A 576,716-nucleotide genomic window follows, 5' to 3' on the forward strand; every position below is an offset into this window, starting at 1 on the left:
CCCCGGGAGAACTAAGAACTCTCGGGTTTCGGTGCCCGGATGAGGGAAGATTAAACCAGGGCAGTTATCTGAACTCCAAGGCGAACATCCTACGGCCGCCTAAATCTTAGGACAGCGGAAGACATTTCCCCTATTCCTCCCTCCCTTCTACCTTCAGTCGGGCCTGTCGATCACCCTCTGCCACTGGTTGGTTCATATGGGGGCTTATTGGCCAGAGGGGTGCCTCCCACCGCCTGTAGACCCTGGGTCTCCTGGCTTCGCTCCACATTCTCGAAGCCTCCACCTGCTCCCTGCTTTGGGGCTTACTCTCGTAATGAAATCCCTCAGGGGTCTGGTGACAGCAGGCTTGAAGGAAGGAGGGACGCAGAGCGGAGCTTTAAATCAGGGGTGCTCAAAGCCCACCCTCGCTTCCCTCAGTACTGTCCCCGGGCGCTGAAAGGAGCTGATTTGACTACTGCGAGGTGTCTCTTCCGGCTGGGCTAGGAACGAGGCCCCCAGGACGCCTGAAGTCCAGTTCGTGTGCCTAGGCTGGGTGGGGTGTTAGTGGTACACAGGACTCCGCGGAGTAAGGGCTGAGCCGGCTGGCTCTAGGGGGCCTTCCCAGCTAGTCTGCCCTGAGGGGACTAAGGGCTCGGTGCGGGGCAGGAAGGTAGAGCGCCGGGGCGACAAACAGGTAGAACCACAGAGGGAAGGGTCTCCTCACAGGAAGGAAGGAGGCTCCCCACAGTCCCGGGGGTTGGCGAGGGCTGGAGCCACACGGATCCTAGCACGTGCTTTTTTCTAGCTCCAGAGCCTCGGCCGAAACAACCACCGGAGTTTATTTCCTAGTCATCCATCTGGTGCAGGCCCCGGGAATCCCTTCCTAGTACGGCCGGAGTCTACACGGGCGAAGGGAAGAAGGGCCAACTGCTTCGTGGGTGCCGCGTGCCCGAGAGGGCGAGAAGGGAACGCAGCGCGCCCCAGGCTCAAGGGAGCGCGACCAAGGCACCCCGCACGCTGCGGGCCAGTGATCTCTGGGCTAGGAAAGGGAGTAGGAGACGATCCCTCCTCCTCTCCCCTTTCCCCTCCTTCTTTTCCAGGCTTTTGGCCCAAGCGAGCACGCGCAGGCCGGCCAAAGCAGGCGGGCGGGTGAATTAATTGGCCCGAGTGGAGAAATAGAGACTAGCTGTGGGTGCAGATTCTGCTCCGATGTAGTGTGCGTGTTGCCCACCTATCTCACAGGAGAGAGGAACGTATTCTCCCGTCCCGGATCAACCCAATCACCCATTTACACTTCCAGAAACGCGGAATTCCCTGGCTTTGAACTCGAAACGAAATCTTCCCGGAGCCAGCACCGAGCCACTTAGGACTCATTGAGTCATAGGCAAGAAAGAAGAATGTTTTTAAAGGCATAAAATAAAATGCTTAGGATAAGCAAGAAGACCAATTATACTGAAATACGATTATCATAATTAAAAAAAAAAAAGTTCACGGGACCCAGTTTAAGAACCCTTGTTGATTTACGATAACTGATTAAGTAAGGAGAGAATCTGAGGCACTTCCTAATTTAGAGAGGACTCATTTTCTATATAAAATGAAATCTGATTTTTAAAAAATGTTAAAGATGTCCCTTTGGAGTAAAGTAATAGAACACCTTCACAATATTATATCAGTTCTTTATATACTAAGGAGTTTTTACATTTTAGGAAAATAGAATCCCTGCTTACTCTTGCAAATTGAATTAACTTTGAAGACTTCTTTAATCATTGACAAGCATTCATTTTAATTGCAGAGATAAAGAAATCACGAAAGTAATAAATATATGCATTGCACATAAGTTCACAACATTACAAGACAAAAGATAGTTTCTAAATCAAAATGTAAATACAATTCTGAAATAGTTGAAATATCTTTGGTATTTAATTAGCTGCTGCACAAAAGTTCTACTATCTATTCTGCAGTCTTCCATTTACACCTAGTGAGAAATTGTGAACTATAACAATTTAGGTTTCAAACAATATAAGTTCATATTCTAAAGGAACTGCCAAAAATAAACAAGCACAAAAAAAAAAAAAGGAGAACGATTCAATGAACACATAGTTAATCCAAAAGTAACAAATCATCTAACCATCTTATATGAGGATCCATTCAGTTAAGTCTATAGATATTTTAAATGTTTATTTGAAAATTAAATTTTGCTTATTTGGATAATATCAAGAAGATAGCTATTGAGTAGGGAAGCATTAATAGATTAAAGTGGAAGTGCCATAATCTTTCTGACCAACATTTAAAACATGTCTGTTAGAGGGAAAATACACCTTACTTTGATCTGATATCAATTAATGGGTCTATAAAAGTAAGTTCAATTTTACATAAAACATATGCGAAAGCCAGTCACCAGAAAAGTTGGAATAGAAAAGTAAGAAATTTTTGTTCCCCCAAACTTCAGTAATTCAAATGCCTTGCTATGACGAGTTCTGCAGTTGAAACTGTTTTTTTTTTTTTTTAACTGTTAATATCTCACTATGTTTTTAGAGGAGAAAATAAAACTAGAAAGCTAATATTTTTTCCAGATGTAAGGTATACCTCGGTTATTTATGCAGCTGTATATGTAAACACACTGAATTTTCTCACACTCTATATACAAAGGTATGTCAATGTTTTAAAGGATATTTTAGACTTTGTTCCTCCTAAGTTTAGAATTAACCAAGCAAATGGGAATTGGAACTTAGATAATCAGTTGTGACCTATAAAAATGTGGGCACTGTCAATTTATGGTTAATATTAAGAAATGCTTTCCTTGTAATCTAAAACAGTTGGGGCTGAGGTAGGAATACACATTTTTTTTTTAAAAAAATCACATTACTAAAGATTATAACATTTCTCTTTTTAGAGGTTGGTGAAAACCGAAATCTTAAAAAAAATTGAATTAAAAAACAATTAAAATAACAGTTCAAGGAACTTATTTTCTAATAGGAGAGACAATGTTTATATGTAGATATGTACAAGACAAAGAAATATAAGGTAACATTAGGGGAGAAGTCACTGGCAGATGGGGCTCCAGAAAAGACCTCATACAGAAGATGGTACTGATATAAATCTTAAAAACGACGACAACACAAAACCAGGGATTCCAAGAAATAGAAGTTGAAGTAGAAGAATTAGGGCAGAACATACCAAGTATGGGAAATGACAATTCAAAATCTTCAAATTATCTCAATTCAAAGAGAAAAAAATGGAATGTATTGCACTGTATGAGGAATGATGGGCCAATATATGGTTGGATTAGAGGGTACATATGCGCTTGCTTACCATAATATAAGCATTTAACATTTGTTGAATTGAATTACATTCAAAATTGAAAATGTAGGAGGGAGTCAGGTTGATAATATTGGCATCATAATAACAAATAATTGACATGTATAGATTTATGTGAAGTGTGGGGTGAGCTTTGAATACATTATCTTATTTGATCTTCATATCAACAGTGTGAATAACTCCTATAGATAATATCCCCATTTTACAGATAAGGTGGTTGTGGTTCAGCAAAGTCAAATGATTTTACTATGATTATATAACAACTGTCTAAGGAGAGATTCTAATCAAATGTATTCCAGATCCCAAGGTCAGAGATCCATCCATTATACTATGCTGTGTAGTTTTTTGCTCTCTATTGTTTGTCTTTCTAGTTTTGGAGATGGTGAATGTTGGTTAATGGTTAAGGTCAAATCAAATTAATGAGAAAAAATGTAATAGTAATAAGCTTGAAGTCTTACACCTCCATTCAAAAGATCAGTATCACAATTTACAAAAAGGGACCTCATAGCTAGATAGTAGGTTATCTGAAAAAAAAAAAATCTGGTGAGGTATTGAGTTCATTCCATATACAGAGAATATAATTAGAAGTGAGTAGGGAATAAGATGCTCATTGAACAATACTCTTACACGACATGTTCATGCTTAAGGCATCTTTGCTAGATTTATTCTAGCTCTGTGATTAAAACCTTTTCATTAAAGTTATTCTGCTCAGTGGAAGTCTTCAATGAATAGCTAGATCAATACATGATAGGTTGTTGTAGTAAAGATTCTTGTTTAGGTAGGACTAGATGGCCTCTGTATTCAATTCATTAGCAAACATTTAAGTGTCTACTATGCATCCCCTAATATTTTCCCTTATTAGAATGTGAGCTCTTTGATGGCAGAAATGGGTTTTGCCTTTTTTTTTTAATTTATTAATCCTGTGCCTGACACATAAGTGCTTAATGAATGCTTGTTGACTGACTGACTGATTTTCTAATAGTGCTAGACATTGGAAACATGATAACAAAAATGAAATAGTCCTGTTCTTTAAGTAGTTTACATCCTATAGAGGGAGACAAGATGTAGATATAGTTATATGACTATCTATCTATCTATCTATCTATCTAAAACCAGACTGGAGAGCCAGGGAGATAGTGTCACAAAAATGCCAGGAGAACTCAACAATATCAAATATTATAGTGAGTCTGAGAAAGGATAAGGATTTTTAAAAAAAGATTACTAGAATTCACAATTAAGAAATCATTAATTGTTCATTCACACACACACACACACACACACACACACACATCAATGCTGGTGGGAATGTTTTTCTGTGTGGGAAACCTTTCTGTCTTTAACCTACTTGGAGTATATGCTTAGTTGGAAATTTTTCCAAATCTGAAATTCTTACTCAGCAATCTGTGCCATATGGCAACCTAAAAAATCAGTGTAATGAATTAAGCAAGGTGACATTTCTACCAGAATGTGGAAATTAAGATCAATATTTTATGCTGTGGTCAGATCACATCAAGAGTATTGTACTCTGCCCTGGATACCATATTTTAGGAAGTGCACTGATCTTCTGGAAGACTATTTAGAGAAGGGCAACCAGATGATTAAAGTCTGAAAAGTATGCTATTAAAAAAAAACACAAGTTGAAGGAACTAGAAATGTTTACCCTGGAGAAGAAGAAACAGTGAAGGAGGAGGACAAGAAGGAAGAGGGAAGAAATGCGAGTATCTTTAGAGATATGAAAGACTTTCCTGGAAGAGAGATTAAACTTGTTCTTATTGCTCCCCAGAGGGAAAAACTGAGAGCAATTTAGTTGTGCTGTAAGGAAAAAAAATTCTAAACAATTAGAACTGTACCAAAGCTGAATGACCACATGTTGAAGATATTGTAAAGGGGAATGGTTTCTAGGTAGAAGTTGGACTAAACAGTTCCTGAGCTTTATCTCAGTGCTAAGATTCTGCAAATAGGTATAACGTAAGAACTTTTAAAATTATTTTACTTATAATTTTAAAAAACCATGAACATTAGTTAGTATTTTGAAAATTAATGTATATAGATCTAAATAGGGTATACCATTCAATCATTTTTTAATATGGATTGGATCTATCAGTTTTTCTTAAATTATCCAGAAAATAGGTCTACTGTTAGTGGTTCTTAAATTAGTTGGCTTAAATGTTACTTTTTATGTAAAGTATATTCATTTTTTGTTGTTTTTTTTTAAGTTTCATCTGATAGTTCCATAGAATCTATTTCCCTATATATTATAGAGGGGACAAAAAGGCAGTTGGGAGGTTGTAGAGTGTGAGTGGGATGGGGGTAAGGGAGAACAACCCTTAAAATTAAAAAGTTTTGTAGATTATCACAATGTAGCTTTTACATATAGTAAATTTTAATGAAGATAATAGATTTAGCTCTGAAAGACACCTTCAAGACCATCTAGTCCAAATTCTCTCATTTGGACATGAGAGAACCTAACATGAGATTTATATCTCATGTTATAACATCATGTTATAACATTATATATAACATATAATATATATTATTACACATTATTATATTATATATATTATAGGTTATAGGTTATCATTAACAGATGAGGAACCAAAGGCCCAGAGAGAGGTCAAGTGATCTGAAGAACTAAATGTAAAGGAGTATAAAGAGAAAAATCTGTCAACCTTTTCTCCCTCTTCTTCCTCCCTCTGTAAACACTGATGTGAATGAATCTTCTTCTTACAAAGCTCCTTCAAAAGAATCCATAATGGAAGAGCTATATAACCAACTGTTTTACTGAACTGGACTTCCTATTTTTCTTGGGGTTTTTTGGTTTGAGAACAAGGGCAAATGGAATTATAGTTCAATAAACACTTTAAAAGTGTGTGTCATTGCTAAAAATCTATATCAGATTGCTTACTGTCTCAGAAAATGGGAAGGAGAGAGAAGGAGGAATAGAATATTTTTTAAAAATTATTAAAATTATTTTGTAATTGGGAAAAGATAAAATATTATTTAAAAAATATGTGATATATGTGTTTCCACTTCACTGGGAATTTGTGGGAGGGAATTTATGCCTGAATACATTGGAAAATGCACAGAGAGAATTTGGAAAAAGATTTTTCTGTCTTCTATGTCCTGTACATTAAAGAAAGATTTTAACATAATGCAAAATGTATATACCATTGCATATTAAATTTTGTACATTAATAAACTTTGATGCTTAGAGAAATTTGCTATTACATTGATGTGGGTTCTCCATAGTAAACGCTTGTGGCTGATTATTCTTCCAGTGATATAGATTGGAATCTTTATATTTTTCTACCTTGTACTATTGTCCATGTTTTATTATCAATATTTCATAGAACAAGGTTACTTTTGTCCTTCTTAAACACCTACTATTTTACTATTGTACCACACAGGTTATAATATGAATACAGATATTTAAATATTTTTTAAACTGTAAATGGCAAGACGATGTAGTGGATAGAGAGCAGTTATAAGTGAAAAAGCCCAGGAATTCCCATCCCTGACATGAACTGGTTTCTCTGAGCAACTAAGACTTAACTTCAGGGTTCTGAGAGATTTTGATAAATCATAGGATAACGTATCCATATCTAATATATCCATAGATTATAACTCTGGAGATTTAAGAAAACTTAGAGATCATTTAGTCCAACCTCTCATTTTTTAGATGAAGAGACCAGGATCTAAAGAGAGAAAGCTCAGAATCAAAGGCCATAAATGGTAGAGCAATGATTTGAAATCAGGCCCTAAGATTCAATGTGTTTTCCATGGTTCAGTATTCTTTCCTCTGAACTGAACTGGGAAGTCCCCATAGCAACAAACCCCCCCCCCCCCAATAAATATATATATATATATATGTAATGTGGGTGGGGGTTTTTTGTATGTGTGTGTATATATATATATATATATATATATATATGTGTGTGTGTGTGTGTATATACATGTGTACATTTTATTTTTATTATTTTTATTCATTCTATATAGCAAAGATCAATTAAATTTATAGTCATTTGTGCAGTCTTTAGTAAATTTAAGTTTGAGTTTATCTTGTTTTTCATATATTATTTCTCAAATAGTAGAATATGTATAATATATTGTTAACATGTTCAAATATAGCAAATTCTCAATTATTCAAGCTTAGATTATCTACTTTGTGGATAATCTGCAATAGTTTTGAGTTTTAAGTTCATTTCTGCTTATCACTCTGCTCTTAGCCTGTGTGCTCAATTAATGCAAATTATTATCATCATGGTGATAGTGGTGGTTGTTAATGTTACTATTATCATACCAGATAGGAATTCATTGTTATAGGAAACTCATTCTACCAAGGCAGATTAGTACCTGCCCTGCGATTGACTGGTTTTTTGTCCTTTGTTTTAATAGAGGACCGATGACATCACAGGGTGATATCTGGACTCCTTCCTGAGTTGAATTTCAGTGACGCAGAGTTGCACAATATCATCAGCTTCACTCTCTCTTCCAGAGTCACCCAGTGAGGCAAGCCAAGAGTCAAGGTGAATGGTGATAGCCCTGGATGCAGTGGATAATCTTGGTGTCTTTAATGTCTGACTAAACTCTAAGAGCTCCCCAGCATCTGCTTTAGTTTGCTGCAAGAGCATTAGAACAAATTGTCCTAATCTGTCCATTCTACCTAGGGATGTCTTTACATGCTTGGGGTAGACATCCTCCCTCTTCCCCCCCCACCAAAAAAAAAAACAAACCCTCACCAATAGGTTTGTGGCTTGCTGGTTACCCTCAACCTGGTTTAGCCTGTCTGCTAAGAAAGTTTTTGTTTTTTTTTAACCAGGGTGTGGCCACTGTGCATGCTACGACTTCTAGGAGCCACAGGTGAGAGTTGAGTGCCAGATGGACATCAAAAGTGGATGAGGAGCTCTGAAAAGAGAACCCTCACAGTCGCACTAGACCTCTTTGAACATCAATGCACCTGTACATCTGGGATGCTGAGAAACCAAGTGCCAACTGTCCAGTTTGGCACTTAAATCCAGGTCTTCATAACTCCAAGGACTGCAACATATTTCTATTGTAAACTTACATTTTGGGGGCAGAAAGGATATCAGCAATAAAATCTATGATGGGAAAAAGAATTGGGCTGACCATTCTCAAAAGTAAGAGATAACAGATCAGTTCAGGTGTCAAACTGGTTTCCCCGAGAAATAAAAAGTCCTGTTGAAAGTTTCCAAAACTATTATTAGCTAAATCAAAACTTAATGAGTTTAAATATATAAATAAGACATGATGTATTTCTAAAACCAAATAGAAACCATTAAAATGTTAGTGTTCTGGATCATTCATGTTATTGTGCCTTGCCCATAACTAATTAATCATTAATTATAATTAAACAAAATCCAATATGAATACTATTTGGCTGATATGTTGATTAGTTTTGCTAAATTGTTTTAAAGCTATTTTTATGAGAGATGGTTCTCTAGGGAAATGAAGGAGAAATTTTTTTGACAAATGAAGATAATGTAAAAACAAAAATGATCAATACAATTTTTTTTTTAAAGTACAATATGTAGCATCAGAAGTGGTCAAGGTTGTTGACTTTGGTCATAGAATAAAACCAGGTCACATTTCACTGGGTGGATCTAGGTGAGGAAATACCAGGCCATTTTACTGGGTGGAGAACTAAGAGACCTAATAGTGCCAGAGACCAATACTATGAGGTGGAGCTGTGACCTCAGTCTGATCACTTGCCTTCATCAACATAGCTATTTACAGAGTCTTTTAAACTGATATTCTGCCTAGATTCATTCCAATTGTTAATAAAATCTCATCATCTCCTAATTCCAGTAATAATGAGGCTCTGATTATCTAAAGATAAATAGTTTACTTACCTCTCTATCCCCTCCTGCCCACTCTCTTATTTCCATCCACATCAAACCTATTCCTATTCCTCCAGTGTACAACTCAGTATGTGCCCACCCCTTTAACTCTCTCTCTCTCTCTCTCTCTTTCTCTCACTCTCTCTCACTCTCTCTCTCTCATCTATCTACTATTAAATCATCCACAAACTTCTAGCACTCAACTGACACCTAGCAGCCCTCAGATGACAACAAATCTGAGGTCATCCTTTCTAGTACAATACTGATTGCACCTTTTTGTCATTTCCATATTCCCCATCTACCATCATTCCTAAGCAGCCTCTTCCCTTTTCACTTTCACTCCATTCAAATGTCCATCCTGATGACTGTGATCAGGATTTCTTCCTTTCTCAATAAGTTTAATGCCTAGTTCAAAGTTTACCTTTACATCTCTACTCCTGGCCCTATATTATAGAATGTATAAACACACGCACATACATATACATACACACATACATATATGTTGATGTTCACTCAAATACACTGTCTGGATGGATCCTCAAACTACTCATCCACTGTGACCTACTTCTATAATCCATTTCAACTAAATATTGATCTTATCATCACTCTTAAATGGTCCACAACCAAACATGAAAATAAACACTGAAATTCTTTTATCTGATTATAATTTCAAATCATTCTATCTCTTTCTATGCCTTATTTCTCTGGAATTTATTTTTCATTGCATTGCATCCTGCCTTTTCCAATAGATCTCTACACTTTTCACTAATCTCCAATAACTACCTGCATACTGGCTCCTTCTCTACTGCCTAAAAACATGTTCATGTCTCCTATATCCTCAAAATCCCCTGTTTTCATCTATTTATCCCTACCTGAACTCACCCTATAGCTCTCCTCTATTTCACAGTTAGATTTGAGTTGATTTATAATTGATGTTTCTACTTTCTTTCCTTTTACTTACTCTCTTCTTAATTTTTTCTAGTATAGTATTGAATTTCAATATTCAGCTTAACTTGCTCTCTCCAAAGTTTCCAGTGATCTCTTAATTGCCAAATCTAGTGGATTTTTCCAATCCTTACATTTCTTGATTTCGCTATAATTGTTGACGTGGGTCAATGATCCTTTTCTTGACATTTTCTAGGTTTTTGTGGTATTCTCTTCTGCCTATCGATTGATTGTTCTTTCTCTTTTCTTTTCTTCTAGATAACATATTGGGGGCTGGGGGAGTGATCCTCCAAGTCTGTATCTTATGCACTTTTCCTGTATCTTTTTTTACTATTTCATTTGGTGATCTCATCACTTTCAATTATTTTTACTATGCAAATGACTCCAGTTCTAATCTGTCTCCCAGCCTCCAGTCTCATATCTCCAATTGCAATTGCATATATCAAACTGGATACCCTGAAGATATCTTAAACTCTATGTATTCAAAACTGAAATCATTCTCTTCCCTCCCCCCCACTTCTTCTGTTGTACTATCAAGAGTACCACCATTCTCCCAGTTACTCAATCTATCTGTCATTCTCTACTCCTCCCTGTTTCTCACCCCCCATACCTATATCCAATCTATTACCTAATAAGTCCCATTATTTCTAACTTCATAACATGTATACCTTTTTACCTCTGACACTATAACCATTTAGTATAGTCTCTTTTCATCTTACTCCTGGACTATTGCAATAATTTGTTGAGTGGCCTTCAGTCCTCAAATCTTTCTCCACTGCATTCTATTCAGCTATCAAATTGTTCTTCCTAAAGTGCAATTTGATTATGTCATATAACCACTCCCCTATTCAATCATCTCAAAGGTGCCAAACTTTTGCCTCCAGAATAAAATGTAAAATTCTTTTATTTGGCTTTTGAAGCCCATTACAACCTGCCCCATTCTTATCTTTCTAGCCTTTTTACACCTCCACATCCTCTGCACTCTACTGACACATCTCTTTTGCTGTTTCTCACATATTATACTCCATCTTATGACTCCAGCCATTTTCCCTGATTGTCCCCCATACCTAGAACACTCTCCATCTTCTTCTCTGTTTCCTGCCTTTCCTGACTTCTTTCAAGTTTCAATCAAAATTCTACCTTCTGCAAGAAATCTTTCCAGCTTTTCCAGTTTTCCTTGTCCTTAGTACTTTCCATTTGAGATTACCCCCATCCCAATTTAACATGCACACACACATGCATATATACATATGCTTGTACATGCACATGTATGTGTATGTTTGTGCATTGTGTAGATATGTGTCTGTACATATGTATATTTAATTTATATATAATTGTTTACTTTTGGCTTTTACATTAGACTGTCCAGAACAGGGACTTGGGGGTTTTTTGCCTTCCTTTTTGTATTACTTCATCCTCACTCAGAGACCTCCAATCCCTCTATATTCAAATTCTCCTTCCTTGCCAGTTTTTTTTTTTTTTTGTTTGTTTGTTTGTTTTGTTTTTTGGCAGTTGGGGTTATTTGCTCAGGGTTATATACCTAGTTAAATGGCTGAGGTCAGCTTTGAATTCATATTCTCCTGATTCCAGGGTCAGTACTCTATCTATTGTGCCTACAAGGTACTCTTCTTTTCCAGTTTTGACCCATTAGTATGCCTGTTCAACTCTACAATATTCTTTACAATATCCTTTACTCTCAGATCCTTTGTTCCTTTATCCTTCCATCACTGAAATATCTGTTTCTCTTCCCATACTGTTGAATACACTTTTGAAAAATCCCACAACAGAGCTGACTGGGCCCAATCCTGGGCTCTCACCATTGGAGAATGATTTTCCATCCCATTTGACACAGTAGATATTGTGTGTGTGTGTGTGTGTGTGTGTGTGTGTGTGTGTGTGTGTGTGTATGTGAGAGAGAGAGAGAGAGAGAGAGAGAGATTGATTCTTAAGTGGTATTATTTCATTTTATTTTTTAAATGATTTTATTTTTCATTCCCTCTCACTTAATATATTTATTTTTCCCAATTTCATGTGAAAATAGTTTTCAACATTCCCCTTTTATAAGATTCTGACTTCCAGTTCTTTTCCTATCTTTCCTCCCTTCCTACCTCCCCAAGACAGCAAGCAAGCAATCTGATATAAGTTATACATGAACAATAATACTAATCATATTTTCACATTAGTCATATTGGGAAAGAAGGATCAGAAGAAAAGGGAAAAAATACAAGAAAGAAAAAGCAACAAAAAAAGTGAAAATAGTGTATTTCAATCTGCATTCAGTTTCTTTGGCTCTTTCTGTGGAAGTGGATAACAGTTTCCATCATAAGTCTTTTGGAACTTGCATTATTTTATTGCTGAGAAGAGCTAAGTCTATCATAGTTTATTATCATAGAATGTTGCTGTTTGTATACAATGTTCTCCTGATTCTGTTCATTTCACTTAGCATAAATTTGTGTAAGTCTTTCCAGGTTTTTTGGAAATCTATCTGTTCATCATTTCTTATAGTTCAATATTATTCCATTACATGAATATACCACAATTTATTTAGCCATTCCTCAATTAATGGGCTTCCTCTCATTTCCAATTCTTTGCCACCATAAAAAAAAAAAGAGCTGCTACAAATATTTTTCTATATGTGGGTCCTTTTCCCTCTTTGATTACAGTTGAGGAAACTGAGGCAGACAGAAGTTGACTTGCACAAGGTCACATAGCTAGTAAGTGTTTAAGATCAGATTTAAATTCAGCTTTTCCTGACTTCAGGCTCAGTACTCTATCCATTGCTCAATGTCACCTAGTGCACCCATTGCCTTCTCTGGCAAGGTTTACAACTTTCTGATAATCCTTCAACTCAACAGAAGGCTTGTAGTTGGTGATTTATCTAAGTGTGAATAGCTATGCTATTCTTTCTACCTGGCCACTCCATTGGGAAATAGGTGATGGCCATACAAAGGAAGGAAGATGACCTGCTGATGGCTATCCTGAACAAGACTTGGATGACAAGGAAATCATCAATAAAAGAATGAAGAGAAAAACCTCTCTTCTCTTTCCTCTATCAATTGGTAACCACCCCAGTTCATCACCTCTCATGGATTTAATTATCTTCTCTATCAAGTGATTCCAAATTTCTTTATTCAGCCCTAGTCTGTCTTTTGAGTTCCAGCCTGGTTTCAATAATTGACTATCAGAAATTTCAAACTTGGTGTCCCATCAGCACTTCAAATTCAACATGTCCAAATATAATTCTTCTTCTTTCTCCTAAAACTTGCCCCATTTCTAAACTCCCCTGTTTTTGTTGAGGACATCACCATTCTTTTAGTCATCCAAATTTGTAAACTTAATGACATCCTCAGCTCTTCATCTTTACTTCACCTATCCAATAAATTGCCAAACCTCTTCATTTCTACCGCCATTAATCATGACCTTCTTTCCAATTATACAGCTACCCCTCTAGTTTAGGCCCTTATTCACTTTTATCTATTCTATTGCAGCAGTCTTTTCATTGATCTTCCTACTTCTAGTCTCTTGGCTCTCCAGTCCATCCTCCAAAAAACCATCAAAGGGATTTTCCTAAAGGTTGGGTTTGATTATGTTACTCTCTCTCTTTCTCCAATTCAGTAAGATCCTGGGTTTCCCTTTTTATCTTTCAGATCTTAACAGAAACAACTGTGTTTAGCACTGCAATCTTTTCACAAGCTGCCCCAACTGACCTTTCCAGCCCACTTACAAATCATCCTCCTCTCCATATTCTACAATCCAGCCATATTTGCTTCCTTGCTGTTCTTTACACATGATGCTCAATCTTCCATTCTCTGTCTTTGCATTGGCTGCTCTCCCCCCCATGCCTAGAATTTTCCTTTACTTCTGCCTCTTGGAGCCCCTGCTTTTCTTAGAGACTCAGAATCAGTGCCATATTTTACACAAGACTTTTCCTTGTTGCTTCAGCTACTACCTTTCTGTCCAATGTTATCTTGCATATACTCTGTATATGCTTATATATCTGCATGTTTTTAGAATATAAGCTCCTTGAGGGCAAGGACTTTTTCACTTTTGTCCCAGAACCTGTTGGTATATATATATCTATATATAGATATAGATATCTGGTATGTTCTGGTATGTGGTATGTACGTGGGACTTATTCAAAGTGGTCTGTGATCTCACTGGTTGAGGAGTCCCTCTAAAAATGCTGATCACATTACATTCATGCCTGCCCACCCTTTGCCCATGTCCTCTCAAAAGTTCCCCATAGGAGATCCACTCCATGTGCTGGAAGCCTTCTCTGCTGTCTCTTGATATCATAAAGGTATTATTTGAACACTGCTTGTCAGCTTTTGCAATTGTCCCATAACCAGTCCATTTTTATATCATAGTTTTTTGATGAAGTCCCTTCTTGTCCTTCAGAGTTGCTCATTAGTTATATGTTGCAGCCTGCTGTATATGTCTCTCTGTTGTCCTCAGTGTGAGATTCATTTTTTAGTTCTTCAGAGGCAGCAGGTTCTGTCTTGCTACCATATAGCAACACTGTTCAATTTTAATATTGAAAAGAATTTCATAGGAAGCTTGGGATTAATAAAAGAGGTCTGTTGCTTCTGAACATAATCCAGTTCACTCTTATTCGTCTTTTCAATTCTGGACATAAATTATCTTATGCTCTAGCCTAGATGTCCTAAGTATCATCCAAATGCATTTTGAAATTTAGACAATGGTCATTCTGTCAGCTTGGTCTTTCTCGTGTTAATAGGCAGAAACGTTTTTGAGTACTTACAGATACCTTCTAAGGTAACTCTAATTAGTTTCTTATTTTCCATCAGCTGCTCTGCTTGGTTTTGCCATTCTCATCCCACCTTTTATTGCTTCTTTGTATATTGCCAGACTTTCTGAAAATTCCATAAACAAAATACTCCATAAACAAAATCTCTCAACTCTGGGCATTTTATTTTCTGACTGCTCCTCTCCCCTCCATGCATGTTATGCTCGCCTTTCTCCCCTTCAACTATTGATTTCTCTTGCTTCCTTTAGGTATCAACAAAAATTTCACCTTCTACAGGAAGCCTTCCTCAACCCCTTTTGAATCTAATATTTTCTATCTTTCAATTATTTCCTATTTATCATATATATGGATTTGTTTTGCATTTATTTGTTTACACATTATCTCTTTCATTAGACTACAAGTTTCTTGAAGGGAAAGACTGTCTTTTGCCTCTTTTCCATATCCCCATATCTTGATAAATGTTCATTTATCTATCTATCTATCTCTTTCATTAAAAAACTTGACCAAGCAAAATGCCATCTGTAAATAGGAGTAAGGATTTTAGTAACTATAGAGAATCTACAGTCACACAAAATATTTATAAGTAAAGAGCTATTTTCAGGCAAAAACATCTGGAAGAACTCAACAACTATAGCGATTCCATATTCTATTTGGTTTCTGCATTTAATATGAGTGGTAAACATCTTTGGTAAACCAATATGTATCTGTGGGGGTTTTTGTGTATGCTTTGTTTAAGATTAATAAATATGTCACAACTCTGAGATACCATTACACATCTGTCAGATTGGTTAAGATGACAGGAAAAGATTATAACAAGTGTTGGAGGGGATGTAGGAAAACTAGGAAACTGATATATTGTTGGTGCAACTGTGAACAAATGCAACCATTCTGGAGCGCAATGTGGAACTCTATTCAAAAAGTTATCAAACTGTGCATACCTTTTGACCCAGCAATGTTACTACTGGGCTTATATCCTAGAGAGATCTTAAAGGAGAGGAAGGGACCCACCTGTGCAAAAATATTTGTGGCATATTTCAGAGTCTGATTCTTTTTGTACAGCAAAATAACGGTTTGGTCATGTATACTTATTGTGTATCTAATTTATATTTAAATATATTTAACATCTACTGGTCATCCTGCCATCTGGGGGAGAGAGTGGGGGGTAAGAGGTGAAAAATTGGAACAAGAGGTTTGGCAATTGTTAATGCTGTAAAGTTACCCATGTATATATCCTGTAAATAAAAGGCTATTAAATTAAAAAGAAATATTTGTGGCAGTCCTTTTTGTGGTAGCTAGAAACTGGAAACCGAGTGGATGCCCATCAATTGGAGAATGGCTGAATAAATTATGGTTTATGAATGTTATGGAATATTATTGTTCTGTAAGAAATGACCAGCAGGATGATTTCAGAGAAGCCTGGAGAGACTTATATGAACTGATGCTGAGTGAAATGAGCAGAACCAGATCATTATACACAGCAACAACAAGACTATACAATGATCATTTCTGATGGATGTGACTCTCTTCAACAATGAAAAGATTCAAACCAGTTCCAATTGTTCAGTAATTAAAAGAGCCATCTACAGTCAGGGAGAGGACTGTGGGAACTGAGTGTGGACCACAACATAGCATTTTTACCCTTTCTGGGTTTTTTGCTTGCATTTTTGTTTTCCTTCTCAGATTTTTTTTTTTCCTTTCTAGATCTGATTTTTCTTGTGCAGCAGGAAAACTGTATGAATATGTATACATATATTGGATTTAACATATATTTTAACATGTATTGGAATACTTGCCATCTAGGGAAGGGGATAGGGGGAAGGAGGGGAAAATTTGGAAAAGAAGGTTTTGCAAGGGTCAGTGTTGAAAAATTACCCATGCATATGTTTTGTAAATAAAAAGCTATAATAAAAAAAATAAAAAGTCACTATCGCTATAATATCTTCCACAGAATTTTTTTTATTATTTTGACATATGTGAATGAGAGACAACATGCTGGAGAAAGAAGCATTTAAAGAAAGAGATGGGAGGAAAAAAGAAAGCAACATTGGATTCTATTAATCAATTGCTTTTTAAATAGTTAATAAACAATCCTTTATACACCTTTCAGTTCAATATATAACTGTAAAAATGTTGTTTGCTATAAAACTTTTTTTTTTTGCAAAGCTTTCCTCTTCCATTTTCATTTCTCATTAAGGATGTCCTTGACGTTTCAATGGACAAGATAAACTATTATTCTAATTAAAGGATAAGATGGGGCTCCTGGTTATTAGGATTTGAAAACAGTCAGGTCTTCCAAAGTAGAAGCTGTCAGTGGTGTACTTAGCTGGCATTCTCCCACCCCCTACAACTAATACACCCTGAATATTGAGATCATCACCTTAGGCTTGTACAGTGAGTACAAGATGTTCAAGTTAAGACATGGACAGCAGGATTTGCAATACAGCTCTGCTGAGCAAGGTATATGTGGCAGGTAGATAAGTTCAGATTCCTTGGAACTTATATAGGTAAAAAAAAAAAATACTACCTTGAACACTGGAATGAAATTTCAAGGACTATAGTCTGCCTGAAAATTCTGGAAAACTGTAGCAGATAGATTTTTTTAGTGTGCAAATATCTGTGATAGGATATTTTTTAAAAATATAGTTTCATTAAATTATGGAATATTACTGTTCTGTAAGAAATGACCAACAGGGAGTTGTGAACGAATCCAACCATTTTGGAGAGTAGTTTGGAACTATGCTCAAAAAGTTATCAAACTGTGCATACCCTTTGATCCAGCAGTGTTACTACTGGGATTATATCCCAAAGAGATTATAAAGAAGGGAAAGGGACCTGTATGTGCACGAATGTTTGTGGCAGCCCTTTTTGTAGTGGCTAGAAACTGGAAACTGAATGGATGTCCATCAGTTGGAGAATGGCTGAATAAATTGTGGTATATGAAAATTATGGAATATTACTGTTCTGTAAGAAATGACCAACAGGATGATTTCAGAAAGGCCTGGAGAGACTTACACGAACTGATGCTAAGTGAAATGAGCAGGACCAGGAGATCATTATATACTTCAACAACAATACTAGATGATGACCAGTCCTGATGGATCAGGCCATCCTCAGCAACGTTGATCAACCAAATCATTTCTAATGGAGCAGTAATGAACTGAACTAGCTATACCCAGAAAAAGAACTCTGGGAGATGACTAAAACCATTACATTGAATTCCCAGTCCCTATATTTATGCAACCTGCATCTTTGATTTCCTTCACAAGCTAATTGTACAATAATTCAGAGTCTGATTCTTTTGTACAGCAAAATAATGTTTTGGTCATGTATACTTATTGTGTATCTAAGTTATATTTTAATATATTTAACATCTAATGGTCATCCTGCCATTTAGGGAGGGTGGGGGTAAGAGGTGAAAATTGGAACAAGAGGTTTGGCAATTGTTAATGCTGTAAAGTTACCCATGTATATATCCTGTAAATTAAAGGCTATTAAATTAAAAAAAAAAAAATAAAATTAAAAAAAAAAAAAAAGAAATGACCAACAGGATAATTTCAGAAAGGCCTGGAGAGACTTACATGAACTGATGCTGAGTGAAATGAGCAGGACCAGGAGATCATTATATACTTTAGCAACAATACTATATGATGACCAGTTCTGATGGATCAGGCCCTCCTCAGCAACGAGATCAACCAAATCATTTCTAATGGAGCAGTAATGAACTGAACTAGCTATGCCCAGAAAAGAACTCTGGGAGATGACTAAAACCATTACATTGAATTCTAATCCCTATATTTATGCACACCTGCATTTTTGATTTCCTTCACAAGCTAATTGTACAATATTTCAGAGTCTGATTCTTTTTCTACAGCAAAATAACGTTTTGGTCAGGTATACTTATTGTGTATCTAATTTATATTTTAATATATTTAACATCTACTGGTCATCCTGCCATCTAGGGGAGGGGGTGTGGGGGGGTAAGAGGTGAAAAATTGGAACAAGAGGTTTGGCAATTGTTAATGCTGTAAAGTTACCCATGTATATATCCTGTAAATAAAAGGCTATTAAATTAAAAAAATATATATATATAGTTTCATTGCTCTTGTCTATATTGATTGCTCAATGATATGAAAAGGTAAAGTTGCAACTAATGACAAGTACTGAATTAAATAAGATCAGCTGACAAAAAATACAATAAGTTATAGGTCATCCAGAGATCAATCAACCTTCTAAAATGTTCATGCATTCAGGAAAGCCAGCAGAAAAAATATCTCCCCCCTCCCACCAAAAAAAACACCCCCATAAAAAAAAAAAAAACCTTCTTCTCAAACTATTCAGTAAGTATTAAAGTGAAAGTTGAGAAGAGTCATGGTTATACCTTATACATTTGCTGGTCCAGTTTCCTGTGAAGAAAAGTTACCAGGTACACCAAGATTATATAAAATGGGTCAGCCCTTTTCTCTTAAAAGCCAAAAAGTGTGGGAGAAGGCTGAACAAGATAATCTCTGAGGAATCTTCCAGATCCAAGAACATTTTGCATCCATTGCTGCTATGGAATTCTGCTAATAGACTCACATAGCATTGAAGGCAATCTGAAATTATAAAATAGAGATGGGAGTGGTGAACCTGCAGAAAACTATTCTTTTTCAGATCTGGAAGAGGTCATTGGTTCTATTTCTCACATGATAGAACAGAAGACTGTTTGCCTATTCGGGAATTTCAACATCCTTTACAAAGAACAACCCTAAAACATTCTTTCGGAATTTAAGAAAAACATCTTTGAAGCAAAATCCCTTCAGGGCAATGAGATAAAGTACCTGGCACACATTAAGCACTTACTATGTGTTAGTTGATTAATTTGGTGATCCAAAAATGCTAAAGTTGTAGTCTTAGTTTTTTTCTTTCACTTTTTTCTCTAAATGGTTATAACTGCTAATATTAGATTTTGAGCTCCTGGAAGGCAGGGATTGTATTTTTGGCTTTCTTTTTAGCTTAGCACAGTAGCCATGTACATTTTCTCTCCCTTATATGTGGTAGGTTCTTAAGAAATGCTTATTGAATGTTTTACCTTAACTTGTTTGTATTTATTAAAGCAGTTCCTCATGCTTTGGCTCCTTTCCCACTTTATTAAAAAGTGGTGATTTGCATGTTTAGCTTTGAATAAAAATTTCCTGGAGTCAATTAGTGGGTAGTTTAATTCTGTGTACTAGTTAATAGCATAGGACAGTTAGATAATGTAGTGAATAGAACATTAGGTCTGGAGTCAAGATACCTGAGTTTAAATCCAGCTTCAGAAAATTATTAATAATGGGTTTGCTTCACTTTCCTTATCTGTAAAATGGAGATAATAATAGCACCTTCTTCTCAGTGTGCTTTGTGAAGATCAAATGAGATACTTGCTTGTTTTAATAATTATAATTTATTCATTTTAACAATTTTAATTTTAAACATAATAACTTTTAATTTTTTAATAAATGCAAAAATAGTCTGCAACATTCACCCATGCAAAACTTTGTGTTCCAAATTTTTCTCCCTCACCTCTCCCCCTCCCTTAGATAGCAAGCAATCCAATATTTGTTAAATATGCTCAATTCTTCTATGCATGTTTCTACAATCATCATTCTACATAAGGAAAATCAGATCTAATAGAAGAAAAAAAGAGGAAGAAAACAAAAAGCAAGCAAACAACAGCCAAGGTGAAAATACTATGTTGTGATCCACATTCAGTCCCTATAGTCTTCTTTCTGGATGCAAATGGCTCTCTCCATTACAAGTCTAGTGCAGTTGGCCTGAATCACCTTATTTAACATTTACTCTTAAAATTTCAAGTTCTAAATTCTCTCCCTTCTCCCAGCCCCTTCTCTCCTCATTGAGAAGGCAAAGCAATATGTTATCAATTATTTGTGTAAAGTCATGCAAAGACTATTTCTATAATAATGATATTCACACATACACACACACACACACACACACACACAAACACACAGAGCATGAAAAAATGAAGTGAAAACAGTATGGTTCCATCTGTACTCAAGGTTCATTAGTTCTCCCTCTGGAGGTGGGATAGAATTTTTCATCATAAGTCCTTTGGACTTAGTGTAGATTATTATACTGATCAGAGTAGCTTAGTCTTTCACACTTGATCATTGTCATAATATTGCTGTTATTGTATACAATATTCTCCTGGTTCTGTTTACTTCATTTTGTATTAGTTCATATAAGCCTTTCCACATTTATCTAAAATTATCCTGCTCATCATTTTTTATAGTTATAGTATATAACTTGCTTACCCATTCCTCAGTTGATGTACATCCTCTCATTTTGTAATTCTTTTCACTACAAAAAGAGCTGCTATAAATATTCTTTTTCTTTGTTCTCTTTGAGGTACAGACCCAGTAATGGTATTGCTGGCTTTTGGGGCATAGTTCCAAATTGTACGAGATAATACTAAATGGATAATAATAGAACAGTGCCTGCCACATAGAATATAAATGCTAGCTATCATCATCATCATTATTGTTATTATACATCTGATTTTCAGAAAAGAACTATGGAAGTATAAATTGAATAGAATCTGTCACAATTCATTATGATCCTTCAGATATGATTCTCACAACAATGCCCTCAAGAGGTCATCCATCTTCAACTTGAAAACCTCCAGAGATGGTTCATTCACTAGCTTCTCACTTTTGTTGTTGTTGGTTAGTCTTTTTACAGTTGTATTTGCCTCTTCATGATGCCATTTGGGATTTTCTAGGAGGAAATACTAGAATGGTTTGCCTTTTCTTTCTCCAGCTCATTTTATAGATAAAGAACTGGGGCAAACAGTATTAAATGATTTGCCCAGTATCATATAGCTAGTGAATACCTGAGACCAGATTTGAGCTCAGGAAAATGAGTTTTTCTCTCTACGCCAGATACTCTATCCACTCTGCCACCGTTGCTCTCCTCTCCACAAGCATCCACTTTTTTCCACTTTGGGACAGTTCTGAATTATCAGGAAATATTTCCTTACATCAAATCCAAATTTATTTACATGTCTAGATTTGAAAAGAAATAGGGAATGTCCATTGGGATGGGGCAAATGAGAAAGTGATCGGAACTAGAGTCTGGGAATAATAGAGGAAGTGAGTTCCCCTAACAGGGGCTTAATCCAACCTCTAATATATACAGAAACCTAAATTGAATGGGATTAGAGGCTATTTCCCATTTGTACTTAACCAAGCATCCCCTCTATACAAATCTGACAAGCTGTCATCTGGCTTTTTCTTAGGGACTTTTAATGAAGGGGGGCCTTCTAGGACCTACACTCCATTTTTGATGGATCTAGTTGTTAGGAAATTTTTATCAAGCTAAAATTTGAATCTGCAGTTTCTTTTTATTTTAATAAATAAATATATTTATTTTTATATATATTTATATGTTCTACCCTCTACTCCTGCCAAATAGAATCTCTCAAAACAAACAATGCTGTACCCCATCCCTCCACTAACCCCTCCCCTCGTTATATGTATAATCCAGCAAAAGAAATTCCCACATTGGCTATGCCCCCAAAATATGTGTTTCTCTTTGAGTTCACCATGTCTCTGGCATGAGATTAGTAGCATGCCTTTTTTTTTTTTTTTAAGTCTTCTGGATTCAAAGTTTGCCTTTGAGAAATCAGAATTCTTTCAAAGTTGTTTTTTTCTACAAGGTTGTCATCCTTTGAGTCTCTCTGAAGCTTGTCACTTCTCCCTGTAGCAGTTCAAGCAGGTCTTTCCAGCTTGCTCCAAAATAGTTCATTTTGACATATCTTATGTATGGCATGATAATATCCCATATATGCATGTACCATAATTTGTCTAGCCATTCCCCAGTAGGAGGACAGCCCTTCAGTTTACAATCTTTTGACTGATATGAAAGTCGCTCCTAGTAATATTTTTATACATATAGATCTTTTTCTTGGATCTCTTTGGGAATACAGACTCACCAGTTGTATATCTGGGTCAAAAGGGTATGCACAGTCTAATGACATTTTGGGCAGAATGACTAAATCAATTCATGACTCAACCAACATTTGGAGGCAATGTACCAATTTTCTGTAAGCCCCTCTAATATTTGTCATGTTGTTATAGGTTCTACCCATTGCCCCTAAATCCTCTTCCACATAACAGTTAGCTATCATGTCCCTCTCTGAGCTAAACATGCCCATTTCTCTGATCTAGTTCTCTTTTGTCATGAATTTAAGGCCATGTAATAATTCTGGTGACTCTCTTCAGATTACTCTTTAATTGATCAATGTCCTTTCTACAATAGGGTTCCCAGAGCTAAAAAAAAACCCTGACATCTTAAATATGGTTTAATTATCATCTTCTTAGTCCTGGACTTTATGCCTCTCCTATATGTACTTTGATTTCCTTTGTTTTCTTTTCTGTCAGTATCCTGCTGAATCCTAGAGAGTTTGTGTTACACTATAACCATTGGATCTTTTTCAAACAAATTGTTGGTTAAATTTGTATGGTGAATTTTTTTTGAGCTTAAATGAAAGATCCTAAATTTATCCCCAAGAAATTTAATTCCATTAGGCCTGGTCCAATGTTCTAATGTATCAAATCTGACTCCCAATTTTCATTTAGTAGGTTAATTATTGCCTCTGCGTCATGTTATTTGAAAGTTTTTATGTCTGACAACTAGACGATTACCCAATTTTTTTTTTTTTTTGGATAAAAATGATAAATAATACAGGGCCAAGTACAGGTTCTTGAGGCATACTACTAGAGGCCTTTTCTTTATGTTGAACCTAAACCAACCTCCCTATATCCCCACCTGCCCTGTTCCCCTTAATTAAAAGTCCTTAAGGAAAGGCCAGATGACAATTTGTCAGATATGTTACATAGAGGGCATGCTTGGTTAGGTACAAATGGGAAGAGATAGTCTCTAATCCCATTCAATTTAAATGAAGGTTCCAGGGGGTTGCAGAATTGTCTAATTCCTATATATGATACAATTTGATGATGGTTACTATCATCGATATTTCAAATATTGCATGACATCAATTACAGTGCTAGATAAAAATATTGACAGACTGGGCCATGGTCAGAAATCTTCAATATTCTACTTAGAGAACTTCTTCAGATTTCTATTGATTCACTTATTATCATCTAACTCACATTTCTTCATTTTGTCTTATAAGGCAATTGTGAGGCATTATGTCATGCCTTGCTTAAAAAAAATCATGTTTGTGAAATTTGCCTCATCTATCAAAGTAGTAAAAAATAGATGAAGTCACTCTGCTCCAACTTGCTCTTAACTAACCCATGCTAGCTCATAGTGAATCACTACTCCCCTTTCTAAATTTTCACAATCACCTCTTTATGATTTTTCCAGGAATTGGAGTCAAGCTTACCAGCCCATAGTTTGAAAAATCCACTTTCTTTTCCTTTTAAAGAAGTTGGATGTTTGCCCATCTCCAAGTCTATGACAGTTCTGCTATTCTTCAGCATCAATGGTTTTGGCCACATGTAAATTCTGCCATTACCTTGGAAGATCCACTTTTTGGGATCTGAAGACTTTAACTTAATGACAGTAGCTAGATGTCATCTTGTCATCTCCTCACGATGAGTTTTAGTTTCATTTTAATTCTTTTTGCTTCAGGCCAAGTTTTTTTTTTTTTTTTTTTTTTTTGGTACAGAAAAGAGAAGAAAAAGAAGTTCAGTAGCTTTGTCTTCTCCTTACCATGTCATACCCAAGCTGTAGCCTTTTTTCCTTTCTCTTTTTCCATAAAGTCATTTTTGTTGTCCTGATATCAAAACTTTGGTTCATCCTGGGATTGAGTCTTTCTGATACTACTATATATATATATATATATATATATATATATATATATATATATATATATATATATATAATAGGATTGTGCTACTTAAAAAAAAATTGTCCTCAATTATATCTCCTTTATTCTATCTTCTCTATGGATCTTAAGAACTATCAATTCTTTGATGTGGAGCCCCATGAGTTCCTTTAGACAGTTCTTCCTCATCAAAATAAATTACAAAATATCAAAGGAAATAAAAGAAAAATTTAATTTGAATTTTCCTTCAGAATCTCCCTCATTCTTAAGCTGAATTTCCTTTTAGAATCTCAAACTACTTCCATTTATTCTTTATCTGAACTCTATGAAAGTTGCTTTCCTAAAGTCTAGAGAGCACCTCAATCTTTGCTAGATATTCCATTCTATCTAAATGAGCTGTAAGATGGTCTGGCCATTTTGTCCTAAAGTCTTTCAAATCTTTATCCCTAATTCATCAACCACTTCCTTTTAATTATTTAAAACCAGGTTCAACATAGCATTTTCTTTAAGTATCTACCTTCTGAAAGATGAATTTAACAAGGCAAGTAAGAATTTATCAGTTGCTCAGTGTCAGAAAGATACCTTTAATGGATGTTTGGATATTTGAACTCCCCCTCACCCCAGAATCATATTCTGTCTCTGTCAGTTCTGTGATTTGCCTTAGGAATTCTTCATACATTTTTTTCCTTCTAGTTATAACATAATACTAACACAATATCACTACTATTCCTCCATCCTTTGATCCTTACTCAAATGCTCTCCACCCAGCTTCTCCCCTCAGGTTTGTAGATTTCCATACCAAGTATACACTTTATAATGATATGGTACCACCCTGATTATCTAATCTGTTTCTTTTGAACAAAAAACAAGTGAATCCTTTCTAATACTACATTTTAGTCAAGAATTGCATTCCTTCTACTCTTCATAATGTCCTAAGGCTATTTTTGAAACTCTGAATTAAAATCTTGAATTCCTTTTATTAACCATGGATAGTTTTGCACAACATCCCTTCCTTCTATCCCCTTCGCTCTACTTACCTGGCCACTGTCCTGGTTCAGGTCTTCATCATTTCTTGCGTGGGCTATTGTAATTGCATCCTAATTGGTCGTCCTGTTTCCAGTCTTTTTTCTCTTTAATCTGTCTTTCACACTGCTGCCAAAATATTTTTCCTAAGGCTGAGATCCAGCCATGTTACTCACTTGTTTAAAAATTTTCAGTGGCTACTTATTGTCTCTAGGATAAAGGACAAACATTTATAGTTGTCCACAATCTGACTGCAACCTAAATTTCTGAAGTTTCATGAAGCTTCCTTGGCTTCATCAAGGACAAATCAAGCCACATTGAACTTTTTTTTTTTTTTTTTTTTTTTTTTTTTTTTTTTTTAAAACAGTTACCAGCAAAGTTAGATAATGGAAATACCATAAGTAGAGTTCACCTAGATTGTTAACAAACAATTTCATAAATTCTCTTCGTTATTCTTTTGGAAAATATGTAGAGACATGTGTTAGAGCATATGTGAGTTCTGAACTGGTTGACTTTGTGCAACTGAATGATAGAAATCACATCAATTCTTTCAGCAGGTCATCTGGGTCTTGTGATTTAAACTCTTCAAGGAGAGTTAGGTGCTGCCTTACAGTTTTCCTGCTTACCTTGGTTATCAGCTTTCTAATTGCCATTTTTATTCTTTTTTTTTTCTTGGCAAAGAAAACTAAAGTTTTATTTTCTTTCTGTGATTTGTCCTTCTACCCCTATCCCGTTTGTGACCTTCCTCTTTTCTTGATTATAATTAAAACAAACAAACAAAAACCAAACCTCTGGGATTAGCTATTCTCACCGATCTCAGCTCATTTCTGAAGTTTAGCATCCTTGACACGGTTCTTAAAGAATTGTACTGCTTAAAGAATTGTACTGTCTATTTTTAGACATGTTTTTTTAATAGTTGATTTCATGTTACATCTTTATTAATCTTTTTAGACAACTCTCCAAAAGTCATGGTAGTCATAGAGATATTATTTTTAGATCGGTGGCTGGCATCTTGCTAAATAAGACTTTATTTTACTGCACCTAATATTTTCTTTTCTTTTCTTTTGAAACCCAGATGATAGACATAGCAAGATCTTAAGTCACCTATCCTACTCACTTGACCATGTGACTTCTATAGAAAATCATCTCCAATAGCTTTTCTGTTCTCTTCTCAGATTTTCATCAAGGATGACTTCAATGGGTACATGGACCATTCTTATGAAGATTTTAGAGATTTTAGAGAAATAAGAAAGTAGGTCCATAGTCGCTGATGCCCTCTCAATTACTTTTAAAATTGCAAGGTCTATTTATAATATTTTCTATTCTTTAGGGTTATTTTATTCATAGAGATATCTTGAAAATTGGTCCTCGAGTGCAGTTAAAATTGTGTTACTGCCAGCAAAGATTTTCTCCATTAATTAGCTGATTATATTCAGGCATTCTTATCTAAATAAACAAACCACAAAACAGAAAAAAAGAAAAAATATATATGTATATCAGTCTGGCAGGGAAAGACCCTTGGGGTTTTTGGCTAAAACAGAAACAAGTGCTATTTACATTCACTTGGAGGCAACCTCAGCTGAAACAGAAACCGAGTTACCAGCCTCACTTTCTCCTTGGCCTTTTCAAGGAGGTCTTTAACCGCCACCAGTCTGATTGAGGCAAACGCCCATTCAGAGATTAAGGCTTGGTAAGCAAAGGGGCTGTTTTACCTGAGGAAAAGACCCTCTGGGTTTCTGATCAAAACAGAAACAATTGAGACTAGGCTCTAAGGCTAAGTCAGATTTGGCCTGGGACCTATTGTTGGTCAATCAGTGAAAGCCAGGGTTTTAGGCAAGGTCAAAAATTTTATAGGAATTACAATTGGTAGGAGAGACAAATCAGTGTTCCTTGTCATTCAGAAACTTATGGAATTCAGGCAAAGAGCTGTTCTACCCATTGCTACAGTGAGCAGCCCTAATTCATCTTTCATGTACAAGGTTTTTTGCCTCTTCAGCTCAAAATACTTTATTTGAATAGAGGATGAATAATTGTTCTGAATAGGCATGAATATGTAATTTTTGGATGGCGGGAATCTAATGTGATAGGACATTTAACATTTTTAAGTTTAACCAGTTAGGATTTCCAACCTCACGAATAAGAGATCACCAAACCAATAATGCGTGAGAAAGGCCAATTTTGTTGAATGAATGGTTGAAGGAGTGAATAAAACACTTTGTTCAGAACAAATGAACTGTGATTTTTATCTCAAAGGTTTATTGTTCTTGCCATTTTTTAAGGGGGGGGGGGGAGAAATTTAACTTCTCCCTAAACATGGGAGTAACTTAACAGTTTCAGAGGATGACTAAGGTGAAAGGGTTTAATTTGTTAAAAATTACTGAAGGCTCTTTTCTTCTATAGCATTCTTTTTAAGTATAACCCCTCCCCCCCAAGAACCCAACAAAAACCAAAAATCCACTGTTGTCCCTTGTGAATTATGAAAAAAAATTGTAAACTGGTTAATTTTTGTTCAGCTGTTTCAGTCATGTCCTACCCTTTCCTTGGCAAAGGTTTCCTTGGCAAAGGTACTGGATTGGTTTGCCATATTTTTCTTCAGTGGATTCATTTTGTCAGGGATTTAGAGGTTAAGTGGTTTGCTCAGGATCATATAGCTAAGAAGTTTCTGAAGTTAGATTTGAACTCAGGTTTTCCTGATTCCAAGTCCAGTGCTGTATCCATTGAACCACTATTTACCGTTAAGCTATGTAAATAAACCACCTATACATTATTAAGATCATCTTAAATAAAATTGTACACATTAGAAAACAAAATGTATAATGTGCTTGTTATATATTCTCAGAGTTGAAAGTACTCACAATTTAAATTTTTTATGTATTAAATTCTGTCAGTAAGTAATAACCCCCATGAGATAGCCTAAAATGTTCATTTCTAATAAGGAAATCAAAATCAATATTTTATTTAAAATTGTCAAATTTGCCAGTCAAATAAGCATATTTATCATGGCATGTGGGAGGAGCGTCTACCATTGATGTTTACTACCTGTGTGATCTTAGATAAGTCATTTCACTTTCTTGTACCGCAAGTTCCTCACTTGTAAAGTGAGGAGTTGGATAATGTTTGTGGGATTCCTTTCATCTTCAACTTTATGATCCACCTTTGTGCATTATGGATAGTTATAGGATACTTTACAAAAAATGAAGCCAGGGTTTGGATATATGATAGAGGATATTATGTACAATACAAAAATTCTTTCTTAGCCTAATATGACATCCTTTCTTATATGGGAGACAGAACATAGGCAAAATAGTATCTCTATTATATATTTTCACAAGATTCTAATGCTGCCATTAAAAAGAAATGTTTGATGTGAGAAGCAGCTTAGTGTAAAGGAAAATGATTGTATTTGAGTCTAGAAATATGGGTTTGAATTTTGACTGTCATTGTGTAACCATGAATGAACTACTTTATCCCTCTGTGACTCAGTTTATTTATATGTAAACTGGTAATACCACTTTATTTATATGTGAAATGGTAATACTAACTACCTCACAAGGCAACTGTGGGGAAATATATCTTGTAAAATTTAAAAAATTATAAAAATGTGAGTTGTTATGATTATCACTATTTAAAATATGGATATGAGAATTTAAGAGATATATTCAGTTTAGTTCAGCTAACATGCAAAACGTTAGTTATTTGTAGAACACTTTGCTAGACATTGGAGTTATAAAAGATAAAAATTAAGCTTCAAGGTGTTTGCATCCTCTCAGGGATGATGCAACAAACATGTTCACAGATAAGCAAATTCAAAATAATTTGTGGAGGCATCGGACAATGATGAGAAAAGTCTCCCAGAAGATGGCACTTGAACTGATTCTTAAAGGATAGATTCCAAAAGGCAGATAAATGGCAGAAGAGCATTCTAGTCTTTAGGGATAGCCAGGGCAAGACCATAGAAATAGGAAATGGAATGTCAAGAGTGGTTAGGAGATGTTAATTTGACTAGTGAGTAGGATAAGGGAGATAATACCAAAGAATCAGAGAATTCTGTGGAAAACATGGCAGAGAGCATTTAGGTAAGGATCCATGAAAGTGGAAATAGAAACAGTTGTGTCAACAGAGAATGTTGCAGATCAACTAAACAGAAAGAGGAAACAGATCAAGAGTTTGCCAGACAGATCACAAGCTGACAATGGCAGCATGATTGTGATAGCGATGAGGGGCTTCAGTTATCTGGATATCCCCTGGAGATTTCTTTACGTCTAAGGTAGGGCAAACAATCTTGGCTTGCCTTGATGATAGATTCATTCTTCAAAAGATGGCGGAACCAAGAGAAGGAACTTCTATTCTGGATCTGCTTCTCATCTATAAGGAGGAACTGGTTGCTGGTATGGAAATGATGGACGCTTTTTTTTGTAAGAGGTGATCATTCCGTCTTAGCATTTGTGAAAGATAAGGAGAGGAAATCTGGACATTGATTTCAGGAGACCAGATTCCAAAGTGTTCAGCAAAAGACTAGGTAGGTTGTCATGACCAAAAGTTCTACAAGGAAGAGTGGTAAGTTCTCAAGAATGAAATTCTGGAAAGACAAAAAAAAAAAAAAAAAAAAAATGAGAATGCGGCAGAGAAGGGGGAGTTGTCTAAAGAGATTGATGTGGATGTACATGGAAATCATCATCCAACAATTAGATGAGTTTTAGCTTTATCCTGGAGTCTATAAGGAGTCACTCAAGTTTTGTTTTGTTTTGTTTTGTTTTTGTTTTTGTTTTTTGACAAAGGAATAGTCTGGCTTTCAGAAAGCAGTTGTTTGAAGAATGGATTAGAGAATATTTAGTTGACTACAATTTTCACAGAATTACAGTTTTAGGGTTGGAAGAAACCTCAGGAACTATAATCCAATCTACACCCAAAAAGGAATCCCTACTATGCTACATCTGTTAAATTTCTACTCAAAGACTTCCAAGAGGAAACCCACTACCAACTAAAGCACCCTGGTCCATATTTGACTAGTTCTAGTTGTTAGGAAATTTTTCTTATTTGCAAATTTAAAATTATTCCTGCAACTTCTATTTGTTGGTTGTATTCTACCCTCTGGAACTAAATAGAACAAATTGAATACATTTCTTCAAGTACTTGAAGGCAGCAATCATATCCTTACTAAGTGGCTTCTTCTCCAAGCTAAATCAAAACAGTTCTTTCTACTGATCCTTAAGGTCCTTTACCAATCTGGGTTGTCCTCTTCTGGATGTTTTCTTGCTTCTCAATGTCCTTCCCAAACTATAGGACCAGAACTGAACAGAACACCCCAGAGAACAACAGAACTATTATGCTCTTGTTTTGGGGAGTTATGCATCTTTTAATGTAAACCAAGTTTGCTTAATTTTTTTGGCTGCTACATCTTAGTCATCAATAGATATAATGTAAACACCTAATAAATATGTATCTCTTGATAGAACTTTTGCTCCTTAAAGACAGTGACTGTTTCAAGTTGTATATATCCTCATTCAGCAGACTACTGTTATTATTGTTCTAGTATATGTGCATATCTGTGTATACAAATGCATAAATGCTGATTAAATATTATATAGATACAAGGCAGTTATATACAGGTAATTAAGGAAAGAGGACACTAGAAGTTCAAAGAATCAGAAAAAAACTTCTGTTGGTATTAAAGTATAATTTTCTCCATAGTTATTAAGTACTGTAAGTAGAAAAGATAAAGGAGGATTATAATAACTCCATGTTTAAGTTTGTCAAGACATAAGTGAAAAGCATCATGTGGGCAAGGCTTTCAAGTGTAGAGGATAGAGTGTATTTGAACCAGTCAATTGTAGGTCCAACACTGTGGACAGAAGTGAAGTTAGAGTACGTATGATGGGAAAAGAAGGGATGGTGAGTAGGACAGGAAGTCATAGTGAGGATAAAGAACAGATTTAGGAGGAGTAAACAAAGGGAGAGAACGAAAGCATGAGAAATTGTGATTAGAGAATATCACTTTAATATTTATGTCCCGCCCATGTAATTTTAGGATAAAGATGATAAAGGAATTGAAGTGGATGGATTGTTCAAAAAGTACTGAGTTTTGAAGCCAATTAAAAGAGGATATCCTACAAGGGTAGCAAGGACATGACTTAATCTCTTGCAAACAGGAATCAAAAAGAGAAATGTTCAAAGGAAATATTTTCTCCTCTTTTAGAATGTGAGTCAATTGAAAACATTTATGCTTTGTATCTCAATGCATAGCATAATGCTTTGCACATAATAGGAACTTAATAATTGCTTTGGCATTCATTAATCCAAGTGGTGTATTGGTTGATACTCTTGGTTGATACCATTCCTTCAAGAGTAGTATCTGGGTCATCACATAAAACTAGGAACCACTGCTTGAGATCAGTACTATCTGGACCAGTCTAACTATATGACCCAGAGACGTCCATTTCATTGACTTCTGGGACAAGATGCCTCTGTCTTGCTACTGGCTCTGGTGTTATTTGTGGGCTTTAGGGGGAATTGTCTTCTGATCTTTTGTAACTCTAGAACTCTATATCTGACAGCTCTACATTGCTCCAGAAGTTGTTTTGTTGCCTTTGGGAATAACCCTGGCCAGATGGTCATTTTCTTTTTTTTAATTATTATTATAACTTTTTATTGACAGAGCATATGCCTGGGTAATTTTTTTTTTACAACATTATCCCTTGCACTCACTTCTGTTCCAACTTTTCCCTTCCCTCCCTCTATCCCCTCCCCTAGATGGCAAGCAGTCCTATACATGTTAAATGTTAAAGTTTATCCTAGATACAATATATGTGTGCAGAACCGAACAGTTCTCTTTTTGCACAGGGAGAATTAGATTCAGAAGGTAGAAATAATCTGGGAAGAAAAACAAAAATGCAAACCGTTTATACTCATTTTCCAGTGTTCATTTTCTGGGTGTAGCTGCTTCTGTCCATCATTGATCAATTGGAACTGAATTAGATCTCTTTGTCAAAGAAATCCACTTCCATCAGAATACATCCTCATACAGTATTGTTGTTAAAGTGTATAATAATCTCCTGGTTCTGCTCATTTCACTCAGGTTCAGTTCATGTAAGTCTTTCCAAGCCTCTCTGTATCCATCCATCATTTCTTACAGAACAATATTATTCCATAACATTCATATTCCACAATTTACCCAACCATTCTCCAATTGATGGGCATCCATTCATTTTCCCATTTCTAGCCACTACAAAAAGAGCTGCCACAAACATTTTGGCACATACAGGGCCCTTTCCCTTCTTTAGTATTTCTTTGGGGTATAAGCCTAGTAGTAGCACTGCTGGATCAAAGGGTATGCACAGTTTGATAACTTTTTGGGCATAATTCCAGATTGCTCTCCAGAATGGTTGGATTCGTTCACAACTCCACCAACAATGCATCAATATCCCAGTTTTCCTGCATCCCCTCCAACCTTCATCATTATTTTTTCCTGTCATCTTAGTCAATCTGACAGGTGTATAGTGATATCTCAGAGTTGTCTTAATTTGCATTTCTCTGATCAATAATGATTTGGAACACCCTTTCATATGAGTGGAAATGTTTCAATTTCATCATCCGAAAATTGTCTGTTCATATCCTTTGACCATTTATCAATTGGACAATGGCTTGATTTCTTATAAATTAGAGTCAATTCTCTATATATTTTGGAAATGAGGCCTTTATCAGACAGATGGTCATTTTCTTAAGCAAAGAATAACCATTCATCTTGTGGGGTTTAGCACTTCTATTTGTGAGCTGCCTTTGAGGCCTCTCTATTTCATGACTCATTTTCTGTGAAAAAATTGCTCCTGCTTCAGTTATTAAGAACTATTTAAGTACATGATCTCATTTCTGAGAGGTGAGATTCCTCTGGTGGAATTTTGTTTTCTCTTTGACAGCAGAGAATACCTCTCCTCAGACAGTTCTTTAGGATGATCTAGATTCTGCAAGCTTTAGCATTCTGGTCATAATTCTCATTTGGATCAATCACCTGATCACCTGGGAATTTTAGTTGTCTAGGTATCAAAAATTTTTTGTTATCCATTGTTTTTTGGTTCTAGATGGCTCCTTGTGATACCATTTGGAATTTTTTTGGCAAGAATAATGGAGTGATTTGCATTTTCTTTTCCAGCTCACTTTATAAATGAGGAAACTGAAGCAAACAGGATTAAGTGACTTGTCCAGAGTCACACAGCTATTAAGTGTCTGAGGTCAGGTTTGAACTTGGATCTTCCTGACTCCAGACCCAGTACTCTGTCTTCTGTGTCCTCTAGCTTCCCCTGGGGAAGAAAATATTTAGGTGCAAATAATTTACTGTGTTTACCAGTAGCACTAATTTGTGCTTACTATCTAACAGATGACTCAGCACATTTTAGCAGTGCTATTCTAGGTCACTTTTCTCTTAAAGGAGAATGTTTTCTGAATAAGACTTTCACAAAATCACTAAGCTATCTTGTGAAATAGTCATTTATAAAATACTTTAAAAAATAATACTTGAGTTAAAAATTATCCATGTATATGTTTTGAAAATTAAAAAGTTTTAATAAAAATTTAAAAATAATACTTAAAATTTTCAAAAAATGAAAATTAAAAAAATTTCATGATATACTCCCTTAAAAAAAATTGATCTTGAGCAATGCTTCTGAAATTTTTTGTAGTTCAGACTTCTTCACTTGAAATACAATTTTGTAAAAACAAAATTTTTAGTAAAACCTTTTTTTACAAATGATTTATAAAAATCACTAGGGTTCATGATATTAAATATTTGGTTTTGTTTAAAAAATCCTAATTCCAGATCAATTTTTTTGAATTTTAATACTATTCCAATCAACTTGTTGAAAAAGATGTGATTATACACTATTGGTTGGCATCAATCACAGGATGACACATTAGGAGGAGGGAGAAGCCTTAAAGCTGTTTACTTCCACTCTTTAATTTTACAGATGAAATCAAGCCTAAGTGAAGGTCAGTCTGTCAGTAATTGGCAGTCAGGATTTGAATCCAGATCCTTCAACTCCAAATCCAGCACTCTTTCCACTGGACAAGTGTTTATCCATATTGACAGATGATTTATTATCATTTTATTTTCACCTTTATTTGCGTGTTGTTTAGTCATTTTCAGTCATGTCTGACCCTTCGTGACTCTATCTGGGGTTTTCTTGGCAAAGCCCACTGAAATGATTTCCCATTTTCTTTTCCAGCTCATTTTGCAGATGAGGAAACTCATGCCTAAAGATGAGGCAAACAGGGTGAAGTGACTTGCCCTAGCTCACACAGCTAATATGTTTCTGAGGCCAAATTTGAATTCAGGAAAAAGGAATCTTCCTGACCCTAGACTCATCATTCTGTTCACTGTGCCTTTTATTAGTATAAGCCAGTATTTTGTGCTACTGTTTCTGTTTATTGCATTTTCACTTAAATTTTTGCTTTTTATTTTAATGTTCATTTTTGTTTTTAAATTTTTATTTCTTTTAATTGTGATAGAAACATAGAATTGATTTTAATAATTTGATAACATGGAAGACATAAAAATCATTAGAAATAAAACAATTTGGAAATCATTATCCTCATATTAATAGGTTCCTCCCTCCCCTCCCCCCCACTTTGGAGGCTCTGGTACTCCAAAAAGTTATGACTGCTTTGCAAGCAAAGTCTTGGTCATTAATTCTCTTGCTTTTTTATTTTTTAAAGTTTCTTGATTTTATCAATGGTCTGTCTTAGACTCTAGATTGAAAATATGGATAGTACCACAACTCTAATATCCATATAAAGGCAGCATGTTCTAACAGATAAAGGGTTGTGTTTGGAGTCAGAAAGAGCTCAGATGGATAGCATATGTACTGTCTTGATGCTTAAATGAACAGAGTCTGAAAGGAGGGTCTCTAACATGTTTATTAGCCACTTTTTCTAGAACAGAATTTATGTGAGGATATGGACACGAGTTCCGGAGGATGAAGTGGCTGAGTAATTTGAGACTTGTCCTGCTAGAAGGAATAATCATATTTCAGAGATGATAGAGAGATTGACTTGCTGAACCCACAGATAATAACTTTTGGCAGAAATTCGTTATAGCTATCAATTATAGAATGTTGCATTACCCCAAAGACTACTATGAATAAACAGAATACATCCAGGAATTGCCTAAAGACTGCTCTTCTGGGAACATTAAGATTAAACTGTCGGAAACAGGAGAAGGAATGGCACATTTCACTCACTTTATGCTATTTTTACTTGATTAATATCCATACCTGCATACTAGTACTTAATTCTCTCTTCATTGATGTTATATAATTACTAATGATTTTTTGAATCTTCATTAACATATTCAAATATGCAAATACATCTGTAATCTTATTAATACAGTTATTCCCTCCAATAGGACAGATTCCAGCCTGTCCACATTCATCTGCCCTGTGCAATTATCTCCCATGTTCTTTTTAAAGATCAACATAGGGTGTAAGCCCCTAATGTTAGGGGCTTTCCTTGGTTTCTTTTGATTAAGAGAAGATATAACTAAAGAACATGGTGAGTCCTTATTCTTCTTACATGATCAGCCTTTTTTCACCCATGCATCATTTCATTGATGCTGTCCTTTACACTAGGTTTTCTTCATATTTTCTTGTTTGTATTGTGCTAACTACATGACATAATGGATAAAATGTTAGACTTAAGAGACAGAGAGATCTGAGTTCAAATCTAACCTCAAAGGTTGTGTGACTGTTTTTTTTTTTAATTTAATATGTCTCTGCCTCAATTCCTTAATCTGGAAAATGGAGATGACAATAGCACTTAACTCACAGGGTTCTTTTGAGCCCCGTGGGCTCCCTATGGGAGATAATATATATAAAGCATTATATAAATGCTAGATGCTAGTGTTATTATAAATTTTTTTTTTTTTTATTGTGTCATCATTTATCTCTCCATTGCCCTCTAGGTTGTGTGTAGTTTTAGATCATTGGATCTTAGTACCATAGATCCCTGAAGGAATTTTAAGGTCATCTAGTATTAATAATAATAATAAAGATGGCAGCTATTAGTTATATAGTGATTTAAAGTTTGAAAAGCACTTTACAAATATTATTTTATATCCTTATCACATATCTGGGAGGTATTATTTAATTTTACAGATGAGGAAATTGAGTCATTGTTCTTTTTTTTTTTTATTACCACATCTGCCCTTCATTTTCCTGATTCTATCCTTATACTGAATTTTATCCTCTACATTTAATGCATTTTTAAAGTTAGCAAATTGCTATTCATGGGATTGAGTAGCCACTTATCATAGAATAGTTTGATAAAAGTTATGTAACATTTTATACACTGCTTTAAATTATATTTCAGTACACATTTGTTACATATTTTATATATACATTATTTATGTATATTATATTTTCCCTTAGCTTGATCAAAAATGACTATCACAGACTGGATGTGGATTCATGGCTTCACAAAGAGCCCAGAAGAAACTATACCATGTAAGCTTTTTGAATCCTCTACAAATGGGACAAAAGGACTTATGGGAATAAGAGCTGGGAATTACTTATTTCTGTATCTGTTCCTTAAACTTGAATCTTTCCTTGTCTCCAAATGTGAAAACTGTCACCACATGATTTAGAGATGCTAAGAGGACATTGATGGGAAGATGTGAAACCGAACAACTTTCTACACCATTTGAAGCTCACAAGGTCCTCTATCAAAAGGTCAAGGCTGTCCGGGCATGAGGGAGAATAGGGAAGAGAAACCTAGTACTAAACTAACTTGATAATTTGGAGATAACTCATAGAACATGATCAAGTTTACTCAGTCTATCTGAACGTGATGCCTGGGCAAAATGACTTCAGTTCTAAGGTCTTTTGAGCCCTAATCTATAACTTAAAATGATTGATTTTGCATCTAATTACCTAAGTGAAATGACTTCATTAAGTAAATCAATTAACCCTACCCTTATAGTTTTAAGTCCCTATCTTTTGCTTCTGATTGTATTCCAAGATCTCCTCTCATACACTGTAGAAACTGCCAGGTCTTTATAATATTGGTTATAGTTCCTTGATACTAGGATGATTATGCTAATTTTTTGGGGGGGGAGGTTGATGTTGAAGTTCTAGATTTTGACTGTGACATTCATGTGCTTTTTATGCATAATTTAAAAAATAAATTCAGAGATATTAATGCTCTCGGGAATTTCCGCTGAATTTGATCACATCAACAATTCTGTTATTATGATTTTCCCTTGAATCTTGCCTCTACACATTGAAACAGTGGTAGATTCAAACAATCCTGCTATTGTTTCACTAATGTTATATAGTATTTACATCTAATTTAGTTTTTTAAAACTTTTAAATTAAAATTTAAAATTAAAAAATTTTAAAACCTAATTTAAAACGTTTTAAAATTTTCTTAAGCTTTATCTTGCTAAAGTTCTTCACTGATATACACAAGAAAATTTCTAGCCAGACTTGGCTTTTTTTTTTTTTAAACTATTGTGGGTATGTTCCTCGACTTGAGTACTTTTGGATTTTAATGATTAAAACAATTCTACACTTGTTTTTATATCCCTATATAAATTTACATTGAGCCAAACATTAGTCACTCATGGTTGTAAAGCTTTTACAGGATTAACCTGGAGATTTCCAGCTACTAGGTTGACATAAACATTAAAGGACAAAGTAAGGCTTGCTTTCTCTTATTGACATTGTTGAGCAAATCAAAGAGTTTCCTGTCTCCAAATGGTATTTTTTCCCCATCTGAGTAAAAGATATTGAGATGAAGTTCATATTCTCTTGACTTATATAGATCAAATTCTAGCTTGTTCTGTCATTTGTCATCTTGAGTGAATAGACATGCTTTCTTACATTTTTTTCCCCTTAGCTATTTAAAAAAAATTATTTGTTGTTGCAGAATTTGATGAAAACTAAATTATTCTGACACATATCCTTGCTGGTGTCCAGAAGACTGTTTCTATGTGTAGTCTATTTCATGATCTCAATAATTTTCTGAAACTTTTTTAAAATTAAAATGTATTAATTTATTTAATTAAAGTTGTTTATTTTCAAAACATATGTATGGATAATTTTTCAACATTGACCTTTGTAAAACCTTGTGTTCCAATTTCCCCTCCTTCTATCTCCCTCTTTCCCTCCCCTAGATGGCAAGTATTCCAATATATATTAAATATGGTAAAATATGTTAAATCCAATATATGCATACATATTTAGTGAAACTTTCTTGTGCAATTTTCTGAAATATGGTGGACAGACTTTTTGTTATATAGGACATGAGAACTGACTTCAAATATTCAAAGGAACAGTCACATGGAAGGGAGATAATATTTGCTTTTTTTAAGTCCCCAAAAGTAAAAAGAGGAGGAATGAGTAGAAGTTGTAGAAAAAAAATCAACAGACTTGTTCAAAATTACAGCTAGGTTGGGATGTCTTGGAATGTAGGAAATTCACTCTTCCCTGGCAGTGTTAAAGCAAAAACTAAATGATCTTTCTATCAAATATTTTGCTTTGTGTCATAATGAATATAGAACCGCAATTAGAGTTAGGAAGATATGGGTCCAAAACCTGTGACCTCCTCTTATTAGCCAAAGGAGATTAGACTAGTCACTTAACTTCTCTCAGTTTTCTTTTTCTTTCTTTCTTTCTTTTCTTTTTTTTTTTTTTGGAGGCAATTGGGGTTAAGTGACTTATCCAGGGTCACACAGCTAGAAAGTGCTAGAAAGCTGATTTACACAACAGAAGTGTCTAAGACTAGATCTGAATTCAGGTCTTCCTGACTTCAGAGCTGGTGCTTTATCCACTGCACCAACTACGTGCCCCATTTTCTTAAACCACAAAATAAGAATAATTATAGCATCTACCATACAAATTTGTTGAGAGGATCAAATGAGATCATATGTGTAGAGAACGTTTTAAACCTTGAAATATTGTATACATTTCTGTTATTTAGAGACATCTCAGATTCCTTCTTGTTCTGTAATTCTGAATCTCAGTCCACTGGTGCAATGGATACAGCATTGGAGCTAGGAAGATCAGAGTTCAAATCTGGCCGCAGACACTGACTAGCTGTGTGATTGCGGGCAAGTCATTTAACTTGTATTCATCTAAGTTTCCTCAACTGTAAAAAGAGATAATAGCACCTTCTCCACGGAATTTTTGTGAGGATCAAATGAGATATTTGAAAAAGCAGCACAATGCCTGGCATGCAGTTAATAATTGTTTGCTTCCTTTCTAAATTATCTTGCCATTTTTTAGCTTTAAGTTCCATCATCTTTGTTTATGAAATTACTATCTTCCTCCAGCAGAGTTGTTCTTTTACCCCCTTTTGTCAGAAGGTGCAGCAGAATGAGTCCCTGACTCTGGAATCAAAGTACTTCTATTCAGATCCTGCCTTTCATGATTCATGTGACTTTGACTAAGTCCTTGAATCTCCCTAAACCCAAAGCTTCATCATCTATAAAATAAATGAGACCAGAAGGTATGGAGTCACACAGAGCACAAGAGCTCTAGAGCGATGATTTCAGGGTCCTCTCCTGCTGCTTCTGCTGCCTGGTCTTCCAGCAGAAAATTCCCATTGATACTCCTTTAATGGACACATTCATTCAATCTATTTTATTTAGATTTTTTTCACAACCAACTCCATGTTGTTGAATTTTGTTGTTGTTGTTTCTGTCTCGTTCCTTAAAAACAATAACAACAAAAAACCTGATGTTCCAGTGCTCTTTTTATAGATATAAAGTTTTTTCTTTATGGGTACCATTTTTTACTGTTCCCCCCCCCCCCTTTTAGTGCTTATATATTATGGATTGTAGCTCTTAATTCAATAATAAAAATTAGCTGAATTGAGAAAACAGAATGAATTCACATTGGAGTATTTATCCAGAGAAGCAAAAGAGAAATTAACCAATTGGAAATACAAAAATAATCAAGTTCAGGGGAAATTCAACAGAAGCAAAAAGCAATGGTGGTTAAAGAACACATACCTATGCAAATCAAAGCCATTGACTTCAAAGAAAGGTTGTACAATGAGAATCTCCCATTTAAGAATCTCCCACTGGTCTCCCAAAAGAGCTCAACAAATCATGGCTCTTACTTATATATATATATAGTATATAAGTATACTATACTAAGTGTCACACATGCATACATTCCTAATTTCTTCTCTTATAGATTTCATTTCTCTTTTGTATCATTCAGAAATTTCTCATTGGTTCATGGTATCTTGGTATTCTACAGAATTCTATTTCATCAGATATTATTTTTTCTTTGTTTTATATATTTGTAAAGGGAGATTTGTAATGTCTTCAAGAGATCATTTCCTTTAGTTTAAGATTACTCACAGATGATTTATCTTTCTGTAGTTTGGGGTTTTGCTGAATTTTCTTCCTTTTGGGTGTTTCAATCTTTTTTCTCCTGATATTTCTTCAATTTTCACTTTTTTTTTTCTACTTCTCTTTAATTGGGAGGCATATCCATTAAAATGAGCTGCAAAGCTGTCTTAATCTCCTTCTACACTGAAGGATTTAGATTTTTCTGGTCTTGCTCCCTAGGAAGCCCTTGTCATTTCTGGAGTAGGGAGGGATCTTATGGGACTGATTCTGCCTAGATTTCAGTTTCCTTTCCTTCAGACCTGATGCAGTCATACTGGTTGCTTACCTTTCTTGATTCTTTTTTTCTCTGGGTAGGCTAAATCATCATTAGCCACTTTCTACAGGTTTGGGAAGAGTGTTCCAGATAATTTATCTGTAGCTTTGAGTACCTTAATTTAGGGACCACCTCAAAAAGAAGGAAATCTCCCTTCTTTCTTCTTATGTGGTTGGACTGTTGGACTATCGTTGTCTATTGCTTTTGCTGGAGAAAGGAAGTGGGAGCTTGGCATGAAAGATGGATTGTGCAGTCCAATGTCAGTGAAGAATGTTGACAAAGTCTCCGTGGAAGGAAGAGAATTTAATGTAGGTTTTAGAGACAAGCCCACAAACCAGTTTGTATCTTGCTAGGAGTAAAATTTCTAGTCACTGCAAGGAACATAGAGACTGGTGGGGAAGAAGCGCTGAGGGAATGCCTCAAGAATTATTGTTTCTGCCATTAATTTATAAGGAGTTTATGTTGCTGGGATTCTCTCTCTCTCTCTCTCTCTCTCTTTTTTTTTTTTTTTGGTCCTGTGTAGTCAGCTATAATTATTCTATGTTTATAATTACACTATAATTCTTTTTAGGGATAGCTAAGTAGTACAGTACCTAAAGTGCTGAGTTTGAAATCAGAAAGATTCATTTTCATGAGTTCAAATCCAGTCTCAGACACTTGCTGGCTGTGTGACTCTGAACAAGACACTCAATCATATTTGCCTCAGAACCATTTTCTTTTTAGAAGTTTTTGAGAGTTAATGGAGATTGAATAAAATTTCTAATCTGCCATTTTAATGGTCATATTACCTAAAATATTCCAACCATATGGTTGAAATGGTCCAACCATAAATATTTTTTTAATAGCAAAGGTGCTTTTACTTTTGAAGGAGAGGGAATTTATGAGTGAAAGAAGAGAAGCACTTCAGTTAAAAGTTTAAAAATGTAGCTGAGAGCAAAAGGAAATTCAGAAGGGAACAGATAAAAGGACACTGTTGTACTATTGTATTAAATTTAGTATGTATGTTTGAAAGTGTACACAAGAGATTTATTGTTTTATATACAAGCCTTATTTTTGTTCTTTTTTATATAAAACTCTCCATAATAATCAAAGTTGGAAAGTATATGATAATAAAATAATTTTTAAAAAAGAAACAGCTACATTGGAGGAAGATCAAAGACAAAAAGACAAATTTAAAGAGTCAGAGTGCTTCCCTGGATCCCTAAAAACTCAGTGGGAAGTACTGATATGAGCAGGAGGTATGCTGTCCAGTTACTGTGAGAAGGTAAAGAGTTATTAACTTTCCATCAACTGACCTGTAATGGGAAACAGAGACCTGCTGAGAAGTTCAAGAATGAGGTATTATCACGGTCATCCTCAGAGGCCCTTGGTGTAGAAGATGAAACTGTGGGACCTACTGAGGTGTGAAATACAGAAGGCTGGAGGCACTCTGGCTCTGAGAGACATGCAAGACTCAGAAAAGTCACCTAAATGCCAGTGTAATAATCCTCCAGATAAAGTGCTCAAGAGCTAGAACTCAACAAACACTTTAATCTGTGAGAAAAGAGGCAAAAATAGAAGGGGAACAGAACAAAGCTGGGTTGAGAAGGACCCATGATATTAGGGGTGGGTGACAGTGATAGCAGTAAGGATAGGCTATACATCTGTGTGTAATGGAGTATAGTGATGATGGAGATCCTCAGGATAAGAGAATGGCTCATGAAAAAGTGGGACTGATGGGGAAGAGCAAACCCCGATCTTCTCTTTCCCGGACATTTTACCTCCCAACACCCTCCTGCCCAGGGAAGTCTTAGGAACTGCACAGTTCCCTGGGGGAATACTAATGCAGTTGGGATCTTTTTTGACTACAGGTTTGGATATGAGTTGCTTCTATGTTCTTTACATTTAAACATTTTTTTTGCCCATGTTTTGAAGGTTTATGGACCTGGATGCTTGTAAGAGGGATGCTAATGGCTCTACTTGGTATAATATCAGACACTAGATTTCCCAGATTCTACCTGAGTGGAGACAACTAGAGTCCCCAAGTATTACCTTCATATCAGGTGAGAAACTCTGATACAACTGTTTAAGATCTGACTTTCCGTACACAAGAGCCCATTTCCTTGTCTAATTATGCCTTTAATGTCAAATATAATTTTTTGGCACTTGTTACCGCTCCAGTCATTTTTGGTAATATTTTGTGATCTCATTACATGTATTATACCTTTTAGAAATTGCTGTATTTTGTGATTCACTCCCTTATATCATCATAAGAAGAATTTTGGTGTCAGAAAAAAAAATGGGTTTTTGTATCAGGGAATAGCTTGGGAATCACTGAAAGTACCACAAAATTTCCCCAATGCAAACTCTGTTCTTTCTCTTCAATTCTGAGTCATTTGATTGGCCAACTGTGGTACCTATCTAAGATAGAGAGTCCCAAAAGTCTTAGTGAAGTTTTGAGCTTTCATAACTTCCAAAGTGTAAATGATACAAACTTACAAAAACAATATTTGCAAAGTTAATTACTTACATTTTAAATTATTAAACATCTCATGCTATTCCTCAATCTAGTTGCTTTTCGAACTTTGTAAAAACTGTCATTAGCTGTTTCTCAGTACAAGAAAGGATTGCATTTGTTATCATAATATAGATATGATAGATCCCTAGATAATATAAGGAATGAGGTTTTGATAAATCTACTACAGATTTGATATGATCCCACACCAAAAAAAAAACAAAAACAAAAAAACAACCCCAACAGATCAAGTGACTGAAGTCAAGGAAGAGAACCTCTTCTACTGATCCACTGGTCTGAGAAAATGTCATTTATAAACTGTTAAACCTGCAATATAATGACAGGGTACTTTGTCTGGTTAAAACTAAAACTTAATATTCAAAATTCACAAACAAAATAGGCATAAATTTAGATAATCAAAATTTCAAATCATGTTATTGTAAGACTGTAGCATATATACTTTTGAAATTAAGAAAGCTTAAAATTGCACTAAGACTTTTAGGATCCCCTGAATGTCTTAATGGAATAGCTCAAAGGTTTGACCATCCAATTGCATAGTATGCATTGTTTGCACAAGAAGTATTCTCCATATATTTACATTATAACAAACTTGGAATTCCAATAATTTGGAATTTGCTAATATAAACTGAAGTAAAAAGTTAAATTCAAATTATTTACATTGCATGTTGTATATATGTATAAATACTTAATTATCATATTTTTCTAATATGTGAGTCATAGGCTAAGATCAGGAATATTTTTTTTTTATTTAGCAGATACCCTCTTTGCCATGGCACACGTAAATAGTTTCAGGAATTATGAGATAGATAGTACACTCTTAAATTTGTGTGTGTGTGTGTGTGTGTGTGTGTGTGTGTGTGATATGAGTGTGGGCTCACTCTTCTTTGCACAATAACTTCCTTAGTTATAGTTTTTACTCTTTAAGAGAAAAAGCATAAAAATTCACTCAGTGGAAACATGTTTGACTTCTTAGAAGCCACAGCAAATGAAGTTTTGTATTTAAGATCTATTATTTTGTGACATTTACATATAAAAAAGAATGTACCATAAAAATATGGTAGTGATTCAACCCTGAATTTATAAAGAAAAGTACATGACTAGTGACTGAATACTTATTGAATTCTTTTTCAATAGAAAAATCTATGAATGCTAAGAAAGTATTTTATTAAAAAATGTGAGATTTTGGGGAAAGTGTTCCTCTTCTAATGTACATTGCTAGCATTACTTCCTGTGCATTTTAACTGAAATCCTCTTAGTATGCAAAGTAAATAGATTATGATATACTGAAGGATTAGGGCTCCCTGTCTAGTGTCAGCTTAATCCCTCATATAGACCGTCACTTGAACTGACAGAAATATGGCTTCAGTTCAGCAGAAGCGCTCTATAAGCTAAGTAATGCATTTCATTGTTTTGGGCAAAATAAATGGGATGTTTCTTGGATTGATTTCTGTATTGAAATTCCAAATTAAATACAAATCTTTCACAAACACTTTCCTCAGATTGTCATGAAAATGATATCTATTACATAGCCTAGATGGGGGAAACATTACTATTAAATGTTTGCTTTAATCTTACTTATTAATGTAATTAATTAATTAATGTTAACTTGCTGAATAAAGAGAAACATTTTTGTCTTTTGTCTTAAAAACATTTAAATGATTTTGTATTACCCTTTCCTAAGCAAGGAATGATATACTAACTGTTAACATTTAATAAAGTATTTCATTGAAAAGGAGTGATAATATTGTCAAAAAACTTCTCAATTGTGAATAAATGACTGATTAAAATATAAAGGCGTATTCTTTTTCATCAATATAATCTTTCAAAAGAAATACTTTAAATGTCCTATTTTGTGAAAATAATTCACTGACAAACAAGTGATGTCATTTTGGTCCTCTTTGAAAATGAAGACAACACTGTGAGAATACTATGATTTGGTTTCCAATACAAATTCTTCCCCCAAAGATAAAAATTACATACATACATATATGTGTATACATGTATATATAGTAAATACACTTTAGTAATAGTGGCAGGATAAGAAAATAAATGTTTTCTTTGAATAATTCAGGACAGAAGTACAGCATTGAATGAAGCAGATTACCACCATTGCTGTTCATTTAGCAATAGCAGTTAGAAGTGAAAGATTAAATCTGGGTTTCCAATGGAATGATGTTAAAGAGGCTCCACGTCTTTTTAAAAAGGAGAAAATAGTGGTTATTCAACTGAGATTATATTTCTAGATAACAAAAATGGAGAGCATTCTTGGAGAAATACTTCTGCTTTTGAAAGTCAGCTTTTTTGAGAAGGTATTTGAAGTCGAGATCTACTCCAATGAAATTGCTATAGAATGATTTTTAGATGTTTAAAGTAGCAAGTAATGTCTGCATCCAAATGAAGATTTTCTAAAAATGAACACATGAAGAACAGTATATATAGCGTTTCTTTAGTGAAATGTGTTGGGAGTAAAACATTATGCAAAAAATATTGTGATACTGTGTAGTTTTTTTTCTTTAAATGTTGAGACTTAAAGCAAAAATAGAGGAGGATGCATAAAAACACATTTCTGGAAGTGATGGAAGAGAAATGAATTATCTGGCACTTTACCAAGAAGAAAACTTTAGATCTAGTATTTCAGATATGCTCTCAATATTTCATTCTAGTAATTGGCATTCCAGTTAGAGCTAACTAGAAGCAACATGAAAGCTATTTAGGTCCTCAGTATTTTTAAGAGTAGTTGGAGAAGAGCCAAGAGAAGGTCATTCCTAGTAAGACATTTTGAGAGGGGGTAGATTGTACCATTGCTGAAGGAGAAGCCACAGGCATATTTATACCAAGGGCAGATAGATGACATTGAGTCTGCAGGACTGCGCTTGTGTGACTCCTCTCACCTTAGTGATAAAGTGGCCCCCTGGGCAACTCTTTGGGCTGTGGCTGAACAAGAACATCAATCAGGAGTTAACTCTTAGTCAATCAGGTCTGACTAATTGATGTCCTCATTCTTCCAACATGTTGTAAAACAAGGCATTCACCATACAATCAAAATCTCAAAGCAAATAATTTATATCCTCACCACTGCCAATATCTGGTTCTTTGACAATTTGGATCAATTTTTACCTGTGGAACTAAAGGATGAGTGATGCAGTAGTCACTTAAGAAAAAAAATTTGTCACCGGTCAAGTTTTATGTAGGTCATACAGAGATTACACCATACAATTGATGAACAGCATGATGTATTTAGTTTGTCCACAGTTAAAATAAATTTATTTGCTATTTTACATTTTATTTTTTGTATTAATATGATAGCATTTGCTTTATCCGATATGAGTTTCAACGGATTCTGTGGGTGACTAGATTAATATTCAGTATGGACCACTTAAAACACAATAATGTCCTTAGTGATAGCTACACTGACTGTCCACTGGCTTTTCCAGTGATATTTTCCACACACCTCATTGGTCCAGCATCCATGGGATTTAGAAGTAGCAGCTAACCAAGAAGTGAACAGCCATTTGATGAAGATATGATGAGGGATGTGGAGGAATGATGGCTGGTGATTAATATATGGGGGAAACCTACTGAAAATTGGGTCTGTATATATGCTATGCATGTTCTCATTTGGGTACATTTAAGAATAAAGTTACAAAGTCATCAAGTGAAAAGTTGTGTTTTCTTCATCACACCAAACCAAAATGAACCATTCTCAGAGAACCATCATCTCCGATTTCCTGAAACAAAAAGAGAAAAAAAAAAAATCACATTCTGGCAAATGGAATAATCTGATTGTTGATTTTACAGTAGTTAGATAACTAATAATTGAAAAGGATTATTTGGAATGTAAAGACCAATCTTAGTGGCAAATTTTAATTCACTGTCCTCTCTCTACTGTAAACTATCAAAGTATTTAGTATTATTCAACCCTTTTTAGTCTACATTATTTTATATTTATTTGCATATATATGTCTCCCTATATATGTATCCATGAAGGCATCTCTCTCTCTCTCTTTCTCTCTCTCTCTCTCTTTCTCTCTCTCTCTCTCTCTCTCTCTCTCTCTCTCTCTCTCTCTCTCTCTCTCTCTCTCTCTCTCTCTCTCTCTCTCTCTCTCTCTCTCTCTCTCTCTCTCTCTTTACCTATCTACCTAATCTTATTCCTGACATTCCCTTTGTGTACTGATGGTCAGCTTTGTGAGGGTAAGAAACAGATCTAGTTATTTCCATATGGTCTAACATAGTGACTTGGAAATTTCCAATAGATGTTTTTATCAATGTTTGTTGAAGTATAAGAAAATCAGAGTTAGAAAAGCCCAATTTTAGTTGAAATTTAAAAATCTATGTTATAGAGAAATTTACCACAAAGAAAAGGTAAAAAGTCACTATTAAAATAAAACTGTTGTTTCAATGATGAGAGCATCTCATGCTTGATTTTTGTGATTTATTTCATAAACTTTAGTGAATTAAAATTAATTTTTAATTGTGGAACATTGCCATGTCCCTTGAGGTAATATGATCTGGAATATCACAAAAGTAGGCTTGAAAGACCTATAAATACAAAGGTGTTTTGATGAAATATTTGGGCAGAAATTTGATATGGAGCTGCTAAGATAGATTCCTCATGATTTCCTGTCCTTGCTGGTTTATGACAAACTTCCTTCTTCATTCAACTTTTCCCCATTTCTTTCTCCTATGGAGGAGAGTCAGGCTCATTGACTGCATATTAATATAAAACCTTATTGAGTCACCATAAAGAGATAGGAAATCAGTTACATTGAAAGTGAAGGGGTTCAGTTGTTATTTGAGAAAGTAAACTACATACATGTGTTGGAGTTTCGAGATAGCCAGCAAAGAGTTAAAGTGGTAAAGGTGAAAGGCAAGAATGATTGCAACAGGGTTGAGCTACACAGTGGCATGTATGGCATAGGAATTAAGAACATTGATATTTCTTAAATTATAGGTTAATCTGAATTTAATTGAACTTTGTAAACTAGTCACCTCTAATTTGGGATATTTCCTAAGTTATCTCTTGACTTCTTCTGAGTGATTTCCAGAAAGTCATTGCCTTTGAACTACATACAAACAGCCACACCCCAAAGAAAATGTAGGCATGGAAAATAAGGGAAATGAAGGTAGGTGCGTGTGTATACTGCTTATACACAGAATAAAAAAAAAAAAAAAGCACCCTGGAAAAACAAGTAACAAGAAGAATGAGTAATTTAATACTGCCTGGGGCTCGTGTGTATGTGCTGGCAAGTTCAGTGGGGTTTGGGTAGCTTTCGATTTAATAAAAAAAGAAAGAAAGAAAGAAAAAGAAAAAGGAAAAAAAAAACCCAACAAACCACAAAAACCATTGTAAGTACTAACATTTTTTCAAAGCACTAACTTCATCTGTTGGTCTGTGAAAATGTTACTTTGTTTTTCGTTTTTGTTTTATTGCTTTATTATTCGAAAGTGTTACTTTGTATGTTAAAGTATATTTTGCATGATTTTACAACAGTTCTGAGAAGACGTAGATTCTATTAACTTTATTCTCATTGCCTTGTTGAATTATATCAGTGACAATAACTTAATTTGCCCAAGATTGATGAGAATAATTGTTTTTGGTTGCTCAAACTTTCCATATCCTTTGATTTTATGATTTAACCACTCTCTTCAATGGTTATAGCCTTTGCTATCAGACACACAAATCCCTCTCTGGACCCTATTTTTAAATAAATAGGGAGCATAGAAATATTCAAATATTCAAATGGATTGGAAGAAATCCCAAAAGGGGAATGGGGTTGATGACCATTTGAATGAGATGAGGATTAATTTTATCTTTAAAGATTCATGGAGGAGATTCTACAGTGTTTTACTGTATCCTGTTCCAGTATCTAAGCCTTTGGCTGTACCTTATTTCCCTCACAGGGATATTCTAAAGATTAATGAGATAATAGCAGTAGGAGCTTAGAGACTGCCAGATTTAGGTGGGACTTTAGAGATCACCTTGCCTAATCTCTCTATTTAAGAAGCCCAAAGAGGCAACTCTGAGTTGCGGAGCCAGGATGGGAAGCCACATTTTACCTGACTCCAAGCTGGATATTTTCACGTGGATGCCATCGGTACGCATTTCCAAATGTTGGGAGTATCTATGCTAGTATTTGAAAGTATTCTCAAAAAACTTGCCTTTTAAAGATGCTAAGAAAAATGAAATATATTTGAATATACAGGTATATGTGAGCCAGAATTAAGGAATTTGTGTTTGCATATATTTGTTTTGGCCATTGCTCATTTTATCTTTCTTGCCTACTTTGTAGGTGATTTTATTTAGAAAGTAGGAAGTTATGGCTGTGAGGGAGATTGATCTTCATTTAGTTAAGTGCTAAAAAGTGTGCTCACCTTTGATTGAAAGAGGCTGCATGTTAATTCCTGTAGTAATTTACAGAAGCAACAAAAGGGTTTTCCCCAATCCCTCATCTGGTTTCTACATTCATTTTAGTGCATTTTCTGAACCACACCCTTGTTGTGTTACGTAATGTTGGGTGATACCAGGTCACCCTTCCTTGTGATTTTTTGAAAGTGTACACTAACTGTCGTAAGCAAATTCTATAGACAAGTCAAGGTCTGCTTTTAATCTGAGTCTCAGAATTACTACTTAGTTAATGTTTAATAATTAACATTTGTCTACAATTTACAGCTAAAAAGTATTTTATATACATTATCCAATTCGATTTTCACAAGTGGCTCTGTGAAATATATAGAAGTAGTAGGAGTCTCAGTTGATAACTAGCCTTTCTAAACCTTAGTTTTCTAAAAAGAATTTGTCTAAAGTGAAACAACTAGTAATTGACCTAATTCAGACCTTGCAAGTTTTTAGTCTAATACTCTTTTTACTATTAATCATTTTAGATAATTCCTTTATTTCAAATGATTATCTCAACATCAATCAACTAGCATTTATTAAATGCTTACTATGTCCAAGAAGTTTACATTGTAATGGGCATTGTATTGTAATAGGTATCATAAATTAGATTTCCTCTTTTTGTGCTATGTATGGCTAGTTTTCCATTAAAAAATAAATATGGCTAATAGAGGATTTTGGTAATTGTATATTTACATGTTGTTTTATAGTTTACATAGTTTTCCTTACAACTGTGAAGTATTATTCACAGAATTTCAGTGTTGATAAAGACCTTAGGAGCCATTCGGTTCAATGCATACTTGAAAAAAATCTTATAAGTAAGCATCTGGACTTTCCTTGAAGGAGAATTCTATGGTAGCCAACATAGTTCCTGCCACTGTTGGTCAGTTCCAGTTATTAGGAAGTTTTTCTTAACTTCATGCCTAAATTGGCTGCTTCTACCTATTGCTTCTGGTTCTCCCCCCTCTCCACTCAAGCAGATCAATAGATTTCTTTTCCATTTGACAATCCCATTCCCTACTTTCACCTACTTTTCTAGGCTAAGTATCTCTGATTCTTTCAGTCAATCTTCATCTGGCATAAAACAGAGGCTTTTCACCGATGAGAAGGTAGGGCAGAAGTGGCACTGAATCAAGAGTCAGGAGACTGGGGTCTAAATCTTACCTCTGATCAGATAGATCATTGCACAAGTCTTCTATAAAATCATGAGCTCGGACTAAATTTTGCCTGAGGCTCCAGCTCTAGATCTCTGATCTCTGGCTATCTTGGCTTTCCTATTACCTTTCTCTGGATATCCTCCAGTTGAGGGCTCAGACTTGAGGCTCAGATGCAAAACACTCAGAAAGCAGTCCAAACCCGGTTAGGATGAAATTGGGAAATGTTTAACAAAATACAAAAAAAAAAAAAAAAATTACAACAGGCCTTAGTTAATGTTAACCTGTGGTTTTCTAAGTCAATATGCAGCCAAGTGGCACAGAGCGCTAGGACTGGAGTCAGAAAAAGTCATTTTCTTGGGTTCAGATTTGGCCTCAGATATGTATTAGCAATGTGACCCTGGCCAAATCACTTGACTCTGTTTGCCTCAGTTTCCTCATCTGTAAAATGAGCTGAAGAAGGAAATGGCATACTACTGTAGTGATCTTCCTCCCCCCCCCAAAAAAAAAATCCTAATGGGGTCATGAAGAGTCTGATAAGAGCAGACAACAATGAACAAAGTCAATTTGTAGCTGTTTCTACTTGAGTTTGACAACACCACTACTCTAGTTTAAGGTCTTTTCTAAACTTTAGTGACCAACATTGAACATCATATTCCAGATGTTGTCTCATATTCTTTCACTTTCTTATTTCTAGAAGAGATGTCTCTTTTCATGAGCCTAAGGTCACATGAGCTTTTCTGGTGGTCCTATCACACTACTGATAGTGGTACACACAAGGTACACTGACCTTGTAGCCTGCCTAAAGAGGAAAAAAAAACCCAAACCCACAAAACCCTGGATTAAAAACCACCACCACCACCACCAACAAAAAACCTTCTAATAATCTTCTCTTCCTTTCTTTTATGGGAAGATTCTTTTGGGGTCCAAGTACAAGATTCAAATTTTCATCCCTAGGTCTGGCAAGATCTTTTTGGATCCCGACTCCCAGGAGTAATCCTATTCCTCCCAGCTCCATGTCATCTGCAAAAATGATGACATTGCTATGATGAGCTATACCTTAATTCAAATCCCTGATACTTATGTGGAACAGCACAGCTCTCTGGAGATCCACCAGAGGCCTCTTTCCATATTTAAATTAGTTGTTAATGACTTCCTTTTGAGGCCAGTTCATCCAAACCCACCATGTTTGGATGAGGACAGTGAAAAAATATGTTGGAAAATGGGGTTCAGTAGTCTGAGATGGGAAGCCAGAGGCTTTTAGACTGCACAGGAAACCTTGTGTCTATACATCATGAATACTTTCTTCAAAAAGAAAGTCAGGAAGATCTGGACACTGTAAGCATCAAATAAAAATACAAAAATGAAAGTAATTATTTTAGATATTGATACAAATGTTAAATGGCACTAGGCTCAGCCCTTGTTGCCAGGTGTGGTGCATAAGACATCCTTGTTCAATTTTGGTTTGGATTAGGCAATGAGATTGTAACACATGGAAGGTAGTGTAGACTGGGGTATGAGGAAAAACCTCATGTAGAAGTGAACCTTTCACAAGGTCTCAGAGGTGGATGGAGGCTCAGAGATCCTCTCCTCTAATACATAGATGAACACAAATCTTCTACAATGTCTTCAATAACTGGTCATCCAACCCTGCCTTGAGGATCCCTAAAGTGATGGGAGCCCACTGCCTTGGAAGATACTGTATCCCACTTTGGGGGATGGCTCTAATTATCAGGAAATTGTTCTGTAGCACCTCCAGCCACTGCTCCTAGGTCTACTCTTTAGGACCATATAGAACAAATCTAATCTCTTTCATATGATGAACTGTTAAAAATTGGAAGGCAGTTTTCATATAGGCATGAAATCTCTCATCAAGACTAAAATTCATCAGTTTTTTTTTTCAATCAGTCTTTGTTAAGCCTTGTCAAATCTCTTTACTATACTGGCTATCTTCCTTTAGATACCTTCCAGTATAATATTTATTATTATTATTCAGTACTTTAGCCATATTTCAGAGGTAGTCTGATCAGGCTACAATAAAAAAGGACTATTCTTTCCTCTTGTTCTACATATGATCCCTTACTTGTATTGAGTTGATGAATACCCAGTTTTTGCTTTTGTTTTTTTTTTTCTTCTGATGAACAGCTATTTATTTAAACATCCATTCCTTACCTTGTACTTCTGAAATTGATTTTTTGAATCCAAGTGAGTCTCTAATTTTATCTCTGGGAAATGATATCTTCTACAATTTAATCTATGCTCTGATCAAAGTCTAGACTGGTGAGATGCTTTTTGAATTCTGGTTCATATTTGCTGTTATAGCTATCTTTGCAGTTCTAGTACAAACTTCAATGAATGTTCTGAAATTCAACAGGTATGAGAGTGATCAACATAAAAAAGGTAATGAATATGGTGGGGATTCTCAGAGCATATTTGTTTTTGTTTTTATTTTTGGCTGGGTGTGGGGAGGCAAGAACCGTCAAGTTTGTCTGGAGTTCATGGAATGGAGTGATGCCATGGATAATGTCCATCTGTTGTCTAAAATTTTTATCCACTCTTTAAGTAGTATTAGTGTTGGTGGTAGTTAGAATTACAGTTAGCTATATCTTTGATGAAATTATAGTTTTAAAATAATAGTATATTTAGATGTGCTTATTGGGAGCTTTTAACACATTAAAAGTAAATAATCCCAGGGTAAAGAGTAAACGTGATAACAGTGCCATCAGGCCTTTACCAAAATTGCTAATGTAAACAGAATCTGCCATTCTTTGGAAATTAGCTCATTGTGAAAATTAGAGAATGAAGAAATAACTCATATTATGTGATATGCAGATGTACTTTGGTGCACCCAAAGTGTCTAGAGCTTGATCTTCACATATGTCCCCAAAAGACTTTTAAATCATCTTTAATTTTTTTGGGGGAGCCTATAGTGGTGCTAGGCCTAAAGGGAGGAATAGGTTTAAATTAAGCAGTGATTGAAAATAGTATAAGATTAAGCCAGAACAAATTATCTTTACATAGTCATTCTTCTCTAAATCCTTCTAAATTATCCTTATTCTTTTAAATATTGCAGAGGAAAAAGCAGGAGGCTTGAAGTCAGAAAGACTCATCTTTCTGAATTCCAATCTGGCCTTAGACACTTACTAGCTATGTGACCCTGTGCAAGCCACTAAACCCTGTTTGCCTCAGTTGGTTCATCAGTCAAATGAATTGGAGAAGGAAATGGCAAACCACTACAGTATCTTTGCCAAGAAAACTCCAAAGTGACGGTCAGACATGACTGAAAGGGGTGAACGACATTCTTTTGGCAGACAGGTGGCATATTGAATAGAGTGCCTCAGACACCATCTAGCTGTGTGACTCTAGGCAAGCCACTTAACTTCTTTGCCTTGGTTTGTTCATCTATAAAATGAGGATAATAACAGCACATACCTCACCCGGTTATTGTGAAACTCAAATAAAATTTTATATATGTATACATATATACACACATATATGTGTACAAGATAATATTTAATATATCTTTGTAAACCTTAAAGCACTACATACATTATCATTCTTCTTCTTCTAAGAATTCTTACTAAGAAATAGAGTGATAGATCAGTGTAATAGGTTGGAAACACATGACCTAATAATCAATGGCTATACTAATCTACTGTTTGATGAATCCCCAAACTCTAGCTTCTGGGATAAGAACTCATTATTTCACAAAAATTGCTGGGAAAACTGAAAAATAATATTTGAAATTCAGCATAGACCTAGATCTCACACACCATAGCATTTGACAAGGCCAAAATAGATATATGATTTAGGCATAAAGGGCAATACCATAAGCAAATTAGGAGAGAAAAGAATAGTTTATCAGATCTTTAAAGAAAGAAAGAATTTATGGTCAAAGAAGAATCAGAGAACATTATGAAATGTAAAATGGATAATTTTGATTACATTAAATTAAAAAGTTTTTGCACAAAACAAATTCTGCAACAAAGATTTAGAAGGGAAGCAGAAAGATGGGGAAAAAATTTATAACCAGTGTTTTTGATAAAGAATTCATTTCTAAAATACATTAAAGAATGAAGTAAATTTATATCAATTCAAGGCATTTCCCAATTGATAAGCAGTCAAAGGAAATGAACAGACAATTTTCAGATGGAGAAATAAAAGCCATTTATAATCACATGAAAAAATGCTCTACATCACTACTGATTAGAGAAATGCAAATTAAAACAACTCTGAGGTACCACATTACATCTATCAGATTGGCAAAGATGATAGAAAAAGATAATGATAAGTGTTGGAGGAGATATGGGAAAATTGGAACATTAATGCATTGGTAGTAGAGTTGTGAAATGATACAACCATTCTGAGAGCAATTTGGAACTATGCCAAAAGGGCTATCAAACTGTGAATATCGTTAGATCCAGCAGTATCTTTACTGGTTCTGTATCCCATAGAGAGCATTAAAAAAGGGAAAAGAACACATATGTGCAAAAATGTTTGTAGCAGCTCTTTTTGTGGTGCAAAGCATTGGAAAATGAAAAGATGCCCATCATTTGGGAAGTGGCTGAATAAGTTATGGTATATGAAAATAATGGAATATTATTGTTCTATAAAAATGATGAACAAGCTGATTTTAGAAAGACCTGGAAAGATTTACACAAACTGATGCTGAGTGAAAGGAGCAGAACTAGGAAAACAAGGTACATAGCAACAGTACGATTGTGTGATGATCAACTATGATAGACTTGATTCTTCCTAGGAGTTCAGTGATCCAAGTCAATCCCAACATACTTGGAATGGAAAACACCATCTGCATCCAGAGAGAGAGAGAGCTATGGAGGCTTAATGTAAATCAACACTTGCTATGTTCATTTTTTTTTTTCCTCTTCTGTTTTTTCTCATGATTTTTCCCTTTTGTTCTGATTTTTCTCTCCTAACATGATTCATATGGAAATATGTTAAAAAATGAGTGTACATGTATAATCAAAAATGTTGTTTTACATGTAACTGGGGAAAATAAAAATAAAACAATATGTAGATAGGGAAGAGCCAGAAGAGTGTGTGTCTGTGTGTGTGTATGTGTGTGTGTGTGTGTGTGTGTGTATACACATGTGTGGAGAGAGAGAGAGAGAAAGAAGGAGAAGGGGGAAAGAAGAGGAAGGAAGAGGAGAAGGAGGAGAAGAAGGAAGACAAGGAGGAAGAGAAGGAAGACAAGGAGGAAGAGAAGGAAAACAAAGAAGAGGAAAGAAAAAAGAAGCAAAAACAGAAACAACAAGGAAGAAGAAGAAGAAGAACAAAGAAAGAAGAAAGAACAAGAAGGAGAAGGAGGCAGAAAGGGGAGAAGGAGGAGAAAGTTTGAGAGATTAAATTAAAATAGCTTTTGGGATAAAATCCCTCAGTTCTGGGATTAAACACTGCAACATAATTTAGATGATCTCATAGATAAATCATGTCTAATGTGTTATCATTAGGAGAGCAGCTAGATGGTCATATTTCACATAATACTGCCAATTTTTTGAGATTGATGTCACAGAAAGAAATCATGCCTTTCCACAAACTATATATATGTGTGTGTGTGTGTGTGTGTGTGTGTGTGTGTGTGTGTGTAGTCTGATCCAGGATACTGCTTTTTATATTCTTCTGTGCACAAGTTTACCTCTCTACAATTTCAAGATAATAATATTAAAATATAGTAACCTGGGTGGAATATAAAACATGCATTTTGTTTTTAATGTGAGCCTTAAATATTGTATAAATATTAAATAGAAAATGTGTTACCTGCTCTTTGTAGTCTTCTCCTAGTTCTCCTTTAAAAAGAAAAGATTATTGGAATTTAATTCTGTAACATTATATTGGAAATCAGTAAAAAAAAAACGACCATATAGAACTTTTAGATTATTAGCATAAATTTGATTTTCTTTACTGTAAAGCAGAATTTTTAAAAATAATTGCATTGTGAATAAATTGAAATACTGGACAGCTTTTGAGAAAATTATGTCCAAGACACAATATAACAGATGAAATTTTATCAACAACACATGACATTTGATGAATTTCTACTATGTAGATCCACATTGCTGTCTGTCATTGATCAGAATATCCATACATTATGCTTAACTTGATATTTTTATTTCTAAAATAGTGGTTTAAAATATTTAAAAAGTGATTTTAACAAACCCTGTAGGATAGGTGCTATTATAATCTGCACTTTACAGATGAGGAAACTAAGGTTAAGAGATCTGACCAATTTACCCAACATCACATGGCTAGTAAGTGTCTGGGATGAGATTTGAACTAAACATTTTGACTCCAAGTCCAGAGCTCTATCCAACTGCACCACTAGGCTGCACTATACTGTGGCTAACATTAATTAACGAATGGTAAATCTGGAGGTTGTACCTAACATTCACACATTTCTCAACTGAGTTTTTTTTTTTTTTTTTTGCTCAATGTTAATGTTAACTGGGTTTTTTAAAAAAGTTTTTATTGGGAGCTATTGGGAAATCACTTCTCAGTGCATGGATCCTGTCAATAGAATCAATTTTGCTTATGTTTACTATTATTTCCCAAACTAATTAATGAAGTTTCTTAAATTTTTAATATTTTTAAAGCATTATCTTGGAAAGAGAAATGTCAAGACCAAGAATCTTTGTCAATGGCTTTCTCAAGCCACAAAGGGGAGGAGGTTTCTGATCTCATCATTCAACTGACAGCACTTTCTCCAAAGTTACTAATGATTCTTAATTGCTCAATCTAATGGCTTTTTCTCAATCTTGAGCCTTCTTCACCTTTCTATAGTGTCTGACACTGTCAATTATCCTCTCCTTTATATATTTTGCACTGTCTGGGACTCTGCTCTCTCATAGTTCTTCTTCTACATGACTGGTTCTTCTCTGTCTTCTTTGCTAAATCTTCCTCCATGTCATGTCTATCAACTGTGTCCCATATGGATCTGTCCTGATTCCTCTTCTCCCTCTGTAGGAGTTCATGGGGCAATCTAATCATCATTTTAATTGTTTCAAAGGTTATCTGCTTGTCCAGTCTTAACTTCTCTTTTAACCTCTGGTTTCATATCCTCAACTGTCCTTTAAACAACTTGAACTGGACGTCCTTTATACATCTTAAACGAAACATATCCCATATGGAACTTGTTATCTTTACCCCCAATTCTCCCTTCTTCTTACATTCCCATAATTGTCAAGGGTACTACCATATTCCCAGGCATCCAGGCTTCCAATCTAGATGCCGGAAATATAGTTGATACTTAATAAATGCTAAATGACTGATGCCCAACTACATCTCTATCTTGTCTACTTATGCTGCTATTCACTCTCTTGTATGTATTGTTCCAAAATGGTTAGAACCATACTTCTTTTCTATTTATTCATTCAATAAATGTTTGCTAAGTATATATTCTGTGCAAATTACTGATCTATGTGTTAGGGGAGATATAGTGATTAAGATGACAATATCTCAGCCCTAGGAGAGAAAACACACAGACTACTAAAATATAAAACACTTTAGATGCATGGCTATAAGGAATCATGGAGAATAGAGCGTTGGGCCTGAAGTCAAGGAGATCTAAATCCAGACGCTTACTAGCTGACTATGTAATCCTGGGCAAATCACAATCTCACTTTGCCTCAGTTTTCTCATCTATAAAATGGGGCTAATAATAGTACTTCTCTCCCAGAGTTGTTGTGATAAGTATTGGATCACACAGTAAGTGCTATATAAATGTTGTTATTGTTATTGTTATTTCCATTAAAACCCCATTACTAATTTTAGTAAGTTTTATACTAAAATTAGTAAATAATCTGCACAGCAGAAGGTCTAGAAGCTCCCACAAAATCAGTGAAGTTTTGAATACAGTTTTTGTTAAGACCAACTTAGCTAAATTCAGAGAAGCTTATCACCAATGTTGGTCTCTAGGTGATGAATTAAAAAAATTTTTTTGACCATAGCAAATCATAAACAATAGAAAGATTGTGATCTGAATTAAGAACTTACCACAGATTTCTTTTGAAGTACTAGACTATGATAAAGAGAAGTTTACGAGATGACTCTCATTTTTGTTTCTTCTTAGCTCTAGACTCATGTTAATTCCTGCCCACTGGATATCTTAGAATGTTCTACTTGTATCACAAATTTAATATGTTTAAAACTGAATTATGAACCCTTACCCAAAGGCTGCTCCTCTTTTCTACTTTCCTTTTTAGATCAGTGGCTTAACCATTTACCCAAACTTGAATTCTTCAATTTCATTTTCTCCTTCCTTCTATTCTTCCCTACCCCCTATTTAATCAGCTGCCAACTCATACTGATGTCAATAGAAATTTCACTAGAGTTAATTTTCTTTTACTCCTTTGTATGGAAAGTTCCTTTATAATATCTATTTTCTTTTAAATTATATATTTTGATCATGACAATGACTATCCTTACCTTCTGAATTCCAGGATAAAGTGTTTTCCATCAGGGGCTCAGTGTAGGTGTCTTTTTCAAATTTACTCTCTGTGTCAAGTGCTGGTCTGTTATATTTAGATCTTATGGCAGAAGAAAAGCAAAAATATGTTGATGAGAAAACATTTTTTAACTCTTCTTAAGTATTGAACAAGACAACAATACTTTTCAAACCATTGAAGTATATATTTATATAATGTTTTCTTTTCTTCATGAAAGATCTTCCCAAGGTTGATATTTTTCCCATTCAAAATATGGTATGAAATTCTTGATCTTCAGCTCATTAAGACTTTCTTTTTTTTTTTTGGCTAAGCAATTGGGTTTAAGTCACTTGCCCAGAGTCACATAGCTAGTAAGTATTAAGTGTCTGAGGTCAAATTCAATCAGGTCAAATTCAGGGTTGGTGCTCTATCTATTGTGTCATCTAGCTGCCCCTCTCATTAAGACTTTTATTTAACTGAGCATTCTGGATATCAACTAGATTAATTTATATAATGGAATATTTTACACAGAATTGGTTCTTGGCAATAGTCCTCAGTCAGATAGCTGAGAAACAAGAAAACAACATGGATTACTAGCTTTTTCCACAGTTAATATGGACAATACAAGTATGTATTTTATCTTGTTCTTTTACTAAAATATAGACTATAGTCAAGGAGGTTGTATTTTAAGCATTCTTTTTAATTTTGTTCATCTGACATCTCCTTTTTTAAATCAATGCTATGTATAAAAAGAAACTATAATCAAATACATGAAACAGCATATGTAGAAAAATTTCCATTTATTTTTTATTAGTTCATATAATATTCTTTTTAGGTTAGAAGTTTACTGTTACTTTCCTAAATCTTTCTTTCCTATGGTAATGTATTATATCATTCCCTCCTTTAATAGACATTTAATAAGTGTTCAGCATATGGAAAATCCTGTGCTAGGAGAAAATATAAGGATAAAAAAACTCCCATAGTCCTTACCCTCATACAATCCAGATTTACTAAGGGAGATAATTTTAATATAAAACAGAAAACAATAAATGTAAGAAAAGCACAAAGATACTTCTATGAGAGTTGTAGAGAGAAAGACATCCTAGCTAAGTGAAGATTACATGGAAACATTTGGGTTATTTGAAAAAATTTTTGAACAATGGGTAGGCACATTTAAGTAGGCTGAAATGAGTTGGGAGAGCATCATAAGCAGAGGGTGTACGCATAAAGGCATAGAGACTTTCCTGCTTGTTGACTAACTGATGCAGTTGTGAAATAGTAGTCTGATAGAATAAATGACAGAGTGCACAGCACAAATAAGGTTTGAAAGGCAGTTTGGAGACAGATTTTACTTCTAAAATTGCCTTGAATGTCAAGCTAAGGTTTAATCTAGATCTGTGAACTGGATTTTAAAATATTTTGATAGCTAAGTATCAATATAATTGGTTTCCTTTATAACTATACTTATTTTATTTTATGTTTTTGAAGACATAATTTTGAGAAGAGGTATATAGGTTTCACCAGACTACCAAAGGGGACCATGACAAAAGAAAGATAAGAACTTCTCAGTCGGGGGTTGAACTTGTAGACCACTAAAGGTTTTTGACGAGTAGATTTGAGCCTTGGAAAGACAAATCTGGGAGTAGGATGAATTTCAGGAAACCATAAAGACAGAAGGATATTGCAAAATCCATCCAAATATTAAAGTAGTAGAGACTAAGATTAGTGTGATTAGTATAGAGAATAGGAAAGGAGGTAGGGTATAAGGAACAGTGCTGATTTAAATTGTTCTAAAAAAGAGCTTTTACAATCCCTTTGAATTTTTCATTATTAAATCGGAATAGTGATTTAAATATTATTAAACTTTTACAGCATCCTTGTATTCTGAACTACATTATTGAATATTTAGGTTAAATTTTAATATACTGAACTGAACTGGGAAGAGGTCTTTGCAAATAGATGGAGGCACATTTATAGGTTGTGAAAGTGATTTAGAATCAATGAATAATGATTTTGGCTTATTTTTTGATCCCGTGATAAGTAAGCTTTGCAAATGTAACATAAAATTCCAAACAAAAACTCTCCCTCTCTGAGAATATAAAAAAGGTGGGGGGGGGGGGGAATCTGGATTTTCCTGGATATTTTTCTTTTTTGTCCCAGCAGAGTGAAGGTTATTCAGGCAGCTGAGAATCCATAAAGCAACATTTTCCCTCATCCGCTTTCCTTGAGCCATATTAAAGCTTCAATAAATGCAAGTACTCCTTTGCTTTAAGCTTTATTGGCTCAGAAAAAGAAACCAAGAAACTTCATTGGAGACCAGATTAGGCCAAAGAGAGATTCTTTTTGCTCTTTAGCCCCATTATCAGTTCAGCAGTATCTTGATCAGCTTTCTCACATGTGGCCACGGATTCAGCAGAAGACTGTAAACTGCTTTTTTTAGCAGCCAAATTGCAGAAACCCTTCTATTTTCATGTTCCAAAAGAGCTTATATTGTCCATCCTCTGAATGTGTCTTTAAAATCGGCCAATGCTGGGAGGATTTTAGACACATACCAAGGTTTATAAAAAGATGTTGCTGTTTAGCTTATAGTTTTATAGTCAGTAAACATAAAAAGCCCAGTGGGGATAAAAGGAACTTAACCAGTTCTATCTAATACGTATAAATCTACCTAAGAGCTCAATGAACCGAAAGTACTCAGTGTACTACTACGTTTATTTCAGTTTAAGATGCAGAAAAGGGCCTTCTGCACATATGCCACATATTCTCTTCTTATGCCAAGTTACCACAAATTAAGAGACTGAGATGTGTAAACAAGGTCAGCCTGGACTGGGCCAACTTGGAATGGCATAATTGTCAGCTTTTCTGTCAGTAGTGACAGTTTGTTTTGAGTCAACATTAATGAACTATAGGTTATAAAAAGATTTTAAAAGATCAATTGCCAGGCACTTTGTTTACAAATTTCCCTGTTTTGCAAGGACTGAAAATTTCTACCTGTGAGGTTTGTGAGTACACGGGGAGTCTGATTAGTGTTTCTTTTTGCTATTGATGATGATGCAATGCAATTTTGGAAGCATTTTTTCCAGCTGAAAGGTAAATATTTAGATAAGAATCAAATAGAAAATGAAAATTATTTCATACTACTGTAAATAAATAGGATAATATTTCATTTAACTCTGAATTCAGATTTATTAAACATTAGGATACAAATCTACAGGGCATTTATTCTAGGGCACATGATTGCAAATATGGTGATGTGATAGCTTGGAAATATCAAAAGCTTCGGAGTTTGAGCAGACATAGGCTCTGGACTCTGATCTACCATACACTGGCTTGGTGATGCTGGGCAAATCTTTAAGTCTTTTTCCTCGTCTACAGAGAGTTTTGGATTTGATGTTCTTTAAGTCTTTCTATTCTGAGATTTCAGAATTACTAATACAAAATTGAAATACAGAACCCTAATCTCAGAGATCATTTGGTCCAATTTTTTCATTCTAGAGGTGAAAGAAAGAATATTTGTTAAATTGTTTTTGTATAGTGGTTGAAGAGGATGTGGGAGAGAAAAAGATGAGCTTGTGCTATGTTGAGGACAGAGGGACACCCCAAATGTTCTTCTGCTATCTTCTCAATGTCAGGTAGAAGTGAAGGAAGTTTTCAGCATGTTGGGTGGATTCCCTGTGGCTAACTTATGGGGCAATAGATATGAATCACATAGGATAGATAGGAAGGTATAGATGAATTACAACCTTCATCATTGAAAGGCATACCCAAAGTAAGACGACCGATCCATCTGAGGATTTGAGGTCACACTCAAATCAATGAGAATATGGACCCATTTGAGTATAGTATCATTCCTCACCTTTTTATACCCTTCCTTTCTTACTCCATGATTTTTTTTTCTCTTAACACTGCTTCTTTGTGTTAGTTTTTCTTTGCCCTGTTTTATTTGCAAGAGAAAATGAAATCGGGAAAAAAAGTATTTTTTAAAAATTTCTCTTTTCCTTTTAATCAACAGAGTAAGCTTAAAGGTCTAAATTTACCTAAAAGGCTTTTAAAAATCAGTAGCAGAATATAATTTAAGAATATAGTCTACATACCAGCCCATAATTTCCAGGGTTTTTTTTTTTTTTGTGTGTGTACCTATAGTATAATATCAACATCCTTACAGACTTGTCCTACCTCTTGCTGAGATGGTTCTCCAAAGTCATTACGTCTTAAGGGGAATAATATTATAAATGAGAGATCTATTCCTGGACAGCCAAAATCCAAACTTTAGAAATTTAAAATTAGTCTTTATAGAGAACTGAGGACATAGTGAGGAATAGAAGGAAGCATGGTATGTCTGTAGTTAGGCTACGTTGAGCTGATTGGACAGACCTGAAGCTTGGTGACCTGACAAATTCCTGAGATTTGTAGCTGGTGGGTCACCCCATTCAGGAAGGGGAACCTATAGTTTGGCTGGAATGGAAAAGCCGAAGTCCTGGGGAGTAAATAGATATTGACCAGCAGGGGGCACCTGGTTTTAGGAGGAGAAACAAGAATTGACCCTTTCTGAGCCATGGAAAGATGTTTAAAGAAATCGAATAGGGAAAGAAAAGTGTCCAGTGACAACATAAAAGAAAGTTGAGAAGAGGAGCAATTTTTTTCTTTTCAGGAATCCCATAGCCTCTTGTTTGTCTAGTTAGAAATGACACCTCTCCAGCAAATTCAGATGTGGTCTGTATCCCTAGCTATTTATTTTGCACATCCTGGGATGGGGAAGGGTGATAGTTAAAATCCTCAGAGAAAAACATTGGAAGAGTGTTAAGCTCTAGTACAGATCACTGATTAAAGCTGGAGCCTTGGGGTTGAGGAACCAAATCCAACCTTCTCTCCTTCTAAACCACTTAATTGGATATTGGGCAGTTTGATCTCACATGTGTTCACTTGGGAATGAGGGAGAAAAAGAAGAACAAACTGTATTTAGAATTGAACTGTAAGTGTAATAGACCCTATAGATCAGGGATTCTTAATATTTCTTGTGTTACAGAACCCTTTGCTGCCATTCTGGTAATGCCTATCCTTCTCAGAATGTCTTTAAATATATGAAATAGAATAAATTGGATGAGAACTATTCAAATATTGGGGAAAAAGAACAAGTTTGTAGACCCCAGGTTGAGAATCTCTGACATAAAGAAACTTGGCATTGGGGTTGAACTGGATCCAGCATCTTGACCCATTAGCTGAACTATCCTACAAAAGGATATGAATTTGAGTTTCTTCCTCTAAAAATGAGGGCATTAGATGCAGTGCTCTCTAAGTCTGCTGGTTTTGGAGTCAGAGGACTTTTATTAGGTCTTGCTTCTGTCTTTTGCTGCCTCTGTGACCTCTCCAGTCATTCACCCTCAATTTCCTCATCAGAAAAGTGAGAAAGTTGTTTTAGATGGTCTATTAAGCCTTTTACATCTCTAAAGCTATGGTAATTCATATACTCACTGATTCATATTAGTGTTTACTTCTGTTAATCTGGATTAATAAAGTTTTACTACATGACAATCTAGTGATACATAAATCAAGTCAATAAGCACTCATTGTTCAGTTATGTCTGATTCTTCATGACCTTATTTGAGTTTCCTTGGCAGAAATACTGGAGTGATTTGCAATCTCCTTGCCAGCTCATTTTACAGATGAGAAAACTGAAGCAAACCATTAAGGGAGTTGCCCAATATCATATTATCTGGGGCCAGATTTGAATTCAGACTTGAGTCTTCTCAACTCCAGCCTAGCACTCTACCCACAGCACTACTTAGCTGCCCATTAAAGCACAGCCTATGATATGTCAGGCACTGTGCTAAGTGCTGAGATACAAAGAAAGGCCAAAACAAACAAACAACAATAACAAAAAAAACCTTAACACAAAACCCCAAAAAACTCCCCCTCCCCAACAACCTTAACAACAGGAATAACAACAAAAAATAGTCTCTGCTCTCAAAGAGCTCACAGTCTATTGGAGGAGACCACATGTAAAGAACAATGTACAAACAAGATGCATACAAGATAAACTGGAGATAATCACTCCAAGATTTTTAGATTGTTCAGATTCAAATCCTCTTAACTTTTAGACTGAAGGGTGTGAAATTCTCCTTAAAGATACTATTAAAAAAAGTATCCAGTCTTTCATTCATATCTAATTCTTTGTGACTCCATTTAGAGTTTCCTGGCAGAAATATTGGAGTGGTTTGCCATTTCCTGCTCCCTCTCATTGTACAGATGAGGAGACCAAGGCAAACAGTTTATAGAAAAGCATAATATATAATTATGCTAATGATTAGCATCATTAAGGGGATCCATGAGCAGCAGTAACACAATGACACAGTAGCTAGTGTTCTGATCCTGGAGTCAGGAAAAGCTGAACTTAAATCCAGTTTCAGACATATAGCCGTGTGAGCCTCAACCTCTCTGCCTGTTTCCTCAGCTGTAAAGCAGGAATCTTAAAAGCACCTACAAGGAAGGTGTGAAGATAAAATAAGATAAAGCTCTTAATAGTGCCTGGCACATGGTAGGTGTGATATAAATTTATTATTATTATTATCATGTACCTTGGGATCCTAAAAGCCATTAAATCACCTTAAGTAATAATATCTTAATAGCATTAAATATGTATGGTACTTTCACTTTCCAAAAGATTTTACATTTGTCTTTTCATCTGAATCACCTTTTCCTCTAAGGAGGCAAGCAAAGAAAATGTTCTGCAATAGTAAAATTATAGTCCTATGGGAAAAGTCATTTGGCTAGTACATTCAGCTTGTTATTAGAGAGAACTGGGATCAGAAATAATTCTACTAATGCATCCTTCAAAATTTTTGTACAGTCTATAGGACTTGGGAGATAGAATATTTTCAATCCTGGTGCTGATGTGCATTGGCTGTGTGTCTGGACAAGGCAGTTAACTTCTTGAACCTTGATTGTGCATCTGTAACAGAGAGACCTTGCCAGAATTGCCAGCTTTTGTTCTAGAACAAGCAGTTCCTGCTTATGATAATTTGGGGAAGCAGGTAATGAGAATATTCTTCCTCTTTTGCACATCAGCAGATCAAGGCAAGATAAAATTAAGTCACACTGATAGCGGACAATAGGATTTGGACCTGAACTCATCTTCAGCACTTGGCAGATAGTAGGTGCTTAATAAATATTTATTGCTTGACTGAGCTACTGATTCCAAATCTGGCAATCTTTTTTTTTTTTTTTTTTTTTTTTAAACTATCCTATCATACCTATACCACCTAACATTTTCACATACTCTTTCTTCATTTGTAAATATAGCTTTTCAGAGTTACATTTAATAATAGCTGACATTTCTACAACTTTTTTTAAGGTGCTTTGCCTATGTAATATCACTTAGAAGGCAGGCACTATAGATCCTCTTATCTTCATTTTTGGATAAGAAAATTAATTTCAGAGAGGTTGTGTTTTGTTCATGGTCACAAGGCTACTAGATATCAGAACAAGAGTTAGAACTAAGATCTTTTGTGATTTCACATCCAATGCAGGTAGTCTATACCAAAAATTTGTTAAAAATTTACCTTTTGATTTGTGGGCATTGAAAAAGAGATGAAAATAATAATACTTGAATTACCCACCCAAAAGGTAGCTGGGATTACTAAATGAGATCATGTTGTTAGGCAAAATCTTAAAATAAGACACCACTGCCCAAGGATAAAGGGCAGGGGCTCTACTCAGTCTGATTAGAGAGAAATACCAAGGATTTAAGCTAGCTTTGCATTACTTTTAGCGCTGGCAGATATATTAGTGTTTAAGAGAATTAGTTTAAGTATGTAAGAGAATGTGGAAACATGGACAGGTAAGAGTTCCTGAGACCTTGTATTACCTTGGGGATATTCCATGCGCCATGCTGGTGACAGCAGAGTGATTCTGGCAGTTGTACCTACAGGCATGGTACTCAGAGTGTGTTTTGTCTGTGTTTTTGTATGAGATTTGCATAGTCTACTGTCAGGCATTGGGTCCCTTATGTACTGTTTAAGAGTAAATTAGTAAGTAAACTCAAATTTATTAAGTGCTTACTATGTTAAATGTTGGTGATCCAAAGGCAAAGAGACAGTCCCTGTCCTTGAAGAACTTACTATCCAATGGAAGGAAACAATAAGGAAACATCTATGTTGGAATTATATATGTGTATGTGTGTGTGTGTGTGTGTGTGTGTGTGTGTATGTATAAAGTAAACTAGAGATCATCAATAAATAAAAGAGCCTAGTATTAAGAGGGATTGGAAAAGGTTCTTTGTAGAAAACAGAATTTTGGTTAGAACCTGATGGAAGCCAGGACATCAAGTATGTCTCAGAGAAAATCTGAAAAGTGGTAACATTTTGCAGATTTGACCTCAGAGCCATGTCTCAGATTCTTCCCCATGGAGCTCAATCCCTTGTCATTGGGTAATATTGCCCAACAATAGACATCTTCCTGACAGCAAGTGACAAATGTAGGTTAAAGTATTTTGAAATCATCATATAACCTGCAAATCTTCCTCAGGACTCTACATTTTAGGCTATTAAGTCCTTAAGAGACTTCCAGGGGGTCATCTTTGAAGTCATGTAATTTAGCTAATCTCATAGGCCCAGCCCTAAAAGAAACCAAGCAACATGTAGTTTAACAAATTTAATGACAGTGAATGAGGCCTTTAGCTTTGCTAACAACTTTTAGAAACTATAACAATTCTCTCAATAGTTGGTTGATCTTTTCTCCAACAAATATATTATCCTCAATTTTGTATTTGTCTTTTGCTTTGACAAGCATCTGACTTTTCCTGGAATCCCTTTGAAATGATAGTAAATAAATTCTGTATATAGTATATACCAGTACATAATATATAAATTCTGTATATAGTTTATACCAGTACATAATATATAAATTCTGTATATAGTATATACTAGTACATAATATATAAATTCTGTATATAATATATACTAGTATATAGCATGTAAATTCTGCCTGATTTTAATCTTCAATTACTCACAAGAGTTTGTGTAAAAGCTCAAAAATATTATATTGCTACTAAGATATGATTTCATACTATTAGCCACTGAAAATCTGAGTGATACTTTTAAGGATTTGTGATTTCCAGTGACTTAGATAGCCACTCATCTGTTGATTTATGGTCTACCTGACTTGCTATTGGTTGAAAAAAATTCTAGCACCCAGCAGCCAAGCTTCTGGTGATGAACCTATTAAATAAGTTTGGAGAGACATTAAACAAGAAGATTCGGGGAAGACATGAATGATATTTTCAAATATTTGAAAGGCTGTCATATGCAAGAGGGATTAGCCTTGTTCTGTTTGGCCCCAGAGGGCAGAACCTGGTCCAATGGGGGGAAGATGCAAAGAGGCCCATTTAGACTGGATGTCAGGAAAAACTTTCTAACAATCAGCTATCCTAAAGTGGAATGTGTTGCCTGAGGAGGAAGTGAGTTCCCTCTCACCAGAGGTCTTCAAGCAAAGGCTTGAGAAACAACTGGTCTGGCATGTTGTAGGCAAGGGTGGGGGGCTGATGAGGTCTCCCTCCAGTTCTGAAAGGCATTCTGCCCCTCCCCTCGGGGTGGCTGAGAGGCTAAGTGAGATTTTACATGTAAAGATCCCCAAACCGCGCCATAAATGGAAGCTCTAGGAGATCTGTGGCTGAGCCCGAGCTCTGATCTTTTTCAGTTTGGGGGGAGCTGCTGCAGCTTGACTTCTGATGGGGGGCCCCTGCATTGCTGGGAGCCGTCTGGGAAGACACTGAGCCCAGAGCTCACTTAGGAAAATGGTGTTAAAAATGATTCCTGTCAAAATCCTCTCCCACGGCTGCTGTATCTTAGTGGTCTTTGGATGGAGTTTTATGCTGTGGGGAGCATGTGGAACAGCGGAAAGAACCCGGAGCTTGGGCCTGCCGATGGGCGTGTGAATGCCGCTGGGCCGGGCTTCGAGGCAAATCCCTTCTCAGCTGCCTCGGTCGGAAGACCATGTGCAGCATCCTTGCGCGCTGGTTGTGGCTCCCCATGGTTGGAGGGAGAAAACTACAGGGATGTGAAAGCCACTGCGACTGTCAAACAAAGCTATGACAGCTAGGGGGTGCTGTGGGTCAGGTTCAAATTTTGTCTCTGACACTTCATCAGCGGGGTGACCCTGGGCAAATAATCCCTCAGTCTCAGTTTCCTCATTTGTCAAATGAGGGTAATAATTGCATCTACCTCCTAGGGCTGGGGTGAGAATCAGATGAGATAATAAAAAGTGCTTTGCAAACCTTATAGCACTATGTCAATATGAATTATTCTTATTAAAATCTTATACCACTGCTGTGTTGGTAACCCCATGTTAAGTTTCTTTCTCTCTCCCCTTCCTTCCTTCCTTCCTTCCTTCCTTCCTTCCTTCCTTCCTTCCTTCCTTCCTTCCTTCCTTCCTTCCTTTCTTCCTTCCTTCCTTCCTTCCTTCCTTCCTTCCTTCCTTCCTTCCTTCCTTCCTTCCTTCCTTCCTTCCTTCCTTCCTTCCTTCTTCCTCCTTCCTTCTTTCCTTCCTTCCTCCTTCCTCCTTCCTTCCTTCCTTCCTTCCTTCCTTCCTTCCTTCCTTCCTTCCTTCCTATCTTCTGTCTCTCCCTCTCTCTTTTCTTTCTTTCATCTTAGACTTATAATTTTGTTTTTGGTGTTTTGTGGCTGATCTTCAAGATGAAAAAAAAGTATTATCTAAGTATTTACCTAATTTAGTTATTTATTACAACTTTGTGGCAGCCAATTTAACTTTCTTCCTTTCATAGGCTGTACATTTTTTTCTGGTTGTTTTTTATTTTGGAGTGGGGGTGAGGTGAGGTAGGGTAGACTTGACAGATTTCATTGGTACAGTAAACTCACTGTGAAGAAACTCCCTCTAAGAAAGCATGTCAGCACCTGCTCCACAACTTACAATCTTAGAGAGCTGCTTGGGGACTGAGAATTAAGGTGATTGCCCAGGGTTAATAGGCTAAAGTTAGTGGAGGTGAGACTTGAATGCAGATCTTGATGCCAAGGCTATCCTTCTCTATCCTATACCACACAATCTCTCATTATTTATGTAATATTTTACCAATAAATTTTTTGTTTGATTTTAGAACATATGAGAATTATAAAAAATACATATGTATATGTAGAGATATATAAATATAGAAATCCATATACATATATTTTTCTCACACACTTTCATGGGATTATCAAATTAGCAGCTTTATCTTCTCATGCCTTGGCCCAGTTTGACAATTACACATTTTTGATCACACTTTTCTTTCATGATATTTTAAGCTATCACATTCTATAGACATTATCTTAAATTTCATGTCTTACTATTGATTATAGTGGGAAAGTTGTTAATTCTTAGCCATCTAACATAGCAATTACTGAGTCACATTATGCATTAACATTAAGAAAAAATCATATTAACATAGTTCAAAATGTACAATGTAAAATGAATAATTTGTTCTAATGATATTAGGACTTAGAATTAAAAAGAACAAGAGCAAAATATGTTACAACATTCAACTTCAATTTGTCTTCTGCCAACATTTTACTTGAATGCTTTCCCCCTCATCCTTCCTGTTCCCATCTTATCTCTATTCTAACCACTGCCTAGTAATAGCAAAATTATCATTACAACAGACATGATGATATGTATAATCTTGGAAAATTTATGCTTAGCTATTAGTCATATTGAGATAATCAAAACAGAATGTCAGAATGCTTGGACTGCAACCTTGAAGTCATCTTCAACTCCTTACTCTCACTCACCCTACATAGCAAATCAATTGTCAAACTCATCATTTCTATTTTCACAACATCTCTCCTCTATATCTTCTTTTCTCTACTCATACATATAGTTCAGACCCTAATTGTGTTTCTCCTGGATTCTTGCAATAGCTTTGTAGCTGGTCTTCTTGCTTCAAGTCTCTCCCTACTCCCAGCTGCTGATTTTTCTATAGTGTAGGTCTCATAGTGTCACTTCTCTATTCAAAGAGCTCTCTATTCAGTCCCGATTATCTCCTTAATCAAGTATAAATTAATTTGTTTGGAATATAAAAGTCTTCTAAACTTGTCTATTTTCTACCTTTTCAGTCTACTTAACCTTTATTCTGTTCCATGCCCTCTCTGGTCTAGCTACATGGATCTGGCATCTCTTTTAACATGTCACTTTTATGCCTTTGCATGGCCATCTTCATTTAAAGAAAGTATTGAAAACCCTAACTCCTCACCTTTGTCTTTTAGTTCCTTTGATTTCCTACAAAATTGAGCTCAAGTTCCATCTTCTGAAGGAAGCTTTTTTTTCAGAAAGCTTCAGTATCATTCTCTTTGAGATTACCTTTCTTTCATCTAGCCTGATATGCTTTACATGTTGTTCAATTGTTTCATCATATCTGACTCTTTGTGATCCCATTTGGGGAAGGCAAAGATACTGGAGTGGGCCACTTTTTCCTTCTCCAGATCATTTTATATGTCCTAAGCTTTTAATATGTTCTTCTCCATTAGATTGGGAGCTCCTTAATGACAGTGATTACTTTTGTCTCTCTTTTTATCCTCAGTAGTTATCATAATATGTGGAATACTTAATATATGCTTGTTGCCTGCCTGACTGAGTAGTCATTTTTAAATCAGGAGTTCTTATCTGGGGTTCACAAATCCCCAAAGTATCTATGAACTTGGGTGGGAAAAATAATATCTTATTTTCACTGATCTCTAACTGAAATTTAGCATTTATTTCAATTGCTTAATACCATTATTTTGAGGAAAAGTTCTATAGATTTCACTAGGCTTCCAAAGGGGCTCATTTCATTAGACTTCCAAAGGGGCCCATGACACAAAAACAGGTAAGAACCTTTGCTTAAATGCTTTGAATGCATTTAATCATACCAATCATGTCCCATTTCTTACCTGTTTGAAGAGGGAGTCAATGCTGTTTGTTGTGAGATATGTCTGTAACTTGAACCAGAGGGAGGAAGATTGTCTAGAAATGTTTCTTCACCTTGAGGTGCCAAAGATAGGCCGATAAAAGCTTCATTTAGTATATCCCCTCTGTCCAGTGACCCCAGGAGTTCTGTTAAAAATGATTTAAAATGGAAAAATATAATCCGTCAGGGCATTTTTTACATTTCAACTGTGGTCCATTTACTGTGACTGTCTGGCTTCTGTTGTTTGGACTTTTATTACTCTCAAGCTTAGTTTTGTATAGTTTACTAATAGAATACTTCAATTATTTAAAAAAATACATTATTTAAAAATTTTTATCAATACTATTTTTTTTCAAATACATGAAAAGATAGTTTCTAACATTTATTTTTGTAAGACTTCATGTTCCAGATTTTTCTCCTTCCCTTCCTTACCTCTCTCCAAGATAGTAAACAATCTAATATAGGTTAAATATGTGCAATTCTTATAAAATTGCACATATTTATAATAATAAATGTATTATTTAAATATGTTTCCATATATGTCATATTATGAAAGAAAAATCAGAACAAATGGAAGAAAATCCTAAGAAAGAAAAAGCAAACAAACAAGAAAAAAAAGGTGAAAATATCCTTTGATCCACATTTAGTCTCCATAATTGTCTCTTTGAATGTGGATGGCATTTTCCATCCGAGGTCTACTGGAATTGTCTTGAATCACTAACATTATTGAGAAGAACTAAGTCCATCACAGTTGATTATCACATCTTATTGTTGCTGTGTACAGTGTTCTCCTGGTTCTGCCCACTTCTCTCAGCATCAGTTCAAGTAAGTCTTTCTAGGCTTTTCTGAAATCAGCCTGCTTATTATTTTTTATAGAACTAATATTCCATTGCCTTCATATACCAAAATATACTTATTCAACCATTCCTCAGCTAATGGGCATCCACTTAATTTCCAATTCCATTCTACTATAAAAAGAGCTGTTACAAATACTTTTGCACATATGGGTCCCTTTCCTTCTTTTAAGAGCTTTCAAAGGGTGTGTGCAGTTATATATATTGGACAGAGTTCCAAATTGCTATCTAGACTAGTTAGATCAAAAAAATAAATTCTTAATGTTTAAAATTGTGAACAAATTTCAAGGATTTGTTTCTTTGTTGAAGAAATGTTTTCCAGTGCACTATTTATCCAAGAATTTCCTTCTATGCCAATACTGCAATCGACTAGATTAATCAATGACTAGAAAAGCTCCCATATAATTACATACCTTAAAAACCTTATAGAATATTTGGATAAAATATTTGCTGTTTTAATTTCAGTTAGCTAGTATTTCAAAAGTTCCAAAAGCATTCAATTTTAGAAATTTGAGACTACATTTTATATTTTTAGTAGTATAGCTAAAATTATAAAACAGCTTACTTGGAAAGAAAATTGTTGAAAATTAGGATACATTTGTCTTATTTGGAATGAGGATATGACAACTAAAGGATTAAGATTTTAAAAAATTAATCAGGATTGCAGTGTATGGGTTATTTAAAATTTGTTTGTTTCTGTTTTTTTCCCCCAATGCAGATAAGTACTAGATATTTGAATTTTCTTTTTCTTCTTTTCCTCTAGTCAACTCTACTCTCCCCTTCTTTTCTTGTGAGGTAGCATATTGAATTCCTGATACTTATAATATGTGAATATTAGAAAGGTCATGATTCTGCAATAAATTCTGAGAAATATTCAATAAGTAGATTGAATATAAAATATTTTCAAGTTGTCTCTTAAGAACTTTAGAGCTTAAAAAACCCCAATTCAATAGGCAGTTATTTTTCTTTTTGTAATAATTCTGTTTACAAAAATATACAGAAGCATAAATAAAAACACATGATTGACATTAAGAGGAGTTTTATTGTCTGAGTACAGAAATTTGGAACTGTGGAGACAAAATATTGTTAAAGTCCGAAACTATGAACACAGTAATTCTAGAATTTTGGGGGAAGAAATTGATCCATTTGTTTATTTCCATAGCCTATGTTTGTAAATATATCAGGAGAGAATTCCCACAGCTCTATAATGTTGAAATTTGCCTATCCTTCTGAAGTTGGAGGTGAATTGTTCAATTTTTTTATACTATTAAAAATAATTTACATTCATAGAATGAGTAGTTTATGGTTTGCACAATGCTTCTTTTAAAACAAACTGGTAGATAATATAAAGTATTATTAGGCCTTCCCCCACAATGTTGAATTATGGGATTGCCAAAGAGAGCAAATTTTGCTCCTTTCAAGCTAAGAAAGAAGTAGGTATAATTTGCAGAAATCATGTCATTGCACTTGTTTTGACAAAAAGGATGGGGCAGTCTATATCTGCAAAATGGAGATAGCAACAGAACATTGTATAAAGTAACAAGATTATGAGATGATCAATTGTAATGGACTTGGCTTTTCTCAGCAATGCATGATTCAAGACAATTCTAAGAGACTTGGGATGGAAAATGCCACCCACATCCAGAGAGACAACTATGGACATTGAATGTGGATCAAAGTACATTTTTGGTGGTTTTTTTCCTAATTCATGGCTTTTTCTCTTTTGGTCTCATTTTTCTTGTGCAACATGAGAGATATGGAAATATATTTAAAATGCATATATTCAATCAATATTAGATTGCTTGCTATCTTGGGGAGGTGGGAGTAAGGGTGGGACAGAGAAAAATTTGGAACCAAAGACTTACAAAAATGAATGCTGAACTACCTTTGCATGTATATGGAAAAATAAAATATTATTGAGGGGGAAAATGAGGGAGTTAGATCAGATGACCTAAAAAGTTCTTTTGGTCTTTACTTCATTTTCTTTTTATTGTAGCTTTTTATTTACAAAACATATGCATGGCTAATTTTTCAACATTGACTCTTGCAAAACCTTGTGTTCCAACTTTTCCCTTCCTTCTCCCCATCGCCTCCCCTAGATGATAGGTAGTCCAATACATGTATATGTTAAATCCAATATATGTATACATATTTATACAGTTATCTTGCTGCACAAGAAAAATCAGATCTAGAAAGAAAGAAAAAAACTTGAGAAGAAAAACAAAAATGCAAGCAAACAATAACAGAAAGAGTAGAAATGCTATATTAAGGTCCACATTCATTTTCCCATAGGTCTCTCTCTGGGTGTAGATGACTCTCTTCATTATTGAAGAATTGGAACTGGTTTGAATCATCACATTGTTGAAGAGAGCCACATCCATCAGAATTGATCATCTAATAATCTTGTTGCTGTGTGTAATGATCTCCTGGTTCTGCTCATTTCACTTAGTATCAATTCATGTAAGTCTCTCCAGGCTTCTCTGAAATTGTCCTGTTGGTCATTTCTTACAGAACAATAATATTCCATAGCATTCATAGACCATAATTTATTCAGCCATTCTCCAATGGATGGGCATCCATTCAATTTCTAGATTCTAGCCACTACAAAAGGGCTGCCACAAACATTTTTGCACATGTGGGTCCCTTTCCCTCCTTTAAGATCTCTTTGAGTTATAATCCTAGTAGAAAAACTGCTGGATCAAAGGACATGCACAGTTTGATAACTTTTTGAGTATACTTCCAAACTGCTCTCCAGAATGGTTGGATCCATTCACAGTTCCACCAACAATGTATCAGTGTCCCAGTTTTCCCACATCCCCTACAATATTCATCATTATCTTTTCCTGTCATCTTAGCCAATTTGAGAAGTATGTAGTGATATCTCAGAGTTGTCTTAATTTGCATTTCTCTGATCAATAATGATTTGAAGCACCTTTTCATATGACTAGAAATAGTTTCAATTTTTCATCCGAAAACTGTCTTCATATCCTTTGACCATTTATCAATTGGAGAATATATATGAACAAAATTACAAAACTTTCCACACAAATAAAGTCAGATCTAAACAACTGCAACAATATTAAGTGCTCTTGGATAGGTCAAGATATATATATATATATATATACTTCTTACTCTATTTATTTATTTATTTTAATTATTCCTTTAAATTTTTTTAATTTTTAATTTTTTTATCATAGCTTTTTATTTACAAGTTATATGCATGGGTAATTTTACAGCATTGAGAATTGCCAAACCTTTTGTTCCAATTTTTCCCTCCTTCCCCCCCATCCCCTCCCCCAGATGGCAGGTTAACCAATACATGTTAAATATGTTAAAGTATAAATTAAATACAACATAAGTATACATGTCTAAACAGTTATTTTGCTGTACAAAAAGAATCAGACTTTGAAATAGTGTACTATTAGTCTGTGAAGGAAATCAAAAATGCAGGCAGACAAAAATAGAGGGATTGGGAATTCTATGTATTGGTTCATAGTCATCTCCCAGAGTTCTTTCACTGGGTGTAGCTGGTTCAGTTCATTACTGCTCTATTGGAACTGATTTGGTTCATCTCATTGCTGGAGATGGCCACGTCCACTAGAATTGATCATCATATAGTATTGTTGTTGGAGTGTATAATGATCTCCTGGTCCTGTTCATTTCACTCAGCATCAGATCATGTAAGTCTCTCCAGGCCTTTCTGAAATCCTCTTGCTGGTCATTTCTTACAGAACAATAATATTCCATAATGTTCATATACCACAATTTATTCAGCCATTCTCCAATGGATGGGCATCCACTCAGTTTCTGGTTTCTGGCCACTACAAAGAGGGCTGCCACAATCATTTTTGCACATATAGGCCCCTTTCCCTTCTTTAAAATCTCTTTGGGATATAAGCCCAGTAGTAACACTGTTGGGTCAAAGAGTATGCACAATTTGATAGCTTTGTCAAACAAATATAACAAAGATAACAATACTACCTAAATGTCTTCTTTTTCTATTTATTTAGTACTATATCAATCAGACTCCCAAGAAACTATTTTACTGACCTAGAAAAAATAACAACAAAATTCATCTAGAAGAACAAAAGGTCAAGAATTTAAAAACAATTGAATGGGAAAATTTTTACAGTGAATTTCTCTATAAAGAGTCACATTTGCAAGATATATAAGGAATAGATTCAATTTTATAAGAAAATGAATTATTTCCCCCAAAAAATGTTGGTCAAAGGTCTTGAAGCATAGTTTTCTTTTATTATTATTATTATAACTTTTTATTGACAGAACATATGCCTGGGTAATTTTTTACATATTATCCCTTGTACTCACTTCTGTTCTGACTTTTCTTTCTCTCCCTCCACCCCTTCCCCTAGATGGCAGGCAGTCCTATACATGTTGATATTGGTAGAGAGATTCCCAAATATTTTATGCTATCAACAGTTATTTTGAGTGGAATTTCTCTTTGTATCTCTTGCTGTTGGATTTTGTTGGTGATGTATAAAAATGCTGAGGATTTATTGGATTTATTTTGTATCCTGCAACTATGCTAAATTTGTGAATTATTTCTAATAGTTTTTTAGTAGAATCTCTGGGGTTCTCTAAGTATACCATCACATCATCTACAAAAGTGATAATTTGGTTTCCTCATTGCCTACTCTAATTCCTTTAATCTCTTTTTCATCTCTTATTTCCAAAGCAAGCATTTCTAATACAATATTGAATAGTAATGGTGATAGTGGGCAACCTTGTTTCACTCCTGATCTTATTGGGAATGGTTCCAGTTTATTCCAATTGCATATGATGCCTACTGATAGTTTTAAATAGATGCTACTATTTTAAGACAAAATCCATTTATTCTTATATTCTCTAGTTTTTTTTTTTTTAATAAGAATGGGTGTTGGATTTTATCAAATGCTTTTTCTGCATCTATTGAGATGATCATATGGTTTTTGTTAATTTGGTTATTGATAGTCAATTTTGCTAATAGTTTTTCTAATCTTGAACCAGCCCTGCATTCCTGGTATCAATCCCACTTGATCATGGTGTATTATCCTGGGGATGATTTTTTTGTAATCTCTTTACCAATATTTTATTTAAGATTTTTGCATCAATATTCATTAGGGAGGTTGGTCTATAATTTTCTTTCTCTGTTTTCATCCTACCTGGTTTAGGTATTAGTATCATGTCTGTTTCATAAAAGGAATTTGGTAGGATTCCTTCATTCCCTATTTTTTCAAATAGTTTATATGGTATTGGGATTAATTGTTCTTTAAATGATTGGTAGAATTCACATGTAAATCCATCTGGTCCTGGGGATTTTTTCTTAGGGAATTGATTAATAGCTTGTTCTATTTCTTTTTCTGAAATAGGACTATTTAAGCAATTTACTTCCTCCTCTGTTAATCTGGGCAACGTATATTTTTGAAGGTATTCATCCTTTTCACTTAGGTTATCAAATTTATTGGCATAAAGTTGGACAAAATAACTCCTAATTATTGTTCTAATTTCCTCTTCATGAGTGGAAAGTTCTCCCTTTTAATTTTTAAGACTAATAATTTGATTTTCCTCTTCCCTTTTTCTAATCAAATTTACCAAGGGTTTTTCTATTTTGTTGGGTTTTTTTCATAAAACCAACTCTTAGTTTTATTTATTAATTCAATAGTTTTTTTTACTTTAAATTTTATTATTCTCTACTTTTATTTTTAGAATTTCAAGTTTAGTATTTGATTGGAGGTTTTTAATTTGCTCTTTTTCTAGCTCTTTAAGTTGCAAGCCCAATTCATTGATCTTTTTCTTTATATTATGAAATAAGACTCTAGAGATATACAATTTCCCCTTATTACTGCTTTGGTTGCATCCCACAATTTTTGGTATGTTGTCTCCTTATTGTCATTCTCTTGGATGAAATTATTAATTGTGTCTATGATTTGCTGTTTCATCCATTCATTCTTTAGGAAGAGATTATTTAGTTCCAATTATTTTTTGTTCTATTTCCCCTGGCTTTTTAATTGAATATAGTTTTTATTGCATTGTGATCTGAAAAGAATGCATGTACCATTTCTGCCTTTCTGCAACTGATTTTGAGGTCTTTATGTCCTAATATATGGTCAACTTTTGTAGAGGTTCCATGGATTGCTGAGAAGAAAGTGTAGTCCTTTCTGTCTCCATTCAGTTTTCTCCAAAGATCTATCATACCTAACTTTCCTAGTATTCTATTTACCTCTTTAACTTCTTTCTTAATCATTTTGTGGTTTGATTTATCTAATTTTGAGAGTACAAGGTTGAGCTCTCCGACTATTATATTTTTCTGTCTATTTCTTCTTGCAGCTCTCTTAACTTCTCCTTTAAGAATTTAGATGCTACACCACTTAGTGCACATATGTTTAATATTGATATTGCTTTATCATCTATGGTACCCTCTAGCAAGATATAATTTCCTGCCTTATTTCTTTTAATTAGATCGATTTTTGCTTTTTCTTGATTTGAGATCAGGATGGCTACCCCTGCTTTTTTTTAAACTCCACCTTAAGCATAATGGATTCTGCTCCAGCCTTTTACTTTTACTCTGTATATATCACCCTGCTTTAAATGTGTTTCCTGTAAATAACATATTGTAGGATTCTGACTTTTAATCCAGTCTGCTATCTGCCTCTGCTTTATGGGAGAGTTCACTCCATTCACATTTATGATTAAAACTACTCATTCTGTATTTCCTGCCATCTTATTATCTCCAGCTTATACTTTTCTCTTTCCTTTTCCTCTTACCTCCCTCCCCAGTATTTAACTTATGAGCACCACTTGCCTCAAGCAGCCCACCCCCTTAGAGCCCCTTCCTCTTTCTTATACTTTTCCCCTGCTATTTTTGTATTCCCTTCTATTTATCCTACCCCTTCCATTTTCACTTTTCCCTTCCCACTTTTCAATAAGGTGAGAGAAGTTTCTATGTGAACCAAATATGTCTAATATTTTCTCTTTAAGCCAAGTCTGATAAAAGTAAGATTCACACAATGTTCATCCCCTTCCCTCATTTCCCTTAGATACAATAGGTTTTTCCTTTACCTCTTTGTGGGATGTAATTTACTCTTTTTACCTCCATTTTTTCTGGTACAATCCCCTTTCTACCTCTAGTTCCTTTTTTATATTATAACAATAAAATCAAATTATACACACATTCTCTCTATGTACCATAACAGAAATACAGTTTTCAGGAGTTCTTTTCACCTTTTTATGCTTTTCCTGAATCCTATATTTAGAGGTCAAATTTTTTGTTTTGTTCTGTTTTTTTTTTTTTCCATCAGAAATAAATAGAATTCACCTGTTTCATTGAATGTCCATCTTCTTCCATGGAAGAAAATGCTCAGTTTAGTGGGGTAGTTTATTCTTGGCTGCATTCCAAGTTCCTTTGCCTTTCAGAATATCAGATTCCAGGCCCTTCGATCCTTTAATGTGGAAATTGCTAGATCCTGAATAATCCTTATTGTGGCTCCTCAGTATATGAATTGTTCTTTTTTCATAGATGCTTGTAATATTTTTTCCTTGGTCCAATAGTTCTGAAATTTAGCCACAATATTCCTTGGGGGTTTAGTTTTGGGGTCTCTTTTAGGAGGTGTTAGATGAATGTAGTGTCCAATTAGCTTTCTGGAAGTCCTCTTAATGGGCCTTGGTTTCAGCAAAATAATCACCACGTGAATAATCAGGAATAAAGTCCAAATACGGAGTAAAAGGCAGGGAGGGCAAGCCAAGAGCAGTAAAACTAAATACTACATTGGAAAAGTATGATATTATCTATAGTGATCCATGCCTGTCGTTCTCCATCTCTGCAAAGAAGGAAGGGAAATATCTTCTGTTATGTCTTCTGTGGGATCAAGCTTAATTTAAGATTTCACAGCTTTTGGTTTCAATCATTTTGTTTTTATTGTTTTTTCCTATTATATTGTCATCATCCTGAAAATTGTTTTCCTGATTCTTCTAACTTTGCTTTATATGAGTTCATATAGAACTCTTCTCATTTTCTGCATTCTTCAGATTCACCATTTTTCTTAGAGTACAGCAATATTATATTATATTCATATGCCACAATGTTTTTTCATTCCTTTATCAATGGTCATTCACTTCATTTTCAAATTTTTGCAGTACAAATTTTTATAGTAATAAAAGTGCTACTAAAATTAATACCATAAATAAATAAATATAATTAGTATGTATAAGCCCTTTCTTTTTATCATTGACTTCCTTTCTCTTATGTAATTTAAAATTATAACTTTAAAAACAGAAAACATCACAAAGATTTTTATATTTATTAAACAAAATCATCTGGACAATTATTTTTTAAGTGCATACAATATGATGTATAGTTGAAAAGAATACAGTTTCTTCTCTCCAGGAGCTTACAATCTCAGAGAAAGAATGATAAATGTAGAGGAAAGGTTCAAAAACACATCTGAGGAGGATGAGATTATTTTTAGATTAGGGATGGGAGTGTGGAGATCAGGTAAAGCTTCATAGAAAAGTGGTACCTGAGCTGTGCCACCTGAGCCAGGAAGATTCCTCAAAAGGAAAAACAAAATAATACAGCATGTGAATTTGTAAAAGAAATGAAACAGCCTCCAGACTGTTGAGGATTTTAAAGTATTTGTATCTTATTCCTTGGGCAATGTGGAAGCATTTGGGTATGGGTGTGACATGGCTTGACCTGCCATGAAAATTTTAATTTGTCAGTTCTAGCAAAATTATTTTGGAGAGGGAAAAGAATAGAGGGAGAGAAAACCAGTTAGAAGGATTTCACAATGGTCCAGGTAAGAAGTGATGAAGACCTGAAGTAGGATAGTAGAAATATGGAGAGAAAATTTATTTCTCCTTCCTAATGATAGATACCTTTAATCTTTGAGGGTCAAAGTGATGGATCAAAGCATAGGGCCTGCTGACCATGGAGCCTGTGAGTTTAGGTGGTTCTGGTCTGAGTTTCTCTGTGCTCCTCTGCTTGTTGCTGCTTCCCAGGTTTCAAGAACTCCATCTAGGGTTTTTTGACTTCCTCAGTTGTCTGCCTATGGGGCCATATCTTTGTTGAAAGCCTCCTTTTCTAATGTCTGTATGTTTCTGTATGATTCTTTGTAAAGTTCTGGGATAAAGGGCATGACTATTGTACTTCTTGATCATTATTTGGTTTGACGAAATTTTACATTTTTACTTTAGTTTGTATGTGGGAGCTAGGTGGTTTGGGCTGTTCAAACTGCCATCTTGGGTAGAGGTTCTGGGTATATTATTTTAGGAATGTTCCTCACAGAAAGGACAACCAAAACCATAGGTATTTCAAAATTCACTAAAGTTAAGAATGGGTCAAGAGAAGTCCAGAATGGAGTGTGGATTAATACCCATACATAAAGAGGAGAAAAGCTGGTCCAGCAAAGGATACCAATTAAAACTCTTCACAACCTGGCCCCTTCTTGCCTTTCCAAACTTCCTATACTTTATATTCCTCTGTGTATTTTATGTTTCAGGATCATTGGTCTACTTGCCAGTCCCTGAATGAGACACCCTTTTATCTCCCATTTCCATAGCTTTATCTTGGCCATGCCCTAAGATTGAAAATCTTTACCTCCTTCCCTCCAACTCTTAGTTTTCCCCATCTCCTTTAAGGATCATATCAGATTGTTCTCCACCTTTGCGGTACAGATCTTGTATATTCTTAGTTATTTAGATATTTTCTCCCCAATTAGAATGCAATCTTTTTGAGAACAGGGATTGTGCCTTTCTTTGTGAACCTACTGTACCTGGCACATCGTAAACACTTAATATTCTTGTTAACTTAGAAGCAAGAGAACTAACTGACAAAGAACAACATTATAGAAGTCAAAGGGGAGTCTATCCAAGAAGACAATTGCTGTAGAAATATATTGGCAGATAAGAAATAAGAAAAGGTTATTGGATTTTTAGTTAAGAGGTCATAAGTAACTTTGGAAAGAAGAGTTTCATTAGAGTGGGAAGAACTGGAAATCAGATTCCAAGGTTGAAAAGTGAGTGAGCGTTGAGAAAGTTGAGAGAATAGGTATAGATAACTCTTCTTAGAAGCTGGGCAGTGAAGGGAAAGAGAAAAAAATGGGATTATAGTTTGAGGGGAACAACACAGTTAAGGGAAATTTTTTTAAGGTATAGGAACTGTAAACATTTTTGTGGCTATGGAGCTAGTGGAGAAGGGATAGAAAGGATGATTGATCGAGCAAGACCCTAGAGGAGATGGGAATTGATGGGATCAAAGATTCCTAGCAAAGGGTTTATCCTCTTGGCAAGTAGGAAGATTACTTCTTCCTTTTAGACTGGTTTTCCTTCTATAAATCTATATCCTGCTTCCTGGCCACAGGGGTCCTTTTCTCTATATTCAGTCATATTAGGGTGTCCAAACTTCAGTTGTGATATCTGTTCTGATGACTCTCTGATGAACATAGTCAATCTCTCATCTTTTTCCTGAGCTTCAGCATTTGTATCACCAAATATCTTTTAGACATTATTACTTATGTAATGTTCATATCCACAGGATATGTCACAGTGCCTAGCACAAAATGAATACTTAATAAATGTTTATTGATTATTATGTGCTATCAGCTTTTAAAACCCAACATGCCCAAAAGACAACCCATAATTCCTTCCATAAGCCCACCCTTCTTTCTAGCTTCTTTATTTTTATCAAAAGCACCACCATTCTCTCCACTAATATGGTCCTTTCCGTAGGTCAGACTCTCAGCAATTCTTTATTGTTGTTTACTTGTTTCAGTCATATCCAGCTCTTTGTGACTTCATTTAGGGTTTTCTTGACAAAGATCTTGAGAGGCTTACCATTTTCTTCTCTACTTCATTTGACAAATAAGGAAACTGCGGCAAATAGGGGTAAATGACTCGCACAGGGTCATATAGCTAGTATATTTGAACTCAGGAAGATGGGTCTTCCTGAATTCAGACCTGGTACTCCATGTACTAGGATACTCCATGCACTCCATGCATCTAGGTGCAGTTCTAGCTTTGAATTTAAATAGTTTCCTGGACTATATCTAATACAATCCCCTTTCCATTTCTATTTCCCTTTTTTTGTATTACAACAGTAAAATCAAATTATACACACACTCTTTATATATGCCCATAACAGAAATACAGTTCTCAAGAGTTCTTTTTATCTTTTATGCTTCTCTTGACTCCTATATTTGGAGGTCAAATTTTTTTGTTTAGCTCTAGTTTTTTCATTAGGAATAAATGGAATTCACCTGTTTCATTAAATGTCCATCTTCTTCCCTGGAAGAAAATGCTCACCTTCACTAGGAAGTTTATTCTTGGTTGCATTCCAAGTTCTTTTGACTTATGGAATATCATATTCCAGGCCCTTCAGTCCATTAATGTGGAAGCTGCTAGATCCTGAGTGATCCTTATTGTGGCTCCTTGGTATTTGAATTGTTTTTTTGTTTTTTTTTTTTTTTTCTGGATGCTTGTAATGTTTTTCCTTAGTCTGATAGTTCTGAAATTTAGCCACAATATTCCTTGCAGTTTTTATTTTGGGATCTCTTTCAGAAGGTGTTTGGTGAATGCCTATTTTACCTTTTGATTCTATTACATCTGGGCAGTTCTCTTCGATAATTTCTTGTGAAATAATGTCTAGGCTCTTTTTTTCATCATAATTTTCAGGAAGTCTAATAATCCTCAGATTATCTCTCCTAGATCTATTTTCCAGATCTGTTGTTTTTTCAAGCAGATATTTAACATTTTTTTCCTATTTTTTCATTTTTTTTGGTTTTGCTTGACTGATTCTTGATGTCTCAATGAATCGTTTATTTCTATTTGTTCAGTTCTGATTTTTAATGAGTTATTTTCTTCATTAACTTTTTTAAACTTCTTTTTGTATATGTCCAACTGAGTTTTTAAATGAGTTGTTTTGCTCTATGGAATTTTTTTCCATTTCACTAATTTTTTTAATGAGTTATTTTCTTTTTCCAATTCACAAATCCTACTTTCCTGGGGGTTCTTTATCTTTTCCAATTCACAAATTTTACTTTCCTGAGAGTTCTTTATCTTTTCCAATTTACTAATTTTGTTTCCCTGGGAGCTCTTTACCTTTTCCATCTCACATTTTAGGAAGTTGTTTTCTTTTTTCCACTTTATCAAAATTTTCTTTTAATGAGTTATATGCCTTTTCCATACTCTTTTGCAGAGCTAAAGACAGCAGAGCTGTCTTTTAAGATCTATTCTAATTTCTTCTAGGAGAGCTTTGTGTGATGGGGACTAGCTATATTACCCTTTGGAGTTTTCTCTGGAGACTGTCTGTTATTAGTCTCCTCAGCACTGGAAATCTTCTGTCTTTCTGTATGGAAGCTATCAATGGTTAGCATATGGTTGGCTTTTTTCCTAATTTTTTAAAAAAGCCTTTAGGATCTGCCTTCAGGGCAAGGAGGTCCTCAGCTTCCTCTACAGAACAGGGATAGATGGAGAATAGCTGTCCTGCGAACAGGCTACAAAGAGCTACCATGCTGTGCCGGAAGTGTTACTGCCTTGGGCAGAGCCCCTGCTGTGTGGACTGCAGCTGCACAATCATGCTGTAGTTGTGCTGAGTCACTTCTAGTACTTGGTAGGTGTGGCCAGGTCCTAGGAAACTCTGGAGTTTTGGGGTACACTCTACCTTTGGCGTTTGTGTAACTTCTCTGCTGATCTACTGCTTTGCAACCAAAGCAGAGCAGCCAGCCTATTACCACAGGCTGTGGTTTTCCCTGCAAATTCTTCGCCCGAGGAGAAAGCCCCCATCCTGGTCCTCGAAGCATGGGTTAGCCTCCATGTTCTGCCTGCGCTGGCCTGTTCCCGCTAATTAGGACAAACTTTTTCTGGCGATCTTCCAGATTATCTTCTGCTAGTAATTTGTTGTACTCCCAATATTCGTGGATTTTACCAGTCAAGCACTATTTCTGAAGCTGAATTTGGTAATTGGTAAGTGAGGTTAGAAGGGAGCTTAGAATGAAGTGTGTGTCCTCTCCTCCATCTTGGCTCTGACCCCCATTCCCTGGACTATATCTAAGCTTCTCTGCTTTTATTTTTCCCCTCCAATCCATGCTGCCCACAACTTCAAAATTTATATTCCTAAAGTATAGGTATGACTATTCCATTCCCTTCCATTCCCTTGAATAGTAGTTCACTATTATAACTAGGATAAAATACCCATTCCTCTGAAATCCTTCATAGTTTGTCTCTAATGAATATTTCTAGACTGATTTTGTTATTCCCCCTCATACATGTTACATTCCAACCAAATTGGACCATTCACTATTTCCTTGTGTTCAACACTATTTTCTGTCTCCATGACTTTGTACAGGTTATTCTCTATCATGAGAATATTCTTCCTCCCTCCTTCCCCTTGGAATCCCTAGCTGGCATAAAGGCTCAAGTACAGTGCTGTTTCCAAATCTCACAGGGGCCTTTCCTAGGCTCTCAAGTCCTCCCATTATTTTTTATTTACTTTGTATATATTTATCTTTGTGTGTGTTGTTTCTTTGTTCCATTTTTATCTTTGTAGCCCTAGAACCTAACATAGTAGGTAATATTTATTAATATTATATTAGTTATATTAATATTATATAAGCTATAATATGGGTATATTATATATTACTATAATAGTAATATCTATTAAATGCCTACTATATACTAGGTATTTTTCTAAACACAAGATATACATATAGAGGCACAAAAGTTAGTTAGTCTGTGATCTAATGAAGCTCCAAATCTTATGTGGAAGACAATGTGAAAATAGCTACGTACAAACAAGATTATATACATATCTAGCTATTAGTGTATATGTATACATACATACTATAAATATACATATATTACGCATATGCACTTACATTTATATACATGCATACACACAGAATAAATTGGAGATAATCAAGGTACCTTGTACACAGAAGCACCTTATACTTGATGAATTGAATTGAGAATATTTTAAGGTTGTAAAGTTTAGAGGAGAGATGTGAGAACCAAAATGGATAGTTTCATTTTCTAAGTAAAATAGAAAGTAGGGTTATCTTCTCAGAGGGGAATGGTTTAAAGGTTTAAGAAGCTTTGAAACAATGGTAGAATATATGAATCAATCAGGCATGAATACAAAGATTGTCCTGAAATAGTGAGGGCCTGGGATTATATAAGAATGACTTTGTGGTAGATACAGTCTGGAGGATTTTGTGACTCCATAAGTTATACTTTGCTATTTGGAAGTAGGAGCAAGAAAAGGCAGTTGTGGAGACTATTCATGATTGAATATTAGCAGAGTAGCAATTGCGGAAGAATAAGGGAAAAAAGATGAAAAAGTAGAAGCAAGTGCATCACTGAAATGTGTGATGATAAGATCAAGACTGAAAAAACAGAAATAAATCCAGAATATGGATGATGGGTTAGAGATATAGGGAGGAGGAATGGAGGTTCCAGAGGTTAAAATGAGCAGATTTTATTGAAATGAGGAAACTGGATATATTGAAGGACAGGGAACTTGATTACAGAGGGGAATTTCAGAGTTCAGGAGGTTGAAAAGTTTCACATGTGGTGTAGGAGGCTAAGGTAGATAAAGTGGAAATCATGAGATTTGAGAAGACTGATTAACTAAAAAGTCAGGGTGTCTGAAGAAGAAGATGAATACAAAAATCCTGTAATCAGACAACTTTTGTTAGATGTTATATTCTGGCCAAACTGGCCAACTTGGTCTTCCAGTAAGTTGACTATGAATGTAAAAACCACTGAGGGTAATGGCAGTATTTGGGTTTTAGAGGAAAAAATGTACTTAACTCACTTAGAAAGATGGGAGAAGGTCCTGATTTTTGGTAATAGCAGTATCAGAGACAGAGTAATATAATCAACCACTGGGTGGGAACTTCAAAGGGGAAATAGTTAAATTATAGTAACTGCTGAATCCTCTGGAGGAGAGAAAAGATTATTCTAACTTCTCTCCACAGTACTAGTCAAGGGTTCATGATATTATATTTAAGGACTTACTGCTTTATAAAGAACATTGTATTAGGTACTGGGGGAGACATCAATCTTAGATAAGACATTATCCCACCCTTCACAGAGGTTAGAAGCTAGGACAGGTACATGACATATACATAAAATTAACTACTCAAATGAGATAATAGAATTTAAAAGTGGAAAGTTCAACTTCTTTTATGAGTGAAGAAACTGAAACCTAAAGAAATGAAAAGATTGATCTACGGTCACATTTACAGAGGTAAATGGCAGCAAGCCAGTATATAAAGCCAGGTCCTCTAATTCCCAAACCAATGTTCTTTTAACAAGAAATGCTATTTCTCACATGTGAATAATAATATATATATTATATATATATTCACATATAATTCTTTTATGTTAATTATTTTAACAAAAATTAAATATTAAGTGAAATTGTGGTAAATTTTAACAAAGAAGTATAATATGTAAATATAATATGTATGATATGAATAATATATAAAATAAGTTTAAAATAGGAATTACATATCTCTATTAACAAATTTAATTCTCAAAATATTTAATGTTTTAAGAATGTCACTTGCCTGTTATGCATTAACTGATGCACAGATGAGGGATTAATTACAATATTTAAGGTGGTTTTAAATGTCTACAAAGGTTTCAAATGTCTTTTTCAGAAAAGGACAATAATGACATGAATCATATCATGACTAAAATGCAATTGATTCTTCTCTTGCTTGAACAGAATGGGTTCTATTCTGCTTGAATACAATATGTGGGGAAAAAAGGGTTACCTTTCTTTTTCATTGTGTTCACATTGTCCCATGCATATCTGTATTTTATGTATTCTTTCCAGAGTTTTAGCACAGGATAAATGGGATATGGTCCAGGATATGTTATAACTACAATGAGTCTTCCAATCCACAATTACATTATATTTGCAGTCTAGGTGGAGAAAATATTTGTGAATTCTTTTGTATTTACAGAACTGCTTAGCCAGCGATTTCCTCAGTACAGCAGCATGGAATAATAATTGACATTTCTATAGCACTTTCAAGTCTGCAAAGTAATTTTCATACTCCTTATTTAAACTTCATGACCCTGTGAACTCTGTGAAGCAAATACTACTGATATTCTTATTATTCTCACTTTACTTAGGACAAAACTGAGGCTAAGAGAGGTTATATGACTTGCTTATAGGTATTCAGATAGTGTCAAAGTCTTAAAGTGTCATAGTGTTAAAGAGGTGGAACTCAGGTCTTCCTGACTTCATGTCCAGGATTTCCCTTGTTAAATCATTTTTAAATCTTCTATTTCTAATCTGTCACCCAAGTGAAGGGGTGAGGCTTAATGGCTTTTGGTGCTCTCATTTGGCTCTAAATTCATGAGGATATAAGCCCTGCTGCCTCTTACAAAATGGACAACAGAAGCCAGTATGGTAATAGTTTTGGATGTACAGCTAAGCACAGACCTTCAGGGAGAGGAAAGCTCCCTAAGAGTTTTTGCTACTGTCACAGAGTATGTAAATCCGTCAATTAATCAATCAACATGCATCTGTTAAAGCCTATTCTACAGTAGGTATTGTCTTAAGCCATGGTATATCAAGACAAAAATGAAAGTTTCTTCCAGGAACTAGGCAGTTCAAAGCAGTTCTCATCTTGTGGATCGCTAAAAACTTCAGGACCAAGAGTTTCCAGCTCTGACCACTAAACTTTTAAAGAAAATCCATAAAATGTCTTCATGATAATAGTTTTGAAAATGTCTTGTGCAGGTATAAATCAAAAGAATAATTGAATGCAAATAGGGTTTTATTAATAATAATTATTATAATAATGATAGCTTACATTTATATAGCTTTTACAACGTGTCAGACATGGTGCTAAATACTTTACAATAATTATCTTACTTGATATTACTTCTTTAAAAGATAATATTGGACCAGAGAATTTTGTCTAGAGGAATACTACAAAGGAGATAGCCACTGTTAATTTGCTCCTTCTTATTTGTCCTTTGGAATAACCTTAAATGCATATTGTACAAATTTCTCACTGCCCCTCTCCCACCGATGGTTGGTTCACTGCCTATTTTTCCTGACAAGGCTGCAAGTCAAAAATAGAGTAGGAAGAACATTAGCCTGGGAGTTGGGAGATCTGGGTATGAAGGCTGACTCTGGCATTTACTGGGTAACATGGAAGAAATCTTTTTTTTACTTTTTAGGCTTATTTCTGTTAAATATTTGTTAAATGGAACCAAATAATGTTATAAGGAAAGTGCTTTGTAAACTTTAGAATGCAATATAAATTCAACTTCTAAATGACTTTAAAATTTTTCTTTATGACTTATAAATTGTAAATATTAGATATACCAGGAGCTCTGAAAAAAAGGAATTTGTCTCTGCCTTCATGAAGCTTAAATTCTAACATAAGAGCCCCATACATATATAGAGGTATGTGTAAAACACAGGAAGAACAGATATAATGTCACTTTGGGATTGAGGAAGTCATTAGCTATTGGGCTAGCTATTGGGGAGACTATCTGAGGTCTCCTACAGAAGGTGGTGCTAGGCCTGTGTCTTGGAGGGAACCTAGGGATTTCAAGAGGTGGAGGAAATAAGCGAGTACATTGATTCTTCCTCCCTTTCCCCTCAACCCCATCTTCTCATAAGTATCAGCCAGTGAAAGGATATGGAGTCACAAGATGGAGTTTCCAGTGTAAGGAACAAGAAAACCAGTTTGTTTGGATTTTAGTTTGTGAAGAGCAGTGATGTGTAATTGGGCTAGAAAGATAAGATGGAGACAGGTAGTAAAAAGCTACTTAAACATCCGAAGGGTGAGCTATCCCTGTCCCTAGAACTTAAAAGGAAAGAAGGATGAACTGCTTTTAGGGAAAAATGCATTTTTTTATTTACCCCAGTTTCTCTTTGAAACAAAGTCCATCTTTTTTTTTTTTTTTTTTTTTTTTTTTTTTTTTTTTTTTTTTTTTACCAATATTTACCAATATTCGTTTGGTAATGTTGTTTGACTGAGTTCTGAAATATTATAAACTCCTAAGAATCAAGGTTGTGGGTCACTCAAAGGGCAATGGAAGAGCTATTACATGTTACCAGCAAAGAATTGCTCAAGAGAACTAGAGTATGTCAATCAGAGAAATGTATGATTAGTAAAGGATGTGACCTGATTTTGAAATAAGAAGGGATAATACATGAACAGATAATATACTCTCCTGATAGCCACAAAATGTTGAGGGAATTCAAAACACTAAAAACAATAGCGTATATACATAGTAGTAGGATTCCTGGATCGAAGGGGAGGAATATTTGAATTATTTCATGTGTAATCCTAAATTGTTTTCCAAAATGGATGTATTGATTCACAACCAAAATGTGAAATCCACCAAAAATGCACCAGTGTATCTATTTTCATACAATCCTTCCAGGATTGATTATTCCCACCTTCTGTTATCTTTGGACAATTTTCTAGGTATGAGGTTAAAAACTCAGGTTGTTTTGTTGTACAATTTTTATTGATTTGGAGCATTCTTTCCTAGAGTTAAGAGCCCACAATTATTCATTTGAGAACTGTTTAATCATATCCGTTGACCATTTATCTACTGGGGAATGACTTTTGATTATACACACGTGCTCATACACATGTATATTTAAATATATATGTATATATATATGCGTATATACATATACACATCACCCACATACATATACATAGGTGAATATCATATGTAGACATGTGTCATTTAAAAATATATTTTAGATACTAACCTTGTATCCAAGAAATCTGACATAAATACCATTTGACTACTTCCCTATCCTACATGTTAACTGTGCAGAAGCTTATCACTTTCAAATAATTAAAATAGTCTTTTTTTATCTTCTATAATTGCTTCTAGCCCTTGTTTAGTTAAGAGTATCTTTCCTATCTCCAATTGTCTTCTAATTGTTTTCCCTGATCCAAATCTCTCCCATTCTAACTTATCCTACATTCAACTACCAAAGCAATTTTCTTAAAGTGAAGATCTAATGAAGTCTTTCCCTTATTCAATAAAAAGGAACAATTCCCTAATTTCTTCAAGATAAAATATAAAGTCATCTATTGACCATTTAAAGATCTTTATAATCTTGCTTTTTTCTATCTTTCTAGTTTTCTTATACTTTACTCTCTGCTAGGTATCCAGCCATCTTGGTCTACTTACCATTCCTTAAATACACTTACCTCTGTCTGTAATTTTTACTTTTTTTTACCTCTTAGATTCCTAAACCTTATTCAAGTCTCAGGTCAAATTCCATCATCTGCAAGAGATTTTCTCACCACCAGCTTTTAGTGCCTTCCCCTATGAAATTATTTCCAATTAACCCTGGATATATGTTGCTTATGTCTTGACACTCTTGCAAGAGTCCAGAAAATGCCAGATTTTAAAAATATTTTACTCTGGGAATAACTTTTAATGGGTTAGATTAAGTAGGGCAGGGATGGGAGGAAGAGAATGGAAGAAGAGGTTCTGGTTATGTGACAGTTATCTTGTTACCAAATTATGTGCTGACAGGTGATTGTTGGGAATTAAACTCTTTGTCAAATCTGGGAGAGGAGAGGGAAAGAATGTGCCTCTGAGGGCAGGGACTATTTTATTAAGCTTTCTTTGTAGCCTTTGTAAATGATCTTCTGATTGACTGATTTATCTAGAGGATAATAGAGTGCCATTTTAGATATGAATCTTCAATTGTCCAGGAAGTTATATCCAAAAGACAGTTAATGATGTGGAATTAGAATTCAGAAGAATGATGGCGGCTAGATATGTAGCTTTTGGAGTCATCCATGTAGAGATGATAATTAGACCCATGGGATTTGTTGAGATCATCAAGAAAGAAAGTAAAAAGAAGAGAAGAGCATGCAGGAAAAATTCCTGGTATATGCCTATTCTAAATAAGGATAGAGGACAGAAATGAAAGTCTAGTAAAGGAAACTGAAAAGCAATCAAAAGAGAAGCAAAATAAAATAATGTCATGGAAACCAATGAAGAAGAGAAAGTCTATGAGGAAGAGATGGTAAGCAATATCCAGTGTTGTTGAAGGTTGAGAATTTAGAAAAAGCCATTAGATTTAGCAAACAAGAGATTATATAGAAACAGTCTTTTTTATTAATTGTATCACAAGCACAGTGCCTAGAACACAGTAGGGGCCTAGTAAATATTTAATGGATTTTATTTTAGGTAACCTTGAAAATAACATTTTTAGGTGAATGATAAGACCAGAAGATGGATTTCAAAGTGTTAAAAAGTGATATTTACAGAAATGAACATTACTAATGGAGAGATCAATCACTTCCATGACAGCATGAAAGGTCATAGAAGTCCCCAGTTATTTCAGGAATACTCTTAGTAATGATCTAAAAAGAGGACCAGTATCTCTTGAATACTGATCAGAAAAATTAAAGAGAATGATGAGTAAACTACTTCATCCTACTCAGGACTGCACAAGAAAAGATGAATGCCAAAAATACTGGAAGAGAGGTCCTACCAGAAAAACCAGAACAAATTCAGATAAATGAGTTAGAAACAGTTCTCTGACCAGAAAGATCTGATGGGTGGAGCAGGGAAGGATAGAATCCCACAACAGTGGCCTAACCAAGGACAGTTAACAAAAGAGCTCAGATAGGATACTAAAGTCTGTCAGTGATCTGAGTGCGTACACATGAGAAAAGGTAGAAGGTAAAAGGAAGAGTTAAGGAAATCAGTGTCAAGATCAAATAAAGCCTTACTATCTCCTCCTAAGAGTAGAAGAAGCTAAATTCTTTCCTTGGCTCAATATCTTAAATCAGGACTAGAAATATTGATAAACAGAAGAAGATAATAAATACTTAGAAGAAATATGGGTCATGAAATGCTTAAGAGTTAACCCAGAGAAGAATATTTCCATAAATATAAGCAGTCTCTCAGGCTAAAAAAAAAAAGTATGGCCACAAATTCTATGAAAATACCTTGAAAAAATGAAGACTGAATTAAATTTTTTTGAAAAGAATTCTAGAGGAAGAAAAAGAAAATAAGTAGCTTAAGAGAGAAATTTAAAAATCTTATTTAAATGGTAGATTACTGAAAAATAAAATAGATGAAATAGAATTTAACAACTGTTTAAGATAAGAGCTAATAAAATAAAATTGAAAATTTGAAAAGATAGAAATGTAGGTATCTATTATCTAAAAACAACAAAGAGAACTCATTTAAGAATGACTGGTCTCCTTGGAAATCAGGACCAAAACAAATCCTAGATGCCATTTTTCAAGAGATCATTAAAAAAAAAACAAATTTAACAGAATCCAAAGCAAAATAGAAATAGGAAGACTTCACCACAGTCACTTCCTTAAAGAAATCTCAAAATGAAAATTCTCAGGAATATCATAGCCCAAAATCCAGAGCTTCCAATTCAAAGAGGGGAAAAAAGACACTGGGAGATAGAAACAAAGGATTCAAATACCAAAGATCTATAGTCAGAATCTACAAGACTTGACAAAAATTACTATGAAGGAATGAAAATCCTGGAATCTGATACTTTGAAGGACAAAGATAAAGACTTAGAACCAAGAATAATTTACTGTGTAAGACTGAAATTAATCCCACAGGGGGAAAATGGAACTTTAATAGAAGAGAGGAATTTCAAGTATTCATTATTAAAAGACCATATATACAAACAAAAACAAAAACAAATGAAGATGTGCAAAGTACGAATGATTGAATTAGTTGTGATATATGAAAGTGATGTAGGACTGTTTTTCTATAAGAAATGAGTAAATAAATAATTTTTTAAAAGACATTGAAAGATACACAAATATCTGATGCAACGTAAAAATAAGCCAAACCTAAAGAACAATTTGTATTATAACAATATACAAATGAAAAATTTTGAGGACTTTTATAGATGGATGAAGAATGAAATGAGCAGAACTATGAGAATAACTTATACAATGACAACACTATAAAAACAATTTTGAAATCTGTGAGAACTATGATTAATATACTACCATTCAAGAGGACTAATGATGAAATATGCTATTCAAAGAGATGATAGATTTAGGATTCAAAATGAAACATATATGTATATATATACTATATATATGGACATAAATAATATACATGTATATGTATGTATATAGCCATTGGAAGAACTTGTTTTCCTTGGCCATGCCTATTTGTTACAAGAAATTTGTTTTGCTTTCTTTTGTAAAAAATTTATTGAGGTAGGTTTTGGAAGGGAGAGAAAGAAATTTTGTAATTAAAAAACAGAAAAATGGAGATGTTACAATGTGAAATATTTCAGATAAGGCCACCATTTTATTTTTATTTCATTGTTTTGTTTTGTTATAAGAAACCTCTTATTGAGTGAGAATAATCTGTAAATGGATATAATATATTAAAAAACCACATCATTACAGATAAGGAGCAAATTTCTCAATTAAGGGGAAAAAACCAGAGCTAAGTAAAAACTGAATTTCAAACAGAGGCATCAAGAAAAACCTAGAGAAGTAAATGCAATTGAATAATTAGAAGGGGATAAATGACAAATGGCTATTAATAGAAAACTTATTAAATACTATGTATAAAACATCATGCTAATTGTTAGGCATGCAAATCAAAATTGACATAATCCTTCCTTATTATGAATAAATATGGAAAGTTTCAGTTGCAATTCAGAAAGGAAGATCTGATAGTCCTTAGGATACAAGTACAAAGCATATGATAATGAATATTTACTAGTGGGAGTAGAGACAATTGTTCCCTTCAAGGGTCTTCAAGGGTCATAGAGAGAATTAAATAGAAAAACAGAGATTGGGAACGGTTTTGTCCTATATTGATGGTATTAGAGGACAGAAAAGTGAAGGGAAAGGAATATATAAAAAAAAATGAGGAAGAAGAAGTGAAATTTTGTGTTTAATCATTCAATCGTATATGACTCTTCATGACTCTATGGACCATAGCACGCCAATCCCTTTTATCCTCCATGAAGTCTATCCAAGTTCACATTCATTGCTTCAATGACACTATTCATCTCATCTTCTGCTATCTCCTACTCCTTTTGGCTTCCAATTGAGCATCATTTGCCAATTTCCCTCCTGAGACTCCATGCTTTAGTATGATTGTTCTCAAGTCTAGATAACTTTTTTTGTGACTTCAATCAATCAACAAGAATTTACTAAGCACCTGCTTTGTGACAGGTGTTCTGCTACATGCTGGGGAAAACTAATCACATATTGCTATTTACAAGGTGCTCCTACTAATGTGGACATTCCTAGCTAACCTCCTTCAGGATTCAGCTCATGTGCCATTTCTACATGAATTATTTCCTGAACCCTGAAATTGCTTTGTTCTTTATAATATATATATATATATATATTTAATATACTTATACATTAACATATAAGTATGTGTGTATATGTGTTCTATCCCTTTCTATGTGTACCTTATATCCTCTAATAGAATGTACATTCCTTGAGGAGAAGAAATATTTCATCAGTCTTTAGAACTCTGCACAAGAGACGCACTTAACATATGTTAATGAAATTAAATAATTGTCTATAAACCATGCCTTTAATAATCTATTGTAGGACTTGGGCAGGAATCCATTAAATTTGCCAGTCTGCATTTTGATGAATTTCCTTTTTTCCTTTTTGGGAAAGTGAAGACATTGGCCCTTCTTCAGTCCTATGGAGCCTTTCCTATTCCTCAGTCTCTCAAAGATCACAGACAGTAGTTAATCTATCACATCTCTCAGCTCTTTCCATTCTTTAGGATTTGGTATGTCTGGAGCTTGACAAAGATAAATACAGTCAGGGCAGCTGGATGCTCTTTTACTATTTCCTCAATTAATATTGGCTTTCAACTTCTTATTGGCTCTTTTGACCCTATTCTCCCAAGTGCAGAGATCATTCTTCTCAGAAGAGAGAGCAAAAGCAAAGAAAAAGTTGAGGATTTCTGCTCTTTTATCAGTCCACAAAGAAGATGGTATATTTTCAGGTATCATACTTTATGAAGCATCCAGAGGAGAGCAATCAAGTTGGTAAAGGACCTTTAGTGCCTTATTTAACTAAGGATTGGTTTAAATTGGAGATGATTAGCCTGCAGAACATATCTGGGGATAGGGAGTTATATATGTCTGAAATATGGAATCACTAGAAAAAGGGATTAAATCTGTTCTGTTTGGCCTCAGAGGCCTTGACTCAAATGTCAAAAAAAAAAAAAACAAAAAAAACAAATTCGGGCTCAGAATCTAAAAATTAATACTATTTAAAACTGCAATGGGCTATTTCTGAAGGCGATTGGTTCTCCTTCCCTAGAGGTTTTCACATAAAGACTGGAAAAGTACTTGTTGGATCTATTATAGAAAAGATGTTTATTCATATCAATGTTGGATTAGATGGCCTCTGTGATCCTTTCTGATTAGGAAGATTCTGTGGTTTTATGATAACTTGTGAGAATCTAGTAAAGGTCAGTAGGGATGGTGAAGGACCTCCACATTATTCAAATCAACCAATGTGAACATATCCAAGGTATGGTGTTAAGTGACAGGAATTACAAAGACAAAAATGAAAATGACGTTTAGATCTAAAGGATTTTACTTTCTTTTGGTGGGATACACAGATGAGTACTATTTTTGGTGTTGAAGTCGGGAGTTTGGATCTGTAATATTTTTGGTGTTGAAAACTTCCTCCACTAGTGCTATTTAGCAATCCATCTAACAACTTATAGCCTTAGACAGTTGCCTGAGGCACTAAGTGAAATGTAACTGTTCAATGACATTACATAGCTAATAGTTAAGAGGAGGAACTTGGGCCCAGGTCTTATAGTTTCCAAATTAGGCCTTGTTGCATTTTATACAGGATGTCCCAAACGTCTCATTGAAGCTTTAAGCTTATATGTCCGCAAAGCTCTGGCACACCTTGTTCTTAGTTCTTAGCACTCTGGCTCCCAAGGATCATTAATTCCCTAAATGCTCACAAATCATCTGTTTAATAAGCTTTAATAGCTTTTAAATTTGTGCTGAGACTTTTGGAACATTCTGTACAAATACACACCAATTCAAAATTCATACTAAGGAATTTCAAGAGAGAGAATAAATGGGAATGAAGGAATAGGGAGGACTAGGAAAGTTCTCATAGGGGGTGACAGATGGTGGCAACACCCTGAGCTATGCTTTGAAGAACACCAGCAATTCTACAAGGTGGAGGTGAGGTTATGTTATATAAAGAGTAAATGAAGGAAATGGAGATATTTATCCCTGAAGAAAAGAAGATGGGAGATTTGATGTGTCTCTGAAGGACCATATCCTGGAATAGGGATTTTTTTTTTCTTCAATTGCCACTTGAATGACATAACTAGAACAAATGAGTGCACAATTAAACAGAAACAAATGTAAGCTTGGTGAAAGGAAAAACTTGCTGCCAATTAGAGCTCTCCAAAAATAGAATGGCTAGTAATAGGTTCTGCCTTATTAGGCTCATGACTCCTTTGTTAGGTAGACTGTAGGAAGGATTCTTCTTCATACATAATGTTGGACCAATAGACCTTTGAGGTAACTTCCAGTTCTCTGAAAGCTGGTCAGAAGCTAATGAGAAAACAGGTTTCAAAAGGTGAAGTAGTAAGAAGTCAACGCATGAAATGTGGAACTGATCAGTGAAAGATAGGTATGATAAACCCTGTAATCTGGAGGGGAAAACATATTAAGATCAAATTTTCAGGCTGGTGAGACAAATACTCTGGTAGGGAGCTTTGTAGAAACTATAGGTTGGGAGAGGCTGAAGAGGAGAATGATAGGGGGAATGGTTGAGCTAGTGAGTTGTTGGAGGAAATAAAGGGAAATAGGATGAAAGGAATAGTAGAAGATTTAGTGTTGCCAAGGAGAAGGGTCATCTCTACTTTAAAGACCAGGTCAAAAGAAAAGAGTCTGGTCAGAAGATATGTAGAGAGATTATGAAATGTAGAGGCCCTTTTGTTTCCCCTTCCCAAAATAGAAAATGAAGTCCTTTGCTCAGCCAAGGGACTGAATTTAAGGCAAGGATTTGAGGAAAGAGGAAAAGGCTTGGAATAGGCACTCTGGGGTATGAAGAAGAATCTGTCAAAGACTAAAAGGACTACCTATGTAGCAGTGTAGTTCAAGTTGAAATTAGATGATATGAATTTATATTTAACTTGGTCAGCAAAATTGTATCATTTCTAATTATCTTCAGCGAGATCTTTGATGAAAAAATCCATTAAGTTAAAATTACATAGTTTGGTGTATTGTGTTGTATGTTTTGCCTCAAGTGTAAAATTATCCTGATGAAGTCATGTTGATCTTGATAAATATGCAACTACTCTACTTAAAAAAATTTATCTTGATAAACAAAGACTCTTTTCTTAAAAATGCAAAAATGCTGAAAAATGTGACAAAAACAAAGTCTCATTAAAAATATGCTAAATTTGCTATATCTTAAGACACATAAATACATGCCTGCACAAAACAGCTGATATATATATATATATATATATATATATATATATATATATACACACATATATAGCTTTTCAATTTTTGAACTTGATTCTTCAAGCGACAAAAGCCCTAACTAGGACAAATAGTTTTAAAGTGCTGCAAATGTTCTATAAAGAAAATGATAATTCTGCTTGCCAGATATTTTATCCACAAAGAATTTAAAATAATTTTATAAAGATATATTTAAGACTGTTAACATATGTAATTATTACTCACCTAAATTATGTCTGTCTTGAAGTCATAATTTGAAGATACATATGTTATTAAGTCTAGTATCTATAACATGTATAATAGATACTCTAGAATATGTTTTATGGTGTGAGATTTCATTACCTCCATTTAGTTATTTATTCTTTCAGCATCAATGACTTTTTATATACCTATCAAGATTTTTAAAGACAACTTAGAAAACAAATTCAGTAGCTTGATGCTGTTTTTCTCATAACTTTCAGATGAATTAACTATACCTTGAAATTCAAAGAAAGTACTTTATACTAATCATATACATATAAAAAATATATATGTATACATACATATCTATCTATCTATCTCTCTATATATGTTAGGAAATTTGAAACAACTTAAAAAAACAATACCTCAAACTTCTTTATTTGAGAGCTGCCATCCAAGGGCAAATGGAGAGACTAATGTGTCAGGTTATATAGGACCAAATAATTAATGGACCAGTGCACACATTGATGTGTTTAGCTGAAAAGTGACTGAAATCTGAACTGTTTGCTTTTTCTTTCTTGTTACTTCAGAACTGGTTTGAGCTTAAATATCTAAAACCTACAGGTGTTTAAATTTTCTTACTTGTCAGATAAACTGGTTTCATCAGACAGTCATTGGTTATTTTGTCCAAGCAGAATAGATATTCAGGGACCCCATAGTTGAAATCTAAGTGAAAGACTAGACCACCTGTGTCCTTTAAGGCTGCCTTCATAGAACTCTCCTTCAGAAATGAAAAATTAGGAGTACAATTTCCCATCACTGAGTTGCTGAATATACCAGCACTGACCAGATTTGATTTAATAATTCATTTTTAGTGGACTGAAATCTTAAATGATCTAATCTAGTAGAAAAGAAAAAAGTTTTTGAAATCTAGACCATTAAAGTTTTTTTAAGCTAAAAATAGGCACGCTAAAACCTATTTGAAATTCAAAAAATCCTTCAGATAATATGCTTCAAAAACCAGTATATTTTATATCACTCATTTCTTAGAGTGAGATTTGTCTAGAGGTCTAAGTTACATAAATACCATTTAGCAATGGATATGTATGTACATAAACATACTACATTTATAGTGGGGATTATATAGAATTAAAATATATAGTGTATAGAATTAAAGTATTTCTTTTATATAGATTATATGGAATTAAAATATATGGTGTATAGACTTGGAATACTTATTTTATAAAACATAGCATGCCTCTAGTAGAATTGAGTCATAATACTTTTTATCTTCTTTCAGAGTCCTACTCCTATGTCTTTGTGGTGGGGAGACTAAGGGGGAGAAGGGTGTGTGTAAGACACTGGGCATACAATATATGGAATTCCAATCAAGCATGGCTTTACAGTAGACTTTTTGTTTGCTGAGGGCAGTCTAGCTAAGTTCAGAGTGGTTCATCACCAGAAGATTGGCCCCAATGTGATGAATTTGTTTAGGTATTGGCAATTTATGAATTTAGCTACATAGGGTAAAAGGGGTATCTTCTGCAGAAATGTAGAGAGGACCCCATATTTTGATGAAATCCAAGATCTCTTGAAATACTGAGTTATTGAAGCAATGGTTTTATGCTCAGAAACATTACCTTACTATGGTTCTTAAAAAATAAGATTACAAACATCTCCAGTAAAATATTTGGCATTAAGAAGCCTTTTCATGCAATAAATATTGATAAATTATTAAAGTTGCTGTCATTTTAATTGGAACTATGATTTCTTTAGTAGGAAACTCAGGTGAGGAACTCCAATCAAAGCTGACTGACACTGTCTCTTGAATTTTTTTTTAAAATTATTTTAGAGGGATGCCTGAGGGCACTGAGGCCTTAAGTAACTTGCCCAGTCACATACAACTAGTATATGGCAGAGGGAGACTTGAACCTACTTCTCTTGGCTCTATATTCATTATGCCAGAAAGTATATGTAACAACAAAACAAAAAGATTAAAAATTTTTTGAATGAAGAAAATTATTTAAAAGATATGGTGATGTAAATGTATTGTCTTTGTCTTCAATCTAAAATCAATTAAGTTCTGATATCATTAATTGACAAATTCCAGTGGTGATACTGTATAATTTTGGTAAAAGTATAATATGAAATATTATTTTAATTCTTCACTTTTGAGGGTTTTTTTAAAAATTCTTTTTGAATAGCTATTTTTGTGAGGCAAAACAAAGAAGCATTTTCTAAATTTACCTTTAGGCATTATAACATAAAAGAAGTTGGGGGTATCCAAAGTGGCCTTGTTTTAAATATCACTATATTACCTTGAATGACAGTTTACAATTTACAAGTAGGGTGTGGCTAATAAACCCACTGAAGCAGACACGAGCATAGGTTTTTTCTGATATGGGCCCCGAGCCTGCCAGTCATTTCTCTCCAGTGCTTTGTTGCACAGGCATGCCAATAACTAAAACCACATTTTATCAATCAGTTTTATGCCCAAAGGCCTTCAAAAGACTGCAACCACATCAGCATTTGAAAATCCCAGATTAAAGCTCAGGTACCCAAGATGAGAAAAGTTTTCCTTCAAAAAGGGTATATTTAATTTAAATTTTCTTAAAGTAAATGAGACGGTATAGTTTAATAACAGAAGAAAGAAGCATGTCAGACTCTTCACCCAATTCACATCTTAATGGTAATTATTGACTATGACATTTGCATCCTCATACCTCAAGTACTGTTAATTGGATGGGGAGGGAGCCCCTGTTGACCAGATGGGATTAGGAAATAAATTGTCCACAGGTATTCATAAATTGGAGAGGGATATCATATTGCTCTTGGTCTTTGTTAACTATATATCAAGAAATTAAACAATGTGAAATGACATCTTGTCAGTTATGGTAGGTCTGGGTCCCTAAAGACTATAATTTTGGAATTATGTGAGACTGTGCTGAATGGATAATTTGGGTTTAAGAAATGTTCTGTTTAGATTTTGTTGAGATCCTTTAGTACAAAGCCCTGACCAGGAAAGACACTAGAAAGGACAATTCTTGGGCTTCTTCAGGACCTTAAAAACTTTTCCTGAAAAGGGACATGGATAAAATAACACTAGTTGAATAAGAATGGTGGTAGTGGAGGAAGTTAAATCAGTTTATTTACTTTTTTTCTCTCTCGGAACTATGAACTGTAACTATTTCTCTCTCTAGAATTCTGGTAAAGTTAGGGGCCCTCGTACACTGGGTCTCAATAAGAGCCCTGAGAATCCTCTCCTACCCTGAAAGAAATGGTAATCAAGTGTGTGTAGCAGATATAGCATTGGTCTAGATGATTCTTTGGTTACTTATCTTTTATCTTTCTTTGAGCACAGAAGAATAAATAGGGATTTAGAGATGGGCATTCTTCACCTTGACATCAGTACTTAGGGACGTAGGTAGGACTTAACCCTTACATGGGATAGGGTGGGGTAAATATTTGACCCAGCACAGGGGGAAATCAACTTGGGAACAGGGATGTAGGAACACCTTTGAAGGTGTTCTGACCCCAAAACTGGAGGGAAAGAATACAGCTTTAGTGTAGGAGGCCATAGGTTGGTGCTGGCACAGTATATAGTAGGACTATGTCATGGTCAGAGCTATGCTTTAGTAATTTCAATTTGACATAGGGGATTTATTAGAGACAGGAGGGGCTGGAGGCATGGAGAAGGAATCCAAGTGAAAGGTGATGAAGAACTCAACTTGGGTAATGGTCACATGATTGAAAAGAAGGGGTCAGAAGAAGTGGTAGAAATAGAATTGATAATACTTGGTGAATGCCTGGATATGTGTAGAAAGGAGAGAAGAATGGAGATGAGACCATCTTTGCGGCTCAAGAGGACTAAAGAAATAGTGTTACTTTCAACGGAAACATTGATGTTGGGAAGAGGGATGGGCTTAGGTCAATAGATAGATACTGAGTTCTGTTTTGGAAGTGTTAACTTTGAGATACCTATGTCATGTCAAGGAAGAGCTATCTAGAAGATAGTTGGTATGAAAAATGGGAGTTTAGAAAAGAATGAAAAATGTAGATGTAAATTTGGATGTTGTTTGCAATGGAGATGATAATGAAATCTTCAAGATAGAGAAAGAGAGAAAAGAGTGGAGAATCTGAAACAGAGTAATCCACATGTAGTTCAGCAAAAGAGACTGAGCAGTGGTCAAACAGACTAGAGTAAAAGAATTGCCACAAATAAGTAAGACTCAGTTGAGATTAATGACGTCTATAGTGGATTCAGTGAACTTGTTTAGTGTGGATGCTCTAGAGCTAGAAAAGAATCTGGGAGTGACAGGAAGATAGGGAAAGGGATCAGAGGACAGAGGCTGACATGATGTTGAACTGATTAACTCTAGGATCCAGATTGTGAAGGGAAGAAAGTGAGTCTATAGCAATGGTGATGTTTTAGAAAGTAGAGAGGTACAGAATGACTGGAGCTTGTAGGAATAGGTCTGGGAAAGCTGGGAATTAGGGAGAGAGAGAAGAATGGGAAATTATATTTTGATAGAGGATTTCCTGCATTTTAGAGGGTGAAGGTAGAATATTTTGGGGGTGATGAGACAAACAGAATGACCATTTCTGTGTATGTCTGAGGTAGAATGAAGTACAGGTGATGGCTTCAGCATAATGAAGGCTCAAAGGAATTGAAGAGGTTGATGATAGGAAACTTATGTCTGAGTTGTCAACATATGTATGGAAGTTCCCAAGCTTAAGCTGATAGAGACCCAGGTATCAAAAGCCTTGGGAAAGGAGGGAGAATATGCTGAGGGAGATAATGGCTATGAAGATTCAGATAGTTCCATAAATCTGAATGCAGCAAATCTCAAAGAAGAGATTACTTAATTAGGGAGTTAACAATGAAGAGCAGGAAAGTGTCTTCCTCTTCCTAGTCAAGTGTGTTAGGATGAGTAAGTAAGAGTTATTGTTGTTTGCTCTTTGTTCTCGAAGAGGACCATATCATCCGGGAGGTGCTACCATGATATACAGTGAATTGGATGTGAGGGAGGGCTGTGCAAGGTCACCTGCCTTATTTTCTCCTCCAGAGCCATCTGGGTACAGGGGCAAGACATAGATCAGGACGACTGGAGATGGCTCTCATGGATTAAAGTGTGTGTGTGTGTGTGTGTGTGTGGTGTGTGTATGAAAGAAGTTGCATCCAGTTATGGAGAGTATGCCCAGGGATATGATATCTCCTGAGGGAGAGGACAGGTTTCTGTTACTGCAAGAAAAAGGAAGGAGTGTGAATGGAAGAGTTCTCATGTGTGTGTTCTCAAGAGTGTGAAGGTTGGTTTGTTAACAATAGACTTAGGACTTTAGAAAGTATATTGCAAAATGAGGGCAGAGAAGGTTATGGAACTGGAGCAGGTATATAGAAATATAGAGGCAGTTGTCAGGTTTTTTTCAAGATAGATTTTTAAAAAAGTTTTTCTTTTGAACTCTACAAATTTTCATTTAGGACATGGTTTTAAAATATAGCATATTTATGGCAAAGTTCAGGAGGTGGAGACATAAAGATATTCTGTATTCCAGTCCGTGTTAAATTTCAGTCTTTCACATTTAGCCCCCGTTTGTAACTGAGGAATCTTAAAGACTTAATTAGGGTCTGTATGTGGTCATAGGCAGAATAATAAAGAATATATATGAATCAAATTATAGAAATATAGAGATAACAATGCTTCTCCATATTTCTTAATTAGTATATATTGATACATAAGTATTCATATGAATATGCAAGTATTCACTCCCTTGATATGACTATAGCTACATACCAGTGAATGTACCATTTAAATGAATTTTTAATTCTATTTCCACTATTTGTCACCACATTTAAGGCAGAGAAGCATTTAATAATGATTTCTATCAGTGATATATTTATTTTTGGTCTAGTGAGCTATGCTAATCTTGAACCTAATGGAGGGCATTTTTGAATGTCTTAATCACCATAATCTAGGTACTGAGAGTACTTTGCTATCTGGATTATATTATTTGGCAGAAAATTGGATATAGTTATTGCCTGAAACAATTTTATTTTAAGAAGTAAGAAATGTGGATTGGAGGCAGTTAAAATGATAGAATAAATAGCAGGAAGAAGTATGGCTGTGCTCCCCTCTAACACAATTCCTCCACAAATAAAAATTGTACCAGGCTAAGTCCTGACTAGAAAATTAAAATGACAGAGAGTTATATTTCCTTCACAGGTCAGTGCAGGGAGACAGATAAAAGAAATTTGTGGAAAGACACAGGGGCATGCCCCATAGAGCATTCCAGCACACCAGAACTAAGAGAGGACCAATGCCATGCAACATTGAAAAAAGAGGTCCCAGATTCATACAGAAGAAGCCTGATTTTGTGTAGGACCGGAATATCGGTGCCAATTGTCAGCTCTGTCACTCACTACTGAGTTCTGGGTTAAAGATCTAGGTCAGACTGAGCAGAGGGCCAGTGCCTAAGGGAACTGAAGAGAAGCAAAGAGCTATTTAAAGTTGATTCCAGGAATGGAGGAAGGGTCTCAGTTCCAGCTATTAATCCGGTCTGAAGATTGAAGAGGAATAACCAGAGAAAGAATCCTAGTTCTTCTGTAATGTCCAGCTGGTTAACAATGGCCTAATCTAACATCAATCTACTGGAACTTCCAACCAAGGATAAACTAAGGGAGTATTGCAGAGATCCAAATCCAGGACAGGAAGCTGCAGAGGACAGAACAGGAGAGCAGTGATCAAACTTCATCCTGGATAAGACCACTTTGGGAGAACTCAAAGCTTGCATGTTCCCAGACTGAGCTGCTGAAATTCTGGAATAATACAACACTGAATATATCAAGAAAGTAACAAAAGGATCCAAGAAGAAAAAAACTCAGCCCAGATATTCTCCGAGAAGCTTGGTCCTAACATCAAGTCTAAAGTCAGGAAGTAGGCTAGAAGAATATACAACAAAAAGAATTCCACTACAAAGAGCCATAATGATGCTCAAGACGCAATTCCAGAAAATGAGAATAACCCCAAAACAAACAAAACAAAATCTTAAAGAAAAAAATACATTTTGGCACAAATTCAAACATAATTCCTGTAAAAGAAGAAGCAAGGGTTTAAAAAATGAGCTAAAATAATTTAAAAAACTAAATGGCAGTGCTGAGGGAATGAAATGGGAAGAAAAATGGGAGCTATGGAGAAAAGATCTGGAAAGACAATTACCAGCTTGGAGGAAGAGGTACACAAGATAAAAAAGGGGAAAAAACAAGATTAAAAAAAGAAAAAAGAATTGACCAAATAAGAAATCATGATCCTATGACATAAAAAAATCTTAAAACAAATTCTAAAAATGGCAACTTTATCATATACTGGGGATTATTTGGATGGTACGGGATTGAGGTAAAATATAAAATACCTAATTAACAGTCCAGTAAACTACTTTACATAATGATGAGGTTTTAATTATGGACTTCTGAACATATTATATAACAATAGTCACAAGGAAAGTTACAAGATCTTGTTTTGTTATTTTTTTCAACTATATGATTATGGGTTTCATGTATTTAGCATTCTTTTTTGTATAGGACAATCTGATCCATATTGTATGTTGAATACTTTATGATACCTCCTCATTTGGGGGAGATCCTAGACACGATCCATTAGGTAAAATCATTCCTGAGGTGGGGAAGGTGATTGGGGGAAAGATACCAGCACTTATTGAGTCGGAGTATGAAAAAGGGACTTTAACCATTCTGACAAAATGTAGGCTCCCTTAGGACTGAATTTAGTCCAATAGAATGCTTGGGTACTGTGAAGACCATGTATTTTTAAATCAGCAGGAGTCAGGAATTCAAGTTAGGGGAAAATCGTCAGTCTTTATTCTCAGTGAAGAAGGATCGGAGGTGGGAGAGAATCAGCAATAGCAATGTGTGCAGCTGAGTCAAGAAGCTAGCTAGACCAGCAGCTAGGAGTATCGAACCCAGGCCCAATCTCTCCCAGCTTCTCTTCCTGTCTCTCTCTGTGCCTCCACCCACCAAAATCGTCATTTCCTATACAACACATCAAGACTTGCACGGAGAGTGGGCGGGGCCATTCTTTATCCAATCATGTATATTAATAGAGTATAGCCCAATTACTATTTAGCCCTCATACTTGGGACCTCAGTGCATCAACTCAAACCTCAGCCCATTACAGGATACAGAAAGAGGAGTGGTCACACACACCCCAACCCCTAGATCTTGTAGTAATCTAGGAGCACTTCTCCAAAGGTTAGAAAAGTAGAGGGCAGGAAAGCACATATACCATAATTCTAGACTTGATTTATTTAATTAGCAAATAGATATATAAAACTCATTAACTTATTATATTTGATTTCAGAGTCTGATTCTATTTGTACAGCAAAATAATGGTTTGGTCATGTATACTTATTGTGTATCTAATTTATATTTTAATATATTTAACATCTAGTGGTCATCCTGCCATCTGGGGGAGGGGGTGGAGGGTAAGAGAGGAAAAATTGGTACAAGAGGTTTGGTAATTGTCAATGCTGTAAAGTTACCCATACATATAACCTGTAAATAAAAGACTATTACATTAAAAAAAAAAAACTTATTATATTTGGAAACCTGTGGAACCTCGGAACTTGACACAATCCAAATAGTCCTCTTTTCCTCTTCTTCTATTGCCTTAGGCCATAGCTGATATTTCCTTTTTTAATGGCCTAAATAAACTTATATTTTGGTTGGTAGCAAGTGAGGGAATTTTGTGTGTGTGTGTGTGTGTGTGTGTGTATCTCTGAAAAAACATCATTAAATCTATTAAATACTATTTATTTAAATTCTTCATTTTATAAGCATTGTTTCCTTTTTTTAAAGACTTCTTGAAATTCCTAACCTGACAGTCATCTCTGTGATGTGTCACACCCTGTCACATCAAATTACATTACATGGAGTAAACAGAAGAAAGGTTATAAACTTAGGATGCATATCAACTGACATGGAAGTATGTGTTTGCCAACTATTTCTTCTGCATAAATGAATACACTCTTCAAACTGAGGTTGTTAGCTAAGAAAAACTATATAGATTTCACAAAAAAAAAAAAACAAAAAAACAAGAAGTATCCCTACATACTACACCATATTATAAAACACACAGTTGTAAGCACATGTAATTCTGGGTGAGGAAAGGGGAATTTTACTAGCAACAACACGTCTTCTCTTTCATATTTTGTCTTCTTTCTTATCCTCACAGTAAAATGTATATGCATAGGCTTGTTTCTCCTACTTCTAAGTAGCATTTATGCCTGGAATACAGTAAATACCTGACACACCTGGATTTTAGCCAGAAAATGAAGAATATTACATTCAAATTATATTGAATTGATAAATTTTGTTTTTATGAAGCAGACACATGTAACAAAACATAAAAGCTACAAAAATACTCCCCAAAACAGTATAAATAAGTAAATTACATGTTTGTATAAAGTATAATTTATTGTCTATTTTCTTTTCCTTCCTGAATTGTGAAAGACATAACTTCACATTTTTTCTACTTTTAAAAAATTGTGTGATTTCTTATAATTACTTTATTTAAAATAAAGGACAACAAAGCAAAGAGACACTAAGCTTGGAGTCATAAGGGACCTAGGTTGAATCTTTCTGACATTTCTCAGTCTGTGGCTACAGGCATATCACTTAACCCCTTTAGTTGTACTTTCCTCCTTTGTTAAATGGAAATGAAAATACCTGTAGTAACTACCTTACAGGATTGTGAGGATCATATGAAACAATGAATAGAAACTGCTTTGCAGATATGAAAGACATGGTTTAATGTGAGGGTAGTATTTGAATTTGTACTTAGTCCACTGAATTTAATCTGAATTCTGTTGCAATTCAAGTTGTGTGTGTGTGTGTGTGTATTTACAATTTAGGCATGTATTCTTTTTCTTTCTTGGCATTTCATGTTTTATTCTTTTTCACTTCATAGGAAACTTCCTATGTTTCTCTGAATTCTTCATATCTGTTATTTCTTATGGCCCAGTAATATTCCATTGCATTCATATACCACAACTGATTCAACCATCATCCATTGTGGGCACAATTTTGTTTTTCTTTTACTATAACAAACAGTACTTCCATAAATACTATTGCCCAAATGTGTCTTTTCTTCATGTAAATATCTTCAGGATATAGATACAGTAATAGATTTACTAAACGGATTTCCACCAGCAGTGAATTAGAATGCCTGTTTTCCAATGATCCCACTAATATGGAATGTTTCCATCTTTTAACCCTCTTTGGCAATGTGATTGGTGTAAGGTGATCCCTCAGGGTTGCTTTAATTTGTATTTCTTTGATTACTATCAGTTTTGGATGCTTTTTCAACTGGTTGTTGAGAGTGTTTTTCTTTTTCAGAAAGCTACTTTTCATATCTTTTGATCATATATAATTAAAGCATGGATCTTAATCTTATAGATTTATGTCAACTCCCTAAAGAAGCATGATGTCAGAATTTTATAAAATATGATTAATGCAGAAATTATTTTCCAATCTATCATTTCTTCTTATTGTTTTATTTTTTATTTAATTTAAGGTAGGAATTTTGTTTTCTATGATGTCATCTATATTATGACTGGTTAAAGAACTTCTCTCTCTCTTTCTCTCTCTCTCTCTCTCTCTTCCTTCCTTCCTTCCTTCTTTTTCTTCTTTCTTTCTTCCACACTTCCTTTGCTTCTTCCACAGATGTGAAAGAAATAACCTTCACCTTTCTTTTAATTTTAAAAAATAGCATGACTTCTTACTTTATTTATATATTTAGAAGTATATGCATTATGCTTGACTAAATCTATTTTCTGTCAAGCTTCTACTTAACTTTTCTAGCAGTAATTCACTGAATAATGAGATATTTTCCCAATAATTTTTATTCTTAAATTTACCAAACAATAAGCTGATTATATAGGGAGAAATACATAGGAAAGCATGGTTCAGGGGGGAAAAAAAGAAAACAAAAAGGCCAATGACTTGTAGAGGGCATAGAAGTCTCATATCTTTAGACCATGAAAATAACTCTTCAAGAGAAAAATTGATAAGCACTGGACCCAGTGAGCACTAAATAATCTCAAAATGGTAGTCAAATAATCTCAAAATACTAATCAAATAAGCTTTTAAAAAGAAATAATTATATTTCAACGGAAAAGAAAAGACGATATTGAAATGGGAATTCTTTGTGTGTAGAGCCAGATTACTCACTGGCATCATGAAACAGAGAGGAATATGTAGCAAAACCAATCTAAAGAAAGTCTAGCAAGAGATCTGGTTAAATAAAGTCATCTTGATGAACATGGAAGGACAGCAAACACGAAAAATGAAGAAGACCTGTAAATATTCTTATAACAAATTTTTCTTTTTGCTATGGGCAGCAGAAGCATCACACTTGGATCCTCACACCAAAGACCAAGATATGCTTATAGGAGAAATACAAATAGCATCAGAGAGAACAAAAATAGAGAAAAGAGTCTAGATTGGACCAGGTGGATATAAAAAGATACCTGTAGCAAGAGGCATAATTGTGAACCTGCTGAGTAGTGACTGCTGTACCAGGTTTTGGAAGGAGGGAAAGATACCAAAGGAATGGGGAAAAGTACCTTGAACTTTATTAATGCCAAAAAGGCAGCTGAGAAAATATCAGCAAATAACCACTTCTAAATTCATCTTCCTATTTCTACAAGATATTTCTGCCAGATATCTATACACATGAATACATGTGACCCTGTACTCAATAAACTCTAGTGGCTCTCTAGAACTTCCTGGAGCAAATAAAAAAAATATTTTGGGTAGTATTCAAAGCGCTTCATTATCTAGCATCCCTTTCCAGTTAGAAAAGAAACATTATTTTTCTTACACCTTACTCCCCATCATGTACTTTTTAATTCAGTAACATTGGTCTCCTTACTGTTGCATGAAGTAGACACTTTCTTGGATCTGGGCAAATGGGCCGGCAGCGTATTCTACGTTGAAGCCTGATACTAATTCGGATTCTCCTTTGGTTAGGTCAAATGGTGTTTGGTTTGTTTCTACTAGTGTGGAAATATATCATATTATGGCAAGTGGTCATGCTGATTTTTTCTGGCTTTCCCCCTTGCTTGGAATGCTTTCCCTCCTCACTTTACTAGCACCCTTCAAGTCCCAACTACAATCACATCTCCTACAGCAAGCCTTTCCCAATCATTCTAAATTCTAGTGCCTTTTAATTTCCCCCCATTAATCCCGCCTTTAGCTTTTGTTTTGGTACATATTTGTTTGCTTATTGTGATTAGACTGTGAGCTCCTTCAGGGTAGGGACTGTGGTTTGTTTGTTTTGCTACCTTTTAAATATTCTCAGTGTTTATCGTGATGTCTGACACTTAACAAATAAAGCACTTAATAAATGATTATTTACTGATTGACTGAAATCAAGAACATCCTTGGGAATTATAAGTAGGAAAGTAGGAAACAATTAGGCCACCTATAGAAACAGTTTGAAACTAGTTAAATTTTTTTCCCTTCATTTATCCTCCCCCCCCTTTTTTTCTTACACCATATTCAATAGATCAATATTCAATCTATTGATTATTGATTGAATTAATAGATCTTTTATATTAATAGATCTTTTGACTCACCTGATTGATTCTATGACCCTTTGTGATAATATGATTCTAAAAGAATTCTTTTAATATTCTTTCTTTCCATTAAAATGTAAATAGTTCATCCTTATAAAGTTCCTTAAAATTGTTCACCTGTGGCTCCTTTTTAATTACCTCTTCAATTCCATTTTTAGCTCCTTTTTTAAAATCATAAATATTTTTAAAGGTCTATTGGATAGGATTGTACTCAATTTTGCTGGATAAGTTATTTTTGATTATAGAAGTTTCTGTTTTGCCTTTTGGAATATCTCACTACATGCTCTTTGCTCCTTTAATGTGATACCTGCTGAGTCTTATCTAATCATGATTGTAATTCCTTGAAATTTGAATTTTCCTTTCTGTTTGCTTGCAGAATTTTTCTTTTGTCTTGAACTTCTGGATTATGTTAATGGCATTCGATAGAATTTTTTTTTTAATGGAAGTTATTGGTGGATTCTATTTTTGTATCGTGTTGTTGTGAAGACAATCATTGCTATGTCTGAGCAATTTTCTTTTACAATTTCTTGAAATGTGATGTTCTAACTTTTTTTTTTGGTCATAGATTTCAAGTAATTCTATGATTGCTAAGATATTTCTCTTTGAATTCTTTTTCAGATGAGTTATTTTTTATTTGATTATATATGTATATGCATTCAGTTACATAAATTTTAATTAAAGGAAAAACTAAATTAATTATAAGGAGAAATAGACAATAAAACCAGAATAATTAAGAACCTTAATCGATTACTACTAGCCAAAAATAAATCTAACCAGACAAAAAAACAACAAAGAAGGTAAGAATTGAAAAGAATTTGAGAAAAATTAGGTGGAACAGTCCTCTGGAAATTAATAAATAGAAATAAAAAGGAACATGTATATATTTCTTAGTTGTATAAGGTACCTTTTCAAAAAAGTTACCAGGTCTTAGGATATTAAAGCTTTGTTAACAAATGCAGAAGAATTGAAATATTATAGCATTCTTTACTAAACAAAATATGAAAATACATAAATTCAAAGGCTTCTGAAAAAAAGTACTAAAAGAGACTGGAAATAAATCCTAAAGAAATATTAGGTCAAAAAAGAAATGATAGATAATTTCCTTAATGACAATGACAACAATAAGACAACAAACCACAATTTTAGTGATGTAGCCAAAGCAGTCTTGGGGGAAAATTCTTATCTCCAAATATTTTAGAACAAAAACAAAAAAAGATTAATAAATTGGAAATGCAACTAAAACACTAGAAAACTGACAAATTTAAAACTTCTCGTTAAATACCAAAACAAAAATCCTGAAAATTAAAGATGAACAAAACCGAAAACAAAGAAAACCAATGACAATAAATAAAACTAAGAGCTTAACAATAAATAGAGAATTAGACAACTCAATTTCAGGGGAGGAGTTTGAACAAGTCATAAATGAACTTTCAAAGGAAAAAAAAGAATTCATCTAGACCAGATGAATTTACAAATGAATTATATTAAGTGTTCAAAAAACAATTAATTTCAATATTATATAAATTACTTATGAAGGTAGAAAAAGAAGAGATCCTGCCAAATTCCTCCTTTAACAGAGACATGGTGCTGATGAATAAATTAGTGAGAATCAAAACAAAAAAAGCTATAGATCAGTATCTTTAGGGAATATAAATGCAAAAATGTTATAAAAATATTAGCAAAAAGACTAAAACAAGATGTTACAACGATTATACATCATGGCCAAACTGGATTTATATTAGGAAGGCAGTGTTCATTTAATATCAAGAAAATTATAAGCTTAACCATATTAATAACAAAATTAACAGAACACACAGGATTATAACAATAGAACATATAAATATGAATATAAATAGGAATATATAAAACACAACAATAATTTCTGTGCAAAATCATGAGAAAATATACATAAATGGGCCTTCCTTCAAAGTGATAAATATTATATATCTAAAACCAAAAGTTGGCATTATTTTTAATGGAGATAACCTAGAGTCCTTTCCAATAAATTTAGGAATGACACACAGATGTTGATTATCACTATTTCTTTTTGGAATTGTACTAGAAATGTTGGATATAAAGTAAAACAAGAAAAAAAAAAACTGAGGGAATAACCATAGTTGAGGAGAAACAAAATTACCAGTTTTTGTGGATAGGATGACAATAATTAAAGAATCCTAAATAATTAATTAAAATTTTAATTTAAACAATTAATATTTAGCAAAATTGCAGAATATAAACTAATCCATACAAATCACCAGCCACAATATAAATAAGCCTTAACAGGAAGAGATAAAAGGAGAAATTCCATTTAAAATTGCTACAGTAAAAATACTTGAGAGTCAATTTTCCAAGATATATACAAGAATATATGAATATAACTACAAACAGAAACTATTTACAGAAATAAAGACAGACTTAAATAACTGGGAAAATTAAATTGATCATGGGTAGAGTGAGCCAATATAATAAAATAACAAAACTAACTAAATGAATTTATTTATTCAATGCCATAACTGGTCAAAATACCAAAATATTATGTTATAAAGCTGGGGAAAAATAAGGAAATATATGTGGAAGAGAGAAAAGGTCAAAGATCTAAAAAAAAAATAATGAAAATAAATGGCCTAACAGTGCTAGATCTCCAACTATACTGAAAAGCAGTAATTAATAAAAACAATTTTATACTAGTTAAAAAATAGATTTATCAATGGAGCAGATTAGACATACAACAGATAGAAGCAAATAGTATCTGATACCCTGGTAGTCAATATACACAAAGTCCTTAGCTATAAGATAAGGAATCTCCATCAGACAGAAACTTTTGGGAAAATTAGCAGGATAGAAGAAATTAGATTTAGACCTACATCTCATACCTTATATCAAGATATGTTCCAAATGGGAATATGACCGAGATATAAAAAAATCACATCATAAACAAATTAGAGAAACATAAAAAAAATTACCTATAAGATCTATGAATAGGAGAAAAGTTGATGACCAAACAGGAATAGAGGGCAGCACAGAACATAAAACAAATCGTTCTGATTACATAAAATTAAAACCGTTTTTGCTTAAGTGAATCTAAGATTTAAAGGGACATAATTACCTGGGGAGAAAAATCTTAGTTGCAAGTTTCTCTGATAAAAGTTTCACTTCCAGCATACATAAAGAACTATTACCTAATTGTTCTTAGTATTGATTTCCTCATCTACAAAATGGGGGTAATACTATCATCTATTGCTAATCTGCATTGATACAATATGTTTACAATGCTAGCATTTTTCTACAATGAAACCAGAAACTGAAAAAAACAAAGAAGCCAATTCCTATACACTTTCCCATGAGCTATTTTGGTTGTATCTTTTCCATTTCAATCAGCATTTTCCTTAGCAGACAAAACAAAACAAAACAAACAACCTTCAAAATAAATAAAAATAAAATACTTCTTCCTAGTTTTTGTGGTCACTCCAAATTCTCCAAATTCTATTCACTCCAAATACTATTATTTTGTCTTTCCCCCTCCCTTTTTCTCCCAATGTAGCTAAATATATATATAAAACCCAACAACAACTGGGGAAACATCTACTCTGAGAGCTGAACTTTTATCTTATTGTGCTCAGAAGTAGCCTCCTCCAGACAGTTGCTAGAAACCATACAGAAGCAAGACTCCATACTTCTAGCCAACTCCTCCCTACCCCCTTTCTGAAACCATCTAGATTTCCTTCATGTGTTGAATTTCTTTATTAGATTGTAAGGTTTTGTTTTTTTGTTTTGGGTTTTTTTTGTTTGTTTGTTTTTGCTAAGGAAACTGGGGTTAAATGACTTGCCCAGGGTCACACAGCTAGGGAGTAGTGTGTCTGAGGCCATATTTGAACTCAGGTCCTCTGACTTCAGGGCTGGTGCTCTATCCACACACCACTGCCCCAGATTGTAAGGTTTTTAAGGGAAAAGATTGTCTTATTTAATTGAACTTGGATTCTACCCACTTAGCAAAGCACCTGAGACATAGTAACTGTTTAATAAACTAATATGATGTAATTATGTATCACAGTTATAATTATAAATATATTTTAAAATCAATATAATTTGGGTTTGCCATTTATTTAGGTTAATTTTATTTATCTAAATTTCAGTGCTAATATTATCTTTTCTATTATGGGAAGACATGAAAAAGATAATGTAAACTACTTGAGGGCAGGGATTATTTTTCCTTTTGTATTCGTGAAATAGAACCTTGCACATAATAGATGCTTAATTAGATTGTTTTGGACTACATGGATGGTTTGTGATCTATACTATTAGATAGAGTATCAACATTGATGGAATCTTAGATCTTTTAGAGTATCCAAGTAAGGTTTGCAAATATGTTGAGTTTTCTACCTATCTTTATTTATTTACACAATCTCTGTGCCACAAGTTAGATTAATTTTCATAGAATTCCCATGTCTTCCTGAAAAATAAACATACTTTCTAGGATTCAATCATTTTCATGTTTGTCAAATCCAGATTTTCCAATATTCTATTCATATTTATGATATTCTTATTTTTCTTTCCATTAGATTTGTAAAGCTTCGAAAGAGGGATATTAGTGTCTTTTATTAAAAATGTACTATTTTTTTTCCCCCCAAGTACCTAGTACTTAATTCTTGTGCTATTTTGTGTATGTTTATCTAATATTTGTTTCATTATTCATAATAGTGCCTTTAAACATAATTTTAGTTTTTCTATTTGTCTTTCTTAGTTTATTTTTACTTCTGCCTTACATGAACTCCTGTTGGGGCAGGTAGGGGAGGGGGGAGGGGGGAACCTTTCCTGTAGCTAACATATTGAATTCAGTTTCCTTCCCTTCCCCCCCAATTATTTTATTTCAGCAAAATTATGGAACAAATATCTGTGGTACAAAACTGAGATCTTGAGTTGAGGAGCTAATTAGATTCCACCTGAAGTTCAATTTTTTTTTTTTTTTTTCTGAGGCAATTGGGGTTAAATGATTTGCCTAGGGTCATACAGCTAGGAAGTGATAAGTGCCTGCGATCACATTTGAACTCAGGTCCTCTTGACTTCAGGGCTGGTGCTCTATCCACTGGGCCACCTAGCTTGCCCGTCGATTAAATTTTTTTTTAACCCCTCTAGCTTGTTGTGAGGTTTATTATTTTTAAAAATATTTTTATTTTACCCTGTTACTTGCAAAATAACATATTTTTGTTTATACATATTTATTGAGTTTTCTAAGCCATTTTGCAATTCTCTTTTATGTATCAAGCCAATTGACTTACATTCAATGTTATAATTATTAAATTTGTTTTCTCTCATATATCTTGTTTTCTTGTTTTTATCACAAGATATAACATAGCTTGATGTGTTTCTATCAATATAATTATAGACTTTGGACATATTCATACATACACCCAGGCACAGAAACATACATCTTCCTTCTCATAACACATTAAGCACAGAACCTAGAATTCTTTTATCTTCCTCTATTTTAAATTATATTTAAAAAAATTCCCATGTAATCTAAATGACAGTGATGTTTAGGAATCACTCTTTGCCTTTCATTAGTTTCTTCTCCTCTGGTACCCAATTTAAGGAATAATAACAATTACATGATAATCTCTCCTCCCAACCTCCTCATCCTTAACTTAACCACTTTTGTTTCTTCCTCTTTTATAAACTATTTCCCTCACCTCATTATTTGCCCTCATTATTCCTAAAAAAGTGGTTCACCAAAGTAAGAATGGTCATATTTTTATTCCTTATGGCATAAAATTATATAAATTCTTGCTTAATCCTTAATTAATAACTTTTTTCTTAAGTTATACTTTTAACATTTTCTGTTTAGCAATCAATTTGCACATCAAAACTCTGCTCAGAGTTGATAGGGCATTGTTGTTTTTCAGGAAGTTTTGAAAATTTGGTGGTATATTAAAGAACATTTTTTCCCCTCATATAAGAATATGTTTTATTTTGCTGGGTAGGTAATTTGGAGGTGAGATCTTCCTGGTTTTGTGCTATGTCACATTTGATGTTCTTTTTCTATATCTTATCCTGAGTGAGAAATCCTACATGATTCAAATCTAAGCTTTTTGACATATGATCTACCTTTTGTTAAGAGCTTCTAAGATTTTCTGTCCCTGAAGTGCTAAATTTGACAACTAAATTGCTGAGTGCAGTAACTTTTAGTCACATCTAGTGGTATTTCATGGAGCCAGGTCATTTTCTTGTATGCTTTTCCGAAATATAGTATTCAGACTCTGTTTTTCATATTTCCTAGGAGACTGAGCATTCTCAACTTGCTAAGCTTTGTCTTTTGGCTTTTATCTTCATTTAGAGGTTGTCTCAATCTCTTACTTGTACTGTTTGAAAGTTTTGTTTTATTATTTGCACTACCTCTCTATCTGATCCTCAGAGAAACTTCCTAAATTTCCGTTTACTGTGCCAATTGATTGAATGACATGTCTATCTTTTTCTGTTTTTCTTTCATTAACTTTAGTTCTATTTGTAAATGTGGCAGATGTTCCTTGGATTCAGGCCATCTGATTCCCAATCTCTTTTCTTCTGGACCTTCCCAGTGGGACCTACATCAGATTTTATCCACATCCCAAAGCTATTTCTTGACTCCTGCTTCCTGATTTGCTTCTCCAGGAGTTGTACCTGCACCCACTATTGCCAGTTGGGAAGTGGGTCTCCCAAGATCTCATAGGACATGAAATTACCACCTACTATAAGTTTTAACCTTGAGGAAAAATCTATAACTAGATTCATTCCTCAATAGTTAACAATCTCCAACACTATTATACTTTCCCCATCTCAAGGATTCTGAACTCCTGGCTGTTTATTACAAAACCCCACTGCCTATTCTGAACTGCCCACTCCCAGATTTTTCTTTTTTTTTTCTGTTGTGCTTTCTGGAATGCCTAACTCATAATTTACACACTCCCTTTCATCATAAATCTTTCCATTCTTTCATTTCCCATTTCTCCCATCTTCTGTCTCTCACTGAGACATGGTTCCTCCCTGATGATGCTATGTACTCAGCTACTCATTGATCATGGGAGCAGGGAGATTGGGGGAAGATTCAGAATACTCTTTCTTCTCCTTTGCTGCTTCCTGACTCTGTCTACAAATATCACTCAGTAACTTCTCATTGAAATTCATAATATTTAAATTTGTCACCCAATCTAGATCCTGGTGGCAGTTATCTATCAATTCTTCTCTCCCCTGCTACAACACTCCTTTCTTCCCCAGTGAGTTTGGATCACAGTATTTCTCTCTACTCCAAATCTTGTTTTCATATTAGGAGACACTCCAACTTCCTAACACCTGAGTTTACTCAATCCCATCACCCATTCTCCTCCATTCCACTTCATCTACACATAACATAGATGATCATACCCTTGTCCTTTTTTCAAAATTTTCAATAGTATTTTATTTTCCCAAATACATGTAAAATAGTTTTCAAATTTCATTTTTGTAAGACTTTGTGTTTCAAATTTTTCTCCTTCCTAGTCTTACTTTTACTCTCCCTATGATGACAGCAAATAATCTGATATGTTATACAATATGTGCAATCCTTTCATATTTCCACATTTGTCATGTTGTGCAAGAAAAATTAGACTAAAAGGGAAAAAAAACATGAGAAAGAAAAAAAGAAACAAATAGACAAAAAAGGTGAAAATAGTATGCTTCAAAACCATATCCAGTTTCCATAATTCTTTCTTTGGATGTGGATGGCATTTTCCATCCTAGTCTATTGGGATTGCCTTGAATCACTGCATTGTTAAGAAGAGCCAAGTTCATTACAGTTCATTATCACATAATTTTGTTGTTACTGTCTCTTGGTTCTGCTCATTTCACTCAGCATCAGTCCATGTCTTTTCATGCTTTTCTGAAATTAGCATATTCACCTTTTCTTATACAATAATAATATTCTACTACATTCATACACCATAACTTATTCAGCCACTACCCAATTGATGGCCATCAATTTCCAGTTTCTTGTCATCACAAAAAGAGCTGCAATGAACATTTTTGTGCATGTAGGTTCTTTATGATCTCTTTGGGATACAAACCTAATAGTGAAACCATTGGCTTTAATCGTCATTACTAACAAATACTCTGTTTTCATGTTCATGAACTCTGAAATTCCTCCATTATTATTCCTGTATTATTCCAAAATCTTTTACCATTACATTTCTCCCTTTGCCTTATGACTGTTATTTTATTTAGCCCTATTCTTTATCCTAATAGGGCCCTCCAGTTTCCTCTGATTGTCACTCCTTTCCCAGGCAATTACTCTAGCACTAGCTATACTTTCCTCTCTCTTTCATACTTCAATACCTTGTTGAATGAGTTCAACTGTGTATCATCATTTAAACTAAAATATTTCCCCCCACTTTGTTTTATCACCAGTCTTTATTCATTGCCTTTCTTTCTATCCATATGCAGCTAAATAAAGCTTGAGAAAGTCACAAAACTATGCTAACTAGATCCATTACAAATTTCTGACATAGAATCTCCCCGGAGCCCTAACTATAGAAAGTTTATTCCAAGCCTTTTTATCTTTCAACTGAGGACTTTGACCTATATTTCATCCCTTTTGATCTCTCTGCAGTCTTTGACACTATAGTTTACCCTCTTTTGTGCACTTTCTTCTTCTTCTTTTTTTTTTTTTTTTTTCCTGCTACTTGACTAACCACTCTTTTTAAATCTTTTTATCTGGACCTTTACCCAGATTACTCAGACTAAGCATAAGTATCTTCCAAGGCTCTATCCAGAACCCTCTCGTCTTCTCCCTCTATGATAATGGTTTATAACTTTTTTTTTTGTTTTTGTTTTTTTTTTTTTTTTGTACCACAAACCCCTTTGGCAATCTCCTGGAGCCTGTGCTGTGGTTCCTTTCTCTGAAAAATACTTTTAAAACTTAAAATAAAGTACATAGGATCACAATATAATATTCAATTGTATGAAATAAAGTTATCCATGTTTAACATATATTGGATTACTTGCCATCTAGGGGAGGGGGAGGGAGGAAGAGAGAAAAATTTGGAACACAATGTTTTGCAAAGGTCATTGTAGAAAAATTATCCATGTATATGTTTTGAAAACAAAAATTTTCAAATAAAAAAAGAAATAAAGTTATCAAAATATTTTCTAAATTAATAGATTCTAAGTAAAAAACCAAGCTCTCCATTGTATTCATATAGTGATTTCATCAGCTCCCATAGCTTCAATTATCAATCTCTGTATACATAAATTTCGGATCTGTACATCCAGTTCTAAACTCTTTCCTGACCTTTTCTCTGTATTCATTAACTTCTTTTTGGACATCTTGAATTGGATGTCCCATAAGAACTTCAGACACAACTTTTTCGTGGCAGAATTTGTTACTTCTGCCCCCCCAAAATCCTCTATCTTCCAAACTTCCCTATTACTGCTGAAGATGTCACCATCCTTTCAGTTGTCAAAGTTCTTGATTTGTGTGTCATCTATAACTCCTCTCTTGCACTCAATCCACATATTGAATCTCTTGACAAGTTTTGTTCCCCTCTTTTCACTCACACAGTTAACACTAGCTCAGAACCTCATCCTTAAATTATTGCAATAACCTTCTGGTTTATCTTCCTAACTCATGTTCATCTTGACTCTCCTATATTCTCTAATCAGCTGCCAAAATGATTTTCTTAAAGCAGAGGTCTGATCATGGCATCTCTTCCCTTCCTGACTCCCTCCCATCACACAGCCCTAATAAGCTAAAGTGGTTCCTACCATCAGGATCAAATACAAAATCCCCTGTTTGTTATTTAAAGCCCTTCACAACTTGGCTTCATTCTACTTTTCCATTTTTCCTATACCTTTCTTCTCTCCAGCTACTTCATGATTTATCGATATTGGGCTTCTTATTCTTCTTCTAGATGGACCTTCCATTTCCCAACTCTCTGGGCCTTTTCACTCACTGTCCCCCATTCTAGGAATATTCTCTCTCCCTGACTTCCCTGACTTAATGGCAGTTCAAATTTGGTTTCTTTTCCTTCCTATTAGGATCTTTTCTCTGCATATACCTCATATGTAACTAGTTTTTTTTTTTTTTTTTACATGTTATCTCCCCTATTAGAAGGTAAGATCCTTGAAAGCAACACTTTTCTTTGTATCTTAATTGTCAAGCACAGTGCTTGGCACATAGTAAGTGCTTTATAAATGCTTGCTGCCAACTTTCAGATAAATCAGAGAGTTTACAAAGTAAACCATTTTTATTTTTACTATCACCTTTAGTTATGTAATGTGTAGACAAAAAGTACAAAGATGACCTCACTTGAATTTTTTAAAAACCTGATGTTTATTGCATATTAAAATAATACAAATAGCATTAAAAAACTAAAATTAAAAATATGAGTCCAAACTCCTTACAATAAATTTTGTAACAATTTTGGGGCAAATGCAATAAAATTATATCTTCAAATAAAATTTCCATTAGGTTAAACAATATGGTTGTTTTGAAATTTTTGTTAGTAATGTGGACAAAAGCAATCTGACATAAACTTTACTCTCCAATATTACATAATAAAGTTTTCAGAAGCAGAACTATATGAACACTATCAATGAAAATGTGAATATCTCTAGTGTCGTGACTGAGTGTCAGAACTTTAGGTCTGGGATTAATGATATACATTGCAACACAAAATGTATTTAATGTTTTTTAAAGTAGATGAAAGCTTCCTTGGGCCTAGCCTGAAGTACTTATTTCTCAAGGGAATGTTGTTATTTCAGTAATTACTATTTTTAAATGTCTTAAAGATGAAGATTATTAAGCAAATGATTAGAATAATTGCAATGAACATTTATGAAAAACTAAGCTATGCTTCAAAATTGCAACTCTAGGTTGATGTCTCATGACCCAAAACACAGATGTTGTTACTGTCATAAAGTAATTGCATCATTGCAGAAAGTAACTTAGATTTTCTGTTACTTAAGTTTTCTTTTATTATATTATAGCTTTTTATTTACAAGATATATGCATGGGTATTTTTTCAGCATTGATAATTGCAAAACCTTTTGTTCCAACTTTTCCCCTTTTTCTCCCCGCCTCCCCCAGATGGCAGGTTGACCAATACATGTTAAATATGTTGAAGCATAAGTTAAATACAATATATGTATACATGTCCAAACAGTTATTTTGCTATACAAAAAGAATCGGACTTTGAAATAGTGTACTATTAGCCTGTGAAGGAAATCAAAAATGCAGGTGGACAAAAATAGAGGGATTGGGAATTCTATGTAGTGACTGTTCATAGTCATCTCCCAGAGTTCTTTCTCTGGGTGTAGCTAGTTCAGTTCATTACTGCTCTATTGGAACTGATTTGGTTCATCTCATCGTTGAAGAGGGCCATGACCATCAGAATTGATCATCATATAGCATTGTTTTTGAAGTATATAATAATCTCCTGGTCTTGCTCATGTCACTCAGCATCAGTTCATGTAAGTCTCTCCAGGCCTTTCTGAAATCATCCTGCTGGTCATTTCTTATAGAACAATAATATTCCATAATATTCATATACTATAATTTATTCAGCCATTCTCCAATTGATGGGCATCCCCTCAGTTTCCAGTTTCTGGCCACTACAAACAGGGCTGCCACAAACATTCTTGCACATACAGGTCCCTTTCCCTTCTTTAAGATCTCTTTGGGATTGTTACTTAAGTTTTAACTATTAAATGACAATTCTTTTAAGGGCATTATCCTAGAAAATGAAAGCAATAAAAAATTATAGTAATCAGTTCAAGGCTACACTACAAGTCATTTGCAATCACAGACCTAAAATTTAGGTCTTCATAGACCAGTAGAATGCTAAGCTTTCAAATGGCTACAAGAATTCCTTCAAGTAGGACTGGGGAAGATGAATCTACATCAACAGATAAGTAGTTTCCAAGATTAGTTTACTCTTAGGAAAGAGACTAAAACAGATGTGCCTGTCAGTTATAGCCTGAACACCAAAAGGAAAATTCTTGAAGAAGGGCCTTGAGAAGGGGAAGGGACTGGCTTGTGCCAAGAATTAAGACAGATGCTGCCTAGGGACAATAGCTATTGGTGGAGGAAGTTTCCTAAAAGTCAGACATGATGGAACAACAGCAATAGCATTTATATATAGCACTTTAAAGTCTGCAAAGCAATTTACATATGTCGATTCATTTAGATAAGAATCCCAAAGCTAACAAGGATATGATTTTGAAATACCTATTGTTTGAGTTTTTTTCTCTCTCCCACTTTTCTGTACTCTCCAATTAAAAAGAAAAAGAAATAATAAAACTCTTGTAAGAAAAAGCATAAAGCAAAACAGATCCCTACTTCAGCCCATCCAAAACTGTGTGTTTTGTGCATCTTGGTTTATTGCTTCTCTGCCATGAGATAAGTAGAATTCTGCATCAGCAGTCTTCTGATCAATTCTTAAGTTTTTCAGAATTTCAGAATTTTCAGAATTCTTTGATTTTACAATGTTGATGCTATAGGAGAACTTGTTTTCCTCATTTCTCCTTGCATCAGTTCATACAGATCTCCGCTTTCTTTGAAATGGTATCTTCATTTTTAAGGGTAAGAAAATAAGAAAAGTAGAGTGGTAAGAAGCAGTGTTGTGAGCTCTCTTCTCAAAATGCACCAGATCAAAGTCTGATGGGGAAATCCAGAAAAAGTAACAGTAAGGAATGTATCCTGCTCCGCCTGGTATAGAGAGACAGAAAGGGAAGCTGGGAACAGATCAGGCCAGAAGTATGTTGTCATCTGACCCAGTGCTCAGTGAGAAGTTGTGTACCAATTTGTGAAGAGCTACTAGACCCACATTGGGTCTGACCCATCTTTTGACAGGAACAGGTATGAACTAGTAAGTTTGTTGACTGCCACTCATTTTTGAGTTACAGACCTAAGAGGACAGAGTGGGAACCTGTACAAGTGAGTAGAATTTTCTAAAGGGGATGCCCTAGGTGGTGCAAGAAAGGAGGCAGTTCAAAAACCAGCAGTGGTATGAGTAAAGTTTCATTTCAAGCATCTAGATGAATAACCGGGGCAGGAATCCCAGGTCCAAAGGGAGCCTACAATTCTGCCACTCTGAACCAATAAAACTTTTCAGCTAGCTGAGAGGGGTAGAGGCCAACAACAATCTATTGTTGCTCAGACCTAATCCAGATCAGGAGTTTACAGAGTTTAGACCAGGAGGCAGCAATCATACTTTGTCCTGGATCAGACTGCCCTAGGGGCATGGAGAGTTTGCAGATCCCCATTTTGTTCCTGAGATCCAACAATAACAAAATATTCAGTAACTCAAGAAAGCATCAACAGGGATCGGACTAGACCTTCCTTGTACAAGTGCCACAGAGTCCAGCCTTAATATCAAGTCCAAAGTCAAGAAGTAGGCTGAGAGAATGAATAAACAAACAAAAAAGAACCTGCTATTATAGTGAAAATGAGCTCTATATAAATAAGCCCTAAAGAAGAAATAATTCATTTAAGCCCCTACTCTTCACATCAATATTAATCAATCTGAAATAATTCTATAGGGGAAGTGATTATAAGTTCTGTATATTAGGCCCCAGACTGTGAGTTGTAGAGTGTAAGGTCACTTGCTTAATCATAGAAAGCTAAATAGAGATCCTCCACCCTTGTTTTTCCTTGACATGGTGACCAAGCCCATTGTGGTAAACATGACTCAATTACCTCTAGACCATTCTCTCTTGTCCAACATGAGCAGATGACCATTTTGTGACTACCTATTCAGTGAAGGTGTCCCATATTTCACCTAACCAATCATTTTTGGCCCTGAAAAGCAAGGTCTACCAACCAAGGAAATTCTGTATTTTATCATGTCTTTTTCGCATATTTGGGTATCAAATTTTAAAAAAATTCGCCCCTAGAAGAAGGGGGGGTCTCAAACAGTGAGGAAGATCTGAGGTCCACTTTGTTAAAAGGGATCATGAACTCTTTAATAAAGTGTCATTGGCTCAGAGCTCTGTCTCAGTGTTTTGTTTTGCTTTGTTTTGGTGGTGGTGGTGGTTGGAAAATTTTGATCCCCATATTTGAAGCAAAGCTTCAAAGAAAAACATAGTTTGGACACAAAAAAATTAGAATTTCTAAAAGAAATGAAGTAATAATCTTTAAATAAATGGAATGAGAGAACTTGAGGAAAGAATGGAAGAGAAATGAATGCTCTGAGAGAAAAAATTGGGAAGGGAATTAATAGCTTAAAACAAGAGATATAAAACTTTGCCTAAGCGAAAAACTGTCTGAGAATCAGAATGGACCAAATAGAAGCCAATGACTAAATGAGGCAACAAGAATTATTAAAACAAAGTCAAAAGATTGAAAAAAAAAGAAGATATCTAAAGTGTTTTATAGGAAAAACAACTGACCTAGAAAATAGGTTGAAAGAAAAAAAAAAAAAGAGTCATTGGATTATCTGAATTTTAAAAAAAGAAAGCAAAAAGATCCTAGTCATCCTATTGTAAGAGATCTTAAAAGAAAACTGATCAAATCTCTTAGAACAAGAGGGCGAAATGGAAATAAAAAGAATAAAATTCCTGGTTACTCCCAGGAATGAAAAATGAAATTTTCATTTTATTTCAAAAACCCAAGTGAAAATTTATAAGAATATCATCCCAAATCTAGAGTTTCTAAGTGAAAGAAAAAAAAAACTGGAAGCAGCCAGAAAGAATTCAAGTAACAAGGAGTTAACAGTCAGGTCTCCACATGATTTAGCAGCCACGACAGTAAAGGCCTAAGAGCTTAGAACACAATATTCCAGAAGGAAAAGGCTATTGATTACAGCCAAGAATAACTTTCTCAGAAGAAAACTGAATATTAATGATATGGGAAGAAAATGGATCTTTAATGAATTACAAGACTTCCACTTATTTCCGATAAAAAGATCAGAGTTCAATAGAAACTTTGAAGTTCAAATACAGGAGTGATAAGAAACAAAAATGTAAACACGAATGGACAAAGATAAAGGACTAAATATAGTTAAACTGCTCATATTCAGTTATAGAGGTATGACATGTACTCTCTCTGAATCCCAAAATTCTCAGGGGTTCTAGACAGAGTCCAATTAGACAAGGCCTGGGAGTGGTTCTGTTATGTCTTGATGATCCTAGGAAAAGGATGGAGAGAGAGGGAAAAAGGAATAAACTGGCGGGAGTGGAGGGATGAAAAGGGGGAAAAATGTCTGGCCAGAGAAAATTACCTCACAGGATCAGAGTGTGCAAGAAGAGCTCTATGCAAATCATTAGAAGGGAATTAGGATAAATAGGCTAATAGTTAAATTCTCTCTGAACTGATAAAAAAATTATATACATATACATTTGGGTACAGAAATACAATTCATTCAACAAAGAAATAGGAGAGAAAGGTGGAAAAGTCAGAAAGGGGATGAATTAAGGGAGGGGTCAGTCCTAAGCAAAATAAATTCTAAAGATGCACAAAAATATTTCTGATGTCACAAAGAATGGGAATCTGAGGGGTTTTCCATAAACTGGGGAATGGCTCATCAAGTAACAATACATAAATAAGATGTAACACTTTTATGCTGATGTCTCATCAGCACAATGACCAACCACAATTCGTAAGGACTAAAGGTAAAACATGCTACCTACCTTCTAATAAAGAGGTAAAGGAAGCAGAATGAAAGAATTTTTTTGGACATAGCCAATGTGGAAAGTTATTTTTATTGGTTACACATCTTTGTAATAGCTTTAGCTTTTCTTGGGTTCTCAATAGAATTGATTGGGGGAGTGTGTGTGGTAGAAGGTGAATTTTGGTTGATAAAAATAAATAAAATACTTTTAAAGGGTTAAGGAATAATAAGGGATAAAGTTGGAAAAGCATGTTTTTAAACTTGAACTCTTTCATAACAGGAAAATACTATCTTCTTCTTTTGTTGTACTTTAAATTTAGAATTAGATTATAAAAAAGTAATACTTATAACAAATATGCTGAATTGGTGAGTCAATTTTTTAATATGTAAAAAAATTCAATTAAAATGGAGGAAAAGATAGAACTGAAAACTAAAACCTAATTTAGGAATGGTGGGGAACTATGATAATTTAAAATTGGTAATATTTAATGTCACATTCAGTGAATGACAGCATTGTGTCATCACAAAGTATGGAAAAGAGGTTAGAATAATTATGGCATTCTTAAGAACTTGACTGAAAACTATAAATCTCTTTCAAGTTAGGGTACATACTGCCTTATGTGGACTTCTGCAGCTAAGCCATCAAGGTAGGCTTTGATGTACTGATGATTATTAGGGGTTTAGGATTATGTCTTTAGGCAAAGCTGCCTAGTGGTAGGAAGGGATAGATCAAAACTGACATCACGGCACAATAGAATGAAAATGGGTGAAGTGAAATCAAAAGGAATTTGGCATGAGGAAACCCCTTAAGTAAAGAAAGTAACTATCATAATGTCAATTCTCAAACACAATGCTGAAGGTTAAATAGTTAAATGTACTCTCTGAGTCAAATGGAGAGTTAAAAGACTTCATTCTTAGACCTGTTTTAAGAGGACTAATATGTCAGCTATATGAATAAAATTTTAAAATGCAATTTTCTTCAAATGCTTAAATGAAAAACCTGTTATTTTTAAATATGCAAAATGAGAAATTTAGAATGTTTCCTTCACTTTTACCTGTTTACTACAGTACAAATAACATTTCTTCTGGACTTACCTTCTCCTGTGGTAGCTCCCTGTCTTAGGGTCTGGGGGATACCCTAATACCTGGATTACCCATTCCTACTACTATAGATCACAAGCTCCTACGAATAGTCAACAGACACAATTAGCTCTTAAGAAAGGCACTTATTAAGATGGCATAGCAAAAACAATAACTACTAAGCATTTCCACCATAAACCTGGAATGCATTTTCTCACAAATAAACACAGTGTCCACAAGAAGAATAGGCTATGGTTCAGAGGAAAATCCAGACCAAAGAAGCACATGTTAGGGGACATACTTGCAACTCTGGAATTCCAAGATCTGGCAGTTCTTTTTTTATTTATGCAGTCCTCTTTGTGCCCAATTGTTTATTACCAGAATAGCTCAATCGAATCTATCTCACGCTCCCTTTTCCCCCCCCTGGGTATCCTGCTCCTACAAGCCACTTTCTCTCATTTCCTTGTCCTGGGAGTATGACTCTGCTTCTAAGTACCTCCTCCCAGAACTCCTATATAGTACTCTGTGCTTTAAAATGACATCACTAAGGTGTGTGGGAAAGGAGAGAGAAAAATCTCTTCCTCCTCCCAAATGTAATTCTTTTACAGGGGTAGGGGTTCTTCCTCCACTTGGCTTGAACTGATGCATTCTTGAACTTCTGGATGGGGCATCTTCCTCAGGGCAACTTGTGGCCAGATCCCATGGCCAACAGAAGAGCCAAAAGAGGGCTCTTTCCCTCCCCCTCAACCCCCTATCTTCTCCAAGAAGTTCCTAAGCTTATACAGCTTTGAACAATCCTGCTCTTCCCTTCTGACTCAATGAGAATGGCATTCATTCTTTGTAAAAGGATCATGGGGTGTGGCCACAAATGTCATCCCTTGACACCTTGTTACCACATGAAAACCTCATTATTTGTCACTAAATCCTGTGACTATTTTCAACTGTTTATTTGTGTGTGTGTAGGGTAATCACATCCCCCTTCAATTATACATGGTTATAGAACCTTAGAAATGGAACAAGTCTTGGTTGTTAACTAGTCCATATTCTCTATGGAAGGAATTACCTCTTTTCTCTCTTTTGCTATTGTCCTCTTTCTAGTTTTATCTTTAAATATCCTTAGAATGACTGTTTGACTAGGTCTCTTGCCAAGCTTTCTTGAAAGCTTACCATTTTATGCAGTAATACTACTCTAATGCTACCATTTTACTTGTTTTCCCTTAGCAATAAAGTTATTGGCAACTTGAGTAACAGAAAGCAGATGCTTGATTTATTTTCTTCCCCGTGGAGGTACAGAGAAGTTTGAACTCTGATCCTGACTTGATTTGAATGGTGCTGGATTTGGAATTGGGGCAAGAGAGTCTAATGCTTATTATACATTATAGTCCAATGGTGGTGCTAAAGGTCTGGTCTCTGTGTTCTTATAATATGACATGATAAATAAAAATACAAATTTGATCTTAGGTTGCACTGAACAGAATCAGAGTGCTGAGAATAAGGGTACTGAGAGTCCTTTTGTACTGTGTCCTAGTCAGGTTATATTTGAAGTATCTGCTCATTTTGAGTGGCTCCATTTTAGGAAGAACACAAACAACAGTTCATCTAGAGACCAGCTTCTTAAATTGTGGTTTGCAACCCTATTTGAGATCTCATAAAAGAATTTGGGGGTCATGAAATTATGATTTCTTATCCTTAAATATTTGATTTGCATACCTATTTTTTATACCTATATCCTGGGGTCATGTAAAATTTCTTACAAAAAAGGGGATTGTGAATGGAAAAAGTTCAAGAAGCCCTGGTCTGGAGGACAGCCATGCAGGATGTTTAGTCAATCAACTATTATTTGTTAAGTTCCTGCTAAATACCAGGCACTGTGCTAAGCAGCAGGGAGACAAAGAAAGGCAAAAATAAAGCAAAAAAGCAAACAATTCCTGCTTTCAAGGAGCTCAAAGATTAATGAAGGACATAGGCATATTCAAGCAACTCTGCAAAAAATTGGGTAGGTGTCAAAGAAAATCTCATGAAAACTGAGACTTGAGGAGGGCTAGGAGACCAAGAGGGGTAGAGATGAGATGGAAGAGAGCTCCAGGCATGGGGGACAGCCAGGGACAATGACTGAAGTCAGGATCTGGAGTGCATGTGTGAGAAACAGCGAAGAGATGAAAGTCACTAGGTCTCCAAGGATGTTGGGTGTAAGAAGCCTGAAAGACTAGGAAGGGGCCAGCTTGTGAGGGATTTTAGAAGCCAAACAGGGGATTTGGGGGGACACAACCAGACTCGCACTTTTGCTGTTGCTCAATCACATTGGACTCTACGTGATTCGATTTGGGGTTTTCTTGGTAATGGTTCTGGAGTGCTTTGCCATTTCCTTGGTCTTGCACGTTAGCAAGATCAGCCTGCTGGCTGAGTGGAAGATGGACAAGAATCAGGAGGAACAGGAAACAGGAAAAGCCACCAGCAGGCTACTACAAAAGTCCACGGATGGGGTGATGAAGGCCTGCAACAGGGTGGTGGCAACTTTAGAGAAAGGGATGTTGGAGACGTTATAAGAGTAAAATTGAGAAACGTTGGCAACAGAGTAGATACACCAGATAGGGAAGAGGGAGGAGTTGAAGGTGACACAAAGATTATGAGCCAGGGTGGCTGGCACGGTGGTGATACTTTGGGCAGCAATAGGGAAGAGGAAGAGGGGAGAGCTTTTTTGGAGGAAAATAAAGAGTTCAATTTTAGACATGCTAGGTCCAAGACATCTATGGGACATGAGTTAGAGGCATCAAAGTTAGGGATGCAACCCTGTAGGTCAGCAAGGAGGTTACAGCTGGATTAGTAGACTTGAGAATTGTCAGTATAAAAATGATAATTGAATCTATGAGTGTTGGATGAGATCACTGAGTGAAACAGTACAGAGGGATAAGAGAAGAGGGCCCAGGGCCCTCAGATCCTTGGGAGACAGCCAGGAGGCCTGGAGAAAGCTTCAGCAAAAGAGAAGGAGAAGAAGTTTGATAGGCAGGAGGACTAGAAGAGAGCACCATCCAAACTTGGAGACAAGAGAGAACCAAAGAGATGAGAATGATTGGCGGTGTCAGAATCATAGGACATAAAACCATGTCATATCAGAATTAATTGGAGGAACTGAGGATAGTTAGCACTGAGAAGACAAGGTTGGAGCAAAAGGAAAAGGACACAAACGTTTTAAGTATTTGAAGAACTATAATGTATAATAAGCATTAGACTTCTTGTGCTTAACAGTAGAGGACAGAACCATGGACAAATAATTAGGGAGGTTTGGTAAAGCTGAGAACAGCTGATTTGCAATCTGTTCTGGCTTTGTTGCTACTGCTTCTGTTGCCTTAGACAAATTATTTAACTGCTCCATGCCTCATTTTCTGTAAGATAAACAAGCTTGGAATAAACATCTAAGTTCCCTCCTAGGTTCAGATAGCATGATCAATGAAATGATTAAAAGGGAAAATTTAGAATCCATGCCATGGAGCAGTGTGGACTTCCTATGTCTCTTGCTACTGTTTGAATGCAGGAATTGGAACCACATGATATTTTAAAAATCACTTTCAACCAGATGAATTGTCTATAAAACAAAGGTCAGAGGGCAACTTGGTTCTAAGACTTTCATTTTTATAAAATTTCTGTTGAATTAAAAATAAGACCTGAAGTTAAAAGCACACAAGACTCAATATTTTCATTACTACAGCAAAGTCTCAGATTAGAATGATCAATTTGCAGTGCTGCTAAAAAATGTTTCCTAAGGTTGATCTTAAATATATCATTTGAAAAACTGAAGTAACAGGAAAGAAAATAGGGAATTTGAAACTTTGAACATTGCCTTGGCCATAAATATAGAGCTGGAAATCCAGGTATTTAGAATTCATATTCATTTTAGCTTTTGTTTTTTGTTATTGTTTAATTGTTTTCAATTGTGTCTGGCTCTTCATAACCCCATTAGGGATTTTCTTGGCAAAGATACTGGAGTAGTTTGCCATTTCCTTTTCCAGCTTATTTTATAGAAGAGAAACTTGAGGCAAATAGGGTTAAGTGACTTGCCTAGTTTCACACAGCTAGTAAGTGTCCCTTGATCACATTTGAATGCAGATCTTCCTGACTCCAAGCCACAGTGCCCTGCATTTTAGCTTTACAAGATATAAAACTATAAAAAATAAATGTTGAAAATGTAATATTTCTTTTTATGAAAATCAGTATGGATATTTTCTTACGTTTACTAGAGAGGCATGAAATGATCACATCTGTGAGACTTTACATTGGAATTAACACATCTCCAGTGTTTTTGATTAGAGTACCACTGTTCAGAGTTTTGCCTGAACATTAGAACCACCAACATTTTAAATATAATTCTAAGTAAGAGGATAGTGCTTTAGAGACTGTCTTTGAACTGTGAAGCACTTATCTTTCTTGTCACAACATGAATCCCTTTGGGGGGAAAACTATTGATTTGAAGGTTAAAATAAATTTACCTCGCTGGCCCTAATGTAATTTGTTGGAAGCTGGCCTTGGGAAACTTTTTGACATTTATTGCCTACGCTCTTCATTAGGTATTCATCATATGTTAAAGTATAAATGAGTGGGTTCTTGACTTCTATGATTATTATTAATTGTGGCATTTCTTTACAGAAAATGTCAGACTTGTTCCTTTTCACTGAATAAATATCAGAGATTTAGAGCTAGAAGGGAATTAGAGATTACCTAGTTTAACCAGTTACAAATGAGGAAACTGAGATCTAGAGAGAAGCAGTTGCTTCCACAAGACCATACAGTAAAAAAAAGGAGGGCTGGATTTGAATCCATGTCCTCTGACTTCCAAGTTCACATTGTCTCTGTGACTAATTTTTATATAAGCAGTCTAGTGAACTGTGGAGATGTACTCATTCTGGAAGAGAAGGCTTCAGACATTTATTCTCTGTGCTACATAGCTGCCAAGAGATGTTTTTTAGGAAGTACTGGAACTGGAATCAGGAAGATCAGAGTTCAAATCTGGTCTTGGATGCTTACTAGTTGTGTGACTATGGGCAAGCCACTTAATATAGAATAAGCCCCTTAAGATCCATTTGTCTCTTCAATTGCAAAATGATGATAATAACACCTGTTTCCCAGTGTTGTTGTGCAAATGAGATAATTTTTATAAAGTCCTTAGCACAGCAGGGCTTGGCATATAGTAGGTACAAATAAGTGCTAATGATGAAAATTATTACTTTATATGTTCTAGATGTCATAGTGAAAAAAGTAAACACTTTTCTAGACTTAATAAGTAGAACTCCACTGTTTTTCTTGAAAGAATACCAATAAAAGAAAAAGTAAATTATACTTCATAAGATCATTATCATGACAAATATTAATACTGTTAGAAGCCAGACTTGTGTTCTACAAGTAGGCCTTGAAGTGAACTTTAAAAATCACTGCCTGAGAGCTGTCAGCTATTGCTTGCCTACCCAGAATTTATTTTCTGATAACTATGCACATGAATGGATCTACTGTAAAGCCTAGCAGGGTTTTTTTTTTTTTTTTAGAATTTCTGGTATTTGGAAAATGTAGAAATTGTTTGTGATGTACATTTAGGTCACGGCCATAAACCACTTAGGATAAGGTAATGTCAAAGTCATTAGTTTATGACATGGATCTTTTTATTCCATCTTATATAGGAAGCTAGAGAATTTACTATTCTAGGCACTTGGAAATTTTCCTCACACAAATTCAGGATATAATTTCTTGATTTGGAAGAAATGCATTCATAGGCAATTTCTGAAGTAGAATATAGAATGCATTTTCAGATTACATGACATTATTACATTTGCTGGAATAATATAAAAGCCCATGGTAGAGCATAATGAGGTCAAATTTTAGAACCACTGATCTAGGGAATGATCTGGTAAGAGAAGCTACAACTGGGTATAACATTTCTAACATTATGTAGGATAGTTTCAGAACACAAGTCAGTTTACATGCATATCAGCTTCTAACTTTAGCCAATTCTTGTCAAGCACTTGATGTTTTGGAGAATTCATCATTTTAGGACTGGGACAACAGGCTTTTGTTTCTCTCATAAATAAAAATGTTCTTTTAGTTTAGCATATTCAATAGTGGTTATTCAGGCATTGAAATTTTCATTTTTAATTAATTTTCAAATTTAAAAACTAATAGTAAATAAAAACAAAAAAGGTTTAATAATAACAATAATAGCTAACATTTACATAACATTTTAAAGTTTGTAGAACATTTTACAAATAATATCTTATTTGAGCCTCACAATCACCCCATGAGGTAGATGCTATTGTTATCCTCATTTTACAACAGATGAGAAAATTGAGGAGGCAAAGATTGTGACTTGCTCATAGTTGGTAAGTGTCTGAAGCCGAATTTGAACTCAGGTTTTCTTGATCCCTTGGCCCATCACTCTTTCTACTGTACCACCTACCTCCACCTAGATTTAGAAAGATGACTATTTAAATTGAGCCATATAGTGAAAAATAACTCATATATGTCAAATACAATGCTCTTTCAAGAAACCGACCAGATTTTAAGGGATATTGTAAGCCTAAGGAGAGCTTTCATTGTTAGGAGTTTGGTCTAAAATACATACATGTAAATCCTCCGTTGGCAGAGAGGAGATGAGTTTCAATAAATAATGATCTAAGAGAGAAGCAAGAATTTATAAGGAGATTGCATTGGGTTAAATTTCTTTGCTTGATGCAGTAGCTTCCATTTCTATTTCCTCTTTCATTTTGAGGGCATGTTTTTCCTGTTTATCCCCTTTCCTACTTTTCATTTGCTTTAGTTTTTTTCTTTAATAATTGTGTGATATTAGGTGATGGAGTATGAGGGGATCTTTGTTCTTTCTACTTTGCCTTCCCAACCCCAAATGAGAAGAGTAAGAATCCTCACAGACCCTCTTCCTACCATTCTTCTCCTCCTATGCTTGGTGCGATCTCAATGGGGACAAACTCATGTATAACAATAGGAATCAGGTTTTCAAAACAACCTTGGTATTACCATTGTACAAGGAATTACAATTGTTTTGAATACCATAATTAATTTTTTTTCTTACCTGCTACATAATACATTTACAGATACTTGGAGATAGCCCATTCAGCTTTATGAAGAGCTTCATTTACTTTCCCTACTTTAGTTTATTGGGCATTCCTTTGCATTTATAAAAACTGATTTGAGTTTTAACTATCTCACAAATAACTTAGAGTTACCATGCCATCATCTACCTGATATATAGTTGACCTAACTATATGTCTCATGACTCAGGTTTCTTCTCATGAGAAAAATGAATAATTGAAAAACTGATGAATCATGATGAATGTTCTTTTCAATAGACTCTCAGTTCAAGCCAGTGGGCACATGAGCTGACATCACAGGATAGGAGTGGGGCTACCTGGACTCAGAAATGAGGTGGTAATGTTTCCCGAGATTGCAACTAATTTATTACTTGCTTTAGTTAAACATATGTAATAAATTTTGCAATGCTTTTGAATTATACACACACACACACACACTATCTATCCATGGATCATACTCAAAGAATTTGGATAAAATATATTGAAAACAGTAGAAATTCACATCTCCATTTCCAGCCTATTTACTGTGTTGGCTTCTTCATAGTTTTAGATATCATATACTTCATTAGAGGGATTGACTTTGAGGAGCAAAACTATTCCAGGCATATTTTACACCTTTTAGATTGGCTAAGATGATGGGAAAAGATAATAATGACTGTGGGAGGGGATGTGGGAAAGATGCTATATTAATAATTAATGGTGGAATTGTGAATTGATCCAACCATTCTGGAGAACAATTTGGAATCATGCCCAAAAGGCTATCAAATTATGCATACTCTTTGAACCAGCAACCTCACCACTGGATCTATATCCCAAAGGGATCATACAAAAGGGAAAAGGACCCACATGTGCAAAAATATTTGTAGCAACCTTTTGTAGAAACTAGAAACTGAGTGGATACCAATCATTTGGGGAAAGGCTAAATAAGTAAGTCATGATATATGAATGTAATGGAATATTATTGCTCTGTAAGAAAGGATGAGTAGGCTGATTTTAGAAAAGTCTGGGAAGACTTATATGAATTGATGTTAAGTGAAGTGAGTAGAACCAAGAGAACATTGTACACAGCAACAACAAGATTGTGATGATCAACTGTGATGGACTTGGTTCTTTTCAACAATGAATTCAGGGCAATTCCAATATATTTGTGATGGAAAGAGCTATCTGCATCCAGAGAGAGAACTATGGAGACTGAATGTGGATCAAAATACAGTATTTTCACTTTGTTGTTGTTTGTTTATTTTTTGTCCTTTTTTCTCCTTTTGATCTGATTTTTCTTGCATATGGAATATGTGTAGAAGAATTGTACATGTTTAACCCATATTGAAATATGTGCTGTCTAGAGGAGGGGAATGGGAAGAGGAAGGGAAAAAAAATTGGAACATAAGGTTTTGCAAAGCTGAAAGCTGAAAACTATCTTTGTATATCTTTGGGAAAATCATATTATATTTTTAAAAAAAGACTGTTCCAGGGTATAATAAAACCACTATCTACCAAGGTTTCATCCTTCCCCACCAATCCTCCCCGGTACCATGGTTTTAGACTAGATTTTCTCTAAAAAAAAAAAAAAAGTTTCTCTAAAATTGGGCTTTCACTAACCTGGAAGTACAACATGGGTCAGATTGTACCTTCTGACAAATTTCCTGGTAGCCTCTGTCTGTGTTGATGTGGTTTCCTGGTCACCTAGGGCCCAGGTTCTACCCATCAGTGCCCTTCATATTTGGTGGATGACCAAATACCACATGAGTCATCACACTCTGCCCTATTGAACATACCCGTTCCCATAGGGAGACAAGGAGAGGTGGGGTAGGGAACAAATCTAGTGAAGTTCAGTGTCACTGTATCCTTGTTATATATCTTTATTATGTTAGGGCTAAGTATATTAATCTTTGTTAACCCTGCAATGGTCTATGAGTGCCTCATTTTGCCCCATACATAAAACCTGAACTAATTGGGTACTAGGATCAGGTTCACCCCCCAATACAAGAGTAGAAAGTTTATCTTCTTAGGGTAGATGTTGATGGTCCCACACCATTTCCCCTTCCCCACTACACACACACACACACACACACACACACACACACACATATATTGATGTGATTGGGCAGGGGAAGAGACAGAGAGCTAAAAGTTCTGTATGCCATATGGACCTAAAGATGTTTCTGACCTCCAGAATATGTCATTCTAATCTGAATTTAACCTTTTGATTTATACTGACAGTACTAATTAGTCATGGAAGTGCTTGGTCACTGGTATTGTATTAAACCCATTTAGCTATACAGAATTTTGATTCTCCATATATAGAATATAGATATGATTTCTAATTAATTAATCAACAGTTTATCTTCTCTAAGACTTTTCTAAAGAAATACTTGCTGACCCTTCTTTTATGTTTAGTGTTTACCATTACTTTAATTGGTGTAAATATTAAATTTCAACTTAAGGGCATGTAAAGTCAGTCTGTATTGATAACTAAACTATATAATGATAATTCCTATCTAAATGTATTCTCTTCTAAATTATTAAATGTGATTACTGATCTATATTATGCTAACATACTGCTGATTACTTGTGGGCAAGTTAACTACATGAAAAATATTTTCATTAACCCAAAGATACGTCCTATTGAGCTAAGACATCAATATTTGATAAAAAAAAAAAGTTGGGAAAACCAGAAAATAGTTTGGCAGAAATCAACCAACATCTCACAATGCATATGAAGACAATCTCCAAATTGTGTGACTCAGACTTGAAGGATGACATTATAAAAGAGCAAGGAAGTATGGGGAAGAGAATAAAATAAACATTTATATGACTACTATGTGCCAGATCATACACTGAGTATTATCACTTTTAAACTTCATGACCCTTGTGAGATAATTGCTATTATGATCTCCATTTTATAGTTGAAGAAATTGAGAGAAACAGAGGTTAAATGACTTGTGTAAAGTCACACAATTAGTAATTATCTGAGACTGAATTTGAACTCAATTCTACTTAGTTCTACCCTCTGTGCTCTATCCACTATACCACATCATATACTGCCTCTAGAAATTACCTGTCAGATCTGTGGGTAAGGGAAAATTTCATGACCAAAGAAGAGATAGAAAAGTTCAGAGGAGATAAAATGGATAACTTGAACCAAATCAAATTAAAGTTTTTACACAAACAGAACCCAAGCAACTAAAATTAGAAGAGAAATAGACAAATGAAAAAAAATCTTTGCAACAAGTTTCTCTAATAAATACCATTTCTAAGATATATAGGAAGTTTTTCAATGCCTTTTTAAAAATCACATTTAAAAATAAACTTCTCACCATTCCATAGATGCCAAAAGTATTTTTTTCTTTCCAAGTTCTTAAAGTACAAGGTACAGCCCATATTTGCTTAGGACATATTTATGCTCCCTATTAATCAGTTACTTGGATAAGATTTGAATACTGAGGAACCATCCTCAAATGCCTGGTATTTGTTAATTTTCTAATGGCAACAAGTTCATAGTCTTATAAGAAGGAACTACATCATTAAACATCCAAGTTATAACTGGCACTTATAACCACAATATAAAGCAAATAAATCTAACATTATTATTTTTTAAGTCAACAAGGAACTAGCTTTAAAGCTATTATTCTGTGCTCAAATGGATTACCACATGTTTTTATTGTTTTTGCTTGGATATCTGGTTACAATTCAAAGCCTAAGAGTTACTCAAGCAATGTGCACCAGAGACCAACAGGTTGTGTTTCCATGTAAAGATCCTCTTCATATTAAATCAATGATGTATAACCTATGTGTCATTTGGGGTCCTTGACACAGATAATACAGACCCAGATTTAATATTAAAAAGGAAGTCATTCATAAAAACTTCCTTAGCTTATGTCTCTGCTCAGTTTCCCCTGGGAATGCCAGAATTTAGTTCCAATTTCTCCCTAAAGATTCTTAGCTCTTTTGAAAGCAGGGGTTCTTGATATTTTTAAGGGTTAAAGTCCCTTTTGGCAATATGGTGAATCCAATGAACCCCTTTTTAGACTAACATTTTTAAATGTAGGTAAAATATATAGTATTATAAAGGAAACTAAGTATAATGAAATGTATCAAAATGTATATTTTTTAAAAACTTCTGGAAATGGAAAGAGAACTTTCCTGACAGGTAAAGGAAATGGATATTAGCTTTTTGTGCTTTCTGTTAAGTTAAATAAAATTTATGTCATATTTGATGTCTTGTTAATCTTAGTGTAGGGCTCTTTCATTGTGTCTCCATTGTTTTTCATGGCTTCACTAAGTATCAGCTTCTAGGTACAAGTGGATACAGATATATAGTCTTTTCTCAAGATCAATGTACTGCTCAGTGTCTGTGTTTCTTTCGCAGGTAGTGTGAATACTTTCTCTAGTCTGCTGATAAAGGCTAAGCTGCAGGGCCAGATCTTATTTGTGAAATTTGTCATTCTTTTCAACAACAAAACTATAACTCTGAGTCAATACCAGAATAAAGATCACCTTGGTGGATTTTGGACATGAGTATTCTACAATATCTTAAGAATTCATACTTTGCTCAGGTGAAGGTTTACCTGGGAGCTTACCTGACTCCTTGGCACATCTGTGGGCACACTGATTACAGATCTATTTACCTGTGCATTATAAACTTAAAACAAACTCATATGAGCAGATTTTGGATGTGAATAGTTAACAAGCAACTAATATATTGAAATTCATCCACTGAAAGAAAATACAATAAGTCCACTGACATTTAGATTTGTGAGGACATTTATGTGAATACTTTGTCCATTTGAAATGTAGCTTGCAAATATTATTCCTTCTTGTGCAAATTCTTGTTCATACCCTCCCACAAATTTGCTCCAGGGGAAACACCACAGGTACTCTATATCAATTTGTCTTTAGAAGTCTCATATCCTTTTACAACATTCTTCCTCTGATACTTTATCATGGCATGGAGATGATTTGGGGTTCTCAAAGTTTATGCCAGTGAAGCACAAGCTTCTCTAGATTCTACCTTGTTAGGAGGACTTCAAGTGTGACTCAGGAGGAGACAACATCTATTTTGCAAGGACCAGTCTAATTAATTATGGAGTGGTACATCACTAGTAGTAGAGTAGTTAATTACTTCAGGATAAATCATTTTGGGGGGCAATAGCAGTACAAAAAATAAGAGAAAAATTTAGAAATGATCTTTATCCTTTTCTTATCTGTGGTAGTGATAGGGTGGTGAGAAATGGTGAAAACATGCTAAAATCATGGATTTAAACTTTAGTTTAATTATTGATATTTTAAATGTAAATTCTTTGTCCAATGGCCAAAGAAATTGAAGGAGCAGAACCAAAAAAAAGAATCATAAAAAGATAGGAGTTGGTGAAGGAAGTTTAATAATATGTCAAGAAAGCACCCAAAATATCATTTCATGGGACATTTGGACATCATACATTGAAATTCTAATGATATTTGCAAAAAGACCACTATGAAAATAATTTTATGTATGATATTAGTTGTTGAGAATAAAATAGTAGAAAAATTCTAAAAAATTTAATAAGCCTCCAAATCAAATCAATATATACTCTGATAGTGACTCCAATACAAACTTTGGAAAAATGTAGGAAGATTTATTCAAGAAATATGGTTTAGGAGAAAGAAATGAGAAGGATCAAAGACTAGTAGATCAGGCCATCCTCAGCAACGAGATCAACCAAATCATTTCTAATGGAGCAGTAATGAACTGAACTAGCTATACCCAGAAAAAGAACTCTGGGAGATGACTAAAAACCATTACATTGAATTCCCAATCCCTATATTTATGCCCACCTGCATTTTTGATTTCCTTCACAAGCTAATTGTACAATAATTCAGAGTCTGATTCTTTTTGTACAGCAAAATAATGTTTTGGTCATGTATACTTATTGTGTATCTAAGTTATATTTTAATATATTTTAACATCTACTGGTCATCCTGACATTTAGGGGAGGGGGTGGGGGGGGTAAGAGGTGAAAAATTGGAACAAGAGGTTTGGCAATTGTTAATGCTGTAAAGTTACCCATGTATATATCCTGTAAATAAAAGGCTATTAAATAAAAAATTTTTTTTTTTCAAACCTATTTAATATGAATACTTTCTTTCAAAAAGTAGTAGACTTTTTGAATATGGTGAGCTATAAACAGAATCACAAAGACTGAAGCTGACAACATTTAATAAGTAAAAAATGATGTTATAATAATGGGAGTTATCTCTGACACGGATGTCTTTACACAGACTGACCACCAACTTGTCATAATTAAAATCAGAATTTATCATTTAAGAAGAAAGAATAGTAATGAGAAAAAAGATATAGGATACAAATAGAAGGATTTAACTCTGAATTGTCAGATAAGCTAGTGAAAATCAAATATGAGACATGAACAATAGAAATGACATTGACACCAACTATAATAATCAAATCCAATCACGTAAATTAATTGATACAACAAGGATATCTGCAGAATCCAGAAAGCATCTTAGTCAGACTTATTTGCCAAATAAGGTAACAATGAGGTAGAATATTAGCTCATCTGTAAAATTTTGTGAAAAATGAAGATGGGAGATTATGAGCAATATTGCCCTATAAATTAGAAAGAAGCAGTTAAGGACCAAATTAATCCAAAGAAAGCTCATTAGGATATCTAACTAGGTAAAATCAAATGAGAACTTTAAAAAATGAAGATAGGGATGCCCATCAATTGTGGAATGGCTGGATAAAATATAGTATTATAATGGAATATTATTGTACTATGGGAAATGATGAGCAGGATGCTCTTAGAAAAACCTGAAAGTTCTCCATGAACTCAAAGTAAAATTTATTGTGTACAAAGTAATAGCAATGTTGTGGAATGATCAGCTGTGAATGACTTTGCTATTCTCAGCAATACAATGATCCATGACTATTCTGAAGGACTTATGATAAAAAAAAAATGCTATCCACCCAGAGAAAGAAAGAACTTATTGTGTCTGAATACAGACTGAAGCATACTATTTTTTTTTAAAAACTGTTTTCTTTGAGAAGGGACAGCTGAGTCTTCTTTTGCAACATGATTTTTATGGAAATGTTTTGCACAACTTCACATGGATGGGGAATAAGGGAGAGAATCTGGAACCCAAAGTTTTAAAAAAATGTAAATTTTTTTTTACATATAATGGGGAAAATTATTTTTAAAAAATGTAGAAAGAGAACTATGAACAAGAAAAATGGAAAATTTTACAAAGTGGGATGTGCTGCCATATATCATATTATCAACAGTTGTGTGTTAATTTTTTTAAAAAGTGCCTTGAACAAAATAGACAAAAGAAAGAATAATTCAGATGGAAACCTTGCCAGTGAGAAAAGAAGAAGACACTTGTTATTTGAGCAAAAGTTTATTGAAACTGAATGGCATGAACATGTTCATAGTGACTTAAAAACAGAAAGTGATGTTAGAATGTCTGATTGTATATTAGGGAATATTACAAAATATGCTGATGAAGCAAGAAAAAAGGAAAAATTGCATCTACTTTTTGTTGTTGAAAATAAATATAAGGGACACAAGAGTTAAGATGACAGAAACAGTGTCTTTTAGCTGTATGGATTAAAGATAGCAATAAAAAAATGCATTCCACCTAGCAGTTAAACTATTCAGACAAAAACTTCAAGTTTATTTAAAGCAGTGAAAGAAAATGGAATGGATGGTGAAGAAGCACTGGTTGATCTAATCACTTTAAAAAGAAAATTCAATTATATAATGTTAACATTAATTGAGATAGTCTGGTACAGATGAGGAATCAACAGCTAAATTATCTGGGTATTTTGAAGAAAATAATAGAAGATGAAAATACCAATTGACAAATTTTTAATGTGGGTAAAATGGGCTTATTTTGGAAAAGAATGCCTTACAGTATTTAAATTTTTAAGAAAGAAAAAAATAACTTAACCCAGATTCAACTGGCTAAAGGTTTCCCTAACACTTTTAATGGGATATAATGGAGAAAGAGATTTAAAATTAAACCTAATGCTTGTTCATTGGTCTTGAAGTCCTTGATTTCTGTGAGGCTGCAATCATCGATCACTTCCAGTTCTTTGATGGTCAAATAAAAAAAGTATGGGCAACTAACGCTATTTTTGATGACTAGTTTTCAGGTTATTTTAACCCAGCTGTTGGCATTACTGATTTTAGATACTGCTCTAGGTCATCTAACTACACTTGGTTCATTGTGTGAGAATGTGAGCATAAAAATTCACCAAGATGTGGATGAAGCACTCTCTACCTACCAGTTTATGTGTGAAGATTTATACCATTCAATTGACCCAATTGAATTAAATGGCAATTATAGCTTATTGTCATAATATCTGTGTAGGTTTATCTTTAGTGACAAAATTCAGTAATTTTTAATTATTTTTCTTTTTTTTATAGCTATTATTTTGTAATAAGTTTAAATCATAAATATATTTTCTTTTCTTTTTCTGTTATATTAGTAAATATATAAAAACTCATTAAAATATTTTTCATTGCAATATTTCTTTCTTTTTTTTTTTTAATTTAATAGCCTTTTATTTACAGGATATATACATGGGTAACTTTACAGCATTAACAATTGCCAAACCTCTTGTTCCAATTTTTCACCTCTTACCCCCCCCACCCCCTCCCCTAGATGGCAGGATGACCAGTAGATGTTAAATATATTAAAATATAACTTAGATACACAATAAGTATACATGGCCAAAACGTTATTTTGCTGTACAAAAAGAATCAGACTCTGAAATATTGTACAATTAGCTTGTGAAGGAAATCAAAAATGCAGGTGTGCATAAATATAGGGATTGGGAATTCAATGTAATGGTTTTTAGTCATCTCCCAGAGTTCTTTTCCTGGGCATAGCTAGTTCAGTTCATTACTGCTCCATTAGAAATGATTTGGTTGATCTCGTTGCTGAGGATGGCCTGGTCCATCAGAACTGGTCATCATATAGTATTGTTGTTGAAGTATATAATGATCTCCTGGTCCTGCTCATTTCACTCAGCATCAGTTCGTGTAAGTCTCTCCAGGCCTTTCTGAAATCATCCTGTTGGTCATTTCTTACAGAACAGTAATATTCCATAATATTCATATACCACAATTTATTCAGCCATTCTCCAACTGATGGACATCCATTCAGTTTCCAGTTTTTAGCCACTACAAAAAGGGCTGCCACAAACATTTGTGCATTGCAATATTTCTATTGGGCTAGAACCAACAACCATATTTTACATTTAATTGTAATAAATAGAATATTAGTATTTTACTAAGGAACAAGTAAGGCTTTCAAAAATAATATTCAACAATGGACATCTTTATCATCTCATGTTTTGCTGAAAAATGTAAAGAATATAAGACCACATCATACTTATTGTTTGTTGGTTACAAAAAATAATAATCTGACCTGACAGAATGAAATATTTTAAAGGCTTTGCCATTCATATATCAAAATTATTCAGAATCCTTTGAAAGATCTAACTGTAGAAAGAACCCTGTTTAATGATCCTTTAATAATAAACATTAGGAGAGGTATAAATCAAGGAAATATAAACTTTCCCTAAGTATTAATATTATGAAAGAGAAGCTGTGCAGAACTTAGGTTGAAGAGGAATTCTCTATAAATGGTGAGGTCTTCCAGATGTTGTTTATAGATCAGATACTGTTGATTCCATCAAACTCCGAAATATTACAGAACCTTCTGAGAGAGACCTGTAATCACTCAACTGAGTTTGTCCTTTTCACATAAGAAAGACCATCAGAGGTGAAAAATGTCCATTGTCCAGATTTTACATGTATTTAAATGGACATACTGCAGAATTAGTCTAATGGTATGTATATCTGAGACAATTTCAGTTGGACCATGCATAGGGCCCAGAGCTGAAAAGTAGGAGGGCAGGCTGGATTGCTTCAGGTAATTTGCAAAGAAGGCACTTATACTAATCCCAAATTTCCCATAACAGCAAAGGCTCATTTTAAAAATACAAATATTTAACCTATATATCAGTAGAGTAGCAAGATCAGAATACCAATGTCTTCAAAAAACTAAAAACTGAGTATCACACAGAGGATAATGGGAAAATCAAGATGGGTATGGAGAAGTTGCAATTATAACTATTGAAGAATTCCAAAGAAGAACAGGAATAAAGGATGTCAGTAAAGAATTATCTGACAGGCTAATAAGATTGATCTCATTATCTTTCCCTCTAAACCTCCTCTGACAAATCTCCATATTTCTGTTAAAGTCTCCTCCATTCTTCCAGGCCCCATGTTTGTAATTTCCCATTATTGACTCTTCATTTATCCAATCAGTTGCCAAATCTTGATATTTCTGTGTCCAATATATCCATTATATTGGGGTGGAGCAGGCATCAGGGGTCAATTTAATTTCTTTCATTTTTTGCTCACTCCAGGAAGATGTTCATAGACTTGGAAGAAAGAAGAACTATTCAAATGATTTCAATCGCTCTCTTTCTCTCAAGTTTGTATAATTAACAAGGCGACTGTATCACTCAAATTAAATAAATTGTAACATTCAGATAAAACAGATAAGAAATGAACATAAAAAGCACATTTTGTTATTGAGTAACTCCATTTGGGGTCTTTTTTTCAAAGACTTGTAAAAAATGCTCACTTGGTTTTATTAAGAGAAGAACTGGAGAGGAGGAGTTCTAAGAGTTCTCTTCAGTTCTTAAAAGGTAGTTATGTAGCTAAGCCATTATGTTTGTTCTTTGTGATCCCTGAGAGTTGAAATTGGAGGAATGAGTAGGATAGATAGGTAAGTTCATTATAAAAAACAAAAAACAAAATCCTACCAAAAATTGAGTGGGCTGCCTCAAGAGGTAGTAATTTTAATTTCTCACCTAAAGTTATTCAAGTAAAGTCATAGAGGAGCATCTCAGCTACAAGGTGAATTGGATGAATCTGAGATTCTTTCCAACTTTGAGAATCTATGATCTTACCAATTTAGCCCTAGAGCTAGTTTGAGTCTTACAAAGAGGTTCTAAATTGCTCTAGAAGTTTCTGGAATATAAAGAAAATGAGATGAGAAAGAGAAAGTTTAAGCTTTAAGCTTTTAGGCTAATTTATGCAAATTCAAAATTGGGCATTGCTTGCCCTGATTCTCTAAGTCTCTTGGAAATGGGTGAACCCCTGTTCCTGAATCCCTATAGTTTAACTCTAAGCACTGATTTTCCTGTGTTTGGAGGCTGTACTGTAGTCAGTACTTTCTCATTATTTTCTCCTAGGTAAAATGGAATCTACCTTTCCAGACTTTTTTTTTTTAAGTGAAATAATTTCCAAACACATTTGAAAGTTTTTTTATCTTTAGTTAGATCTTAAGCTAGAGGACTGATAGATTCCTGGGGAGAAAAGAATTGGCCTCTCTTCCCATCCTCACTGCCAGAATTGTAGTCGACTCCTTGCTGCTTATCCTAATGTCAGCTGCCTTTTCATCTTAACAGTAGCAAACTCTAAAATCAAGAAGGACTCAAGAGTGTAGTCAGAAAAGCAGGACATGAGGCAGCTAAAGAACAGTCCCCAAACAGGAAAATCACTCCAGCTATTACATATTCTAGGAGAGCGAGGAGAGAGACCTCTGTCTATATTAGACAAAAATGTTCCAATGATATGAATAAATTGTTTAAACCCCCAATTCCTATCATGACTGGTATTTACAGTATAATTTCATCATTTGATTTTAAGTGAATTCCCGGAATATCAGACGCACCCATAATCAACAATAAGCACTAAAACATTTTTAAAAGTCAAGTTTAAGTGGATTTGGATTATTTACCATGACATTATTCAGCATTTCTGTTCTCTATTAGTGGGGATATTTAAAATTTAGCACTTGTGCTGTTCTCCTCAGAGCCCTGAGAGTGAACATGGTCAAGGAGACCATCATCTGAGCAACCTAAAGAAAAAGCTGATCTAGGATATTTAAAAAAGGACCAAGTGTGAAGGATACAGCAATGGGGCCCTACTCACAGCAACTGATGTCATCTCCTTGTTCTGGACAGAAATAGGTAAGAGGTTACATCTCATAGGAAAAACCCTCTAGGCAACATGAAAAAGACAAATATAGAGTTACATTCATAAGTCTTTTGAAAGCAAGAGAAAAGTGAGCTGGAGGTCAGGGAATAGAACCATGATACTTCAGAGGGCAACCAGCACCTATTGTCATGTTGCTTGCTCAACCCATGCCACCTTCAAAAGAAACCAAGAGTTTCTTCATTGCATCCACAGAAGTTAGATTTGTGAGTGGAAAAAATTGTGGGTAAAAGCTCTGCTTGCCCACTGCTCAGTGCAATGGAGAATTAGACTTCCAGTCCTTGCTCTACCTGTAGCTTTGGGAGTTGGCACAGGGAACTAAAAAGGTTTGGGGGCAGAAATGCATTTGCTGGATTTCCTTGAGAAGTTTTTAAGCTTCTACTATGTGTCAGAGACTGTGTTAAGAATTTTATAAGTATCTCATTTGCTCCTCACAACAATCCTGAGAGATAGGTACTATTATTATGTCCATTTTACAGATGAGGATTCCCAGGCTTCACAGGGTCACACAACTTTTTTTAAGGATTTTTTTTTACAGTACATTATATCATAAACACTAATGCAGCTAAGAACAGAATTGTAAGATCTCTCTGTTGTTTATAGTTTTAAAAACTTAAATTTGATTTGAAAGATTCTTTGGTCAATGATCTGTTAAGTTTTAATATCAAGTAAGTCACAAAACAGGGAGACATATATACTCACCTAAAGTTTTCTGCCATGGAATTCTATTGACAGTGCAATTCTTGAAACTCACAGTTTCAAGTGTTTGAGCCTGGATTTGAACTTGGATCTTTCTGATTAATCTGTTTGATTTCTTTTCATCCTTCTTGTTAAAAGTCTCTTAACAATATTTCTTTGTGAGTCACTTTGGAGGAAAAACAATGGCCCAGGAATGGTTGGGAGAAGCAAATGGGAGAGCGGCTTGAGTTTTAAGATTTGATTAATACAACTGCCGGACTAAGGCACGATCATAGATACTGCCTCTAAAGGGGCAAAGTGCTGGACTGATAAAGAAGCTGAGCTTGGCCAAACATCAGAGCACCCCATGGTGCTGAATTGTGTATACCATCTGTTGGAGGATGGGTGCCCCCTGGTGGCTACAAATGGGGGGTTCAAGGAGAATTATTATTATTTTTTTAGAGGGACTTTCCCTCTCCCTCCCCCATGCTTAGAAAAGGCTAGGTAAATTACATTTGGGGATTCTTCCCCTTATAAAAAATTGTTTTATTTTTGTGGTCCCTACTTGTAATCTCTTTTGAATAGAACTTATTTTGGGGGAGTGAGGGTGGCCACTGAAGCTCTACCCTGTTAAGCTTTCATTTCATTTTGGAAACTGAACCACAGCACAGATCTCAAAGTCACCCAGTCTCTGTTTCTTTTTATGACTTCTTTTATTCCTTATAAGCTTCCGTCTTCTTTTAAATTTTTGCTCTACTCTCACCACTCCTCTTGTCGTGGCCCTGGAACCTGATCTAGGAGAAAGGGTATCTGGGTTTAACAAGACCTTTTCTAGAGTTTCCCTGCAACTGAAGTATCCATACAACCGGGGACTTTTCCTGGAATGGGAGCTGAGGCACAATGAAGACATCTTTGCTAGCAATGAGACCTTCATGGATGAGACTTTGGGATGTCCTTTGTTTGAGGGAGCTAGATTTAGGGATCAAAAGATATTTATCATTCCTTTGATTTTAGATATTTCATTCTCCTCTGCTCGATTATTAAATACTTCCATTAGAGAAGAAAAAAGGTAAAACTCAAAATTATTCTTGCAAAGAGAGTTGTGTGATATGACTGGTTGATACAGATGCAATCCCTAGAAGAACCCAAGAACGTCAACAGTATTTGAAAAGGAGTGGTGCCAAGGGGTGGGTGACAGCCAATTGCTCTGAGTACCTGAGAGACTCAGGGAGTTTGACTAATACCCCAAAATACACAGTAGTGTGCCTTGTTTTTGGAGGTTCAGCACCCTCTCAGTGCATAAAACTTTCAATTGTGCACTCAGTTGTCCTAATTAACTTCGGGAACTTGGCAGGACCTCAATACACCTTACATACTTTGAGATTTCTCATACTCAGATTCAATCTAGATTTATATTAGAACTCCTGGGGTCTGATCCAGTTTCACCTACAACTTCTGAAAGCTCTGGTTGCTTAGAGACTATGAATAATTAGAAAGGGCCCAAGCATCCTCACCTTTGGTTGCAATCAGCATGTTAATGGAAAAAAAAAAAAGAAGAAGAAAAAAGAACAAAGTAGTTTTTGTTTTCTGGCTATCTGCCAGAAGCTTTATAAAGGGAAGAAATATTATTATGATTCTACATTTAACTAATCATTTGTAGAGGGAGTTTGAATAACTGAACTCAAGTCTATTTGTGCTATTTCTGTCTTATGTCATCTGTGCTATTTCTGTCTGCATGATTGAGCCCAATTAAAATTTTGGGGTCATACATGTTCTTGATATGCTTTTTTATATTGTGTGTAAATAATTCATGTTGGTAACATGCTATACCATAGTTAAATTCACCATGCAACTCTCCATTGCTTTTTGAGGCATCATCTTTTGAGATTATGATTTATGATTCAATATCATATGAGATTACTTGGAAAATAGTAGTTATAAAGTTTTGTATTTAGGAAATTGGAATTCTTGAAAAAAAAAGTGCAGATTTCTCAAATATTCTCTTCTTTAGTTCTGAGTTCATTCATTTTTCATTTATAGCACTTCAGATATATCTTTGCATCTCTATCTTTATATATTTATATACAAATATATGTATCTCTACATACATACACACATGTAAGATACATATGATCAATATATCATGATTGTAAGGTCAGCTTTTTATCCCATTCTACCATGATATCTATATTAAGGCATAAATAAAAATACTCATAAATAATTAACTCAAAAACCTGTTCATGCATTGAAAATCATAATGCAGTATTTTTCATTTCAAGATGGATACTTAGTTAATATCTTTTGAATGACTATGAACTTCATTTAAGAGAAAACTTTGTAATACTATGAAGCTCAATGTAATTAGCACAATGTTAACTGTGAGTTTCAAGAATTTCACTGTCAATAGAATTCCATGGCAGAAAACCTTAGGTGAGTATATATGTCTCCCTGTTTTGTGACTTACCTGATATTAAAACTTAACAGATCATTGAACAAAGAATCTTTCAAATCAAATTAAAAATTTAAAACTATAAACAACAGAGAAATCTTAGCTGCATTAGTGTATATGATATAATGTGATGTAAAAAAATTACCTACAAAAGCCTGATTTTTTTCCCTTTTTTCTATTTTCTTTATAGATATATAGGCCATAAAGATTTTTTTTTAATCAAGTTTGGAAAATAAAGTAATGAGTCAATAATTGTTACTATCTCTTAGTTGTCTTTTGTTGTTGTTGGTAAAAGTAGTATCAGTGATCTTTTTGTTTGTTTGTTTGTTTGTTTTGCTGAGGCAATTAGTGCCTCACAGGCAAAAGTGACTTGTCCAGGGTCACACAGCTAGAAAGTATTAAGTGTCTGAGACCAAGATTTGAACTCAGGTTGGCCTGACTTCAGGGCTGGTGCTCTATCTACTGCAACACTTAGCTGCCCTGTCAGTGATCTTTTCCTATTCTTTCACAATCTTTTACTTTTGGAAGTATATTTATGCCTTCAAAATGTGTCACTTTTGGTAGAGATTCTTCCGTATGTATTTAGTCAGGTTTAGCTGCTGTGGTTTATATTCTCAAGTTTTATTGCCATGTAAGCACATAGGCAAGTATAGTATAAGGGAGAGATCACTGAACTTGGAGTCAGGGAGAGGCCTGGGGTGGATTCCAGTCTCCAATATGCATTCTGTGGGAAGAACATGAACAATTCAATAATTTCTTAGAGATTCGACTTTCTCATCTGTAAGTTAGGGATAATGCAATTACCTACTTCAGGATTGCTATGAAAATCAAATGAGAAAACATGGCAAATGCTTTGTAAATGTATCATCATCATTGGTTAGTGAGGTAGTAGATTCTAAGTGTTCTAGTTTTGGTGTTATTGCTAATGAAAATGCATTACTATAAAATGCCAGAGGATATACTCCATTTCATATGTGTTTGCTGTTGTTTCATGAGCAAACAATCTCTAAGTGACTTGATTTACTTGACCTTCATACCAGGCTTATTTTCACTGCAACTTCTTTTCACAGTTTTGTGGTCATAATCTTCCATCCATCTCTTCAACAGTTTTGTAAATGAGAACATTTTACTTGGCTACAAGGTTTCCTTGTCAAATCTAAAAAGTACTTGCTGGCGAAGAAACTTTTTGAGTACTTTTTACTCAAGCTGTGGCAATTTGTTTGCATAGGTTAAACATTTGTAAGAAATTGCAGGGCAGAGATGATGCCTTTACTTTTGCCCATTTCTCTTCTTCTTTTTTTTTATTCTTCTTTGACAAAGTGGGACTAATGTTGTAATCAAGCACACTTGTTCTACTTTGCTCTTTATGCTTTCTCTATGTTTGCTAAAAGGTCAATTGATGTTGACTTTTGCTCTCACCAACTGACTCCATTGTACACAGAGAACTGATTTTAAGTGACTTGTGTCAGTAAATAGTCACTTCCTGTCCATTAAGATAGAGTCTACTACCACATTATAAAAGAAAACAAAAAATTAGAAAACAATGATAATGATAGAAGACCAAAGATGAAGCATTCCTTATTTTAGTAGAGGGATGATAGACTGGAGGTCTCAAATGAAAAAGACTTTGTCACATGTGTTTGTTTTGTTTATGTTTATTCCAATGGAAGGCTATAAATATACATACATATATATATATATATATATACACACACACACACATATATATGTATGGGAAGGTTATTGGGAAATGGTGATAGTGCTGTTTAAAAAAAAGGGAAAAAACTACAGTTAAAATGTACCAAAAAGAATAGAAGGAAATTTTAAAAGTCCAACACAGACAAACAAAGTAAAGTAATGTTAGAACTAGAATATTTATTAAATTTCATACAAAAATATGTATAGTGGCTTTTTGTGGTGGCAAAAATTGGAAACTGAGGGGATTCCCATCAATTGGGGAATGGCTGAACAAGTTGTGATATGATTGTGATGGAAAACTATTGTGCTGTAAGAAATGACAAAGGGGATGATTTCAGAAAAATCTGGATAGACTTACATTAATGTAAAGAGAAGTGAACAGAATCAAGAGAACACCGTACACAATAACAACAATATTATAATGATGATTAATTGTGAAAGACTTAGCTACTTTGTTTAACATGATGATCCATGACAGTTCTAAAGCATTCGATGCAGGTTGAAGCCTATTTTCACTTTCTTTTCCTCCCTTCTTCATTCCTTCCTTTCTTCTTCCCCCTTTCTTTCTTCTTTCTTTTTGCAACAAAGCTATTATGATATGATATTTTGTATGACCACGTATGTGATGGATGTTATATTGCTTGCCTTATCAATGGGTGGGTGAGGGGGTGAAAGAAGGGGAGAATTTGAAACTCAAAATTAAAAAACAAATATTAAAAACCATAATACTTCAACAAAAATTCATATAAATGTGTAAACAAGATTAATGGTTCATTCAATATAAAAATTTCAGAATATTGTAAATGTTCATGTTTGCATATGCTTAATAATAAAAAAGTCAAAATTTAAAGGCAAGTCAATTTCATTTTGGGGATGATGTTAATAAATGCTTGTCACATTCACTTTTTTCTTTAGAATGAAAATTCACTCAAACTGGAAACATATATATTAACACCATTGATGTTTATATGCAATCTCTATCAAATTTCATTAATAAAAGTTTTTTTTTGTTTTTTTCTGCAGTTATTGCAACAGGCATTGCTTATTAATTAGCACCATTCCAACTTTTGTATCAAGGTTGTACTAGAGATAGAAACTTAATTCTTTACTTAAATAAAGATGCTTTCTTCCCCCCCCCCCCCACCAAGAAACCAATTCAAAGTAGCCAAGAATCCTAGAAACTGGGCATAATAACAATACAAAGCAAGTATTGATTAAAACAAAAAAAAGGCTTTTTTTAAACAGTATTAATTCTTACCAACTCCAGTAGTTATTGATTCTGCATCAATGTCGTTAGCTCGTTTCTTTGCCACTTCAGCTAGCGCCAGTTCACCCTTATCTATTGCAAAGTAATGGATGTCCTTTAGGAATAAAGCAAAATAAAAGATTAATTTAAAATGAATCTTGAGTAGATAACAAAAGATTTGAAAAGGAAAAAAAAAACTTGTTTAGGCTATAGAACAGAAGGATGTATGATTGTATTGTTATATTTTTTCCTCAATTTTCTTTTTCAGTGCAATGTTTTTTTTGGCTCTTTCAACTATAGTCATCAGATATATTAATTAGAGAAAAAAACAGTTATTTTAATAATTTATTTCAGACTTCTGAGGGGAAAATAATCAAATATTTTCAATATATACATTTATCAAGAAATCAAATATTTAATTAGACTGATTTCTTTGGGAAGTTCTTATCATCTGAAAATGATTTTTTGATGGAATGGTATATAATATTAAATGATAAAACTGAAAAGTTGGAAGGAATCTTCATGATTATCTAGTTTAGCCTCATATCCAATTTATATCATCTCTGGTGTGTGTTCACTCAGCTTCTAACTTGAACACTTCCAGTGTCAGGAAGCCCATTCTTTAAATAGACATTCTGTTCCTTTGTTGGAAAGGTCTAATTACTGGAAATCATATTCTTCTGACTTCTATATCCATTAATCTAGACATTCATTTCTGATATCTACCAAAAGGTGATCTGGGGACAGAATAAAATGTGTATACACACACACATACACACATACATACACAAACTAGTCAAGCTGGCTAATCGCCAGTCTCCCTGAGTAGACTTTTCCCCCATCACTGATACTCTACCTGGATTTACTTCTCAAAGTTTAACATACTCCCATACTCTGATGCTTTTTTCCCATCTCAGTGATTTTGAAATTCCAGTTACCAAAGTACAAACCTCATTCCCCACCCCACACATGACTTCTCTCCCTCCTCAATAACCATGTCCCATTCCACCTGTATCTACACCTTTCACTGTCCAGGCATTTCTGGAATGCCTGTCTAGAATGATGTCTTTCATCATAAAACCTTCCCATCTTTTAGTACACCCTGAGATCTGACTCTATCATGATGCATCTATGGCCAATCTTTCTAGTACTAGTTGCCCTTCCATTCATATTGCCTAATCTACTGGTTGTAGCAGTAGAGCTTTTTGCTCTCCACTTTTACTTCCAGACTCTAGCTTTACAGTCACTACTCTATCAGCTCTCTTCTTTTGCAGTTCAGGCTATTTGAATTATACTGGTGCCTGTCTTCTATCAACCCTCAGCACATTTTCCTTTCTTCCTCAATGAATTTAGTATCTAGATCAAGACAAACTTTTCCCACTTGCAATCCCTTTTCAACTAATGAAAGCAAAAAAAAAAAAAAAAAGAAACAGAAAAGGAGAAATTAGGAGTCAATTGAAGAAAAAAGCCATCTTAAAGATGAAAAGTGAGTTAATATCCTCCAAGGAAGGTAAAAGTGAAACAATACAAGAAAATACATAAGATCCCTTGGGGTGCAATGTCACCACTTTAAGAACCTCCAGAATGGTCCAGAACAACAATCAAAGAATTAAATTAAAATATAGATTAAATAAGAACAGAAATTAGAGCTCATAAGGAAAGCAATATATAATGTAAGAATGAGGTCAAAATCCATCCCACTGAGCTCTAATGCATTCTCAGGTGAGAACACATAAGAATCAAATCAATCAAATTAGAGCTATGAATAAATCAGAGACTTTAAACTAGATAGGAAAAGTCAGTGGATAAAGTAGAAGTGCTCCATATTGAATGAAAAAACCTAGCTCTTTATAGAGCCTGTATGAATCCAGGAAGCTGCTTAGGAATCTTAGAGGTTCAAGTTGAGGAAAGGAGATTGTGCTCTAGCTATGGGAAACATTCCACTGGTGACTATGAATAGAAGGGAAAGGTACAGAGCTTAGGCCTTGGTCTTGATCTCAGTTTCTTCATGCTCCTCCTCTTTTCCCATTTTTCCCTTCATATTTTTATCAAAAAATGGCTCCAGTGAACTCCAGAGGGGTGGAGGATTTCCCATCTTCCCACTGTATCCTAGCAGTATTCCCATAACAACATATAGCAGTGTCAGCAGAAGCCACAGAGAGACTGGATAAAGATTCCAGACTCTATAAAGAATGCTGAAGAAAAACTGACCCCAAACTAAGGCAAACATCTTTAGACTTCTAGCAAAAGGACTTCTAGATGATTTGAGTTACCCCTTTGTCACATGTCTTTCTAGATGGCTTCTTCCAGCTCTAGGTGTGATTCTATGATCCTATAAACCAAGATAACTTTGTAGAAACACTGACAATTAGAGGTGAAAGAGAAACTTGAAAGTTAAAAGACTAGGGAATCAATGAATAAAACTAGCAGGTTATTTTTAAAATGTCTAATGATGTTTTTTTAATTAGCTAGTCTGAGCAAATTACAGAAATAAAAAAATTAATAAGATGAACTTATAATAAATAGAGAGGGGGAAATTAAAAGAATTACTGGACATTCATATGTATACGTGTATATATACATATTTACATATATATATATATATGTAGATGAATATCAACAAAAACATGAAATACCCAAACTCACAAAACAAGAAAAACAGAATTTAACTCAGGATCAGAAAAGAAAATATAACCAACTATGAATGAACTACCAAAGGGAAAAAAAATCTCTGTGCTAGATGGATTTACAAATAAATTAACATCAAATATATAAAGGACAATTAATATTTAAGGTATGACTTTTTTAAAAAGAGAGACAAAAGGAAGGCTACAAAAACCTTATTGATACAAAACTTAATAGTGAACATTTATAGAATACCTACTATGTGCCAGGCACTGCATTACATGCTTTACAAATATTATTTCATTTGACCCTCAGAAAACCCAGTGAGATAGATGCTATTATTGTCCCCATTTTTCAGATAAAGAAACTAAAGCAAATAAATATTAAATGACTTATCAGATACACATTCTAGTGCATATCTGAAGCTGGATTTGAACTCTTCTTCCTGACTTCAAGCCTAGCACATATGTTATTGTATCACCTAGTGGCCCATATTGTAATTTGATCTTGATATTCAAACCAAGGAGAGACAAAGCTGATATATATGTATATATTTATTGAAAACATTCGCTAATGAATAATGACAAAATCTGACAAAATCTTTTGAGTAAAGAAACTAAGCAATATTCTCAGAAAAATAATATATTATGCTCAAGTTGGATTTATATAGAGAGATAATATAATAGAAGTTTTGTATGCATTGAGGTAGAGTGGTCAAAGAGTCAGAGAATTTGAATATTGGAGACTCAAAACTTGTGTAAACAAAAAATATGTGTGTGTGTGTTTCCCAAGTAAAACATTATTGAATTGGCCATGCCCATATTCATATCCATATGGACATGGCCATGTCCACCTCTGTTAGAAAGTAGATAGCAGATCAGAGTTCCTAAATTTTTCAAAATTGTTTGTCTTTATAACATTATTGATACTGTATGAATTCTTCTCCTGCTTCTGTTTATTTCATTCTGCATTAGTTCATACAAGATTTCCCAAGTTTCTTTGAAAGGTCATTTCTTACAGCCCAACAGCATTTCCATCACATTAGTACACCATATACTATAATTTGTTCAGTTATTTTCCAATTGGAGGGCATCTATTCAGTTACACTTTTTTGCCACTGAACACAAAAAAGTTTCTATAAATAAATTTCTACATTAAGAGTTTGTTTTGCTTCAAACTAATTACCCTCTTTTAAATCTATTCTCCCTCTTTATTCTCCACTTTCTTCTCCCCTTTCCTATCCAACGCTGAGGATCTTTGATCAGTTCACATGGAAGAAAAGTTTAGTGTCATTCACTCTCCCCCTGACCCCACACCATATTCAAATCACACTCCTTTCTCTTGATTTATACAGACTTTTATAAAGCTCTCTCACAGGGTAGAGCTGAGCTATCTCTGCTACTACACCTTCATTTCTGAACACATCCTTTCCTCCACACCAACTGAGAGTCATTCCTTGTAACAAAGAATTTAAAAGGGTTTTAAAAAGGTAGCTCAGCAAAACTAAGCAATGGCCCCACCCCCAAATATGACAAATCTGAAAATATAGTCCCAGCCACGATCTAGTCTTTTTAGTACAATACTGAATAATAGTGGTGATAATGTACACTTTTACTACACCCTGATCTTATTGGGAAGTTTTCAACTTTATTCCCATGACAGCAAATGCATTTGCTCTTGGCTTTAGATATATATTATCATTTTTAAGAATCATGCCCAAAGAGCTATAAAACCATGCATACTCTTTGTTCCAGCAATGTCAGTATTAGATCTTTATCCCAAAGAGATCATAAAAAAGGAAAAGGACCCACATGTTTAAAAGTGTTTGTGGCAGCTCTTTTTGTAATGGCAAAGAATTGGAAATTGAAAGGATGCCCATCAGATGGAGAATGGCTGAATGTAATGGAATATAATGGAATATTATTGTTCTATGAGAAATGATGAGCATGTGGATTTCATAAAAACCTGAAAAGACTTACATGAACTGATGCTGAGTGAAGTGAGCAGAACCAGGAGAACATTGTACACCACAGAAACAGTAAGATTATATAATGATCAGTTGTGATGGACCTGGCTCTTTTTGACAGTATGGTGATTCCAGGCAGTTCCAATAGATTTGAGATGGAAAATGCCATCCACTAGCAAAAGAACTATGGAGACTAAATGTGGATTGAAACATAGCATTTTCATTTTTTTATTTGTTTGTTTTCTTTCTCTTGGTTTTTCCAGCTTTGATCTGATATTTTTTTTGCACATGACAAATATGTAAATATGTTTAAAAGATTGCTAATCTCTTAATCTATAGCAGATTGCTTGTTGTTTTGGTGAGGGGGAGGTGAGGGAGTGAGGGAGAAAAATTTGGGACATAAAGTCTTACAAAAATTAACGTTGAAAACTATATATACTTGGAAAAATAAATACTATTGAGAAAAATAAATAATGGTTCCATTGATTCCTATGTTTCCTAGTGTTGCTTTTTTATTTTTATAGAAATGAGTGTTGTATTTTGTCAAAAGCCTTTTCTGCATCTATTGATATAATCATACTTTTTTGTTGTTTTTATTGTGGATATAATCAATTATGCTTATAGTTTTCCTTCTTGGTATAAAGCCTTACATTCTTGTTATAAATTCCACCTGGTCATAGAGTATGATCTTTGCTGTATATTGCTGTAATCTCCTTGTTCATACTCAATTTAAAATTTTTGCATCCATATTCATTAAGGGAATTGGTCTGTTGTTTTATTCTCTGTCACTCTCAGTTATCAAAGCTATGTTGCTCTATTTTCTAGTTTGGTGCTCTCCTGACCACTCTGGGTGCTGGCTTCCCTTAAGAACACATATATTTGCCCTCTCCTCTCCAGAGATGGGATATGTCTGTTCCCTTTCCAGAGAAAGTGGTTTCCTAATGAGCAGAAACACAAAAGAAACCTAAGGCTACTCACTCTTTTAACAGATGTATATCTCTTTTCCCATGGGAATGTTCTTTAGTTGTACCCTTAGTTTCCCCCTTATTGGGCAACCCCTCACTTCTTTTCCAGTCTGTTTTTCCTCTTCCCCAACTAATTTTATCTTATTCTTCTATAGGACTCTCCCATCCTATGTTAAGGGACTAATGGAATTTTTTTTTTACATAAGTATTTGGGAGGGGTATATCCCATATACTCCTTTATCTCTTGTACTCCATTTATTTAACTTTCCACTTATTTTCTCCCATAAAACACACTAATTCACTTGGAGGGTCAGGTACTTAGATGGATTCATGGAATATTTGTCTTCTACTTTCCCTTCTCCTAGTTCTCTAAATAACCTTTAAATTTTTAGTGTTTTTAGTGTCTTAAGTCCTTTTTGTCCCTTGATCTTTCTCCATCTCCACCTTCCTCTCCTTTCTCCCCTTCTTTTTCTCCCTTCCCTCTTCTGTCTTTCTCTCTCTCTCCTTTTTTTTTTTTGTGTGATAATTGTACAAATTTACCTTTATTGTATTTCTCTTGAGAAGGTTTTTTTTTAAAATAAACCCAATATTCTGTTCGTCTTTCCCTCTCCCCTTAAAGATTTTTTTTCAGTTTTATTGCATGTCTATTCTTTTCATTGATTATTACTTTCAAGTTTGAAGGATATATAATTTCATTTGTAGTTTGAGTGCTTTTACTTTTTACTGCTACCTCTCCTGTAATTTTTCTCATCAATATAAAATAATCCTGTAGTATTCAAATAGCATTTCTTTCATATTCAAAAATCCTTCTCTTGGTTGCTTGCAAAATTTCTTTAATTTTATTGAAATTGTCATATCTGACCATTACCTGCTATATACTCTAAACTTCTCACTCCCATACCTCCACCCCACCTCCACCCCACAAATGCACTGTGGATTTGATTGATTAATGATTTCTTGTCTGTATTCTGAAATTCTGAAGTTTTCTTGTATTATTTTCTGTATTTTGGTAGTCAGAATTTTTGATTTATGTATTTCAGAGATATCATAATCTTTAAACGATATACGTGCTTCTTTTCTTCAAGGTCAGATTTTGAATTTGTGTTCTTTTAATGTCATTGCTTTTTGTTTTCATTCTGCCAAATTTCCTCCATTTCTGTGTTTCTATTTTCTAAGTCTTTTATTCTTTCTCTCAGAACATTTACTGTTTTGGAAAGCTTCTCCTTTATATACTGAGATTTTTCTACTTTACTACTTGTGTTTTTTAAATTCTTTATGAAAATCTTTAATTCCTGATCTAAATTTATTCCTAATTCGTTTTGTTAATAGTTTTATTTCTCTTTGGAGCCACTTTAGAATTCCTTGAAGTTGATCCATAATCTCTCAGAAATCATCAGGATTCTCACATTCCTCAAATAATATTAATCCATTTCCTCTATATTACAATATTTATTCCATAGCCATTGATTTCTCTGAGTTTTACTCACTCTTCCTTCTGTTTCTATAATATTCCATATTAATTTATCTGCTTGTGACATAGATTTTTATTTAAGTTTTCTGTATTGACTTTTAGGTCTTTTAGCTCTTCTCTTCTTCCCTTATTATTGCTTATAAGGAATCAACTCACTCTTTAGTTTCTCCTCTTCCCAAAGATTTGTAGATCTATAACACTGTATTTTTGGCAAGTTTTAGTCTCTTCATAGACCAGGATATAAGAGTCTTCTGGTCCAGGGTTTTTCTACTGAGTAACCTCTAAATAGACTCAAAAAGCATTTATTAAGTCAACAAACATGTTTAAGCACTTACAAAGTACCAGGTATTGTGCTGTGTATCAGGAATACAAGTATAAGCAAATATATTCACTTTCTATCTGCAGATATGTTTGGTTTAAATTCCACAGAATAAAATGTTTTTCCTAAGATAAGTGGATTACTTCTCTTTTTTTTTTGGATTATTCACATAATTTATTTCTATATGTTCCCCTCATTTTTCTTTTTCTCCCCTCTCAAAGTATTTTATTTCTCCAAATACATATAAAGATAGTTCTCAGCATTCATTTTTGTAAGATTTTGTGTTCCAAATTTGTTCCCCTCTTTTCTTTACTGCCTCTCTTCCCAAGACAGCAAGCTATCTGATATAGGATAAACATTTGCAATCCTTTTAAATATATTTCTATATTTGAAATGTAGAAGAAAAATCAGACCAAAAGGGAAAAAGCACGAGAAAGAAACTAGGAATCAAATTATAACACTTTCTGGTGTTAATGAGGTTTTTGCCTTGTAGGGGCATTCTATCTTTTTGTTTTGTGAATTAACCCATAACTCCTTTATATTTGGTGCAAATTCTCCTTCTCTTGAAGTTCTGGAAGTAGGGAAGTTTTCAGGAAACAACTATTTGACCATCTTGTTGGTCATATGATTCTGGTAATCACATCTGAAAATTCTTTCAGGACCTAGTTCTTCTGGCCTGGATGACTTTCATTAAGGGTGCTAGGTTCTCTCATATTGACTTTACTTATTTTGGGTAACAACTACCTATTAGCCATTTTTGTTTGTCTTTTTCAGTCTAAAGGTCATTCTCCTCAGCAGAAATATAAGAATCTAGACTGGGCAGTCCAGTATTCTCTCTCTTGTCAGTTATCATCATCCCATCTACTAAAAGAAGTTGTCTTTTCCTTTACTTGATTTTCCTCTAAACAACACACAATCACAACCCCAATCCCTTTTTGTTGTTGTTGTTCATTACTATTCTTACAGTACCAACTCGCACTGTAGAAGTCCATGGTATCCTACCTATCTAGACATCTAGGAGAGCATAGAGCTTGGAATCAGGAAGAATCAACTTCCTGAGTTCCAATCCGGTCTTAAACACCTTTCTACATATGTGATTCTGGGCAAGTCACTTAACTCTGCCTCAGTTCCTCATTAGTAAAATGAGTGAAGGAAATGGCAAAACACTCTCATATCTCTGTCAAGAAAATCCCTAATAGAGTCATAAAGAGTCAAACAAGACTGAAAAGCATCTAAACAACAACATTCCTACCTATTCATTTTGTAAAACATTCATCGGCTTTTCAGTAACCCACAGTTTGCTTCCTGTTAGAAATCTCTTCATTTACATTGTTGAAATCCCCCATCTGTTGTTCTTTTGGTTCTGTTTATTTCAGTCTTCATCAGTTCATAAAAATCTTCCTATGTTTCCCTCAGTTTCTTATATTTGTTTCATTCATGAACCATAGTTTTTTCAGCCATTTTCCCCCAATGGCTTCTTTTTTAGGGTTTTTTTTTTTTTTTTTGCTACCATAAAGTATGCTATTATGAATATTTTGGTGTATATTGATTGGATTTTTTCCCCTGTCTTTGGCAGCCTTGTGGTACATGCCCAATATCAGGATCATTGGGTCAAAGTAAATATACATATCATTAATTGTTTCTTTAAAAGTAATTTTCAAAATTCATACTTTCATAATTTAAAAGAATTTTAGGTCTTTTCATAGTTATTTGAAAACTATGACAAGTTAGAAGTTTCATTTAAAATGCTGACTTACTACAGAATTGTTGAACAAATAACCTTCAATGTATACTCTTATCCAAGAGTAACATTAATTTGGACTATATGTTATATTTGGTATAAAACATCTTAGAATTCCCTATGGTAGAGTTAGTAAAATGAAAGCTTTTTTTAAGGTATGAAATATGAGTGAGCTGAATTAAAATTTTTATATTACTAGTTTCAGATGAACTAGAATTTCAAACTTTTCCATATAATTTACATGCCTCTTTGGCACATAGGCACACATTATTCCTAACCTCCTCCTTTGCTTAATGCAAAGAACATAATACAATATAATAATTAGAAATTTAAATTAAGTAGGTCATATTTAGATTTTTGTCCACTTAGATTTCAGTGCATATTCATTGTATGGATCCACACTGTTATATAGAACTGAATGGTCTTGTCATAGGACACCAATATAATACAGCAGGGAATTATATCAGTTATACTCAGAATAAATGCTACTGGATTTGGTTGGAATCAGAAAGATTTAAATTATACCATTAGATCAGTTGCAGCAGTCAAAATGGTTCCACTTCATTCTGTTTAAAGAAGACCAAATGTAGAAGATATTTGGAAGAATTCAAAAACTGGAGAGTTATTTTGTAAGTACACACATTTTTCTTTATGTTTAGAATTAAAACAAAGAATATTCCACTGATATTTAAAATCGCATTGCTAACGTTCGAGGTGAGTGGTTAGTCTATTTCCTTAAGATGAATGATGCAAAACTCTTTTTAATATAAAAAAGAGCTAGGGAAACAGTTCTGCACTTTCTTGCTCAGCAATCAAGTACCTAGGAGCGGCAGATGTAAGGCACCCTACTCAAATCATGCCAGGGGAAGGCACAGATGGCTGAACAACAGCAGCAGTGGGCCTTTCTACAGCACTATCAGAAAGCACAGATGGCCTTCCAATAGGCATTATGCCAGTGGTTAAGTAACCTGAGGCTGCCAGAAGGAGAGTTGTCCAAGAGGCAGACCCACCCTCCTGCCATCCAACACAAGTCCAGAGGGGGTGATCCATTCAGTGTACCAAGGGTATGGCATTTTCAGTGACTAGAGCTTGGTGCCACATTTAACATTTTATTCAGATGGCGCAAGTAGGGTATTACCTGTATTTTCAAAAGCATAGAACACTGACTGGAAATAGTTAAAATTAACAAGTTAATTAACAATTAATTTTTTTAAAGTCTCAAATCATTTTTAGTGTTAGACAAAATGGCACAATGCCTTGAGGTTCTACCTATGATTACATAATTGCTTCTCTCCTTGGAGAATATAACACCTTGGAGAATATAACATCAAATGAACTTTTTACTTCCTTACACTGAGCCACATGCATTACAATTTGATTCTAATCCCAATTTAGAGGTTTGGTTTTTATTACAAATCTACTCATTATCTCCAGTAACATAGTTTATAGATAAGACTATAAATGTGAAGCGGAAACTAAAAATGAGTAGTTCTAAGTGAATTTTGGATACAAAAGAAGACCTGTAAATATTTACTGTCTATAGTTATGATATTATCAATGTGAATAAAGAAAAATTAACTTGTGCTGTGTTCATTCTTGAGGCATAAAAAGGCAGGGGTATCCTAAATTATGAAAGAAATGCAAAGATAAAAGAATCATGAGTTATAAAATGGACAAAAGTTCCATTCTTATAAGGGACAGTTTTCTTAAAGTATTGGACAAAAAATTTCTTTAAGGCTCATACACAGATTATCTTGAGTTATTTATCAGCTTTACCTCTTTTAACTCTATCAGGATGGAAGGATCTCAGAGTCAGTTTGGTAACAGGAAAAAAATACTTAAGGGGTTTCCAAACCTCAGAGAAAATATCAGAAAGTCAGGAGACTTAGGATTGTGACATTCAAAAGAGGCATGACTGGGTACAAGAGGATACTTACTTTCACAGTTAAGTCTGTGTGAATTTAGATTTATCATGCCACTTTTGTGCAAAGTTGGATATAACATTATATACTAGCAGAGTCATATGCAGAATTTGGCTAAGAGACTTTTTGAATCTGAATTATTTTAAAAATAGAATATTCCTCCTTAAGAATATTCCTTCAAGGAGAGCAAGCTCTATATTGCCAAAATTTGGGGATGCCCCATATTTCCTTGTTTATATAATGACCATGATAAATTTTGAAGAGTTTGTTTTTTGCTTTGGATTTTTTTTTTTTTTTTTTTTTTGCTGATATACAATAATTATCTTTGGCGTTAAGCAGGCATTATTATTATCTCTTGTTACTTATAAGAAAATTCTTTAAATTTCATAGGATTACAGTTTTTCAGTCTGTAAAATGGAAAATTAATTTTATGCATCTTTGAAAAATATTGGGATTAAGAAGAAAAAAAAAAACTTTTTTCTTTCCTCTTTCCATGTGGAAGCTTTTAATATCTTGGTGGAGAGAATTACTAAATGCTGAGGGCTACCAGCCACAATTATATAAACTTGGTTGCATGCTAGTTTAAGGTTAACCCACACCAGAAAGTAATATTTTGAGAAATAAGAATTTTTTTGACTTAAGATAATAAGAGGTTCTGAGGGAACCAAAGTTCATATATTTCTCCAAAAAGGGGCAATAAAAACAACTAAAATAGAGCAATGTAAAGAAAAAAGGCTATTGCAAAAAAAAAAAAAAACAAAGAAAAAAAATCCCCCAATAGATTGTCTATAAAGAATAGAGAACCAAAAGTGATGTGAAAAGAAAAATGCATAATCCAAAGTATCTCAAGACATCCTCAAATAGATAAAACATATATTTAAAGTAAGTAAGCAGTAATTTACATGGGAAAGAAAATCATAGGCCCCAAAAAAGAAGAGCTTGAAGGAAATAAAAATTCCTTAGAGAAACATAAATTAGAATAAAAAGATGTTTTAAAAAATATAGAAAGTAAATAGTGAAGTAAATACATTCTTGAATATAACCATTAAAATTAATAAACAACAGACATAAAGTAGAAAAGATAAATAGAATTAAGATATCAACTAATAGAGAAACAATCTCAAAAATTTATGGAAATTTCCAAAAAATTGAAAGATATGCAAAACTAAGTGAACAAATATATGAGAAACTTAGGAAAAAATAAATTAATAACATGGTATTTTAGGAAATCATCAAAGAAAATGTATAAGCCTTAGCAAAAAGAGAAAAAACTACAAACAGAAAGAATCCACAAAATTTTGACTAAAGGAATGACTAGGAAGAATACAAAATTCAACATTCATAGATATGTTATAAATTTCAAAGTTATAATAAAGAAACAAATTTCCAAATGTTTTGGAAAAAAGAAAACTCCAAAAACCCATCTTATTTATTAAAGAACATTAATCAAAAATACAATAGATTTCTCAAGGAAGACAAAGAACATATAACTAAGAAAATTGGAATATAAAATATGCAAAATTAGGAAGCACTGGCCTTAAACCCAAGATTATCTAAATTAAATATTCTGGCATATTGTGGCAAGATGGCAGAGTAAAAAAAGTGTATCTAAGGCTAGCTCCCCCTTCATCACTTCAGAAGAGCTAGAAATGTACTAAAGAAAGAAAAAACGATAATAATTACAAGAAGAGAGTGAGAAAATCCTAACAAGGAATTCCTGGTTGAAAAACCAGCAGATATACTAAACAGCCGAGCAATCAAAAAAAAAAGTTCATAGTACACTATACTAATTACAATATAATAAAAGAATGTCATGAGAAATATGCAGGAAAAGAAAAACATTCTGCGCCAACAATAATTATAATCCCAGAAATGAGTCTGTATGGCTATAAAAATTATAACAGTGATTGAAAAGGTTAATAAAAGAAGTGAAGTAAGACACATGTAATAACTTTACAAATCTTATATGTATGACAGGAGAATCATTGGTTTAGAATAGAAACCAAAAGACTTTAACAAAGCAATGAACACCATGAAAACTATGTAGACACCAGTACTCAAAACACAGCAAAATTAAAGTAAAATAAAAATACAGCAAATTTGGGAAAATATATGAGGTTTGTGGCACAGTGAAGAGTGTTGAGCCTGAACTCAAGAAGCCTCATTTTTCAGAGTTCAAATCTGGCCTCAGACATTTACTAGCTGTGAGAGCCTTGATTTCCTTGTCTTGATTTCCAGGAGTTGGAGAAGGAAATGACAAATCATTCCAATATCTTTTCCAAAAAAAAAAAAAAAAAAAAAAAAACCAAACCCCCCAAAATTGTTATGCTCAAAATTAAGTACAAGATTCCAGCTGTAGTGAGATGAAGGTAAAATGTAATATAATGGGCCTATCACCACTTTTTCCTGGAAATAATTCCCCTCTCAATAGAGATCAAGATCACATTAACTTTTTTTGTCTATTATGCAACACTGTTGACATATTGAAACTCCAGTTTAATCTACTGGTCATCCTGCCATTTAGGGGAGGGGGTGGGGGGGGTAAGAGGTGAAAAATTGGAACAAGAGGTTTGGCAATTGTTAATGCTGTAAAGTTACCCATATATATATATATATATCCTGTAAATAAAAGGCTATTAAATAAAAAAAAAAAACTCCAGTTTACTTAAACCCTGGGATCATTTTAGATAAACTACCATCTAACCATACCTCATCTATCTTATACTATAAAATCGACTTTGTTAAATCAAATATAAGACTATATTTACCCCTATTAAATTTCATCTTATTATATTTAAATCAGTGGTTTTATCTATTGAGATCATTTTGGATCTTAAACTCTCACCTCATAAGTTAGCCATTCATTCCACATTTGTGTCTTTGGCAAATTTTGTAGGGATATCCTCTCTGCCTATGCCTTCAGCTGAGGCATAATAAATTCTGCTCCAGCCTTCCATTAACTACATATGACAAATTTTGAAGTGTGTTTCTTGTATTCAACAAATTATTGTTTTCCCTTCTAATCTATTCTGTTCATTTAATGAATGATTTTATCCCACATTCATATTTATGATTGCTGAATTTGTTTTCCCTTTATCAAATTTTATTATAGTCCAAACCTCTGCTGCCTTCCGGTCTCATACTTCCGACTACTTATCAAACATCTACAACTAGATGTCTTACAGATATCTCAAACTTAACATATCCAAAACTGAACTCATTATTTTCTCCCTTAAATTCTTCCTTCTTTCTAACTATTAATTGAGGGTACCATTATCCTTCTAGTCCTCCAGGCTTAAAACTTTTCCTAATCACTCTTAATTCTAGGAACTTCTTTTTGTTGATAATTTCCAGTTTGCCCTGAAACTTGGTTGTACATACTTGTTTGGATGTTGTTTTCACAGTCTAACAGACTGTGAGCTCCATAAGAGCAAAGACCATCTTTGCCTTTCTTTGTATCTATAGCATATTCCTGGCAAATAACAGGTGCTTAATAAATGCTAGTTGATCTCATGAGAGACTGGGGTAAAACAGAGATAATAATGAATTATTGGTAGAACTCTACTATAGTTGATGATTTAACTATTCTGGACATCAATTTTGAATCATGCAGCAAAAGTTCAAAGTTGTTTTGGTCCAGTAATCCCATTATTTTAGATATACCCCCCAAAGGTATCAGTGACAAAAATAACTGTCCAACATAAACCACAATAGTCACAGGAATACTGCAAGATAGCAAAAAAACTAGAAAGATATTGAATGCCTGTTGACTTGGAATTAACTAAAAAATGAAACATGGCAAATAAGTGGCAAACCAAACATAATGAAATCCAAAGAAGAAATAAATGAAATATACTTCCTTCTAATGGCATGGAGGTCTACTAGGATAGAAGATTGTATGCATTGTCAGATGTGATCAATATATAGGATATTTTTTCATTATTTTCCTCATTAGATGGGATGGTTTAATCTAGGAAAGGTGGATTGAAATATTATTGATGTAAAGACACACCAATAAAATATATTCTAAAAAATTAAATGTAAAAATGGTAATATCTTTCTGAGATATAGAAATGGAAAAGAAGATATGATAAAAGGCATAATAAATAAACTTGATTATATAAAATTGAAAGCTTTATGCACAAATAAAATCAATGCAGCTATAACAAGGAAAATATATGGATTATAAAAGATTCTTTGCATTAAATATTTTGATACATCTGAACTCTCAAACATATGAGTAATTTATACAAATATATGTTTCAGTCATTTCCTAATTATTCATTGGTCAAAAGACAAATGCAAGTTATTAATAACTACCCAAAATAATATTAAAATCAACAATCAGAAAAATATACAATGGAAATACTTTGAGGTACCAATAAACTACTAAAGTTAGTAAAAGATGAGAAAAATTGCTGAAGTCAACATGGAAATTCAGGTATGCTAATCTAAAAGTTGGTACTAAAAATTGGTTGTCATTTTTGATCCATTTTATGTAAGTTTTATTTTTGTTACTTAATCATTTTAATTCAACTCTATATGATTCCTTTTGGATTTTCTTGGCAAAGATAAAACTCTAAAAAATATAAACTCTAAAAATAAAACCACTCTAGTGAGTGGTTTGCCATTTTTTCCCCCAAATCAATGAGGAAAATGAGGCAAACCAGGTTAAATCACTTGCCCATAGTCACACAACTAGTAAGTAAAACTCACTTACTGAGGCCAGATTTGAACTCAGAAAGATGAGTCCTTTTAATTCCAAGCCATGTGCTCTGTCCACTAAATGATCTAATTGCTCATGCAAGAAAAATTACTAAATTATTTATTTTATAAACATTTAAGGTTAAGTTATTTGGGTTAATGAAAATCTGGAAATAAAATATATGCCCATCAATATGGAAATAATATGTGAATGTATCATATAGAAAGAAATGAATATGAATTCAGAGAAATATGGAAAATTGTATTTGTATCAAGTGATTCAGAATAAAGGATTTGGAGCTAAAAGAACAACACACACAATATAATAATATAACATGCTACAAACATAGTCTTTAGGCTATGTTGCCAAGTAGCACTTACACTTTCCAGTTTGGTCTCTATAGAGTGGCTGCTATTTCTGGGTCTGCATTCATAACAGTATAGTCTATAAATTTTCCATTAACAATTAGTTATTAGCAAAAGTATTTACTCAAGATGTCATAGAAAGAACATCAGCTATAATCCTTCCAATCAAACCTAGGGTGCATACAGAAATACATACACATCAGTGGGAATGATGATGGGAAGGGTGAACACAAGAGTTGAACATTATGGTAGTGAAGTAGCTGAGTTAGGAAAAGTATCAATGTGATTCATAGTTCCAGAGCTATGGGACCTGTTTTTTTTCCTGTTCAGATCTCTCTGTGGTTCACTACCAAACTGTCAAGAGTGTGCTTCCTTCTGACTCTGCTGTCAGAGGTCCTGATCTTGGAAACTGCCTTCTCTCTTGAGTGACTGTATCTCTATTTAATGTCACTTAGATCTTCTTTCAGTTATTAATTCAGTGTTTTCTACTAGTTGAGTGGTTTTACTTCAAAGCATTATGGCTGATGAGGAAGGAAGAGAGAAACCTCGTTCTTTCACTCAAGTGATTCTCAGAGCTTTGGATCCTCTTCCTTGATAAGGTCCTTCTGGGCAAATGAATCCACTGCAAGACACCAGGCTTTATGGAGGCAGTCAAGAGAGAGAAATTACTTTTTTCCTCCTTATAGGGATCTTATTCAAGAAGTGCTGTGAACCCTGATTGCCCACCAAACTCCCAGTATTAAACTGCTTGCTTTTTGAAAATACAAGTATAAGAGGTAAGACTTATTCTCTTAGCCAATCATTTTTTGCTGTTTCAGTCACTTGCAACCAATGTCCACTTTCAACCCCTGTCGGCTTTTAAACCTGTTTAAGTGACTTCTTTATACCTTTTTATGGGGTTTCAGAAAAACTAAAATTAGTACCAAAATGAATATTAAAAATTCCATTCTTCTAGCAATAAGCTGTTTTTATGTACTTTGTATTGGGTTTTGTTTGGATGTTTGTTGGAGAGTTACTATTTTGTCGAAACAATATGTCTCAGATTTTAAAAACAACCTATACTGTTTGGAGGCAAGACATGAGAAGCTTTTAGTCTTTCAAAAATTTGAAAAGAGACATATGGACTTCTGTGAAATCTTGGTAAAATAAACAAGCCTCCAAGTAAAAAAAAAATCCTCTAAACAATCCATACTTTTCAAATAAAGATAAAGCAGTTGTTAGCAGATTATAAAAAACCCCTCAAAATATCATAGTGGTAATAATACTAAATTTGAGAAGTTGCATTTCAGGGAAACAAAGATGGAGAACAAATGGTATTGAAAATCCAAGGTGGTAAGAATAGGATTGGATTAAGGTTAACATCAAAGGGAGACTCTTATTTTGAATGGAAAATCCAAATTAAGAAACTCGCATGGTTATTAATATGTGGGAAAGTAAGTTTCTATAGAAAACATTTTAAGTTACAGTTAAAAACAAGAAATAATAAGATTATATATTCCTTTCCAATAAAATAACTTTGTAAAAGACAAATCTAGCAGTTGTAAAAGTAAATGTAAATGAACAAAATTCTTTAATAAAAAATGCTAGAAAATGGCACTGTGATATTCTCATTATAAAAAAGAAGAACATTTTAATTGATCAAACAAATGAATGAAATCATTACAATATTCCAGTGGATTTTTGATATGCTTCCAGTGATACAGATCTCTACAACTCCCTGTACAATTATGACTTCCTATCCTGTGTGGCTTTCTATAAATTCACCAGAGGTGTATCCACTTAATACCTGGATTCCTTTCTCTTGACATTGGATGGTTACCAACAAAGCATGTAGTCAGTCAGTCCACTGATTGACCCTTCCTCTCCCTAGGTAACATCATAATTCTTCACTTGTCTCAGTTAACAAGCATTTCATTTAGTGCTTTCTGTCTTAGGCATTGTGCTAAGCAATGAAGAAACAAAGAAAGGGAATGGGAGTAGAGAAAGTCTCTGCCCACAAGGAGTTTATATTTTAATGGGGGAGATAATGTGTAGATAATTATGTATATTCAAGATATATACAGAATAGGTGAAGATAATTTGAGGGGGAAGGTACTACTAGAAGTTAGGGAGACAGGAAAGTCCTCTTGCTGAAAGTCTTGAATAAAACCAGGTAGACCAAGACATGGCAATGAGGGGACCAAATCTATGCAGACCAGCCAGCACAGAAGCACTACTGTGAGAGATAAAGAGGTTTTTTTTTTTTTTTTTAATATTCAAGGACATTCAAGTAAGTCAGTAAGACTGGCTCATAGACTACACAGTGGGAAAGAGAATGAACAATGGAGAAAGCAGGAAGGGGACAGGTTAAGAAAATCTTCAAATGCTAAACAGAGGCCTTTATGTTTGATCCTAGAGATGATAAAAAGTCATGTATATTGTTGAGCAAATTGGTAACATGATTAAACCAATGTTTTAGAAAAATCACCTTGGCAAGTGGGTAGAGGAGAATATGGAGTTGAGAGAGAGACAAGGTAAGGATACCCCATGGAATGTTAGTTACTGCAATCGTCCTCCTGATAGGGCATCTGAATGTTGTTGTACCTATCTAAGTGGATAAAAGGGACCATATATAAAAATGCCATGAATGTAAAAATAACAAGATTTGACAACAGGCTGGCCATGTGGCGTGGAGTGCTGGACTAAATCTGAAGACTTGCTTTAAGACCTTTTAACTTCTTTGGGCCTCAATTTTAACATCTATAAAAGTAGGTAATTGATCATTACCGTTTCTACATATTACCAACAAAATTCAGCAAATAAGAATAGAAAAAGAAATCCCACTTTAAATTACTACATGCAGTAAAAAAAAATACTTAGGAATTTACCTGCAAACATATACAAGGCAACTGCTATTTCTTTATGCTAAAAACATCATGGTGGGGAAGGGGGAAGTTCTTAACCTACAAAAATAGTCATAACTATGCAAAAACATAATTTACTAGCTATTTTTAGTCATAATTAAAAAAAGAAAACCAATTAATATATAAAGCAATTGAAGAATGGCTCAATATATTATGATATAATAATGTAAATAGCAAATATAAATGAAAAGATACCCAGAATGACCCATAAGAAGAGACACCAAGCATGATCAGCAGAACAGAACTGTATATGCATTGAACTTATATGAAGACATGTATAAATGAACTATATATATACACACACACACACACACACACACACACACACACACACACACACACACATATATATATATATATATGGGTAATGAAACTTCAGACTTAGAAATAGAACATAATAAAAGTTCTTGTTGTTTGCTGACTCTTAATTTTGAGAGGCCAATTTGTTAAATGTTCAGAGTTTTATTTAAGTTTTTCTTCCTTGTTTGGTCTATTTATTTGGTGATTTGTCTATTGATTATTAAATTTAAAACAAAAAAACAAAAAAAGAAAGAATAAGGTCCTCACAACTTCATTGCTAAAAGACAACGCTTAGAGAAATGGGGAGTATAGATTTCCACTGGGAGCAAACAGTAATAACTTGATTTAATCTGTTTTTTTCCCCTAGCACTATCCTATGGTCAGGGAAAATTCCAATTTTCTGGGATTAATATCAATCAGAAGAGCTGGCTGTTTCACTTGACCTCTCTCATTCTCCTCCTTCCCATCTTTGCTACCAGCTCTCCTTCAATGATCTTACCATATTACTCCCCAAATTACTTATCCATAACATGTTATGTACATGAAAATGTTTTATTTTGCTTTCTCTCTCTCTCTCTCTCTCTCTCTCTCTCTCTCTCTCTCTCTCTCTCTCTCTCTCTTTCTCTCTCTCTCTCCCTCTCCCTCCCTCCCTCCCTCTCTCTCTTTCTCTCCTTCTCTCTCTCTCTCTCTCTCTCTCTCTCTCTTTCTCTCTCTCTCGCTCTCTCTCTCACTCTGTGTGTGTGTGTGTGTGTGTGTGTATGTGTGTGTGTCTTTACTGTTATGTGCTGTGGTCAAAAATACAGTTTGATGAAGAAATGTCATACCCATTTTCCACACAAGAATTGGAAATTTTAACATTATTTTATGTCTTTCAAGTTCTGCTCCCTATTATTAACAAAGGAAGACATATCAAGACATTTGAGAAATCTAGATATTACTATTATTAATAATATAAATTTATATTCAGAACCTACCTTAGACAAAATTATTAAAAGGCAAATAGTATTTTCATTATCCACACTCTTGTTTATAAATCTTTCTTCCCCTCATTTCCACCTCCACCTCAAAAAAGTAATAATCATCCTATATCCAGCAATCCTGTCCCCTAAAACAACTATCCAGGGCTAATTGTTATGTCTGGATTTTTTTCTCCCCCCAACCCTTCAAGAAACTTACTTACATCATAAATAAATCCTAACAGATAGAAGATTGCTTCTAGGTAATAAAATAGATTTGAACTGTGACCTTTGTGGAGATATTATCTTATCTTTTTAATTTATCTCTTTGTAATCTTAAAGTCTGAATATGGCAGACTATTAAGGGAGATATTTTTGGGTCAGGGAGCCTTTTGGTTATTGAAATCATCTCTAGTAGATAGGTTTCTTGGATTGCTAACCCTCTTTATACCAGACATGTTTAGACTTAGAAGAGGCACCGATTCTCAGTAAGCAGTAGAGTGATATCTTACATTATTGTATGTAAGTGAAATTATTACAATAATTTAGTCTCAGTAGAAAATGACAAAATCTTAACATAGAAGATTTTAACATGTAAAACAATATGTTAGGTGCTCTATATAAATTACTTATGGGCTTAGACAAAACTTTTGTTTGAAGACTAAAAGAGTCTAAGGCAGCCTCTGAAATAATTAATCAAAATTTCATAAAGTGAACTAAGAGGGATTTTTCACTGTGGGGATAAAAATCTTATTTACTTTTTAAAAACAAAAAAGGAAACTGAAACTATTTTATTACCTATTTAAGGTGATCCACATGTTTTAAAGGAAGGAATCCCTGCAGAGAAGAGTCCAATCAGCCTTTGAGAACACTTTTGTTTATAAAGGGAACAAAGACACAAGAAAGAATCTCTCCTCATGCTTTAGATTGTCCAAATTGCCTTTATTTTCTTATACTTTGAGCAAATACAATAGACTAAAAAACAAAACCTGTTTTAAAGTGGACACAACCTTATTGTTACAGTGTCACAATTAATTTTAAAGTATTTTTGTTGTTATTATACTTGGACTGATATGTGCCAGGAAAATGAAACTTGAAATAACATTTAAAACTTCTCTAAAAAAGAATATTATAATCTTCAGTGATTTCTCATTAATAATATTATTTTACATGATCCCAATAATAATGATTGAACATAATAATGGGAAAAGTAGGCTCAGAAAAATTTTGAGATAAAAAAGATATAATCTGGGAGAAGTTTGGTTTCAACTTTGATAAATTGTATTATCTGGTCACCAGAGCAGAAAAATTCAACATCTAGGCGGGAAAGCCATTCTAAATGTGAGACTGAGTAATTTTTAACTACCAGATAGCAAAATCTAAATAAGTACCTTTAATTTTATTTTCCTGTTCTGGAGGTACTAATGATAAGTTTATTTTTTAAAATGAAATTTTTTTTGAAATAGAGAGAAAATAAAAAGTTCAAGATTATATATATATATATTAATTTTACTAAAATTTGGATATTTTAAATACATTTTTAGTTATTGTATTTTAGAAGTTTATGTACATTTAGTTGGATGTAATAGAGGCAGATATTTAAAACTATAAAACAAATACTATAAACACTTTTATGTAATCATAAAGGAATTTTTCATAACTAAAAAACAGAACTGAAAAAAAAAAACAAGTTACTATTCAAATACTAAGACTGAACTGGAGGCAAGTGATAATGAGATAATTTGATAGTAACATTAAATGTCAAAGCTTAATTTAAACCATAGAATGTCTTCATTATACCAAAAAACCAAACAAAAGGGTTTACCATATGTTTTTTCTTTTCTTTTTTTTAAAAATGAGCTTTTTCTTATTGTTTCTTTGAAAACAATGAAATGGGCTGCAGAGCAGCAACATGCTGTGATATTAGGAAAGCACAGTTGTCTTTGTCCCTCTGACCTCACTGTGACATTGTGGTGCAAGGCCTTATAAAACAAGAGCCCCATGTGGAGCCTGAACACAGAACCTTTAAAGAGCTGGTTAATTTTACTTCTGTAGCTAATTAAATGGGAGGACCCGTGAGTGCAGGAAATCAACAGTCCCTTGGGTCTATCTTGCAGCTTTGTGACTTTAAAAGTACTTCTGGATGCTTTCATCATTTGTCACTTTTCATTGAAATCTAAGAAACAAACTAAGAGCATTCAAGATGCCCAAGCCATGGTCTGCCCTTGTGTCTTGTCCTGGGCAGCTGTAAATCTTAAAGGAATGGATTTAGAAACATTTAAGCTTATTAGATAGAAAAGTGTCATCTACCCACATTGAGGCATGTGAAGATAAAAGTTCAAGGACTATAAATTAATTCCTAAAAAAACATTAAACAGCCCTCTGGCCATGGTAAGAAAAATGTCAACAAGCCAAAAGATAACTAGATAGCTATTGACCAGTTTCATGATGGTAAAGGTACAAGCCAAGAGGAATAATGCCTTTCCCACCATGTGTCTAAGGCTGCAAATGACACTAATCCTTTTTAATGGCCACAAAAGCTGACAACTAACTCAGCCTGAGAGTTGAAGACATATAATCATCTCTAGCAATGACTCACCATAAACAGGTCCCGAGCACCAATATCAACTGCTAGGAGAAAGGCCTTTTCAAATCTCTGGTACCTATAAGTAAAAGAAATTATTAGGTAGTAGCTAAGATAGTATCACAAAAGAAAAGAAGCTACTCAGATTTGTTTTCTGAGCTTATGTTCTATGGTGGATCTTTTTGGTTGTTGCTATTTTTGATCCATTTGAAAAATTATTTTTCAAATATAGTGTCTTCTCCAGGTTTTGTGCAAATCCTTCTATGTCCGAAATTTTAAAGACTTAACCTCAAGAAAAAATTTCAAATATTACAAAGTCTTAGTGCAGTTTTAAGCTAAAAAAGCTTTTAAAAATCTATTAAAAGCTATTATCTTAAGCTATTGAGGCTTAGAACTACATTAAGACATTTGGGACACCCTGTATTTTCCAAGACTCTTAATAACGGAATTATAGTTAAATCACAAATTTTTTTTTAAAAATATGATTAGGAAAGAGTTATTTCATTTATGATATTTTGTAGGAGAAGGTATGAGACTGTACTTATAAATAACTTTTATAAGTTAATATTTTGTGAGCAATATAATCAAAGAGGTATGTTTCACAAACTACCAAGTATATGAATGTGATCTACTATTACTAAATGAATATAATATTTATCCAATTAAGGATAAGGAATCAAGTGTTCTTTTACTACCTAAATTGGCTGCATAAATTTTAAAAACAGAAACACCAGCAAGTTGTTGTACCTAAAGATTAAAATTTTCTAAAATACTTGAAATAAAGAATGGTTTCTTCCTGCCTGCCCCTTACATAACTGAGTAATGAAAACTATTTTAAAAATAATTTTAAAAGGTTTTACTTTACTTTGGGTTAATATGACTGAGAACATGAAGATAACCTAGTAATCCTTACAGAGAGTTGGACAGCTCTCAAAGGAAAAGCTTGTAGTGAAAGTCCTTCCTGCACAAGCTTCAGGAACAAAAGGACCCTTTCATATTGCCTGAGTACTGGGATTTACATAGATATAATTGGCAGTGATTCTGATTATAGAAACAAGCTAGTTAATAACTAAGAGATTCTAGATTTTCCTGGGTAGCATATAGGGGAATTTGGAGATAAAGAAAAATAGTGCTGATTCTAAATTACAAAAGGAAAAAAATGGGGGGGGGGAAATCTATTTGTATTTAATATATTCTTTCTGCAAACTAACTATACTTGAAAATCTTTTTATTACTGAAATAGTTGAAAAACTTTGGAGGAAACAAACAAGATTTGTTGACCAATATAATATTTAATACTTTATATTTGTCAGCTCCCCTGACTAGGACTTTTTAAAAGGAGGGGAGAGAAAAAGGGGCGGGCTCAAGATTATCTCTAGCAAATGATTTGTCTTTAAAGAGGTATTAGTTAGTGGTCACATTTCTCCTTATCTTTGGCTGCCTGCCCTATAGGAAAGTCTATGAGGTAGACGAGATGTATGGGTTTTCAGGTGCTGGGTATGGTTTCTTTTCCAATAGGCTGATTGCCACTCTGGAATCTGTACTGGTGGTTGGGTGTTCTTTGAAAATTAATTTGAATTGAATAATGGATTAGAGGGGAAGTAAAACTGAAGGCAAAGAGAGATGAATTAAGACGCTATTGCAAGTCTAAACAAGAGGTAATAAATGTGGTGGCACTAGAAATGAAAATTAAGGTACAAATGAAGATTTAGGACTGACTTTTGGAGGAAGGAAAAAAAAAAACTGTTGTACATTGTATTAATTTTGTATCCTCACAGTGAGGTCTCTGTTTACAGATTAATTTAAATCAAAATTTCAAATGCTCTAATGCTATTTTTTTTAAAAAATACTAGGACCATAGAACTATTTTCAGCACTACCTATGGATGATCCATTCTTAGATTCACAAATAACCATCCTGCTTACTCTTGAGACATCCTAGTGCAGATTTTCCTGCTCTCAACCACTGATAATATGATAGCAAGAATATGGTAATGTTCTCTGTGTGTGTGTGTGTGTGCATGCATGTGTGTTTAAACATGTACTCTCTTTCTTTGTTTATTCACATCCTCCTCCCATTCACTTGTAGATTTCACAACCTGCCTCCTGACTACTTATAATTCTATAGAAAATAGGTGGTCATTCATTTACTGAGGCTTCTGCTCTCTATCCCTACTCCCTGCTCCCATCCCCGACCACTGCCTTGTTTTTCCAAACATGTTCTACCATTAACCTAAAAAATCTTCTAAATCTTTAACTTTAACTTCAACAAATATCTATTGAACTTCCGATATATATTCTAAGCAATATATTAGGTGATGATCACAATTCAATTCAATATTTAGAAATACTTAAGTATAAGGCTCTGTGCTATCACTGGGGATACAAAGACAAAACAAGAATAATCTCTGTCCTCAAAAAACCTTAATTGGATTTCTGGATACCAAAAATAAATCAACAAGTAAATACAAGGTAATTTGAGGAGCCAGAGTACTAACAATTAGGGGAAAGGGTCAGAAAAGGCTTAGCAGGAGGTGGTGATACCTGAGATAGGCTTTGAAAGAAGATAAGGATTCCTAAGATCTTGAATATCACTTATAAATATTTTTGCTTCCTCCCTCTAATTTTTTTTAACCTTCCTATCTTTGCAGATTAAAGAGTTTTCCCTTAATCTAGACTTTTCTCAAAAAGCATTTGAATAAATTTGGCATGGAATAACAAAAACTGATTGTTTTTACACTTTTTTTTTTTGTTTAAAAAGTTCTTTAATTTATGTTTAATTCTTCCTTACAGTAATATTCCAATGAAATAAAAAGAGGATAGGAATGATTTTTTTGCTTTCTGCAGATAAAGAAATTTAAAACAGGGAACAAGAAGGATTGATGTGCCTGAGGTCTACCCGTTATTCAATAAGTAATGAGAAACTGAAAGGAGACTTACTATTTTGTTCCAAAGACCATGTCCTAACCTATTCTATCCTTCTATCTTCAATATCTTGTGCTATAAAGTACAGTTTAACATATTTCATCTTTCTAGACCTTTGTGTCTCACTTACCTAGCTAGAAAAGAAGGGAGCTAGAGTGCCAGGGCTAAGCAGAGGGAAGTTGTGGAAGAATATATTTCAGTTCAATTAAGGGTAATATTCATATATAAATCAGGGTATAATCCATTACCAAAAACAGAGATTTCAAAAAAAGTAATTTCTATGATCCTCAATGAGGTGTGTTAAATTTTTCTTTTTTTATGCATTATCTCAGGACTCCCCAAAAAGCCCTTAATTTGGTCTTAATTAAGGTCTTAATTTGCATCACTGGAACTATATCACAGATCCATTCAAGCAATAAAAAATTTCAAATCAATAAATCTGCCTAATATTTGACAACTTGCTTTCTTTGGAGCAAACCCAAAGAATCTCTTTTTGGCATTACACATTTTTTATTTTGCATTATGAACTCTCAGATCTGAACATTACATTAGAGGGCATCTATTCTAACACATACATAAATAGAGCATCAACAATGATCTACTCTAGGAGTTCTTGACCTAGAATTCACTGATGCCTGAGGGGGTCTATGGCTAGAGTTTAGGGGAACAGTGATAGAAAATTTGATGGGAAAATTACATTTTTATTTTCACTAACCTCTAACTGAAATTTACCACTTTCTTCAATTATTTAAAAATATTGTTCTAAAAAGGAGTCCATAGATGCCACCAGACTACTGAAGGGGTCCATGATGCAAGAAAAATTTAAAACTACTGGTTGATCCATTCAACACAAGCTTACCTCATTTTCTTTTTCTTTCTTTCTTTCTTTTTCTTTCGGCTGAGACAATTGGGGTTAAGTGACTTGCTCAGGGTCACATAACTAGAACATGTTAAATGTCTGAAACCACATTTGAACTCAGGTCCTCCTGATTTCAAGGCTGATGCTCTTTTCACCTAGATGCCCCTTTACCTCATTTTCTTATGCTTCACTTCACTATACTTCAAAGATACTGTGGGTTTTGTTTTGTTTTACAAATTGAAAGTCTGTGGTAAACCTGCATAGAGCAAGTCTATTAGTGTCATTTTTTTCCAATAGCACACGCTCCCATTGTGCCTCTGTGTTACATGTTGGCAAAGTCTTGCAATATTTCAAACTTTTTCATCATCATTAATGTCTGTTATGGTGATATGTGTTCAATGATCTTGTAATTATTTTGTAGTGCCAGGATTATGAACATAATCAATAAATGTGGTATGTATTCTGTTTTATCAATCAACCTTTTCCCTCTCTCTCTTTATTTTTTCTAGCTTTCCTAATCCCTAAGACACAATGACATTGAAATTAGATCAATTAATAACCCTACCATGGTCTTTTCTACTGTTCTTCTTCCTTTGCTTTAAAACAAATCTCATTTTGTTATACTTTGTAGATATTGTATTTTTTACAAAGTGAAAGCTTGTGGCAATCTTTCACTAAGCAAGTTTATTGACACCACTATCCCAATAACGTACTCAAATTGTATCTCTGTGTCACATTTTGGTAATTAATACAATATTCAAACTTTTTCATTTTTATTATATCTGTTTTGATGATTTGTGATCAGTGATCTTAGATGTTACTACTGTAATCACACCAATACAGATAATGAACCTAATCAATAAAAGTTTGTGTGTTCTGATTGCTCCACTAACTGGCTGTTGCCCATCTCTCTCCTTTTCCTTAGACCTTCCTATTCTCCTGTTTTGTACAAACCTATAGAAATTAGGCTAATTAATAACCTACAATGGCCTCTAAATGTTCAAATGAAAGGAAGAATAGATCAATGGGGAAAACTTCATTGTTCTTTTATTTTTAAAAATTTTCACAGTAATCCCAGACTTCAGCAATCCTGATTAGTCAGCTACACATCAAAGTGTAGAAGGATTCTAAATGCTTTAGAAGGATTCATTTGGATTGAAAAATGGATTTGAAAGTAGGGTTAGGGTGAAAATGTAAGACAGGGAAATAAAAAATTAAGGAAATGATTACAATATTCCAATCAAAGAGGCAAGACCCTCTTCTAGCAAAAAGATTATGACTTGCTAAAGATTCAGATAATGGTTAGTATTTTCTTTTTTAGCAAGAAAGCATTTTTTAAATTAAAGTATGTATATTGTTGATTTTTAAAACATAAAATTATTGTATACTTAGTAGAATACAGTATTGTGTAGATTTAACTTGTATATGCCCTGGGAAACTAAAAAAAACAACTCATATGACTTACTTTATTGTAATATTTGTTTTATGGAGGTGGTCTGGAACTGAACCCATAATATCTCCAAGGTATGTCTGTAGTCCATAAAATCTTTTTATGATATAGCTGCCAAGCGGTCACTGAGCCTTTGCTTGAAGACCTCCAAGGATGGGAGAACCCAGTACCCTTTATTGACAATTCATTCCCATTTTGAATAGATCTAATTGTTAGGAATATTTTCCTGATACCAAGTCTAAAGTTGCCTCTTTACCATTTGTAGCCATTTTTTCTAGGCCAGTCTTCTGGGACCAAACCTAACAAATATAACACTTCTTCCACATCACTGCCTTTCAAGTACATAAAGACTACTATTATGCTTCCCTTTGGCCTTTTCTTCTCTAGGTTAAATACTTAGTTTCTTCAACCAGTCCATAAATGACATGGACTAAAGGTCCTTCACCATGTGGGTGGCTCTCCTCTGGACATTCTCCTTTGTTAACAATGTTGTCTCTTACTCGGGGTAACTGGAACTGCATGTAGTCTGAATGGGGCAGAGGGTACAACTGAACCATCAACTTCTCATTCTGTAGTATGGCATAAATTTAACTTTTATATTCTCATTCTATAGTTATGTTTCTTATTCCAAGCCTTCTTAAGCTTTTTTTTTTTTTGGCTGCTATGCCACATTGTTCATTTTCAGCTTCCAGTTCACCAGAACTGAAACATCTTTTCCAAACTATTGTTTAATTATGCATCCACTATCTTGTACTTATAAGATTAATTTCTTGAACCCCAGTGGAAAATTTAAAATTAATTATACTTCATTTTATCAGACAGAGCCCAATATTTAGGCCTGTCAAAATCTGTTTGAATTCTGACTTAAATGGGGAGGTTGGAGAGCAGAGCAAAGAAATCTTCCCAAAGCCTCTATGTAGGAAGAGCACCCGGGATAGCCATCTTTTCATTTCCCATCCAGCTATACTCCTTTGGATTGGACTCCATCATGGTCCCTCCCATACTGAGTACCTTTACTCTCCTTTTCTTATTTTCCTATTTAACTTCCTTTTGTGCTATCTTTTCCCACTGGATAGTAAGATCCTTAAGAGCAGGGTCTATCTTTTAGTGTAATAAATGTTTATTGACTGACTGACTGAAAATAACAAGAGGATAATAATAACTTACATTTACATAGCATCTTGAAGTTTACAAAATTCTTTCCCCACAATAATTCTGTGATGTAGGTAGTGGAAGTATTATCTTTTTTTTTTTTTTTTTTTACAGATGAGGAAACTGAGGTACTAGATTCTGTGTAGCACACAGTTCCTAATTCCAAGCCCAGAACTCCTTCTACTATACTATGTTGCCTCAATACTAACAATAAATCATCAGTCCATTTTACTTTCAGAAACTAATTCTTAGGAGGGCACAGCTAGGAGGCAAAGTGGATAGATTGCTGGTCCCTTGAATTTGGAAATTCAAATCTGGCCTTAGACATTTACTACCTGATTAGGCAAATCACTTAACCCTGTTTGTCTTAATTTTTCCATCTGTAAAAGGAGCTAGAGAAAGAAATGGCAAACCACTACAGTACCCCTGTCAAGAAAACCCAGAAAAGGGTCACCAAGGGCCAGATATAATTGAAAACAACAATTCTTAGGAAGGCTTTCCTCATCTGGAATAGAAATCTGCCTCTGAGCAACTTCCACTTGTTGCTTCAATTCTGTTTTCCAGAACTCCAGAATCCTGTACTCAATCAATATTTATTGAGGATCTACTAAGTATATCCTTGATTTGATTGAAAATGTAGATCAATTAAAGACTTTTAAACGGGAGAGTGACACAATTAGATCAGAAGGATTTAGATGGATTCTAAATGCTTTAGAAGGATTCATTTGGATTGAAAAATGGATTTGAAAGTAGGGTTAGGGTGAAAATGTAAGACAGGGAAATAAAAAATTAAGGAAATGATTACAATATTCCAAGCAAGAGGTAGTATAGGCCTGAGTTAGGATGATGACTATGGGAACAATGCAAAAGGCAGAATTAATTGTATATTTATGGGAAAGGGTAAGGTGTAGGATGGGAAGGGAATTGGAGCATTCCAATAGAATTCCAAGATTCCATGATAAGAAGAATGGGCATAGCATAGAGAAAAATGGGGAATCTCAAAAACAGGGAAAGTTTGGAAAGGAAAAATAGGAATTTTAGTTTTGAATGCAATGAATGTGAAAGGTTGGCAGGCCAGGTAATTGCATGTTTTAGTAGACACATTTGCAGCATTATATCTAGTGGGAACATTATGAAATGTGTAACACATACATTTCAGTAGATTAAAAAAATACACTGCTCAAATACACAGAGAGCATAAATTTACACATGGTGATATAATAAGGCACAAAACAGGCATATATTGCCAATGACAACTACAAACAACTACAAACATGATTTTCATTTTTTTAACAAGTAATATGAAACATCGTTTGAGAACTATGATTTTAAGGACAATTCAGCATCAAAGCTAAATAGTTGCTTAGTATGTCATTGTATAACAATAAGGCCTGAAAGATTACATAATGAATGATGAAAGATACTGTTTTGATGTAATACACTTACAGATTTATTAAAAGAAGTATAAGAAGCTAAGTATCCTGAGTTTTATGCTAAGATATTATTGTAGTTAAAATGTCATGTGTAAAATAGCAATAGGAAAGTTTCCATTCCCTACTCTCAGATGACAGCACTAAACCCCCCCCTTCCCCCCCAAAAAAAAACAGTTAAGGGAAGCCAAAGAGCAAAAAATCAATATGTTGATTCCTGCTGGTTCACTGTAGTAAGGGAGGATGAGAATAGTCAACTCTAGAGAGGACTGCAAGGGTTGAGGCTGCCTCAGTTCCCCTCATCTATAAAATAAGAGTCAATAAAGATGATTATTAAAGTCTCCCAGTTCTGCCAGTCTATGATTTGGAAGGGAATGTGGTATAGAAAAAAGAATAATTATACATGAAGTCCAGAGACCTGGGGTAGAAGCTCCAATTATTTAAGTCATTCATTTTCTCTTAAATTCAATTTCTTTATCAACAAAATAGAAATAATCAATAGACCCTTGTTAAATGCTAGGCACTGGAGTTACAAATGGAAAGAATCAAATAATCCCTATTATCAAGGTACTAATATAATCTAATACTTAAAGTAATGACCCCACAGGGTTGCTAAGCAAAACAAATACAATAACATAAGTAAAGAATTCAGCAAACCTTAAACCTCCATTATAGAAATGTTATATATTATTATGAATACATGAATAAATTTGCTAAGATGAAATTTGCACTGACACTTTCATTCCAGAGAGAAATCTTAAGAAGTTTTCTTTTTATTTTTAAGTGTTCAATCTTAAGTCCTAAATAAAAATCTTTGCTTTTGGAGACAGTTGGCATATGAATGAATATAATTGATCTTTTGTGGGTAAAAAAAACATATTTGAAGTGGGAAGGGAGTGAAGTTTGGGGGAGCTTAGTAAAAAAAAAAAAGTATAATTTGTGTGCTTCTTAACCTGGTGCTCTTGCCTTAATGTCCTGGAGTGCATGTCTGCGCTAATGTGAGAACAACAGGGTCATGCTCTGCCACACACTGGTCACATTCAGAAAATCTTTTTTTTTTTTTTTTTTTTTTTTAAAGAAATGCAAGGCCTTTGTGGGCAAAGAATTTCTCCCCTTAACCCTCTACTATGTTTTATTTTCTCATATGTTTTTCTCATTATGTTGCAAACAGACTTATTACACAAGGAAGATTTTGAAGGTTTTCTTTGCAATTTTAGGTGGTTCAAACAACTTTTTTTCCCTGCTACTCATGACCATCCCAAACAAGGATAGGTCTTAAAGCCTCTTCTTTTTGAGCATCTGAGTGGTCTCACTATCCATTTTCTATAACTCCCACTTCTATTTATCAGATGATGGAAGGTGCACTAGGGCAGAGGGTCATTATTTTAACTGTGAAGGAGGATGCACTGAGTTTTCTTTTGGCTTTAAATTTGATTCCTGTGACATGTAAAAGCTTGAATGATACTCCAGTATTCTTCTAGAAATTGGCAGACCATTTGGGGGAGAAGAAATCAGGTAGGTGATAGCATAGCAAAAAAAAAAAAAAAAAAAAAAAAGCACTTTAAACTAGAAAGACTACAGAGAACTTGATATTTTCTTATATAGCTGGGTAACATAATAAAATAACATTTTGAACCACGAATGCTAATGGCTGCCTGCAGAAGCCCCCCTCCATTAAATTTTTAAACATTATTAGGGTATTAGATATCAGCTACTAGAATATCTGAATATTTAATTATCATCATTCACAGTTTATAATGATAAGGCAAAAAAAATTATAAGACAATGTGAGAATGATCCTACATTTGACTTGCAGATTTTTCTAATATCAATTAGAAAGGCACCAAAAAGCTTTTATGTGAACATTAGGACTTAAAAGTGCTTAAATGTGCTTACCACATTTTCCTTCAGTATATAAGGTATATATACTATATACCTTAGTAGAAAGAATTCTAAGACATGGAAACAAGGAGACATGGATTTTACCACTGATTTTCTATGTGATCCTGGGAAAATCACTTTTTTTGCTTCCCTTTCTTATCTACAAAATGAGATTAATAATACCTTCCCCTACTAAACTCATGGGATTAGTTAAAGAAAAATAATAAATACTGTGGAAACAAATGTAAAGCATTAGGCTCTTTGGACAAAATGTGCTTCAAAAACACAAGGTGAAAGTATTTTCATTGTTTACTGATGCTACCTTTGTAAGTACTGCAACTCAACAGCTCAGCCACATAAGAACTGAGCAGATGTTTAATTATATTTTGAGATGAATAAATTTGGAGAATCATAGAAAGTTGCACATGAAAAGACAGCAGCTGGAGGTCTGAGTATGGTTCAATGTCCTTGATTTAATCTGGGTTCAAAAGCAAAGAGAAGAGCCCAGAGCCAGTGTCTCCCACAGTGAAAAGACGACTATGGAACATATGACCTCTGAACAACAGACCTCCCTCACTGGCCTCCAACAAGGTGGTTGGTGATACCAAAAAAAAAAAAAAAAAAAAAAGCTACTGGGTTTGGTTGCTCTAGTTTATTTTCTTGTTAGAACATATTTCTAAGAAATAAGAAACTCCTGTTACTAAATGCATCCATGTATGTCTATGCCTATTAAAGCTTTTAATTTTAATGAGTAATTGAGAGAATATAATTCATATCCTTTTTGTAGATATCTTTACACTAATATGACTTCAAGAATAAAATTAAATTTTTCTATAATTTTAAAATATTGTATTTTATATTTTATATCCATTTTAAAAGATTGAATACTAGACTTTTAAAAAATTATATTTTTCTTTTTGAGACTTTTTGTTTTGAGAATCAAACCTTTACTTACATCATAAAATCAAACAGTTGCTTTAGTGTGTCTTTAACATATCACCCTGCTCAGGACTGAAGGATCATGCGATAGAAGACTTTCTTTCAATGCAATCAATGCACATAAAGATTTATTAAAGGGAATCTTAATGAAATGGAGATAGTGAGTTTAATGTTAAAGTGTCACCTGGAAAACGACATTTCTTACCATTTAGTACTAAAAGAAAAAAAGCCAATTTATCACATTATTTCCCACATTCTCTTATTTTGGTTACTTTCTTGGCTTCCTGAACTCACTGGTGCAGCTCTCTCTACTCTTCCTTGTGTTCTTCCTGATTTTTATCCATACTTAGCTGGATGGAGTTGAGATTTCATCAGTGTGGATACTCTCTCCAGTGCTACAGGTCATCATTCATGCCTACTTATCCCATGTGACTCTTGTTCACGTTTTTCCATAAATCTTCTATAGGGGTACACTTGGTGCTTTCCTCTAGATCTCTTGCATGTGGAAAGCAATTGAAATGATCATTTATTCTTGCTTTTTTCAATTATTTCAAATGATGGTAAATGGCTTCTTCAAATGAATGATTTTGTGATCACCTACATTAGGCAGGGGAAAAGGAAATCCATGAACATTTATGTCCAAAGGAAATTTATTAAAATACATTCTTTTGGGCCTGGAGTCAAGAAAACCTGAGTTCCAATTTGGCCTCAGACACTTACCAGCTGCGTGATTTTGGGCAAGTCATTCATTCTGTTTGCCTCAGTATTTTTCATCTATAAAATGGGTATAACAATAACACCTACTACCTAGCTTTGTTGTGAGGACCAAATAAGATACTTTGTATAATTATCTTTATATAATTCCTGGCACATAGTAAGTGCTATATACATATTAACTATTACTACTATTAATATTTTAAATTATTCTATTTTCCCATATGTAGAACAGATATAATAATAGCATCTACTATTGTGAAGATCAAATGAGTAAATTACCAGATAGCACTTACCACAGTCCCTTGCATTCAGAAAGAACTATATAAATGCTAATTTTTAGCTATTTCAAACAACTAGCTAGAGATGAAAAAAACATTTCTTCAGCTTTTGATATTAGAGATGCTCCCTCTTTCTGAGGTTCCAGGATAGCCAGAGATAGGGAAAATTTAACATTATCTGTTCCCTCTGCTTCCAGATCCATTTTTGAGTATAAGATAGTAAATTTAAAATTTTTTTTTTATTTTGTACTTTGAATACAGTGATGGATGAGAGCTCGAATGAATTCTGAGGGACCAAGGTTAGAAAATAAAGAGGAATATGATGGATTTTCTCCATCATAGATGGAGCCTAGTGTTATGGGGTTCTTTTGGCCAATAAGGTTTCTTAATCTAAGAGGTTATTTTTTAGCAAAGAGGGAAAAACTTTCTCAGCTGTTTTAGGAGTTAAAACAAAAAAGCAACAGACAATTAAAATTTATGGGACATATGCTGATTATCAAGTAAGTGCCAGAAGAATGTCTTGGGTTATTTTCTCAAATGAGAGCTCTAAGTGCTCATAGAAGTGATAGTCTCTATCTTCCCTCCTTGGGATGGGAAATGCTTCCTCAGATTCCATAGGTGAGAGGAATAAACAACATCCACAAAGAGTCTGACAAGAGGATCAAGCAAGAGGCATTCTTCAGAGTGAGGAACAAAAGCATTCCAGCACTTAGTACAGTAACTGATACACAGTAGCTTAAAATTAAATGCTTACTGACTTGTACTTACAAAATTCCAAGAAGTAAAACCAAATCTCTTTATGTACATATAAAAAGGAAAGAGCATGGAATTATACAGCCCAGATATTATGGAATGCCTTAACTTCTGTGGTTCAAGTTTTGCTGGCTCTGACACTGTGGACTCTCAAGCTTGTTATGTGAGTGGTTTCCGTCCTCAATCCTGCTAAAAGAGTGGATCATCTCTCTGATAATCTTAACACCTCCATCCTGAGCAAACATTTGCTGGCAATATGTTTTCTATTCATGCTTCCCATGAGCCTCTCCATTGCCTCTGGGTCCCTAAAACTTCATTTCTTTGGAAATTATATTAATATGATAATATTCCATGACTTTAAGTTACAAAGCATCACTAAAAGGACATTAATGCTAAGAAAAATTGGCTGTTTTAGTTTGGAGAAGCTTGGGATCATTAAAAAAATGGCATTATTTTCAAAGATAATTCAAACTTATTCTTCTCTTGTTCTGGCCCAACGTATTGCCTATCCACAATGTCTCTACAATCAGAAAGCATATAGTAAAATCTACTATGTGACAAGCTTTGTACCAAGTGCTAGCACTTGTTTTTGCCTTTGTATCTCTAGCACCAAGCAAAACCAGCCCTGTTTCTTTTTTTTTTTTCTGGTCATACATGGATTTCTTTCTATTTTGGATCACTTGTGATGCTGAACTGATTAAATTAATGGTTTCCCATGAGTTAGAATGATATAACATCACTAGGAAAAGATTAATGTTAAAATATGGTCAAGCAAAGGATTGGAAGTCATTAAAAAAACTTTCCTATTTCACCTCTTCTTCAATTATATCACTAGTGTCTGTGCAAGATACATACATATACACACATACCCCAATGGACTAAATATCCATCCAATTAAGTTTATTTTAAAATTTATTTTATTAAAATTTAAAATCTATGATTTACTTAAATGTATTATTAAATGTATTTTTTTTTCTTTCAGTATGATGAAGGGCTAGTATCCTTTGAAGGACTATGGATTTCATTAAAGAAACTTTATAGTTAGGGGGAACGGGATATAATTCATATGTGTAAGATCTGAATAGAGTTATTTAGAGAATCTCATTCTTCTCTTTGAACTCTGTATAGAACATCTTTCACTGATGAAAACCTCAATATTCATTGACATAACAAAAACTTTTAGTAAGAATTTACAATGCATAAGGTGGTGTGCTGGGAGCTAGAGATAAAAAAAAAATGTTAAACAGTTCTTGCCCTTAAGGAACTTACATTCTTTCTACTGCGAAATAAAACATACATTTAGCTAAGTCAATACAAAATATATTGAATGTGGGAAGAGCATGAAGAAAAGTTTCATTTTGGAAATGGCTTCTCATGTAAGACTTGAAGGGATCTAGGAATTCTAAGAAGCAGAGAGATGGGAATAGTAATGAATGGGTTTAGAGAATATTTACTAGGCCAGTTCAACTAGAACAAATCTGGAAAGGCACTTGGGAGCCAAGTAAGTGTTGTGGTCAGGTCTGTCCTTTCTTACTGCTCTTTGGAAAGTGGACTGGAAAGAAGAGTTATGGAAAGCAGGTTATTATAGCAGAATAGACCCTGAATTAAGAAAGTGACTATAGAAGTGTAAATAGGGGAATAGTTGAGATAGACTTATTAGTAGTCTAAGAAAGAGAAGGAGGAGTTTGAGATTGAAAACTTGGATGACAGGGTTGCATTCAGCCTTATAGATAAATTGGGAAGAGGACCAGATTTAGGGGGGTAGGTAATGAGTTCTAGGGGGGTAGAAACATGAGTTCCTGATACTCAGAGGACATGTAGGTGGAGAATCTAGTAGACATTTGGTGATGTGGGACTGGGGGAAGAAATGAAGGCAAAGAATATAGATAACCTTTTCTAGAAATTTGGTTGTAAAAGGAAGAAAAGATATATATATATATATATATATGTACATTATATATATTTGAGCAAGATATTATTTATTACATTTATGGAATGCATTTTTGTTTACTTGTGAATTTCATATTGGATTCATGGAGACCTTACAATAAGTTTGAGACACCCAAGTGGTTCAGGGAGTATCTGCCTCTCTATTGATGTTATACCTAAATTAATTTTTGAACAAAGCATCTATCATAGAATCTTTTTTGACTTTATCATATATGTGGGAAACATCTTGTTTTGGAAAAGCCTGTAAAGATACATCGTGCTTTATTAAGTTAAATGCTTTTAAATTTTAATTGTTTTAATTTTTTCAATTTTCCCCTTTGCTAAATTTCCTCTTTTAATCGTCTTCTCCAACATGAGAAAATATTAATTGCCATAACACTGTCTATTAACCTTACAATTTTATCATAGTGGTTTTCCCTTGGGTATCTGTACACTGCAACTAACAGCTCTTCTTTGCTCCCCAGAAAAACCTTTCCGTTTTCCTAACCTATTAACTACTTAGCTGCTTCTCAATAGTCTGCCTTTATCTTTAAACACAGGCACACTTCAGTATTCTCTTCTAAAGTACTTCAGGCTCAAAACAGATGTTAATTAAAAATGCTGATAAGAACCCAAAACACCTGTTGTCTCACCCTCATTTTGCTCAACCCTGGTCTGCTAAATCCCTGCCTTTATTTCAATCATTCTCTATAGCTTTTCTTCCATTCCAGCTGTAGTCTTCTCACACTAGTGATCATTTAAACTTAACAGCAAAGCGACATTTTATTGAGCAAATATATCAGTGTGTATACACACCCAAGTCAGCTCAAAGACAGGAAACCTGGTGACTTGCAGCTATGGTTAAGAATAAGCTGCTTTCTGATTGATAAACTGTAATTGTCTGGGTGTGTGATATTTCAACAGTGAAAATGAAGGGAATGGAAACAATTTTTAAAATAGTTAAATATTTTTCCTTTAAGGAGAGGGAAGGTTTAAGCATTTATTAAGAGCCTACTATGTGGTATCATATTAAGCACTTTACAAATATTGTTTCATTTGACCTTCATAACAATCCCGTGAGATGGGTACTATTATTATCTGTGTTTTACAGTTGAGGTAAAAGAAGCCAGAAGTCAAGTCATTTGTGTAGGATCTCATGGCCAGTGAGTGCCTAAGACCACTAGCACTAAGATCTTTTTAATTCTAGGTCCTGTACTCTACCCACTGGACCACTTAGCTACTCTAACCCCAAGGTATAATTCTTATAAGGTTCAGTATATTCTTTTTAGTAGTAAAATAAGCTGGAGAAAAAAAAAAAGACTGGTTAGCATTCAATGTGGTCTTAACAAATTTGAGAAATTAGTCCAATCAGAAAAAGCATCATTCAAATGCTTAAAAAAAGCTAAGTGTGTTATATGGGGAAATAGACTGAAAAATTATAATATTGAGGGAATTTAATGTGCCCTTTTCAGACCTTGATGAGTAGCAACAACAATAAAAAATAAGAAATCATATACCAGTCTACTGCCTTTGGGGTAAATGGAGAAAACACTATTCTATCAAACCAAGTCTCTTACCTCCTGCTGGAAAGAAGAAACACTGTTCCATAGAGCACCAAATTTCTTCCATTCAGGGAAAAAGAAAAAACTCTTTCCATCAAGTCTCTAGCCCCTGCCTTGTAGGAAGGGGAGTAATACTATTCCTTCAGTTTTATACACCTGACCTCTTACTACACTAACTAAGACTCTGTGACAATTTTATCCCGAGGCCAAAACCCCAGGAATAACAAATATATACTTAAAGTCGTTTCTCAACGATTAACAAACTTCCCCCTGGTCAAATTCTTTCTGCTCCAGTCATTTTGTACCCTCAATCTTAATCATTTAAACTCCCTTCCCCAACCCCTTTGTCATGGACACTTATTTTCAACCCCCAACATCCCACTCTAAACCTACTTATTGCTTCCAATGTGCTCTCTGGAATGCCCACACCTTATACAACAAACATGCCATTATCTTAAATATTTTCTTTTCCCACAACTTCTATTTTCCAACTCTTATTAAGATCTGGCTCCCTCCTGATGAAACAAGCTATCTTATTCTCTATTCAACAAAATCAGAGGAAGGAAATGGTCTGGTAGAAATTGTATAGAACATATATGATTTAGATATAAAAAGTCACATGACAAACAAAATGCAGAACACATTTCCTGTTGAAGAAGAGTTTATGACCAAACAAGTGGTACAAAGGGATCACAAAAGATAAAATGGATTTTTTTATTATGTAAAATAATTTTTGTGCTTACAAAAGCAATGTAGTTAAAATGATAAGGGAAATAATTAAGTAGGCAAAATTTTTTGCAATTTGCTTTTTTTTTTTTTTTTTTGTGAAGGTCTCATTTCCAAGATAAAAGAGAAATGGATTTAAATTTAGAAGAATAAGATCAATTTCTCAATGAATAAATGGTTAAAGGAGATGAAAAGGCAGTTTTAAAAGGAAGAAATCCAACCTATCAGAAATCATATGAAAAAATGTTCAAAATCATTAATAGAGATTGAAGCAACACTAAGATTCTACCTCATATACATCATGTTGGAAAAGTTGACAAAAATTGAAAATGGTCCTAAAAAAGTGTTTTAAATATATTACATCATTTGATCTTCATGACAACTTTGTGGTCTAGATATTATAGTTTTTATGACTATTTTTCACAAATATGGAAATGCGATCACAAAGGTTAAATGATTTGTTCATGGTCACACAGTTTCATAGTTGGGATGTGGATATTTATCTATACAAATATACACTTTTGTATACAAACAGGGGCAAATAGGTAGTGAAGTGGATAGAGTACCAGGTCTGGAGTCAGGAAGAGAAGAAAATGACAAATAGTATCTTTGCCACCTCAAAAGAGATTCACAGAGAGACCAGACTGAAAATAACTGAACAACCACATGCAAATATCAGCTAAAAACTTCATAAATTATCAAAGAATTACAGAATTTGATAGGCCAGAGGGATCTGGGTGACTGAGCCCAACTCATATTCCAAAGGAATCCAATTCCACAAATCTGAAAAGTCATCCCACAACTTATACTGAAGGACGTCCAAGGAGGGGGAAACCCACTATCTCTCCAGGCAATCCGATCCACTTTTAGATAGCTCTAATTATTAGGAAGTTTCTCCTGACATCAAGCCTAACTCTGTTCCTTTGCAATTTCTCCTAACTGCTCCTGTTTCTATCCTCTGGGGCTAAACAGAACAAGCCTAATCCCCTTTCCACAGAACAGCCTCTTAAATCCTTGCAGACTGCTATTGTGTCCCTCCAGAGTTGTTTTTCCTCAAGGGTAAACATCTTCACTACCTTCAACCAATTCTAAATCATCACAGACTTCGGGCTCTCCACCATGCAGGCTGCCCAGCTCTGTACAGTCTCCAGCTTATATCCAGTTTCTTCTTAGGCCATGGGACCTAGAACTGAACACAACACTCCAGGTGGAGTCTGATGAGGTCAGAATACAGTGAGAAAATCCCCTCTAGAAATCAATCTTTGCTTTAGCTTTTTTGGCCCCACAGCCTCATATTGCTCATCCTATTCCCTAAAACAAATAAACCTCCCATTTTGGCCATTACCCTAAATTTAGCTTATTTTGATCATCCAATTAATTATCGGTTAATGTCGGTACAGATGTCTGTTATCAATGGAGTGCCATATCGGTTATAATCCCGTATAATTTTAGCATCTGAATCTTGTTGGAGAGAATATTCATTTTTTGGGAAAAGGAACAAGCATTTAATAAGCACCTATTATATGCCAGGAACTGTGTCAAGGGCTTTACAAATATTATCTTATTTGACCCTCACACTTGAGGCAGCTGGGTAGTGCAGTGGATGGGTTTCAAGCAAGGAAGATCTGAGATCAAATTCAGCTTCAGAAATCTATTGGCTATGGGATACTGGGTAAATTACTTAATTTCTACCTGTTTCAGTTTCCTCATCTGTAAAATAGGAATTATAATAGCACCTACTTCTCAAGGTTGTTGTGAGGATGAAATAAGATAACGTTTACAAAATATTTAGCATAGTGCCTGGGACATAGTAGGTACTATAAACATATTATCGTCATCATCTTCATTATTATTATTGTTATCCTCATATTGTTCAATCTTTTCCAGTTGTGTCCCGCTCTCCTTGACTTCAGATGGAGTTTTTTGGGAAAAGATACTGGAGTGGTTTGTCATTTCCTTCTCCAATTCATTTTACAGATGAGGAAATTGAGGCAAGCAGGGTTAAGTGACTTGCCCAGGGCCATGCAGCTAACAAGTGTCATGGGCCAGATTTGAACTCAAAAGGTCTGTTCTTGACTCCTGACACAATGCTTTCTCCAGGGCGCCAGCCCCATATGACATTTGAGAAACCTGAAGCAGAGAGTAATTAGATCACTTGCCCAGGTTTGTATAGCTAGTCAACGTCTGAGTTTTGATTTGAACTCAGGTGTTCCTGCCTCCAGACCCCACACTCTATCCACTGAGACACCTAGCCCCTTTATTGAGTCCAATATTTGTTCAAAAAAAACAAAACAAAACAAAACATAAAACATGATCAGATCAGATATATTTTCTATATATCACAGCCAATTAGGTAATCACAAAGATGATTTGTTATAGAAAATCAAATGCAAAGCCCACTTATTACTGTCTCATGGTTTTCCTCTACCCAACCCAAATCTCAAAGGATACCTTTGTCATGGGCATAAACTAATCTTATTGGCCTCCACAAAAATAAAAATAGGGCATAGTAATTAATCACATCTTCTCAGTCAATTATTTAGGGGAGAGAGTAAAAGTGTTTTCTGTGATTTTTTTCTTTCTTTCTTTTTTCTTTTTTCCAGAATCTCTCCCTCTTTGAAATATTTTGGAAATGAATCCCCTTTTAAAAATCAGACCATCTCTCTGGTGAACTTCTAAAAGGCAGTCTGTTGTAGTGGAAAGAGAAGTATTCAGGGAGAGAAAAGCTAGTGTCAAATCCAGGTCCTGCTACTGACTAAACTGAGCAAGTCACTTAGCTTCTTTGGGGCCTCAGTTTCCTCAAATGTCAAACTAAGGCTAGCCTAAAAGATCTCCAAAGTCTCTTCCAACTACAATTTTGTCTTCTAAATTTTCTACCTGTAAACTTAAGGTTAGGTCCAGACTTTTTCTCCTTTCATTTTAAATACTATTTTACCTTCTTCCCATAACCCTCTGAGCCCATGCTCTCTGAAATGCTATAGCTTTTGATACTGAGACTCCTTTAAAACTGGTCTCTCCCTCAACTTCTGTGATGGTATCATCTCATTTTCCTCCTACCTGTCCAACCACTTCCTCATTGTTATTTGCTTGATGATCACCTAGGTCCCACATCCCAGCCTGAGTGGCCTCAAAGGCTCTTTATTGATTCCTCTTTCCTTTTCTCTCCTTAGTCTCTTCCTTGGTGACCTCACCAATTTCCATAAATTCAGTTACCTACACACTTCTAATTCCCAATTCTAATTTCAATCTTTCTCCCAAACTCCATTACTACATGGCTTTCTGAACACCTCAGTCTGAACATATGTAAAATAGAAGTGACTGATTATATTTCCCACTTTGCCCCTCCTCCTAAATTTTCCATGTCTGTTGAGGACCAGGTTATAATTTGGCCCACTGTATGTAATCTGACATTAAAAATGAATATTACATCTCAGAGATGTCATTCATATTATTTAATGGGGTGGAAATTATATATTAATGCTATATAAAAGGACATTAAATCAATTTTTGTTGATTTTTGAAAAATGCATTATGAAAATAAAATAGCTATTTTAAATTGCACAATGGCAGTGAATAAACAAATCAGAAAAGCTGAATGTTTGAAAAGGATTTAAACAATGTTACAAACCAAGTCAATTAAAAAATCCAAATAAATAAGTATTATTAATCGGCAATAAATATACATATATAAATATACCCTACTGGGTCTTTCCTGGTAAAGAAGGATTAGCTTTCAAATTTAAGCATTCCCATATTCTACTTGCTGATCCACTACCATTCCGTTTTAAACCTCCTGAATTTCTGCCATACATTTTCAATCCATACTCAGTAATATTCAGTTTAACATATCTGGGAATTCAATAAAACAAGTACTGGAGGCCTGAAATCAACATCAAGTTGAATAATTTAACTTGACTGCTTGGGATCATGCATAAATTTGCAATTTATGGTACATATTGTTTTCTTTGGAGAGTTAGCATTTATTATCTGAGCAACATCCTAATCTCCTCTGGACTTTTATTTCTTTTAAGTTCAAATAAATAAGGAAAGGTTAAAATGTAATATTGCCCTTATCCACAGGTATCTAATATCAAAGAAAAGTAAAAATCTAAATTAATTTTTCTAGATTTTTCTAAATACATTTAATGGCATACAAACTATTTTGAATTTGCTTAGTGATTTTCAAATTCCACATAGTGTGCATGGCCTTTACTTTTAAGTTGTCAGCTATCAGATCTATCAACAGAAGCTTTTAAATAAAGTATAGGTTTGATATTTTTCTGTACAAACTTTTACAACTTCTAACACAGTGTAAACACTTTTTTTTCATGTACAAAATAAGTATTTTATTCCCACACACAAAATAACTGCTAAACATAAAAGAACTATAGTATGCATTGAAAGAACAATTTAAAAGCAGAGTTCAATAAGTTAACATAACTGCTATTACAATCTACTAAGAGGTTGATACACTTCATGAGAATGTAGAGAAGTTTGTAGGACCAATCAGCTACGTTTTCTTTTTTTTTTTTAAGCTTTTAATTTTCAGAATATATGCACAGGTAGTTTTCAGCATTCATCCTTACAAAATTGTGTTTCAAAATTTTTTCTCCTTTCCTTTCCCCCACTCCCTCCCTTAGATAGCAAGTAATCCAATGTATATTAAACATGTGCAATTCTATACATATTGCACAATTATGCTGCAAAGAAAAATCAGATCAAAAAGGAAAAAATAAGAAAGAAAACAAAATGCAAGCAAACAATAACAAAAAAGTGAAAATTACTATGTGGTGATCCACACTCAGTCCCCATAGTCCTCACTCTAGATGTAGATGGCTCTCTCCATCATAAGATCAGTGGAACTGGCCTGAATCGTCTCATTGTGGAAAAGAGCCACAGCCATTAGAATTGATCATCATATAATCTTGCTGTTGCTGTGTACAATGATCTCTTGGTTCTGCTTATTTCACTCAGCATCTCTCCAGGTCTCTCTGAAATCATCCTGCTGGTCATTTCTTACAGAACAATAATATTCCATAGCATTCATATACCATAACTTAATCAGCCATTCTCCAATTGATGGGCATCCACTCAGTTTCCAGGTCTTTGCCACTACAAAAAGGGCTGCCACAAATATTTTTACACATGTGGGTGTTTTTTTTCCTTTTTTATAATCTCTTTGGGATACAGGCCCAGTCAAGATACTGCTGGATCAAAAGGTATCCATAGTTTGCTAGTCCTTTGGGAATAGTTCTATATTGTTCTCCAGAATGGTTGAATCAGTTTACAACTCCACCAACAATGCATTAGTGTACCAGTTTTTCCATATTCCTGTCTGTCATCTTAATCTGAGAGGTGTGTAGTAGTACAGGATATAACAACTGAACAAAATGGACTTTCTCCAGTAATTTACAAAACACTCCTAATTGATAACAGCCTAGAATCATTATCATTATCTTAAAAGTTATAATTTTTATGTTCTCTATACGTGATCTCTGGAGAAACTAGGTGGCATAGTGCATAGAGTGCTGGGCCTGGAGTCAGGGAGACTCATCTTTATGAATTCCAATCTGGCTTTTGACACTTATTAGCTGTGTGACCCTGGGAAAGTCACTCACTCCTGTTTGCCTCAGTTTTCTCATTTGTAAAATGAGCTAGAGAAGACAATGGCAACCACTTGATTATCTCAGCCAAGAAAACTTCAAAATGGGGTCATGGATAGTTGGATATGACTTAACAACAACACCATACATGTTCTCTAATTGAATTTATAAATGCTAATAAAATCCATTTTCTTTGTACTGCTTTGATGCAATTTTAGCATTTTAATGTAGACCAATAATACTTGTTTCACGGATAGTCTTAATACAGGCTAATTCTAGGCAGACATATAATGAAGTAATAAACCTTTGGCACAGTGAAGGTAAACATTTCTTGTATGTTTTTATTTCTCTCAACTTAAGAAATATACTTCCTGCCGGAAAGAAAGGGCTATCAATGAGGGCCAAATCAGGATTGAGAGTCAAGAATTGCCTTGATGGATTAGTATGGGATGTTCTACATTTGCAGGTGCAGCTTATTATTTTATTTAAAATGGCCTTTCACCCAGCTACTAGAGTGTCACTCACAAAATGAGAGTTAAAGTGAGAGAGAGAAAGAGAATGAGAGAGACAATTAGATTCTGAATAGCCAACACAGCATGTGTAAGTTTCATGCATCAGGAAGGAGAAGTAAAAATAATGAATATTTGAATAGATCAAAGAAAACCCATAATTCAACTACACAAGATAATTCCTAATGAGATGACAGAAATATCTTTATTCCCAGAAATATCTTTATTCTGTCTTATTTCTCTATCCTTGTGTCAAACTAATCTTTTTAAATCAGAAACAAATGACTGATACACATTTTAACAATGGAAATAAATTTAAATAAGGGAATAAACTAAGTTGGAATTAATAGGGTTATTATTAAGGTTGCTATTCAAAATTTTTGTTTTATTTAATGCCAAGAACACTGGCCAAGGGATCAAAATAATTGGATTCTAGTCCCAGCTTTGCCTCTCTTTTACTTTTGACAAGTCAATAACCTTTCTGGTTCTAATTTTCTAATTAATAAAGTGAAAAAATAGGACTAGATGATTTCTGAAGTTTTTCTTCTAGTCTTTAAATTCTGACTTTATCATATGAGGATGCAGTCAAAAAAATTTAAGCTATTATATCAGAGAGAAAAGACAAGTAAATGTTAGTCAAATATGGAAGATTAATAATTTGATATAACTGAAAATAAGTAAATCTGGATTAAAAAAAACCTTAATTTTAAAGAGATTTAGACTTTCAAGGCTATGTTAAAACTAAAATCAATGTTATATTACTTATTCAGAATTTGTCTTTTTCATACTATTCTCTTATGCTTAAAGATATTTTTTTACACTTTTACCTCTAAACAGAGGTAGGGTGATAGCAGCCATCTTTGAGAATTAAATTAAATTCTACTTAAACTTGAGTAAAATAAGATAGTGATATTCTTCAAGTCATTCCTAAATTGATAAATGGTTCCAGGATATGAACAAACAATTTTCAGATGAAGAAATTAAAGCTATCTATAGACATATTTTAAAAAATGATCTAATTCACTATTGATTAGAAAACTGCAAATTAAAACAACCCTGAAGTACCACTTCACATCTTTTAGTTTGATTAATATGACAAAAAGGAAAGTGACAAATGTTGGAGAAGATGTGAGAAAACTGGAACACTAATGAATTAATGGTAGAGTTGTGAATTGATCCAACCATTCTGGAGAACAATTTGGAATTATGCCTAATACCCTTTGATCTGGCAATGCCACTTTGAGGTCTATATCCCAAAGAGATCATGAAAAAGGGAAAGGACCCAGATGTATAAAATATTTATAGTAGCCTTTTTGTGGTGGCAAAGAATTAGAAATTGAGAGAATGCCCATTGATTGGGGAATGGCTAAACAAGATATAGTATATTAATGTAATAGAAAACTATTGTGCTAAATAATGATTTGTAGGCAGGTTTCAGAAAAACCTGGAAAGACTTACATGAATTGATGCTGAGTGAAGTGAGCAGAACCAAGAGAACATTGTATAGAATAACAGCAACATTGGAGAATGATCAACTCTTATCAGCAATAAAATGTTCCAAGATGACTCCAAAAGACTCATAATGGAAAATACTATCCAATTCAGAGAAAGAATTGTAGCCCGAATACAGGTCAAAACATACCATTTTTACTTTGTTTTTGTTTTTTTTTTCTTATGATTTCCCCCTTCTGTTCTGATTTTTCTTTCACAATATGATTAATGTGGAAATATGATTAATATGATTGTATATGTATAACATAACAAATTGCTTGGTGCCTTGGGGAGAGGGCAGGAGAGGGAGAGTGAGAGAAAAATTTGTAACTCAAGCTTATAAAAACAAAAGTTGAAAACTATCTTTACATGTAATTGGAAATAATACTATTAAGAGGAAAAAATAAAATGAATGCTTAATTTAAAAAATGATGGTATTCTTAGGGAAAATTACAATATAATGACCCAAATCCTTGTAAATTTTTTCCAGCCTCTGATTCTTAAAAACATTTTCATATAATTATTTTATTAACAAAAAATGTGAGTTCCTGAAGTGATACTCAAAACAGAATTTCACCTTCAAGATTCTAAGGAATTGTTAGGAATTGTCAAAAATGTTATTTAACATAAGTGTCTATTTAAAGAGCAGACTGGTTAACAGCTATTTCTAATTACAAGATTACAAGCAGTTTCTTTTTTGTCATTTAGGCATATTTGCATAAAGGAAAACAATAATTACTTTTTCATATTTTCTACCGGAACTCACATTGGCTCTAAATCTCTTTTAAAGAGAGAAACATCTACTTAAAATATTTCCTTTAGTGTATATTTATATCCCTTCCAATTAGCTTTAAATATTGTTATTTGTTCTATGCCATTTGCCTATTGACCAACCCAATAAATTCTTATATTCACCAAGTATTATTGCTTTAAGAAATGAAAATTTCTTAGGAATTTTCTTAGGAATTATTTATTCATAAAATCATTAGGAATAATTTAAATATTTATCTTATAAAACATATTATTCCAATTTTACACAAATAACCTTCTAAAGAAATTATATATATCCATTTGCAATTTGGGGCATCTATTTCATTCAACCCTTTAATATTTTGTATTGATTATGATCTGTGCCATTAAAGAGAAAGTCCAATTTACTCAAATCACAGGTCCATCCAAACAGACAAGGATTATAATTTCGATGACTTTGCTAGTTAAAACAACAAATAAAAGGCCATCTTAATAAATATTTCTAAGTGATTATTCCATTCAACACATAATGATGAGAATACATTTATATACAACTTATAATAGCTAACAACATTTATGTAGTGAAGGAAGAAATACATATTTATGTGATGCCAACTGCCAGGCACTGTGCTGACCACTTCACAAATAATATCTCATTTGAGCTTCATGACAATTCTGTGAGGTGAGGTTCTGTTATTATCCACATTTTATACTTTTGGAAACAGAAGCAAACAGAAGTTACATCCAGAGTCACACAGCTAGTGAGTTTGTGAAGTTAGATTTAAATTCTTTCACTTAACTTATTCTTGATGAATGTATTGATCTAATTCATATTATTGTTATGTAGAGTGCTCATTCTAACATCTTCATATTTTTTTTTTTACTCCTAACAGTACAATAAGGTACTATTATATTTACATGCCATTATTTATTGAACCATTCTTTAATCATTGGGTAAATTTTTATTTCCATATTTTCTTATTGTAAATAATGTTGCCATGAAAATTTTTGTACATATTGTTAGTCAATAACTTACTTATGATATGATCATGGTAGTGGGATCTCTGGGTCAAAGAGTATGAACACTTTAGTAACTTTTCTTGCATAATTGCATTTTCTTGCATAGTTGCATTCAGACCCAAACTAAGTCATTTCCAGGTCTGGGAGCTTAGTAAAGAGATTTTGGGATTACAATTAGAGCACTGGATCAAGTGAGAAAATGTGGCTGCTAATTGTGGTTCTGTTACTACTAAGTTAGGAGAACTTAGACAAATCTTTCAATATCTCTAGACCTGTTTGTTCATATGGAAAGTGAAACAGATGTATTAGGAGATTTTTGTGGTCCCTGTAAGTTTTTACATTCTAACTTTTCTTTAAAAATGACTCTACTTAGATGATATACACTGTATTTCTGTCTTTAAATTTGTGGGAAAAAAAAGATTATCTATGTTTACAAAACACATTTTCCTAGAAAAACAGACAACCCCAAATTTTTAAGCAGAAAGCTGTTTGGTCTATACTTTAAACCATGAGACATTACATTTTTAAAGTTAAGTCTGTATTTAGATTATGAACAATGTTATCAAGGCAATTTATTATGCTTGTAGCAAAAGAAAAAAATACAGTTAAGAAATTTCCCCATTGCTAAAAAATCACTAGCATTGCATTAAAATAAAAGCAGGAGCGATACTAAACCTATGCAAGAAGCATCACAGCTCATATTGACTCTGTAATCCAGTCATTTTTCAGTTTTCTGACCTTTAATGACCCCATTTGGGGTTTTCTTGGCAAAGATAATGGAGTGGTTTGCTATTTCCTTCTTCAGCTCATTTTACAGATGAGGAAAGTGAGGCAGACAAGGTTAAGTGACTTGCACACTGCCATACAACTGAGGTCGGATTTGAACTCAGGAAAATGAATCTTTCTGACTCCATATATTAACATTGTTTATGTTCTATTGTACTTTTATATATTTAAGAAAAATTCCCAATTACAATTCAATCTGGTTTCCTATTGGCAGTATTTGACAGCTGTTATGACCAAACTAATTTTAAGAAGTGACATTTAACTAAGATCAATCTTTGTATTGTTAGTCATTCATAAAACTTTAGTTTTTCATCCTAGGCGAGGGATAAGGACTGGACACTAGTGATTTCATTGATAAAAAGAACTTCCAAAAGAGGAAATTCCTTCCACCAATACAGGTTAGTATTTTTAAAGAAAATTATAGTCGTAGAGAGTTGCCTTGGGCACTGAGAAGTTGTCAGGTACATGTCCAGAGTCAAACAGTCAGTATATATCAGAAGCAGTATTTAAATTCAGGTCTCCCAGGCCAATTCTCTATTCTTTGTGCCCAGCTGCCTCTTTTTTATGCCAGATAAAACTAAAATGTTGGAAGATTTTTTTGATGAATTATTAACTAAATTAAATTGGGAATCAAAAGATCTGCCTTGATCCACATTTGCAAAAAGATTCTTGTTGGTTCTTTGTGTGGTGGCAAGGAATTGGAAATTGAGTGGATACCCATTAGTTGGGGAATGGCTGAATAAGTTATGGTATACAAATGTAATGGAATACTATTGTTCTATAAAACTGATTAGCAGGCTGATTTCAGAAAAGCCTGGAAAGATTTACATAAACTTATGCTGAGTGAAGTGAGCAGAACTAGGAAAACATTATATATAGCAACAGCAAGATTATGTGATGATCAACTTTGATAGATTAAACTCTTTCCAGCCAAGACATTTCCAATAGAATTTGGATGGAAAATGCCATTCAAATCCAGAGAAAGAACTATGGAGATTGAATGTGGATCAAAGCATAGTATTTTTATCTGCTTAGTTTATTTGCTTTTTTTTCCCTTATGATTTTCCCTTTTGTTCTGATTTTTTTCTTTCCCAACATGACTAACATAGAAATATGTTTAAAATGATTGTCTATGTATATATATGTATATATATATATACACACACACATATAACGTATATTGTATTGTATTGCATGCTGTCTTGGGGAGGAGGGAAGTAAGAGAAGGAGGAAGAAAGAATTTAGAACTGAAAATCTTAAAAAAATGAATGTTGAAAATCATCTTTACAAGTAAATGGAAAAATAAAATAATATTGAGAGGAAAAAAGAAATATTAAAAACAATCTGCCTTGTGTTCCAAGTCTGATCAATAAATTTTAGATTCTTGGATAAATCATTTAGTTTCTTTTTATTTTCTTATCTCAAAGATGATATAATTGAACCATATTTCCATGATTCCTTTTAGTTCTAATTTTATTGTCATTTAGTATCTTGGTTATCAAACGAAGTCTTTCTCTTTATGAACAATGCTTACTTGGGTAACACAGAAATACAGATGACTAGGAAAGGGATATAAAGAGGGAATACTTCCTATTTGCCCTCTCATCTCTTTCATTAGAAGCATGGGGTCAAGGTGTCTTAGAGACCATTGAATCCAATGCACTTATTTTACAGATGAGTAAGCTGAGGCTGAGAGATAGAAAGTGATTTGTCTAGGGTTATACAGCTAGTAAAGTTTCTGAAGTTAGATTTGAATTCAATTTTCCTGACACCAGATTCAGTGCCCTCTACCACCCCACACCTTCAACTTCACCCCACAACTTCAAAATGATCTACATACATGATCTCATCTGATTCTTACCATAGATATACTATGAAAGAACCCCTATCTTCATTTCAGAGAAAAGGAAGCTGGACTCATAGAAATTAAATGAGTAGCCTATGGTCGCACAGCTCATAAGTGTCTAAAATAGGATACAAACTTACATCTTCCTGACTTAAAGTCCAGTACTCTATTCACTAAGCCATGTTGTTTCTATGTTTGAATATACATTTGTTAGATCAAGTATTTCAGCCTTTATAGGGAAAGAATAAATATGACTAGTTTCATTTGATTTGGCCTAAAATGCATTAAAGTGGGTGAATTTTTAAAACGACATGGTAATTTTATCAGCAAACATTCTAAGACCTCAAAGGGAAAAATAAAACAAACAGATACAATGATTTTAACAATTTAAAAATTGAATTAAAAAAATTCACAAAAACCTTAGACCAGAGTTGAATCATAAAACCTTTACAATATTTGTTAAAAGGTGTGGAGCAACATCTTGAGGCTATTGCGTTTAAGGATACAGAACTGGTCAGTATTAACTTTAGCTAGGGAAACCAGGATCCAGAAAGCATAAAATCTTGCCTAAACTTGCATGGGAAGATAGTGGCTGAGAATTAAGATTTCTTGGACCTGTATGGAGATCGGTAAGGCACAGTCTTCTGAGAATAAAGTTCAAAGTACTGGGAATTGTGATTTGCATATTTTCTAGAATAAAGATTAGAAACCAGGAAAATCAAAGAAACTCCCTCCCCCCAAATTTAAACTCTCTGTACCTAAGTTTAAGAAACATGAATTCCATGCCAACATTTTTGGTGCTGCTAGAGAAGATTGTTGCCTCAAACTAACATTAAAAGTCTTCATACTAGCTCTCACCTGAATATTTAGATATTTTCATAATTCCATGTTAAAGTAATGAACAAACAAGTGAAAATAGAGGAGAGAATGCTATACTCATAATTCACTAAAGTAAAAAGGCTCTTGGTCTGTTCCTTTCCCCTAAGCAGAGGACAAACTTGGCAGCAGTTGAAACAAAAAAAGTCTCTGACTTAGCAGTCTCTTTTAATTTTCTCTGTATTTAATCTTTTTTTCATAATATGTGTAGCTTACCATCAGAAGAACTAATAAAAATCATTATAACTGCAGCAATAGTAAAATATGGAAAAGGAAACAAACAAAAAAATCCAGTATACCACATGGAAAAACTAGTCTTAAAAATTTAATAGTAACAACTACATAGCTACTCATAGAATGCTATATTAAAAGCACTACTACATTAGAGAAAATAAATTAATACTCCCAAAGTCCCCTTTTTTGCAGACTATGTAAAGTTGATTATCATGAGGCCACAGAAGCAGGATGGTTGTGAGATGAGCCTCAAATAACTTAACCTTTTTTTTTTTTACCATTTATTTTTTAATCAGGTTCTCTAAGAGGGAGTAAGAAAGTAAAATTGATCAAGAAACATGAAAAATAAAAGAGCTTCTATTTCTGTGGGGAACAAAATGTTGGGTATCTGCAGGTAGTTCTTGTTTTCTTTCCTTCCTTCATCTTACCCAATACCTTCTCCATTTTGGAAAATTCAACTAAATCATAATTCTGAATAACTGAGATAATGAATCACAAACAGATTTTCACAACTACCTAAATCAAAATAAAAATATAAGTCCTGTATATTATTGGGACTTTCTTATTTGCATAGATACCTGACTCATCCAATATGAAGTCACTTGGAATACAACAATATCAAGTCGTTCAAAAAAGATATTCGATCAAAGACCAAATTCTAACAAAATATTAACACTTCAGAACCTTTAAGGATATTTTTTGTCTTTATCACTAATCAGAGTTAAAAGCATCACATAGAAAATAAATAGAAGCCTAATTATTGATAATAAAAACAATAGTATTTTTTCCTACATATATTGCTTTAGAGTTCCAAGATATTTGAATAAATAATAAGCCAATTTAAATCTTCTTTGAATCTTTTTTTTCCCCTTTGGCGAAGCAGAGGGAAAAGAGGGAGAGATTAAAGGATGAGTAGGTGGACTTACAGCAGGAACTGTCATTCATTCTCTTCTTTACTAGGTGAAAGTTTTCAGTAATCATTTTGCATAGAGGATATAAAGTAAAAATGAAAATTCATATTTATACAGTGCTTTAAAGTTTACAAGTCATTTTTTCATACTACCTTCTTGGGAGGTAGCCAATATGAAAGTATTAATATCTCCATTTTACAGATAAGGAAACAGATTGCAGAAGGTTAAATAATTTATCCCTGATTACTCAGCTTGTAAATATCTGAAAAGATTTGAATCTGGGTGTCCTGACTCCAAGTCTAGAATCCTATCATACACTATTAGGTGATAGAATTATTTTGGATTTTCATGCATGTTCTTTTCTCACAGTAGAACAAACATTTCTTGAAGACGGGAACTATTTGTTTTTGCTTTGCATTTCCAAGGTTTTGCATTTCATAAATACTTAATAGAATGCATGTTCAATGGAATTAAATGGAATTGGGAGTCAAGAGATCCTGGTGCTATCACTGTCTTGCTATAGTCACTTAATTTTTCTGTGCCTCAGTTTGTTAACTGGCGAAATCATGGTCATCATTCTTAGCACATAGATTCACTGAAAAAAAAAAGATTAAAGATGTGAAGTTAATTTGAAAAAAATAAAAAGTACTATTTAAAAAGATATAATAATTATTATCTAGGTGTGAAATTATAATTTTGAAATAGCTCCTTTTTGATGTATAACACTGAAAATTATTTCACTTTACATGTAGCATAATATCTTGATTATTTATGGATTTTTTTGGCCTTATTGCTTACATTATTTAATTCTTTGTCAAAAAATTGAATGAAGTAAAAGAATGTATTCCTTTACTCATTTCCTAATTATTGTAAGTAAATATAGTAAGATTATATGACATGACTCCAAGAAACATTGCCATTCCATAATAATAATTCTGAAAGGGAGGGGAGCCAATGATTTACATTTTAGAGGTTTCTAGTTAAAAGTATTCTTGGCTGACAAGCTACTTATTTGCATTTCGTGTATTCCTTTAAAACTCTCAAGTTTCCTTTGTGCTAGTAAATACAACCTAAGTTAAATTAAAAATTGACCACACTGGTGATCATTCTTTTCCCAAAAGAAAACAGAAAGGGTGACATATTAAAAGATAGCAGTGAGGGAAGGGCCCTCTATAATGCTCCTTTATAATGCTTAAACAGAAAACAAGAACCAATTAAGTAAATGATCACTGGGGGAGGCAGGTGCTTTTTCTTCCTAGCGTGGACTGATATAAAGAAAAAGAAAAAGAAAAAAAAACAGATAATGATATTCAAGAATATTTTAATTAAGACACATGATCAATGAATTATGCAATTAATTTTGAAACTAATCAAAGTGAAAACTGTCAATCGATCACCTGAGCAAGTGATGGAAGAACCTCCTTGCGTATTTGCTGATTGGGCCTCTATATTCCAATATAGTTGTATCGGAGAGGGGTCTTGTTGGAGCATAGAAGGATCCAAGGCTTGCCTCAAGCTGTGCTGTGGAGTTCAAACAGAGACAGCACTGAGACAAGGGAAGCTGCTTCAATTACAAGCGAGCACTCATGTTTGCAGTCAGTCAGGTTTTGCCGACTTAGATGAAATATGAGCTTGTTGCAGGAAAGATGAAATTAAAATATGACAGCTGGTACAAAAACAAACCTGTGTATAAACTTTCACTTAAGGCTAAGCTGACAATGACTCTGATCAACAAAAAGCTGTCAAAAGTGAAGAAATCCATAATGAACCAACCGCTCACCGCAAATGGGTAATTAAAACAGTGACTCATCAAAGTAACACAGTTTGAACAAGTTTTTCCAGTAAAATCAACTCACAAACTTGACATTTGGTCTCTTTAACCAAAGGGAAGAAAAATTCCCTTTCCTGACAGGGGAGTGGAATCGGTACACTGTGCACTAATGCTGAAGTGAGCAAATGAATACAAGTATTAGGAATGGTACCACAATTATGTGTAGACAGAGTAGGTGTAGACATATGGCTTACACAATGTGATTTCAAGAGCATCAAGTCCTGCCCGTTTGACCTGTTGGCAAAAGACTGAAATGCAGCTAAAAATGTCTATTCTTTTAGTCTGTGGTTCCCAACTCTCTTAAAATATTAACACCCTCTCAGTTTGTATTTTAAGGCTATTAGTCATTTTTATACTTTAGTGTGAATGAAGCTTCTGTGGACAGATTTTTATGGATGTTGGAAAAGTTCCGCTAGATTGTAAGCTTACTGAGGGCAGGGACTCTCTTTTACTTTGTTTTATATCCATGGTGCTTAATACAGTGCTTGGCACATAGTAGGTACTTATTAATATTTATTGAATTGAAGTGAAATTGAAGCCAATTTAGTAATAGATGGCAGGAGGGATGGATAGCGAAGAAATGAAAGGTCAGTCACTATATCTCAGAAAAAGGTAAAAGCTATGATTTTTTCCATGAATTAGAATGATTCATTTTAGCATTTAGTGGAAATTTAGGCAAAATTATGATGTTTTTTAGTTGGTCAGATCTGGAAACATTGCTAAGTACCTGGCCAGACTGTTGGTAAATTAAGTATCTCATTATCTTACTTTTAGAATGTAAAATAAGCTGAATTTGAAGGGTATTTTCTTTCAAAGCAGCAGTCAATTTAGATTAAAATGGAATATCACAATGCTATTGCAAAAACAAGCTGGATTCTCTTTCCATTGCTTGTTTGCTTGACATTATTTTTTGTGCCTCTGAAATGTTCCAACCTACAAGGAATACAAGGAACTATCAGCACAGTTATAGATTCATTAGATAGCCCAGCTTGATACTGAAGGCAGAAAAGAAGATCTCAAAGATAACTATAACATTATTATAAATAAAAGGGCTCACTGGGGTTCCTTAATAAAAGGAAAACATTACCATGGCAAATTGGTTAGATATGGAATAAATCTTGGCTGAAAAGAATTCTGAATTTTTTAGACATGGGAAAAAACCCCACAAAAACAAACTAGCAACATAACTACCTACTTATATGTGTGTTTTCTATTTTCCAGTTTCATGCAAGTCTTATATTTTTAATATATCTTTATATTGCATATTAGTAAATGCTCCTGAAATTTATATTCAAGGACTAGTTATTCTTTGTTCTCCCTCCTGAAGGCTAATCCTTGCTCCTCCAACTAAATTTGGGGCCTGGCTTTGAAAGGCCCATATAATAGCAAAGGTCTTTTGGAGCTTCACTACTCAAAGGTAAAAATCTGATCCTAGAGATGCCCACCTGCTGATATCAGAAATATTATATTCATAACTAGCAGTAAAGTGGAAGGGAAAGAGCCCTGGGTTCAAAGCCCAGGCCTGGCACTTAATGATTGATTGACAAATCCCTTAATCTCTCAGATCCTTAGTATTTTTATGTGTAAAATTAAGGGGTTGGACAAGAAGAACTCAAAGGTGCCTACCAGCTTTTATTAGCTATGTGAGCTTGAACAAGTTATTTAAACTAAGCCTCTGCTTTCTCATCTCACACACAGGGAAAACAGTCCCAACACTACCTACCTCACAGGGTGGTTTTGAGGAAAGCTTTGTCTAACTATGTGGAACCATGTAAATGAGAACTATTATTCATTAGCTGCTAACATATTCTTTTTAAGTGGAGAGAAATATTGGAAGTAGTCCGAACTGGTTGGATTACTGCCACAGAGCAAGTTGAGCAAATGCCCACTGTGTAGACTAACCAGTGCAATGGGTTGTTGCCATTGTCTTTTGGATTTCTAAAATTATTACAGTTAAAGCTACCTTTGTGACAGCAGACAAATGCCCCTTCACCCTTCCCAGGTGGTCCAGCCTTGCGATATGAGTGGAAAATGGAACAATAAGAGCCAAAGTTGTGAGAGTATCTAGAAACATTCCAAGATTATATGGAGACAATTCCATTGTGACGGGAAGAGCACCAGATTTGGAGGAAGAGAACTAGCTATGCTACTTAAAACTTGCATCAATTGTGGTAAATCACTTCCCCTCTGCTAGTCTCAAATCACTCACCTGACTACTACAAAAGCAGTCTTTTATTTTTTAAAATTGCAACTATGTTCTTGACATTAATTGAATAGATTAACAACAAAGGAGGAATCATCAAACATGATATGGTGGAAAGCATTTAGACTTGGAGTCAGAAAAAATGGATTGAAATCCTGAATTTTCTTTGTGGATGGAGTACCAAGCTTGAGTCATGAGGACTTGAATTTAAATCTGGCTTCAAATACTTGACATTTACTAGCTGTGTGACCCTGGGCAAATCATCTAACCTCAATTGCTGATATATAAGTATATATCCTCATACATGTATATACACACACATATATAATAGCATTTATATAGTACTTTGAGGTTTGCAAAAAGAGTTACAATATTATCTAATTATCTAATCTTTACAATAATCCTGGGAGGAAGATACTATTATTATCCCAATTTTATAAATGAAGAAACTAAAGCAGCTACTTTAGTAGCTAAGTGACATGTCCATGGTCACATAGCTGGGAAAAGACTGAGGTTAGATTTAAATTTACATCTTTCAAAACCTGTTCTACAACTCTATCATCCACTGTGCTACTAAGGTATCTGGGTCTCTGCTCTTCATCTCTAAAATGAAGAAGCTGGTTTGGATAACCTCTAAGACTTCAGCTAGTTCTAAAGCTATGATTCTAGGATCATATTATGGTGGAAAGACTATTATACAAAAAAAATCAGATGAACTGTTTTTGCAGCTATACAATATTTACTAAGTATCTTAACCTCAATAAGCTTTAGAATTGCTTGCTTTACTTACTGGTTCTTGTGAGAATCAAAATAAAAATAACTGATTAAAATTATGTCTATATATCTATATCTGTTTATATAAAAAAGTACAGATGGGGATACAAACAAGGTTATTATAACTGTTAAATTTCAAAAAACCTAAAATTTAAGCAGCAAAAAGTTGAGAGCTTCACAACTCGAAGCAAAACAAGAGAAATATTATGGGGGCATTTGGGTGGTACATTGGATAGATTCCACTAAGCTGGAATCAGTAGAACCTAAACCTTGATTGCCTCCAAAAAAACCTGACAGCAACAATAACACTGCCCAAACCAACAACAAAAAGGAAATAGGATGAAAATTGTTTATATGATGCACTAATTAAAGTTTAACTCTAACCTTCTCTCTCTGGTGTTAGCCGTTGTCTAAGAAGATGGTTTACAATTGCACTCATGCTTAAGTAACACTGATGGCCCATAGTACTCCAGTTCATGCTGCTTAGAACATTTATTGCTTCATGGATCTCATCGTAACGAATATATTGATGGATAAGATCTATAAGACTCAACTGTCCTTTTGTGAAGATTCCTGCAACAGAAAAATTTAAAACCAGTTATAGCAAAAAGTAGGAAATAATGTCAGTCAATGCATTTTAAAAAACTTGGCCAATTTGCTATTAAAAGTGTTTTATTTTATGGACTAAGATAGCTTCTATTTTCCATAAAGAAAAACATTTTATTCTAGCAATTTAGCAACCATTTCCATGTCTTTAGAGCAATATAGCTAACCAATTAATAGCTATAAATAAAATGTAATCTAATAAATATTAGAATATCATATGCAGTAATGGTGATCTCACAGAGTTAATAATAATAGGTATTCCCAATCAAAGTTTCTTTCTAATTTCTTGGAGATAAAAACCTCCATAACATCTAATTATTACAATACTTATTGTTTTTTTAAATTAGCATTAGGGATAATATTTTTCCAAAGTCATGAAATTTTCACTATGATACCTATTTTGATAGACATCATGGTTATATTTTGCCATAAAAGAATTTGGAACAAAGTACATGCTGTTTATCATCTCAAACATATGGAAATTTACTTTTATTCCCATGAAGAAGTATGGGAAGTCATCTTAAAGAAACCAATATAGATGTATAGGCAACTGATAAACCAACTTAGGATCAAAGAAGGAAAAGGAATAGTATTTGTGCTGGATAGGGGAGGAACAGGAAAGAATTGGCTCATTTGGTTTCTGTTTTTCTGCTGAGGAGCATTATTTTTGAACTGGAAAGAACAAAACAAAAATATCTGAAAACTAACTAAATAAGGCAATAGTAAGATTATCAACAATAGTGTTCAAATTAACTGGGACAAAATAAAATAATTTAATGTTTTGCCTTTTATAATTAACTTTATAATTTTTATGTCTTTAAAACCTTTTAATATGCATCATCTCTTAATTCTAATCACTTGTTTTATACAATTCAGCACTGAGTTCACAAAATATTTACAAATTTTAATACATCATGAAACCATATTTTTATCACATTAGACAGTAAACATTTTTAAAAACAGTCCATTTTTTACAAATCTGAGATTTTTTTAATCAAGCAAATTTCAAGGGCAATGACATATTTATGTCAATCTTGAATAACTTTCTCAATATTTCATGACTTGTGACATGTGGCATAAAGCATTCAATCTCCATTTGAGAATTTCTATAATTTCATGACAATTCTACTTTCTTAGAATATCAATACATTTATCAGACATCATTAATACCTCCAAGTCCACTAGAAATAAAAGAAAAACTGCCAAAATATTTTTGGGTGAGTGTTTTAAAGTTTAATGAAGATATTCACATATTACATGTACTTCTGAACTTCTGACAGTGGTTTTTAATATAACCTTGAGTAAAAAAACAATATGTTTCTTCAGTAAAAATGACCATGTCCCAATTTTTAGTACTGTATGTAACCTTTGTATTGTCTTGCTCATGATAAGTTCTTGTTTCTTGAAAATAGTGGTTAGTATATCCTTTTAAATGGGGGGAAAAACTGGTCTTTTCACTGTTCTTCCAATTTCAAACCTAATTGTAAAGAAATCATTAACAATTACACCATCTGTCTTTCCTTCTGAAGATCTTGCTTGCTTTGGAGAGATCAATTAGGTGGTTTTGAAATAACACTTTGTCGGTTTTAAATTCATTTTAATTTTTCAATTGCACTTTACTTTGTATTTTGTACAGATGTGATTTCATTGTGGGCTTGAATAATTCTTAAAACCCTTGTCTTCAACACCAATAGCTGTTGCAATATCTCTTACGGTTATGAGATAACTTTAGCATTCTTCCTTGAAGTAATATCTATTCTTAAAAACCAAAGAATATAAACACAACATAAGAAAGCAATTGAAAATGTAATTGTATTATAATCCCCATTACTCAGTTGACAGAGAACTAGTTAAATGAAGGAAAAGAAAATAAATACAGTTTCATCTGGTCAAAGTTAGATACTCTGTGCCAACCTAGTGTTAGCAGAGGCACATACATGACTATTCACAAAATAGAACCATGTCAAAATTACTACTTGTCCTAAGTAATTATGACATGATTCTATCTACTCTCTGAAGAATCCTTGATAATCTCAAGCCTAAAATATATTCCAGGTTATAGGAAAAAATACTGGTAATGATTATCAAGATGCTATCAGTATTTTGCAAAAGACCATAAAAAATGAAAGAAATGCCACAGGTGGGTTTTTTAAACATTGCAGTTATTTGATGTTCAGTCATTTAAATCATGCTTGACTTTACTTTGTGACCTTAATAGGGATTTTCTTGGCAAAGAAATTGGAGTGATTTGCCATTTCTTTCTCCAGCTCATTTTACATATGAGGAAACTGAGGCAAACAGGGTTAAGTGACTTAGCCAGGGTCATAGCTACCAGCTTTGAACTTAGGAAAAAGAATCTTCCTGACTCTAGATCTAGCATTCTATCCATTGTGCCAATGAACAAGCCCAAGTTTTAATGGTAGGGACTATTTTTGTTTTTGTCTCTGTATTCTCAGCAACTAGCACAATTTTCTTTACATTGCACAAACTTAATAAATATTTCTTGAACTAAATTGAACTAATGGGGTTCAAATAAAAGAGGTTTCTTACATTTAGTTTGGATCTTCCATTTTCTATTATAATAGTCCTTCAGGGGCTTTTCCCAAAAGGCCTATTTTTCTTCAAATTTCACAAGGCATTTTGCTTACATATCACTTTTTCCATTCAACTGAGATATATTTTATAACATTTGCAAAACATGTCACCAATAAATAACACATCAAACAGCAATGATGCCAACAAGGAAGAAAAAAGGGATCGGCTGAAAGAGGCTGATATAGATACACAGGAAACTCATTAGCAAACACAGTTGTTTTTTTTTTTTAAGACATGGAAAGTGCTCCAAAGAAAAACTACAAACTATTAACTAAATGAGAGACAGCTATACATGGCTAATAGTTAATAAAATAAACAAACATTAAAACACATAACACTGAGCTTTCGCCTCACACTTATCAAATTGGCAAAAATGAACTTTAAAAGTCTGACATTGTGGATAAATTAGAGAAACAAGGAAAAAATCACTTGTTAGATTAATGGATGGGAAAAAGTCTATGACAAAACAAGTGATAGAAAAGATCACAGAAGGTAAAATGGACACTTGATTATCTAAAATTAGAAAGTTTTTGCACAAACAAAACCAATGAAGCTAAATTTAAAAAAGAAGAAAGTAAATGGGAAAATTCTTTGTAGCAAGTTACTCTGACTCCTTGTCCCCCATTTAAAAAGGGGGTTTTATATTTGATCTTGGAGGCAACACAGAGCCACAGGATATTTTTGTCTAGAGAGGATACATGGTCGTGGTCAACTTAGGAATATCATTTTAACAATCTAAATGTAGGATAAACAGAAATAAAGAGAGACTTGTGGCAGGAAGATTAACTCACAGACTATTGTAATAATTTAGATGTGAGATGATGAGGAATAATCCCTGTCAAAGTAGTGATTATACAAAAAGAGAGAAGGGGGCAAATGGAAGAGATGTTATGAAGGTAAAATCAACAGGTTTGGCAACAGATTGGATATGGGGAATCAGAGGGAGGAGTCAAGGATAATACCTAGGTTGCAAATATGAGTGACAGGAAAAATAGTGATGCTCTTAGTAATAGGGAAGTTAGGAAGAAGGGAGAGTCTGAGGAAACAATAGTAAGTTCAGTTTTTGATATGTTGAGTTTAAGATGTCTATAGGACACCCAACGGGAAATGTCCAATTAGCATTTGGAGATATGAGATTAGATGTAAATAGAGAGGTAAGAATAAATAAGTAGATCTGAGAGTCATCAACACAGAAATGAAAACAAAATCCATAGGATGATGACATCAACAAGTTAAACAGTATTAGGAGTGAAGAGAAGAGAACCAAGGACAGAGCCTCATGAGACACTCACAATTAACAAAATGTGGATGAATATATAGTAAGTAGGTTAAGAAGTAATAGATAGGAAGAAAACAAGAAGAAAATATTTCATGAAAATCTAAAAGGAAGGGATTATCAAGGGGGAAGTGATTAATAGTATTAAGGTGGCATAGAGACCAAGAAGGATGAAAATTAAGAAAAGCCCATTAATTTTGGTAATTAAGAGATCATTAGTTAAATGATAAGGTGGAAGATCAGATTGTAGCTAGTTAAGAAGACAGTGAAAGAAAATGAAATGGAGGTACCTATTGTAGATAGCATTTTCAAAGAGTTTGACCAAAAAAGAGAGGAGCATATGGGATGATAGCTGGTAGGGATGTATGGATCAAGTGAGGGGTTTTTGATGATAAAGGAACATGGGAGTATTTGTAAGCTGTAGGGAAGCATCCAATAGACAGTGAGATGGAAGATAAGTAAGAGAATAGGGATGATAACAGCAGTCTGCTGGGGAAGATGAGATGGGAATGGGATCACTTGCGTGCATAGAGGAGTTTGCCCTGGCAAGGAGAAGGGTATCTCATTATGTGAGATAAGTGGAAAGAAAGGATTAGTGGCAAAAGGTATATGGATGAGATGAAATGAGGAGGAAAGGAAAAGAAATAGCTTTCAGCAAATAGCCTAATTATTTTTCCCAATAAAATATGAAGCAAGCTTCTTAGCTAAGAAGGTGCTGAGAGGGGAAACCTGGGAAGTTTGGGGAGAGATGAAAAGGTCTGAAAGAGTCATTATGTTGAGTGGGATTGGGAATCAATTTAGTTGTTATTCAATCATTGAGTCATGTCTGATTCTTTGTGACCAGAGGACCACAACATACTATATCCCTCTGTCCTCCACTCTCAAAATCCATCCAGGTTCATGTTCATTGTTTCCATGATACTATCTATTCATCTCATCTTCTACTATCACCTTTTCCTTTTGCTTTCAAAATTGCCCTGCCTTAGAATCTTTATGAATAAGTCCTGTCTTCTCATGTGGCCAAAGTATGTAAGTTTTGGCTTCAGTATATGTCCTTCCAATGAATAGTCAGTTTCTTTTAATATTGTTTGAATTGATCTACTTGCTGTCCAAAAAACTCTCAATTCTCCAGCATCACTTCCATGTTCATGAATCCTGAAATTCTTCAGCATCACAATTCAAAAGTGTGCTCAATTTTCCTTATAGTGCAACTTTTACAGCCAAACATTACGTTTAGAATGATATAGATTTGACTATATGGACCTTTGTCAGCAAGGTGATGTCTCTGCTTTTTAGTATGCTATTCAGATTTGCCATAGCTTTCTTTCTCAGGAGCAAAAAATCTTTTAATTTCATGACTGCAGTCACCATCTGCAATGATCTTTGAGCCCAAGAATATAAAATCTGACACTGCTTCCATTTCTTCTCCCTCTGTTTGCCAGGAAGTAAAAGGAACAGATGCCATGATCTTCTTTTTGTTAATATTAAGCTTCAAGCCAGCTTTTACACTCTCATCTTTCACCCTCATCAAGAGGCTTCTTAATTCTTCTTCACCTTCTGCCATCAGATTGGTATCATCTGCATATCTGAAATTGTTGATATTTCTCCTGGCACCCTCAATTCTGGCTTTGATTCATTCAACCTGGCACTTCATATGAATACATTATTGTTGTTGTTGTCGAGTTCTTTCAGTCATGTCCGACTCTTTTGTGATCCCATTTGGAATTATCTTGGCAAGGATACTGGAGTGGTTTGTCATTTCCTTTTCTAGCACATTTTATAGATGAGGAAACTGAGGCAACAGGAATAAATGACTAGACCAGAGTCACACAACTAGTAAATGTCTGAGGCCAGATTTGAATTCATGAATGAATAAATTAGAGAGATGTAAAAGGATTGACTTGAGGGCTCAGAAGATATATAACATAAATTTTGAGTAGATTCAGTCCACGTGATTTTATTATTTTCTCCATCTTTATTCAGCAACACACTGTAGGAGCAAAGGCAGAACATGGTAGAAGTGATCAAGGTTGGATATTGGTATGGCAAGATGGATTATATAGTAAATGTAAGGGAGCCAATGGGAAAGAAATAAGCTTTTACACAGGTCTGCTATGTGCTTTTTACAAATAATATCTCATTTGAGCCTCACAATAATCCTGGGAGGTAGGTGCGATTATTAATCACCATTTTATAGTAGAGGAAACTGAAGCAATCATAAGTTGAATGACTTGTCTAGGACCACATAGCAAATGTTCGGGAATAGATTTAAACTCAGATATTCCTGATTCCAGACCCAGAAATCTGCCACTCAACACAGCAATGTTGAGTTGAACTTGGATAAAAATAAACAAAAGAGGAGAGTATAGCTAATGTGGGGGTGACAGTCTAGGAAAGAAGTGAAGGGTCAAGATTAGGGAATTTCAGGATACATGAATATGGAATTGCTGCATTAGTGAATAATGGCAAGATCAAGAGAGCACAATGTGGGGAGAGGGATAGCTTTAACATGAAATATTGTGGTAAAGATTGAAAGAGAGAAATAAGCAATCAGGAACTGGTATACAGGGAACGGGGCTAGAATGATGACCACCAGGAGTTTAGAATCATGGGAATGAGGAGGATTTGACTGAGGAGTGGTTTTTAAGAGATAGGTTTAGATAGATTGTCCATTGTGGTTGACTTCAAGGTAGAATCTTATATCATATATATATATATATATATATTTTATATTTGTATAACATATATATATTATTATATGTTAGATGCTGATATTCTGTGGCTATCTCATATACCTATAATTCAGCATAAATACAAATTCTTGTAAGGATCTCTCCCTTTTAATTTCAAACTTATTGGAATCCATGTGACTCAAGGTGACCCTAATTTTGTTAAAATATATGTACATATCCTCTCTAGCAATGATACCACCAATTAATACTTTGATAGAGAAAAATCAATGAATTAGCTGCTCCTTGATTTGTCTTATACTCTTCCTCTTTCAGGCATTTACAAAGACCTCCAATGCCTAGAATGCCCTCCTCATGCAATCTGTTGTAGCTATTATGTTCTTCAATGTCCAGGTCATTTGCTACCTTCTCCATGAAGTTTCTCCCCACTCCCACTGAGCAAGCTTATCTTCAAATTATCCTCAAATTCATAGCATTTTGTCCTTCATTCTACATCATTCATCCCCTCATATTTATTTGTGCCCCAGTTCTTTCTCTCCAGTTGATTCTAAATTTCTTAGTGGGTGGAATATAATATATTGCATCTTTGTATCTTAGAACCTAGCATAGTGTCTTTATAAGATCCAGAATTTAAGAATACTTTGAAGGACCAAGTTTCAGCTATTTACAGAGTGCACATTTATTTTTATTCATAAGGCAAAGAAAAAGTGAGGATGATTTTTTAAATTTCAAAGTAAAGCTATAATATTTGTTTGTATTTAAAGTATATTAAATACAGATAGAAACTATAGTAAAATTATTATAAAAATTTGCTTCAATTCATGCATCTAATTGTTTATGCATTTTAGATTGTTTATGCATATTAGATGCATGAATGTATTTGCTATTATGTAGTGTTTTGAAGACAGAACTAAATGTGGTTTTGTGATACAATGTGATTTTTTGTTCATTGAATGAAGGACAAGCAGCCAAGAACCAGCACTAACTGCGCCAAAATGTAATAGCAGCTGAGAAGATGGAACTATAGATCACTAACATATATACATTCTGGGGATTTGGGATGAATCAGTAAAATCAAGTTTTATCCAGTCATATGTACTTTAGATTAGGGCAACTTAAATTTTTTCTACTTGGGATCCCTTTTTGCCTGAGAAATTTTTATGTAACCCTGGGTATGTAGGTATACAAATCAAATATTTAATGATAATAAATCACATTTTATGACCCCCACATTCATATTATGATACCCATAAGAGATCAAGAGCCATAGTTTAAGAAGCTGGGCTTTAGATAACATAATGAGGAGGCTGATCGGTGGGTGAGGAGATTCAAATACAAGTCATATGGGGATAAAGAAACGCAGAATGTTTACATGAAGATTAAGAGGAGATGGTATAGTTATCTGAAAGTGTGTCACAGATTGTTATATGGAAGAGAAATCAAGCTTTCAGGATTTCTAAAGGTAAGAGGAGAAAGAGAGAGTGGGAAAAGTTCTTAATGATTAGTGCTGTACAACGTAAAATGTGTCATCATCTTGGGACTGGTGACCCATCTTTGAAAGTCTTTAAGTAAGGTATAAATGTGACCAAAGCTTTGCTAGAAAGTGGGTTCCTAATTCATCTTTGAATTGGACAAGATGACCTCTGAAGGGCTTCTAATTTTAACATATTATGATTCAATGATAAAGATAGTTTTAATTGTTAGGTGAAGATAGTCTGAAAGTTTAATTAGGTTAAACATTCAAAGAATATGCTTTATACATGAAGACAACACTGCTGTTTCTTTGTGAATAACACATACTCTTTGGTTACTTTTTTTCCCCAAATGCAATGATAGATTTTTTTTTTAATGAGGTATCATTCACATTTGTTCCTCAGCAAATGTGAGATGTCTGGTCAGTTTGAAGAGTAGTGATCTATAGTAATGAACCTGAATTTTCCTCTGTAGTGAAATAAATTCACCTATGAGGTTTAAAATCAAAGTCCTGATTTAATTAGAACCTGGCTCTACTATATTAATAACTGAAAAAAATTTTCCTTTTAAATTCGGTCAATCATAGGTAAGTTATAGGCCACACCTTTAATGTCAAATTTTCCAAAGGTTTGCACAACGAACACCTGAAAAAAAAACACCCCAACCTCATAAATATGCCTTGAGTAAAGTGTACATGCAACTACCTGTTTATGTTTGCAATGAATTAATTTATACATGAAAAATCCATATGAATGCCCAGATTTAGAAATAGGTTAGTACAAGAAAAGCAAGTTTGTTTATAGTTACTACTAGAGCAGATCCTAATACAAGTTATCTTTAGTTTTATTTCAGTGTAACTTTTTTGTGGAAAAAAAAAAGATGTTAGCTGTTACATCTGATGCATTTACTATTCAGAGAAAGAAAAAATGACTAATCATAGTACAGTAGATATTAACCTCATTAATGCATAAAAACTGGCAAAAGAGAAAGATAATTATCAATGCAGGACTGCATAATTTGACCTTTAAAAGATGCTGCAAGATAGGAACATTTCCCCAGCCTACAAAATTTTTAACACTATGAAAAGAAATTTAAAATGATATATTTCAAGTGGAGAGGTCACCGTCTTCCCATCTGGGAGGCCTGGTTTTTCTTGGATGTTAGGCTTTCAAGAGACCTTCTTGGGAAAAAGAGGTGACAGCCAACTCATTGCCTAATTGATTTAGGAATAGTGCCCAGGGAGATAGTCCAATTAAGTCTACAAGCCGGCAATTAGCAGGAAGGCCTCTAAATCCCTGCACTGAGAGCTTGTTTGCTTTAGTAAGAACATAAATGTGCTAGAGATAGGCAGGGAAAGCTGGGCTTTCTGGAAAACTGCTGTGAGTAGTCCCACAAGGGAGAACTAAAGAAAAACTAGGTATACTGGGCAGGGAATCTTCTGCTTAATAGTTAACTGGGTAATTTAGAGGGTGTATTTTTTTAAACAGACAACATGCAAAACAGCAAACATCCACTCTAGTGTTGAATGTGGAGATATACAATTGTAAAACCTGTTGTTGGACAAAGTGGGGTTGGATTATTTATCTTACAATAATTGACAGTGTACACATCTTTTTAAAGCCTTTCAACATTCTTCTTGGATAATAATGACCTTTTGAGTATATTCAGGTACATTTCTATTATTTGGAAACATAGTATTCCAACTAAGATATAGTAAATCTATTCACTAATAGATAATTATCTTTTAGCTCAATAAGATGCTATAGGTAAAGCACTCATCAAGTCTTAAAGTAATATGTAAATGTTAGCTACTATTATTATTTTAGGTTAATAAAATCATATGAATTAAATTAAGTTAATTTCAGGAGCTAAAAATAATTGCCATATTGCTTAAGTCCCTATCTCCTAGGAAGTTTTATATTTTTGTGTGAATTGGCAATGTTTTAATCAATGAGATAGATTCACAAATCTATTTGCAAAAATAGGAGCTAAGTTTTTCAGCATTTAAAAATGTGCTTTGTTTCTATTTTCTGTTTACTGGCCATAATATGTACAATCAAACCCATTTATGCATTTAAAAGAGAAATTAGGGAACAGCTAAGTGGTTCAGTGGATAAAGTGCTGGGCCTTGGAGCGGATAACCCAAGTTTAAATGTAGCCTCAGACACAAGCTAGTCATATGATCCTGAGCAATTTGTCTTAGGTTCCTCAATTATAAAATGGGAATAAAAATTATAACGTCCAGCTTACAGGATTTTTGCCAAGATTGAATGAGATAATCTTTGTAAAAGTGCTTAGCACAGTGCTGGCACATAGTATTTACTATATAAACGCATATTCCTTTTTCTTATGTTTATCTATATTTTTCATTTTGAGTTTTATTATGGATTCTTCAGCATTGACATTTGACAAGAACCACCATAATGCTGAATTAGAAGTCGAGGTCTGACTCTAAATGTTGACTTCATAATCTTAGATAAATTGTCTAACTTTTCTGAACCTATTATCTTTTCTTTTTAAAGAAAACAGACCATCAGGTATCTAAGGTCTCATCAAGATCTATGAAAAAGAGTTTTGATTTAGAGGAAACAAATTCAAATCCTTGCTAGAACACCAGCAGTCTGATATAAGTAACTTATTTTTCTTTGAGCCTCAATTTTCTCATCTGCAAAATGAGGATGATTTACCTATCTTATCTATTTCATTAAGTTTTTTGTGAAAATCAAATGAGAAAATTTATGGAAAATGCTTTGTAAGTTGTAAATCACTACATAAATATCAGTCCTTGTTATTGTTGTTGTTTAAATGTTAAATGATCTAGCAAAGGGTTTCCAATATGTTGAGTATTTCTGAGAGGATATGCAAAGAATCATACGTGATGAAAACAATCTCTATAAATGGATGAAAAACTCATATTTATAAGGTCATAGATCCATCAAAATATCAAAGCATTCTTAGTAAGAATATATTTTTTGGAAATTGAGGTAATTTTTTTAAAAATTCAAGTCATTTTTTATTGAGATGCTTTGTTGAAAACTATTAATTTCATTTTTGAACATTCAGAAATTCTGATCATGGAAATATACAAATCAATGTAATTTTCTGTGATAAATGTCTGAAGTTCCTGTTGGAATATTTATGAAATAATGTTGATAATGAAACCACATATATAAAAGATAAAGCTTAGACTGATCTGATCAAAAAGTAAATGTATTATGGGAATAGTTTTATGCCTTTAATTCTAACATCAGTAATAGAAACACTTTTAAATTCACACTTTATCCTTTTATTTTACTCACCTAGTTTAAAGAGAAGTACACCCAGTGGCCCTCTGTCAAACTTAAGGAATAGAAGATCATGAATGTCAATACTGTTAGGAGTCTGAGGAACAAATTGAGAAGCTGTCCACTGCATTTGAATGAGGCCACTGGAGACATCAAAATGTTTACTAAGTTGCAGGATTTTCTTTGGTGAGCAGTCTTCTGCCAAAAGTTGTACTTTAATAGGTGATAATGCTATGTCAAAAATCTGCAAATCCCCCTGGGTACTTCCAACCAATAGGATAGCCCCACCTGGGTGGCAACTAATGAATGTAGGCAAAATTTCAGCCTGAGCCAACAGAGTCACTGTTCGGTGGGCTTCATAGAGAATGACTGAAGAATCCTCACAGCCTAGAATTAGTTTGTCTTCAGCAACATTCCTGCAGCAGCTGATGGCCTTTGATCGTAGTGGTATTCTGGTGACTGTTACACAGTGGATTTTGTTTCGAACACACTCATAAATGCAGCTGTCAGCCATAGGTTCTTTGTCTACACTGATGGAATGCTCTACTGTGTGCACCTGATAAGGCTGATTAGTGCTAAAGCTAGCATCAAGTGGATTCCATTCTGTACGGATGAAACTCAGAACCTGTATGAAAAAAAGTATATTCAGATAAACATTTATTTTCTTCTTTCATTGCATAATGTGTTGTATATTAACTAGTGTGTTAGCATCTTATTAGAAACCATTCCTTTCCCACTAAGCAACACAAAATTTAAACATAGAAATAGAATAGTATCGGAAATAAAATTTATCATTAAAATATTGCTTTAAACTTTTTGGGAGAGTGTAAGAAAAATATAAAATAAAAAGATCTTGACAAATATCTATGTACTACATGCAGACATAACTAAATAGCCTGAATACGATTCAATTATTTTAGGTAAAAGTAATAGAAATAACACCCAAACTTCCAATGCTATTTGTTTTTAGGAAAAAGAAAGACATAGAGAGGTTAAATAATTTGACTGAAGACCTATAGATAATAAGCTTCAGAGGTGGATTTGAAGTCAGGTCTTCAGAGTCAAGTGCTATTGTTTTTTCCACTGTACCACATTGCCCCCCAAATCATACTTACTATCAAACAAATGAATGTAAATATTAATGATTATTTGAGATAAGTAGGGAAGAAATCATTTTGTTTAGAACATTATTCTCTGGGCAATGGAAATGTGAAGCTATAAAGCTTTGGTGACATTTTTTCTTCTGGGGACTGGTGATGACAGTCGTGGTGGCAGTGGGTAAAGAGAAGAGTTTAAGAAGATAGAGGATGGTGGACAATTAAAAGGGATAGGAAAGGGTGGTAGTGGCTTTAGGATGCTAGAAGATGGATTGTCCATCAATCAATTAGCAAACAATCAATCAACAAAGTTATTAGGTGTCTATTATGTATTAAGTATTACAAAGACCAAAAAAAATAGTCCCCACTTTCATGAGGCTTACATTTTGACTCCTTCCTTCCCCAGAGACCTACCCATACCCATCTGGGTCTTAGGGAAGGATGTGTTTCCCTAGGAAAAACCAGTTTCATGGTAGTATGACTCTAGAAAAGAATCATAAAATATGTCTAGTCAAGAAAAAAAAAAGGGATGGTGGAGGACCACAAAGCATGAAGCTCTCAATGAGATGATTTGCCGTCATTTCCCAGACTCCCTATTTCTCAGAAAGGAAGCTTGCCATTTTGGATATCAATGCTCTGAGGCAAAGACTCTACGCTAGTCATCGGTTATAATAATTCATTTGTTTTAAACTCAAGAAAAAATAAGTTAAGACCTACTGATTGTTGTAAGCTGATGATATTGGTGACACAGGAAATTTTTTAAAAATACTTTCTTACTTTTAAATACTTTTAGTAACAAAAGGAGGAAACTAGTTAGCATGACAGAAATAAAAGAGCACTGGACTTAAAGTTACATGACCCAGGTTGCAGATTTAGACTGAATCGGCCACATTACAACCTTCAGAAATGATTTAATTCCTCTTAGTGTCTGCTTCTTCGTGGGAGGGGCAGGGGGGAAGAACTTTTCACTGCTTATTTCATAGTTTAGTAAGGATCAAAGACAATAATTTGAAATACTCTGTAAATAGCACTAATTTAAAGTATTAGTAGCATCAATACTAATCATCCTCAAAAAAAAAAGGACAAAAACTATAATAAAAGAAGAATGTGATAGTAATTCACATTGATATAGCATTTTGAGATTGATGTACTTTTACTACAATAACCATGTCAGGTAGATAATAAATAATAATTTGTATATTTCTGGCACTTAAGGTTTGTAATATACCTTCCTCCCAATAATCCTGTAAAGTAGACAATGCAAATAGTATTATTCCAATTTTTCAGAGAAGGGAACTAAAGCCCAGGGATCTAGTCAAGTCACATGGCTAGCTAAATTTGGGATGGATTTGAGCTTGTGTTTCTTAAGATGAGGTCCAATAGCTTTTTCCTCTATTCCAAACTGCCTTTCAGTAAAAATTCTAATAATGTTGGATGATAATTTTAATCACATATAAGCATATATGCATATACATTATATATATTATATATACATCCACATGTATGTGTATCTACACACATACACAAACATGACTGAACAAAACTCAAAAGTAAATAGTAAAGGTAGGCACAAAAATATCTCTATTCTTGAAATGGATGTATCCCAATGACAGACATCTTAATCAGAAAATTCATAATCATAGGTCAAAATAATATGAAAGGTTCCACTCATGTGGAAGATGAATTACACTTGCTTTGCATAGCCTATGCTAAATGGATGGGAAATTATAGGGAGGCTCAATATAGGAAAACCATCCCAATAGTAAGTATTTTTCAAAAGTAGAATGGGAAGTATCAACTTTCTTTTTATTGAGGTTTTCTTTCATATTTTTAAAATGGTATAGCTTTTCTAAATTATAGTACATGATTGTGATAGAATATTATTGTGTTATAAGAAATGACAATCAGGCAAAATGAAATGAGCGGAACCAGGAGAACCTTGTACACAGTAACAACAGTGCTATACAATGAAAACCTATGAATGATTTAGCTCTATAGACTCAGCAATACAATGATTTAAGACAATTCCAAAGGCAACACAATGAAATATACCCTTTCTCACTTTCTCCCTTTTTCCTTCCCTCCATCTCCCCCCATCCTTCTTCCTCTTCCTCTTCTTCTCCTACTATCTTGTCTTCTTGTACAAAATGTCTAATATGGAAATGTTCTTGTACATGATTGTACATTGATAACTAAAACTGGACTTCTTATTGTCTGGGAAGGGGGGAATGGGAAGGAAGGAAAGATAGAATTTGGAATTCAAAACAAAAAAAGAAACAAATGTAAAAATATTTTTGACATGTAATTGAAAAAAATAAAATATTTTTAAAAATATGAACTTAACCCCCAATAAGACGAGCATTTCCATATACAAAAAAGAATAGGGGGAAAGGACCATATATGAAACCACCAGTGTTTTATGAACAATATTAAATGTTTTCTAATATATTCAATATGTCACTTCCAAAGCTGTCTTTTTTCACAGTATTTTCTATTGACTTTTTTTTTTCATTTTTGGAGCCCCATCATTAGTTCTCCTTCTACAAAGTAAAAAACAAATACAACTCTAATTTGATATGCAGAATTATATGAAACAAACTCCCCACATTGGGCATACATTCTGAGACACATTCTAGAAATGTGTTTGTTATTCTGCACTTTGATTTCATCACCTCTCTCTCAGAAGGTGAATAACATGTTTTATTATGTCCTTTGGAATCATGGTTGGTCATTATATTTATCAGAATTTTAAAGTTTTTCAAAGTTGTTTTTCTTTTTTAAAAAAGTCATTGTTACTAAATAAATTGTTCTGCTTTTGCTCATTTCATTCTGCATTAGTTCAAAAAAAATCTATCTAGGTTCCTCTGAAATATTCCCTTACATCATTTTTTATGGTATAATAAAATCCCATTACATTTATACACCTTGATTTGTTCCAACATTTCCTAATTGATGACTCCCCTCTTAGTTTTCCAACATTTGCCATTACAAAAAGAGGTCCTATAGATATTTTTGTTCATATGGGTTATTTTACTCTTTTTTGTTTCCTTTGAGGGTAAAGGCCTAGTAGTAGTACTATCATCAAATCAAGGGATATGCCATAAGTTTGGAACCATTTTAATTACAGTTCAAAAATTGCTTTCTTGAAATGCACTGTTCCACCAACATTACTTTCCCTTAATGTATACAATTGCCATTTTCTTTCTTCCATTTTTTTCCAGATGATAAGTATGAGGTAGTTGTTTTTGCCTCTGATCAGAATGCCCCTTTTCTCCCTTATTTTAACAAATCAAATGGATCCATTAAAAAAAGGAAATCCAAATACCACTTCTTCTCTGAAGTCTTAATTGGTCCTTAAGGCAAAAGTGATCACTCTGTTCTCTGAATTTCTATAAATGCTTTCTACTTTTCTTATGAAATTTAGACCCTTCTTGCATAATAACTTTTGTTGCACTTCTCATATTTTCATTAATAGATTACAAATACCTTCACAGTACAATCTTGGTTAACTTCATAGGAACTAGCTTTGATATAACAGGCATTCAGTAAATATGTGTTGAATGAAAACAAATTAAAAGTTAATGAAAATAACATCTGACTTCCTAAAAAGGAGTTCTATTTCTAGGCTATCAATCAACAAGTATTTATTAAATGCCTAATTGTGCCAGGCACAAGAGAAACAAGTAGAAAGGGTAAAACAATCCCTGCTCCCTGGGTTGACATTCTAATGGGAGTGAGGGAAGAAAAATACAAATAAAAACATACAGTATGAACACAGACTGAATAAATACAAATATATACAAAATAGTTAAATGAAAGAGAAATTGGGATGGAGGGGCAATAACAGTTGAGAGACTCATGAAAAGCTTATGAAGAAGATAATGTATAAGCTAAGTAAAAGGAACAGAGGCTCTCTAGGAGGCAGAAGGAATGAGGGAATACATTTTACTCATATAAGACAGCCATGCAAAGACACAAAAATGACAGAAGGAATGTGAGAAATAGCAAGACCTGTTTGTCTGAATAGTAATACTCAGGAAGGCTGGATGAATAGGTTGGGGACAGGCTGTGAAGGGTTTTAAAAGCTAAAAAGAAAAAAGCTTAAAAAAAAAAGCTAAAAAGGTTATTTTTCATCTTGGAGGATAACACTCATGCTGGAATTTAGCAACAGTATTTGCATTGACTAGAGACTTAAAGCAAGCAGACCACTTGGGAGATTGTTGTAGTTCTTAATCAAGGAAGCACTGTATTATAAACTAAGAGCATACCTCATATTCACATCCCTAGAAAGAACCAAGATTCCAAATTATTTTCCAAGCCCAGAAACTAATGGATGTTGCCAATTTAACCAATTTGTTTATGGGAAAGAATATGAGAAAAGAGAAATGTTTAATATCAAATTAATCATTAACACATCTTTCAAATAGATAATGGCAAATCATGAATAAGATCAAGACATGGGAATGTAGAATTCACGAACAAGAAGAATCTTAATATTATTTCATTACAAATTATATAAATGAGAAAACCTGAAAAAATTATCATTTGCTAAATGAAATGAACAGAACCAGGATTTCATTGTATGTGGTAACAGTAAGATTATACAATGATCAATTCTGATAGATGTACTTCTTCTCAAGTATGATTCAGGCCAGTTCCAATAATCTTGTGATGATGAGAACAACCTACACCCAGAAAGAGGACTGTGGGAACTGAGTGTGGATCACAACATAGCATTTTCACTTCTTTTGTTGTTGTTTGTTTGAATTTTATTTTTTCTCATTTTTTTCCTTTTTGATCTGATTCTTCTTGTACAGCAAGATAATTGTATAAGTACGTATGCCTCTATTGGATTTACATATATTTTATCATGTTTAACATATATTGGATTACTTGAGATCTAGGAGAGGGGATGGAGGGAAGGGAGGAAATTGGAAACCAACGTTTTGCAAGGATCAATCATGAAAAATGTTTTGAAAATAAAAAGTTTCAACAAAAAATGTTATCACAAACAAAAATACCAGTCGCCTGGGGTACGAATTAGTAAGTGATAATCTTTAGGATATTAAATTAATAATCTAATACTCAAATGTATCTATGCTGTCATTAATTTGGGAGTTTCCTTTGAAGATACAGAGAACAGGCTATCCATGACTGGCCATTCTGGACAAGTCTTGTTAATGTTCTCCCAAAAGATTGCCACAGAGGAGATCTTCCTAAAATACCAGAGGCTTTTCTTGATTAATCCCAACATCCTGAGTACACCAGTAAAATAATTTGGCTGTCTACCTATTATCTTTCACTCATGCCAGTCCATCTTTTCTTCTAATGGTATAAATCCTTCATAACTGTTCTTTTTTAGAGTTGCCCATTGATTATATATTGTAGCTTGCTCGTATTCACCATGCATCTTTCCATTGTTGGTGTGATACTCATTTTTGATTTTTCAGAATCAGTGGCATTCCATGCATTGTTGCCATTTAACAATCAGTGAATCAATGACCAGTATTTATTAAGTTCCTGCTATATTCCAGGAACTATGCAAAGCTCTTGGGATGTAGAAATTCTGCTGAAATGTCAATAAAAGAAGGACCTGTGCTTTCATGAAGAGCTTGGAGTTAGTAAATAAGCTTCTTATTTCCCCAAGCAATTTAGCCCACTCAGTCTTTTCCTCCTTTTTAAGGTTGAATCAAACTCATTGTCCATCTGCACTACCTCTATCCTAACTTAAGACATTGTTGAACAAATTCTATAGTACATTAAAAATGCATGGTGGTACATTTTTGATTTCCATCACAAGCTAATTGTACAATATTTCAGAGTCTGATTCTTTTTGTACAGCAAAATAACATTTTGGTCATGTATACTTATTGTGTATCTAATTTATATTTTAATGTACTTAACATCTACTGGTCATCCTGCCATCTGGGGGAGGGGGTGGGGAGTAAGAGGTGAAAAATTGGAACAAGAGGTTTGGCAATTATTAATGCTGTAAAGTTACCCATGCATATATCCTGTAAATAAAAGGCTATTAAATAAAAAAAAATGCATGGTGGAATCTGGACAATAGACACTCTCCATGTATTTAGTCTTGTCTGTGTTTATGAATGAACAGTACAAAAACCTTGGAATGATTCCATCTATTTTGAATATATCATATTTATCTAGTTATTTATATCTCCCTGGTTATAATGCAAGAGCACTGAAAATAGGGACTGTTTTTGGCCTTTTTTGATATTTCCAGTGCTTAACACAGTGGCTGGTCCATTGTAAGATCCTTAGAAATGTTTACTGATTGATCACATCTGCCAAATGTTGGGCCTTGATGCAACAGAGACCAACAGGAGTATCTGGTGGGCCTCACTATCCATGGGGAATCTCCCCTTGACTTGGACTCCGATAATTACAATGGTGAAAATATTTATTGGGCATATATCTCCCTGCTTTTTGCCTCACCTGATTTTTGACAATAAGCACTGTACCGGCTTAATATGGTATTACCAAATTCATTTCGGTTTTCTCTGCCTACTAAAGAAAGGGAGAGGAAAAACACAAATTAAACAAAGATGTGAGGGGACTAATCAAGGAAAAGACATTCAAGCTAAGAAATAAGAGAAAAAACAACAGAGGCTAGGGGAAAATATTCATATCATTAATACTGCAAAAGGTGATGGAAAGAACAACCATAACTACTGACCTGTAGACTTTCCCATATACAATCTATAAGGATTCCCTATATACAATCTTTTTTGGGGAGAGTACATGAAATGAAGCCTTCTTAAATGAAAGTATTTATAAGGAACAAGCAAGCTTTGGGAAGCAGTTTTCTACAATGGTCCATACTTTCATCATCTTTCAATTAACTAAAACATGTAGAGAATATGTGATCTCATTGCTTGTATGTCAGTCCCTATCCTCATTCTGTGCAGTTATCATTATTCCATGTATCTCAAATAGTGATCCTATCTATTCTCTTATGATTGAAATGAGAAACTATTTATTAAGCATTTAATAGGTGCTAAGCATAAGGTTAAGCATTGGAGATTCAAAAATAAAAGCAAGACAATTCTTCCTCTCAAAGAACTTATATACTGATCAAGAGGCAAAAAAATTTATAAAAGGGTTCAGCTTCAGGAAATTAGGGAATAAGCATTTAGTAAACACCTACCATTTGCCAGGAATTGTGTTAGAACTTTACAAATATTATTTCATTTGGTCCATGGGAGGTAGATATCATTATTATCCCTATTTTACAGATGAGAAAACTGAGGAAGACAGCAGTTTACTAGTTTTCCCAGAGTCACAGTCTGTAAGCATCTGAGGCTGGATTTAAATTCTGGTGCTTCTGATTCCATCCCTAAGCTTTATCCCCTGGTGCCACTGACTGCCTCTTTAGTGCAGATGGTAAAGCCCAGAGGACCTTGGGCTATAGTAACAAGGTGGATTTTAATTTTTCCCATTAAAAACGCAAGTTCTTTGAAAATAGGGATTACTTTATTTATTGGATTTATGTCCCTAGTGCCTAACACAGTGGCTGATAGATAGTAAGTGCTTAAAAATATTGGCTGATTGATGGATCCAAGTGGTATGAGCAGCAATGAAGGGCAAGAGATATAGGACCCTTGCTTATCCCCACTGGGAAGTGAGTCTAGCAGGTACTCTAGGTTTCTGTAGGGGTGGAAATTGATGGAATGAGACAATGGCTAATTGGGAGGAAAAAAGGGAAGGTGAGGGAAGTGTGCTCTGACAGGACTTATAGTATAGTAGGAGCTATAAATCCTCCTTTAATACAGATTTTATAAAAGAAGAAAACATTTTTGGTCTGTCTTTAGCCCTTGCCAGCCTCAGCTCCTTTTAAATTCCAGAACTTGATATTCCTTTTTGCTTATCTTTACTTTTATTTTCCTTACATATTTTTTAAAAAATATGTGTTGCTTTGGTGAGTCCTCTGTGTATTCATATGTCTTTTCAGATGACTACAGTTCTCCCTCTTCATTAGATGCTTTATTTCCTTTTGGGAATGTAATCCTTGAGAGCTCACCCCTCCGGAGTTGACTTCTTATATAGCATTGTAGTCCATGGTATCTTACCTACCTTTTCATTGAACACTTTAAAGTCTGCTCTCCCAAAATCTAGCATGCAAATCAGATTATGCCCAGCATGTCCCTTCCTATCACAGACTCTAAGGAGAAATTATTTCCCCTCAAGTACCCTCATTTTCACTCCTTCATCTTTCTAAAAACCTAGTTCTTTCTTAGCAAGACTCAGATCTGGAATAAAAGTTTCTTCTTTATCCTGTGAAGGATGAAATGATAATTAGGACAAACTAAAATGTCAATAGTCAAAATGTTTGGTTTTGGCAGAAAGACACCAGAGAATGCTAGCTGAAGTCTTCTCTTACTATTCTATCTGAATATTATACTATTCAGATGCCTCTGAACCTGGCTAGTGATGCTTTTCTCAGGCTGAGCACTGATACTGAGGAACTGGCACTGACTTAGAGAACAGCAGATTCACGTCTTCCATTTCACAATGATCCAGAATATGTACTCACCAAGTAGATTGGTGAGTAGAATTTCTCACACAATTTTTGCTTTTCTCTCTTTTGTGTAAAATTAAATCTATGTAAGTTAAATGTGCTTATGAGGTGGCTCTCCAATCTATCTTGTTCATGCATTTGTGAACATGCTTAATTCCTCCAATGAGAGCTAAACTCCACAAAGGCAAGGATCCTTTATTGTATTTATGTCTTCTTCCTAACCTATAGTAGGTGCTTAATAAATGTTTTGTTCCTCCCCCAAAAAATTATTTAATGTCAAAAAACCTAGGTTTGAGTATTAGCTTTGACTCTTATTAACTATATGAACTTAGGCAAGCCATTTATCTCTATGAACTTCAGTTTCCTCATCTGTTAAGTGAGGACATTGCATTCTGAATGTTTCTTAGAATAGGACTTTGTATATTTTAAAGCAGTATAGGTAAAAAGCAATTTATTAATCATTATTATTGAATGCCAAGCAAAAGAAATTTGATCTTCATTTCTTAAGTCAGAAGGGGCCACTCAAAATTTTTGAAGAAGAGAATAATATAACCAGATCTATATATTAGGAATAAGAGGTTGGCAATGTTGGGAAGGACGGTTTGGTAAGGGAGAATAAAGTTGGAAAAAACTGTTAGGAGGATACTAAGAGATTCTAGGAAGCTGATAACAATGGTGATAGGATGAATCAAGAAGTGAGGGTGGAGAGGAGAAATGGAATAATATGTAGTTAGAAGTAATACGATTTGATAGCTAATCAAACATGAAAGATGAAGGAGAGGCAAGAGTCAAAGACATAAAAATTTTCAAACAAGGGACTCAGGATAATTGATGATGCCAATGAGAGACATAATCATATTAAGATAAACAGGTTTAATTTTAAGGTATATATGGGACATGTTTTCAAAAGTTCAACTTCATAAGTACAAGCTAAGAGAAGGGTGACTGGAAAACAATTTGTTTGGACAACATCTGGACAACTCTGTAGATAAGTAAGTCCATTATGAGTCAATGATGTGATATGCGGCCAACAAAATTTCTTTGTGCTCTGATTCTAATAGGTTTAGATTTTATTTATAATTTAAATATATATATCCAGGCTTTTATTGTGGTTTGGGGGCAATTCAGTGATTCCTAAATTTTCTTTTCTTGACATGTTTTCCTGGATGGAAATACAGACAGACACACCCACATATCTCAGACATCTTTCTCCTTTTCTATTTATTTTTCAGTCTTTTGGTTTTGTTTTCATTTTTCTTTCTATCTCATGGAATTATTGACTCAGTGATCTACTCTTAGCCTATTCTAGTTTTCAGGGAGTCCATGTATAAGGTTCACTTTCTTTTCTTCTAAGTCATTCATTTTCGTTCCAATTCTTTCCTCCAGAGCCTCCATTCCTGTTTCATTTCTAGATATTCATATAAACCTTGTGGAATGTCATATTTTTTTTCTTTGAGTCACTGCTTGGAATTAGCACAAGTATTCTCTTCTGTTGAAAGGATCTTTAGATCTACACTGATTTTAAAAATTCAGATGATTGTTATTTTCTTTGATATACTTATCAGAAAGATAAGCTTTTGTTCCTGAACTGGTGCGTTGTGTGAATGTCAGAGTACAACCTCTATGATGGTACCCCCTGCAAAATTTTGTTATTAGTCCCTGGGTTCCTATACTGACCTCTACCTTGTGGTGTTAAGCCCCATAGGATCTTTGAGATTCCAAGGGCTGGATCTTCATGTTATCTCAGAATAGAAGTTAAGAATCTTGGAATCTTCAGATGCCTGAACTATCCTGATATGAAAGCTGCCACATTATCCTAGTCATAGCTGTTTCCCAAGGACTTCCAAAGTCACAAGTTTTAGGCTTTCTGTACCACCCCTCCCTAAGTTTTCTGACCTCCATGGGACTTTTTCAAGAGGTCCTTCACTCTTGTTGTCTCTAGAATCAGAGCCTTGCAGACTACTGGTGTTACTGGCCATTTGTTGGTCTTGCTGGAAAGCTGCTGGTGCTGGCTGAATTAATGGCACCCTTTAATGCCATATAGAGTTTTATTTTATGCAGTTTTAGTAATGTATTTTATGCAGTTCCTAGATGGAAAAAATCCACTGTAGTTTCTCATTGGATTTTATCATCATTATTCATACTGACGTGAATTTTATATTTTTACTAAAGATGAATATGTGACCTAGGTAAACTATTTTCCATTCAGGCAACCATCTTGGCCCAAAGTCATTACCTTAACTTCATACTTGTAAAAGGGAACTATTATACAATCTTCTTACACTTTTATGGGTTCTATAGACTAAAAATCATTACATTGACACAACATACTTATATTAACTAAAATTAAAACAAATATTTAAAAATATCTAAAAAAGGATAAAATTGGAGAATATTTTTATAGCTAATGGACTTTTAAAACTAATCAGAACAAAAGTTAAAAGGCATTCAAACCTTAAAATACAAACTCAAAAATCAGAATACTAAAGAAAATGAATATGATCTTTTAATCCTTGACACTAAAGTCCTTAGCTATAGAACTTTAAGGTGAATTTCCTCCCTCTCCTCTATGTAGATAGGTATAAAATAACACTGAGGTCCATAAAGCAAACTTTTAAATGCAAAGGCAAAAAGAATTACAGTCTTTTTCTTTTGGGATAGTGAATAATAGATAAAGCTTACATAGTGAATCAAATAAGATTTCTAACATGGATTCTGAGCAGAAAATTGGCTTAATGAAGAGATAAAAGAAAACAAAAAAAATTAGAAATAAGCTCTCAGTGACTGAATTATCTTTTTTCAGAATAAAAGAAAGGTTTGATTTATTTTTTGGATTTAAGGAAACTGCTAATTTTACATCGTAAACTTCTATAACACATATCTTTAATTAGTGGAACCTGTAATGTATTCAAAGAATAAATAGTTTCATACATAAATATCACAATGAAGAGAAATAAAAACATATATTAATTCACTTAAAATAAGAAATTAAGTTCTCCAAAGCAAAATATTTGTTTGTGATATATTTATAGTTCAACCTACAGAAATGTTCAATTTTATTTCTATTTCTCCTATTTTTGATGTATCATTATATTAGTTCATAGATTTGAGATATAATACCACCCAAGCTTTAACTACTAAGCCTAAGAACTAACTTCAAGAAAACGGAAATAGGATAAAATAACCTCATACAGTAATGTAATGGGCTGAGGCTTGAGTTGATGCACTGAGGTCCCAACCACATGAGGCTAAATAGTAATTGGACTATATTAATATACATGCTTGGATAAAGAATGGCCCCCACCCACTCTCTGTGCAAGTCCTGATGCGTTGTATAGGAAATGACGATTTTGGTGGGGGGAGGCAGAGAGACAGGAAGAGAAGCTGGGAGAGATTGGGCCTGGGTTCCATGCTAGCAGCTGCTGGTCATGTGGCTGCTGGTCTAGCTAGCTTCTTGACTCAGCTGCACACATTGCTATTGCCCATTCCCTTCCACCTCCAATCTTTCTTCACTGAGAATAAAGATTGACAATTTTCCCCTAACCTGAATTCCTGACTCTGGCTGATTTTAAAATATGTGGTCTTCACACAGTAATAAAACCTGATTATTATTCATATGATATGATTCATAAAAGCAATGAAAAAATACGACCAAATTAATAAAGCAAAAGATCTGAAATGGAACTGGTTATTTGTTATAAGGATTTGTGATTTTACTGCTGTGAGTTCTCCCTTCACCAATATAGATCATAATTGTTCTTAGTTGGTTATCTTCACAAATTAATATGGCTGAAATAATTTATTACCTTGTGACCAGGTTCTAAGTGATGAACCTCTCCAAACAAAGCTAGGCTAGCCAACTGATCAATCAACAAATATTTTTAAATGCTTACCTGATGCCATGGCAAATAAAAAAAAACAAAAATGAAAATTTCCTGACCTTCAAGGAGGTAGGGAGTGGGAGATGATTTTATATAAGTGAGTATATACAAAATAAATATCAAATACTTTTTTGAGGGGAACATTAGCAGCTAGCAACTGGTGGGCATAGAAATCAGGAAAGATATTATATGGAAGATAGCATATGAACTGAGTTTTGTAGGACACTAATGATTCTAAATGGCAGAGATGAGGAGTGAGTGCATCCCAAGAATTGGGAACAACCTATACAAGGCATAGGGATGAGAGATGGAGTATTTTATGGTCCTCAGACAACAGGCATGGTTTTATATTTTCTCAATTATGCAAATCATAATTTGCTTATGCCTGTGCAAGGCATTGTGTGTCTCTTTTCCAAGTTTCCCAAGTTTGGCAGAGGGTATTAACTCAATATGCCAAAGGAATTCATTGCTTTCTTATAATATCAATAAAGTACCAGTAGAGCATGAGGACCATTAATCAGTTATCTGTCACTCTCTATCATTTTTGCTTTCTTGTTTCTTTGATAAAATCCTTTATATTTTTCTTTGTTGGACAGTGGAGAAAGGTCTCACGTTTAGAGTATTAATAGCTTAGTTAATTTTTGTAGATGGTCTAAAACTTGGTATTCTTTGCATTTTCTACAACTTTGCCATCATTGTGCACTGGGGAAAGGAGCCAACCACATAGATTAAGAGGATCTTTTTATTTTCTTTTATTGCATAGATTGACTTTGCCAAGGAATTCATCGCCAAGTAGCCTGTCTACTAGTGATACAGATCTCTGTACTTGGCTAAACTGGTCTTCAAAAAGCCAGTGTTATACTAGGCTTGAAACCTTTTTTTAAAGCATGATAGAACCTGCTAGAAGAGACTAGATTACATTGGGATAACTTCAAAACCCCATAGTCACCTCCATATGATTAGGGTTCTCAATTCTATCTCAAAAATCCTCAGAAACTGTGATTTCCTCCATACAAACACACCCCTGAAATCTTGCAAAATTCTTTCAAAATGCACCAGAAGGAACAATGATGAAGAAAATAAAAAATAAACATCCATAAGTTCCTTCATCCTATCTAGGATTTCACAAAACACTGACAAAATCATGCAAAAGCTCAGTCAGTCAGTCAACAATAATCACTCATTAAGCACTTACTATGTACCAGGTGTTGTGCTAAATGCTTTGTGCTAAATCTCATTTGATCTTTACATTAATCCTGGAAAGTCTGTGCTATAAAAAAGATAAAAGATAGTCAGTAGTTTAAGGGGCTAACAATCTAATAGGGGAGAAAATATAGAAACAATTATGCATGAACAAGGTATTGCTAGGATAATTTGGAGATAACCAATTCAGTGGAGATAAACCCAGGGCTTATGAAACCAAACATGGAACCAGACAAGGAGAAAAGGTGAGTCCCAGAGAGTCCAGAATTTAGGCAACCTACCATAAGCATGCCGAGAGAGGGCCAGATCAACACCTGGGAAGTACAGTACCTAAGGGACAAAGCAATCCCAAGAAAGGCAGAATGGCATACACGATAGGATTTGCACTCACATCTTCCTAACTGCAAATTCTGTACTCTCAATAATATGTACCATTAAGTGGATTTTCCTTCAATTACTATAAATTAAACTATATGGTCTCTGAGGTCCCTTCCAAGCCTGAGATTCTATGATCTTATCACCCAGATTCATGATTTTGGTTATCCTTGATTCTTTTTTATCCTTCAAGTCCCCCCACACACATCTAATCATTAGGCAAGTCTGATTCTACTTTCACAATGTTTCCTGTAATATCTGCTCTCCTCTATACTCCATATACTATTTCAGAATCATATCATCTCTCACCTGTACTCTTAGAATAACATAGTTTTCCTGCTTCCAATCTATCTTTCACCCAATTGCCAAAATAATCTTCCTGATTCTGTGTCAATCTTCTGCTCAAAAAATTCTTGGTGGCTCCCATTGTCTATTCCTCATGCTGGCATTTGAAGCATCTGCATTCTGGATCCCATTTACTTTTCCAGGATTCTTTCATATATTCTCTCTTACAAATTCTATGTTGCTGGCAAATTGATCAAATGTGTTCCAGGAATCTAAATTCCATATTCTAATTCAATATCTTTATGCAAGCCTTTGCTCATATAGCTTCTTCACTCTGACTTGTAGAATCCTTGTCAACCTTGGAAGCTCAGTTCACATGTCATTTCCTGCAGAAAGCTTTCTCTGGTATTCCCAGCTGTGATCCCTCTCTGACTCATCCTTTCCCCTCCTACAATGCAGGACTATTCCTTTTATCTCTTTGTATTCTCAGCCTTTAGCACAGGACTTTGAGCATGGTAGGCACTTAAAAAATATTTGTTAAACTGAATTGAAAATTAAATTGAATTTGGAGCAGATGATCTCTAAGATGTTTTCGAGCTCTAAACCTTTTGCTTGCTTTATAATTTAGTAATATCAATAAATCCTTGTTGGCATATTTAATGATGGATAAGTTTTGAAAATTTGAAGATGTTAATTAATAGAAATGCAAGTATAGAATTACAGTAAGCCTGAAATGTCAGGTGATACAAAATGCATAGGGGCAGGCCATCCTTTTAGATATTCATGCATATGAAATATTTTTTTAAAGGCCAAAGAAAATAAATCAAGGCATTTAGGAGAAGTGCTACTAGAAGAAGGACATTGATTTCAGGTCAGAAGATCTCACTACACTAAGGTTATCTTGTTTGGTCTTTAAAATATATCCATACTTTTTATATTCTGTAGAAATACACTTCAGTTTAAAGTATTTCCCCTACCAGAATTGACCAAGAATAATAAAACATTGAATCTTACCTCCAGTCTTCCATGGTTACAAGCTAGTAAGAACAGATTAGCTCTGTCCTTTTCACTAGAAATAGGAGACCAAGGCCAAACATCATCACTAGATATTTCCCACCAACAAATGGCCATATCTTGAATACAATTGATAGCTAGATGACGTACTATTCTCCGGGTGATTGGGCCAGGTATTTCCAGGTAGGATATCTAAGGTATCAAAAATGATGGGGGAGGGAAGTACAAGAAACATTAGTTTTTTGAAAAGTAAAAAAAAAAAAAAAACACCTCAAAATACAAGATTTAAAGTGTCTTCTATATATGTAGATTCAATTTAAGTGCATATAAAAATACATGTTAAATATGTTCTTATGTTTCAGAATTTTTCAAATTCTTTTGACATCTCTAAAAAAGATAAATGCTCAAAATTTGCCCATTTTTAGTCAAAGGAATAAAAAGGAACAATGTGGGTTCAGAAGGGATTTTCTGCAGTGACTCTAATCAATACCAAAATGTACAGTCATGGTTGCTTGACAGCATCGACCTACGCACAGGATTTAAGACCAGCAATATGAAATGACAAGTTCAGTGCTGCCAACCAGAAGCCTCTGACGACTGTTTCAAACATAAGTTAATAGTTATAAAGAAAAAAGATTTATGACAATAAAAGAAGAAAGGATATATGACAAATATCAGTATGAGCAATTTACAAATATATTATATATACATGCACACACATAGATGGTGCAAGATGGAAACAAATAACAATTAGGAACATAAAGTTTATGCAGCTCATAAAGACTGTGCTTCTATTTCTCAGGAAGGATTTGCAGAATTTATTATTCAAACTATGTTATTTTGGAACACGGTTATTTGAAAACATGAGCAATGCACCACATCTGGGTGACACATGCCAAGGAAATATAGATTGCACTGCATTTCTGCTTAAGGAATTAATGGAAGGTTGATAGCTAGGAAGAAAAAAAAAACTATCTTGCCATTGCTGGTCAGCAATAATCGAACCACTTTCTGGGGATTAAGCGCATGGCTAAGCCTACTGGACCAGACACTAGCAAAGGGCAGGGGGTCCTCTTATCAGAGAAATGCTTCTGGAGCCAGTCTCACTACATGACAGATTGCTTTCATATTCCTGTCTGCAAGGCAACAAAGGATGGCAGTAATGCGATAATGCCAGAGTGCAATGGGTGTTAAGAACCCGTTGCATTTATGTATTGTATTTAGTAAATAATCAGGCTCATCCAAATTGTGATCTCACCACTCAACCAAGGCCATTAAAATCAAGGTTAATGCTTTAATAATCCTTTGCTTTTTTAAAAAATATGGTCAAAAAGAACCCTTTTCTATTTGCATGGCCATAATATTATTGACCTCTTCATCCTCTGAATACACATCAAAAGGAACTGAAATCAAAGTAATTACCAATGTTGTTCTCTCATGGTAAACATTTAACTCCTTGTACTATTTCCTCACTGTTCAGTAAATTGAAATGGATTAAAAAGCCATAGAAAGAAAAACTTGTTACAGGTCAATAGTTTCAATATTTTTACCCTATAATTTCTTTGCCAAATTATTTGCATTTAAAAGAATTCATGTATGGCAAATTTGTAAAATAATGGAATAATCATACTTTATTCCCCACTTTTACTTGAGCATTTTCTTTAAAAAAAAAACAACTCAAATGGACAATTACAGAGACACGTGCATTTTGTGCTTTTAAGTATAAATTAAAATTTGCATACAACTCCCTAATATTAATTTATCTTAATCTACTTCTGATATAAAAGGGAAAAAAGTGGCCATTAGAAAATAAAATTAGTAGTATGTTTAGAGGAAAAATATGAATTTCTAGAAATGCCTTGGGAAATCTGTATTCCCTAAATTCACAGACAGAAATGCAAAAGGAAAATAATTGAATAGCTATTACCTCTCTTGAGCAGCAAGAACCCAATCCTAAATCTGTTTTTCATGACAAGTTCATGAGAATATGTACAATGAAAAGAAGGTTAGCTGGCCACGTGACAGAAGGATGGCATGAATTCCAGAGAAAGAACTAAGTGCATTGGACAAATCCTCTATAGAAGATTTATGGAAAGATACAGATATAAATTGCATAGAATGAAATGGCATGGATGGATTGTGATGTGTAGTGATGGAAAGAGTTTTCCACCTGATGAAATCCTGGATTCATCAAAGCACTGAAGTCCATAAGAGAGTATAATATCTTAACAATTTATCTTTGCTCCCATTGAGAAATAGATACCTATCACTAAGGAAGATTATTACAGGACAGTTGTCTATACTTGAGTTATGTAAACCAGTCATTTATTAATTTATTTGATAACATTAAAAGTACCTGTAAAACTTAGCTTCTCTTTTAAGGGGATTCATATGAGCTATTATATAGCTTTAAATATTGGACTTTTTTTAGCTAGCCATTCTAATATAAAGACATCCCATTGAAATTTTAGTATTTAGCTAATACTTTTTTCAGTTTTTGCTAAACAAAAAGTATATAAGGATTACCATCATTTTTCTGGGAACAAAGGTTGATATTATACAAAGAAATCTTTCAGAAACTCCATACTGTTGATAATCAGCAAAATTCAGTTAACAATTGATTTAGGACACTTGGTGTTATTAGTTCAGATTTACTGCCACACTTTTATTTAAAAAATCACAGTACTTATAAAATCCATTTAGTTATGTCAATAGTCAGAAAAATTAAGAAATAGGTCCAAAGTACAGTGTTAGGCTAAGTATCATTCTTCTAAAATCATTAAGTTTAAAGATTCTGGCTATAAAGATGGTAGCTTCTAAAAATCTTACTCTTTTCTAAAAGGTGCTATAAATATGGCATAAGTGTGCATCTTTTTTAAGGGAAAGAAGGTATCAGCTCAGTTCCTGGTGAACAGTGAACTGTCTCAAATCCAGCGTTACAGAGGTTGGCTCAATCTCGCAAACACAAGTCAGTGCTGAAAGGAGGCCTTGGACTGAAACAGCCTGGAAAATGTATTAGATACTCATCCTAGCAGAGAGTATTCCTTTCAAGCAAGTTAAAATATAATGTGGCAAAAACTTAAATTAAACACATCATTTAAAATAAAAATCTTGCTTTATAGTAGTAAAGTCCCTGATACAAGAAAACAAATTACCCAGAGTTAGTGAAGGAAAAATACTAACATATGAAGGAATTTTCTTTTCTCATTTTTTTCCAGGCATATTAAGGGAGTCTCCACATCCTTCCTTTACTACACTTCTCTGTTGTTCTTTGAAAGTGTTTTTCTCCTCCTTTCTTTTGTTACTCTGTGAGACAGGATTGCTAGGTTGTATGTAGAATTATGACTTTAGGAAAGATTATAAAAGTATTCCTGCTGTACCTAGCAAAAAAGTCAGAATATCAGAAGAGATTGGGTATAATTTTCTCAATTATCAGTCCTTGGCTTCAAAAAGTTCTGCTAATTTCTACAAATGTTTTTGTACTGCTATTATTAAAATAAAAATAAGTTCAGTAATAGGACTGTTGCTACTAGAGGAAATTTAGCTTCAAAATCATGCTAAGCTATATATACATATATATATAATAAAATATGTAGATAACTTAGCAAAGAAGATAACTGTGTGTGTGTGTGTGTGTGTGTGTGTGTGTATACACAGATACATGTATTAGACTAGGTATATCTATTCTAATACATATTCTATTATACATGATAAATCAGGAACAAATCAACCAATTTTCTGCTCTAACAAATACTGGTGATTTATATAATATTATTAACTGACATTTTTACCTTATATTCTGAAGTGGAGAGTTTTTCAAATCTTTTATTTACATCCGGGGAATCCAACTTCTTAGTAAACTGAATATAACACAATTTATTTTGCTCCAAAAAAGACAAAATGATGAAACTGTCTGTGAGAATAGCTGGAAGATAAATAAATGTGATGCTATAATTTCATGGGTCACCAATTTATCAACAACTTAATTATGTTTTTCTGCTGAAAATAAAAAAAACAACTTTTCAGGACTAAGTTTTCACAATATTTAAAAAGACTTCACTGTGACTCTGGCTAAGTGAAAAGATCTAGAACTATAAAATTCTGCCTTTAAATATCAACATCACTATCTTGGATTCATAGATGATTAGAGACCAAGGCTCTCAATCAAATTAATTTTATGGTTTTAAAATGAACTAAAAAGAAACTTTCCTCTGAGGTCAGGTGAGTTGAATGTCATAAGTTATAACAGAAATGAGGTGCATACAGAAATTATTCAGATATAATGATACAAATAAAAACAACTAGAGTATTCCATAGCACATCTAAATAAACAATGTTAATAAAATATGTATTATATAAAATAATGATAATAACACATGAAAGAGGACTATTTTTTATTTTATTCCCCAGGAGTAAGAGGTCATTTAAAGTTTTATGCTTTTTATTTTATTCCTGTGCCCCTTGGTAAAAGCCAGTGAACAACAGTGGATGTATACAATTATAGGATAGAATCTGGAGATTTGCCAAGGAATCATATTGTTATCTGGTTCCCAAGAGAGAACATTATTCTAAGTATAAACGAAATAAACTTGAATGAAAAAAAGATGACTTCAAGAATGGACAAATGAAGTTGGTAGTTTCTGCTTAATTCTTAGTGAAGAAGCTTCAGTATGACAAAATCATCACCATTGCTACTTTTGTTTGCAGTGTCAACAGAGAGGTCAAGGATTATACACATATGGAAATTGACACTACTATATAAAAGCTTTCCTTTGCATTCAATTGATGTAAGGAAAAGGAAATTGCAAGCAAATAACCAGCTATCAGAACCAGATGTTGCCATTATTTGATATTTAATAGCAACCTTAGAATTATACAGCGCCTTTGAGAATGAAAACTGTATCTCATTTATTCTCATGGTTTTGTGTGAGGTGTGTAGGTGATACAAATTGAACAAAATCAGTAGGGCTGTTGGTTAAGTATTGATGTTTTCTTATTTTTTATCTTAATAGTTTCCATGTGATTCAGATATGATTATGTTTAATTCAAGATAAGGAAAATTTTAGCATTTTTTATCACAATGTATACATTTTACTTTGTGTAAAATAATACATCTTAGAAAATTTAGTAAATGCTTGAACATTTCTCATATGCTTCAAGTGAAATATAAAAATTTCAACATAATGCCTTTATGTGGCTTAAATAAAATTGCTTTAAAAATAAAAAAATAAAATTGATTAATATATTTGAATCTAATGTTATATTTATAGACATTTATTGTTGATTGGGAAAGTCCAATTTAGAATCTCTCAAAAGTGATTAATCATAAACTTGGAAAACAATGATATCTTACAGAGAGCCAAGAGTAGAGTTTTTTCACTGGAGGTTGTGTTGACACATTTATAGGCTCATTCACCCACACTTGTTTTATTCATTCATATTTCAGTTAAAAACAAAAAATACTTGAAATGACAAGAACAATAGAGCCCTCTTTTTGAGGGGAACCATTTTGAACATAAAGACTAAACCAAGAGTCTATTAATAAGGTCTTGTAGATATAATAGTATGGTATGGTAGAAAGGAGTATGGCAAAGTTAGAAGAGCATTAAATCTGAAGGTCAAATAACTGTGTGCCCCAGATCCCTGTATATTAACCTTATGACTCTGAGAAGCTTGCTTAAGCTCTGAGCCTTATTTTGTATGGTATACTAGAAATAGTCCAGTGCTTAGAGATGGGAAATGAGACATTTCTGACACTAAGTAGCTGTGTGACTGTGGGATTGTCCCTTAACAATTTTGGGTCCTGAGTTCTGTATCTGTGAAATGGGGATGGTGCTTAGCTCTGGTGTTTGCTGTGAGGACTGGGTGTGATGATATATAAAAGCACCTGTAGAACCTTAAAGCATTGACATCTAAAGTATCATATGGATTCTAAAACTTTAAAAGTTCTAAATTATTAGAGCTTAAAACTACACTAACAATTTTGGAATACTGTATAGAAGTGTTAGCTGCTAGTGATGGTATTGTTGTTGATTTGTTCAGTCGTACCCAACTCTTCAGATCCCCCTGGACCATGGCACAGCAGGCCTTTCTATCCTCCACTATCTCCCAAAATCTGTCCAAGCTCATCTTCGTTTCTTTCATGACACTATCTATCCATCTCATCCTCTGCTGCCTTCTTCTTTTGCCTTCAGTCTTTCCCAATATCAGGGTCTTTTCCAATGAATCTCATTTAAGCTTCAACTTCAGTATTTGTCCTTTCGATGAATAGTCTGAATTAATTTCTTTAGGTATTGGCTGATTTGATCTCCTTGCTATCCAAAGGACTCATTATTCTTACTATCATTATTATAAAATGGAAATGATTATACCATTCTTATTACTAGTCAGCAGATTGTTGCAAGGAAAGCTATTTAGAAATCTAAAAGTATATAACTGAGTGTTTCTTATTAATTCCTGAGAGACTTCCCTATGGTTCTATAGGGCAGATACATCTTTAATTACAAAAGCAATTATTGATAATAATATTTTTAAAAATTCATGTCAACAAGGAAGTGTGACTTGGGAGGTAAAGAGTCAGGATCAAAGTTAGAAAGACTTAAGTTGAAGTTCTAACTGACATATACTGGCTCTGTGATCCTGAGCACAAAACTTTACCTTTCGGTGTCCCAGGCAATTCTCAAAATGAAAATGAGTGCCAATCTACATTGGTAAAGAAGAGTTTATTAATTGGAAATTCCCTATACTAATGAAACCACAGGTCTGGTAAAAAAAAAATCAGGTCAAATATTTGTTGGGAAGGATCTTTTTTGTTCTCAGCTTTCCCAATTCCAATCATTTATGATTTATCCTGTCTAGATCTTTGTGCAGAGTTATGTTCAAGCTGTTTTCCCCTCCTCTGATTTTAGACCATGATTTCCTTAGGACCACAGAGGTTGTACCCTTTTTGGTATCTTCAGAGATTAGCTTAGTTCCTTGACCCACAGCAGGTGCAATAAAAGCTGCCTGCCCGAATGACAGCTAGTGGTTTTCCTTTCTTGGGGTGACTAATAAGAATCAGAAAATAATGAAAAAAAGAGATCACTTTCCTACAAAGACCAATTCAATGTGTCATACAATTACTAAATCTTGGCACTGAAGGAAATGTCAAAACCTCATATCAACATAAGAATCCCTTTCATGGTATTTCTACTAATTGAGCATTTCCATTTGAATATTTTTCAAAAAGTCAAACAAAATGGATGATGAAGAAAAGGAACCTCAAAAATAAGAGCAGGGTCATATGAAGTTATTAGCTGAATGAGTGAACTCTCCTAAACAGAATACCACTACATATTTTCTTCCTAGGTCATAAGAAATTTAGTTGAAAAAGTATATATCAAATGCCTATGTGCTAGAAGCTGGAGATAAAAAATCAAAATCAAACTCAAGGAGTTTAAATTCTCCTAGGAAATACTAGTACCTTAAGGAGATGAGGAAAAATTTTTTGTAGGCCATGATTATTGGGTAATTGCAGGACTTTGGGGGATTCCACAGTGGGAAGGTAAGGAGGGAAAGTATTTTAGACATGGATAATAGCTTTGTGCAAAGGCAGGAGATGATTCATATTGAATGGGGAATAGCAAGCAGGCTAGTTTGCCTCAAATTCAAACGTCATGAGGTGAAGAAATGTAAACTAAGCCTCAAAAGGCTAGCTGGCCTCAAAATGTAAAGGGTTTTAAATACCAAAATAGAAATTTGTAGTTTATCTTAGAGGTAGGAGGGACAAAGCAAAGATGAGCAAATAGCAGATATTAGATATTTTCTCACTCTTCCATATTATATGTGGAGAATATCACATATCTTTGGTATTATCACTGTGCTCTCTTCTTGGTCCTGATATATGAACATGAACACATGAAACATGAAGAAATGTCTTCAGGGACAAGTGAATGTCAATTTAAGATGCATTCTCTGTAAAGTCTAGACATAGTCATAAGTTTTAAAGTTGTTTCTAAAATTCTTATCAAAAAGGGATAATCATTTTAAACTTGAAGATCAGACTTTCTATAACTTGTTTATGATGGACATAATTTTAATAGTCACATATACATTTTAAAATTTTAAATTCAGAAGTCTCCATAATAATAGAACTCCTTATTAAATGAATCTGCTTTTTTTGGGGGGGTTGGCATTGATATGGAGCCAGAGGTGGGGGATGTGGTCCTCAACTTGTGAATTCATCAGTGTATGGTACCAACACAGATCAGCAATTTTCCTGCAACTCATGGTCTTAAGAGTTACTTTTGTGTACGCTAATAAGTCTAATCACATAAATATGTAACAGTGAAAGCCTGATATGAAATACTAATTTATGAAAGGTATAAGTCCTGTCCTTGTTCCTTCTTTAATTATATAAATTTGCATATATAGCTTTCTTATGCCCTGTTATGTTTAGATACCATCATGCCTTAAGATTATAGTAGCAATTGGATTGAACATATAACTGAATACTAAAATTATTCTGTACCTTTACTCTGCTTTCATAGCACAAGATTTTCAAAACCAAAATTTTAATAAGACAAAAACAAATTCCCAGTTTTGCTTTGAAATAGAATGCTGAAAGTTTAAGAATGTTCCTTTGAAAATCAACATAACAGGAAAAATAAAAATTTTAGTGGTGTTTATGCATTTTATAATTTCCAGTCATTGAAAAGAAATCATGAGAGAGACAATATGTCCATTAGAGGCATCAGATGCAACTTGGGCTTCACATGGGCTCATAACTGGAAAATGTTTAACAAAATAAATGAAAACAAAATATAACATAGATAATGTTAATATGTAGTTTTCTTCTAAGGCAACATGCACCTACAAAATATGTTTCCATTTGACTTTGACATGAAAGACCTGGGTTTGAGGCCTACCCCTGGCAAATATTGTTATGGGACCCTAAATAAATCACATGGCATCTCATCACCCCCAGGAAGCCTTGTATTCATAGAAAAAGTGTCAATATGCATTGGAAGAAGGTGTTTTCTTACTGCAAATTCCCGATACCAAATGAAATCTGAGATCTAGTTTAAAAAGAAAGAGATCACAAATATCAATGATGTTGATAACAGAATATCAACTGATATTAGTATAATTTGATACATATAGCAAATAGTTTTCAAAGTCAATAACAACCATTGAAGAAATTCAATTTCAAGTCAATTCCCAATTTCCATATTTATAGGCATTTTTAGCCTGTGTGTGTATATATATATATATATATGCAAATATATATGTACAGATACATATTTCAAAACATTTATATATTTGAAATAAAATATAAAATACTTCCATGTACATAATTCATGACAATACAAAAATCAACTTTGATATTAAATACTAGTTTAAAACTTGTTCCTGGTCCCAAGGGTGGGAACTATGGCATTACAAGCAATTACTTGTTGTTCTTTGCAAATCTCTAGTGGCAATAATTAGTCTACCTGTTGACAGAGAATCTCTCCTGTTCTATTGTTAATGCAGGCAATTGATTTGCACAAGGGTGTAATTACCATCACTGATGGTGTCGGAGATGAGCTTCCCCACCAGGGTTCTGTCAATCACCACTTTATCCAGCTGTGGCCCAGAAAGGCTTAGGGACACCAACACACCTGAACCAAAAAGGAGCTAAATTCAAATAATCAAGAAAAAAAAAATCAGTTAGTCATGAGTCTTAAAAATAGTATTTTACATATCATGAAATTACTTCCCTCTAAAAAAAAAAGACAGTGCCACAAAAATTACAGATAAATTCCTTGAGTTTATTCTTTTTAGATAATATAGAATAATGCAGAAAAATTCACAAAAAAATTATGTGAAGTTAGAATTATTCCAATTTATTTTATCTCTAATGAACTAAATACTTATTTTTAAAGAAATAATTGATTTTATTTGCATTATAGAAACCCACTAAATTGTTCTAAAAAATAAAATGTAAATTGATCTGGTATCTGATTATGTGATACTAAAGCACAGAAAAGCATACAACTTTGGTTGAAATATTCACTACTATTATGCAAAAGATCTGTAACAATTATTCAGTAAATACTAGAGAGGTCAGAACATTCTATTTATTTTCCTTTTGGCCATCTCTTATTTTGGATTAAGGATCCAACAGTGAAACAGAAAATCACATTTTTCCCTCTTCAATCCCTAACATATTACTGTGAAAAAGAAAAAAAAAAAGACAGTTCATGCAGAAAGAGTTATTCCTTCGTGTCCCTTAGAAGTCTTCATACAAATGCTATTTCATTTAATAACTTTACCTGTCAAAGATGCAATATAATACACACATACTATATTAAATTTTAAATGCTACAACTTTATAAATACCATATATCTGCCAATTCAGTCTCTCCCAATAACATGGAGACAGGTGACATCAGTGAGTTTATACTGCTTTATTCCTTCTTCAGTAGTGTAACCTGTCCATCTATGGATATATTGAATAGTTCTCTTTTTAACAGGCTTCACCAGCCAAATAACACCAGTGATGTTAAAGTTCAGTGATAAATTCTGTGGAATGAATTGATCAGCATAATATGAAAAAAAACTGATTGGGGGAGAATTTATTATTTGATAACATTTCCAGATTGGGAAATCTAACTATCAAAAATCTTCTTCAGGTAGTTTACTATTTTATTTAACCTTGTTGAAAATTAACAATGAAAAAGATCTGTGTAAATCTCTAAATATCTATTAGTACATGAAATTTCAGCATTGGAAGAAAACACTTTGCTTCCAAGGTAACAGTATCAGTGCTGATGAGTCAACATGCAACACATGGTACAGGAAGGAAAAAAACCAAACCAATGGTTAGTAAACTAATCATAAAAATACTGGCCAAACCCACAACACAACTAAGATTTTAAACAAAACTGGGAAATCCCCCACCCACCTATCCATCAAGTTCTAGCTAGAGAAGAGAATTCCATGTCAGGACATATTTGAACATGTGTGGCAGACTTTGAAAGAGGGGCACAAGTAAGGTATGGAAAGGCCTTATCTATCCCAGGTTCATGAATCAGACAACAAATTGGAAGGTCTCTTATGATCAACTTACTTTCATAATTTTGGTTATAATAAATTCCTTCTCCTTAGTTGCCTGCCTCCCCCTCCAAAGTGTAGTCTGACTATTAAGAAGACAAAACTTTAAAGCATGTCAATTCTATTTCATGTCAATATATGGGGATGGGCGTGAGGAGAGAGAAATGAACTCTGGGCTTTGGAGAAAAGAACAAATCATACTTATTGGCTTTGGAAACCAATCATAATAGGTGAGTTTTCCCCAAAGATTTCAAAATAGGTCACACAATTATCCTTTAAATATAAGCTGCTTGTAAAGAATAATTTGAACAACCAAATAATTCTAAGTACTATAAATATTTAAATCAACTGTAAAGGACCTTTTAAGGAAGATGCTACACACCTCCAGAGAAAGGATTATTAGAAGTATGCATAATATGGTTTTATATATATTTGTAAATCTGCATCAAATGATGATCTTCTCTAGTGCGGAGTGGGGAGGAGAGAAGGGGGAAAATTCAGAACTTAAAATGTAATAAAATAAATGAATAAAGAGAAAAATACATATAAATTTTTAACTAAACCATCTGCCCCTAAAATATTCGGTGATGTCAAATATCATCACTACCATTTGTGAAAAGTCCATGAGTCAAGTGATAGTAGCATAAATACAATAAGGTAATAAGTGTACTTCATTTCTAAGTTTTTCTTGAACTATTTTTTGTTTTGTTAGAAGGCAATTGAAGAGAAGAGGATTCAATGTCATCAAATAGCCCAACCCTCAAAATATACCATTCTGGGAAGCATACTTCAGAGATTTTCTCTAGCAAGGATCTCTCAGCCCTAAGCATTATGGGAAATGAAATCTAATCATGCATACAACTTTTACCCTTAATAAATACTTTTTTAAAAAAATTGAAGTGAAGTGCACAGAATATATAGACAAACACACAAAGAAGAAAGAAATTTCTCAAGTTTATAATCAAACAAGAGAAATGAGATAAATCATCAAATAATTTTATAAGTTAGAAAAAACAATGAAGTATATATGAGAACTTCAGACGAAAAGGGATCATCATTAGACAGAATTGAAGGCATCTTGAAGGAAATACTTTATAGAAGATGGAACCTGAACTTTGTCTTGGAAAAAAAAAAGGAAAAAGTAGTAATTGAGTGTTTAATATATACTAGACACTGTATATAGGAGAAACACACTGGGAAAATAAATATCTTTCCCCTCAATATATTTCTATTTTCATAGGAAAAGATAAGACATGTAATAGAGTAGTGTTCAGGAAGGAGTGTTTTGGGCAGAAAAATCAGAGGGAAGAAAGATTTGAGCTATAGGGCAAATGATAGACATATCCATTGGAAGAATTGCATTATTGTTCTCCAAAACAATGATGGAAACTGCGGAGTGAAAGAGTGGCATGGCATGGAATGATGGCTGGGGATTTTTGTGATAGGCCTCAGACTGGACAAAATAAGGTGAAAGTTGATCAGTCAAAGCCTGGAGGGAAGTGGGGGCTGCAAGGAGAGACTGCTTAGAAGGTTATTATAATAAAGTAGGACAGCGTGAAGAACTGAACTAAGGTGGTGGACAGAATGGAAAAGGAGGAATAAATATCAGATGGCCCTTGAGATAGAAATGACAAAACTTAACAATTAATTAAATATAGGAAGTGAGAAAGAAGGAAGAGTCAAAGATTATCAAGTCTTAACCCGAGGTCACTTCCACTCAGTATAAAAGGCAGTATTGTTTAGTGGAAAAAAAGCACTACATTTGTACTCAGGGGATTCAAATCCTGCCCCCCTCACTTAACTCCCTGTGTGACTAAGTGATTAACAGTCTCTCTGAGTCTCAGTTTCTTCACCTATACGAGTGGGATAATATTTGTAAATCTTAATCTGCTATATAATAATATTAGCAAGAATTATAATTCCCCATATTGTTCTAAGGAAGAGTTCCAGAAATGTATTTTAAAGCTAACAAAAACATGACATAGTAGTGATAAGGAAAAAAAAGATATTTACTCATCTTCTGGAGTTTCTTACTCACACACAGAGCAACTGATAAATTCTTGACTTGTTCATTCCATACTTCAAAAGATGAAGTGAATAAGGGAATTTTATATTGAAAATAATGGTGACCAACAGAGATAAACAAAGGAGAAAAGAAAAGAACTTTAGATGAAAGTACAATAACAATTGCAATAAATAAGCAGGATAATGCCAAGAGTTGTCTGAAGGACCTTGGCTGTTGGGAGAATGGAGTTCCAAGAATTCAGAGAAAGGGAAGATAGGATCTGATGGCCTGAAAATTTTATTCAAAACTTGTGGGATATTCTTAAGAATAAAATTTGACCACAGAAAGTATGGTTATTCCCTTGAAGAATAAAAGAGGGTGCTATATAAAGAGAACACTGGATAAACACTGATCAAACCAGATTTTTTAAAAGGAATATAAAGAAAATTAAAGCAAGGGTAGAAAACTGAGGATGAATATGAAAGTATGGCATGGTCTTATAGGAATAACATCAGGAATACTAAAACCTAGGAGATAAAATTTGCCATGAATATTAACAACAGCAAAATAATTTTTAAGTTATTTTAGAGGCAAGAGGAAGGAATATATTTTTAGAAATGGATGAGATTACATAATTGATAATCAAGAGTCAATTTTTATTTCTTTTTCTAATTAAAGCTTTTTATTTTCAAAATATATACATGGGAGGCAGCTAGGTGGCGCAGTGGATAGAGTGCCAGTCTTGAATTCAGGAGGACCTGAATTCAAATTTGACCTCAGACACTTAACACTTCCTAACTGTGTGACCCTAGACAAGTCACTTAAACCCAACTGCCTCAGCAAAAAAAAAAAACAAAACAAAAAAACCCCCAAAAAACAACAACAAAAAAAAAAAAAACCCTACACGCACACGCACATGCACACGCACACAGGGATAATTTTTAACATTCACCTTTACAAAACCTTATTTTCTAATTTTTCCCCTCCATTCCCTCCCCTAGATGGCAAGTGATTCAATATATATTAAACATGTGCAGTTCTTCTATATAGATTTCCACAAATATGCTGCACAAGAAAAATCAGATCAAAAAGGAAAAAAATGAGAAAGAAAACAAAATGCAAACAATGGAAAGAATGAAAATATTATGTTATGGTCCACATTCAGTTCCCAAAGTCCTCTCTCTATGGCTCTCTCCATCACAAAACCATTGGAATTGGCTTGAATCATCTCATTGTTGATGAGAGCCAAGTCCATCAGAACTGATCACCATATAATCTTGCTGTTGCTGTGTATAATGATCTCCCGGTTCTACACATTTCACTTAGCATTAGTTCATGTAAGTCTAGGCCTCTCTGAAATCACCCTGCTGATCATTTCTTATAGAATAATAATATTTTATAGCATTTATATACCATAACTTGTTCAGCCATTCTCCAACTGATGGGGATTCACTCAGTTTCCAGTTTTTTGCCATTACAAAAAGGGCTGCCACAAACATTTTTGCACATATGGGTCCTTTCTCTCGACCATTTCTATTTCTTCTCTGTTTTCAATATTAGGGAACACAATCTTCAGTACTTGAAGGATAAAAGAAAAATAGCTTAGAAGACCTGAAATTCAAGACTTGTAAAGAGATTTTAAGAGGGCCTAGTTTCTACTCAAAGAGTTTAAGTTACCAGGCAGGCACAAACACATCCTAAGCTACTGAAAGAACTGACTGATATGCCTGTTGAGTCACTGTTGGTGATTTTTGAAAAAGAGATTCAACTTTTATATGAAATTATGGTTCTTGGTGTGTATATGCTCTTTTCTGTTCATATCCTATTTTTCTGCCCATAAGTTATGTAGATAAATTAGGTAGAAGTAGTTTTAATAGCATTAACTTTATACTCATTTTGATCTTTATTCTAAAAAGTTAATGTTCTGACCACACATAGTCACCTGATTTAAGAATGACTCTCATGTCAGTAATAAGTAATTTCCTGTCTATTCAAAAATAATAAATTGCATTGTGATATTATTTCATGTTCATCATGTCCAGTACCTTCTAATTCTTTTTCTCAAGGTAAACATTATTAAGATCCTATAATTAAGGCCCTGTAATGTGTCTTATTGCCAATGTATATTTTTCACCTTCTTCACCTAGTTAATATTTATAATGAAATCATCCAATATTAAGGCAATATTGATTTAGCTAGTTCTTAGGGAATTGTTGGTAGAATTTCTTGACCTCTTCATACTCTACAACAGATGATAGTAGACTGTTTGCAATTATTTTCATGGTATTTGTAAATATTTATCAGAAGTATTATAATATTATGGGACTAACAATCCCATGAAATTTTCTTTCTTATTGTCTTTCTATCTACAATAAAGGATAATTACCCACTCCTTTGTTTTCCTCTCTACAACGAACTTGTGAACTCCCCTTCCAGTCAACTATAACTTCCTTCTGCTTTCCGTTTTTGGTTAAAGTGAGGATAATAAAATTGACATGATTTACTTGTGTCAATAATGTGATGAGCATGCATTGATATTTGGATAAGGATCTCACATTTAGAATGCCAACAAACTAAAGTTAAACTTTATGGTCTGCCTAAAAATTAAGTCTTAGTTCAGTTTTCTGCCACATCACAAAAAAAAAAAAAAAAAAAAAAAAAAAAAAAGAATGAAGAAGAAGATCTCTTGGAATAAAACTAATATTTTATAATGTTCATTTTTTCACATCTTGCTATAACCAAAGAATTATCAAATTACTAACCTACTTACTGGTCAACTCTCTCTGTTTATCTAGGCTAATCTATGGAAAAATTACTCAGTCATTACCTTGTACTCTACTGGTATAGCCTAGGATTGTCTCCACACCATAATGAGGTAATAGAGTTTTAATTTATTTTGTATATCCATTGTATTTACATATTTTTACCTATTATATAATCCCTCCCAACCCCATTAGAATATGTTACATGAGAATAGTTTTGTTTTTGTATCTCTAGAAATTAGCATATTGCCTTGCATGATGAAGGGACTTGTAATGTTCTCATTCTTGTTTCAGAGTTCTGGCCCATAACACTTATGATCATTGAATTAAATTGAATATGACATATCCAGCATGTTCAGATTGACTGTTAAGCCATGAACCCATATTTGGTTTAATCAACTGGAAATCTAGCAAAACATGTGAACTCTGAGGTTCTCAAAGATCCTTATAGGATGATGGAGCCTAATTTGAAAGTAATTATCTTTTCAGAAATAGTCTGGGCTATATCTGAATGGTCTTAATTATGATAGGTATTATTGGAAAACTGAGCCTCTCCCATCCCCTCTCTCACCACTGTCAGGGAAGATACCAAGTTTGGCCACAGCCCAGCAAATGTCTAGAAATAAAAAATGTAGGTATACCATTGGTCTCCTTATTGGGGAGAAAGAGAGAGAAAGACAGAGACAGAGACACAGAGACAGAGACAGAGAGGGAAGGAGGAAAGGAGACAAAGAGAAAGATTATAGTTACACACATAGGCCTGTAAAATATACTATTTCTTAAAAATAAAAATTAAACAAATTAAAGAAGCTCAAAAATGATCTTATATTATATTTCTATTACCAGATCATTTAACAGATTCTCAATTAAATAGACTCAAAGAATAATGCTTCATCTCTATGAGATATACAAATAAAGTTTTGGATAGAGCAAATGACTGATCCAAGAAGGGATTATTTTAGAATGTAAAACAAAAAGAAATATATTGAAGTGCATCCGTAATTAATAGGAACAAGTACAGAAAATAGCTGTGGGAGGACTGTTATGTAATCATGTTCATAAGGCTAATAGATTTAGATGTGAAAATGGCCTCTTAGAAAACTAGTATCATTTCTTGTTTTTACAGATGAAGAAAAATTAATTTTAGAGAGTGAAAGGACTAATGATTTGCCCAGAGTCACAACAATGGTAAGTGGCAGATCTAGGATTGAAACCTAGTTCCTACAACTCCAAATACTGTGCAGAGTTGTCAGGGCAAAGAATAATTTAAGGAATGATTTTTAATAGATTCTCTATGAATGTGACTATTTAATGATAAAGGTATGTAATCAGGTTTTCACCTAAATCAGGAGAGTTTTGCATGCAACTTCTCTGATTATGGGAGATATGACTCTCGGTATAATTCCTGATTGGTGGAAAGAATGCTGAAGTGATTCTGTCTCCCCCCGTGAAGGACAATGTTGGTGTTGGGGTGGCTTCTTCAGAAAGAAACATATGTGATTCTAGACATTCTTTGGGAGAAAAAGCAAAACTTTAGAAGCTGCAGATATGTAGAGGGAGCTGGCTCCTTAAAATGTCCCTGATTTCCACTTTGCCTTCTTAGGCTTTCCCTTGGATGAGACTGGGTCTATTCTTTTTTATTGAGTTGAGATCTCACTTTGCTCCCATCTAAAAAGCTCATTGTTGTCTATTTTCTAGTATATTCTAATCTCTGAAACTTCCCCAATTTCTGCTTTCTTGGATAAATGAGCTTATTTTCTCTGTGGTTTGTTGTACAACTAGCATTAGGTGGGAACAAGCCAAATTTGTAAACACAAGTTAAGGGCTGATGACTAGGGAAATAGCAGTGAGATCAATTAGAAAACTACATGTGAGCAGAGAAAAGGTGAAGTTTGAAGTGAATGATAAGACTTGTCAAATTGATTGGATACATAGGATATGGGGCAGGATGCAGTTAAAGATGACACTAAGATTTTAAACCTGGGTGACTAGAAGTAAAGGGGTACTTAGAAGTTCAGAAAAGTATTGTGTTCAGTGAGGGGGGATAAGTGCTAAGGGGTATAAGTAGGGAAGAATGCAAAGCATATGGATCAAAGTCTATTCATGCTCCTATATCCTGTGAAATTGAATCTGTCTCATCTGAAATGGAAAAAAGGAGAACCTATTGATTATGCCCTGGGACACAACCCCAACATACCCACACCCTTGCTAGAAGTACCATCTTCAACCACAGGATAATCTGAAAGGCAGGCACTGGTCTACTGGAAAAGAGCAGGAAATTCCCAATGGCAAATGCATGACTATTGCTGTGGATATTTTGGTAGAAATTAAATTGTAACTATCTTTCTGAGTCTACTTGAGCTCAGAAGAAGGCTAAGACAAAAAAAAATCAAAGATGAGGAATATCGGGGATAAGATATATGACAATAGGATAAAGGAGGACTGACTATGGAGGAGGATAGGAGTTGATCCAATATCTCACCTTCCCATTAATTAATCACAAACTTTTTAGGAATAGGTCACACCCCCATTTTTAAGACTACTAACTCTATTAGGTCATATCAAATAGAAGTAAAATAACAACATATTCTGTAATTAACCAACAAACTTGGGGTACACAAATCACTCAAGACCAGAACTGCCTTCTTCAACTATCAGAATTCCATCTCTGCAGCCCTGAATCAGTTGAAAACCTTAATTTTTAAAATTTTTCCTATACTGCTGTAGCCCTTATTGATCACCTACTGCCAAGATATTCTACCTCACTTTTCTACATAATCTGAGAATTAATTATTTACTATTACCATTGTTTCATATATGTTGATCTCTTCTCTTCTTATATATTTAAAATGTTAATTTAAAACTATTTTCCCTTTCTCTTCTCACCTGATTAATTCATAACTACTTAAAGTAGTTTTAAAGTACTTGCATTTGAACAGCTTTATGTTAAAGGCAGCTAGATGGTGCAGTGAATCTGACCTTAGATTTACTTCCTAGTTGTATGACAACCCCAATCACCTCAGCAAAAAAAAAAAAAAAAAAACAAACTAAAATAAAATAAAGGCACAAATAATAGCTTACATTTGTCTATAATTCAATATTTACAAAGCATATTGTCTTAGTTGATTCTCATAACTACCCTGTTTAGGTAACTAACTAGCTATTTTTCTGACCTTTTAGTTTACCAGAGTACTGGCTAGAGTCAGATCATCCCAGAACAAATAGCATAGTGAGCCTGACACTTACTTCTTCTGTAATCTAGGGTAAACTACTTAAAATTCTCTGAGACTCAGTTTCTTCATCTGCAAAATGAAGGGGTTGCATAAGATAAACTACAAGGTTCATTCCAGATCTCAAATCTATGACCTGATGACCCTAAGTCCTTACTCTGTACAAGGCACTGTGTTGGTACAATGGTTACTAAAATAGAAATGATTCACTAAAACAATAGGGGCAATTGGTAGTGCACTGTTAGACTTGAATTCAGGAAAATATGAATTCAAACACTGCTTCAGACCCTGACTATCTATGTCATTCTAGGTAAATCCTTTCAGCCTCTTTTATCATCTGCAAAATGAGGATATTAAAACTACTTACCTCATAAGGCTGTTGAAAAGATCAAATGTGATCATAATTTTTAGGTACTTTGCAAACATTAGAATATTCTATAAATGCTGGATATAATTTAGTAAAACATGGTCTTTGATTTCAGTGAACTTATGTTTTATTATAAGACAAAACAAGTACAGACAAAAGTTATTTTGAGGAAAAAGAGAATTTCCACAATTAGGGAATTAGGAAAGGTTTCCCTTGGAGGATAGAGTGAAAAGTTTCCTAGAATTCAGGAGAAAAGATATAGCTATAGAATTAAACATTATTGACATTTTTATTTATAGTGCTTGAAGTTTATAAATGATCTTACACACATTATTTCTTTGTTTTTTGTAAACAACCTTATGTGATAGGTACTATAGATATTTTAATATTATTAATATCATTACTATTGTTATTATCATCGTAATACAAATGAGGAAATTAAAATTCATTGACCTTGAAGATCACATGGAGGAGTATCAAAGGCAGGATGTGATCTCCATTTGTTAACTACAAACCTAATACACTCACTCCACTGCTGTATCATAATTTGATCCAAATGGGCCCTGCCTTCTCCAATAAAGTTCACTTTTCTTTATCTTATACTCCATGCTTCTTGTCCATATTTTCTCACACATCTCTACAGAAAATCTTTCCAATGTGCTATAATCCTTCCTGAGCTCCACAAATAAGAGACTCTATCTTTCTTTCAGGTTCAGGCATTCTCTCTGGCTTTTGCTTGGAGTGCCCATTTCCCTCATCTTTGCCTACTGGCTTTCCTGGCTTCTTTTAAGTCCCAACTAAATCTACAAGAAGCCTTTCCAAACCCTCTTAAATCTAGTGCTTTCCCTCTCTTACTTAAATCCTATTTATTCTACATATAATTTGTACATATTTGTTTAATTATTATCTCTCCCATTAGATTGTAAACTCCTTGAGGACAGGGATTATCTTCTGCCTCTTTTTGTATATCCAGTGCCTTAGCATAGTGCCTGACATGCATTGAATGCTTTAAAAGTTTATTGATTGACAGAATGGCTGGCAGACTCTTCTTCTTTTAGCTTCTTTAGGGTACCAGTGTAGCACTTGGCTCTCCCATCTGTCTTCTCTTTTTTTTGATTCATGATTAGTCCTTTTTTCAGTCACACTCATCTTCCATCAAATCACTAGATCATAGATTGAGAGTTTGAAAAAACCTTAAAAGGGCTTTGAGTCAACTGTCCCATATTACATATGATTAAACTGAGGCTTAGGGAGGTTAAATCCTTTATGCGACATTTTTCAGGCGATCTAATTCTATCTGGCATGTTTTTTCCTATGACCCTCTAGTGCTTCATAATTTATAGTCACATAATTTCACCAGGGGAGTAGTGATTCAAAAGAGACGGGTTTTTTACAGTAGTTGGGGGACTGGGATCTTTCAAAGCATTATACAATAACAGTAGTTAGCATTTATATATTACTTTAAGATTTATGTAGTGCTTTGCATATGTTAACTCATTTGATTCTCATAACAACTTTTTAAGAGAGATGCTTTTATTATCCCTATGTCTCTCCGGGAGATTTGTCCATCTACTGAGTGTCTAAAGCAGGGTTTGAACTCTAGTCTTCTAGACAGCAAGACCCATGTTTTATCCAATGCATCACTTGGCTGCCTATTATTCCTCATTAAAACAGCTCAATAAGAGCTTGTTAATAATTATGATATTTGAATAGATATACAATCTAGATCAAGATTTCAACTAATACTGACAGAGATCCGATTAAGCACCTTTCTACTCTTCTCAATTGCTGCCCCATCTAGTTCTAGTTTTCCTAGGCATGAGCAAATCCAACAGCCTAAATTTTTCTTGAATTCCTTGGTGTCTTGGCAGGTCTTCTTCATGGCTCAAGGACCTTGAACCCTCTTAGCCAGCTATCAAAATCCTCTTTTTCTTTGGCTTTAGCCTTCCATTACCTAATCTTTTATCTAGTGGAAGACTACTTGCTATTTTCAATTCCCTTTTCCCTCTGTATTTTCTGTCTTCCAGTGATTCCTCAAATGATTTACATTTTAAAATCCTGGGATAATCTTTTCCTAATCAGTGGTTTCCTTTTCAATTTTGGAAAATTTTGGCAACTTTCTTTCTGAAGGTAAAGTCTTCCAGTTCTCTTGTCCCTCAGCTTTTTTCTGTCCATAATTCTAATAAGATAAACTATCTATATCTTACTAAATTCTGCCATAATAGTAGGCCTAAAGCATTTATGCAACTTCCTCAAGGACCTCACTTATTGCCAAGGCACTGTTCATTTTCTGGAGAACCTTGCTCATTAAGAATTGAATATTGAAAATTATTCAGTAAATCACAGTAATCTTTTGTGTTATATTACCTTCAGGCTGGTAGTAACACTACATTATAACTTGATAAATGTGCAGAATTTTAAGGAGGAAATGATTTATGAAAATAATGGTGATTTTGGCACAAAACAAGGCTAGTTTTCTTAAATCTGACAAAACAGAATTCTAGACATTTCTTGATGTCTTAAAATTAATTATGTTTATAATCTACAAGATGTTAGCCCAAAGAGCAAAGCTCTCAATGATATTTTGAATTCCCAAGTCATGTTCAGAGCTAGGATTTTGGTTTGGGATTAGTTTACTTTTCAACCTTGGCAGAAACTTTTTAATATCAACCTTGTAAGTACAAGAAAATAAATTAAAGTAACAAAAAGTTAATTAGATAAACAATAACTTAAAAAATTCTCATTAGATAGAGTACTGGATTTGAAGCTAGGAGGTCCTATGTTCAAATCTTACCTCAGATACTTACTAGGTAACCCTGGGAAAGTCACATAACCTCTCAAGGAAGTTGGACACAGTGGCCTCTGATATCCCTTCTAACCCTAAATCTATAGTCCTACAATAAACATCCTCATTGTTTATTTCATGGTTTATTTTAAAGAGGCATTGGGTCAATAAATGGGTTCCTAAAGGAACTCATTATTTAAAGAGCACAAGTAAAGAAATATTTTGTAAATCAATAAACCAATTAATGAAAAATATTTATTTTGCATTTATGATTTGCAAGGCACTATGATACCTACCCTGGAAAATATGGACAAGTATGAGATATGACATGACAGTCACTGCCCTCAAAGAGCTAACAATAAAGTACATATTTATTTTCATATTGTCTTCCCCAGTAGATTGTGAGCTTCTGGAGAACAGTTTTTCAACTTTCTTTGTATTCCAGATGCTTAGCAAGTCTTTGGCACATAGTAGATGCTTAATGTTTACAACCTGATTATACCTATTAAAAAGCAATTAACATTAAAAGGCAAGAAAAACTAAGTGACTATAAATTATTTAATTAATATAAGCTGTTATGACATAATGGATAGAGATCCAGTATCAGAGGTGGAGCACTTTGGTTCAACTCTTGGGCTAGTAATTTAATCTTCTTGTGCTCCAGGCAACATTTTAAGGTGTAATACAGATCATGGTGGCTATTTCCTACTTGCCCCTGGGTGATGATCCCTCTGTTTTCAAGAAATTCAGTACTTGGCTAGCTATCTTCTTCTCCTTTCCAACTCCTGCCTTTATATATTAGGAGATTCTGGCATTCATTTCTTTAGCATTGATGACTAATACTCTAAACTCCCAGTTTTTTCAATCTTGTCAAATCTCAAAACTTACTCCTAGGTGACTGGGAAGATAGTATTACCCTTGACAGTAAAAGAAAAGTTGAGAAGATAGAATTATTTTGGGGAAAAAATAATTTCAGATTTGGATCATTGAGTTTTAAATGTCGATTATGAAGTGAGAGATGTAAGTGTGGATTTCAGAAGAAAGGTTACAGAAACAAACCAAAAAACAAGCTGTCCTTTATTTGACTCTCCATGTTTCTCCAGGCTAGTTAAGAAATCATTCCTAACTTTTATTGTTCTGTAAGAAATGACCAGCAGGATGAATATAGAGAACTGATGTTAAGTGAAATGAGCAGAACCAGGAGATCATTATACACTTCAACACAATACTATATAAAGATCAATTCTGATGGAAGTGGCTATCTTCAGCAATGAGAGGATCCAATTCAGTTCCAATTGATCAGTGATGAACAGAACCAGCTATACCCAGAGAAAGAACACTGGGAAATGAGTGTGGGCTGCTTACATTTTTGTTTTTCTTCCCAGGTTATTTTTACCTTTCTAAATCCAATTTTTCTTGTGCAACAAGAGAACCGTATAAATATGTACACATATATTGTATTTAAGATATACTTTAACATGTTTAACATGTATGATACTACCTGCCATCTAGGGGAGGGGGTGGAGCAAAGGAAGGGAAAAGTTGGAGCAGAAGTGATTGCAAGGGTAAATGTTGAAAAATTACCCATGCATATATTCTGACAATAAAAAGCTATAATAAAAAAGATAAAAGACCTAGTTCTTCAACACACACCTACAGAAAAAAAAAAGAAATCATTCCTAGTTTTCTTTGCCAGCCTCAGCTCATTTTGACTTTCACACCCCAACATTATTTATAGGACCCTGCCATACATATTGTGGCATCCTTTGTGCATTACTTAATCTTACTTACATTTTCTGTGTAACTTCTAAAAAACCTAAAGGTTCATTAACCAATTCCCTGTACTTCCATGTAATTCTTTTTCAACAGCTTCCATTTCCTTCCCATCAGATTTGTTTATCTTTGTGTCTTCAGAATTTTACTGTTGAATGCTTCCTATTCTTAATGAATCAACTTCCCTTGTATAATTTAAGATTAATTAACCTCTCTCTGAATGTTTTGGAATTTGGTCTTCTAAAATCTATGATTGTCATTTTGTCAATTTTTGGAGAAATGCTGTTAGCTGCTTGTGAAGTATCTCTAACCCTGAAGGTACAATCATATAATCTTAGATTTGGAACTCAAAAGGACCTTTAAAATTGTCACTCTCCTCACTTCATTGATCACTCTATCCCTTTCTTTTGCCGTACCAATTCCTTTCTCTTTATTAGCTCTTTCTCAAGTTCTCATCCTCCTCAACCTTTCATTCCTTTAACATGAGCTCTTTTCAAGCTTTCCATAAACTTCATTCCTGAGCTTTGCATTTCTAAAATTCTCCAGATCTCACAAATTCTTTTCTTTCCTACCTTTATTTCCATTCTTTCTTCTTTGTTCCACTAACCTTTTTTTAAAAAAAATTTGACCCAGAAATTAAAACTTGAATGATTAGATAAAGAGTCAAAGAATAATGATAGTGGTTATGGGGATGGGGATGATGATGATGATGATAGTTGACATTGTGCTTCAAGGTTTGCAAAGCATTTTAAATAAATTATCTCATTTGAGTCTCACAACAGCCCTGTCGTAGCACTAGAATATGGGTATTATTAACTTAATGTTTTAAATGATATGAAGGTAAGTTTGGTGACTGGGAGGTAGATGACTTAAGTGGAATAACAATATTCCTAGATTGGAACCAATGGCTCACAGGCAGAATCAAAAGAGCAAAATAGTTACTCCAAGTGTACCAAGCATGAATAGTTACTACACTTTGTTGAAAGCCTTTTCTTTTTGTGTTAACATAACAAACATAATTCTGTATTTAATATGGTTGAGATAGCGTCTTGCTATTGTGAAGCCTTATCTTTTCTCTCTGGTACAAATCCAACTTGTTGATAGTGAATCTTTATGGATATGTTGTTATACTGCATAATATAACAACTTTTCTTATAGGGGAATATAAATGTGAAGAATTGCATATATATCATCAGATTTTGAAATCAAAATGAGGGACCCTCATGAACAAAGAGAGTTCTAATGATTGTTTTTGTAGTGGCAAAAAAGGGAAACTAAGAGGATGCTCATCAGTTGGGGAATGGTTAACTAAATTATGGCAAAAAATACAATGGAATACTATTATAAAATAAGAAATAATAAAAAAAGAGTTTCAAAAAACCTGGGAAGTCTTAAATGAACTAAAGCAGGGTGAGGTAAGTGGTACCAGAACAATTTATACAACAATATAAACAATTTTGAAAGACAAGAACTCTGATCAATAAAGTGATCAAGTATAATTCTAAAATATAGTGATGAAGCATGCTGCCCAATTTCTGAAAGAGAGGTAATGAATTCAAAGTACAGAACAAGATACATTTTGGGATACAGTCAATGAAGGAATTCCTCTTGCTTGACTAAGATTTGTTACAAAAAGTTTAAAAAATGTTTTATTTCTAAGTTGCAAGGAGAATAAGAGAGACAGAGAGAGAGACAGACAGAGGCAGCAAGAGAAACAGAGAGAGTGGGAGAAGAAAGGAGGAAGGGAGAAAAGGAGGAAGAGAGGGAGGGAGAGAGAAAAGGAGGGAGAGAGGGAAGGAGGGAGAGAAGATAAATACTTGATTTAAAATGAAATTAACTTTAAAAAGAATTGCTATTTCTATATTTTTAAAAGATTTTCTTGCTAGGTAAGGTATGTATCAGAGTGAAGGTGGCATAAAACCAAAATACAGCAATAAAAATAATTATCAATACAAAACAAGTGCACTCAGGCCCTTCAAGTAAATAGGAATGAAGAAAACACCTAGGTTTACAATCTCACAGTCATTCTTGAGGCTTCACTCCATCTCATATCATATGCTTAATCATTTTCCAAGGCTTATTGATTCTATCTTCCTAACAACTCTTATCATCACATTTGAATAATCTTTAAACGAATGAATTTTGTTAAAAATGGCATTTGTTCAGCCAAACATTGCAAAAATAGCAGTATATATTCTCTCTGCTTCTATATACCCCTAATTTACTCACTCTTCAATCCCTTACAATATTCCTTTAACCATATTATTTAATTGAAACTGCTTTCTTTAAGGTTATCAATATTTCAATGGATTCTTCTCAGTTCTCATACTCCCAGGTTTTATTGCATCCTTTATACTGTTTGCCAACTCTTCCCCTCCTGAATATTCCTTCTTCCCTTGCCTTCTATGGCATTGCTCTTTTTAAACTTCTTACTCATCTAATTATTACTTTTTAGTGTCTTTTGTTGGTTCATCATCCTTCTTCTCAATCTAAGAGTATGGGTTTGGTCACTCATCAAATCTCTGACATTGTGTCTACTTTTCTCTTTTAATCTGACTTCATGGGTTCAATTATTACTTATATGCTGATGGCTCTCAAAATGATAGAATTCATCTTGCTCTTCCCAGTGGTTTCCAGTTCCAGCTTTCTAATTGCTTCCTGGACCTCTCTACTTGAGTGCCCTACTAGTATCTTAAACTCAACATATCCAAAATTAAACTTATTGAACCTAAACTTCCTCTTCTCCCTTTTGTTTATCATATCTAGTTATGAACTAGTCATTATTAGGCTCAGGCTCAAAACTTCAGATTTATTATCACTGAGATGCCTCTTCTACCCCACCTCTCTATATATACATATCTAGGTCAAGACCTGGCCATAACATAGAGGACTAGAATAGAAGTGCATATTTGGAACAGACCTTAGAGATCGTCCCATCCAACAGAAACACTTGAATGATATTTTTTACTATATTCATGCAACATTTACTTGAAGATCTTTAGTAATGGAGAACTAACTAAATCTCAAGCTAACCTATATCTCTTGGATCCAAGCTTTCCTCTCCATTCACACTACCATTTAACTAGATTATTTTAATGGCCTCTTAAGTGAGTCCAGTCTACTCTCCAATTCATTTTTAACATAGCTGCCAAGTTAATATAATTTACAGGTCTGACCATATTAATCCCCAAATGATTAGGAGAATATTATTATCTCTGTTTTGCTTTGTTTTTATTTATTTTGTTAAATATCTCTCAATTATATATTTTTAAAATTTTGCATAGTATTTTATTTTTCCAATTACATGTAAAAATATTTTCAATATTCATTTTGGTAATATTTTGAGGTTTAGTTCTTTTTCTCTTTCATTTCCTTCCCTTCCCCCTCCTCAATATGGCAAGCAAACTGATAAAGGTGATACATGTATAATAATTTAAAATATTTTCCCACATACCAATTATATTCTAATCTGATTCCAGCAGTACTGAAAATATGATAGGCCACATACATGTTTGACACCTCTGACCTAATCTGTGATTCATTCATTCACCCCATCTCAACCCCATATAGGCATGTATAGGAACACCCTAAGGTGTTTATCATCATCTACAAGGATTCTTCCTCTTTATTCGAAAAATCACATTCCTCTACATCAGGGGAAGGGGACATCTGGCCTGTGGCTTTTGGTCTGGCTTGGTCAAGGCAACACAGGCCATGATGAGCTAAAAGCTAGGTACAACACCTTCTGCTGCTTCAATTATTAAGTTTATAATTTTGGATGGCCCACAAATGGTGTTATAAATATCCAAATGGCCCTTGGCAGAAAAAAGCTTTCCCCACCCCTGCTCTAGATGATCAAAACTTCCCATCATTTCATCACTTTTTATACCTCACCCCTCCTAAAACCATTTTTCAACATCATCATGACTTCCAATCCCTCTACTGCTCAGTACATTCTCAGGCCTGTCTCTACTCATCCCTTGCCACATGTCAGTTGTAGATTATTCCTATCATCCAAGTCCTCCATTCCTACTCACATGGTGCTAAATAGAGTAGGAAAAAGTTGTAGGACATCAGGCAAGTAATTTAATGTCTCTCAACCTCAGTTTCCCCATCTGGAAAATGAGAAGGTTGGACTTTGATGGCCTCAAAGGTCCCTTCGATCTTGCAAATTCACACAATTGTACAAATCAGATTCACTATAAATTTATGTTACAATATGATACCTATCTTACTCCCACAGAAGCAATTCTAAACCTTTACTTCTCTCCTCAAACTTCCTGTAGTGTTCCACTTCCTCACTCTTTTTTTGTGGATCTTGTTTCTTAGTTTGTGGTGAAAATAGAGGTTATTCATCACGAATTCCTTTACATGATCATCATCATCTTTCCTTTGCTCTAGTCTTTAAAGCTGTGTTGGTTCCTCATATAACTGAGGCCTTATTACTAGACCAATCTTCAATTTTTTTCTTATTTACTGATCTTTTCCCTACTTTCCTTAAAAAGAAAACCTTCACTAAACCAAGGAATGTTCTGGTAAATGTTTAACCAGTTCTTCAGGGAAAGAATACGCACATGACATACTCAATTAATTGCTAATTATAAATTAATTGATTACTAGCTCTTTAGTAGTTTGCTGGTTTACAAGGTGTGAATGTTTACATTGAAAAATCTAACATTTAGCTATCCCTATTTCAGCTAGCTCCGGCACACCTATCATCCTATCAAACTATCATATTGTACTTCTCCTCTCTTTTTAGCTAAACTCCTAGAAAAAGCTATTTACGTTCATTCTCTTTCCTTTCTTCTCACTCCTCAGTTGCTTGCAATCTAACTATTAACCTCACTGCTCAACTGAAACTACCATTGCTAGTTATAAATGTTCTCTTAACTGTCAAATCTGACAATGTTTTCTCAGTTCCCATCTCAATGGATCTTTCTGTTACCTTATCTTTGAGACTATTGACAATCCTCTTGCAGGTATTCTCTTCTCTACAGATTTCCAGGATACTATTTTCTTTTGATTCTTCTCCCTTCTAACTGTTCCTTAGCCTTTTATGCTGGCTCATTATTTAATCACATCCTTTAACCATGGGTATACCTCAAAGACTCTGAATTTGGTCCTCTCTTCTTCTTTCTCCTAGTGAGGTCTACTAGGCTCAATTATTTTCTCTGTGCAAATGATTCTCAGATAGATTTTGATTCAGTCCTGCCTGGTCTCTCTCTGAGCTTTTGTTCCACATCACCAAATGCCTGTTAGACATTTCAAAATATAGGTCCAGAAGACAACCCAAATTCAAAAAGCTCATGGAAGAACTTATCTTTCCCTGAAAACAAATCTTCCTTACAAAATTACCTATTTGTATCAAAGGGACCACTATTTTTCTAGTCTCTGAGGCCTCTAATTTCAATGTCATATTTAAATCCCCTTTCTTCTTTACCCTATATATCCAATTAGTTACCAAATTTTTACATTTCTACCTCCACACCATCCCTTTCTTTTGACCTCTTTTCCCACATATTTAGCCATCATTTTGATTCAGATTTATATCATATCTTCCTGAGATTATTCAACAGTCTTCTAATTCACTTTCAGGTCTGAAGACTCATCTTTGTATAACCAAAAAAAATTAATATAATCTACAGATAGAGGCAACCAGGGCCATAGCAAAGGGAGTGCTGGATCTGGAATTGGGAAGACCAGGCAATAAAGTAAGCCATTTAACTTTTATTAAGTTCCAACAAAGTGTCAGGCACTATGCTAAGTTCTGGGAATACCACAAAAAAAAGCAAGAAACAGCTTCTGCCCTCAAAGAACCCCCAATCTGCTGTGGCCCTGAAATCTAGCTTGAGACATCTGTTAGCTGTATGATGCTCAGCAAGTCATATCAATATCCTTATCTGTAAAAGAGAGACAATTATGGCACCTACTTTCTAGGGTTGTTGTGAGGATAAAATAATATTTATAAAGTGCTTTGCAAACTTTAAAAACACTATATATATGCGAGTGTGATATTGATGATGATAAAGAAAAGCATAGTGTTCAGGATGAGAGAATGATTCTGCACCTCTGTGTTCAGATCAGACATTAACTGAAGTCTTGTGTTTAGTTCTTGGGTTACAGTTTAGAAAGGATATTGGGATATCAGAAGGTAGCCTACAGAGAAAGCCAAAGGATGATGACTCTAGAGTCCTGGAACTATTCCATATTAGGATCAGTTAAAAGAACTAGGTTTATTTAGACCAGAGAAGAGAAGGATTATGGGAAAACTGATAGCTGTCTTTAAATATTTGAAGGGCTATCCTGTGGAAGAGGGATTAGTTTTGTCTTCCTTGGCCTCAAAGGCTCACTAGGAACAATGGGTAGAAGGCAAATTTATGCTTGATTTAAGGACAAACTCACTAACAATTTGAACCATTCAAAAGTGGAATGTGATGCCTTGAGAGATAGTGTGTAATTAACTCCTCAATGTACTGGTAAGTTCTTGCTTACAGGAAGGATGAGTGCTGGGTATGACATAGAGGGTATTCTTATTCAGATAAAAGTTGAACTAGATGGTCCCAAGTATGAGAAAAACATACCTCCTCTTTCTTCTTTGCAGAAGTGGCAATCTATAAGTGTGGAACATTGTTATTTAATTTTGTTAAACTGCTTTCCCTCTTCTTTTTTTGTTGCTTCTTACAAGGGATAGCTTACAGGGTAGAAATGAAGAAAGATATCTATATTTAGAAATGAAGATGATGTGAAAACAAAATATAACTACAGAATTTGTTTTAAAAATCAATGGCCACTGAGATTCTAATTCTGACATTCTGTGATTCTATTTTTTAAAAAGTGGTATCAAAAAAACTTATGACTGAAAAAGGAGATGGGCTAGTCACATCAAATAAGTCTGCATTAAATAATATCAAAGGACATGGTGAAAAAACCACAACAAAAAGTGGGTGGGCTACAATTGGAAAAATTATGGAAATTCGGACAAAACTCATGAAGGATAGAAAAGTTAGAAGGATTCCCCACATTGATGAGACCCTTACAGTAGTACTGAAGAATTAAGAAGCTAAAAGGCTGTTTGCTCCCACAGTAAATACTATCAGTTATAACTTTTTCTTTTTCAGGTCTTATGTATGATTTTTATAATTTTCCATATTCTTTTTGTGTCATATACTGCCTTGCTCTAGTCCATCTCATACTGCAATGAAACCCCATATCCACGACACATATTCATTTGGCCTTTGTTTGCAGATCACAGACAAAGAAACCAGCTTCAGTGTGACTATCTATGGCACCCTATGCTCCTCTTTAACATTCTGTGAGCCAGAAGTTAATTGGACTTTGCATAAAGTAAAAATAAAGAGGTTCTTAGTTGATCTGCTTATGGGCTTGCTTAGAAGTAAGTGGCACCATTTTTATTTAATTTAATTTAATTTTATTTTTTTATTTAATAGCCTTTTATTTACAGGATATATACATGGGTAACTTTACAGCATTAACAATTGCCAAACCTCTTGTTCCAATTTTTCACCTCTTACCCCCCCTCACCCCCTCCCCTAAATGGCAGGATGACTAGTAGATGTTAAATATATTAAAATATAACTTAGATACACAATAAGTATACATGACCAAAACATTATTTTGCTGTACAAAAAGAATCAGACTCTGAATTATTGTACAATTAGCTTGTGAAGGAAATCAAAAATGCAGGTGTGCATAAATATAGGGATTGGGAATTCAATGTAATGGTTTTTAGTCATCTCCCAGAGTTCTTTTTCTGGGTATAGCTAGTTCAGTTCATTACTGCTCCATTAGAAATGAGTTGGTTGATCTTGTTGCTGAGGATGGAGTGGCACCATTTTTAGGGAATAGACTTGATACCTACTTTGGGGTACTCACTACCTAATAATAACTGAAAACTTCAATAGCAAGTCTGTTCAACCTTTGTTTCTTTTTCCAACCCCCTTCATATAGAAGAATTAGATTAATATTCCCCAAATCTTTTTCATCTTAATTCAAGAGAAAAGAACATCAGATGAAGATAAAAAAAATACTGGGAGTTTAGTCCCTGCTTTTGGGAAACTTACTGTGTAACTTCAGACAGATCAGTTGTCTTTTCTGAGGTCTTTCTGAAAAAAAGTATAAAAATCTCTGTTTTTCCTACTCACAGAATGGTTATAATGATCAAGGGAAAGTGCTCTGGAAAAGTAGAACTTGCTATATTAGTATATGATAATATTATTACTGCCCCCTTGTTTAAAAGAATATATGTAGTATGACTAATTGTGGCATGAAACCTACTCTCTCTAGTTTAACCTATGAAACACTTCATCAAATGCATTCCCCTTCTTTCATTCTGACAGCTCACTAACTTCATTTTATGCTATTTTACTTGGACACTGCATTCCAGATGAGCCTTTTGGTGGTGGTGATGGGGAGGGGCTGCCCAATAAATACAACTTGTTCATTCCTGTCTCTGTTATCTTTGACTCTTTATAAGAGTGTCATTTTCTTCACCAGGAATACCTTTTGCCTTTACGTTATCTGTCTGAAAACTATTTCTTTCTTTTTAAGAACGTCTTCTTTGCTTAACCCCACTTGACTCTGGATCATATCAGTGATTGAAAAGAAGATAAAATTTGCTTCAGTTGTATAATTTTAAAGGTACTCAAAATTATGATGAAATGTTAGTGTTTGAAATGCTATCTATGCATGTATATATAAATATATACATATGTCTACAATTTATGTATATTTGGTGACATCTAGAATCAGTGATTTCATTCATATAAATATACTTTCTCCACTGAAAAAGATTATAAACACTTCAACAAATAGTCTTCATGAGCTGCTGCAGCTGAAAAAATTCTTCACTTGATGACCCTTTGGTAATACAAACACACATATGTACATATGCATATATACTTATATATAATGTATGTGTGTAAAATGTACACACACACATTATATGCATATACATCTGCATATACAGTCAAATTAAATTAAAATTAAAAGCATATTTCTTGTCTTAGAGAATAGACCATTTCTATTCCACAACTGAACTGGTAGAATGGAACCTTTATTTGTGTTGTAGTGGCCAATTTAAATTCAACAGCAGAATCTCCAGGATATGTTTAGCAGCCAACATCAGTTTTTGTTGCTAAAATGTTTGGTGAAAAAAATATGAGACAAGTAAAAGAAAAAATATGAGAAAAGCAAAAGTGCTGGACTTGGAACCTGGAAGATGTGGATTTGAACCCTGCCTCGGACATTTATTATCTATATGAGTTTGGGCAAGTCAGTTAATGTCTCTGTGCCTCACTTTACCCTTCATAAAAGGAGGACAATAATAGCACCTTTCTCAAAGGGTTGTTATAAGGAACAATGGAGTTGACATATGTAAAGTGCTTTTCAAAGTTTAAAGTACAATATAAATGCTAGATATTAGTATTACTATTCTTTCTATATAATCTCTCAGAAATTGCCCCCGCCTTTCCCCAATTTGAATGCAATTAGCCTCACCCCAGACATCATTGTCACATGACTAGATAACTTCAACAACCAATCCACTTAATGTTACTCCTTCCCTCCAATCCACATTACAAATAACTTTCCTCAAACATTACTTTCATCTTAGAACTGATGCAGTGAAAAGAATAACTCCAAAGAGAAATGTATTTGCTTAGGAACACATAGAAGTAAATAAAGCAATGAGTAATTGTTCCCTCCCCTAATTTCTCAGCCTATACTTGCTAATGTTTCTTTTAGTATAAAATTTCACAAATTTTTCTACCTAAAGAAATCCTTTTAATGACACATAACAATGATGCAAAAGGTAATTACACTATTAGGGTTCTGCCACTATATAAAAGATCTCAGCTTCAGAAAGTTTAGTGACATTTTATTACATAAATAAAATAAAAGCCTTAGAATATTGCCTTAGCAAGGGAATTATAATAGTATCAAAATCACTTCAAATCACCAATAAGAGAAATGCATATGAAAACAACCCTGAAGTTTCACCTCATATCTAACAAACTGGCAAAAGTGAGCAAAAAAAAAAAAAGTGGCAATTACCAATGTTGAATGGATGACAAGTAAATGAGAATACTACTGCATTGTTGGTGGAGTTGTAAATTGTTATTTTCACAAATATGTTCTCCCAAACAAATGTCTCAATTACACCCTTTTCCTGAACTATGCTACATTACTTCCTTTTAATCAATTAGGTAGCACAGTGGATAGTGTGTAGAAAATTAGGGAGTTTAAATTCAGCCTCAAACATTTTCTGTGTGGCAATGAAAAAGTCTGAATCTCTCAAACTGTAAATTAGAGATAAAAACAGCACCCACTTTCCAGGGGTTGTGAGTATAAAAAGGGATAAATATTTGTAAAGCATTTAGTCCAGTGACGGCACATAGCAGGTAGTTGATAAATGCTTATTTCTTTTCCCTTTCCTCCCCTTTATTGTTCCTTATAGCACAATCATATTCGATCACATTTACAAACCATGATTTAGTCTCCCATTTCTTAATTAATGAGTATCCACTTTATTTCCAATTCTTTGTGACCAAAAAGAGAGCTGTTACGAACTTTTGTATATATGGCTTTTTTCTTATTTTGGGAGGATAAACACCTAGTTCTGCTGTCACTAGGTCAACAGGAAAGCCGAATTTAAAGCCTTTTTGCATCTTCTTCATTTTAAGAATAAGTAAACAAGGGGCAGCTAGATGGCACAGTGGATAGTATATCAGCTCTGAAATCAGGAGGACCCGAGTTCAAATTTGATCTCAGACACTTGAACATTTCCTACCTGTGTGACCCCTGGCAAGTCATTTAACCCCAATTACCTCAGCAAAAAAAAAGTAAACTTTAAGTGGTAAATTGCATTTCCTAAAGTAATTAACAGCCCAGGTGCATTCTAACTTAGGCCTCCTGACTCAGTGGTGTGCTGATAAATGTTTTATTATTTGTTCTAAAAAACAAAAAGGTCCATGACACACTTTTAAGTTTAATCTGTATTATTGACACTTTCTTTGTCACTTTCTTAAACCTAGACAATCAACAAAACAATAATCAAACTGTTCTGTAGAGTTTGCTGATTTCTGAAATGTAAATGCTCACACTAGAAAATTTAACAATCTGAGTTTTTAAGAGCTGGCTTCAGCATACTTCTGCTCTGATTCCAAATTCAGAGTTCTTTCCATTAAAGCACACAGTACAATCACTGATTACTAAACATCATATCTAATAGACTAAGATTAATTATAATAAACATTATTCGCTAGAAGGTATAAATCATAATTTGGCAAAAGCAGTGACTTCTAATATATTGCTATTATGTTTTTGCTTTCGTTATCAGATTGATTGGCACATATTTAATGGATTAATCCCTTGCAGTTATCTAATGAGCTCCCACACCCATACAAAGATCCTTAGTTTAGTAACATACTTCTACCTGGCATATTGTTCCTAGTATATCACAAAAGAATAGAATTCCAAATCTAAACTAAAACATTTATTAATAAATATTCAAAATAGGGCCCTAAATTATTCTCATTTAGATATTAAGTACAATTTTTCCCCAATGAACAGTTACATGGACAAACCTAGGTTGACTTTGTTTTCACTTTGAAATATACATGTGACAATCAATAAAATGAATTCAGTTCCTCAGGCTTTTGTCTCATTTAGTTTTATAAACATTGGTCAACCAATCTTTAACAAATGACAGTAATTCACAGTGCTAAACTGGCTTTCTTTGTAGCAAAATACCTCAAAGCATTGCAAAACATTATTATATAACAACGCTTCAGGGAAAAAGGAACTGTGGCTTCCACCCGGGAATCTTTCAAAAATGGGAACAATTAATGAAAGAGATGAAAGAATTATTTGTGAACAGAACAGGAAGGAAATACTAATTCAATTATGGCCAATACAATGATACATTATTATTAAAAAGCTCAACTTTTTTTTTTTTTTTAACCATTAGAAATATGTTCCAAAGTGTAGGTATTATTTGACTATACAATAAATTATATTAGATCAAGGACATATGAGATTTTCATATACTATTGAAATATATATATATATTTTCACATACTATCTAAATATATATTTCATATATATCTAAAAATGAAATTATCATATACTATCTAAATTGCTGAGGCTGATATGTGAAATTACACATTTTACAATCAATAAAAAGGTCAGTTTGAGGGTTCTCTTCCATAAATTATTTTCATTGGAATACTAAGCTATTCAGATATATTTGTACATATGTTTATATATGTGTAAATTAAATCTCATTTCATATCAAGTTAAGTGTTTTTTATGCATACTTCTTTGTTTTGCAAAATGGAAGAAATTAATGAGCATAAACAGAACTGAAAAAATATTCTGGACTCAAAATATTTGGCAAAGAACAAGTCTATTAATAAAAAGTTTTAACATCTAAATTCATTTTTTTTTACTTCAAAAGAATTAAAGGCATTAAGAAAATATACTAGAACAATGACTAATATCATCACATGGGTTCAAGGTTGAATTTCAGTAGCATGAATAGAAATGGTTAGTGATTTGATTAACACAATCATAAAAATGAACTACTCTATCCCTAAAACAATAGACTGTTAATAAAACACCTATAGATAAGTCCTATTGAATCGTATTGGTGGGTCTCCCATTCCAATCATACCTGTTATTATCTGTTATTTTATTTCTGTTGATGCCCTTTATCAGTCCTTCAAGACCCAATTTAAGCTGTACTTGCCTCAACAAAATCTTTCCAACAGCTTTAGATAGCAATCTCTACTTTGAATTTCTATAGGACTTGGGTTTTATATCACATAAATTAAAATTCAATTATAAATTCTCTTCATTTCCCATGAAGTTTAAAGGCTATACATTAGTCTAAAGTAGGGTTCTTAACTTTTTTCTGTCATGGACCCCCCTTTGGCATTCTGGTGAACCTCATGGATCTCTTCTCTGAATCTTGTTTTTAAATGAATAAAATAAAATACACAGGGTGAAAAGAGAAATCAATAATGTTGAAATACAGTTGTCAAATATTAAAAAAAAGAGTACATGGAACCCAGGTTCTCAGTGATATCATAGTGATATAATAAATGAGGACTCAAATGCAGTCTACTAGGTAGGAGTTGAAAAGCATAATAGAATAAACACAGAAAGTGGTAACACTGGTTAAATATGAGTGGGCAGAATGACAAAATATTGAGGTGTGGTTCAGAGAAAAGAGACCATGATAAGGGAGTCTCTGTCTTTGCCTCTAATCATGCATCACCAACTGTGTATTGGGCAATTCAAACTAGACACCTGTAGACATCTCAAACTTAATACATCCAAAACTTATCATCTTCTCCTCCAAACCTACTTCTCTAATGAACTTCTTGATTTCTATTGAAAGAATCTACATTCTTTCAGTCTTCCGGGTTCATAATGTTGGTATTATGCACCTCAGTCTTCTTTATCCAACATTTTAAATAAGTTACCAAGTTACCTACTTCTGCTTTCAAAACATCACATATCCCTTCCTTTTTCTCTACTCAAATAGCCATCATCTTAGTTCACGTCCTAAAAGCTTGGACATAGCTTCTTAAAAGTTAAAAAAAAAACAATAGAATCAGAACAAAATATCCTTCAATTTGCACTTTTTGAGTCCATCAGTTTTCTTTCTGAAGGTGGATAGTATGTTTTATCATGCATCCTCTGGAACTGTAGTTGGTCATTATAATGATTATTAGTAAGTCTTTCAGAAAAAATAATTATGTTCAAAATATTGCTGTTATTTTAGAAATTGTTTTTCTAGTTCAACTTACTTTATTTTGCATCAGTTCATGTCTTCCTAAGTTTTGATGAAACCACTACTTAATTATTTCTTATAGCACAGTAATACAAACCACATTCATATATCATATCTTGTTCAGGTAATCCCCAATTGATGGGAATCACATGAGTCTCCAATTCTTTGTTATCACCACACACAAAAAAGCCACTATAAATATTTTTGCACATCTTGTACATTTTTCCTCTTTCTTTGATCTTTTTGGTGTATAATAGACTTAATAGTGGTATTGCTAGTCAAAGGATAAGCATAGTTTAATAGTTTTGGAACACAATCCCAAATAGCTTCCAAATTGGTTGGATTAATTCACAGTTTCATCAACAATGAATTAGTACATTTATTTTTTCACTCTACCATTTGTCATATTCATTTTCTGCCAGCTTTATAGGTATAAGGTGATATTTCAGAATTGTTTTAATTTGCATTTCTATAATAGTGATTTAGAGCATTTTTTGCCATTTGGCTATTGATAGCTTCTATTTCTTCTTCTTATCTATTCATATCCTTTGACCATTTATTAGTTGATACATGAATCTTATTCTAAATTATATTTTAGAAATGAAATCTTTGTCAGAGAAACTTGTTGTAAAGATTTCTCCCCTCCTCCCCCCATGCCCAGTTTTCTTCTTTTTCCTTTTGGTTGCAATGATTTTGTTTGTACAAAATTTATTTAATCAAAATCACCCATTTTGCTTCCTATAAATCTAACTTACTCTTGTTTGTTCATGAACTCTTCCCCTAACCATAGATAAGACAAATAATTTCTTCCATTCTCTATAATTGGCTTATGATATCTTCTTTTATGTCTAAATCATATATTCGTTTTGAGTTTATCTTTGTATATGGAAAGAAGTTAGCCCACACCTAGTTTCTGCTAGTCTACTTTCCACTTTTCTCAAAAGTTTTTGTCAAATAATGAGTTCTTGTCTCAATAGCCAAAATCTTTGGGTTTGTCACAATAAGTTCCTATCTTAATTTGCTTCCATAATATTATGTACCTAATCTGTTCCACTAATCAATATCTCTTATTTTTTGAGGACCAAATTGTTTTGATGATAACAATTTTGTCTCATATTTTGAGACTTGGTACTATTATTAGTCTCCCCACTTTCCCCCCTACTTTTTCCCACTGATTCTCTTGATATTCTTTATGGAAAACTGTCTCTTTCTAGATGATGGCATATGCCTTAGTCACTTCTTTAATGTGGGTTACTTCTCATATTCTCTGACAAAATTTCAAGTGTAATCAACAAACTTTACTAACAACAGCCACTTTCAGACCCTCCCTTCGTTGCCATGACTCAGCAACTTTTCTTCTTTTAAGTTTCACCTTCTCTATCTATAACACTATGTCCATGTCCTTGATGAAATCATCTATAAGTTTCCATGCTACCTTTTTTCTTTTTTCAATTAGTTCAATATACAATTCACAATCTTTCTATCTCAAACTCCATTCTCATATTCAGGGACATTAATATATACAATGATTACAATACTGTAAACAAAGCCAACAAAATTCATCAAAGTGTGAATAAAAATAATACTAAATGAGTATAGTTAAAAATATATGTGATTCATTTCCATTAAAAATAAATCACAAAATTCAGTTAATAAACATTTATTAAGTATTTACTATGTGCCAGGCAATCCTTAAGCTAATCCTTATACAAAGAAAGTTTCAAACACACCCACACACACCCACCCCACCCCCCCAAATACATAATCTTTGCCCTTAAGGAACTCACATTCTAATGGTGGAAATAACATTTAAAGTTGAACATACAAGTTATATACACTGTAAGTGGAAGGTAATTTCAAATTGAAGATGAAAAAGACCTCCTGTGAAAGATAGGATTTGAGCTGCATTTTATTTATTTGTTTATCTATTTATTTGCTGAGGCAATTGGGGTTAAATGACTTGCCCAGGGTCACACAGCTAGGAAATGTTAAAAGTATTTTAGGTCACATTTGAACTCAGATCCTCCTGACTTCTGGGCTGGTGCTCTAAACACTGCACCACCTAGCTGTCCCTTTGAGCTGCATTTTAAAGGAAGGGAACTAGAAAGGAGAGGTGAGAAGATGGATATGGAGAGGGGAGAGGAGATACCTTTTGTAAGGAACAGCAAATAATTCCACATTGTTGGATCATAGATAGGTAGAAGGGAATAAAGTATAAGAAGAAGCCTGGAAAGATAGAAGGAGGTCAAGATGTGAAGATCTTTAAATGCCAAATGGAGGATTTTCTATTTGATCCAGGAGATATTAGGGAAACTGAATTATGAGTCTAAGTTGGGAGTAGTTGGTGGTGACATTGTCTGAAATCCTGTGCTCATTTTGGAAATTACATGAAGGATGGAAGGAGACTTGAAACAGAGAGACCAAGGGAAGATTATTTTAATAATCCATGTGAGAAATGATGAGGATCTGAATTAGGGTGGTGGGTCTAGGAGAAGAGGGAAGGGGGTATACATAGAAAAGAGATGTTGTGATGAGTCTTGATAATTATTTGACTCTTTTGACTTTTATACCATAACACAGATGCCTTCTCAGCCCTCAATTTCCCTCCATCATGACAATTTCCTTCTCCTACTGACACATACTTTCTGGAACTTCAAGACTGAAAGACTGCAGACTTAGCTACTGTGTCCTCATGTGGGTACCCTGCCCCTTTCAATTCCTTTCCATTAGAATGTAAATTCCTTGAGGCCAGGTTTCTTTTTTGCTTGTAGTTATATTCCTAGTACTTAGCTCCTGTACAAAGTAAGCACTTACAAAATGCTTACTGACTGTTTTCTGAATACGTGTGAGGAATTAAGGATTCTGCTCAGGGTGAGCCAGGATGGCTGGAAGGATGGTAGTACCCTCAATGGTAAACAGAAAGTTGGGAAGAAGTGAGATTGTGGGGGAAAGATATGGATTCTATTTTGGATATGTTGAGTTTACCTCACAGTAAACATAGACTGGTGAAAAATCAAGAATATATTTGGGGTAAAACAGGAGTCCTCCGATATAACAAGGGAAGATCTGAAGAAAAAACCCCAGGCTGGAGATTAACCAGTGTGAAGTGCAAACACTCCAGGCTAGCTCTGCAGAAACACCAAGTGGGGAGAGCTCTGGGGCAAGCTGGTTGTGGCTGGAGCCTCAGCTGGAACCACAAAGACTTTCACCTCCCAGACTTTTTGTGGAGTTGGGAATCTGACTTTGGGAAGATTTAGGGAACCTCAGCTGCTTAGGAATGCTAGGCCCCAGCTGTGCTGCAGAAACGTGGCCCTGGGTGAGAAGAACCCAGCACCCGAGTGAGTGTAGAAGCAGCAGACAGGGATGTGGCTGGCTGTGGATCCTTGCAGAAGGGGAAAACTCTTGGTTTGGGATTCCTGGTCAGAGGGGAGTGCTTAAGAGAAGCTTGAGGCACCATTCCCCCACCCCAGGTTAGAAGTGCTTACACTAATACCTCTTATTAAATAAAACGAATCTACAAAAAAGAAAGAACCCCACCATTGGAACATATTATGGGAACAGGGAAGATCAGGATTCATCTTCAGAGGAAGACACTTTAGTAAAAAATAAAGTTTCTACTCCCCAAAATAATACAAAATGCCTCCTACCCAGAAAGAATTTATAAAAGAACTCAAAAAAAATTAAAAATCAAATGAGAGACATTGAGGAAAACCTAAAATACATAAATAAATTAAAAGCATTCAAGAAAAAGATTATGAAAAAAAGTTAACCAACTAGAAAAGGAGGTAGAGTCTCAAAGATGAAATTAATTCTCTGAAAATTAGAAATGGGTAAGGGGAAGTGAGTGAAGCTGAGAACCCAAGAAATAACAAAAGAAAATACAAAGATGAAAAAGAATGAGAAAACGGAACAGAATGGGGAAAATCTTTAAAGAAAAACAACAGATCTGGAAAACGGACCAAGGAGAGAAAAATATAAGAATAATTGGACTGCCAGAAAGTTGTGACCCCAAAAAAAAAGAACCTTGACACAATAATGCAGAATATAATCCAAGAAAACTGTTCTGGAGTAATAGCATATGAGGGGAAAATAGAAATAGAAAAAAAAAAAATCCACCGATCATCACCTCAAAGAGATCCTTTGTGGAAAACCCATAGGAAATTATTGACACACTTCAAAACCCCCAGATCAAAGATAAAATTTTGCAAAAAATAAGAAAAAAAATTCAAATTTGATAGAGCTATAATTAGAATTGCACAAGACTTATCAGCAACTACAATAAAAACTTCTGGTTCTGGAATCATTTTTACCGACAATCAAAAGAACTACAACTATGGCCAAAAATATTATATCCATCAAAATTATAATTTTGAATGAGAAAAAAATGGACTTTCAGTGAACTTTCAGATTTTCAGGATTTGCTATCAACCAAACCTGAATTTAGCAGAAAATTTAACATGTAAGAGCCAAAATCAAAGATCAGTTTTAAGTAACTCAACATGGACAAACTGCTTAAACATGGACAAATAGTTTATTTTTTATTTTTTACACCGGAAATGTATGTTATATGTTTAAGCTTTTTGAGCTTTTGATTTTTGAGTTTTGAGCTACCCTATTGTTGATGTGAATCTAGCTCAAAAGAAAGACTGGCAGAATTAAGGTAAAAATAGCAATCATGTCATACAAATGAGGTGCAGAGGAAGAATAGACAAAGAGGCAGTAGAGGGAGAGGAAGGCTCGTCGTTCTGAAAACCTGCTCATATCAGGAATGGGTTCAACAAACAACACTATATATATATAATATGAAGGGTATAGCACCCTCCAAAATTTATAAAGAAATAAAGGGAGTGGGATGGGAGGATGGGGAAAAAAAGGGTGAGGGAAGAAGACAAGGGAGGGATCCTTGAGTGGGGAGGTAAAGTAAGGGTAAGGCAAGTTATGGAACAGAATTTAATTAAAGAGTTAACAGGGATAGGAGAGACATATGTGTGTATGTGGGGTTTTTGTGTGTCTGTATGTTTATATGTATACATAAATATATCTTTTCTTAATTGTAGCTTGCTTGGGGGTGGTGGTGGGTATGAAAGGGGAGGAAAAAGAATAAAGTAAATAAGGCGTGCAGCAGAGAACCAAAGAACAATTTACAAGGAAGAAAAGAAAAAAATGGGCATTCATAAATATAATTTCTTCAACTAATAGATATACTTTCTTGAACTGATATTTGTTGTCTTATATTTTGAATTCTTCCCTGATGTCCTGCTGAGCACATGACAATGTTCTATTTTGTTTTGTATTCCTTTTTTATTTTTCTTTTTTTCTTACTCTGCCTCAAAGTAAGATAGAGGGAGAAGAGAATAGGGCCAGAGATAGAGCTAATTCCATACAACCTGTCTTCTTATCTCACAACTTTATTAAAACTGTTCCCTGCAAGGATATCAATGATCTCTTCACTAAATCTGACAGCATTTTTTTTTTTGGCAGAACTCACCTTCTTTGACTTTGACTATAGCAATTCTATCCTATAAACCATTCCTCACTCATGACTACTTTTTTCTGCCTTAGTTTCTACACCATTATTCACTTCTGGTCTCCTCTTATCTATTTTCTTCTTTCAAGTCTCTATCTTTGGCTTTTTACACGTGAATATTCCCCTGGGCTCTGGACTCAATTATTTCATCCTCTAATTTCTTTTGAAGCCCATAACTTTTCTAGTCACATAAGTTTGCAAAATTTATCTTCCTATCTTACTCTCTCCCTCACCCCATATCCAATCATTTGCTAAGTCTTATTGATTCTACCTACAAAACATTTGCATTAACCCTCTTCTATTCATTCGCATTTGCTGTTGTCTTGCTTTGGTCACATTGTCCTATCACCTTTCACCTGAACTGTTGTTAACAGCCTTCAGAAAGATCTTCCTGATTCTATTTTGTACACAAAGCTATCCAAATTATCTTTTGAAATCAAATATGACCATTTCGATTCTCTGTTCATAAATGTTCAGTGGCTCCCTTTTCCCCCTTTAATGATACACAAACATGGTGTTTAAAACTCATCATAATCTAGTTCCAACCCTTTCATATTTCATAATACTTGCCTTTATGCAGTCAATATTCTACCTATATTGGTCAATTTACTATTCCTCAAACTCTGTATCCCTTTCACTCTATATATTCTTGAAAGGCATTCTTCTGTGCCTAGAACACACTTTCTCCTTACCTCTATCTCTTAGAATCCTTAGCTTCATTCCAGATTTTCCTCCCATTGTATCTCTCACCTGAACACCTTCCTCTCCTTCCAGGAGAGATTAGAGAAAGTCCTGTTCAAGTTACCTTCCATTTACCATTCCATTGCATTCACATCTCTAGCATCTGACACACAAAGGCTTTTACACAATAAGTACTTAATCATTTTTTGTTGTTGTTGAACTGAATTAAACTGTCTTATAGTTGTATCTATAAAACAGTAATTGCTGTTAAGAGAAAGTGAGGTAAAATGGATTATAAGCTTACAGCCCATTTATAAGCAATTATAAACTAATAGTCACATAGTTTAATAAAATTTGCCTGACAGCACCAATACAGGTAAAGTAACATCTCTTCTGAACATCAAAGCTCTTATTATTATTATTCAATAATTTGATGTCTATAATTTAAATTACACATTTTGCATAAAATTAGGAACTTCCCTATAGTTTTGAGTAAACAATTATTTTTCTACATTACAAATGCTATGAGATGATGATGATGATAGTGGTGGTGGTGGTAGTGACAATAAGAAGCAGTGTATAATAGTGGAAAAGAATTCAGAAATTAAAGTCAAGAAACCACTTTTCAAATTCAGATTTTAGATACTTATTAGCTATGGAGCTATCTATAAGCTACTTAGAGCCTCAATTCCTTCAACTGTAAAATTAGAATAATAAAATCAATATTATCTACCTTACTGAATTGATGAGTTTTGTAAACCTTAAAATGCTATATGAATGTTTGTTATTCTTATTAATGTCCTGGTAAAAGGGATGAACTTTTGGAACTGGGTAAGGCCTAGATTGAAATCTTGTCTATCACATGTATGAACTGCAAGCTTCTGAGCAAATAATTTGACCTTTTGGAGCCTTGGCTTCCTCATTCATAAAAAGGGGACAAAATTTGTCACACCTATTTCACAAGGTTTTCATGAGACTCATTGAATATATAGCATTTGGAAAAACGTAAAGGACTTTATAATTATTAGCTATTATCAAGATTACCCGAACATATTGAGTAATAATATAATTCAGGGCATCTAAGTGGCCAGTATATAGAATCCTGGGTCTAGAGTCAGAAAGACTTATTTTCTTGATTTCAAATCTGGCTTACTTACTACTTACTACTTACTAGTAGTGTGACCCTGGAAAAGTCATTAAACCCTGTTTAACTTCTTTAATTTAATTTAATTCCATTAGCCCCCATTTAATGTATTTGGTTCTTCAACTGTAAAATGAGTTGAAGAAGGAAATGGAATACCACTTCAATATCTCTGACAAGAAAACTCCCATTGGGGTCATGAAGAATTGGACATGACTGAAACAATTCAAACAACAGAATAGAATAGTTCAAGAAATACTCCATGGGAAAAAGTTAATTCTATGTATTGATCCTTAATTCAATTATTATTAGAAGACTAACAACTCTAATGGAGCTACTAGATGGACCAAGAGTTAGGAAGACTCAAGTTCAAATACAGCCTCAAATACTAACTAGCTCTATGATCCTGGGCAAGCCACTTAATCTCTGTTTGCCCTAATTCATGGAGAACAAAATGCCAAATCACTCCAATGTCTTTGCTAATGAAACTCCATGGACAACATGGTCCATGGAGTTACCAAGAGTGAGACACAGCTGAATGAATGAATAACAACCCTAAGAAGCATCACCATAACAAAAACTCTGATAGACAATCTGAGTAGTAATTAAGAAATCAAATGCATAAAATATTGCAGTAGATCTCAAACCAGGAAAAGCATGTAACTACTTTGGGTTTAGAAACATAGCTTTAAACGTGTCATGGAGGGGGGGGGAGGCATCAATAACATTAACTAAAACAGACAATGATGGTGTGAACCTTCATGTTTTTTGTTTCTTAATGGAGGAACAATTGCTCAAACTGCATGTTTAGAACACTTGATGCTGTTATTTTACCATTAGAAAACAAATGATGAAGATCGCTAAATAAAAGGCTCCTACGATCAACTAAACAGATTCTATTTGGCTATTTAGAGGAGGTAAAAGGAAAGGAGAAGGCTGAAGAATTAAATGTGTCTCAGAAGTGAGAGAGGTCACAATTTTTAGCACAAGACTCTTCGAATTGATTTTTTTTTTCTTGAGGAGGAGGGGCCTACAGACATCAGATGAAAGCTTTTCTAAAAACAAGAAAAATATTCTAGTCACTAACTACTCCTCTTATCCTAAATAGAATTAAAAACGTATTGCATCTGACTGACATTATGAGATACCATAATATGTTATCCTGAAACCTGCAGAATTTCTAGCCCTATCCATTAGGAGGCCCACTAAAAGAAGATAACTGAAATGAAGATATGTTTTTATAGAGCATCAATAGGCACTACTGGAAATATGGCTTGAAAATGATTTTTAAGGACAAAACAGACTATTTTAGGGACTGATTAGATACAGTCATATCCAGAAATACACAAAAATGGATGAAAGTGTTAAGGGTTTCTCAGATTCCAAGATGACATTGTACTACTTTGATATATTTAGCACAATGGACATATTACTGCTTTGACATATTTAGCACATTGAACAGAGTAAAAAGCAGGTGTTTTGTTTCTTATTAAAATGTACATCAGGAATATATATATATATATATATATATATATATATATAATTAGCCTATCCCCATGTTACAGAAAAAAAAAATAAAACCTGAATATAGACTATGATCAAATATCAAATTTTCTATTTGTGTCAAATATTTATTATAGTTTTATGAAAAGGTTCAACAATTTAAAAGAGCAATATTATAAGACTGATAGACATCATAAAGCCTAAAACAGTTCTATGTTTATTTAGAATTTAGCCCCCACCTAATTCTAAAAAGGATTTGAGAGGATTTGCATTAAGACACATATCAGACAAAATAATTTAGCTCCACACATATACTCTATTAAACTGCCCTTTCTAAGACATGCTTGCTAAATTAAAATATTGTAAAATATATTTAGGAAGAATTGTCGATTGTGATGCTGCCCTACATATTTCGACATGTCTAACAAGTTTCAACCTCCCCCCTGGTGCAAAGGGCGGAGGCAACCAGACACACCCCTGACTAGAGGTGGCCGTCTTGCCCTCTGGTCAAATAATTTTGAGACTAGTTTCAAGGTGAGTAATGGCATTTAAGAATTACATTTTGAGCTTCACTAGGTTCTATGTCTCTGGAATAGATTTGAGACTAGAATTGAAAAGTATTTTATTTAAACAATTTAATGAAGTTTTTTTTTAAAGGACTTTACAGTATTTCCCAAACTAATTGGGATAGAGAATATTTTGGGGCTTGAAATACAGAGATAGGACAAAATCATCTCTCTCCAAAATAAACAGCAAGATATGGTGAAAGAGTGCAAATGTAGGGTGTCACAGTCCAGGCCCAACAAGGTGGAACTTCAGTTGCATTAGCCAGGGCCAGGATTATGAAACAGACAGAGTCTAAGTGTTTGTAAATATAAATCTCAAAAAAAAGCTCTGAGGTCAGAGCTTCATGATCTTTCTTCTTCAGCTCCTCCTCCTTCCTCTCTGTTTCTGTCTCTTTCTGTGTGTCTCTGTATTTTTTCTCTCTCTATCAGGTACTATCTTGCACTCTCCCCTCCTTCTTTTCCTCCTTCCCTTTCCCTCTTCCTCTTCCTCTCTGTTTCTCTGCCTCCATCTCTACTCTGTCTCTTTTTCTTTCTCTCTTTTTTTTTTTTGGTGGGGAGCATGAAGGGAAATGAGTATGGAAAGAGGAGTCAGTTAGAAAACTGAAGGCAGATGCCTCTTATCCTTCTTATGAACATTAGCTCCATTTTAGACTTGAGGTACAAGAGAGGCAAGTTTCAATGGTGCGTAGGGGTCAGGAGTTTCCATTGAACTGGCAAAGAAAGGGGCAAGAAATACAAATTTATATAACACCTGTTATGTGTCAAGCACAGGGCTAAATATTTTGCAAATATTATCTCGTTTGATCCTCATAACAATTCTGGGAGGTAAGTGCTATTATTATCCCCATTTTACAGTCCTTACTCCAGGATCAACACTCTTTCCTCTACACTGTCATCCAGGAAGAACACAGGATCTGAGAATCAGATTTAGAACTAGAAGGGATTGAATCTAAATATCACTGAATCCAAATCTCTCATTTTACAGCTCAAGAGTAGAGAAAAAGAGTAGTTAAGCAATTTTTCTATGGTCACACATCTATTAAATGCCTGGGGCAGAATATGAACTCAGCTTTTCCTGACTCTAAGCTTGATACTCTAATGTGCTGGAGAGCTCCTCTCATTCATTTATTCATTCATTCACACTTTTAATAAACATTTATTAAGCACTTGTGATACACCAGGCACTGTACTAAGTGCCAAGGATACAAAAAGATAAAGTTCACATCATCAAAGTTCCAGGGAACACAATTTGGGAAATGCTAGCTCAAAGATTATTTACTTATTTATTATTATTATTTCAGTTTTAAGCAAGATTCATAAGAGAATAATAAATATAATACCTGAAATTAAAATAACACCTTAAAGTTCACAAAATATTTTATATACATTGTCTGATTTGAGCCTCATAATAACTCTATGAGGTAACTATTATAGTTATTGCTGTTCCCATTTTGCAGATGAAGCAAATCAGTCTCAGAAAGGGGATGAATGAGTTACCCATTATCATAAAGCCAGTTAGTGTCTGAAGTAATTAATACCTGGCCTAATGGATTAGAGGTAGAAGGAAATATTAGTAACTCACATTAGGAAATAGTCACTTTTTAATTATCTATAGCAAATCACAATTTATGACCAAAGAGCCCCAAATGTCCCCAAATGTGAAAGGCAAATACATGTACATGGTGCTGCATACAACCACCAGCCACCACAAAAGCTGTAAAGAAAATGGCTGAACTGACAATATTTTTTTTGTATCTTTATCACTGTATTACCTTTTACCTACTCTTTACTATCCTGAATTTGTATGTTGCTTTCCTCGTTAAAATGTAAATTCCTTGAGGACAAGGATCATTTTTGCCTTTTCCCAGTGTTTAGCACAGTGTCTGGTCATAGAAGATGCTTGATGAATGCTTGTTCATTGATTAGTTAAAACAGGCAAATTTATTCCATGGGGTAAATAGTCCCATTCTTTGTATTATTAATGCAACAATGCAGTATCAAAAAAAGAGGGATTAGAGCCAGGTAGATATTTTACAGTAGGCATATGGGCTTATTTGAATCTGGTTTTGAATCTGGAATGTACTTATCCATTGAATTGGAAACATGTGATCACCAATGATAAACTAAGAGAAATAATTGGGACACTTTTTGTATTCTGGATCTAGATTACCTCAACATGGAGCTTTGATGGCTCCTAAAACTAAGCCTCTGGGGCTTTGCTCTTTTTAGGTTTAACTCTAATCCACTTATTATTTTCCTAAAATGTCTGTTTATGTTTATATTAAAAATATGTTATAAAATGAAATAATGTTTGTAAAGCTTTTAGGTCAGAGCTTTGCACATAGTAGGTGCTATATAAATGCTTATTCCCTCCCTCTTAGATATGCCATACTATAATAGCTTTCTGTTATTTAGCATAACTACTCATGAATACAGTTAAGATCTTGCTAATAAATATTTAATACTCCATATAATATTTTAAAATATTTATTCATATTTAGACATTGAAAGCTTTTATTCTACCAGTACAACTATATTGAATAATGATAGCCAATTTGCTTGCTTTGTGTTAGTTTATGCTCCTGAATGAATAGAATTTAAAATATCAAAATTTCTCCTTTAAGTAGTTTTTTTTTCTCCACTAACATTAAAACCTAAGAAAGAACATGAATAATAATTTTCGGCTCCATTGGCTGAACATCAAGAAATCATGTCATACGGTTTTACCTGACAGACATATTTGTTCTTCCATTTGCTCAACACACATCGACTGTTTTGCATCAGCTCCTAAACGACACAGAAAAACAAAAGAAAGGAGAATTGGCTATCCCATACACACATACATATACACTATCATTATCAATTAAAGTGCTTCTGATTTTCAAGCAGAGGAGATTAGCATGCCACACAAACAAAGATGCAACTGTTTGGAAACTGCCCACTGGACAAAAGCAAAGTTATCATCGCCCAGAGGGCTGATCCTTTATGAAAATTAAAACTGTTGAAAGAAGTTGATAACAAAGATTGTTTGTTGTCATTCTTAAAACTTTCTCAAAGTTACCTCCAATTCCTTAAGAGTATCTCTAAGTTTTTCTGGACGTCGATTCTTGAGTATCCAAGGATAATCTCGTGCTAACAAACAAAACATGGTCTACATTTAGATAAATGTGGATTTAAAAAAAAAAATCAATATAAAAAAAATCCTGCTATTAACAGAAATAGATTATAAATTTTAAAGTGAATCTATATAATTGAGATGGAATAAGTTTCATTCCCACTGTCAAATGATAACCTTTTGAAAAATTTCATTATAGAAACAAGATTTTAACAAGTAACGATTTCAGTAATTATAATTTTGTAATAGTAACCACACATTCAGCCTTCAGAGACAATGGAGAAATTTCCCAGCTCTGAGAATCTAATTCATGAAGGTATAGGTAGCTGACTCTTTCTTAAATAATTATTTGGTTTAGACAAATGAAATATTCAGAGAAGAAATTGCCAATCTAATTCAAATACATTAGTTTCATATAATAAAGGAGATAATCAATTAATGAATACAACTGTCACATGCGTGCTTCTTTTTAATAAATGTAAAACTGGGATTAATTGAAAATTTGGCATCAAAAGTTGGACTAATACCCAACCAGGAAAACCAGCAACTGAGGATAAGCCAGATTTAAATGGAAAATATTGACAAAGTTAGAAACATTCTTGTGCTTAAACAAGTTATCTTTTTGAAAAAGTACTTTTAAATATTCAAAAATCTTTAAAACGCAAATTGTTTTAAAAGCATTTAGTTGAAAAATGAAATCCAGCTATAAGAAATGAACATTCAAAAATTAGAGACATATAAATAATAGTCGGGGACAGTTATATAGTTAATTTTGGCAGCTAAGTTATTGTAGTAAAAAACACTTTAGTATTTATATTTTCTAAATCAATTTAAGTACAATAAACCTGAACATTTGTGTTGTAGTCAATACTAAAAATTTTTAAAGTTGCATATGGCAGCTTCCCTCATTCTAAATGAAGGGAAAACACATTCCAGATTTTTTTTTTACTTTTTCCAAAACAATATTATTAATACTGTATTAATGTATTTACTGTAATATATAGTCATTAAACTGTTATTAAATTATTATAAAGCATATATTTAAAAATCTGTGTAAATAAAGGGACATTTAATTTTAATTGTACTAACAGCACAAAACATTCACTATGAAAGTAAAAGTCAATATGAATTCATTTCATGAGAGTAGTTAATATCCATTTTATTTTGCTTATATAAAATATACCTACTGAAACTTCAGTAAGGCACAGGTTTTAATAACCTAAATCACTGAGATCTAAGACATTATTCTTGTTAATATTTTTATTTTATTAAAGCACTAAAAACCTGCGAATATAAAATTAAAAAATTCTGGATGAGAAATATCTCTGTGCATAAATGGATGTTATTTCACTATTCTGTCAGAAATATAAGCAACAATAAAACATGATAATTCTGTATCAATTCTTTAAAAAAAAACACATAAAAAATGCTTACATTCTGCCAACTGTTGCTTCTCTTCTAAGTAACCATGATCTGTTGGTAAAACTATCAGGGAGGGAGAAGCAGGAAAAGTTTAGTAGTCAACTTTATAACTTCTGTCATGAAATTATTCTGAAGATCTAAAATTATTATAAAGTAAACCCAAATCTACAAAGAAGACAGCTTTGTTTTCACTTCGTAGAGATAGATCTTAAATTTGCAGTGAAAGAAGGCTTATTCGGCACAACAGGTGGACCAATATTCCTGAGCCTCCAATCTCATCAGATAGTGAAGTGAGCTGCAACTGAATCCTGACCAGAAGCTGAGTCAGTCTGTCAACAGAACTATGGAAACAACATATTAAGCACCAAGCTAAGCACTCAGGATGCCCACACAAGCTCTACCTTAACCTGGACTGAAACAGGAAGTAACTCTAGCTGGAAAGACCTTTTGGCCCATCATGAAACTTCTAGGATTAACAGGATTAATCAGATAAAGAAAATTGATCATTCACTCAGAAATGCCTATTTCAGATACCAGGTGAGGATTCAAGAGCTCAATATAGGTGCAGTCCTATGCGTTTATGATGCCCTCTACTGGGGTGCCAATTAATAGAAGTGACTGGACAGTCCAGCAGTCAAGTCTGATTAATACGAAAAAAATATAAATTTTTCATGCTACTTCTCATTAAAAAAAGACTATGTTATATTAAAAAAAATACCAAGTTGGAGACTTTCTAGGGAGATAAAGTAGACTTTATCTGAATAATCCATCCCCAGAGATAATATGGATGATGTTCTAACATTCTCATTTTTTTAATCATCTAAGATATTTATTAAAAATGTTAATAACATACTTATTTTACCTGAGTCTTTCTTGTCATAATACTGGTAGATCCCAATGTCTCTGTCTGACGAGAAGAAATAACATCAAGTTATGGTAAATAGCTTTGGGGGACAGAAACTGAGTCAGATTGGATTTTAGCAGGGGGAACCACAGAAGAAAGCCCAAGAATAAAACTCTAAACAGCCCATTGAGAATGAAGAAAAGTGACCTAGTAAGAATGCTGGTTGGGATTGTGATCCTCCTTGCTTTTAGTTCAGTCCAGCATTCCCGTACCCCTACTAATTCTGTCTTGCCACAGAGTGAACCCTTTCAGGGAAGGCCCAACCACAACTTAGTCATCCAGAGATTCATAGCCAGTTTGCTGAAGGAAATGCGAAGGTGTGATAGAGCATGAACTACCAAGGCTGCCTTAGATTAAAAAGAAAGGACTTCCAAGGGACATTGAAATTAGGATCTCCAGCTGTGGCTATAGCAGAACTAATTAGGATGAGGTGGTTTTGAATGGTGAATTGATATTTCTCAAGCATCTTCCTCAATCTCAAACTTTAATGATAGAAAAGCAGATCAACTTTTAAAAACTCATTTCTTTCCTATATATGGATAGGAATACCTTCTTCCATTTGACTCCTTTACTTAAATAATCAGCTTGTGTTTTCTTTTGGGGAACATAAATTGTCCTTCCATAATGACAAAAGGACTATCTCTAATATACTTGAGTGCAGTATGGACTGCCCCCTAGTGATAAAATGCAACGTTGACAACTTTTTTTTTCATCAAAATATAGCACTTACTTGTACTTACCCCAACATACAAATGTATTTTGAATGGAGCAATTTATTTCTATTTGTTTAAATTTATAACATATTTTTATTCCAAAGAGTTTAAAACTCCATGTCTGTACTTTTGCCTAAGCTAAAATATGACAGTTCAGAAATTATCAAATAGAGAGAATCCCCAGTTCTCTGAAATCTGAGAAATGATGTTCTTGAAACTAAGCCAAATCCCCATTCTCAAATACTAGATCTCTAGCATAGAGCTAAATAAAATCACTACCTCAAAACCAATGGCTTACTCTGGCTCAACTTAGAACTACCCAGGTCACAAACTCCTAGCGATTCCAATTCCTTCTAAACAACTATTAATAGTTATACAACCCCAGTCTTAGATGCCAAAGGTATTTCTAAGAATAGGTTCTCAGAGAAAGAACTAAGTGCAGAACAATCCAGCTATATACATCCTGCCTTGTAGCTGATATACATGCCCAGGTACAATACCAGTTCTAAGTACAAAGACTATTATGAACTCTTATGCAATAACTAAAATGAATATATCTATATTGTCTGTGAAACATTTTTATTACTTAAGAAGGAATAAGTGAGCAATATATCTTCTAGACTTTACAATTTTAATGTTTCTTTTTATAATGAGGAAAAAATCTTTTATCTTCCCATGTTTCTCTGAAATATTGCTTTTAGTATCTTTGAGATAATGTTGGATTTTATTCTTATGCTGTTGTTACATGGAATTGGAAAAGTTCCTAAGCAGTTCCACATATGGCTTTCTCTACTTACGCAAGGTGCTAATAATATGCCTTTCTAACCCACTTAGCCTTCTAAGGATATAGGGATATTGTGTTAATACCACAATTTGGGCTTCCCATGAAAGCATTATGAATCATAACATTAACTATGTCTTTAGTATATAGATGTATCCAAGTAAATATAATTTTGCAGATTGTGTGCAATAAAATATGCAGGCTTTCTCAATCAGTAGCTTGCATTGCATCAGTCAACAGTTCATTCTAATTAGTTAGTAACACTTAAATCTTAGCAAGAGATGAGTAATATTTTAATTAAAATTAATTTTAATTTTAATGAGAAAATTGAATGACAGGAAACATTTTTGAAAAAAGTAAATCTTAATGGAATTTTAAAAATTTCTCTCTTAGTTCTAGGGTACATTTTCATCAGGGTTCACCAGCAAAAACTAGCAAAGATACATATTCATCTTTTCCAAATCTCAGGTTGAATGTCTTACTGAAAATCCTTATGCTAGGTAACTTTAATACAACAAATATTGATATCCAAACTAACATTTCTCTGTTTTAGCACACTTTCAATTATAGATTTTTGCAACTTTATATATGTATATGTGCACATATACATATGTGTTTTATACATGTATATCTACCTATGTATGTATATACAATATATAAATTTCTTTCTGCACAAAAAGAAATTTCCATATTTCCTGTCTTTCTAATCTTACTTTCATCCATTAAATCATCACCTTGTCATAATCACAAAATATACTGATACTATTTCTATCTTCTATTCCCTATTATTTAAGAATGCTAAAATATTTGAAATATTTAACATTAAAAATATTTGTTAACATAGAATAACTTGCACTAACATTACTATTAAAGTTTTAAAAGAAGCAATAAATTTTGTTGTGATTTTCACAAAAGATACAGAAGTAGTTAAGTGTTATTATGTTCTCATGATATGAAACAACAATGAGATTCATTGTTCCATTTACAGATCAAAAGTATAATTTCCATGAAAGCAGGAAATCAAAGTGTGGGATATTGTTATGTTTTTGACATTATGCAAAAATAATAGTTTTCATATGTGGCATTTTTCCATTAATGAATCTAAAAGTTTATGGTTTTAATTTTAACATGTATGTACCCCCCAAAATGTAAGTAAATAAGAAATAAAATCTTTTGGGGGAGAAATTGAAATAATTTTTTAAAATTCAAATATTTGTTTTTTTAATGGAATATGTTTGAAATCTTACCTCTATTCTATAATGTTGCAAAGCATTATCTTCTACCAAAAACATTTAAAATACTAGGTGAAAGAATGTAATAGTAATCAGGTATCTTCCCTGAATATGTTTGAAATGTTATTTTAGTATCAAGTTCCTTGTGTGTCATTAGCTAGCTTACAGATTAATTAATATTTCTTTTAACAAACAGAAATTAGCTAGTAGTAGAAACCCAGAATAAAAGGTATGTCTTTTTTAAAAATCAGTCACAAAATTAACTTTCACTACTGAAAATTCTAATCTAATACAAGCTAAAATAAACACATTAGTAATAAAGATCATAAGCAATTCCATAATACTTAATGTGTTTTGATTTATAGAAAACTAATTATTAACAATTTTCAATTCAAATGAATTAAAACTTATGTAAATGTGAGCCACTTCAATATGACAAAAACAACAATTGTTCAATTAGATTTTCCAGACTTTCATATTAGTTAGGTATTTGTTTTCTAAGTTTGTTTTTTTTTTTCTTTAAAGAATAAAATTGGTCTAGATCTGACTTACCTTCAATATGTAAGGTATTCTTTAAAGACCAGAGATGCAATTCAGTCAAGAAAAAAGACATCTGTTAGCAGAAAGAACCTCTATCCTATAAAAGGAAAAAAAAATGTAAAAAGGTGTCAATTAATTACTCTCAATCACTAATGAAATTAAAGTCTCAAAAAGAATCATTTACTACTAGTAGTATTCAGGAAGCAAAATAAAGTAAAATAAGTAATTCTAATTCTAATACATAACTATTTCTGCTACAAAAGGTGAATTTTAGGAAAAAAAACTGCAAACAGTATTTTTTTTGCAGATTTAATATATTGTCACACATAGAAATATGGTAGAAGGAATACTCTTATTTGGAATTTTAATAGATTATAAACTGATAGTTCTGATATTTAAAACTAAATATATTCAGAAAAATTTTAATAAGAATCATTTATGTATTTAGGGCCCTGATTTCCACTGCACATTCATTTAGATGTTACAGACACATTTTAATTGTAGGTATGTATTTTTATACTCATAATAAGAAGCATTTATTATCTCCTAAACACAAGATAACCCAATTAAAATGAAAGTTGCAAGGGGAATGATGTATACTTACTACTACCTTACTTAGAGCAATACAGTTGCTTTAAAGTAAACTATGCAAAACCATATTAGCATTCAGATTAGTTTGTTAATCTTCATGTCATGCTGGATCCAGATACCTAACTCCAGTGCATAAAGAACATGGTAATAAAATACACTTTCATATTTACTTTTTGTTCAATAACAAGATCTAATGAGCAATACCTTTTTAAAATAATTAGCATTCATTAGTTTGAAATAGAGAAAAACCAGTCTAAATATAATTTAATTACTTTCAAATGATATATAAATAAGTTATCAATATTTCTTTTCCCTTAAAGATATTAAAATCAATGATTTTCAAGTCAATTTCTGAGTAAAGAACTTTGAAATTTTCTCTATGGAAGTTTTTGGTAGGAGAACACAATATCATCTTCTTTAAGGGAGTTACTAACACACTAACAATTTTATACACATACATACATACATATTATATATATACATTTCACATATAATATTTTAACATTAATGAATACAAAATCTTACGGCTTTAATTTAACCAGAATAATATTTATTTAGATAGATATGGATATGTGTGTATTTATGTATGTATGTGTGACTATGTGTATATATATATATATATATATATATATATATGTGTGTGTGTGTATGTGTGTGTGTGTGTACGTGTGTGTATGAGTGTGTGACACTTTTAATTACAGTTCAAACTTCCTCCTCTACCAACTTGTATTAGCTTAAGAAGAAAAAAAGGGCCAAATTTGATTTCCCTCTCTCCGTCCTTTCTTCAATTTATTTCATTTCAATTCAATGAACATTGAATTCTCATAAGAAATTAAATAACTTATTGATGTGCAAATGAATAGAAGAAATGAAACAAAGGACTCCAAATTAGTCCCTGAGTAGGTCCAAAGCATTTGAGCAAGGATCAATAGAGAAGAAAAGGAATCAATATCACCATGGAATACCTGACCACCCAGTCAGAAAAAGGAAACAGTGAAGAGCTTGGATAACACATCACCACCTGGCCCAGAAGCATAATTCGGTAATAATGGAAACTCTCAACCATCTAGATATCTGTTTGGCTCTCCTGCTGGTCATGGCGGAGCAGCTACTGACTTCTCTAACTGGCAGTTCCATTCTTTAAAATGTAGAAGAATATATAAAGGAAAATTATTTTTATTTGGTTCTAAACAATTGGGGAAAATAGTGTTGAAAGTAGAAATTATGAGTAAAACTCAACTACTTTATGTTAGAAATAAAGGCAATAGAATAAAAGAAGAAAATTAGGCAGAGTATGACATGTACTCCAAGTTTGAATAGATTTCAAAAAAAAAAAAAAAGATCCTAAAGATTTTATGGCACAAATCTCTATAAGGACAGTCCAAGAAGGATGGGAAGCTCTCAAGAATGAAAATCTCATTATACAAACTTTCAATTCTGAGAAGGAAGAAAAGGGTTAGCTATCCAAACAAAGGGGTGTGTCTTCACAAGTTCAGTGACTATCTCAGATTTTCTAAAAGACAAATATAGAAGAGGAAAACAGGAGTATGTGAAAACAAAATAATGAATACAGAACATTGGCATTGTTCCTTTAGAATACTTTTAGTGGCTGTAAATCTCAGAAAAGGATGAATATTAAGGACAACAAAATCAAGTGGTTTTTTTTGTATTTTTTTTAGCTGTGCTGAGTACATCAAAGAAATTAAAGGATCATTGTGCATAATGAATAAGACACTGATAACCCATGAAGAAAGAAAAAGAAAAATATTCAACTGAACTCTGAAAATCATGATCAAAAATAAAGCCTGGCTAATGTATTTGAAGGATTTTTAAATGAAAACTGCCAAGGTAAAATGAAAATAGAAAAAAATGTACTAATCACATCATGAAAGAAACTTCAAAATTAAAATTCCAAGGAGCATCATAATCCAGAATCCAGATCTTCCAGATTAAAAAAGAAATTCTTCAAACATCCAAAAATAAGTGTAAGTACTAAGGAACAACAGTCAGACTCACACAATAACAGAAAACTGCTACTATAAAAAAGGGTCACGAAGAGACTTGACAAGATTGAAACAACTCAATGACAATGAAAAGTCCAGAACTGAGTATAAACTTTGAAATTCAGGAGTCAAGAGAAACACAGGACAATAGATACATTTGAGCAGCTGGAAGGGAATATATGATGATAAATTGTTTGGAGTTTAATAAGGGAAAAAAGCTGTTCTCTCAGAATTCTAATTATTTGAAAAGTTAAGAAAGGAAAGTAAATACAGAAGAGTTTGTTCACTTTGGTGGTTTTAGGAGAAGAAATTGAGAGAAAGGGATACTAAGTGGAAAAGGAGGAGAAATGGGAGGCATTTACTTCCTTACATATAGTGCTTGTAATGATGATCATACAAATAGGAAAAGATGGTACTTTATTAACTTCAGTTTCATCAGAATCAAAAGAAGATTAAACTCACATACACACAATCACAAACACATACACCTACACACCAAAAAACATGATAAAGAAAAGCATTATGCTCCACATAAATAGGCAAGTACAAGAAAATAGGAAGGGATTTAGAAGGAAGAGGAGAATAGGTGCAAGATAACTAAGCAAAATAAACCTCATTGTTGAAGATTAATTGTGAAGGAGAAATTAAAGGAAGGAATCAAATAAAAATAAAAACTTATGATCAAGGTTGAGGCAAGTGGAAGAGTGGGGAAGGGGGAGACTTTTTCAATTATAGATCACTAGTATTAAGTAAATTCCTTCTTTCGTTAGCATTTTCTTTGTAAAGAGGGAGAAGTGAAGCAAAGAAAAGGAAAAAGCATAAGACAGAATGAAGGGGAATGAACAACTAACAATCAAAACTGTGAAGGTAAATGGAATTAATTTAACCACAAAATAGAAAAGAATATCCGAATGCATGTTTGTAAGAAACACATTTAAAATGTAAAAATTCACAGTTAAAAAGTTCACTGGAGCAAATTATATATTATGCTTTAAATCGTGTTAAAAAAAACACTATGTGGCTCAAATTCAACACTAAACATCTCCTTTATTAACCATACTACAACAAAATTATGTTAAAGGATCATTTAGTAAATGTTTAAATTAACTAGGGAATAAATAATATAATTCTAAAAAATGATGCATCAAAGAACAAATCACAAACAAAAATTTTGTAGAATAAAATGGCAACTATGAAACAAAGTATCAAAACTTATGGGATTTAGCTAAAGTAAAGTATTTAGCTAAACTTATCCATCTGCAAATAGAACAATAATAGATAAAAAAATTAGGAGCACAATTAAAAACACTAAAAAAATTAAAAGCCCAAATAAATGCCAAATAAGAAATTTTGAAAATGAAAACAAATTGACAAAATTACAAGCAAAGCAAAACAGAACAAAATAAAAACTTTGCTGAATTTGTAAAGGAAAATAAAAACTACAATTTAGTTTTTTTTAATTTAATAAAGTTAGCTAGTCTAATTGAAAGAATAGGATAGGAGAAGATAGACTATCAAAATTTTTTATTTAAAAAAATTATTTAATATTTCCCCCAGTTACATGTAAAAACAATTTAAATATTCATTTTAAAAGCTTTTGTGTTTAAGTTCTCTCCCTTTCTTCCACATTCTTCATTGAGAAGGCAAGGGATTCAATATAGGTTATACATATGTAGTTTATGCAAAACATTTCCATAATAGTCATATTTCAAAAGAAACATTAAAAAAACCCTCAAAAAAGTAAATTTTAAAAACTATGCTTCAATTTGTATGCAGACAGAATCACTTATTTCTCTAAGGATGGGTAACATGTATATCATAAGTCCTTCAGAATTGTCTTGAATCATAACGTAGCTAAAAATAGCTGTTATTCACAGCTAATCATTTTACAATATTGCTATTACTTCATACACAGTACATTGCATCTTGCATCAGTTCACATCTTTCCAGATTTTTCTGAGAAAATCTTGCTCATCATTTCTTATAGTACAATAGTATTCCATCATAATCACATACTACAGTTTGTTCAGCCATTCACCAATTATGGACATCTCATCAACTTCCAATTCTTTGCTTCATGAAAAGAGTTGCTATAAATATTTTTATACATATAGGTCCTTTTCCTTTGTTAAAAAAAATCTCTTTTGGGATATAGAACTAATAGTGGTATTGAGAGGTCAAAAATATGCATAAGTTTTATAACCTTTTGGGCATTAAAGAAAACTATTAGAAAATATTTTACACAATCATATGCCAAAAAAACCCTAATAATTTAGAAGAAATGGGTAGATATTTACAAGTCAACAAATCAAGTCAAGATGAATTTACTAATTCTCAAGGTATTCTGCTAAATACTACTAAAATATTCAGAATAACAAAATAAGAAAACATGTAAATAATACAATATCAGGAAAATAAATTGAACAAATCATAATGAACTCTCAAGGGGTGGGAAGAGAATAAGAAAATATTAATTAATAACAAAAATAATAAAACCCATAAAGTTAGATCCAAAGATACTGAAAAGACTTTTGACAAAAATTTAATGTCCATTTCTGTTAAAATACTAAAAAGCATAGGACCATACAGACCCTTAATGTGACAAGTAATAGCTATGAAAAACTAAGAGCCAACATTTTATGTAATGAAAAAATATTAGAGGCTTTTCTAGAAAATCAAAAATAAAGTTGCACTTTATCATTTTATTTATCATTGCTATTTATCATAATGTTATTTTATTTTATTTACTATTTGTCATAGTGCTAAAAATTGCTAATACTATCAATTGGAAAGAAAAAAATTTAGGAAATAAATAAATGTAAGCAAAGAAGAGACAAAATTATCACTTTTTCCATATGACATTATGGTTTTGTCTAGAGAATTATTTTTTTAATTAACCTCTTTTGTATTCTCTAGATGAAATCTACAAGAGATTACCTAAAAAATTAAATAAAAGAATAACTTTAGCAGAGTTTCAGAGTTTTACATAAATCATCAGCATAGCTATATATTAGTAATAAAATCTAGGAGACATAGGTAGAAAGAGAAATTCCATTCCAAATAACTATACAATATACAAAATATTTGGAAATTTGTCTATCACAATACACAAGAGCTATATAAAAGTAACTATATGCTCCCTATCGATATAAAAATAAATCAAAATAATTGGAAAAATTAATTGCTCAAGGTGGGCCATTACAATTTAATAAAATTAATAACACAAATTAATTTATTCACTAAATCAATTACCAGACTATCAAAGATTCATTTATAGAGCTTTAAAAAAAATGACGATGAAATACCCTGGAGAAAAGTCAAAGCTCTCAAGGAAAATCATGAAAAAACTGAGATAAAAGGGAGCCTACCATACCAGATGTCAAACTATATTGCAAAGCAATAATCATTAGAAATCATTTGGCATTGGTTAAAAAATAGAGGATGATCAGTGGAACAGAATAGATACCTAATAAACTAAGCAAATGATCACAGTAATATAGTGTTCAGTTAACTTAAAGTATGCAGCTACTGGGATAAGGATTCACTGTTCAACAGAAACTCATGGGAAAACTGAAAAATTATCTCACTGAAATTAGGCATAGAACATCATTTCAAGCCATATATGAATGTATCTCACAACATATAAAGAGATAATATAGATAAGAAGGAAAGGGAACAAGTATTTATTAAGCATCTACTATGTCCCAGGCACTGTGCTAAGTGTCTTACAGATATTATCTCATTTGATCCTCACAACCATTTTGGGGTGCTATTTGCTTGGTACATAATAGGACTACATAAATACTTATTATTATTATTATTATTGTCCCCATTTTTGACTTAGAAAGACAGAGATAAATGACTTGCCCAGGGTCACACAGTTAGTTAAAAAGCCACATTTGAACTCAGATCTTGGACCCAGAGTTCTATTCACTGTACCACCTAGCTGCTTCTACATATTATATACCAAAACAAGTTTCAAATATGGCTTAGATTTTTTAAAAATGAAGTGAGAGGAGCCACATCATAAACAAATTAGAAGAGCATTGTGGTTATGAGAAGAGTTCATGACCAAAGGATAAAGAGGATCACAGAAGATAAAACACATAATTTAGATAACAAAATTTTAAAGTTTCTATACAAGAACAAATACAGTTAAAATTGGAAAACAATTGAATGGGAAAATTTTGCATTGATTTTTCTACAAAGAGTCACATTTACAAGATATATAAGGAATAGATTCAATTTTATAAGAAAAAGAATTATTTCCCCCCAAAAATATGTTGGTCAAAGTTCTTGAAGGATAGTTTTCTTTTAGTTTTATTCTTAAGCATGTATTAAATATATAGAATATGCCCGGCACAGTGTGAGGCTCCGAGTATACAAATATAAATATTGAAATGAATCGTATTCTCAAAGAGTTTCTATTCTAAGGGGGCAGGAAGAGAAGAAAATATGCACATACAAGTATACACAAACTAAATGAAAGGTAGGAGTGTGGGGAGAGAACTATCAATTGGAGAAACCAAGAACGGTTTTCATGTAGAAGGTGGTCTTTGAGCTAAATCTTGAAGGCTCTGAGAAAATCTAAAAGGTAGTACTGAAGAAAGAATATGTGCCAAAAAGAGGTAGCCAGTACAAAAACAGAGAGATAGCAATACGGTATCTTGGAAACAGAAAAGAGGAGTTTTACTAAATATTGATGGAGTATGGAAAGGAGAACAGGACCAATGCCTAATAAGAATAAAAAAGGTAGCTTGGGGCCAAGTTGCAAAAGGCTTCAAGTGCCAAAGAAATTTTATATATAATTCCAGGGGTGATAAGGAGTGTGCCACATTTATTGATGAGAAGGCTATAGTCAGATTTGCACTTAAAAATAGCTTTTTTGGCAACTGTGTGGCTTCTAGGTTAGAGTGATTGCAAACCTGAGATTAAAGGATATTAATGTTAAAATAATGAAAACTTAAAGCTACAAAATTAATACTACTAAGTTTGGTCATAAAGAAAAGGCACTGCTCTTTCTTTGAAGAGGTTGGGGAATAATGGTTGTGGAACACTGCACACAACATCATACTTTTTTGATTTGTTGATTAATTTTATTTAACTTTTAATTTTTGCTCTTTATTATACGGATGAACATATAGAGTTTGAGATATCTATGGTACATACAGTTTGAAATGCTTAGTAGGCAATTAATAGGGTAATAGCTGAACTCAAAAGAAAGACAAAGGCAGGAGAGAGAGAGATATATATAGACAGATAAAGCTTTGGGGTACACTCAAAGCAAGTTGGGGTAGGTGGTAGTACAAGTAAAGTAAACTAAAGATTAGTCAAACTTGTAGGAGAACCAAGAGAAAATAATGTTTCAAAATTTTAGAAGATAGATTATCCAAGAGAGGTTGATCAATAAAGAAATAAATGAAAATACACTTAATTAAATTTTTGCCATGTGTAAAGCATTGTGCCAAGCATTAGGAACAAAAATAGAAAAGTCAAGATAACCCCTACTGTTGAGAAGCTTACATTCTAATGGAGGAAAAAAGCCATATAGCTTGAAAACAGATGGAAAGGTTCCCTGATCTTTATGATATCACTCAAAGGAGATGGCAATGCATCTTTAATGATATTGATGAAATACCCATTGTTAAAATCATATCAGTTTCTGATGTTGAGCTATTTGGCAGAGTTAAATTGGTAGCAGGACTTTTCTGGGTCTTCAATAATTCTGGCAATAGTGCTCACAGAAGGATTTATTGGCCAGGTTAATCTCTCCATGTGTTGTTTTCTGGGAGGATGGCTAGACTGGAAGCATGACCAGAGGTCTGTTTGGAAAGTGTTTCTACTCCTATCAATAGCAGTTGGTCAAAAGTTAGTAGTAATGGGAAGGAAGGTAAAAACCCCTTCTTCATGGTAAAAGGAAGGGCTGGGCGCTTAGCTTTTCTCTCAAATTTAGCGCCAAGAACTATTATTGCAGCCATATCTCAGAGACAAAATGATGAGGGTCACAGTTAATAGATTTGTGCCTGGTGATCAGAACTGCATTCATCTCAGGTAGAATAGACAATGTGGCCATAAATGATCCCCTCGTTGACCTAAAGTACATTGTTTATGTTTTTCAATATGATTTCATAATGGAAAATTTGAGGGCACTGTCATTTATGAGAATGGAAAGTTGGATCAATGAAAAAGCCATTACTCTCCTCTAAGAGCATGATCTCACCAGTGTTAAATTGGGACATTCTAGAGTCAAGTATGTAATAGAGTCCAATGGTGTCTTTACCACCATGGAAAAAGTTGGTGCTCACTTGAAAGGTAGAGCTAAACCAAGGGTATCATTATCTCTGTCCCTTCTGTGAATAGACCTATGTTAATAAAGAGAGAAGATCAGGAGAAATAGGATAATCCTTTTGAATTCGTTAGTAATGCTTCCTGGACTACCATTGATTGGCCCTCCTGACTAAGGTCTTTCTTAACAACTTTGGCATTTGAAAGGACTCATGACCACAGTTCATATTATTACTGTTACCCAGAAGAGGGTAGATTATCCCTCTGGAAAGTTATGGTGTGACAGGTGTGGTGTTACCCAAAACATCATCTCAGCTTCCACTGGTGCTGCTGAGGCTGTAGACAAAATCATCCCTGAACTGAATGAGAAACTCACAGGAATGGTTTTCCATGTGCCACTCCCAATGCATCTGTTTTGAATATGTCTTGCTGCCTGAAGAAACCTGAGAAATAGAATGATATCATGAAAATGATTGTTGAAGGGTCAGTTGAAGATATTGAGAGCCACAAGTCAGTGAAGAGAGAGTTGAAGAGATTGAAAGCCCGAAGTCAATTAGTTGAGGGGATTGAGAAGCCAGGAGTCAGAGTTGAGCTAGAGGCAGAAGCTAGCAGAGGCAAAGGATTAGCAACAAGAGTTGTCAGAACCAAGGAAAGCTTACCGGGCTATTTTGGAAGAGACAATAAAAGATTGGATTTTAACTCCTGGCTGTATTTGAGGTGATTATTGATCGAAATAAGGCTGCCTCCAGAAAACCTCCCTAAGAAACCTGCTCCCAGAGAACCAATATATTATACAAAAGAAGAGAACACCACATTTTGGCTTAAACAAGCATTAGAGGGACACATGAAGGGCATCTTGGGTAACACAAAGAAATAAATCCAAATTATCAATAACCATATAAAAATGCTTCAAAATCAATAATTAGAGAAATGCAAATTACAGCAACCCTGATGTCCTATCTTACACTCATCAAATTGGTGAGAATGCCAAAACTAGAAAATTGGAACTCAAAGGAAAACAGGAACATTAATGCACAGTTGATAGAGCTGTGAAATATCTCTGGTGAACAATTTTGAACTGTGTCCAAAAATTCTTTCAATTGCACATACCCTTTGGTCTTGTTGAATTGCCTGGTATTCCCTATCAGATTACAGGTTAGGGCAGAGAAACACTACAACTTGTGGTTACAGGAGAGCAGGAGATCTGGTTACAATTCTAGGGCTGAGGAGCACTGGCATTAGTGACTATAGGGGAACAAGGTTCTTTCTTGCGTAAAGACCAAATACAGGCCAAGCAAGCAGTAACCACACCTCTCCTTGGATCTTACCATCTCAGAAATATTGAAAACTTACAGACCCCCGAAACTAGTTCTCAAAAAGGCAGTACAAAAAATCTGAAACTGGAACAGTGCCCCCCTATAATTTAGGAGCAGAACCCAACTTTAACATAGTTTAAAAAAAAATAAGTAGGCTGGAAAATGAGCAAACAACAACAAAAAAGAACTTTACCATAAAAAGCTATTACAGTAACAGAAGAACAAGATACAAATTCAGGAGAAGACAATGGTATCAAAATAGTCATTTAAAAAAAAAAAAACTTCAAAGAAAAAAAATATGTATTGGAAACAAGCCCAACAAAAATTCCTGAAAAAACTCTGAAAAGATTTTTTAAATTAAATATTAGAGATAGAAGAAAACTTGAGAAAAGAAATGAAAGTATTTCAAGAAAATTAAGAAAAAAGAGTCAAGGTAAAAGTCACAAAAATTCTTTTAAAATGTAAAAAACAAAATTGTTCAAATGGCAAAAGAGGCATAAAAATCCATTGATGAAAAACATCCTTAAAAACCAGAATTGACTAAAGGGAAAACTAGGTACAAAATCTTTCTAAAGAAAATAATTCTTTAAAAATTAGATTTGGGCAAATGGAAGCTAATGACTCTGTGAAGCTTCAAAAAATAATTTTTAAAAAGTCTAGAGAATGAAAAATTAGAAGAAAATTTGAACCATCTCATCAGAAAAATAACTGGCCTAGAGAATATATCCAGAAGGAGAATATATCCAATTTAAGAACAATTGAATTACCTGAAAGATATGATCAAAAAGAAAAAAATCCTGGTCATCATATTTCAAGAAATTATTGAGGAAAACTGCCCTGATATCCTAGAACCAGAAAGTAAAATAGAAATTGAAAGAATCTACTAATAGCTTTCTGAAAAAGTTCCCAAAATATACATTTCCAGGAATATTATAACCAAATTTCGGCACTCTCAGGTCAGGGAGAAAATACTACAAGAACCAGGAACAATTCAAATGTCATTGCGTCACAGTCAGAATAACACAAGATTTAGTGGTTTTCACCTTAAAAGAGCAAAGGGTTGAAAAATGATATTCTGGAAGTCAAAGGAGCTAGGATTAAAACCAAGAATAACCTAAACTAGGTGTAATTCTTCAGGAGGAAAAACATCCATTTAACAAAATACAGAATTTTCAAGTATTCCTGATCAAAAGACTAAGGCAATAGAAAATTATCATTCAAACACAAGACTCAAGAAAAGCGTAAAATATAAATATAAAAGGGTAATCCTAAGAGACTCAATAAAGTTAAACTGAAACTTTACTATTCCTATATGGCAGGATGATAGAAACAACAATCTAACAATATACTGTTTACAAGAAACACACTTGAAATGGAAAGACATAAACAAAATTAAAATAAAGGGCTAGAGCAGAATCTATTATGCCATAACTGAAGTAAATAAGGCAGAGACGGTAATTATGAAATCAGATTAAAAAAAGCAAAAAACCAGATTTAAATAAAAAAGAAATGGGGAGATTACCATTTTGCTAACAGGCATAATAGATAATGAAGGAATATCAATACTAAACACATACTAAGAACAACATGTAACAACTGTCATATTTTTCAATTTCTTAAAGGAAAAGTTAAATGAACTACAGGAAGAACTAGACAGTAAAACTATACTAGTAAGGTATCTCAAATTTACCCTCTCAGAACTGGATAAATCAAACCATAAAATAAATAAGAAGTCAAATAGAAATGAACAGAATTTCAGAAAACTTAGATATGATAGAACTATGTAGGAAGCTGAATATAAATGGAAAGGAATGTACTTTGTCTTGTACATGACATCTTCACAAAAATTGATCATATAGTTAGGGCATAAAAACTTCACAAACCAATGCAGAAAAGTAGCAGCATTAAATTCATCCCTTCCATAACCATCAAATCCAATAAAAGGCTTAATTTTAAGCACATATTTTAAAATAATTGATAACTAAATGACATAATCAAGCCTAAAGAATGAGTGGATTAAAGAAGAAATCACAGAAATAAGCAACACTTTCATTAAAGAGAATGATAACAGTGAGACAACATACCAGTTTCTATGTGATCAGCCAAAGCAATACTTAAGGGAAATTTAATATCCCTTTAAACATATATCAATAAAAGAGAGAAAGTATATATACACACAAATTGGCCATGGAACTAAAAAAAAAAAACTAGGAAAAAAAAGGATTTAACTTATTCTCTTTTTTATCATAGCTTTTTATTTTATATATATATATATATACATATATATATATATACATATATATATATATATACATAGAGAGAGAGAGAGAGAGAGAGAGAGAGAGAGATGCATGGGTAATATTTCAGCATTGACAATTGCAAAACTTTCCGTTCTTGCCCCCACCCCCTCTCCTAGATATCAGGTAGACCAATACATGTTAAATATGTTAAAGTATATGTTAAATACAATATATGTATACATATCCATACAATTATTTTGCTGCACAAGAAAAATCACACTTAGAAATAATGTAAAAATAACCTGAGAAGGAAATAAAAAATGCAAGTAGATTAAAAACAGAGGGACTGGAAATGATTTAGCTTATTCTCAATACATTCACCTGTTAGATCTTTGGATAAAGGAAAAATTTATAACCAAAAAAAGAGATTGTGCAAAATCTTTTAAATTTAACATAATCAGAAGTATCCATTTTATCCTGTAATGCTCCCTAACAAATCAATGATGCCAAGATTAAAAGAAAAGCAGAAGACTCAAGAAAAATTCATTATAGCAAATTTGATAAATGGTCAAATGATACAAACAAGCAATTTTCAGATAAAGTCCAAATTATCTATAATCCTGTGGGGAAAATGGTCTAAATTACTATAGCGTAGAGAATGGAAATTAAAACAACTCTAAAGTACTACTTCACATAAAAGAGGCATGCAAGAAAGAACTTTTTTAGGAGAGGAAAAAAATGGAGAAAGTAGCAGGCAATGTTTAAAACTTACTCTCACTGGAACTGACTCAAAGAAGGAATAACGTACACTCAAATGGGGATTGAAATATGTATTACTCACTAGGGAAATAGGAGGGAAAGGGGATAAGAGATGGGAGCAGGGGCTGGTAGAAATGGGAGAAGTTTAAGACAGACAGTAGTTAGCAGAAAAAACAGATCTTTGAGGAAAATCCTGGAAATCAAAAGAGATTAATAAAACTGAAAGTAGGGGATAGCTAGGTGGGTGCAGTGGATAGAACACCAGCCCTGATGTCAGGAGGATCTGAGTTCAAATGTGAACTCAGACACTTAACATTTTCTAGCTGTGTGACCCTAGGCAAGTCAACCCAAAATGCCTTAGCAAAATGAAATAAAACTGAAAGAACGCAAATCATTGAACTAATAAAAGGAAGAGCTGCTTTTATGAGAAAAAAATAGATAAGCTATTGGTTAATTTGATTTTTTTTTTAATGAAAGAAAGAAAACCTAATTACCAGTATCAAAAATGAAAAAGATAAATGTGCCAACAATGGTCAAATGATATGAATGGTTTTCAGATAAAGAAATCAAAGCCATCTATTGACACATGAAAAAAAAATATTCTAAATCACTATTGACCTCCCACCTATCAGATTGTCTAACATGATAGAAAAGGAAAATGACAAATATTAGAAGGGAAGTAGGACATTGGTATATTGTTGGTGGAGTTGTGAACTGATCCAACCTTTCTGAAGGGCAATTTGTAACCATGCCCAAAGGATTGTAAAATTATGAACTCTGACCTAGTAATACCATTACTAAGCTTGTATCCCAAAAATATTAAAGAAAAAAAAGGAAAATGGTGTTTTGTTGTATTTGTACAAAAATATTTATATCAGTTCTTTGTGTGATGAGAAAGAATTAGAAATCAAAGGGATGTTCCATCAATTGGAGAATGCAAAACAAGTTGCAGTATATGGTTGTGATAGCATACTGCTGTACTATAAGAAATGACAAGGAGGAAGGTTTCAGAAATACCTGGGAAGATATCTATGAAGTTATGAAAAGTAAAATTAGCAGAACTAGGAAAGCATTTTACAAAGTTATATCAATATTGTATGATGATCAACTGTGAATGATTTAGCTATTCTGAGTAATACAATGATTAAAGACAATTCCAAAGGATTTATGATGAAAAATGCTATCTGCTTCCAGAGAAAGGATTTACAGTCTAAATGCAAATTGAAGCATATATTTTTATTTCCATTATTTTCCTTTAAATTTTTTCAACATGGCTAATACAGAACTATATTATACATGATTTCACATGTATAATTTATATTATATTTCTTCACTTCACAATGGGTGAGGTAGAGAAAGTGAAAGACAGAATTAGGAACTCAACAAATTAATGTTAAAAATAAATTGATAATTACATTAACAAAATAAAAGATGAAAATCGACAGAGAAGAGAACAGAAAGAAAACCAGAAAGAATAGTTAATTAACAGTTCTTTGAAAGTAACATGTTAAATTTATAATATTTGAATTTATAAATTTTAAAAGAAAAGCAAGTTGTATGTAACAGAGAATCACAATTTCATGTATAATCCCTTTTTTGGATCTGCTACATAGATAAGTACACATTTTATTTGGTGTTTAAGTTCAGAATAAAAATTAGAAAAAGAAATTTGTAGTTATATTTCTCTTTGTCTCTCTCAGTCTTTATCTTTGTCTCTTTCTTTGTCTTTGTTTCTCTGTCTCTTTCTCTTTCTCTCTGTGTCTTTCTGTCTTTCTCTTGCTTTCTCTGTCTGTCTGTCTCTCTCTCACAAAAAAAATGGCATTTCTAAGCTTGATCATTCACTTTACTAGACCTGATTGTATGTGACTTTTGAAAACAGATGAAACTATATACACCACACCATACACAATTTCAAAAAAAAAAAAACGTTCCAAAATATATTTTGAGAAAATAGCAGTGCTTTTGGAATAAATTTTAACTTCCTAGGTGACTATTTTAAAGGTGTTAGCAGTCATCTGATGCCATTTCTTGTTTGATAAGGGTTTTTTCCTGTTTATTTTATGACTAGTCATTTTACTTTGAAGTCACATCTGTATACTTTCAAAGTCATTTTACACCAATTAACTCATTTGATCAAATGAATATGTATTGCACAATCCACTATGTACCATATAAAATAATTATCCATTCATTTTACTTGAACATTTGTTAAATGCTAATTACAGGCAAAGAGCTATTTGAGGCACAGTAGATACAAAGAAAAATGTGAAGATAATCTTTAATCTCAAGGAGCTGACAGTCTACTAAACGTGTAGAAGTAGAGCCCAAGTGAGGAAATAAAAAGTGAGCAAAGGAAGGAATAAGCATTACCAATGAGGATCATGGAAGGTACCTAGAGTAAGTTACACTAAGTTGAATGTCACAGGAAGATAGAAATGCAAAGAGGTCAGGATAAAATGCATCCCACCCCAGAATGGGGTGAAAGCTTGTGTGAAAGCACAGAAATGGAGATGGGCTCTGATAGTTTCTAAAAGATCACCGTCTAATGGGAAATATAAAACACACATAAAACAAGAGAAAATGATTCAGTACAGGACTTCAAAGAAGGAAGAAAATGGCATAGGCTACAAATGGGAAGGCAAAGTTAAAGTAATTTTTCTACTCACCAACCAATCAAAACCATCTATCTTCATGAAGTATATGTGCCTCTATGGTTGGAAAGAGAACTATAGGATATAGGAACATCTAAAAATCATCTGGAAGCTAATTTCTGAAATCCTAAGTCTTTTTAATTCTAACTCCTATTTTTGTTAAGCAATTTGTCAAAACATTCATCCATGTTTTGTTATGAGAATAAGAAATTTTTGTGTACTATGCATTGTTACCCACACTCTTTCTTTCTTCAGAGTAACAGTAACTTCAAGCAATACAGATATTTATAATGAAAAGGAAAGATCCTAGAATCTTAAGGTATGGAAATGACTAAATCATTAGCAGATTAAAATCTCTGAATCAAAATTCAAAGATTCATTATACTTCACCATTACAGTAGTAATTGTACAGAAGAATTATACAATAATTGTATGAAGAACTATACTTCAAGCAAAAAAGACATTTATTTTCTTATTCTATAACCTTATTGATCTAGTAATAATTAGCAATAATACAAACAGTATTCCTGGATTGCTTCCATTTCTTGGGAATTTCTTGCCACATTTCTTTCTAGGACTTGTCCAATTCCTGTCTTTCTTCCTAATTCCCTGCCTTCCTTTCCTTCAGAAGTACAAATACCTCACTCTTTCCAACTCTCCCTCAAACAGACATGGATCTTGACTCACTGTTCAAGCTTGCAAACTCCTTCTCAGGCAATAAATGCATTTATAATTTTTGTAAAATATGATGGGACTCTGGTTCATTCCAGATTCCCTTTTTTGGATCTAGAGTTCCTTCTGTTTTTACAGGTCATAGGGTTTTGTTTTGTTTTTTAAATTTAACAGCATTAAGCACAGTAACAGGCACATAGTAAGAACTATATAAATGCTAACTATGATCATCATCATCATCATTATCATCAGGCTATAACACATTACTAACAAAGAGCTGTGCAGGAGAAGCAGTATAAATAATTTTAACTAAATGATATATGACCAGAAAAGAACATGTTCAAGGAATAAAATCCCATACCATCCTCTCCCAGGACACCAAAAATTAATCCAAAGGAGACATCTTGCCATCTATCTTGTTACCAGCCTATCCCCTTCCCAGATATACTTTCCACTTATTCCTCTTAATCTGTAAATAATAATCAATTCAACATTACTGTTATTTCTCAAAAGGATAAGATGGCATATTGTGCTTTGCTACCATGTATAATCCCTTCACTGCCCAGATTAAAATTTCATTTCTTAGTCATTCTACTTATATCTGTTTTATCCACCTATTAGATTATAAATTCCTTGAAAGAAAGGACTGTTTTTATTGATTTACAATTTATAATACAAAATGTCTTTGTATCTACCACAGTGCCATGAAAAAAGTAGGCAATTAATAAATGTTCAAGCATTTATTCATAATCAAAAGTCAATCTTTTGGCTCACTGTTATCTGTACTATGACAAGATATCCAAAAGAAGGCCCTTCCTGAGTGCACAGAATGCACTGGGAGAATGTGGCAAGACTTGAACATTTTAGTTGCAATCTGTATTATTAAAGAGGGAGTGTCCAGACCAATGAGACCATATATCCATCCAAGTAATTGTCATATTAACTGACATTTATACAATGCTTTTAAGATTTGCTAAACAATGGGCATACAGTCCACCTAATCTGATTTTGACAGTGTACCTATAAGATAAATATGACATATCAGTTCCCTTTTCTTATAAATAAGAAAAATGAGGCTCAGAATTTAAGTGGCCTACCTATGATTATGCTTCTAATAACTAGTGGAGAAGGAATGAAATGGAATCCTCTCCTGGCTCCAATACCAGCAATTTGCCATCATGCCATCTTTAAGTATCTACCAATAAAGTTGTATAAAGAGACAGAGTAGGGAATAATTATGTCCACTTCACAGCAAGGGAGTCAAAGGGCCAAATCAATACCCTTCCCAGGTATCAAATAACTTATCATTCAATAAACTATAATAAGTACTTTGAAAAAAACCCCCAAAAACTTGATATGTCCTTTACCTTGTTAATGGACTAACATCAGTTTAAAAGAATGCTGGCAATTTCCTAGTTTGAAAACTTGCCTGAAGAAAGAAGTCAAGACTGAGCTTGTAATATCCAATATTGTGTTAGTGGATAAGTGCTTGTTTTGAAAAAGAATAGAGGAGTTTCAGAGAAAGGTTAGGTTTTGCATTCTGTTGTGGGGGGGGGGGGTAGGAGGGAATTAGATGAGTGGTTCCATAGAGAGGGTGTGTCTCCATTAACAAAATAAGCAAGTAAAAATGCTTCACCATTCAATGGCTTTGAATCAAATGTGCATTTCCCATAATAAGAACAATACACATGATTCATAATTAGAACATTAGCAGAGTTTGCAGAAATGTGTACTGTTGCCCAATTGTTTGCAGTTTTCTTCATAATATAACTTGTCCTTCTTCTCAGAGATGTGTCATAATAATATATACCCAATTAATGAATTTATAAAAAGGTGGATAGAATGGTTTGAAAATATGAGAGTAGAGATTTTAAAAATAGACAAAGAATGGGAATAAAAATACTAAAATATTATGTCATATTATTTTTTAATTGTTTTAAAAAAACTAAATCCTGGGTGGGGGGAGGAGGGGAAGGACGTAGAGCCAAGATGGTGGAAAGTAGACAGGACATTGCCTGAGGTCTCCCCAGTTTCCCTAGATCAGCACTAGTACAAGCCTCTGAACAGATTTTGGAGTAACAGAATCCACAAAATCCAGAGTGTACTAATTTTCCAGTTTAATATCTTTTGGAAGAATTTCAGGATGGTCTGTCTCAAATGGGCAAAGGGAACATGGCCCAATGAAAGCATGGCCAAGAAGGGCTGGCATGGGTAATCTAGCTGTTCTAGAGGTTCTTCGCCAAAATATGTCAGCATTGGCTACTCTGTCCTGGTTTAGAAAGCCAGTAGATCGCCAGACCAGCTGTAAAATCTCCAACGCAACTACAGAAAGAAAATTGTGAACCCCCAAACCTCAACACAACAGGCCCAGACAATGCAGTAAGAAAGCATCACTGATCCCAGCACATTCATGAAGAAATCTCTATTTTCTTCCAGAAGAAGCTTGGGACAATCTCTTCTGTGTCATAGGAAAAGACTCAACCTTTAAAAATGAGGAAGAAAGCAAAAAGAGCTCTGACTATAAAGAGCTACTATGGAGACAGGGAAGATCAGAACATAAACCCAGAAGAGGATAGCAAAGACAAAATGCCTTCAGGTGAAGCCTCAAAAGGAGATATGTATTGGTCTCCAGTTCAAAAGGTTATCTTGGGAGAGTCTAAAAATGGATCATGAAAGAGAAACAGGAAAAAAATGGGGAAAATAAATGAAAGCTATGCAGGAAAGTTATGAAAGTTGGGAGGGGAAATCCAACTGTTTGGAAAAGACAGCACAGAAATTGACTGGAGAAAACAACTCCTTAAAAAATAAACTTGTTAATCATTAAGTTGGATATAGAAGTTTATCTAACCCTATAAAGAAGTAGGAGGAGAAAAAGGAAAAGAAAAGAGAGGGATAGGATAGAAGGGAGGGCAGAAACACTAGGAAAAAGGTAAGAGAAGGAAGGAAGGTTAATAGAACATAAGGTGGAGTGGGTAAAAAAAATAACTAGTAAGAGAATGGGAGAGAAGTGATAGGAGATAAAGTAGTTGGTGGGGTGGGTAAAAAAAAATACATCTAAGGACAGGGTGGAAAGAGAGAATAAAAGTATATATAGGAGAGAAAATAGGATGGAGGGAAATAAAGATCTGGTAATCATAACTGCTAATGTGAATGGGGTTAACTCTTCCACAAAATGGAAACAAATGCAAAGTGGAGTAAAAAATAAAATTCTACCATATGTTGGTTTACAAGAAACACATATGACACAGAGAGACACACACAGAGTAAAGATTAAAGGCTGGAACAATATTTATTATGCTTCAGGTGAAGTTAAAAAAAAAAAGCAGGGTTAGCAATTCTGATCTCAGATAAATCATAAGTAAAAATAGATCTTATTAAAAGAGATAAGGAAGGAAAGTACATCTTTATAAAGGGTACTGTAAATAATGAGCTAGTAATGATACTAAATGTATATGCACTAAATGATGGAGCAGGCAAATCCTTAGAGAAGATTTTAAGCCAGTTATAGGAAGAAAAAGACAGCAAAACTATTCTAGTAGGGAATCTCAACCTTCCTCTCTCAGAACCAGACAAATCTAACCACAAAGTAAACATGAAAGAAACTAGAGAGGTTAATAGGATCCTAAAAAATCTAGATATAATAGATTTTTGGAGAAAACTGAAGAAGGACAGAAAGGAATAAACCTTTTTCTTAGCAATGCATAGACCCTGCACAAAAATTGACCATGCATTAGGGCATAAAAACCTCACAATCAAATGCAAAAAGGCAGAAAAAGTAAATGCTTCCTTTTCAAACCACAATGCAATAAAAATTATATTCAATATTTTTCCCCCTATGATCTGATTTTTCTTGTGCAGCATGACAAATATGGAGATACCTTTAGAAGAAATGCACATGTTTAACCTATATTGGATTGCTTGTTGTCTTGGAGGGGAGAAGGAAGAAAAGAGGAAGAAAAATTTGGAACACAAGATTTTGCAAAAGTGAATGTTGAAAACTACCTTTGCGGTTCTGATAAAGGCCTCATTTCCAAAATATATAGAGAATTAACTCTAATTTATAAAAAATCAAGCCATTCTCCAATTGAAAAATGGTCAAAGGATATGAACAGACAATTCTCAGATGAAGAAATTGAAACTATTTCTAGTCATATGAAAAGATGCTCCAAGTCATTATTAATCAGAGAAATGCAAATTAAGACAACTCTAAGATACCACTACACACCTGTCAGATTGGCTAAGATGACAGGAAAAAATAATGATGATTGTTGGAGGGGATGTGGGAAAACTGGGACATTGATGCATTGTTGGTGGAGTTGTGAACGAATCCAACCATTCTGGAGAGTAGTTTGGAACTATGCTCAAAAAGTTATCAAACTGTGCATACCCTTTGATCCAGCAGTGTTACCACTGGGCTTATATCCCAAAGAGATACTAAAGAAGGGAAAGGGACCTGTATGTGCACGAATGTTTGTGGCAGCCCTCTTTGTAGTGGCTAGAAATTGGAAACTGAATGGATGTCCATCAGTTGGAGAATGGCTGAATAAATTGTGGTATATGAATGTTATGGAATATTATTGTTCTGTAAGAAATGACCAACAGGATGATTTCAGAAAGGCCTGGAGAGACTTACATGAACTGATGCTGAGTGAAATGAGCAGGACCAAGAGATCATTATATACTTCAACAACAATACTATATGATGACCAGTTCTGATGGACCTGGCCATCCTCAGCAATGAGATCAACCAAATCATTTCCAATGAAGCAGTAATGAACTGAACCAGCTATGCCCAGAGAAAGAACTCTGGGAGATGACTAAAAACCATTACATTGAACTCCCAATCCCTATATTTATGCCCACCTGCATTTTTTATTTCCTTCACAAGCTAATTGTACAATATTTCAGAGTCTGATTAAGCATACTTGTATAAGTATACATGACCAAAGTATACATATATTGTCATGTATACTTATGTTATGTATACTTATACACAAGTATATACATCTACTGGTCATCCTGCCACCTGGGGGAGGGGGTGAGGGGTAAGAGGTGAAAAATTGGAACAAGAGGTTTGGCAATTGTTAATGCTGTAAAGTTACCCATACATATAACCTGTAAATAAAAGGCTATTAAATAAAATAAAATTAAATTAAAAAAAAAAGAAAGAAAACTACCTTTGCATGTATTTGGAAAAGTAAAATATAATTTAAAAATTTTTTAAATCTAATTATTACATTTTAAAAGTCTCAAAGGTTTATACTCAATAAAATAACTGATGACAGCTTTAGAATCCAGGACTTTTGAGAAATCCCAGATTCCAATGTCCCAATTTTGTGGGGAAAGAAATGGAGAAACTTTAGAACTCTTCAAGGAGGTGCATTGTTATCTGAATTCTCTGTGATTGTGCATTAGAGAGATCTTACATTAATTCATGGAATTAGGACAATATGGATATTATTTTTCCTCCTTTCAATAAGATCTCATTTAAAGGTGTAATCTATGTTCATTACAAAACACTATTTTGAATGTTAAAATCTTAAATATGTTGTCTTTTAGGGCTTTAAGGAGTTGATTAAATGATTAAAACTCTGGAAAACTGCTTTTTTTAGAAAACAAAACTAAGCAATTCAATTTTTTTCATTTGAAAATCTATGGATTGTACTCAGGAATTTCTAATGTCCTTTCCAGCACCAAAACCTATCTATGATCCGAAAGACTGATGAGTGATAAGCACAAATTAACTACTATAGTTTAAAACCTTTTAAGAAAGACTGATTAGTGACAAACACAAATTAACTACTATAGTTTAAAACCTCCAGGTGGAAGTTTTAAAAGGCTATAATAGTGAAATGAAGATATTGACAGATTCTTCTATGCTCGAAAAATTAGGAATAATAGAGCAACAAATTATGTTTGCTTTCCAAGAAATAGTCTTGATAGGAATGAAGATATTTATCAACACTGAGATATCTAGTTGGTGATGAATTCTTGGCAATCCATGTGGGGAAAAGTAAAATATTGCCCCCAACCCTATGTGCCTTCCTTCCCTTTCTGTGTAATGGTAGCAGTGATAAAAAGAAAGAATCATAGTTTTCAGATTATAACTATTAACTTCATTGTTGTTACTTTAAATGTAAGATTCTTAGAGGAACTATGTACATATCATTCTTGGCATTCTCCCTATAAACAAAAACAAATAAAAAACCCAAAATGGAGTTGCAAATAAATGGAAAGATGACTCACTTTTCTTTAGAGAAGCAAATAAAGAAGTTAGTAGAGCTGGTTTCATCATACATACAAAGGCAACAAGAAATATTTTATTTGACATTTGGACATGTATTGTAATGCTTATCCTAAGTAATCACAAAAAGACAACCATGAAAATAATCATATATTATATGCCAATGTCTATTGCAGATAAAGTAGAAAAATTATGTGAAGAACTTGATAAAGCCTTCCAAATTAAGCTAAAATATATTTTGATATTTACTCATTTTAGTACAAAGCCAACTATGAGTGAGAATGGTAAATATAAATACATACATGCACATATGTATGTATATATATATATATATATATATATATATATATATATATATATCTTTGGGTGTCATTCAGAGAGAGATAGAGACAGTTGGAGTGGGAAGGAGAAAGAGTTCAGGAGTAAGAAATGAAAGAAGACAAAGACTTGTAGACTACACAGAAACCTTAAGTTTGTGCACCATAAATATCTCTTGAGAAAAGAAATGGAAGGTGTTGCACTTAGCAACAGCTACATAATATTCTGTATATAATTGAATTTGTAAATATTATGAAAAATGACTAGATTATCACCTTATTTAAAAAAAACAGCAGTAAAGAAAAAATTAGTATGATGAAAGAGTTAAGCAAAGTTATTATGAAGATTTTTAAGGTAGAAAAAAAAAAGGAGAAAAGTAAACAGATGGAAGCTGGAAAAGAGTCCCCCAAATTTTTATAACAAACTCTTTTCAATATCAAGAACAATGAAGTCACCACATTTGGATTTTTACATCACAGCTCTGATGTGGAAGTGGAAATGGCACTTAAGATAAATTTTGGGAAAATCATTGGACAATGTCTACTATATATCAAACAGCTTTGTGCTAGACATGACACAATTTTGAGGGAATTAAGAGATTTTTTCCCAGAATTTCTGAAGTACACAGGAAAATACCAATTAGATGGACAAAATTTCACAACTTATTATTAACAACAAAAAACCAAACAACCACAAAAAAAGAGAGCACTATTAACTTCCAATCCATAAGTCTACTTGAACATCTACAAAAATATTTTGTGAGAATAATACATCAGATGCATTCTTCATTAAGGTATTATAAATTAGTAAACAAAGGTTTTTAAAGAGAAATAGTCTTTATTACATCACATTTTTTTCCATCACACAACTGGCCAAAGATGCAGAGAATGTAAGATCCCACTATACTGTTAGTTGATTATAAATAAATTTTTTTGATTCCTTAGAACAAAACTTCTTAAAAGGTTCTTCCAAAAGTGTCACCTATGTGTATATCATATATTTGGGCCCTCAAATATCTTTACTCTGCCAGGCCTTCAAGATGATCTAGTTTGTTGTCCAAAAGTCTGAGTCACTTGGATTTAATGAAAGATCATTTCTTAGTCTCCTGGAGCAGGGAGGGAGGAGGAGGATATCATTGATAGCCTCCAATAACAAATTTCCAATAAATCATGTTTTCTCTGTATCCCAGCTCAGTTTCTTTTGTCTCTTTAACCAAGCTTATTGCCCTTAACTCCATGATGTAATCTACTCTATTCTGTTCTTTGTTCTATATGCCTTTAAACCTATAAAAGGGAAGCTGTTTTTATGCTTGGGGTATTTGTATTAATGGAGGGAATCTATTGACCTATTTATTGAAAGGTAGCATTCCTTGCTAAAAATATGTTACCTATTTCAGTTTACCTTTTTTGTTAAAATTCAATCAAGGGAGTTATTATGATTCATATAACATTACTGCTTCTAAAGAAGCAAATGTTGAGGTTCAGCCAAAAAAGCAATTAAGATGTGGATGATGAGCAAGGATAGGCATAATATATTGTTAAAACATTAATGTTACAAGTAAGAGATGACATAAAGAAAAAATGAAAGAAATATTTGAATTTTTAAAAGATAGGCTAATTATATATGACATAACTATCTATCTCTTTTGTAAGAGATAGATATAGGTAGATGGATAGATTTAGATAGATAGATAGATAGAGTGATTGTCTGACAGGGCTTAAAGGAGAATCCTATTTATTAGGCTGTCTAGATCCAAAGTGTCTTTTGTTGAATTTATAGAGAGAAATTAGGGGAGGACAAGAAGGAAAAAGTCATACAGATTGGACAGATATGAATAAGTTTCAATCTGCTTTGTTGGATGAAATAACAATGTGGACAAGATCAAAGATCTACTAAAGTAATATAATTAACTACATTAGAAAAGTGCAAACCATAATGTCATATGGGGCTCAATGAAAAACAAATGATTACTGATGATGTAGGATAATGGTGATTTTTTTTTTTTTACTTTAAAGAAGAGTAGGAATCTAAGAGATGAAAATGGAAAAGATACCTTGGGCCTAGACAAACAGTATGAATAAAAGCAAATGCAGGATATGTTTAAAGATCGTACAAAAAAGAGAGTAGAATAAAATCAGGCTAGAAAGACATGCTGGCATCTGATTTTGAAGGACCTAGTATGTCAGGTAAAAGTGTTTGACTAAACATGCACTTGGAAGCCAATGAGGATTTTTTAGTAGAATGACATGATGATATTTGTGCATCAGATTCATCTGACAGTTAAACATAAAAAATATATCAGGCCAATTTCAATGGAATGAAACACTGAAAGTTCTGACAAACAATTACTGAAAACAACTCAGTGATTTCCACCTTCACCCTCCAGGCAAAAGCAGCCTGCAAAGAGGTTTCCTGGGATTGAAACTTCCCGTTCAATTCTTAAAGTGATCTCTACATCCTCTTTTCCCAAAGGCAAAACCCACAAATGAGTTTCAATCCAATTGATAACAAAGTTAATTCCCATTTCTCTGGGTTTGTTCCATGGTATTTTGGCTTACAAAGAAAAGAAGTGATAACTCAACAGCATAAGATCCTATCCTGTCCCACACCTGTTGATACTGCTATTGGAGAAAGAAAAAGAACAAAAAGAAACAGATTCAGATACAAGGACAGGAACTGAAACAAAATGAGCTACAGATTTTAATAACTGATAATTTTTCTTTCTTTTAGGAATTTAATAAATATCAAACACCAACGTTTCATCATCAACATACAAATCCAAAGGGGGATTTTATACCAAGCTCTGAATTTCGGTTATGTATAGTTTTTTCCCCACCAACTTTTTTGTGTGTGTAGTTCAAATTTAACATGGTAGCTCAAATATTGCTTTTCTTGTTTTTGTACTCTTCTGAACTTCCTTTTGCTCTCTTCTGTTTATTTTTTTTAATATTTCATTAACATTCGTTCTTGCTTCCTTTTTTGTTGTTGCTGCTTTTTAGGAAGACTATCACTCACTATCACTATTACTCCCTACTCACTATCATTATCCTTTTTACATTCCTCTTAACTCTACCTCTGTCCAATTAAAAAAGAAAGATTAAATCTTTCTTGTAACAAAGTCCTCCATGTTACAAATTCACATACTGGCAAAGGTCTGAAAATACATGCTATTCCTCTCATCAGTCACTTCTATCTTCTCAAGACATTTTCAATGATCACAGTTACAAAATCACAGTTGTTTTCAGATATATTTATTAAAGTGCTTCATATAGTAAGCATTTATTAAATATTTTATATATAGCACCACTCTATTAAGCGCTTAGGTTCCAAATACAAGAAAGATAAGCTCTTCTCTCAAGAAATTTACATTCTGTTGGTAGAAGAATTGCATAAAGGGAAGTTCAAAATGGCAGGAGAATGGGATGCAGAGAATGTATCTGCATGCTGCCTCTCTCTGTCTCTCTATCTGTCTCTCTGTTTCTGAACATGTCTGTCTCTCTTATTCTCTCTCTGTGGCTCTCTCATTCTCTCCCTCTGTCTCTCTTTCTTTCTCTCTCTCTCCTTCTTACTCTCTTCCTCTCCCTGCCATCCCCATCTACTTGTGTGAAGTCAAGCAAGTAATTTCACTTTTCTAGGCTTTAGATATTTCATATATGAAATGAGAGCCTTACAGTAGATGAATGTTGACATTAAGTTCTAACTTCAACACAGTATGAAGAAGATGATTTTTTAAAATTGTCTAGCAATAATTTCTTTGGAAAGATTAATTTAGCATTGACTATGAATTAGGGAAAGGAAAAACTGAAGGTAGGGAGTTCAATTAAATAATCTAGTGGAGAGGTAAACAAAAGTAAACAAAGACACAAGTAGTCACAATGGAAAGGAAGGAATGAACCTGACTTTTAAAAGGAAAAGTTGACATAATGTAGGAACTAATTAAATATGGGAAATCAAAAAGAAGATTTTAAATAAATAAACAAATAAGCCACTTCTCTTGCTCCTTTATTTTGTTTTTAATGTGATATTTTATGTCTAGATCATGTATCTATTTATGTTTATCTTGCTATGTTGTGTGAAATACTAGCCTAAATTTAATATCTGCCAAACTGCTTTTTTGTTTTCGCAGAAGTTTTTGTCAAAAGTGATTCCATTTATGATATCATTCCATTCCAGTATGACATCTTCATGAGGTTTTGAATTCTGTGCTGCTATGTTTGTATGTTTCTGTAAGTCATGTACCTAATCTATTTCACGGATCAACTTCTCTATTTTTAACCACTATTAATAATACTTACAGATAGCATTTATATAGAGTTTGCAAAATATTTTACATGTTATCTCTTATTTAAGCCTAACAACAATGTATGTTAAGTTTTATTATGATTCTCATTTTGCAGATGAGGAAACTGAGGCTAAAGAAACCTTAAGTTATTTGCTCAAGGTTACAGATTTTGAGTCTGGAGAGTATTCAAATTCAGAACTAAATATTTTTACTGATTATGGTTTGGGGGCATATTTTCAGCTTCTAAACCCTCTTCATTACCACTTCCTGCATTTTGTTACAGTCCTGTAAAAGTAATCCTTTGTTAGGTTGATTGGTTTGAAACTGGATATGTAAATTTGGCAATATTAAGCTAAACTATTAAGGTACAATCTTTTAAAACAAATTTTGAGACACAAAAATCAATTTTAAGAGGCACAAAATGTTATAAAGTTAGTAAAAATTTCTGTGTCTGAAGGCAGTTTAAAAATATTTTTGTAAAGTTACAGTATTCTTAAAAACCTTAAAGATGCCTTTAAAGAATTTTAAGAAAGATTTTATAAACTTAGACAAATGTAAAATTCATATGGAGAAACAAAGGTCAAACAACTCAAAGAAAATAATGAAAAAATTTTAAATGTGAGAAGATGAACTCTTATGAAGTTCCAGATTTCAAATTATACTACAATTAAATTATTTAGAGAATGGAATAGGATGGAGGAATAGATTAAGTATATAACATATAGCAGAAAATAAACACAGTAGCATAATGTTTGATAAACTCAAAGATCCCAGTTACTAGAAGAATGGCTGATTGAGGGAAAAAACACAATTTCTAGGAGACTGAAAAATGGTATAGTAGAAATTGGTTTAGGACAATACATCAACCACACATCAAGATAAGCTCTAAATAGATAAATGACCAAGATATAAAAGGTTACATTTTGAAACTAATTAGATGAGCAAGGAATAAATTGCCTTTCAGATTCATGAGTAGTGGAAGTTATGATTGAGCACACATAAGAGAGGAGGATCACACAAGATATAATGAAAAACTGTATTTATGTATTAGAATAGTTTTGTGTAAATCCATCTAATATAGTAATAATTAGACAAGAAACAGGTAACTGGGGGAAAAATAATTTCTCTGATAAAAGTTTCATCTAAAATATGAACTGATTTAGATTATGTGACTAGAAGCTGTTTCCCAATATATACATGGTAAAAGACTATGAACAGGCAATTTTCAAAGTAGAAAATCCAATATATTAAAATTCACATTAAAAATGCTCTAACCCATTAATAATCCAGAGAAATGCACAGTAAAACAACTTTGAGGTTCCATTACATACAGACTGCAAACATGACAAGAAAGGAAAAATGACATATGTTGGAATTGTGGGGAAACAGATACGCTAAGGCACTTTTGATGGAGCAGTGATCTGGCCTAGCCATTCTGAAAAGCAACATGGAACTATGCCCATAAAGTTTCCAAACAATGTATATTCTTTGACCCAATTATACCCCAGAAAATATTGATTTCTAGACCTAGGCCTATACCCTAAAGAAATAAAAAAAAAGAGGATTTTATAAATACAAAAATAAATCAGCTCTTTTCAATGTAGCCCAAAAAATGGAAACTAAGGAGGTATCCTCTTATTGGGCAATGGCAGGTGAATACAATGGAATATTATTTTCATAAGAAATAATAGAATTAATTATTTCAGAGGAAACTAGGCAGAATTTCAGAACAAACTGATGCAGAGTGAAGTGAGCAGAACTAGGAAAATAATTTATATTATAATAATAACACCATAGAGAAAAACATTAAAATTTTTTGACAAAGATGATATACTTAAAATGTAGGAGATACACATTTTTGAACGTGGCTAATATGAGAAATTGTTTTGCTGGATTATGTAGCTATGTATTGAGGGATTTGATTTGTAGGATTATTTCTTTCTCTATTCATTCAAATAGACAGGGGAGGGTAATAGAAAGGATATGCTAATAAAAATATTGTTACTTGAAAAACTATTAATAAAATGCTTAGAGAATCATTTAAAAGTGAACAGTGGACAAAGGGAGGAAAGGGAATGAAGTGAGGTAGCTAAAAGTCATTTTCCCTTAAAATTGTGTAAAACCATTACTTGGAAAGCATTCTGAACTTAATTTAACCTAATTTCATCTCCACAGCTAATGCTTCATTGAAGTGTCATGGACATCTAAGGCTGCTTGCCTTAAGGAGATAATATAATAATTGATATAGATAGAAAAAAATAGTCATGGTAATACTATGTCTGAAAGAAGCAATAAACTACAGATAACTACACTTGAAGAATCTGCACAATATGTGATTAAAATGAAAAATAAAATTATAAAGATTTGCAAATTAAATATTTACCATACTCATCATTTTAAAGTATAAATCCCTAAGTTTTTTGAAATTAATTTTGTCAAAATCTTTTATAAATCTCTTTTTGTACTTAAAACTGGAAAAACAATTTGCCAGGGCATAATTGAAACTATTAAGCTCATTTAGCTAAATATATCCAACAAATTTAACATAATTTTCTGTACTGTAAGTAGTTCTGACATTTAAACAATTTATCAATGATGCCTATAAATGTGGCCTACTTCTTCTTTCTACATATTTCATACAACCAATTAAATTTCACTATTATTTGAAGATCAGTACTGACCTTTGCATAGTCATTTTCTAGTTTCTTGTTAATTTGAACATCTTGTTTGCTGATATTCATTTTAAATATTTTATGATACACAGTATTCCACTAATACAAAGAAACCTCTTTTCTCCCAGTATCATATGAAAGAACTTCAACAGCTTTGCCTCAGCCTTCTTCGTCCTCTCCCCAACATATGATTGCATAAAAAACAAAAAGCTTTTATTCATTAGTAGTATCTTTATAATATTCAAAAAAGGGGTGAGAGATTCTCTAAAGAAGATTTAATTTTCTTTGATTTTTAAAAAAAGGGTATCAATCATAGTAATGAAATGACAGGAAAATTAGAAAGGTCGATACTATAATTATGAAATCTAGATTTTAAAAAATCACAAATATGGATTAATGCCATTCCTACACAAATATACAAAAGGAAAAAGTTATTTTGAAGAAAAAATAAAAACAATGAATTTCACAAATTATTCCTGAACAATTTAGAAGAAAAGAAAAAGTCAAAACCTGGAGCAATGTTTAAATGTAGGAATTTATTGCCAATTTAGAACTACTTTTAAAAAGAAGGTAAAAGAATAGAAATCAAAGACCACTGTAAAATGAGCAAGAACAAATAGAAAGAAAGATTTTTATTGTTGTTCAATTGTTTTTTAATAATTGTCTGGCTCTTTATAACTCCACTTGGGGTTTCTTTGGCAAAGACACTGCAATGCTTTGCCATTTCTTTCTCCAACTCATTTTACAGAAGAGGAGCTCAGGCAAACAGAGTCAAGTGACTTGCCCAGTCATACACTTAGTGTCTGAGGCCACAGCTCAGCTCAGGAAGATGAGTCTTCCTAACATCAGCCTGGTATTCTATTCATTGAGTTACCTATCGCAGATAGGTCAAGAAAGCAGATCTTGCTCAAGAAAGATAGTATTCCTCTCAAAACATGAAAAAAAAAACTTAATTACAATCATCTTTAGTTTTATATCTCAAATTCTATTGCATTTCACATGTCAATGCTTAGAAAGGCATTTTTATATCATGTAGGCATTGTGAAAAAGAAACCATCACTTTTAAAGGTAGAAAAACAATAGTCTTTGTTTTATCTCTTATCTTAAAGAAAAATATCTTCTGTCTGTACTTTGTCTAAATTTATTCTCTTTCCTCTGCACCACATATCCCTTTATATTATTCCTTTCTTTAGATCTGGGTTACTTAACAATAACATAGGAAATAAATGCAAAAGTTAGTAAATTACTTATAACCTCCATCCTCTTGCTCCCCAAATAGGTTTACACCCAATACATCTGCACTAGTTTATACTCATTTGGCTAAGTTTTTAAAAGGTGCAACCTTCTATTTCATCCTGTTTAATTATACTCCTATCTTCTATTTCTCACTTTTTCTTATCCCTCCTAAATCTATTTCTTCTCCAATTTCAATATGATCACAATTCCTTCAAAGTGTCATAGATTTTAGAACTGAAATGGATCTTGGAAAGTGATCTTATCCAACCCTTGATTTTTGAAGGTGAATAATCAAGAATCCTGGAGAAGTTAAGGGGTTTGTTCCTCAACTAATAGTAAATAACAACAATCCAGCAAGATAACAAAATAATTGTTTTCTGTAAACTTCTCCAAACCCAAAATCTCTAAAAAAAAAAGGGTTATGCAAAAGATACAATAAATTATAAATAAATAAATCCTCAAGATAAAGAGAAAGATCCCCAGACAAAAAATAAAAACGTTTATGAATTAATGCTGGAAGATTTTAATGCTTAAGAAGTCTCATAGTGATCTGCTTCCTCTTAAATGACCATGTACTTACTAAAGTGATAATAAGCAAAAATAGTATGGTTATTGATGCAGATCTGGCTATGAGACTACTCCAGTAACATCCTAAGTCCTATTCTCCAAATCCTGTAAGAAGTCTCAGACACTGATTCTGATTAGCCATTCAAAGGGAAGGAGAAAAGGGACTAAAATATTCTGCTAGAACACAAGATGTATTATGTGGTACTCAAAATCACAGAACAGAGAATAACTGTGTTAGGCTGAGAGGAAAGGGGACTGAAAACCTAGTTTGGATCAAGTTCTGTCCCTCTGGAAGTAGGGGCCTAAGTCTAGCTTTCTCTCATAACCTAATGGCAAGACAGCCACAGTAGTCTGTACCTCAACAGGAGGGGCAGAACCTGAAGAATGCATTCTCAAAGGTCAGTAATGTCAATAACAACTAAAAAGCTGAAAGATAAAAAATTCAAGAAATCAAGAATCAATAAAAACTCACCAACAGACAAACCAACAAAAAAGGCCATAAGTGCAGAAATAAAAATGAGTAAAATATTAAAGAGAAATAAAAGTCTTTTGAACAAATATTAAATTAAGGAAAATTAACACAGAAAGATAGAGAATACTTACTTATGAATCCCTAGAGATCATAGAACAACATCAAAAAAACTTCAAAATGGAGAGCACAAAAGAGAACTAAAATACTTAAGTAAATTAAGAATGAATTCAGATAAGAAATAAGAATTGTCAATGAAAAGTTTAGAAATACAAATAACAGAGTTTAGAAGATGGCAGAGAAAAATCTAAGAAGTTGCTTAAGCTCTCCCCAGTTTCCTTTAGAAATGACATGAAACAAAACCTTTGAACAGATTCTGTAATGACAGAACCTAAAAAGAAATCCAAGTCAACATAGCTTGAAAAGACTTCAGGAAAGGTCAGTTTCATTTGGGTGGAAAGGGAGTGCAGCACAGTGCAGATGGTGTTCAAACAAATGGGAGGGTCTTAATCTCAGCACAGATCAGTAACAGAAACCCCTAGTCCTGCCTTTGTAAAACATTAGCACAGCAGATCAGTGGTGGAGCCTCCATCTCCAGGACAGAAGGCAAACTGCCAACCCTGGAAACCAGGCAACAATAATTGGTACTAGTGCTGTGGGTGAGTCACCAAACACAAGAGACCCCTGTGCTGAAAGCCAAAGCTCAAAGTCCCCAGAGCTCAAAGCTGTACAAGCATCTTGGGACAGCATCCCCTGTGCTCAAAGAGCAGAGCTTGCCTCTAAAAGCCACAAAATAGGCAAAAAGAAAAGAAACAAACAAACAAAGAAAAAAATAAGCAAGACACAAAAAGAACTTTAACAATAAAAAACTACTATGGTGACAGAGAAGATCAAAACACCAAGTCAGAGGAATGAAATGAAGTAATATCAACATTACATGTATATGTACCAAGTGGTGTAGCATCCAAATTCTTAGAGAAATTAAGGCAGTTCCAGAAAGAAATGAATAGCAAAACTATGCTAATGGAAGACTTCAATCTCCCTTTCTCAGAATTAGATAAATCTAACCACAAAACAAACAAGAAAAAAGTTAAGAAGGAAATGGAATCTTAGAAAATTTGGATATGATGGACCTCTGGAGAAAAATGAATTTGAATAGAAAAGAATATACCTTTTTCTCAGTGATACATGGTACCTACACAAAAATTAATCATTCATTAGAGCATAAAAACATCATAATCAAATAAAGACAGAAATATTAAATGCATCCTTTTCAGATTATGATGCAATAAAAATTATATGCAATAAAGGACTTGGGGAAAAAAGAATAAAAATAATTGGAAATTAAACATTCTAATCTTAAATAATGAGTGAGTCAAAGAACAAATCATAGAAACAATCAATAATTTCATCAAAGAGATTGACAATATTGAGACTACATATCAAAACATGTAAAATGAAACCAAAGAAGTTCTTAGGGGAAATTTTATATCTTTAAATATTTATATGAATAAAATAGAGAAAGAGAAGATCAATGAAATGGGCATGCAATTTAAAGAGCTAGAAAAAGAACAGATTAAAAACCTGCAATAAAATACCAAATTAAAAATTTTGAAAATCAAAGAAGATATGAATATAACTAAAGAAAGGAAAATTATTGAACAAATAAATAAAACTAAGACGTAGTTTTATGGGGAAAACCTAATAAGATAGATAAACCTTTGGTTAATTTGATTTAAAAAAAAAAAAAGAAAACCAAATTAGGGAATCAAAAATAAAAAGGGTGAATTCACCACCAATAAAGAGGAAATTAAAACAATAATTGGGACTATTTTGCCCAATTATATGCCAATAAATATAACAATCTAAGTGAAATGAATGAATATTTACAAAAATATAAATTGCCCAGATTAACAGAACAGGACTCTCTTAAAAAAAAAAAAAAAAAAAAAAAAAAAAACAACTCCAAGGCTAAATGGATTTACAAATGAATTCTATCAAACATTTAAAAAATGATTCATTCCAATATCATATAAATTATTTGAAAAAATATATGAAGGAATGTTCAGCAATTTACTCAAGAAAGAACCTTAATGTCTGATATCTTATCCTGCCAGGTGAACTTCAAAATCTTCTCTAAGATTATTCAAATGGAAGTGATAGAGTTTCTTGGCATAACAACGGTATACTGTCCAGGCATACAACAGTGAGGTCAGCACAATGATTCTGTAGACTTTCAGTTTGGTAGTCAATTCTAACACATTTCCTCTCCCACATTTTCTTTAGAATACAATAGTCAATAATTATAGTAATCTACTACTTGATAAACCCAAAGACTCAGTTTCTGAGATAAGAACTCACCATTTGACAAAAACTGCTAGGAAAACTGGAAAATAGCATGGCAGAAACCAGGCATTGACCAACATCTGACACCCTATACCAAGATAAGGTCAAAATGGGTATATGACTTAGACATAAAGGATAATACCATAAGCAAATTAGGAAAACAAGAAATAGTTTACCTGTCCAATCTATGAAGAAGGGAAGGATTTATGACCAAACAGGAGATAGAGAACAGTATGACATGTAAGATGAATGATTTTGATTACATTAAATTAAAATGTTTGTTGCACCAAAAAAAAAAAAAAAAAAAAAAAGCCAATGCAATCAAGATTAGAAGAGAAGGAGCAAGCTGGGAAACATTTTTTATAGCCAGTATTTCTTTAAAGGCTTCATTTCCAAAATATGTAGAGAACTAAGTCAAATTTATAAGAAAACAAGTCATTCCCCAATTCATAAGTGGTCAAAGGATATTAGCAGACTGTTTTCAGATGAAGAAATTACATATGAAAAAAAATGTTCTAAATCATATTGATTAGAGAAATGCAAATTAAAACAACTCTGAGGTACCAACTCAAAACATCAGATTGGTGAAGGTAACAAGAAAAGGTGATAAATGTTGGAGGCAATATGGAAAAATTCAAAGTTGTAAACTGATCCAATGACTCTGGAGCTATGTCCAAAGGGCTATAACTATGCATACCCTGACCCTACAATATCTCTACTAGCTCTTTATCCAAAAGAGATCATAAAAAAATGGAAAAGGATACACATATGCAAAAAATGTTTATAACAGCTTTCTTTGTGGTGGCAAAGAATTAGAAATCAAGGAGATGCCTAAATGGGGAATGGCTGAACAGATCATGGTATATGATTGTAATGGAATCCTATTGTTCTATAAGAAATGATGAGCGGTCTGATTTCAGAAAAACTTGAAGACTTGCATGAAGTTATGCTGAGTGAACAGAATCAAGAGAACATTGTATGCAGTAATAGCAACATGGTGCAGATAATTAATTCTGATAGATTTTTGCTCTTTTCAGCAATACAATGATCTAAGTCTAAAAGTCTAATGATGGAAAATGCTATCCTCAGCCAGAAAAAAAAAACTATGGAATTTGAATGCAAATTGAAGCATACTATTTTTTGTTTTTGTTTTGTTTTGTTTTCTTGGTATTTTCCTCTCTTGTTCTGATTTTTTTTTAACAACATGACTAATATAGAAATATATTTAACATGATTACACATGTGTAATCTATATCAGACTGTCATCTTGGGGAGGGGTAAGGGGCAGGAGAGAGGAAAGAGAGAGGAAACATAAAAGATATAAGAATCAAAAATAATCATTAAAAATTTTAATACAAATATAAATATCAGAACAGAAAAAAAATGATAAGAATCTCTCCAAAGAGGTAGAATCTATGAGAGAGAGAGAGCACTATTCACAGCTTTAAAATACAAAATGGAAGAAAAACGAACAGGAAAAAAACTAAAATCAATAATGTTAAAAGAACATATGAACTCTATATAAGCAAAAACAACTGACATTTAAGACTAGAATTCCTAAATACATCATGAAGCATATGTTTTCCAGGGTGGGAAATGGAAAATTTAAAAAGTAGGACTATCACAATTCAGAAAATAATATGAGAAAAGTGTTTAAAAGGTCAGAGTATAAGTATGGATATGTTTATGCAAAGGATAGATCAACAAAGAATCTGTAGATTTCCAACCAAAAAAAACAAAAACAAAAACAAAGTTTCAAACTTCAAAGCATATAGTGTTTAAATTTAATAATTCAACGATTTCAAAAACAATACATTTTTCAAGCAGTTGGGGAAAGATCATCAAATATAAAGGAAAGGCAAGTTAAACAATGCAAGCTTGTTCTCCATTCACAAGAAATTTCAGGAAAGAATAGAGTAGCATATTCCAGAAAACAAAAGAAATCAATTAATAACAAAAATTACCAAAAAATTTTATTCTTTGAAGCTCAGTTAAGATCACTTTTAAAAAATGATATTTAGTAAAAGTAGAGGTAAATAGATGGTCTAACTTCTAAAGACTTCAAATAAAAGAAGCTAAACAAGAAAATTATCAAGAAAAGAATAAACAATGAAATAAAATCTCATGTTTATAAATTGCTATTTAAAAAAAATTTGATTGTGGAATAGGAGAAAGAAAAAAGGGTGCTCTAAGAATAAAAGTGAACTTCAGAAATAAATATTTAAGAAAAATTTAAGGAAATTTAATTTAAGGAAAAAAAGAACTAGAGAAGTAAAGATGAGAACTGAATAAAAATCCCATGAACTAAATCCTAGACTCCTCATAAATAAATTGATGTCTTTGTGAGAGGGATTGAGAGTGATAAGATCAATGAGTTGAAAAAGAGAGATGAAAGACAGAAGGAGGTGATGCACTCCTAAGAAATCCAAATGTGAATAATAAAAGGACAAAAATTTCTACCTTTTTTTCAGCAAGGGGTTTCATGTGCCAGAATAAGATAAAAACAATGGAAAAGGGGAGATTATATGTGGGGAGATGGGGGTGGGAGAAAGGTATCATTACCACAGAAGGTGAAAAGAAAGGTTCTATTAATGAATATTCTCATGGGAAAAGATGTGTGGGTGTGGGTGTGCATGTAAGAAGAGACTGGGACCAAATAATGGGTTTTATCTGGAGGAATTTTGTATATTAGGAACTAATCTTAGTAAAAGGGTTTAACTACCCTATATACATAGCAACCCATCCCAGGAGAGAGGATATCTAACTCCCCATGTCACTCCTACTTCAAAAAGTAAGCAAATAGTCACAAGCCCGAAAAAAGATCTCGAAAGAATTTAAAGAGGAATTTAAAAATCAAATAAGAGAAATCCAGGAAAAATTGGGGGGAGGTGGAATAAAAGCAATCCAAAAAAATTATTGGGGGGTGGAAGGTAACCAATTGAAAAAAGAAGATAAAAATATTGAGGAAGAAAATAACTTCTTGAAAATTACAATTGGTCAAGAAAAACTGAATGACATTTTAAAACACCAAGCAATAATAAAACTAGGAGAAATAGAAGAGAAACTGAAACATTTCATTAGAAAAAACAATTGATCTGGAAAACAGAGAGAAGAGACAACATAAGAATTGTCTGACTATCTGAAAGTTAAGATTTTTTTTTTAAAAAAATCTGCTTACAATATTACAAGAAATTATTAAGGAAAATTGTCCTGAAGTTCTAGAACAAGAGGGTAAAGTAGAAATAGAAAAAAAATCTACTGTTTTCCACCTAAACAAATGTCATAACCAATTTTCAAACTTCCTAATTAAGGAGAAAATAATGCAAGGAACAGGGAAAAACCAATTTAAATACTGTGGAAATATAGTCTGGATTTTAAAATACCCAGCAGCTTCTACTCTAAAAGACTGCAGGTCTCAGAACATTATATTTCAGAGAGCAAAACCTCTGGGGTTACTTTCAAGAACAATTTATTGAGCAAAATTGAGTACAATCTTTAGTGGGGAAAAAATGGACATTGATGAACTGAAAGACTTTCAAGTATTTGTAACAGAAAGATGAGAACTCATTAGAAAATTTGAGGTAAAAGATAGAGAAGAAATATAAGGAAAACATTAAAGACTATAAGGCATTCATTCATTAAGTTTAATCTGTTTACTAATTATACACAGATACACATATACACATATATACATTTTATATAATTTATATATATATTACATATATATGAAAATGTTATTAGTATTCTTAAAATTATCATCATTTGAAAGCAGGGTTGGGGCTGAGTTGTCCATGAAACAAGTGGGGATGGAGGACTGGTAATGTTGGAATCTTATTCTTATCTGGATTGAAGAGGAAACTATTTCTGGAAGGGTAGAGAAAGTTTCTGAACAAGTTGTGGTAAATGATTGTGATGGAATTCTACTGTGCTATAAAAAATGATCAGCTCTTTGACTGTAGAAAGGCATGGAAAGACTTCTACAAAATGATAGAGGACAAAGGAGGGAGAACCAAGAGAACACTGTATGCAGCAACAATAATATTGTTTTAAGAACAATTCTGAGTGAATAAGTCATTTTGACTATTATATATAAATAAATTAAAAATAAAGAACATATGAAGAAATGTAAAGATGCTATCTGCATCAGAAAAAGAACTGAAAAATATGTAGGGAATAATTTTTCATATATATGTATGTGTATATATATATACATATTGATACATATATATATAAGTAACCATTTGGTTGCCATTTCTAATGCAGGAGAGAGTGGGGAAAGAAATTTACATGGTAATTTGGTTGTATATTTGGATGGAATAGAAAATTATACTTGGTAAATTTGCAGTTTCATGTGTAATCATCTTTTTTTTTATTATAGCATCTTATAGAAATGCTTGTTTTGTTCCCCAAATTAAAAATAAAATCTTTTTTAAAAAAAGAACTTCAGGGGACAAGTCTCTCATCAATAGAATAGATTGGTCTATAGGCCAATGGAGAGCTAGGGGATTCTGATATATAATAACCTTTGCCACTTCGTTAGGCAGAGTATTCCAGTTTCATGCCTAACAGAAGGCTAATTTAAGATTCCCTAAGGACACACTTGACCCTATACAAAACAATCACTAAGTTAGAGTCCTGTTTTCTTCAGTTTGACAAATTTTTAACTCTATCCAGGTCTCATCTGGTATCTTTTCTACAAAGAAAGTGATAAGACAAGACCTTGGGGCTTGATTGAATCAGCACCAGAAATACCATCATAAAACTTTGTTATGTGTTTGACAATTGTATTCTTATATGTTTTATAAATTTATTCTTTTATAACTCTTTTACTTGTATTGGATCAGTCATTTCCATCATCCTGATGCCTGCCAGTAGGACAGCTATCAGCAGTACATCTATAAGACAGGACATGTATATTTAATAAACATAAAAAGCAGAATTACTAAGCACACCTTTTACAAACTATAATGCAATAAAAATAACAATTAATTAACCCAAGCAAAAGATACTGACCTAGAACTTTGACAATGTTAATGAATGGGTGGATCAAAGAACACATCATAGAAAGTTAGTCAATAAGCATTTTAAAGTGCCTAATATGTGCCAGTAATTGTGGTAAGCATTGGGGATACAAAGAAAGGCAAAAAATAGTCCATGTCCTTGAAAAATTTATAATCTAAATTGGAATACAAGGTGACAGGGAATATAAATACACATACACAGTATTAAATGAAATCAATAAACAGAAGGCTTGCACTAGCATTAAGGATATCGGAAAAGACTTCTTAAAGAAGATGGGACTTTGGCTGGGACTTGATGGAAGGCAGGAGGTAGAGATAAGGAGGGAAAGTATTTGTGGAGAGGACAAACGGTGAAAATGCTGGAGTGTGGAGTTGAGTTGTTTTGTGTGAGGAAAACGAATGAGAAATGAGAGAGAAAAAAAAATTTGCACAACTATAGCAGTCATCTGAGGAAAAGTTTTATCTTTAAAAACATACATTCGTATAAGGTAGGGAAAAATCAACCAAATCACCCAACTCTATTTCACGTGATATGTACCAAAATATTTATAGCAATATTTCTGTGATAAAGAATTGGAAAGAAAGTAGATGCTCAATGACTGGAGACTGGCTAAACAATGAACATGGAAAGAACAACCATTCATGCCAGAAAAGGTACTTGGTAGAGGCAATGTTTAGTAGCAAACATTTTAGATTTGAGCTATTCTCCCAAAGGGCCTCCTAGTTTACGGGGATTTGTTTATTCTTCCATTCATACTATATCTTCTTAGTAAATATCCCATTTTGAAAGTTAATTGGAGTTAATTGGTTGTATATTAGTATACTAATCACTGATAACTGATTTTGGGGAAAATATACCTCACTATACATCAAGCATACTCCTAGAATCTTTAAGGGGGAGATCTTGTTGGCTATGTTCTCAGTACTCTCAACCTGCCATTGTATGTGTGGTTGTAAGACCAAGTCCAAAGACTTTCTAAATTATATTTTATTCTAATTAGACATTGCTAGTTAGGGATCTGACATTTTATTTTGTAGGTCTAAGTTTGAGTTTTAGGAAACAGGTAAATGGAAATTCTAGAATTATGTATCTTTTCATTTCTTATTTAAATAATGATAAAAGTCTTTTTTGTCTGGAGGAAATGCATACAGTTTAGGAGAAAAGACTCTAACTAGCCTCTTTGATGTTATAGATTGCCAAGTTTTTATTCCAAAGATGATTAAAGTGAAAACTATTCTACCATTTCTAGATCTTTTTTTTTTTTCCATTTTCCAGAAAGAAAAAAGAACACTTTGGTTCTAGGCAAGTAATTAAAATTTTTAAAAAGCCTGGCAATTCTATTTTCCCAGTCTAGTAATATCAAATGACAGGTTTATAAATTAACTAAGAGCATTTCTGTATTATTTTTGCTTCTACCACATTCCTGGAGGTAATATGGAAATTTACCTCAAAAGGAAAAAAAACCATTTTGTAACATCGTTATTACTGTCCAATATTGGGCAATACTAAAAAGGTAGTTGTTGTTTATATAGTGGTTTACAGAGACCTTTATGTACTTTGTCTCCTTTGATGCTGACATCAGTTGAAATAAATGAAGAAGAGGAGCAAAAACATATGTTCTAATATGGTGATGCAGGAGTATTAGAAATAGATGCAAAGGCAAGGAAGAAAGATAAACCTGTCATCTTATGGTTTGGTGCTTATAAGTGGTGAAAGATTTAGTTAGATGCTACTGAAGTGTGTTCCAAAAGAATGGTCTCTACACTTTTCTGATCACATACATTTATTTGGGAACTTACATTCCCAATAGGCATATATTCACTTATACATTACTTATATATGCTGTTATACTAAAGATGAAGGGCATGGTTTTAGAGAAATCTAAAAAGATTTCAATCAACAAATGAATGTTTATTACATGCCCACTATGTGCCAGGGGCCCTCAAGAAGCTTATATTCTAATGGGTTTGTATGAAATGATGCAGTTTCCTAGACAGAAGCAGGAGAAAAATTTATAAAACAATAAGTTTGAAAACCATAAGAACTCGGATCTGTGCAACAGCAACCACAATTCCAGAGGACTGATTAAAAAGCATACCAACCGCCTCCTGGATTCAGAGTTTAGAATAAAATGCATGTTTTTTTTTTAATATGGCCAATGTGGAAATTGGTTTTTCTTGACTGTGTATACTTGATATTTTTTGTTATATTTTTAAATACAGAAGAGGCTAGATAATTGTGGGTGAATTTTAGAAATCTGGCAAGAACTAAGAATAGTGTCAAAAAGACTAAAGCAATAGAAAAAGTTCAGTCTTGAACTTGAATACAATTAATGTTTGGAAGTAATAAAAATGGTTGGGGCAGAGGTCAACTGTCAAAATTCAGGAGATATAACTATTAATGTCAAATCTCAGCTCTAAAAATAATAATATTAATAATAATGTATAAATCCTTCTGGTTACTTCTCTAACAAAGAAAATTACCTTCATACTGTGAACATAGAATGGACATTATCAAGAGGGAATTCAGAGCCAAGACAGAGAAAATTACAAAAGAACCCTAGTCACATCATATAGGTTCAAATCCCCAGGATAATCCACTGAGATTCCAAAGGAATGAAAAAAATCTAATAGATATGATTGAGCAAATATAATTTCCATTTTTAAAAAAAGGAAATAGTAAATTCATGAAAATATTGAGTTATAAACTTCATATTGACACTTGGAAAATCTCCAGATTTAGGAAGAGACAGTTTGCAGTTCTATAGAAATAACTCTATAGCACTAAATATTAGCATAAATTATTAAGAATAAATAATATCCAATTAACCTAATTTCTACTTTTGAGATAACTACTAGGCTGATAGACAATGGGAATAACTGGGGAAAAACCTTGATTTCAGCAAAATAACTGACAAAACCTTTTTGTAAAGATGAGGATAAGCTCACATTCCCTGAGCTTGAACCCCTTTCCCTCTATACTCTATAGAGGTCATAGATTTTATGGGTATATATTTGTACCACCTAAATACTGCTTTCTTAAAGCTAATTATGTCTGGTTGAGAGATATCAACTGATAATAAGGGCAAATAACATATAGGAAGAGGCTTGTGACTTATAGTTCTAGAAAAGACATTCCCAACCCCTCTAGGAAACTCCTTAGACTTAAGAGGGGACATAGCAGCTGAGCTCTAGTGACCTGTCACGTTAGTGCAAGTTGGAGCTGGGATAATCACCTTAGAGCTAGAATTTCCAAAGATAAAATAGCATATTTATTCTTATGGCAGAAATAAGTTACATTGAATTTTAATGTTACCTACTTAATGATTTGAGAAATATCGTATACAAATATAATCACAAGAAATCAAGCTTCTCTCCACAATTGTATTATACTTTGATGAAGTACCTTTAATGAAAAGTTGACTATGTCACAGATTGAAAGGTCCATAATACAAAAGCTAAACCATAAATCAGATATTTAAGTATAGAATAAATCTATCATTTATAAATGAGGTACAAAATCCCAAATAAAAACATTTATTAAAAGAAGCTACAGAGTAGTAGTATTGCTCCCAAACCCAATCCTGCTATATTATATAGTATCAAAGTATAATATAGAATAAAGTTCCTGTATTTAAGGAAATTTTGTAATTAGTCTACTTTTTATTAGAAAGTATTATTCTAAACTGATAACCAAGTCTTTTTTTAAATTCCAAATAATCATTTTTTAAAAATTATCTTTTAAAAGTGGTCTATTTAAAGCTGCTACTCCTCTTATCCTAATATATACTTAAATGCATCATAAAATTCTAATTAAAGTGTTTAAAGGGAAATTTGACTCAAACATTTCTTCATATATTTGAGCAAATTAAGAACTATATCTTACTCTAGGTGTCAGAGATAACCCAATACGAATTAAATTGGTTTTAGAAATAAATATAAAATGATACCCAAAGCTAAGATGACAACCAAATTCTCATTTGTTCAAATAAAAGAAAAAAACTGGCACTCCTGAATCCCATAAGAAATAATATGAAGCCATTTGGTTGAGGAATAAATGAAAAATATAGTTACAGGATACTATAGTGAAAAGTGTTAGAACTGTACTCAGGAGAAACCTCGATTCAGATCCTGACTCTGACATTGCTAATGTTATAGATCAGTGAGTCTCAATTTCCTCTTCTATAAAATGGAGATGATAATAATACTAATTGTACTTCCTTCATAGTGTTTGCATAAGAATCAAATTGGATAATGTATGTGAGATGTTTTGTAAGCCTTGAAGTGTTATATAAATATTAATTATGATTAAAAAGATAACATTGACATAAACCCTAAATCAGGAAACACAAATGATCTTGAGTTATATGAAAAATGTCATTCTATTAAATTTCAGTTTCATTTTATTGTAGAAGGCTGTATTGCAATCTACTTCCTTGATTTCATTCTTTGCATCTGATAAACAGCTGACATTTACCAACACCTACAGTCTTCAGGGTAAAACTCACATTCTTGAACTGACAACAGATCCTGTTAACAAATCCATTAATCGTTCATGAGGAGGAACAAAAGTACGTGGAAGGAGTCAATCAATCATTGGGGTATTTATGAAGCACCTGTTATAGTTCTGTGCGAGGTGCTGGGGATAAGAGTACAAAGAATGAAACCACTGCTACTGGCAAACAGCTGATATTCTAAGCTTATATATACAAGTGCATCTAAAAATATATACAGCATAAGTGCAAAGTTAACAAATGTGCCAAGATGGACCCACACTTAACACCATATACCAAGATAAGATCAAAATGGGTCCATGATTTAGACATAAAGAACGAGATTATAAACAAATTGGAGGAACATAGGATAGTTTATCTCTCAGACTTGTGGAAGGGGAAAAAATTTGTGACTAAAGACGAACTAGAGACCATTATTGATCACAAAATAGAAAATTTTGATTACATCAAATTAAAAAGCTTCTGTACAAACAAAACTAATGTAAACAAGATTAGAAGGGAAGCAACAAACTGGGAAAACATTTTCACAGTTAAAGGTTCTGATAAAGGCCTCATTTCCAAAATGTATAGAGAGCTGACTTTAATTTATAAGAAACCAAGCCATTCTCCAATTGATAAATGGTCAAAGGATATGAACAGACAATTTTCAGATGATGAAATTAAAATCATTACCACTCATATGAAAGAGTGTTCCAAATCATTATTAATCAGAGAAATGCAAATTAAGACAACTCTGAGATACCACTACACACCTGTCAGATTGGCTAAGATGACAGGAAAAAATAATGATGAGTGTTGGAGGGGATGTGGGAAAACTGGGACACTGATACATTGTTGGTGGAGCTGTGAACGAATCCAACCATTCTGGAGAGCAATATGGAATTATGCCCAAAAAGTTATCAAACTGTGCATACCCTTTGACCCAGCAGTGTTTCTACTGGGCTTATACCCCAAGGAGATACTAAAGAAGGGAAAGGGACCTGTATGTGCCAAAATGTTTGTGGCAGCCCTGTTTGTAGTGGCTAGAAGCTGGAAACTGATCAATTGGAGAATGGTTGGGTAAATTGTGGTATATGAATGTTATTGAATATTATTGTTGTAAGAAATGACCAGCAAGATGAATACAGAGAAGCTTGGAGAGAATTATATGAACTGATGCTAAGTGAAATGAGCAGAACCAAGAGATCATTATATACGTCAACAACGATACTGTATGAAGATGCAATTTCATGGAAGCGGATTTCTTTGACAAAGACCTAATTCAGTTTCAATTGATCAATGATGGACAGAAGCAGCTACACCCAAAGGAAAAAAAAAAACACTGGGAAATGAATGTAAACTGTTTGCATTTTTGTTTTTCTTCCTGGGTTACTTCTACCTTCTGAATCCAATTCTCCCTGTGCAACAAGAAAACTGTTTGGATCTGCACACATACATTGTATCTAGGATATACTAGGACATATTCAACATATATAGGACTGCTTGCCATCTAGGGGAGGGGGTGGAGGGTGGGAGGGAACAATCAGAACAGAAGGGATAATGTTGCAAAAAAAAAAATTACCCAGGAATGGATTTTGTCAATAAAAAGTTACTATAATAAAAAAACAAACAAACAAACAAACAAACAAACAAAAAACAAATGTGCCAAGAGGTTAAAAAAGAGTGGCTAGGGAGGGATCAGTCAAGACTCCATACTGAAGGTACCACTTAAGCTGTATCCTAAAGGAAGAGAAGGACTCTATGAGGTAGCGTGGAGAAAGGAGTACATCTGGACATGGGGAGCAAAGCATGGGGATGTCATGGGTGAGGAAGTAAGGGAATGTTAGTTGGGTTAGATCTCTAAATTCAAAGCAGGAGCTGAAGGTCAGGGGACAACCTGAAAATATATATCACTCAAGAAAATTCCATATCCAATAAAACAACTAATAAATATTTGCATGCAATTTACCAATTGTTCCTCCCCTTTCCAAACATCCCCTCCCTTGTTGGACTCTTGACAGTTCCTTTTAGAAAGCTTGTTTTGATCATATTCTAAACTCAAGAAGAGAGTTCAAATCTGACCTCAGACACTTAATAGCTTTGTGACCCTGAGCAAATCACTTAAACTATTTCCTTGTTTCCTCTTCTATAAAATGGGAAAAACAATGGCATCTATATCCTAGAGAAGTTTGTGAAGCTAAGATGAAAGAATAATGGTAAGCCATTTAGCACAGAGCTTGACACATAGTAAGCACTAGTTATAGCCAGCTAAAAGTACTTGGTATACCATTGTTCTTAACTGTTGCAAATATTTGTCATTAGCTATATTTTGCTTTTTTGTTATTTTTTCCCCTAAAGTTCATTTTCCAGCATGTCTTTTTGATTAAACATATCTTGAAGACAAGAATTGTTTGCTTTTGTAATATATCATTATTCTACTTAAGACCTATGCAAACAATGGGTACTAAATAATGTTGATGGATAAATCAAATTTCTAAATAAGAATTTGTAGAATTTATAGTTTGAAGATAAAGGATTTTTTCCCCAAGGAATGAGATGAGGCTTGACAGAACAGGCATTGCCTAGTGCTACATAAATACCTGGCATACTAAATGAACAAACTATTCTACTTCTCATATTTCTCAGGAAAATGAAGCCCATAATAAAATCCACACCATTTCATCAGGTGATGATTAAACCACTGAACTGCCTGGAGGATTGTGTCTTGGTGAGCCTGAAGTATGTGAAATATTATAAAGTGAACAGAATCTTAAAGGATAGTATCTATCTACCCCCATTCTACAAAAAAAGTACATCTTGGATTTAAATGTTTTTCGCTGAATGTAAGTTTGCTATTGGATATTTATTTATTGTTTATGTATTTATTGGATCTAGACAACACAATACTCAGTCTCCATGGCACTGAGAACTCTGACCACAGTATTTTTAAATAATAGCACGCTAATAAATAAAGCATTGTAGAAAGCACAGGTAAAGGAAAAATCTAATAAAAGTAAAGACAACACAAAGCGGGTAGCACTTTGGTATGAACAGAAGGCTATTTCTACAGACCCACTTTGAATTCTATTGCTTCCTTACAACAATTGTGAATGACTGTGATTGAGAGCAAGGTGCTTCAGTATTTAATAGGTCTTTGCCATCACTGATACAGGTAATCGCTCCAATGACACTGACGTAATCTATGATGTGGGATTTGTCACCAAATGATGGCAGTACCAAAAGTTGTAGTTCTATCATGTGAAGAATTCACAATGGCCATTCTCTTTGGCAAAAGGTAGGTTTATTTAGGGGAACAGGTTACAGGAAAAATGAAGGGATACAATAGACATTGGAAATGGTAAATATGAAATAGAGTGGGAGAGCATATGAAAGACAAGTTTCTCAGTGGAACTCACAATTATCTAGTAGAAAGGAAGCACACCATGAGGTTGGGGTATGCCCTTAGTTAAATCCTAAAAGGGACTTAGTTGTTATGGGCCAGAACTCTGCACTTGAAACAAAGGATTCTTACAAGGTACTAAGTCAGTGGAATTGATAGAGACAATATTTAACTAATTTAGCATGGTTCAGTATGATTGATTTAATCCTACAAGAAGATGTTATGGTCAGAACTTGAAACAAGGTACTAAGTGGAACTGAGGAGACATTGGTTAAATCTAGTTTAGCATTGATTTAATCCTACAACAAATAATAGTTTCCTAGTGATATAATGATTGGTTTGTACTCAGTGTGGGGCATATAAGCTAGAAGCTCTGGGGGCCAAAGAGAGAAGTGGACAGAAGGCTGGAGGCTGAAGGCTGGAGCACAAACTCTTGGACTCTTACAGATTTATCCCTTCTCACACCACCATAGTGGATGGCTCTCCTCCTTCGCTTCTCCACTGAAACCAAGACTCTGGAAGGCTCCAGAAAACTAGCTGAGCCCCACTGAAGGATATAAGACTTTGAAGGAGCCAATAAAGGATTTGGACTTTAACACCTGGCTGCACTCATGGTGATTACTGAACTGAAAGGAAGGCTGCCTCCAGAGACCCCAAGAAAACCTCAACAGAGAACATTACATCTTAGAGAAAACATTACACTAAAAGAGTTAGTTAACTGTAAGGAGGAGAAGTAGGCTTGAGAAGCATAGTAGAGTTAGGGGAGATACCTTGTGGTATGGGGGAAGAGAAAGGAGAAAGGCACCATGAGGCAGAATTCTATGACAGCTGACCCCCCCCCCCCAAAAAAAAAAGACAGCAGCCATGATAGATTTTATAGGGAACAGATTTTATAGGAAAAATTTAGCCTCAGAGTATGATTTCTGACAGGGAATGGCAAGATGAGAGACTGCTGAGATCTCTACAGAGGGTGGTCTAATGTCCTGGCTAGCTTTCTGGAGGGCCTCAGGATCAGTCCCAGTCAAGATCAGTCAAAGTCCTTGGTCGTTAGGAGAAGAAGTGGAGGCAGGCAAGCTAACACAGTTTGCCAAAGATGAATCCTGTGCTCTGGAACCTGAAGTTTTCTCTCCTCGGTATGCTGGGGCAGAGAGAGTCTGATTCTCTCCCTCAGCCCTCCAATCCTTGCCTCTGATTACCTCATCACAACACATTTAGCAAGCACCAATCATGAAGAGAGCCATCACATCACCATATGTATATAGAACTATTATCTCACACTGAGTAGGTAATTAACCTTAAGTGTTTTGCAGCCTTAGATTCAAATATACCTTTTCAGAGTTCTAACTCTCTACAGGTGGGTCTCAAGAGTTTGATATAACCTTGATTTCAGACTGGAAGACCTCCCCAGAGGGTGGGACCATGGAGTTGAACTGATCTCCATCAGAACCTTCTCCCTGCCTGCCTCAGGATCAATTCCTCTGCTAACCATACCTAACATTGAAGACTATCAATACCAATCAAAATCCATCCATGGCCTCTTATCCTTTTGTTTAAGAACTTCTATAAGTCTTCCATAAGTGGGTAGACTCAACAGAGTGGGGGTTATCCTCTAGTTCTTTCTCCATGTGAAACACACAGGCTATTTGCTGGTTATCTATTGCTCTTGCCAACTGACTATCTCTCCCCACCCCCCACTCAGTCAGATATAGTCAGTGTATAATGTGTTAGACCTCCACTCAAGAAGACCTGAGTTCCAAAACCAACCTTCCAAACATTGACTTTTTGTATGCAAATCACCTAACTTTGTCTGCTTCAGTTTCCTCATACATAAAATGGGAATAATAACAGCAGCTACCTCTCTAGGGCAACTAAGAAGCACAGTAGATAGAGTGCCAGGCCTGGAGTCAGAAAGACTCATTTTTTTGAGTTCAAATCTGGCCTCAGACACTTACTATCTGTGTGACCCTGAGCAAATCACTTCACCTTGTTTACCTCAGGTTCCTCACCTGCAAGAATGAGCTAGAGAAATGGAAATGGCAAACTGTTCCACTATCTTTGCCAAGAAGACTCCAAATGGGACGATGAAGTATCAAAAACGACTGAAATAAATGAATAATAATAAAAATCTCACAGAATTGTTATAAAGATCAAATGAGATATATTTGTAAAGCACTTAGTACAATACCTGACATAGTAATTGTTTAATAAATGGTTGTTCCCTTCTTTTTCCTTCTATTTTCTTTTCTCATCATACTGAATTTCTAACAACTATTGATTACCCTCTTTTTCCAGATACTTTCCCCTTCCTTGACTTCTACAATACCTTTAATTTCTCTAACTTCTCTTTCTCTCTATCTTTTATTCAATCCTCATTCTGTTCCTGATATTTTAATGCACCTGTTCCTCAAGATTCTTCCTGTGAACCTTTTCATATAAGGATATATGTGTGTGTCTATCTGTGCGTGTACACAGATATGTATGTGTATATCACCTCTTCTTTCTACTTTCTGCCCAGTCAAGATTGGTCCCAAGAGCAGAGTTAGGAGCAGACTTTTTACTTGGAATACAAGGGGCACTCCAATACTCACTCTTTTCCCCTCCTGCCTTCTCCACACTCTCTGGCATATCCTGTTTCTTTGTTGCTCAGGAAATCTAGGGGAAAGGGGAATTTGATAATCCTATCAATTTTCTCCAATCCTGGAATGTCTGTGATTTTTTAGTTTAGGAATGCATCTTTTGCAAAGATAGTTCCTCCCCTCTCCCCATCCCTGCTTTCAGACTGCTATCTCTCCTGCCCTCAATTCACAAGCTACTTCTGAACACATTATTTTGTTTTGTTAAGTATTTCATCAATCAAATTAAATTCAATAGGAATGTATTCTGTTCAAAATAAGAAATACAAATTATTAACAACCACATGAAAAATGTTCCAAATTATTTGCAAATAAAACAACTGAAATCTCACCTCACACCTTATTATACTGGAAAAGTGAGTTCATCTTCTCCCCTTTTCTTCATTTCAAAATCCCTCTACATCATATCTTCTCTCTTTTCCTCAAATTTCTGATAATAAAATGGCCTTTCTTCTTGCCAAGGGCCAACCTTCAAATGTTATTTTGATGCCCAGCAGATTGCTCTCAATCATTCTCTCTTTCTTTAATCTTTAATCTCACTCTCTTTTGGTTCCTCCCCATTGGTTTCTTCCCTGCTTACTTTAAACATGCTCGTTTCCCATCCTTAAAATCCTTCACCAAACTCTAATATACTCTCTAGTTACCATCTTTTATCTTGCCTCCATTTCTCAGTTAAACTTGATACAACTGACTACATGAATTGCCTTCACAGTATTCACTCTTTGCAATCTTGCTTCTGACTTCATTGCTCAACTGAAACTGCTCCCTTCTTAGTTATCAACAATCTCCTAACAGACAAATCTGATGGCTTTTCTTAGTTCTCATACTACTTGATTGCTCTTCTATATTTGACATTGGCTGAAAATGCCCTCTTTCTCCTCTCTGTATTGTCATAACAATACTCTTCTAGCTTACTTAAATACCTAAATATTGACTTCTTCACAATCTCTTTGGCTGAATTATCCATATGTTGATCCCAAACCCATCGTGGAGCTTCTTCTCTTCTCTCTTTATATTTTCTCACTTGATGACTTCATTAGCTTCTCTGAGCTTAATTATTTCAATGCAGATGACTTGCAGATCTATATATCCAGCTTTAAACTCCTTTCTGAGTGCTTGTCCCACATCACTAACTACCTTTTAGACAAAGTGGACCTTTTTAGTTCAAAGTGGACATCACAGAGACATGTCAAATTCAATATGTCCAAAACAGAATTAATTATCTCCTTCCCCAAACCTTCTTATCTGCCTATTACTGTTAAAGCCACCATCATCTTTCTGGTCTCCCACATTCATAACTCCTTTGTCATCTTTGATTCTTCACTCTCATTCATCCCAAATGATTTACTCCCACAATATCTTTCACATTTGTCCCTTTCTACTTATACTAAATAGTTGATTAGTTCATCCCTTTAACACCTGTCACCCTATTTCAACGATCTCCTAATTTTTCTCTTTGCCTCAAATCTCTCCTCACTCCAATCTATCATGTACATCTATGTAAAAGTTTTCTTAATTGCAAGTTTACCAATGTCATTTTCTTAATCAATAAATTCCAATTATTCTTTATTGCCTCTAGGATGTAATATATATTCTTCTGCTTGACTTTTAAAGTCTTTCAAACCTAGCCCCAATCTATGTTTCCAGGATATTATTTATTATTTATTTTATTTTATTATTTATCAATTATTCTTTTTCCTGAAACACAACCTATCTAAACTGAGTAACCACTAGTTTTTCACACATGGTATCCCATCTCCTTTATCAGCAAGCCTTTGCACTAATGATCCATAATCACAGAATGCATTTTCTCTTCATCCATACTTCATAGTCTCTCACTTTGTTCAAGATCAATTTCAAGCACCACCTTCTACGATATCTTCCCTGATTCTCCTAACTGCTAATGTCTATCTTCCCTGATTACATCACATTAAACTGCCTTGTATTTATCTTAGTTTTATTCTGCATATAGTTATTCGGTATGTCCTGCTATACATATGTGTCATTTCCCCCTTCAAAAAAATGTAAGCTCTTTAAAAGAAGCAAATTTTGTATTTTCTTGTCTTTGTATCCCTAATACCTAATGCAGTGAATGGCCTAGATTAGGGACTTAATAAATTCTTGCTGGTTGATCTGAATGACAGATAACAAAAGAGAAAATTATGGCCATTGTTGGAAGAACTGTGGGAAGATGGGCAAACTAATGCACTGCTGGTAGAACTGTGAATTGGTCTGATTCTGGAGAGCAATTTAGAATAATCAAAAGCCACTACACTGCAGGAAACTTTTGTATCTGTGATCCTATTATTAGACACATACTCCAATGAAGTTAAAAAAAAATAGAAGTAAAAGTTCCGTAGGTGAAAACTATAGCAGAACTTTTTGTTGTAACAAAAAACTTATACGAAGATGAATATCATTAATCAAGGAATGGCTGAACACATTATGGTATGGAATGCACTATTATTATACCACAATAAAAGAGAAATAGAAACAGATTAATGGAAACCCAAGAATACTTGTATGGACTGATGCAGAGTAAATTAAGCAGAAGTAGGAAAACAGTACGATCACATAATGGAAAACAAGTGTGAAAGATTTCAGAACTCTGATCAATGCAATGACCAATTGAATTCAGATGACTGATGATGAAACCTGTTTCTCCCCTCTTGGAAAAGTGAAATAGCATGAGATGTAACATTTTCAAACATATTAAGTGTACTGATTGATTTTGTTTGCCTACACTTATTTGATATAGGAAATGCTTTTATTTTGGATTGAAGAAAATTGGTGGACAGTGAAAAGGATGTAAAAAAAAGAGAATAAAAGAAGGAAAAGGATATCAAAGTAATACATTTTACAAATCCTTATTAAATGACAGTTTAAATCATTAAATGTGGATGTATTTTCTAAGTTTTTTAAAAAGTGAACATATTAAAAAAAGAAAATTTAATTTTCATTCAATGAATTTAATTTGCAGTCATCACCATTCTATATCAGCAATTAAAGTTTGCTTCATATGGATATATAAATATATCTTTTTCCCTTTAGATATTAATTTCTATTTTGCAAATCACTGAAGTATTAACACAAAAAGAAAACATTTTCTATAGTAAGAACATTGTTCATACAAAAAAATTTTAAAGGAATAAATTATTTGACATGAATTATTTTAAAAATTTCTAAGAGCAGTTACATAGTTTGCTTTTGGAGAAAGTGCTTTTTTTAAATGAATACTCAATATCATCTGGATTCATGATTTCACCATTATGGGCACCTTCATCTTACTAATAATTAAATGGCCTTTAAAAGTTCTGTACGCAAAAAATAAAATCATCAAATGGTGGCCAATGCTAAGTGGCTAAATGAAAAGATAAAACTAGTCTAATAGTAATTCACTCAAAAATAGTTTAGAAAATTAGAATTATCACTTTATTCAAGAAATAATAATGAGAAAGGATTTATTAAATTAAAAGAATTTATTAAAACAAGTTAAGTGTTATTAAATCATGCAGTTTGAGTTTTGTGATTGAAAGTAGTATTAAAAATAAACTATTTTGTCATGAAATTAAACCAATAAAATCTACTGTGATCAACTTAGCAGGCAATTATGGAGTTGCTATGCTAACCTCTAAGAATTTCAAGGAAAATAAGAAATATGTTAGTACAGAACATCTTCTGTTGGGTTAAAGAATGACTTCTCAGCTACTGCATATGTACCCTTTCAGTAATAAAAAAAAAACCTAAAGTTAAACAGGAAAGGCATATATATATATATATATATATATATATATATAATTTATAGTTATAAATTGTATATATTAAGAGAGAGAAGCAATGAGACAATTTTCTAATGCCAATATTTGACTAAATACTCTATTTCACTTTAAAATTGGTCTCCTTGAGTTCAAAATGTTATATTAAGCTTAAATGGATTTAATAATCCCTTAGAGATATTATAGATTTTAAATGTGCATGAAAATACTTCATAACAAAATTTTCCTTTCCAGTATAATATACTGAAATATTATGAAATCAACAATAAATATTAGTTTCATCAATACCTATTACATGGATAGTGTTTTAAAGAAATATTGCTTTTTCATTTCATTTTAGCAACATAAAAGTTCTTAGAATTCCCATAGGAAGTTATAAGTACAATGATGCTAAACCAACTCACAGACAATCCTTTCTCCCCATAACTTCCATTTTTAGAAGTTATATACTAGGTTTTAAACATCAAAAAGGTATTTTTAAATGTTTTTAAAAGATTCTAAATTCTTCCTTCAAACATATTCTAAACTTATACTTCTAAGTAAATGTAAAAGAGTAACTTTTTTTCATTTTTACATCCAAGAATCCCAGTATTTTATTAAGTATATTACCATGGTATTCAGTTAAGCCAATGGCAAAGGCTAGTTAACATGGAATGAGACTTAAAGACCAACTTATATTTTGATATCACTTTCAAATATTTTGGGGCTAAATTTTCAGTCAGCATGTAAGGAATTAGCCATAGAATTGTGGTATATGAAAATTATGGAATATTACTGTTCTGTAAGAAATGACCAACAGGATGATTTCAGAAAGGCCTGGAGAGACTTACACGAACTGATGCTAAGTGAAATGAGCAGGGACCAGGAGATCATTATATACTTCAACAACAATACTAGATGATGACCAGTCCTGATGGATCAGGCCATCCTCAGCAACGAGATCAACCAAATCATTTCTAATGGAGCAGTAATGAACTGAACTAGCTATACCCAGAAAAAGAACTCTGGGAGATGACTAAAAACCATTACATTGAATTCCCAGTCCCTATATTTATGCACACCTTGGGGGGGGGTAGGAGGTGAAGAATTGGAACAAGAGGTTTGGCAATTGTTAATGCTGTAAAGTTACCCATGTATATATCCTGTAAATTAAAGGCTATTGAATAAATAAAAAAAATAAAATAAAATAAAATAAAAAAAAAAAGGAATTAGCCATAGAAATCCCATTACCATTAATGAATACTCTATGCTAACATATATGATTGCATACTAAATATATCATATATATGATATATACTAATCATAAGATTTCATATATATTTTAAATATAGGTGTACAGATGCCTATATTCTTTCTCTTGAGCCTGAAGAAACCAAGATTTCTATTTTCAAATAATGTTATTAACATATATTTATCTCCCTACATTCAAATAATCTTTTAGGTAGCTAAAAGACTGTTATGTTCATTAAAGAGATTATCCAAAATAAATGCCTACATAGCAATATCTTTGATGGGATTTAAATGAACAATACATTTAACAGAGCATATCAAATGTGAGGATTCCATTCTTGAGACCATATATATGAACTAAAAAGTTTGAAGTATGAATGTAGTATGCAATAACGCCAGACTAAAAACTGAGCCAATTTGTTTAAAGTTAAACTAATGCCTATAAGAATAAAAATCTTGAAGAATACTTCTATATATTTATACGTATACATATACATTTATATAATTATATAAACATAAATATGTATTTAAAGATGGTGGCACCCCTTTTAGGGGCTGCTTATCCAGCCATTTTGTTGTCTATCATTACCCAATTCTGACCTGTGGCTATATCATGCACAGTGGCCATACCCTGATAAACCATCTCAGCAAAAGGATTAAATCATGATGAGAATAACTACAGGCTTAAATCTGTCAGCGAGCTGGGGAGAAGACATCCCCTGGCAGAATGGGTAGATGAGAACCATTTGTTCCACCAGCCATGAAGAAGGCTAAAAGAGGCCAGACCCCAAGGAAGCCAAGGTCATCCTCTGCATCAGAGGCCATCATCAGTCATCCTGACTTTTTTATTATGTACTTAATAAGCATCATACATTACATTAAGGGTTGGGGATACAGATGCAAGCCAAAAGTCACTGCCCCCTAAGGAGTTTACAGAAAATAACAGGGAGCTAAAGGGGAAGAGGTACCTGAGTGGTGGTATGGTATGGGGTTTTTCCTTAAAATGAAGGATCTGGTTAGAACTCACTAGTAAAAAGAAGAGGGCCACAGGAGCAGAAAGAAAAGATAGCTGAAACATAGTGGTAAAGTCCAGACAACAAAATGTGGCTGGTCTGGGTCCTTCTTCATAAAAGAGGCTCTCAGAGAAATTCAACAACGGAGAAAGGAGCCATCGGTACAGAGACACATACATGTTAAGTACAAAACTAAAACACACACACACCCAATTATGGCTCTCTCTTTTAGGTTCTTAGAAAATTGAACTTGCCTCTGTTCAGTATCAAAATGATAGGTGACACATACAGATTGCCGGACTCTGTCATGATATCATTGACCAGAAATCCTTTCAGATGGTTTCTGAGGTTTTTGATCACTGATAAAAGAATTCTTCCTAGATTTTTGAACATAGATTCTGAGGATTGCTCCTTAGGCACATTCCATTCAATCAAGGTGAAGATGCCTTTCCTTTTTCTTGCTGAGTTTATCATTTAAAACATCCTTCTATCTTTTTAATACCAATATTAGATATATAGATTTAATACCAATATTAGCTATATAGATTTAATACCAAGGTTAGCTATATAGATTTAATACCAAAATTAGATACAAAGATTTAATACCAAGATTATATATATATATGATATCAATATTAGACATATAGATTATTAGATATATAGAATAGGTATATAAGGAATTCAATATGTAAGGGGATTATTAGATATGTAAGGAATAATGAGGACATCACTGTCATTGTAGGTAGTTGGTGATGTGGTCAACTAACTGCCAAGTCTGAAATAGGAAGAATTAACATTTAAATATAATGCAATTTAAATAAATACAAAGAGTGTGACCCTTACTTTGTAAATTGTATATAAATTTTAAGTCACAACTTCTGTTTATTTCAGTTTTTTCAACTACAAAATGAGAAAAATAATAATGAAGAGCACTTCCCTTAAAGCACTATTGTGAAGATCAAATGGCAATTTTTAAAGTGTTTAGCATAATGCCTGGCACATAGCAGGTGTTAAATAAACACTTATTCCTTTCCTTTCCCTTTCCCTTCTCAGAATCCAGAATGACCTTTTTTCCTTGAACTGGCCTCCTTTTCCCAATACTATTTCTGGATATTTTAACTTCTGCTGGATCAAGGCTACATGGTCTTTACTGGTACATCAAATACATTTAGATAGCATGCCAGAAAACAGTATCAATAATCTTTTAATTCACCATAGCAGATGAAAAGTTTTAATTAAAAAAAAGTTACACAAAAGGAATGTTAGCCATGGAATAGATGCAGAACTTCATTGTTAGAGGGAACGTCTTCACAAGAGTTCCCTGTAGTAATGAAATGAAATTATATATAGCAATTTTTGGTATAAAAATAAGTTTAATTTTGTCTGTGTTTCTCCAGAATTTCATTCTGGAGGTATTAGTTACTTACAGATCAGATATTATGGATGACATGGATATTTTAAGGCCAAAAGGATTCAATGGTTAAATTAGTTAGAGAAAATATGGATTAAGGAGATGCTGAATTTTCCTATTGCCATCTAATTATCAAATGATATTCTGAACTGAGGAGTTTATAGATTGACCTAAATTTCCCATCATTCACAAATCTCATCTTATATTTTATGAATCATTGAAATGAAGAAGGAAGATTTACCAACTATAATCTCGGACATACTGCTTTTAAACTAAAAAAGCTTTGCAAACATTTGTGTCTTGAAGATACTGACTTACTAGTTGGTAATAAATAATGATGCCATCAAAGAAATGAATTGCATGCTAGAGCATTATATTTATAAACAATTGAGAAGTCATGGAATCAGCAAGATAGCAAGTATTAATTTTCTCAAAACATCTTCAACCTTCGGCTCCAGAAAAGAATTAGGAATCATAATCATCATCTCTATGCTGATGATTCTCAAATCTAGCTATCCTCCTCTAACTTCTCTGCTAACCCCCAGTCTTGCATTTCAAATTCAACATACCCAGAACTGAACTCATTGTCTTTCCCCAAAACCCTCTCCTTGCTCCCATATAAATTTCCTTATTACAATCCCATTAAGGGCAATATCTTTGTCTTCTCAGTCCCCCAGATTCAAAACCTAGGTGCTGTCATCAACTACTTACCTTTTCTCATCATCCACATACAAGCTATTGTCAAGAACTATTGATTTCACCTTCATAACATTTCTTGAATATACCCCCTTCTCTCCTATAGCAGTCACTGGTCCAATTCCTCATTATTTCACACTTGGATTGTTAGTGTGATGGTGAATCTGTCTGCCTCAAATCTTTCTCTATTCCAATCCATTCTCCTTTTAGCCAGAGTGATCTGCCTTAAGTGCAGAGCTAATCATGTTGCCCCTCTACTCAATAAAATCCAATGACTCCATATCCTCTCCTGTCGGGTTCACACACTTTCTCTGGCTGCCTTGTTTGCCTGGAATGCTTTCCCTCCTCATCTGTCTTCGATCTTCCTTAGCTTCTTTCAAGTCCCAATTAAAACCTCGTCTTCTAAAGGAAGACTTTCCCATTTTATATCTTTAGAGACTTACTTGAATAAAATAGAGAAAGAGAAGATCAATGAATTAGGCTTGCAACTTAAAAAGCTAGAAAAAGACCAAATTAAAACCCCCCCAATCAAATACTAAACTTGAAATTCTAAAATTAAAAGGAGAAATTAATAATATTGAAAATAAAAAACTATTGAATAAATAAATAAAACTAAGAGTTGGTTTTATGATAAAACCAATAAAATAGATAAACCTTTGGTAAATCTGATTAGAAAAAGGAAAGAGGAAAATCAAATTGTTAGTCTTAAAAATGAAAAGGGAGAACTTTCCACCAATGAAGAGGAAATTAGAGTAATAATGAGTTACTTTGCCCAACTTTATGCCAATAAATTTGACAAACATGTGAATTCTACCAAACATTTAAAGAACAATTAGCCTCAATGCTATATAAACTATTTGAAAAAATAGGGAATGAAGGAGTCCTACCAAATTCCATTTATGACACAGACATGTTACTGACACCCAAACCAGGTAGGTTGAAAACAGAGAAAAAAAATTATAGACCAATCTTCCTAATGACTGACACCCAAACCAGGTAGGTTGAAAACAGAGAAAAAAAATTATAGACCAATCTTCCTAATGAATATTGATGCTAAAATCTTAAATAAGATATTAGCAAAAAGACTACAGTAAATCGTTGCCAGGATAATACACCATGATCAAATAGGATTTATACCAGGAATGCAGGGTTGATTCAATATTAGGAAAACTATTAGTATAATTTATCATATTAATAACCAAATCAACAAAAACCATATAATAATTTCAATAGATGCAGAAAAAGCATTTGATAAAATCCAACATCCATTCCTATTAAAAACACTTGAGAGTATAGGAATAAATAGTCTTTTCCTTAAAATAATCAGTAGTATCTTTTTAAAACCATCCTAAACATCATATGTAATGGGGTTAAACTGGAACCATTCCCAATAAGATCAGGAGTGAAACAAGGTTGCCCACTATCACCATTATTATTATATCAGAAATGCTAGCTTTGGCAGTAAGAGTTGAGAAAGAGATTAAAGGAATTAGAGTAAGTAATGAGGAAACCAAACTATCACTCTTTGCTGATGATGTGATGGTATACTTAGATAACCTCAGAGATTCTATTAAAAAGCTATTAGAAATAGTCCACACCTTTAGCAAAGTTTCAGGATACAAAATAAACCCACATAAGTCATCAGCATTCTTATACATCACTAACAAAATCCAACAGTTAGAGTTACAAAGAGAAATTCCATTTAAAGTAACTACCAATAATATAAAAAATTTAGAAATCTATCTATCAGCCAAGGAAAAATCAGAAAATATATGAGCAAAACTACAAAACACTTTCTATACAAATTAAGTCAGATCTAACCAATTGGGAAAATATTAAATGCTCTTGGATAGGGTGAGCAAATATAATAAAGATGATAATACTACCTAAACTGATCTATTTATTTAGCGCTATACCAATCAGACTCCCAAAAAACTATTTTAATAACCTAGAAAAAATAACAACAAAGTTCATATGGAAAAACAAAAGATCAAGAATTTCAAGGGAATTAATGAAAAAAAAAATCAAGTGAAGGTGGCCTAGCTGTACCGGATCTTAAACTATATTATAAAGCAGTGGTTACCAAAAAACATTTGGTATTGACTAAGAAATAAACTAGTTGATCGATGGAATAGGTTAGGTTCAAAGGACAAAAAAGCCAATAACTTTAATAATCTAGTATTTGACAAACCCCAGCTTTTGGGATAAAAACTCACTGTTTGACAAAAATTGCTGGGAAAATTGGAAACTAGTATGGCAGAAACTAGGCATTGACCCACACTTAACACCATACACCAAGATAAGGTCAAAATGGATTCATGACCTAGGCATAAAGAGTGAGATTATAAATAAATTAGAAGAACATAGGATAGTTTACCTCTCAGACCTGTAGAAGAGGAAGGAATTTATGACCAAAGAAGAACTAGAGATCATTATTGATCACAAAATAGAAAATTTTGATTGTATCAAATTGAAAAGTTGTTATGCAAACAAAACTAATGCAGACAAGATTAGAAGGGAAGCAATAAACTGGGAAAACATTTTTACAGTCAAAGGTTCTGATAAAGGTCTCATTTCCAAAATATATAGAGAATTGATTCTAATTTATAAGAAATCAAGCCATTCTCCAGTTGATAAAATGGTCAAAGGATATGAACAGACAATTCTCAGACAAAGAAATTGAAACTATTTCTAGCCTTATGAAAAGATGCTCCACGACATTATTCATCAGAGAAATGCAAATAAAGACAACTCTGAGATACTGCTATACATCTTCAGATTGGCTAGAATGACAGGGAAAGATAATGCGGAATGTTGGAGGGGATGTGGGAAAACTGGGACACTGATACATTGTTGGTGGAATTGTGAATACATCCAGCCATTCTGGAGAGCAATTTGGAACTATGCTCAAAAAAGTTATCAAACTGTGCATACCCTTTGATCCAGTAGTGTTACTACTGGGCTTATATCCCAAAGAGATTTTAAAGAAGGGAAGGGACCTGTATGTGCAAGAATGTTTGTGGCAGCCTTCTTTGTAATGGCCAGAAACTGGAAACTAAGTGAATGCCCATCAATTGGAGAATGGCTGAATAAATTGTGGTATGTTAATATTATGGAATATTATTATTTGGTAAGAAATGACCAGCAGGATGATTTCAGAATGGTCTGGAGAGACTTACATGAACTGATGCTGAGTGAAATGAACAGGACCAGAAGATCCTTATATACTTCAACAACAATACTATATGATGATCAATTCTGATGGAAGTGGCCCTCTTCAACAATGAGATGAACCAAATTAGTTCCAATAGAGCAGTAATGAACTGAACCAGCTACACCCAGGGAAAGAACTCTGGGAGATGACTATGAACCACTACATAGAATTCCCAATCCCTCTATCTTTGTCCACCTGCATTTTTTATTTCCTTCACAGGCTAATTGTACACTATTTCAAAGTCTGATTCTTTTTGTACAACAAAATAACTGTTTGGACATATATACATATATTGTATTTAACTTATACTTTAAACATATTTAACATGTATTGGTCAACCTGCCATCTGGGGGAAGGGGTAGGGGGAAGGAGGGGAAAAGTTGGAATAAAAGATTTTGCAATTGTCAGTACTGAAAAATTACCCATGCATATATCTTCTAAATAAAACGCTATAATAAAAAAGGAAGACTTTCCAACCCTATTAATTTAGTGCCTTCCCTTTTTAAGTCATTTCCTATTCACCCTGTATATAGTTTTGTTGTACATTTTGTTTGTTTGTTGTCTACCCTATTACATTCTGAGCTTTATAAGAGCAGGAATTTCCCTCTACCTAGAAAAGTGCCTGCATATAATAAGCATTTAATAGATGTTTATTGAGTGATGCATTTGCTTAGAGAATAATTATAGCTAAATCATAAGAGAAAGAAGACAGAACTCCAAACAAAGTAAAAACTAATTGAATTAATACTGGAGAACTTTTAATATTTAGAATGCCCATTTAACAACATGCACTCTCACCCCACTCCCCACCTACCCACACAAATTATCACCAGTAACCATATATACGTGTCTGTGAGCACAAAAAATCAGGCCCATTCCTAAGAGAGGGACATGGTTCTTCAGTGACTCTGCCTGAATAATACACTCACTCCTTTATCTGGAAAGAAATGGAAAACTTTGGTTCTTTCCATGGAGACTAAGGAACAAAAATGTTCATGAGGAAATGTCCAATGGGCTACAAACATGCAGCCTAGAGGCTAATATTTTGACTGCACAGTAGAGATGCCTCAAGGATGAAATGACTAAGTGAATCACAGCTAGGTGAAGGAAAGGAAGAGAACAGAGGAAGGAAATAGAAGGAGTAGAAATATGGATGACTATAATTGATCTGAGTGAAGAAAAGGAAACAGAAACCCAGTGGGGGACCAATTCTGGTTCCCTGAAGATTACTTATACTAGCAAACCATATATTCTCTAACTTGAGGAAGCTGAGTCAGCCTTGCAACCAGTTTCAGAGTTCTATTCACAGGCTTTAAAGAGGGAATCACTATAAAATACCAAAGATATCAGAGAAAAAAATTCAAGAAAATTGCAGTGCACAAGCAGATAAATCAGCAGAAGGGATCTGAAAAAAAAAAAACAAGGATTAGTAAGATGTCAAAGAAAATATAAAGCTAACTTGGCAAATAACATACTCCTAAGGGAGGTAAACCAGTGGTGTCTAATGAAAGCCATGGTCCTGTAGGCTTCCTAAACAAAAGAAAAGCTCCTAAATGTCTTAAAGAGAAAGACAAATAATTATAAAAGAAATCAGGAATAAATAAGTCAGAAATTAGGGAAAATTTTATTAAAGAATCTTAAGGAATCGTCTGAACGTTTCTGGACAGAAGTGAGCTCCACTCCTCTTTAGAAAGAGGGAATTCTGAGCACAGAAGGAGGAGAAGCTTTATATTTGTTAGTTTGGTGCAGTCTGTCCCCTCAGAGACCAGGTTGGTCCATTCTCTTTTGTGTTACAATCTTCCTGATATGCCCACTATATTTCCCCTAAATATGTATAAACATGTTTTCCTTTTCTCATCATATATCACATGTTCAAAAATAGTGGAAAACTTCTCCTATGGAGTGTGTTGATATTCAATTAGCCTACTAAGCAGGTGCAATAGTGATTTGATCAAGACAGATCATTGATCCTATTTAGTTTGGGCTGAATGAGTTACTATCTGAAGTTTGTAGTTTTCTCAAAACCACAAGATTGAATCCATCTGTGCCTTCCTAGCTCCCCAATTTCTTGGTTGCTCAAGGCTTCTATTGATCTCTTAATTGTTCTGTGGAATCTTAACTTTCTTTAACTTCTCACAATCTGAAAACCTCTTGGTCACTGGTACCCACTATCTTACACTATCTTGAAGCTTGAAACACTCTGTGGAAACCCAACTTTTCAGTATTTCCCACAATAGCAAAGGAGAGGGAGAACTGTAACCAAGAGATTAGAATGAAGGAATTTCATTACAGTGTTTCGAGCTCCTACTGAAGAACATTTCCACAAAGGTTAGAAGTAATCATTTTACTCCATGAAAAATAGGAAGACACAAAATGTAGTCTAAAACATCAATCAATTCAGAAAATGCAAGCAAAAGATACACATATAAACAGACTTAATAATGACAACCTAAATGAGTGAAGGAACAAATCAAAGAAAGTTAATAAGAGGATGATAATAAGATTAATAATATATTATCATAATAAAAAATTTAAAATTTTTAAATGCTTTAAAAATACAAAAATTTCTGAGATATAGTTAAAGTAATCTTCAAAGGAAAAATGAAATTACTGAGAACAAACACAGACAAAAAAGGAAAAGGCCATGATGATATAGTAATTTACAAATTGGAAAATTAGAAAATAAAACAATAAAAATTTCAAATATCTATAAGATTTGTCATCTTGAAAATTTGTGGAGAAATAAATAATTTAGAAATCAAGACTATGGAATTGAAAACAGAACTAAAAACTATTCAAAAAGAATAACAGAATCAAGCAGTCTTTAGTTAATCTAATTTAAAGGAGGTTAGAAAATTGAATAAACAAAATGGCATACAAAAAAGTAAAATAAAGAAAAAAAAGAATTGTCAGTCCTACTACACACAGTCTTTCAATGTTCCAGCACAACAGAGAACTTAAAAGAAATGGCAGAACATCAACAAGTAAATCTTCAGAAGGATCTATGATTTCATCCATTTGGTCATTCACTCAAATAATGCAGATCATAACCTGCCCATCCCATGTGATTGTCTATCCATGTCCTCCCAACAGGGCACTTAGAATGCTATAAGCCTTCCTTCCTCACTTTCTCCCAACACATGAAGATATCAGTGTGGTACTCGAGTGGCCATCTGTCATCCCTTTCTTTCACCACATGACCAGATTATGTTCTCTTTTTGTTATATTCCTGTTCTTCTTTGGAGTTCCATATTGATTCTATGTGGCACCCTGCATACAAACAATATGTGCCTTTCCATTGCCTTCGATTATGCTCGTCGTTAGTTCTTCTTATCATACAGTAATGACAATAAAATATTTATCTTGATAAGATGGGTCTTTGATTTTACAGGAAGTTTGGGGTCAATAAAAGTACTTTGTACTCTAAAAGCAATACACACACACACACACACACACACACACACACACGTATATTCTATTGTTGGACAAGTTCCACAGACTATCCAAATACAACTTGAAATGAAATCTGGGCAAGAATTATTCCTCATCTATTTGGTTTTCGGATGGTTCAACATTAAAAGCAAAAACAATCAAAATCAATTCTGTTAAAAATCTATAAAGCATAAGTATAGAAAAATATGTTACAAAAAAGTATGCCTATAGGAATTTGGCATAACATTAACATGATCTTATGTACTTTCACTATTAAAAAAGCTCTGAATTCAGAGTATACAGAGGATCCCAGAAGTCTTAGTAAAGTTTAAAGTGATTAAAGTACAGTACAGTAGTCCCAAAAGTTTTAGTATAGTTTGAAGGTATTGAAGATTTAATGTTAACTTGTCCATATAGGGATATGCTAATTTATCTGCAGTCAAAACTATTTTTAGACAAAGTTTAAGATTTTGAATTGCAATGCTTTTGAGATAAAATGAAAGAAAGAATATTTTGCAAACACTGAAAGTATCAGAATACATAGGCAAAAATATGCTAAAATGATCTTTGTCAAATTTTTATATAAATGTTGGAGCAATAAAATAAAATAATATTGAAAACTTATGAATGTGTTGATCATTGTTTGCCTTTGTCATTCTTAACAAGAAAAAATTCTTTTGATAGAAAAAAAGAAATTTATCCTGACTATCCAGTGTTCAATAGTACTCCAAAACAAAGTTTACATTCTCAGAAATCTTTTCTTCTTTTTCTCTTCTTTTATTTTAATATTCAAGTATCCCACGACTAATTATGTTTCATTACTAAAACTGTAGCTATTTAATCATTTTAATTTCCTAAGCTTTGACAGGAATGAAAGTTTTGATAAAATAGACAAAGACACAAAAGGATAATATCTTACCTCTGCCAAAAGAAAAAAGTTACATTTCCAGTTTTTACCAAACAACTCTCTCAACTATAAGAAATATAGTATTACAGATAATTGCTTTAATCTAAAGAAATTTTAGGATATATTTGAAATGCTGAAAAAGCAGCCTACTTATTTCTATTCATGAAGAAAATATTGTGGGAAATGTTTGATATGCTTGAAAATGCTTAAAGACGATGACTTGAATTTTTTGCCAATATAATTTATTTTATTTAAACATGCAGAATACTCAATTTATAAGTACTGTGAAACCTCAACATAATCAAAATTGCCACACTTTCTATATTTGAATTACCAACAAAAACTCATATGATTTATTTTTCTTATTGTAATATTTCAGGAAAATTGCCATTAATTCCTAGAAATACTTTCCTAAAACATTAAATTTAAAATCACATTTTGACGTACAAAATGTGCACTAGTTGTGCAGTATTTACACAATTGCACCACCTAGTGTCCATATGAAATATTGTTATTCATTATTTTTTAATTACCATTCAAGAAAAATAGGAAATGAACATTTCAATAATGATCTAGTTGATAATGCATGATTTATACATTTTTCAAATATTATGAATTGGTCCTATCTGTGGGTTCCAATTTTGAAAAAAAATTATATTAATAATTTAAATAATTTATAATGAGTTAAAACTATACCTTACAACATCTTGTTTTGATGCACAATCATGGCATGGAGGCAACCTCAGGGTCTTAAAGTCCATATTATTTGAAGATAATCTCTTAAAGGTTCTACTATGCTGGAATGACTTTGTATGGTCCCAGAAACAGACTGGGTATATTTTCTGAAATTAAGTTTATCCTGGCAACAGCAAAAATTTTTTTGGTCATGGCAATCCATGTGACAGTGAAAAATATAAAATGGTGCTTAGTTTTGTTATATCACTTTTCATTTCTCTGGTAACAATGACAGAGTGGCAAAAAAGCAGAAAGAGGATACTATGAACTATTCAGCGTTGAGATAAAGGTCAACTTAACTTTTGGTACTTTAAATATGAGAACCTTGTTTAAGCCTAATGATTGTACATATCATTGGAGAACTGAGTCATATCAATCTTGGCAATTTCATTATAAAAGTAATCATGAAATAAATAAGTTACAAGTAGATGAAAGCAGATTCACAGGTTCTTCTTGTAGAAGCAAATAATAAAGCTGGTAATTATTGTACTACCAAAGGCAACATGAAAGAGTAACTAATTCATGGCCTATTTGATCATGTTACATTACGATGCTCATGATAAGTATTTGCAAAAAAGACTACAATGAAATAAATGCAGGTGATAAATTAATAGCAGCTACAGGGAATGAAAAAATGAAAAATTCCATGAAGAACTCATTAAGAACTTAACATATATATTCTTTAAAACTTGGTGGCTTTCAGATAAAGAGGAGCAAATGTGAGATACTCAAAAAAATGGTTCAGAAGGAAGGAATTAGAAATGTCAAAGAGTTGTAGACTATATAGAAGCCTCACATTTGTAACTCATGAATATTTTGTATGGAAAGGAAATAGATGTGGCAAGCAAAAGGACAATTTAAGATACTTCACCATACAGACACACACTCGTTATTAATATGAACAATGCTAAAATCAGCCAGTTGTACAGAGTCAAGACCATTGGCATCTTAGAGAAAGATCAAAATTAAAATAAAACTAGAAGATTTTTTAAATTCTTCAACTCTAACAACCTGATCTATTTAAACAAGGTAGTAATGCTGGAAAATGGAAAATGGGTGGAAGAAAGGACATTGATACCCATTGCAACAAATGGATACAGTTTAACTGATATAAATTAGCTGCCAGAAAAAATGAAACTAAAAACTTTAAAAGTGTTTTAGTCAACAAACACTTGATTTCCTTGCCAAGCGAAAAAATACATAGCACCCTAGGACAATGCTAGTTTAGAATATAAGCCTGTTTATAAAATTTTATCAGGAATTTCTAGTTAAGGTGGCAGTATGAAAGGTGAAAGAGGAAACACTATCTCCAAAAAAGCATACCAGGTCAAATACTGATCAAGAAATCTAAAGTAAGGGGCAGCTAGGTGACACAGCAGATAGAAAACCAACCTTGAAGTCAGGAGGACCTGAGTTCAAATTTGGTCTCAGACACTTAATACTTCCTAGCTGTGTGACCCTGGGCAAGTCACTTAACCCCAATTGCTTCAGGAAAAAAAAAATCTAAAGAAAAACAACAATAAGCTTTTTGATCCAGCTCACAAAATGATAACCAGAAATCTCAAGAACACTGGAAGAACACTGCCATATAAACATGTGCTAGTAAATGTTAACCAGAATCCTCCCAATTTTATACACATAAATTTATTTTGTTGTTTGTCCTTCATTCTGGAAGAGAACCGTGGCATCAGGGAGATGATGCCATGACATGCAAGTAAATTGGATTGAATTGAAGGAGGGTTGGGCAAAGTCACCTACATCACTTTCCCCTCCATAGCTGTCTGGATACAGTGGCAAGCTATACATCAAGAAAGCTGGAGATGGCCCTGGATTCAAAGGGAGATCTTTGCCTAAAGTCTTCAAGAGGTCTCAGTGTGACTGAGGCCACACCCATTCAATGATTAAAGCTAGATAGCTGTGGAGGCAAAAAATCTCCTCTTTCACCTAGTCCCAAAAATCTAAATAAATAAATAAATCTGGGAATTCAGACTGGCTGGATGACCTCCCCAAAGAGTGGGACCATGGAATTAAACTGATCTCTATCAGTAACTTCTCCCTGTTTGCTTCAGGGATCAATTCTTTAGTCTCTCTGTCCAAAACACCATTCAGGACCTCATCACTTAACATGCTAGTGTGAATAAACTTTTTCATAGATTTAGAAAGGCAAAAGATAACATCTGGCCTAAAGCCAACTTTTTACAGTAGAAAAATGGGTCCCAGAGATTCAAATGATTTGGCCAGGTCCTTAAGGTATAAATGGCAGAAATGGAAATCGAACTCAGTTTTTTGATTTTCCAATCCATTAGTCTTTCTGCTTCTCAGATAATTTTCTCAGATCTCAGGAAATTGTGGTACAATTTAAACTACTGTTTTTGGAGTAAAAGGATTTTATTTCAAATCTTGGCTATTCCACAATGAGATCTAGTCACATAATCTTTCTGAGTCTGTCAGTAGAGGGAAGAATCTGGACTAAATGGCCTCTAAAATTGCTCTCATCTCTACATATAAGATCTTATGACCTTAGAGAAAGGGTACATTAAAATAAAGAGAAAGTAAAGGTTCCATGACAAAATTTACTGATTTTCCAATGTAATCCTTGCATAGTCCTATCACAATCTAGACCCTATTGCCATGTATGATAACTGAGTTCATTATTGCCTCAGGATGTATCTGAAACTGAAGGACTTTTCTTTAAGTATAAGGTCAGAAATAAGGCACCATCTACCAACGACACTTATTTTATCTGTATTCATTCTGGAAGCTCAGAATCTTACTTTTATTTTTGCTGAATCTAGAGAAAGAACAAACCACCTTTCAGAGAGAATGGAGCCAGTCTGGTCAATGCTCATTCTTCCTAGTCACAAGTATTAAATTCTTTTGAAATTTCAAAAGCAGAAAAAAATAATTTAAAATTTTTTGCCTCCTCTTATATATATATATATGTATATACAACATACTTTTAAATTGGATTCATATAGTTGACATTTTCTCCATCATTTTCTGAAGTCTAGAAAATCAATAAAACAATAAATCAATCTTTGATTTGTAGTTTTTGAAAATTTCCATGTTGTGAAATGCTCATTTTGAAAACTTAACAATCAACTCTCACCAACTGGTAGAAGTGGGTTTCTGCACACAGTCAAGCAAATGAGAGTTCAGGAAAACAGGCCTGAAGCTTCATTCTTACAAAGAATGTTATAGGAAAGACTATCTTACAGAACTTCATCTAGAAACATTCCAAAGAACCTGATAGCCCACAGTGCTCCTACTAGAATACTTCACAGATTTTATAAGTCTATGACCCAGTGATATTTCTGTAGTGCCTAAAACTTACAGTACTTGTTTGAGCTGAGATTAACCAAAGGAATTGAAATTCTAGAACAGTAGCTTTGTAAATCAGAAAAAAGGACCAAATAGCAGGGTACAATTATGCCCTGAAGAGTGCAGGAAGAATGAAGTCTAGTCCTAGTACAAAATAGGGAATGAGGAACTAAGAATAAGGGGATAACTAAGGATAAGAGAATAAAGGAGTGGAGGGCAAGGGAATGGGACATAGAACACAATGAAGAAATGATACTGTTTAAAAGAAATCCAAAAGGTCAATCTATTAGAAGAGAATAACTACAAAAATACAAGTCTCCAAGGAAAAGAAAAAAGGGAGAATCTAAGAATGGAAGGAAGAAATGAAGAAAGGTATTTAAAATGAAACTATAAGTAAAACAAAAGTCCTGTAAGGGAAAAAATAGGAAAATAAAAAGCTTAGAACCAAAGTTATAAAATCTTATCCAAGTAGGAGAATAACTGAAAATTGACTGAAGTAAGCAGAACTCAATGTCTCCATAAGACAAGAAATAAGAGCAAAAGATTAAAAAAATCAAAGAAATGTAAAGTATCTGCTTTCAAGAGACAAGCTCAGAAAATATATTCAAAAACCCAGCAAGCGCAGATATTAAAAAATAGTGACTATGTCCTTTCCTGACTATGTTTACACACACACACACACACACACACACACACACACACACACACAAACACATATATTCAATTGATAGAAGGGATTAAAAACTAATTAGAATTACTGTACATACCCTTTAATATAGCCATGTCACTACTGGATCTGTATTCCAAAGAGACCATAAAAGAAGAAAAGGGACCTACATGTGCAAAAAAGTTTGTAGTATTCTTTTTAGTAGTGGCAAGGAACTGGAAATTGAGCAAATGCCCATCAATGGGCTGAATAAGTTATGATAGATGAATACAATGGAATATTATTGTTAAATAAGAAACAATCAGCAGAATGATTTCAGAAAAAGCCTGCAAAGACTTACTTGAGCTGATATTAAGTGAAGTGAGCAGATCAAGAGAACATTGTATACTGTAAAAACAAGATTATGTGATAATCAATTGTGATTATTCAACAATGAGGTGATTCAAGGATTTGTGATGGGAAATACCATTCCACATGCAGAGAGAGAAATATAAAAACTAAATGGGGCTCAAAGCGTAGTATTTTCATCATGTTTGTTTTGTTTGTTTGGGCTTTTTTTTTTTTTCTTTCTCGTGTTTTTTCCCCTTTTGATCTGTTTTTTTTTTTTTTTTTTTGGCTTAACATGACAAATATGGAAACACATTTAGAAGAACTGTATACATTTAATCTATATATTGCTTGCTGTTTGGGGAAGAGAGGAGGGCAGAGGAGAGGGAGAAAAATCTGGAACACAAAGTTTTGTGAAGGTAAATGTTGAAAACTATCTTTTCATGTGTTTGGAAAAACAAAATACCATTAAAAAAAAAAAAGAAATGATAAGCAGGCTAATTTTAGAAAAGTCTGGAAAGACTTACAAGAACTGATGCTGAGTGAAGTAAGCAGAATCAAGAGAACATTATATACAGTAATGACAAGATTATGGGATGAATAACTGTGATATATTTAGCTCTTCTCTATAATGTGATGATTCAAGATAATTCCAATAGACTTGGGATGGAAAATACCATCTGCATCCTAAGAAAGAACTATGAAGACTGAATATGGATTGAAGCATAGTATTTTCACTTTGGGTTTTTTTTTTATTTTTTTCCCTTTTGGTCTGATTTTTTTTTTATAACATGATATGTGGAAATATGTTTATAAGAATTACAACTATTTAAGCTATATCAGATTATTGTATCCTAGAGAGGGGAAAAGTAAGGGAGGGAGGGAGGGAGAAAAATTTGGAACACAAAGTTTTATAAAAATGAATATTGAAAACTACCTTTACATGTATTTGGAAAATAAAATACTATTGAAATTTTGAAAGAAAAAAAGGATAAAAGTTAATTATTAATTAAGTAACTTAATAATAATAAAAATGACAACAGCTACATATATATATATATATATATATATATATATACAAATTTTGGAAATCTCTCATTAGAATTATAAAACCTCAGAAAAGATAAATGGGGGTCACTGAGTTAAACTTATATCTGAACTAGTGATGAGGTCTTCAGTGTTAGGTGTGGTTAGCAGAGGAACTGATCCTGAGGCAGGCAGGGAGAAGGCTGTTAAGAGTCCCACCCTCTGGAGAGGTCATTCAGTCTAAAATCCAAATTATGTCAAATTCCTGAAACCACCCTCTGTAGAGGTATTGAGCAATCTCAGTTTGCCATGCCCTGTCAGAAATCTCAGTCATGTCCTTGAGGCTAAATTTTCCCTCTAAAATCTATTTATGGGCTATCCTATGGTGACTTTCCTCTTCCCCTTCCTCCATACCACATGGTATCTCTCTTAATTCCACTATGCTTCTCAGTTCCACTTCTCACAGCTAGCTCTTTTGGAGTGCTATATCCCTTTCAGGACTAAGGGCATACTCCAACTTCATGGGGTGCTTCCTTGCTCCTGGGAAATGGCAAGTTCCACTGGGGAACTTGACCTTTCCATCATTAATAATTATGCTCTTCCAACTCTATTTCATATTTACCATTCCCAGTGTCTATTGTATCCCTTCATTTTGTCTGTAACCTATTTTTTTTTCAGAATATTTTTTATTATAGCTTTTTATTTATAAGACATATGCATGGGTAATTTTTCAGCACTGACTCTTGCAAAATCTTCAGTTCCAACTTTTCCCCTCTTTCCACCCACCCTTTCCCCTAGATGGCAGGTAGAACAATACATGTTAAATATGTTAAAGTATATGTGTAACCTAGTCTCCTAAATAAATCTTTTTTTTTTTTTTTTTTTTTTTTTGCCAAAGAGAATGGCCATTGTGAATTCTTCACTTACCAAACCACATCATTTGATGCTAAACTCCACATTGTAAACCATATCACTAACATCTCAACCCTCTACATCATTAATATGTGGTCAAACAGTTTAAATAGCTCCAGCAATGGGAGACTTCAATACTTTCCAGAGTAGCACATTTTTAGAAATCTCTAGACAGCTATAGTTGTAAAAAGTTTGGGGTTTTTTTTTCCTTCTTTCTGGCTGAAATCTGCCTCTAGAAAATTATACTCAATAGTCCTTATTGTGCTCCCTAGGAACAAATGTAATCCCTCTTCTTCCTGACGGCCTTTATGATATATGAAAATAATTACTGTTTGTACCCATGTCTTCTCTTCTGAACATTAAATACCTCCACTCCCTTCAACAGAGCCTTGTCATGTCTCCAGCCTCCTAATTATCTTAGCTTAATACCCTGAACGTCTTACAGTTTTTCAATGTCCTTCCTAAAATGGAATATTCAGAACTGAACATGGGTCTTCAGAAGTGAGCTGAACAGGACCTGGGTTCTAACCCTGGTCTAGCTACTATCTCCCTTGATATATGACTTTAGGAAAATCTTGCATTCTCTCTAGATAGGATTTTTTTTTTCATCCAAATAACTTTAATCTTTATTTAGAATCTTTAATCCTTAAAAATTTAAATTTCAAATCTTTAAAAAGTCCTTTCTAGCTCTGAAATTCCATGATTTCATCAAACCCCTTAAAAGCAGAGAATTTTGTTTTCTTGTCTAGAAACTGACATGATGGTAAAACCATGGATTTAGAACTGAAAAGAATATCAAGATCACATAGTACAAGCTTTTCTCTTACAGACATGAAATAGAGGACTGGGGAGGTTAGGAGATTTACCCAGGTCACAAATCAATCAATCATTAAGCACAGATTCAATCAGATAGTGCAGCAGATTAGCAAGCCTCTAGTCAAAAAAAATTTATCTTTCTGAGTTCAAATCTACCTAACCCTAGACAAGTCACTTAACCTTGTTATCTCAGTTTCTTTATTTGTAAAATGAGCTGGAGAAGTGGCAAAAAAAATTCCAGTATCTTTACCAAGAAAACCCTAAATGGGGTCATGAAGAGTTGGACATTATTAAGCCATAAAAGGGAATCTAGAATATGGAGGTGTGAGCACAGGGAACAGTTGATGCAAAAACAGAGATAGGAAATGGAATATTGTGTAAATAAACAGCAAATTGGCTACACTATATAAATGAAGCTCAGAGATGAAGCTCATTCCATCTCTGAATTGCATACATTGCAAGAATCATGAACTTATATAGCATGTCCCTCTGATTAGAGGGCTCCTCCCAAAAAAGCAAGAGGGAAGGTGCAAAGGTAGACCATGTCTCATTCCTCTCCCAGCTGCACTGTGGCCTTTCTCTATGATACTCTAACACTAGGTTCCTCCATCTTTCCCACCCTTATATTTTTTATCTTTCTTTTATGTATTGTCCCCACTACAATGTAAACTCCTTGAAGGCAAGGTATATCTCCTTATATTTGTGTCTGGCAAATAGGAAGTATTGAATTCATGCTTACTGTCAATATAATTTTTTCCCTGTCTCTTAGAAAAATGATATATAACATCAGCTTTTGCAGTATACAAGGAGGTAGTTATAGTCATATTTAGTCTCTATATTCTATTGCTATTGACAATTTCACTGGCTGTCTAGTTATATGCTAGACATGGCTTACTCTGTTTGTATAAGACTCTGTTCTCTTAATTCAACAAATACTTGCTAAGTGGCTACTAAGCTAGGTCCCAGAGACACAAAGGCAAAAATGAAAAAGTCTTTGTCCCTAAGGATTTTATACTCTATTGCCTCGAATTGTGTAAACATAGGAATTATTCAGTCAATGGGTCGACGTTGTTTATCCTTCCTTCTTAAGGACATCCCTTCAGGGATGTGATTCCATGATGTGGAAGTAAACTGCATTTGAGTGAGGGAGGGCTGTGCAGAGTCACCAACTTCACTCTCTCCTATGGACTATTTGGGGTCAGTGGCCAGATATAGATCAGGACACCCTGGATGGATGCAGTGGGCATTAACCCTATTACTCTAAGGTCTTTAATAGGTCTCAATTTGACTGAGGCAACCACCCATTCAGTGATTAAGACTGGGTAAGAAATGAGGCAAAAAATGGTCTTTTTACAAGCCCAGCTAAAATATTAGTTTTTTTAAAGAACTATTTATTAAATACCTACTTAAACACCAGTTATTGTGCTATATGCTGGAAATACAAAGAAAGGTAAAAGAAAGTCCCTGCCTATGAGGAATGACAGAGACAATAATCAAAAAAAACCAAATAAACAAATTCCTATATTTAAAATCCTTTATGATTTGGCTTTAATCTACCTTTCCAGACATATTTTATGTTATTCCTCCTTATACATGTTATTGCAGCCATATTCCTCTTCCCATATATGATATTTATTTCCCATGTTGGGGGGTACAGTTTCCCTCCAATTTCTGGAATGTTGTTCTTCCTTACCTTCACTCTTGAGAATTATTAGATTAACTGTGGACCATTTGAAGGTAAGAAAGTGGCCATCTAGACCAAACCATTTGAAGTCTGACCTTGGGTTAGCTAACATCTCTCCGTCCAAGTTTCTTCCTCTGGGAAATGGAAGGGAGTTTGGACTAGATGACCACTCAGATTGCTTAGAGGTCTCAATCTATAATTCCATATCTTAATTGTGACCAAACATAAAATATGTTTGGAAAGATAGATTGAAGCCAAATCATAAAGGGTTTTAAAATACAGGAGTTTGTACTTTAAACCTGTGGAAATAAGAGGTTTCATTTAGCTTTGAAAAAAAATCTAAGAGGTGATGGAAGTGAAGAAAGAATACCTTCCTCTTTTTGGAGACAGATAGCTTGTACTAATAGATAAAAATAGTAGCTGTACTATCTTAAATGGGGAGCAGGCAAAGTCCAATTTTGCTTGAAAGTTGAGTTATGCAAGATAATAACAGTAAATAAAACTCAAAAGATGGCTTAGAGTCAGATTATGAAGGACTTTAAAGGCCAAAAAGTGAAATTTACAGTTTATTAGGAAGGCAACGGGAAGCCAGGGAAGTTTTTTGAGCAAAAGAGTGATGTGGTCCCATCTGTGTTTTAGGTATCAATTTAGCAGTCGTGTGGAATATAGATTACAAAGGATAGAAACATGATGCCTGAAATAAACAAACATGAAGCATGTATATATATTATCACTTCTGATAGAATGTAAACTCCTCAAGGGTAATACTGTTTCATTGTTTTGCCTTTGAACCAAAGTGTTTAGCACACAATAGGTATTTAATAAATGATTGCTGATGGATTGATGACTGGAACTTCCTTCATTAAATTGACTTGGAATTTTTGCATAATGTCAAACACATAGTAAGTGTTTATATTATTAATTAGATTTGACTTATTGAATAATAAGGTACAAAAGGGAGATAAACTCCTTTTTCAAAAAAAGAAAAATTAATGATGGTGATTAACATGATACATAGCATCAGGGTGGTACATACTAAACATGTACTAGAGGTACCTCTTTACTTTCTAAGTTAATTTCTAATTGGGCTCAGAGTCAAGAGAGATTACAAAATTTTAGCTCTTTTGTGCATCAACAGTGATTTGAGCAAGAAAGGCTAACTCAGAATGACAGAAAAGTTCATTTCGCACTAGAAATAGGGTAGGGTTCTAAAGCTACAGAAAGCAAGAGTCACTGCTTTCAAAACTGGCTCATGAACATAGAAATAATTTTTTTCTACTTCAGATGAGAACAATCAGGATCACGGATTTAAGGCTGAAAGGAAACTCAGAGATCATTGAATACAATCTCCTCATTTTTCAGATGTGATGATTGAGACCCAGGCTGTTTGTTTGTCTCAGGTCACATAGATAGGAAGAAGCTACCTGATATTTTAACCCAGGCCCTCTAACTCCATATTTCGTGCTCAGTATCACTACCTCATTCTCATTCAATATCACAAAGACGAACATCCACAAAGCACACTGAAATTGGTTCTATGTTCTTCATTCTGAAAATTTCAGCTATTCAGAGAAATTTGACCATGTTTACATAAACAGAAATTGGAGAGAGAGACAGACAGTCAAGATGAGGGAGTAAAAGAAAGCAGGACACCCAAGCTCTTTCCCTACACCTATTCCACAAAGATCAAACATTTTTACTAGACTCTTTTCTAATCAGAAAATCCACCCCGAAAAAATCATAGTAAGTCATTTTTTATAGCTGGGGACACCATATGGACACAGATTGAGAGACTCTGATAATAGAGTCACAGAACATTCCAATTCAGAGCCCTAACAAGTACTTGCCAGTTACTATATACCAAGGCAAGAAGAGATCCCCGAATAACAGAGAAGAGCAACAAGGAAGAGAAATAGGAGTATGAGTACTGTTACTGCCCACAACTGAATCAAATATCCCGAATAGACTGATGAAGTGACCTGCACCTAAGAATGGCAGCCTAGGGCAAGAAGTGCTCAAGATCCCTAGACCATGTTCTAGACAAGGAGTAAATACAAAAGTAAGCCACAGCTGTGTGATTCGAACCCTTGAAAGTGAACAGTATCTCAGATCTAGCCTCCATTCCATATAAAATAAGCAGTGCAATAACTGGAAGGGAAACCCTGGACAAAAAGGAGTCCATGGTCCTGTCACGTTGAACCTGCAACTCTTTCTGATTTGAGTTGATGGTGGCTGAATCTAACAGCAGTCCACTTAAGTTCCAATCAGAGACAAGTCCACAATTGTGTTGCTAAAACCAAAACCCAGATCAGAACTTGCAGAGTTCTGATCAGGAGGGCAGTATTCAGATTTTGTCCAAGATCAGACTGCTTACAATGCCCTGAAGGCTGGCAGATCCCCAATTTGAGCTGCCCTGAGATCCTGGAATAAGATAGTACTCAATACCTGATAATGCAGCAGCAGAACCCAAGAAGACATAAAACAGGATAAAATATGGCCCAGATAGTCTTTCCAGAAATGTGAAACATCTGGCACTTAGACAAAGTCTGAAATTAGGAAGTAAGATTAGATGAATAAGCAAACAAAAAAGAATTACCACTATAAAGAATTATTATGGTGACAAAATTACTGAAATCACAAACCCAAAAGAAAAGGATGCTTCCAAAATATTTACAAGTAAAACTGCTAAGAAATACAGCATGAATACAATTTCAATTTGAGTTTCTAAAAGAGATGAAACAATAGGATTTTGTTTTGTTTTAATTAAAAAAGAAATACTGAATTTCACAAATAAAATGAGAGTACTAAACAACTGAAAAAGAAATGAAAAAAAATTTGGTAAAGAAATATGAACTATTGGGGCAGCTAGATGACACAATGAATAGAGAAGCGGCTCTGAAGTCAGGAGGACCTGAGTTCAAATCTGCTCTTAGAGGCTTAATACTCCCTAGCTGTGTGACCCTGGGCAATCACTTAACCCAATTGCCTCAGAAAAAAAAGGAAATATGAACTATGGAAGAAATAATTGGAAAGAGAAGAAAAGGTTGGCATATTATATACAAAATATCACCCAAACAATAGATTTCTTGAAAATTAAAATTAACCAAATAGAAGTTAGTGATTCAATGAAAGAATAATAAACATTAACACAAAAACTAAAGACTGAAAATAAAATAGAAGATAGTATGCATTATCTCATAAAAATTGACATGGAAAAAGCTATAGGAGATATAATTTAAAATTGTTTGAAGATATAAAAGCCATAACTTTAAAAAAGGACCTAGATATGATATTTTTTAAAAGTGAACAAATTTGTTTGTATCTCTTAGAATCAGAAGACTAATTGAAAAATAACAAAAATCCATATGTTATCTCCTGAAACTCCAAAATAAAAATTCCCAGGATCATTCTAGCCAAAATCTAGAGTTTCCAGGTCAAAGAAAAATACTGCAAACAGAAAGAATCCAAGTATCAAGGAAGATCACACAAGATTTAATAGTCACAACAATAAAGAAGTGGAGAACTTAGAGTGTGATATTCCAGAAGGCAGAAACATAAGTTTACAACCCAGCAAAACTGAGTATAATCTTATGAGGGTGGGGAAGAATGAACAAAGGGGAGAAAGTAAAGCCAGGAACTGAGTAGAAACTTCAAAATACAAACACAGAAGCCAAGTGAAACATTGAAAGATAAATATGAGGAAGTAGTCATAAAGATAGCAATCATAATGATAAATTGTTGACATTCTAACATGGGGAGAAGGTATATATGTCCCCTCAAAACCCTAACATCATCAGAGGTCAAAGAGGGAGTTAAGACAGAAGGCCAGCAAATGGTTTTGTTTTGATATCTTAAAAGAGTACAGGAAAGGAATATAATGAGGAGGAAAGGGAGAAAAGGGGGTTGGTTATTTCACCAGATATGGGGATATAAGTAGGAACTTGTCCTACCAAAGAGAAAGAAGTAAGGGCAGTTGGGGGGGTATCTGGACTTTATTTTTTTTTTATCTCAAGACATCAAAGAAGGAAAAATACACGCATAAACATTTGAGTATGAAAAACCTGTATGTGCTCTATAGAGTGAAGTGAACAAAACCAAGAAAATAATTTATACAATACCAAAAATATTGTAAAGACAAAAAATTTTGAATGACTTCAGAGCTCTGATCAATGCAATGACCAAGCACAATTCCAAAAGATTTCTGATAAAGAATGTTACCCACTTTCTGGCAGAGAGGCAATGGATCTAAGATACAGAACACATTTTTGCATGGTCAGTGTAAAACCGTGTTTTATTGACTATGCATATTTGTTAGGGATTTGGGGTTTTTCTTTTTCTTTCCAAGGGGAGAAGGAGGTGGGGAAAGAATTCTTTACTAATTAAAAAATAGGGATATCACATTTACTTTTCTGAACTTTTCTTGCCCTGTTATACTTACAATCAACATTGGGGGAAATTTTTCAGGCAACATATTTAAAGTTGAAGCTTCTGGCAGAGACCTCTAGTTCCTCAAAACCCTTCTTAAATTAGTCATGCCTGATTTTTGTAATAAATATCAGATCTTATGAGGGAACAAAACACTACTTTTCTAAGATCAAAAGAATTCATTTAAGTAGTTTTAATTAGATCTATGATCTGATTTATCTTAGGGTTACAGTTATAAACTACTGCTATCTCCATTGTTGATTAACTGAGGTACATCCTCTTCTATAACGTTTTTCTTGTACAACAAAAGGGGTATTAGTAAAGGCAGGTATTAATTTTGTCACCTAAAAACTTCTGATGAGGCACACAAATTATCACCTTCTTCAAGTGAGTAAGGAAGAAAAATAATTTGGTGTATATAAAACCAATCCTATTACCCTGTCCTGATCTAGACTAAAAAGTTATAATATATTTGGGAATGATTCTGATTAAGTAAGTATGATATTAGTTTGTGAAATTATAAAAAGTAAGTTGTAATATTATTTTCCTGACTATAGATTTTTGTTTTTAAAATCTGCTGTAGTTATTAAGCCTGTAACACGTATTCTGATTTTATAAATGTTGCTGACATATAAATTGGTTTATGAACATTACATAGATTTCCTGTCACAAATAAGCCTCTCTTCAGGCTACATAAGCTAATTTTATATATGTACTACTGATGATCCCCACAATTCTTATCTTGTATTATTTCTTCTATTTCCTATGTGGGGGAAAAAGTGACCTAGGGAATAAAAAAGTTAGTTTTAATATTTTTTGAAAAACAAACCTTGTTTTACTTAAACTTCTATTGATCATCCTAATCTCTTTTCAAATACTATCAGATACCTAGAAAGAACCATTGACAATCACTGCCACCATTTCCTCAAAACTCACTCATTTTTAAAGTTCTGATAACCTGACATTCAAACCTACCATTCTAAAGAAATTGCTTTCTCAAAAGTAAACAAAGACACTGGATAACTGATATATCCAAAGGTTTTTACTCAGTCTTTCCTCCTTGACTTCTCTCCATCTTTTGGCCTAGATATTCTCTTATTCTTTGGCCTCTAGGAAAATAATCTTTCCTAGTTCTTCTGTATGACTAACTTTTTAGTTTCTTTTGCTGATCCAGCACCCATATTATACTCTCCACTAACTATAGATCTTCCCCAAGCCTCTATCATGGGTCCTCTTTCTTCTCTACACCCTCTTTCAGTGATCTTATTAGTTCTAATGAATTTAGCTTTCCTCACTATTCAAATTATTCCCAATTCTATAGGTGATTGAATGAATAAATGGAAACCCCTTCCTCCTAAGCAACTATTTCCTCCCTATTCATAAGAATCAGATCCAGAATAGAATTTCCTCTTGTTGGATCTTCCACCTTTTGATGGATGAAATTACTGTTATTAATGATGTAATTATATGCAACTTTATGAAATAAAATTATATATAATAATTGTAATAATAGCTAACATATAGCACTTAAAGTTTTACGAAGTGCTGTACATATGCTATTTAATTCTCTCAGCTCTGACAGGTAGATCCTATTATACTCATTTTACATATGAGAAAATAGGCAGAGAGAAGTTAAGTGCTTAGTCCAGGATCACACAACTATTAAGTTTTTAAGGCAGGATTTGAACTCAGGTCTTCCTCTCCACTATAACATGTAGCTTACGTGTTATTTCCATGTTTTATTCACCAGGTCACTTTTTCCCCCACATAGGAATTTATCCTGTAGTTTGTTTTTACATAATTATTTATATATTCTCTGCCCAGTAGAGTTTGAGATCATTGAAAGTATGGTGTATTTTTGTATTCCTAATACTTAGAATATAGTAGGAACACAGTAAGCACTTCTTCTTTGTTCTTCTTTCTCAAAGAGGAATGTGACATCAGGGAGGTAGTGCCATGATGTGCAAATATTTGAGTAGGATTGAAGTGAGGGAGGACTGTGCAAGGTCACCTGCCTCACTTACCCTTGCAGAGCTATCTGGATCCAGTGATAAGATATAGATCAGGACAACTGGAGATAACAATAAATGACTAACTGACCTAAGAGTCTTCATTATCACTAAGAAAGGCCACAAAGTTATTAATTGATTCATTTTTGGCAGAGAAGAAGCTCTGGCAGGTATATGAATAAATGAAATCCTACAAACTATTGTAGCATAGCTTTGTGTCAGAATTGTGATCTATTTCCTGAATTCCACTCAAATACTCCATCATGTTTCCTCCCACCCCTCTAAGTTCCTAGATTCCTTCATATGAGTATATGTTCTTAATGTGCAATACTATCCCATTCTCTGACTTCTACCAACTATTCTGTTGCTTTTGAATAAACCATACAAATTCACAGTCATGGTCTATTTATGGGCTCCATTCTCCTAAGTCTCAGTGATAACAAACAAATCAATTCCATCTCTCTACTTTAGGATCTTGAGTTTTTCTCCTTAGTTGGCCTAAACTTTGGATAATTGTCTATGAATACTTGAGGCCTTGAGCTTTGCTATGGTTTGTGTCTTAGGTTTTGTCTTCCATAAATGCCAAGGTGTTTAAACTGCTAGTCTTCTTTTTTGGAATCCACTATCTTTATGTTGTAACTTTAAGACTAAATATGGGTAATCCTCTCTTTTTTTCTATTCCTTTAAGTTGTCTTTTTGATAAGATGAGCAATGACACTTAACAAATACATTCTTAAGGGAAATATTTTAAATTCTCATTCTTGCTATAAAACTACTTTGGTAAATACTCTTTCTAATACCAAAAAGAAATCTGGCTTACTGATATTATAGGAAATTTAATTGATGCGTAAATATGAGTAGCACTCCTAGAAGCCAAGTCCCTCAAAAACACCTCTTTGAACTTAGAAAGAAATAGTAACCAGCTGATCTCTGATTGTGGAAATAGGAGTTGATAAAGAAGTTCCAAAGGAGGTCACACACACACACACACACACACACACACACACTAGATACCTAATAAATATTTGTTAGATTGAATAGAAAATGGCATATAGCTGTTTGCAAATTTAAATGTGGTAGCAGAAAATAAAAAATATTAAAATGAACTATAAAAGAATTAGATTAGACAAAATGGAAGAACATTTAATCAATCACTCAATAATAACATATATCATCGTAGACATTAAAATCATAGTAAGTGATGGAAAATTTGCAATAAAAATAAAATAATATTTGCCTTTAAGGAAATTACATTTTATTGAGGAATTGTTATTGTATTATTGTATAATTATTATACATGAATTTTAAAGTTATTATAAATAGATAAAAACAAAATAGATATAAGGGAATGGGGGATGGGATATTAGGCATTAATACTTATGGGAATCAGAAAAGTTCTTATGTAAAAAAGGTGATACTTGCGAGGACCTAGAAAGGAAGCGACAAGATAGAGGTATGGTTATAATCAAATCCAGGCATGGGAGTAACCTGTTTAAGAGAGATCTGAGGCAGGGAAAATAACCAATGAAGATATTGTAATATATTCTTTAATCAAGAAGTGATGAGGGTTGGAATTATGGTGACAGTTCTGTGAGTTGAGAGAAAGGTACAGATAGGAGAACTATTATGTAGGAAGAATACATTAGACTAGATAGGTAGGATGACCTAAAGTGAGGAGTCATCAAAGACTTTGAAGTATAAACCTAGATGAATGAAAGAAAAATGTTTCCCTCAAAAAAATAATTGTTAAACATTGGTTATGGCTACTAAGAGAGGCTGTAGAATAACCTCTTCTGTATATTTCTAAAACTTAAATTGGAAAAGTTATCTGTTGTTTTATGAGAACTCTACTACCATAGCAAAAAGGGGGAGAAAGCAGCAGCTTATAATTGTTGAGAGAACTTCATACTTATTGTAAATTATGAAAGGTTTCTATTATAGTGTTATACTATATAATTTAAACCTAAAAAAGTCAGAAAAAGCCCTGGAAAAGAAGCCAGGAAACGGGTTTTTTAATCCTGCTGCTGCCAATTAGTTTGGGCAAGACCTTATTCTTTCCGGGTTTCAGTTTCTTTATCTGGACCACTGCTGAGCAGCTATCAATTATATCTTAAAGACTTTGGAGAATGGGCAAAATACCACAGAACTGTAAAAGGGCAAGTATTATACCTTTTTCTATGAAGAAAACAAAATATGCAACTACAGGCCATTGAACTTGACTTAAATTTCTAGGAAACTTTCAAAATGGGACACTGAAGAGATTGTTAATGGATTTATAAAAGTTCCAAATTATCCTAAAGAGTCTACCCCACTTCATCTAGAACATATTTTGCCAGATTCACCTCATTTCCTTCTTTGAAATAATGTTAATAAACAATTAGGTCAAGCAATGCTACATAGTTTTACCCAAACTTTAGCAAATCACAGAGTATTTCATCCTGCTCTTTTTTAATAGTCTTCAAATATTTGAATAGTATTCAAGGGTCCTCACATAGAAGAGACATATAATTTGTTATTTTGACCCCAGATGATATAATTAGGGGCTCTCTAGTTCATAGATGTTGCAGAGGCAAATTTAATTTTAAAAAATTAAAGAAAAATAAAAACCTTCCTAATAATTATATCATTCAAAAAGTGGGATGGACTGAGAAGTAGCATGGGCTATTGAATAGAAGGTCAACCTCAGAGTCAGCACAGCTGAGTTCAGGTGCAACATGTTGACCATGACAGAGCAGCCAAGGGTAAGGTGCAGACAGGGGTTGTCAACATTATTGACCTGCATTTATACTGGGAGTTTCTTCACCAAGAACCCCCTCTAACAAATAACAAATCGAAGCCAAAAATTAAAGCACACACACACACACACACACACACACACACACACACGCATGCATGTAAAAAAAAAACTTAGTAGAATGGGATGATCATTTAATATGTTATAGAAGGGATTCCTTTTCAAGAACAGATTGTGCTAGACAACTGATAAATGCTTTCCAACTCTAAATTTGTTTGGTTTTGTAATATAGAATAGATGGAAAGGCAGCATGATACAGTTAGAAGAACTTTGGCTTTGGAGTCAGAAGACCTGGATTCAAATACTGACTCACTCTGAGTTCAAAAGAGTCACTTTCCCTGTGAACTGAAAATGTGGACAAGATAACCAATCCCTAGGATTCCTTCTGGTTCAGCTAACTTTAAGCAAAATTTTAATATTTTTGCATTGTTTCATAAAGTCTTTTTTCGCTTTTCAGATTTTGAAAATATATAAAAACAAATTCCCGCACTAATGTTCTCTTCTGATGCCTCATCATAGGATAAAAGTGACCATGAATTTTTTAATAGAATGCCAGTGGAATATAAACTTTGATGCATCCTATGAAGTATAAAATGATTTGAATAAGGGTCAAGGAAAGAAATTAATGTCTGTCATTTGAGGACTCGGGACCCAGAGCTCATAAAGGCTATCTGAGGCATTGGTTTATTTATTATTTTTTGCCCACAGAAATTCATTATACAGTCTAAGGTGTGGAAGGGTTGAGAGCTATATCTGTAAATGAAGCTCACACAGAGAAGAAAACAGGTCTGAGATAGTACTTAGTAAAAGGAGTGGTATGTGAAGACTATACAGTCCCTACTCATGGGAAAATATATTCTAAAACTGTCCACTAATGGAGGAGTAATAGGCTCTCCACCTATAAGAAGGAATTATGTGGACTAAACAAGCAGCCTCTAGAGCATATCTCCTAAATAATCTAAGCTTCTGTAGTTCCTAGTAATGTCACCTGAAATATTTCAACATTATAATATTCGCTTACTAAATTATTTATACACATTGTTTTGTATTGTGTAATTAAGTTAATTAAATAGTGATTACATAATTTAAAAGTGTGTGTGTGTGTGTGTGTATACACGTGTGTGTATGCTGGGAAGTTCGTGGTATATTCTCTTCCATAACATTGAATAAGAGTGAAAGATTAATGTGGAGCACTGGATTTGAAATCAGATGTCAGGCGGCCAAATCTTAGCTCTACCACTTACTACTATCTGTGCGACCAGGACCAATTCACTTAACCTCTCTAGCCCTCAATTTCCCTATCTGTAAATTGAGGGGAGACTCAGGTAAAGATGGTAAAATGGGAGGAAGCAATACTGCCCATCTCTTCCAACAACTAATCCAAAAAATATCCAAGAAGGGTGCCAAACCAAGTGTATATATATATATATATATATATATATATATATATATATATATATATATATACCACAGCAGTTTACTTTTCCAACCCAAGATCACAAATTCAGTTTACAGGCAACTGAATAAAGAAAGAACAGTTGGAACAGGGGCCAGCAAGCAGCTCTGCTTCAGTGGGACTGGGACTTAAACTCAAAAGCACAGACAGGTAGTGGCAGGCAGCTCTGTCACTCTAACTTCTGACCAGGTTGCTAAATTCAACCAATGGGCACAGACTAGGGTTCTATTTGTACTAAGCTGAAGTTGTATCTTTGACTCTTCCTAGGGAAGGAAGAAAAAGGCAAGGGGAGTGGATTAAGGTCTGGCCTATAGCAATATTATTCTAAACCTATAAAGCCTTCCAAATATCTGTTGAAAATAGAGGCCAGCACCTATGTACTAGAAATCTACTCATGGGACAAGAATACCAGTTGTAAATCAAGGTCTAGAACTTACAAAGGTCAGTATAGGAAGGAAGTAAATCAGATCATGCCCTAGATCAAAGCTTCTTAAACTGTAGGTCATGATATCACATACAGTCATATAACTGAACTTGGGGGTAGTGAAATATTTGGCAACAGTAAAAAGTTTCTGAATGCAGACTTCTAAAGACACAAAAAGGAAAATTAATAGCTTAGTATAAGAAGAACAAAATCTTACTTAAGTAATCGATGCCTTGAAAATAAGAATAGACTAAATAGAAGTTAATGGCTCCATGAAACAACAAGAAATATTATAATCCAAATAGAAAAACTAAAAAAAAAAAAAAAATAGAAAAAATGGTAGATTAGTTCATATTAAAAACAACTGACCTAAAATCCAGATTTAGAAGAAATCATTTAAAATCCATGTCCAAAAAAGGGGCATGGATATTTTATATATTTAAAAATCATGAAAGAAAACTGCCCAAACTGTACATATCCTTTGATCCAGCAGTGTCTCTACTGGGTCTTTATCCCAAAGAGATAAAAGGGAAAAGAATCCACATGTACAAAAATATTTGTAGCAGCCCTTTTTGTAGTGGCAAGGAATTGGAAACTTACTGATGCCCATCAGTTGGGGAATGGCTAAATAGGTTATGGTATATGAATGTAATGGAATACTATTATTCTATAAGAAATGATAAACAGGCTGATTTCAAAAAAACCTGGAAAGACTTACATGAACTGATGCTAAGTGAAATGAGCAGAACCAAAAGAACATTGTATGTAGCAAAAACAAGATTAATATAATGATCAATTGTGATGGACTTGGCTCTTTTCAGCAATGAAGTGATTCAAGGCAATTCCAATAGACTTATGATGGAAAGAGCCATTCACATTCAGAGAGAGAACTCTGGAGGCTGAATGTGTATCAAAGCATAGTCTTTTCCCTTTTTTTTTTTTTTAAATTAAGGTAGGTGGCAAAGTAGATAGAGCGCTTGGACTGAAATCAGGAAGACTCCTCTTCCTGAGTTCAAAGCTAGCCTCAGACACTTACTAGCTATATAATCCTGCATAAATCACTTAACACAGAGCAATTTGATGGGGGAGGAGAGCTAGTAATTCTGAAATCCTTCTCATATTAGTAATGGAATGAGGAAATAGTATATACAGAATGGTGTGTAGATTAATGGGAGTGGGATTAAAAAGGAGGGCAAAAAGGTAGAGAAAGGTATAAGGGAGGGATCCTTGAAGAGAGAAGAGTTTAAATAATAGCAAGGCAAGCTGGCAGATAGGAGTAAAGTAGAAGAGTTAGCAGAGATAGAACAAAACATAAACTAACACAGTAACAATGATCAGAAGTCAAATTTATTAGGGAAAAAAAAGTAGGGATAGTAATCGCTGATTTCAGACAAAGTCACACTTTAAAAACATTCAATCAAAAGAAAAATCTATACTATATGTCAGTCATATTAATATTGTTTTAGCTATATATATGAGTGTATATATGTATGTATGTGAATAGATATCTATATTGTGTATATATTTATACATACATAAATAAATCGTTATATACACATGTTTACACAAATATATCTGTGCTCAATTGTATCCTGTTGGGGGGTGGAGGGGAAGAAAGGCAGAAAAAGAATAAAGAAGTGCACAGCAGAAAACGAAGGAAAACCTACAAGGAAGCAAAGATGGACAGTTCTGAATACAATGTCTTCTATTATTATATATCCTTTCTTGAAATGGAAATTTATTGTTATATATTTTGAATCCTCTCAAGTTCTGCTGTGAGCATAACAATGTTTTTTTTTCTTTTTCTGTCTTTTTCTATTTTGTATTTGAGTTTTAAATAAATAAATACATTTTTTTAAAAAAATCTCCTTAGTCAAATACACAGCAATTTTCAAAATTGGCTTTGACATATACAATGGACAAAAAAAATGATTTGATAGGCTACAAAGAGAACATCTTTGGGACTTCCTGAAAATACAACTCTTTGTCAGGAGGCAAACTGTTCAGTTTCCACATGCCAACTCCAGCAAAACCCAAGTCCACAAAAACTAATTTTAAAAATTCAATGAGAAATTACAGTGACTACTTCTAGAACCAAACTGTACTAAAAGTCATCTGGAATTCCAAGGGCAATCAGAAATGGGACCACCAGAAAAGCAGTTTCTTAGCCTGATAAAAGATTCCTGGGAAGGTGAAAAGTATTATGCATAGAGGCCACAATGATAGAGGGATATCCTGAGAAAGCCCCAGCATACCTAGAGATCAGCAACAAACATCAACCAGTCTGGTATAGCAAGGTTGAAACCTAATAACCTCAGGTCTAGTACTCTGAGGTCCCTAACAACCTATACTGAGAAGACAGAAGGGCCCTGGAGATCCAATACTTAAGGTTCAAGAGTGGCTTAAGGTTGGGGGGTGGAAATAATCACAGGAACCCAATGAATCAGCATAAGACCAGAAGAAGTGATGACCAGTCCACCCAAAAGCACATCAAAGGGCAAAGCCTGGCCTTGGGATAAAGCATCATTCAAAACTAACTGACAGGTCTGATATCAATATATCATGGGTATTAGAAAGCATATAATTTTGCAATAAATTCTCTAAAAATATTCAGTATTTAGAGTGAATGCAAAAATGTTTACAGGGGTTTCTACATTTCTTTAAGGCTCTTAAAAATACAATCCAATGAGCATTTAATATTTTTGTAATATTTCTCTTTATAAAAATGTACAGAAGTATAAATGAGAAACATGATTTTCATTAAATAGAGTCTTGGGACTATAGTCAACTACAGAAGTTTGTCGTGTACACAGATAATATCATTAAAGTATGATTTTATGACCATAGTAATTCTGAAAGTTTTTAGAAATTGATCCACATGCTGCTGGATTCTTCTCCTACCTAGTTGATTACTCCCCCCTTAGTCTTTGCTAACTGGGTCCTGGACCTTCTCCTCTACTTTTTCTACAGTCTGTTAACATTAGCTCCCACAGATTTAATTATCATGTCAGATTCTCAAATCTACCTAATGCTTCCCTAACTCCTCATATGACCTCCAATCTTACATATCCAATTGCCTTTCAGGCAAGTCAAAGTGAATGTCCAATAGATATCAACTCATCATGTCCAAAATTGAACTTGTCCTTTCCCCTAAACCATCCCCTTTCTCTTCCTAACTTTTCTATTGAGGACAATATCATCTTCCTATTTTCTCTGAAACCTTGATCTCATTTGACCTCATCTCTTCACCATCTCTCACCCCCCACATTCACCAAGGCCTATCAATTTCACCTGTATATCATTTCTCCAATATACCTCCTTCTGCCCTCTGACACTTACCACTTTGGTTCAAGTCCTCATTATTTCATGAGTGGTCTTTCATAACTGTTCCCCATTCCAATCCAACCTCCATTTAGCCACCAAAGTAATTTTTCTAAAGCACAGGTTTAAACATGATACATTTCTACTCAATAAAATCCCAATGTTGTTTCTCCTATTAAATTGCAACTTTCTTGAGGTCTTACCTGGTTTTATGATTTAAGCACTTAGCAGAATGCCTTTAAGTACTTAGCATAAAAGTCCCAGGAATGCCTGAGCAAAAATCAAGAGCTTTTTCCTTTTGAGAAAAAAACAGTACAAGCACCCAGAAAGAAGCAGTTCACATACCAAGAAACCACAGTCAAGATCACACAAGAGCTGGCAGCTTCTACTTAAAACTAGAGGAGATTATGTAATTTAAAAAATGTTCCGAGAGGCAAAAATATATTTACATCCAAAAATAGCTTTCTTTTCAAAACTGAGTATAATCCTACAAGACAAGAAAGTGGATTGTTAGTGAAATAGATGATTGTCAAACATTTCAGATGAAAAAAACTAGAGCTAAGTAGGAATTTTGAAATACAAACACAAGATGACAGAGAAAATTAAAGGTAAATCTTTCAGGAACTGGAAGGGGCTATTTAATGATGTGGAGCTAATATTTAATAGAAAGAGAAGGAATGTATCCTTTCCAGAACCTTAATGTCTTCAGAAGATATTGAAGGAGTTAAATAAAAAGAATGAAGATTTTGCAGGTATATTGATTCTCTTCTTAGGGTTTAAAAAGAAGAAAGAGAAGAAAGGCAAAAGAAGGAAGATACTAGTGTATAAATGAGGAAGAAAGGGACAGAATTTGGTATTTCACATAACTGTGGTGCATTCTCATAACACAAAGGAGGGTAGAAGATAAACATACAGACACACAAAAAATTAAAAAATGTACCCAACTCAACAGGAAAACAAGCAGAGCTGGGAAGGAAATTAAGGAGAGGACTGGGAAGGAGGGGGAAATAATACTGAAGAGAGAATAACTGCAATCCAAACCTGATGTGAGGAGGATTCAAAGGAAATCTTAGACCTAGAATAGAAGAATCTTAGGTTGCTTCTTAAACAATTAGTGAATGTCTGAACAAATTGAGACATATTAATTTGTCTGGATATTATTGTATTATAAGAAAAGACAAAGGTGACCATTTTAAAGAATACTGGGCAGCATGATCTGATAAAGAGAGGAGTGAGAAGGACAGCAATTATTCTCATTCAAAGATGGCAGTACTGCAAAGAAAATTCTTGGAGATATTTAAAAACTCTGATTACTTCAATAACCAATGACCCCAGAAAGAATCTATGATGAAGCATGTCAACCACCTCCAGAGAGAAAAGTGATAGACACAAGATGCAAAAAGAGAAATACATTTTTTGGCAGGACCAATGAATAGATTGTTGTTTTGTTTTGTTTTTTTTAAACTATGCTTATGTATTACAAAAGGGGTTTTTTAACTTGCCTTTTTTTTGGTTTTTAATGGTGGTAAGGGTAAGAAAGAGGTTGACAATAGTTATGTCAAGTAAAAGAGGATTGTTGAAACATTTTAAATCAACAAAAAAGAACAAAAAGAAGTTCAGAGAGAACAAAATAGTTATAAAAGCAATGTATCCCTATACATATATATAGCTATGGGGCAATGGATAGAGTGCTGGCCCTGAAGTCAGGAGGAGTTCAAATCTGACCTCAGACACTTAACACTTCTCAGCTGTGGGTCCCTAGGGAAGTCACTTAACCCCACTTGCCTCAGCAAAAAAAAAAAAAAAAAAAAAAAAGCAATGTGTAAAATTGATTACATAATTTTTGAAAATCAAGAACCATGAAGATTCTTGATTCCATATAGAATTCTATAATGTTCTATTATGTATATGAAAATGCTGGGCATTTTGTTAAGTGCAAAATTAAAAAAAACAAAAACTTATGAGATTAGAACATTTGAATATGGAATTCAAAAATAAAATGGGTATACTAGTGTTTTGCATTTCAACTCTATGTTAAAAAAATGTGATGTGTTGTATTATTTTTCTTTTTTTTATAAGTATATATTTGTCTTACCCTTTTAACATACTGTTAAAGTAATCAGAAATAACTACAATTTTTTACAATTAATTTTAGTTTATATTTACCCAGTTATGACTTTTGAATACTAACTTGTTCTTTTTTAAGCTCTTGGTGGGTTCTCTAATTCAGTCAAACATTTATTTTCAGCAATAGCTTGGCAAAGAAATCTGTTACTAAAAATTCCCTAGTAATAACACTGTTTAGTAATTTTATATAGCAGGAGTTTTTAGATATATGTCATGTTTTTATACCTATTCTTACCAAAGGGGAAATTTTTTTTTCTTCTAAATATTTGTCCAAGGTTAAACCAAAACTTCATGAAATACTCCTCAATTTGAATAGAATTATCTCTTTCTCATAAAGGGTTGGCCAGCCAGAACTTGCTGTGATACAAAGTTCATTCAAACCAAAAAAAAAAAAAGTTTTTTTTCAACAAGTCATAAAAGAAGTTAGAAAATCAGTTTGAAAATGGTTTGATAAATGATTGTCATTATGATAAAGCTCTAAAAAATCAAACTTTTATTTCAAAACTGAAAACTTCAGGTTTCTCTGGCACTTACAACGTGCTTATCTATTATTTAAAGTTACGTTCAAAGTTGTACAAGGATTTTAAAACTACCCTGTGTAATTCCTGTGTATGTTGAAATAAAGATATTTTTATAACACATGGAAATTCAGCCTAAAAGTTCAGTATCTGACATGAGAGAAACAGAGAAGTGGAAAAAATTTCAGATTTATAATCAGAGATAAAAGTAAAAAAAAATGGAATTGAAGAGATTTAGGGCTTCCAGTAACAAATTCCAAAAAAAATCTTAACTTTCCCTCAACTTCCCCTATTTCAACTATCTGATTAAGAAGACCGATAGGTCCAAAAGATTTATATATATTCAAAGAAAGAATAATGGTGTGTTAAAATGGAAAGAACAGTGGAATTGGACCCAGGAGACATAGATTTGACTCTTCCAAGGCTGGCACAGTCCTTGACATTGAATGACTTCAGGCCCTCAACAGTTGTGCAACCCTGCAAGTCAGGAAACTTGAGTTCTTCATCTGTTAATAGGGGATAATAATTCAGGCCCTCAACAGTTGTAGAATCCTGCAAGTCAGAAAACTTGAGTTCTTCATCTGTAAATTCAGGATCACTTTAAGAAAATTGCTTTAAAAATTTTAACACATTATTCACAAGAAACTGTTATAAGGACTCAATCAAAAGCACTCAATGAAAAAATACAAACTTGAACAAAAAAATTAGGTTACAGATAAATGCTGTGCTTCAATATTTAAAACTAATTAAATTACTCAGTTAAAAATAAATAATTTTTACAATCCTTAGCATCTCCTAAAAATTAAAATAAATTTAGTTGAGATAAGATGAATAGTATTTTTATACAAATATCAAATATTTGTTGAGCATTCAGAGAGCAAATAGAAACAGTCCTAATCCCAATCATATGCTATACTGGGAAATGTCAATGTATTTAAATGCTTAAAATTATACATGGAATCTATCACTTGAATACTGTCCTTTAAACAAGTAGTTATTTGTATTTCAGCGATATTAAACAGCAATAATTCAAAATAGGCAACAATCAACCTAAGAAATTACAAATCACATTTTGTAAAAGATCTAAGTTTGGCTCCAGGGAAATGTTAAGCTGCAAACCTTTAAGAGAACTGCAGAACTGGGGGGGGGGGGGGGGAAACAAAACTGCAGAAACCACTGAGTCCAAACCATACTAGAATAAGAATTCTTTCTATCACATACATGATGAGCAACTTTTGAAAAACTGGGGGAACCCACTATCTTTTTTGGAAATCTACCTTGAGATAGTTCTAAATTGTTATTAAATTCTTCTCTATATCAAACCTAAATTTGTTTCCTTGTATCTTCCACCCAAGTTGCAAAGTTTTGCATTCTGATGTCCAACAATAGTCCAACACAAATCATCCATTATAGTTTAGAATTATACAACAAACTCCAGTTCTGTCCTGACTAGCAGAGAGCATAGTGGTACAATCATCCTCCCTAGTCCTGGGCACTATGCCCTTTTTTAATGTAGCTGTATCATATGTCACATGTATATATGTTGCCATGTTATGTTACATCAAGCTAAAAGAAAACTAATCCAAGATTTTGGTTGTGTTTTTTTTTTCCTCCAGATGAAAAGCTGTCTAGTCACACCTGCCAAATTGTGAATTTGTAAAACATTTTTTTTTAAATCCAAATGTAATTCTTTACATTTATCCCTAAAAATGTTTATCTTATTAGATTCTACTCAATGTTTCAGCCTGTCAAGATCATTTGGGATCCCAGTTCTGTCACCTAGTATGTTAATTTTTCCTCACAGCTTTGTGACATTTGAAAATTTGACAAGCATGCTATTTAAATCTTAATGCAAGTCATTAGGAAAAAAATGTGAAATAACAATGGTTCAAACAAAGATTCCTGGGGCACTGCATTGGAGATGACCTTCCATTTTGGCATCAAATTATTAATGAATACTCTGTGGATCAAACAAAAAAGTCCTGAATAGACTTCATTTTACTGTTGACTTATGCCTCTTTTTCCTTTGTTTCTACAATTGTATGAAACAATGTCAAAAGTTTTGGCAAAAATTCATAAAAACTAAATTAGCACACCCACTGATCTAACAAGTTATCAGACTCATACAGAAAGGAAGTTAGGTTTATCTGGCATGATCTGTTCTTAACAAAGGCATGTAGGATCTCTCTGGTCATTTCCTTTTCTAGGTGAGCACAAACTATCACCTTAATAATACATTTTAGAATGGAAGTTGTTATAGCTTGACTACAGCTTCGTTTATCAAAATTTTCCCCCATACTGTTGTCCTAATTATACTATGTATAGATACAGGTTTTTAATCTATTCCTGATCATCTATCTGTATTTCTCCCTTTCTTTGTCACTCTTCCATTTCATACCTTATTTCTCAAGGCAGTTTCCTCTCTTTTTGGCCTCTATCATTCTTACTTGGTCAGAGGTCTCATATATGTTTTTTGTTTTATTTATTTGAGTTTGTTTGCTGTTCCTAATATGTTTTTTATCCATTAAAAACATACGGGAACAGGAAATAAACTCAAATGAGTTTTTAATTCTTTCTAAATAATTTATTTTATACTTCTTTCTAAATAATAATATGAATCATAATTCAAATTGTTTTATATTTATGTGGACCCTGAGTGATTTTTTTTCCTGTGGGTCAGTAAGAAGAAAGAAAAGGAAAAAATATTACCTGTCATTGTTCCAAATACAACAAGTATTCAACAAACATTGTAAGACTAATTCTTATTTGCAATTAATATTTTGGCACATAAGTTTTATGTATGATTGACTGGAAAATTTTATTATCAGAAGAGATAATGGGATTGGTGATAATAGCAAAATGAAGAATAACAGATGGCACAAAACTATACTGATTCCAACAAAATGCAAAAAAGAGCTGGAAGGAGTGTAAAGATATTCTAAAGAGATAAATATAGGTAAAAATCTGAATAGATAAATAAGGTATGAATGGGTTGTGATTTTCATGAGTAGAGAAAATGCCAATACTAATGAGATCTTAATTCCATTAATTTCAGTTTTCAGTACAGGAATATCTCACTTTAGATAACAGCAATATTTTAAAAAGTTTTCAGATATAACAAATTATTTAACTTGAATCCTATTTTAAATGAACTTAAGGAGTTGGCTATTTAAAGAAGCATTATAACCCCTATATATATTTTTCTTATTTTTGCTTGAAATCTTTTCATTCCAATGAATGAATGAGTCAATCACCAAGCATTTATTAATCATATTTAGAATTTACTATTTACTTGAATTTAGCCAAATTTCAATATATTTTGAGTACATGAAACATCCTTCCAGTTCATCCCACCACTTAGAGACTGGAGATTAAGATATGCAATTTCTTTAATTAAAAACAGTCAATAATTCTCAGGTTTTCATATTTCACATTAGACAGAGCTGTTTTGTTTAATTATTCAATCAACAAACATTTATCAAATACCTTCTTGGTCTCTAGCACTGTGCTGGGTGCTAGGGATACAAACAAAATGAAATATCCCGCGCCTTTCTGGACCTTACAATACATTCAGAAACACAATATGCTGTACATATAAGTATGTACAGCATAGATATAAAATAAACACAATGAAATTTGGGGTGTGGCACTAGTAGTTAGGGACAAAGGATTCAAAAAATCTTTAAAAGTTTCTTTCATGAAGCTATCATTTCTAAGATATATAAGGATCAGATTCAAACTTATAGTAAGAGCCATGCTCCTGTTCAGACAATTTTCAAAAGAAGAAATCTAAAATATCAATTAGCCATGTGAACATATCCTTCAGGTCACTAATAAGTAGAAAAATGCAATTAAAGCAACTCCGAGAATCTTTCATACCTGTCACATTGGCAAAACTGACCAAAAAGAAAATGATAAATTTCAGTGATCTGGGGGGAGGGAGGGGCAGGGGAGGAAGCAGACTCATTAATGCACTCTTGACAAGCCCATTTAAATTGGAAATATAATTTGAAACTATGTATAAAAAGTTATTAAACAGGGCATACCTTTTAAAATAAATGACCAAAGAAAAAAGGAAAAGAACCATCTGTAGAAAAAAAAAATTGTATCTCCTTTTTTAATAGTGAAAAACTAGAAACTAATTGGACAAGGGCTGAATAAATAATGGTATGTGCATGTAATGGAATACTATTATGTCTTAAGAAATGATGAAAAGGAATGTTTTCACATATGAATATCTGTATGAACTGATGAGTGAAGTAAGCATTAAGCAAAAGAACAATTTATGTAAAACCAACAACATTGTGAAGATAAGTTTGAAAGACTTAAAACCTCTAATCAATATCAACCTTGATTTCAGAGGTCCAATAATGAAATATGCTATCTCTCCCTAAGGGGTGACAGATTCAGGGTGCAGAATGAGAAATTTGGACAACTGGCAGTGAGAATGTTTTGTTTGACTATGCACGTTTGTTACAAGTTTTGTCTTTTTTTCAAATGGGAAATGGGACTGGTGAATGGGAAATAAACTAAATGCTTATAGTATTTGGAAAAAATAAAATAAAAAGCTTTTATTAAAAAGTGATTGCTTCATGCAAAGAACTGTCTTAAACAAAGAAACTATAAACAGCAAAGTATATTAAAATTGTATCTTGTTCTGGTTCCCCTGACATCACCACTTCTTCTAGTCAGTGCAGTATGTTTTTAAGTAGCCAGTATAAAAGGACAATAGAAGAAATACAGTTGCAAAGGGGAACCTATAAGTCAGTACAAACCATCCCAAAGATCAAAGGGTAACTTATCAATGATATCATATAGTAACCAAAGTTCATATCCTGGTAGTAAGCGCCAAATCAGTAGAAGCCATCTGGTTGCTGTTGTCAGTGTGATATATAAGTCTCAGACAAGATCCAGATAGCTGCAGTAACAGCAGACTACCAAAAGTTGCTGATAATTTTGAGTTAACATGTAGACATGTTAACTTTCAAGTTTTACCAGATGATTTGGATATGTTAATTAACTAACCCCCAAGGTAGTGCAAATAAGAGTCTGTTCCTCTGAAAACCCTTTTGAATTGAGACCTCCAACTCCTGCCCCTCCCCCCCAGTCAGCTTCCATCTCCTCTGGAGCTAAATGCTCCCAACTTGAATTCACAGTTCCATGATACTTTGCCTCTCTTCTTCATTCTCATTGTTTTCCACATTTCTGCCTGCTTTCCTTCACTATAGCATCACCTGAACTCATGCCATCTGACTCTGTACACCTTTCACTATTTCTATTTTCTGTGCTACTTGCCCCCACAGCTTCTATGCTTACTAAAATATGACTGCTGATCTGTTTCCCACAACCAGCTATGGTCTTTCCTGGATAGTACCCAAAGAACCAGGTCTACTATCTCCTTTCCATAAATTTATAAATTTTCAATTCAGTAGTTCCTCCTCTCACAGAGCTCACATTCTGCCTAATAAAGGGGAGATAACACACACAGGAGGTTTCAACTACATATACTGAAAAGGCCACTAGTTCTTAGAATGTAATGGTAAAGCAAGTATAATAATAAAAAAAAAATTCGGATTTTGAGTCATTTTACAATGTCCAAGACATAGAGGATGAGAACTCTCTTTTTTGAGTCGTCAATATCTGTGGCTATTGAGAAATCAGCTACTGTAAACCACCAGGGCCAAGTCTCCATAAGTGTTGCCTCCCTGTACAAGGATTGTAAGGCAACTTCTATTTTAGAAGTTCACAAGCTTACCTAACCATTGACTGATAATTGGTTGCTTTTGATATTTAGGGTGATGGTAGGCTTAGTGATATTGGAGATGCTGGGCTCCCTCTCCACAGAGGTTTTTTTTTCCCCTAGATCATAACTGTGGGGTAGATAGGGGTTTAATAAAAGGATTGGTTGGAAGTAGGATTGGCTGCCTAGTAAGGAGAGGAGGATGCTACTATTACTAGGTCTTTTTGGCACAGGAGCTCCAACTGTATTCACCGGGGTTTACAGAGAGGTGACAGTTTAACCAAAGTGGCACATGCTGGGGTCCTGTCTCTCCCTTGAGATGATAGAGAAAGGAGATAGGTGTAGAAGAGAAAATCATAAAAGCAAGGAAACAAAAAAGTGTAAAATGAAGAATTAGAAAGAAAATAGTGACATGGCAAATAACTTAAATGGAAGGAAAATAAAAACATTTAAGTTGAATATAATGACCTATCTCAGTCAGAAAGAAGCATGAGAATGCATCACTGTTCTTTAGGAAAGTGGGGGGAACTGTGGATGTATAGCATACATTATTAAATTTGAATGATGTTAATTTTGCTGAATTGCCTTTCTTTCTTCCCCACTTTGTAGAATTTTAAAATAAGATATGCCTCTCTGATTAGGAGAGAATGTATACTCTTCAATTATTTATATTTTCAAATATTCCTTTACCAGAATTTGGGCAAAATATTAAATAAGATTGTAATATTTATATTACTTCAAAATAACATTCTGCTTTCTAAAAAAGTTTGTTTTCTTTCAGGTAGGTGGAAAGAGAGTTAGAGGGAGTTATCTTGACTTGATTTTACCTTACCCAAATAAGTTCACCGTTCAGTGAACCATGTTAATGGATATATTATATTATACAATATAGCTCAGTTATGTGAGGATATTAAAGTGGCCATCCTTCTCATTAATATTGTGGCTTTAATCTCTAATTATTCTCTTACTTTTTCTAGTCACATCTTATTTTTTAAATTTTAACTGCCAGTAAGGAAATTAGATATTTTAACATCATCAAGTTTGTAATTTGTATTTTTGAATGATTTCATATGAAAATACCTGAAGGAGATTTTAATAATTTCTTCTTCAGCTTAATACTAAAAGGTTTTTGTGGTTAACTTGTGGGTCAAATAATCCTATTCATGCATTTTTTATTGGCTAATTACAAAGTCATTACATCAGTTCTACAAAAGTCCTCTAGATAGTGTTACATCCTTTGTACAAGCTAGACAAAAAAGAGAAATACTTGTAGCCAGTGCTTTCCCTGACATTTAATTCAATGAGATTTTTGTGGCAGATATTTTATTTCAAACATTTGAGCTAGTCTCCTATCTCTTCAAGTCCCCGCTGCTTTTTTTCTATGGTCCATTTTCTCTAAGCAGACTTTCTCTTTTGTATTTAAAACATATTTGGATTGAGCACTGGCCCTGGAGTCAGGAGGATGTGAGTTCAAATCCGACTTCAAACACATAATACTTCCTAGCTGTATGACACTAGTCAAGTCACTTAATCCTAATTGTCTCTCAAAAAACAAACAAACAAACAAAATAAATGGACAAGTTGTGATCAGAAAGTTTTTGTTTGGAGAACATTTAAGATGAGAAAAATCACACCTCTTGTTACCTAAAAAACCATATACTGTATTTTTTAAAATTAAAACTTTTCTATACAGATTTTTAGGGAAGTTTTATTTAGTTAAATTTATCTCACAGGAATAATACTGAACCTTCATCCTTTCTCTAAACCTATACATTTTTTCCTTTATATTCCATGTTAGATGTTTGAGAGATTTAGTTTTCCATTTATTTTAGATATGTACATGTAAATGTTCTTTAGTTTGATGGAACAGATATAACCCATGCTATCTAATGAACATAAACATTTAGTCATGTTATACTGTGCAAGGGAAATGAAAAATACAATTCTCTAGTGAACAGTTTACATAACCAATCGAGGTAAGGTGAATTATACAGCAAGGGATACTCTTTTCTTTTGTGGAATGCTGTTTTCATATATCTCAGGATGAGTTCAATCCAGTAAATGATAATTGTAAAAGTATTGAAGATAGATTTGAGAATTTTGGTGACATTCATTTCTTTGCCTGTACATATTTGATTTCAGGGCACTATTATGAGCAAAGTATAAAAAGTGAGATATATCAAAAACACTAGATTTGAACTCAAAAATTCTAATTTAAGTTCCTGCTGTGATCTAATTTAGATATGACCTTAGTCAATTAAGTTTACCCTTGTTAAAATGACAACAAGATCTGCAGTATTTACTATACCATGCTTCTGAAATAAATCTCTCCCAGTCCTCCTTCATTTGGTACCTTTCTTTCGACATTATCTCCAACTTATTTAGTATATTTCTTGGTTTTTACATAATTGTTTATATGTTGTCTCCACTATTAAGTAAGCTCCTTGAGGAAAATCACTGGGTTTTTTGTTTTGTTTTATATTGTCTTTCTTTGTATTCTTGGAGTTTAGCACAGTGTCCATTCTATAATAGGTGCTTAATAAATGCTTTTTTACTTAAATTATTCCAATTCTTCCTAAAGACTCATAATAAAATGGGCTATCCCTAAAATGAAGGCTTCTCTGACTAAGTTCCCACTACCACTTTTCTTAGGCAATTTTCTATCACTGGCCTGGGTATTTAAAAAAAAAAAAAAAAAAAAAAAGGAAACTGTGTCTCTCTCCCAATCCCAACAACATATACTCCCAGCTCTGAAGCAGGTAGGGAGGTGGGACAATGGATTTAACACTAGGTCTGGAGTCTGGAAGGCCTGAGTTCAAATTCAACCTCAAATTCTTACAATCACTTAACTTCTGCATATCTAAATTTCCTCAACTATAAAAAGGGAAATGGGAGCTAGAGGTAGTGCAGTAATAATAGAACTTACCTCCCAGAGTTGGGAGGATCAAATGAGATATTAGAAATTAGTTAATGTTAATAATAATAAACTGTTGTATATTAGAAAAAACATTAGTAAAAATAATTAGCATCTAGCACATAATAGGAGCTTAATAAATGCTTATTTCTTTCCCTTTGGGGGAATGGCATGACAGAAGAGATAGGAAAGGGGAAAATAGTATATCTTCTGGTTCAACATCCATCCCTACACCCAAGTGAAATTCTCTCTTAATTCCCTGTCTTCAAAGAAACAGAATTCTGTTTTCTATGTATTTCAGGGGTACTCTTTACTTTTTGGCCTCAGATTAAAACTATTTTCTTTTCAATCCTCATAACCCTTGACTCAGTTGTCCCTACGCTCTGTCCACAGGAATTCCTGTTCCCATTTACCCCTTGTTGAGTCCTAGTTCTGTCCCTGCACTCTAGGTTAAATCTACTTCAATATCATGCCTAATCTTGACAGATTCATGTCAGCTATTTCCCATTTTTCCCATATTTCTCTCCTGTCCCTACCCCTTTATTGTGTCTGATAATCAAAAGTTATCTATGTTGTATCATTATGATAGGGCAGATCCTAATCTCTCCTGACAATGGGAAATAGTAATCATTATACTAGATAAGATATTCATATGGATTTATGTTGTCCTTCTCAAGTAATATGTATGTGTAAGTGGGCCTGTATATATTATATAGGTAGGTGGCTGGCCATACCAATAATTCTACTTGAAGCAAGGGCTAATGGAATGTAAAATAAAATATTTCATTGCAATTTCACTATAGAGTTTGAATCCCTAGGTGATACTTGAATTCATGCAAGAATTAATTTTTGTTTAAGCAAAAATCAACAAGACATTAAATCATTATGACATCTTTGGAGATATACTTCAAAAATTCTGCCTGGCTCAGCACTATTAGGTCATCTTTAACTCAAATTGCAGGAAATATTTGACATGCCATTCTAACAATTTCCAACAGAGAATATTAAAGAAGCATTAAGTTTCAAATAACTGGAGCAGAATGTTAGTTAATGACACTCTGGGCATTTTAAAGCTGGAAGGATTATAGGACATTACAGTATATTATTAAGGCTGCCTTTAATTCATTCAGCAACCTTTTTTTTTTTTAAGTAGTATGCTTCTGGAGGAAAACATTCATGTGTATTTTCTTAAAGTACAGTATAATTAAATTTAAAATTCTTCATGTAACATAAAAATCCAATTCTTCATATAATTAAACCATATACTGTATTTTTTTAAATTAAAACTTTTCTATACAGATTTTTAGGGAAGTTTTATTTAGTTAAAAATTGAGCAGCATGCTCAGAAACAACTGTGCTTTAGATTGACTTCATTATAATTGTATTTTCATGTTAGATTATAAATTACATTACAAAATGACATCCACTTGAACAAGGTGAAATCCACTGAAATAAGTAACAGTGACCGAACATTACTATTTCCCAGACATCTTGAGAAAAGGCAAAGGGACTAGAATTGAGCATGAGTTTTGTCAGGAACTTGAGGACTACATTACTTATTGACTCAAGTGTCTATACTGACCTCCCTTACTGCTGATATCCCCAGCAATCTGGTGTTTAAAAAGAAAACAAACTGACTCTGCTGACCCAGCACAGACACCAGATTCTGCCAACAAAGGACTGTAGAGGATGAGAGGTGCAAATAAATAATATTTACTTTTCCCTATGGCTGATAAATCTTTACCCCATCCTCCCCATGCCCTGTGATTCAAAGGCAAGACAAAAACATGTTTCTACTTCCTGCTATTTTAAAGGCCTATATACTTCACTCTCCAATGCCTATTCTCCCCTGTCCTACCCTTCAGTTGTGCTGTCTAGAAACGCCATTCTATTATTAATGAACTCCCCTTTATGCCAGAATCTTTCCTTTCATATTCTTCTGATACTCATGAAACTCTTATTCTCTCTAAAACCAGTAGAGAATATGCTTTTTTCTTATACTCTCTAATTATCCTGTTTCAGGAAAGTAGGTGTATATCTTGCTCCTCATTGCCATCACTTAACACTCTTCATTTGAAGCTCACTATCTTTGGCCAGATCCCTGTTGTTATAATCTACCAGGATCCAGACCACTTTCCCTCCTTTCTCAAAGAGTTCAGTACCAAGCTCAGTCTTCCTTGCTACCCTGAATGCTTCCTTCCCACCTCAAATTCCCTTGCATTTACTTCTCTGTTCCTGGAGTATACCAAGCAAAATGTAAATTTTTGTAAATTTTTTTACAAATAAATGATTTATTTTTGTTTCTGCAATAAGTCCCAGCCTATAGTAGATGCTTGATATTTGCTGAAATGAGTTAAAGAGAATGATACATTATTTGTTGGAAATGCAAATTTACATATATGATAAAGAGGTCCAAGGTAAGGAACTGACTAGTAAGTTACCATTTGTTTCTACCATCAAAAGAATCTTTGCCAGTGTCTAGGGTTATTTCTTCTTTAAGGGGAAATCTAAAGTCGATTGTTCCCCTTTGCTAAAGTACCTGTTTATTTTTTTAAATATCTAATATTTGAAGGGGCTAGTAGCCTCTACATTTGAGAAAATATGTTTCAATCTAAAGAAACATGGGCTTTGGAGTCAGACCAAGGCTAAAATATTCTCTTTATCACTTCTTTTCTGTATGTCCTGGAAAAGTTGTCTGGGCCTCAGTTCCCTCATCTGTAAAGGAAGAAGCTTGGACTTGATCTCTAAGATTCCCTTCATTCTAAATACAATCGAATTTTCTCTTTAAAGGAGTCTTTAACTAATTTGTTTACTCTTTTCCCTATCGATTAATCAAGGGATCTTCCCAAATAATTAAATTTTGATTGGTCTACTATACTTATGATCTTTCTGTTCTTTGTCTGAGTATCACATCTTAATGTTCATCTAGTGTTTGAGCTTAATAAGAAAAAAAGATAAGATGTTTTAACATATAGGATTACTATTATTCCTTTCTTCAAGAGTGCATTATTATAAAATGAATAATACATTTGAAAACAGAAGTATTCATTTAAGAGTATATTTCTAAGTTTATTGTTGTTGTAACCCCAACATTTCTCTTTTAATTCCACCTATCTTGGATGTACTTCTTGCACTTATGTCATTAGCATTTTCTTGAATTTATAACTATTCCATTAAATGTACTCTTCTGTCCTATGGCTCATGGTTCCTTATGTCAGGCAACTTTTTAAATGCTCACTGAGCAGTCCTTATTAATCAATCTACCCCAATCCAGTATCCTATCTATAACGTGTCTGTCCCTCACAAGTACGATGGGAAATACAACTTTTTTGACAGTTCTTGGGGAAGAGTGGCAACCTTCCTTGTTCCCAATTTTGGTTATTGGGAACTTAATGGTGTTATCACTATTCTTACCCAAGACTTTGAGGAATTCCCCCAAACAATTAGTCCATCAAAGACCTCCAAATGTCCCTTCACTCCTTGGCCATTGTAGTTCTAGATAAATGCATTGCTTTGGACTACTTTCTTCCCTCTAAAGAAGGTCTGCACATCAAGTTGAACTACAGGCTGACCGATTCCTAGAAAAGGTTGATGCTTGATCTTCATCAGCAGCTACTGTCAAAAAGTTGGGGACAAGCTCCTGGGGATCTTCTATCCTGTCATCTTTACTAATTGTTATTCTGCTTTTGGTAACTTTATTTCATTTTAATAAGATTTATGTCTTCCAGACTAGCCTTAATCAGATTCCAAATGGCTTTACAGAAAGCATATCAACCATACCTCAGCCTGTGGAAGAAGCATCCCTAACTGGGTTCTGCTCTCCCCTGTCATGACTGGGACAGGCAGAGCCTTTCTGTCCTTTATCAGGTTGAAGCAGTTATGGAAAAGGAGACCTTCATTCCTAGCCCCAAATTAATTTGGGTCCCAGTTTTTTAAGTAGGAAATAATGGACTCTTAGTAGTTGTCCCAATGCCAATAATCCTGTCACTTTCTCTCTCTCATGGATTTTATTAGAACAAAAAATCCCTTTACCTTTTACCTCATTAGAACAAAAAGGCCTTTAATTTTTTTCCATGCATACCTTATCTGAGATTGTCCAATCAAAATCTCCTAATATTCTATTTTTCTACTCTGCCCAATTCTCCTTTTTTATTTTTTTTTTAAACTTTTCCTTTTCTATATAAACCCTTGCCTCATTCTGCTGGGTTGTCCCTCTCATATGGAGGAGGCCTGAAAGGTACAACACCCCTCCCCTAAATAAATGCCCATGTTTAATTTGGAAGGGAAAAGAGAAAATCTATGCAATATGCTTAGACCATCCTCTAGGTTTAAAAAATCTCACAGATAGCAATGCAGCACTTGGGGCTGCCCCAATACATGAATAGTGCTCACTGCCCTTTCCAATAAATTTTTTTGATAATTTTTACACCACTTCTTCAGAATTTTTAGTAATATAGTATCAATATACTATTTTTTAGTATTTATTAATATAGATATCAATTCAAGAAAGTGCTAATGACATAAGTACAAGAAGTACATCCAAGATAAATATTTAGTGTGTCTCTTCATTACTTTGGGAGTCAATAATGATTCTTCAGAGATTAGGGTATTTGTTGAATGACTCCACATTAGGAGCTTTAAAGGTTTCTATGACAGGACCACTAACTCTCAGGGTTCTCCCTTTCTTCTACATGGATTGGGCTAACTTTGCCTGGCAGGTAAGACAAAGATATCCTCTGGATTTAATTGATTCATTAGCTAAGCTTCAAACTATGCTTCTCTTATATCTTCCTGGTAGTCTCTGCATGTATTACATGGTTTCCTGGTTGCTTAAAGGCATAGAAATACCCATATAGAATAATGTCCTTCAGACTGAGCAGATATCCTAAGGCCAAGTGGGTTACCCCATTCTGTCCTCCTAACCAGCCAAATTACCTTTTGAAGGTGAATAAGACCTGGGTCTACCCAAAGTAGGTGCTGCAATGATAGTTTTATTGAATATCCTTTCTATGAAATGGCCAAAATTACTTACTTCTGCTAATTGCTAAATAATCTGTGTCTTTCATTTCATCCTAATGTGGAATGTAAATTAAGTAAATGAACAAAGGACTGGCTTAAGGAAGGCCCATGTAAGATAGCTTCACATTCACAAAATCAATTGGGCCCTTAATGCTGCTCAACAATCCTTTTATTCTATCTAGATGTCTAGCATGATGGGGAAAATTGGGAATCAGGTAAAGAAATAAAGATGTTTACGTAGAGAAAATGTCTTGGGGGCTAATAAATAGCTGCCTTTAAATATCTGAAGAAATGTCATGCAAAATAAAAATTAAAACTTTTCTGTTTGACTGTAAAGGACAAAAGTAGATGCCAAGGACAGAAGAACATAATGGGCTCCTTCAGGAGACAGAGGATTACCTTTTGTGGAACATTTTAATGAAAATGTAAAAAAAAATTTGTCAATGTGCTGGACAGGAGACGCTTGTTTGGTATGAGTCAGATTAGATGATGGATCCCTCCCAACTGGGGAATCTTTGATTTTTGCTCTTATTTTCCATGACTATTCAAAATCTTTTTTCCCCAGTTGACCCACATAAACTCTCAATCCCTCCACTTACAACAAATTATTTAACTTCTATGTCACTGATATTGAGGCCATTTGAAGTAACATACATCAGCCACAGTCCTTAAATTTCACAGTATTATCCCTTACTCCCTTTTCCTTCCCTTTTGGTCAAAGACCAAGTATCCCTATTTCTTATTGAAGATAACCCCTCTAACTACAAATTCTTTCCCTTCCCTTTTTGAATCTTACTCTAGAATTCATCTCCTCTCTCAAGTATCCTAAATTACTTTCTTTCTATCTGATCCTTCCTATTTGCTTACACCCATTCTCATGTCTCCCGATTCATTTAAAAAAAAAGAAGAAAAGAGACTTCCCTTGAATCTTCTACTAGATCCATCTTCCTTCCCATTTTTCTCATATACTTCATAGAAAACATGTAAATTCAGAGGATTGATGGTCGATCATGCTTTCTATTGCTCTGTAGAGAGGGGGTACACTACAGGCATATATATATATATATACATATATTTTTTCAGACATGTAATTTGTAGATTTAATTTGTTTGACTGTCTTCATTTATTTCAAAGGAAGATTATATTTGGAGTGGAGGAGGGAGTCACTGGGAAGTAACAGGAATATAAACAAAAGGGCATTAATTTAAAAATAAAGAATCAATAACTTTTGATGCTTCCACTACTATTCTCCATAACTGTCTGGAATCTGCCTTCCATACCACCATTAACACTCCTAACTTTTAAGTGAAACTGTTCTCCCCAAGGTCTCTGGTGATCTAATTGATAAATTTAATTCCTTTTTTTTTTTTTTTTTTTTTTTTTTTTTTTTTTTTTTTTTTTTTTTTTTTTTTTTTTTTTTTTATTTTTTTTTTTGCATTTCTTTTTTTTTTTTTTTTTTTTTTTTTTTTTTTTTTTTTTTTTGCTGTGCCATTGTGAAGAAAAACAAACTTTTAAGGGCTCTGATCAATGAGCTAGAGATGAGCTAGAATAAGGAGACTAGAGGCAGGTTCTTCATCACCAGGTGAGGGGATAAAGATCTGCACTTGTGTCAAAGGAGAGATGGGGATGTATTCAAAAGATGTTGCTAAAATAAAGCTGACAGGACTTGGCAACAGATTGGATATGGGAGGGGGAAGAGTTGAGTGAAGAATCAAGGATATCTGAGGTTGTAAGCTTGAGTGATTGAAAAAAGAAGGGGATGGTTTCAACAAAAACATGGAAATTTGAAAAGGGGGGAGAAAAATAAGTTCAGTTTTGGATATATTGAATTTAATTGGATATCTAGCTCTCCATGTTTAATAAGAAACTATATTTAAGTCTGGAGGTTAGAAAAAAGATGAGAGCTGAATCAATAGATATAAGAAACATTAACATAGGAATAATACTTAAAACCATACTTGTGGGTGTTTTTGACAAGTTACAGTATAGAACAGAGATGGGCAATGTTTGGTTTGTGGGATGCATAAGACTTTTGAAATCATTTTCTAAAGCAATCACAGATGACGATAAGCTGAAATTCAGGTACAACAACCTCCCACTTACTTGAGTTCTATTAGTTAATGATTTTGTATGACCTGCAAATGATGGTATAAGGATCCAAATAGCCCTTGGCAGAAAAAAAAGTCTCTTGCCCCTAGAATAGAGAGAAAAATAAAATGAGTCAAGGGCAGAGCCCTGTGGGACACTGATTGTTGGTGATCATAACCTGGATGAAGATCCAGCAAAGGAAACTGAAAAGAAGCAGTCAGATAAGTAGGAAAAAAGCAAGATAAAGCAATATTTTGAAAACCTAGATATAAGATAGTGATCAAATGTCAAAGACTAGAGAGTGGTCAAAAATGATGAGTATTTTTAAAAGCCTTTAAAGTTAGCAATTAGAGATCTTTAGTAACTTTTGAGGGAATAGTTTCAATTGAATGAAAAAGGCTGGAAACCAGATTTATAGAGCATTAAAGAGAGGAATAGAAATAGAGACAACTGTTACACACGGTGTTCTCAAAGAATTTACTCACAAAAGGAAGTACAACTAAGGGATAAGTTAGTGATGATAGATAGATCAAGTGGATTTTTGAAGATTTGAAGACATAAGCATATCAGTAAGCAAAGGAAGCAGTCACTAGACTGGGAGAGACTGAAGATACCTAAGAATTGGGATAACAGAAGGAGCAATCTGCTGATGAAAACAAAATGGAATGGGATCATCTATGCATGAGTATATAATGGGGTTTACATTGGCTAAGAGAACTCCTCCATGTGAAACAGGGATGGAGGAGATTGTGGCAAAAGGCATATGGGTAATGTAAAGAGAGATCTCTGTGAATGGCCTCAAATTTTCAGAGAGACAGAGAGAGAGAGAGAGAGGGAGTGGCTTATGGTATAGTAAATTAATTAAGAAATTGTATAAAGATTGCCTGATAACAATAAAAGCATAGTAGAAGGCACTGCTCATTTGATGGAGAAAGGGAAAGTAGAAGAAAAAGGAGAATGGGTAATATACACATAACAAGTTCTTATGTGAGAAACAAACAGAAAATGATCCCTAAGAAGGGCTGCAGGAGAATAAGAGAGATGACATAAGTGAGAGATATAAAATGGGTAAATGAGAAGGGAGAATCAAAATCACATGAAAAGGAGTTTTTGAGTCTTATCAAGTTAACTAATAAGATTTTTTTAAACCACTAAAACAACTTCACAAGTCTCTGAGAGATTTAATTGATTATTTTCTATTACCTTTTTAACTTTACATATTAATGTAATATGCATGCAAGAAATATAACGTAGAAATGTGTATCAACTAAAAGTTCACCAAATAATTTAGCTAGTAGTAAGGAAAATACCATAAAAATAAAATTGTAAATTATATAAAGAAAGAACGCTAAACATCACATCAAGCAAACATTTTGAGAGCTAAGAAAATGTATAGATATTTATAAATTTAAATTGAGCTTAAATCCTCTGTTTAAATGTCACTTCCAATATTTCCCACTACAATAAAATCAGTCGTTTCATTAGCAGGTGAGAAAATAAGCACTTTTCGTTTTCATACAATACAAATAACAGTATTAAAGGAGAAGAAATCAGTAGTTACCGCTTTTAGTTTCTTTTCCAGTTGAAATTGGAAAATCAAAAGTTTACAAATGTTTTAGATAACGTGAGCATTTTTGTTCAGTTTTGCCACATAGCTGCTAACATTTCCTTCTCCAAGGATCCTCATGAAAGATGTTCATATAGTGCAGATATCCTTTTGGACAGCATCACTTCTAAATGAAATTTTAAGGTATTAGTTAACTAAAACTAATCTCAACTAACTCAAACTTTTACTGTTTCCTCTCATTCTCGTCTCAAGAAGACGTCTCACTTGATTATTTTTTGCAGGGGAGAATTTTTAAAGTAGTCAAGAAAACCCTTCCCTTCTCTATGAGAAGAGGCCGAGGGTACCTAGAATGGGCAAATTCATTGTGGGGAAGCCTAGAGTCGTAGTGCTGATCCTAAGAACTAGACTGACGAGGATGTTAAAGTTAATGGTTGAAGTTAGAGAGGGCTGAGACACACGTGAGGTGGGAAAGTTGTAGGGATAACTTCTAGGTCTAGATCGAATTTCTAAATTCCCTCTATTTTGACACAATCTCCGGGAAGGGCAAGCTGACACCTCTTCACGCTCAGTTGGGCTGAGAAATGGGGTTGCGCAGGGCTCTGGGGAAGCAGCAAGATCAGTCAGTTAAGTCAAACAGCATTTATTAATGTCGCCAAGGGCTCCTTTGCCATCTGGGAGCTAGAAATCTCTTGGCTGGGCCAAGACCAACCAGACAGAAAAGGGGAGGATAAAGAATCAGAGGCAGCCCACGAGGAGGGTCCTCGCACTTGCTTACCTGTCCCCGGAGTTGAGGGAGGTGCTGGGGCCCTGTTTCCCTGGACTTGCCTCAGAAAACCAGATCCCGCACACTTCCTCCCCTCCTCCTCGACACTAATCAGTTACAGGGGGCTGCACCCTCCCCTACGTCCCCCCTTGCTTCCAGCAGGGAAGAGGCTCCCAAGACGAAGGGCTTTTAGAGTTTCTTCCAATCACAGAGCCGGAAAGGGCGCAGGGGAGAATGACGTAGCCACCGCTTCCCGCTGGTACCTAGAATCCAACAAGCTCTCCCGCCGCCCCGTCGCTTAGCAACCAGACAAGCCCGACCCTACCTCCCCTCCCCCCAACCCTCCTGTAGCTGTCCGCCCACTCCAATGTTTGACCGCTCGGCACCAAAAGATGAGTTTCCGGGTTGAGTGTGCTTGGCGCAGCGGAAGCCCACACATAACCTCCAGAGAAGAAAGTGTCCTAAACGATTCGCAGGACACCGCGTCGCCAAAGGGGCTGTCACTCCCTCCCTTTTTTACCCACCTCCCTTCTTCCCGCCAATTGCTGAGTGCCATCAAGGCGTCCTCTAAATCCTCCGACTCAATCCATCCGCTTGTTGGCTCCCTCCAATCAAGGAAACCCACAGGGGGGGACTATTTGGCTCTGAAATGAACAGCGCAGGTAGAACAGCCAAAATATAAGCGCTATGCCTTTCGGGAATTGTAGTCCGAAAGCTAAATGAAATGCTACCGGACTGGGACAGCATAAAGATAGCGAAAAACTACACACCCAGAGGCCCTGGCAACTGGGATTCGCTCCTCCTTCCGGCTAATATTTCTTGTCCTCTTGCTTGCGTGCAGCTGCAGTTAGAGGTGACCCGTGTGGTTGGCAGTAGGTTAGTCTAGCCGTCGGTCGCCGAAGTTGTCCAGCTTCAGACATGGTAAGTGTCCAGGCCCTTGGCCTCCCCTGTTAGCTCTTAGTATTACTGATAGCGGCGCTTCAGGCCTGGTTGGCCTTGAAACATAAGCAGGGGGGAGACAGCTGTGCAAGGTCTCTGCTCTTTTCCCCACCTCGGAAGCTTAAACCTTGGAGATCTTGAGGTCATTTTCTTAAGACCATTTAAATGGCTATGCTTGAGAAAGGATTTCCCATACACACACCTGGAGGAAGGCTTCTCGGGGTGAGGGACTCTCTCGTTACCTGGGACCCCTTCCCACCAGGTGTGCATTTTCATTCGTCTTAGGATACTGCAGTGATGATCTACAAGAAATGACTGAAGGTTATGCTACCAAACCCCACCCTTTGGACACAGTTTAAAAATCCAGCCTGCCAAAAGGGAAGATTTGCCCGTGTCCTTTACTCTTATAGTTTTATTTTATTTCTGTAATTTTGATAAAGGCGAGGGAGTCTGTTCCTGTGGGAAATCTTTGGCTTCACAAACTGAGAAAGTGGTTGTGAAAGTGGCGCTTCCAGGTGCCCCAAATTAAGATCTACATTTGTGGGTGGAAACGTTCAGCCATATCTGATTTCACAAATGTAACCAGAATTATGTTCCGGTGTCTTAATTTGTATAAGTCTAGGACATGTATTGGATTCTTAATATCACTTTCTAAGGAGGAGATACATATGCTGTCGACGACCCGTTTGTTACAAATCTGGAAGAAACATGTTTTAAATTCGATGCCCTCTAATCTTACAAGATCTTGAGCTGTGGTTTCTTCTGATGGAAGGACAAAGGGCGGGGAAGGAGTCGATGTTAGTCTGACGTCGTCTGATCTGCATGCTCCTCTGGGTGATGGAGTCCTAACAGAAAATGGAGTTCCTGATATTAGTTATAGAACTAAACCTAAAATTCCTACTTCCATTGTCAGATTGAACATCCTAAGTGATTGATATGGTGATATTCATTTCAGTAATTGATTGAAGGAATTTATTATAGAAATAATTTTTATTGTCAAGTAATATAGAATTATAAAATTTGAGAATAATGGGGATTTTAGTGATTATTTAACTATTCATTTTATAGATGAGAAAACTTGAGGGTGATTTTGTAACTTATCCCAAGGTCATATAGCTACTAATGACAGACTTACTCTTTGGTCTGGTACTCAAGACTGAAGAAAACTGTTGTGCAAATGATATTTTTATTTTAATAGAAGAAAAGGAAAAGAAAAGACAATTCCTTTGGAATTGAAAGATTCCAATCGCTAGGGTCCTTTTATAAGTACAAAAAAATCTAAATATACAGAAATTTATTAACCTAATTCCTTGCAAATATATCAGTGGAACAATGCAGTGTTTAATTCCTTGAAGGTCATTCTGGTGCAGAGATAAAGCAAAGAAAATATAGTTGAAAGGACCGTCAAAATGTAGTTTAACTCTCTTCAATTTAAGATGGAAACAGAGACTAAGGAAGTAAAGTGATTTGCTTAAGATCATCTAAGTATCAGATCTGGGATTTGAACCCAGAATCCTTTAACTCCAAATCCATACTATATTCTATACCCCCCACAAAAATACTGTGGAAAATGGGTAATTTTCAGAACTGTAGCTAGATCTCACATGATTTAATTGTGCAGTTCAAGATAATGCATGAAGAGAACTTAGTGGAAAAAAAGGAACCAAACAAGTTTTGTACACAATTCATAATTGAATTTATTTAAAGAGGAAATGTGTTGTTGGTACCTATTTGTGGCTCAAACAGAAAAGGAGTAAGATGAAAGAAAGTACAAATGAAATTGCTTGTTGTTTTGGGTACTTTCAAAGAAAACCTGAAGATAATTGGGAAGAAAGGGATATTTATCATAGGAACACATTGTTGGCCTGTTAGCTTCAGGGGCCACAAACCTGTCCTTAAGGATATATTTTTATAAAAACAAAAATGAATATTGCCTACATTCCAAGGAAGGTCATGAGTTCCATGCTAAATACAGAAAGGCATTCTTAATTTAAATCATGGAAGAATGCCCAGATAGATTACTATTATTTGTGCTGTGTTCTGCTACTGACCAAAAGAAAATGAAAAGAATATCAACTCTGTTTTCTTTTTTTAATCTTATTTTACTTTTTCTTCAAAACTTATGATAGTACTTATACAACTTTTGTCAAATTGGGAATATATTGTATATGTTATATTTTATCAAATTGGATTAATGGAAAGATTAAAAGATCTTTCTATTTGGTTTTATAACTAAGAACTCAAACTATTTTGAAGTGACAACAATGGAAATTTTACTGTGCATTATTATTAAATTGTTCAAATGCAGCTTGGATCCCTATTTTTTAAGAAAAATGATATTAAACAAGAGCATATGGTCAATTTTGTTACCAATTCTTAGCCATACTCGCCTTGAAAACTGAAATTTGTCATAAAAATTTTTTAAGCCAACAGATTGTCAAATATTTTGTAAACGGTCACTTTCAATTGCCTAAATCAGAAAGAGGAATTGATATACCATGAAATTATGCAGGAAATGAAAAATCAGATATTAGAATTTTCTGAAAATGGTGAAACATTCAGAGTAAATAAATTTGACCCAACTTTTTTATTCAAACCAGTTTTTGAATGACTAATAAGTATCAACCAGTAAGCATTTGACTCCTCATTCTAGTATCCCAGTATAGTCTTATGCAACTTCTTGGAGCCTCATTTTACCAGTTTGTAAAAAGAGGAGGTTAAACTAAGTGACATTTGAGAGACTACCAGATTCGGAGTTATTTAGAGGTTCTAGATTTGAGACCTGGCTCTGCTTCATTCTTGTTCTTGCTGGTGTGTGACAGAGGAAAAGAGTCCTAGGTGAAGATGCAAAGAATATAAGTTCAAATCCTTGCTCTGCCACCTACCCAAGCTGTGTTAAAACAGCCATCCCTGTTAACCCTGTTACCTCACCTATAAAATTAAAGGGGTTAAAATAAATGATCTCTCAGAATAAAAGATCCTCTATCTAATTCTGTGACCTTGAACAAGTAGTTTCATATCTGTAAAAAAAGTTATACCATATGATCTCTAGGGTTTTTTTCATACTGAAATATACTTGTATCTCTGTTAAAATAATTTGCCCAAAGACAAAAATAAGAAAGCTGTCTGAAGTAGAATTAGGACAGATCCCTTCAGTGCCAAGTACTAAAGTTTTGATCCATACTCACAGCATGTGACCTTGTTAAATTTAGCTTTATTATTCAGTCTCTAATAATCTGTCTGAATTTATAATTTAACGCTCTCATCCTCTGTTAGAATGGAACATATAATTTTTTAAATTTTATTTGCTTATTGAAATATATAATATCCTTACCTATCAAGATTGGTTTCTCAGTAACTAAGTGCTACAAAAACCCTTAGTGGATAACTTGGCGCTTGATAAGCATTAAGTCCCTGTTCATTAGAGTACTTCTAATTCTTTCATAATGTGAACATTTTTTAAGTTTTGATGGAGAAAGGCAGTAAGCATTTATACTGTATCCACTGTGTGCCAGGCACTATACTAGTACTTTTTCAAATGTTATCTCATTTAATCCTCACAACAATCCTGTACAATAGGTGGTGTTTTCCCCATTTTGCAATTAAGGAAACTAAGGTGAAGAGAGATTAAAATTAAGTGACCTGCCCCAAGTGTCCCACAGATCTCAGCCTCTATACTCTATGCCATCTATCTGCCTTTAGCAGAATTACACTTCATCTGGGAATCTTGAATTACTAGCAGTTATAGCCCAAGCTCTATCATGAATCCCAGATTTCTCAATCTTTTAATTCATGTGTATATCTCCACACTCAATATTCTAGAACCATTTTGCTTTAAGAGGAACCTTTGAAATCATCTGGAATGATGGTTCTTAAGTTATATAGTCCAGCCAGTATTAGTGCTCCTCAAATCCCTTCTAGAGGGTACCTAGTCAAAAACATTTTCATTGCTAATATGGCAAATACTTTTAGCACATAAACAAAAGAGCTCTTGGGGATGGATGTCCTCAATAATTTAAATAGACCTCAGGGGTCCTGACATCAAAGAGCTTGAAGACTACTGATCTAGTCCAATTGAATCATTTGATGGGTAAGGAAATTTGACACCCAGAGAAATTAGTTGAGTTGTCCAAGATCACCCCAGTATTAAAGTTATGGGGTCAGAACTAGAAACTTTATGATTCTCTTAAGCTCATCCTCTTCTACTTGTTGCAGATTAGAAATCATTATTTTCATAAACGGTAAATCTATTCTAATTACAAACATTTTAAAATAACAATTTTCATTTTTTATCAGAGGTTTGTTGTTTGCTTAATTATGATTTTCACAAAATTATCATTTAGATTTTTCTCTTCCATTCTACCCAAATTCTTTCTGGAATGTAGCATTTAGGGAAGTACAAGAGATTGGCAAGAGCCATCAGATCTCTTCTTGATTCCTCAATCCTAATTCAGCTTGATTCAGATTCTTAATTCAGAGACCAATAATATAAATGAAATGATATAGTCACTCTGTTTCAGGAATAGAAATGTCACATTTTTCAAAATTTGGAAGGCTTAAGGAGAGATTAGGTTAAGACTCTGTTTTGAACTCTACCCTCTCGTCCAGCTTTTCACCTGGAACAAGTTATTTTACCTCTTTTTATAACTTAGGCCCCACTTTAGCACTTACCTAATAAATCACTGTAGAATTCTCATCTCTGGAGATCCCTCTCCGGGCAGTGAGCTTCCCCGTGCTGAGTAAATCACAAATGATTCCAATCTAGGAAGTGGATATATGGAAGGAAGTGAGAATATGGATGACAGTTTGAAAAAGATTAATGTATCTTAATATTAATGTGTATAATGTATCTTATTCAGGAATATAATACCTATCATTTGCTTTATTTATTGTGGAAGTGTGAAGGCCTGAGAAAATTCAAGGGAAAAGTCTTTTTCTAGATTTTCATTTGAGATAAGAAATTCCTGGTCTTTAATAAGTTTGAGAACCATTTTTAAAAATGCATAAACAATTAAGATTTTCAGTATCTTTCCATCAGAATTTACAGCAAAGTAGAATAGAGCAGAACTCCTTCCCAACCCATGGTTAGAATATTATAGTAATGAGAATATGTTTGGGATTCTATGTGTGCCACCCTGTTATATGACCACAGATGGCACTTCTAATACAATTTTTCTAAATGGGTGCCTTATTTCAGAAAAGGAACCAGACCAGAGAGAATATATATCAGTAGAGATTCATGATTATTACTAAAAACATTGAAGTACATAGGCTATTCATGGATCATCTTTGAATAAGAACGGTATATTAGATTGTTTTCATAAGGACTTAAGTTACATGATAATATCTCTATATATGATGATGTTTGTTTATATTATATATAATATTGTTCTTTTCCTGTTTTCACAAAGAGGCAACTAGATGATTTAGTGACTAGATTGCTGAGCTTGGAATCATTAAGAACTGAGTTCAAATCTAGCCTCAGACACTAGCTATGTGATCTTGGACAAATCTTTTAACTTCTGTCTGCCTCGGATTCCTCAGCTGTAAAATGGGGATGATAATATCCCTTTCTGAGCTGTAAAATTATCAGGAGAAAATACAAAATTTAGTTTTCAGCATCCAATTTCTACTAGCTAATTGATTGTCATAAATAATCTTGAACCTATGAAAACTGATAAGAGCCATTGAAGAAAATGGGAATTATTTTCATTAAAACCTGTCTGTGCAAGTAACCTAGTGTTTCCAGTGCAGTAACAGAGGTAGGAATTTTGTCTCTGGTAACCTTTAGCTTTCAGATCATACTATAGGAGGCAATAGCACCATGTAAGTCTTCAGCAACCACTTCCTAACACTTTTTTTACAATAGTATTCCAAGCAAACATGCAAGTCTGTTTTCCTTCTTTCACAAAAGTGGAAGGTATCCTGTTCTACCATGGGAGAAATTCTGCTTGAAAATTAAGTGATATAAAGCTTAAATGTTCCACTAAAAATCCTTTGAATTGTATATAATCTTTCATGATATATTTAATGAAATTTCAGTCTAATAAGCATTAAGATTATAATAGCATCTATTACTATGTATGCTCACAAAGACATATAAAATACCTGTACATATGAGTATATAATGATGGTTATAAAAGATTGAATATGTAGTATCACTAGGGTAAAGTATCATTAACTGAAATATAATTTGTGGTTTTGTTTTTTTTTTTTAAGGGTGAACCTGTCAGAGTTTTGGTAACTGGAGCAGCTGGTCAAATTGCATACTCTCTTCTTTACAGTATTGCTAAGGGAGATGTCTTTGGGAAAGACCAGGTAAGACTACTTAACCAATTTTATTTAATCAAGTTCTATCAAACTGTTTCTACTTGGCTTTACTCTTCCTTAATTTTTTTGAGGACACAATCCTTATGGGCATATATAGCCCTTTAGGATTTTAAAGTTTCAGCTCTAAGAGGTCCAAGTAAAATAAGTAGGAACTTCAATTTATAGGTGAGAAAACTGAGTCTAAAGGTAATAGAGTGATTGGTTCTGTGTTACAGTTAATAAATTGTAAGGATTTGATTTAAAACCCATGTCTCCTGACTGTTCTCTTGCTCTTTCCTTCTAATGAAATATAATGATGTACACTGTAAAGGACTATGTAAATTGAAGCTATTGTTATTAACCAGTTGCCCCTACCTTGTGTATACTTTTTGCATTAGGCATTAGCAATAAGAGAGAAAACAGCTAATTCACTCATTAGGTAAGAATTTGCTTTTATAAAATTGCTAAATGGGAACCTTGAGTGGTTCACAAGTCTAAAGTTTAAAATGTTTAGTAACTTCTACAAATGTTTTAGCCTCCTCATGGCCAAATTACTTTTGAAATATTGTTGTAATGGAGGTAAATGTGTTTCATTGTAAATTTCAGACTGCAAGGAGTAATGAAACATTGTTTTCCTATATTGTAACTTTTGGTCTTTGTTATTGTATATCCTAAACAGACTTATTTCACCTCTATGTGAAAAAGTATCAGAAAGTATCATGTTCTAGAAAGTGCATACTTATATATGTGTGGATAGAACTAAATAATCTAATTCTTTTGGGATACCGTAAGGCTAGACATGTATGCATCAGAACCACACTCATGTAACGCCATTTCCTCCCATGTTCTGAAAACATCAAAGACATCTGAGTTTGGGAAAGGATAAAATAACTACTACAGGAAAACTTGTAATTCAGAATTCATCACCACACATTAGTATATCCCAGAAACCTATTCAAAAGCATTTCATTGGAATATATATGCATATATAAGTTTACGACTTTAGAGAAACTCAGTTCATTGTAAGTGCAAAGCATTGATTGAACAGGAAGCATGACAAATTAAGATTTCAGTATCTTTATTCTCCCCAAGAGCTAAATTAAGAGTTTCTGCTGTTTTTACTCAAATGTTCTTTTGCATTATTGTCTGGAGCAACATGTATCTTAAAAAAAAAGTTTTGAAATTTAATAATATTCAGAATCTCCCAACTACCCCCCCCCCAAAAAAAATCAAAATAAGAGGGAAAATCTTCCCTAAATTCACTAGGTTGGAACTGAAAAAATTCAATCAATAGGGTGATAAGTTCTCTTTGTTTTTTCAAAATCCACTTGAAATTCTGTGACTTATTTTTCTTCCATGACTTTTTTCCTTTTTAAGTAGTTACTGTAATAAGCAGGTCTAGTTTTAATTTTATTTTTTGTCACCTCACATAACTTTTTACTTCATATGGATCTTTTTATGACTTGATAACATTCCATTAACATATAATGTTTTTCAGTTATTCTGTAATAGTTGGGCCTATGAATTGGTTTTTAGGCTTTCAGTTGCAAATGGAGCAAATATGAATACTTTTGCACAGATTGAACCTTGTATGTTGTCTTTGGAATACAGTCTCAGCAACAAGTGAGCTTGGTCAAAATGTATGATCAGTTTTCTAAGTCTTATTGCAAATTATTTTATTACTTTCCAAAATATTTGTTCTAGTCTGCAGCCCACTAACACTATATCAGAATTCATGCTTCTCCCAAAACCCTGCCAAGATGAGATTTTAATCACTTTATTGCTATTTTTGCCACTTTAGTGGGTGTAAAGTAATTGTCCTGATTTGCATTTCTCTGATTATTAGGATGTTTGAGTTTCATACTGTTAATAAAGATCTGTGCTTTTCCTTCATTAATTGTCTTAATATCCATTAGCCATTATTCCATAGGAGATATGTATTGTTAACCTAATAAACATCAAGTTTGTTTGTTTTTAATAGATTCTGGACATTGGATTTTTTTTTTCTGAATCATTTCTCCAGATATGCCCCCTCCAATCTGTGTCAGATTTTTAAAAAGTCCTTATCCATAGTTGAAACAAAGATATTACCCTATGAATTGTTATGACTATATAATTCAGTGAAATGACATATTTGTATTTGGACTAAGCCAATTAAACTGTTAAGTTTGTTTTGAGGAATACTTTATTATAGACTAACTAGAAAAATTGATGAGTGTGGAGCATAGGACTTAAATTTGTATGCAAAAACATTTGTTGTCATTATTTTACCAGAGTGTAACAAACATTAGAGTACTTTCTTTTTTGTTTGCTAGGCTCTTGTTCTTGTCTTGCTGGATATCACCCCCATGATGGGTGTGCTGGAGGGAGTAGTAATGGAACTGCAAGACTGTGCTCTTCCACTTCTGAAAGGTCAGTACCTGGACACAAAGTATCTCTGTAGTAGAACTGTATCTATTTCAAAACAAATTCAAATTCAAAACAAATTACCTTAGTTTTTTACTAAAGTGTTTGATCTCAAAATAGTACTAGATTATATACAAAATGAACAGACTGCTAAAGGGTTCTAATCAGAATGCATCAATGATAGGAGCAATCAATAATATCAGAACTAGGAGTGATTTTATCATTGAATTCCCTCATTTGCTAGAAAAGAAAAGAAAAGCCACAGAATCCATTTAATCGTTTATTAAGCAGTGATCAGTTTCCAGGTACTGGGGATACAAAGACAGAAGAGAAACCCTCTGCACTATGGCTCCAGGTTCATCATTCCAGCCTTATTTCACCATTCCTTTAAAAATTCAATAGTCAGTCCAGACTCTAGAGCAAGGGTCCTCAAACTACGGCCCACGGGCCAGATGCAACAGCTGAGGATATTTATCCCCCTTACCCAGGGCTATGAGGTTTCTTTATTTAAAGGCCCACAAAACAAAGTTTTTGTGTTTACTATAGTCTGGCCCTCCAACAGTCTGAGGGACAGTGAACTGACCCCCTATTTTAAGTTTGAGGACCCATGCTCTAGAGCATTAACTGTACTCCAGTTGTAACATTGTCCCCTGGCTCTGTGCACAAGCTGCCCTCCTCATTTCTGCCATTGTCAGTGACATTACCTTCTTTATTCCTTTGTATCCAGATTATCTGAGGACATGCTTTATCCCTTTGATAAATGTAAGCTCCTTGAAGGCAGAGGTTTTTTTAATGGGTGCTTTATAAATGTTTGCCAAAGTGATATCATTTACTCTGATACTTCAAGGATCTAATTTTGTAAGATGGGTACTTCCACCATAAATGCATATTGCTTCTCTACCACAGAGTAGATGCTTTTGAGTGTCAGGCTAAGAAATTCACATTTTACCACTGAGGTGATAGAGAGTATTTGAATAGAAGATTGGTGGGGTCAGAATTGTGCTTAAGGATCTTGGCAGTAGTTTTTGAGGTTAGTTTACAAGGAGAGAACGTGGAATGAAACAGATGAGTATTGGACATGATTGGAGAGAAAGGAACAAGTTCAAAATATATTCTATGTATTAAATTGACTAGATTTATAGGGCAGAGGAAAGCAAAAATGCCTCCCACGTTTCTAAGCTTGGATGACTGGAAGACATTTGAGTGGGAATGAGGGGAAAGAAAATGGATTCCATTTTTGGCCATATGAGTTTTAAGCTACTGACAGGTGGAAGTGTCTGTTAGGCCTTGAGCCTTTAGGGGCTAGATTTCAGGAATGAAGTTTGTGCCATGTATGTATAGATTTAAAAATCATGTGGATAACAATAATTGAATTGAATTCATGGGAATTGATAAGATTGTTTAAAAAGAATGTGAAGAAAAGAGAGCTCTAGGGGAAACCTACACTTAGTGAGTGGGAGCAGGATTTGAAATAAGTAAAGGAGACTGAGTGGGATGGTCAGAATCAGGAGAGGGGGTTTCATAGGAACAAAGTGTGGTCAGTAGTATCAAAGCAGAAAAATCTAGGGGTATGAAGAATGAAACAAGTCCACTGAAATTAACAGCCAAAATTATTGATAATTGCTGGAAATGCTTTCAGTACAATTTTGTGGTTAGAAACCAGTTATTAGGAAGGCTAAAAAAAATTGATGAGGTGAGAGGAGAAAGAACAAGCATAAATCATTGGTCTCAAAATTTCTTTGAGCTTATGCCCCAGACATAACTCCCATAAAGTCTACTGTAACATTGTATGTAGATACTGTAAAAGAATGAAATAAAGATGAAACAAAAAAATTATTTCATTTATAGTACAAAAAACGTTTTTGCCTGAATTGAGGGATTTAAGAGGCATCTACTGTAGTTTCATAGGATGTAGGAGAGGGGAGACAGATTGGCCAAGGCCAGAAACTGCTGAGGTAGATAGATGAAAAGATGAAGAACGAGTTGGCAGGCCCAAGATGGCCCCCTATCTTCACCCCAAGGAGAAGAGTACTAGTGACTGCTAGTTGATCATTTGGATTTATTTCAGTGCTAATTGTTTCTTCACATATCCCAATAGATTATCCTGCATGCCCCTTGCCATATCCATACCTCCATTTGGAAACAGGGATTGTTAGTGAAAGGCTAGGTGGGGAGGATGAGGGAAGAGAAGGAGAAAAGAGAGAATGTGAAAGGTCAAGGTGATGGAAGGCATAAATTAGAAGATTTTTTTTTTTTTAATTTTAAGGATAGAAAGTCCAATTTTCTGAGTCCTGTCTTTTTTTCCCCATATTCTTATATCCCTCTGTAGCCAACCAGTGCATGATAGTAAAATGAAAGTGTTGCAAAAGTGAGGGTAGATTCTCTTCCCATAAAATCCCATAGATGTTAGTTTCTAATGAGCTTTCCTTTTTGTTTTATCATACTCACAGAGGTCATTGCAACAGATAAAGAAGAGGTTGCCTTCAAAGACCTGGATGTGGCAATTTTGGTTGGCTCAATGCCAAGGAAGGAAGGCATGGAGAGAAAGGATTTGCTTAAGGCAAATGTGAAGATTTTCAAATCCCAGGGACAGGCTTTGGAGAAATATGCCAAAAAGTCTGTTAAGGTGACTGACTGCATCTTTTTTTTTTTTTTTTTTTTTTTTTTTTTTTTTTTTTTTTTTTAGCTTGAAGCATCTTGCTTTCAGCAAAATAGATAGAAATATTTTTTGAAGATGTTCCCAACAACTTGCCTTTATGTTGCCCAGTGGATTAGTAAAATACAGTTGCAATATTCAAATGTATTCTAATTTTTTTTTTAATACACTATTTCTTTTTCACTTTGATTTTCATCAAGTTGGGGAAATCCATTTACAAAGGTTCCAGGAGATGTATAGTGTCTTTTAAAATCATGTGGCAGATTTCAAGAAAGCAAACATGTCATCATTGTTTGTTTGAAAATGTAACTTTCCTAGGATGTGTCATGAGAGAACACAAATGACACCTTTCATTGCATCATCATTAGCCATGTCCAGGAATTAACCTAATGGTCTGTGAGAGCCTTGATCACTAAACAAACATTAAGCTAAGTTTGCCGTACTCTGCTTACTAAAGCAAGAAAAAGGACTTTCTGGTTCATATAACTTATTTTTTTCAAAGCATGCTCTCTGATTTGAAGTTTCATTGTGTCTCAAGTATATTAAAATATTTCCTCCCAAAAAACTAAAAGTAGTTGTTCCATATGACATTTAATTAAGCTAATTTGCCTTCTGAATTCCTCCTTTGAACTTCTGAAAAGTTCTTTTTTCTCATTTCCTAACTCTTTGAGGGCTGTAATTAATATTCTTTGGGGGTGAGGGAGGGACAAATGGCAGCAGACTTGTAAAGAAGAGTATCATTTCAGATTGCTTTATTAAATTGAGACTACTAAGAGACCAGCACTGTCATTAAGAGGCTCATCTCCGCTCTTCCTGTCCTGGCTTTATAGCACCCAGATACTTATTTAGGTATTCACCGATTATAATTTGATTTCTTGTAAAATAGTCACAAGAAATGGTGTTTTATGCATGGATTCATTTTTCTTTTAGGGATGTGGATTCTCCTGTATGTCAGTGCACTTTTTGTGACGGGTGAATGACAGGCATAGTTAAGTGTTCTCCACTGACATGAGATACAAAATGGCCAGAAGCTGACCTTAGTTCTCAGCCTTTAGTAACCAGAAGATAACTTGGTAATTAATAGTAGTCTTCTTTTGAGTGTCAAACCAAGCACTGATAAATGAAGTCAGTTTTCAGGGGGAAAACCTAATAGCAAACTCACATCAATTTCATTTAGTTTCTGTGAACTTTTTATTGTTGTATCACAGGTAGATTGAGTGCCTCCTTTGCAAGTCTTTGTGTTTGTTTCAGTCATGTCCAGTTCTCCATGATCCCTTTTGGGGTTTTCTTGACAAAAGTTCCTGAAATGGTTTTTCATTTCCTTCTCCACTTCATTTTAACAGCTGAAGAAATAGGTTAGATGACTTATTCATTGTCTTAGAGCTAATAAATCTGAGTCCAGATTTGAACTCGGGAAGATGAATCTTCTAAACTCTCTCCACTGTACCATCTTGTTTACTTTTATTATCTGAGAAAGCTATTCCAATCATCAAAATATTGATAATATCACTTTTCCCTCTTATTCTTTCCATTTTTGCCAGGTTGTGGTGGTTGGAAATCCAGCCAACACCAATTGCCTGACGGCTTCTAAGATGGCCCCTTCTATACCCAAGGAGAATTTCAGCTGTTTGACTCGCCTGGATCACAACCGAGCTAAGTCTCAGGTGAGCAGAATTGAGAACTACATCAACCATTCTCTTGTTAACTTCCTTCCAATTTAGAAAATCTCATTAGTAGAGTTTCATATTAACTTTCCAAATATTTTGTGACGTTTCTAGGTCATTACTGTCAAGTAGTTAAAAAAAATTTCTGGTATTTCATTGTTTCTATGTTGCAACCTATATTTTTTAATTTAATGCTAACTAGTTTTCTTAGTATATGTAAATAAGCCTGTTCATTTTCATGGTAGTAACTTACTACCTCTTTAGGTAATTTAGCTGAAATTCTTTATGATGTGCTTTATTCTCATCATTTCAGGTAGTTCCTCAGCTTTCTTCCTTTGATATGGTCTTGTCCCCAGATCAATATTGGCATCTCTAACCTACCCTGATCTTTTTTTTTTTTTTTTTTTTTTTTTAAGGGATTTATAGGTCAGGCATAATCTGCTGAATACACTTAGAATTTTCATTTTTGAAATAGAAAATAATGTAGGACCTATTTCCCTTTCATGCTATTGGATAAAAGGACTTGTCCAAGGTTATACAGTTGGTCATTGTCTAAGGCTAGATTTGAACCCAGGTTTTCCTGACTCCAAGTCCAGTGCACTATCTAGTTACCTTGAGAGAATGGGTAAAAGGAGGTAGAATGTACTCTTTCACTGGATAATAAGACCTTAGGACAAGGGACTGTTTTTTGGGGTATGTCTCTTTATCCTATTATGTCAGAACTTATGCAAGCATTCTTTTTCCAAGAGGAATTTTTCTAAACAGCACAGTGTGGGGGATAGACTACTGGACTTGGAGTCAAAAAGAGTTGGGTTCAAATCCTTCCTTAGAAACTATTCCCCTGGACAAAACACATCACTCCTCTATGTTTCAGTTTCCACGTCTGTAAAATGCTGGGGAAGGGGCAACTGGAACAGACTCATTCTACCATGTCCCTTCTGAGTCTATCTGTGATTGTACAAAAAGCCATTGAGAAGGGAAGTAAAAAACATTTCCTTTCTCTCACATGAACTATTACTGTACTGAAACCTTTGCTTCAACATTAAAAGAACTTTCCAGACTTGGTTACCTAATAACTATCTCCAGAATGTGCCTGTATGCGTAGTTAGCAGAGTCACAGGTTTGCGCACATGTGGCTGTCAGCAGGAGCCAGCTGCCTAGTCACAGCATGGAGTTTTTTTGGCCAAGAAGCTTCTAGACAGAGTCCATGTAACAGTTACATCATTACTTTACTGCTAATACCCAACAGTTAGCTATGAATGTGAGCTAATGACAAGGGAGCAGTTAACTATAAATGGGTGTCTTCACGTTGACCTTCAAGGCAAGCCCTTTTAAACCCTGCCCTTCACAGCATCCTGCCTGCCTCTGCTGTCCTTGCAGACTTACCTGTGCTTGTGATCTCAGGGAACAAAGGTGAATCCAGAATATGGACAGTAGACACCAGACTTGATTTTCCACTCTCCCAGTCATTTGGAGCAATGCGAGCAAATAGACATGGGAAAGGCAAGAGAAGAATCCCTCTACAAGCACTAAAAGAGCTTCTCCTCCTGCGAGGCCCTGTGCTAAGACATGTATGAACAGGGCCTTGCCCTGGCAGAGCTTAATTCTAACAGGAGAGATAACATATACAGAAGCAATACCAGGTGATTGAGGAAGACAGTCTTATTGGATAAGGGAATCAGGGGAAGGCTTTGTATAACAAAGGGCACTTGAGCAGAGTTTAAAAAGAAGCTGGGAGGTAGAGGGGCGCTAGGTGTTAGAGTGGATAGATTTTGGTCCCTGGAGTCAGAAAGACCTGAGTTCAAATACATCCTCAGACAGCAGATATGTAGTAGTTTTGTGACTCTGGGCAAATTACTTACCCCTAAATCTGAAAGGGGAGGGGAGGGAGAAGGTGATGATGATGATGAGGAGGAGGAGGAGGAGGAGGAGGAGAGGAAAGAAAAAAACCAGGCATTCCATAAGAGGTAAAAAGGGGAGAGCTTTGAGGAACACTGGACAAAGGCAGATATTTTGGGAAAGGGAATATTGTACACGAGGAAAGGCAAATACTTTAGTGTGGTCGGTCTTTAATATGTGTAGAAAGAAATAATGTGTAAGAAGACAGACAGCATAGGTAGAAAGCATCCAGGTAATAAAGGATCAAGAATACAAAATTGTGTTCAATATCGTTTTGGTTAACATGTACCTGCACTGCTTACTAAACGTCAACACCCATCAGTGTAGCTCAAATATTTCAGGAGATTGGAATCATGTCTTTTCAATTCTTCCAAAAGACTAGATTTCTCATACTTTCAAAATGTAAAACCAAAGAATATTGAAGCTAGATGGGCCCTTTGAAATATCTACAGCAGCCCTCTGCTTCTGTAGATGGGGAAACTGAGGCTAAGAAGTCTTATGAGTCCCCAAAGCATTCCTATTGAACTAGTCATGATACTGGCTCTAAAGTATATTGTATCAGAACTTAACTTTTTCTGTCTTCTGATTGACTTGCTATATACACTCTAGGTGAAGTTCTTATTTTCATAGAATTAGAATCTATAATTATAGATAGAGATAGGATCTAGATCTGGGGTTTCTTTGGTATGAGGAACTGCTGCTGAGCATACACCCTTTACTTAAGTATGTCAGCACCTCTGCAACTTTTCCAGTGTTAGACAAAGTGCCGGTTGAGTGCCCTGGTCACATAGTTGATGTGGGACAACTTGACCTGGGCCTTCTCAGTTCCACTCCATAGGCTACTATGTCTCTACATTGTGTGACCATGAATAAACCATTTCTTTGTCTGAAAGTAATGAATTTGGACCGGTATGCTCTATGATCCTATGAACTATTACTGTATAGTACTGAAGCAGAAAACAGAATTGAATTTGCACTAATCTTGTAGTTTTTTTTAATTAAATCAATTTATCTCTCAAAGTGCTATGCAAAAACCAAAAACATACCAAGCTGCTTACAGTGAAGGCTGCTAACTAAAACTGGTAGATTTCAGATTTCAGCAAAATGCTTACATGTTCTCTCAAAACTTCAGAAATCTTTCAGTCCTTATTAGAAGTAGATTCCAAATATGTGTAATGCTTAATTCCTTAAAATGTATATTTTATATTAAATTAGATTGCTATTCGACTTGGATTGACCTCCAATGATGTCAAGAATGTCATTATCTGGGGAAACCACTCCTCCACTCAGTATCCAGATGTTAACCATGCTAAGGTTAACATGCAAGGGAAAGAAGTTGGTGTTTATGAAGCTGTAAAGGATGACAGCTGGCTCAAGGGGGATTTTATCTCGGTAAGTCAAACCAATGAGGAATATCATACATCATGATTCCTATGCTTTACTTACCTCTCATAGAATTGGGGGACTATAAATATATGAACCATACATTGGAACACTCATTTAATTGGAAGGGTATTTAGCTTATTTTTCACTCATCAGTGCTGGAATAGAAGTATATTATGGGCAAAGCTTTCCTCAGCAATTCTGATCCTTTATTCTTCATTTTTTCAGTTTTTTATCCTTAGTTTACCCTTGTTGATTAGTTGATTGTGTTCCATAGTGTTGTGTGTGTGTGTGTGTGTGTGTGTGAGAGAGAGAGACAGACAGACAGACAGACACCGCGTGAGTGTGCACGCACTCACGCATCTGTGTCTCTGTGTTGGGGTCTGTCTGACTAGATTGTAACAATGTCTTGTTGCAGGGATGTGATCCCTTCAATTCTTTTGTGTCCCCTCCCCATTCTTTTCTCCCAGGTAGAGATCATTTTACAAAGTAAATGCTTTTTTTTTGTTGTTGTTGACTTAGGAGCCAATTCTTAGAACATGGGACTTTCATTTAGTGACAGATTGCATTGAAAATTTGGATCATATTTCTGGTCCCAAGATATCTGGAAAAAAAAGAATTCACATGCTAAGCTGTAGAGTTATCTTCTTTTGGTCTGAATTCACAGTTGTGAAATATTACAAATATATATTATCACAATGGATGAGATTTCACTGTTGCCTCCATTCTGTTCAGTTATTACCAAAGTTAGTTGTAGCAGTTACAAGAACATCATGACTCGGTGGACCTTGCTAGGACTTGTCAAGTCTCTCTGCGCCTCAGGACTCTTTCACATTGTTGTCATAAAACATATAGGCAATAGGGCAGAGGGTGCCCTGGGGCAGATCCAGTTGTTATTGTTGTATTATTGGTATGAGATTTTACAAACCCTTGTGCTTTTTGGTGTGGTTGGTAGGATTTTTATCTAGATTCTTTTGGGACATCTAGATTCTTATCTTTACAAGTATCTTCTGGTTAACATTCCTTAAATAGTACAGTGTCTATTTACATTTGATTCATTGCTTTGTGGGTGACAGCTTTAAATAGATAGGAAATCTGAATAGCACAAGCAAATAATCCATTTTTCTCCCTACTACAGACTGTTCAACAGCGTGGCGCAGCTGTCATTAAGGCTCGGAAATTGTCTAGTGCAATGTCAGCTGCCAAAGCAATCTGTGACCATGTCAGAGATATCTGGTTTGGAACTCCAGAGGTAATCATTGAGTAATTTCCATAGACTAGTTAGCCTTTCTTTATTTGCATATTTGTCACCTGCATTTCTCAGAAGTAACCAATTAGTGATAGCAATTCCATATTATACTCTTTCATTATCCACAGGATTATATATTAATAAAGAAATAGGGGTAGAAAGAATGTGTTTCAAGTCATATTAGCATATGTAATAAACTGGTATGTGAGGCTCAAGGTGGGGAAAGCTAGCACTGCATCTCAATAAATTTTCATGTTGTTTTCAGGGAGAGTTTGTTTCCATGGGAGTCATCTCTGATGGCAATTCCTATGGGATCCCTGATGATTTGCTCTACTCGTTCCCTGTTGTCATTAAGGTAAGTTTCTTGGGCCTGGAGCTGGTTTCTCTGTACTATGTTGTAAGTTAACTAGAAGTGGCTTATTTTTTTTTTTTAACTGAGAAAGAGATTTTTCCTCAGACTGTGAATCAAAATTAAGCCTTGATACCAAGGGACCTCTATTACTGCCATGGAAATCAGTTAGAAGAGCGAGGGGAAGCTTGGTGCAGTGGATAGAGGGCTGTCCTCAGTCCAGGAGAGCTTTGAGTCATGTCACTGTCTCAGCAGCTCCCTCAAAGGACTCCCAACACATCACAGTCACAGTCTGAACAGTAGCAACAAATTCGTCCCAGTACTAGCGTTGGGAGAGTACATATTTCTTAAGTAAATACTTATTTTAAATTTTAAAATGTTAATCCAGTGTTTTCTCCTCATGCTACTTGAGTTCAGTGCATATTTTAATATTTAACTGTCCTACTTCAGGGTGCCTACATAGTTCAGTGATTTTGAAGAAAGAAAACCTCTCTTTTGTCCCTAGTTAAATGACATCTGCGCTATGATTTTGACTTTTTCCATTTTAAATCTAGAGAAGGGAAATTTGAAAGTTTTGAAAATTGCAGCAGGATTATTGAACAGTACTGTTTGTAAGTCTTAGCTGCAGCCCAGCCTGGTGGTGGGCAGAGCACAGGCCTGTGAGGCACAGATCTTAGCTGTGTCACAACCTGAGAGACTCCGTTTCCTTGTCTGTAAAACTGAGATAGAATTACCGCTAACATTCATAGAGTGCTTTAATTCCATGAAACTTACCTCATTTGACCCTTAGAATCCTGTGATGTGGGTGCTATTACTATCCTCATTTTCCATATGAAAAAATTGAATCTGAGAGCAGTCCAGTGACTAGACCAGAAAGCCAGACTGATGCCCACATCCAGCAGCCTGGCCACTATGCCGTAATCATAGCTCTGATGGTAGACAGAGACATCTCAGGAGGGGAGACAGCACAAGTGCTCTTGGGGTCAAGTCCTGCTTCTGACACATTTACTTCATGACCCTGAACAAAGAAGGGAAGCTCTTGGTGTCCAAGGCAGCACTCTTAGTTTCTAAGGTGTAGGGCAGGTATCAATCTTCAGGCTAGCTAGAGAATATTACTCACAGGGAGTTCCACTACTGATCAAAAGAATAACAAGGGGAAGGGAATAAGCATGTGGATGTGTCTGCTGGGTGCCAGGCAGTCTGCTAAATGCTTTATTAACATTATCTCATGTGGTCCTCATAAAAACCCTGAGAGGGAGGTATATTGTATAATCATTGACTATTACTGACTTGCCATCATCATCTCTTAACAGAATAAGTCCTGGAAATTTGTGGAAGGTCTCCCTATCAATGATTTTTCCCGTGAGAAGATGGATCTCACTGCAAAGGAATTATCAGAAGAAAAAGAGACCGCTTTTGAATTTCTTACCATTGCCTGACTAGATAAAAATTATGGTATTACAAAACACACAAAAAGTGAAGAATATAAATGTCATCTTTAAACTTAGTACCAAATAATGATACTGTACTTGACAAACTACATATGAAAAACCATGCATTTAAAGATTGTGTTCTTCTTGGTACATATTTGTGCCTCCCATGTCATCATGTTATTAAATGATGTTAGTGATGAAGTCTAAATAAAAATGACCGACTCTAATTTGGGCTGTCTTGTGAATTAAAATTAGATCTTTTACACTTTTTTTTCTTATAAAGGAGATGATTGAGCCAGTGGGTTAGAGACAAAGAGGAAAAGGATGAAGATTTTATTTTATTTTAATTCTTCTTTTTGCTTTTTTGTTTGTTTGAGATTGCGTCTGTTGGATCTAGAGTAGAAGTGTAACCACCCAAATACACTGCTAATCATCACAGAAGGATAACTTGCTCCATTTCCAACCTAGACCAATTTACCCTTCAGGCATCCTGGTAGTACCATCCCACCTCCACCCTCCCAGTCTCAGGGGTTCATCAGCCACACACAGCAGCTGTAGCCCTACCAGAAACTACCAGTCTCTGCCTCCTATGCCCAACTAACATTAAAAGGGAAATATTCAGATAAAAATTTTTGGGAAACAAGTCATTATTTAAGGATATCTGATTAATAGATGTTCCCTAAATTTGCATATTTTCCTGGTTTTCATGTAATTTTTATTTAGTCTTTACAAGACTGATCAGCCTTTATAGTTATTACCTAAGGAGGTTGGACTTTTTGTTTGTTTTTGTTTTTTCCTGGTGTCAATCTCGGTCATGCACTATTGGGACTAGGACATACAGTGACCCAGTTCATCCCAGTATTTTAGCAAATAGCCATTCCCTTTGTAGAACTAAAACGCAAAGACCACTTCTCCAGGAGTATTTGCTCAAGATAAAGGCAAAAGTGCTATTCGATTCTGTAAAAACTTGCACTAATCCTAAGGACATATTCAACATGTTGCCAGAAATCATGTTTCTCAGAAAGTGACAGAAACTGTCAAAAATCAAGCTAACTCAGTAATTAGCTCTTGTTTCCCAGCTTTTAGAATTGTCTAGTTCTAAGAACAAGGGAAGTAGGCTAGTTACTGAATAATGCACATTGATACAATTGCTTAACTCTGTTGACTAATCTCAGATACAGAACATGTCACCACCTTCAACAATAGGGAATTTTTTTGTGTGAATTTTTATGGTGGCAATAGCTAAATCATATTGTATTTTAGCAGTCACTTTCTGCTGGCATTGCTCCAGCCTACTTTCTCATTTAATTTTTCAGCTATATATGTGAAATGGAGAACTAAGAGTTAAAACCCCCAAATTTTGCTTCAATTATCTAGATAATGAGATGTAACTAAACCAAAGTCATCAAGCTTATTAAGTGCTAACATTACAGCTAACATTCATAGAGTGCTTTAACACCATGGAACTTTTCTCATTTGATCCTCACTTCCTTATGATAGGCATTATGCTTAATGCTAGAAATGCAAATAAGTAGAAAAAATGCCTCCTGACTTCAAGAAGCTTATAAAATTCCTTAACTTAAGAGTAGATAATATTTAAAAAAAAAAAAAAAACTGAGAAGGGGGCAGGTTGAAAATGAAGATGCCTGGAATAGCAATATGGTAGAGAAAGTGTGGGAGGAGTCAGGAAGGCAGTCTGGAAAAAGTAGATATGTGAAGGAAGGCATCTTCCTTCAAATGGAGGTTGTGGAGGAACCAGCCAGTCAGAGGACAGAGCAGTCCTTCCAACATGAGGAATGAGCTTCTAGGGTGGAAAGGGTTCTGTGGTATAGTAGATAAATCCAGGCCAAATTATTTCACTCAAAACAACTCTTCTAGCCCCTGGGTTTGAAATCTTCATCAGAGATTCTTTAGATTATCTCTTGCACCTCTCTTCAGTCCCACTTCTACCACCACTCTCATTACTTTATATTTGGGATGTTGTAGCAATATCTTAGCAGACCTTGATTCATGGGCTGCCTGTTGGATAAACTATCCTAGAAGGCTTGGTCACTCATTAAACGTTCCTCATCTACCTTATCAATTCTAAAGTCCTATTTGGCATTTATTGTCAAGCAATGAGCATTTATTAAGCACATTTGTGGCACGCACCATGCTAAGTAACCATAGATACAAAAATAGCCCCTCCCTTTACAGAGCTCACATTCTGATAAACAGACTAGGTCCATGGTAATCTCAGAAGGATCTTGCAACTGAAGGAACTAGGATAGACCTCCGTCTGAAGATGGGATCTGAGCAGAGCCAGGGAGACACAACAAGGGAAATCTTAGAGATGAAGATGAGTATCATCTTAGGGGATGGGCAATGGAGTACATCCTATATGAGAAACTTAGAAGCAGGTCAGTATAGTTGGATCCCAGGGGAGTAGAAGCAAGTAAAATGCAAGGGGAGGGGGCAGTGCTCATTAAGCACTTACTATATGTTATGCTCTTTTCATATAATTTCATTTATTATTTGCAACCCTGCACTTGTTATTATTCCCAATTTATAGTTGAGGAAATTAAGGTACATAGATTAAGTGACTTACCTAGGATCACATAGCTGGTAAGGATTTGGAGCTAGACTTGAGATCAGATTTTCTAGACTCTAGAGCCTGTTGACCCTCCTAAAGAGACTAGAAAGATACCAAGGTGCCAAATTGTGAAAAGCTTTAAACTGAAAGCTAGAGGATTTTCTCTTTGATCCTTTGGATAACAGGAAACCACTGGAATAAGGAGGAAGATGAGTGACCCACAAGTCAATAATAAGCAACTGAATGGAAGATGTATTTGAATGGGAAGAGAGATGAAGCAGTGAGAATAATTAGAAGGCTAATGCTTGTCTTTTGTTCCCAAAGAGGACCATGACATCAGGGAGGTGATGCTATGACATGCAAGTGAATTGGATTTAAGTGAGAGAGGACTGTTCAAGGTCACCTGCCTCACTTTCCCATCCACAGCCATCTGGATCCAGTAGCCAGATATAGATCAGGACGACTGGAGATGGCTCCAGATAAAATAGAAAATTTTGGCCTTTTTAAGCTAAGGTCTTCAACAGGTCTCAGTTTGATTGAGGCTGCACCCATTCAATGATTAAGGCTAGGTAGAAAATAAAGCAAAGAATCTCCTCTTTCACCTAGTCCAAAAAAAAAAAATCCAAATAAATGAATGAATCTGAGAGTTTGATATAGGAACCCAAGGGAGGTGATGAGTCTAAACTAGACTTGCTTGTCAATAGAAGAGGGAACATAAGAAAAATGTATAAGTAGAGATTTGGTAACAGATTGGATATGCAAAGTGAGCAAGAATAAAAATCCAAGTATCCAAGTTTGGATAAAAGAGGAAAGGGATATCTTTGAGAGTAATAGGGAAGATCAGGAAAGGGGTGAGAATTCTTTTCAACATATTGAATTTAGATGCCTACCAGCTTGACAACTAATTTAAGATACCCAAAAGTCATTGGTGATGCAGAATGTAATTCAGGAGAGAATCTAGGACTCCATAAAGAGATCTGGGAATCCTCTACATAGAAATAATCATTGAAGTCAGAAAAATTAATAAGATCACCAAGTGATAATAGAGGAGAGAGGAAGAAGAGAAAATATACACCCTCATCTCTCAATAGGTCACTCAGTCTTTTTTTTTTTTTCAATAATTTCAGCAATGTCCAATTCATGAGTTCATTTGGGGTTTTATTAGCAAAAGTACTGAAATGATATGCCATGTCCTCCATTATATCCATATATAAATATTCCATGTTTATTACTGTCTCTGTGCCTTGGTTTCTCTCTATCCATCTTAGAAGGCTCAGTTCAAGACATCTTCTTAAGTAATCTTTCCTGAAATAACTCATTTAATCTCCCAATTCTTTCACCTTCAGCAAGTAAAGACTGTACATTGAAATTTAGTGCATTTCCATTAAAGTCCTACTCCTGTGAATACAACTCTGAATTCTTGAAGCCTCATTATTGGAAGATCCTACCAAGATGGAAGGGCTTTCATTACTAATCATATATCTATCATCCAAAAACTGGGGTAGCTAAACTGAGAAGTGCTGCTCTTCCTTGTAAAGTTAGCATCAACCTTTCAGAGATTATAATCTCTGAAATAATCTAATCTACAAGAGTGTGTGACTTGGACAAAGGACCCACACTGACAAAATAATGCATGTTAAGTGTACCCTCTTAAATTATTCACTTGTTTCATGTGTGTTTTGTATTAAAAAGTAAAAGGGTCCCTATTTGAAGATACCTGGGGACCTTCTTGTATCTCATGGTACCTAATACCAAAATGAATATATAGTCAGCATGTTATCACACAGTGATACAAAATTTTGATAGTGCACCTTATCACCCTTAAACATTTTTGAGCAAGTACTCCAAATATGTGCATACTTAAAAATCATACTACATATATTTATATAGATATGGACATAGTATTATAGTAATAATTATGTACATTATAAAGTTTATATGAAAGTAGAAATTAAAATCTAATTTCATTTTTATAAGGAAGGTAGATGCTATCATTAGCCTCATTTTATAATTGAGGAAACAGGCAGATAGAAATGAAGTGATTTACTTAGTGATACACAACTAGTGTTGTTAAGGCTGAATTTGAACTGAGCCCTCCTACACTCAAAGCCAATACTCTATTCACTATGCTACTTGGCATCAATAGAGAGCCACTGGAGTTTATTAAGTCACAGAGTAACATCGAAAACTCATTTTGGCATTTGAGTGGAGGATAGATAAGAATGAAGAAAGACATGAGATAGGAAAGCCAATTAAGAGATGCAATAGGACAGGGGGATGAGGACCTAAAATGAAACAAGATTGTGGCTATATGAGTTGAGAGAAGAAAACAGAGGACAGGCGTTTTGGAGGTAGAAATGACCTGATTTGGTATCTGTAGATAGGGAAATAAGGTGAGGATTCAAATGACACTGGGCAACTGGAAGGATTGTGGTACCCTCAACTGTAGTGGGGAAGTTTGGAAGGCAGATCTATTTGCAAGAAAAATATGTTCAGCAAAGAAGAGCCCCATACATACCTATTTATTTTGTGCAACTCATTCTGTCTCATCCAAAAGGAAAAAAGGGGATATGAAACTCTTGTCCCTGAGTCATTATCCTGGATAGGAATCCACCATCCAAAGGGGAGATGAACCTCTTGTCCCTGAGTTATTATCTTAGATAGAGTTATTATCCTAGAAAGGATTTTGGCTGCAATCGTGATGTTGTGAGATATTTTGGGAAAAGATGGATAACTTTCCCAGTGGCATTTGCAGCTACTGCTGTGAACATGCCCTGGTAATGGTTAGATTATAATGTCCCTGAAGGGCTGATTGACTGGGAGGAATCTGGGACTTTACACATACTAAAGAAAGTTCAGAATGTGGAAGTAAGTGTTGGGAAATAATGGTAGGTAAGGTTGAATTAGAGATAACTAGTATATTGGACTTTTCAAGAAGATTCATTTTGGAATCCTGTCTTTGACATTAGCTTTATGACCAGAGGCAAAATACTTAACTTTTCTGAGCTACAGAAGCTGAGGACAGGCTGTAGAAGGAAGAAAATGGGACAAAGAGAAGAAAGGGGCCAGACCCTCAAAGAATCTCTTGGGCACTTGGATCCTTCATCTTTTGAAAAGACAGAAGTATAATATGTCAAAGTATGTAAACCTCATGCACATAATTGAAAGCATATAAATATTTTACTGAAATCATGTGAATTGGTTAAATAATCATGAGACAAAGGGACAACTAGAAAACATAAAATGCCAAAGCAAATTTCAAGCTAGTCAGTTTGTGCTATCTTTTGTTTGTGTATGGCCTAATCATAGGGATTGCTTTCTGGAAATGTAACCTGATCATTTTGTCCTTTCGATAAAAATTACAGTATCATCTTGTTTTCTATTTCTTCAATAAGAAAAAAATCCCCACTCATCTTTTCAAATGCAAAAAAAAGCATTTTGGACTTACATGTATTTCAACCCAGAAAATATGAAAACATAAAAAAGGACAGACACTTGTTAAAGTTCTATACTTGTACTGCCTTTCTTCACGTGGTGTCTTTTATTTATAAGAAAGAAAAAGAAAAAAATTACATTTGGCATTTTAACTAGAAAATCCAGGAGGATTAAGACAGATTTAAATGAAAGAGAAGCTTATGTAAATACAACCACCTTTGAATTGGAAATCAGAATAAATTTTTTTTTTTCTGATCAGATACAGAAAGTCCTGTTGAGAAAAAGATTCTTCTCCAAATACTCAAGTGAGCATTTGCAATGAAAGCTCAACCAACACAGTTGGAAAGCAGGGCCTGGAAAGGCAGAAATGAAGCTTCATTTCCTAGGAGGAAAGTACATATCTGTATTTAATAGCCAGAGTAGAGGCCTGCAACTTAGACAGAAATGGATTTCATTGTGTTTCTGTAACAACAGTCAATGTAGTTGAATACAGCACAATAATTTGTGACTAAGAATTTAATCGTCCAGATGTTACTTCTGGGGTTTTTCTCCTGAATCTCTTAATTGCAATCATCAAATGGCACTGTTTATCTGGCATCTTCATCCCTTAAATGCTAATCTTCATCCATGCTGGCTTTAGTTTATATCATTCTCCTTGTCCTTTAGTATGTGGAGTATTGCAGTCTTTTTAAAATGCTAACATTGATCTTGAGAGAAGGGAAGAGGGAAATCATTTGGTTTGGAATTTATTTAAAATGACATGCTGCAGGTAAATGATCTATTGCGGCTTTGCTCCAAAAAGCTTTCACTTAATAAAGCAGTAAAAAAAAAAATGTAATTTTACAAAATGACTAATGAAAATAATCTATGTGATATAGTAGGATTTATAGGTAATGAATAAAATTTGTTGTTACCATCTGAAAGTAGGATACTAAAGCAAAGATATAAAATTCAATTTATATAAAATTCCTGGACATCTCCCAATTCTTTTTTTTCTTTTTTTGGTATCATCCACACCATATGTCCACCATCTCTTTTCCTCCACTCTGTACACTTATACCTACTTTCTATCTCCAAATATACACACAGCAATCAGGTAGCTATCTAGGGTACTAGTTTCCAAAGATTTTTGATCATCTAACTGGAGGTACAATAGATAAAACACTAAGCCTGGAATCGGGGAAACCTGAGTTCAAATCTGCCCTCAATAGGTAACTCACTTAATTTCTGTTTGCCTCCACTTCTTCAACTGTAAAATGAGGTTAAAAATAGTTCCTCCATCATAGGATAGGGACAATTAGGTAGCACAGTGGATAAAGTACTTGCCTTGGAGTGGGGAGCTGAGTGCAAATTGGGTCTCAAACATTTATTAGCTATGTGACTCTGGACAAGTCACTTAACCCTGTTTGCCTCAATTTCTCATTTGTAAAATGAGCTAGAAAAGGAAATGAAAAACCACTCCAATATCTTGACCAAAAAAACCTTAAATGGGGTCACAAAGAGTCAGACATGATTGAAAAAGAAGACTAAACAATAAAAACAACAAATTTCATAGGATTATTGTGAGAATAAAATGAAATTTTTATAAAATGTGCTTAATGCGGTTTGGCACATAGCATATGGCATATAAATGTTTATTCCTTCCCCAACATTAAAATTTTCTAAGCATATACCCCAATGTGTGTATACACACACACATACACACACACATACATACATACATACATATACATATACACACATATATATGTACATATATTTGTGTATATACATATATATGTATGTATACACCCCCATATATTTGCTTATTTATAAATTATACATGTTATATATATATATATGTATAGCATGAATACACTATTATTATTTAACATAATTATCTGCTTCATAAAATATGCAAAATGGACATTTAAAAGTTTTATATAGAGATAGTATAAGATTTGATCCTAATATCAATAAGGGGTCACTGACACTTGCTGAATAGGGAAATAACATGGTTAGATTGGCAGTTTAGGAAAATCACTTTTGAATTGCATAGATGAATTGAGTCAGGGAGACCAATTCAGAGGTAATTGTAATAGTCCCAGCAAAGAATGATAAAGCTATGAATTATAGTGATAGTTATGTGACTATAAAGAAGTAGACAGAGAATTTTGGGAAGATATTAATGTAGAAGAACCCACCCTCCACCCCCCAGCGAATCAGCAAAACTCTAAAAATTCACTAGAAGGAAAAATGATGAAGAAAATTAAAAAAAAAAAATCCTCTGTAAACTCTTTCCTCTAATCCAGAATGGCATAAAAAGACTACTAGAATCTTGAGGAGGAAAGAAGAAAGACAAGCTAGGATGGGTAGAAGATAAAATCCAGAACATCTCAGGTCCATAGCAGAAAAGAAAGCAGATTCACTGAGCTAGTGAAATCAAGTTAGATTAGTGCTCAGTATAGGCCAGATAAGGAGATTCATCCATAGCAAGAGACAAGATCCAAACATTGTCTAGACATCCCTATCTTATTCCAGGATCCAGATATCCTAGGATTAACCCAGCATCCAGACATATTAAATCTGAACCATAGCAGAGAATAGGTCAAAGAATTTCTACCAAATATAGACCTACCCTTATCACTGAATTTAGCCATCAATTAAGTCTGCCATCTAGGGCCTACCCACATCATTCAGAAAGACAAGAGTTTTGTTTGACCCAAGCACAAGGAAAACTGGAGACATGAGTGAATAAAAAAAAAAAAACAAATAAAGAAACAAACAAACAAAAATCCATCAAAAACCCCCACATAACACAATGAATAAATACCTTCAATTAAGAATACAAGGGGTATGCCCTGAAGAAGAAAGTAATTCCAACAACAATTCCAAAAGGGCCTCAAAGAAAATATACTGATATAAAGTACGGTCTAGCTTCCTGGAGGACCTCAGGATCAGTCAGAGTCAGGATAAATCAAAGTCTTTGGTTTTTAGGGGGAGAAGTGAAGGAAGCAAGTAAGTTGCCACATGGCTTGCAAAAGATGTATCCTGGATTCTGGAGTCCAGAGTCTCCAGCCTCTCTCTTCCTTGCCCTGCCTCCAAGTGACTCTGACTTCTCTCCCTCCACCTTCCAATCCTTGCCTACAATTATCTCACCTACAAACACTCAGCAAACATCAATGATGAGGATAACCATCATCTAAATATATGCTAATAAAGCTATTATTTCACATCGAATAGGTAGCTTTAAGTGCTCTCTTGTCTGAGTCAGAGTTTCAGTCCTCTACATACTGGATATAAGAATTTCAAGAGGACATATAACAAATGAAAATAGAGATACAAAATGGAATAACTAAGAATATATTGTTTGGAAAGCAGGAATAATATCTTAGAATAAATGGTGGTAAGTCTTAACTTTCTTAGGATTTCTTACTTTCTAAGGATTAAAAAGTCCAAATTAAAAATAATGCTGCCTTGAGGCAACAACACAAAAAATATTAAAAAATCAAAATACTGGAGAGCAAAAAAGAAGAAAATATAAGGTATACATTATCAAGATAACTTTCCTTTAAAACAAGTCAAGAAGAAATAATCCAAGAATCTTCAGACTATCTAAAAATCACAAAGAAAAAAGAAACCCTCAACCAAAAATCTAATAGCATGCTTCAAGAAATCATCATTGTGCAGATTCCTAGAACCACAGGGCAAATGTTAAAATATGATGAAAAAACTTCTAAAATCCCAAAATAAAAAATTCCAAAGATATTATATCTCACAAGCAGAACTTTCCAGTCAAAGGGGGAAAAAATACTGCAAGCAATCAAAAAGAAAGAGTTTAAGTACTAAGGAGCTAGTGTCAGATTCACATAGTACTTGACAGCTAAAATTTTTAAGAAATGGGGAGCTTCACATTTGCAAAAATGTTTGTGGCAGCCCTTTTTGTAGTGGCAAGAAACTGGAAACTGAATGGATGTCCATCAATTGGAGAATGGCTGAATAATGGCATATGGCATATGAATGTTATGGAATATGATTGTTCTATAAGAAATGATAAATAAGATGATTTCAGACAGGCCTGGAGAGACTTACATGAATTGATGCTAAGTGAAATGAGCAGAACCAGGAGATCATTATATACAGCAACAGCAAGATTATACAATGATCATTTCTGATGGATGTGGCTCTCTTCAACAATGAAGAGACCAACAAACCAATTCCAATTGTTCAGTGATGAAGAGAGTCATCTACACCCAGAGAAAGGACCATGGGAACTGAGTGTGGACCACAACATAGCATTTTCACTCTTTTTATTGTTGTTTGCTTGCATTTTATTTTGCTTCTTTTTTTTTTTCTTGTACGGCATGATAATTGTATAAATATGTATACATATATTGGATTTAACATATATTTCTACCATGTTTAACATATATTGAACTACTTGCCTTCTAGGGGAAGGTGTGGGGGAAGAAGGGAAAAATTAGAACACAAGATTTTGCAAGGGCTAATGTTGAACAATTGTCCACATATATGTTTTGAAAAAATAAAAAGTTTTAATAAAAAATAAAAAAAGAAATGGGGACCTTGAAATTCCAAGTGACAAAAAATAAAACACATATAAGGATAGATAGAGGAGGGCAGCAACAGTCTTAATTAAAAAAAAAATAAACTCCAAGGATAGAAAATGGGGGGGGGGGGGGAGTGAGAGAAAATAAAAAGGAAAACAAAAATTCAAAGGAAAGAAAGATTGAAACTCATTAACTGAGACAAAGAGAGGAGAAAATAAGAGAGCAATATGATGGGCTATATTTAATTAATAATAATATTGTCAAAAGGAAAAGGATAGGAAACTGGTTTAGAAAGAAGAATATAGCAATATAAGAAATACACTTAAAACAAATATTTATGTACAAGTAAATACAAAGTTAGAGAGCAGGGCAGACATTATGTTATAAGTGCACTAAAGTATTTGAAGAAAATTTCAAATTAACTAGAGAATTAAAAATTTACTGGAGAAATAACAATCCTAAAAATTTGACTGAAGAGAAATCTCATGAAAAACAATAGAAAATTTCATCAAAACAGTAGCAAACATAATTTCAATCAAGGCTGTAATGAAATTAGATAAAGAAGAAAAAAAAGCAGGAAAGCTACTGCTTTTTTTTTTTTTTTTTTTTAGAATTTACTTGAAGCATAATAGATTCTCATTTTTAAATATAGGAATATTTATGTTTTGACAATATGATATACATAAAACATCTAAACACTTAAGGGAAAAAAATAAAATTATGGGGCATAAGACAGTAAAACCATAACAAGGGGGACTTCAATGTAACCCTGTCAGATTTAAACAAATATACAAAGTGATAAACAAGAAATAAAGGTCCTTAATAGGATGTTAGAAAAATTATGGATTGTAGAAGTATGGCAATTAGTGAATGAGAACAGGAATGGTTCCTGTTAACTAGAGTCCTCTCTCGGTGACATTAATAACATTCTGGGAAATGTAGTCTAGAGTTTTGCCCCGCAGTGAGCAAAAATGCCACTATATCCTTTAATACAAATAAAATCTCCCCCAGTAAAAAAGTTCATCTGTGGGCATATGACATTCATTAGTGGGCACACTAATGCCATGCATGACACCTTTACAAAAATGAGCATGTATTGTGGCATAAAAACTTTATAAGAAGTGGAGAAAAACAAAATACTAAATACATCCTTTACTAACTGTGATGCAATAAAATTATTTTTCAATAAGATATTTGAAGTTAATTTAAAATTAACTAGAGAAATCTCATTTGGTTAAAGAGAAAAATTATGAAAAACAATAGGAAATTTCATCAAAGAAAATGACAAGAATGAGATGACATACCAAAATCTATGAGAAGTCCTTAGATGAAAATGTACAAAACACTTCCATCTACAAAAGAAAGAACAAATCAAGTAGTAGGGCATACTACTCAAAAACTGAAAATCAATAAATCAAAAACCCTCAACTAAGCACCAAATCGAATTTTGGCAATGTAATACAAGATGAACAAAACTGAAAACAAAAAAATAATAATAGTAAATAAAACTAGATTTTAAAATAGTAATAAACAAACAACTAATCTGATTTAAAAAGAAAGGAATATTGAATTGTTCATATCAAAAAAAAAATCCACAACAATTGAAAAGGAATTAAACTATAAGAAATTATTTTGCTCGATTATATTTAAAAATAAAACAAAACCCTGATAACTTAGATGAAACAGATGGCTCTTTTGACAGTCTAGTAAAAACCTATCTATGGACTCTTTAACAATGTAATGTTCCTAAATATATAAAATAAAAAACACAGGATAACATAAAATCAACTACATTGAAATATAGTTATCAAAATATTAAAAAACAAAACAAAACAAAACAATTTGCAGACTCCATGTTAAGAATCCTTGGATTAAATGACTTAGATATAGAAAAAAAAAAAAAAAGAAGACAGCTGTCTTCAAATATTTGAAAGGCTGACATGTTTGTTGAAGGATCAGCCCCTTGTTCTGTTTTGCTCTAGAAGGAACAATGGGTCAAAATTACAAGGAGGCAAATTTAGGTTTGATCTCAGGAAAAAAATTCCTAACAATTAGAATTGTCAGCTGGATTTAGCAACTTCATGAGTTAATAGATTCCTCCTCACTGGAGGTCTTTGAATAGATGATGGATTACCATTTGTTAGGTATATTTTGATGTGGCTGGGGAGGTGAGGATGGAGTGGATCAGAGAGATCCCTTCCAATTCTGAAATATATATTTTTTTAATTCTGAAAGTTAGCTAGAGCAATAGATAGAACACTGGGCCCAAGGTCAAAAAGATGAGTTCAAATGCAGCCTCAGACTCTTATTACTCTTATTACTAGGGGTGTGATCTTGGACAAGCAATTTAATCTTTATCTCAATTTTCTCAGCTACAAAAAATGGTAATAAAGTAACACCCACTATCTAATAAAAGAAAGAATTAAAGATGTAACTAGACAATGCCTATTTATGGAACATAATATGTTTATAATATGTTACAAATATGTAACTTCATTTGGTCCGCTGTAGGCAATGTTGATATGTGATGCTAAGTTTAAGTATTAAATATAATCCATGTTTTTGGGCTTACTGTATCCAATTTGTCTTATCTACTGCATGCACCTTAAGTGTGAATATTATGGATGGAGACCTACCTAAGTGCCAGGTGACTACACTTGTGCTATGATTTTATTTTGTGCCCACTAATAAATGTCATATGCCCACAGATGAACTTTTTCATTGGGGGAGATTTTATTTGTATTAAAGGATATAGTGGCATTTTTGCTCACTGGGGGGCAAAACTCTAGACTACATTTCCCAGAAGGTTATTAATGTCACTGAGAGAAGACTCTAGTTAATGAGTAATTTATAAGGTAGAAGATTTTTAAAATAAGGGTGCATAGTGTTCAGGGATGGCATGAATGAGGAAACAAACCCAACAACTAAGAAAATACAGAAAAGGAAAAACACAGAACTATGGTCACAGTAAATTAGGGTTGGACAATGATGACTTCAGAAATAAAATGAGACAATGGAAAAGAAACTCTAAGATACAAATGGTATTTGAACCTAACTTCTTGTGATGAGACCAGTGAACTATAAAGAAAAAGTTTCCTTCTCATAATGCTAGAAACTCAGAGGGATAAAAAGGGAATTATAACTCCCCTGAAGTCTTAGGAGATTGACAAGTAATTGCAGGAGACTAAGTAATGTGCTCCCTCTTAGTCAAACCTGAGTGAGATCTAGGAATAAAATTTATTTTATATCCACCTAGATGTGAAAATATGTGAATTTTTTTTCTTCCATTATAATAACTCCTCAACTCTTATCCAGGCACTAATTTTACCAAAATCTATTGTCATCTGATAGTGGAGATAATGTCATTCATTTTAGTCCTTTAATTATCCATTTTACAGATTCTGTGGAAAGGATAACCCTTTTCTCCTTAGTGGAACAATTCTAGTCATTATCCATTTATCCTACTTGATACTGGTTTTATATTTACTTTCTGAGTGGATTATCCATTTGAAGTTTTTAATTACAACTGTTGCAATCAGCAGAAGTGACTTTTTACCGAGCCTCAGGGATTGCAGAACTGCTTACAAAAGTAAAGGGGAAGGGTGACATGTAACCACATGATCTTTAAATGCTTATTCAGTGGATTTTACTTCCTTGTGTGCGTACTGTTGAGGGTAGGGAAAGTTCATCTGCTCCCTGAAGTAAGCAAAGAATAGGCATAAATACTTTGGTCAAAAATGTCTCCTTCTTTTCTACATATTAGGGATTCATTTGGATTAAAGAACTTCTCTAAGGTACAATTATCCTTCTCATTAAGGAAAATTATAAAACTATGGGTCATTTACTTCTTATATTCACTGCTTTAATTAGATCAACCCTTAGATGATATATTTGCAGTGAGTCTGAGCTGGGGGGAGGGGGGGAGGGAGAAGAAGATAGAAGGAATTTTGGATATGATCAAAAAATATTTTTTCACAAACAAAATCATGCAATCAAAAATAAAAGGAAAGCTGAAAACTGGAGGTGAAAGGGGAAGAGGCAGATTTTACAAGTATCTTTGATAAAGGCATCATATCTCAAATATATATTGAGTCAAATTTATAAAAAGTACAAATCATTACCAATTGATAAATGTTTAAAGCATATGAAGAGGAAGTTTTCAAAGAAATTAAAGCTGTCTATAGTCATATGAAAAAATACTCTACATCACTATTGATTAAGGAAATGCAAACAAATAACTCTGAGGCATCATTTCACAATTATCAGATTGATTATTATGACAAAAGGGGAAAATGTTGAAGATGATGTGGGAAAACTGGGACACTATGTTGATGGATCTATGAGTTGATCCAACCATTCTGGAGAGCGATTTGGAAATATGCCCAAAGGACAATAAAACTGTCTATATCCCTTGATCCAGCAATGTCACTACTGGGTCTGTATCTCAAAAAAAAAAATTCCCCTACCCCCAAAAGTGGGGAAAGGACCTATTTGTACAAAAATATTTATAACTGCACTTTTATGATGGCTAAGAATTGAAAATCAAAAAGATGCTCATCAATTAGGGGATGGATAAACAAACTGTGGTATATGATCATGATGCATTATTGTGCTATAAGAAATGACAAGTAGGATAAATTCAGAAAAACCTGGAAAGACTTACATGGGTTAATGCAAAGTGAAGTAAATAGAACTAGGAGACTATTGTATACCATAAAAGAAATATTGTTTGATGAAGAATTGTGAATGACTTAATTATTCTAAGTAATACAATGATCCAAGACAATCCCAAAAGACTAATGATGAAACATAGTATGGGTCTCTCAAGGAAAAATTGATATTGTTTGAATAAAGACTGAAATTTGCTATTTTTCACTTTCTTTCTTGGATTCTTTTTCTTTTATTCAAGTTTTCAAAATGATTCATATGGAAATGTGTTACATGGTGGCACATGTATGACCCATATCTGATTACTTACCATCTCAGGGAGGGAAGAGGGATAGAATTTGGACCTCAAAATTTTTTTTTTTAATGTTTAAAATTGTTTTAACACATAATCGGGAGAAATTAAATAAATAAATAAAGCCTTTTTTTTTTTTTTTTTTTTTTTAATGGAGATAATCTATCTTCCAGGAGTGCTAGAAGAATAAAATGAAAGAATATTTGTAAAGAGGTTTGCAAAACTTCAAATGTCATATAAATACTATTAATTATTATTACTTTGCAACTTGTCTAGCGTCCTGACCTAATGGACCTCTGATCTAATGGTGCTAACCTAGAGACTAATTTAAGATATGAGGACTTGTGTAGAGGCAGAGCCATAACTGGAAGCAGCTCTTTACTTCAGGATGCAAGATTTAGAGGATGCCAAATTTAGAGAACACTCTCTGACTTTAAAATTCTTTGGTGCCCTGAAATAAGCTCTTTCCCTAACCTGTTTGTCCTTTTTTTCCCCTCCATGGCAGCCTCCCCAGCAGTAGCAATGAGCTAGTATCCTGGGTTTTCTACCTCACCCCTATGAGGCAATGTCTCTCTGATCCCTACTCCCTGACCCTGACATGTTACTTGCCTAAGATGTAAAACTCCATTTTAATCGCTCTATTTTGGAAGACTTAACTGAAAGTCCCAATCACTTATTGCTGTGGGGAAAAGTAGGTCATTATTGCTCTCATCTGACTTTCCTTGCCTGAACTCTTCCTGTCTCTTGCTTTCCATCTTTATTATAAGCATTTAGGGATTTCTTTACTCCCTGGAATCTTCAGAAGCCAGTCAGTGAATGTTAAGTGTGTTTTGAATACATAAACAAATATGCATGCCATACACACACACACACACACACACACACACACACACACACAGAGTACTTAGTTAAAAATCTTAAAGGGGGACATCTGTTAGCAATTTCATGTCTTGGGGTTCTAAATAAAATAGGACTTTAGTCCTAATTCTGAAGACATTTTTTAACTTAAATGAGAACAGTCAATCTGGGAAAGTATTAACTAAGAGAAGGTCCCCTAAGGAATGCAGGACTTGTGTAATTCATGCATCCTTGAAATTCAAGTACATGAACTCTCTCTGACAGTAAGAAATTAAGTAGACTTTAGGCAAAAAAAAACAAAAAACAAAAAACAAAAAACACCCAAAAAACAAAAAACCAAACCCCGAATATTTTTAGCTGACAAGTATAAACATTCGCCTGAATAATTTTTGCTAGGAGCCAGATCTTGCCATAAATCTGCAAGTTGACAACTGTTTGATGGGAATTAAGGGTCCTTTCCTATCCCAGATCTTCCTTAGCTTCCATCATCTGCTATTAGCTGATGACAGAAATCTCATATAATCATTGCTTTAGGCTTTTAAGTTAAATTTTTAAAAAGTAATTTGCATAATGGATAGTGAGTTAGCCTTAAAGTAAGAAGGAACTGGGTTCAGGTCTCATCATTGACATATACTGTCTGAATGATCGTGGGCAAGTCTTGATGACTTATGCCTACAGTACTTCTGAGCCAGATTAAAATGTAATTGGGAAATATTTAACAAAAAAAAAAAATACAATGGAACATTGATGATGCTAATATGTGATCTTGCAAAGGCTATATGTAGCCCATAGGGATCCTTTAGTCTTTTTTCAATTGTGTCTGACTTTTTGTGACTCCATTTGGGGTTTTCTTGACAAATATCCTGGAATGGTTTGCCTTTTACTTCTCCCACTCATTTTACAAATGAGGAAATTGAGGCACACAAGGTGAAATGACTTGCCCAGGATGGCACAGTGAATAAATATCTGAAGCCAGATATTTCCTTCCTGACTTCCTTACTTCCTGACTTTAGGCCTTCATTTTATCCACAGTACCTTCAAACTATATGGATTAGTGGATCCATTTTATTTGAATTTGACATCATTGTTGTCGATAACTCTCTAAGACTAAATTTCAGAGAAGGTGACTTGGACTGGTACAAAGAATTTTCTTACTAAGCAGTTTCTGATTTCATTGAGTACTTTTTCCTACACCAATGAAATGACAGCTCAGTTCATATTCCTGTCCTTTTATATACAAACCACTGAGCACTTGGTCCTGATACAAAGATAAAAAAAATGTTTTTACCTTCAAGGAACTTATGTTTTCTTAGACTTTTTTTAATTGAACCTAAGAATTTATTAGTCATTAGCATATTAGTATATGCATATGTAAATATATATGCTTATATTCATATTATATATATATACATTTAAATGTATATATATAGTGTGTATATATGCATACACATACATATATACCTACAATTATAAACATGTATATATATATATATATATATATTTATATGGATATATGTATATATTCCATATATTTTCTCAAGAAGTTTTGGATAAGACAAAGCACAGCTTAACAAAGGGAAAGGGCACAAAGCTGGGATATTGAGGACAAAAATAAATTTTTCCTCAGGCCAGAAATATTTGAGCTATGCTTTGGTTAAAGGACATTAGCTGAAGTTCAGAAAATCTCTGCCACATTTTTTTTTTTCCTTCAAGCATTTATGAGTCTAAATTTACAGATAGAATTGTGAAACATAATCTCTACTCCTATGGAGATCATTTCAAGAAGGATAAATATATTGGCTCATACATGGTCATTTTATCAACAGACATGTTTCAGAATATCTTTGGCAGTACAGAGCTGAATAAATTAGAAAGCGTTTAATCAACAGCCTTACAAACAGCTTAATGTCTAGATAACTTTATATATTAACCTCTTAGATGGATATAGTAACAGTTAGCACTACTGCTTGTTTTAGTTTGCCTTACTATTTCTGAGTAAATCTTTTATGTTTAGCATTTCTTTTGTGAGCAAGGACAAAATATTTGTCCCATAACCAATTCATACTATATATTGGGCACTTTTAAAATTCTCTTTCTTGAAAAAACTGGCTGGACAAACCTAAAGTGTATAGAATTTGTCCTTAGAGCCTTAGGATGAGGAATTAATAAGATGAAGAGTATGAGAAAAGGAAGCCTAGTTATCCTCTCATTAGAAACCAGCATCTCCTAGGAATGAATTCAGTTGAACCTTATAAGTAGGTCCAGAAATGAGGAACCTCCTTTCCTTAGGAGTGAAGTACCCTAGCCCTTGTGCTCCCAGGAGTAATTACTTTATTGTTAGATAAAGAGACACAAAATAAATGCAACATTAACTGTGAGTGGAGGGAGGAGGAGGGAATAGGAAAGTTTTCATGCTAAAGGCAACAGTGTTAGTTGAGTTTTGATAACAAAAAATTCTAACAGGTAGAAGTAAGGAGGAAATCCATTTCAGGCTTTGGGGACAGTTAGTTAAAGGCCATGGAGATAGGAGGCGGGGAAATATATGTGAAAAACAGTAAAAAGGCCAATTTAGCTCTGCTGTGAGGAGGACACAAAAGGGAGTAAATACATAGCAATTTTAGAAAGGTGGCCAAGCTTTGGGGCAACTTGTGAAGGGCTTTTAAAGTCAAGTAGAGATGTTCAATCTAAAGGGCAATAGAGAACTTCTGGAGTTTATTGAGTAGCAAAGTAATAAGAATAACATAGTCAGTGTTGCTTTTAGGAAAATCCTGCTAATTATTATATAGAGGACAGAGAGTATGGAAAGACTTGAAGCTAGGAGGTGAGTTAGTAAGCTATTGCAAAAGTTCAGATGAGAGATGGAAAAGAGTGATGGTTGTGTGATTTGAGAAGAGATGGAAGTGAGAGATTCTGTGGAAGTAAAAATGATAAGATCTAGCACTTAGTTGGATCCAATATATTTTGACACCCCAGCGTAGGGGCTCTAGAAAGCACACTACAATCAGCAGAATGATTTCAGAAAGGCCTGAGAGACTTACATGAATTGATGCAAAGTGAATGGAGTAGAACCAAGAGAATATTGTACAACAAGATTATGTGATGATCAGCTGTGATGGACTTGGCTCTTTTCAACAATGAAATGATTCAGGAGAATTCCAGTAGACTCATGAGGAAGAGAACCATCTGCAACCAGAAAGAGGATTATGGGGACTGAATGTGGGTCAAAACGTAGTATTTTCACCTTTTTTTAATTATCGCTTGCTTTTTGTTTTCTTTTTCATTTTTTCCCTTTTTGATTTGATTTTTCTTGCACAGTATGATTTTAACATATATTGGATTATTTGTTGTTTAGGGAAGGGGTGGGGGAGGGAAGGAGAAAAAATGTGGAACACAAGATTTTGCAAGGCTGAATGTTGAAAACTATCTTTGCATGTATTTTGAAAAATTAAAAAGCTATTATTATATTAAAATGTGCTCTTCAAGGTCTGCAGATTCTATTGAGAGAGAGAGAGACAGAGAGAGAGAGAGAGAGAGAGAAAGGGAGGAGAGGGAGGAAGAGAGGGAGGGAAAGAAAAGAATGAAGAAGCAAGAACCAATAGAAAGTTTGAGATATAAGTTTGAAATGAATACAAAATATATAATTTGGAATGCCCATTAGGCAGGTAGAAGCAAATAACTAGAATTTAGGAGAGAATACGGCTAGATAGAAAGATCCTGTAGTCATCTGCAAATAGAGGACAATTGAATTTCCAGGTGCTGATAAGTTTATAGAAATAGAAGAGAAGCTTCCAAGACAGAATCTTGGGTTAAGTGCAAAGGAGACTGAGAAGGAGTAGTCAATCAAAATCTGGCCTATGATCTGAGTTAGGGATAGGAATTTTAAGAAGGAGAGTTGAGGAAGGGATGTGTTTCTATGTTAAGAGAGAGAAGAAGAGAAAAGCTTATGCAAGAGCACAGAACAAAAGCCATGGAGTACCTGACAGATACTTTGGCTGGAATGTAGAGTACCTAAAAAGAAGCATTATATAACAAGACAAGAAAAATGGGTTAGAACCAGATTATAAGGAGATTTTAATTGTCAAGATCCACAGAGGATAATAATTTTTAAAAAAAAGTAAAGTCTGTATCAGAAAGGGTGGAGCTTATTCACAAAGAAAGGGAAAGCTAAAATCAAAATGTCATTAGAGTTACAGAAATCATCAACAAAAGCCTTAAAAAGAGCAAGTCAGGGTCAACAAATGGAGACCAAAGGCCTTCTATCCAGAACTTCTAGAATTGTACAGCTCCTTACTTCAAAAAGATCATAAAACCCAGCAGCTCCATTCATCAGACTCACAACCTTCTCTGGTACTGATAGTTGGTGATATAGAATTTCTCTGAAAAATTCTATCTAGGGGATCTAGGGGAATTCTATCTAGGGGAATAAGTTAGCTCTGTAGCTTTGTCAAAATGTACTCCTCATGCTCGCTTTAGCTGCACATGTACTAAAATTGGAATGATACAGAGATTAGGATGGCCCTGACCAAGGATGACATGCAAATTTATGAAGCATTCCATATTTTTCTGATTTTTCTTGTGCAGCATGATAAATGTGGAAATATATTTAGAAGAATTATACATGTTAAACCTATATTAGATTACTTGCTGTCTAGAGGAGGAGGGAGGTAGGAGGGAGTTAGAAAAATATGGAACATGAGGTTTTGCAAGGGTGAATGTTAAAAACTATCTTTGCATGTATTTTGAAAGATAAAAAGCTATTATTATATAAAAATGTACTCCTCAAGGTCTGCAAATTCTATGTTGCCCTATGCTGCAGGAAAAACTTTCTGTACTTGTGCCAATACAGAATCAGAAAAAAACAAAACCAAGAAAATACAATAGTTACATACCTTATGTAATATAATATATATAATATAATACTATATTTATATACCTAAATGAAATGGCAGAGAAATGCAAGTACAATAATGCAAAGAAAACCTTCAGGAACATAACAATTTAGATTTAATATCCTAAACTTCTGGTTTCTAGTCCAAGAATATAGGGTAGCAAAGTAGCATAGTTGATAGAACATTCATTCTGCTTGGAGGCAGGAAGACTTGAGTTCAAATCCTGTCTCAAGATAGTTGTGTGACCTTGATAAAAGCATTAGTTTCCTTGATCTCAGTTTCTTCATTTGCAAAATAAGAGTTGGATTTAGGGTATCAGATACTCCTTCCATATAATTCTAAAACTCATACAGGTATAAGGGAGAAAGATAACCATGAATAGACAATGAGACTGTACTCCACAGTGGGGCTTCTTAAACTTTTTCCCTTCATGATTCTTTTTTTCCTGGGAAATTTTTACATAATATCATCTTGAATCTGAATTGAGGTGTTTCTGGCAGAGTTCATGCATGCAATGTGCAAAGTATGCATGTTGTGTGTTTGGAATCACATCACTCAATGTAATACCGGTAAGTACTACCAGAAATGCCTCTGATTCATTACAAATTTGATTTTGAATTAATTTTTGGTTGTTGCATTCAGAAACCTTTTTACTATTTTTTTATGACCCCCACATTCAGAGGGCTGAGAGGACCAGTCTTACTGCAAATGCAAGGTATAACAGAATCCTATCTGTTTATTACTCTGTTAACCCATTCTAAGTTTCCATTTATTTTAGATCACTACCCCACAATAAGCAAAGTTTGAATACTAATATCTTATAAAACTACAACTGGAATCAAATTGTAAACTATGGAATCTTGCCCACAACCAGTTTGAACCCAGCACTGATGAAGTCATTCTGCTTCCTTTAAGAACTGAGAACCAAAAAATTTATTTTAAGAAAAACAGAGTGGATAGAATGTCAGGAAATTAGAGTTCAAATCCTCCATTCTAATCCATCTTCCACTTAAACTATCAAAATGATCTTTCAAAAGGGAAGGTCTAACCTTATCCCCCTATTATTTATTTAACTCCAGTGGTTTCCTGTTATCTCTAGGATCAAATATAACATTCTTTATTTGGCTCTTAAAACTCATTTCCTGCCTTCTTCTTACCTTTTCTCTCTTCTTACAATTTACTCTCCTCCATATCTTCATGATACAAGGCTGCTGGCCTTCCTACTGTTCATCCAAGGTGCATCTTCATTGGCTGCCCTGGCTCCATTATTAACACTATCATCTTCTGTAAAAAGCCTTTTCCCTCAATGCTGATGCCTTTCCTTTGAGAGTACTTCCCATTTTCCTGTTTATATCTTATTTGTACAGTTTTACACATGTTGTCTCTACTATTAGACTGTAAGCTACTTGAAAACAGGGGCTGTTTTTATCTTTCTTGGGATCCCCAGTATTTCACATGGTGTCTAGTATCTGGTATATAATAGGCACTCAATGAATGCTTCTTGACTTGATTTGACTATGACACTATGTAAGATATGTAAGATCTTATGTAACATCTTGAGTAAGTTTCCTTAATGGAACTCACATGTTTATTTATAAAATGAGGGGGTTGGACTAAATGATCTTTAAGGTCTCCTTCCAACTTTAAATTTAAGATCTTATGATTGGACTAAGGGCTGATTGAAAAACAAGATAGGAGATTAAAAGGCCCAATTGTGACACAAAATTCATAATTATCATGATGGTCATTAAAGTATACAAGAATGAGGCAGGTCTATAACAAATTTCAAATCCACTCAAAAGAGAATGGATCAAGCCACAAGTTGAATGATCAATTGTCTGGAGATTTTATAGAGAGGGATTCATCCATTAGGAAGGAAATTGGGCTAAATGATCTGCAAGGTCCCTTCCAACTAGAAGATTCCATGAGTCTGTTTTCTATATGTAAAGTAAGGCCTTTTAGCAACTTCTATTTAATGAGAAATGTCTGATTTTGTGCAGACATCTGCATTCATGTGGTAGAATTGCCATAGTGATCATTAAAGAAATGCAGTGTATCTGCTGCAGGGTAGGATGTTTACAGTACAGCTTTTGTGTAGGATCCAAGAATGGAAGCAATTTTAGACACAAGAGGCTCTTACATATTTCCCTGTTGAATGCTACTATTAACTGAAGTCACATTCAAAAGATTCTTCTGACACTTTTCCTCCTTGAAAACTAAATGCTTTCTTTTTCACCAGCCAGAGGTTGATTTCCAAATGAAAGGGCTCAAGTTACTGCAAATTTCAGGGCAGTATTTGAATTGTAGAGGGGAAGGCTGCTCTGATTTATGGTGCTGGTTTTTATGCACACTGCTCACTTCCTGCTGCCATGAATTGGTTACCTTATGACTACAAGGGAGTCATTCTGGAAACAAGTGAGGTGGTAGATTGGTTTTTACCTATTTATCTTCAAATCCTAGCTGGAAGAAAATATCTTGTTTTTAATTTTCCTGTAGTTTGGGATGAGCTCAATATCTAATGCCATCCCCAGGGCCAGATGGATTCCTCATTTTGAAGGCTCTTCTTATCAGGTTCTAGCACTGAACATCAGAGATCTCAAGGACAATCTCTGAGATGCTCCAAGAAGATTTCTTGATTCACAAGAGCCAGCAGAGAGCAGCAAAATTTTAGTCAAACTGAGCAGCAGCAACCTGGCCAGAGATATCCAAGACTGAGAGCATCTGGAAATACACTGGTCATGAAGAAGGACAAACTGAAGTTGGCATAGAAATGTGGATCTTGGGGAGTATGGTGCTAATAAATGAGGACCTATATTCTGGAGAAATGATTAGGATACCAGTTGAAAGTGATGCAGTGGATAGAGTGCTGGACCAGAGTCAAATCTTGCCTCAGCCATTTTCTAGCTGTGTGACCCTGAGCAAGCCACTTGACCCTGACCAAGCCTCAGGTTCCTCATCTGCAAAATGGAAATAATAATAGCAGTTACCTCCCAGGATTGTTGTGAGGGTAAAATAAGATAATTATAGTACTTAGCATAGTACCTGGCACATAGTAAATGCTATATAAATGTTGGCTATTGTATTATTAATAATACAGTGGAAGCAGACTCAGAACAAATGCAAAAAATAACAGAGTAGGGTGAGGAAGAGAATCTTTCAGATGGTCCAAAAGTCAGAGTTAGAAGCCAAAGAGAATAAAGCCATGGTGACAATCATGTTGGAAATAAGCTGACTCTGACTGGGTTTTCAGAGGAAGGGCATTTGATCTGCCAAGGGCACATGGCTGAGCTGTTCTTCCGGATACCTTAAAGTATTTCTGCCAGGTTCAACTTCTACTATTATGGAATATAACCTCACATTGCCAATTCTTCAAGGCATTGTTGTGAACACTAAGAGGCAGGAAAGGATCTGCATACTTGCTGGGTAGATTACCCAAAATTCCCTTATAGTTTTGCTTTTAATCTTAACATTCAATAGACTTTTAGGAAGGAGGGGATAAAACATGCTCTGTCACTAGTAAGTAGATATCTGGATTGTAAAAATCTTTTATACCCATGACTCTGTGGGTTGATCAAAAGGCAAATTACATACCATCTTAGGGTCAAAAATTTTCCATGATGCTGTCTATATGATGTGGGAAAATTTACTATCTTTGATCCCCAAACCCCTCTAGTTAATGTAATTACCCTTTGACTCACAAATCCTGGTCCCTGGTGGTCTAGTGGCTAGGATTCGGCGCTTTCACCGCCGTGGCCAGGGTTCGATTCCTGGTCAGGGAACCAAATGTTGAGGTCTAGATTTGGGGTACCTAAATGAAATTAGGATTTAGTTGAGGTCTAGTGGCAGGTTTGGGGTACAGGGAGTCAAACGGAACTCCCCTGCAACCCCCTTGGATTCGGCGCAAGGATATGGCGGTAAATGAGGTCTAGTAGCGGCATGAGTCCCCAATAAAAGCATTTATTAGCTAGATTGATAAAAGAGGTTTATTATTGAGTTTAGAAGTAGGAGATAGGTGAAGGTAGAGATAAGGAGGACACCGGACAGAGGGTCCAGTGGACAGAGGGTCCTCACATGGCTACCATGTTTGGAATCTCTGCAAAGAGGGGTTCCCAGTGTGGTCCTTTTATAATAGGAGACTTAGCTCGAGGGGCTTTTAGGTGTAGCCCCAAAGTTGGCTCAGATCTGGATGGAGCTGGACAGGTCCGGATCTTCTATTGGAATTCAAAGAGACCAGGATTTGTGAGTCAAAAGGTAATTACATTAACTAGAGGGGTTTGGGAATCAAAGATAGTAAGTTTTCCCACATCATATACACATGGCAAAAACACCTTACACACAAAATCACAGAGTGTTACAATTATTCCCTCTGGCATCAAGCAGACCAATAATACTAAAACTAAATTTTAATAGTTAAGATTTTATAGCACTTTAAAGTTTGAAAAATCCTTTTCAAATATCTTGTTTGATCTCCTACTTTGGGATATAGATGTTATTATTATCCTCACTTTACAACTGAGGAAACTGAGGCAGATAAAAATTAAGTGACTTGTCTAGGGTCACACAGTTAGAAGTTTCTAATGCTAGATTAAATGCTAGATTAAAATCAGGTTATCCTGATTTCATGTCTAGTGCTTTACCACTGTACCATCTAACTTCTTCTTCCAAATGATTGCCCTTCAAATATTTGAAAGCAGCTATTGTAATGCCACAAAACTGAGACAGAATAGAGATTGGAGTACAATTTGATTATTAATTTATTGGAGAGTAAATCAATCAATTAAGTAGGATTCTCATCTTAAGTATTCTTCCCCCCGCCCCCGAGTGTCCTTACATGAAGATCTTTTATAGAATCCCAAGTTCAATGACATAGTGGGAGGAGGTACCTGGATGGGGATACTCTGATTGAGGAGGTGCTTAGAATAGCGTGATGAAGGGAGATGCTGGAGAGGTTGCTGATATTCTAATAACAGACCTTTGTCTTGTAAAGGTACAAGATCCCCATCTCATCACATGCTTAAGAGGGAATGATTATAGCCTGGGGTTCTGGGACCCAGTTAGGGCGACCTCAAGGTGACTGTGGCATAACACTATAATGTTTCCCAGGTCTTCTCTTTCCTTCCTTTCTCCTTTACTCCCTTCCTTCCCTTCCACTTCTTTCTTCTTCTTCCTTTTCTTCTTCTTCCTTCTTTTTTCTTCTTTCTTCTTCTTTTTCCTCTCTCTTCCTCCTCTTCTCTCCTTTCCTCCTCTTCTTCCTCTTCCCCCCTCCTCCTCTTCCCCCTCTTCCTTCTTCTCTCTCCCTTCCCCTTCTCCTCCTCATCTTCCTCCTCCTCTCCTTCCCCCCTCCTCTTCTGCTACCTCCTCCTCTCCTCTCCCTCCTTTCCTTCTTCCTCTTCCCCATCTTCTTCTCCTCCTCCTTTTTCTTCCATCTATAAATATGTACATGTCTTCCCCATCCATAAAACTCATACCAGATCCTACCATCTCAGCTACCTATCATCCTCTTTCACTCCCTCTTTTTTTCCTTGAAAATGTTACCTGTACTAAATATCTCCATTTCTTCTCCTTTAACTTTCTTCTAAACCACTACAATCTGACTTTCAACCTCATCACTTAAATGGCTATTCAAAAGCTTCCCACCCTCCCCCCAATTCATCTTTCTTGAACTCTGTAGCATTTGAAACCATTGACTGTCTTTTTTGCAGATCTTCTCCTTTGGTTTTTTTTTTTCATGACATTGAAATCTTGGTTGTCCTCCTACCTATCAGAAAGTTCCTTCTCAGTCTCCTTTGTTGGTTCATTACCCTTGTCCTATTCCCTAAGCATGGGAACCCCACACACAGTTCTTTCTATCTTGAGATTTCTTTTCTTCTTGCCCATCCTCTCTCTCATTGACCTAATCTGGTCCATGGGCTTAATTATCATTTCTATATATGTATGTATCCAATCCAGATCTTCCTCTTGAGTTCCAGTCCTGAATCACCAACTGCTCATTGGATATTTCAAACTACATAACCAGTTGGAGGTTCAAAACATGATTTATTTTCCTTTCCCTCAAAACTCTCCCTTCTTTTGAACTTCTTGATTTCTATTGAGGGTACTATTATCATTCCAGTCATTAAGATTCTCAATCCTCAGGCATTCTATTGCCCCACATATCTTTTTCCAACTCTGCTTGATTCTGCTTCCACCACATCTCTTAAATCCATCCCTTTCTCTCCATTCATGCAACCACTACTCTAGTCCAGCCCAGATGTAAAGACACCTCCTGCTTGGATTATTGTAAAAGTCTTCCAGTTAGTCTTCCTGTCTCATGTTTCTCTCTTCAATTTAACCTTCATAAGGCTGCCAAAGTGGTAATGAAAAAGCATCAATTTGGACAAAATGGACTCCTACTGAATTAACTCCAATTGCTCTTTTTCATCTTTACGATCAAATACCAACTTCTTTATCTATCCTTTAAAGCCTTTCCCAAGTTAGTCCAATCTAGCTTCCAAGATTTATCATCCCTCATTGCTTCCCATATTCTTCAGCCTAATCAAACTGGCCTTCTTGGATGAGGTAGAAATAGTGAACAAAGATGGAGAAAGCAGTTAGATCAGATCAAGTGTACTGAAAGGAGATGAGTGCTGGAGGTGACAAAATTGTAAGGGTGGTGAGGAGTTAATTCATAAGGATGAAGGAGAAGACAAGATACCAAAGATATGGAAAAAAATCTTTAACTATATTAATACTGGAAAAGGTGACTGAAAACATCCACAGTTCCTACCTAGTACACTGACTTTTCTATCTATACAAAATCTTAAGATTCATATACTCATGCATTGAGTACATATTCAGTGAGGGCATTAGTAGGGAATAGGCAGGCTTTAATTAGTGATATTCTATAATGGAACTCATTTTTTGTTGTTGTTGTTGTCATTCAGTTATTTCAGTCATGTTTTATTCTTCATGAACCCATATAGGGTTTTCTTGACAGACACTGGAGTGGTTTTCCATTTCCTTCTCCAGTTCATTTTACAGATGAGGAAATTGAAGCAAACAGATTAACTGACTTGCCCAGGGTTCCATAGCTAATGAGTGTCTGAGGTCAGATTGAAAATGAGTCTTTTTGACTTCAAGCTTAGTACTCTATAACATTGTGCCACCTAGCTGCCCACTAGTATAAAGTCATTCTAACATGGGTATATAAAATAGGTATACAAATCAAATATTTACTGATAAACAAATTATAATTTTGCAACCCCCACATTCAGTTATAAGAGCATATATGCAATCACAAATCACAGTGTAAGAAGCTGGGGTGTAGAGAGAATATAAAATGCCACAAATGTGCTTATTATTAATTATGAAAAGGATTTTGATCTGGTAGAGCAAAACTTAGGCTTGAAGGTATTGCATAGAGCAAAGGAGTTTAGCCAGCTTTTCTCTACCACAAAAGTGTTAGAAGACACCACACATATTTCAGAATCATTCAAGATTCCTTGAAAGATATAATATCAGAGATAATATTCTTCCATGACTCTCTCATCATAAATAAAAGATGAGGCATAAAATAAAGAGATGTATATTCACTGAATGTACTCACTGTTGTGTTGGAAAAGATACATTACTAGTTGAAAAGAGATTCACCATCCATTGATGGTGAAATGCTTCTGTTTGAAGATGAACTGTTGGCTTCCTCAAATCTTAGACGATCATGTTTTTGTTTAACATGTATGAGACTGCCTGCCATCTAGAGGTGGAGGTGGAGGGAAGGAAGGGAAAAGTTGGAGCAGAAGTGATTGCAAGGGTCAATGTTGAAAAATTACCCATGCATATGTTCTCTCAATAAAAAGCTATAATAAAAAAGAAGATCATGTTTTTTTTTTTTTTTTTTTTTTTTTTTTTTTAGCAGAGATGTTTAACCACTCAAGAATTTGCTCTGACCCTCCACTTGGGAAAATACAATATCTGTTACCTAGATGATGATATACAATTGGATGGATCATCTATAGTGCTTGATGTATAAAGCTGGGCCCAGAATTGAACAGAAGGATAATGAGATTGGCTGCCTTCAGAAAACTGAAAAACACCTTTAATGGTTCCAAATTTCTCCAAGAAATAATGACCCATACTACTGGCTCTATATCCCAAAGAGGAAAAAAGGACCGGCAAAGCAGCTCTTTTTTTGTGGTGGCAAGAAATTGGAAATTGAGTGGCTACCTAACAACTAAGCAATGGCTGAATAAATTATGGTACATGGATATAATGGAATACTATTGTTCTAAAAGAAATGATGAGCAAGATGATTTCAGAAAAGTTGGGAAAGGTTTTCATGAACTAATGCTGAGTGAAATGAGCAGGACCAGGAGAACGTTGTACATAGTAGTGGCAAAATTATTTGATGATTAACTATGACGGACTTGGCTCTTTGCAGCAGTGTGGTGATTCAAGGCAATTCCAATAGATTTGGGATGGAAAATGTCATCTGTATTCAGAAAAGGAACTATGGCTACTGAATGAAGATTGAAACATATTACTTTGACCTTTTAATTTTTAAAAAATTCTCATGGTTTATCCCTTTTGTTCTCGTTTTTCTTTCCAGCATAACTCATATGGAAATAGTTTAAAATTATTGTACATGTACAACCTAAAGAAAGAAAGAAAAATTATAGAGTTACAAAGCAATTAAAAAGAGAAAAAACAAACAAAATAAACAAAAACAAAAAATAATGGTCCATCTTTTTAACAGTAATATCTTTTGTTGCTGTTGCATGCCTGAAAGACATGGAATAGTCTCTAAAACAGTGAAAGTAGCATAGATGTACATAGTGGGTTATCATCAGGCTCTTATACATACATATATTCATAACATAAATATATTCATATTATATATGTGTGTCTATTGTGTCTGTGTGTATATAAAACCAATGAAAAATTTTAAGTAACAGGAATAACAGATGTCATTGGGAAATGTTCAATAGGAAAAATGATGGACAGGCTATGGGGATGGGAGAGGATCAGGGATTTGAATGTTCCACTGGCAACTTTGACTTGTCAAGAAAAAGTGAGGAAGGCTCCCAGCATGTTGGATAGACTTCTTGTAGTGACCTTATGGAAAAATACAGTATATATGAATGTATTACAAGCTGTACCATTGGTAAACACTCAAATTGATAAGACCAAATATCCCATTATTTGAAAGTATTCCTAGAACTTAGATCAATTGTAATATTTAATATGTGCTTTAAAAGATGCTTATTGATCAGTGTGGAGTATGTACAGTACTACTTAATATACACTTTTGAATAAGATATACTCTTCTAAAGTCAGATTATACTCATGAATCATCCTACCAAGTTTAAGTGATACCTCTGAGTTCCCATTTGCTTCCTTACATGTCACTCTCTAGTTCACTTATAACTTATAAAAGCTGACCCTTTAGATTTAGTAAATTTAAGAGGACAAAAGAAGGAAAAATAGCGACACTGAAATTTAAAAGGAAAGTCTTTTCATATGTAAAGGAAGCATTTTGCAACTTAGAAAGAATCTAAAGCTTTGAACAGTTTAACTGCCAGTGAGGAAGTCAGTGAGATAATGAACTTTCTTCTGGGAATAGAGTACTTCAATACCTTTGTCCTTAACCACTCATTTAAATGAGAACCCAATAGAAATCTGGGAATTGTGACTGGCTGATTATAAGTAAAGGGAGTTTGCAGCGAACCCAAAAGAAAAGTAGAATTTGAGGGGCTAGCCCTCTCCCACCTTAAAGCTATAATGCTCCAATTGAAAAGAATGCTGGAAGACCAAGCCAAACTAGAGGATGTAGGTAGTGAAGACTGCAGCTGTTCATTGAAGAGTGAGACCAGTGAGTCCATTGAATTAAATTGTCCAGCAGAAACACTACTTTCTGTACAGAATCCAGTAGATGAGCAGTCTGTCCAGTCATTTTTTCTGGCAGCAGCTGGACCTGAAGAGGAGCTAGATCCACAGTTGGGAGAGCTGCTGTGTTCTGGCTTGGTAGTGGACTGATCTGTCCAGTGGAGATGCTGTGCCATAGGAAGAGTCAGCCTAGTTGAATAAATGAAGTAAGTTTTCCAGCACTGAAGTCACAACCCACAGCAAAAGGTCTTCATGATGAAAATATCAAAATTACTGTTGCATCTAATTTCTTCTGTGTTGATTCCTTCAGTGCAGTTGATTTATACTATATGGATTTTTATAACTGAATTTTCATCATGTCCTTGACTTGAGCTCAGGAACTCAGCTTTCCTTCTGAGTTAAGTTAAAACTGTAATTAATGGGGAAAATTGTTACCTACCATGCCTTCAGCTTCTGGAAAAATACCAAGGTATCTATCTGGTGTTATCTTTAAGTCCTAAAGCTATTTCTAAGAGATAGATTGTCCCTGAATTGTCCTCGAACCATTAAAGAAAGCCATATATCTCTAATGTACCTTTCTTTCTAGGCACCAGTGAGTCTGCTAACTCAGGTCCACTAACAAGTTCTACAAAATGGTAATGGATGGCATAAATCAAACAGCATTCCTCTGTGTCAGAAAGAGATGGTTACTAATACCACGTGGGTACTTCTTGATGTAACCAATCATGTCACCTCTTCCAGATGTTGTCTCCTTTATAACCAATTATATTGTCTTCCCCACCTACCCAACTCTGTGCTCCCCCAAACTATATTAAGATTGGTGAGCTCTACCTCAGAGTCTTTGGTCATTGAGAGAAAAGATATTGATTCAATTTATTGGTTACAGTTAGCCTTTAATAAATTGATAACGTGCAGACCATTGTCTCTCAATTTACCTTAATTTTCTCTCTTTTTGGCAGGCAGTTGGGAGGAGAAGCAATTGAGGTTAAGTGACCTGTCCAGGGTCATACAGCTAGGAAGTATTAAGTGTCTGAGGCCATATTTGAACTCAGGTCCTCCTGACTCCAGGGCTAGTACTCTATCTACTGTGGCATCTAGCTGTCTCTAATTTACCTTAATTTTCAAACACAGAAATGAAGTCCATCTTAAAAAAGAATGCTATCAAGGTCCTGTAATTTTGAAATTGTAAATCGCATTGGCTATGTGCGTTTTAAACCTGTGTTTTACTATCATTATATTATAAGTTTATGTCTATTCCCTTTGGATTTTATATATATTTATGTGGGAATATATGTGTATATATCTATATACATACATATATATGTATATATATATGTCATGTGGTAGTTATGAGGAAATGCTTTCTTATTATTTGTTTATGCTATGCTATTTGCCTTTGCTAATAACTTAATCTACTGTCTGGCTGCTAAAGAGAAGCACACTAATAGGGACTCATGAATTATAGTATTAAGAGAATAACCATCCATAGGGTTGTCCTTAAAACTCTGTCATTCCTCTAGAGACTCAAAATGTAAGCATCAGTATAACTGAGGGAATGAACCCAGAGGGGGTAACACTCACACATACACACACACACACACACACACACACACACACACACCCCCCCATACCTGAAGTCATTAGATTTTATTGCTGCTGGTTCTAGAATTAGATATTGTCTGAAATTATTGGCCCTCTTTATTATTCTTCTATCCTTGCTATAGTTTTTCTCATTTTAATACACTTCATTTCATAATGCCTCACAGATTTAACATTTAAGAAAACAAAAGACAAATTGAAGACTTATGCAACCCTGAACTAACCAAATCTATCAACACCATTTTTCCAATAGCAGGTACTTACATTACATTTCCATGCCACATTTTGGAAATTCTCACAATATTTCAAATTTTTTCATTTATATTATAATTGTTTTGGTGCTCAATGATCTTGGATATTAACTATTGTAATAGTTTTGAGGAGACAGGAATCATGCCCATATAAGATTGTGAACTTAATCAACAAATGTTGTGGGAGTTCTGACTGTTCCATCAATCAATTATTCACCATCTCTCTTCCTCTCCTTGAGCTTCCCTATTTCCTGAGACACAAGAATATTGAAATTGGACCAATTAATAACTTAAAATGGCCTTTAAGTGTTCCCTAAGAAAGGAAGAGTCAACTGATGGGGCAAACTACATAGCTATCCTAATTTAAGAAATTGCCACAACCATCTCAGTCTTTAGCAATCACCACCCTGCTCAATTAGCAGTCTCAATATTGAGGCAAGACCTTATACCAGCAAAAAGATTTTGAATTACTGAAGGATCAGGTGGGAGTTAGTATTTTTTAGCAATAGTGTTTTTTTTTAATTAGGGCATGAACATTTTTAAAAGATATAATAATATCCACACAATACATTACAGTATTTTGTAAACATAATTTTTATATGCACTAGGAAACCAACTCTTGTGACTCACTTTATTGCAATATTCACTTTATTGTGGTAGTCTGGAACCAAACCTACAATATCTCCAAGGTATGCTTATACTTATTACTCTGTGGTATCTAGCTTGCCAGATATATGGGAAAAATTTTCTCCCTCCTCTTTCATTTTCAGTTGAAATCCTCATGATCAAATCCACAAGAGCTTAAAGCATTTAGATCCACATAAGATTTCCTAAAGGCATTCATTTCTTTTTTTACTATCATTGTCACTTCAGCAAAATTTATTTAATGGTGTTCATTTTCTTTTTTTTCTATTTACTACTCAGTAAGTCAACAGGAGCAGGCACCAGGAAAAGCCTCCAGGAACCTTTCCCCTGCTCTAGCCTTCCTGTAGTTACCAAGATCCCAATGGACTCCTGAGGACTTAGCAGAAACTAGCTGCTAATGACCCTTTTGGTTCACTGGCCAGCCCTCATTATTTTCAGTTCCCATTAAGCCTCTTTCTAGCTATATGTTGTCTCTCCAGTTAATAGCTCCCCACTAGAATAACCTTTTATACTCTGTTTCTTGGGTACAGCAACCCCTTCTGAATACTTATTGATTGGGGTATGACATCACTAGAGTGTGCAGAGATTTCATAGTAAGGTGGTAGACCACTGTGCATTATCATCCACCCTGTAATTGTTCCCTAAGATCCTTTAGGTCTTATCATCTGCTCTGGAACTAGATTCTATAAATCACTGGGAAAAGAGTTTTTATTATTGATCAAGAGAAATCAAATTATGTTTAATATTTAACTGTTAAATAAAATTCATTTTTTAAACTGACATTCTCCAGGTTATGATTGTGATTTATGGAAGACCACAATGTCTTGTATGAGTCACTCAGCATCCCTGGACTTCAGTTTTCTCATGCATAAAGTGATTGTGTTTCAGTTTTTTTCTAGCTTAGATCTATGATCCTATGATTTTTACTTTATGTTGGACTTTGTTGTTGTTGTTGTTGTTGTTGTTTTTTTTACCATTTCACTACTGAGTCTTTTCATCGGACCTGCAGCTGAACCCCTTTATATGTATTGTCTCTCCTAATTAGATTGTGAGCACCTTGAGAGTAAGAACTTATCTTTCTTTCCTATTTTTATCTTCAGTACTAAGCATAGTACTTGGCACATAGTAAGTGTTTAATAAATGCCTTCCCATTCCATTCCACATTCAGACATTGCCATCTGTTCAGACTAGTGAAAGTCAAATTGAGCATGTTGGAAAACCTTGTGGTGTGTACCCTCATCTACATACATATGCTCAAACATTAATGTTTCCTAGAAACATTATGCTGAGACTCTCAAGAAAATCAAACTTGAATTAATACTGTTTCACATAAAGATAATATTCCAGCTGATGGGTCATAGATTTAGAATCCGAAGACATAGAGATCATCTTATCCAATTTTTCTCATTTTACAGATAAAGAAAATGAGACCCAGAGAAGTCATATAGCTAGTTAGTGGCAGAGACAGCCTAAGTCCCTTGATTCCTAATCTAGCATCCTTTTGACTATATTCCTTTCACACCCCTACAGAAATAGGGCCTAGGCTTGCCAAAAGTTAGAGAAATACCTTTCATCAAATTCTAAAGAAAGCTTGATCTGAACTGATTAGAAATTACTCCAAAAAAGTTTCTTCTCCAGTCCATTAGTGAATGTTCATAACAATGTATGGCTCCCAAAATATATCACACATGATTTTACATATTGTTATGTCACACATTGCTTAGCATATATGCATATTGCATATTGTATATGCATATTGTAACTTATTTGCAAATGTTTGAATATTGAGTAGATGATTGATACTTGATATCATATGATCTTGTATCATTTTAGGATTGTTCCATACCTGAAAATGGAGTTAACATCTCTATGATGGTGGTGTGTGTGTTTCAAGAGGAATCAAAAGTCATTGGTAGGTTCTTCCTTTTTTGATTTAATTCAATCATTTTTATGGAATGATTAATATAAAAACTCTAAGCAACAGCAGAAAAATGAACATGAGATTAAGACTCATTCAGTAGTCATATCAACTGTGATAAACCACAAATCAGATCAGTAAAATTAATAATAACTTGAGAAGCACCCTGACAGACTGAATAAATAAGGTGGCCATAGAGTAGAAAAGATTTGAATTTGAGTCCTATTTCTGACCTAACATATCCTGGTAATATGATCCTTAGCAAATCACTTAACTTCTCAGTTTACTAGGCATTTCTCAGAGACTATAAGTGCGCAGATTTGTATTTGTAGAGGGAAATGTATTGTGAGAAGTAACTCTCTCTACTGATAAAATTACAGATCCAGAATAAGCAACAAATGATATTTTTATACTATTGTAAAGTTTTTAAAATGATTTCTTCACAAAAATCTTGTGAGGTCAGCAAAGCAAGGATAATTGTAGCCATTTTAAAGATGAATAAGCTAAGTTCTGAACTTGTTTGTAAGTATGCAGTCAGTGTATTTGTCTGAAGTAGGATTTGAACATTCAGGAGACCAAGGAGAAAAAGTCTGATCTCTCTTCCAAATGACAGCCCTTCAATTATTTGAAAATAGCTATTATGTCCCACAGAATCACAGTGTTTCAGAATTATAAGGGATCACTAACTATGTATGTATGAGAAAAAGAATTCATTCTATAATATGCCTGACAAATTGCCTGGCTTTTTCTTAAGCTCCTTCTATGAGGAAAAAAATTCTTTTTTGCTTTTGAACAGTAATTGTTAGGAAGGGCAGCTATATAGTAGATAGAGCACTGGGTCAAATCTAACCACAGATAGTTAGAAATGAGGTTACTCATGTATGACATTATTGATAAAGTCATACAGAGTCCTACTGATCATTGTTTCCTTTTCTAAATGTTCATACCCAATATTGTTTCCTTTTTTTTTTTTTTTAAGTGGGGCAATATTTGCTCCTTCCAGTCCTACAAAACATTTCTAATTTTCCAAGATTTTTCAATGGTAATGAATTTTTCCAGTAATCAATTATTGGATCTTTCTGTATGCTGGAATATAGTTTATCTAGGTCTGAACAATTAAATTCACTTTTTAAAATAGCTGTAAGTCAATATGTATACTGTTTTTCTTTTCTGGTTATATCATTGCAGATCATTTTCTGTGTCTTTTTCTTGCATTCTTTTTGTTGTTGTTGTTGTTGTTGTTGTTGTTGTTGTTGTTTTTTGCTGAGGCAATTGGGGTTAAGTAGTGACTTGCCTAGTGTCACACAGCTAGGAAGTGTTAAGTGTCTGAGATTAGATTTGAACTCAGTTCCTCCTGACTTCAGGACTGGTGCTTTATCCAGTGTGTCACCTAGCTGCTTCTTTTTTTTGCATTCTTAATATTGTCATTTTCTGGTGTAATAACATTACACTATAGTAATATGTTATTAAATCATGAACATAATATTTTGTTCCAGATGTTCTCAATTTACAAATAAATGAGTTAGAAATATTTTATGTAGATAGTCACTTGCTTGTTTATGATGCATTTAAGATAAAGTTACTGTAGTTGCAGCAGCTAGGTGGTGCAATGAATAGATTGCTAAGCTTTGAGTCAGGAAGACCTAAATTCAGATGCTTACAAGTTGTCTGACTTTAGGCAAGTCACTTAGCCCTTTCTTCCTCAGTTGCCTCACCTGTCAAATGAGCTGGAAAAGGAAATGACAAAACAATTTAGTATCTTTGCCAAGAAAACACCAAGTACAATTGGACATGACTGAATAAAAATGACTCTGGGCAGCTTTATGATGCTGAGAAAATCACTTTACCCTGTTTGCCTTATTTCCTCATAAGTAAAATGACCTGGAAAAGGAAATGGCAAACTATTCCAGTGTCTCTGCCAAGAAAACCCCAAATGGTTTTACCACTGAGCAACAATTGAATAGCAACAAACTGCTGAGCTGATCAAAGGGCATAATCAATTTTCTAATGCTCATTACCATTTTGCTCTCCCCAAATTTTATACAAATATATTGTCATATTAATAATGTAATAAAATGCTGAAGTCCTGATAGATCAACTCACATACACACACATAAATACACAGTGCATACACACATTTATATACACATATATGCATACATAACCACAAATGTATGTATGTATGTATATAACACATATATGTATATGTATATATATATATATATATGTGCTCATTTAATGGGATTTAGTATTTTATAGTTGTCTTGACTGGTATTTCTTTGCTTATTTGAGAATTTGAACTTCTGTTCTTGTTAATAATTTGTGTTTTCTTCTCCAAAAATTATTCTTTACTCTTTTCTCCTTTGGAGAATACTTGAAGAAATGCTATGCAACATTGTTAATAGTTGTCTTCATAACAAACACTATGATCTCCAAGCTACTTGGGATGACAAGCTTTCAAAACATACAGACTTAACAGAAAAAAATCATCTTCTTGTCATACTACAGAGTAGCTATAAGAGTAAAGAGCTTCCACCTCAGTACTTAAATTCAATTACTAAAAGCAGTCATTTTATTTCCCTGTGTAATAGTTCACAGTGCACTAAATATAAAAGAATAATACCTCTGTCATAGAACCATTTCTATCTGAACTCTACCAAAAGGAGAAGAAAGCAATAAAAACAACAATAATAATGATGTGACATCTATGTAGTGTTTGAAATTATGCAAAGCACTTTATATACATCATTTGATCCTTTCGATAATTCTCTGTGATAGATTATAATCTCATTTTACAGATGTGGAAACTGAAGTGGAGATAAATTGTTACTTGCCCTGGAACACAGAGCTAATGCTTGTCTGAGGTGAGACATGAAAAGGTCTTCTGGACACCAACTGAGTGCTTTGTCACACATTAATTAATGACAATGTGCAGGTAGATAAAGGTGTGAAATCCATATTAGAGCTGTATGCAGCAGATCAGACACATATGTTGCATAGAGTAACATAATACATGATACGTTCATTTGCAAAGAAACATCAGGTAAATGACAATCAGATGCATAGTCACATGCAATGTATCCTATTACATAATGAAAATATACTTAAAATACTTATGTATTTATTCATAAATATAAATATTTACATGTTGTTATGGTTGTTTTTCCTTTGTTCTCTAGGAGGACCAATGTTATCATGAGGGTGATATCCTTACTTGCACTTGAATTGGATTTAAATGAGGAAAAGCTGTGCAAAGTCAGTAGACTCATTTTCTCCTCTAGAGACACTGGATTGCAATGGCAAGACATAAATCAAGATGACTGGGTATAACTCAGGATTCAGTGGGAGATCTTGGCCTTTTTATAAAGTCTTTCCCAAATCCCAGTTTGTCCGAGGCAAGACCCATTCAGTGATTTAAGATAAATCATTGATTTACCTTAGTAAGGTAAGACCTGAGGCAAAAGATGGCCAGGTTTACCTTCACAAAAGAATCAGTCTTGGCGTGGAGGGGGGGAAGATCTCAGAGTTTCTGGCCAGAACAGAAACAGTTGTTATTTATACTCATGCCATCAAAACTCAAACAATGAGTAAGTGAAATTTTATTAAAACCCATTATATGGCTATATATGTAAAATCTTTTGCTATTAGTGCAAACAAACCTTAATTGTTGCTAAGTGTCTGGCCAACTTAGCACTTCAGCAGTAACTTGCTGATTGTTCTGCCCTTCAGTATCTTCAGAACCATTAATCTACAATTCTAAATTTAAATCCGTAGAAGGCTTGGACTGTGCAGGCCACCATTTTCACCACTCCTTCTCAGTTGGTCATATTGCCCACACCTGGGCCAAACATCAGAATGACCCAGTCACAACTGACATTTGTTCTGGTGCCTGCTATCACCATAACCTGTACCCTTGCTATACTAACTCTCCACAGTGCTCTATGTTACTTCTGTGGACTTTTAAAAACTTGCCAGCCCTGGGAATCACCTCACCTGGATAACATTGTCATTCTGTGGGCACACCTGCAACCTTCTTTGTGGTTCAATGAATTTTAAGGCTCAGTTCCAAGCTGTGGGAAGATGGAGTCCAGGGTTATAACCCCAATATTGTAAATAGTTTTTAAAGCCAACATTCCATCTGAGCTCATCCTTGTGTGTGAATGGATTGATTTACAATGATTGGCAGCCACCATTCAGATATTTTAACAAAGCAGATAGAATCTTGTATATATGGCATCAACTCAAGACAAAGTTTAACATTAAATGAAAAGAAACTGCTACCTGACTATGAAAATGAATTAAATCAGAATTAGTTTTTATTCTCCTGCTACAAGGTCTTATTCACTTTGGATGAATAAGCAAGTTACTATTTTTAATACTGTGCCAATCTGCCCCAAATCTCTCAAGGGTGATAAATTTGGGAAGGCATGAAAGAGAGGGCGAACAACAAAGGAGAACAGTTTGTATCCATGGGCATGCTATTTTTGGACCAGACATCTGAGTCATTCTCACACTAATTTAGATAGTTCTAAGGCTCTTATGACTATGGATCTCAAGACTTCCTACAAACAGCAGCGATAATAAATATTGCTTTCCACCTGAGACATTCAAAGATTATCACATATATTTAATCTTAGTTTCCCCTGAAATACATAGCAGATAAGTAGTCTTATTTTTATAGATTGAGCAGAAACTAGAGGGTCTATATGATTCATCCTCCATACATTTGGAATTGTGGAAGTAAGGTTTTAAGAACAAAGCATTAATGAAATTTCTGGAATCTAGCACTCTGGATTCTGAAATAGTACTACAGAAAACTAGGTACCATTTTAAAATTTTTTCAAAATGTGATCCAGTTTATAAACATGATTATATTCTATTTAAAGAATAAATGAAAGACTTACGGAAAGAGTACATAGAGGATAATTATTATATGTTTACCTAGCAATTTACCTTTTTGAAAGTTATTCATTATTTCATCTGATTCTCCTGATAACCCTGTGTCAGCAAGGAGAAATGGTATTATTGCCATGTTACAGATGAGGAAACTGAGGTTAAGGGAGGATAAATAATTTATCAAAGGTTACAGGACAGTGATAGAGCCAGATCTGATTCTTGTTCTAATGTTTTTCCCACTACACAAATATCTCTTGTAATCTTCAAATACCTATTGATGGTATGACAGGGTGGGCCCGGACAAGCCTACAGTATGTTGTGCATAAGACATGAATTTATCTAACCAAGACTTCATTTTTCAGGAGATTGGTACCTGAAATGTTAGATGATTGCATCATAAGCATAGGCCAGTAGAGCCAGGAAGAAGGAATGGCAGAAAGAGAAATGAGATTGAAAAAACACATGGAAGGCTTGCCTACAAAAAAAAAGGGGAACAAAGGACCATGTAGACAATTTTCTGGAACTGAGAATAAAGGAACGGAGAGATAACTATCTTCTATAGTTAATATAAAAGCTTGTTGGCTGCTGAGAAAAGCAGAGAGAGGCACAATATGGTGGAATTGTCCCCTCACTCCATCTGGCCACCCAAAAGAGACTTTCCTTGCTTCTGTGCATGAATCTTTCCCCACTAGTTACTAATAGAGAACATTGATTCCCTAAGTATATATGAGGAACATTTCCTCTTTCTTTACTGATACTTTTAATCCTTTATAGATTTTCTTAAATAATTAAAATAAAATTAAAAATTTTAATTTTAAAATAAATTTTAAAAATTTTCATGGAATAGAGTAAAGTGAGTCTACTTATTATCCACATTATTCCTGCTATTAAATCATTAACCCACAGGAATTCCAGTGAGTTGTAAATGAACTAAAATAAACTAGCTAGTATAGTATTTTAGTGTTTTTCAAAGTGCTTTATAATATTATCTCATTTTATTCTCACAATAACCCCAGGAAGGGGGTGCTCTTATTAATCCTATTTTACAGTTGACAATAGAATTCAGGTCTTTCTAACTCCAAATCCAGATCCAGAATCTACCTCCCAGTCATCTTAAATAGAGTTAATTAGCTTAAATCATGGCAGTGGTCTTTTGATGAGTTACCACTGTCTTTGTAACCCCAGAATTCTGTGGCTGTAGCACAAGTTAATCCAATTGCTTCTGTTATTCTTACAATCGAATCCAACTGTACCAAATGAATTGCTTCTTCACTCATTAACTGCAATCATCTAGTTTATCTAAAACAGCAACATCACTCAAGCCACAGTACCTCATGATACTTTAGTATAACCGAATGTAATAATAATGGTAAAGTGGTATTTCACTTATATTTTCCAAATCAACTTATATAACTAGTGTCTTTTATAGGTTAATGGCAAATTAAATAGCTGCTGTTCACATTTCTTCTTTCAATCAAAAATATCACAGAAGGAATGTTATGCTGCCTACATTTGCTGAACTACAAATATATTAATTTAGGTTCTCTGAATTCTGGAAGATTTTTGTGTATAAAAGCATTAGAATGGCTAGCATTTATATAGTACTCTAAGGTTTGCAAAACTTTACACATATAATCTCACTTAATCTTCATAACAACTTTGTGAGATAGATACTATTGTTATTCCCATTTTTACAAATGATGAACCTGAGTACAAGAGGTAAAATGACCTTCCTGGAACGAATGAAAACTGTTTGAGATAGTATTTGAATTTAGGTCTTCCTGATGTCAAGCTTGGTAATTCTACTCACTATACATTGGCAAATTTTTTTTGTTCATGAAGTCCATACATAATATTGCAGTTGTAGAAAAGGTTAAGTACCCTTAGCTGCCATTCAATGCCTTATCCTAATAATGTACAGACTATAGGACAGGCTTAATTTGATCTTGTAAAAAGTATGAAAGACACACTCAAATTCCTAATCAACACAACAATCCTTTTCTCTGTATTGGAGTTCTGACTGCCCACAGAAACTTGTATAATTCTCCAGAATTCTAGTTCTCTCTTAAACTTTAAGCCTCTCCTTTCCAGGTGTCCATACTGTTCTTCAGATTTACAGGACAGCCTTTAATTTAGAGGGAGCTAAGTAGCACAATAGACAAAGTACAAAAGTAACTTGGAGACATAACAAGAATTATGATCTGTCTCAGGACGCTGGAGAGCAGAAGAATGTCAAACAGAAGAGATATATTATTTATCATAAGAATACCGGAGTTCAAATTTAAGTGTGGAATCCTGGGCAAGTCATTTAACCTCTGTCTGTTTCAGTTTCCTCAACTATAAAGTGGGAATAATAATCACATCTATCTCCAAGGGTATTGTATAGATCAAATAAGATAATATTTGTAAAGCACTTAACATAATGTCTGACCCACATTAGGTGCTCAATAAATAATTTGTTTCCTTCTCCTCTCTCCTTAAAGTTCTCCTGAAAGGGATAAAATCTTAGGGTTAATTTAACTAATGCTATTTCCGAAGCCTCCATGATCATGTAAACATGTAACTACCTTACAGGATCAGAACAAGAATTTTGGTTGGAAAAATACCTATTCATACTCTTTTAAAAAAAATGTTCTTTTCTATGCTTATACATTTCTTTATGACTCATGTTGGAAGAGAAAAATCAGAACAAAAAGGAAAAATCACGAGAGAAAAAAAATCAGAAAAAAAAGTGAATATAACATGTGTTGATTTACATTCAGTCTCCATAGTTCTTTTTCTGGATGTAGATGGTATTTATTGGGATTGTCTTGGATCACTGAACTGCTGAGAAGAACCAAGTCTTTCACAGGTGATCATCTCACAAACTTGCTGTTTCTATGTAGGAAGTATTCCTGGTTCTGCTTGTTTCATTCAGCATCAATCCATATAAATCTTTCTAGACCTTTCTAAAATCAGCTTGGTCATTTTTTATAAAACAATAATATTTCATTATTTTCATATAGTAAACTTATTCAGCCATTCCCCAAATGATGGACATCTACTCATTTTCCAATTCTTTGCCATCACAAAAAGAGCTGCTACAAACATTTTTGCACATTGGGTCCTTTTCCCTCTTTTATGATTTCCTTGGGATACAGACCCAGTAGTGGAACTTCTGGGAAAAAGGGCATGCACAATTTTATAGTCCTTTGGGTATAGTTCCAAATTGCTCTCCAGAATGGTTAGATTATTTCATAACTCAACCAAAAATGCATCAATGTCTCAGTTTTCCCATTTCCCCTCCAACATTTATCATTATCTTTTCCTGTCATCTTAGCCAATCTGACAGGTCTTATTATCATGGCAATTAAATGCTCCTTAAATGGACCTGGAGTCAGGAAGACTTATTTTCTTGAGTTCAAATCTGACTTCAGACACTAACTAGCTATGTGACCCTGGATAAATCACTTACCCCTGTTTGCCTCAATTTCCTCATCTCTTAATTGAGCTGAAGAAGGACCTAGCAAAACCCCTACGGAATTTTTGCCAAGAAAACCCCAAATAGGGTCACAAAGAGTTGAATATAACTGAAATGACTGAACAACAACAAAAATCAAAACAAAACGGGGAACTTTAGAGTGAAAAGCAAGGGAAAAAAAGTAACCTGGATATATAATAAGAATCATGATCTGTCTCAGGAGGTTGAAGAGTGGAAGAATGTCAAACAGAAGAGATGGAAGAAGCATTGTAGAATATTTGGAGCTAAGAAATACATCTGAGGCTTTTCATGAAAATGAGGATGCTCTGAGGAAAAGCTGCTCCAAAGTGGCTCCAAAGTTAATATCAGATGAGATATCTTCTCCTACAGCTCAGAAAAGGAAGAATTGTAATGTTTGATGACTTCCTGCTGAAAGATACTGAGATAGCTATTTATGAACACGATAACAACAATACAAAAGTCTGTTGTTTTCCTGAGGCATGAATCCAACATTATAGAGATCTTTCCAAGACTTGCCAAAATGAATGACTACTACCACTTTCTGGTGATTTGCTTGGGTACAGATAATACTGCCAAAAAAAAAAAATCTATAAAGAATTGCCAAAGATTATAAAATCTTAGGCAAGAAACTGCAGGCCTTAGAGAAACAGGTGGTGTTTTCATCATACCAACCAAGGAAAGGAAAGGCATACAAAAGAAAAAAGCAGATTTTGGAAGTGAAAAGCTGGTTAAAAATATGGTATCTAAGAATGGGAATTTGCCATAGCTTAAAATGTGGTGATGATAAGCTCCTGGGCAGAGGATGAATGCAACATGGGTGAAACAAGGATTGGTAAAAGTTTGCTTTTTGAAGTCTTGAATATTTAATCAAAAGAACTTTGAAATTAAAAGAAAGTGCAATGGAGAAAACTTCCAAATATCATAGTGTCATAAGACAAATAACAGTTAATATGTTCAAAAGTTTACAAGAAACAAATTAAAATTAAAATGTCTGTTGACATATGCATAGAGTATGGGCAAAAAAGTAGAGAATAAAACAGCCTAGAGACCCCAAGGCAAAAGTGACCTCAAAGATATCACTGGGATGGGGTGGAATGACATGTTTTATTGGAATATGATTCTGGATGGGTTTCAAAAGAAATAAGACTTAAAAGGTGGGGAAGACTGGTTATGAAGGTATGCTTTTATGAGGAAATTCAGGAGGAGAAGTTCATTGGTGGAGATAATTTTGGAAGCAGAAAAAGAAAAAAAAATTGTTAGCAGAGTTTTCTAGACCACCTAGACAAGAAGAGGAAATGAGTGAGAAGACCAATAAACAGATCATAAACATGGCATGGAAGAATGAATTAGGGGTCTTCTGTAATATAGGAAGAATAATGGGAACTTAATTATCCATACATCATCTAGACTTTTCTCTGCCTCTCTGTCTGTTTTTCTTTCTCCCCTTTTCTCTCCCCCTCCTACTACTTTCTTTCCAAAATAGAGAAACTAATGCTTTCTTGACTTGCCTTTATGGTAATTTAATCTTTCAAAAGGTATAGGAACTAAGAAAAGGCAATTTTATTCTAAATCTGATTTTTGACAGCTAGAAAAAGTTGGTTGATGGGACAGAAATAAAGAGAACATTGAGAAAAGTGGCCATCTGATCTTCCAATATATGACAGAAGAGAGAAAAGCTAAGCAGAGTTTGATAGGTACCTTAAATGTGAGGAGAGCAGGTTTCATAGGGTTCAGAGTAAGAATAGGTAGGATCTCAGGGATTAAAATTCTACTGGGGAGTGAAGTAAGCAAAAGAGGAATAGAAAGCTCTTGAGAATGACATAAAGAGAAAGAATTCAGATGAGAAAGAAACAGGGAAATTGTCTGAAGGACTGATGGAGAGATACAGAGAATTCACCAACCAATTTAGATTTTTTTTAAAGATCTGTAGGAAACAAAGAATAAATAAAAAAGCATAGTTGTGTACATAATTAAGGACTGCCCAAACCCAGGATGAACTGAAAACTAAGGACAGCAATCAAAGGAGTGTTATTTTTTTAGTTGCATTGGGGGAAAAGTGGAATCAAAGAAGAAATTGGATTACTCCATAGAGTATGGTTGTATGAATGCATGTTCAGCACGTATATTGTCAGAATGATGTTTGACAATAGAGAAAAGTCTTGCTTTTATTTTTCTCTACCAAAAGGGATGCTCTTTGAACTTCAAAGTGCAGAAATAAGGGATAAAAATAAAATAAAATGAAAATGGCGTTAAGATTTTAGATTTAGAGCTGAAAGTGACCTTAAAAGTCATTGAGTCAAGCATCTGTATTTTACAGTTGAGGAGCTTGGGGTCCAGAGAGGTGGATTAGCTGTCAGACAATACTTGAAATTAACATTTCTGACTGTCCACTAACTATATTATCTTTTCTCTCAACAATACATAGATAGTAAGAGAGTACAATCCTCAATTGATCATAACAAATTCAAGTCACTAGGCCCAGATGGCTCACATCTGTATGAATAGATAGAATGGTGGGTGTGATTATTTAGTAACTCTTGATGATAATTGAGAGATTGTGGGAAGAGGAAGATAAATTATTGAACTGGGGAAAGGCAAATGTCCCAAATTTCACAAATTGTAAGAAAATAAAATGTGTAAATTCTGAGTTGGTAACTCTGACTTTGATTTCTGGTCAAATTCTAGAATTTTATTATTAAAGATATTGTTTTAGTGAACATCTGGAAAAAGACCTAGTGCCATAATAGATTAAGATTTCTTTTTTTTTTTTTTTTTTTTTGATAGGATTACTAACTTAGTAGCTAAGAAAAATTCTGTGTAAGGACAGTTTATCAATTGAGGAAAGTTTAATCAAGTCTGTCATACTGTTCCTATGGAAAAGATAAAAAAAAATATAGGCTAGATGATAGAATAATGAAATGGATTTGGAATTTGTTGATTAATCAGACTAATAGAGAAGTACTTAATGACTTGAAGGTAAGGTGGAAGGAAGTCATAGTGATCGGTACCTGGATTTCAATATAATGTCTCGGACTCAGTCTTGCTCTGGATCCTGAGAACCTAAAGCCTTTCAAGGACCATATATTGGCCCCTCTGATCCCATCCTGGAATATTATTTTGTCTTTCTTGCCCCTTTCGCTGACTGCTTGAGTTTCTCCCTCATTTTGAAGAGGGCCCCAGACCAGCCTACCTTCATTCCCTTCCTGGTCTTTTTCTTACTTTCTGAACCTCAACACCATGCCTTTCAGAATCCTTTCCCTACTCCAGTTATAACTTCTTTTATTCTTCTTCTTATTTTATTTTATTTTATTTATTTATCTTTTTATTTACAAAACTATGCATGGGTAATTTTTTCAACATTGACTCTTGCAAAACCTAAAGTTCCAAATTTTTCCCTCCTTCCCCTCACCCCCTCCCCTAGATGGCAGGTAGTCCAATACATGTTAAATATGCACTTATAACTTCTTTTTATGTGTTGTCTAGTTCCATTAGAATTTAAGCTCCTTGTCTTTTTTTGTTTTTGTTTTTTTTGCTCATATCTGTAGCTCTAACTCTTAACACTGTGCCTTGCACATAGTAAGAGCATTAAAAAATATTTGTTAACTGCCCCTACTCAGTTTTGTGCTGTAGAATATTCTTAATAATGGCCTGTATGAAAGCATAGATAATATTATCACATTTGAATATGTCACAAAATTGGGAGAGATAATTAGCATATTATATGACAGTCAAGATCGCAAGATAGTTTGTTTTATATAAAGATAGACTATTGAATCAGATCAAATAAAATAGAAATGAATAGTGATAAACATATCACTAATTGATACTAATATTAAATTCACAAATACAAGATAGAGAAAGCACCATTGAACATCAGTTTCTTAGGAAAAAAATCAACATAAATCAACAATGTGATATGAGGCCAAAAAACTGTTCCTATCATTCTCTTACTGCTATTTGTAAGTCCAAGGATTCCATGGGGGCTATATATATGTTCAGGGATATAAGTCTTTTCTCTATGTTCCTTTCTAATAGCTACTCTTTGTTCTCTATATCTCTTCTTTTAAAGACCAAGGCTAAGGATACAGCAAGAAGTGATAAAGTAGGTTTAAAAGTACTGTCAAAATTCATGATTAAAATGATGCTCAGAATAAAGGGAGTTTATAACTTGTCAAAGAGTTAATCTACAAAGAAATTCCACACCTAATTAAAGAGCAGTCTTCAAGGTCCAATAAAATTTTACCTCTTGAACCTTGTATGTAGATGAGCAATGCTTAGAGGTATTCTACATTGCTTAAGATTTAAACAAGTAGCTAATGTTTGAAGAAGAGAAAAACAATAAAATCATGAATTAATTTATTACTTTTTACTCCTTGGTCATAAATAATTATACTTGAGATTTGCTGCCCTTGTTCTGAAATGTAAGATGAAGCACAGCAGACAAGACTATGAGACATTCAGAATCTCATTTGGTATGGCTGAAAGAACTCTCTTCTACTATAGTGATATAGGTAATTATTGGCTCTGTGGAATTCTAGTGGGGATGGTCATATTTGGGGAAATTGTAAAGGCTTTCTTCTAGGGATAGAAGATAGGTATCCTTATCAAATTATTTAGTGCCATTCTGTAGCTACAGAGTAAGATGTAATAAAAATGAAAGGTCTTTACTTCAGCCAAGATAATATGGTCCTTCGACATCTTGGGTTCATTGTACAAGTTTTCTATAACTCTCTATGACATCTATTTGATGCAATTAGGTAGGGCTTGAATGGGTGCTATGTGTATGTGTTTACCTGAAAAAAATACCTAAAGCAGGGGTAGCTAGGTGGGGCAGTGGATAGAACACCAGCCCTGAAATTAGGAGAACCTGAGTTCAAATCTACCCTTAGACACTTAATATTTCCTAGCTGAGTGACCCTGGGCAAATCACTTAACCCCAATTACCTCAGCAAAAAAAACAAACAAAAAAAAAAAAACTCTTTCTCTTTTCCTTTTCCCCTCCCCAATTCCTCCCTGCCTTTCCCCTTTCCTCTTTCCCCACCCTCTTTCTTTTCTCTCAGTTCATAAAGCAGTTAAATGGTGATGGATGTTTTAGAGACTTCTAATATTTCAGACATTTTCTCTCAAATTGATTCAACTCCCTCTACTTCAGTCTGAACTGGGGCATATCTACTCTCTTTTGTATAAACTTTTCCTCTTTCAGCCTCTGACTATGCTCTCTAAGACTTGGACAAAATCATTGTTTGTGTTCAAGTATTTTAGTGGCGGTTTCAAACATTGCAGATTAGCCTGAAAATAAAATATAGCCAAGATTGGATCCAGGTGTTTGAATCTCTTTCCCATCCCACCAATCTTCTTCACTAGTAACAAGAAGAAGTAAAATGGTTCAACAGGTAAATGGAAGGTGACACTCCACAGAAGAAGAAAGAAGAAAAGCACTGTGGACTTGATGCTGGTAGTCTTATTAACCATGATCTTGCTAGTTCATCTCACTCTGCTTTCTATTCTTAACTGTTCTTAAAATCCTGTTTTTGTTTGTTTGTTTATTTTCTTATCATGTCTCTTCTTTCCTGGTCATCACACCTCCCCTATTATATATCACCTGTACTTTCTGTGTAGAATCATCCAAGTCCCATTCCCTTTCCCTGACAGATTAGAGGAAGCATTAAGGACGTGGATCTCCTTTTCTTTTCCTCCTTTTCCTTCATGGATTTACTCCTTGGGGGGGGGGGGGGGGGGGAAGCTCCTTCCAAAGTAAAAAATCCCTGAATAATTGGGTTATCCTGGGTAATTTTTGTACTTCTGTGTACAGACAGTCCCTCAGCCCACCAAGTCTCCATGGTAACTTCCCTAGAGAGAAGTATTGCATTGATTTTTGTTTGTTTGTGTTCCCTAGGACAAGTGGCCACCAAAGTGCTCCTCAACTGACCTATTTAAAGTTGTAGAAAGGAGCAGTAGAGATATCAGAGCAGTTTAGATCTTCAGGATCTTCAGCCAGTAATAAGAAAGGTACAGGCTGCAAGCTATAGACCAGTAACCTCATTTTTCCCTGAGAGTGTCTGCTCCAACCTGCTTTGGCTTTTTTTATACTTCATATTAAGAATTAATGATTACAAAGAAGATGAGCCATATTACTTAAAAATCAGCAAATTATTTCCCTGAGAGTAAAAATTTAAATAGAGCCTTAACCGATGAAACTGCTATTTTATTTTTCCCTGCTATAGCCATGTTGTCTTATTCCTGCTCCAAAAAGAGCTAAAGGAATTTGAACTGGAGCAATTTGGGATGTAGACATCTGAGATAGTTAGAAAAGCACTGTGCTATGTCACAGAACCTAGCACAATTATGGGACCATATAAATGGTAGAACCTCAAAGAAACCTGTTTATAAAGAATCAAATATTCTATCATCATTCTTCTGTGTCCCCAAACATATTTCTGCATTTCTTTTGGAGTTATATCTTTCCCCTCTAATTTGTTTTGTGAATTAAAGGAGATATTTCTGTGAGAAAGGGATCATGTTTAAATGTGGAGTTAATTGAGAGGTCAAATGAAAAGTACTTAACAAGTACATTTAGATGTAAAAGGTGACATGATTAAAAAGGAAGGGAGGTGGGATGATCATATAGAGAAAGGAATATCAGATGGACAGCCCAACTACTGAAGCAATATCCTCTAAGATTTAGAAGGAGATGTTTAGCATGTTGAGTGGATCTCTCAAGGAGAATTTGAGAGAGGTGGACCAGCATGATAAGAAAGTCCAATGTGTTGACATCAGATATCCCTTGAAATACCAAAGTCATTTGTGACCAGCATGACCCTGAAATAAGAGAGAGAATATATCACTTTAAAGTGCTAGAGGATTTCTTTCAGCCAGCTACTGACCAATAGCATCCAGTGACCTGTGACACCTTGGTATGTTTTCAGCAGTGATTAGGTAATGTGTTCCAAGATCACTGAGTATTAGACAACAGTCATAGATGTTTGTTGTGCTTTTATGATGCAATGTAGAAAAATATTTTCTCATTATCGCTAACCAAGTCAAGTAGGAAGAATAATCATTGGTTGAGTTAGCCACACCCTTTTCCCTTTGATACTAAGCTCACTAGAAAATAGCAGCATCATATATAGCAAGGAATAAACAGTAACTAAAAACTCTTGCAACTTAAAGTTATAAAAAACAGAAACTTAAAAACAAAATGTTCATGGACATAAATGTCAGTAAAGTGGGGCGTTCAGTGCAGGGATTTTTGGCAAAAGATAGGACCACTTCCTATAGGAATCTGTTTAATTGACCATTTTTAAATGGTAAGAGCTTCTTATTATGACATTTTCATCAGAGGATTTAGAATTTAAACTTATATCACTGAATTTATGTTAAGATTTCTTATAATCTTCCATCCATTCATATTTTTTTTCTGAAAGCTCAATGACAGGAAGTGCATGCTACATTTGATCACTCCACTGATTAGCACAAGAAAAGAAAGCCCTTTGTTTTTGTAATTTGAATTTAAGCTACTCCAGAGATAGATAAAGAAATCTAATCACATAATGATATTTAAGTAATCAGTAGATATAAATGTAGCTCAGCTCCTTCTGGCCCCAACCTCCTGTTTCCCTTCTTGGAAGGAATTAAAGTCTGTCTTCCTTGGGGAAGGATGGGGTGAAAAGGTTAAAAATATCTATTCTTCTCTTCAGTCTGTATAATACCACTTCGATGCTACCTCTGGGTGGTTACTCACCTATTATCCTATATCTATAGGAGTATCCTTTTTTAACTAGCAAGGAACATCATGAGAATATTGAAATTCTCTTAGAAATGGATTCAAAGAAGTATGATTGCCCAGTGTTAGAAAAATGGAAAGATTGGTCTGTAAGAATACAAGTCCTTCCCCAATTGATAAATCGTCAAAAGTATATGATTAGGCATTTTTCTGGAAGAAATCAAAGCAATTTATGGTCATATAAAAATACTATAAAGTATTATTGATTAAAAAAAATGAAAAGTTAAAAAAAAAAACTTTGAAATAGCATTTTACATCTATCAGATTGGCTAAAAAAAAAAAGGAGGGATGCCAAATATTAGAGAAGATGTAGAAATATTGAGATACTAATTCATTGTTGGTAGAATTGTGAATTGATTCAACCATTTTTGCAAAGTAATCTGGAATTATGCCCAAAGAGTTATTATACTGGCTATACCCTTTGACCCAGCAATACCACTACTAGGTATATTTCCAAAGTTGATTAGGGAAAAAGCAAAAGTATAAAATATTTATATCAGCTCTCTTTGTGATAGGCATCCCTGCAATTTCCAATTTTTTACTATCAACTGGGGAATGGCTGAACAAGTTGTAGTATATGAATATAATGGAATACTATTGTGCAATAAGAAATAAACTTGATTTTAAAAAACATAGAAGAACTTGTATGAAATAATGAAGAACAAAAGCGCAAAACCAAGAAAACACTGTGTACAATAATAGCAACATTGTTTTTAAACATATATTTATATATGTATATGTTATTTCCCCTAACTACATGCTAAGATAATTTAAGTTTTCAAGTTTTGAGTTTCAAATTCTATCCCACTCACTCTCTCTTCCCTCTCCCCTATCCAGAGATGGTAAACAATCAGATATAAGTTATTCATCACATAAAACATTTCCATATTAATCATTTTGTACAAAAAAACTAGAATAAAATTTTAAAAATGAAAGAAAGTGAAAAATAGCATGTTTCATTCTGTGTTTAAACCATGACAGTTCTTTCTCTGGTGTCAGGCAGTATGCCTCATCATTAATCCTTTGGGATTATCTTAGATCATTGTATTGCTGAGAATAGCTAAGTTGTTCATAATTGTTCATTGCATAATGCTGTTGTTACTGTGTACAATGTTCAGGTTCTGTTCACTTTACTTCATATCAGTTTTTCCAGGTTCTACTGAAATCATCCCACTTGTCATTTCTTAAGCACAATAATATTTCATTACAATCATATACCACAACTTGTATAACTGATGGGCATCCCTATAACATTATTGTTTTGAGGACTACTTTGAGTGAGTAAGTCACTTTGACTTTATAAATTAACAATAAAAGACATATGAAGAAAGATGCTATCTGCATCCAGAGGAAGAACTGATATATATATATATATATATATATATATATATATACACATAAACACAATTTTACAATTATATACCTATTTGTATCTAATGGTATCCATTTCTAGGGTGGGAGGGGGAGAGAAGAAAAAAAGGAAAAAAGAAATTTACGTAATAACTTTATTATATATTTAAAAGAAATAGCAAGTGGTACATAACAGATTAGTATTTTCATGTGCAATCATTTTTTATTATACAATGTTATGGAAATGCTTGTTTTATTCCATAAATTAAAATTTTTTTTTTTATAAAAGCTCAGCAAGAAGACAACCATGTTCTAACTGCATGAGAAGGTTGTGAAATGTGCTGAGCTTAAAAACCATTACATTGAATTCCCAATCCCTATATTTATGCCCACCTGCATTTTTGATTTCCTTCACAAGCTAATTGTACAATATTTCAGAGTCTGATTCTTTTTGTACAGAAAAATAACAGTTTGGTCATGTATACTTATTGTGTATCTAATTTATATTTTAATATATTTAACATCTACTGGTCATCCTGCCATCTGGGGGAGGGGGTGGGGGGTAAGAGGTGAAAAATTGGAACAAGAGGTTTGGCAATTGTTAATGCTGTAAAGTTACCCATACATATAACCTGTAAATAAAAGGCTATTAAATTAAAAAAAAAATGTGCTGAGCTTCTCACAGAATCTACCTCAACAACTCCCTACTATTCTTGGGGAAATCTAGAAACATTTCTTTAACTATAATGGAAGACTTCAGAAGCCAGCTGAAAAATTGGTGATTGATGGCATCATGGAAATGTGTTGTAGCTTATGTTCATTATCTATAATGACTTTTTGGAAAAAGAATGGGAAGATAAAGGTGGGCACAGATTACCAAAAGAGCTAACATAAACCTACAGCATACCATGCCTGGATTATCTATAGAATAGTGCTTCTCAGTGTTTGATTTATTACATGAATATTATCCAATTCATATGGCAAAGGAACAAAAAGAAAGGATTGATTTCATTTGCTTTGCTTTATTTTATCAGTTTAAGTGCATGCCCTCAAGGTACCTTGGGGATGGATACCAGCTACTTTCCAACAGCTGATGGTTAAAGTGGTTGGAAACAGGAATTGGTTCAAAGTATTGAAGTAGTTATAACAAAGGTCTTTTTGTCTTTGCAAAGCCACTGGGAGAACATGAAGAGAGACTGATAAAATTATTGGATTGGTCTGAAGTTTTCAATCATGTCTGTCAATTACCATGGCTCCTCCTCTAATATCTTCTAGTTTTTGTCTAATAATAGTAATTGCCCTTACTTTGTCCCTTGATTTGTCAGGCAAAATGATCCCCATGTCACTATGTGGGTTACCTCTATAAAAGCAAGTTTTCTTTTCCAGACCAACAGGGACCTGTACCCTCTTTAATTTTTCCATCTTGCACTATCATATTTCTAGAAGGAAAGACAGGCTATTTATGTATCATATATAGTCATATATATATATAATAAACATACATATATATATATATATATATATATAGTTATATAGTTACAAAAGCAAGCCAAGCAAATCCAACACCATAAGGATTTGCTGGACAAAAGAGAACTTGCCCTTCAAATATTTTGCTGAAGAATTCAATATTTAAACTTATAAATTACTGAATTTTACTAAAGTCTTTTGTGAGATTAGGTTCACATTTTCTCTGATATCTCAGGAACAAAAAGCATAACTTCTAAAAGTGTTATACTTTGATATAGAGCAATATTACATAGGTACTATTAGGGTTTTTAAAAACCAGTATTTACAATGAGTAACATAATAGTACAGAAAACTTTCTGGGGCTTCAGATCTTACAATTACTCAATCTTCATTTCTTCATGTACTCAACCACTACTGAATCCAAAGTTCAAGAATTTCAGCCTTCCTAGGTTTACTTAATTTGTAAGGGCTGTAATTATACAGATTCTACATCTCTGCCAACCCTAAAAATAAAGAATTTAATTGCACTGGAGCACAGAAATAATAAGATATTTGACAGAAGATGGCAACATTAATTAGCATCAAGTATATCAGGGAAGGAGATTCATATCATCGTGGAGGGAGACTTCATGTCACCCAACAAGAGAAACAGTTTTGGCAAAAGAAATAATAAGAAAAACGAAAGAGGAAGGTTGAAGTAGTGTAGGTATGCAAGTGTGAGAGTGAAGAAAGAAGAAAAGAGGAAGAAAGGAAGTGTGCAAAAAAAAGGCATAAATAAGTCAAAACACATTTATTAAAGACTGTGTACTAAGTTTTGGGGATGAGGTAAAGATAGTTCTAATTCTCAAGAAACTCATGATCTAGTAAGGAAAACAAAGCAAGGAAATTGGAGAGAAAATCAGAGAGAAGGCACTAGTATTAAAGGGGATTGGAAAGGACTGGTCTCATGCAGAAGGAAGGATTTTAGCTGAGCACTGAAGGAAATCTAGGAAGCCAGGAAGTAGAAATGAAGAGGAAAAGCATTCTAAGCATGGGGTACAATCAGTGAAGATGCCTGGTGCCAGGAGATGGAGTATATTGTTCCAGGTATAGCAAGAAGTCCAGTGTCTTTGTAGGTGTGTGTGAGTGAAGCATAAGAAGGCAAGAAAAATCAGGAAGGAATCAGGTTATGAAGGGCTTTCAAAGCCCTTCTATTTGATTTTCTATTTGACCCTGGAGGTTATTGAGGAATGGGGTGGTATGATCAGATCTATACTTTTAAGAGGCTCACTTGGACAGTTGAGTAGAAGATGGACCAGAATGGGGAAAAACTTGAAGCAGAGAGATCAGTCAGGTTATTGTAATAATCCAAGTCATAAGATGATGAAAAAGGAAGAAAAGTGAGTTTTGCTGATTTTTTGGTTATTAGAAAGGACTCAACATTCTTCCCTATATTAGTATCAAACACAGGAAGTTAGTCAGAGGGGGCTTTTGACGTTAAGAATCGGGATACCTTTGGACTATGTTAACACTGTAAATAGCAGAGGTCAGCAATTACTTCAGCTAGCTTGGGGGTATTGCTGGCAAACAAAAGGATTAGGAGGAGGAGGAGAAAGGAGAAATAAAACAAAGGAAACAGGAAAAAGAAAAAGAAATGAACTGGGAAAACAGAAAAAGAAAGGAGGACCTATAGGTGGGAATCATAAGCACTTGATACCATCCATGAAGTTGTAGCATTGTGAGAAGGGGAGGAGGTCAGGAGGAGATAAAGGCTGGCGTCATGAACTGAACTTCAAACTCCACTGTCCCCACCCCCAGGCCCAGTCTTTGGAATGTTAGAAGGGCCTGAGAAAATCACTAAACACTCTTTTCTCAATGTTAACAAGCCTGTCCACTGACTAAATCACTGGCACAAATAGGAAGTCTCAAGCCTTCAGAGTATTAAGTAGGTGCATAGTACTATTATGTGGTAAATATTGTTTAAATTATATTTATGTAACCGAAATTTTCAAACCACTGTTCTATCTCCTTTGAGCTTCATTTCAGGCCCTTCCTGTCAAGTAAGAATATCTGATAGCTTTATGCCCATTTTATAGACGGGAAACTGAGGAACATGAATTGCCCAGACAAGCTGGGTGATGTAGTAATTAGAGTATTAAACTTTTAGTTGAGAGGACTTTAGGTTGAATCCTGACTTAAAGATTATGAGAAAATGAATTAACCTCCACCAGTCTGTTTCCTCATTGGCAAATTGAGGGTTCTGGAGTTTGGAGACAGGGCTGGATTTGGAGTCAGAGTACAACTCTGCTTCCTATTTACTATCTATGGGAGCTTGGTCAAGTCACGCAAACTCTCAACATCTCCAATTTCCGCATATTTCGGATGAGAGGGCTGGACTGAATGACCCCTAAGGTTTCTATGATCCTAAGACTCAATGTCTATTAAGTACCTTCTAATTCTAAATCTACAATCCTGTGAATTAGAGATAAGAAAGTAGCTTAATTTTCAAAAAGCCAAAAATGATTTTGCATTGTTGCTTCTGTGCAGTATCCCGCTGATCAGTGTATCTCTGCTCACTCATTGCATTTTCTATCATAGCATGCATTTTCACTTGGTGCTGAGTGATACATCTCCAGGGAGCATCACACTGTCTGAATCTCTGGATGCTTGGCTACTCTCTGCTGCCATCTACTGGTCCCCATCTCATCAACAGTATCTATCGGCTCTGTTGCCATCTATCTGGGTTTTCATTGTTTAGCTACTTGAGATTATCAGCCTGTTTATACAATTAAACCACTAAATCTGCCACAATGTAACCTGTGTCTGGTGTTCATTTGAAATCTGTGAACCGAGACAACTCTCTGACTTAAGGTTAGAAAATAGCCCTTCTTGGGGATCTTATGTTCTGAAAACCTATTTCCAGGATCTCTGCTTCCCAAAAATTATCCATAGGAGCATTGTAGAATCTAGAGAGATGAAGTGAATTTCTCTTTGAAAATTCACTCTTCTTCTCTACAAAATCGCTTTTTATGTATATATGTCAGCCAAAGCTTATAGATTTTTGAATTGTCTTCTGGAAAGCACAAGACCTCCCTGTCTCCCTGTGTTAGACTGGAAGGTCAGGGAATGCCGTGAATATGGTATAACTTTTTTTTTCATTTAATAGTATTTTACTTTTTTCCAATTATGTGTGAAAATATCAACATTCATTTTTGTAAGATTTTGAGTTTCAAATTTTTTCTTCCTTCTTTACCTCCTCCTTTCCAGGATAGAAAACAATCTGATATAGGTTATACATGCATAATCATTTTAAAAAATATCTCCATATTAGTCAGAATATAGTATAACAGTAAGAGATTTGGCAACATATCTACTAATTTAGGTAAGAATATAAGATATTGATGAAATAAATGGACCAAAAATATTGATTAATAAATCATGTTCACCTGGAAGAAGACCTTTACAGCAGGGCTATAAAACTCTTCCCTGTTCAATATTTTTATCAGTGGTTTGGATAAAGGCCTCTATGGCATTCTCATCTGTAGAGAGTCACAGATACTGGAGGAAATTTAGATGAGGGATAAGACCCTCCTGTCCAGCAAGGGAACCTACTGGCATGTCTGGTTTGGCTCCCCACTCTCCCTAAGCATGTCTCAGCCTTCTTGAGAAGTCAGGGGATGTGACAACATGTGTTGCAATTAAAACAATAATACTAAACTGACAAGGAGACACAAAAGCACACAAGCAAGTTGTTTATGTGGTCCCACATGCATAGTATATAGTTAGCTCCTGCACAGTATGCTATAGTTATGTAAGGGTATTAAGGTGCACAAGGCTGAGAGAATTTTGAATAAACAAATTCCTGTTTTGACCATCTTTGAATGTTTCGTCCCTTTATTCCTCACCCATGATCAGGTTTCAGGCTGATACCAAAATCTTCCAGTGAGCAGGTCTGGAGACTCATCAAATCTGCAAGTTACATGAAACTGTAAAGAATAGCTTACAAGCTGTTAGATAATTAAATTGAGACCCATAAAGATCTTAATGTACAGAGAAAGTGACTAGATCCCATAAAATGTAACTGACTAAGGATAGGTGTATAGTCTTTCATTTGAGTTTAAATCATTTATACAAGGTAGAATGGAGAGTAGCTAGATCAAAGTTTATGTGAAAAATTTAGTTCTAGCATTTTATTGGACTATAAGCTCAATATGAGCCTGTAAATTCATTTTGGGTACACAAGGTGTAAAAACTAAAGCAATCTTAGGCTATTTTAATAGTTGCAAAGTGTCCTGAATGAGGGAGATTATGACCTATATCCTCTTCCCTGGACTACATGGTTAATACTGTTTTTCAGCTCTGAGAACTACATTTTAGGAAGGATATTGGCAAGATGAAGTACTTCTTAGTACTAGGGCTAAAGACCATGTTATATATAAGTAAAATTGAAGGAACTGAGACTGGATAGCCTGGAGAAGAGAAAAATTAACTGGGAAAAGGAAGTACCATTGCTAGATCCTCCATCTGCCACAATAAATCAGCAATCCCTCCTCTGTTGAGGTTTGTTCAATTTGTACAAAATTTAGCCAAAAGTGCCAAGTTAATTCAAGTGATCCCATCATTTCTCTTCTCCCTTTCCTCTTTCATAAAGAATGGTGGCAATACATGACAGTCTGAACACAGGGCGACTGTAGTATATGCCAACAGCCAGATGCACTTGGGTCTTCTTTTAGAAATGTGTATCTATCAAGTTTGTAAACTTGTCCCTGAAATGACACTAGCCTAGCCCATCTTCTTTTAGAAAGATGTACCTGTCAGAATTGTCCTCTCTTACTGTGAAATTTATCTAAATTTGGTTTCTGGCTGTACTTTTCACTTTGGGTGCTACAATAAACTCCTTTAAATTTTCTCTTACTGGATTTGTTTTATTATTGAGGGCAAAGCCTGAACAACGATTAAAAAAAAAAAACAATAGATTCTCACCTCATTCGTGTGTTTCTCTCCACCATAATTCCCCATCCTCATATTTGTTAGCTACAGTATACATTGTGACATTCCCTCAAATACTCAGCTTCATCAAGTTCCTTAACTTCCATAATCTGCAAAATTGCTCCATCTCAGAAAAATGTGACAATAGAAATACCCATGATTATATTGTTCTACCTCCATGAACCAGAATCCCTCTCTGAAAGTTATGTCCTATCCTATGGGAGAGGTAGTAGAATTGTTTCCTTTAACATAAGAGCAATGGATAAAAGTGACAGAAATTTTGGCTTGCTAGAAGAAAAAACTTATTAACAATTGAATTACTCCAAAATGGAACGTTCTGCCTTCTCACCTCCAAAGGAAATAAGTGTGGTGATCCTCTTACTATGGATCCTACTTCAGAAATTGGTTGAAAGAGATGTCACCTGAATTCCCTTCCAAATGTGATATTTTATGAACCTCTGATATGTTATAATTCAGAGCTACACAGAATCAATATTAAGGAAAACAATAATGTCACACTCAAACTATAAGCATCTATTAATTCCTTGCTATTATGCTTGGCTCTGTATTTACAAAGATAAATATCAATCATTTCCTGGTCTCAAGGAGTTTATGTTTTATCTGAAGAAATAATATATATGTATATAAATATTTCTGTTGTTCAATCGTTTCAGTCATGTCTTTCTGATTCTTCCTGACCCCATTTGGGGGAGTTTTTTTGGCAAAGACACTGGAGTGCTTTGCTATTTCCTGCTAGATCTTATTTTACAGATAAGGAAACTGAGATAAACAGGGCTAAGTGACTTGTCAGGGTCACACAGCACGTGTTTGAGGTCAGATTTAAATTCAGATTTCCAAATTCAAGGTTAGAACTCTACTCACTATGCCACCAACTTTCCCACATACAAATATAAAAAAAGATAAATAGAAGACTGGGGGAGGGGAGACACTAGCAATGGGCATACTGAAAAAGCTTTATGAAGGTGATAAGGGAGCTTCATAAGAACCAGTATTATTTGTATAAACTATTTGTTGTTCCAATTATGTCCAACTCTTTGTAACTCCATGGACCATACTGTCCAAAGGTTTTTCTTGGCAAAGATAATGAAGTGGTTTACTATTTCCTTCTTCACTGGATTAAAGCAAAGAGAAATTAAATGACTTGCCCAGGATCACACAGCTAGTAAGTGTCTCAGACTATTTTTGAACTCATCCAGGACCCAGAATTTTATCCACTGAGCCATCTAGTTGTTCCTTTAAACCATTACCTTAATTTAAAATAGTAAAATTGTGTTTCTCATCTCATTGTTCATATTGATTGTATAAAATGTTCTAACAATAATAGTGATGTAAAATTGCAAGGGCTCTATTATTCATTGATATACAAGTACTTTCAAAGATTTGCATAGAGCCTCATAACAGCTCAAGGAGCTAGACAATGAAAGTGCTATTGTCTTCATTTTATAGATGAAGCCTGTGGAGATAAATTGCCCAATTGCCTCTATTATTGATAGAGTCCAGCCTTGGATCTATCTCTTCCTAACATTGTCTATTGCATTTAAGTATATTGTAGATGTCTATATGTGTGTCATATATAAACATTACACACACATATATACTGTATATAGATGGAGAGATAGGGAGGGAGAGACAGAGACAAAGAGACAGACACACATACACAGAGAAACACAGAGACACAGAGATATAGAAAGACACAGAGACAGAGAGAAAGAGAGAGACAGAGGCGGAGGAAGACAGACAGACAGACACACACACACACACACACACACACACACAGCAGACAGAGACAGAGATAGAGAAAGAGTATGATCATATTGTATCCTAAATTTGACCTACACACTAACCACAATAGGGTAGGAACTGTGATTTTATTAGTGTAAAGAACTCCCAAATGGGAAAATTACTTCTACTGATACAAATCTGTATTTTTTTTCTGCAACTTAGTCTTAGGAACTTTCTTAGAGACATTGGCCCACAAACCAATATATGTCAAAGGCAATATTTGTATCTAGGTCTTTTCAGCTTCCAGATTGATTTCCTATTCATTCATTGCCAAAATAAATATTCATTTAATTAATAATGATTTGGCTTTCCTTCTTAGAATTTGGCCTATTTATATTTGATGTGATTATTAGGCCCCTTAAAAAAAACTGTCCTTTTTTCCCCTTTAAAACTTAAAAAAGATAAAAAAAAAAAAAAAAAAAAGCTTTAAAAACTGAACTCCTTTTTTCCCCTTTCTGGCTAAATTTCCTCATAGTAAACAGAGACAAATAAAAGTATCTCAGCTAACCTCAAAGTCTCCTTCAAAGTACATTTGGGTACTGTTGCCTAAATGTGTGGCATTTCTCCCATTGACAAGCATTTTAAAAGAGCTGACCAAACATTGATTCCCTTTATTTTCTCTTGCTCTGTGCTCTGTGCTCACTTAAGAACAATTTCGGACTAAAACTATTAGGTAAATGTGAACTCTGTTCACTCACCCTCTTTCCTCTTTCCTAGCTAAAGGCCTAGTTGACAATTTGCAAACTACTTCTTAACTTCACCACAAAGTCATAAAAACAAATTACTAGGTTATTAGCATTCCCTTCTGGAAAGAAGCTTTAAAACATTTGCTAAGATAAGTAAAAGAAGTTTGTCTGACTCATTGGTATTCAGACATTGGCAAGAAACCTTGGAATGAAAAGAAAATGGGTCTGAGAATTAAGGGAGGATGTTGCTTTGACAGCCTTGAATCAGCGGGAACTGTGAATGATGGGGAAGTTCACAATTTGTACTTTAAACTTTCCCAATCCTTCCACTTTCATATTTTATTTTAACCCACTAAATAACTAGTTACATCGATCAGACTTAGACTTCTTAGAGACCTGAGCTTAAAAGGGCCAAGTACTCCCATTGCATCCCATTGCAACAGTGGTCCTGATCTATATCTTGCCATTGAACCCAGATGGTTCTGAAGAGGAAAGTGAAGCTGGTGGCTGCACAGCCCTCCTTCACTTAAATCCAATTCACTTGCATGTCATAGCATCATTTTCCTGATTAACTATCCCCTTCCAGAGTGAAGGACAACAACAATCTCTGATCCACAAAATAAAAATGTGTGTTGTCTTCACAGTAAGATGAAGACACTTATTAGTTATGTGATCCTGGCAAGTCACTTAACCTCTGCCCTCCTCAGTTTACAGATCTATAAAATGAGGATAACAATAGCATCTACCACCCAAGGTTGTTATGAAGATAAAATGAGATAATCTTTGTTAACTGCTTTGCAAATTTTAAAATGCTATTAAAAAGCTATTATTGTTGTTGTTATTGTTATTATTATTATTAGAATTACATTCCTTACTTGAAGGGGGAAGGGAAGAGAATGGTTTGACTCTTAATGGAGTATAACTTTCCAACTAATCAATCAATAAGATTTTATTATGTGCCTACTGTATGATAGCCACTATACTGGATACAAATACAAATTGTGAACCTCCCCATCATTCATAACTCTTGCTGATTTAAGGTTGTCAAATCAATATCCTCCCTTAATTCTCAAACCCATTTTCTATTTATTCCAAGGTTTCCAGGTATGCACTACCCCTCCTATAACAATTATTCCTTATCTTCCTGATTCCACTGGTTGCTAAATAGTAGCAGTGGCTCCCCTAGGGGAATTCTTTAACATCATAACTTGTCCATTCTCCTTTTAGCGGCATCAGGAAATTAGTAAATAAAAATGTTCCTATTTGGATACCTGAGTGTTGACTATGATGGGCTTCTGGGACCCTCTTGTCATATGTGCAATATCGAAAGATCTAAAGTTCCCCCTGTGGAAAGGAAGACATAGACATGCTGATGTTAAAAGTCATAATTGCATGACAAGTTTTGAAGGGAGTTCCCACACTGATGCAATAAAAAATCCATGAAAGTATTGAAATCATTGTACTAGATTCCCACTAGGTTATAGTTGAGGACATTACACAGATGTAGTGGGCTGTCCTTAAAGCCAGGGAGACATGAGTTCAAGCATCACCATTGACAAATATTTGCTGTGTAATCCTGGGCAAGTCATTTAACCTCTAAACAAACTAGATAACTCTCTTAGAGTATAAATCCAGAGAAGGTACTGACCTGCTTTGACAGCAAGAGTTTCTTGCTGTAAATTCCCTATATTAGGTTTCTGTAGTGACCTCCTTTACACCACTTTTCTTTGTGCATTTCTCCATTGGTGATGTGTTTCAGCTTACTCAACATATCATGCATCTTGCCTTTGCTTTGAGCAACTCAACTATAATTCTTCAAAGACTTGGTTTTCCATAATTCACACAGCATCCCTGAAGGTTGTTGTTAAAAAGGAATTTTTATTTTGATGAGAAGCTTGGGGTCATTAAAAACATTTCTCAATTTTCTAGGAATTACCCAGCTCTCTCTCTTCCTCCCATTCATTTCTGGGTCTAGCTCATTATCCATCTACAATGTCTATCAAAGACATTGAAATTACAAATAAATTCTATATATGATATTCTAAACTTAACCTCACACACCAATTCTTTTGGAGGTTAGGAAAAAAATGAAACACTCATATGTCATTCAATAGTTAACAAAAGGAGATCTACTTTGCCAAAGCAATAATATATAGAGGACCTCTTGAGTTAATTTCCATTCTTTTACCTGAGTTTCCCTGGGTGGTTCACCAACATTAGAGAATCGCTGGAAATCTTTATAGTTGTTTTGTGTGCAGGTGACTAAGAAGTAACGTCAGCAACCTAAGTCATCAAGTCTTGAAAATTCCTTTTGAGAAAAAATTAGCCTGACTAAAAGCAGGAATTAGGATATTACTATCACCACATATGGTTTGTTCATCCAACTAAATATCATAATCTCTATCATAGATATTCTCCACTTATTTGTACCTCTCTCCTTATAAACTCTGTATATGCTCATTCTTTCCAATGATTATGTATTTGTGGGAGAAGGAACTTCAGATTTACAGGAGAGATGTCTTGTGACCCTGTTCTTGCCATCTGATTTCAGCAAATGTCTTTTCTTTGAACCATTTGTGTCCTTTGACTGACTAGATTTGAGGTAAAGACATTAGTGAGAACTTGTGAACTATAGGTTAAGGATTGTAAATTGACAGAGTATCATAAGCTTGGGGTAATCATCCCCCAGGATTCCTAGCCTGTTAATTTGAGTTGGGGTAGGGAGGCGCATCATGAAGGACCACAGGAGGTATTGTACTATACAGAGCTGTTTATTAGCTGTATGAGCCTAGGCAAGTTATTTAAGCTATCTCAGCTTCAATATTCTCACTTGTAAAATGGGAATAATAGCATCTATTTCACAAGGTTACTGTGAAGAGCATCTGATATATGTGTACATATGTGTGTATATATAATATATAAGTATGCATATATGTATATATAATATACATAAGTATGTATATACATATACATAAATATACATGCACATATATGTATACATACATATTTATATATCCATTACTTTGCAAACCTTAAAGAGTTATGTACATGTTAATTACTATTATATATTAAAAATTTCAGTTTGTTTTATAGAGGCATATTAAAAACTTCCTATTTAACTGAAAATATTTTTTAAAAAAACCAAACATTTCTCTAGTATAAAGTCCTTTCCAGCCTCTTCCCTTTAGGAAAGTGTATAAAAAGTAAAGAACAATTCCAGAGAATGCATATAAAGGTGGTTATCAAACTTAGTACAAGAAATATCATATACATAGTTAAAATAATTGCCTTTCCTATCCTCTGAAGGAATAAAAGTCATGACCCACCTAAGGACAGAGCCTCCATTCCCCATTCTGAAGGAGTGCCTAAAATATTATTGTTTTTCCTGGGAGTTGGTTGTTAAATATTTACCATTATACCTCTGTATTTGATAGAGAGGAGATCCTTTTGATTATCCTGAAGGGAGTGATCAAAGAAAGAAATCATTGTAGGAGATTTGACTGACCATCATTGTTCTATTAGATACAATTGAATAACCCTAGAATAATTTTTATCATATTTTGACCTTTTCCTTGTTCAAGATTCCTGTACCTCAAATGGGCTTATGTCAGTGACATACCTAAAGGTATGAGGACATTATGTCATCTGGGGCCTTTCTCTTTCTAAGTTACATAAGCTTGGACTCAAAATAACATTAAATTAATGAGAATTGTTTCTGAGCAACTTGTGCCTAAAATGTAGAGTACAGTATTAGTATAATTTCTTTGATAAGTTAGAAACTTTCTTGGAACAAATCGCTTCCTGTTCTTCTTTTATATTTAATGCCCTACAGACTATTACACAGGTGAATAAATTATCTTTTTTTGTAGCTGAAGTAATCCTATCTTCTGTACATTCACTGAAAACCTCCTTGCAATTATTGTAGTCGCAGGTGGGACAGGGAAGATATGCAACTCATCCTGCTTCTACATGGTTTTAATTTCTTCTATATTTTGAAAGGGTTTTTTTTTTTTGTTTCATATAGCTTGGAGACAGTTTTCTTGAATTTTTATGAATCAATGTTATTTCTGGGCAATTGTGTATAATAGTTATGTCTATAGTAATCATTCAGTTTCATTATAGTTTACTTGATGAACTCTCAAAGATATTTTAAGTTCTATAACTGTAAGTGGTACAGTACACAGAGAGTTGGGCTTGGAGCCAGAAAGTTTAAATCTTAGTTCTACTAGGATTATGTGATTGTGTGATCCTGGGCAAATCATTTAACTGGGTAAGTCTACCTCAGTTTCCTCAAATGTGAAACGGGGATTTTAATAGTACCTACCTCCCAAGATTATTGTGAGGATCAAATGAGATAATATTTGTAAAGCACTTTGCAACTCTTAAAGTGTCATATGAATGCTAGTTATCATCATTATTATTAATAATTTATTAATATGAAATATAACTGAATTTTCAAAGAATTATAGCAACTCACTGGCTCTACACCCACCTCATTCTGGGAAAATTTCCCAGTCCAATGCAACCTCCAGTATTTATATGACACAGGAAATCAGGGTTTTTGTGATCATAGGGTTTATTAAATTGACAATAGAAAGTGACAATAAGAACTTATGAAGCCCTTTTACACAATCATCTCCAGGCTTCCCCAAATACTGTAATTACAGAAAACAGAGACAATAACAGAAGTATAATAAGATGTTCTGTTTTGCAGTATAAGACCAAAAGTTCCTTTATGAAGTGTGAACATCTTTAATTTCTAGCATTAGAGAGAAACCTCAATTTTACAAGCAAACACTAGACAAGACTTTGCAGAATTTTAGGTCCTAGAAGAACTTTGCATTTTACTGGGGAGTCAAAGTCAGGAGTTATATAGTAGGCCCCTATAGTGGAAGAGGAGACAATTTTTTCCCTCAAATCAAATCTCCATGATCATTTAGCTTTGGAGCTTTGGAGAAAAGCCTCTCCTATAGAGGATAGAAGAAGAGAAGAGAGAAGAGGAGAAAAGACCCCAGCTTTTGGGATAAGAACTCACAATTTAACAAAAGCTGCTGGGAAAATTGGAAACTAGTAAGGCAGAAAGTAGGCATTGACCCACACCTAACACTGTATACCAAGATAAGAGCAAAATGGGTTCATGATCTAGACATAAAGAATGATATTCTAAACAAATTAGAAGAACATAGGATAGTTTACCTCTCAGATCTGTGGAGGAGGAAAGAATTTGTGATTAAAGAAGAACTAGAGATCATTATTGATCACAAAATAGATGATTTTGATTATATTAAGTTAAAAAGATTTTGTACAAACAAAACTAATGCAGACAAGATTAGAAGGGAAGCAATAAACTGGGAAAACATTTTTAACTGGGAAAACATTTTTACATTCAAAGGTTCTGATAAAGGCCTCATTTCTAAAATATATAGAGAATTGCCTCAAATTTATAAGAATTCAAGACATTCTCCAATTGATAAATGGTCAAAGGATATGAACAGACAATTTTCAGATGAAGAAATTGAAATTATTTCTATCATATAAAAAGGTGCTCCAAATCACTTTTGATCAGAGAAATGCAAATTAAGGCAACTCTTAGATACCACTACACACCTGTCAGATTGGTTAAGATGACAGGGAAAGATAATGACAAATGTTGGAGGGGATGTAGGAAAACTGGGATACTGATACATTGTTGGTGGAATTGTGAATGAATCCAACCATTCTGGAGAACAACTTGGAACTATGCTCAAAAAGTTATCAAACTGTGCATACTCTCTGACCCAGCAGTGTTACTACTGGGCTTATACCCCAAAGAGATACTAAAGAAGGGAAAGGGACTTGTATGTGCCAAAATGTTTGTGGCAGCCCTGTTTGTAGTGGCTAGAAACTAGAAAATGAATGGATGCCCATCAATTGGAAAATAACTGAATAAATTGTGGTATATGAATGTTATGGAATATTATTGTTCTGTAAGAATGACCCCCAGGATGAATACAGAGAAGCTTGGAGAGACTTACATGAACTGATGCTGAGTGAAATGAGCAGAACCAAGAGATCATTGTACATGGCAACAACAAGATTATACAATGATCAATTCTGATGGATGTGACTCTCTTCAACAACAAGATGATGCAAACCAGTTCCAATTATTCAGTGATGAAGAAAACCATAAACACCCATAGAGAGGCCTGTGGGAACTGAGAGTGGACCATAACATAGCATTTTCATGCTTTCTGTTCATGTTTGCTTGCATTTTGTTTTCCTTCTCAGGTTTTTTTTTTCTTTCTACATTTGATTTTTCTTGTGTAGCAAAATAACTATATAAATATGTATACATGTATTGGACTACCTGCCATCTAGGGGAGGAGGAGGGGGAAAGGAGGGGAAAATTTGGAACAGAAAGCTTTACAAGGATCAATGTTGAAAAATTACCCATGCATATGTTTTGTAAATAAAAAGTTTTCATAAAAAAATAAAGTTTAAAAGAGAGAGAAGAAAAGAGGAGAGGGGAGGAGAGGAGAGAAGAGAAGAGGAGAAGAGAGGAGAAGGAAAGAAAGGGAAGGAAAAGGGAAGGGTAGAACAATATGAGGATTTTGATGAGAAAAATGACTTGTTTCCTCTGTGAGGCAACTAGATGGTACAATGGATATAGTACTGGGCCCGAACTCAAGAAGATCTGTGCCCAATTCTGGTCTTAGAGATTTACTAGCTGTGTGGCCCTGGGCAAGGCACCAAGTCCTGTATGTCTGTTTTCCCATCTATAAAATGGATATATCCTATCTCCATCTATCTCCCAGCACTATTGCATGGATTAATTAAGATATTTGTGGAGTAAAGTGTGTGCCTTACTATTACTGCACTGTGTTCATGTCCATTCTTTCCATTTATTAGTGGAAGAGTATGCCCGAGGTTTGAGCAGAATGAGATTGGGTTGCTTCACAATTTGATCTTTATTAAACATATATGTGCAAAGCATTATTCTATGTCTTTCCTATACAAATAAAAATACAAGAGTCTTTGGACTTAAGGAAGTTACTTTCTATTGGAGGATCTCTCTCTCTTACACACACACATACACACACATCTATATATCTGTCTATCTATCTAGAGATATAGATATAGGGAAGTGGTGATCAAGGAATGATATTTTGCTCTGGGAAGTAATCGGGATGGTGGGTGGAACAATAAATAAGTCTGTTAACCAAAAATACCTACCATATATAGCAGGCACTATGTTAGACAAAAGTAAAAACAATCTCTTCCCTCAAGGAATTGCAATATAGCCTAGGGGGAAGTGAGTGGATTTGGGACAAGCATTGCTAATTGCTGCAGGGATCAGAAAAATCCTGATGTAGAAGGTGATAATTAAGCTGAATCTTAAAGGAAATAAGAGATTTTAAGAGATGGAAGAAAGGAGAGAGCACATTCCAGGCATGGGAGATAGACAGCACCATGGGATAGAGGCATGAGATGCAGTGTTGTAGGTAAGGAGCTGCAAGAATGCCAGATTGGCTGGACCACCAAATTCATGGAGGAAAATAATGAGCAATAAGATAGGAAAGTGAGATTGGGAAAGATTTTAATGTCAAAGAGAGATTATATATGGTCTTGGAAATAATAGGAAGCCCTTATAATTGCTGAGTGGGTCAGTGATAGAGTCAGATTGAGTTTTTGCAGTTGAGTGAAGAGTAAATTAAGGAGGGTAGAGACTCAATGAATGGAGAATAATCAGGGCTATTGTAATAGTCCAAGAAAAAAATGATGAAGAGCTGAAGATAACAGCAAATGAAAGTGAAATACAAGAGTTTGATCTCTAAAGTTTCCTGCCATCTGTCCACACAGTGATGTCTCTGTTACCTGTACTGCAGGGACTGGAATGGCCACCCTAGAAGTTCTTCAAGATAAAAAAAAAAATAGTTCAGGGACCAAATATGAAGAGCAGGGAAACTGTGTTCCACTTGAATCATGCCATCTCTTTTACCCCCATGTGGATTCCTTTTCCTTTGTGTTCCCTAAAACATCCACAAATGGAGAAAGGTAGTTATGATCCTCCTTGTGAGTAACAAAACATAGTGATTGCTAGAAGCAAAAGAATGGAAAGAAACATGTATTAAGTACCAGGCATTTTAATAAGTTTTTTATGCATATTATCTAATTTGATCCTGACAACAACTCTGAGTTGTAGGTTTTATTATTGTTCCCATTTTACAACTGAGGAAACTGAGGCAGATAAAGGGTAAATGACATTTTTAGGATCATATAGAAGCAGGTGCCATGATATTGAAACTCAGGCATTTTTAAAATCAGGTCCAGTATTCTAAACACAGAGCCTCTCTTCCCTCAAATCATACCTGCAGCAGAAGACAGTCTAAAATAGTCAAGGGATGGGACATTCTGGTATATACACTAAATATATATGCTTGTTACACTTGGTCCTTGGAAAGAAAACTTGACTTGTACATGAAGCCATTCTAACATGGTTGAACCAGCAAGAGCTGTCCAAGGCATTTAAGTACCGTGTTGAACTTCGAGTCATGATAAAGGATCAGAAAAAGACTTTTTAGAAATTCCATTAAATTGTGAACTTCTTTGAGAATAGACATTGGCTTTTTCCTTCTTTTGTATTCCCTGACAATTTAGCAAAGTGACTGACTCATAGTAGGTGCCTAATAAATGCTTATAATGGCCTTAGTCTTGTCATGCAGCAATGGGCATTTTATCCCCATGGGTAAATCTTCTGGCAAAATAAAATGGAAACAACCAAGTATTCACCCACAAGGGAAAACAGCAGAGGAGCTAGTCAGAATTAGGTCTTTTTCTCCAAGACTCTGTCTTTATTTTCCTCCCTCTTTAACTCCACTATCCTCTTTTGTCTGTTTGATATATTTCCTTTTTTTCTCTTTCAATTTCTGCCTGTATGTCTCTCTTCTCCCCTTTCCTCCTTCCCCTTTCTTTCCTCTTCTTCCTTCTCATCCTTCCCTTCTCTTTTCTTTCCCTCTCTCCCCTCCCTTTTCCTCTCCTCCTCTTTCCTTTCCTCTTTTTTCTTCTTTTATTTCCTCTTCTCTTCTTCTTTCTTTCTCAGATATTGCACTGTCTTTTCCTATCTTCTCTACTGCTCCAAGTAGATGAAAGGATCTTTTCTGCAATTTCAAAATTTTTAAATGTGACACCACAGAGAGAAGTAAAGAGCTGTGCCAGTGCCATTTGGCATCATTAGTGCCCTGGGACAGTGGTCCCCAATAGTGGGCTGTGTACAATCCAGGAAGTGTTAAAGATGATCCATTGGGTAATAGAAAGAAAATGTTAGAATTTTCATTTATATTTATTTTTATCTAAAATTAAGATGGAAAATAACGCTTATAATGCAAGCAGAAGGGAACAACGAAATAAAAATAAAGTTTTTCTTTCTCCTGCTCATAGTATGAGATCTTCATCAGTCACATTCTAAGATAAGAATGACAATCTAATCAGATCTGCTGAAAAAGATGCCCTAAAATCCAAAGTTATCAAGGACATAATTTGAAATACATATTTACTTTTATTATCATTAAAAAATGAAAATTTCCCTTAGTGTTTATTGCATCAAAACTAGGAAATGAGCATGTGAAATCATCACAAATAGCAAGATATTTAAAATTAAGATTTTGTTTTAGAAAACAATGTGTGTCAGCTATAAAAATTCTTCCACCTTCACACTTTAAAAAAAAACACCTTGGAAATAATTGTCTAACATTTCAAGTATTCCAAATGAACAGTTTTTAGTGACTTCTGAAGATACTTCAGTATTTTTTTTTAAAAGATGCAAGTCTTTCCAATAGTTTACAAGTTTACAAGAATAACTAATCATTATCAATAAAAACAAAAATTTACCAATAAAGTTGCAACAAAAATAATCAGTGAATAGAATTGAAAATTTAATATAATTTTCATTTAGTAAGGACAGTCAATGGTGTCCTTGTTTGATCTGTGTTTCTTTGTGACATCTCTACAGCAAGGTACCCATAAAAGTGAGTCTCAAAATAAGTCAAATTTGGAACCAGACCTTTTCATTGTTGTATCACAAATATTTAAACCAAGATTTTTTTTAAATGAAGCTCATTCAATAGATGGTTATTTTTTAATTTTTTTATTACAGCTTTTTATTTACAAAACATATGCATGGGCAATTTTTCAACATTTACCCTTGCAAAACCTTCTGTTTTAACTTTTCCCCTCCTTCCTCCCACTCCCTCCCCTAGATGGCAGGCAGTTTAATACATGTTAAATATGTTAAAGTATATGTTAAATCCAATATATGTATACATATTTATACAGTTATCTTGCTGCACAAGCCAAATCAGATCTAGAGAGAAAGTAAAAAAACCTGCTAAGGAAAACACAAATTCAAGCAAACAACAACAACAGAAAGAATAGAAATGCTATGTTGTATTCCACATTCATTTCCCATAGTCCTCTCTCTGGTTTTAGCTGATTCTCTTCATTACTGAACAATTGGAACTGGTTTGAATCATCTCATTGTTAAAGAGAGCCATGTGATGGTTATTTTTTTTAAAAGTGCTTTATCATAATTTTAGTGATAATAAAAAGGGTTTGTTGGTAGTGTTATTTTTTTAAAATTAGAAATATCATTTGTTTTTATCTCATCCTTTTAAACTTTCTATTTTGTATATTTTATAGAGTAAACCATATGGTAGTACAATAATATATGTACACAATTCATAAATAAATATATAGGGATAGTATCATAAGAGTTTGGAGATAGTGCCCCTAGGATGGCTTTCTTTTGCTAAAATGTTCAAAAGGTATAAATAAAAATGACCAGCAGGTGCCTCCATGGAGCAACAAAATCACTTGATAATGTGTGAAATCAACTAAAGTAGGTTGCTATGGAAAGCGGACACATGCCCTGCTATGTTAGGACTTCTCTTGGGCCAGGTCCTGGCCTTTGGTTTTGCACACTCAGAAATCCAGTTTTATTCATCACCTAGAGGAAAGCAAGTAAACTACTAACCCAATTGAAAAGACTGATAAACCATACAAAAGACAATTCAAAAATAGAATTGTCAGTGAACTCATTATTCTTCTATCCAACAGGAAAGCCTACTCAGAGAGTCAAACTGTCTTGATAAATATAAGTTCAAAACAGAGAGGTTCAATATACTTAGGGATCTTTTTTCTTAAGCTATAGCTTGAGGTATTATTTACAATAAAATCAGTGTGTTTTTAGATAATATAAACAATTTATATATAATAACTGGTATTTGTATAAGACTTTAAAGCTTGCAAAATTCTTGACATACTTGAATCTCATTTGAGCCTTATGAGACCCAGTATGGTTGTTACCAAAGGTATTATAATTCTTATTTTTCAAGTGAGAAAATTGAGTTTCCAAATTAAGTGACTTCCTTATGGTCACATAGCTGGTGGCAGAAGGATTCAAATCCAGACCTTCCTGACCTCCTGACTCAATACACCTCATCATACTGCCTCTTAATTAAGGGCTAGTATCTTCTAAGTATACTAGATACTTACAATGGCTAATCAGAATACACTTCCTTATGGAGAATGTTGGCTAGTTTTTATTGTCCTAACTCTCCACTCATCACTTTTGTCTTCCAGCATTTCCTAATGACAAATAATGTTGCAATCGCAATTTTCTTTGTGGGGCAGGACCTGTGATTTCATCACTGAAAAGCACTCTGAGTGTAGAAATTCCTTCCACCTATTGAAATCGACAACTTGTAAAAATGTATTTTTAGAGTATTGGAAAATTAGATAATTTGTCTGTAGGTCCCATAACATATGATAAAAGCTGGACTTAAACTCATAGAGAGCAAATAAAATTTAAAAGAAACCATTTATTAATTACTTATTGTGTACCAGGCAGTATGCTAAGTTTTGAAAATAAAAAAACAAAAACAAAAACAAAGACAGCTTTTGCCCTCAGAGATCTTATTTCTAATGGAGAAGATAAGTCAGGGAAGTCCTCTTTCTTGGTCTTCTCCACAACTTGATTGATTTCTATTGGACTTCAATCTTCTATAGTTTCTTAGAAGAAGGCTGGGAATGTGACATACCTTCTAAACATCAGAAACTGAACCTAAGGTTTTAAGATATGTTTTTTTTTTTAATTAAAGTTTTTTATTTTCAAAACATATGCATGGATAATTTTCAACATTAACCCTTGTAAAACCTTGGGTTCCAATTTTCCCACTTTCCCCCCCACTTTCTCCCCCACATGGCAAGTAATTCAATATATGTTAAACATGGTAGAAATATATGTTAAATCCAATATATGCATATGTATTTATACAATTATCTTGCTGCACAAGAAAAATCAAATCAAAAATGAAAAAAAATGAGAAAGAAAATAAAATGCAAGCAAACAACAATAGAAAGAATGAAAATGCTATGTTGTGAACCATACTCAGTTCCTACAATCCTCTCTCTGAGTGTAGATGGCTCTTTTCATCACAAAATCACTGCAAGTAGTCTGAATCATCTCATTGTTGAAAAGAGCCACTTCTATCAGAATTGATCATTGTATAAGCTTGTTGTTGCTGTGTACAATGATTTCCTGGCTCTGCTCATTTCACTTAGCATAAGTTCATGTAGGTCTCTCCAGTCCTCTCTGAAATCATGCTGCTGATCTCTTAAAGAACAATAATATTCCATAACATTCACATACCATAACTTATTCAGCCATTCTCCAACTAATGGGCATCTACTCAGTTTCCAGTTTCTAACCACTACACACTACTTTTGGTTAAAAGGGCTGCCACAAATATTTTTGCACAGGTAGGTCCCTTTCCCTTCTTTAAGATCTCTTTGGGATATAAGCCCAGTAGAAACACTGCTGGATCAAAGGGTGTGCACAGTTTAATAACCTTTTGGTGATAGTTTCAAATTGCTCTCTAGAATGGTTGGATACATTCACAGTTCCACCAACAATGTATTAGTGTCCCAATTTTCCCACATCTCCTCCAACATTTGTCATTATCTTTTCCTATCGTCTTAGCCAATCTAAGAGGTGTGTAGTGTTACTTCAAGAGTTGTATTAATTTGCATTTCTCTGATCAATAGTGATTTGGAGCACCTTTTCATATAACTAGAAATGGTTTTAATTTCTTCATCTGAAAATTGTCTGTTCATATTCTTTTACCTTTTATCAATTATAGAATGGCTTGAACTCATAAAGTTGAGTTAATTCTCTATATATTTTAGAAATGAGGCCTTTTCAGAATCTTTGAATGTAAAAATGCTTTCCTAGCTTATTGCTTTCCTTTTAATCTTGAATGCATTTGTTTCTCAAAAAAAAAATTTAACTTAGTATAATCAAAACTATTTATTTTGTGTTCAACAATGGACTCCAGTAAGATATGTTTTTCTTTAAAAAGGAAATAATAATAATAGAGGGACCATGAAAAGATTTCTTTCTAGAATTACACAAGGGGATAAAGGTGGAAAATAGAAGCTAAAGAAGCAGGAAAAGTGATAATGGAGGTACAGGCCTGAAAACCATGGACTAAACCTCATAGCCCCTCCCTCCAATAGAAATAAGTAACAAAAAAAAAAAAAAGTAAACAAGGAGGAGAGAATAAATAAAAAAAGAATAAGTAATTAATAAGTAAACTCTGAAACTAGAGGAAAAAATAGTAAAGGGAGAGGGTCTTGTAGGTGAGGAGAAGAGAGTCTGTGGGGATAGGACTGCCTTAAAGTAGAACAAGCAAAAATAACTAAAGAGACAATATATTATTTTTATTTTTAAATTTTTATATGATAGCATTTTACTTTTTCTCCAGATACATGACAAGAAAATTTATAGCATTCATTTTTACAAGATTTTGAGTTCCAATTTTTTCTCCCTTTTTCTTTCCTTCCCTCCACTCTTCCAAAGATGGTAGAAAATTTGATCTTGTTTAAACTGTGCTATCATGTAAAATATATTTTCATAGTAAACATTGTTGTGAAAGAAGAAACAGGTCAAAAGAGAGGAGAAAGCAAGAGAAAGAATAAAGTAAGTGGGAAAAAAATGAGTTGATCTGCATTCAGAGTTCATAAGTCTTTTCTTTTTTTAATCTGACTATGGATAATATATTCCTTTGTGAGTCCTTTATATTTGTCTTGGATCATTGTGTTGTGAAGAAGAGCTGAGCTGTTACAATACAATGCTGCTGATGTTGTATACAATGTTTTCTTGGTTCTTCTCATTTCACTTTGTATTGGTTTGCAAAAAGTCTTTCCAGGTTTTTCTAAAATTCACCTGTTCATCATTTCTTATTGTACAATAGTATTCCATTATATTCATATAGCAGAGTTTATTCAGGCACTCCCCAATTGATTGACATGTTTTCAATTTCTGATATTTTGCTACCAGGATAAGATCTACTGCAAATATTTTTTTTGCACATGTAGGCCCTTTTCCCTTTCTTATAATCTCTTTGAGATATAGACCTTGCAGTGCTAAAATATTATCTTGAAGACATATAGGAACAAAATATCCTAAATCAGAAAAAAAACTATGTCAGAAACAAATGTAAGAAAACATAAATCTAGTTCTCATAAACTTTAAATGCAAATGTCTTTTGCAATCCAATAAAGTGAAAAAGAATGACAAATTGGGTAAAAAAACAAAACTCTACAATCTATTGCTTACAAGAAAACTTTTAAAGCAAAGAGCTACATAGCAAATTTTATATCAAATGAATCCAAAAAAAGCAAAAGTTGCAATCAGTTTGGATTGGAATTGAATCATCTTGTTAGGATAAATCATTCAACCTCTGTAATGTTCTCTTGTTCAATTTTTTTGGGGTCTCTGAGGCAGCCTTCTTTTCAGTTAAATAATCACCACAAAGTACAGCCAGGTGTTAAAGTCCAAATCTTTTATTATCTCTTTCAAAGTCTTGTCTCCTTCACTTGGGGCTCAGCTAGTTTTCTTAGAGGCCTACCTCTCTCCTTGGTTCCCAGAGTCTGAGCTCCTGCAGCCAGTCCTTTGTGTTCTCTGCCTCTGCCAGCTTCTTGAGGTCCTCCTGAATGTGTCTCGGTTTCTGTTGGAGAGGCAGAAGAACCATTACCATGGTCTCTGCTTCCAGTTCTGATTCTGGCTGAGTTTGTCCAAGCTTATCTTCTCATAGGTGTGAATCTTGTAGAACTATAATAAGTACTAAGTACGTGTACTGAACTAAAGAACTTATTAAGCACCATGCTAAACAATCATTGTCTTTATCAATTCCATTGAGTTAGCACCTTGTAAGAATCCTTGAAAATTCAGAGTTCTGGCCCATAACAAACCTCTTCTGTTCTTAGTTTCACATCTATAATGAGAATATTAATAACACTTACCTTATTAATAACAGTTATGGTTGTTGTGAATAACAAATGAAATGATACATAAATGCTTTGCAAACTTAAATCATTATATCCATGATAGCTATATAGGTTATGTCATTTGCATGTACTAATCTTGGCCACTCATGATTCTAATGTGAATCATGTATCATGGACCTGGATAAGCATTGTGTTTTGTAGCTTTTGACAGCTACATGCTGAATTATGATGAAGGCCCTGTTTCACTGCTTTTACTTTTTGCACTGTTTATCTTTTCCTCTAAAGATTTAAACTTCCTCTACAAAGTCAATGGAGGAGGAGTGTGCTAGAAGTTGAAGGGGATCAGTAAAGACTCCATTTGGAAAGTGGTGCTTAAGAGGAATTTCAAAGAATCTAGAGATTTTAAGAATTAGCATTGAGGAGTACATTCAGTACAAATGTAGAACTATGGGAGATAGAGTGTCTTATATAAGAAACAAGAAGAAGGTAAATTTGGGTGAATTGTAATGTATATGGAAGGGAGTATGTATAATAAGATAGAACGCTAGTTTGGTCCCAGGTGGTAAAGAACTTTAAAGGCCTTACATAGTTTATATCTGATTCTGGAGGTAAAAGGAAGCCACTACAGTTTAGGGAATGGTCAGACTGGAATTTTAGGGAAATCACTTTGGAGTGAGAGGAAGCTTGAATTAGGGAAAATGTTGGATATCTCATTGCAATAATCCTGTAATAGTCCAGGTAAGATGTGATAAAGGCCTGCAGGATGGTGACCAAGTGAATAAAGAGAAGGGGAGGGATGTGAGATATATTGTGGAAATTAAAATGACAAGATTCAAGAATTCATTATAAATATAGAGTGAGTGAGAGTGAGAAAAAGAGTATCTTCTTTTCCTAATACTGTAACTGAGAATTGGAATGACAATAAGTATGGTGGTGATATCAACAGAGATATGGAAGTTCAGGAATGAATTCAGTTTTGGTGAGAAAAGGAGTAATTAGTTCTATTTTGAACATGAGTTTAGGTGTTCACAGGACAGCCAGATAAAAATGTCCAACCAGCAGATGGTGATGTGAGACTGGAACTCAGAAGAGAGATTAGCCTGGAGATTATATATATATATATATATATATATATATATATATATATTTAAATCTGAGCATCTTTAGTAGTGAGATGATAGTTAAATCAGTATAGAAGCTGATGATGTCAAAAGGAGAGTCAAGAGAGAAGCCTATGACAGTGCCTTGGAATATATATATATATATATATATATATATATAATTTGAGCGTATTCGGTAGAGAGATGATAGTTAAATCTATATAGAAACTGATGATGTCAAAAGGAGAGTTGAGAGAGAAACTGGCCTATGACAGTGCCTTGGAATGTATATGAAATATATAAATGTGCTGATAAATGTTAATGACCAGTTCTCTGGAAAATGCACACACACTTATAAATTTAATCTGCATTCATGTTTTCTCTATCATTTCCTTAAGTCTAGACAATCAACAAAATAATAAATCAAGAGCTCATTTGTAGCATTTATCAATTTGTGAGTCACACTGATGATCACACTGATAATGGGCTCTCATAAGCTTATTTGAGTGGGCATTAGCATATTCCTGGTAGTAGGAAATACAATATATAGAGCATGATTCCACTTTCGCATCCCAGAGGATGAGAAGCTGAGAAACGGATAAGAGAACTATGAGAAAACAGTGTTGTCAAATCCAAAGAAGAGAGAGTATCTAGGGGAAAGAGTAGTCAACAGTGTTTAGCAGTAAAGAGGTCAAGAAAGATAAGGTTTGAGAAGTTGCCCTTAGATCTGGCAATTAAGAGATCCCTCTGGAGAAAGAAGTTTCCACTGTGGTTGAAAGCCAGATTGCAAAGGTTACAAAATAGGAGCCTGCTCAGTATTCTGCACAGGAGAGGTGAATAGAACATCTTTGTGGAATTGCTGCTACTGAATTGCTAATGGCATAGGCAAAACAGACTTTTCTCTATCTGGAGCACAATTAGAGTGGGGAGATCTTTCACAGGGCCTGGGGTTAAGGAAAAAGGAACAAAAGTGCTTTTATGACCTTTTTTTTATTTTAAAGCTTTTTATTTTCAAAACATATGTATGGATAATTTTTCAATATTAACCCTTGCAAAACCTTGTATTCTAATTTTCTCCCCTTCCCCCAAACTTGTCCCCCCAGATGTCAAGTAATCCAATGTATGTTAAACATGGTAAAAAATGTATGTTAAATCCAATATATGCATATATATTTATACAATTATCTTGCTGCACAAGAAAAGGCAAATCAAAAAGGAAAAAAACTGAGAAAGAAAATAAAATGTAAGCCAACAACAACAGAAAGAGTGAAAATGCTATGTTGTGATCCACACTCAGTTCCCACAATTCTCTCTCTGGGTGCAGATGGCTTTCTTCATCACAAGATCATTGGAACTGGCCTGAATCATCTCACTGCTGAAGAGAGCCACGTTCATCAGAATTGATTGTCTTATAGTCTTCTTGTTGCCATGTATGATGATCTCCTAGTTCTGCTCATTTCACTCAGCATCAGTTCATGTAAGTCACTTGAGGCCTCTCTGAAATCATCCTGCTGGTCGTTTCTTACATAACAATAATATTCCATAACATTCATATACTACAATTTACCCAGGCATTCTCCAATTGATGGGCATCCATTCAGTTTCCAGTATTTTGCCACAACAAAAAAGGGCTTCCACAAAAATTTTTGTACATGTAGGTCCCTGTCCCTCCTTTAAGATCTCTTTGAGATATAAACCCAGTAGAAACACTGCTGGGTCAAAGGGTATGCACAGTTTAATAATTCCTTAGGCATAGTGCTAAATTGCTCTCTAGAATGGTTGGATCCATTCACAATTCCACCAACAATGTATCAGTGTCCCAGTTTTCCCACAACTCCTCCAACATTTGTCATTTTCTTAGCCAATCTGATAGGAATGTAGTGGTATATCAGAGTTTGTCTTAATTTGCATTTCTCTGATCAATAGTGATTTAAAGCACCTTTTCATCTGACTAGAAATGGTTTTAATTTCTTCATATGAAAATTGTTCATATCCTTTGACCATTTATCAACTAAAGAATGGCTTGAATTCTTATAAATTTGAGTTAATTCTCTATATATTTTAGAAATGAGACCTTTATCAGAACCCTTAAATGTAAAAATGTTTTCCCAATTTATTGCTTTTCTTCTAATATTTTCTGCATTAGTTTGTACAAAAACTTTTTAACTTACTATAATCAGAATTATCTATTTTGTGTTCAATAATGAGCTCCAGTTCTTCTTTGGTCACAAATTCCTTCCTTCTCCACAGATCTGAGAAATCAACTATCCTATGTTCTTCTGATTTGTTTATAATATCACTCTTTATGTCTAAATCATGAACCCATTTCGACCTTATCTTGGTATACAGTGTTAGGTGTGGGTCAGTGCCTAGTTTCTGCCATACTAATTTCCAATTTTCCCAGCAGTTTTTGTCAAAGTGAGTTCTTATCTCAAAAGCTGGGGTCTTTTGGTTTGTCAAACACTAAACTACTATAGTATGACTTTTTTTTTTTAAAAAAAAAATATTTTTCTGCCTTTCCCATTTTGTCTGTGGCTGCTTCTACATTTCTACATGCAACTAGTAAGTTGCTGCCAAATCCAAATAGCAATTGTGTTCTACTATTTTCTTTGAGGTCTTCTGGAAAACAAAGGAACAAACAAAACAATCCAATCCAACTTCCCAAACTATTTCTTTTTTTTCTTCTTTTTCTAGGTCCTTCTTTTTCCACCACTTTCTTTTGTACTTGATTCAATTGTTCAAAGCAGGAGTAGACCTAGCTAAAATGGTAGCTTGGGAGAAGTTCTTTGGTATTCTTTTCTTATAAGTCCAATTCCTTTGCCATTCCTCTTTTAATGCAGCTTGCCAAGAAGCCTCCTTCCATAGGTCTCAGTCACCCACTTGGAAAACCTATCTTTACCTGACCCCCCTGACAGTCAATGGCATCCTTTTGCCTTGCCAAATTTTTTCTTGAAAAATGCTTTTCAGTCCCCTTTAATATTAAATCTTATTATCCAATGTCCCAGAACTGTAGAGCTAGATTTTTTGTGCTTTCCAAGATGACAGTTAATTTTGCTGATAATTCAATCTTTGCTAACAACAAGAAAAGTCTAGAATTAACCCTTGGGACTCTCCCTCACTTCCTAGGTCAAATTCTATTTTGTAACAAATCAGCTTCATTCTTCACAGATTGCAGAGGGCTGAAACTCCAAAAAGGTATGCTTGAATCAGACAACTGAGCACTTAAGGCTAATTACCTATTTGATGTGAGACAATGACTCTATTAGCATATATTTGGATAAATGGCTCTTCTCACTATTGGTGTTTGGTGAATGTTTGGTGTTAAGATAATCAGAGGCAAGGATTGGAGGGGGAGGAAGATAAGTAGAGTCACTTGGTGGCAGGATGAGGAGGAGAGAAGTTGGTGGCTCCAGACTCCAGAATCCAGGGTTCTGCTTGCCTCCTACCTCTTTCACTTCTTCCCCTAATGACCAAGGACTTTAATTCATCCTGATTCTGGCTGACCCCTAGGCCTCCAGGGAACTAGTCCATACTCTACAATTGGCACCCAATGTGGACCAAGGACCCTAATTTCACTGAAGAAGTCCCTATGACCAGGAAATAGGGTGAGTATTTTAATAGACAAACAGAGAATTTACTTTGTTAATAGCTAAACTGGTAACTTTCATTTTATAACTGAAATATGGCAGATATTAGGAAAAGATTCACATCCACTCCCATCCCCACCTTGAGGGAGCTCTACAGGAAGCATACTCAGACTAATAAAGAGGCAAGGTTTGCTTGTAATTTGGTTTGGATTGATGGACTCTTGGATACATTAGAATGCACATCCCCTTGGTTCTTCAAAGAAGAAGAAATAGAGGCAGATAATTGGAAACTAGTAAGAGATCAGCTATGTGAATATTACAATGATAAAGGTCCTGATTCAATTTCTAAGGAAACATTCTATATGTACAACTTTATACAATGGACCTTAAAAAATCCCACAAATTATAGAAAAAAGAAAAGTTGTATCTCCCATCCTGTTTTCTCACTCTGTCTCTATGCCAACATTGAGCTTTCAAATGCCCTACTTTACCACATTGAAAGCATTGACGAGTCTCTCTGGAAGTCCCTTGCCAAAAGGACCCTGTTTTCCCATGTCCGGATCTTGGGAAGTCTGCATCAGAGCCTGGGTATAAAAAGTATTTGTACCCAGTGTGGCACAGCGTCTTATGAGCTCCTCTAAAGAAGTATCCTTGTGTAGTCCTAGTATAATTCTTCTACAAATCTCATTAGCATTTTCTTTAGCAAGTTGCCTTATGATAATTTCTGTTGCTGCATTTTCACCAATAGTTTGTATGACAGCTGTCTGTAAATGTCCCACAAAATCAGCAAAGGGTTCATTTGGACTTTGTGCTATTTCCATGAAGACTTCTCCTCTGTCCTGTTCACCGAGGATAAAGCCCCATGCTTTGAGAGCAGCAGAATCAATTTGCTCATATGCTGCTATGGGGTAATTAATCTGTACTGAAGTGTCTGCATAAAAACTTATACCTGTTCACTATACTCTGAAAGCCATAACAAGTTTTGTCCAGGTTCTGAGCATGTCCTTGCTATAGATTTCCAGTCACTAGGGGTTAAGATTTCATAAGCCAAATTCTGTACTAACAACTTAACATAAGATGATATAGCCCCACAAAGAGTGCAAGCCTTTTTCAGATCTTTGATAATTTCTAGATTAAAAGGAGTGTATGTTTTCCTTTCTTGACCTGAAAAGTGGTCACTGAATTCCTTATACAAGCATTTGCAATTATGTGTGTGCCCCAAGCAATAAAAACAGATAATGGACCTGCATATACTTCTAAACATTTTGCACACTTGTGTGCACAGTATAAGATTTTACACACTATTGTCATACCTTTTAATCCTCAAGGACAGGCAATAGTAGAGAGGAGAAATGGAGACATCAAGACACTCTTCCAAAAACAAAAGAAAGGGGAAGCCACACGTAACCCTAGAGAATTTCTAAATTTAGCTCTTTAAGACTATTAACTTCTTGATTTTTGACAAAGATGCACTGGCTCCAGCAGACAGGATTTATAACCCACTAGAAGGGCAGTGTCCAGTGTGAGCAGTTCCACTATCTTTAGATGATCGCCAGATGATGTGGAGAGACCCAGAAAGTGGTGAATGGAAGGGACCAGACTAACTGCTTGGGGAAGAGTGTTTGCTTGTATTTCTACAGGTGGAGAAGGAATCAAATGGGTGACAATGAGCCATATTTGCCTTGTCCATCAGAGAGAGATGGAGAAGGCCCTTGAAACGAAGGAGAAGATCCAAGAAACATCAGATGGTTCCATCACCGATTGTGCCCACCACTAAAAGAGCATGGCAGTTATGGCATTTGACTCATGGACATCAAAAATTGTTGGACTTCAAAACCCTCAGAAATCATTGGATTCTCTGAGACATGAAAAGATTGTTGTAAGACTTGAAAACCCTCAGGAATCATTGGAATCCCTGAGACATGATAAGACTATTGCAAGACTTCAAATCAGCAGGAATCATTGTATTCCCTAACACATAAAAAGACTGTTGTAGGACTTTAAAAACTTCTGGGGATCATTGGATTCCCTGACACATGAAGTAATAGACAATAAGTTAGTTTTGGACTATCTCTTGGCTGCTAAAGGAGGTATATGTGTGATTGTTGTTTGCACACTCTCCTTCTAGGACTTCTGGAAATCTTTTACAATACTATGTTGATTTATATTGTTTGTTATATCACTACTTGCATGTACAATTCATGTTTGTTACACTACATTGAGCCTGCACTGACTGTGGGAAGAGTCATCACTAATAGCCTGTGCTTTATTGTATGTGCTTGTGTTATGCTGCCCATGCTGATAGGTTTGTGCATGCCTGTTTCTAGTAAGACCCTTCATCCCAGAAACCTGCTAACAATATCTGGCTTGACTCCCCACTTCCCTTTGGTGTTTTTTATCTCTCCTCCTGAGAAGTCAGGGAGGGTGTGATCATCTCCTTTTTGGTGTTTTTACCTCCTTTCCTGAGAAGTCAGGGAGGGTGTGATCACCTTTTTGGGGTTCTCACCTTCCTGAGAAATCAGGGAGGGTGTGACCACCTATGTTCTAAAACAAAAGAAAGCAGGAGATGTAGAGGGCTGAAATTCTGAAAAAGGTATGCTTGAATCAGACAACTGAGTACTTAAAGCTAATTACCTATTTGATGTGAGACAAAGCCTCTATTAGCACATATTTGGATAAATGGCTCTTCTCTCTGTTGGTGCTTGCTGAATGTTTGGTGTTAAGATAATCAGAGGCAAGGATTGGAGGGGGAGGAAGATAGGCAGAGTTACTTGGCAGCAGGACAAGGAGGAGAGAAGTTAGTGACTCCAGACTCCAGAATTCCACTTGCCTCTTACCTCTTTCACTTCTCCCCCTAAAGACCAAGGATATCAATTCATCCTGACTCTGGCTGACCCAAGGCCTCCAGGGAACCCATACTCTACAACAGACCATAATAAAATCCCTAATGGAAAACTAGAAGAGAATAAGTATTGAGAAGAACATCTCAGATTGAAGTCTTAAGAAGTTTTGAGGCTTTCCATTTTACATTCTTGTTTTAAGATTCCTAAATGCTCTTATGCTACTGGTTTGAAACTAGGATAATATGCAGTTCAAGAGAAAAGGCAATGAGTCTTTTCCCTTTATTGCTGAAAAGAATTTCTAAAAGGAATTGTTAACATTATTTAAAAATATATAATAGGTATGTGTGTGAAGAGTAACACTGATTTTATTAGCCTTCTTTTCCCCACTAATCTTCACTGAGCCTGAATTTGTTCCAGGCACAATACTAAGCACTAAAGAAATAAAGAAAAGTAAAAAAGATTTTGCCCTCAAGGAATGCACATCCAGATGGGGAAGATAATGTGGGGAGGGGGAAAATATGTAAGATAAACACAATATACATGGAAGATAAACTCTAAGAAAAATCCCTGGCCTTGAGAGATTAGGAGAGGAAAAGCTTTCTACAGAAAGTGAGATCTCAATTGTAATTTGAAGGGAGTCAAGGAAGCAGTGAGGAGGGAGAGCATTGATGGTAGAAATGAATGTTCAAAAGCACATGGACAAGAGATTGTCTTGTAAAGGACAACAAAAATAACTGGGTGAGTGGAGGAAAGGGGATACATATGAAAGAGGTTGATAAAGTGGAAAAAAACAAAACAGTTACAGATTGAATATGAAATAAGTGAAAGGGAGAAGCTAAGTATGACACTTAAATTGTAAATCTGAGTGACTGGGAAGATGCTCCCTCAATTGTAGTAGGGGAGATAGGAGGGGAAAAGGTAATGACTTATCTGCAAGTTTGAGGTGCCTATAGGACATCTTATCTGAGATAATAAAAAAGCAATTGGTGATGCAAACCTAGAGCTCAAGAGAAAAGTGAGGGCTAGATATACAGATTTAGAGATAATCTCTATAGGAACTAATGAGATCATCAAGCAAGATAGTATAAGGATAAGAAGTTAGCTAGAGCAGAGCTTTGGGTGAAAACTAGTTTGTGGGAATGAAGTCCTAACAAAGAAGACTAAGAAGAGGTCTGACAGGAAAATCTAGGTGACATCTTCATCTAATAGCTTAAATGTATTGTTTAAGTTCAAGGAAAGATTAGTGTTGAGAAATTTAGATAATATAGGAGAATAGAGCCTTGGTGGGTTGGTAAAGGAGATAGCTGTGCCCACTTAAAATCATATAGTATAGTGATTGCTTAATCCATTTACTGGTGTTAAGTCCTGGAATTTAGGTTAAACTTCTGAAAATATAAGTAGTTTCTTTGAGATCAGAAGACATCATTGTGTATCTTTAGAGCTAAAACTTGGTTTAACCTTGCTTCCTTGCAACTTTCAGATTCACTTCTTACAATGTACTTTAATTAAAGCAAATCCAGTCAGAGTTAAGGGTTCTGCTATAGTACATGTCATTAATTGATTAATAGATTTTTCATTAGAGCTTGTACAGTGTCCTGAACAAATCCAGCGCTACATGCCAAAGTATGTTTTATGCTTATTTTTACTTCCATTAAATTTATGTATTCATGCTAATCATTTTTCATAAAAATTAATGAAGTCTCTCCTTCATTTACAATGCTTCCAATATAATTTACCTTCCTATATTTATAAATTTCTATTAAATCAGGTCAAGCTTTTACCACTCATGCTTTCCTTTAAGAGCAAAGTGAGTAGGTAATAATAATTTATAATTATATTAGATATCTTGAATTAGTTTTATGTAGTGGAAAGAGTCCTGGAATAGGAGTTGGAAAACTTGGTTTTAATAACACTTCTATGGAAGAAAATTCTTACAAGAGTTCCATGATTATAAGATAATCATGTAACCTCTTAAAGTTGGACAGGTACTTGGACCTTAAAACTGCAGATGAGCTTTAGTGGGAGGGAAGTTCCTCACATGTGAAATCATACATCTTTGTATATCACAGTCAATATATTCTTTAAGGAAGGAAAAGGACCCACATGTACAAAAATATTTGTGGCAGCCCTTTTCTTTAAAAAAAATTTTTTATTAAAGGTTTTATTTACAAAACATATGTATGTCTAATTTTTCATCATTGATCCTTGCACAACTTTCTGTTCCAAATTTTTCCCTCATTTCCCCAATCCCTCCCCTAGATGGCAGATGGTCCAATACATGTTAAATATGTTAAAATATATGTTAAATCCAATATATGTATACATATTTATACAATTATCTTGTTGCACAAGAAAAATCAGATCTAGAAAGAAAAAAAAAACCTGAGAAGGAAAACAAAATGCCAGCAAACATCAACAGAAAGCATGAAAATGCTATGCTGTGGTCCACACTCAGTTTCCACAGATCTCTCTATGGGTATTCATGGCTTTCTTCATCACTGAACAAATGGAACTGGTTTGAATCATTTCATTGTTGAAGAGAATCACTTCCATCAGAATTGATCATCATATAGTCTTGTTGTTGCCATGTATAATGATCTCCTGGTTCTGCTCATTTCACTTAGCATAAGTTCATATAAGTCTCTCCAAGACTCTCTGAAATCATCCTATTGGTCATTTCTCACAGAACAATAATATTCCATAACATTCATATACCATAATTTATTCAGCCATTCTCCAACTGATGGGCATCCACTCAGTTTCTAGCTTCTTGCCACTACAAAAAGAGCTGCCACAGACATTTTTTGCACATGTGGGTCCCTTTATCCCCTTTAAGATCTCTTTGGGATATAAGCCCAGTAGAAACATGCTGGATCAAAGGGTATGCATAGTTTGATAACTTTTTGAGCATAGTTCCAAACTGCTCTCCAGAATGGTTGGATCTGTTCACAGTTCCACCAACAATGTATCAGTGTCCCAGTTTTCCCACATCCCTCCAACATTTGTCATTATCTTTCTCTGTTATCTTGTCACTCTGACAGGTGTGTAGTGGTATCTCAGAGTTGCTCTAATTCACATTTCTCTGATCAATAGTGATTTGGAGCACCTTTTCATATAACTAGAAATAGTTTCAATTTCTTCATCTGAAAATTGTCTTTTCATATCTTTTGACCATTTATCAATTGAAGAATGGCTTGAATTCTTATAAATTTAATTCTCTCTATATTTTAGAAATGAAGCCTTTATTAGAACCTTTGAATGTAAAAATGTTTTCCCAGTTTATTGCTTCCCTTCTAATCTTGTCTGCATTAGTTTTGTTTGTAGACAAACTTTTTAACTTAATATAATCAAAATTATTTATTTTGTGATCAATAATGATCTCTAATTCTTCTTTGGTCACAAATTCCTTCCTCCTCTACAGATCTGAGAGGTAAACTATGTTCTTCTAATTTGTTTATAGCATCATTCTTTATGTCTAGATCATGAACCCATTTCAACCTTATTTTGGTATACGGTGTAAGGTGTGGGTCAATGCCTAGTCTCTACCATACTAGTTTCCAATTTTCCCAGCAGTTTTTGTCAAAGAGTGAATTCTTATCCCAAAATCTAGGGTCTTTGAGTTTGTCAAACACTAGACTACTATAGTCATTGACTATTTTGTTCTGTGAACCTAACCTAAACTATTCTGTTTCTTAGCCAGTACCAAATGGTTTTGATAATCGCTGCTTTATAATGTAGTTTTAGATCTGGTAAAGCTAGGTGTGGCAGCCCTTTTCATACTGGCAAGAAACTGGAAACTAAGTGGATGCCCATCAGTTGGAGAATGGGTGAATAAGTTATGGTATATGAATGTTATGGAATATTATTTTACTATAAGAAACAACCAGCAGGATGATTTCAGAGAGGCCTGGAGAGACTTACATGAACTGATGCTGAGTGAAGTGAACAGAATCAGGAGATCATTGTACATGGCAACAATAAGACTATACAAGGATCAATTCTGATGAATGTGATTCTTTGCAACAATGAGATGATTGAGTCAGTTTTAATGATCTTGTAATGAAGAGAGCCATCTATATCCAGAGAGAACTATGGGAACTGACTGTGGATCACAACATAACATTCTCACTTTTTTTGTTGTTGTTTGCTAGCTTTTTGTTTTCTTAGTCATTTACTTTTTTTAATCTGATTTTTCTTGTGCAGCAAGAGAATTGTATAAATATGTTCATACATAAAAAAATATATTCTTTAAGAAGTATAAAAGGCCATAACTACATGACTATACTGAAACAACTAGACAAATTCTTTAATTTAATTAAAAATCATTCAAAACCATTTGCCTTGAGAAATTGATTGAGTATGGAATTTTTCCTTTTTGATTTTGTTTTGATATGGTTATAAATAACATCTGAGGTATCATACACTCAGCCAACTGCGACAGCAGACCCAAAATAACAACAACAAATGGGTCCTTGCTTTGTAGGAGTTCACTATCTAATGGAAGAAACAACTTACAAATAATTACATTAAAGTAAGATGTATACAGGATAAATTGGAGCTAATCAACATGGAGAAGGCATTAACATTAAAAGGGACTAGGGAAAAAGACTTATTTTAGTTGGGACTAAAAGGAAGACAGGAGGCAGAGGAGAAAAGAGACAGTACTCCTGGTATAGAGGAAAACCCATGAAAATGAATCATTAGAAAAGGAAATTTCTAGTGTGAAGAACAATATGGAAGTCAATGTCATTAGACTGCCAGGTAATGAAGGGCATAAAAACCAAATGGAGGATTTGAAATAGTTTATCATGAAGATGAAAGGGAGCCCCTGATGTGTATTGAATAAGGGTAGTGATGTGGTCAGACTTGTACTTGAGAAAATTCAACATGACAGCTTAGTAAAGGATGGTCTGGAGCTCAGCTTCTTAAAGAGTGGTTCAAATCCTATATGGGGATCTTATAACTGAATGTAGTGGGTCACAAATTATAATTTGATATCAGTAAATGTGTGATTTGTAATTCTATTTTATATACCTATTTATGCAGGATCACATAAAAATTTCTCAAGTAAAAAAAGGTCGCAAGTAGAAAAATTTTAAGAAACCCTGGTCTGGAGGAGGAGAAAGCTAAAAAAAGCTACCCAGACTAGGTAGACTAATCAATATTACAATAGTCCAGGAATGATGTGGTAGGGTATGAACTCATGTGGTGACTATCAGAGAAGAAAAGGAGATATCTACATGAGATATTATAAAGGTAGAAATGACAAGATTTGACAAATGGATGAATAAGGCAGAGTGAGAAAGAGGGAAGAATCTATGATGATACTTGGGTGACTGGGAGATGGTGATACTCTTGACAATAATAAGGAAGTCAGGAAAAGGGAAAGTTTTGGAGGAAAAGATAAGTTCAGATTGGATTTGAATTTAAGATGTCTTTAGGACATCCAGCTCAAGATTTCTAAAAGGCAATCAAAGATGCAAGTCAAGAGGTTAGGAGAGAAATTACAACTAGATAAGTAGATCTGAACATTGTCAGCACAGAGATGATATTGAATATATGGGAGCTGATGGAGTAACCAAATGAAATAGATTAGGAGAAGAGAAGATGGCTTAATTCATATCTCTGAGGAACATCCACCATCGTGAGTGCCCTGGATGAAGATCCTGTAAAGAAGACTGAGGAGTGATCAGACAGGAAAAGAAACAAAATGATCATCTAGAAACTAAAGAAAAGAGAGTATAATGAAGAGAAGAGTACTAAACAGTATCAAAGCTAGAGAGATATCAATAAGGATAAAGATTGGGGAGAAAGTAAGAGCTCACTTGAAACTTTGAAGAGAATAGTTTTAGTTAAATGATAAAGTCAGAAGCCAGACTATAGAATTAAGAAAAGCATGAAAGAAAAGGAAGTGGAAGCATTGATTACAGATGGCTTCTCAGGGAATTTAGCCACAAAAGAGAAGAGAGATATAGGTTAATAACAGGTGGAGATGGATGGATCAAGTGAGAGTTTTTTTGAGAATGCAGAAGAGATATGTAGATTTGTAGACAGTAGGAAAATAGTCAGTAGAGAGGGAGAGATTGAAGATTAGTGAGAAAGTTAGGTAGGCAGTCTCCTGGGCAAGATGGAATAGAATTGGATTACTTTTGCATGTAGAGAACTTAGCCTTGGAAAGGATAAGAGTCATTTTCTCAATTAGAGATAAGAAGATAGTGGCAGAAGGCCACAAGAATAAGAGGAAGCTCTTTGTGAATCCTCACTCTTTTTTTGTGAAATATTATGCAAGGTTCTAAGATGATAAGTGGAAGGTTGGAAGGGGAAACCAGGGAGGGAGAGAAGAAAAACTAAGTAAAAGCCATTGTAGTGAGTAGGATAGTAAATCTATTATGGAGGCACACAAAAATAGAAACAACACATGCATTAAACCTTTCCTTGTAACAGAGCTGTTGAAGGAAACTCACATATCAATCATTATATCTACATACCCTGTGCAATATGCCTTACCTATAGTTCCTTTCCTCTCTATTAAAAGAAAAGAAATAAGCTTCTTAATGTTTTCTCTAAGACCAAGACTGGTTTTTTACAAGTAGAGTTCAATTGTCCAAAGTTGTTTTCATGTCTGTTGTTTTCTTTATATCCATTAATTAATTTGCTTCTGCATCAATTCATTATAGTCTTACCAAAATTCTTCATATTCATAATTTCTTACAGTGAAATAATTTTACTTCATTTTCACATATTATGATTTATTCAGCCACTTTTTACTTAGTTCCCAAGGTTTTATTTTTTGTTGTTATCGTTAGGATGGTGGGATCTTTAAAGTTTTGGTAAATATCTGAAGTTTGACTGTTAAAATATACCAGAAGGTTGGCATTAGTTAAAATAGAGGGAAGAAAAAAACATGGACTGTTTGCAATCAAAATCTATATTTTAAAGGTTAAAATAACAGCCTATGGACCCTACAGATAAGAAAACTCATGAAAAACACTAATCATACTGAAAACAATTCAGCTTTAACTGGTTAAAGGTTAAATTGGTTTGATTAAAAGCAAAATTCTATAAACATAAAAAAGAGGAAATAGAGCAGAAACTCCAAAGTGAAAAAACAGATAAAGCTAATAGCAAAGCTTTTAGAAACAGTGAGAAAAGCAGTCATAGAATTTTAAGCTTAAAGTTGAAATGATTGTGTCCAAATTATAGATATGCAAGCCCAAATTCAGTAAATGATGTGGAAAACTTTTCACACAATATAGTAGATAGAAGCCAACCTTGGAGTCAGAAAAACCTGGTTTCAGGAGTTGCCTTTGATGCTTATTAGCAAAGCGACCATAGCCAGTCACTTAAACTCTGTCCCAGGCAAATTTCCAGCATTGAAAGTTAGAGAAGGATTTTGATATGCATAAGTAGAAGAAATTTCTACAAGATCAGTTTACTATGCTGATGAAATAACAGATAAGATCAACCAACTAAGAATTTTCTTTTATTAATCTTTATCTCCTTCTAATTCATAAAGCTGAATGAAGAAAACAAATAAGAGAATAAACAAGGAATTCATTTCAAATAGGGAAGGGGAGATAAGAAATGAGAGGGACAGGAAAAATGGGAAAATCAAGATTTTTTTTTCAATTTCCTTAGTTTCATCTCCCATTCATTTTACACTTTATTTTCTATCATTTATCATTCCTTCATGAAATACAGACCTCTTTTTTTTCATTTTTTCTTTAATATGAAAAGAAAGAAATTAGTTGAATCTTTCCAAAAACAACAAAATATTCTTGATTTACTTAGATATGCTTTAATAATATATATTCAAAAATATACCAAAATTATATATGTATATATATAAAATGTATGTATTTTTATATAGATATATGTGTGCATCTCTATACAAATACACTTATATAGTGTTTAAATGATAGCTACAATATATTAGACAGCATTTATTATACTTATTATATGTTGATAAAATAAAGCAGTTCTGTTATTTTAGATGATATTTTTGGATATCTTTGATCTCTTATATCAAAGAATCCATGATCTCATCAAAATGGACATTTCCTTCATTGGTGCAGATGGCAAAAAAAAAAACAAACATGCCTTGTCAAACTTTATGATTTTTGTCCATGTGAATCTAAAGAAAATGCTGAAATCCATTTTCTAATTCTTTAATATTTCAGGGACAGCACTAAGTAAGTCTATCTATTATCCTTCACTCTCCATTCTTCAATGGATTGTGATCAGTCCTTTTCGTCTCATATTTCCTCAAAGATATTTCTTATTCTTCTTCTTGCACACAAATCATCAATGGAAACAAGCTATAGAATGTTTAGGTTTCTATCTTTTTTTTGTTGTTGTTGTTTCTCTATTGTTCTTATATTTATCTACAATAGGGATTTTTGACCTGACATTTATGAATTTGGGTTTTTAAGTTTTATTTTTATAACTATGTCAATATAATCAATGAACACTTATTACGCATCCACGATAAGCTAGACATTGTATTAATCACTGAAGATACAAAAAGAGACAAAGACAGAACCTGCCCTTGAGAAACATACTTCACATTATTAGAGGTCTATAGAGTACTACAGAACACATTTTGGGAAATGTCCAGTTCAATGAATAATTGTGTCTGTACAACATTTTGGAGTAAGAGGGACAGGAAGGAAATAAACATTTAGACAGAGCTTATTAAATGCTAGGCATTATACTGAAGCTTCATAAATATTATCTTATTTGATCTTCATAATAACTCTGCAGGTAGATGCCGTTATTATCCCCATTTTACATTTGGGAAGCTGAGGGAAACAGGTTAAGCGGCTTGTCTTCAGGTCTAATGTTCTATCCACTGCACTACCTAGATGTCATACTTTAGGAAAGCATTAAAAAAACAGAAAATATTCAAAGAAAGTCAATCTTTCTTGTTTGAGATCTGCTGAGTTTGATATATTTATGGGTTCTCCACTTCACAAATTGAAAAGCCAGCTGGCTGTGGAGCCTGGAACTCAGCAGAGAGATTTGACCAGGGTATGTAGATCTGGGAGTCATTTTAATTTTCCAACACAATTGTTCTTCCTTGCCTCACTCATGGAAGAGACTTGCTATGGACTAGGCCTGAATGTTTCTCATGGAACAAATTTTACTTTTTCCCAGATGGAAAGGAACATTGCCAGAAACTCACGTTAGTCCTATAAATCCGGAAGTCACTTACTGGAGGGTCAGCCAAGGGGCCAGGAGCAGGAGGAGAGGTCCCTGAGGAGAAGCATCAGGTGAGTGCCAAAGCCATCAGCAAAGAGTTATGGTCTAGGCTTGGGGAGGATGGGAGGGGGAGCAGATAGAAAATTCTCATGCCAGGAGAGCAAAAAGTGTTTGGGTTCAACATGGAGTTCAACCCAACTAGCAATATTCAGTTATTAGGATTGCTTTTGTGTCTTTATGCTCTGGTACATGAAGAAATGGCAGCTAGGTGGCTCAGTGGTTAGAGTGCTGGGCCTGGAGTCAGAAAAAATCATTTTTCTGAGTTCAAATCTAGCCTCAGACATTTAGTAGCAGTGTGACCCTGGGCTAGTCACTTCATTCTGTTTGCTCACTTGCCTCATCTGTCAAATGAGCTGGAGAAGGAAATGGCTAACTTTTTTTTTTTTAGCTAAGAAAATTTCAAATGGGGTCAGACATGACTTAAAAAAAAAAAAACCTTAACAACAGCAACAGAAAATAAGCCCTGCCTTCCAGCTCCTATTGAATTAATTGCTGGCAAAGTCTTCTCGAGGTGGTAGCAAATGCTTTTTATCTGCTCTCTTAATCTTCATAATAACTATATTATATAAGTAGGGTAAGTATTTTCATCTCCATCTGACAAACTGAAAAAAACAACAACAACTGAAATCAGAGTTAGTTGGCAACATAGCAAAATTAAATTGTTTGTTCTTATGGTCTTAAGTTCTTTCCACTAGGCTATACTGCCTGTGTAATTATTAGTCTAAGGAACAGTATGGCTATACTACCCAACCCCACACAAGAAGTGGACTACCCTCTCCCACTTACTGCCCCCCAAAACACCCTAATAAAAACCATTTGGGAAAATGGTATTTATAATGAAAGTTATTTATTTAAGGAGGGGGATTAGCTCTTTCTTCTTAAGTTTCCTATTATTAATATAATGACCCTAATAGCTTATAAATTAAGCACAATAGATTCAACAAATAATTATTAAGTGCTCACTAGATGTAAGACACTGTAGTAGGTGCTGGGATACAAAAAGAAACATGAAAAATAGCCTCTGTCCTCAAGGAGTTTATATTTTTCTGCATATAACCAACTGTTTTTAGGAGTCTAAGAAATTAGGCTCTTCAAGAAACTGGAAACTGAGTGGATATCCATCAGCTGGAGAATGGCTGAATAAGTTATGGTATATGAATGTTATGGAATATTATTGATCTCTAAGAAACAACCAGCAGGATGATTTCAAGAGAGGTCTGGAGAGACTTACATGAACTGATGATGAGTAAAATGAGCAGAACCATGAGATCATTATACAAGGCAACATCAATATTATATGATGATCAATTCTGATGAATGTGACTCTTTCCAACAATGAGATGATTGAGTCCAGTTCCAATGATCTTGTGATGAAGAGCGCCATCTATACCCAGAGAGAGAACTGTGGAAACTGAATGTGGATCACAACATAACATTCTCACTCTTTTTTATATTGTTCGCTTTCATTTTATTTTCTTACTTATTTTCTTTCCTTTTTGATCTGATTTTTCTTGTGCAACAAGAGAATCATATAAATATGTTTACCATATTGGATTTAACATATATTTTAACATGTAAAAAGATAATTGTATAAATGTGTATGTATATATTGGATTTATTATATATTTCTACCATGTTTAACAAATATATTGGACTACTTGCCATTTAAGGGAGGACGTTGTTGAAGGAAGTGGAAAAATTGGAACACAAGCTTTTGCAATGGTTAATGTTGAAAAATTATCCATGCATATGTTTTGAAAATAAAAGGCTTTAATAAAAAAAAAAAAAAAGAAATTAAGCCGTTGGTCTTATTCTTCATACCTATAGTTCTCAACTCTATATATACTTTTTGATTGTTCTACCAGACTGACTGTCCTACATTTATCCACCAAAAAAACCAAACAAATTCCATTCCTTTTAGAGTCAAGTCTACAGTTGTCACTGTTCAGTAAAGCTCTCCTGGAAATGATGATCACATGAAGAGCAGCTGCAACTCTCCTGAGAAAGCTTTGGAGTGGGCCTCCCTTGGAATGTTGCCAAGCATTAGCCCAAGACTTCCCTGTAGGACCATCTCCTTATCATACCATGCCAGAAATTTTGCCTCAGAGAAAGGAAAGATTTAAGCTCATTAGTAGGAATGAGTAGAATGCTCTGAAGGCTGTTCTACAGTACACCAAGTAGAAGCATTTTGAGCTGACTCATAGCACATTAGAGAAAGAAGGGGCCCTGGAAACTGTGCCCCAGAGATGTGAAGGGAGGAAAGTAATGTCATTAATCAGACCATTAGCCCTGATTAGATAAATGTCTTGTATTTATCCTGGGCAGTAGAACTAGGGCCCAAATAAACATTTCATCTATAATTTTCAACTTATAGAATTTCATACCAATTGTGAGCAAGGACTCTGGTCAGATTTTTATTGTCACAAAGGCACATGAGTTTATGAGGAGGAAACATTGCAAAGAATGTTGCTGAACCAATTTACTCACACAGCTTGAGATATTACAGAAATAACTGGGGTGGAAAAAAATCTCCAGTAGACTGTGAGGTGAATGTAGAAGACATTTTAAAAGAACAAAGCAAGTTCAAAATGGAAGGAGAAAAAAAATTAGATAAACAAAAAAAAAAAAAAAAAAAAAGGAAAATGATCATGTTTTCTATTAGAACCAATGATTCTAATTCTTAATCAAAAGTATGAAACTATTTTATCTCTGTAGGAGTGTCAGAGTTTATTCATTCATTCCATACATTTTTGAGTGCAAATCACTTTGAGTCTTTAAAGATAATATAAATTTTTTTGCTGAAAGACCTTAAAGTGCTACACACACATACACACACACACACACACATTGTTAATAATAATTGTATTTCATTTATCCTGTAAAGTATTAGTTGTTGTTTTTTTAAATCTACATTTTACAAATGAGGAAACTCAAACTGATAGTAGTTAAGTTACTTGTCCAGGGAAATAAGATCGAGTCCATATTGACAGAATCACAAGATTTAAGTGTTGGAAAAGATCTTAATGGTCCTCTGCAACCATACAGTAAAGAAAAACCCATTATAACATACACTACCAATACATTTGATAGTGTATATTTAAGAATGATTGTATAGCCTCTGCTTAAAGGTCTCCAAAGTGACCTCCAGAGAACCCAAGGAAATTATAGTTTATTAAAGTAGATAATACATGAGCACAAATAACTATGTATAATCAGAGAAAGTATGTGATGATTTTAGAAGATACAAAGATTGCATTAGATACAATGTAATAAGATTGGAATGGAGGGAGAAATAATTTCAATTCAAAATGATCAGGAAGGTTCATGGAAATACTTATGACAAGATAAAGGCATTCATCAGATATGCCAGTCAGGGGATTGGGATTGGGTAGATGCATCTCTAGAGGAAAAAACAACAGCAAAAACAAAAAAGAGGATATACTAGATCTGAGAAAGGATGTGGTTAAAAGTTTATAAAGTCATAGGTGACTTATTCAGTCAGTCAATAAGCACTTATTAAACACTTTCTGTATATCAGGCACTGTGCTTAACTCTGAGTATATAAAGAAAGACAAAAGACAGTTTCTATGCTGGAAGAGTTCACAAACTCATTGGGTAAACAAGTAAACAAATATGTACAAATAAGCTATGTATATAATAAGTGCTGAAGCAGCAGAAGCAGATACATTGGGTCACAGCCCTGCACACAAGCAGCCTAGACCACAGCATATCCTGGAGCAGCAATGGGATTTGGCAGCCCCCTGGCTGTCTAAGCAGCCCTTTTTAAGGATTACACTGCTCACCACCCAATGTGAGGAAGGGACTAGAAAAGGTGCCCTAAAAATTATCTGCTTCACCCAGTCCTGATCTGTTTACAGTGGCAGGTGGGGATTCCACGCTTGGTCAAAACACACACAAAAAATGTACAAAAACATTTGAAAGGATGATTCTACTTTCCATTGGTTCATGGAATGTGCTCATGCTTATGGACAACATAAGGATTTCAATAAATCTGAAAGATGAACAGCTCTTGTGAGAGAACTCCATAGATAGAGCATCCAAATAAGTGAGTGAAACAAGGCTGTCAAATGAAAGCCAACCTAGCAGAATCAGAGCTGGATAGACATTTTTCTGGAGTGGGTGCAGTGATGGAATAAGCCATGAAGCTGGTGCATATTTGCAATCAAAACTAATCTCGTCAACAGGCTTGCATACCTCCCAAAAGGAGTGAATGACAGGTTCATGACAAAGTGATTACCACTTGTAGGAAAATGCCCTACCACCATCATCAGTATGTTTAATCCCATCATGAAGTGGGATCAAGGTCAAAGAAAAATTTTATAAAGACCTAGAGATCCTCATCATTAATGTACCAAAAGAGAACAAGATTCTGGGTGATTTAACCCCTGGATAGGCCATGACTATCAGACATAGCATCCTTGAGAGGGATAGAGTTGAAAACAAAAATAGAAATGGTCACTTACTACTGCAGACCAAACACCTAAATGCCATAAAGCTTCGTGGATGCACCCTAGCAGCAAACATTGGCGTTTTAATAGTCCTTGTCAAGATAAATAGGAAATAATTAATAGCGGGAAGACACTAGAATTATGAGGGATCAGGAGAGGCTTCTTGTTGAAAGTGTAACTTAGTTGGAACTTAAAGGAAGCCAGGAAAGATAGAAGAGGAAATGAAGATGATGGAAGCTTTCCAAGTATGAAAGTCAACCAATGATAGTGTCTGGAACGGAAAGATGACATATTTTGTTTGTGGAAAAGCAAGAAACAATATCATTGGATCAAAGAGAAGGTTGTGGAGAATAATGTAGAGGGCCACAGATAGTGGAGAACCCTGGTTGAGTTATAAGACCCTTTAATCCAGTGGAACTCTGCTCACTTGTCTGATTTGGCTCCCCATCCTCTCCTAAGGGCATCTTGACTTTCCTGAGAGGTCAGAGGGTATGACAACCTATGTCGTACTTGGAGCATGTTATGCTAACATGGCAAGGAGACATCTGCACATAATAGCAAGTTGTTTATGCGGTCCTGCATGCATAATATCCTAGAGTTATGTAAGCGTATTATGTAAGCATAGGGAATATAAAGCTGAGGAATTTTTGAATAAATGTACTTCTATTTGACCATTCTCACCTCATCACTCCTCACCCATGATTAGGATTTGAGCTGGTTCTGAAATCCCCCCATGAGCAGGTCCAGACAGAATAAACTGTGAAAAAAACTGGAAAAATGGGAGGCAGTTTATGAAAGGCTTGACTACCAAATAGAAGATTTTATATTTGATCCTGGAAATGTTTTTAGAGAATGGGGGTGACATGATCACTGAGTTATAAAATCCTAGAAGCTAGGGACTCTTCTTGAAGTTTGAAAAAGTTAAATTCAAATGCAAATTCTTTAAATAACTGGTTTGAACATTAGGCAATAAACTTATGGGATTTTATGCCCTAAAAGGTGATATGGATTGAAAGAACAATTGACCTTTAAAAGATTAAAATGCAACAGGCATTGCAGAGCCATAGTATTATTAAAAGGAGCTGATTTTTCCAGGTTCATCACTGCCTGACCTTTTGAGACTGATATCAGAGAGACCAGTCACATGCTTTTACCACATGTCCATTGGTGCCATGACTGGAGACAGGTGTTGGTTTGGATGGCTCCAGGGCACATGTCTGACTGCCCTTGACAATTCCTATGCTTTTACATTCTGTGTCTTTAACATGAAGATTCTGCACGTCAGCTTCCCTGTCACTGAGATGAACACAAGCTCTTGAGGATTTAAAAAAGTTGTCATGATGCACTCATTTCTATTTTGGTATAAAGGACTCAGGATCTTGTAACTGGCCAAATGCATTCTCAATAGTCATTTGAGCTTTGTGACTTTACCAAGAACCTGCTCTTCAAGTTGGCTGGGAGGAAGAACTTTGTGTGCCAGCTAAAAGGATTTTTCTTTCCAACTTTTAATGTGGTAGGAGAGCCAGAGCCTGAGCCCAGATTAGAGAAGTGAGGTACCCAGGAAGCTCCACTTTCACTTACATTGTCAAGAAATACTTCTGTGTATTGTTAACTCAGATCAGATGACTTTCCCAGGATTCCTTGACAGGATGATATGGGCTCAAATTTTATCTCTAGAACTCACTAGCTGTGTAATGATGGGCATCAAATCTTTCTGAAACTTAGTTTCCCCATCTGTAAATAGAATTATTAATACTTCATAGTGTTGTTGTTACGTTCAAGTAATACAAATGCTCTATAAATATCATTTTAAACAAATGAAAATATTCTGATAATAATCAACTCAATTAGGAAAAACTAAGGAAAACAATATTAGCTACACTTCTTACTATTACTTATTCTTACCATGGCATTTCTATGGGTGGATAGTTTGAGTCTACTTTTAAGGGTCCAGCTAACCTGCCTGCCATTCTAAACTGATGGCCTGGGAGAAATGTATCATTGTTATAAAAGCTCCACTATGAACTAGTGCTTTCTGGAAATGTTTTAAGTTAAAAGTCTCAGAATCTTTCCTTCTATCTGACCATTTACAGCATAAGTAGGATCAAAAGGCTCATTTCAGGGAAATCTTCATCCACAAGCCAAAGTGAATCATTATTATCTCATTAGGATTTTCCCAGCATTCATCAAGTAGATCTCTTTCTATCTCTCTCTCCTTCTCTTCTCTTCTCTCTCTCTCTCTCTCTTTCTCTCTCTCTCTTTGTGTGTGTGTGTGTGTGTGTGTGTGTGTGTGTGTATCTCTGTGTCTCTTTCTTTTTCACAAGATAGACTTAGTTTATGACTATATATTCATTAGATTTTTTTTTGTTCTTCTCCCCAGTGCCTAATACAGTATTTTACATGTAGTACATGCTTAATAAATTGAACTGGAAGGAATCAAATCCCTAAGTGTCCTGTGCCTCTGACCTTCTTTGCCCTCTCTGCTTAGATTTGCTGCATCATCATTGACAATGGGTAACTCGGGCAGTAAAACATCAGGGATGGTGGATGAACTAGAATAGCTTGTAGTGAATTAGTTGCCAAGAAGTGAGTCCTTAAACTTCATATGTGTACTCAGCAAAGCGTTCCCTACTCTTGGGACTTGATTACTGGAATCTAAGCCCCTCTATTGATACTATTTCTATTATCCTGAATTAATTTAGACAAATTTCCTTAGAGAAAATAGAGCTATAACCAACCTGGAGATAAGAAGGAATAAAACATTTTGATCCAAGATCCCTTTGAGGTTTAGCTCAAGGACCGTCTCCTATGCTTGCAAAGGAGAGCTGTTGTTTGCCCTCCTCAGTTATTTTGTATTTAGCTCATGTAAAAGGTTTGCCATGGACATGCCCAGATCACCTAATATGATGATATGACACCCTCCATATTGATGAGTGTAGTCTTTTTTTGATGGTCTGTTTAGCAGAAGGCAGCATCTTTTAAACGGGCCATGCTAAGACAATCTTTTTTTAAAAAAATACCATTTTATTTTTCCAAAATACATGCAAAGATAGTTTTCAGCATTAATCTCTGCAAAACTTTGTGTTCCAAATTTTTCTTCTTCTTTTCCTCTTTCCTTCCTCCCTAAGACAGCAAATAATCCAATATAGGTTAAACATGTACTATTCTTCTAAACATATTCCCATATTCATCATGCTGCACAAGGAAAATCTGATCAAAAGGGGGAAAAAACACAAGAAAGGAAAAAATAAACAACAAAAAGTGAAAATATTATAGTTTGATCCACTTTCAGTCTCCATAGTTCTCTCTGGAAGACTAAACCCCATATGTTGGGAGCAAGCTTATGTATTTGTGATTGTACTTTTTAAAGTAAATATGCCTTTGTAAAAGGTAATCTAACCATTAAGAGGTTAAATGGAACTGGGATGCTGAAGGTTCATCTCCTACATTTATAGGAATACCATCAGTTTGAGGATGGAGTCATTGGCAGATAGCCTAAACACTCCGAAGTCCCCTTTAAGGATACCAGAGAACCTTGGAGGAGGTGTGAAATGTAACCTACCTAGCCTTCAGGTATTGAGGGCCAGGATAGTCAGTGTTATGAAAATATCTTGTATTTCTTTCTCTGTGTTCTTGTTACCTCAGCAGCTTCCAGAAATCACTCCTGGAGGGCAAGAGCTACTTGTCATAGTCTTTGTGTTCACAGTGTCTGGCATATAGTAGGCATTTAATAAATACTTGCTGAATTTAATTAACTTACATTTGAAATACATATAAAATATATGGATTTAGTTACTATCAAATATATCATTACAGCTCAACTCACATGTGGCAGAGACAGAAATATGCCCTAGGATTTGGTCCAACCCCTTTCAAAAGATCCTACCATTTCCAATTGTGTGGGGAGCAGGCGGACCAAAATTAGCACTTGATCCTTCTTCCTTTATATCTAAGGAGGAAATTGAGTTAAAATTTGAGGTGAGAGCCTCAAAACCCCCTTCCATTCAAATCCAGGAACTTTGCTTGGACATCATTATAATCTTTACAAGCCACTTAGATTATCCATTCATAAAAAGTTCTTTGATATCAAGAATTTAAAAAATTCATGTTTACAAATGTCTTCCTTTGCTGTTCATGTAAATTCATTAGTGTGTTTAGGAAAGAGTTTGGAATATATGGATAATTGATTTGTACTTGATGACATTCTACTCTTTCTATAAAATATTCCATCCAAGGAACCTATGGTTCTCATAGAAATGTTAAGTTTACAAACATTTTTTTTGCTTATAAGTAATTGGGAATCATTAAATTGCAGCTTGCTAGGAAAATATTTCCTCATCTGATTCTTCTGAGAATTGAAAAAAACTTTATTGAAATAATTTCAATTCTTTTATTTCAGTCATCAAAGAAATGTTGCATAGATTGGAAGTGAATCATAAAAAGCAAACTGGAGCAACTGTGCATAATGCAAGAATAGCAGGAATGTTTATACCACCAATCAAATGAATGTGTCTGAAAAGACAAAAATTCCAAATACTGGTAGTCAGATTGACAAGGTCTTTAACAATATTGGAGCAGATCTTCTAACTGGTAGGTGGATCAGGCAGTAAAAAGAATGGGGTATAAATTGTCAGAAAAGAATATCATTGACTCTGAAAAGAAATAAAAGTTAGCAAAGGAACAGGACCAGGCCCAGAAGTTGAAAAGTCAATAGCTGCTGAAGTCCCAGGCCTATATATACCCCGTGGTATCCATCAAACAGATTAAAGATTTGACAGAAACTTTGTTGGATAATATGTCTACTTTGACCAGCTTTTCTGTTAACACTCCCTAAATTTTTGCTTCCATAACTTCTCTTCAGTCCCCTCCATTGGGGTGAGTATGTTTTTTTTTCCCATAATATAAAGAAAAGTTTAGCAAATGGCTTTCAGACATTAACATTCAGTCTTCAGCCAGAGTAAGCCAGCATCTCTTTAGTGGTCCAGGAATACCATTTGTGCTCCAGAAGACTCTGGAGATACCTTCTAGTTACCAAGCGTTGCTCCTCAGAGGGCTTCAGCTGAAATATCACAACTAACCCAACATAAACTCATTTATATGTCTGCTCTGGACAGTCTCTTTAGGCTTCAGAAACCCAAAGTTACCAATGAACCAATTATCTCAACAGAAATCTTACCAGTGGCTTAATCAAATTCTAAGGCTCTGTACCTCAAATATTGTCAGTCTGGTGATTATTTTGGGTCTAAGATAAATATCACTTTCTTTGATCACTATGTAGAACAGAGTAATCCTTACCTTACTGTTATTCAATCATATCAGTCTTGTCTGACTCTTCATGATCCCATTTGGGGTTTTCTTAGCAAAGACACTAGAGCAGTTAGCCATTTCCTTCTCCATCTCATTTTACAAATAAGAAAATTGAGGTAAACTAAACAGGATTAAGCAACTTGCTCAGAGTCACACAGCTAGTAATTATCTAAATGCAAGTCCTATTGACTCCTGGTCCTGAGCTCTGACCACTGTGTCACCAGCTACCCTGCTTAGCTTACTATCACCAGCTTAGCTCTCTCCCAGAAAACACTGGTCTCACAAAAGATCACCATAGTACAGATACCTCTTTATCAAAATAACTTAAAAACATTAAACAGAAATTGAGGATATTATACAGGTTATATTAGAACAAAGAATACACAAGAATAAAGGTGCTCTTCACCTTTATTAAAATGAAATAAAATCTCAGTTCAACTAAGAAGAAAGGCAACAAACTCATCAAGGAGGGTGTACTCTCTATAGGCAGTCTCTGGGGTTACAAATGAGATGAAATCAAGACACATAGTTGGAGGCTTACTTCTCCTACATGACTATAGCTCAAAGTTACTAATAGCCATTCAATCTAATAATCTAAGCTTTCTCTCTCTCTCTCTCTCTCTCTCTCTCTCTCTCTCTCTCTCTCTCTCTCTCTCTCTCTCTCTCTCTCTCTTTCTCTTTCTCTTTCCCTTTTTCTGTCTGTCTCTCTGTCCCCATTTCTCTCTTCATATCGCTTTCCTCTGTTTTTCTGGCTAATTGTCTCTGTCTCTCTCCCTCCCATCTCTCTCTTCATGTCTCCTTCCTCTGTTTCTCTATCTGATCGTCTGTCTCTGTCTTTATCTCTCTGTCTCTCTGTCTCTCTGTCTCTCCCTCCCTCCCTCCCCCATGTCTCTGTCTTTCTCTGTCCTTTTCTATCCCTATATGTTTTTTCTATCCATCTGCCTCTCGACTACCTTTCAAAAGACCATCAACTATCTGAAGAATTTCCTCTCCACTCATGCAGATATGCAGAATCACAGCTCAGCATTCTCTCTGACAGAATTCATATCCATATATATATATATATATATATATATATATATATATATATACACAGCAAGCAAAATCATATGGAAGTCTTCAGGACACTGCTCATCCTGAGTGGGTGGAGATTTTATGTAGAAAATAATAATAGCTCCCAATTCTGTAGTTCTTTAAGGATTGCTAAAAAACAAAAATTTATAATCATGATCTCCTTTGATTTTTACAATAATCCTGTGAAGCAATTGCTATTACATCTTTATTTTACAAGTGAAGAAAAAATTAAGCGAAAAAAAAAAGAGATTCCCAGTTTTGTGACTTTCACCTAACCTCTCTAGTATTCATTTTCCTCTTCTATAAAATGAGTTGATTGAACCAAATGGCATCCAAAGTCTCTTTCAACTCAAGGCTCATCATCCCTATGATCCTTATGCATCTGAGACAAGTTTTAAGCCCATATGTTCCCGATTCTCAGTCCAGGGCTCTTTTTTCTATTTTCTCCATGCTGGAAACAAGTCCATTATGCATCATCATGAATAATACTTCACATATTACCAAGAATTAAATATATGGTGGGGGTAAAGGTAGGGTGGTGCTAGTTGGGATGCATTTGTTCCATCCGTGATTTCATCAGTATAGGGTCCCTCTTTATCAATGCAGAGATGCAAATTTGTTGACTCTTTCCTGGAGGGGATAACTAATCTAAATAAAATTTGAATTCAAGTTTTCTGGACTATAAGGTCCCACTTGACTACAAGACTACCCACTAGGTCATACCTGTCTTTTTGTATTCAGTAACAGGTATATGTGGTTCATTATTCTTTTAGCATGAACTCCAAATACTTTCGAACTTTTCATTTTCGTGGCAATTTAGGACAAATGGCTCCTAAGTTGAGCACTAATTTAGGGACTCAATCAATTGCCTACATAAGCATAGTTCATGTGAGAACACAGAGAAATTTTAAGATAGCATTTTTTTTTGGAGAAAACAGAATATCAGACTCAGCTTTGAAAGGCTCAGTCTTTTTGTACAGTAGAAAAATTGGGGGGATCTCAATAGCAATTTTGCCCATGTAGGAGGAATATTTTGTACAAAACAGACAAATGTTTCCCCGAGTGAAAATTAGGTGGTAATTAATTTCCTAAAAATAGTGATGTCACAGCTTTATTTAGACCAGAAAAGAATAAAATCAACCTCATTTCTATTAATTGAAAAATGATTTTCAGCCTTTCTGCAGAATTAAGCATGGCCTCATTCTTTAAAACAATACTCTTAATTAAATTTGGGATTAATAATAGTGTAGTGATGAAGCCAAAGGGCTCTGGATAAGCACTGACTGAAGCACCTCATAGAAAGAATACAGCAAGACCTCCACAGGGAACTGTGCTGATTTGAGGCTTTCCCCATCTATAGAAAGGTTCTTGCCATAAAACATACATACATACATACAATATGTATGCATATATAAAATATGTGTGTGCATGTAAGTGTGTATATTATAAGTTATATATATATATATACACATACATACATATATATTCACATATTTTTCTTAGAATTTTTGTGGTTCTATTGGCTCCCATGAAATCTACAATCATTTGAAGAGAACAACCTTTTCTTCCCATTATAACATTTAAAGTTGAAATAAACAATAATAATTATAATAACTAACATTTATGTAGCACTTTTAAAATATTACCTCATTTTATCCTCACAAAGATCTTGGGAAGTAGGTTCTATTGCCATCTATTAGCATAGATGGTTACCATACCACCTATGTAAAAAGGTGAGTAAACTAAGATAGAGAAAGGATAAGTGACTTATTCAGGATCATTAAGTCAACAGTGTTTGAGAAGGGATTTAAACTATCCTTTTCTTCATATCACATCCAGTAATATATCTACTGTGCCACCTGTGCTCCTCCCAATGATATTGCCCAGATTATGTCATGCAGTCGAAGGGATAATCAAATAAATTTACCAATACATAGATTTTTGACAAGCATTATGGATAAACAATAACATACACTTAGAAAAGAGCAGGAGAAAAATAGGCTGGATTACATTTGAAGAATACTACAGTGCTTTCCATCATCCTAAATTGTTCCCTGATTCAAAAAGCCTATCTTTTAAACAACAGTATTTTCCCTGTTAAGTCATATAGCTGAATACTCAGTTGCTGGAAGAATTAAAATTGCAGGTCAGAGAATGAACGATGGAAAGACACATGATGGCTGAGTATAGAGCACAGAACGTGACAAATGATGATTTGTTGTGGAGAAGTGGCATAAAAGATCATCATCGAATCATTTGATCAATAAGATTGATTGAGCACCTTTCATGCCAGGCACTGTATTATGCCCTGGGAAAACAAAGAAAGGCAAAAACACAGCCCTGCTCTCAAGAAGCTCATGACAAATGCAGGAGACAATATACAAATAACTATGTAACATACAAAATTTATGTAGTATAAATGGAAGGATAATCTTGCAGGGAAAGGACAAGTCTTTGATGGGTTTGGAAAAGGTCTGCTATGGAAAAGGGTTTTGAGCTGAGTCTTGAGGGAAGTTGGGGAAGCTGGGAGGTTCAAGGAGAGCATTTCAAGCATGGGAGATGGTCAGAATGAAGGGTGCATGGTTGGGAGATGGAGTGTCATGTGTGAGAAACAGCAGGTAAGCTGGTATAACTGGATGGCCTACTTCATGGAAGGGAATAAAGTATGAGAATCCTAGAAAGAGAGGAATGACTTGAATAAGTGTTTTTTTGTGTTTGTTGTTTTTTCTGTTCCAGATTTTTGATTTCTTCAGTAGTGAGAACTCCCTTTACCAATACTGATGGAAAATTTAGAGCATCAGTGATTTGTCTAAGATGGCAAGAAATTAGATAACTTATCCAAAGTTAATATGTGCCAAAGGACAATATGTTGACCCAGATTCTTCTGACTTCAAGGCTAGTACTCTATTTGCCCTGCTTCTTATATTAAAAGAAAGAGGTCATTAACAAAAAAAAAGTCTCCAAATAAACAAAAGGTGTTTAACTGTTCCCTATCAATTAAGGAATGGTTAAAGAAATTGTGACACATTAATACAATGGAATATTGTTGTGCTGTCAAAAAATGAGGAGTGTGATGAATGCAGAGGGGCATGGGGAAACTTTGATAAATCAATGCAAAATGAAGTAAACCGAATCAGAAAAAATACATACACATATGTATATATGTATGTGTACACATACACACAAAATGACTACAATATAAGTGGGAAAAAGGATAGATAACAGCTATAAAGCAATTGAAACTCAATACTGTGAAACTAAAGAAAGATTGGCTGCAAACATGTTGCATGAGAAGAAACCTATCCTCGTTTCTTTGCAAAAGTGGGAGATATTACATATAATATCAGATTTTTCAGTGTATGTATTGATTTCACTGCCTTTTGTTTTCCTTCCTGCCTTTTAAAAATGCTTTGTTTTAAAAAAAAACAAACAAGCCTCTGTGGGAAGGGGAAATTTAGGTGATTACAAAAGTACAAGTTTTTTTTTTTGTCTTTTTAAAAGAAAATTAAAAAGAAGGGATAGCAAATAGATTGATGGCCCAGTTATTGCACCAGTACCCATAAAAGAACGGAAGGTTTCCAATAGAGCCAGTAGATCTTCTGTGGAAGAATTAAGGATCAAGTGACAAGCATTTATTAATTACTTGCTGTATACCTGTATGTGCATCATACTAGGTAGTGAGGATAAAAAGACAAAAAGAAGACAATATCCGCCTTTAGAGAGCTTACATTTTAACAGAAAGGCATGGGTGCAAATTACATAAGATGGAACAGGGAAGAATTGTGATTTCTACTGAGGAAGGACTTACCCACATTTATGAGATCATAAATCCAGTGACATATCCATCAGTTTCTAGGTGGGAAGTGCTCAGATAAACACCATCACTGCAGGTAATGATGTTCATTTCAGCTCCTCAGGGAACCCATACCACCTGAGAGATTAAATTTCTCCATCTTTCCTTGACAGTCAGTATGAGTTGGTCTGTGATGGCTACATTTAATCAATGTCACACATTCTCCTTTTAAGTGGCAAATATATCAGTTTTCTGTTTCCAGCACAGCTAAGCTCAGAATGCCCATTCAACTATATCATCTCCTGCAATCAGGCTACAAGCTCTAACCTGGAGGAAATACTACTAGCAATTTGCCAGGTATCAGTTTCTGACAGTGAGAGCTACCTCAGCTACCTATAACATGTCCAATGAGTAAAGAAAAGCCTGCCAGTGCACTAAAGAAATAAATGATACACTCTCTCCATATTTGCTGGCAGCTACTTCAAATATGTGAGCCATTCATCTCTCTGACAGTTACAGGCCTCTGGATTAAATTCTTTCATGCTCCACAAAACTATATTTTCAATAGAAAATTGATTTTCCATTTTTTTATTAAAAGGAATATTGCAATTGGTGATCTTCAGGAGAAAAATGACTATTTCTTTTCAGAAGTATGATAGCCCCTACATGCTTAGGGCAGAGCTAAAGATGGAGTAGGCTACTTGTCCAGGAAGAATAGCGACATTTATCACAAAATCACAAAGGCAACCAAAACAACAAAAGCTTTGGGAAGCAGGTTCAATGAAGAAAAATACAAGAAATTTAGAAAGACGGTGCTAAAGGAAGTCAGTAGCAATCTTCACCTGCATGTGGGAATATCGTATGAACTATTTGTGATCTTTTCATTGTGGAAATGACAAGAGGAAACAAGCTTCAAATGATAGAGGGATTCGTAGCCTGCATTAAGAAGTTTATGATTATAAAGACTGTGGGAAACATTGTTCTGAAGGCATTTGGGACAAGGTCAGACAATGATTGCTCTGAATAATTTACCTATGTCCCTGCCCAGGATATATGCTGTTTATATATCCTCAGATATGTAGGAGAAAAGTAAAGAACATTAGATTCAGAATCATTCAGTCAGTTAAGAAACATTTATTAAATAACCTGCTGTATCCTAGACCCCGGGCTAAGTACTAGGGGTACAAAGAAAAGTAAAAGACAATTTCTATTCTCAATTTCTACACCATTTCTAATGGTGGAAACAACGTGATATTCCTATATACAAATGAATTGTATACAGGCTAAAGTGAAGGTAATCAACAGAGGGAAGGCACTAGAATTAAAAGGGAGTGGAAAACATACACAAGTACACATGCATATGTGTATAATTCGAGAGAAAGAAACATAGACACAGAAAGAAAGACAGAGAGTTAGAGAGAAAAAATGGGAGAAAGAGAAAAATGGAAACTTCCATGAGTTATGACCTCCCCAGTAACTCAGTAAAAAGAAGATACATAGGTCTCAAATCCAAATTTTCTGACTTTAAGGTCAGTGTTTTTTTCTACTGTCACCCATATTATAAATAAGAATTTGAATTAAAATACCTCTAAAGAAGGTGATATTAATAATTTTCATTCCTGAGAAGTTCATGCTTATTTCTGAATTAAATACTTTAAGCTTGAGTTTAAAATAATTTTCTCTTAATTTTAACCTCAGTATAGATAGATTGCAAATAATTTATCTTCTATCTCATAACTCTTTAACTAATTGAAGATGACTATAATAAACATTTCCTTCTTCTTCTTTGGACCCAATTTTTATTTCTTGGGGCCAAGTTGTAATTCCCCATCCCCCACACACATCCAGTTGAGCTTTGCCCCAGACACCAACTTTGGATTTTCTTTCCTCTACTTCTTCCTTTCCCCACTTTAGCACAACTTAGGTCATCCAATCAACCCATTCCTTTGCCCAACCCCAGACTGTTAACCAGTAGGTTTCTGGCCTGCCATATCCCCTGAGTACACAGTTCTCAATAGGGCACTTGGTCTGGGGACTTGCATTGGACACCCAAGATCAATCCAGAATGAGCAGGGAGATCTGGAGCAAGTTCATCTCTTATTACTTTCCTCTACACACCTGAAATTCTAGCCAAACAATTGTCCCTTCTAAATATTCCTTGTGCTTTTTCTGTTGTTGCTGTTATTCATTCTGTTAATCACTATTCCTGGAATGCCTTCCTCTTTCTGCCTATGAAATTTTCATTCCTACTTTAAAGATAAATGAAAATGTCATTTCCTTCTTAAAGCCTTTCTCCTGATCTCCCTACTCCTTGGTACAATAAGTGCTTCAATTCAATTAATTCAATTAGACATTTACTAAGCATTTACAATTGTTCATGAATTACTTGAACAAAGAAAAATATTTATACTTCTGTACTTTTACAACAAACCTTACAATTTCTATAACTTTAAACAATTTTTATATGCAATATGCTCTCCTTTTGCTGGAGTGATTTGTTTTACATTCCTTGGCACTAAGTTCTCACAGTTTTTGACACATTTTTGGTTCTTTAATGTGAAACTACACTTTTATCATATAATAATTCATTTTCCAAATTTAGCTTTAATTATAAACCAAAAATTTGCAATGGGGTTTAAATAAAGAGAATTCTCAGGTCACTAAAGTGTAGTTATCTCCTGCTCTGGAATAAATTTCTCAATCTTGCATGATATGTAGCATTGGGTGAAGCCATATAATAGTATTCCACCACTGTTTGGGAATCTCCATAATTCTGGAGCAGTTATCAGAATAACAATATATTTTTCAGAGTCCATCATCCCCTCAATGAAATCAAGACTTCCAGGCCCAAGTGGAAGTTCCCCAAAAGATTTTGGGGGTTGGATGCTTTATTTTTTGTAGAGATACCCAGATTTGGAAGACTTCTGACATAAATTTTAAGATAGCCCTAAATGAAAAAGTGAGTTTCATCTGTGAAAATTACCATTTTCAAACTTTTAATTCTAGCCTTTCTATTGTTTTGCCATGACAACCATTTTTCATTCAGAGAAATAGTTATTATTGATTTTTTTAATCTACTGTTGTTCTAATTTTAAGAATTATTTGCTGCTCTCTAAAGGAATCAATAACTTCCCTTCCAGTTACCTCATCCCTTTGAAGGTCTTAGTTTGTTTTCTAGGGGTTAATTAGAGTATTTTTTTATCAATAGTTTGTCATTCTTGGTTTTCAGCTGTATTTACATTTGTACTTTGTTGTGACTAGTTTGGTTTCCTGGTAGGATTGAATAATTCTTGAAATCTCTAACTTTACTAGAGCAACAATTACTGCAATATTTCTAACAGTCAATGAATTGTGTTCTTCAAGAGCCACAACTTTTGCATATTTCTTTGAATTAATATCCATTTTTTAAAATCCAAGAATTAAAAATACAACAAAATTTAGAATTTAACTTAACAGAGAACTATCTGGTTAAGGTCAGATGTTCTAAATCAGCCTAATATTAGGAGAAGTACACACTTTGTTATCACAAAGTGGAGCCATATCAAAATTATTGCACACTTCTATATTATATTTAAGATATTGGGAATATATATAAAAACAAAAAAAATAGCTTTATATTCTATGGGAGAATTCAACATGGATCCAAATAAGTAGGGTACAGGGTAGGGAGTAAAGAGGATAAGAGAAAGGTCAAAAAACACTCTAGGAATATTTGAGACATTAGAGAATACTAATTAATTCCTTTAAATCAAAGAAAGCTTCAGAAAGGAGGTGATTTCTGAAATGATCCTGAAAAGAAAGTAAAAATTCTAAAAAACTAGAGATGAAAGAGCGAAGTTCAGGCACAGAGATATGACTTACAGAGCTAAGGAAGTAGTAAATAGGCCAATTTGGCTAGAATAAAGAGTGAAAAGAAGAACATGGAATAAGGTTAGAATCAGACTTTGAAGGGGCTTAAACACTAAATTAATTAATTTTTATTTTAGAAATTAGAGGCTGTGGAGAAGCACTGAAGGTTTTCTGAACAAGGAAATGACAGATCCATGTCTTAGAAATATGATTTCGACAATTGAATAGGAAAAAAAATGCACTAGAAAAAGGGAAGACTTGAACTAGAAGACCATTAAGACTATTATATTAGTCCAGGTAAGAGATAATGAAGACTTGAAATAAAGTAATAGTCATATGAATGGAGAGAAGAGGAATGATGCAAACAGTGTTATGGAGGCAAAATCGATAGGACCTAACAACAGATTAGATTTCTGGGATGAAGTAGGGGAAAGGATCAAAGATGACTCTAAGATTATAAAAGTATTTGATTGGGAGGATGGAAAACCCTCAACAGAAATAGGTAAGTTTGAAGAAGGGATAATTTTAAAGAAAAAAAGATTTAGATATCTTGAGTTTTAAAATTCAATGGGATGATAGTGTGAGGGTGACTAATACATAGTTGGCAATGTGATTAGAATTGGATATATGGTTCTGAGAGATGGTTTTCTCCCTCAGAAACCAGAAAGTGCTTTTTGATATCTTTCTAGTGTGATTATCATATATCATTATATGATAATTATTTCTGCTTGAGCTAGGCCCTGAATTGACTATGAAGAAGAGAGTTGTTTGGATTTCACTTGGGAAATTGTAGTGCTTTTTACTTTCTGAGGTTTTTCACTGATACAAAAACCTATATTTTTAATGCTAATTTCTTTTCATTTGTGTTGTATTGCTTGTGAAACCTGGAAAAGCATTTTATCTCCAAAGAATCAATGATGTCACTGACACAAAGTGTCAGTGGAGGAATGCATGCTGGATACAATCTTTCTCCAATAATGACTTACATGCAAGGAGTGGAATAGTCTACATTTCTACAGCATCTATTATATAAGACTACTATGTAGGCACTATGTGAATGTACAAAGTATTTTTATAATTATTATCTTAGTTGATTCTCTGGGAGTTAAGGGTTATTATCCCCATTTTACAGATGAGTAAACTGAGGCAAACAGGTATGAAATGACTTACCCAGAGTCACACAGTTAGTAAGAATCTAAAGTCAGATTTGGACTTTCTGACTCCAGTCCCAGCACTTTATCAACTGTACCACCCAATAATCAGAAAAACGGATGATCCAAAAAGGAGATGAACTGGTCATGTGTCAAGTGAGGGGATAACTGATGGACAAGTAAGCTGATGTTACACTGGAACATACATATACACAGATGTATATATGTGCACACATGCATGCATACATATATATAGAGGAAGGCATCCAGGTTGTTGAGATCAACTTTGAAGACTTTGTGAAGACCATATAGGAGAATGTGTATAAGACCCACATAGGGTAAGAAGACAAGGATGGATTGCAGTCTAAATAAATAAAGAAAATGCCCATAATAATGAGTTAGGGGATTCACTAAAATAGAATTATAGAAGAAGACTGAACTTCAGAGACTATCAAGTTCAGGCCATTTTATAGATTATGCAACTGAGGTCCATGAAGGTTAAATCATTTATCCAAAGTCACATATGTAGTAAATGTCAGAGGGTGGATTTGAAGTCAGATCCTGCAGAAGCAAGGCTCTTTCCACTGTCCCACAGATATGCACATCTGCACATGTATGTATATATGTATTTATGTATGTATAGTTACAATATAGGCAATATAGTGACTATATATGTCCACATGTGTATCACATATGTATATATATGTGTGTGCATATATACGTGTATGTGTAAATTATATGTATTGTAAGTGTATATATGTGTATGTGTGCATATTGTATATACACACATACTTATACACATATACACACATATGGCTAATATTCCTATACTAAACTCTAAATTTTATTAGTGGGAGAGCTATGTTGTAATTAAATTGATTGTCTTTTCCAACATCTAGCATGGTGTTCTACACCAGCATCATCTTCTATTTATAGGTTTTTGGATTGAAATGGGGAAGGGGAAGGGAACCAATGTTCCCATGATATACTTTTCATTTCAATCTGCATTATTGGCATTTTCTCCATTGCTTTCTTAAATCCAGGCATTAAAAATAAAAACAATAAATCAAACCCTTGTTTTGTTGCATTTCCTGAATTTTGAGGTGGAAACTATGGTCACAATAAACTTTTAATAATCAGCTCTCTCAAACCAGTCCAAGCTGGCTCTAGTACATCCTTGATTTGCTCTCCTTCAGATCTAAGAGCCATTGAGAACTCAGTAGATAGGGGAGAAGAGATAAAAATTGTGCAACCCCTTAAACTTTTATAGCTTTCTCATTTTAGGAAATTAAAGAATTTCTCTGAGCCTGAGAACTCTTAAAATCCATTATTTTAAACACAAGTCTGACCCTTCTTTATATAAGCATTCTCTGTGTTTCACCTTCTAAAAGGGTTAATTACATAAAGCAGAGTAAGCATGACAGATGCACCAATCTCTGAATTCATGAGCACTTTATAACCACTCTAGTATTCAATACACTGAGCTGTATTGGCTAGCTTTTAAAGCTCAGGTAACACAAAAATAAACATCCTGTAATGATATTTATGCAAAGGGGCTGAAAAAATACAACCTTGTTGTCTCATTTGAATAGTTATATGAGTTTCCTGATGAGTCTTTTCACATACCTTCCAACTTCCTGGATTATGAGATTTCTTCCTTTTATAAACAACTATAAAAAAGAAAGAAGGAAAACAAAAGTTTCTAAATTTAAATCTTTTCATCTTACTTTCCCAAGATTTTTATTTCTTGCCCTTCTCTCTCTTTAAGAGAAAGGCAACAGTAACTGGTAGCTGAGATCCTTGGATGAACCTTTGGAAAGAAGGTCAGTCTACAGATCATCTGAAATCACATGACAAAGTTGGTCCACTATGAGACCCAGGCTCAAACTCAGTTTACAGAGCTGGACTTGGTCCCATATTTATCATTTTTCACCTTAACAGAGTAATGAAGTTATGTCCCAATTTAGAGCTGCTAACAAGGTACTTGATTAGATCTTGTTTTCATGCAAAGAAAGAAAACCTCTCAAGTATGGTGTCAAGTTTGGATAAAAATATGGACAATAAAGGAAAAAAGTGAATCTAGAGCTTGAAGGTCACTTTGACCAAAAGAAGCAGATAGATGGCATAGAAAATGGTGGGGTAAACAAGAAAAACAGGTCAAAGAATTTCACAAAGAAGGAAAAAAAAATCCCACAGGATGATAGACATTCAATTCTCTATAGTATAATAAGAAGTACAAGCAGTAAACAGAATATAAACTCTTTAAGTGAAAAGGAACTTGAGAATAAAAGTGAGGCTGCCTGTACAAGCTCTGACAAAGTTTACCTACCTAGTTTTGACTCAACCTAGATATTTAGGTATACACATTTTCATAAAGGCAGGGAACTAATAGGGGAGAGGAAGAAGTAGCAGTGGAAGGAACTTGTTCTAGTATACACCCAAATTTTTCAAGGGGCCCTAAAAGGAATCCTTATGCTGTCTTACATTTCTGCTATCATGTACTAAGTAGCACAGTGGCTAGAACACTGGATTCAGAGACAAAAATAGCTGAGTTCAAATCCAACCCCAGACACTTATCTAGCTATATGACCCTGAGCAGTATTTTAATTCCTGTCTACCTCAGTTTCCGCAACTCTAAAATGAGAGTAATAATGGCAGTTACCTTCTGAGGTACTTGTGAGAATCAAATAAAATAATATTTGTAAAGTTATTCGCACAGTGCCTGGCACATAGGTGCTATTTAAAGGTTTGTCCCCTTCCCCTTTTCGTCTAAAACAGCACTGGTGAGTAGGCACTCAATTAATATGTGAATGAATGAATGGTGCTGATTTAGTTGTTCTAGGTTAGGAGACAAGAATTAGAAGATTCTCATTTAATCAGAGACCTTTCTAATTCCACCCTAAAGTCTAAGTAACATCCTGTGAATTGGGTAATTCTATGTAACTGGCCCCTGAGATTATAACAGATTTGAGTTAATTCAATTCAATGAGCATTTATTAAGTGAGTACTGCATGTATGCAAGTAGGGATACAAAGATGAAAAAGTAGCACTCTCTACCCTCAAAGAGTTTAATGATTAACTAAAGCAAGTTGAATGGCAAATTAATTAAATATGCAAAAAGCAAGCTCTGAAGATATCAAGGCAAGAACAAATCCTCCCTGTCCTCAATGAGCTTACTCTTCTATTGGAGGGAAGCAGTGTGGCAAACAGAAATTAATACAAAGAATATCAAAAATCATCTCTTGGGAGGAAATAATTAACAACTGAGGCATCAAGCTTTTCATATAAAAAGGTAGCCTAGGAGCTGAGCAAGAGAGAGACATACAGAAATACAGAGAGAGACAGACAGACAGACAGACAGATAGACAGAGACAGACAAACACAGAGAGAGACACAGAGAGAGAGAGAGAGAGACAGAAACAGAGATGGCGCCTGAAGGTGGGGTAAGAATTACAAGACCAGAGCTGTTTGTGAGAAGGATCCTTCCAGAGATCTTTCAGTAATCCATGGGGAAGGAAAGGAAGAAGAGCCCCATAAGACTTTTTTAGTCAGAGTAATTAAATGGGCCAATACACCAAAGGGCCAAGCCAGGAGACTTTGAGAAACTTAAATGCCTGTTCTGACTACAATCCTTTTCTCTGTTTGAAAGTTTGCCTTGATCTACACCTGCTACAATCATCCAGAAGTGATAGTGCTGCTTGCATTCCTCAGTGTATGGACCATGCTATGAGGGGAAATAACAGCAAAAACCCCAAAACCGGGAATTGTTAAGGAAAGGTCAATTCTCCAAGAGCCTCCACAGCTGTGGATCACAGCATCTGAAGGAGGTGCAGGGCAGCGTTTGCTGACAGATGTTGCAGACTGGGAATGAGATAAATTGGAGGCAGAGGGAAGAGGAGAGAGGTCAGAAAACACAACAGCCTCTCAGTCTCCTTGTATCATCCTCTCACAAGAGGAGATCCATTCTGCAGGTCTGGGTTGGATCTCTAATAGCCATTGTCAGGTACCTCCCATATATTCCAACAACTCCCATATATTCTAACACAGAGAGACAGAGACAGATAGAGACAGAGAGAAATAGAGAAAACACAAAGAGAGACAAAGACAGAGAAAAAAAGAGAGATAGGCAGAGAGACAGAGACTGAGACAGAGACACAGAGAGAGAAAACGCAGAGACACAAAGAGAGAATATTCCAGGCATGCAGGATAACCTATACAAAGAACAAAAGATGGAGAAGGTATGCCATGTTCAGGAAACAGCAAACAGGCTGGTTTAGCTGGAACAGATTGCATGAAAGGAGCTCATGTTAAATGATTCTGAAAAATCAGACAGGAGTCATATTATGAAAGGCTTTAAATATCATACAGAAAGAGTGTTATTTTTGTTATTGTTTAAATGCTAGGGGCAATGGGGAGCCACTGAAGCTTCATGGGCAGGGCAGAAGTATGGTCAAGAACTAAGCTGTAAGACTTTTAAGCCCGCAACTGTACAGAATTCTGATGGCTTAGCTAGAGGAGAAACTGAAAACAGGAGAAATATATCAAATGGAATATTTCCAGAAGTAAATTTCTCATCTTCCCACAAATATCTGTCCTACTCCCACCTCCAACAGTTCCCTTATTTCCGTCGATGGCATCATCATGTTCCCAGTCACCCAAATTCCTAACCTTTTTAATCATCTTTTGGAAGCTTGTTAGACATCAGCATCAGTACTTTGTGTCTGTCTGGCGTGGTCACTAGCACAGAGTAAGTATTTATCAAATCACTGTTGAAGTGAATTAAAGGAATTTTTAACATTTCCCTCTCCCTATTTTTACTCTCTAGTAACAATATCTAGAAAATAAAGCAAGACCATCCCCATAGTGTGAAATAAGCTTGTGGCATCCTGTAAGATCTCTTTAACCTCTGTTCCTGGGAGCATCTCCCAGAAGAAATGCTCCATTTAAGGAAGGTACCCAGGCCAGCCATTTCTTCATTTCCCACCCTGCTGTATTCTTCTGTATTTTTCTCTCACACTCCAGTGTCAGGTACTTTTCCCTCCCTGTCTTTTCCCTAATTCCCTGATTCCTTTTGTGTATTGTCCCCTTGTCCCCTTTCCTTTCTTTTCAGATTATAAATTCCTTGATAGCAGGAAACATTTTTTGCCTTCCTTTGTATCTCCATATTTACCACAATGCCTGACACATAGTAGCACTCCATAAATATTTATTAACTGATTGACTGTCAGTGGGAATAGAAAAGACAGGATGGATGGGGAGACTGATAAAAAGTATGAATGGAAAGAACCAGATCACTGATTAGATATCATTGGTGAGGGACAAAGAAAGTAAAAAATGACTCAGATTTTGAGTTTAAATGCTTGAAAGAATTATGGGGCTAATTATTAAATAAGGAAGTCAGGAGAAGATGCAAGTTCCTAACTCAGATTCATATCTAGTCTTTGTAGCATGTGAGATTTGAGACAGGAAAAAACTGTTATCTTCTATTACATAACATAACAAATTTACACTAAGATTTACCAATTTATGTATTTACCAATTCATAGTCATATTATTATTCCTTTGAGGAAGCATGACAGTACGCTCCCCTATAACTCTCTTAAGAAATTGTTACTGAGGAGTTGCTGATCTTTAGTACAGAAATCACACTGGGAATTCCCTACTTCTGAAAAAATCACTGATTCAGATTTAAATAAAAAAAAAAAACAAACCACCTTGGAATTTTAATGTGACTTTTTCAGAATTTCCCTAAATTGTGATGTTGCTGGAGGAAGGGAGGGTAGAAGAGGGTGAAAAATGAAAACTTTTCTTTTGAAATATCTCTGATATTTCTGTAGTCCCATGTGATATGCTTACCGAGGAATCTGGGGAGGAAAGGTAATCCTTTGTAGGGAATTTAGAAGGAAAAAATACAGAAAAGAGGCAAAATCATTAGGCTAAGAAATGCACTAAATTGATCTCCATGATAAAATAGAAACTAAATATTAACATAACCCACAGAAATTCCTTTTGGGCCTAGTATATCTAAATTACCTCATGAATTTTTAAACTAAATCCCCCCTGGTTAAAACCAACTAATGACACTCTACACACAGTGGCACCCCTGACAGATACAGCAATTAGCCAACACCCTAAAATGTAAATAGCAAGGTAATATTTCATCTTATGTTTAAAGTGAGTAGAGAGAGATTAGGGTAGAAAACCCTGAGGCAAATGAGCTGCTCCTGATTATGCTTTTCTGTATAAGGCAACCAAGGCAGCCTGGTGTAATGGAAAAAATTCTGACTAAGGGAGTCAGAATATTTGAATTACACAGACCCTGCCCATGTGACCTTGCCCAGATTCAGATTTTAAAATTTCAAGATAAAGAAGTCAGACTTAAGGTCCCAGCCAGCTCTCTAATCTTGTGTCTTGTCCCATCTTTTGTGTCATTCAAGCATTGTGTAGAATTCAAGAACATAATTTGATTCAATTTAAACAAAAATGTACTCATTCCATCCAATTCAATAAATATTTATTAAATGTCCATCATATATAGGTTATTGTGCTAGGTGCTGGGAAAACAAAGATAGAGGTGAAAAGTTAATAGACCCTGCCTAAAAGAAGCTTACTTTATATGGACATATAACACTTAAGAAGAGAAAGAACACTAACAGTTGGGGGAAGGAAGAAAAGAAGAAAGGAAGGAAGGAAGGAAGGAAGGAAGGAAGGAAGGAAGGAAGGAAGGAAGGAAGGAAGGAAGGAAGGAAGGGAGGGAGGAAAGGAAAAGAAAAAGGAGGTAAGTAGAGGAGAATAGTTGTAAAGCACATACCATGTGCCAGGCACTGTGCCAAGACAGGAGGAAGTTCCCTTGCAAATAGAATATGACAGCTTAACTGACCTCTGAAGATAGGCAAAAGGAAAAGGTGACGTATTTCAAGTTTGGAGAACAACCTATACTAAGGCTTGGAATCAGAAAATTGAATATTGAATTAAGGAAACAAGAGGATGGTATGTGTGTGTGTCATAAAGTTCATATTTGATAACAATTGTGAAATGCTTTGTAAACCTTTAAGCAACATATAAATGCCAATTATTATTGTTGTTGTTATTAGGCTACTATCAGTCACCATGCCTCCAGTCTCAGGATGACTACCTTTCCATTGAGCTTAAGGAACATTAATAAAGTAATACAAAGATATGCTGATAAATATTTAAAAAGCTGGTTTTCCAGGAAAAAATACTTTATATATATATATGTGTACACATACAAATACACACACACATACTCTTAAATTTAATTTGCATTATTAAAATTTTCTTAAGTCTAAACAATCAACAAAACTATAAATCATTCCCTGCTTTGTAGGCATTGCCAATTTCTGAGGTGTAAATAAATTCTCAAACTAAAAATTTAACAATGGCTTTTTAAAGCTGGTTCAATCTGGCTCCAGCATATTCCAAATAATGTGGCTGTCCTCTTCTTTTCTAAAAATATGATGGTTCTCTGGGACAGCAGGTTTCTTGGGGAGGTTTTCTGGAGTCAACCTTAGTTTCAATTCAGAGTAATAGTCACCTCAAATGCAGCCAGGAGTTAAAATCCAATCTTTTATTGTCTCTTCCAAAATAGCCCAGTTAGCTTTCTTTGATTCCAAGAGCTCTCATTGCTAGTCTTTTGCCTCTGCCAGCTTCTGCCTTTAGCTCAACTCCAACTCCTGCCAAATGCAAAACAAATATAACAAGGTGTTCTATGGATGGATTGAGGAAGATTAAATGACAAAAAGAGAAGTTTACATTTTATTCTAGATACAATAGTTTTTGAAGCTTCATGAGTTGTGGGAATGATATAGTCAGAACTGTAATTTAGAAAATTATTTTGGCAGTTCCCTGGAGAATGGATTGGAGAAGGGAGATATTAGAAGTCAAGAGGTCTGTTTGGATTACATTATAATAAATCTGATATACTAGACTAGTGGCAGATGACTAGAGAGAAGTTTACTTACCCTACCCAAACCACTGGACCTTCTACAAAATCCAACACAAATTGCCATCATTGCATAAATGGAATTACGATGCAATTTACTTAGATTATTTAGCTGAAGGTGATTTTTATCATTTGTTTTTCTTTGTACTGATTTCTGCCTGAGATTACAAAATTATACATTGCTAGAAACAAACATTCTATCTCTCGTATTAGGTCGAGTGTTTCCCACCTATCTCAAAAGAACAAATTCAAATAATCATCATTAGATTGTTTGTAGGAAAGAGAGGCAGGGTTTCAGTTGCTAGATCAGTCATAAGATCTCTAAAGCAATTATATCCTAGGGGAGAAGAAAATAACCTTAGTGAGAAACTTTTGGAAAGCAGTAAATTCTATTGAATTTAACATCCATTAAATACCTACTTTTTAAAAGGTATCTTCAATAAGTCAACTCATCATTGATCAATTTCCCTTGGAGTGTACTTTGCTTGAATCTTCTTGGTGCTTTCCTCTGTGATCCTCTACTATGTGCTCCCCTTTTAGCCTTCTTGTATCAGCTAGCTGACACAATGGATGAGATGTTGGGCCTGGAGTCAGAAAGACCTAAATTCAAACCTAACTCTCTGACATTTACTAAGTACACACACAACTTTGAGCAAATTATTTAGTCTTTTTCTCGATTTCCTTAATCGTAAAATAGATATAATAGCTCCTATCTCACAAGGTTATTGTGAGGATCAAATAAAAATATTTTTATTGTGCTGAGCATTGTGCCTGGTATAAATAGGTGCCTAAACAATGGTTATTTTCCTCCCTTTTTCTCTTGAATAATCTTATAGATCTTTACTCTGTGCAAAAGAATGTTGTTTTTCCTCCAGCAAACCTAAATAGTAGATGCTATTGTTTGTCCTTTGTTTTTGAAGACCAATGACAACTCAGGCTGATGTCTTGATTCATGTGGAAATTGGACTTGAGTTACACAAAGTTGTGGTTCTCTCTCTTTCAGTCATTAAGATACAATGGTGAGATAAAAATCAAGTTAACTGGTGGTGGCCCACAATGCAGTGGCTGTCCTTGGCTTCTGACCAAGCTCTAAGTCCCTGCTTCATTTGGCTACTAGAACAAATTCATCCATCCATTCCACCAAGTGAAGCATTCACAAATTTTTGGGTAGATACCCCCTAAATCACCAATAGGGTCCCATCAGTTAGTCTCAACCTGGTTTTGCCAGTCTGCAGAGATGCTTAATGGGGATGTGGCCATTTCACCTGCTACAGCTTCTGGGAGCCACAGGTGAGAACTGAATGCAAGATAGACAGCAAAGATGCAAAGCAGCCCTACCAAGGGCTTTCATACTGGAATTGATAGTCACCCTTGAACACCCCATATGTACTGTAAAGTAGAAACAATAGATGTTATTATCTACTCACGTTTCCCATTTGGTGATACTGAATGTGCTGAGTAAAGGTGAAGGTGGAGTTAAAGATTGCTCTAAGGCTTTTAGTCAGGATAACTAGGAGAATAGTGGTACCATTAAAAGAAATAAGGAAGTTATGGAGAGGACCTGGATGTAAAGGAAGAAATGACAAATTTGATTTGAACATAGGAAGGCAAGACATTAAGACAGAAACGATTGATGGGCAGTGGTAAAACATTAATTGGAACTCAAGTTGAGTTGAAGACCTAGTTACTTATCTTTGCAATTTGGAGACATCCTTGATTCTACTTTCTCTCATTTTCCTTGAAAAAGAGAGAGACCAATTAGGAAGCTATGAGGGCTAAAACTGGAACAGTGGCTATGTGAGTGGAGAGGAAGTCACACATGAGAGACATTTTAATGTAGTGGAATAGAATGTGTGTGGGCTTTGGAGCTGGGTTAAATCCTGTCTGTGTTATTTATCATCAATATAACACTGGACAAATCACTTAATCATTCTCAGACCTAATTTCCTCATCAGTACAGTGAAGGAACTAGACTCCATCACCTTTAAGGTCCTTTTCAGCTCTAAATGCATGAGCTTATTTATGTACCATCTAACTGCCTTATACTACCTTAAGTTTATGCAATCAGCAAATCTAGAAATTAAGCCTTGATTTATGCTCTTACTAAAAACTTACCAGCTCTCATTAGCTGGTATGAGCTGGTTTCAGCATATCCTTGTACATAAGCCTGATTCAGAACAGTACTCTATTGGTTCAGATACGACACTGGAACAAAGTGAAACTCACACAGGTCACTTAACAATTGAGAACAGGAAGTTTATTTAGCCATCCCAAAGAAAGAACATTCAACAACAACAGTCTAGCACTCAGTTTGGATAGGGAGCCCACTTCTCCTCTATATGAAAATGTATCTGTGGACAGGGCAGAGTGTAATGGCTGTTTGGATTTGGGACATCTCCCAGGTCTGAAGTCCTCAGACTTCACATGGTTAGCCCTTTTTAAATGTCCTTAGTTGACCAGGAAGCTACATCAGTCTGGCCAAAGGGTACTAAGAAGATGTATTAAGGAACTCTTAGTCCTTTGGGTCAATCAAGCTGTCTGGGAAATTTCATTGCCTTTCAGGGAAACACTAGCTTAACCCATGTGGTGGGGGAAGGAGGAATTCTGGTAGATAGCAGTTCCATTACACTGAAATAGGAAGGATAAATGAATTGAACTTCTATATTGTAGGGGGATTTTCCCCATTTTACCTAGAATTACTCTTTTTTGCAGGTGGGATAATTGCGGCATTGTTCTGTTCTTAAAGGATTCTATTCTTCCTCCTGGTCTGTCTCTGAAATGTCTTGGTGATTCTTTTTAAGACAAAATTTTTAATCAATTTGTCCATAACAAACTTGCTGTGAAACATTCCCAAAAGAACAAAGACTCCTGAACAGTGATCATATGATAACGATTTCATTTGAATTTTAATTAAGAACTGAGGAAGAAAGGATTTTTCTCTTGTGTTTTCTATCTTTAGAGATATTACTTCAGTGTCTATTTTCATGCCTTTGTGAGATAATTTGATATTCCCCAAGAGTTACCAACTATATTATATTTTGACAGACCATCATGCTTTAGAAAACACTCATTATGTGTTTTTTTTAACCTACTTATTAGCTTTAGTAATTTCTATATTGTTATTGTTCAGTCATTTTCAATTGTGACTAATTCATCGTGATTCCATTTGGGATTTTTTTGACAGAGATGCTGAAATGATTTATTATTTCTTTCTCCAGTTAATTTTACAGATAAAAAACTGAGGCAAAAGTATTGAAATCAGGAAGATGACTTCCTAACTTAAGATTCTGTACCCTACCTACTGTGCCACCTCAGTCCCCAATTTCTACATAAATGAACAAATTTGGGCATGCTGATGCTATCAATAGAGGGAAAAAACAGCCAAAGCATTTTCTTAGATGTAGTAGTTCAATACATTATACCCTACTTGTTCATGAATATATTAATCTTTCACAATAAGAGATAATGTGCTGGGAATACCATGTTTCATCTGCTTCAATTTTCCATTAAGGCAATGACTTTAAAAAAAAGAACCCTACATGCAGAAAAAGACTTTCTTTTTTATTCCTAGGCTGGCAACTAGTAAAAAGTGCACTCTTTGAAAGAGCTTCATCAATGGATGTATTATTGTAGGACACATTCCTCTTATTTCCTGAAGGGCCTCTCTATCTGCCAGTCTTCCTGCCTATATTAAATAGTCAATGAGTCCCACTGTGTTTCATGTTGCTTGCCTGCAAAGCTTTCCAAAAATATTTAGCTTCAAAATACCTTTAGGCAAACTGACAAAGATGCTTCTGAATGCATGGTAGGAAAATATAGTCACTTAGGTCATCAGAACTGGGTGTGTATTACAATTTAGAGAATAAGTTTAAGCATTTCTTTAAAGGCTAGAACTTAATGGCATGCTTGAGGGGGGAAAAGGTGAGTTTGAGGAAACTGAAATATACAACAGCACAAAAAAGCTTCGTGTGTCAGAAGGAACCCAGGACACTAGGAAGCTTGGTGCAAACTGTCAAGTTATAAGTAGGAACATTAGCTTCTTTGTATTAAATGACTCAATGAGAAGCTTGTCACTGGACCATTGCTTCTGTAGGACTACTGTGAAAGAACACCTCTGGCTCAACATATGGGCATGTGTAACCATCTCTTGAAAATCAATTTGGACAGAGAAGCGATTTATTTTCTTTACCACTGGCTGGAAAGCTAGGAGAACAGGAACCCAGAATGGAATTTTTTCAAAACATAAAATTCTGTATCTATCCTGTCCTATGTAGTCTGTGTCGGGAGTGAGGACTGGATCTGATTGGGTCCATAAGGAGAGGATCTGGGTGTCCTCTTGCTTGGATGGGAATCTTAGGATTTGGGTGTGTGTGAATGAAGCACTGTCCAATAAAAACAAGCAAACAAAAACAATCAGAAACTTGCCCATAATATAAAATAAAATCCTTAAATTTGTACAGTCATAAATCCAGTGGCAATAATGTCCAAAAGGCAGTGGCAGAGATGTGGTCTGTGAGAGAAGCAGAGAATAGGAAAGCATGCAGATAAATGTAGAGGAGATCAAATCAGGGATTTAGAGCATAAATTGCCAAGGGATAATTTGCTTCAGCTGAAGTGCACAGTGGCCTTCTAAGCTAGGGAACAAGGACATGAAAGTTCTTTTCCTTCTTTCCCAATGTGAAGCAGCTGTTTTGGTACCCAACCATCGTTTTGTTCACCAATTAGAAACTTTCACCTTGAAAGCACGCAATTTAACCAAATTGATGTTGAAAAAAATTTGCTAATTTGTTCATGCAAATTTTAGAAAAATTAGAAAACTGAACACTTAAATTGTTTTTTTTTTAAATCAACTACATAAGTACATGATGAGGGAGATATAGAAATTTTCATGCAGAAAAAAATCTAGAGATTTTAGTTAACAGTAAGTTACATATGGGTCAATAATATCATATGGTTTTTTTTAAATAAAAAACTAATACCCTCTCTTTCTTTTTTCTTCCCTCTTTCTTTCCTTCCTTCTATCTTTCCTTTGTTTCCCTTTCTCTTTTTTCTCAATTTCTTTCTTTTATTATTCTTTCCATTCTTTCTTTTTTCTTTTTCTCTCTTATTTTCTCTCCATTTACTTTTTTCTTTCTTTCTTTCTTTCTTTCTTTCTTTTTTTCTTTCTTTCTTTCTTTCTTTCTTTCCTTCCTTCCTTCCTTCCCTCTTTCCTCCCTCCCTCCCTCTATCCCTCTATCCTTCCATCTGTCTGTCTCTCTCTCCTCCCTTTTCTTTTTTTTCTTCTGTCTCTCTCTGTCTCCCACTGTCTTCCTCTGTCTCCCTCTGTCGCCCTCTGTCTCTCTCTTTCACTCTTTCTCACTCTCTATCTCTCTCTCCCTCTGTCTCTGTCTCTCTCTGTGTCTCTGTCTTTGTCTCTGTCTCTTGTCTTTCTCTTTCTCTGTCTCTCTCTTTCTTCTATTCTTTCTTTTCTTTCTCATTGTAGAAAGTTCCCAGTACAAGATTCCTCATTTTCAAGAATAGTCACAACACCTTTTAAGGAAAATGTACCTAACTTATAGAGGACCAGGGGGTCTTAGGATATTGTTCATCCTATATCTCATCCTTCTGATTTGTAAGCTGAATCTCTATCCACTTTACCATGCTACATAACCTCTCCTAAATTTTGCCAATATAAGTATTTCTCCACTGAAGTCTTATTATTTCATCTCATTGTGGCAATGAGAGAACCCCAAGTTTTCAAAAGCTATGACAGGGGTCTTGAGCATAGACCTGGTGACAGATTGCATATTTGACCTTTAAGGACAAGAGCTGCTCATTACTAATTGGCCACAAAGTGATAAAATTTTCAGCCACATTTCTTAAAGGTCATTCCCTAAGTCAGAGAGAATTTGCAGTCCACATTTGCAAAAGGAGTAACTGTATTAACAAAATTAGAGATCTTTGTAGTATTGAGCTATAGTGGTCAGAACAAAGGGAATAATAACCGATCACTCACTACTCTGCTCTGGCCAAACCAAATCAAGCAAGCAACAAGCATTTATTAAGTACCTCTTATATTCTAGCCTCTATGCTAAAAATTGGGGATTAAAAAAACAACCAAATCATTTTTGCCCTCAAGGATTTCACATTCTTTTGGAAGAAATAAAATGTATATACATAAGTCTATAGAAAATAGATATGAAGTAAATACAAGATAATATGGGGGAAACACTAATAATTAGAGAGGATCACAGTGATATGATGGTAAATATTTAAGGACCAGATTTCTGAGGAAAATATGCAGTTTTTAAGTTTAATGTTTGTTCTCGTTCATGGAAAATTTAAACTGGGAGTTATGTTACATTTAATTTAGACCCATTTCTTTATTGTCTCTAGTCCATTCCCTTTTATATAAGACATCCTTCAAATACTTGAAGACACCTGTTTTATCCTCCTAAATCTTTCCTTCCCCAATATCATATACCTCTATATCTTTTCTTCCCCACTATGAAGGAAGGAAAAAAAGGAAGGAAGAAAGGCTGGAAGGAAGAATAGAAGGAAGGAAGGAGAAAGAAAATAACAGAGAGAAAAGGAGAAAAAGGACAGATGAAAGACTCATTTTCCCTAGAGAGAGTATATGATATCATGTGTTCATGGCATCATGGAGGAGTGTGTGTGTGTGTGTGTGTGAGAGAGAGAGAGAGAGAGAGTGTGTGTGTGTGTGTCTGTGTGTGTCTGTGTGTATAAAAAATGGGGAAAGAACAGAGTAAACCATCTCCTTTCCCCAAGTTCCCTCACTGGAAGTAGTTCAAAATTGTTCTGGAATGATTCACAACCAAAAGAGAATGTGAGGGGGCAGGTCATTCCCTTTTCTACATCCCTTGAGTTACCATTTCTTTCTACATTAAAACCAGTAAGGGACGCCTCATCTCAAATTATAAGTTTTTCACTGAAGAATTACATATGATCAAAAGCAGGCTCCAAAAACTGCCAAGAGCTTTAAAAAACCAGGAAAAGTTGGCTCTGAACATGCTAAATGAAATCCTATACAATGCTAGCATCACCAACTCCACTCAGGTTTGGAGTAGATAATGTGCAAAAAATGTGTACATATAGAGTAAATAGAAGGTAATTTCCAAAGGAAAGAACTTTGGATAGAGTTAGATAGGGGAAAGGAGACTGGGGAAAGACCTTCTAAAGAAGGTAGACTTTCAGCTGAGTCTTGAGGAAAGCCAGAGAAGCCAGAAGATAGAATGAGAGAAAAAGAATTACAGGTATAAGGAACAGCTAATGAAAAGGCAAAAAGTCAGGGAATGAAGTGCTATGTATGAGAGCAGTCAATAAGAATTTTTTTAAGTGGCTATTGCATCCCTGATTCTGGATTAAGTGCTGGACATACAAAAAGACACAAAAGACAGTTCTAGCCCTCAAGGAGTTTATAATCTAATAGAGGCTCCAACAAGTAAACAAATCTGTACAACCAAGTTTTTTACAGGATAAATAGAAAGCCTTTAAATGAAGGAAAGTGCTACAATTAAAAAGAAATGGCAATGATTTCCTGAAGAAGATGGGATTTCAGTTGAGGGATCAAAGGAAGTCAGAGAGGGCAGTAGGAAGAGATTAGGAAGGGGAGCCTTGCAGACTTGGGGGACATGGCCTGCACCAAAAAGAACAGAAAGTAGGTGATTTAGCTCCATAGTAGACTAAATGAAGGACAGCTAGGTGGTGCAGTGGATAGATCACCCGACCTGAAGTCAGAAGGACCTGAGTTCAAATGTGACTTTTCAGATACTTAACACTTCCTGGCTGTGTGACCCTGGGCAAGTCACTAAACCCTAATTGCTCAGCAAATATATATATATATATATATATATATATATATATATATATATATATATATACAAGATATATATCATATATATACAAGATTATATATATACAAAATATACATATATATTTTAGAATGGAAAGTATAAGAAAGTTAGGAAAGGCTGAGGTTGTAAAGGGCTTTAAATGCAAACAGATGTTTTCACATTTAATCCTGAGAGTTGAAGAAGCCACCAGAATTTAAGTGGTGAGATCACATTAATGGACCTGTGTTTCAGAAAAAATCATTTTGGTGCTAAGTAGAGGATGGCTTAGAATTGGGAGAAAATCAAGGTAGACACATCAACCAGAATACTATTCAAATAATCCAGGTTTGAGATGACAAGGAACTGTTCCAGAGTACCAGCAGAGAGAAAGGGTTATTTAGGAGAAAAGTTTTCAAAGTAAAAATGGCAAGATTTGATGACAGATTGGATATGTGACATAAGTGTAAGTGAGGTACTGAGGATAATAATAATATCTAGCACATACAGAGTTTACTAGGTGAGAAGCATTGTGTTAAGTGCTTTACAATTACTATCTCAAACCTGAGAAGAGCTATTATTTTCCCCATTTTATAAATAAGGAAACTGAGGCAAAGAGCATACCTGGAGTTGTCCAGCTAATAAGTGTCCGAGGTTGGATTTGAACTGAACTCCTTCTAACTCTAGGCCTTGGATTCAATCTATTGAGTCACCTAGCTGCTGCTAATGACAGTGAGATTATGAGCCTGGGCGACTGGGAGGTAATAAAAATCTGGGCAGAGACAAGGGTTTGGAGGGAAAGATAATGTGTTTTGTTATGGACATGTTGAGTCTGATATACTACATGGCTTCTAATTCAAAATGTCCAAGTTAGTAATGTATCTTCATCCCAATCGCTCAGGTTCACAATCTGTCATTAGGGGCTAGATGAGCCTGGGGCCTAAAATCAGGAAGATACGATTCAAATCCAGCCTCACACATTTACTAGTTATGTGAACCTGGGCCCTGACCTGTTTGCTCATCTAAAAACTGGGGAAAGCACTTCAAGTTGCTGTGAAGATCAAGTGAAATAGTAAAAGGCCTCAGGAGAGAATTTAGGTGTGTATATGTACCATAATGTATGTACACATTTGTGTGTATACACACACACACACACACACACACACACAGAGCTGAATCAGAAGCATTGTTTGCGTGCAGGAGTTCTGAGCTGTACTATGGCTAAAACAAGTCGGGTCTGGCACTAAGATGGATAAGTTCCCAGGAATGGGTGACCCAGATCAGAAAAACAAAACAATTCAAAACTTCCATGCCAATTAGCAGTAGGACTGGGTCCATGAATAGTCATTAGACTTCCAGCCTGGGTGAAATAGGAAGCCCTCGACCTAACTTTTTTCCTTGCCCCTCCCCACCAAAAAAAGATCCAAGGAACTAAGAAGATGCCAGACCGAATGCTTCTTTGTTTTTTTTTTCCCCAGTCACTTCCCCAAGGTCACACAGCTAGTCTGAGGCTAGATTTGAACTCAGTATTACTATCTCTAGGTCTAACACTCTTATCCCCTACCCCACTGGCTGCCTCTGCTCAACCCCTCTTGTGAATCAGATTATTTGGAAAATAATGATTGGCTAGAAAGGTCACAATAAATTTCTGAGATTAATTTATTAAGAACTGAAAATAATGAGAATTTACCAAAGGATTTTATTATGAAAGTATTATATCTACAAAAGAATTCTATATATCCCCTTGGGGCTTACTCTCCCATATTTCCCCTCTCACACTCTCCTAATAACAGGATAGGTCCCAAGAGGGGTAGACTTTTCCCACTGTGGTTGAATGAGAAATTAAATGGAAATTGGGGGGGAGGGCGGTGTTTAGTAGAAGCTACAGATGACATATAAAAACCAGTAGACAACATAGAGCCTATGACCAAATACTTAACCCAAATTTTACAATAAGGTATTATAAACACCTCATAAAAGAAAAAGAAAAAAAATCAAATTTCTTCTTTGATACAAATGGAAGACCAAAAGGTTTTGTGCAGATTTTCCTCAGTACAGGGTTGCCATGCCCCTAACCCTTACAATATGGAAGGGATAACTGTACTTCTCTCAAAGAAGTTAAAAGAAGCCTTGATGGACTAAATGAAATCATACAAACATTGGAAAAGCACAACTTAAAGTTATACAACACAAATAATGGGGGAAATGAAGAAGATCAGAGATATACAATCTGTTCTGCTCTGAGAAAAGAAAAACTGGATATAATTTTGGTAAAAGAAACATGGTACTGCTTGCAAAGAGACTAGGTTTGGGGCTCTTCACACTATTCAATGAGGGAAGAAAGCCATATGGGGTGGGATTTAAAATACATAATATAGCTGTCCAAAAGATATATGAGATCTGCCATAGAAGATGTATGATTATGGATGGGAATTGGGAACAACTAAGTCGCAAGTGTATATGTCACTGAAATGTGAAAAGGAAAGGATGAATTTTTTTAAAGGATATGTTATCTTTCCTGAACGCAACAAAAAGGAGACTATTGTGAGAAGAGTTCAACTATATTTCAGGTCAAAGTGATAAAATTATGGTAGCCAATATGAGAGAATAACCTATAAAGATATAGGATTGAAGAATGAATGAATAATAATGATGATTATGATTATGATGATGGTAATAGCTGGAATTTATAGTTCAATTAAGGTTTTCAAAGTTAAAAACTTTAAATGAATTATAAATATATGTGTGTATTTATGTGTATATGTATATGTATATGTATATGTAACATATATATGTATATATATACACACACACAGAGAAACAGATAGACAGAAACAGAAAGTGAATTTTCTTGGTGTCATCTGTAAAATTACCCTCGTAACAAAGCTGGGAAGTAGGTATTACAGATATTCTTTTCAGACATTTTGCTTATGAGAAAACTATGAAATGAATTGCCCATCCTTTCCAAAGCTCATAAATGTCAGAGGTGGGATTAGACCCAGATCTTCCTGTAGCAGAAGGAGCCTCTTATATTTAACCTACTGGAGCAGTGAAGGCAGACTACACACTTCAAGATGAATTGACAGAATGCCTATAACCTGCTTTACCAAAAGAGATATCTGCATCTGCAAAAGAGACAAGTAGAAGACAGTCTTTCAGAAATGACAGGAGCAATGTTCCCCACTACATTCCATGGATTCATAAATGTCATCTTCCAGTCGGGGTGTTGTACTATATTTAAACAGAGTTATCATATTCTCCCATGACTCTAAAAAGCATATCCAATTAGTCAGAGAAATATAAAACCATTTCCAAGGCCACCATCTATATGTCAAATTGGAAATGGGTGAGTTCAGCCAGAACGAGTTAGAGTTTTGGCATTCTCCTATAGGCAAACAGGGAGTTAGGATGAAATTCTAGAAAATGGAAGTGGTCTTCACATGGGGAACTACTAACTAGTTTCAAAGAGATACAGTGATTTCCATGTAATAATACCTCAGATTTTCACAGGTCTCTCTTACCTGATTCCTTCCCTCTCCCCAAACTTTTTTAATGTCCCCCAAGTACTTCTAGTGGCTACTCACTTCAGAGGAAAACTTCCTAGATCTAAAGAAACTATTTGCCACTATGCTTTTTATGGTGAACTCAGGTTCATAATATCTTTCCATGATATAGATAGATAGATAGATAGATGTTCCCAACCTTGCATTAACAATATAGTGTGGAAAACAGCTGAAACATAGGAGCAGGTGTGGCCAATTTGCCAGGAAACTACACTAGTATTTTTACTCACTCTAAAGCCCCTAGAAGCCAGCGTATTTAAGTGGAAAAGACAATGAAATTATTGCTGATGTGTTTGAGACTTGCTTCACAATCATGGCAAACAAAAAAAAAAAAGAGGCTAAAGGGAGGAATCAGTTAATAACAGCTTGCATTTGTAATTGCTGTTTTGTATATACACACATATATACATATGTCTCACATATGTGTATAATATACTTTTGCCACTTCCCCAGGGTTCTCTGGTATCCTAGAGGAATTGAATCGCATTTAGGCTCCTTGAAAATATCTCCAGCCCCCATCAGTAATGTTTCCCCAAGATTAGGAGCAGTCCCCTATGCCCCCAGCTCTATTTAATCACTAATAGTCAATCAACTTTTACAAAGAAATATTTACTTCAAAGGCATAATCACAAAAAATATACAAACTTAATCCTCCTTCCTGGATGTATCAACCACTTCAATCTCTGGGGAGGGAAAGGTGATTAAGGTCATAGTTTATCTCAGTTCTTATAGAGGACAGTTCCTGTTTTAAGGCCAAAACCCAATTTAGGGTTGAATCCCAGACTCCCTTGTTTTTCTCTGTTTCTCTAATGACCTGGCTAGCTGTACCATCCTTCCTGGAATCCTGCTTCTAAGGTCACCATGGCTCAAACTCTTTAGTCCAGTGATTACAACGGGGATTATCATAAAATACCTGAAACTAGGAAGAACAAACAGCACAGAGCCAATAGAAACAACTCAACATTCATTCTCAATATCAGGTTTAAGAAGAGAGGAGAGCAAAGAAGTCCTTCTCTTTTCATCATTTTAGTTAAAGGCACTGGAGGTATAAGTATACTATGTATCATCATCACCCTGTGGATACATCACAAAAGAACGCAGGAAAGAGAGAAACTGTCTCAGACTTATTTTAAACATACAGCCTTTCTAGCTATGTAAATAATCAGAGTGCTAGGAGACATACAGAGTGTCTCCCTGTTAGGCAATCTGGACACATCCAGGAAAAGCCCCATGATGTAAGTAACTGCCTTACATGGAGACACTCTTTATGTCCCCTACCCATATGGGTGGAGATAGTCTCCTTTGATTGTTTACATAGCTAGAAAGGCTATGTATGTATGTGTGGGTACATACACTATATATGTATATCTATTTCTATGTGTGTACATATTTACATGTGTGTACATATATGTTTATTTCTGTGCACACACATATGCTTAGTATATATGCTCTATATCTCAAGTATATATATTTCTATGTACACATATGTATACTTATGTGCTTACATAAAATATGCTTCCATATACACACACATATATGTATTTTTGTATATATGATTATATATACTTATCTGCATGTTCTCTCCATTTGAAGATTAATTCCTTGAAAGTAGGGACCTTGTTTTTTACTTTTATTGTATCCTCAGAACTTAGTACATTTCCTGGTACTTAATAAATACTTGTTGACTGACTCATGGTCTCATGGCTAAGGTCTACAGATATTTGAAGATTGTCCAAGCAAAGCAAATCTTTGGCTGATGTCTTCAGGGGTATGGGAGGAGGGGAAGAGAAAAGTATAATGGCACAATGAAACAAGGAGCATGGACTGTGATATTTTTAAAAAGAAGGAGGATTTGTTGGAAACTGTAGATCATTAATAATACTAAATGCTGGTTAGAGAATTTCTGCAGGAATATTATTGCAAAGGTGAGCAAGAATAGCAGAGGAAACAAAATACAAGGCACAGCAATGTGTTATAAAGGGTCAGGAAATAGCTGACTGGTAAATTTTTAAAAAAAATTACAGAGGATTCCAAAGGATTGTAGTAGAAGGGATTTTTATTATGTTTGAATCAAGAAAAAAAAATTTTTAATTAGACAATAGTGATGAACTAGGAAATATCCAGAGAAAGATGACAATGAATATGAGATTGTGTCATGTGAACATCAGTTGAAAGACCTGGGAATGTTAAGCCTAGAGAAGAGAACATTTTATGAGGAGGGACATACCTGTCTCGAAGTATTTGAAGGATTGTCTTATAGAAGAGGGAGGAGATTTGGGGGTCATTGACCCCAGAAATTATAAGTAGGTGACAGATTTAGGATCAATGAATTTTCAAAAATCCTAACAATTTTTAAAGCTCTTCAAAAATGGACCAGGAGGCCTTGGGAGGGAGTAGTTTCCCCTTTACTTGAGATTATCAAAGTCTAGATGATTATTTTGGGGGTATGATGCAGAACAAATTCTTCATGGGTTCCACTAGTTGGTTTCTGAAGTTCTTTCCAACTCTGAAAAGCTTTGGTTTTCCTTTTAAACCCCCAAAATATATTCTATTATGGAAACTACAGAAGCATGTGAGACTATCATGAACAATGGAATTCAGATTTTATCAGGTAAAGAAAGAAAGGCATTAACACGACAGAAGAATCAAGGTAGAACAGCCATTATACCACTTCCTCTACTGTGGAATATAAAGCCTCTCATAAGAAAAAACAAATCAAATTTGAGAGAAGTGCAGTGTAAAACTGAAGAGGGGTCAGTATCTTATAATCTGAGAATGTTTAAGGCTCATTATATAAATGACATCACACTATCCATTAGAGAAAATAGATTGTGAGTATTTAAAAATGTAGAGTTTTTCTATATACTAGAGTAAATATCAGCATAAGCAAGTCCAAAACCATGAAAATAGGAGTCAAGGGAATTACCATAGTATTGAGCCACAAAAGTGAAGGATCAGTCAGAGAGAATTTTTAAGGAAATATTTTATTTTCCCATATATAAAAAATAATTTTTAACATTCATTTAAAAAATTTAAGTTCCAAATTCTCTCTCTCCTTTTTTCCCTCTCACCTCCCCAAGATAGTAAGCATTTTGATATAGATTATACATGTGCAATCATGCAAAACATTTCCGTATTAGTCATGTTGTAAAAGAAAACACAGATCAAAAAAGCCCCCAAGAAAAATAAAGAAATTAAAAATTAGGATGACTCCATCTGCATTCAGACATTATCAGTTTTGCCTCTGGAGGCGAGTAGCATTTTTCATTATGAGTCCTTTAGAATTGTCTTGGATCATTGTACTGAGGAAAAAAGCTAAGTCATTTACAGTTGACTATTGTACAATATTGCTGCTTCTGTGTACAATATAGAGAATTCTTTTAAAAGAAAATAATTTATTATTGCTTCTATTCAAAGAATCCACAAAACCAGCTAAGTGGTAGAGTGGATAGAGGGCTGGGCCTGAAGTCAACAAGACCTGAGTTCCAATCCAGTCTCAGACTGTATAACCTCAAGCAAATCTGTTTATTTTTCTCAGTTTCCTTAATTGAAAATGTGGGTCATGATAGCACCTACTTCACAAGAAAATCAAATGAGATCAAGTGCTTAGTACATAGGAGGTGCTCAATAAATGCTTGAACCCTTTTGCATTACTTATGTGAAGCAGACAACAACTTTCTACCTAGGTGAGGCATTTGACACTACTGACTACTTTTTCTTCCTGGACACTTTCTCCAGATTTTTCATAACTCTGTTCTCTCCTCATTTTTATCCAACTTATTTGACCCTTCTTTTCCAGTCTCTTTTGCTAGTTCTTTATCTAGGCCATGGCTGATAATCTGGTATGTCCCTCCAAGGCTCCACCCTGACTCTTTCTCTTCTCCCCTATATGCTCTCATTTAGTTATAAGCTCTCATGGGTTCAATTGTCATCTCTGCACAAATAATTTGCAGATTGATTTATCCAGCCTTAATCCTCTCTCCTGAGTTCTAGTCCCACTTTGCCAACTTTCTATTGAATATTTGCACTGAGCATAGTCTTGGTATCTCAAATTCAATAAGTCCAAAAAAAAAAAAAAAAGAGCTTATTATCCCTCTGAAATCCACTTGTCTTTGATCTTCCTTATTTTCCCTCAAGGACACCATCATTCTTTTAGTCACTCAGGTTTACAATCTCTATGTCTTTCTTGACTTCTCTTCATTTATCTCACACATCCAAATTAGTGGCTAATTAGTGACAATTTCTTTTCTACAATCTTTCTCCTATGTCCCCTTCTCTCCACTCACTGAGCCATCACTCTAGTTTAGGTTCTCATTCTCTCTCACCTGGATACTTGTAATAGACTCTTTGTCTCTCTGATTTTTTTTTTGAGGTAATTAGGGTTGTGACGTGCCCAGGGTCACACAGCTAGTATGTATCTGAGGCTATATTTGAATTCAGATTGTCTCTCCACACTCTAATTTACCCTTCACACAACTGCTAGAGTGGTCTTCCTAAAGTATAGATTTGGCCATATCACCTATCTACCCAATAAACTATGATGACTCTTATTACCTCTAGGATGAATAGAGTCTACTCTGACATTCAAGGCTATTATGTTTTTTTTAGCACATTATTTTTCTCCATGTACTATTTAGCCTTAGATTATTTTTCTGTTTACTGTTCTTCACTTCCAATATCCCATATTCCATTTCCTTTGCACTGGTTATTCCCCCAGGCTTGCCATATTCTTCCTTTTTTCCTTTGTTTTCCAGGAGTCTGGGCTTTCTTTTAAGACTGAGCTCCTGTAGGTTTTTCTCATTTCTTCCTCCTCTCTTGCCCCCCAGCTACTAAATTCTTCTTCCCTAAAGCCACCACCAATTTACTTCATATTTACTTTGTATATGTTAATTTATGTGTGTCCTATCTCCACTATTAAAATGCAAGATCTTTGAGGGCAGGGTCTGATTTTGCTCTTTCTTTATATCTTCAATATTTAGAACTGTGCCTAGCACCATAAGTAATTGATTCTTGGTTGACTTATCCTCAAAGGGCAGAAAAAAGAGCAATGGATGGAAAATGTAAATTTAATCTTAAGGGAAAGAATGATTTCCTAACAACTAGAGCATTCTAAAAGTGGAATGGGTTTTGGGAGGGAGAGAGTTCCCTCTTTCTGGAGGACTGCATGCAAAGGTTGAATGACCACTTATTGGGGATGTTTACAGTAGAATCTATTTTTCAGATATAAGATGCATCAGGGAGCCATTGAAGTTTTTTCCAACACTGATGTTTTCTGTTCTGGGAGTTTACTTTGCTTTTTTTATTTAGATTTAGCCTTCAATTCCTTTTCACAGCCTTGATGCCTAATGTAGTCCATGTTAATCTCTAACCAATAATAAAACTGAAGTTAGGTGAAGCTGGCAATGTTTGTCCCACTTCCCACAATGCTGAGAGCACAAAGGTAAAAATGAAGCTTTCTTCTCTCAAGGAGTTTACATTCTGGGGAGTGGGAAGGTAATCAGAAAAATATAGAGATAAGCACAAAATCAAATTTATTCCAAGTAAATATAAATTAGTTTCTGGTATATCAAAGAGGATTCACAATTGAGATAATCAGGAAAGGTCCTCCATAGAAACTAACATCTCAGTTGTGCTTTGCAGAAAACCTACAATTCTAAGAGGTGTCAATGAGGTGGGAGAGGATTTCAGCCATGGAAGACAACCTATATAGAGGCACCAAAACCTCCAGATCTCTTTCAAACAAATTTCTGTTTAGGTGTACTTCCTCTATTTTATACTTAGAAAGTTGATTTCATGAATTCAAGTCAATTTTAAATGTTCGTGCTTATTAAATTTCATTTTATTTGATTCAAACCAATATTCTGACCTATTAAGATTTTTCTGGAGTCTATCATCCAATCATCCTTGCCTAGCTTTTTGTCATTTGAAAATCTCTGAAGAACAATGTCTATACTTCTATCCAAGTCACTGATTTTTTTATTAAATATATTAAACTGAACAATGACAGGAATGGATGCTGAGAGCACTTTACCAGAGAGCCCCTCCAACCTATTCCTTAAGATCAGCTGGGACATGGGTCATCTCCAGTCATCCTGTTCTATATCTTGCTACAGAAACCAGACAGCTCCAGAGGAAAGGGTGAATCTGGTGATTTTATACAGCAATTCCTCACTTAAAATTAATTCACTTGCAACCCATTTCATCACATTCCTGATGTCATGATTCTTTTTTGAGACTGAAGGACAAACAAACAAGCCACCCCATTGGGGACCCAACTGGCAAGTTCCAGTTGGGCAATATAGCTTTGTCCCTTCTTCTTTCCCTCCTTCCTTCCTTCTTTCCTGATCTCTCCCTCTGTCCTCTCCCTCTGTCCACAAACGGAATCATATCTTAACTTGCAGGTGCTCTGCCCAAAGGAATATAAATTTTGATCACTGAAACCTTGAAATATACTTTGGGGTTTTTGTCACTTATTTTGCTAAGTTGTTTACTTAAATGCCTTTTTCTTTAAACTAAACTACTGGTCAGTTTATTAAAAGAAAGATTTCAGTAATGGTTCATAAACATTAATTAATCTGAACCAGGCTTTAAAAGGTTAAGATACACAATGTTCCAAATAAACCTTCCCAAGTGGTTTTATATTCCTACCATCTAACTAAATTCTTCACAGGAATCCTCCATGCCAGTGGAGAAAAGTTTTGTCAACAATAATGTCCTGTTTTATGCCTAATTTTCTATTGATAATCAGAGGATTATTGTCTCTGTAGTCAAAAAAATCTTCTATAAAGAATAAATATCTTCTATAGAAGATTCAAAGAATCTTCTATGATGTTGACATAGTCAAGAAACATAACCTTGTAAGAGAGTCTTTTTAAAGCTATGTTTTTCTCTATAAAGTCAATTATTTCTAAGTCAAATGTTTTATTATCATTATCAGCAAAGAACACAATGGGACCTTGTATTCTCTTTACCTTTCATAAATGAGAATATTTAATTTGTCGAAGAAAAGCATTTGCAAAAGTCATCTTTTTTATTTAAAAAAATAGTAAGACCTGTCAGATTGACTAAAATGACAGGAAAAGATAATGACGAATGTTGGACGGGAATGTGGGAAAACTGGGACATTGATGCAGTGTTGATGGAATTGTGAATTAATCCAACCATTCTGGAGAGTAGTTTGGAACTATGCTCAAAAAGTTTTCAAATTGTGCATACCCTTTGATCCAGCAGTGTTACTACTGAGTTTGTATTCCAAAGAGATCTTAAAGAAGGGAAAGGGACCTGTATGTGCAAGAATGTTTGTGGCAGCCCTTTTCGTAGTGGCTAGAAACTGAAAATTGAAGGGATGCCCATCAGTTGGAGAATGGCTGAATAAATTGTGGTATATGAATGTTATGGAATATTATTATTCTATAAAAAATGACCAGCAGGATGAATACAGAGAGGCCTGGAGAGACTTACATGAACTGATGCTAAGTGAAAGGAGCAGAACAAGGAGATTATTATACACTTCAACAATAGTATATGATGATCAATTCTGATGGATGTGGCCATCTCAATGAGATGAACCAAATCAGTTCCAATAGAGCAGTAATGAACAGAACTAGCTACACCCAGAAAAAGAACACTGGGAAATGAATATGGACCACAATGTAACATTTCCACTCTTTCTGTTATTGTTTGCTTGCATTTTTGTTTTCTCTTATCAGGTAACTTTTACCTTCTCTCTAAATCCAATCTTTCTTGTGCAATAAGATGACTGTATAAATATGTGTACATATATATATATATATATATATATATATTATTTAACATATTTAACATGTATGGGAATTCCTGCCATCTAGGGGAAAAGGTAGAAGGAAGGAGGGGAAAAGTTGAAACAGAAGTTTTTGCAAAGGTCAAAGTTGAAAAATTACCATGCATATGTTTTGAATATAAAAAGTTATAATAAAAAAGAAAAAAAAAGAAATTCCACTGGGAAAAAAATAGTAAGGATACCTTTGGTAATCATACAGGTCATTTTCAGATCTAGAGATAAGAAAACAGATTCATGGCCTAGTGGCTATTTTCAATTTCCTCATCTGACAAGTAACAGTCTTGGACTAAATGATTTCTTAATATCTCATATCTCTAAATCTGTGATCCTATGCCATCCCTCTTGTCTTTCTTTTGCTAATAATACCATCAGTTTTGACTTTTTTCTTGTCACTGAATTTTAGTGATTCTTAAAGAGAAGTGAGGCTGAAGACTTTGTGTTAACTCTGCCTTTCTTAAATCTAATTCATACACAAGTCAATTGGTTCTCTTCAAAAAGTGAAAGATGAATAATAATGCTGTTACTGACTTTTTTGAATCTTTAGTATTTTGCCTTTTTTCAGACACCTTTAAAATTGGTCCTTTGATGCTTTCAAATTCATGTTGCCAATAGCATATACTTCCTCTACATTTTAATTCAATAAGACAAAAACTCAGAATTCAAGGTTCAGGGAAAGAGTCCAAAGTTCGTATGAGAAAAATGTGAGGAGAATTAGGAGTATGACTGAAATGGAAGCATAAGAGTTGGAAATGAAACAGTCCCCATCCTGAAGGAGCTTATACATTAAAGGTGATAAAATGTACATAAATATATACATATAAAATAAATGTTTTTTTGTTTTTTTGTAAGACAATTATAGCAAGAGAAATCAAGAAAGGCATCTAAATTAGGTGTCTGACACTGTACTAGGTAAGCTCTGAACATAAAAGATAAACAGTCCCTGTCCTCAAGGAGCCTACATTCTAGTATGTGATGTGGTCTAGCTGTTCCTACTATTTTTGTCTTTTTAGTGACTTTTCCATTTCTTCACACTGAAGATTAAAGTGGGAGAATCTAAAAGAAGTGGTTCAACAAGAATTTAAAGATCTTGCCCATGATCACACAACTAACTAGAAATATGTCAAAATAAAATACTATTTTGAATAAGGAAATATTTTGAAACATTTATGATGTTATCCAATATACTTAGATACTAATATATTATGCATATTAGTCCAATTATATCATCTCAAAGCTATTGATTTGTAAGACATAGAGGTGGTTCCTATGTCTCTACAACACATATATTTAAATAGATGTTGTCTTTCAATTATTAAAAGTTTAGTAACAGTCCACAAAAGACATAAAAGTTTTATAATATGGAATTTTTTTTTGGTTGAACAGCATTATTTTGTTGGCAATTATCTAACAGACTGTGCCTTACCACACTTTTTCCATCTTGTTGCTGCTTTGTGCCAAAAATACTCTTTTTACACGATAAGGGGACCAAGGTTGGCCCTCAGGACCATACAGAACAATACTAAAAAGGAATTTTTCTTATCCCGGGTGAAAACTTTTCTGTCCTATCTGCAGATCTTATATTCATCTTTCTCAGAAAGTTGCATCAGCTTTGACAAACATCTGAGCACCACCAAACCCAAACAGATATAAATAGATAACACTTCTTAAAGCTAATAACAATACATGGCCTAACGGAACAGGAAGACTTGCCAAATCAGCAATGTAAAATATTGTTCTTTTCCCTCTTCTCTCCCCTTTTTTCCTGAGCCTCATAATAACTTAGAACACAATAGGTTTCCAGTAAATTTTCAACTGCTACAGAGGATGGAGTTCTCTGTTCCTATGCATGGACTTACCTTATCTTCACCATGAAGTGTCTGATAAACTCAGATTTCAATTTCAAATTCAATTTCAACCAATTCTCAAGTTGACATACACCAATATTTAGTTAATAGAAAGTTGACATGTCAGTGAAAAAAATGTATTAAGCACCTGTTATGTGCCAGGATCCATGCTAAACATTAGGGATATAAAAGAAGCAGAGAAGAACCTTTGACTTTAAGGAATTTAAGGATGGTATTTTTGTTAGAATTTAAAAGAAGCCAGGGAAGGCAATAGATGGAGATGAGGAAGGAAAACTTTCTAGAGATGGGGGCACAGATAATCAATAAATCAATCAACACTTATTAAGCATCTACTGTGTGGCAGGCACTAAGCCTAAGCATTGAAGCCAGAAAAAATGTTTGGATTCAAGAAATGGGGTGTCTTGGTAGAATAGTTAGGAGATGAGTGTTACTGAATCAAAGATTTGAGGAAGTAAGGTGTAAGAAGGTTGGAAAAATAGGAAATTATGAAGGGATTTAAATGCCAAATAGAGCATTTTGCATGTGGTTTTGGAAGTGACTGGGAACCCCTTGAGTTTATTAATTGTGGAAGGGAGTTGTTGAAGATTAAGGTGATAGAATCTAAAAGGATTCTAGTTCAGCAAGAATTTCAGTGTCTTAATCATGATCATGCAAGTAACTAAAATTTTGTAAAAATTAAATATTATTTTGAATAAATGTTTCGAAAATTTTAAGATGCTATATAACATACTAAAATACTAATTTATTTTGCATATTAGTCTAATTATATCATATATGCGCTTTAGGAAAATCACTTCCATGGTGGAATGTAGGTTGGATTGGAAAGAGGAAAGACCTAAGACAAATTGATCCATCATCGAGCTATTGCAAAAGCCTAAGGGCAAGGTGATGAGGGCTTGCCCCAGAATAGTGTCAACATCAGAGAAGAGAACACGTTTAAGCAATATCAATTAGCTAATTGAATTGTTAACTTAAGGAAGCCATTCAACACATTTATTTGATCCTATTTATGAAACAAGGGCTAGGACAGGCTGCTAGGGAAGCCTAAGTAAAGAAACTCTTTCCACCAATTACACATGAGTCCCTTCTCTGCAATACTTTATAGTGTTAGAATGTTGCCTAACCTGCTGTGAAATTAAGTGATTTGACTAGAATCACAGAGCCAGAATCATCAGAGATGGGACTTAAACCTCATTGTTCTTGCATTTGAAGCCATATCATTCTGCTTCTCCATTTAGGAAATATAGCTATTAATCAATATCATAATTTACTTCTCAGAACCCTACTAAATACTAAAGAAATAATTCTGGTCACCTCTGTGAAACAAAAATTCATTACATTCTCAATCAATAGCAGACCTCTATTATCCAAATATTAGTCTATAATTAGGGTATTCATGGATAGATCCCTCAATTTGAAACCATCTTTTCACTTTATTTATGAAGAAAAACTAAGAAAGAAAGAGGTTAAAATTTTTATTTATGGCTACACAGATAGAGAGTAAAGCCAGGATTAAATACCAGATATCCTAAACTCAAAATTCAGTGTTTTTTTTTATTTTGTTTTCCCATTGTACCAGACATACCAAGAATCTTAGCTGGAGTTTGTTACAACAAAGATGTCAAAACAAAGTGATTTTTGTAATTTGCTCAGGCATAAAAAATATATTTCACAAAATAACAAACAAACCTAGGCCCCAGGAAGTATTTGGAAATCTGTAAGATCTTGTCATTAGAATGGAGTGCTGGAAGTATCATAAAAACATTCAAATGAAAAAATCTATAGCAACCACATGGGCAATATTTTGTCAATCAAGCAAGGGACATTTTTTAATTCCTATGGAGACTTGTGGCCTCTAAATCCCAAAATTATTGTTGATGGAAAAGAAGAATGAAGTTTTTAAAGTAAATGCCACTTTTTGAGACCGGGGGGAAAGAATAGAATTTATAGCCTGTAGGGACCTACAAAATGAAGAGAAGGAGAAGCAGCCCCACACAGTTCTGGCACAAAAGGAATGATTTCCTAAGTTCTTCCTTTGAAATAAGCTATTTGTTAGTGCCAAAGAACAGCTCATCTGCAAAAAAAAAAAAAAAAAAAAAAAAAAAAAAAAAAAAAAAAAAAAAAAAAAAGTTGTTTTCATTTCATAAGACATTTTAAGAGAGGAAGAGAAAGGCATGGAATTTTTTTTAAATCAAGGAAATTATGCCTTAATCTTACCTTGCTTTACAAAGCCTTTAATAATCTTATGATTTGAATTAAAAGAGGAAAACTGATGGATAAATCAGTACTTTTTATTTGGTCTGCTATTCGTTACAAACCCATGTGATTTTGACCTCAGCAGGAACAATGTGTAGTTTTCTATAAACATTATGAAGGCAAAAATTAGTCATGAATTCCTTCATGTCCTGTAAAGTCTAAGAACTACATGTTTTTCTGCAAGAATTACTTTTAATATTTGGCCTACGTTAGTAAAATGAAATAATTCACAAAATTAAGTTTTTTTTTTCCTCCTGAATTCTTGGGATTTTCCTGACAAAAGCCTTAATTCTTCCAATAAGTCTAAAACTCCCTCCGAGGTACTCCCCAAATCAGAATTCTTAGATTTGCAAATTAAATTCTCAGGTTTCAAGGATACAATCCATGGAGCTATCCTTCTAAATCATAGCTCACAAACCCCCACTAGTATGCCCCCCATTAACAGCTAGCTAGTAGACACAATTAGCTTATAGCAAAGGTATTTACTATGATGTCATATTAATAACATTCACTTCAAATCAGTCCCCTCATAACCCTGAGGGGTACTCTCTCACAAGTACAACATATATGGGAAGAATGGACATAAGAGTAATGTGTTAATAAGGCACTCTATGGAGAACATAAGTGATCAAAGCTAAACCACTTGTGCTGACTCACAAAGTCCTCTCCTTCCTGGTAGAGTTTTCATAAAGGTCCCCACTAGGCAGTGTCTGCTCAACATTCTGTTGGAGTCTTGCTCATCCCAGAATATTCTCTTCCTACAGCTTACTACTTCAGTGCCAAGGATGCACCAATGATAGTTTTTTCTGGAGTCTACTGATGACTTTCTTTGCTGCCAGAGGCTATGTTCTTTGAAGCTGCCTCTGGACTCAAGTGATTGCTTCTCTATATCTGTGTCTGTTTGGAATACATATATATTTTTTGTTTTCTCAACTGTGTCTCACCTGATTTTCCTTACTAAGTTGCCTTCGTGAAAGTAGCTCTAATAATAGTAGATACCAAGGATACTATTCCCATTCTACCATCCTCATCAAGTAAAAAGCTGGGTTCTTTCCTAAATAATACCTCTCTCTCTTCTATTTTCTATTTCCCCATAACTACCAAATTGCACTGACTGACTCAAACTAACCGAATTGAGTTTCTTAAGGGTCACCTATGGATATGACCCATGCTATTAATCCAATCATGTTTCTCTCTTCTGGCTGAATTGGAGTGGTCTTTATACTTTATAAAATGATCACCCAGTTTAGCACTTTGACACTACATTAATACCTCATCATCTATAATTATATCCTATAACTATATGAACTAAAAGAGAGCAGAACTAAATCTCTTCTATGTAAGTATTTTAATTTTCCAATTAATTTCACCAAAGTAGATAATGATTTTAAGAATTTATCCTTAATGCTTAGTATGCAGAAGGCACTACGCTAGAATATAACTGAAATGCCTAGCAAATGGCTTTTGTGTTATTCAATCCTATTTGTTTTGACCATTAATACTCATTTAGATAATTTTCTAAATTATTAAAGGATAATTTTCATACACACATGTACACACATACATTTCCTTTATGTCAATTCTCTGCAGGGTTTGTAGAAAAATGTAAAAAAGTTAGAATACTTTGAAATGCACGCATTAAATACTAGTGTGATTGTACTAATATAGGTAGTCTTTTCATAAGAACAAATTCATTCCTTTAAACCCTGTGTGATTCTTGTACATCTTCTTCTGTAACTCCTCCACAGAAGATCTAACTAATACACTGGAGATGTTTCTCTGTGTCTTTTGATATGTCCTGAGCATAATTCAATGCTCAGACTTTCCATTATCTCCTACTCCCACTTAATAAGGATGTTGATAATGTTGATGATGATGAAGAGAAAGGAATAAGCATATATATAATACCTACTATATAGTAGGCACTAGGCTTGTCACTTTTTTACAAATATCTCATTAGATTCTCATGACAACCCATGAAGTGGGTGCTATTAGTAAACCCATTTGACAGTTGAGGAAAATAAGATAAACAGAGGTTGTGAGTATAGATACTATCATTATCCTCACTTTGTAGTTGAGGAAGCTGAGGCAAAAAAAAAAAATCTGAGGTTAAGTGAATTTAAGTCTTCTATCCACTGTTACCTAGACTCCAAGAAGGGCACATAACTATCCCATCTATTTTTCTTAGTTCAAATCTACATTGCTATATGCTATACTTATTGATATCTACTATTCACCTTTCTATTGCATGCAATCTATATATGTATAAAAATAATCGTAGATGAAGATAATAGGCAGACTGTCATAAATAATAATCTACAGAAGACCACATCTTTATAGTCACATAATTCAAAGGTACACAGAATGCAAGATGCTATTCTTTGACGACAGATTTTCTGGATTCACTAAAAAAAAATCCTACCACAAAGGTTTCTCATCCATCTAGCATCCATTATTAGAATACTGAAAAGTCTCCTAGTAGAGATGTATAATTATTCAAATGCATTTGACCTGACCATCCACATAGGAAAAACTTTTGAATAGAAAAAAAAAGTTTTTGAATAGACCATCTACTGGACCATCAGCATGTATATATGGAAGAAATAGTATAGAGGTACAATAAAGAGATTCAAGAATTAAGCAAGAAGAGGAAATAAGGCTGGATTACCTTTGAAAAATTATAAAGAGAGAGGATTGTGGAAAGATGAAAATTTAGTCAGAAAATTCCAAGCACTCCAGATTTTCTTACAAACAAAACAGAATTGTGACTCAGGGTGAATGTAGACCAGTGAAAAACAAATAAGACTTGGGATGGAGCAGAGATTATGCTAAAATAACCAGAGAAGCCACCGAAGAAAGGCCCCAGAATTGAGGATTAACTGGTGTTAAGTAAAAATACCTCCAGATTAAGGCTAGCTGGGTTCAGAAGTAGCCTCACCCTGAACCACAGAGAATCTAAGTCTAAGAAAATTGAGAGGACCTCTGCTCATAAGGAATTCCAGCCAAGCTGTGGGGCTAAAACACACTCCTGGCTCAAAAACAAATCAGCACTCCTGGTGAGTGCAGAAGCAGTGGGCCAGGGAAGCTGCTGGCTTGGGCATTTACAAAAGGGTAGAGTTCTTGATTTAGGATTCTGGGCCAGAGGGGAGAGCTGAAGGAAAACCAAAGGCATAATCCTCTTCATCTCAGGGTTGGAGATGGTTACACTATTCTTATTTTAAAAAATAAATAAATGGGCAAAGGAGAAAGAACTTTATCATAACCATTACATTGAATTCCCAATCCCTATATATTTGCCTGCCTGCATTTTTGATTTCCTTCACAGGCTAATTGTACAATATTTCAGACTCCGATTCTTTTTGTATAGCAAAATAACGGTTTGGGCATGTATACTTATTTTGTATTTAATTTATACTTTAACATATTTAACATGTATTG

General features: G+C 34.3%; 2 protein-coding genes, 4 long non-coding RNA genes, 2 other non-coding genes and 1 pseudogene across 16 annotated transcripts; 7 read left to right on the plus strand and 2 right to left on the minus strand.

The window, feature by feature from the left end:
* Positions 1–45,538: 45,538 nt before the first annotated feature.
* On the minus strand, positions 45,539–408,584 carry WDPCP (WD repeat containing planar cell polarity effector). 6 transcript variants are annotated; one of them, XM_031950551.1, is made up of 20 exons: positions 407,982–408,273; positions 407,201–407,372; positions 405,655–405,745; positions 297,452–297,536; positions 294,132–294,176; positions 293,282–293,332; positions 291,794–291,864; positions 291,460–291,519; positions 251,043–251,157; positions 245,292–245,425; positions 241,501–241,692; positions 225,122–225,731; positions 213,567–213,755; positions 209,772–209,895; positions 177,764–177,827; positions 154,939–155,041; positions 72,798–72,960; positions 59,885–59,985; positions 57,221–57,249; positions 45,540–47,622 (listed from the first exon to the last, which is right to left on the minus strand). In XM_031950551.1, exons 4-20 carry the CDS (start codon positions 297,510–297,512, stop codon positions 47,572–47,574), a joined length of 2,163 nt encoding a protein of 720 aa, XP_031806411.1. In that variant the 5' UTR covers positions 297,513–297,536; positions 405,655–405,745; positions 407,201–407,372; positions 407,982–408,273; the 3' UTR covers positions 45,540–47,571. The 6 variants fall into 6 exon arrangements, with proteins under 6 accessions (XP_031806414.1, XP_031806411.1, XP_031806409.1 ...); XM_031950549.1 differs by lacking the exon at positions 407,982–408,273 and adding an exon at positions 408,494–408,584 and having other exon boundaries at positions 405,655–407,372; XM_031950552.1 differs by lacking the exon at positions 405,655–405,745.
* On the plus strand, positions 128,347–258,602 carry LOC116421379. Of its 2 annotated transcripts, XR_004231724.1 has the most exons (5): positions 128,347–128,611; positions 148,674–148,830; positions 171,692–171,781; positions 257,377–257,456; positions 258,470–258,602. It is a non-coding gene; the product is annotated as an uncharacterized LOC116421379 (long non-coding RNA). The 2 variants fall into 2 exon arrangements; XR_004231723.1 differs by lacking the exon at positions 171,692–171,781.
* LOC116421380 lies at positions 324,185–344,395 on the plus strand. The gene is made up of 2 exons (XR_004231725.1): positions 324,185–324,744; positions 344,251–344,395. It is a non-coding gene; the product is annotated as an uncharacterized LOC116421380 (long non-coding RNA).
* Positions 408,585–408,600: 16 nt separating the features above from the next.
* On the plus strand, positions 408,601–428,483 carry MDH1 (malate dehydrogenase 1). Its single transcript, XM_023494918.1, has 9 exons — positions 408,601–408,890; positions 415,128–415,226; positions 417,533–417,629; positions 420,074–420,249; positions 421,821–421,943; positions 425,058–425,234; positions 426,364–426,477; positions 426,740–426,829; positions 428,137–428,483. Exons 1-9 carry the CDS (start codon positions 408,888–408,890, stop codon positions 428,260–428,262), a joined length of 1,005 nt encoding a protein of 334 aa, XP_023350686.1. The 5' UTR covers positions 408,601–408,887; the 3' UTR covers positions 428,263–428,483.
* Positions 428,484–449,088: 20,605 nt separating this feature from the next.
* Positions 449,089–449,191, plus strand: LOC111718659. Its single transcript, XR_002769183.1, has one exon. It is a non-coding gene; the product is annotated as a U6 spliceosomal RNA (small nuclear RNA).
* A 4,033-nt stretch (positions 449,192–453,224) lies between these two features.
* TRNAE-UUC lies at positions 453,225–453,296 on the plus strand. Its single transcript has one exon. It is a non-coding gene; the product is annotated as a tRNA-Glu (tRNA).
* A 4,720-nt stretch (positions 453,297–458,016) lies between these two features.
* On the minus strand, positions 458,017–459,424 carry LOC116421382. The gene is made up of 2 exons (XR_004231729.1): positions 459,262–459,424; positions 458,017–458,146 (listed from the first exon to the last, which is right to left on the minus strand). It is a non-coding gene; the product is annotated as an uncharacterized LOC116421382 (long non-coding RNA).
* A 68-nt stretch (positions 459,425–459,492) lies between these two features.
* LOC116421381 lies at positions 459,493–485,548 on the plus strand. Of its 3 annotated transcripts, none has more exons than XR_004231728.1 (4): positions 459,493–459,584; positions 463,707–463,785; positions 466,590–466,655; positions 485,346–485,548. It is a non-coding gene; the product is annotated as an uncharacterized LOC116421381 (long non-coding RNA). The 3 variants fall into 3 exon arrangements; XR_004231726.1 differs by lacking the exon at positions 485,346–485,548 and adding an exon at positions 466,971–469,402; XR_004231727.1 differs by lacking the exons at positions 459,493–459,584; positions 485,346–485,548 and adding exons at positions 459,726–459,847; positions 466,971–469,402.
* Positions 485,549–530,283: 44,735 nt separating this feature from the next.
* LOC105749094 lies at positions 530,284–532,060 on the plus strand (annotated as a pseudogene).
* The last annotated feature ends 44,656 nt before the right edge of the window (positions 532,061–576,716 follow it).

Source organism: Sarcophilus harrisii, chromosome 2 (assembly GCF_902635505.1).
Source record: "Sarcophilus harrisii chromosome 2, mSarHar1.11, whole genome shotgun sequence".
NCBI classification, from domain to species: domain Eukaryota; kingdom Metazoa; phylum Chordata; class Mammalia; order Dasyuromorphia; family Dasyuridae; genus Sarcophilus; species Sarcophilus harrisii.

Excerpts from the sequence above, each read along its gene's own strand:
- WDPCP (XM_031950554.1), bottom strand. The coding sequence starts at position 297,512 with ATGTCTTTTTTCTTGACTGAATTGCATCTCTGGTCTTTAAAGAATACC. Across the intron at positions 293,333-294,131 it reads TTATGACAAGAAAGACTCAG|TTTTACCAACAGATCATGGT; the intron begins GTAAAATAAGTA and ends CCTCCCTGATAG. Across the intron at positions 251,158-291,459 it reads AGAACAAATATGTCTGTCAG|CTCCTTTTTGGTTCAGGTGT; the intron begins GTAAAACCGTAT and ends ATTTGAATTTAG.
- MDH1 (XM_023494918.1), top strand. Across the intron at positions 420,250-421,820 it reads ATGCCAAAAAGTCTGTTAAG|GTTGTGGTGGTTGGAAATCC; the intron begins GTGACTGACTGC and ends CATTTTTGCCAG. Across the intron at positions 421,944-425,057 it reads ACAACCGAGCTAAGTCTCAG|ATTGCTATTCGACTTGGATT; the intron begins GTGAGCAGAATT and ends ATATTAAATTAG.